The 498,585-nt window shown below is 37.3% G+C and overlaps 5 protein-coding genes and 3 long non-coding RNA genes across 12 annotated transcripts; 5 read left to right on the forward strand and 3 right to left on the reverse strand.

The window, feature by feature from the left end:
* Positions 1 to 58,550: 58,550 nt before the first annotated feature.
* LOC129746924 (m7GpppN-mRNA hydrolase) lies at positions 58,551 to 60,007 on the reverse strand. The gene is made up of 2 exons (XM_055740866.1): positions 59,667 to 60,007; positions 58,551 to 59,604 (listed from the first exon to the last, which is right to left on the reverse strand). Exons 1-2 carry the CDS (start codon positions 59,955 to 59,957, stop codon positions 58,630 to 58,632), a joined length of 1,266 nt encoding a protein of 421 aa, XP_055596841.1. The 5' UTR covers positions 59,958 to 60,007; the 3' UTR covers positions 58,551 to 58,629.
* A 1,099-nt stretch (positions 60,008 to 61,106) lies between these two features.
* LOC129746131 (uncharacterized) lies at positions 61,107 to 61,490 on the forward strand. Its single transcript, XR_008737244.1, has 3 exons — positions 61,107 to 61,149; positions 61,213 to 61,291; positions 61,350 to 61,490. It is a non-coding gene; the product is annotated as an uncharacterized LOC129746131 (long non-coding RNA).
* Positions 61,491 to 72,663: 11,173 nt separating this feature from the next.
* On the forward strand, positions 72,664 to 79,771 carry LOC129744856 (BSD domain-containing protein 1-A-like). The gene is made up of 4 exons (XM_055737594.1): positions 72,664 to 73,041; positions 73,157 to 73,774; positions 78,191 to 78,342; positions 78,515 to 79,771. Exons 1-4 carry the CDS (start codon positions 73,028 to 73,030, stop codon positions 79,018 to 79,020), a joined length of 1,290 nt encoding a protein of 429 aa, XP_055593569.1. The 5' UTR covers positions 72,664 to 73,027; the 3' UTR covers positions 79,021 to 79,771.
* Positions 79,772 to 101,146: 21,375 nt separating this feature from the next.
* LOC129747468 (vesicular inhibitory amino acid transporter) lies at positions 101,147 to 117,517 on the forward strand. Its single transcript, XM_055741711.1, has 5 exons — positions 101,147 to 101,300; positions 104,867 to 105,324; positions 105,946 to 106,114; positions 106,177 to 106,300; positions 115,073 to 117,517. Exons 2-5 carry the CDS (start codon positions 105,096 to 105,098, stop codon positions 116,255 to 116,257), a joined length of 1,707 nt encoding a protein of 568 aa, XP_055597686.1. The 5' UTR covers positions 101,147 to 101,300; positions 104,867 to 105,095; the 3' UTR covers positions 116,258 to 117,517.
* Positions 117,518 to 184,355: 66,838 nt separating this feature from the next.
* Positions 184,356 to 484,524, forward strand: LOC129748903 (uncharacterized). Of its 5 annotated transcripts, XM_055743694.1 has the most exons (16): positions 381,918 to 382,077; positions 412,182 to 414,309; positions 455,184 to 455,551; positions 462,265 to 464,001; positions 469,375 to 469,507; positions 469,929 to 470,061; positions 470,195 to 470,336; positions 470,401 to 470,605; positions 470,669 to 470,802; positions 470,867 to 471,003; positions 471,610 to 471,777; positions 473,261 to 474,466; positions 474,843 to 475,213; positions 475,272 to 475,595; positions 475,663 to 475,773; positions 482,078 to 484,524. In XM_055743694.1, the coding sequence occupies exons 2-16, from the start codon at positions 412,346 to 412,348 to the stop codon at positions 482,934 to 482,936; spliced, it is 7,992 nt and encodes a 2,663-aa protein (XP_055599669.1). In that variant the 5' UTR covers positions 381,918 to 382,077; positions 412,182 to 412,345; the 3' UTR covers positions 482,937 to 484,524. The 5 variants fall into 5 exon arrangements, with proteins under 5 accessions (XP_055599670.1, XP_055599669.1, XP_055599666.1 ...); XM_055743695.1 differs by lacking the exons at positions 381,918 to 382,077; positions 412,182 to 414,309 and adding exons at positions 184,356 to 184,866; positions 259,197 to 260,326 and having other exon boundaries at positions 470,867 to 471,777; XM_055743691.1 differs by having other exon boundaries at positions 470,867 to 471,777.
* On the forward strand, positions 322,723 to 323,972 carry LOC129748905 (oligodendrocyte-myelin glycoprotein-like). Its single transcript, XM_055743696.1, has 2 exons — positions 322,723 to 322,832; positions 322,893 to 323,972. The coding sequence occupies exons 1-2, from the start codon at positions 322,750 to 322,752 to the stop codon at positions 323,740 to 323,742; spliced, it is 933 nt and encodes a 310-aa protein (XP_055599671.1). The 5' UTR covers positions 322,723 to 322,749; the 3' UTR covers positions 323,743 to 323,972.
* Positions 484,525 to 491,188: 6,664 nt separating the features above from the next.
* Positions 491,189 to 491,941, reverse strand: LOC129749145 (uncharacterized). Its single transcript, XR_008737936.1, has 3 exons — positions 491,575 to 491,941; positions 491,406 to 491,513; positions 491,189 to 491,340 (listed from the first exon to the last, which is right to left on the reverse strand). It is a non-coding gene; the product is annotated as an uncharacterized LOC129749145 (long non-coding RNA).
* Positions 491,942 to 493,422: 1,481 nt separating this feature from the next.
* Positions 493,423 to 494,875, reverse strand: LOC129749712 (uncharacterized). Its single transcript, XR_008738140.1, has 3 exons — positions 493,740 to 494,875; positions 493,587 to 493,669; positions 493,423 to 493,530 (listed from the first exon to the last, which is right to left on the reverse strand). It is a non-coding gene; the product is annotated as an uncharacterized LOC129749712 (long non-coding RNA).
* Between the last annotated feature and the right edge of the window lie 3,710 nt (positions 494,876 to 498,585).

Here is a 498,585-nt window from a genome sequence, read left to right on the forward strand (position 1 = left end):
TCTTCCACATGTTTACTGCTCATAGACAATTGGCAATAATATTCCTAAGATTTAAAATAGGATTCAGAACTAAAGGGTGATACGGTCTAAATTTGGTCAATATCAACTTGACGTATTTCTTTCAATTTTGCATTTAAAAAACCTGAACACCCCTCATTTTGAAGATGTGTGTGTGCAGAATGTTGCTCCTATTTTGGAATTCACTCTTCAGTTGTCAAAATGCCGTCCAAGGAAGAAGAGCAGCGTATCAAAATTTTGCTCGCGCTTCGCGAAAATCTGAGCTACTCAAACGCAAAGCTGGCAAAATCGCTAAATGTTGCCAAATCAACCGTTTCAAATGTAATTAAAGTGTTTGGGGAACGTTTGTCGACAGCCAGGAAGTCTGGATCGGGGGGAAAACGAAAACCGGAAGCCGCTGAGACGACAAAGAGAGTTGCCGATAGTTTCAAGCGAAACCCTAACCTCTCTCTCCGAGATGCCGCAAATAAGCTGGGTGTATCGTCTACAATCGTGCATCGAGCCAAAAAATCAGCCGAACTATCGACTTACAAGAAAGTAGTGACTCCAAATCGAGATGATAAACCAAATACGACGGCCAAAGCGCGATCCCAGAGGTTGTACACGTCGATGCTGACGAAGTTTAACTGCGTGGTAATGGACGACGAAACCTACGTCAAAGCCGACTACAAGCAGCTTCCGGGACAGGAGTTTTATACGGCAAAAGGAAGGGGAAAGGTAGCAGATATTTTCAAGCACATGGAACTGTCAAAGTTCGCGAAGAAATATCTGGTTTGGCAAGCCATCTGTACCTGTGGCTTGAAAAGCATCATTTTCATAGCTTCCGGGACTGTCAACCAAGAAATTTATGCGAAAGAGTGTTTGAATAAAAATCTGCTGCCTTTCCTGAAGAATCACGGTTGTTCCGTACTGTTTTGGCCGGATTTGGCATCTTGCCATTACGGTAAAAAGGCCATGGAGTGGTACGCCGCCAACAACGTGCAGGTGGATCCCAAGGACAAGAACCCTCCCAACACGCCAGAGCTCCGCCCAGTTGAGAAATACTGGGTTATTGTCAAGCGGAACCTAAAGAAGACCAAAAAGACTGCTAAGGACGAGCAGCAGTTCAAGGCAAACTGACTTTCTGCGGCGAAGTAGGTGGACAAGGTGGCTGTACAAAATCTGATGGCAGGGGTTAAGCGTAAGGCCCGGCAATTCGGATTTGGAAAAGCGGAAGCCTAACTGAATATTTTTCCTGAATTTTATACTAATGAAACTTGAAAAGAAATTTAATTTGATTTTTTAAATAAACGATTTCGCCGATTTACACGCGTTTTCCCTTGACCAAATTTTGACCGTATAACCCTTTAGAAAATGATTATATCTCTTGAAAAACCCTTCCGACTTTTTCCTGGAGACATGAATCACGGCACCACTTAGCAGAAAAAAAAGAAAATATCCATAATATCTACCATAATTGGGATCAGTACACTGTCTAGAAAGTAGTAGTTCTGAGTAGTTATTTCGAATCATGATTAGGCCAAAACAAATTTCAAATCCTTCTTTTGTCACTCGGAGTTGGAACAGCTACAGGGGGGGTATAATAAAAAATAATGAAAAAAAAAACCAAAACGTTGAAATAAATTGCACGAAAGGTTTTTATGCCCCTTCGTTTTATTTGGAAATTTCAAAGGGGGGGGGGGGAGGGGGCGTGACAAAAGAAGAAATTGATATTTGTTCCAGCCTTATTTGAATTTAGCCTTTTTGCAAAAATCTAATCCATACTATGAGACTGTCCCGTCTGAAGTTTTAGTTATGCTTGGTGCTGTTTTCTCACGTGGAGGATTTTATTTTCGATTATCAGGATCAGTTAAGAACTGAAACATCAAAGGAAACAGTCTCATAGTATAAATTGGATTTTTGCGAAAAGACATAATTCAAAGAGTCATAAAATGAATCAAAATAACTACACAGAACTGCTTCACAGTGTACTGATCCTTTTTATGAAGGATATAATGGATTTATACACACTTAATCTTTTCTCCTGTGGTCGGGACGATTTTGTCCTGTATTTTCAACAGCTGAAATTACAGGACAAATCTCGGGACAGAAAAAGTGCTCAGGAAAACAACTGTCAAATTTGCCTGTAGTTTCGAAATTGTGATTTCCTGTAATTTCCAGGACTTTTGAAGTTTTCCTGTGCGTTCGAAATGGCTTTCCCCTGGATTTTTTGTGAATTTAGGCACCCTTTCCCCTGCTTCAAATTTATTTTTATAATTAAAATGAATCCCTATGCACTTTTTGTATAACAAACACAATTATTCATCCAAAATTTAAATTTATTTTTCAACATTTTAATCACATTTTTTTAAGTTCTGATTTTTTTAACAATGCGGCATATATTAACCACAACACAACACACAGGCAGGACACTGTATCTGTAAATAAAAAAAATGTTTTGTGGTAATATTCACTAAAACGCCGGGTGCTACTGAAACCTACCGATGGCCGTGTTAACCTGGCATTCCAGATCTTGCGTTCCAGGATCATTGTGAGCAAGTTGATCAACCAAATTTCCAAACCGGAGGAAGGAATCTTGCGCCCGAGTCAAGTCAGCCTACCGTTCGAATAGCGCTTCTGTTTATAATTATCCATAATTTCAGTGTGGTCTTGGTTTGGTTGCCCATTAGCTTCAAACTAATTAAGTTGTGCTGTTCACCGTAACAACGATTTCACTTTCATCCAAATTATTAAAACCATACGCGATTACCGGCCACCAAATTGAAATAGAAACGGTACTTGCAATAATACGTTTCGCGGTTTTCACTCGTAAGAAAGAGAAGAAAAAATACCCTGCCTCCAAAAAGCGTGACAGAAAATTTTTGACAGCTGATGTTCCCCCGTGATACAGGACGATTGTTTGACTACCTGTACATTCGTGGAAATTTCGTCCCAGATTTCAGAAGAAGTGGAGCTTCTCGAGATTCGGGAAAGTTCCCATTCCATCCTCGTATAAATTCAGAAATTTTCCGGTGGTTCGGAGAGTCAATATCCCGAGGGGAATAATTGCATTCTTAGTGTGTAATAAAAAGTAAGCAAATGCAGTGAATCTCAGTGGAAAAAAGTTTTCCTTTTGAGAGATCCACTTCTCGATGGAAGAAATTGAAGAGTATTAACAAGTTAAAAAAAATTAATTTTTAAAATTAAATGAAAATTAATGATAATAAGTGGGAAAATCTGATCAATAACATGAATTGTTCTTCGGAACATAAAAGATAATGTATACATTCTTCGGTGAAAAACTCCAACCTCGGAATTTGCTTAAAATCGGCTTTTATACACTTTTCGTCGTCCATCACACAGCAGCCATATTTTGTCAGCATCTTCTCGTAGAGCTTCCGTGTCCGAGTTCTGGACGTAGCTCTGCGGTATGTCGTTCTTCTTAGCCAAATCACGGCTTGAGAAGATGGATTTGCTTAAATCATCCGCTTTACCTATCCCTCCATCTTTTAGTTCTCCGCTCCTGGAACTGCTTCAACACTCTGGAGACGGTTGTATGGTGAATTTTCAACTTTTTTTCCAACTGCCGGTGCCACAGGTCAGGAAATTCTAGGTGTTTGGAAAAAAAAATGTAGTCTCGACTCTCGTTGGTCCACCTCCATTTTAGTTGAATCGAAAAACACGACTTCGAGTTTGACAGCATGTAAACAATACACATCAATGAGAAAGTGTGTAAAATTTGGTTGATTTTTACCCAATGGTAAAAAAATCTGCCCTGTTGAATGTGTCGCAATAATTTCGGCCTGTATGCTTCACTCCAACGCATGATTCGAACTTTATGGACACAGAATTTGAATACTTTTCCACCACTCGCCACTCACATACAGAAATTTTTGAATAATCAACGGTATTGCCAGCTATCGGTTTGCTAGTGATGGATTAAACGCGTTAATTTTAAAATTTGAAAAAATGGTCGGATAGTACTTTTTACGGTTAAAATTACTGTCAAAACTATGTGTGTCCGATAACTAGGAAATTGGCTATCAGCAAAAGAAAGTGTTTTCTAAATGAACTAAGCTTTATTCTTTTTATTACTCAACGTTCAAAATAGAAAATCAGATATGCATACATATAAACGTATTAAGTCCGTGGTAGTAAGTCATTCAGTTAGTGAGGCTAATGGATTTTCAAATTAATCAACATTGATAATCAAAAACAAGTAGAATGCAATAAAAAAAAATCATTCAAATATGCAGCGGATAAAACCGGTAGCCCCTTTAATGGATTTTTAATATGAAAATTATGCAATAATTAGCAATGTTTACATAGCTAAAACGATAACAAGGACAAGCTACGTGAAATGTAATTTGATATGATGAGTTGCTAACCGGCTGTAGGCGAGCGAAGTGATGACGGCATACATTAGAATAGGATAAAAATGCATATTTTTATGCATTATTTTACTCAACCTTTCGGGTGTGTTTATTTTAAAATCAAATATCAAAGAAACAGCACCAATCCAAATAAAATAATGTACTTTGATTGAGCGAGGCTAGTGCAGATTTGAGCTTGTGATGTGCTAATGTTTGCGTAACACGTGCCGGATATGACTCAGCTACTTTTCCGTGACTATTTATATTCAACAACAGCATTTGATTAGATTTAGGTTTAAAATTTAATTCTCTGAATGATTCTTCCTGTAAGTTAGCAACACTGGAACATTTTTCGAAAAAAATCCAGCCACCAATAAATCGTTCCTCGCGCACAGTCAATATCTATATGGAGCAAGAACGCGGTGATATTTTTTCCTACCTTAGATGGACTTAACAGTTCCACTCACTTTCTTGCACATATCGAAGGGTCGGAGGGTTGGTTGGGATTTGGAGAAGATTTTTTATCGACTGCTCAACTTTTTTGCTCTTATATTGGGTTTGAGTTTTTTCTGCTTCCACATTATCGACTCCAGCAAAAAAAACAGCAAACGACAACTCTCAAAAGAACAGCAGCAGCAGCAGCACCACCAAACGACAAAAAGGCATTCACCAAATCTGCAAACGGCGGCGGCGGAAGTCCGCGTGTGGAAATTATGCTACACAGCTTCTTATGCTACTTTTATGCTTAGCCAGAGTTCATGTTGGGATTTTTTAACGTCCGATTTTAAAGCCAGGGAAGCCAGGCAAACTGGCCGATGTTTTATGCATGAGACCGATATAAACATTAATAAGTGTCAAAGTTTTTATTTCTTTTATACCTTTTTCGCGTTGCTTTTTCTCCTAAAGCGCGCGATTTGCTGTCCATTTTTTTCGACCGCGTATCGCCGGACCTGTCAGAGTTGGTATTTTGTGGTATGTAGTTTTTTTTTGTCCCTGCTCTTATTTTGGTGTTTTATTCAAGTTGAGGCCTACGATCGGAACACAACTCCTCGAGCTGGAACTGATCAGCTTTTGCCCTCCCGAAATGGCTGCACAGGTTGACATCTTTCGCGATAATGAAGCCATGATAAGTTCCCTCGCGCATCAGAAACGGAAAACAAACTTTGACGGAACTGTAGCGGCCGTGTGCGGATGCTGTAAGTAAATCTTCTCGTTGCGGTCTCTTAGGATTTATGTGCGGTTTTCATTATCTTCGCCAGAAAATGCTGGCCTTATGGTGGATTTTGTCAGTTGAGGTTGTTGGTTGGAAAACATTAAAAAAAAGCAAACCAAATCAGGCGCCTCTAACCGCGAGTTGCTTCTGCATCCTACTAAAGACTTCAATGCTGCGTTAAGCTAGAAACTCGAAGGCACAAAGCAGTTTACCAGGCTGATTAAATTTTTCGTGCGTTTCATAATTTAAAACCCTAAAACGATTCGAAACAGACACAGTCAGCATTGATTACTTTTTTTTAAACTATCTTTATTTCCGTAAAATTCCACACTCAAACCGTTGTTTGGAATCGAAGAGCGACTGTAGCTCATACAACCTTAAAGGACACTCTCGACTTAAATATATTTCCTACCCAGAAAAAATATCAACAAAACGATTCTATCCTTCAGAAAATCTTGATGCAATTTCTCAATCCGACGCGATGCTCTGAAACAAATCATTCTACTTGTCGTATTCTCTTTCACCTGGCTGATTAATTTATTTCCATCTTGATCAATCACTTCGCAGGTCATGTGCGATCGTAACGCAAGATCATCTTCATTTTGTGATTGGCAGATACTTCACTATCAAGGGATTGAAGCAAATCACCTGTTGAACATTGAGTTGAGACCAATGATATCTTCCTACCATTTTTCGTTAATATTTCGACAGATTTAAATTTTAACTTTTTCATTGGTATTAAACCAATTCGGCGCAAATTTACGTCATTTATAGTAAGTGGAGTTTTGTTGTGGCGACGCATCTTTAGTCATTGGATAGTCTCTTGTAACTCCTTCAGGACGACCAACGCCATAAATGGAACCAGCAAAAAATATTTCCCGAGAAGCAATCAGGTGATAATGGATTCATACGAAGAGCAGCTTGAGTGTTGTACCGTCAAAGAAGGTAACTTTGAGTTATTTTTGATTTATTTTTATATTTCGAACTTAAAAAAGAGATTAATTTTATCAAAAATCCCGTATTATTTTCTTTGCGCTTTAAGAATGATATAAAGCATAGTCATCTTAAATCTGGACGCACTGTATTTTATACCACAGCGCTCCTAGTGGTCGGATCTGAAATGTTTTGACAAAACTTAGTTTTGGAATGCTTCTTCTATCAGTGCTGAAAATTTCATTACGATTCGTTTTGTTTCAAAAAAGTTACACGTGATGGAAACCGTCAAACGAAAATTAATTTTGAACACCCACATCAAAAACCCGACGTGGTCAGGTTCAAAAATCGCGGACTTGTTGGAAATGGTCAAATCGACCGTGTGCAGCGTTTTCAAACGTTTCCGTGAGATGAAAACTGGAACTCAGGATCGGAAACTGCATTGGAAGGTGTTGAACGATCAAGGCTAACCCACACTCAGAAATAAATAAAATATCAAACAATTATTTTTTAAAGTATTTTCACGTTTTTCCCTCTTTACGCACAAGGATATTTCTCATGGTGTAATAACTGGGATATTTTTCACTGAGAAATATTTCTGCGATTAAAATTTATGCATTGATAAATGGACAACAGTGACATCTGGTGGTCGTAAAATAATTAAATGGTGGTTATAGCAGTCCCACTGACCATACTGACTGGACACTCGATTTCGTTTTCTGGATAATTTTTCCAGAAAAAAAAACAAAAAAAATCATTTTTCCAACAGTACGCAATGTCGATTCCAGAGTGCGCATCGATCGATTTGAAGAAATGCTATCCCAGTTAGGAAATGCCACCCAACTTTAAAAATAAAACACGCAATTTCTACGATAAAATCGGGCTAAACAGGACCATTTTTCCTACAGGGCATTTTTTGTCAAATTTTTCAGGTTCGCCACCTGCCGTCGGTATTGCGAACCTGCAAAAGCTGACAACAAAAAATTAGACAGAAAATGGTTGAATTTTTGTTCTAAGAGTCAAGTCAGTGTGGTCAGTGGCAGTCCTATGAATAATAATTGCACCAAAATGAAAAATTTTCGAAAAAATTAAAAAATTAAGAGATGAAAAGATTTACAATGTTCTTTATTTATACGAACTACACGAATCGGAAGATCTGGCCAATTTTGCTCGTCTCGAACATCGATCCAACGTATCAAACTGCCACACAGGTCTTTCAACAGCGACAGTCCAGTTTCGACGCGTTTGATCCTCCCTTCCTTATCGATAAAAGTTTCGAAAATCCTTGAATGTGTACTGAAAAAGAACAAGAAGGATTTGGATTTTTAATTTTTCACTTTCAACGGGAACTTGTTGAGAACATTTTTAGTGATGCAACGAATAATAATTGATACTTTTTGAACATATAATGTTATCAAAATCAAAAGTTAACAAAACACTTACCTCGCAGTTGCTGAGTTACAGCGCTTCCAAGCTGACCCTCAACACAATCCATGACCGCTGTTCACAAATTCAAATGGCAGAACACATAAATTTAAAAAGAAAAATCGCATGAAAAATAGGGAAAATAACACTTAAATTGTTTAAAACACTCACTTGCTGCTACGAAATTCCAATAATTCCAAAGTTAAAAAGTAAACAAATGAAAACACCAGCCCAAGAAAAAAGAAGAAAATGACAGCTGAAATGTTTCGGTGATAAAATTTATGCACCGGATAATTTTTCAATATGAAATGTTTCCAGTGCATAAAAAATAATTATCGCGGCAGTACTTTTTAATGACTGGAGAAATTAATCATCTAGAAATCACTGGATAAATAGATAAAAATTATTTTTGTATTTTATTTATTTCTGAGTGCAGGGCAGTCGGACTATGACATCACGAAAAAAATCAAATTCGTTTTAGCCGATCTGGCAAGGTTTTTGCAGCTGCGGACGAAAAACCCCAGTTTTTATGACAAAGAAGACCATGGACTCCAAAATGTACAATGAGGAGTGCCTGAGAAAACTTATTTTTCCGTACATTAGATCTCACAAAGGATCAGTAAAATTTTGGCCAGATTTGACAAGGTGCCACTACAGCATGGAGGTACTAAAGTTGTATCGAGATTACGGGGTGGATTTTGTCGAAAAGGACATCAACCCACCCAACTGCCCTCAATTTCGCCCTATCGAAAAATATTGGGCAATTGTCAAGCAGAAGATGAAGAAGAATGGTGGACGACTCGGGATGCAACCGAGATGAAGAGATAGTGGAACAAAATGGCCGCTGAATTCAGGGAACAGGGTGTCCAAGCTATGATGAGTGGTATTCGACGAAAAGTTCAAGATTTCATCAAAACCACATGTTATATTTCCTTTAAAGTGCAATAAAAGACCTACATTTTGAGCACATAACATGTTTGTTTCGATCACTTAGCTCCGAGTTAGATCCGTATTAATGCGTCCAGATTCAAGATGAACTATGCTTTAGAATATTACTTGGATTGTTAATTATTTAACGACCTTACTGGCGAACCTATGGTCTTTTAATAAAAATAAAAACGTGCAAGATTTTGGAAATCGTAGTTGAGAAGTTGAGAAGAGATGAAAAGATCTTGAAAAATAACGACGAAATTGTTAACGTATTAAAGCATACCACATTCATATCTGCACAAAAAAAAATTCAAGAGCTTGGAAGAAATCGTTTTATGGTATTTTGGGTAGTAGTTTTTGATTTATTTAAAAACATGTGCACGAAAATTGCGAAGAGAGAGCTTAGCAAGCCTTGGTCGAGTACATCGTGTTTTTTTCTCTTGAACATTTTTTTTTTCGTTTTTAGTTTCTGGGAAGAATGAAAATTCATAGTTTTCATGATTATTCATGATAATAATCCGTTGTTGAAGATAACTCCGGTATTTTTGGATAGTTTGTCGTCTGGTTGCGGAACTATTAAAGGAAATGTGTGTTTTCCTGTAAATCATCTCTTGTGAAATTTTAAGCACATGCATATGTTCTCTATGTTAAAATTCAAATGAAGAGTGAAAATGGTTTTAGTTAAAAAGAAAAAAAACGTGGCTGTAACGTTGAAATTCCAAATCACATCCCCAGGAATCGTAACTCAAATTCGACTGAAGTGTTCGCTGGCTGGCATTCCATATCAGTGTTGCTATTGAATTAGAATGAAGCAAGTGCACGTTTTTAAAAGAAAATTAAAGGAACACAGAAAGGTTCTAGAAAGTGATTCAAGGTGGCATTAGATAAGGGATACCATACGTACTCTTTTAAGAGTACATGTACTCTTTTTCGATCGAAAAATGGGCGTAGGTACACTTCTTTTTGTGAAATTTTACCAAATGTACTCTTTTTTGTTTAAAGGCATATGATCAGAAAAACCAACGTAATTTTTCCATTTATGAAGTTGTTTTACATCTTATGCAGAAACTACGAGAGGAATACATTGTCAACAAATTACTTTAACATTTTGTTCTAAAAAATATGCATTTTTAGTTGTTGTAAAAAGTGAGCAAAATTAGCGCATTTGAGTATGCAAATAGTAATCAATATGCACAAAATTTAGGTATAGTACAAGAATTTTTTTCAAAGAAATTTTATAATTGTTATGAAAGTCACGTAATATCCAAGACGTTAACAGTATTTGATTAAATTGAAGTATCTCGGTGCCACCTCAGATAGCACGAAAAATGTACAGTAGAATCTCGCTCATCAAGGCTCCGGTTATGCGAGCCTCCGGTTTATTCGAGCCACCATTTTTATCCAAAATGCATGTCAAAATATGTTTTATCATCGCTATGGTATCCCTTATCTACACAAGATTCTATGCCGGACCGGCATTATCAAGCTTTTTCATCGCTGGCATTGTCCTTCCAGCGCAACCGCATTGTATTTGCCTGAAAGAAACCAAACAAAACATATTCATATCCCATCACAAGACAAAGCTAGATGGAAACAATCAGCCAACAAGGATATTGTTGAATGATGTCCCGAGCGCTGTGTGAGTATGTAAACCGACATAAGAATAATCACCTTTTTGTTTCCAACCCCCGGCCAAACAACCACCGGCTAAGATGTCCGGCAGGAAGGATAAACTAAAAAAATAGTCCCGATCAAGAATCGAACTCGAGTCTTCTGATTTCCTCTCCGACACCTTACTAATAGGTTAAATTGTCAAATGTTATCTAGTGAAACAAGTTTTGTACCACTGACTTTCAGTGTGTGCTGCACGGCTAACTTTTACCTAAAACACAAACTGGCAAAACCCAAATCTTGTAGCAATTATAATCATTTACTAACACGACATTTTAAAAACTTAAGCTAGCTTACATAATAACTCACGGGCCCGTTTTTTCCTACCATAACATCAAAACACACAACAATCATATCACAGCTTGAACGGCACAGGTGTATCACAGCTTTCTTTTCCAATATCACAGTCGTATCCGGCCAACTGGCAACCCTGCTCGGCTGCACTGCTTCGACGGGCTGCCCGGAGCACCTCCAACGACCTTCGGCTGGCTCTGACCACGTCCGCTCCTTAATTTCGCAAAAATGGGACTCGCAAAACCAAAATGGCGAAGATAGAGTCCCGAAGCGATTGGCTCAGCTCCCAAAAACGACCCTATCTCACCCTGCTGGAATAGTTTCTTTCGCCTTCTTATTCAGTTGTTTTCTTGAAATCCGGCGCTGTAATAGATCTTGGTTTTCGCTGGACTCTATTTTCGTATCCGCTGGAGCATACTCGACGAGCACTCGTTTTACGCTGCCTGTGAGTTGAAGAAATGCCTGATTTCATGCGATTTGACAAACGTATCGGCTTTATCTCACCTTTGATTTTTTTTCCTTGTAGGGGAGAGCCCACTGCGACCAGTAGTTGATCTATTGTGGTATTTACCCCGCGTTACTATATGCTTTCAGGTTCACCTGCACTATTGATTGGAGTGACAGTTGATTGCTGACTAAGCATTTTATCCCAATCGGGTATGATATCAAAGATGTATGATATAACCTTCTTAGGGCTGATATGCAACCATATGTCTTGTGCGCTTATTAACTTTGCCCCAAGTACTCGCTCTCTCCTATTTAGGAGGGCGCAGCAGTTTCATAGAAGATGCTCTGCAGTTTCTTTTTCGAACCCGCAGAACCGACAGTACTTACTTACTTAATGATCCCGCGCCGATCCTCCGGTGCATAGGGCCGTAGTAAAAGACCTCCACTGTTGACGATCCGGAGCCAGCGTCTTCACCTGGTCCCAGTCAAGATTTTCGTCGACAGTTCGGATTTCAGCGGCTAGACTTCGCCGCCACGAGCTTTTGGGCCTGCCTCTTCTTCGATGCCCATCTGGATTCCAGTCAAGCACCTCTCTGCAAATCTCGTTTTCATCTCTTCGCAGCGTGTGCCCAATCCATCTCCACTTACGTTCCCGAATCTCGATTTCTAGCGCCTTTTGATGACACCGGCGATGAAGTTTAACGATTGAGATCCAGTTGCCAGGCCACCAAGCGCGGATGATGTTCCGCAGGCAGCGATTCACAAAAACTTGCAGTTTTCGCGTCGTCACCGCATATGTGCACCAAGTTTCACATCCGTACAGCAATACGGATTTGACGTTTGAGTTGAAGATTCGGATCTTAGTTCGTAGAGAGATCTGGCGTGACCGCCAGATGTTTCGGAGACTCGCAAACGCAAATCGGGCTTTTCTGATCCGGGTTTCGATGTCCTTCTTGGTACCACCATCAGGCGTAATCTGGCTACCAAGATACTGGAAGCACTCCACTGTCTCAACCTGTTGTCCAGCTACCACGAAATTGGAACGATTTTCTGTATTGATTTCCATTGACTTGGTCTTTCCGACATTGATTTTGAGACCTGCTGCCTTGGAGCTTTCGGTGAGGTCGTCGAGTTTGCTCTGCATGTCTTGTTGTGTTTGGGCGAGCAAAACAATATCGTCTGCCAGGTCAAGGTCGTTCAGTTGCTCCATGGTTGAAGGATTCCACGACAATCCTCGGTTTGGTCTACAGTCAATCGATCCAGTTAAGATCTCATCCATTACGATGAGAAAAAGCAGCGGTGACAAAATACATCCTTGTCTCACTCCAGCAGTTACCGGGATTGGTTCGGACAAGACACCGTTGTGCAAGACCTTGCACGAAAATGCCTCGTACTGTGCTTCGATGAGATGGACTAGTTTCTCTGGGACCCCTCGTCGTCTAAGAGCAGCCCAGATGTTTTCGTGGTTCAGTCGGTCAAATGCTTTTTCGAAATCAACGAACACCAGCAGAAGAGAGTCCTGGAATTCGTTGATTTGTTCCAGTATTATTCGTAGCGTTGTGATGTGGTCCACACATGATCGTCCGGATCGGAATCCAGCTTGTTGCCGTCGGAGTGTAGCGTCGATTTTCTCCTGGATCCTGTTCAGGATCACTTTGGAGAGTACTTTAAGGGTTGTACAGATCAAAGTTATGCCACGCCAGTTACCGCACTCTGTTAGGTTTCCTTTCTTTGGGACGCTTGAGCTGATCTGTTCGATCTGTCAGCAGCTGACCTGCTCGGTTTTTCAGCGGCATTCTTGCATTAGTCCTTGCACCACTAAGGCGGCGAGAAATATCATATAGTAATCGGATATCTCCAATGGCGGCGGCTCTTTCTCCCTCTTCGGCTAGGGAGTTTGTCCAGGCTCTCTTGTCTCGTCTACAAGCTCGTTTAACTGCCTTTTCCAGCTCCGCATATCGTAAGCGGGCGGCTGCTTTGGCTGACCCGGTACATGCCTGCTCAATTCCGACTTTCGCCTTGCTCCGATCATCGATCATCCTCCAGGTTTCATCCGACATCCATTCGCTTCGTCTTCCACAAACTTTACCGAGAGTACCATGGCTCGTCGTGATAAAGGCATTCTTGATTCCACACCACTGTTCTTCGACTGTTCCGTCTGTCGGAAGCTCCGAGGCTCGGGATTCTAGCTGTTCAACGTATGCCCTTTTCACCTCTGGATTCTCCAACCGGCGGACGTCGTATCGACACCCGACTTTCTCCTCGCGCCGCTGGACACGCGCAACTCTCAGTCGTATTTATCTCGCCAAGGACGAGGTGATGGTCAGATGCAATGTCTGCGCTTCGTTTGTTGCGGACATCAAGAAGGCTCCTTCTGCATTTTCGACTGATGCAGATGTGGTCAATTTGATTTTCTGTTCGGCCATTTCGGGATACCCAAGTGACCTTATGTGCTGGTCGATGGGGGAAGAGCGATCCACCGATCACCATGTTGTTGTTGCCACAAAATTCTACAAACAGCTCTCCGTTTTCGCTCATCTGTCCTAGACCATGGCGCCCCATGATGCGCTCAAAGTCCTGATTATCTGAGCCAATCTTTGCGTTGAAGTCGCCTAAGTGGATTTGAATGTCACCCTTCGGAATTCTCTCAACCACGCTGTTCAATTGACTGTAAAACTGCTCTTTCTCCTGCAAATCGGCAACGTCAGTTGGCGCATAACACTGGACCATTGTAAGGTTTCTAACCCGTGTTCTGAATATGGCTACGATTATTCTTTCGTTTATCGGTTCCCATCTTATGAGGGCCGCATGGGCCTGCGGGCTTAACAGGAAACCAACTCCTCGTTCCCGAGTAGCATGTTCTCCTCGTATGCCAGAGTAAAGCAGTACTTGCCCGGACTGTGTCTTGTGTTCTCCACTGTTAGGCCAACGGACTTCGCTCAGTCCCAATATCTCTAGCTTAACGCGGCTAGCTTCTCTAGCAAGTTGAGCCAGCTTTCCTGGCTGGGCAAGGGTCAAAACATTCCAAGTTCCAATTCTAGTCCGTGTTTTCATGCTAAAAGTCGTTGCCAAAGTTCCAATTCGGTTATTTCTTCTCTCAGTTTCTGTAACAATACAAGGTATCAGGAGCAGTAGGTTGTTAGCCTAAAGTCCCTATCCCGCGATGGGGCTGCCATCTTGGACTTAGCTGGCGGGAGCCGCATTTCATAAATTCAGCCGCTTGCTGCAAGACAGACGCTGTTTGAGCCGCCCCTGACCTGGAGAACAGACGCTCGGTTGTTGTTGCACGCCGCCCCTGACCTGGGGAACAGACGCGTGCGGCCACCTTCTCAGTCTGCATGTGACCAAAGCATCCACTGGGGTTGGGTACCCGATCTCCGCTTAGGTTACTCGCATCCCAGCCGGTACCACGGGGAGGTAGAGATAGGAGTTGTGAATAAGAGGTGATATGACCACTATGGGGTCTCGTGTTGCACATTATCCACCGTTTACCAGCCAGCTTATTTTCCGGTGCTCAAAAATTACATTATTTTCGTCACTTCCTAGTTGTTCTTTTTTTTAATTTCTGTATAGATTGTAAGGAGATATCTTTTTTGCTGAAGTGTTTGATTACTGCTTTTGTTTCATTTTTAGAATAATCCGCTGGATTTTTTGTCCAGATAACTTTTTCCAATAATTTTATTTCCTTTCCGCATGCTTTCAGATCGCAATGTAGTCGTCATTTTGAGTATTATAAAAGTTATAGCTCATCAAAGTTGAAAAATAATTTTTGAAATTCTTAATTCGTTTCAATACGATCTTGCAAATTTCTTCCAAACTTTGTTAATTAGGTGCATGAAGGTGTTTGTGATTATTTGAGATTAAAAAATTTGTTAAAGTCTGTAAATCTGAAGACATAACAGCAATTTCCCAAAAATTACTTTTTCCAAAAAAAAAATTAATTTGATATTTGCAATTTTTCCGCATACTTTATATCTCATACATACATTAAAATATCGTAATAAAAATACCATCGGCTAATTTCTTTTGATCTCTAGATTATTTTTTGCGAATATATCACTCAAAATATCCATGCGTCTCCGAGATAGGTTTGGATTTTGATACCTAAGTGTTGTTTTAAAACAACACTATGCATTACAGGTTAAATTGAAACATGTCTTCAACTACTACAACAACAATAATAGAACATAATCAATTGTAGTACCTTACGCCATTTGACGGTATACCAACAAGTTTCCCGAGAGCGTCGAAGTAAAATTTTACACTGATAAGCGCACCACACGCATGGAGTAAAAATTGTCGGCAAAATGTTGCGCCGATCAGCCTTTATGTCAGTCGTCCTGATCGCGAACGTATCATTCTCCGCACCTCCTGGACACTTTCGAGCTTGAGCTTTAACGTTGCTCGGAACCATTACAAATCGACCTGAGCTACCTGGTCGGATTTTGCTGGGCAAAAACCATTACAGAAAAAGTTTAACGACCAAGCATGAACCGGAGCGCGCTTGAACGTTCATTGATAAGCCAAATACTTAATTCGGAATGTGGAAGCCGTTTCTTTTTCAACCATGGCTCCTGCGGGACAGACGACGAAGTCCTTGGGTCCATACGCGTTCACCAATGGATCAACAAAAATATAAGAAAGAAAACTAACTTGTTCGCGGAAAGAAGCCACAAAGTCGCCACCGGTATGGACGATGGATGGCAAAAGGCCCGAGATAACACATGTATGCAGCTTGTAATCTGACCAACAAGTTTATGTACTTACGGCTTGTCCGCAAAGGATCAGAACCAGAGCCATCGTCGCCGGTTGCCGGTGGTCAGGGAAACTCATCGGGAATCTGCTGGCCTTTCCTCGAGCTGAAGGCAAAAATCACAACCAGACTAACGGGGAATAAAGTGGCGCTAATCAACTCGGCACTTTTGACATCTGGAGCTGTTTTTCGGTATCGGTGGATGGTGGATGGAATTTCATGTTTTTTATGGTCTGTTTTAAGAAGAACTTTCAAGTTTAATACAGAAGAGATTGTTCTGAATGCTATGCTATGACTATGAATGCTTCAATAAATCTGAAATAAAAATTTAGAAAAATCAACCAAATAATTACTTGTATTATCGTTTAGCTATTTTATTTTAATTTTTATATTTTAGTTTTGCACATATTGCACTTTTCAATATTTATTCTAATACAATATGTCAAAATACAATTAATTCTACACCAAACATATATATCTATTCGTCAACAAAAAAAAACTTACAAGATTATTGTCAGAGGTCAGAGAAAATCAGCTTTAATAAGTGCGCTGAATGACTATTTATCATCGTTCACAACTGAAATGGATACTTGCATTTCTCAATAAATATTTATAACCCTACTCAACTCCTCATTTCTGCATATTAATTTTCTAAGGTGGTAAAGGTGAAGGTTTTCTCTCGATTTAATTATAAATGATATGTACTACTTCGGCTCGCTGATTATGATCATTAATCTAGATGGATTAAATCACTCGCTGTGATAATCCGTATATTAATTCCACAGTACTCAGTTTGCCTTTTGAAATTTACTTAGCATGACGTGTAATGCAATCATTGACCCTGTTTTAAGAGTTTTAGAATAATAAACAACTTACCTTTTACTTAATTGACCTTAAGCCATAAGTTGTTGAATAAAATGAGAGCATCGCATCAACGCAGAACACCTTATTAAATTTGTTTTGCAAATAGGCATGTTCTTCAATTATAATATAATTTGTGCCAGGATGTCTTAGTTCTACCAAAGAATTTTATCTAAGCTTAATTTGTGAATTTGTGTGTCTCAGAGAAAAGCATATTTTCAGGTTTATTGAATTTCAAATTTTATAGATATTACGTTATTATCTTTTCAGTTCTTCAAATAAATGGCTTTGAACAGTTTAGATATATCTTTAAAGTTTTCAACGTAATATTATCAAGTGCATTTCAAAATACATCGATATTTTATCAACATTTCTTCACGTAGGGGAAAGTCGGGTAAAACGGACACTTTCAATATTTCGAAAATTACTATGTATGGCACGATTCTAGTGATGAGAATATATCCCTTAGATTTTTCACATCAAGCAATGTATCATAAAAGTGAACACAAATTAAGCAAAAAGGAGGATTCAATTATTTGATGTAATTTTTTCTCTTCAGTAAACAATTTAAAACTCGCAACATTTTCGAAAATTTCAACCGTTTTCAACGGTGGAGAGTTTATTAGGCTTCTCCATAACAATCTGGAGGAAAACCGAGGTACGTCTCGGTCGTCGAGTGGTTAGCGTGGTAAGACGGTAATCGCTGGTCAACTGATGGCATGGGTTCGATTCCCATCTTGGTACTGGGTGTTAAATGTTAATCTTAAGTTGCCCACGTCATTGATTCAGTCTTTAAAGCCTAAATCGGCTAAGAAGATAAGTTAAGTGGATAAGTTTCTGGAAGTGGATTAGTTTCTCCAGGTATTAGGATATATTGACATTTCTACACGAACACCACTTTAACAGAAGGCCTCAGCCCTAACCTCAAACCATGGGAGAACAGAATCGATTTTTGAGAAGGTCGCACGATAAACACGATTTCCCGGTACTAAAGTCGACAAATTCGCCCTGTGGAAAGGTGATACACAGATGTTCGAGTTTTGATTTTTTTGGGTGTTCAGTGCCAAGTGCAAGTGCCAAGTGCATTGATATTTGGAAAACGATAATTATGCAATTAAAAGCATTGTTATTGAAAAACCTTTTCATGAGTACTGAGAATGTGCAACTTTCCCGTAGATTTATATTCGAATGTGAAATTAAACGCATCATTAATCTGAACGAAAGAACAACTTACTGTATCGCACACTTAAGCGAAGAAGTGTGGATTTGTTTAAAATAGTCAGAGCATGCAGGCGATTATTTTCAAATTCAACAAAGACGAGGCTTTTACTTAAGCTTGTTTGTAACAGTGAATGATTTTGCATTCGTTTAGAAGTTAGAAACAACTCTTTTTTAATCTACCGAGCAGTAGGGTAAGTGAGCCTAATTTCGCTATATTTTGTCAAAGGTTTTTAGATTTTATATCATTACGCCGAGTCTCTTATACTTAGATATACAATTTCTCGGTTACTAAGTTCCAAATTTTTTTCTGAACTCTGTTTTGGTTTGAAATTATCATTTCAAGCCTTAATTTATGAAAAATATCATGTTTTAAAAAGTGTGTCGATGTTCCTAATGTGGCACTAATTGTTCCTAATGTTAACATACGGGTGTTCCTAATGTGAACATATGAGGAAAAATGTATCAGCGTACCCAATATTACACTATTTGTTCCTGATTTTGCATGTGGGTCTGTTTTTTTAATACTTTAATGAGAAAAATCTCAAAACTCACCTTTTTAAGAATTTTACAACGTTTTTGATATATGAATAGAGAAATAAGGACTATTTAAATCCTACACAATATTCATTTACGCTATTTTTGAAGAAAGTAGTGAACGTTGAGCTTATTAAAATTCAAACTTTTACTTTTCCAATGGATACATTTATTATATTTCAAAAGTAGAAAATTCATTGTAATAGATACAAATAAGTCAATCCAACACAAATAAAGAGCAACATGCAACAACTTGGTTCGATGCAACATTTGTGTACCACAACCACAATACTTATTTAACTTTTATTTTAATATCATGTAATAAAACTATCATTTAATAATAACAAAACGATGATGTCATAGTTTCTCACATTGTGAGAGAGTTTTTTGAAGTTTTTGTTACTCATAGAAAATTCGAAAAATCAAAATTTTTATATTTTTTGATGCCGTAAAAAACTTTACACAATGTGACGGATTGACTTAGTGATATACAAACTTCATTTGGATTTTATTATCCTACATCAACACTGTTGGTGTATGAATATTTTTCTGACAATCATGGAATTTTTTAAAATTCCGTTACCAGTCTTTGCTAAAATGCATCGACATGCAAACAATGATTCACAGTTTAAATCTTGTTTCCATATGCTAGAATATGATGTAAAATTTTTGTAGTAATTTTTATCCCTAAATGTATCAGCACCTTTATGCTTTCTTTTTAAAAATAAATCTTTGACAGAAAAAATATATACTTTAATTCTAACAAAATCAAGAATAACTACAGATCGAGCTTTATGCGTAACGACATCACAAATATGTCAACAACTATAACTATTAAAACTTTTTTTTCATTAAAAACAAAGGTTTTTGCAACTTAGATACCTCTTTATCTTAGTAGGGTGAAAATCGCATGTTTTTTAAATTTAAAAATAACTGGTGGAACCAATTATTTTTCTGACTACGTTAATTGGATGTCCCATTAACCTTAAAACTTTTGATGTACTAGGATTATCTGTGGACATTAGGTTTTTAAAAGCCATTGTAGTTGAAAAGTGTTGCATGATGCCCCAAATGACTGTATACAACGTGTTTTATTGAGATTTTTTTTAAATTTTTCCTTTCGATTCTGTTCTTGTTAAGAAGCTCTCTGTAACTTGATGGTTTCCTTCTCTGTCGCGAAAGGGTGCGTTCTTTACAACCTGAAGAAAATATTTTTTCAACATTTTTAGCTTTGAGTTATACTAAAGTAAAAAAAAAACATTCTTTATTAGCTCAAAACAGTTAATTTTACCAGATCGTTGAAACTTATGTTAAAACACAATTCTATCAATCAAATTTATTTCAAATACATTCTATGACTTTGATATAGTTTGGAAAACTTTGACTATGTCCATAATTAGGAACACATTGAAAATAGTGTTCCTAATTATGGACATATGCTTTTTTTAGTTTTTACTCGTAAAAAACATGGTTCTTACATACTTATTACCTATATCTTGATAAAAAACAATCCGACGAAAAATTTCCAATAAATCGGTTGACAAATTCAGCTATAATCTTCTATTTCTAAACAGGTGTTTTTTAAGAAATTTTCTAACAATTCCATTCAATTTGGGCATACTTTGAAACAATCCGGATTTTACGAAAAATCCTGTGAGTTAGAAAACTATTTTTTTGTAAAATGAAAGTTCACATGATCCTTTACATAATCATTTTTTTGATAATTGTGATAAGTTAAAAATATCGTCAAAAATAGGCAAAATCGAACAGTATGTTAACATTAGGTACACATGCCAAATAAGGAACACTTACCCTACATGAAAATATATTTCAGATGTTTTTCATTCACCTTGAACATTCATTAGCAAAAGATAGCTTATCTTCATCCATTTATGGACGCCCCGTAATGAATTCAAACGTTTAGCTGTTGATAGTTAAAAAATTTAATCAATTCAGAAATATTATAATTAGTTCAAAACAAGCAAATGTTGATTTTAGTAACGCACCTAGCATCACTGGTGAGCCGCCAGCAAATCAAAATTTGAGGTTATGGCTGAGACCAATTTTTCGTCAATACTATCGTCCGTATATACCCTTATAGTCCTAATTTGCCGCTAGTAGTATTCGTGTCACAATTTAGGAAATATCACTAATACTTTTCAATTTCGGGGACATTAACCTCAAAAACGACCGTTTTCGTCGGCTGGCTGCCTAATTTTCATACTGAAATTTGTACCGAGAGTTTTTGAGGTTAATTGTCCCGACTCATCCGTACACGCTCAGCAAGTGTGCGTAAGAAATGTCAAAAACAACTCTATTTCAATTTTTTCATCGGTTTGTCCATATGCCTTCAAGAGACCTTGGCAAGAGCCGGTCGGCGAAAAGCTCTCAGCATCTCAAACAGGCCATAAAAACTGTAAAAACTGGATCCCCGGTGAAAACAGCGTCGATAAAATACGGAATTCCGAAAACCACACTATATCGCTTCTGGACTCGGTCCAGTTGGTTGCATTTTTGCTATTCAAATACTTAACTCACAAAAGTATTTATTTTTACAGCAGTTTTTCCTTTTCTACGCAGTGTCCGTTTTACTCAACGATTTTTGAAAAGTGTATTTTGCCAGCATGTTTTAGATTGCTATTAAAACAGTCTTGATAAAGGAAATTTAATAATTCCAATGGTTAATGGTCAATGGTTAATGCGATAGAAAACAACCTAAACAGCCCATCCGCACGAAAATTGCAATGAAAAAAGCAATGTCTGATTTTCTATTGCGATTCTACCTTAGAGTGCACTCGAGTGTTTGCTTAACCCGACTTTCCCCTACACTTATTTGATGATTTTTTTCGACTTACGGCTACCAAGTGTTGCTTCGACCGATTTCTGATGAAAATTCATTGTTTCTTGGTGGCATTTTATGTTTTTCGAATCCTAGTAAGTATTCATCATGTAAACAAGAAGCATGTAAGGTAAGGTTTTAATTCTCGAATTCTAGTTGCAGTCAACGAAAAATGGGTCGTGCACCTAATTGCACGGAAACACATCGGATTGTTATCCGCAAAATGGCCAATACACGCAGCAGCCAACGCGAAACCGCAGAGTACTTGGGACGATCTTAAACTCGCATAAAATTCAAAACGACTCCAAGGAAAACGACCGCGAAAGATGACTCTGTCATAATGCGGGCCTCCAAGAAAGATCCCTTCAAGGCCTCGAAAAGGGGCCTCCAAGAAAGATCCCTTCAAGGCCTCGAAAAGGAGTCGGGATGAACTGAACTTGTCCGTGAGTTCCCGGACAGTTCAGCGGTGGCTGGTGGAGCAAGGACTAGGTGGTAAAGCGCCCGGAAGGTCCCGATGTTGACGCCGAAACATCTGAAGGCGCGGATGAAGTTCGCACAAGACCATTTCAATTGGATCGGTCCGGAGAAGGAGAAGCAGTGGCGATATATACTGTGGTCGGATGAGACGAAGGTAAACCTCATCGGCTCGGACGGAAAAACTTGGGTTGATCGTTCAATAGGCTGCGCTTACATGCCACAGTATACTAAGAAGACATTCAAGCATGGAGGAGGGAATAGTATTCATCAGCGATATTTTTTTTTCTTTTTATTGACTTTTGCCATGATTTTTAAAACCGGTCTTAATTTTTGTCGTATTATATAAGTGGCAAAGTATGCTAAAAAGCCTTTTTTAAATAAATGACTATTATTTAACTACAGATTCAATAAATTTCTTCGAACAATGCAAATATTTTAGAGCAAAGTAAAAGGCGACTGCACAGTGGGAACTCTTAGCAACTAGTAACATTTGATTTGTACTACAAACAAGGCTGACAAATTTCAGTCAATTTCGTTTGACTCGACCAACGTCTAGTAGTCAATAGTATCGAAAGAATATCAAAGTCATCTACAAGCTGAATGACCAAGCTATAATGTCGGTCAGGCAGCAATGTCAATATTGAATGACATTTTTGCACTCCACTCGCACCACACATACGATCATCTTTCTATTTCAGCGGTCGGGGAACCGGGGTAAATTACCCCAAATGGGGTAAAAATGAAATTCTTGGGGGTAACAGTGAATATTTTGTGAATGAAAAGTGTATATTTTCATTTTGCAATTTGATGAAATTATTGGTTTTAAAGTAAAGAATTGAGCGACATATGCAGAAGTGAATATTTCCCCTGAGGCATTCAAATAACATGCTTTGAGAGCTCGCTTAGTGTTTACGGATACGTTTTTTTTTGCTCTTTGTCATGGGGTAATATAAACTTAAATAATAATGTTTTGGGATAATGATTCAAAAAGTTCCCCGACCCCTGTTCTATTTCATTATTTTGGCTGTTATGGGAGGGATTTCACGTTATAAGTTGCGCAACAGTTGAAAAAATGTAGCTGTTGGCCGTAAGAAGAAAAAAGTCGTAGCAAGCATGATGTCGTTCATTCAACTTGGTCATGACATTGTAAGCACATGTCGCTGACCAAAAATCAGTATCGCATGACATAGACATGCAAAGCAGTATCAAAGTCGGCTGACATTGGCTGTCTGATACTGATAATTTGCAGCTTTGACTACAAATCATGGCTTACTTAAATATCTAACATCCCCTCTTAAGCCATTATGATTTAATCCCAAAACTGTTCTTGCTTCACAGAATTTTGTTCCAGGAACTGCCTTAGTGAGGATGTCCGCTGCTTGTTGATCTGTCGGTACATATTTAAGCTTGATTGATTTAAGCTCAACTTGTTCGCGGACGAAGTGGTGTCTAATGTCGATGTGCTTACTGCGTGGCGAGTAACCCATCTCCTTCTCAGCAAGACTAATAGCAGATTTGTTGTCGCAGTTTACAGCTATTGGTCCCGCAACACTCATCAGCTCTGCTAGGAATCCTTTCCACCAAATCGCCTCCTGTGTGGTCGCTAATAAAGCCATGTATTCAGCTTCGGTCGTCGACAGAGCAACAGTAGGCTGCTTACGTGAACTCCACGCTATTGCCCCGCCTGCCATCAGAAACACATAGCCGCTCGTAGATCGCCTCGTATCTGGATTGTTGCCCCAATCAGCATCAGTGTAGGCCTCAAATGGCCCAGCACATTGTTTCGAGACACCAGCTTGAATTTCTTGGTACCTTTTAAATACCGAAGTATCCGTTTGGCTGCTATCCAATGCGCTTCTCCGAAATCAGCACAGAAACTACTGACTACACTGACTGTATGGCAAATGTCCGGCCAGAGCCAGAAATTGAAGGCTTCCTGCCAACTCTCGAAACGGTATGGACTTCATACGTCCCGTTCGGCCACCGTTTGGGGCACATGTCTTGAGTCAATTTCTGATTTACATCCAAGGGAGTTGAAACAGGATTGCTTCCGGACATCTTGAACCACTCTAGGAGTGTGTCGATGTAACGCTCTTGATCAGTCGCTACAGTTCCTTTTCCTCGGGTAATCCGCATTCCCAAAACCTGATGAACTCGACCCATGTCTTTCATCTTGAATCGGCTCGTCAGTTCTCGTTTCACCGCCTTGGCCAAACCATCATCGTTTGTGAATATAAGGAAATCGTCCACAAAGATTGTGACGATTACCAGCCTCGGACCGTCGTTCCTGAAGTACACGCAAGAATCATACTTCGAACGCCGCAATCCCATCCGCTGTAATTCGGAATCGAGCTTGAGATTCCAAACTCGGCTAGCCTGTTTCAGACCGTATAGGGCTTTCTTCAATTTGCAAACCCTATCGGTACCATCCTCGAACCCTTCTGGCTGTCGCATAAATATTTCTTCCTCTTTCAGGTCGCCTTGAAGGAAATCCGTCACCGCGTCAAGCTGATAGATTTCAAGATCCATCTCCGCTGCCTTGGCCATCAAATACCGAATCGTTGCGTAGCGTACAACTGGCGAGTACGTTTCGGTATAGTCCACACCTTCGACTTGAGAACAACCTTTAATCACCAATCGTGCCTTGAAACGCTCAATCGACACATCGGATTTGACCTTCAGTTTGTAGACCCACTTGTTTCGCAACGCCTTGCGCCCGGCTGGAAGTTTCTCTAGCGACCAAGTCTCGTTTTCCATCAGCGCCTTATGCTCGTCGCACATGGCTGCCATCCAGCGTTCACGATCGTCACTTTCAATCGCCTGCTGGTACGTTTGAGGTTCTTGAGCATGCTGTGGAATGGACAAATGCGGAACTTCGTTGCTCGAAACGTTAATAGAGGAACACTTGCCTCTGACTGGGCGCTCCCAGTCACAAGGGCCGGAATCAAGTTTTACATCAACCAATTCTTCTTGTGTGCGTGACGGGAGCGCGTTGACTGGACCCGGACATCTCGAACCAACCTGTGGGGATGCAAGTTTCTGAGGAACGATACCGTACGTCACAAAGTCAGAACACTTGCCTGGTATCCGGCGCTTCCTCGCGCTGCGCCGCGTCACACTCGCATTTGGTGAACGTTCAGAAAATTGGGGAGGGAGCGCAGTATGATGACTCCTCGAGTCGACCAGTGTTGAATTGAGTTCTTCCACGCTTGATTCGTATCCATCGCTGCAATCTGTATCGTCTGGATTTGGTTCTGACACAGTAGCTGGATCGTCATTCGACACCTGCACCACCTCCTTCCGCCTTTCTTCCGCTTCCTGCGAAACCATCGGTTGAACCTCGCTGATTATTTTAATCATATCTACACCTCCGGAAATAGGTTCTTCTTCTGTTTGTTTGTGGTTGACTTCATTGAGGAACACAACACTTTTGCTGATGAAAATCTCCCTGGTTTTCGGATTATATAATCGAAACCCTTTTGAATGAGCTGCGTAGCCGACAAACAAACAAGCCTCCGATTTCTTATCCCACTTACGCCTTTTGATTTGTGGAATATGAGCCACTGCTTGTGCTCCAAAAACTCGAAGATGGCTCAAATCAGGACGCTTCCCAGTAAACCATTCTACTAGAGTAACTTCAAGACCTTTGGTTGGCGAACGATTTATTAAATACAATGCTGTGCCCACTGCCTCAGCCCAGAACCGCTTACTTAGGTTAGCATCAAACAACAATGCCCGAGCTCGTTGGTGCGGTTCATCCGCTCTGCCAAACCATTCTGTTCCGGATTGTAGGGGACAGTAGTTTCATGAACCACTCCGTTGACACGAAGAAAATTGTCGAACATTTTGTTTACGTATTCCGTACCATTGTCGCTTCTGAGACGCTTTATTCTCTTGCCCGTCTGCGTCTCGACCATGGCCTTAAAATCCTTGAACGCTTCTAACAACTGATTCTTCGATTTCAGGTAGAATACGAATGTCATCCGGCTTGCGTCATCGATAAACGTTGCCATGTACCTACTGCCACCAATCGACGTCGTCTCCATCGGACCACAGAGATCTGAGTGAATTAAGTTCAAGACTTCATTTGACCTCTGCCCGCTCGACTCGAATGGTAAACGTTGCTGTTTCGCTTCTACACACGGCACACAAGGATACAGCTTTCCGTTCTCGTACCCCAAACCAGTGGAAATGGCTCGCAAAATCCGCATGTTGCGCTCGTTCATGTGACCTAGTCTCCGATGCCACAACAGGAAATTGGCCTCTGCTCGAACCGTTAACGCCTGTTGATTGCTGACCAAATTCAAACGATAGAGACCGTCCGTCTCTGTACCAATCCATACTACATTGCCCGTGTCGGAATGAATCACCTTGCAAGCCTCTTTCGTGAAAATCACCCGGTAGCCCATTCTACAAAACCGGCTGACCGACAACAGATTCATGGCTAGATCTGGAACACATAACGCATTAGACAACGTGATCTCACTTGACGTACCTTGGACATCTGCTTCCAGTTTCACAGTTCCAATCGCGACGACTGCCACTCCACCGCTATCGGCAACGTTGACCGTTTGAGTTGTCTTTTCCAATTTTATAAACGGTTCCTGGGAGCGACATATATGGCTTGACGCCCCAGAATCGAATATCCAGTACGCCGGGTCCTTAGACGCCGCCAGCCCAATACTGAACGCTGCATTGGACTTCCTCCGACTGCCTGATGAGCTGCTACTAGCAGATTCTGCCCGCTTGCATTCCGATGCGAAATGCCCTGCGTCTTGACACTTGAAACATTTGAGTTTCGAACGATCCTTCTTCGTTGACTTCTTCTGATGACTAGCAAACGCATCATTCGATCCAGACGATTTGTGACTGTCAACTACTGTCACATCTTGCAAAATTTTGGCCTTCACGGAATCCGCTGTGATTTATTTTCCAGATGCTTCTAATCCCATTATCATGGGCTCATAGGTATCAGGTAAACCCATAAGCAAAATACTTGCCAGCCAAACGTCGTCTACCTTGAAACCAACCTCCGTTAGCTTGTGACTGGTTGACATTAGTTGGTTGACATAATCCTCTACCGAGCTGCATTCCACCAAACGAACGCTGGTCAACTTCCGCAGCAAACCTATCCTTCGGTTCATTCCGCTGTCCTGGAAGGCTCTCTTCAGGTTCGTCCAGGCTTCCTCTGCTGTTTGGCATCTTGAACCAAACTATAATTAATTGGTTCAATGCCTAAATCTACATCGGCGTTTTCCTGTACTTCAACGGCATTCCAGGTCCCTTCCCGGATCAGCACCATTTTCATACCGAACGCCCATGTGCTGTACTTTTCTCGACCTCGGAGTTTTTCCGCTACCGGCAACGACATGCTGCTTACGTGCATTCTGGTGCTTCCGACGCACAGTGGGGCAGGACCTATGAAAGCTTGGCCAAAACCCCTTTTTGTAAATTTCAAAAATTCATCATAAATTTATGCTTTTCAGAAACTGGACATTATACCGATCACAAATCTGTCAAACAAAACTTAAATTTCGTTGTTTCATACAATTATCTACGTAGGTGAAGTTGGGGTTTGATGCTGTTGCATTTTATCGCAAAAACAAAAAAATATTTTCAATACTCCACTAAAATTTTATTTCTTGAAGAAATGAAAAAAAATTAACATGAATGTGTTCGGAATAATATGAAATTTATTTATTTGAAGTTTAAGAATTGAAAAAAAATCGTAATTTTTTTTACGAGCATAAACATATAACGTTAAAAAATTACGAATTTTCATCATATTGGGACATCTGGAAAACATGTTACCCCACGTTACCCCACTCTCATTTCTACTCGAACATTTAAATGGAAGTCTCTGCTATCCAATAAAACAAAAACTGGTTGCCACTTTTTGCCTATTCAAAAGTTATTCACGTTTTGGTGAAACATGTTTTTGAACAATTTGCCACCAAAATACACTCTTTGAATAGCCATAACTTTTTTGTTTTAAGTCCAATCGAGTTGCAGTCTTCGGATGAAATGTTAGTCTTAATAGAAATTTAAAAAAAAATTACATAATTAAGGAAATGATTGGTAAAGAACAAAATATTTTATGAAAAACCAGTTTTTTATGCTTCTTAAGAACACAACGTCTCAGAATCCCTTCCACACTTGAGATTCATTACAACCCTTTTCCGTTGTCAGATTCAGCTCAAATTTGGCATATAGCCTTCTGTTGATTTCCTCAAACCATCCAAGTCTTTGTTTTGCAATTGTTTTGATTTTAAAGTAGGTATTTGTTAAGACGAATTTGATAAATTAATTTTAAAATATCCTAAATTGTGATTTTTATTAAGGATTAAACCGTGAATAGCGATGATAAAAACAACATGCTTTGTTCAGCAAAGTTTAAGTGCACAAAAATCCGCATCTTTGGATGGCATTGGTGTTAAAAATATTCAACGCTAGGTACACATTTTGGTCAGTTTAACACAAAATTTTTGGATCAAAAATTTTTTTTTTCTTGAAAATAGCTTGCTTATTTTCAATTTTAATACGAATTTAGTTCAGTTTTCATTTGATACGTGTAGTATTTAATCCAAACAAAATAAAAAAAATAAACTATTGTATTTTTGTGAAAACTTTTGGACCCAGAATTTATTTAAAATCAAATATTTTGAAAGTGGACTTTTTTCAAAGATCGCGTTTGCGGAACCTCTAAACATGATTTTTTTCTAGTCGGCCCCATATAAAAGTTTGTTCTCCAAATCCTAATCTACTATTTGGAGGTTGAGCCCCCAGATTCCCAGAAATTATACAATTTTGGGACATCCTACTGAGTATCCTTCAAGTTGATAAGGAAAATCTGCTAAACAAAGTTATCTAGATCAAATTTCACAACATCTAGATGAAAAAAAGTTACATCAAACTAAAGATTTTGATCAGATGAGAAACTTTTCAGAAGACTTCAAACCAGTAGGATTTCATTTAAAAAAGTTATGAGGTTTTGACCATCGATTGGTCAGGTCTGCCCCACTGTGCGACGGTCACTTCTCCCCCGTTGCGTGTGACGTGGTTTCCTCGGCTCGTGCTCATGGTTCTTGATGATTAAATTTTCCTAACTGTGAAAATTTTTCTCTACTTCTTACTTTCCCTGACTACGGTTGCTATGGGCTGGGCCCATAACCTTTTAGAGCAAAGTAAAAGGCGACTGCTCAGTGGGAACTCTTAGCAACTTGTAACATTTTATTTGAACTACAAATCATGGCTTACTTAAATATCTAACAAAATAAATTATCATAAATGGATTGTAACACTGAATTTAATTATGTTTTCCCTAAGTTTTGTCACTTTCTTTTTTTTTAGCAGTGGTCTTTATCAAGATGTGTGTATATATAGGAGGTGTAACGATATGAGAAACTCCCGATTCAGCCATTTTGATTTGGCTACTATGGAGTTCGTGGGGTTTGTTTACTAACAAAGCACTCAGCTCGAACAAATTTTCCGATGTTTACAAACAAACTCACTGAACCTCACCGCGCTCTCCTCGCCTACTTACTGACAAAGTCAGAGAACCTTGTGATCTAATAACCTTGATCTTTATGTTTTGCCTGACACTGTATGTACCTCCATTCAACAGGTTTTAACTCGGTTATCTGAAGAGATAAGGCTATGATCATTTAGAATCCGGGCACTTCATTTCAGTGATAGTTACATTCCTGAATTACAGATATGCAAAATTTTGGCAGCGTTGTGTTGGTTATAAAAAGGACTATCTTGCCCATTTTTATCAGATTTTTCAGTTAACATGTGTTTGAGATATTCGTAATGCATGAAGACATGGTAAAAATAAGTTTGCTCAATCACCTCGGAAATATTTCATAGTCGGCCTTTTTTTTCAATCGTGAACTGTTGATTTTTTTCTGAAATTTGTTTGGTCCAAATGGTTAAGAATTATAAGGAGCCACTCTAGGAACCTCACGAAGTTCATACCAAGAATCGGAGTGGCATTTTATCTAAAAACCTGGCAAAATCCGGACATATGATTTCAAAGTTTTAAACTCAAAATCCGGGCAATATCCAGGCAAATTTGGCTAACGAAAATCAAGAAATAATACGCTTGAAAAAAATTTTTTCCATCGAAATATATTTGCAGATTGAAATTGTATTTTAGCCTTCTAAAAACCCGTTAATAATTATTTTGATAAAATTTGCCCGAAATAATTTATTTTTGGACGCAAAAATCAAAAATTAAAATTACTCGATTTGAGTTTTTTGGTTGATTTTTCCAAACAAAGTGAATAAATCCGGCCAAAATCCGGGCTAATGTTAACTAGAACCAGGCATCCGAGCCGGACCGGGCTTTTCCCAAATTTTGTTTCATATATCCGGGCAATCTGGCAAGCTTAAACAAGAGCTCAGGAAGAATCAGGAATCAGGATCAGGAAAAATTAATGGCATATTTTTATTAATTACTCGAAATCAGCTTTTAAATTCTTCGGTTCTCTGAAAAATTTATATTTTGTAGAATAGTGCTATGTTTAAAAATTCAGATACAATACAAATTATATAAAATTCATATCCTTCATTATGGCACTGAAATTTGATTCCGTATGGAGTTTCTAAATTCTATATTCTTTATTCAAAGTCTGAACACGATTCTTGTTTCTGAGTTTTTTTTTTATGAATTCTGAGCTCAACTCTGTTTTGTTACATTAGCTTCAGGTGATTTTTACAAATTAAATAATGGTTATCGATCTTGCATGTAGAAAATTTTGTAATTTCAGTTTTTTGTTCTTGGATTTTACTAAAAAAAAATCTTTCAATGTTGTTTGATCAAAACCTAAAACCGAAAAAAACTTAAAATAATTATACCTATTAGAATTTAAATTAATTTGAATAAAATTCTAGAGTTTTGAAGTCTTAAATCTGATATAGAAAAATGATTCAATTTTGTATTTGATTTAAACTACGAATTCTGATTGCCAGCTCTTATCACTTGTTTTGGTTGTCGTTCGATTTTTTTTCCTAAAATCCTGTTGAGTTTTCTTTCATCGACGTATTGTTACATTATTTAATCAACGTTTTCAGTTTCTGAAACTTGCCGGAAAACAATATTTCCTAAAATCTCGATACAAGAACACGGAATCTTAGACCTGTTTTTGCATTCTGAAATCGAGCAGTTATTTTCGTAATATGAAGAAAAAAGTTCAAACCCGAAGGCTAATTAGATATTTTAACGTTTTTGTTTAAGTTACGCAGGTAAATGCCAATGAATCAAAATGATTTCGTTATAAATTGTTTAACTTCAACTGTTAACAAATCAAATTATCTTTAAAATTATTAATTTTAAAGCAGGTTGGAATGCTTGGATAAATTCTGATCGATACCAACCTTCATCGAAAATCTTTTTAGACGTTTCTCAACTGACATGTTTTAAAAGGTCCGGAAAGCCATCAATCAAAAGCTAGGCCATAGAACAAGTGCAATTTCAACGCTTTGGGGCTGCCAGAGGGTTCCAAGCAGTCGCCTCGATGTCATCCCCCCTTACTTCCGTAGTGTTTTTTTTTTCTTCCATGTTTTTTTTTTTCAAGTTGCCAGCAACCATCTGATCCGACGATTTGTTCCAGCACCAGGGTCTGAAACTTCATTTCTTGAGCTGTTGTTTTTTGGCCGTCTTTGTCAGACGTTTGGTCTCTTGAGCTCGGCTCAGTCTTTGGGTGGTTGCAATAAAAAATAATAAATCCGTGTGAATTGGGCTACATTATAAAAATGAAACCCATTGTTCTGAACAGGCTTCCCAAAAGTACTGCATTGCGATGACAGCTTTTTCTTCGCCGAACAAACTGTCTCAGTTTGCCTTTCCACTCGGTTCGCTGCTGTACCGTCGGTGACGAATAAAAACGCTTCGGCTACGTCGCACACGTTCGGGAACGAAGACTGTATCTGAACAATCGGCTAAAGCCTGCGCTGCCGAAAGTGTTGAGCTTTAAGCTGTAGCGAACCGAACCGACAGTTCGATTTTCATTCTTTCATGCCTCCTGTTTCGCAAATAATTTCATCCTAACTGTCGGCTGTAGGGCGTGACAGTTTTGCGCATGACTGTCACGGGCGACTGTCATGCCCATACCGTTTCCATGCCCGGTCGTATGCTGCTGATGCTGTTGCTCGATTCGAATAGACCGAACGAGCAATCTATTCCAACCGAGCAGCAGCATACGACCGAGGCGTAACGCGATGTGTGGTTTCGGTGAAGGTTAGGGGCTGTACACTAATTACGTAAGCACATAGGGGGGGGGGGGGGGGGGTTTCACATTTGCTTACGATCTCTTACTAGGGGGGTAGGGGGGGTTTCCAAAATTCTTACGTAAGAAATATAACATTAAAAATTCATCACAGCCATAACCATACGAAACTATATTACTCAGGTTTTATTTTACTCACTACCAATTTGTTCGTTAGTTTTGATGTTATGTTAAATTTATCTTAAAATGTCTTTCAATTAATAAAAACAATTGCAGGTTCTATAAAATTAATAGAGAATCAGTTCAAACCAAAAACACTAAATCACATTATTAAAAAAGATCGTTGCTTTCCGCTTTTCATCATATTAATCTTTTCAATTGAGAAATTTCAAATTTATAGAAACAACAAGGAAAAGGGCGCGCTGTGACACCACGATTTGAATCCATCATATTTCGAAAATGACTTCATATATATTTTTTTAAATCAATATAAATAAGGCGCTTTAAATAATGAATTTCTAAACAGTTTTTTCAGAGATAGACACTACCAGCTCTAAATTTTACAAAAGATTTACCAAAAAAATCCTAAAACTGAATCGCTTGCCGCTGAATGAATCTGAGCTTTTAGGTTAGTTGACAGTGTGATTGCCGTTAAACATTTTTGCCCCAATTCTAGTAGTATAGAATGATACTTTTTTTAAAAGATTATTATGATTTTCATGTAAAAAACATCAACATTTTTTATGGTACATTGTGCTAACCTGATCTCTCTTTTTGAAACCGGAATTCAGATTTCATATCGTTTATTCGATTGTGGACATTTATTGAAAATTATTGTTACCAAAAACATGCGTTGAATAATGTTTTCTTTAATCGTTTATGACATTTCATCTGTTATTTTGTATAGATTGTGCTTTTCAAATACAGTTTTTTAATTTTACTTAAAAAGTGCTTTGCTTTGAAGTATGTTTGTCACATTTTTAATATATTCAAGCTAATTTTAAAAAAACGTGTTAATTTATCTGACACGAATGCCATAATGCTGGTAAAGGGTCAAAAATAAAAAAAAAATAAAAATCAAAGAATAAAAACCCGATTTAATACACTTAACAGTGGATTTGAGCCTTTCTTTCAGATTCAAAACATATTTGTTTTGCGTGTTTTAATCCATAACGGTAGAATGTTTACAAAAATCACTTTTGTAAATGATTTTCGTTAAATAAAGCTCTCAAACGGAATAAACTATAGGGGATGAAAAAAAACTATAGGAGATAAAATTTGTCAAATTTGCCAAATTTGTCAAATATGTCAAAAATGTCAAATTGTCCAATTTTGTCGATTTAATCAATATTGTAAATTTTATGGATTTTGCTAGTTTTGATAATTTTGTCGATTTTATAAGTTTTGTAATTTTTGTTTATTTGATTCAGTTTTGTCAATTTGATCAATCTTGTCAATTTTTTCAATTCTGTAAATTTTGTCAAATTTGTCAATTTGATAAATTTTGTCAATTTTGTCAATTATAATAATTTTGTAAAATTTGTCAATTTGGTCTATTTTGTCAATCTTGACAATTTTGTCAGTTTTGTCAATTTGGTCAAATTTTTCAATTTCGTCTATTCAATCAATATTGTGATTTTGCGATTAATGTAAATTTTGACGATTTTGTCGATTTAATCAATTTTGTCATTTTTGTCAATTTTAACAATTTCTTCAAATTTGTTCAATTTGGTGAAGTTTGTCAGTTTTGTCAATTTGGGCAATTTTGTCATTTTGTCGGTTTTGTCAATTTTGTTAATCTTGTCAATTTTGTCAATCTCATCAATTTTGTCAACTTTTTCAGTTTTGGCGATTTTGTCAATCTTGTCAATTTTGTCAGTTTTGTTAATTTTATCAATTTAGTTAAATTTGTTCTTGGCCAGCCTGGCCAAAATGGTTAATGCGTATTTATGTGCCTTTTCCAAAAAAAAAAAAATCCGAAATGCTTCAAACACTACTGTGGAGGACTTGGTGGCGCCACTGTTTGGATTGACTCCCAAGCCGTTTTCGTCAGACACCAACCCCAACAACAAAACGCAACAATTGCACAGGTTTTTCTATGCGAACGAAAAGCTTTCATTGCGCAACGTTAGATCTGAAGAGAAAAGGGAACGAAAAGGGAATTTGCCCGAGAGCTTAAAGCTCGACAGGATTGAGTAGCATTTGTCTAATTAGATTTGCTTCCACGGGCGAAATTCTCTCCTGTCGTTCGTGCCTAGGAAGAAGCTTCCTGAGCACGAACGGCACGTGAGAAGATGAGAGGATGTGCATACATCGTCCACGTACCCGTGTTGTTTTCCCCTTCTCAGAGCAATCTGTTTCTGAATATAATGTTGGCCGAAGTTACTATCGCTTTCGTACCATGCAGTGTGGGCATTACGTACTCATAAACGACTTCATTAATTTCGGGGTCGTACCCCTTGGTGAAAACCTTTTTTATGATAAATATTTCGGAGCATCGGTTCCGAAATTTTTTGAAATGGTTCGGTTTCAATCTGAACCGTTAAAATGAAAAAAAAAAAAATAACCATTGTCCGGGTAAATTTGAACTGTCTTCTTCCTCCCACACGGTTTCTGTCACGATGACATAAAACCTGAGTGGGAGTGAAGCCTATCTGTTCTCCCTTCCACACATCGACAGGACCATAGTTTTAGCTAGCAAGCGCGTATCTATGACGTCACGTATAATTTGACGTCATATATACGATAATCTTGATTTTAGTGATTGCTGGTTGTGGCTAGCAAGGCCAATTGACACGTTTTTTGGAGTGATGATTCGATGATAATTACTATGAAAATTTAATTTTCAAACTATTTTGTTATTTTTTCTTTCTTTTATAGACCGAAGAAGAAAAAAAACAAATTTTTTAAGATAAAAATCATTTTTATTGTACTGCCCAGTTTCGCAAAAACATGCAAAAAAGTTTACAAAAAATCACACCAATACACACAAATACACAGACATCGTCTGAACTCGACGAGCTGATTCGATAGGTACCTATAAAGGTATATCTAAGACCCATAATTAATGATCTCCCAAATCGACCGATAACTATACCTTTCTGAAAGAAAGGCAAAAACGTAAGATCTTACTAGGGGGGGAGGGGGGGGGGTTTGAAAAATCTTACTTTGTCTTACCAGGGGGGGAGGGGGGATCTGAATCTGAAATCTGAATCTGAAATCTGAATCTGAAATCTGAATCTGAAATCTGAATCTGAAATCTGAATCTGAAATCTGAATCTGAAATCTGAATCTGAAATCTGAATCTGAAATCTGAATCTGAAATCTGAATCTGAAATCTGAATCTGAAATCTGAATCTGAAATCTGAATCTGAAATCTGAATCTGAAATCTAAATCTGAAATCTGAATCTGAAATCTGAATCTGAAATCTGAATCTGAAATCTGAATCTGAAATCTGAATCTGAAATCTGAATCTGAAATCTGAATCTGAAATCTGAATCTGAAATCTGAATCTGAAATCTGAATCTGAAATCTGAATCTGAAATCTGAATCTGAAATCTGAATCTGAAATCTGAATCTGAAATCTGAATCTGAAATCTGAATCTGAAATCTGAATCTGAAATCTGAATCTGAAATCTGAATCTGAAATCTGAATCTGAAATCTGAATCTGAAATCTGAATCTGAAATCTGAATCTGAAATCTGAATCTGAAATCTGAATCTGAAATCTGAATCTGAAATCTGAATCTGAAATCTGAATCTGAAATCTGAATCTGAAATCTGAATCTGAAATCTGAATCTGAAATCTGAATCTGAAATCTGAATCTGAAATCTGAATCTGAAATCTGAATCTGAAATCTGAATCTGAAATCTGAATCTGAAATCTGAATCTAAAATTTGAATCTAAAATTTGAATCTGAAATCTGAATCTAAAATTTCAATCTTTAATCTAAATTTGAAATCTGAATTTGTTTCTGATTCTTAAATCTGAAATCTGAATCTGAAATCCGTTTCTAAAATCTGAGTCTTAAATCTGAATCTGAATCTCATATTTGATCCCTAAATTTAAATCTGAAATTTGAGTCTGCAAAGCTGAATCTGAAATTTAAATCCTAAACTTGAATCTGAAATCCGAATTGGAATCTAAAATCTTGATCTGAAGTATGAATCTGAAATCCGAATTTGTATCTGAAATCTGAAATCGCATATTTCAATTTGAAATCTAAAATCTTGAACTTTATTATTCATAAACGACATCCAATATCAGGCTGGAAAACAACACGCATCAATGCGTGTCGACCAACTAATAACGTAAGGATAGCCAGCCGCAGTAGCTAGCTTGAGCTTAAAGCAGAAGTTCGTTAATTCTAAATTAAATCGACCCGAGCGTGAGCCGATGATGATCCAATGCGAATCTCGGCTACAGTCGGACGTTATTAGCAGTACTGTCATGCGAAGTTTAACGCATTGAAAACTGTCACGAAGATTTCCCCATAACTGTCACGGAGCTTTAAAGGCTATCATATCCACGAGCAAACTTTCGCATGAGGTAAACCAAGGCGTCGTTGTACATCGCACGAATGCGCCTTTTAAAACTGTCGGGGAAGAAATATTCGGAAAGCTTTCACCGAAGTGGATGTGCGACGTTCGCAAGAAAACTGTCGTTCGGCAGTACTTTTCGGAAGCCTGGTTCTGAAAGCCAGGGGCCTAGCTTGGCCAAAGGCTGAAAGAGCTGGCGCGTATATTTTTGTGTGTGGTTTCATTTGGCTGCTGCTGGAAGTCGCTTTTTCATTTTCCGATTTCCATTCTTGGGGTCGTTATTTTGTGTTTCTCTACCTGTATCCACTTTGATCTGTGAGGGTGGAAGTGTTGAAGCGAATGCTTTTTTATGTTTTTTTGTTTTTTCTTCAAGAGCAACCAACTACTAAACTGCTGGTCTAGTTTTTAGCGCTTATAAGTCATTAATTTGGCGTGATCAGCAATAGTGCACATGAAGTTTTGGGTTTTTGAGTCGAGTTGAGAGCGCCAAGATATCATTAGACGGTAGGGTTGCGTGCTCAAGAAGGTCAATGGTGGAGTTGCTGGCTGAGCCAGGTTTAGAAATAGGTACTATGTACCTACACTCATGAGCGTTTTGCTGATTTGCTTACTAAAATGTTGAGCAATTTCGTCTAGTGGCTGAACCTCGAATTAATATTCAATTTACTGTAATGGCAGGAAGAGCTAGGAAACAAAGCCGTCAGCGCAAAGTCCAATTACAAAATCCAATGAGAAACTTATAAATTGAGTTTTGAAATAAGTGTTGCTTTTCGTTCGATTCTAAAACAAAACATTCTAATTACTGGACTTGTAAAATATTCATATCACTGGATTTTGAATCGAATGTCCATAAAAATCAGAATAGATTAATGCATTCAGATTTTTTGAAAAAAGAATTTTGAATTAGGGATTCTAACTTTAGAGATTTGAATTTGGCATCCATGTATAAAACTCTGAATTTTTGATTCTTTTTCTGATTATCAATTGTGTGATTTGATCTATAAAATCCTGATTAATGCGGATTACTCGGAAAAAATACGTGTTTATTTCAACAACCCCTGTAATGATAATTTTACCATTTCTGCCTTTTGTTTTTTCACCCACGGCATAGTATTAAATTAGTTTAGTAAAAGTGCGCATGATATTTCGATATTGTACAATTTACGTTCTTCCAACTATGGGTGTGGTTTTTTTGGCGACTCTTTGTTGTTTGTTCTCGAAAAAACTATGGTCATGATAATTGCATCATAATTTCTCTTGAAACTAGCGTCCGCGTAGTAATTTTGACATTGTGGCACACATTCTTAAAATAAAATACTACGTGCACGGTACTTATTAGAACAAATCAATTATGACTCAAAATTATGAGTGCGTGTTATAAACTTTGCTATTCGGTCCTAATAATTTCACTCTGGTTTCTTCTTAGGAGCTGATCGTTAATAAACTGGGTAATTATTCAGTAAGTATCACACAATTTACTAACGAGCCTATAGTAAAGAAAGAGACGAAATGTCATGATTGGAATTTTTGATTTTCTGTCAGTTTAGTTCCAATCGAGCAAAACATAACAGTCTTAAAGGCAGACCTACGGCAGGGTTGCAAGCTCATTATTTTGAAAAAGATCAGATAGCGCTTCTTTGTTTAATTTACATATAGTCTATTTACAATTTACAAAAACCATCATTGATCATAAACCGTTGAAGTGTCTCGACTCAACTAAACAGTGTTGTTAAAACAACATTAATTAAAATCAGGTTATCTCGTAACACGTAAATATTTTTGAGACATATTTCCTGAAAATTTGTGATGTAATTTAAAAGAAGACTTTTTACCATATGGTGTTTCATTTATACCTATTTTTTTATTTTTATACCATATGGTAATTCATGAGAAATTTGAAATCTCTGAGCCGAAAATGCGCTGAAAAGTGTACTGAACCAAAGATTATATGATTGGAAAAGCACTACTGGCATAAAGACTTTACCTCCCAAGCAAAATGGTGCATGACCACTAGACCGTACAAAGTCTTCCACTATATGCAGCTCGTCGCCGTCGGTCGTGACTTTGTTATTACTGGACAAGCGGGACAACATGTCAACATGTCCTGTCTAGCGTATCAGGCCAGCCTTCAGCACCTTCTGGATACTGGGTTCGCCGTAGGGTCGCGCGTGCTCATGGTCCTCCTCGAGCAATATCTATGTCTCGTTCCCGTTGAGAACAACCGATCTAATGAGTGTCATGTACAGGTTACAGTTCGTAAGAGAACTAAGTTTCTCGACCGCAGACGTATTAATCATTAACGTCATCATTAACCCAATCCTTTCTCCCTCGCCGCAGACGATCTGCCGACTATATCAATGTCGTCGACAAAGCAGATAAGTTGACTGGATCTGTTGAAAATAACATCAGCGCCACGTTGAACATCATGCAGGATAGACCATCACCTTGTCGAGGCGCCCTGTGTGTTTCGAAAGAACTCGACAATTCACCCGAGATCCGCAAACAGCACTGCGTTCCATCCAACGTTGCCTTGATCAGTCTGGTCAGCTTCCCGGAAAAGCTGTTCTCGTCCATAATTTTCCATAGCTGGTCACGGTCGATCGTGTCGTATGCGGCTTTGAAGTCGATGAAAAGATGGTGAGTGTTGTATAACAGTATTTCCCCTTAAGTGCATCATGCAGTCGACATATCTTTCCATCGAGAAAGAGTGTTAAGGCATGATCGTTATGATTTGAATAAAGAGGCTCATTCGAGTCCAGCCTGTGAAGCGAAGAACTTCTATTTAAATATTGTCCGAACACCCGTTGAACTAATATAGTTAAAGTTATTACTGAGGTTTTACTAATCTGATAACGTGAAATTATCTTAAAAGGATTAAGATAGTTAAGTTGCGACGAGCCTGCACGATACTTGCGCGTGTCGTATGTAAGGGCTGTAAAGCTGTAAGGTTTTTTTTTTAACAGTCAGAGGCTGCAAGTCTTGACCACGTGTGTCAAAAGTGTAATCTTATAAGTGGTATCTGAAACGGTTATAGTGTCGATATCATAAAAACGACATTTGTTTCGAATTTATAAAAAAAAAGTTAAAAAAGAAGGTTAACATTGTTCACAAAAAAACGATCATTTCTATAGTGTGGTTTAGCGTGGCTAAGTGATCACCATTTTGTACCCTTGTACTGGACCATCTTAGGAGAAGAGTACTCGAGGAGAGCATGTATATAATCCATTGTGTATTCTATTCTTTCTTCAGCAGCAAGTGAGTTTAGTGAACGATCGGTAGCATCGATCAGTTCTAAAAGTACTCAGAGATCATCACGTAGAACTCACCAGAAAACTACGGTGAGTCGTGAAATATTCTTCATAACTGCTGCCTACGAAGTGAGCTGATTGTGTACTCATCATTGGAAAGCGATAAGCCGAGGCTGTCGATCGACGTTTTTTTTGGGAGTGAGTAATAACAAAGTTCAAGTAGGGGGAAGTGTTCCTAAATGCGCATGTTGGGTAATATGCGCATACAGCCGATAGACGATCTGCCTGGAGATTCATCATATCTAATCATTGCACTTTGAGGGTAATACGCTTTTAACACATGGCATGAAAAAATAAAATTGTTATTTATAGTTGAAAAAATTTAAAAATTCAAACAAGATTTTTGTCAGTTTTGTTAGAATATATTGAACTTTAATTATCGTGCGTACAGATTCTGTGAATAAAAGTTTTAATGGTTTTTCTTTCTTATTCGTCTGGAAATCGGAAATTCAACAAATTGATGCTTTTGGCAAAGTTGTAAATGATAAGATATTGGAATAAGAGACAGGTTTTGAATGCCCATATCAAGGCAGGCTAAATGCCCTTATTAAGAAAAATAGATTAGTCTTATAAATTTATTACTTTTTATCATTTAAACATTGAATCTACGCCCAAATCACGATCTTACAGCGAAAAAAGTAGAACTTCGTACTGATCCGATAAAAATACGATATGAACAAAATATTACCATGAAATATGGCCATATGGCATACTTAACAAAGTTTCATGCAAAAGAACTAGTGATGTAAAAAATTTCACCAAAATTTCAGCCTTGATGTATGCTTAACATCCGTTCCTACCATTTTCAATTAAATAATATCAAATTATTGCAAGTGTTAATGAAATATAGCTTAAAACATAAATATGCGCATTTAGCCCGCCAGTTTCGAAAACCGGCTATTTTGACTTCTTTTATTATAAAATTATTTTCACAAAAACTGTAAGAGATTTTAACAAAAAAATTGCTCTAACGTATATAAAACAGATGTCCGCTCATGTGTATATAGTTTTCAGACTCCTATCTTTTGGAATATGGGAGAAAATGAGTGCTTTCCTTAATATGCGCATATAGCCCGCCTCTCCCCTAAGTGATTTTTTCTATTTTTTTTTTTTTGCGTTATAGACATTTCTAATAATGGCACCAACCGGCTTGATTGGTGTTATAGATAGTTACATTCCCGGAAGGTCATTTACCAACTATCTTGAACGTTTTGAAAAGTTTTGCTCCTTGAACAATGTTCCGACAGAAAACAAACGTTCATATTTTATCACACTCGGTGGTGAGCTGGCAGAGTATTTGAATTATAGGGTACCGTAATCAAGCATGAACGTACCTCACGCCGGGCATGATGACGTAGTTGTTATGAGATTCTTCATACAATCCATAGGAAATAAAAATAAATCTACGTTTTTCGACATTTGCATAAAAAAGTCCAGTAATTAGTGTTAAGGAACTAAAGTTAGTGTTGAAACAATGCATTTCAGTATGAAATATATTGAATTAAGAGCTTGGAATCATTCCAAAACTCGAATAAGCAAATAGTTACGAGAAAAGATGATTTATCAATTGAGTATTTTACTGTTAATGAACTCGAAATTTGCGAGTTAAATAATTTATTAGGACTACTACATGCGACTTCTTGCAATATCTTTCATTTTTAAGCTTACAAAATGCTTGGAAATAGTTTCCAGTAATTACAATTTCCGCCTAAATTTAGATATTTTCAAGGTTAATTCGCATTTTATGCAGAACCACAAACCAAATCGTATTTTTTAAGAAGCTCATAAATCTGGGAAGTCGAATTTATGCATTTGAAGACAGTGGCGTACAAATTACTGGCATCAAAAATATTTTTTTATGGAAAAACTGTAGAATTCAATACAATGCTCGCTATTTTTCATAACAACTACGTCATCATTCTGGAAATCTGCCAACCAATATGGCGGATGAGGTAACCTGTTATTTCGAAGAACTTTGGTGAGCTGGTATATGATCAGTTGAAAGTTCTCTTCCCTAATACCAACATTGAAACCTTAGAATATGCGAATATCACTCAACGACTTAAAGAACATTATGACAAGGTAGATCCTGCACTTATGCAGCGCTACCGTTTTTACAATCGTTTTCAGGGTGTAACAGAAACCAGTGAGAACTTTGTTCTTGCTGTTAAACTGTTAGCCGAGCAATGTAATTTCATGGAATTTAAAAACGATGCTATAAAGAACAGATTGATTATGGGTTTGCGGAATAAAACATTACAGCAAAAATTTTTAATGGAAGAAAACATTACTAGGGAAGAAGTGGAGCGATTAATAATTAGTAGCGAAAGGGCTGATAACAATGCAAGAGTTATCAATGAAGGTAACAGCACCAATGTTCTTTCCATTCAACATCGTCTCGGTAGACGCGAAGGTTACGATCAGAGTAATTGGAGAAATAACCAAAACAATCGCGAACATCAAGGAGCCAATAGCAGGGGTCGTATGTATTCGCGTGGTATGGTTTGGAAACGTAATCGATCAGGTTCGCGTAGTCGCGATGATTCTCAGTATCCGGGTAAAGCGAATGGAAATCGCGAACTATCTGTTTCTCGAGGTCGCGAAGGTCCACATAAAATGCTATTTGTAACCATTGTGGTGTAAAGGGTCATTTGAAACGAAACTGTAGAAAATTAAACTCGGTAAATTTGGTGGACAACCAACATACGATGGAAGCTGTTGCTCAATATTACAAACGGTTGAAAATACGAAAAAACAGTGATGATGATGAGTCGGACGTTGAATGTTTGATGATCGCTTCAATAAACCGGATTAATGAGCCTTGTCTAATCAAAGCTGCAGTAAATAATAAATCGCTTTTGATGGAAATCGACACGGGATCGGCAGTTTCTGTAGTTGGAAAAAAATGTTACAATAAATTGTTCTCTAATGTACAGATTTTGAAATGCGATCGGAAGTTGGTAGTTGTTAATGGTTCGCGCTTGAATATTTTTGGGGAGATGAATGTGTTGGTGGAAATTAATGGAATTAGAAAAACTGCGAGACTGGTTATTCTGGAAACAGGAAACAATTTTACTCCACTCATTGGGCGAGACTGGATGGATCTCTTTTATCCTAATTGGAGGGGAAGCTTCGAAGATGTACAGGCAATTCGAAAGGTTAGCGTAACTGAAGGCGTAGAAAACATATTAAATAATTTAAAAATTAGATTCGCAAAAGTATTTAATAAAGATTTTTCTGAACCCATCTCAGGATATGAAGCAGAATTGACCGTTAAGGATTCTCAGCCCATCTTTAAACGACCATATGAAGTACCATACAAAATTAGGGACAAGTTATTGGAACATTTGGAGTTGCTTGAGAAACAAAAGGTAATTTCCCCTATAGAAGCCAGTGAATGGGCTTCGCCTATAATAGCCGTTATGAAAAAAGATGGTGATTTGCTTATGGTGATAGACTGTAAGGTCTCCATAAATAAAATCCTTATACCCAATACTTATCCCCTTCCTCTGGCGCAGGATATTTTCGCATCCCTAGCTGGGAACAAAATATTCTGTTCCTTGGACTTGGCTGGAGCTTATACCCAGTTAAAACTTTCTCATAGATCGAGAAAATATGTTGTTATAAACACACCTAAAGGATTATTTACCTACAATCGTTTATCACAAGGCGCTTCTTCGTCAGCTAGCATTTTTCAAAGAATAATGGAGCAAATCATACGTGGACTTAAGAATGTTACCTGTTATCTTGACGACCTGCTTATTGCAGGTAAAGATTTTAAAGATTGCCTCGATAAGTTGGAATTAGTTCTTGAAAGACTCTCATTAGCTAATGTTAAAGTGAGTTGGAAAAAATGCAAATTTTTTGTAAATAAGTTACCTTATTTGGGGCATTTAATAACTGATGAAGGACTTAAACCATCCCCGGAAAAAATTTCAACAATAGTAAAAGCTAATATTCCAAGAAATGTTACAGAATTAAAATCATATTTGAGTTTGATTAATTTTTATAACAAACTTATACCGTTTATGTCATCTAAATTGAAAAGTTTGAATAATCTTTTACAAAAAAACACAGAATTTGTTTGGACTAAAGACTGTAATGATGCATTTGAGGAGAGTAAAAAAGCATTACTTAAAGCTGATATTTTGGAATATTATGACCCTTGCAAAGATCTAGTTGTTGTCACTGATGCATCGTCTTATGGACTAGGAGGTGTCTTAGCCCATGTAGTTGATGGGGTTGAAAAACCTGTATGTTTTACATCATTTTCGCTGAATTCCGCACAAAGATCGTATCCAATCCTTCACCTGGAAGCACTTGCCTTGGTGTGTACTGTGAAAAAATTTCACAAATTTCTTTTTGGGAAACATTTCACAGTATACACAGACCATAAGCCTTTGCTGGGTATTTTCGGGAAGGATGGAAAAAAATCGCTTATTGTAGGCTTACCAGATACTTTCAGAAAAAAGCGGGACATCTCACGAAAAAAAAGCGGGACATCGCCGAAAAAAGCGGGACATTTTAGAAACTCTTAAAACCTTGTTTTTATAACCATTCCTATTCAGATGTATACGTTCCTTCAGCTAAAGTAGTTCATAGAAAGTAATAAAATTTAGATAAATGAAATTTGTTTAAGAAATTTAATTCTCAATAAAACTTCCATGTTTGTATACTGCGAACACTGAAGTCGAAAATGTTGTAATTCAAAGTAATTTAAAATCTGTAATTTGAAGAAAGCTTTTGTATTTATGATGATCATCTACCAAGTTTATTTTATTTAAATTGTCAATTCATTCATTGATTTATTGAAAAAAGTTTTTTTCGCTCGGTAGTTCTGTTCTGTTTTATCCGGAATTTGACTTTTTTTAAGCTTAAATTTAAAATGATTCTGATAGGATTCCGGAGAAACATCTGGAGCCATCATCATTTGGAAACAACTTGAAGAACATTTTCTTCAATTGAAAAATATTAACTTTGTTAGAACGTGCTCAAAAAACGCTTTACTGAACCAGATTGTTTTCTTGTGATGCTATGGCTGGATAGTTGACACAAAATTGAGGAAAAGTTCAGTCTGGCCCGGTTGCCCGGATTTCGCAGAAAAAATCCTGGACTTTGCACAGATTTATTCACTTTGTTTCCAGAACTGAACTAAACTTCATAAAACTTTAATTGAGTTTTTATTTTTTTTTTGCGTCTATAAACGATGTTTTGAGCAAGTTTCATACAAATTATCATGAACGAAATTTTAGAATGCCCTAAATAGGATTTAAAATCTGCATATGTGTTTTGATGTGAAAAAATATTTTCAAATGTATTGTTTATTTTATTTTTTATTAAAATATTCCGTGGTTTTGAACAAATTCACCCGAATGTTGCCCGGATATTGGGTTGAAAATTTGGAAATCAGATGCCCGAATTTTGCAAGTTTTTGGGATTAAATTATCCGGAATAGTTTTTCGACAGTCTAAAGTACGATTTAAAATCTGCTTAGGTGTTATAAAAAATATTTTCTTGTGCATTTTTATTTCCTTTTTTTTTAATAATTCCGTAGTTTTGACAAAATTTGCCCGGATTTTGGATTGAAAACTTTGAAATCCTATGCCTGGATTATGCCAGGATACAAGGTTTAATTCAATGGATTAGTTCGGATATGCCTGGAAATATTCTGGCAACCTTAAATGCTAAAAACTAAACAAGTATTTAAATCTTGTCTTATAATACTTTGAAAAATTGCTGCTAATTTTGAAAAAAAAAACACCAAAGTCATAAAATTAGAATTATTTTCTGTGTTGAACCAATGAAATCAAATTGAGGATAAATTTAGGTTTTCCAGTGTAGGTCAGAGAAACTTCATAGCGGGACATGTCCCGCTTTTGCGGGACGGATGGAAACCCTAGCTTATTGTAACAAGGCTGCAAAGATTTGTTTTAGAACTAGCAATGTATGACTTTGAGATTCTGTACAGGCCATCTGCTCAAATGGGAAATGCAGATTTTTGTTCCCGCTTTCCTTTAGACCAACCTGTTCCGACAGGTCTTGATGGTGGCATCAACAGTTTGAATTTTTCAAACGACTTTCCTCTAGATTTTGCGCAAATCAGTAAAGAAACGAAAAATTTTCTTATGCAGTTGACTGAATTCATAAAAACTGGTTGGCCTAAAAAAGTTCCAGAGAATTTAAAAAACTATTTTGCCTGCAAATCTGAATTAGAAGTTGTAGAAAATTATATTTTGTATAGAGAACGAGTGTTGGTACCAAAAAGTTTGCACAAATCTGTCTTGAAACTTCTTCACGCTAATCATAGCGGTATGGTGCGAATGAAGCAGTTAGCAAGAAGAACAGTTCATTGGATCGGAATAAGTTCAGATATAGAAAGATTTGTAAAGCAGTGTGATATTTGTGCCAGAACTTCTGTGGTGATTCCTTGCTCAAAAGAGAAAGGATATTGGATCCCTACTAACCGTCCTTTCAGTAGGATTCACGCCGATTTTTTCCATTTTAGCGGAAAAACGTACCTTCTGGTAGTGGACAGTTATTCAAAGTGGGTAGAAGTTGAGCTTATGTCACATGGCACAGACGGTGCGCGCGTGTTAAAAAAATTAGCTAAGATCTTTGCGACTTTTGGACTACCTGATGTTATGGTAACGGATGGAGGTCCTCCATTCAACGGTAAAGAATTTGTGAACTTTTTGGAATTGCAAGGCGTTAAAGTTCTTAAAAGCCCTCCTTATAATCCCGCCAGTAACGGCCAAGCAGAGCGTTTAGTCAGGGTTGTAAAAGAAACTTTAAAAAAGTTTTTGTTGGATCCAAGCACGAGAAATCTGCCTATTGAAGATCAGATAAATTTTTTCTTGATAAATTATAGGAATAATTGTTTGTCGAGTGATGGCAAATTTCCTTCAGAGAAATTAATCTCCTTTCAGCCTAAAATTCTGTTGGATTTGATAAATCCAAAAAAACAATACAAAACCTATCTTGAAAAACATTCTAAACCGACAAGTCAAATCCCAGACATATTGGATGAAGCCCCTGATCTATTTTTTAGTTTGGTGGAAGGAGATAAGATTCTTTATAAAAATTTCAGAAGAACTGATGTAGAAAGATGGATTGATGCTGTATTTCTAAAACCAATTTCTAAAAATGTCTTCCAGATATCGTTGTGTGGACACCTGTTATCAGCACACAGAAATCAATTAAAACTTTTACCAAATAAACGCCGCAGTTCGTTGGTTCTGATGCCTTACACAAACCGCAAGCGTAGACGGAATTCGCTAGATGACGAGAAGGACTTTCCTGGATTTCCTGATGTCCCGCATGTACCACAAGATGACGTTAGGGAGGCGAAAACACGGAAGCTGTGCATGGTTAATCGGAGTCCAATAGTGACCAGAAGAAGAAATAAGAACAAAACATGAATCCAGTATCAAAATCCATCTGCTGCTAGATGCAAGTCCCAGCTATTCAAAAAGAACGACTAAATCAATTTCCGAATTTATATTAATGAATCTCTTGATTCTTTCGTAGCATGTTCAATGCATGAATGCAATATTCTATATTGGCATAACGTTATATTGGAGTTTTTTTCTTTACTCAGGATATACTTTTCCTAATTATTTAACTCCTAACGCTTTGAAAAACAGAATCTATTGAAATAAGTCGGAAAAACAGCAAAAAATCGGAAGCTCACATGATCGAAGGAATTGCGAAGTCCGTTAGTGCAGTCATTATTTTCGTTCCAAGCGTAAATAAAGTTGTATAATTAAAATAACGCTTAGCAGATTTTTCTTTAATTATTCTATCAAATTCATTTAAAAGGCTTATTCTGTTACTGGAAAGAAATTAAAATTAAAATCTTGAGAAATATTTTTTTTTATTTCTGAATATTGAAGAAAATTTCGAAAGTTTAATAACAAAGTTTGGGTGAGCGATTTTAGATTTTTCATCAATATGAATCAGCCGGCATCAAAGCTACCGACAAAAATTATTAGTTCTTGATAAAAGCAAAAGATATCTGAAATTCTGTGATTCGATCTAAAAGGTCTTTGATGATTATCTGTGATGTTGTTTTTTTCAGAAATTTGATAGAAAATTAATAACAAACATCGATAAATTGAGTAACGTCACTTATGATTCGCATTCCACATTAGCGAAGTCGTAATATAGCTTTAGAAATCCTACCCCTACGATATCTAAATAAGGTTAAAAATTATACAAATCTGGATAAAAATTAAAGAACCAAGAAGGTAGTTTTGAAATAGTTGCTTAAGGGGGGGTAAGTTCTAACACTTTCAAAAAATCGATTTTTTTTTATTTTCTTATTGTAAAACATTTCAAGAATGTTGTGTCAAATTTTCAAGTCAATTGAAGCAAAACTGTAGAAATTATAGGCCTTTATCTCCTCCTATCTAATACTGCAAGAAAGCAAGAGCAGAAACTTCAAACGCGTTTTTCTCGAAAGCACATTTTTAAAGTCTGTGGACATCGTCATTTGAAAACTACTTCACCCATTCTTTTCGAATTTGGAACATATTTTATACATATAAAATACCAGACCCCAACGTTTTTCTTTTTTTTTACTTTGGGGAGATTTTACAGATAAAAAATGGCGGATTTTTTCTTTTTTACTTCAAACAGCCACAAAAATTTCATAATTTTTTTTTTAAGTTAAACAAAAACGTTGGGGTCCAGAAAAACATCTATTAAAAATATTTTGCTCTGATTTTTTGACTTCAGATGATTCTGTGCTAAGATACAGTGTCCACCGCAAATCCTGTTTTCTCAAAGGCATCCTCGAAAGTGCCCCGTCACCGGCTCATTTTTCAATATTTTTCTATGAAAAAATTACTAAATGTTCTTTTAACAATGCTTTGTATAATGCAAAAAATTTGAATACATTTGTTTGAACGATAGCTCTATAAAAAAATCGTGAAAATCGTGATTTTTTACCCGTTAGACCCTACCCCTCCCCTTAAAATATTAAAAAATGAGCATTTTTCTGTGATTTCGACGACCTTGCTCAGCATCTCAATGCAATGATCCAATGCATAACATCAATTTAAAAATCTTATTTTCAACGGAAAAAAAATCTAGGCTTTAAGGACACGTTTGAATTGTGGAAAAAAAATCACAAAAAGTCAAGTAGCGATTCAACGACCAACGCTTCAAATATATATTTTTCACACTCTTACTTATCACTGTGGTAAGTTCCTGAAAAATTTTGAATGAAAGTGATGACGAATAGTACCATCGATTTCAACAAGAATGTTGTAAGAATGAATGTTCGCCAAGAAGTATTATTAAAAAATTGAGAGAATTGAAAAATGACAAAGATTTTGTGATGTGTACCTTTTCAATATCGGGTCGTGTTGAATTTCTGTTTTTGAACATGTGAATTCGTTTTATCTTTTCTTTTTCAGATTTGATTTCGCCAAATATTTGTAGTTATAAAAAATGACGTGAAGCTCTATTAACCCTCATCCGCATTAGATTTCATTACCCTAATCAGCACTTGTGGTGTCAATTTGACACCACAAGCTCAAATCGTTATAACTTTTGGCGTGTTAGACCGATTTAAACAAAACTTACTTCAATAGAAACCTTGTAATGCCAGTAAAATATGTTTAGAACATTATATATAGCTAAAGTTACTAGTTTTCTCGTTATTCAGCATGAAAAAAAAAAATCCGAAAAAACATGCCTCACGAAAACTGCTGTACTTCATATTTTACACGTTCAAAAAAATATTTGTCTTATGCATATGAAAGCTGAAGTTAATTTCTACATCATGAAGACAAGAAATATTTTTTTAAATTTTTTTTAATGAAATGGTCACAAAAAGTTCAAAAAAGTGGTCTAAAAAACTTACTTTTCATTCGATTGCTAGTAAATACTGTTTGAGCGATGGTAGAGTTATGACTACAAAATGTATTAAAATTCCAACATTTTGCTGTCTTTAGATTTTTGATGCAACAAAAATTGAGTTAACTGGAATTTTTCAAAGTTCACTACTTTGCGCGATTTTTTTACAAATTGAAATTTCATCTGTTTTTGTGGTCCACCGTCAGGTTGTACCCGGATTATCAGTGCTTTTACTTTGTTTGGACCAACCAAGAGTATATTCATTGGAAAGCACATTTAATCTCCATTCTAGTGAGGTGCTACAATTCACGCTGTGAGATTTCACAAAAATATGAAAATTATAAACATAAAATCATTCCTGAATTTCTAGAACTACAAGCACCTCGTCCAGCAAAACGTGTTTGTTTGCTCTCCGAGTAGGTACGGTGGGTGGTGATTCGGGCAGAGAGCCAAGCCGACAGACGAAATAATGATGCGTGTCGTACGTTTCTTAGTTGGAAATTTTCTATTGACAGTAGTTCACGTTTGCTAGTCACGACACGCATCATTATTTCGTCTGTCGGCTTCGCTCTCTGCCCGAATCGCCACCCACCGTACCTACTCGGAGAGCAAACAAACACGTTTTGCTGGACGAGGTGCTTGTAGTTCTAGAAATTCAGGAATGATTTTATGTTTATAATTTTCATATTTTTGTGAAATCTCACAGCGTGAATTGTAGCACCTCACTAGAATGGAGATTAAATGTGCTTTCCAATGAATATACTCTTGGTTGGTCCAAACAAAGTAAAAGCACTGATAATCCGGGTACAACCTGACGGTGGACCACAAAAACAGATGAAATTTTAATTTGTAAAAAAATCGCGCAAAGTAGTGAACTTTGAAAAATTCCAGTAAACTCAATTTTTGTTGCATCAAAAGTCTAAAGACAGCAAAATGTTGGAATTTTAATACATTTTGTAGTCATATTTTTTTCAAAACTCTACCATCGCCCAAACAGTATTTACTAGCAATCGAATGAAAAGTAGGTTTTTTAGACCACTTTTTTGAACTTTTTGTGACCATTTCATTAAAAAAAATTTAAAAAAATATTTCTTGTCTTCATGATGTAGGCATTAACTTCAGCTTTCATATGCATAAGGCAAATATTTTTTTGGACATGTAACATATGAACTACAGCAGTTTTCGTGAGGCATGTTTTTTCAGATTTTTTTTCTTTCATGCTGAATAACGAGAGAACTTGTAACTTTAGCTGTATATAATGTTCTAAACATATTTTACTGACATTACAAGGTTTCTATTGATATAAGTTTTATATGAAGTTCATAATAATTCAAACGACTAAAATAGATTTTACTTTTGTGGTGTCAAAATGACACCAAAAGTCGGAAAAGGGAGTTTTTTTGCCCAGGCTTCCAGGGTTCGTCCATAAAAAAAGTAAAGATGCAATATTGAAGAACTTTTGAATTCATTTAGGGTCCCCGAAGAAATTTTTGTATTTTGAAGCTTCTGAAAAAAGTTACAAGCCTTCAAACTTGCAATGGTGTCAAAATGACACCCTAATGCGGATGAGGGTTAATTATAAAAAAAAAAGTTATTTTAAGTGCGGCCCGCCGACAAGATTTCAAATTTGAATTGGCCCGTGGGTTCAAAAGGTTGCTCACCCCTGGGCTAGCTGATTTCGAATATTCCATCGTGCATGTTAAATGCTGTCAAGAAAATTGTATTTCAGAAATAGCAAGTCAGATTCTAATTACTGAATTATCGAATATTATTTTTCCTTTTAAAGAAAGGAGGATTGTTGTATAACAGTATTTCCCCTTAAGTGCATCAGGCAAAGATATGTCATCTTTCCATCGAGAAAGAGTGTTAAGGCATGATCGTTATGATTTGAATAAAGAGTCTCATTCGAGTCCAGCCTGTGAAGCGAAGAACTTCTATTTAAATATTGTCCGAACACCCGTTGAACTAATATAGTTTTTTTTTTTTTTTTTTTTTTAAATTTTTTATTGGCTTTACCTCTATTACATAACCGGCCAAGTGTTGATTACTGTTCTACTTACATGTCTAATTCACATTCAATTACAAAATTAGCTATCGTTTTATATAATTCAATGTCTTTCTTTTTCAGTATCAAATGTATATCGGGTGGAATTCCTTTTTTCATTAAAATTCGCCAAATAGGTCTACGAATATTTTCAAATCTGCTGCATGCGAAGATAATGTGATCAGGATCTGCGATGGATTCGCCACAACTGCACGTTGCATCCAATAGGATACCATTCCTAGTGAGATGAGCAGGGAGTCGTGAATGATTTGATATTAATTTGGAAAGGATTACAATTTGTCTGCGGTTGAGATCCAAGCTACTAAACCATGGTTGGAGCGAAACGTTAGAGATGATGCTGTGACAGAAACGTCCTTTAGTTCCTGAATTCCATTTTGCTTGCCATTTGTGCATTGTTGTACGCCGAATCGGAAACTGGATGTCGAATGATGTTAAAATATAATCTGCTGTACCACCATTGATGCACGCACTTTTCGCCTCTTGATCTGCCAACTCGTTCATTGGAATACCTCTGTGAGACGGAACCCATATCAGATGGATCTCGTACCCCATTCTTTGACCTTCAAGAATGGATTCTTTTACATCGTACCAAGCAACGGGATATTTTTGATTGATGTTGATTTTTTGCAGGCTCGTGAGACAACTCAAACTATCGGTTAGAATAATATACTGAGCAACAGGAAGACTTACGATCATTTTCGCAGCATGCCTGATTGCCAGAAGCTCTGCCATATAAACGGATGCTTTACTGTCGAGTTTGATTCCTTCTGCAGGTGTTCCAAAGTTATTTACCACAGCATAACCTGTGCCGTGTATATCTTTCGACCCGTCAGTTGCCAAGATTTTCGCGTTGGCATACACTTCCAAGAGATAGTTTGACACCAAATCAGCTGCCGATGAGTTCTGGTGTTCTAAACATAACCGTTTAACAGTGAGATCAATGGATATTTTTGTTCTTACAACTTCACGGTTGAACATGTAGCATGGGAGATTATTTAGAGGCTGTTCAAGTGGAATGAATTCGTTTAGCATTCTTGTTGCGCGGTGTATTCCCGTAGCCACTAAGCCACCGTCCAAGATCGGTCTGGAATATTGTCGATGCCAAGAAAGGAGTGATGCTCTTTTATTTACAAAACGCATGACCGCAAGTTCTCTTCTTTGTTGCAGCGGAATAATACCAGCCATCACTTCGAGTGAACCTGTGTGGGTGGTTTTTGTGGAGCCCAAACAGATTCGAATTCCTGCCCATTGTAGTCTATCCAAAATAATGGCTTCTTTTTGTGTTAACTCCGTCATAAATATGGAACCGTATTCCCATATTGATCTCACACATGACTTAAAAATAACTAACATTGCTGCTGGATGTGCTCCCCATAACTGGCCCGATATGCTTCGTAAAAAGTTAAGATACGGAGCTGTACGTTTCTGTACCTCTCTAATATGACACGACCACGACAGATTTCGTGTGAGGTACATGCCGAGTAACCTCAGGGATCTGACGTATTCCAAAGTGCAACCGCCGATGTTTATTTCTGGAGGATTATCGCATTGTTGTGTCGAGATCAGGAGGCACTTACATTTCGTCGGCGAAAGTTCTAACCCAAGGTCGAAAATATTTTCCACAACTATATCCACTGCCCTTTGGAGAGATTCGCAACTATGCTCCAGTGAGGTTCCTCTTACAGCAATTGTTGTGTCATCGGCGTAATTTACGGTTATCACATCAGGAGGGACACTGTTGATCAATCCACTGATCACAACATTAAAGCATAACGGACTTAGTGGAGATCCCTGAGGAAGGCCTTTCCACGTTGTCCTAGATATTGAATCTAATCCACTCGAAATGCACAAATTCCTTTCTTCAAACAGATGGAAGATACTTTTTACTAGACATTCAGGGACTGTTAATGAGCGTAATTCGCGGACCAGAACATTAATTTCCACGTTGTCGTAGGCGGCTTTGATATCGAGGCTACATATCACCACATGCTCTCTTCTTTTCAAAGCTAAGGAAGCTTCGTTAATCAGTGGAAACAACGCATCCATTGTTCCTCGTCCTTTCCTAAAACCGTTGATAGCTGAAGGGAACAGGTTGTTGTTTTCGATGAAATGTTCTAGTCGATCTTTGATTATGAGTTCATACACTTTGCGAAAACATGAAGCTAACGCGATTGGACGAACAGCAGAAGGAGAAATCGGATCATGGCCATTTTTAGGAATCGGTACAATTTTATAGGTTTTCCAGCTTTCCGGAATTTTTCCTGAAGCAAAAATTTGGCAATAGATTTTTCGCAACTGACTAAGCGCCGCCCATGGGAGACGATTTATGACGGAATATGGAACACCATCCAAACCAGGAGCCGAATCTTTACCGGTTTTCAAAACAGCTTGAATATCCGATACTGAGAATGGAAAACCAGTTTGAGAGCAACAAGAACATTGTAGAAAAACCGGGGGTGGATTTTTGGCAGATGAGGGAGCCAACTTGTCCAAAACATCGTTGGCCAAATTGTCCGAAATTCTGATGTTTTTTGATGGCTCTCCGCGCCCTTTAAACCTTCTGGCCATCCTCCATAAGGTTGTGAGGGACGTAGAACTATCACAGCTATCACAAAAATGTTGCCAACTTTTCCTCTTCTTCTCTCGTACCAAATTTCTGAACCTTCGTTCTGTATTAGCGTACCCTTCGTAAGCTTCGGTTGACAGCTCTCGTTTCCAAGCGCGGAAAGCAACTCTGGTGGCTTTCTTCGCTTCTGTTAGCTCTTCGTCCCAATAGGGTTGCGGTATTCGGCGGGTGTGGTTCGAGTTTACTGATGGGCAGGATCTGCGCAGTGCTTGCCAAATCAGTTCAAAGAAGACATCAAAGCTATCCGGTTCTCCATTTTCGACGAATGATTCCTCGAGGCTTCCGGCAAAACGTTCCCAGTCGATTTTCCGAACATTGATTCCAGAGTAGAATTTCATCGCGCATGTAGTACTCGAATGAAAAACTATCGGAAAATGATCGCTTCCATTTGGTGAATCCAAAACCTCCCAGTCGAAGCACAAACTAAGGCTCGAAGAAACCAGCGTGATATCAATTGCGCCCCACGACCGGTTTACATCAAACCTAGTTGGCTGACCGTTGTTGAGAATGACGAGATGAGATGTTTCGATGGCTTGATGAAGACGGTCTCCACGTATGTTTCCATGCTCGCTTCCCCATAGGTGATGTTTTGCGTTAAAGTCTCCTCCAATGATGCACGGTTTCGGAACGGTTGATAAAAAATTTTCAAACTGAGTCTGCGATATGTTGGCTTGCGGGTGTATGTACACAGATACAATGGTGATCAACCCGGAGATGTATTTGATCTGGCAGGCAACGGCTTGAATATCCGCTGACAGTGCAATAGGAAATGCTACGGGATTTAGTTCTGAACGAATCGCGATGGCTACGCCCATCGAGTTTCGTCTGTGATCTTTACGAAACATGGTGTGCTGCGGTAGACTAAAGTTTGTGTGACTGTCGAGATGTGTTTCACTCAAAAGCGAAATATTGATATTGTGTGTATTTATGAGCTGGATTAAGGATGAGCGTTTACTATTTATCCCTCTACAATTCCATTGTAGACATTGCAGAGGAACGGTGGTTGTTAAAGTGCTTGGTGTGGTCTTTTTCATAATCTGAGATTAGCAAAATAGCCTTTCATTTTATCACTAACAACATCCGAAATTCTCTCCAAAACCATTTGTTGGATTTTTTGTCGAGTTTCAATATCTTCCTCAGGAACTTCCAGAGCATCTGCAACGATATCGATGACCTCAGTAGATTCAATCGTCGATCGGATCGAATCGCAAACCCCGTCAGAAATGTTAACTTCAAGTTGGGGAAGCTCATCGTCCGAATCGACATTATAACGACGTTTGCTGGAAGGATTAGATCCATTCTTGTCAACATTATTTGTTTGGCAAGCTACTGCCACGGTGGAGTTTGTTGTTGGTTGAGAGATGACAGGTAGTGTGTTTGATGAATCATTAGAATTTGTTCCACAAAACCAATCGACACGTCCTTGTGAAAAAGTGTCACGCCGCTCTTTATCGGTTTTCTTTTTTTGAATTATTTTCGGACATAGCTTGTGATCATTGGCCCGATGGGAGCCTAAACAGTTAACGCACTGTGGCTCACTATTTTCACACGCATGATCTTCGCCGCCCACTTGCTCCAAGCATTGATTACAGCGTTTAGCACTCTTGCATCCTTTTTTGTCATGTCCCAAGCGCCAGCAGTTACCACACTGGCGGACAGGATAAATGTATTGCTTAACAGCATAAAGCACTCTATTTAACTCGATGTGAGTAGGTAAACTCTGCCCGGCGAAAGTAAAAATCACCGTAAACAGGGCTTCCTCTTTATCATCAGCCAATTTTCTAAGCACACGACGAGCATGAACTATCTCCGGGTTATCAAATTGATTCGACTTGCGTTTATCGTAAGCATTAGCAAACTTCAATTCTTCATCGCAAATATCCGGCTCAATATAGGCTACCCCCAGACACTCCACCAGCCGTTGGGGGATAAAAAAACGCACTTCATTTGAGGTACCGATGCCTGCTATTTCATTAGCAGCATCCCTCGATCGCATCAAAATTTTCATTTTGGTTTTAGAAACCGGCATAGCACGAATAAAATCGTCACCAAATTTCTTCACTAGACTTTTAGCAATCTTTGCAGCAGATATATTCCCGACATTTGTTTCAGCCATAACGAGATATGGCCCAGCATAATTGGCGTGATATTTCCGTACTCGAACTTCATTTTTCGATGACCTTGGTGTATCGTTGTGGGTCATTGCACCGCTCGACAATAGAGTGTGGAAGGAGAGAAGAAAAATAAATTAGATTTCGATTCAGCTCACACACACGATGTGCAACGTACCGTAGTTCAAACGAGACTGAACTAATATAGTTAAAGTTATTACTGCGGTTTTACTAAAGTGATAACGTGAAATTATCTTAAAAGGATTAAGATAGTAAAGTGAGTAGGGACTTTCACGGCATTTTTGGAGGTTTTGCCGTAATGTGAAGATCTGTTCCGTCGTAGACTGTCCCTACATTAAGCCAGCTTGATGACTTCCTAAGAATCTGTTTGCTTTTGGCGTAAGGCGGCGGAGTGGAATTCGGGACAACACTTAGTAGGCGGCATTGAGGACAGTGATCGCTCGGTAGTCGATTTGACGCCCTTCTTGTAGATGGGGTATATTACCTTCTCTTTGCACTTCTCCGGTAGCTGTTCTGTGTCCTAGATCCGGACTACCGGTGTAGGCAATTGGCCAAATTTTCCGGGCCCATTGCCATCCTTCCCAGCCGATGTGTTGCTCTTCTGCTGGCCAATGGCTTCCTTATCTTCTCTCATCGTTGGGGGTAACGTTGGCTACGCCGGCGATGTACCTTCCCCCACTATCTGGTCTCCTGCATGTGCGCCGTTCAGGTGTTCATCCAAGTCTGCTTTTACCTTTTGATCACCTCATGGCAGTCCGTCATGATGCCTACGTTCTTATCCCGGCACATTTCGGCTTGCGCACAAAGCTTCTGCGGGTTGCGTTGAGCTTCTGATAGAACTTCCATGTTTCCTGGGAACGATGCAGTGCTCCAGCTCCTCGAGCTCCTTCTCCTCCAAGCGGCGCTTTTTCTTCTTAAAATTTCGGACTCACTGCCTTCTCCGCTGTCGGTGATTTTCCACGTTTCGAAAGATGCTTCTTTGCACTACTGCCACCCGCGCGGCGTTTTCTTCGTCCATCACCCTCCTACAAACCTCGTTGAACCAGTCGCTCCAACGAGTTCGTTCCACATGCCCGATGACGTTCTCCGCAACGCTATTGATGGCTGTCTTGATGGTATCCCAACAGTCCTCGAGAGGGACTTCGTCTGGAAGCTGAATGTAAGATCATCTAGACTCGTTTTGGAACATAAAGCATCAATAAGAACTTTTTTTTGACTGCATAGAACCCATTTCAGATCAATGATGGGGCTGAGTAAGCCTTTTCATAAGTACCTGTTTAATCAAACTTTTGGTTGCTAGGAACAGGAACAGTTTCAGGAAGAAAATATATTTTTAACAGTTTTTTCTTGAGGGAGGAAAAGGCCTTGTTTGCACTTGGGTCCATACTGTTTGCACCTGCCTCTGTGTACCTTCATTGACATCCTTAAACCGGCTCTAACTCTGCGCAGTTCCATACTTTGCGCACATTTTTTTAAACACAAATATTTGATGAATAAAATGTTCATAAAACCGACTGAAAGATTTAAGTTACTGTTTATCTTCAATTTAGTTCCATTTACTTTGAAATTGTTGGATTGTTAGCAAAAAAAAATAGACCAAAAAAATGATTCTCGATAATAACTTCAGACCTGTTTGTTTTTGATTTTCGAATAGAAATAATATTAATCAACACCATTAGCAATGTTATAACCATTTAAAATAAAAACCATGGTTTAATCCTGCAACTTTTTTTGGAGCTTGAAGCAATAATGTTTTCTTTGTCGGATAAAAAGAGAATATCAGAAAATCTGTTTTAAACATAAAATGCATAATATAATTCATTTGTCAAAAAAAAACAAACAATTCGTCAAATGTGTCAGAAATCATTGCAAAAGTATGTAAAATTAACATCGTCCGAACTTCACTGGAAAAATTTACTATAGTCAAGTTTGAATCCCAACCACGTCTTATTTTCGTTAAAAATCGCCAGTCGATCTTCCTTGGTGGTAACGGTATCAAAAAGTTTCCTTTTGGTTTGAGATCGTCCAACGCTGACATTCAACCCTGCTGCTCCACTGCTGTTGTTGGTGGTTTGACTCAATTGTTTTTGTAGGTTGGGTTTCTTATTCGAGGTGGACACATTGGGGTCTCCCATTCCAGCCGTGAACTCTTGGTAGTTTTCATTTGGAGTATTCTTGGGCTGCTGCTGCAGTATTTGCGGCTGATTGTTGGGGAAATATTGCTGAGAGCCACTGGATTTGGTGCGTTGCTGTTGATCCAGGTCACCCATCGACTTATGTCGCTGTCGCTGTTGCCGGTTTGCACTGCCGGATTGGTTTGGCCCAGTTTTGCCTTCGAAAACGTCATCCTGCTGCTGTTCCCTCTTTTTGTTAATCCATTTTTTCAACCTTTTTACAACCGGCAGAATCATTATGAATGAATTTCCATTCATACTGAGGTTGTCCTTCACCATGTTGCCATTCTTGTTGACCGGGAGCTGGTCGATCGGAAACCATTCGCAGCATCTTATTTCGTTACGCGTTTGGGGCACGAAAACTGTGTCTTGTGGCACTCCACAGACCAAATACAACCGGGTGTACTGATCGTTGATGGTCAGCTCGAGGAAATCGGTCGGGACTATCAGATTGGTCGCATTAAACCCAGTTTCCTCTTTTACTTCACGAATAGCACAGTGCATCGGATCTTCGCCTTCGTTGATCTTTCCTTTTGGAAAACCCCAAGACGATTTGGAATAGAACGATTGAACAAGAAGACAGTTCTTGAGGTCTTCGCTGATCAAAATAGCCCCGTAAGTTGGCACCGTTAGTTTGTACGATTTCCAGTCTTCAAGGATCTTTTCCACTTGATCCAAATGCTTACTCAGGAATGGAATGTGCTAAAAGGTATATCAGAAATTTAACACATTTTTTCATTTTTCAACTTTTTGCATAAACTCACCTGAAACATTTGGAAGGCAAATTGTTTGATGCCACATTTTGGAAACCCCTGGCAGGTGTAAAAATCTAAATAAAACCAATGGGCCAGTTCCATTTGAAAACAAATTCGAATCATGTTGTTCCGCTCCTGTACCGGAACATTGATGATAAATCTGCTGGCCAGATCGTCAAGAATGGCTGCGCGGATGGGAGCGGAAGCTAGTTTGGGTTGAGGTTGCGTTTGGGATCCGGATTTAGCGGCAGCTTTTGTTGGTCCCGCGCCGACAATTGTCGTAGAGTTGTTGGTTGCCATTATCGTCAAAACTTTTAAAAACTTTTATCAGGAAGAAACTACCCGATCAGAACAGGCAAATTTTTGTTTGATTCCGTTTTTGTTTACATATTTACACTCTAAATTTAGTAGCCTCATATATTTCACAATTATTAAGGCTCGTTTCCAATGCTTTTTTTCAATTTTTCAATAAAGAGTGTAACTAACGGCTTGTTCGTAAATAATTTATTATTTAATTTTTTTTATTTTTAATTATTTTTTATTTTTAATTTTTTTTATTTAATATTATTGATTTTTTCTATCGATGCTGGCGTTCGTTAATAATTAATAATAATTAATAATAATTATCAAACAAACTGTATGCAAAAGAATTGGAAGGTGATTTGACATCTACCAAAAAAATCGATGCATCACCCAAAAAATCAATTTACGAACACGCCGTAATAGGGTGTAGGAAGCATTAAATAAAGCTAAATATTTGGCTTGTGACAAATTGATGATATTTGTTACACAAAAGGTATGGTTCAATATTATTAAATTTAGTTTATTCTAAAAAAACAAAATTTTCGGATAACTTTTCAAAAGCGAAAAGAGCTTGTAAGATCTAAGCTTCTGAGTGAATAGTGTTAAAAAAGAATTAAGATCCAACGTTCCAGTTTTTGATTCAGATTCAGGTTCAGATTTTATTTTCAGATTGGGTTTTTAAAAAATCAGTATATAAATTTTAGATTCTGGTTTAATAACAATTGGACATAAATATTTCAGTTTCAATTTTGGTATAAAATTTAAAATTCAGATATCACATTCAGTTTTCAGATTCAGAATTAATATGCAGATCTAGATTTCAAATTTATATTTTGGATTCAGATTTCAGAATCAGATTTTGAATTCCGATCCCTTAGATTCCGATTTTGAATTCAGATTCGGATTTAAAATCTGTATTCCGGATTTCAAATTTCAATTTCATATTCAGATTGTAGAATAAGATTCCAGTTTTCAGATAGCAATTTCATTCAGATATTGTGATTTTTTTCTTGCGCTAGAGTTTGCACACAAAAATTTCGTCAATCTCCAATTTCGCTCTACGATTTCGCTATTTTCCTTCACCGTCGAATGTGTATGACTCTTGAATTCGTGATCAAATTAATCACAGCAGTCATGCCTTTCCAAATTGTAAACAAAACATTTTAAAAAATCATGGAACTTCGAAAAGGTAATTATTTTTTAAAAATTCGTTGTGAAACTTTGCTTTAATAATACCGAATATCTTTTCTAGATCAAACCGAAGGTGCCCATTTAACATAAGGAAAGGTTGGCAAAGATGGATCCACCATTAATATCCTTTATTAGAATTCGTAAGTTAAAATTTAATTGTGTTAAAATCAGTGCTTTTTTCAATAATGTTTTTTCCAGCATCAAGTATTATATAGCTGACTGTTTTCTGGAATCGAACCTACTATCTTAGGGACATATGTATCTCGAGAGTGTTCTGTATCGATGCAAGGCTGTGATTATGCCTGTGGTCGAAGCTTAAGTAGAGAGCCTGATTTGCTTGTTGCAGACATGCGGCAGAACTAGAGGCACGACCTCATTTTCAACCGCTTTTTATTAATGATTCCATATCGCTTCTCGCAGATCATTGTAACAAAATATTTTAAACTGAAAGAATAAACTTTTATTTATTTTCAAAATCAAAATGTTTAAAAATATTCAGCGATTTCTCACAGAATCTTTAGGCAGCAGGTCAAAGAATAGCTTTAGTTTAAAATGTTTCTTTTCAAAAATTAATATATTGTGTTGATTTTCAGACGTTTCACCAAGTCCTTAAAACGGTCCAATATTGGTTTGTTACTTGGTCCGATTTTAGACTATTTCACCAGTTGTACGGACCGAATGATCCGGACGATCCGGACTTTGAGATTTGGGATATTTGACATTCTAATGTGGATTGTAGGGTACCATGTTGCAGGCGTGCCTTTTGGTTCACATGTATTGATCAGCAGGGGAGTCTTTGTTCGCGGATCGAGCGGTCAAAAAACACAAGTACCGGTTCTTTAGCTGTCTTTTATTAGGACGGTGCTTTAAGCTAAAACAAACAATGAGGTTAGGTTTATATTTGTATGCCAGTTGCCGTTAATGAGAACTTACAATTTTTAGTCGGCACTGTTATCGTATTTTGACCCTTGGTCGCGAGCATAAATTTACGTGCTTATTACCTGTAAATGGCTATGTTGAAATAATTGAGTCGACCTTTGTTATTATCGTTACTTACAGCGATTAAGTGTTTAGGCAAAGGGTTTAACAACTTTATCGACTCTCACTAAAGCACTTGGTTAAATCAATCCCAACCTATCAAGATAATAAAGAATACTTAGTTCACCTCGAGTATTGTAAACCCTTTTGTTACTTACAAATTGGTTAAGAGCAATAGCAAACTTGAACGCTAATTCTAGATCTAGCCCTTGGTCGAATCAATCTTAACCTATCAAAATAATAGAGAATGCTAAGTTCACTTCGAGTATTTGTAAACCTTTTTGTTACTTACGAATTGGTTAAAAGCAATAGTAAAACTTGAATGCTAAACTGATTTTGAAAGAAACTTAATTCTATGATTCCAATCGAATCCAACGCGGTTCTAACAACTTGTATGAAAAATGCCGAAAAAGTAATAGCCAATCAAGCCACGTGTTAAAATTGTTTTTTGGATTGACAGTTCTTGATCGAATGTCAATAGCTGCTACACTGCCTTTGGTTCGTCGGTGACGGTTCCGTTACTCCCCGTCACATTCCCCTCCTCGTAAAGCTGCTTCGGAACTAGTAGATTCAGCTTTACTTTGATTCAGCACATCCATCACTGCGAGCTTGGCTACAGGTCTGCGTAGAAGTCCTCCTGAAGTCCTGACGTAAGCTTGCCTTATACGACCGTCTCTACCAGCAATCGTTCGCTCGACTTTACCCCTGATCCAGTTGTTTCGAGTAGATTCGTCAGCAAAAAAAACAAGATCTCCCTTCTCTATTGGTTTGACATCTTTGAACCATTTTGTTCTTCGTGTCAACGTTGGAATATACTCACGTAACCACCGCCTCCAGATTTGATCTAGCATGTGTTGACATAATTTCCATCCGCTTTTCAACGCTACTTTTTCATCAGTGTACTCTTTCGGAAATGGTTTCGTTCCATCCGAGCTCAGAAGGAGGAAGTGGTTAGGAGTAAGAGCCTCGTCGTCTGCGGTTTCTAGTGGCATGTACGTCAGTGGTCGGGAATTAATCATTCTCTCAGCGTCGCATAGTACAGTTTGAAACACTTCATCGGACGGAGTTCGACAATTGTTAAGAGTTGACATAGCGGCTTTAACGGAGCGTACCATCCTTTCCCAAGCCCCTCCCATGTGTGGGGAGGCTGGTGGGATGAAGAACCATTTAGTACAGGCATCTGTGAACGTGTTGGCTAAGCCTTGATTAACCAATCGAATCTCGTTAGCTAGTTCCCGACTAGCACCAATAAAATTAGTGCCGTTGTCTGTATACACTTCGACCGGAGGGCCTCGCCTTCCCACGAATCGCCGCATAGCCAATTTCATCGACTCCGTTGATAAACTAGTTGTCGCTTCCAAATGAATGGCCCTCGTGGTTAGGCAGGTAAATAATGCTACCCATCGCTTAACTTGGGACCTGCCGATTTTCACGTACATTGGCCCAAAGTAGTCTATGCCAGTATAAGTAAATGGGCGAAAAAATGGAGTCAATCGCGCAGCAGGTAGCGGTGCCATTTGGGGGGGCTTTGGTTTAGTTTTATATACTTTACACCATGTACATTGTTTAGCTATTCGACGAACTTCAACCCTAAGCCGGGCGATATGATATCGCTGTCGGATTTCGTTTACCACGGTTTCTCCGTTGCCATGCCCAAAACTTCTGTGGTACCAGTGAATAAGCAGATCTGTTATTATATGACCTCTAGGAAGGATTACTGGATACCTACAATCATAAGTGGCAATCGGTGAAAATTCAATTCTACTACGTATCCGCAATACACCAACGTCATCCAGGAAAGGGGAGAGTTTCGCTAAATTATTTCCCTTGCTCGAGTTTTTAAGATTATACTGTGTGCCCGACGATTGGCGGAGAGCTAAAATTTCTTCGCTATAGTTCTTCTGTGCCTCTCGCCAAAGTAGGTTTTCAGCGTAAACAAAATCGATTTGGTTCAATACTCCGAGACTTCGGTCTTTCTTTTTCGATCGAAGGAGAAAGAAACAGTAGAATAGATAGGCTGTTGTTCGTAGCAGTCGTTCCCACGTCGAAAACTTTTCGTAGTCTATAAGTGGCTTTGTCGTAATATCAACATGTAAATTTACAGCGCGCAATTCTTCTGTACTATCCGGTATCGGGTTTTTAGAGATGGGCCACTGGTCTTCAGGAAGCAAAAGAAATTCGGGGCCGTTGATCCATCGATGGTTGGAATCTGGAGAGGGACCTTTACCCCATTTGGTGGCAGCGTCAGCGACATTGAGCTTAGTAGGTACCCATCTCCATTCATCAGGGTTGGTATACTCTAAGATTTCCCCGACTCGGACTGCAACAAATTGCTTATATTTTCGTGCGTCTGATTTTATCCACGATAGTGTAGTGTTTGAATCCGACCAAATGAACCGAGCTTGCATTGGAATCGTGTGACCTTCTTCAACCGTCTTCAACATTCTGCACCCGATCACCGCGGCTTGCAGCTCACACCGAGGTATTGATAAGGGTTTCAACGGAACCACTTTAGCTTTGGATGTTACAAAGGAGACTCTTGGCACCCCACCATCGATTATACGAAAGTATAGGGTAAATGTACCCAATCTTGGCCCCTAAGGCATGGTTGACTAGATTTCCCATGATTGTAGTCTTCCTGTAATGTGTACCTTCAAAAGTCCTTCCACAAATATGATTGCTAACTAGCCTAAAATGCAGAAAAAATATGTCCTTGCTTGAAAGCGGTTGATAATTTGAGATAAACCTGATCAAACTTTTGATTGAAATGCTCCTTATTGTAGCCCCCGCACCGTATTTTGGCCCTTTGTGAGTTCCTTAAATTGGCCGTCTCTAGGAAAAACTTGCCTCACTAATACAACAACAGCCCCCACGAATTCATTGAAAATATCCCGGAAGGAAGCACATCAATGTTCTGTATTGTTTTCAAAAAGTCGGAAGTACGAAATGTCAATCAATTTTTTTAACTGATATTTCCATGTAGAATTATAATCTTACGTGAAAACGCTTTACTTGTTTATTTTAGTTTTTGTGTGTTTATAGTTTCTATTATAAGTTTCAAACTATTGCATTGGTTAACAAAAATATGTTCATTTATCCAGCAAACAAATCGTTTGCTAAATCTTTAACATGCAATTATGATAGATCTGTTTTCATTGAAGTCAACAGGTTAACATAAGATGGTAAATGTTCATATTTTTTTTTATTCCACTCCCATAAAAGGAGGACCGACATTTTAAAAATCATTATTATCGAGGCAAGAAGCAAGCTAAAGCTTAAACTTAAGTCAGCGAACGATTCTTTGAATCATACATATTCAAAATGTCGCCCTTAGGAATGTCTAGCAATCGTTTGCGTACACCGGAATAGCAAAACAAGACAAACTTTCGCTCACGCCAGCCAGCCTGATAGGAACAGATTGCATCTCACTCATTCGTTTGGAAACTATAGGCAATGGAAGCGAACAGCAAATTCAAAAGCTGGGTGAAATTCAAGCTGCATCCCACTCGCACTCATGAAAAATCATCACCCAAACTCGGCAGCGCTTCTTTCGCATATTCCTTTCCTACAGAGAACAAACGTCATCACCTCCTGCTGATGCACAGTGATCTATAATAAAAAATAAACTTGGTCAAAATATTATTTTTGATTTCACATGAAATTGCAAACAATAAAAATTGAATTTTTTGGGTATGGATATAGTAACTTCAACATTGAGATCCAAGATATCAATTCGGATTCGGATCCGGTAAATTAATTTATTGAGAGGTAAATTTTATTGAGAAGGAAAGTTCTTGAAATTTACCATAAAAGAGAAGCTCAAACCGTAGCATTATAATTCCAACTAAAATGCTAAATACGCTTGAGAGATAAATAAATTGATTACAGTCCAAAATACATTCATCATATTTTTAATTTATTTCAATCATTAATTTTACTTTAGACCGGCTTTTCAATTTCCAGACCACTGTGCACCGTCGCCCGACGAACGGCCGCCGGCTGCCGACTGCCTGATGTCGTTTTCACATATACATGCATACTTCTATCTGTGGAATTGCATGCCAAGATTAGGCGAAAAATATGTTTATATTTTCTTAAATTTTAGATAGAAAATGTACGTTGTTCGGAGTAAGTTATAATTTTATATTTTTTGCCATGTTTTGCTGCAACCAACGGTAATTTTTAGTGATTTTTCCATAAGGAAGTGTGTTTTTAAAATCAATCTGAAGATGGGAGATGCACTAGCAAGGTAGGTTCATTTAAGATTTTGTCCGAAGATCATAATTTTATTTGCAGTTTGTCATGCGAAAAAAAATTACTACGCAGTAATTTGGATTCAATTGTGGACAAATGCTATGCAGAATGTTGCCATATGCTGTTTCCTTTAATGTTTAATTTTTTTTCATTTTTAGGCGTATGTTTGACATGAAAATCACCAAAATGCATTTTGGCATGCCAAGATTAGGAGCATGCCAAGTTAAGGCTCACTTACCCTACCACACAGGCGAATGCAGTTTCGCTCGCGTCGACAAACACGTGAACTTGTAGCGTTTGGAAACTTGGAGGTAGGTATCCCGGAAAATAACATCTCGGAAACACTAAATTATCTAGTGTGTTCAATAGATTTACCCAACGTTGCCAGCGAGCCATAAGCGGGGGCGGAATCGGTTCGTCCCATGAAGCATTTATCCGCCAAAGATCTTGTATCAGACACTTTCCATGTATTAGGTAGTGCGAAATCATGCCAAGCGGATCGAAAAGGCTCATTACAAACCGCAAGATAGAGCGTTTGGTTGGGGCAATTTCCCCTGATAAAGTTCGTAGAAGGTCAGCGGAAACGTTTATCGAAAATTTGAAGTGGTCTTGCGCTGGGTACCACGACATCCCTAGAACTCTTTCGGAGCAATTCGTCTTATCAATCTCAAATTCCTTAAGACATGCAGCGTCTTTAGTTCCCATCCGTTGGAGGGCTTCCGTCGAATTGGATAAAAAGTTTCTCAACTCGAAACCAGCGTAAGAATGCACAGTTTTAACATCAATAGCAAGTTTCACAACTTCATCCACTGTATCCCGGCTGTCTACGAAATCATCTACGTAATGTGAAAATTCTATCGCTGCTGAGGCCTCCGGGTACACAGACGCCCACTGCTTTGCATTTAAATTTTTTATATATTGAGCTGAAGATGGAGAACAAGTGGCCCCAAAGCTCGCGACATCCAATATATAAACATCCGGTTTCTTAAAAGGGTCGCTTCTCCATAAGAACCTTTGTGCTTGTCGATCTTTGTCTTGAATTTTAATTTGATGGTACATTTCTTTTATGTCACCGGTTATACAAATCTGTCTTTGTCGAAATCGATACAAGATGGTAGGTAAGGGAGTCAGCATGTCTGGCCCCTTGAGCAGCATGTCATTAAAGGAGACACCATTTGCTTTAGCAGCTGCGTCCCAGATTATGCGAACCTTACCTGGTTTGCGGGGATTAATAACTACACCTAGGGGCAGGTACCAGCATTTTTTTGGATCGGTTTCCTTGAGTTCTTTTTCAGATGCTTTATGCGCGTAACCTTTTGTTTGATAATCAGCCAACAGGTTCTCGACAGCAACTCGAAGGTTATGATCTTTATCAAGTCGACGTTCTAAGCAGCGTAGTCTTTTTTCCGCCATCTGATAACTAGCGGGAAAGTCGAAGTTATCGTAGCGCCACAATAAGCCGGTTGTAAAATGGCCATCAGTATTTTTTTCCGTGGTCTTCTCCAACAGATCATTTGCGCGTTGAACTTCTTTAGATTGAGGAATCGCTGCGGAGCATATTCCGAGACTTTCTAGGGCGAAAAAATCCTTGACCAGGTCGTGCAAAGTCGTGTCGTCAGAACATTTGTGAATATGAAGTGACTCTGGTTTTGTGGATTCACTCAGACCGTCGACTCTGCCGAATATCGTCCATCCCAGTCTAGATTTCGCAGCTAACGGTTCTCCTTTTAGTCCTTCGCGTATTTTCAATGGAACCGAAAGATGAATATTGTCCAAACCGATGAGCATTTTTGGAGTCGCGTTTTGGTAACTTTGCAAAGGAAGGTTTGAAAGATGTGGAAATCGTGCTGCAAGGCATTCGTAAGGCAGCGACTGAGTCGGTAGATCCAGCTTGCGTACTGTGCGCACATTTTTAAGCTGCAACCTTTTTTTTCCTTCTTCTGTCGATATTGCTATGCTTATTTGCTGGGAATCCCGTTCTTCCCGCGTTACATTCGCTGTCCACAGTAAACGCAATGGTGCCTCGATACCGGTAATCCCCAATTCGTCGGATATATCCCTCTGTAGTAAGGTGGTTGATGAACCTTCGTCGAGCAAGGCAAGCGTTTTCACTTGTCGGCCGTTTCCGTACAGGACAACTGGTAAAATCCGGAATAAAACGGTAGCCTTCAAAGAATGATGAAAATTTACGGAAGCATACTCATTCAGGTCTGAGCGCTGCTCTCGGTTGGGTCGACCAGGGTGAAGCAAAGTGTGATGGTCCCCGGTACACTTTGATTCAAAACATACTAGCTTGGTCTTGTTTTTACATGGCCAGCGTCCGTGGGGAATCAGACACTTCCAGCATAAACGATGCACATCAACCAGTTGCCAACGATTAACTAAGCTTGAAGTTCTGAATTCTTGACAATCGCGAATTCTGTGGCTGTTACTGCGACAAACGAAGCATGGACGGTCTGGATTCGTTTCTCTACTATTTTCTATAGCTTTGGATGACTCGGTTGCATGTAAATTAAAGTGATGCGCTCTTTCTCTCTCTCGTTTGTTAAATTTGGAGTTATCAAAATCACTGAGAACTGTGACATCACTAGCGGCTGAAATTAAAGCCATCATATAGTCGCCGAAAGTTCCCAGATCGACGTAGATGGCTTGCTTCTTATACATCGCCCAGTCCAAGCGGATGTTCGTTGGCAATTTTTCCACTAGCTCCTGCAGCAAAGATGGATTTCCCAGATGTGATAATAAGTTAGCAGCCTTTATCTGCCCGACAAAATTCTGTACGACGATTCCAAAGTTAATAAGGGTATCAAGTCTTTCGGCTTTAGGTGGCGGTACGCTCCGAATCTTGGCCAGTAAGGATTGAATAAATCTTTCAGGGTTTCCGAAAAGAGTTTCCAGTGTGTTCAGCACAAGAGGGACAGATGAAGGGGAATATAAATTACATCGAACAGCTTCCAATGCAATTCCTTTCAAACATTTTTGGAGGCGCATCAGGTTTTCAGCGTCAGAATAACCGCACATTAAAGTTGAACTTTGATAAATGCTCGCAAAAAGTGGCCAATCTTCAGGATCTCCCGAAAAAATGGGTAATTCCCTCGAAACAACTTGTCTGGCGGCTAATTGGTGCGAAGTAGGTCCGGAAATCGATGAGGGAACGTTGAATGTCTCTCGGTTAATCTGTGGTATCTGATGCTGGGAGTACTGAACGTTCGACGGTTGACGCATATTCTCGGGATGTATTGACATTGTTTTGTTGAACATAGATGAAAGCTGATTTTCTTGTGAGATAGGGTTGAAAATCTCTCTTGAAGCTGGTATCGGAAAGTGGTCATGCGATTGAACATACGGTGTCATACTCGGCACTGATCTAGAAGGTGCTGTAACGAATTTCGGCTGATTCGAATGATGACTTGTTGTCGGTGGTTTCTCATACTGCATATCTTTAGGCGCTGGGATAACAATATCTGCTTGATAATTTTCACTGCGACCAAATTTATCGAAGGCAGGTTCTCCGGCAGATTCAAGAGAGATTGGACGCGGATTTTGCGTTTCGTTTACGTCCAGAATGTTGTGCGATAGTTGCGGTTGAGTGTTGTTGGTACGTGCTATAGGTGTCGAATGAGTAAGCAAATTTCTATTTTCTCGGAATTCGACAGCGTAATTTGGTGACGCACCAGTATTTTCAGTTTGAAGCGTTTCGCCCGGCATAACGGATGAGGGAAAACGGCTTACTTTGGACGAAGACATTAGCACATCCGTGGGATTCGTAAGGAAATCAATTGACCTTGAAGGCACAGGAATCGCAACGGCCGGTAAGCCCACAACTGGTGCCTTAGAAATAGGGGAGATTTCGTAGTTCGGGGTTTCAAAATTTACAGATAATTTCTTGACATTGCTCTGGGTCATAGCTGGCATTCCTGGTCTTTCCAGAGGCCCTTTCATTCCAATCTGTTGATGTTGCTGCACATTCAACCATCGCTGTACCTTGCTGCTACTATTCGCTTGGCTACCTCGACTATGAATACTTGCTTCGCCAACATCGACACGAGTTCCTTCTACCAGAAGTTGGTATTTACGATCAATGAACTTTCTATTTAAGGCTTCCTTTTTCTCGAGAGCTCTTCTTTCTTGCTTTTCTTTTTCATCCAGCAAACGCATTTCTAACTCCTTTTCTTCCTCCAGCTGTTGGAGGCGAAGATCAAGTTCTGCTGAGACTGCTGATATACGGGAAGAGGCCGCATTGGAGCGTGCCAAGTTCGACGGAGCACGAACTGTTGTCACCGAGCTGCAACGTTTGCAAATCCAGCTACGATCCTTAATCGAATCTGCAACGCCAACGCACTTAAAATGACACCAAACGCTGCAAACATCACATGCTACCATGTCATCCTCATCTTCACCCAGAGAGCATTCACCACACGTCGGTGGGATTGAATCGACTGACTTCTCGTTATTTTCGGCAGGAGTTGTAGCCATCGTTTTTAATAAATAGAATCCGCTTTCGACTTTGTTGTCCTCTGGTGTTCCAAGAATATAAAAATTCTTAAAGAATGTTCGCGGATCGAGCGGTCAAAAAACACAAGTACCGGTTCTTTAGCTGTCTTTTATTAGGACGGTGCTTTAAGCTAAAACAAACAATGAGGTTAGGTTTATATTTGTATGCCAGTTGCCGTTAATGAGAACTTACAATTTTTAGTCGGCACTGTTATCGTATTTTGACCCTTGGTCGCGAGCATAAATTTACGTGCTTATTACCTGTAAATGGCTATGTTGAAATAATTGAGTCGACCTTTGTTATTATCGTTACTTACAGCGATTAAGTGTTTAGGCAAAGGGTTTAACAACTTTATCGACTCTCACTAAAGCACTTGGTTAAATCAATCCCAACCTATCAAGATAATAAAGAATACTTAGTTCACCTCGAGTATTGTAAACCCTTTTGTTACTTACAAATTGGTTAAGAGCAATAGCAAACTTGAACGCTAATTCTAGATCTAGCCCTTGGTCGAATCAATCTTAACCTATCAAAATAATAGAGAATGCTAAGTTCACTTCGAGTATTTGTAAACCTTTTTGTTACTTACGAATTGGTTAAAAGCAATAGTAAAACTTGAATGCTAAACTGATTTTGAAAGAAACTTAATTCTATGATTCCAATCGAATCCAACGCGGTTCTAACAACTTGTATGAAAAATGCCGAAAAAGTAATAGCCAATCAAGCCACGTGTTAAAATTGTTTTTTGGATTGACAGTTCTTGATCGAATGTCAATAGCTGCTACACTGCCTTTGGTTCGTCGGTGACGGTTCCGTTACTCCCCGTCACAGTCTTAGTTAGGTACGTGGACAGAAAAGACGCGAATAAACCGTTGTGCACTTTATCTTGTTGCGAAAGTGGAAATTGCATCCGAAACCCCCCGAAGTCCTTACATGGATCATTGAAATTTCGCTAAACAAACGTCGGCACATTGCAAACTTGTCAACTGATATGTGTAAACAAATAATTCAAGAACGTACAAAACAAGGTGTGAAAAAGATTTATGTAAATTTTTAACAGATCGAAAAATGTGCAGGCGAATCTAGTTATTCGAGAAAATTACAATATTAAATTTAAGTTTCAGATATTTCGATTTCAGATTAAAATTTCAAATTTCCTATTCAGCAATTTGGTTTCATATATTCAGATTCCAGATTTCGGATTCAGATTATAGATTGAGATTCCAGATTTCCTATTTAATTTCTGGATATAGCTTTCAAACACTTAATTCAGATTCCAGTTCCACATTAAAATTAGGAATTTTGGAACTTCGAATTTCTGTTACCTACATACAGTTTTAATAATAAAATTTCTAAAGTTGTTGAGTGTAAATTTTAAAACAAATTTGTATAGTAAAGTGTTAGCTTGCATGATAGCCAAAATTTCAAAACAATAGCTCGCTCTCTCTCAATTTTTGTGTCGCAGTTGGGTTGTTGACAAACATCGTTTTAGTGGTGTTGGTTTCGGAAAATCGAGAGAGAAAAGAGAGACCTGATGGAAATTCAGCTTTCAGAAATCCCACATACACAAGTAAAACTTTCCTCCCGGATTCGAAACGAAGGAGGCTCCCCATCATCTGGTTTGATAATAAAAAAACTGGCGGTGGGCTTCTTTCATTGCCAGTCTGATGTGATCCAGTTCTGGCCCCACTCTTTTGGCTCCCCGCTCGCGCAGTAATTTTTTTTTGTTGGGGTTTATGGATGGTGTTTTCACTTCAAAAATCGTTACTGTGTGAGTGTGCGAGTATGTAGGTTCCATTGAATTCGCTCGCTGCTCCCCAAGAGCTCCTCACACAAAAAAGTGAATGATCTAAGCCAAGAGACTGTGTGGTTCTGCTGCGAAGAAAAATAAATATTGCACCTCGCACATTCATTAATTAATGCAGCAAATTGTTGTTCTGGAATCGAAATTCGGTTCAAAATGTGCTTCTAAAGGGACGGATTTGTCTGGTGTTGTGAAATTCAGTGAAGTTGGCCCGAAGAATCCTCCGGGGATAGTTAGTTTTCGCTAGTTCGTTTCGTTAGGTCGCTCGAGAAAAAGTGTGTCGATATGGCAGACAAAAGGTGAGAAAAATGTCCCGTAATTTGCTGCTAATTTTTTCTGCTGCAATTTCGCAATTTGCTTTGTTTCCGTGATCACTGCATTGATAACGTTGTTATTTTATTTCAAAATCACCAGCCAATCCGATAAGAGTCCAGAGAAAGAATCGCCTGCCAGTCCGACAGGAAGTGCTTCCGGAGGTGGAAGCAGCTGGTGGGGCTCTTGGCTGGATACGGCCAAGACCCGGTCCGCTTCCGTGTTGGAAGCTGTTCGGAATGATTTGACTGAATTGACCACAGCAGTCAAAACGGAAGCTACCAGTGCCACCGAAGCTCTAGGGCGTACTCTAAGCCTGGGAGGCGATTCGGTAGAATCCGGAACCAACTCCGGTGCAGGCAGTGGTCTCGGAGCGATGAAAAAATCTTTCAGTACATTCCTCACTCAGGTTACGGAAGCCCTGGTGCCGGCATTGGATGACGAAGAGGAAGGCGAAGATGTTCTGATCACGAGTGAAGCTACCGAGTCGCTCACCGGATTCCACCGGCATCTGGCCGAATTGCAAGCCATGGAGGGAACTTACCTGGAGGAGCCCTCCGATGAGCTGAGTGAAAAGTACAAACGCTGGATGGAAGTGGTTGAGCAGGAACAGTTTACCGAACCGCGACTGGCGAGACATTTGGCCAGCAGCACCATTTTGAATGAAAACTATACCAAACTGGTTCCGGCAAAGGTGGCGCATATGGATTTCTGGAAAAGGTGAGTTTGATTTTAGTTCATGTTTCGTGTTATCAGTTTTGCGCTAAATCAGGCCAATTCAAATATTACCATATAAAATTGAGTACAACAGTTATCAATGTTGGATTCGTACATGAAACAAATTCTAGAGTTGTATTTCGGACACAGTTGCTAAAAACAATAAATATTTTAGCTGTTTAGTCCTAATGCCTACACGCTTCGACCTAAATTGTTTTCATTTTCCACGGCGGTCAATTAGAAACTACTTTTGTTTAACAGAGACCAGATGGTTAAAGAAAACTTGATTTAATTATTCAATAGAATATGTACAGACCCGTCTAAATGTGTGGGTTGGAAACAATTCAACTTGTATATAATACCAGGTTGAAGACACTTGTGATCATTTCTGTTTGTAAGATAAACATGTTTACAAACATTTTGCTAAAAAAATGTAACTGTAATTACCCCCCCTCTACGCTACAAAAGTGTGTGAGGTCATTCATAACAATAAATCATCTTTCAACGTCGAAACATGATTGTGAACCTAATTCCATCAAAATGGTTCGAAGATTGATCGAGTTCATCGTACAACACGTTAACTTTGTAAATCACCAGAAAATCATACGAGTTGTGTCATATTTTATGTTTATTTTGGATGGAAGCCCCCCTTTCGAAGGACGTGAGGGTCTTGAAACTATTAAAGCTTGCTTCATTTAGAATTAGAACAAACTTTTTCTCATATTGTGGCGCTCCTGGTGGACGGATTTAGAAGCTCTTGGCGCCCACGTGTCGGGAATCTTGTCAACTTCACGTATGTATTTTTGAAATTCCGCAAGTCGACTGTAATTTGTAAACAATGAACATGGAAGCCGAAAGAAGGGAAAAAATTGTACACAGTTAGTTGGAAAATCCATTGTGATCTACATCTAGGCTAGCTAAACAGCTGAAAATGCTCAGAAATACCGTATGGCGCGTTATCAAACGGTATAAAAGGCGAACACGAAATCATTGCGACACCGAGAATGTCATTCCAATTTTTTTATAATGTTTAGAATCAAACCAAAATTTTAAGGTAGTTTTATACATATATTGACTTCAAAAATCAAAAGAAAAGTTCTCCAGTCCAGGACATTTTTAGAATAGTAGCATGATGCCAAATCTGGCCGAAATAGCGGAGCTTCGGCGTGCTAGTGCAGGAACGGCAAAAGGCGCTACTCGAGGCCAGATTGGTAGATCTCGCCATTTACTGTGCCCTTTGGCACGAAAGGCTCACTTCTAAGTCCGTAAGAATAGATGGCCTGCCAAACTAGATATTTGGAGGCGAACTTCGATATTTTCTTTTTCTTAAATTTGTCGTCCACATCGAACTTGCTCTTGCCGATGAAAAACCCGGAATTTGCTTAAAATCGGCTTTAATATACGTTTCGTACATCGCCGGCGTAGCCAACGACGTAGAGGAACCACTCCCAACGATGAGTGAAGTTAAGGAAGCCATTCGCCAGCTGAATAGAAACAAGTCGGCCGGGAAGGATGGTATCGCAGCTGAACTCATCAAGATGGGCCCGGACAAGTTGGCCGATTGCCTACACCGGTTGATAGTCCGGATCTGGGACATAGAACAGCTACCGGAGGAGTGGAAGGAGGGGGTAATATGCCCCATCTACAAATTGGACAAATTGGACTGTGAGAACTACCGAGCGATCACTGTCCTCAATGCCGCCTACAAAGTGTTGTCCCGAATCCTACTCCGCCGCCTAACGCCACAAGCAAACAGATTCGTGGGAAGTCATCAGGCCGGCTTCATGGAGGGACGGTCAACGATGGACCAGATATTCACATTACGGCAAATCCTCCAAAAATGCCGTGAACACCAAGTCCCTACGCACCATCTATTCATCGACTTCAAAGCCGCATACGACACGATCGACCGTAACGAGCTATGGAAAATCGTGGACGAGAACGGCATTTCCGGGAAGCTGATCAGACTGATCAAGGCGACGATGGATGGAACGCAGTGCTGTGTGCGGATTTCGGGTTAATTGTCTAGTTCATTCGAATCGGGCAGGGGGCTTCGACAAGGTGATGGTCTATCCTGCATGATGTTCAACGTGGCGCTAGAAGGTGTTATTCGACGAGCGGTGGGCGAAATGCGGGGCACGATTTTCAACAGATCCAGTCAACTTATCTGCTTTGCCGATGACATTGATATAGTCGGCAGATCATCAGCGGCGGTGGAGGAGATCTACCGCAAACTGAAACGCGAAGCAGGAAGAATTGGGTTGATGATTAATACGTCCAAGACGAAGTACATGCTGGCCTGCGGATCCGAGACCGACCGAACCCGCTTTTCCAGTAATAACAAGGTCACGATCGACGGCGACGAGCTGAAGATAGTCGAAGACTTTGTCTATCTCGGCTCACTGGTGACCGCAGACAATGACATCAGCCGTGAGATCCGGAGGCGAATTATCAGCGGAACTCGTGCCTACTATGGACTCCACAAGCAACTGCGGTCGAGAAGACATAGTCCTCGCACGAAGTGTAACCTGTATATGACAGGTTGTTCTCTACGGGCACGAGACATGGATATTGCTCGAGGAGGACCTGCGTACACTCGGAGTATTCGAGCGACCATCTCGAACCATCTTTGGCGGCGTACAGGAGAACGGAATGTGGAGGCGAAGGATGAACCACGAGCTCGCGCAACTCTACGGCGAACCCAGTATCCAGAAGGTGGTGAATGTTGCGAGAATGCCGGACGACTGTCCTGCAAAACAGATGTTCGCTACGAATCCGGTAGGAATAAGACGAACGGGGGTGCAACGAGCGAGGTGGTTAGACTAAGTGGAGCGTGATCTGGCGAACGTAGGGTGCCCGAGAAATTGGAGGACGGTTGCCATGGACCGAGTGAATTATAGGAATTATGTTCGTCAAGTTATGTCGTGAGACGGTTTACTATGTAAATAAATAAATAGTACGTTTCGTCGTCCATCACCCAGCAGCCATATTTTGTCAGCATCTTCTCGTAGAGCTTCCGTGCCCGAGTTTTAGCCGTCGATTGTTGCCGCTCATCGCGGTTTGGGAAGTTTTGTACCTTGTATGTATGCTTTTTTTTTGCATTCTAGACGTAGCTCTGCGACATGCCGATGTTTTTAGCTAAATCACGACTTGAGACGTTGGGATTTGCTTTAATCATCCGCTTCACCTTTCCCTCCGTCTTTTTTTCTCCGATCCCGGTTTTCTTCCGGCTCCTTTGCCGTGGTTCAACGTCAACTGCTTCTGGAACCGCTTCAACACTCTGGAGACGGTTGAATGTTGAATGTTCAGTATTTTTCCAAACTGCCGGTGCGACAGGTCAGAAAATTCTAGGTGTTTGGAAAGAATTTGTTTTCTCGACTCGCGTTGGTTCACCTCCATTTTCGTTGAATCGAAAAACACGACTTCAAGTTTGACAGCATGTAAACAATACACGTCAATGAGAAAGTGTGCAAAATTTGATTGATTTTTGCCCAATGGTAAAAAAAGTTTTTCCCTGTTGAATGTGTCGCAATATTTTCGTGTTCGCCTTTCAAGGAAACATTGACGACGATTCCGAAGCCTCAAGCCAATCGTCAGAGTGGAACTGGCGACTAGAAACTGCGTGGTAAGATTTTAAAGACGATTAAGAGAAATTCCAATCTGTAGGGCCGTGATTTGACCAGAAAATCCGGTGTTGTCCATAGTATCGTGAGGACAATTGGACTCTGGGAAGGAATCAAGTCGTATCGAGCTAGCAAACAGTCAACTCGGAACATAAAACAGAATAGTGTGGCCAAAATCGACACAATATTTTTTATTATTTTGAAAGTGTGCTAAAAATGTCTGGAACAGTCTATATCCTACTCGAGAAAAAATAAATCAGTATCCCCGTGGCCGTAGCCACACAGCTAATTTGGTGCACAACAAAAATTGATACCAAAACTTGATATCAGTAAGGTGTACCTCAACCAAAAGGAAAGCATAATTTGGTGCAGTGTTTCTATCCAATGCCAAAATAGGACATCATTAATGTATCAATAGAATACAAACCCGATTAGGAAATAGCAACCTCTTATGGCAAAAAATACCAAATATTGCTGTCATGCTTTGAGAAACAAATTTGTATTATTATTGCTCCAGCACCAAATTTTACTTCGGAAGTCAGACTTCCGACTTCCGAACTTACTTCCAACAAAGAAAATTGCTGCCAGTTCATCAGCAACGTTTGAAAATTTTATTTGAATACATAATATTTTGGTTGACTTAAGCTGGTACACACTTATTTATATCTTGTTTTTCTCGGAAAATGAACGAAAATGGACTTTAATGTGTTTAGTTGTATCTTGTGTCTTGGGCTAAATGATGATGGACATTTGGTTCCTGAAAAAAAAAATTACATTACCTATCTTTCATTTACAGATATCTCTTCAAGAAAGCACTCCTAGAGGATGCCATAGCCAACGCTGAAATAGCTGACCGCAAGGCTAAAGCAGCCGTTGCCTCGACTGAGACCGTAGCCCCGAAGAAGGTGATCGTCCAAACCGACCAACCGAAGCGGACCATCGAAGAAGGTGCGATTGATTCGAGTTAACTGAAGAGAGTGTGATTGTGGGGCGTTTGAAAAATAAGAATGAATGATTGTTTTTTTTTTCAATTTCGAGTCAAAACATTTTTTTGGTGTCCGAATTTAGATAAGTCAGTGTATTTTGACAAACAAAAAAAAAACAAACTTTCCATTTTCAGAACTGATTCCAGAAATGATTCAGGAGCTGATTCCTGAAGAGATTGCCTGGGCCGAGATACCGGAATTTGACGCCTCAAACATGGAACTTTCAGAGGAAGAGCAAGCTCGTTTGCTCGAGGAATACGAACTAGAGTGCAAGGAACGTGAGAAGGCCATCGCATGCGGTCGTATGGATCCCGTTGACGAAGCCTTGCTCATCCAATCGGATGTCGAAAAAACTCCACAAAAGAAACCGCCAAGCCCGGTCACATCCCCAGCAAAGAAACCTGCAGCAAAAAAGTCCACCAACCTGCAGCAACAATCACAAAGTGCTAACAATAGAAATCAGAACCAAAAATCACAGCAAAAGGGCGCAAAAAATGCTAGCAAACCAGGTAACAAACAGAAGGTCACTGCAAAACAGCAACAAAATGAGCTACAGATCGAGAAGAATCATTTCACCAAGGACGACGTTTCGTCCTCTAATTCGGACGAAAGTTGGGAGAAAGAATTCGATCTAGAGTGAACAGAAAGTCCCTCAAATTCTAGCGATTAGTGATGATTCCTCTCACACCCTGATACGACATTTTTTTAAACATCAACTGTGTACTAAAGTTGTGCATTCTGTTCAAAGTCTTTTTAGAGAGTAGCCACTAAAAGTAGTCTGTGTAGGAAATAAGCAGTTCATAGCAACACGCATTTTCTCTTGACGAAGCAGCAACGACTTATCAAGTAAAAGATTAAAACGACGAAAGCGAGGATTGATTTTGAAAACATCGATGTGGAATATTGTATCGTGTTTACCCATTGAGACAAAAAAACAGCAGCAGCGAGTTCTGTAATATGTGGCTGCAAACAGTTGTATCTCTACAAATAACTTTTGTAAATTTGGAAAGCCCAACCACAGCACGATTGTCTTAAATCCAATTTAAGCTGTTAATTATTCCTAGGCAAACGTGTAATAATGAATATTATCGTCCTTATTTTTATGTTTATAAATTATATTCATATATTTACTTTAACGACTCTGAAAAAAAGTAAAAATTAAAGAACAAAAAATCTACCATAAGTATGCAAAAACTTCAGATCGATAAACAGTTTTGGAAAAACATTCGTCTGGCGTTGTTTTGAAACTTGGTGTAACAAAAACGCAGCAAATAGCGTGTGTGGTTATTTGTTTTTGGAAACCATTTAGCATAAACTTTGTTCGCTGTCACTATATTATAGGTAAGCATAAAATAAATATAATTATGAGAAATATTTTACTACTAATCAAACTTTTCTGAACGTTTTCGGTTTCTGTTCAATCCGAAAAGCCTTGCTTGGTTGATTAAATGATTTGGAAAATTGACAGTTATTCTAGTTTCGCATAATTCGCGGTTCTGTTAGTTGATTTTATAATGTAAAGGAAGACCTTCCAGAAACTCTGAAATTGATTTGTAAGATGATTTTATTTTTAATTTTTTTCTAATATTATTACAATTTTTCAAAATATAAACAATAATTTTATGAAAAAATTAATCGTCCTTATCGGTGAAAAGTGATGTCCTTTTTAGTGAGATCATCTTAAGATTGTGAAATTTTATTGACGGATAGAAAGTTAGAAGAAATGAAAGATGGTGAAAATGAGCGGGTAGAATATATTAGAAACATTATCATCACATAGGTACCAAATTTTTGTTCGGCACGGGCCAACTACTATGAAGTGGTAGATACAGTAAGAGTTGCATCTACCGCTACACATTAGTAGGCCAAGCTTGGTTAACCTCACAAGGACATCAATTTCACCGATAAGGCCGATAAATTAAGTAACAAACATAAATTACGGGGACCTAATCTCTCCATAAAATTAAAATTTGGGCTAAAAAAAACAAAACACGACATCGTAGTGTGTAGTCCACTATCAGAATATCGACCCCCCTGCACTGCATTTTATCCATTGTGGAGCGAACCACACTTGGCCTACTAATGCATATTGATGCTACCTCCAGCCTCAGAAAAAGTACTTACTTACTATACACCTATATGTATGCCGTGACCGGGATTCGATCTCTTGAACTCTGGCTTAGAAGACTTGAACGCTATCCTCAAGGCCACGGTCGGCAGCCTGGCAACTGGATCTCAAACGTGGAACTACATCAAAAGACGCTAGAAATCGAGATTTGGAAACGTACGTGGATTTGGATTTAACATACGCTGCGAACATGTGAGAACGAGATTTGGAGAGAGGCGCTTGACTGAAATCCAGATGGGCATAGGAGATAGCTACAAAACTGGTTTAATATACGTATGTGCCGATCTTGTGTACACCATACTGTTTAAAGATACCTTGAGACCAAAAAATGTGAGAAAATCCTTGACGTTATGCCCCAAAGTTATGGAAGACAATCCATGCAAACTCCACATTGAACTTTTGGATGAGGTAGTTGAAAAACAAAGTCGCAGTTGGAGAAAATCGTATTTCCCGACGAAAAACTTTTCATCCCTCGCAAATAGTAAGAACGACAAAATTTGGTAACAGAAAATCGACGTACTAATTGCCAACAGACTACAGACACCTGCATGAAAGATGGCGCACTTTATTCGTAGTAACGTTGAGATCATTCTTCTTTTTTCACGATGATCATGTTTAAGTCTTTTATATTCATTTTTTATAGGAGTTTTTTTTTGGGATTTTAAACCTGTTGCAATATAAAACAAGTCGGGTTTAAGCAACAAACAATAAAAATAAACTTTATTCGCTAATCGATATACTTTAAACTATGTAACTTTAAAATTGTGTGGTGTGGACTTGATGTGTGCAAAGAATGGAATGTGTGTGTTGTGTTGATCTGCATTCATCTCAATCTGGGCAGCATCCGTCTGGGTGACAGCCGTCACTTGATGAGCTACCAGTTGATCAAATTGGTTCGGACGAGGGGTCCTCTCAACACCTCCCCCGTTTTAGTAAAGCTGATAAGGCTCGTAGCGTACCGGAACTCTTCTGGTCCTCGAAGAGCGGTCTGGTTGAGATGGTTCAGCTTCTGGAGTTGGACGATCAGCTGGTTTACAGCTTTGCTGTCGAGGATTCCCAGTTTGTTCGAGTTCATACGAGTTCGAAAATTTGATTGATTTCGGTGATGGCTGGTTTTCAGGTTCCTCTGGGAAACGTTCCAGAGTAGCCGATGGAACACCTTGGCTGCTAGGTTTCTTGGTTCCTGGATGTGGTTTCGGCATGATGTTTTCGATTTGATCGTTTTTGTATCGCTTCTTCTTTACCCAAACATGTTCCTTGCCATCGTAGCTTCTGGCCTTGGAACCATGTCTGCGGTCAAACTGATGTTCTTGCTGATATGGTTTGTTGCTGTTTGAGGGCACAGGAGGTATGGAAAGATCTAACGATGCTCGCCCTGGTCTTTCAAGCAAATTTTCAGCAGGTGTTTTGTTTGCAGGTGCACACGAAGCTGGACGATAACAGTGTAGAAAACTGTCGATTGCCTCGGCAAGGGCTTCTCCCTCCGTCGAAACTTTTTCCAACGTTTGCTTGAATTTGTCCACAAAACGTTCTTGGAAGAGTGATTGTTGGACTTCGGGTTGCGTGAAAAATTTCATCCGATTGTTTGGGAACTGTGACTGCTGTTCCTCGACACCTTTCGCTGGTAGGCAACCGACTTGACTGCAGAATGAATTGAATGGTACATCCCACAGCCCGAACATTTCAATCCAGTCGGTACCTAAAACGAAAAGATTAGTTTCTGGTATTGCAACACGACACAAACCTTGCTTGGACATTCCGTTGATTGAAATGTTGCACCAGAATTCAGAAGCAATCTGGAGCGGCTCGCCAGATGCTGTTACCACATTGCAGGATGGTGGTCGCGTTCGAGGCCGGCCGATTTGCTTCCACATTTCATCGGTGATTATGCTGAGATCCGAAGCGGAATCAATTTGCAGACAAACTGGAGTTCCGTTGATCTTTACTTCGGTAAATTTTCTCCCGTGATGGAGTGAATTCACGGAAACCACTTTGATTACCTTCTTTGCGTTGAAGTGTTCCTTTTTCCCGACCGGTTTGTCAGAAAAACAGGCACAATAGCCCTCTTTGTGGCCTTTTCTACCCGACACAGATTTTTCCCGACACAGATGCTCCCGGAACTGGCAATCCTTGGAGTAGTGCATGCCGCCGCAGGACCAACACGGTGACCGTGGCTGATCGGTTACCGTTTTATCGCCCGTTTGTTTACGCTTTGGCTTGGTGTTGATTATGTTCTCCTTCACTGCACGCACTGAAAATTGCGATTGTTTTTCAACCATAACGTTGTCCTTTTTCAGGTTGAAAATGTTCCGGCAATCCTCGACGATCTTGGCCAGGCTGATGTCCGAAGACTCGTTGAGTTTGTTGATAAGACGCATTCTGATGTCGGCATCCTCGGGAGATTTTAGGCCTGCCACAAATATCAGGCATTTAAATTGCTCTTCTGTGAGTGCCGAGAGCTTGAAGTCCACACACATCTTATTAACCTTGCATGAGTAGGCCAATATATCTTCCGATTCACCTCTTACCGTCTGGAGGCATTGGTACCGACGGTGGAAGACTGATACCGGGGAACCGAAGAGTGATTTCAGCTTTTCGATGGTTTCGCCGAAGGTGAAGGCATTTGAAAGCTTAGGAAGAATGAAGCTCGTATACCGCTCGTGAGCCATCGGATTGAGCTTCCTCATTAGCAGCCTAACTTTCGCGGAATCGTCGAGTTTCTTGGCGTCTTTATCAAAAAGATCCGAGTATCGGGAGTACCACGAATCAAATGTGCAAGCTTGATCAGGGTCGTAGGAAAACTCACTGATGTTGCTTGCGAGTGACTCCAAAGCAACGTCATCGCGGGACAATTCTCGGAGGCATTTCTGGGTTGTAGACATTTGTTCTGCCATCTGACCGATGAGACGTTGCTGCTGCTGCAGGATCTGCATCATTGCCTGCTGGAACGATGGTTCGGTTTGTGGTAGTCCATGTGGGTCCGGCATCCTAACCTCAAAGTCTGGTTCCCGCTACAACGACCGACAACTGGTTTTCCGCAAAACTCGCGACTGCTGCCAAATTTTCTCGTCGCCACTTTGTTGCAATATAAAACAAGTCGGGTTTAAGCAACAAACAATAAAAATAAACTTTATTCGCTAATCGATATACTTTAAACTATGTAACTTTAAAATTGTGTGGTGTGGACTTGATGTGTGCAAAGAATGGAATGTGTGTGTTGTGTTGATCTGCATTCATCTCAATCTGGGCAGCATCCGTCTGGGTGACAGCCGTCACTTGATGAGCTACCAGTTGATCAAATTGGTTCGGACGAGGGGTCCTCTCAACAAAACCAATTGGTTTATTCATCCCCATTGGCGGTATCGTTTCACGTATTTCTGTACTATTTGTTTTTTTTTTGTTTTTTGTTGTTTTTTTTTGTTTTTTTTTTCTTTTTTGATTTTTTTTTTGTAGGGAAGGAGGAGTTTTTTTTTTTAAGTTTATGAAGGAGTTTTGATTTGTGGAGGAAGGATATAATTTTGTTTTCCTCTTCAGGACAGTTGGATAATGCTTGTCGGAGGTTTGGTGAGAGGGAACAGGATATTCTTAGGTTATGGTATTGGAGACAGGAGGTAAGGAAATGTTTGATGGAGTTAGGGGTAAGACACGAATTGCAGGTAGGAGGGTTATCTTTGGCCATTATGTATTCGTGGGTGAGCCGCGTGTGACCGATGCGGAGTCGAGTTAGAGCTCTTCTTTCGGAATTGCTGGATCTGTCAATCCATCTTTGCGTCGTGTTTTTGATCTCTCGCAACTTCGAGCGATTGTTCGTAGCCCATTCGATTTCCCAGGCTTCGAGTATCTGGTTTTTAATGGTTCGAGTGGCATCGGATTGCGGGATGGGAATAGTGGGGGGAATAATTTTGGAGCCGGCTGAGGCAAGTCGATCGGTTGACTCGTTACCTGGAATGCCGGAGTGACCCGGTATCCAGCAGAGTGTGATGTTTTTAATAGGAGCTAGGTGAAAAATAAATTGGATCCACGGGTGCTTTAGGTTGCCGGCTGCCAACGCAGAGAGAACACTGGCCGAATCAGAAAAGATGACGGTGTCTGTGGTAGATTTCTGAACGGCATCAAGCATGGCGTAGGCTCCTGAACGGAAGACGGAGCATTTGCACGGAAGGGGCAAACTTCTATTACAGATTCCGTCATGTATGCCGCAACCAACCTTTCCATCAACGGTTTTAGAGCCGTCGGTATAGATGTGTGGGGAGTTTGAATATTTGTCTTGTACGAGTTGATAAAAGTGTGGGAGGACGATTGCTGAGGCTTTGCCGGCTTTGATTACTTTGCTTAGGCTCAGGTCTACTTTAGGATTAGTGTCATTCCAATATTTTATTGATGGGCCGTTTCTTGTACAGATAGGGGGAAGAGGCTCACCGATGAGCTTGACTAGTAGTGTGTTAGTTCTTTCAACTAGTGGGGAATCTCTGGAGCCAGCGTTAGCGAGTGCCCTTATAGCTTTCAAGGAAAGATGTTTAGTGAGGAGATAGATGAAGGGTAGTTGTCCACTTTCGGCCATCAGTGATTGGATTGGACTTGATCTGAAGGCGGAACTTATGATTCTGACGCAGTCATTGTACAGTGGTTCTATCTTTTTTATCACTTCTTATAGGAGTTTAACGGTTAAACTCCTATAAAAAAAAGTGGATATAAACTTTAACCCATTTAGGTCATTCTTCCTCGGTTTATATCTATATTTTAAAGTCCGCATATTCAATTCTGGATACGGAAATATCTCGGAAATAAAATCGTACTTTATCGATGGCGAAGTTGCCAAGTACCTTACCTTCTGGAGGTCTACCAGTAACGTGAATTTTTCCATCTTGCCTCTCACATCTGTGCTCTTATTCAATGCACTGAAAATACATAAAGCGTTGTAAGAGGCTGTGCGGAATATCAAACTTTCCGCATTAAACCTTTGGTGCGTCCACTGGACTTTCATTTTTTTTTTGGCTCTGTTATTCCTCCAGTTAGTCGAAAACCTTTATACTCCTTACTTGGCTTGCCTTCCATTGAGTTCAATTCGCAATTGCCTTCTTCATCATTGGACAGACCTCGAGCTAACTCATAGAAGGCCATAATTTGAGACTTTTTTTAAGCCTGAACTATTTTTCGTGATATCTTTGTGTCGCCAATTCTGTGTAACACCTTAAAGATAAAAATGGACGAGGGGTTGGTGTAGAGGAAGGTTCGAGACGAAGCTCAAAATTTGGCTAATCACTTTGTATTTGTGTCGGTTAAATATTTCCAACGACGACGTAGCGAAAAGATGGCATTACTCTCGAAAAGTTTCTAATTAAAGTGGCACTGAATACTGATGTGGAAAATATCGCGCGGATATTATTCGATACTTTCTTTTCTAAATATTGTCGATTCAGTTGAAATCCGAAGTTTTCGCGTTGGCGTTTGGCAATCTTGCTAACCAGCGATGATAGAAATGCCATATATGAAGGGTGTTGGGATCAAAAAGTGAACTTAAATTCGCCGTATTTTTTCTAATCATTCACATAAAAAACCTGAACACCCCTCATTTTGTAGGTGTGTTTTTTTTTTTTTTTGGTTACCCAGGTGGTAAATTCGAAGAAGGAATTTTACGAATTGGTCCCAATGCACGTCGAGTGCCGTGTCTACATGGGAACAATGGGTTAACTCGTTATATACTCATCCGTATATACATATGCCCTAAACTCCACCTGGGGCGTCAGACTATTTCCCAAACCGGTACCTGCCCTAAGGTGTTTGTGTGTGTGTGTGTGTGTGTGTGTGTGTGTGTGTGTGTGTGTGTGTGTGTGTGTGTGTGTGTGTGTGTGTGTATGTAGGTGTGTGTGTGTGTAGCAGGATTCTATTAGGCTTTCAGCATTAGGTCTACAGTTCTCAAAATGGGGTCCAACCAAGAGGAGCTTCGAATCAGAACTTCGCACATACGTCGTGAAAATCCAAACTACATGCTCGCAGAAATACAAAAATCGTTGATAATGCGGCGAAATCAACCGTCATCAAAATAATACAAGTGTTCGAGGAACGTATTTCGACAAGGGATTGCAGTGGAGAGAGAATTCTTTGCATTTGGAATGGTAATGATAAAAATTCAACAACTGCTTAACAAATCGCAACAATTTGCAACAATTAGCACATCTTCACTCTCTCTGAGCACCGGATTCTCTCATTTCAACTTAAACCTTCTAATTCTCTCTAAGAGTATCAGCAGCGGTCAGGTGTCAAAGCTATAATAACACTCCATTTTGACACTTCGACGGCGCACCGCAAGGTTTCAAACCAGGTGTTATCTTGCTCCTGGGTGTTAAAAAAGTGAGCCAGGAGCGAAATTTGAATACCGACCAGCTCCTGATTTGACAGGTGCTAAAGTGTCTAGGGAAAATTCCCAAGCGAAAATAGCAACAAACAACAACAACACCTATCGATGCGTCACTAGTGGCAAAAATGGAAACAAGTTTAGCACTTACCGGTGCGCAAATGAGCTGCTAAAGCTAAAATAAGACCTAGAATGTGTCTCGGGTTAACACCTGGGATAGCACTTACCGGTACTGGTGCTCTAACGAATTGCAACAAATTACCACAAATTCAATCATTGGCAGCAAAATTTGTTTGATCATTGACGATGATTCTCCGTTTATCTAAGTCCCCTGTATTTCGACAACTAGGAAGCCGGGATCATGGGAAAATCCAAATCCGGGAGCCGCAGTGACGAACAGAAGAGTGACTAGCACTTTCAAGCAAAACCTCAATCTCTCCGTTCGAGATGACGCCAATAAGTTGAGAATATCGTCTACAACCGTGCATGAAGCCTAAAAAAGATCCGGACTATCGATTTATAAGAAGGTAGCGACTGCTAATCGCAATAAAACTCAAAAACAAGATCTCGGAAGACGACACTGTTGACAAAATTTGATTGCGTGGTAATGGACGACGAAACCAGCGCCAAGGCAGACTTCAGGATGGAAAAGGGTGGCAGAAATTTTCAAGCATATTAAACTTTTTCCAAGAAATATCTCGTTTGGGAAGCTATCTGTACCTGAGGCTTGTAAAGCGACATTTTTGTTGAAGTCGGGAACGTCAACCAGGAAATTTAGGTAAACGAGTGTCTTCAAAAGCGTTTACTGCCTTTCCTGAAGAAACATGACTTATCTATGCTGTTTTGGCCAGATTTGGCATCCATCCATTATGAAAAAAGGCCATGGAGTGGTATGCCGCTGACAACATTCAGGTTGTGGCCAAAGATAAGAACCCTCCCAACACACCAGAACTTCGACCAATCGGAAAGTATTAAAAACGATAGTTAAGGAAAACCGTAAGAAGACCCAAACAACAGTAAGCAACGAGAAGCATTTCAAAGCAAACGTTCTGCGCCGAAGAAAGTGGATAAAGTGACTGTACAAAATCTGATGGTAGGCGTCAAACGAAAGTCTCGCCAATTTGGACTAAGTCGACCGGAATCTTAACTGAATATTTTTCCGTCTTTTATACATATTGAACATCAAAAAGAAAGATACTTTGACTTTTTTAATAAAGAAATGATCGATATACACGCAATTTATTTTGACCACTTTTTTATCCGAACAATCGGCATCCCCTGCTGTTGTACTGGTACCGTACCGATGCTTATAAGATGTTTGACAGAATTCTGGTTATCATGAATTAATATACAATACTAGCTGTCCCCATACGAACTCCGTTTCGCTTTCAGCTTGGAATATGTTATGAACAGTTTGTATGAATGTCAATAGCCAAATATTTTCCAGATGCATTTCCGAATTAATTGTTAAGTTATAATTGCAAAAATATTGAACGAACACCTCTTCTGTCGTCTGCTACTTCATTTGGAATCAGGAATTGATTGCCCGTGCCAAAAAAAACCCTGTGTCAAAATTTCGAGTCGATCGTCGCATAACAACTCAATTATTGCCAAAAACTTAAACTCCTTTTGGTGGCCTCTTATACAATCTTTGATATCTGAAGTCGATTGTCCGTCTCTGAAAACTACCGTGTGCAAATTTTCATCCCAATCCGATGTTTAAAAATGACGATATTTCAAAAATATTGTAAGGTTAGTATGGACGACCCCATTGCCGGCCCCTTACGCTGAATTCAATACCTGAAATCGATTGATCGTCCCTCAAAACTCTCGTGTACCAATTTTCATCTAAATAGATGTATAATAACGACAATATCACAAAAACAGTGAATAGTTAATATGGACGACCCCTGACTTTAATTTGAATAAGTGAATTCAATTTTTTGTCCCAAATAACCCCTATGTGCCAATTTTCAACCCAATCCGATGTATAAAAACGGCAAGATGACTAAGATATTGAAAACTTAATATTGACAAACATCGTTTCTTAGGAAGCTTGAATATATTTGGCCTTATAGTTTTATCTTAAAAAGATTTTACTGCTTTTTTATCTTTTCCATCCCTTATCTAATGAAAATATCTGTTGAAGATTATCCCACTTTTCAATATGCATGATTTTGTTGAGCATGTTGAAAACTCACTTTGCATGTTTTCAACTACATAAACTCTGAATCTAATAATTTTTTCTTTCTCTATGAGGAATTCCAAAAATATAAAAATTGTTGACCCTCAAAGCCCCCCGCGGCGGTAAAGAGCACTTTGAAAGCCACTACTATTCTAGTCAATATATTCCTAACAGGCTAGTTGTATTTTTCAATCAAAATGTAGGCTTAAAATTGTATCCAAATATCTCGTACCGGTAGCATGTGCTTTGAACAGTAGAAGGTACAAAATGCACCCGCCAAAATTTTCACTTTCAAATTTTTCATGCTCAGCAAGCTTCGATTTGCTATCCAGTACATGTGAGCTCTGGATGGTCGTTTCTAATAGCCTACCCATGTTGATGGTGAAAATAATCCCGCCAACGAAACGAACGGAAACGAAAGTCGGTTCAGAAAATGGGTGCCATGACTTTTGGTTCGGGGGAATAAAACCGTTGTTGTATGGACGACCGCCTTCAAAAAGGGTCATCCGAAAATCTAAAAACATTTTTCATCATTCCTGGTCCTAATGAGCACCCATGCCAAATTTCAGCTCTCTAGCTCTTAAGGTGGCTGAGCCTATTGAAGACAAACATACAAACGAACAAACAAACGGAAATTACTTTTTATATATATAGATATGTATAGTCAGTGAAAGTCGTCGGCGCTGATATTGAAGAAAGATTCCGGTTCAGAACTTCAATGCAATATATACACATCTACACCCATAGATCAGGTTCAACTCCAATAATCGCATCATTCAGTTAATGCAATTTCGCCATAGACTGATGTCACAATTGGCATTGACTATTTAGCTTTCCAGTAATTGACATAGTCCTCCCAATGCATAGAAACTGGAGCCAGTCCTCTCTTTTTCTCTCTAACTCGTGATTTTCAAATGACAATTTTGTATGGTCAAGGTTATATCAAATAGTACGCCACATCATGGAAGTTGTCATCAAACTATAGTTTTCCGTAGTAAATAAGTGTAAAAAACACATCCTTTGCGGAACATGTTCCCTATCTCCCTATGTTTTTTTTTTCATCTATAGGTGAATCTGAGGTGAAAATGAAAAGTTTTATTTTACCAATAACTCAAAAATGCGATACACATTGGCTTCGTAACATGATGAAATCGATGGGGAATAGATAAAAGCTCAATTTTGAACCGTTTTCAGTGTTTAAAACTTCTTAAAAATGTTTTTATTCCGATTCCCCCAATATGTGAAAATTTCCGCGGTGAAAATCAGGGGAATCGAATTTTAAATATTTTTAAAAGGTTCAAAATTTATCTTTTAACCCTCATCCGCATTAGGGTGTCATTTTGACACCATTGCAAGTTTGAAGGCTTGTAACTTTTTTCAGAAGCTTCAAAATACAAAAATTTCTTCGGGGACCCTAAATGAATTCAAAAGTTCTTCAATATTGCATCTTTACTTTTTTTATGGACGAACCCTGGAAGCCTGGGCAAAAAAACTCCCTTTTCCGACTTTTGGTGTCATTTTGACACCACAAAAGTAAAATCTTTTTAAGTCGTTTGAATTATTATGAACTTCATATAAAACTTATATCAATAGAAACCTTGTAATGTCAGTAAAATATGTTTAGAACATTATATACAGCTAAAGTTACAAGTTTTCTCGTTATTCAGCATGAAAGAAAAAAAATCCGAAAAAACATGACTCACGAAAACTGCTGTAGTTCATATGATACACGTCCAAAAAAATATTTGCCTTATGCATATGAAAGCTGAAGTTAATGTCTACATCATGAAGACAAAAAATATTTTTTTAAATTTTTTTTAATGAAATGGTCACAAAAAGTTAAAAAAAGTGGTCTAAAAACCCTACTTTTCATTCGATTGCTAGTAAATACTGTTTGAGCGATGGTAGAGTGTTTTAAAAAATATGACTACAAACTTCATTGAAATTCTAACATTTTGCTGTCTTTAGATTTTCGATGCAACAAAAAATGAATTTACTGGAATTTTTCAAAGTTGGCTACTTTGCGCGATTTTTTTACTAATTGAAATTTCATCTGTTTTTGTGGTCCTCCGTCAGGTTGTACCCGGATTTTCAGTGCTTTCTCGCCGTTTGAAGCAATCAAAACTATATCCATTGAAAAGGGAATTTAATCTTCATTCTAGTGAGGTGCAACAAATCACGCTGTGAGATTTCACAAAAATATGAAAATTATAAACGTAAAATCATTCCTGAATTTCTAGAACCACAAGCAGCGCATCCAGCAAAACGTGTTTGTTTGCTCTCCGAGTAGGTACGGTGGGTGGTGATTCGGGCAGAGAGCGAAGCCGACAGACGAAATAATGATGCGTGTCGTGACAAGCAAACGTGAACTACTATCAATAGAAAATTTCCAACCAAGAAACGTACGACACGCATCATTATTTCGGCTCTCGGCTTCGCTCTCTGCCTAAATCACCACCCACCGTACCTACTCGGAGAGCAAACAAACACGTTTTGCTGGACGTGCTGCTTGTGGTTCTAGAAATTCAGGAATGATTTTACGTTTATAATTTTCATATTTTTGTGAAATCTCACAGCGTGATTTGTTGCACCTCACCAGAATGAAGAATAAATTTGCTTTCCATAGAATACACTTTTGATTGGTCCAAACAAAGTGAAAAAACTGAAAATCCGGGTACAACCTGACGGTGGACCACAAAAAGAGATGAAATTTCGATTTGTAAAAAAATTGCGCAAAGTAGTGAACTTTGAAAAATTCCAGTTATTTCAATTTTTGTTGCAACAAAAATCTAAAGACTGCAAAATGTTAGAATTTTAATAAAATTTGTTGTCATATTTTTTCTAAAACTCTACCATCGCTCAAACAGTATTTACTAGCAATCGAATGAAAAGTAGGTTTTTTAGACCACTTTTTTGAACTTTTTGTGACCATTTCATTAAAAAAATTAAAAAAAATATTTCTTGTCTCCATGATGTAGACATTAACTTCAGCTTTCATATGCATAAGGCAAATATTTTTTTGGACGTGTATCATATGAACTACAGCAGTTTTGGTGAGGCATGTTTTTTTGGATTTTTTTTTCTTTCATGCTGAATAACGAGAAAACTTGTAACTTTAGCTGTATATAATGTTCTAAACATATTTTACTGACATTACAAGGTTTCTTTTGATGTAAGTTTTGTTCAAATCGGTTTAACACGCCAAAAGTTATAACGATTTGAGCTTGTGGTGTCAAATTGACACTCCTAGTGCAGATTAGGGTAATGAAATCTAATGCGGATGAGGGTTAAATATTCCCCATCGATTCCACCATGTTACAAAACCAATATGTGTCGCTTTTTTTGAGGTGTTGGCGAATTAAGATTTTTCATTTTCATCTGAGGTGTACCGCGTCCTTACCAAATATAACGGTTGAATTCATATTTATTTTTCTTGAAACACGCAAAGTTTGTATGCACTCCCAGTGAAAATTCAGATTCTTCCACTTTTAATATTTATTAATTCTTATGAGGAAACCAATACCTATTTCTACTTTGTTAACCGTAGTGGACAAAATGTCCATAATTGTTAATTCCTTCTGCATTCTCAGCTATTCACTTCTGACGCTGACTTCACTGACCCGGCTTAAAACACTTCCGGTCGACTCTTACAACACCCAACGGATTAAAACCTCGATCTAACAGATCTTGTTACTTTTCTGGACTTCCTAAAGTCCTCATCGGAATCATCGTCGTCCTCCTCGGAGGTGGAAGGAATCGGCGACTCTGTGGTACCGCCAGGACATCCACAGCATTTCAATCCTCGTCGGCACTCGCGTCGTCGTAGCTTCTCGCACCTCCGGCTGTAGCAAGGATTTCCGCAACCGTCCGTTCCGCCCCCGCATCCGCGACTCAGTCCATGTGGCACCGGTTCTGCATCCGCCGAACTCACCAGGTAGCAGAGGGCGCACAGTGCAACCAAACTTAGAAGCAACACCTTGTTCATGATGATAACTGTAACGTTCTGTGTTAGGCCTTGGACAGATGCTGGACACTGATATCGTATAGTTGACAAGGTTACTGTTTTATATGGAACAATGAATGCGTGGGTGAAAAACCGACGGAATTTCCGCTAATCGTTTGGCGCAATTCACATGCAGTTGAAATTACACGCGTCGGCAGATTAATTGATTCGCGTACACTATTTAGAAAGTTATTGTCATAAGTATATTACTCTTATAGGAGGAGGGCCCAAGTTTATTCGACTGCGTACCGCCTTGTTCGGAAGATGTTTCAACACAAAGGGGGTTCTAGGCCTATGATGAGTAAATAATTGCCTTCCAGATGCATATTTTTACAGCAAAATCATTAGTTGAATGTGGATTAGAATAAAATTAAACAACAATTACTTGAACGTGTCTTAATTACATTATAGGTCGCGTATATGTTTTGCGTAGGTAATGTCATTTCTAGAAAGTATTCGTCGTGTGAAGCTTTGATACGAAGCGAACATTGCAGAAATTAGATTTAATTAGAAGATCAAATAATGTAAAACACGTTGCAACTTAATTTAGATAACAACAGATTTGAATTTTTATTTTAACTTTCTATATCAAATTAATTTTTCAAGAAAACATCAGTAAAATTTATTTAAAAAAATCTAAACTTATTGAAAAAATAAAACCCATGACATGACAGCTTTGCGTTGCACCAATGTAGTATTTCATTTGAAATACTTACTTAACTCGTTCATATCGTAAAGTATAGTTTAAAACTTGTTAAGAAGAGCAAGATCAACGTTTAACTTTAAATATTATGCTTGCGTGAAACACAATTTTTTGAAGTAACATCATAAAAATATAAAAATTTTAAACATGTTAAGCTATTGTTCGGGAAAACATCATGTTTTTCTCACCGAACTTGTTACTTGAAGGGTCGGTTTGTTATGCAAAGACGTCACAAATTTAACCAGAACTATGTTTTAAGAATCATTTCAATTATGCATGCAAAACAAGTGTTAGGAACGAGACGTGTTCATTTTTCACGTGATAGCTCATTTGGAAATCTGAAGCGTTCGGAGACACGTACCTTGAGCTTTTAGTGATTGTTCTGTTAGGTGAAACTTAAAAATATTTGTTAGGAAAATGTTACCTTTTGTCGTTTTTGATAAGTGGAAAAGTTTCTAAAGAAATGGTTCCAAATTTAGCACATGTGAGTTTTTGATGTTGTTTCTAAGAAATAAGAAAACAAAATTGGCCTGTATGGTGGTTATTGGAAGTCACAATTTCCGCATATAGTTTCAATGACAGTTATTGAAACAGTTACAGTGTTACTTCGAATAGCAATTCATTTATAGGGAGTCCCGAAGTGTGTGCAAATGCTGAAAATTCTGGGTGGATGACACTAACTACGTAGCATACGGTATAATTATTATTGCTGAACTTTCTGAATTCTGCGAAAGTACCAGCTCAGCTGATACCAAACTAGGCGAGGCAAATAAAAATTCGCTGTTTTGACAGCTCCATAAGCTCCCAGAAACCATTAAATTGTTGGTCTTCACCTCCTTTAGCCCTTTTCAAAGTGCATTACCGTATTGTATTATTTATTAGGCATGCTCAGTTTGATGAAATTTGCAAACATGTTCTTCAATAAGCCACCGTTGTGCGTTTTTTTTGTGATTGATCGGTGGCAGAAAGCCTATGACAAATCCCAACAAACATTTTTGCTGATTAAAAACGCCAATTCTCTGATCGTATGCTGTTTTGAGGTGCTGATTGCTGTTTCAGCTTTCTGGCTGAAGAAAGAAATATTTCAGCGATGTTTCAGCGTATAAGGAAGTTTTATTTCAGCCAATAGAAAGTAGGGGAAAATTGGCTGAAGTATAACTCGTTCAGCCTTTGTCCAACCATTTTTTACACCTTCAAATTTGACAGCCATCAGCTGTACAAGGGTAGCTTCGAAAGCGTCTTTCAACAATATCAAACTTTTTGTTATTCATGACGAATCAAAATAATTATCTTTTGAATCGTCTAATGATTCGAAATTTCTCACTTTGCATGATAAAATGGCCTTGCCGGGAAATTTACATTTTATTCTCGTAGCAATTTCAATTTCTTCATATGAAATTGACCTTGGTTGAGAAATATTTTGGTCGCTTAAGAGCGACATTTTTCTGCTCCTTCGCAGCATGCATGGTTGGTTCTGCCTTCTGCGGCATGAGACCAACAAGTCGTAGGTTCAAAGTTCGAGACAAGTTCAAATGAAGAAAAAATAACACGGGAGGGGAAAATTAGCTGGCAAACATCGGACCATGATGGCTCTAGATATGGTGATCTCAAATGCCAAATCGCCATTCCGCCATATTGAAAAAAGTTTTGACAGCTGGCTGTAGTGTTTACGAAGAAAGGGGTCCAGGGATGCCAGGTTTTAGAGATAAAAAATCAGATGGCAAAAAAGTGTGTGTATGTGCACAAGCCAATCGTAAACGAAAGGTCAAAAGATTTAAAACCGTACTTGGGTTTAGTTTATTTTATTATATTTAAATTGAGTTTTCGGAAAAAAGCAATGATATGAATATATTGAATGAATTAATTTGTATTCTAAACACTTTTTTTTAAATAAAATTACAATACAGTTCGGTCTATCCGTATGATCCGAAAAAGAAAAACTTTTCATTGACCGTTAATTATGATAGAAAGTATCTTAAAGGTTGGAACAAACAACCAAAACCCTAAACCGGATGTTGCTTGCTCCTTATTCTTGTTACCTTATCCAAAGAGCTATTTTGTTTCCCTTTAATCGAAAAGTGTTGGATGAAAATAAAAGTAAATCGGTTCTGCTAAAGGAATGCTATAAATTCTGCTCTTGATAATATTCATGATTTAATGATAAACGATTTTATTATTCGAAATTTTATTTTCAAATAACTGTTGCATCATGTAAATACTGCCCAAGCCTTTTTGAATATTAACATATTCAGTTAATATACCTTCACCACCACCCACGAGCAGCGCTGAGCTGGAGCTTTGCAGCACTTGAGGATGACTGTGTAGGATGATGGATGAGCAATTGGACAGCATCACCTGCAGAATCCTTAAGGGGCTCAATCCATCCCGGACAATCAACAGTATGCAGTGGATCGAACTGATTCCCCAACCCACTCATCGGACTTATCCTCATGCTGCTCAGGCGCCTAACGTTGCGCCTATTTTCCTGTTTCAGCTCATCGGTTCCCTCGTTCAAAAGTGCCAAAAACTTCATCTGGTTTTCCCAAATGCTACCCATCAGATCCGGATTACTCGATTGGATCTTCTGGAGCAGCGATGGCAACAGACGGGGGTCCTCCTGAAGCAGCTTCTTCATCTCGATGAAGATCGGATGTTCCTGCAGGAGGGCCAGCCGCTTCTCGGACGATGGAATGTAACGCCTCGCCATGTTACCATCCGATTCGATGACTTTCTGCTGCTTCTAGATAGCTCTTGAAAGAAAAAAGTGTTGAATAAGCATAAATTTGTCATAAGTAATGCAAAATTAATGTTACTCACCGCTACCGACAAAGCTGGCACCGTCGTTTATAGGTCCAACTTCTTCCAGCTTTGCTTACCAGCCCGGAACTCAGCCGGAAGATTTTGTTTCGATTCTATGAATTTTTTTTTGCAAAAATCAAGGCGAAATCTTTGTCTACGCAATATCTTGGTGATTGGCAAAACTTCGTGTTTTACAAAAAATCAGAGCACCTGGCATCCCAGCCAGCCAGCAGCCAGCCGAACAGCCAGCTGTCAAATTTCGGCTCCTCCTCCGCATCCAACCCTCGTCTACTTTTTGCCAAAGAGAGACCACCATATCTAGAGGCATCATGCATCGGACATACATCGATCAACATTTTTTTTGTTTTTTTTTTTGTTGCTCCATCAATTGACGTTTCATGTGGTTTCATGTCATCTTCGCTGATTAATTTCTCCAGATCTCGATGTTTAAGGGCTGAACAGCAGCTTCTCTCTGAATTTGGGTTGCCTTCTTTCAGCAAGATAGCTGATTTGAAATTAGAACTAAACAATGTTTCAGCGGTTGTTCAGCAAAAAATGATGGTTGGGATATCCCTCGTCTTCTATCTGCTGAGGTAGTACATTGGTTAAGATGTCGAATTGGCAAGACAATATAAAAATGGTGTTGTGAGTTCGATTCTCACTTCCCCACGACACTGTGTGTTTTTTTTTATTTTCTTATTTCTTGAATGAATTATCCAATAGGAAGAAAACCCCATAAATGTTTTTCTTGTTTAGGTTGAATGTAGTGGTCATGCATAATTTTGGTTGGGAGCTCGAGTCCTTATGCCAGTAGTGCTTTTTCAAACACATCATCTTTGGCACAGTGCACATTTCAGCACATTTTTGGCACAGAGATTCGCTAAAATGCATTGGATTTTTGCAATCTCTTCTATAGGGTGTGACAAACCCGTTGGTTATTCAAAAAAAATTACTGTGCATGAGTGGTGGAAAAATGTGTTAAAACTGTCAAAAATGTCCACAAAGTTTTAAATCAAGCATTGGAATGAAGCACATGATCGGCAACTACGGTTGAGGGTCTTCAGGAAAGTTTCATACCAGAATTTTTAATTTTTAATAAGCGAAAATCTGAGTGTACACTGTAAATTTTTGCCTCGATTTCCAGCAAAAAAAATTGCTGGAAACAGGGTTGGTCGGCTCTTCTCAAAAAACAAAGAGCCGGGAGCAACCAACACTGTTTTCAGTTCGGCTTCCGAGTGTAATCCTCTTTCGCTGATCGTGCTCCACTCGTTACCCGAGTTTACACGAGCTGTAAGTGACTCGGACGGCAAGTGTGAGAGCATTTGCATCCGAGTGGGAGAAAGAGAATTCTAAACAAAGAGTGCCCTGTGTTTCAGTCATACACCTCAGAGTAAAGAAGGAAAAAATTATTTAGACTCCCACCACCACACAACGTAGAAAAAATATAAACAATTTCTACTCCGCTACCATGCCTACTGCTGTTAGCAGTTTTGAATTTTTTTTTTTGCAAAAGGTAGCGTTCGAAGAAGAGGTGACAGGTGGTTTCATCAAAAAGGACACCGCGAAGAACAAAAACCAGGATTTTTCAGGACCCCAGTAGATTGGTGGAAATGAAATGCAGCTCTTCTGAGATTGCATAAATTAAGGCGAAATAGCGGTGCAGTATACGCCTTCATTTATGCAGCAGAAGAGATATGAAGTTAGGTGGCTTTTTGTTTATACCGAAAAACCCCGTTCTAATATCATCTGAACCGAAGATTACCATTGGTTTAAGAGGTTAAACTGTTTTTATTGCAAAATCAATTGCAATAAAGATAAGGACGGCTTCTAGAAAATCAGGACACCGCTGGGAACTTTGATTCGTAAAGTAGCATCTTTTCTCGTGAACGTACCAAGAATAAACTGAGTTAGATCTCGAATTCTCATCAGCACATTGCGCAACAGATTTTTCCGGAGAAGGGAATTCTCTTCATCAGCGGATATGAATACTCTCGCTCACTCTTATGTGTTGACAATCTCACTCCCAATTTCAGTGCGATTTATCTCTCCCCGCACCGATTGGGGGAGCAGACGAAAAAAATTGCACTCTCTTTCACTGGACAAGCCGATCTGAGGAGTTTTGCCACCCATGGCTGGAAACGTTCAGCAATCCAAATTTTTGCTGGAAACCAGCAATCGGTTTTCGAATTGCTGGATTTTTCAGCATGAATGAAGATGACCCACCAATTATGTCGCCGCTTTTCACCTTCACCAAAAAAAAAAATTATAAAGGAACCATCCTTCGACGAATACTACGACACTCGTAGTACGATCCTGCCAGTAATTTCTTCATGTGATCAGTCAGACATCGTCCTGTAGATGGGCAACATCGAGCCCGAAACCGGTCGACAAAAAAAGGTAATTTTGAATCCTTTTTTCCGTTTGAAAGAACGTTAAGTGTCGTGTCCTGTAATACGTCGTGTGTTAATTGTGTAGTTAAGTTCTTACGTTGGCACAAATCCGCTTAAAATGAGTTAATTTTTATGATTTTAGTTAGTAGAATTTTTGTAGTATTTTTTACCCCTAAATCTATGCAGCATCCTTATGTTCAGAAAAAAAGTAAAAAATTGTTTTAGGAAATCCAAAAATTACTGCAATTGTTGTTTTTATGCGTAATGACCTTAATGGCATCTAAAATTTATGAAAAACTAGATATTTTTCATTACATTTTTGAATAAAAACAAATTTTGTTGCATGTTGCCCCTTTTTCTAAATATAGTGAAAATCTCGTATTTTTAGTAAATTAAAAATAACGGAAGAAACCAATATTTTTTCTGAGTACGTCATTTTGATGTCCCATCAACCTTAAAACTTTTGATGCTAAGGGTTTGATTATCTGCAAGCTCGGCCATATTGAACCATAAATGTTTGAAAAATAACCATAATCCAAGTTCTGTGGATTGAGTCGATTTATGACGTTTCAGTGAAAACTCATGCAATGAAATTTCGCAGAAAACTTAGATTATGGTTATTTTTCATCCGTTTTCGTAAAGGTAGAAAATGCTTGAAAAATAACCCTTTTCAAGGAAGAGGAACGCGAATATTTATTTCGAGGATAAGAAGGAACATTTCCGCAATAAATTTGATTTTTTTAAAATTATTATTCAAAGTTTCATGAAATTTATTTATTTGTATCACATTTTATCAACATTACAAATGTTTAAGCAATAAAATTATCGATTTATTTCGATGATTACCTTTGGGCTCACTGGAACAGCTGGGGACGATAATGAGTGCGCGGATCAAAAAGCCTTCCCAATCCAGTTGAATACGGACTGGAAGCTCGACCTAGCATCCGGCTCGCGTTAAGATCCCGGTGGTACATCCTGCTTCCCGGACAAACTTGATATTCACTTTAAACTCTGCACCAGCTAGGCGCAATTGGTTCGTAATTTGGATTAGGAACTTGTTTTTATGGGAGGACCTTTTTAAAGATAGAATAAAACTTTAATAAGTTCTCTAAAATAAACATAACATAAAAACAGAATTCACCTCTTACGCCTTGGACGCGTTTCCTTCGAAATAAGGACATCCGGGTTTATCTTGCCCGGGAGATACTTCCGTAGTCGCATTGTTGAATTTGACAAAAAAAATGTACGCTCATTTTCACGAGAAGTGTATAAACCAGGCTTAAAGTTCTAAAAAGTTTGTTGATAATTTTTTCTGATAATCGTGGGGTTGATAATTCGAAACGAAAAACCTTGAGATGTTTGAAAATGGCTTCTTGGCAACTGTAACTCTGATATATTCTTGCTCTGATCTAACTGGTAACTCCAATGGTGAACTATCAACTGTCAAACTCTTTTAACTGCGACAAATTAGGTCTAAAAACAAGCGTTTTGCATCAAACCTAATAATTGTTAAACAAACTTTAAACATCTGCGCACCCGCACATCTGCATGTTTGGGATTTAATTATGGGTCTTCTTAACCGACATTTTCGACCAATACTAACCCAGATGGAAAACAGTTTTTGAAAGTGAATAATAAAAAACTAACGCTAACAGTTGAATCGCGGCTACCCCTTCTACTAACATGGAATAATCAATAGGATACACTCGGCAATGAGAAACTTCCCATGTGGGATGCCTTAATAAATAAACCTATGATTAAAACATTTTTTTTTGCTTATTTTCACCAAAGTTTGTATCAATAGCGCGAAACAGGTGAAATTTTACAAAGCAACAAACACGTGATTTTCAATGTGGGACAGTTTCGAATTTGTTGATTCGTAGCTTTGTTCAGTTTTTATTTGAAAATTTGCGTGGGTACTCCTGTATAGAAGTAAAAACAGAGTTAATTTAATGCTTAGATTTTCTAGAATTCAGGAATCAGGATTCAACCATCAGAATAAAAATTAAGTCCAAAATATACTCCTGTTCAAAATAAGGAATCTGTGCATCAAACGACTCATTCAAATTTTATCCTTATCCCATTTTTTTCAGGCCAGCATCCAGCATCTCGATGACAGAGCCTGCTCCACCAGTCTTGGATCATCAAATCCGATGGGCGTTACCAACCAGCCATCATCGGCTACCAAACTGGTGACGGGACATCACGAGAGCAGCTCATTTTCCTCCAAAATGGCACTCTAATCGGTAGCTGGTCCGCCGTGCTCGAAATCGCGATCCGAAAAAGGACTCCTCTGCGGTTCGATTCCACCAGTGAAAAAGTGAACTCCAACAGCCGACTCCATCTACGGGCAGAATGTGAGTATTTTCGTTTGGGAAATCGTAAAGTAAAGTGCGGAAAATGGCATTTTTCCGTTCCGTAATTGGGCTCCGCCACGGGATGATGAAAAGTCAAAGTGGAAAAAAATCACCCTCCTTTCCACCCCTACACTTCGGGCTAGTAGTGAGAAAACCCTCTCTCTCTGTCGAAACGAATCAGCTCTTATTGAATGAATGCTTGCGGGGGAGGTGGAAAATGTGTGTCTTCTTCTTCTCGCTACTCCAAAAGGCGGAAGCTGTGCGTATTTGCTGAAGGTGTGTTGGTCGAAGTGTAGAAAAGTGGATGGTAACTGATGTGATTTTTCCTCCCGCTTAACGTGGTCATTTCGTGGAAAAGAAGGAATGTTTTGGGATTTACAATGTTGTGGTGAAAAATCGATTGAAAAAGACAACGGGTGCTGTTGCAGCACCATGAGCGTCCTTGTGCCTTTTTTGCACGTGTTGTTTGAGGTGCTTTCGGTTGGAGTTATGAGAATAATGTTACAAAGCTTTTTCCGTTTCCGCTATATTTTTGTTTGCTGTTGGTTACTGAGGTTTGAGACCTACAAACTTTTGTTAAAGACCAAAGACAAAACAGCGAAGTGAATTATCGAATCAATGAAAAATAAAGTTACAAGACGAAAATTTTCATAAAAAAAGCATTGTTTCAGTGTTGGTGAAGGCTTCCAAAAAACCTTTCATGATAATTTTCATAAATACTTGCTCGAAAATTTTCGTTTTGGACGCATTGATAAAAACAAATAAAATAATTTGTTTTTTAATGGCTTGGCAAATAAATTTAATGAAGGAAAAATCCGGGCTTTTTTTGTCATTTCTCACGCACATTAACTGGCGTGTACGGGCAAAAACGGGAGAATTAACCTCCAAAAATTTCAGTGCCAATATCGGGCAGCCGGCCGAAGATCACGATCGTTTTTGAGGTTAATGTTACCAAAATTAAAAAGTATTCTTGAGGTGCCCGGAATTAAGGCACGAATACTATAAGAGGCAAATAGGACTAATTTTTTTTTGTTGAAGCTAACTCGCTTTAATGTACTCTCTTATCTCAAACTTTCCCTCAATAAGCTTGATGAATAATTAGAAGAGCTGCCTTCTCAAAACGCTTTAAATTCCAAGTTGTCCTTTTGTTTGACTCGCTTGAATTATGAACAATTCATTCAAACTATCCTCTCGCAACGCTTCATAGATAGTTCTTATCTCAAGCTATTTTTTCAATCCATTTTGATAATAACTTATGCTATCCTCTCAACTCGCCTTTAAATTTAAAGTTGTTCTCTTAATTTGCTTGCAATTCTTATCAGTAACTCAGGCTGTCCTCTCAATTCACCTTTTGATTACAAGCTGTCCTCTCAACTCGCTTGATTTTTTCATCAATTACTCAGGGTGTCCTCTCAATTCACTTCTCGATTTCAAGTCGTCCTCTCAATTCGCTTATTTTTTTAGCAATTACTCAGCATGTCCTCTCAATTCGCTTCTCCATTTCAGGCCGTCCTCTCAACTCGCTTGTTTTTTCATCAATTACTCAGACTGTCCTCTCAACTCGCCTTTCGATTTCAAGCTGTCCTCTCAACTCGCCTTTCGATTTCAAGCTGTCCTCTCAACTCGCTTGTTTTCTCATTAATCACTCAGGCTGTCCTCTCAACTCACGTTTCGATATCAAGCTGCCTCTCGACTCGTTTGATTATTCATCACTTACTCAGGATGTCCTCTCAACTCGCCTTTCGATTTCAAACTGTCCTCTCTACTCGCTTGTTTTTTTCATCAATTAGTCTGGCTGTCTTCTCAACTCGTCTTTCGATTTCAAGCTGTCCTCTCTACTCGCCTGTTTTTTTTCAGGCTGTCAGGCTGTCTTCTCATCTCGTCTTTCGATTTCAAGCTGTCCTCTCAACTCGCTTTTTCATCAATTAGTCAGGCTGTCCTCTCAGCTCGCCTTTCGATTTCAAGCTGTCCTCTCAACTCGCTTGATTTTTCATCAATTACTCAGGCTGTCCTCTCAACTCAGGTTTCGCTTTCAAGCCGCCCTCTCGAGTCGTTTGATTTCTCATCAATAACTCAGGCTGTACTCTCAACTCACCTTTAAATTTTATGCAGTCCTCCCACCGTCTGTATTCCTTTTTCGGTTCAATTTTTCTTTATAATTTCTGGTTTAATTAGCTTACGAGAAATTACCTGTCACGGTTGCCAAATGTGCAGATCTATCCGGTGCTCCAAAGCTTGGAAGCAACATCGGTGAACCGCCGTAATTAATTGGTGAAGATCGTTCAGGTACATCTTCCGTACTGCGAATATTTGGCCCTGAAAGCGTATGATCCCATATAAACTCTATCTGATAATACTCGAAAAAGTTGCCAGCCCCCGGAAGAAACGCTTTTATTTTGTGTGTTGTGTGATTGTTATCCACCATCGGTGCACGGATTCGCTGCATTTTCTGCCTAAGTATGTGCTTGCATGCATTATTTATTTAGATTAATTCGTTCGACAAATCTCCAATGCAGCGTTACACCATATTTTTTGTTTGTTTCGATTATAGTCGTTTTACCATCTTTATGGCATTCGCGACTTTATCAACGTTACAGTTGGCGGATCGTTATTGAAAAACTTATCCGGTACAACTGTGTTCGATGTTTGCTCTTGGGCTCGAACTCGTGGACATCGGCTCAGTAGGTTACACCATATGTTGGTATACAATCAACCATATTTCACTAGGATTTTACATTTAGTTCGGGTCCTTGACAGTCAAATGTCAGGTTCGTTTGGAGCCCAACAAATCGTGGGCCCTAAATATTGATGGTTGTCAAATTCAATGACAAAAGATAGGAATGCCATCCACCTTGTTTCTTCCAATTTTATTGAAAAAGCTTGCATAGGGCAGAGATGTTAAAATCGCGAGTCTACATACTCGCACTTTGCCCTTCTTTGCAGAAAGATTTTATTCCGTTAAACTCAAACTGCAATGATGCTATCGATAGTTCAACTCGGAAAGCATCAGGAAGTAAGCTTCGGGTAAACTCGGCAGGAGTAAACAGCAATCGGGGGGAACATCAGCGAAGCGAACGTACAGTTCTGCGAATTCAAAATTCAAATCGTTTTCGTTCGGCAGCCGAACACATCAATCGGACAACGCATGGGGGCGTGGCTAAAAGTGATAGATACAAGGGAACGGGAAACGAGCGAGAGAAGGGTGTGAGGAGGAATGTTAACTCGGCCCGTCGGGCAACGATCGCTCGTGTGCATTCGTGTACGGTAAGCTTCGTTCTGTTGTTTTGTTGGTGTGATTTTATTCCTGCGAGGCATGGAAAACATCAATGCAGAACTGTACTCTTCGTTTTGTGTGCAATCACGTAATGATTGGAACGAAGATAAAATCAATCTGCACACAACAAGTTAAACTCGGAAGAAATCAGCCGAATGATTTTTTCCGAAGCGAGTTTACGCACCTCTGGCATAGGGAAGTCTTTCTCTGATCCATCTGTATTTGTTTGCTAGTTTATGGCCCAGATCCTCTCGACAATTATTATTAATTTTACTCTCTTCTTCCATTTCAGAGGCTATACAACATGCGAGCGGTTGAGATCACATGTAGCGTCTAACTAAAGAAATCAGTAAAATCACTGAAAGTCTTCCATAAAGATAAATTCTTAAATTAAGATATAAATTGTTCGATAAGAGATCCTAATATTTAGCTTATACTAATATAAAGATACAAATATATAAAATTTAAAAAACAATCTCGATCTTGAGATCGTACGGAACCGAACAAAAACCGAACGGAACATGTCTTTCCTCAACAATCTGCGCTCGTTGCCACTGCCCCCGGTGAAGAATGTCTTGAACGTGGCCATGCAAACCGCCCGGCAGACGATTCCGAACAAGAATAAACACGACGAGTACGAACAACCGGGTGGGGAAAATGCCGGAATGGGCGGTGGTCCTAGCGGGGGTCAACGACCTCCTCCGGTCGTCCCCCCGCGGCCACAGAATGTCCACTTCGCGGAAACTGATGGTGAGTTGATTTTCTTTTAATATTCAAAATTTTTAATGAAATTTTTTTCTTAATGTAATTTATCGACTTTATCGGTGAAAAGTGATGTCCTTTTTAGTAGGGGCACCTAAAGATTATGAAATTTTATATATGGATAGAAAATTCGATGAAATGAAAGATGATGAAAATGAGCGGGTAGAATGTAACGAACGCGATGATAACAACAAACTGAGAAGACTATACATCGATAGATGCGTTTCTGAGTTAAAGGGAGCTTATCTGGGCGATCATATATCATCTTTTTGATCGTTCGCACTGCAAGTTTTCCCACTTGTGGGGCGAACCACGCTTGGCCTACTAATGTGTGATGGTTGATGCAACTCTATCTGTAACTACCACTTCATAGTAGTTGGCTCGTGCGGAACAAAAATTTGATATGTGATGATAATGCTTCTAAATAAATTCTACTCGCTCATTTTCACCATCTTTCGCTTCATCTAACCTTCTATCCATCTATAAAATTTCATAATCTTTAGATGTCCCTACTAAAAAGGACATCACTTTTCACCAAGGTCGATAAATTAAAGTAACCAATATAAATTACGGTGATTGATCTCTTCATATTTTTCTTGATTTTCAAAGGAGACACTGGTGGAACAACCGAACTGAATCCTTTGAACCCGTTCACCAATCCAAAGGCGTACTACCAGGAGGGGGGCGAACAGCCTGCCCCCGGTCAGTACCAGGAGACGGGCTTCAACCAACCGAGTGATTTTGAGAATGGATATCAAGCGGGAGGCTACCCACCAAGGTGAGTAGGAAGCTGTTTTTGTAAAAATTATGCAAGTGAAGAAGTTTTTTTTTTAATTCTAGGCAAGGAAGTGTGCAATCGTTTGGATCGGACAGCACTTTCGCCGGTGGTTGTGAAGGAGAGGCGCCAGGAGGAATGAAGATCAACGAGTATCAAGCAGCATGGAACGTTACCAATGCTATTCAGGTATCACTCAGATTCAGTCTTGTTTTGACTCTTTTAGCGTGCTTTAATTTCAAAGTAGATTTTTTTTCATATTAACTATTATGAAAAATCTTTTTGATTAGATATTTTTGGAAAAACATTTTTGGAACCAAGAGTTTTAAAAGTGGTTCTGGAAAGAACGATAACTTTTAACGTTTTGCTACTACTCATTTATTAAAAACAAATATCACTTCTATTAAATAATTAACAATCAACTCTGAGTGAACATCTATTCGAAAGGATCAACGTTTTTTTTTTTTATATTTCTCACCATATAAAGTGAAAAATGTGAAAAACTTTCAAAACGTTATTTCTTGTTTTAGTCAAACGTCGAAATGTTTTCTATTTTTCGCATCTTTTAACTGTTTTGAGCATTTTTTTTTTCTTTCTCAATTTAGCAGATTTTTTAAGTAAATTTTCTTTTGTTCTGCTTTTTTAAGCCGTTGCACACAGGGGAAAACGATGTAAAAAGGTGATCAAAATTGTTTACGCCAAAACGGAACGTTTTAGACCCATAGTGACTTCGGGACATTTTATCTACATTTTAAGCACTTTAAAATGAGCTTTTGATAAAAATGATTAAATCACCCAGCAGTGAGATAGAAAAATTATTTTTTGTATTTTTCATTTTAGAGCACTTATGTCTGGCAATTTTTTAGATTGTAAAAAATGTAGCAATTTTGTTGAAAACGTAAACATCGTAGAAGCTAACTCAAAAAAGTTAGAAGGGTTCAAAATAAAAAAATATTGTTTAATCAAAATTTTCAGTGTTTTAACGATATCTTTTCAGGCCGAGCTTATTCAAGCAAGACATGTTTGAAAGAGTTTTGAGTCACTTAAAATCAAACAGTTTTGTGGAACACACTTAAAAAAATATTCAGACTGAAACGAGTAAGATTGGAAAAACTAAGAAAAAATAGCTGTTTTCGAACACCTGTATCTTTCTAGTTCGGTTGAGTTCGGTTCATTTTTTGGTTGCATTAGAATCAGGCAGATTTCAACATTGTAAAAACATGGAGTTAACAATGTTAAGTTGTTTATTTTGTAGCTTTATCAATGATTAAAGTTAGCTATTTTCAAGGAATCCTGAGGAAATTTTTATTGCATTTAAAATTTGCTATCCGAAAAACAAACTTGTCAAGTATATTGTATTCTAAGCGAAATGGTAGATGGTAAGGTTCGTAATTGGAGGCTTAAAAACGTCATACGAGAGCGAAAGAATGATTTGGCTAAAGTTTCACCAAAATAAAAACGGTTGCAAATTGTCAGTTTAAATAAACTTGGAATTTGTCCTCTAGATTCCTTGAAAATAGCTAACTTTAATCAATTAGAAAGCTTCAAAATAAACAACTTAACGTTATAAACTCCATGTTTTTATAACGTTGAAACCTGCCTGATTCAAATGCAACCAAAAAATGAACCGAACTCAACCGAACTAGAAAGATACAGATGTTCGAAAACAGCTATTTTTTCTTAGTTTTTCCAATCTTACTCGTTTCAGTCTGAATATTTTTATTAAGTGTGTTCCACAAAACTGTTTAAATTTAAGTGACTCAAAACTCTTTCAAACATATCTTGCTTGAATAAGCTCGGCCTGAAAAGATATCGTTAAAACACTGAAAACTTTGATTAAACAATATTTTTTTATTTTGAACCCTTCTAACTTTTTTGAGTTAGCTTCTACGATGTTTACGTTTTCAACAAAATTGCTACATTTTTTACAATCTAAAAAATTGCCAGACATAAGTGCTCTAAAATGAAAAATACAAAAAATAATTTTTCTATCTCACTGCTAGGTGATTTAATCATTTTTATCAAAAGCTCATTTTAAAGTGCTTAAAATGTAGATAAAATGTCCCGAAGACACTATAGGTCTAAAACGTTCCGTTTTGGCGTAAACAATTTTGATCACCTTTTTACATCGTTTTCCCCTGTGTGCGTTGAGAGGTTTCTGTTTTTAGGTTTATGTCCAATTTCGAAATTGTTTATTTCTCTGTATTTCAATTTTTAACGTTTAAGCTTAGCATTTTCAAATCGAAATGTATGTGTAAAATGTACGTGAAATGGAGTTTTATCCATAATTTCAACCGTATTTGGCCTGCCTTCGACCAGACCGAACTGAACGCCATGGGAAAATTTTTAAACTGCAGATTTTGAAACTCATGTTATTCTCATGCGAAACCGAAAAATCTTAAATAATTCACTGGAATGCATTCCTTGGTTTATAAACTAATGATTCTGGTTTTAAAGTTTTACTGATTCCGTCTATAGTTGAAAATATCTGTACATTTAACTCGAGTGACTGGGAAAAATGCTGATGGCATTCAGTTTGGTCTGGTCGAATCCCGACCATTTTAGCTCTATACTAGGGTGTTTTTGCGGTTTTTTGGAAAATATTAATCGAATTAAAAAAAGTTATTTTTCGATTTCTGATCTTACTTTTTTGGAATTTTAATACATTTTCTTGTTTCTTTTTGTATTCGCAGCACGTATCTGGGCTGTTTTGTATAAAAACCTGGCAAAATCTGGGTATTTCAAAATTGTCGACCAAATCCAGGCAAAACCGGGCAATTTTGGTCAAAACCTAGGAATTGCTCATCAAAAATCTAGAAAAAATAATTAAAAAATCTATCATGTTAATTTTTTGAAACTTGGTGCACAAATTTTTTACGCATAAATAAAAAAAAATTACAACACAAATTTGATTTGAGAATAATAATGAAAACAAACCCGGGAAAAATCCGGGCTTTTCCAATGGAATCTGGGCAAACGAGTCGGACCAGACTTTTCCCAAATTTTCTATTTAACATCCGGGCCAATCCGGTTAAAACCGGGCAATTTGGCAACCTTATCATAGAAATTTAGGTCTGAGTATTAAATATCAAATTAAACCCATTTTGGAGGTTCTGGTTCTATATTCCTATAACCAAAATTGTATTTCTACATATTTTCGTATTTCTGATTTTGTATCAAGTTTAGGATGCTTGATTTTCCGTTCGAATAATCATAAGAAATTAGGAATGGAAAGCTACCTTGAAATCCTTGTTCGAATTCGGTTTGCATTTCATATCAAATTTGAATCATTGGGATTATTCTGCGGCTCGAGTGACGTGCCTTACGAAATTTCATATCGTTTTGCAGGCTTAAATAGCTTCTCTAGCCTCGAAATTTTCGTTCGGATGAGCTGTTTTTGGTCTTCAGAGCTCATATCTATTCACAAATTTCTTTTCTGAAGCATTTTCTGGAGTCAGGAAGAAGACGTGAAATTTCGTGAGTCGCAGAATAAGCCCTCATGTTTTTCGAGAATCAAAGCATTTTCAATATCAATATAATCCAATTCGAAGTTCTTACACTTTATTCTAACACAAAATTTAAAAATTTAAAGCTTTTAAGTGGCGATCCAAAATTGAAAACCAGATTCTTATTCACCATTCGAAATTCACATTTTAAATTGGATTCACAAAACATATTAAAAATAAATAATTGAAATAATGAATTAAGATTAAACCAGCACTACAGAATTTATATGAAAGATTCATGAAAATAAAATCTGCAATTAAGATTCGGCAATCGTATTTTTTGTACATTTCGGACATCGTATAGAAATTCGGAAACAGATTTAAAGTTCAATTTTTGAATTCAGGTTTAGAATTCAGATTAAAATTTCAGAAAAAGATTTAGCTTGTGAATGAGTTTTCCAATCAACATAAAATTGTTGAGAAATTCAAAAGAACATAAACTTAAAAATTTGCTTGTCGATTCAATTTCACACACAATTCAGCTGAAAATCACAAATATAAAGTAGAATTTGAGTTCATTTTCTAAGTTTTGATTCATGCAAAATATCCCAAATTATATTTAAAAAAAAATCATCTACAAGATTCTTTATGAAAAATATTTCCTGTGTAAGAAACATGTACCTGATCTTCACCTAAAAAATTTTTTTTCCGGTGTATTGTTAAACATTATATTGCAGCTTATTTTAAAGCCAAATTTCAAACTAAAACCATAAATTTAGTTCTAGTTTGGATCAAGCAAATAAGACTCGAATTTTTTTTATCTCGTACTGTTTTTTTTTTTGGAATTTTTTATTTATTTTCATCAAAGGATAGAATCTTGGAATTCGCAAAAGAGTTTAGAAGATTGGGCTTGTTTGATTTGAGTATAGAATAAGTTTTTTTTTATAGAAAATTGAAGGATACCCTTAATAGAACTTATCTTATGCTTAAACCAAAAAACTTTGATCTACCAGACTTTTGAACAAATTAAAAAAAAGTTAACCGTCGATGAAAGCAAATTTCATATATTGTTTCTAGAGATTTTATTAAAAAAAATTTAGCTTACCCTTTAGGCTAAGGACCACTTTTCTAAAGTTACCTTTTTGAAGTTTTATTAATGACACTTTACCATCCTTGTGGCATTCGTGTCTTCTCTTAAGTTGCAATTTCATACGAAAACTATTAATGAGTACTTAAAAATGAATAATCATGTAGTTACAAACATAATTTGTTTTATTTTTTTTTTATTCGTGTGTTGTTAGACAAAAAATTAGTCACCAAACCAACCCCCCCCCCCCCTCCCCCATGAGTCGGTTCTTCCTACGGCCCTGACTCCAGGAAAAAGTTGATTTGGACTTGAAAATTTTGAACAAAAATTGACCTATCTTGTGTAATTTTTCCCGAGGAATCAAATGATGTGTTAATTTATTAAATACTAAAGTACTAAAAATCCCATTTTTCAGCCCCTGTAGTTATGCAATTAAAAAAAAACTGTTGGAAAATTACTCCAACGATAAATTTTATCCTAGAACAAAGTTAGTATCAAACTGAAAACTGAATTTTTGTGGCGTTTAGATAGCTAAGAAGGTAGCTAACTCTCGCACATTTTTATCTTTTTGAATCTATCTACAGAACTAAAGGCAAACCAAATCCACTAAGGTTTTGGAAGTCAAAATGCATCGCGAAGTTCATGATGTTAGACTTTCTCAACCTATCATTGGGTCGCCCGAAGGAGATTTGCGTTCTGAGATGAGCCAACCGGTCAGTATTGAACACTGCAGAACAAATTTCGTCGAGATTTCAGTGTGCTGTCAGAATTTTCATAACATTTAGAACACACTATAGAGCAGGAATTTTAAGTTTTTACTCTATTCTTATCGAACAAACAATGCTTGACTAGTCTATAACAATAAGAAAAGACAAAATTATCTGAATAATTCGCATAATTGCGCATCAGTCGCTGTTGAAATATAGCAAAATTTAGAAAAAAAACTTATTTAGTTTAAGGGTGGTCCAAAATAGGTCCAAAGGGTGGTCCAAAATACTGACCGGAGTAATGATTGAAGAAACGTGTTTTCAGGCTTAAATTTTGTTACATTGCAATAGACGACGATATTTTTCGATAGAAAAAGCCTTGATCTTCGTAATGAACGGATAAAGCAGTCGAAAATTGTAACTAAGGCTGTCCATTAATGATGTCACGCAAAATTTGGAAACTACCCCTTTGAAGCGGACTCGAGCTTTTCGAAATAAGGGGTAATAAAGCTTAGTTCTTTTAGAAATGGGACACTTTCATTTGCTAATAGCTCGTTTACTGGTTATCGGATAATCAAAATTTTGTCAGCATTTTGTTGCCTGTGAAAAGTACTATTCGACCTATTTTTTTTCAAAATTTAAGATTCACGCATTTTTGAATTATGTACGATGCAAGAAAAAAAGAAAAAAATAATTTTGCACAGTTTCCTTTAAAATTCGTCATTATCAAATTGTTAGCTGACAAAACCTTTGATTTTTCAAAGAATTACTGAGTTTGTGTGGTGGATAAGTATGCAAACACTGTCAATAATGTCCACAAAGTTCAAATCAAGCATTGGAGTGAAGCACATGATCGGCAACTACGGTTGAGGGTCATCAGGGAAGTCAAGTCTCTTACCAGTATATTTAATTTTCAATAAGCGAAAAACTAAGGGTAAATCGCTGAAATGTCCAAAACAATTTTCTCCGATAAGCTGAAAGTGTTGCCTAATGATGACTCATTCAAAACCAACCTCAAACAACCATTTTTTGCTAGTTCCAGAGCTCGTAAGCTGTAAAGCCGGCCCCGAGGCTATGGGACTGGTGATTTCTGATGAACGACAAAACTTATGAAATATCCTATTTTAAATAAACTCCAGCGTTTGAATCCTATACCATGTCTGCTCGTTGCAATATCCCGAGTATATTAAAGGATGTATTTGCTGGTTATTTTGTATAAAATTATAATGATTTGCCAAAATTCTGCTCCTGCGAAAAAAAAAACAAAAATTTTCAAAACGAAACTTTGGTTTTCGCTATTTTTAAAAGCCTAAAAAGAGTAATCTTGTATGTACCACCTGCAACCTACGATTTATACTAACCGATTTTATCTTATTATAACATCTTATGATGGTTTCACTTCGTTATTGTCAGATTTTGCCAGAAGAAATTCCATTAAAAACGTTCAAAAATGTGGTCAAAAATAATCAAATTTGTTCATTTCGAAACTACTGTATCCACTAAAATGCATCCAGTCTCTTTTAAAAGAGAAGTATTGAACCGAAAAGTATCAGAAATTGAAGAAGGAAGGTTAAGCCACCTAAAATATAGATTTGACGAAGTATAAGTTGGAAAAACTGATCAATACCATGATTGAAAAAAGTGTGCGCCGGCCAATGGGAGATACCAAGAATAAAATAGAAATTTCTCTAACCAAAAACGATAAATAATTTTTTTTTAATTTTTTCATGAAATATCATAACATTACCTTCATTTTCTTCATATAAAGTATTTCGATCAAACGAATGGTTTTTGAGATACACGCATTCGTAACTGTCCCATTTCTAAAAGAACTACGCTTTATTGACCCGCAAAAATGACCCGTTATTTGACAGATCGTGGAGGTTCTCAATAACGGGTCAATTTTACGCCTTTAAGGGGTAGCCAAAAGTTAGCGTGTGTTGCAGTGAAAGTGTTCTTGTGAACTTTCTTATGCTCGTAAAATTTACCAAAAGTGATTACGTGAGTATTATTATTCATTAAATGAATGGTGCAAGTATAGTTTTATTGAGTTTAGGATAAAATTATTTGTTATTGTTTTGCTGATTTTTTGTAATGATAAGTGATGTCACGCTCAAGCAGACCCCCCCTCCCCCCATGTCCCAAATTGTCACAAAAATCGAAACCCCCCCTCCCCCCCTAACGCGTGACATCATTTATGGACGGCCCCTAATGCTTTTTTATTCCAGAAAATAGCATAGCCACTTCCCAAAGCGGTCCAAAATAGGTCCGTTACCCTATATAAGCTTTTATGATCGCTAAATTATCTTGATATGTAATGTACTCATAGCAACATGATGTACACATTGTTCCTCAATTTTCACCATCATAAAATTTTTGATTTTTTACTATAATCAATTTTAAAACGCATTTTAACTTTAACTTGTTGACTCAGGGCGAACAGAGCACCATTAATCGGGGCACGGTGAGCATTTTCTGCCGTAGAATCTAGCAGCGGATTCAACTAGAAAGTCAACTGGATTATAGAGCAATAGCTTGACTAGTTTACATCTGACGATTTGGCCTATTGGTAAGGTGTCGAAGAGACAATTAAAAGACTCGAGTGCGACTCCTGGTCGAGGAGATTTATTTTTCATTTATCATTCATGATCGATTATTTTGATTGTTGCATTATGCGGCTAGTAGCATCATCCGCCAAACAAAGCACCAGAAACATAATGTGTGTGTGAATTGTTTGTAATGCTAAATGAAACAAAAAAAAAATGGCACGACCAGGAATCGAACTCCAGTCCAGAAATGATAACTTAAGTCGTTTACATGTTTACATGTTACGAATCGCAATTCCAACTGCATAGTGAAAAGATCGTATAAAATGTCGTCTGAAATGATTTTTCTCTCGCGCTGGCTTCAACTGAGAAAACCATTGTCATGTTTTCTCTGCAACCAGCAGTGCATCCAGATGGCTCAGATGAGAATTAAGTAATGTCGACCAATGAGAGAACTGGAAATGCCGGCAACGATTTGAAGGCTATGAGAGCAAAATCTTGCGCTCTCTTGAATTCTTTCGAAATGTATGAATAAGGTGTCGGATAACGCCCAATTGGTGTAATTTTCGTCGTTTTAGAAAGAAATAAAATTATCTATGTATATTGCTTCCACTTTAGTAGGTAAATGCTGTTTTTCCAATTTCATATGATCATTCAATAATGTATATGGCACGTATATCAACATAAGAATATAGCTACAAAAATGTTTGCCGGGCTCTCCGACACCTTACCAATAGGCCAAATCGTCAGATGAAACTAGTCAAGCTGTAGCTCTATAATTCAGTTGACTTCATCGAGTTGAACCCCGATTAGTGATGTTTATACTGTTCCAGAGGGGTTCTCATTATGCCCCCATAGATAGTGACCGATTTTCAGCTTTCGACAAAAAAAAATGCATTCTCAAACGTTTTTATCAGCTTTTTCAAGTTTCAAGCCAGTTAGGAAATAGACTTTCCAATGTCTGAAATCTGAACACGAAACAATGATGTAATTCACATATTATAGCTTTTTTCTATGGTTAAATAAGCGTCCTCCTTGAAGTTGCCGTTATGCCTACCCCATAACGTCCCACTTTCTAACGGATGTGGAAAATGATATTTTGTTGACAAAACTTTTTAAGTCTAGAAGCGCATCTCAGCTAAAATCGAACTAAAACATGTTCTAACTTCTTCCAGGGTATGTTTATCGTGTCGCTTCCGTTTGCGGTGCTGCGTGGCGGATACTGGGCCATCATAGCTATGGTGGGCATCGCCCACATCTGTTGCTATACGGGTAAGATCCTGGTTCAGTGTCTCTACGAGCCGGATCCGCAGACGGGAGAGCCGGTCCGGGTCCGGGATAGCTACGTGGCCATCGCCAAGGTATGTTTCGGTAAGAAGGTTGGCCCCCGGGTGGTAAGTATAGCTCAGCTGATCGAGCTGCTCATGACCTGCATTTTGTACGTTGTGGTATGCGGTGATCTGATGGCCGGGTCCTTTCCGGATGGCGCCCTGGACAGCAGATCGTGGATGATGCTGTGCGGCATATTTTTGCTTCCATTAGGCTTTCTCAAATCCTTGCAACATGTCTCGATGCTCTCGTTCTGGTGTACGATGTCGCATTTGTTGATCAATGCGATCATCGTCGGATATTGTCTGCTGGAAATCGGCGACTGGGGCTGGAGTAAGGTCAAGTGGCGAATGGATTTTGAAAATTTTCCAATCTCGCTTGGTGTTATTGTCTTCTCCTACACGTCGCAGATCTTCCTCCCAACACTCGAAGGAAACATGGAGGATCGCTCAAAATTCAATTGGATGCTGGATTGGTCTCACATTGCCGCTGCTATTTTTAAAGCTCTCTTCGGATACATCTGCTTCCTGACGTTCCAAAATGATACCCAGCAAGTAATCACCAACAATTTGCATTCACCATCCTTCAAAGGGCTGGTGAATTTCTGTCTTGTGATCAAGGCTGTCCTTAGCTATCCACTGCCATACTTTGCCGCGTGCGAAATGCTTGAAAGGAAATTCTTCCGCGGTAAACCGAAAACTATTGGTCCGGTCATTTGGGAATTGGACGGAGAGCTCAAGGTCTGGGGATTGGCGTGGCGCCTGGGTGTCATTCTAGGAACGATCATGATGGCTATTTTTATTCCACATTTTTCGATCTTGATGGGTTTTATTGGAAGCTTCACCGGAACGATGTTGAGCTTCATCTGGCCCTGCTATTTCCACCTGAAGCTGAAGGGTCATCTGCTGGATCAACGGGAGCGAGCCTACAATTACTTCATCATCTTTTTGGGATTCCTGTTTGGTATCGTCGGAATCTACGACTCTGGAAGTGCGCTAATCAAAGCGTTCGAGATCGGTCTTCCATTTTAAGTATCTAAGCTGGCGACATAACAAAACGTATTGTATAGGAGCAGTAACAAAGTTGTTGACTATCTACTCGATTCTTGGTTGAAATGCTTTTAATTCAACAGTTATACAAATCATTAGTGTTATGAAGCAAAAATGAAAACCTACCGCAGACATGTTAATATTGAATCTCTCTAGAACTAAATTGTAGATCGAATAAGGTTAGTTTGAGTTCAGTTTATATCATAGTGTCGTACTGGATTTTATTACAAGCATTTAAACTGTAAGACATATCCAAACAAAAACAAACAAATGTATAAAGCTAACCTAGGCAACATGCGCTTGGATGAATCCTTCAATAAGTCAGCACCAAATATTCATCTAAGCTGATAACGATTGCTCTATGTCTTCCAAAACATACTAAAGACGACCAGAAGGAGAATGCGGATGAGTAGGGACTACTTACTAAATAAATAATCAAACTGTCTTCCAATGGCGATTAGAAAGGGAATAGAATCATTAATAGTTAGTAACTGTTTTGAATCAATTCGATTCGGATTTGAAAATGTGGTGAGAAAATGATGCAATATTTGATTACTGTTACTATAGGTGAGTAAAATATGAAATTAAATGAAAATGCAAACGTAAAATCAATTAATCGTGTATTGACAATAACAAAAAAAAATCAATATTTAACACTAAAGCAAGCATCCAAATATATTTATCACTACCTATTGTAATTACAAATATAAGCGCAAAAACCAAATTCAAGTCGAAAATGTTGAAACTGAACAACCAATTGACAGGCTAGCAAACGTAGCAAAGGAATGACTCGCGTTTCCAGGAAAGGTTTAATTTCAACCTGTTATATGCTCAGAAAATGCCTGTACCTCTCTATCTATCCTGTATCACGTACAGTCTCTAAATGTCTTCCACCGTAGAATTATACACGCGTATATAAAACAAAGAAAATATTATAGAATTCTAAATAATCCAACGTCTTCCAGAAGAAACAAAAAATAAACGATATAAACTTACAATCAGTTGTCAATGAGTTCGATTATCATTTTCAGCGCTGTGATGTTCGTTGTTCAGATTTGTTGGAAAAAATGTGGTTTTGTTTTCGACTTCGTTCCTGGTTTGAGTATTACGTCGAGTGGAAAACGAGTAATCGATCGAAGGAAACTTATCGCTAAGAGTGTTATACAACAGCATACAAGCCATTATATTACTGTATTCGAAGAAAGAAATACCTATAGGTGTCCAAATAAATATAGTTAATTGACTCCAAAGAAATGGGGCTTCTTTTTCCGTATCACATACCTGCAGCTAGAACTGATCGACACCCAACTCAAGTTATTTTTAGTTTAATAAAGTTGGTCAACCTAACATTTCTTTCCGCTTACAGTTTTTGTAGTCGTGTTCTGTGTAGAGGCATTTACTGAAGGAATTGCTTTTTTTTCGTATGCCTATTTCAGGTCAACATGCAGGCGAGTTCACACTTGTAGAATTCCAAAGTTAACGAACTCTGGTGTAACCGTGTTGACGGTAGTTGTAACAATTGTATTAAAATCAGTGTTTTTGTGATTCTTATATTTTTCTCTGATTAAGTCCTTGCTTCAAGTTTAAGGGGTGTTCGGATCAAAAAGTGGTCAACTTAAATTCGCCGTATTTTTTCTAATCATTCATATAAAAAACCTGAACATCACTCATTTTGTAGGTGTGTATGTGTAGAATGATGCTTCTAAATGGCTTTCGACATTAGATCTTTAGTTTTCAAAATGACGTCTAAGCAAGAGGAGCTACGAATCAAAATTTTGTACATGGGTCGTGAAAATCGAAACTTCACGCACGCAGAAATAGCTAAATCGTTCGATGTGGCTTTATCAACCATAAAAAAAGTAGTAAAAGTGTTCGGGGAACGTATTTCGACAACTTAGAAGCCGGGATCTGGGAGAAATCGAAGTGCGGAAGCCGCAGTAACGAACACAAGTGTGGCTAGCACTTTCAAGCGAAACTCCAATCTCTCTGTTCGAGATGTCGCCAATAAGTAGTGACTGCAATGAAAAGCAAAACCTTACGGCAAAAACAAGATCTTGGAAGCTGTTTACGACATTGTTGACAAAGTTTGATTGCGTGGTAATGGACGATGAAACCCACGCCAAGGCAAACTTCAGACAACTTCCGGAACAAGCGTTTTATACACCAACCGGATGGGGAAATGTGGCAGACATTTTCAAGCATATTAAACTATCAAAGTTTGCCAAGAAATATCTCGTTTGGGAAGCTACCTGTACCTGAGCGACATTTTCGTTGCAGCCGGAACCGTCAACCAGGAAATTTGAGTAAAAGAGCCCAAGCAACCAAAAGTCGCGTTTTTACTTAAAGATGGAACTCCGAAGTTCACATTTGGCTGAAAAAATGTTTTACGGGAGCTTCAAGTGACTCTTGTCACGTAAAAGTTACTCAGGAACTTCCATCGCCCTTTGAAAGGTTAAATTATCGATAACGGAACTTCTAAGCGTTTTTGATACAACTTCTTTCAAGAAGGTCGATAACGTTCGCTTAACACTTTCTAACGCTCCGTTAAGATACTCCTTTGGTGTTTTAAAGAATCTGTATGGGAATTCTAAGCGACATGTCAAAAGTGTCTGTCATTTTCTTAAAAGAAAAAAAATTCAATAGTAACAGAAAAAGAAAACCTTCAGTGCGATGAAAATGTCGCTGTGAATAAAAAAATCTTCAAGAGCATTGGAACTCGGATCTGGACCTGGTCAGCGAATGATTCTCCGCGAGGCCTTGCAACTTCCATTCAAACAAAATCAAGCTGTGTTGCAGTAAGAATCGGAGCTGTGCCGGCGGATAGCAAAAATGGTTTGCCGATTACCCACCACTAGATTAGAAAATACGGTATACTGAGCTTAGATCGATCTATGTAAGTATATTTATTCGGCCAGTGCGAAAAAAGGATGTCGTCGGAAAAACTTCGGAATATCAACGTGAAAAGTACCCCAAAAAACGGAACGGTGAGAATACGACAACTTTCTTATGTGTGCCTCCTACCGGGGGTTCGAAAATCATCCTGCATTCTACCACAGCCTTGCCTCGCAGTTGATAGTGAAGACAAATGAGTGCTTAAAGAAGTTTTCAATAAATAATGAAAAATAATATAAAAAATTGTTGCTATTTTTTTTTATTCCTTGAAATTCTCTTATAAAAGAAAACCCCAAGGTTTGGACCACTCTGTTTTAATTAATCTGCTCAAAATAACTTTTGAAATAAAGTTTTAATACTACTTCCAACAGTGACGAAAACAAAAGCAATTTGGTCGAGAGGTTAACGAGTTAGCATTACAACCTAGAAGGCAACGGATCAATTCCCAAAGCGTAAGTAGCTTCTTTGTAAAACATATAATTTAGATAACATTGAAGTCAACGAGATATATCGTGATAGGCCGGCAACCTAGCAGTCTGTCATCTGGTTGTCAGAGCAATCTGTCAACCAGATTTTTTTTTCGGTGCGTAGAAGGTTCTTAGATATTCCCTAAAGGGCTGTATAGCGTTCTCTTCAGCTAATGAAATGAACTTTAAAGTTGCTTTAAGGGGGGGGGGGGGGTAGGGTCTAACGGGTAAAAAAACACCATTTTCACGATTATTTTGTAGAGCTATCGTTCAAACAAATGTGTTCAAATTTTTTGCATTATACAAAGCATTGTTAAAAGAACATTTAGTAATTTTTTCGTAGAAAAATATTGAAAAATGAGTTGGTGACGGAGCACTTTCGAGGATGCCTTTTAGAAAACAGGATTTGCGGTGGACACTGTATCTCAGCACAGAATCATCTGAAGTCAAAAAATCAGAGCAAAATATTTTTAATAGATGTTTTTCTGGACCACAACGTTTTTATTTAACTTAAAAAAAATTTTATGTAATTTTTGTGGCTGTTTGAAGTAAAAACTACGATTTTTCACGAAAATATCCGCCATTTTTTATCTGTAAAATCTCCCCAAATTAAAAAAAAAGAAAAACGTTGGGGTCCGGTATTTTATATGTAGAAAATATGTTCCAAATTTGAAAAGAATCGGATAAGTAGTTTTCAAATGACGATGTCCACGGACTTTAAAAATGTGCTTTCGAGAAAAACGCGTTTGAAGTTTCTGCTCTTGCTTTCTTGCAGTATTAGATAGGAGGAGATAAAGGCCTATAATTTCTGCAGTTTTGCTTCAATGACTTGAAAATTTGACACAACATTCTTGAAATGTTTTACAATAAGAAAATAAAAAAATCGATTTTTTGAAAGTGTTAGACCCTACCACCCCCCCGCTCCCTTGATAACTTAAATTTTGGGCTGAATAGAATTCTCTAGGAACTCTGACGAGAGCTGATTAAGCTTCTATGAAACCGTTTAAAGAGAATTCTGGTTGCTTGGGAGTGTCTTAAAAAGCGTTTACTGCCTTTCCTGAAGAAACATGAATTGTCTACTTGTCTATGCTATTTTGGTCAGATTTGGCATCCTGCCTTTATGAAAACAGGTCATGGAGTAGTATGTCGCTAACAACATTCAGGTTGTGTCCAAGGATAATAACCCTTCCAACACACCAGAACTTCCCCCAATCGAAAAATATTGGGCGATAGCTAAGCAGAACCATAAAGAGACCCTAAAAACGACAAGCAATTCACAGAAAACTGACGTTCTGCGGCGAAGGAAGTGGATAAGGTGACTGTACTAAATCTGATGGCAGGCGTCAAACGAAAGGCTTGCTAATTTGGACTAGGTCAACCGGAATCTTAACTGAGCATTTTATCCATCTTGTATACATCTTAAACTTAAAAATGAAAGATAGTTCGACTTTATTAATAGACAAATATTTTTAATCGATTTACACACAATTTAGTCTGACCACTTTTTGATCCGAACACCCTTTATTCAGATTCCCCCACCATGATGAAATTTCCACGGAGAAATCCGGGGGAATCGAAATAAAAACAGTTCTAGAAGGTTTTAGAAACGAATTCGGCTGGAATTTCATCTTTCAACCATTTCTCATCGATTCTATCATGCTTCTTAGGTCACGTTTTTGATTTATTGACCAAATTTAACTTTTTCACGGTTCTTTCCAAGAGAACTGCAAGTGAGTTTTTAGGCCGGAACAAATTTGAAATACTGTTTTGCCCTCGGAGCTGAAACATCAGAGCACTTTGGAAGATCAGGTTTACAAAAATCGGAAAAGTGATTGTCACCAATATATTTTTTTATATATTAGGTACCTACGTTTCAGTGCTTTTCTTTTCGGAATCGCACAAAAAACGATTTTTGTACGGCACAGAGAACATTCATCATTGCTTAAATGCGCGGCCATTGGGTCCTTCACGGTATATCGTATGTATTGTATATATGGAATGTAGACACTTTGATTAAGAGAAGTACCAGAATATTTTAATCATAGGGTTAACACGATGATGTAGTTGTTATGAAATTTTTTCTACATCACATAGGAAACTACCTTAAATCTTCGATTTTTGTCGATTGCGAAGAATTTCCAGTAATTTCTTAGGTTAAAGGAACGAAAATTCGTGATAAAACAATTGATTTCTGTATTATGGAACATATGGAATAAAGAGCTTTAGAATCTTTTCAAAACTCGTTTAAAAACATATGCGAGAAACAAATATTTATCAAATTTAATATTTTGCTATTAAAAACTTGAAACTTGTCAAGAAAATTTAGATATTTCCGAAAGGTACCTAAGAATGGTATAAAAATGATCTTGGAAAAAAATTCAAAATATCTTATTTAGAAATCAAGCTTTCCAGCTATAAATCAAGCTTTCCAAAACATATAGTTATGTGTGACTTTGGAGTTCAGAAAAAGAAGATATCGCATGGAAAAGGAATGGAAGAAAATCGAAATTTCAAAGTTCTTGGAGGCGTTTTTTTTATATGTCAAACCGTTGACCCTGGCTCCTGAAATCAATTACCCGTCTCTTAAAAATCCCAAATGCAAATTTCTATCTCAATCCAATTGCAATGTATTTTAGCGTTAATATAGTAAAAACAGTAAAGACCCTGAATTTGATACCTGGAATCGATTGGTTCCTCAAAACACCCGTGTGCTAATTTAAATAAAGGTAAATTTCTCCATGGATTTGTCGTTCGATATCATGGTTATTTTTTTTTCTCTTACCACCAATAATCTCTTACGGGCGAGGCCGGATTATTTTCTTGTATTTATACTTCAAGGGACTTCACAATTTTATGGTTTCTTGGCCGAAGCCTTCTTCTTATTCTATTTACTCATAAAACATAGACATTTTTATTCTTGTGGTTTTTTGTCCTAAGATTCTTAATCTGTTTAGCGTTAAGTTAACTTAACTTAAGGCTAACTTTTTCAATAGGAGGGTGAGGAAATTGGAGCTCTCATCATTTGACTGTAAATCATACCAGCTAGCTGAGCTAACTATCTCCTCTAATTCAGATACAGATTTCAGAAATTTCGAAATTCAGATTTCAGATTCTCTTGAGAGTTAGTGGCGTAATGAAAGACATCCTGTTCAGATTGAACTCAAAAGTAACACTAACTATATTTTCATTCAATTTTGAAATTTCAATATATCAGCCTTTATGTAGCTATTGATTTGTTTGTTTCAATATTGGGTAATGTAGGCATGAACAAACTCTTTGATATTGATAGAATCGAGCGTCTGGTATCGCTATAAGAAAAAAAAATCACAAGACTCACCGCAGTCAGCTAAAAAAGTTGGTATCCGTCCAAGATTTTTTTTTAAGGCCAGATTCCTTCATTTAACTTTGGGGAAGCTTTTGCCCAAAACTTGTTTGGAAATTGAGCAAACCTTGTATCGCTTGTATCCAATCCACGTCACAAAAAACCACTATCGAGAAAAATTCATATTTGAACTGTACCTCGCTCTCTTCCGGTTTCTTTTCGGGTTCACTTTGTGTAAAACAATCCTATTTCACCTTAACCACAATTTTCACTGCACTGACTAAAGGGCTAAAGGTTAGGTTTAGAGGTAAATTACTTTTTAAAATTTCAAATTTTCTCAGCTTCGCGAAATGCGGTTTGTTTTTCTTTGACGCGCACGAGGTGACTGAACAGGTACGCATTCAAGGGGGGAACTTTTGAATGGATATTGAATGAGTGATTTTTTTTTATAATGTTAAAATCGTAAGAGTACTGAAGAAAACTACAAGTTTAATATTCACGTTACAAAATTACCTTACAATAATTAAACGAGAGAAACAGTTGAACAAAATGTAGTGCCAATTTTTTTTTAAATTGTTAACGAGAAAAGCAAATTCAAGAAAATGAACGTCAACAATATTTTGGAAGATATGTTCGGGAAAATACTGAAATACTTAACCTTAATGTACTCTATGCATGAAATTTAAAATTGTGAATAAGAAGCATGATAAATTGTAAGATTTGAAAAATAAATAAAGAATATGATAACGAGAAGTTACTAAATCTAAAACTCTGAAGCAGCAAATTTATTCGCCTAATGTGAAGTGGCAAATTTTGAAATCACAAATAACAGTTGAATTTTATTTGAAGAGACGTTTTATGCTTTAATAAAATTTTAAATAAGCACTGGTTATGCAGTCGTCAACAATTTTGGTGCTCCAACATGTAGTATCAAACTCCCTTCCACAATGAGTGTCTACACGGCGGAACTGCTTGCTATCAGGAAGGCAGTTTCTATCATCTCTGATCTGCCAGCAGGTAAATATGTGATTATCACTGATAGTATGAGTTGTCTTTCTAGCCTTCAAAACAACAAAATGAGTCCATCGAACCCCGTTGCATGGTACGATATTAAAAAGATGACTACAATGGCTCAACAACAAGGTTCTGAAATTCATTTTCTTTGGGTACCATCACATCGAGGAATCCAGATGAATGAATGGGCTGATCAAGAAGCAAAACTGGCCTGCAGACATGGTTTGCCGGACGATTACACGTTCACTGTGCATGATGTCTCCTTCCCAACTGTTCAACACGCTAGACAACGGTGGCAAAGTGCATGGAACGCTGGAGCCAAAGGCCGTTTCTGCCATAGTATCCTTACCAGCGTTACAAGTCATCCATGGTTCCATCAACTGCAACTCGATAGGAGAGAAATAGTTATTTTGTCAAAACTCATAAGCAACCATTCACGGTTACCTGCACATTTGTTTAGGAATAGGATAATCCCCAGTGATGTTTGCAACTGTGGCGCGATAAACGCAGACCCTGATCACTTCCTGTTTGCTTGTTCGAACTTCAGTGCGAAAAGAAATGCTCTATGGAGGATTCTTGTGAACAAAGGCGTTGTTCCTGATACACAAATTTTGTTGAAGAAACGTGATATTGAAATTTATAAAACAGTAGCAAAATTTTTCGTAGAATGTAAAATAGATTTGTAATTTTCTCTGCTTCCAATACCCACTTGGCCAGCTATGTAACAGAGGTTAAGCCAAATAGATGTAGGAAATAAAAAAAAAAAAAAAAAAAAAAAATTTAAATAAACTTATTTCTGAAATTTTCATCCCTCGGATAATTCATTCCTCTAAAATAAACTTGATTTTTATTAAACGTTCAGCGTGCTTGTATTTTGTTATAGCCCGGAAGATTTCGTATCATTTTAAATAAATTTCTGACACGTCTTATGCTATTTTCTTATAAAAATTGCAACCCCTAGCGGGACAAACAAATAAAAAATGGCAACGCTGGTTGCTGAAAACCAAAACAACCCCCCTTTGTTTGTTGGTATTCGTGAGATTCACGATTTCATTCAAAACTTTTGACAGCTCTCTCGCATTCTTTCGCAGTGTTTTCACAAAGCGCATAGTAGTGTGCATGACATCGTCGAGTGACTCTCTCCAGTTTGCGGATTGATTCGATTCGGTCGCACGCTAGAAACTATTAAACCATATATGTTTCAAAAATAACCATTTTTGACCTTTTCCCGGGAAATGTCATTTTATGAGTTCTTCATGAGAACCCATAAAATGACTTTTCGGGGAGAAGTAGAAATATGGTTATTTTTTATCCGTAAGAAAGATTACCGTAGAAATTGAAAAATGATTATTTTTCAACCGCAAGAGCTGTTTTATGCAATTTGTAAAATTGATAACAATTGTCGAAGGAATTAAGAAAAACAAGAGTCATCAGGATAGTAATTTTATTTCTTATACATTATGATAATACTTATAAACTATGGCCCATTATAATAGTTTGATAGCCTTTTAATTAAAGCAAAACAGTAGCCGAATCACCTGGTAGCAAAAGTAAAATTCCCCCACGAGTGCTACCGGGATGGGTGGAAACGAGCTCTTGCGGAATGGCCAATCCATTATTCACTAGTCTGCTATCCTTAACGGGGTGAGGGTGGAGTCTGGCGAATAATCTTTGACTCACTGGTGAAGGTTTCCATACATTCCGACCCGTTCCAGCTCCTTCCGGATGGTGTGAAACACAATTCCTGTTGTACTTCCATTAGCTGTGGCTGGTAACGATGGACCGGTGAGTAAGTCCTCGTCCTATTGAATGTTGTTGGTGTATCTGCCGTGCCTAAACCGGCGTCATCACCGGATACCGATCCTGAATTTTTTTTTTGTTTATAATGTTGGGATCGACAAATAATTGGAAGATATATATCACTTACCTTTCTCCATCTCCTACAAATCCGAAGTTTCCACGATTTCCAGAACCGATTTTTCTGGAAACTGGATGCTGTTCCGCGGAAGAAAAAAATTTGCTTTATGGTCGTCCGACTGCAATTACCGCTTTCAAAATGGCGATATCAAATTATTCAACCATTTTCTGGTTAATACTCGAAAACTGCCAAAATGGTTAAAATTCTTTCTAGAAAAATTGTTGCAAAATAACCATATTGACGGTTCTGAAGTAAATATCATAAAATGGTTATTTAAGAACCATAAATGGTTATAACAAAATGAGGGTGCGGGCTCTGTTTGAATGTTTTTTTTTTGCTGCTTTTGGCAGGGGCTTTAGCATTTCTCACCACACATTCTCTCCTTTTTTCTCTGTACAGACTGTATCATCTCCAATCCAATCTATCCAGTCTTGTGCGTGTTACTCGGGGTGCAGCATTTCTAGAATTGACAATCCGGAATTTTCGGTCCGCGGCAGGTTTCCCTTTTCGCAGAATCGGTCTCTGAATTTAGTAAATGGATAGCGTTTTTGAGTGACTTAAATTGGTTAGTGTTTTGGGTCTTGGGAAGTGTTCTATTTGGGAAGAAGTAGTGCATTTTCGGGAAGAAAATTGTGCAACCTGTGCTGGAAAAGTGAATTTTGGGGAACCTATTACGATTCAGCTATTTTCCAAGAGGAGGGTTGAAAAAAATCCAGAAAAAATATCTTTTGTGATTACGGTCAGTGGTTTTGGGGTTTTATCATCAAGTTTATTCAAAGTGTCTACGGATTATTGAAGAATCACAACGAGGGTATCTGTGGCAACCGGTTCTTCATTGGAAAAAGCGAGCAGTAAAGTATCCCCGGAACCTGGAAAAGATTGACGACCAGCAAATAAGGCGTTTTCTGATAAAGGTAACTTTCTGTTAATGTATTGAGCAAGCATTGATACTAATAATGGATTATTTCTTTTAGGTAAAATTTCAAATTCCTACAAAATATAAAGAAATTGGCGATTGATTTAAAAACTAAGTCTTGGAGTACGCCTAGAGCTGGTTATTAGGGCGCTAAAAATAGTCGCTTCATGATGAATTGCTCTACAAATTGCATTGATTCGAATCGAATCTTGCCGAGAAACATTTTGGCAGGTGGCGTTTTCCGAGTCAGATGAAAATTTCCACCCATACAAACAAAGGTGCTGGTCGTAATAATACAGCATCCCGAACACCCTCTTCTGGCTAGAGCTTTCCTCAAGTTGTTCCGTAGGAAAAAGGAGGGTGGCAGGATAAATAACACAACGCGCAGATCTGAATTGCCACTTTACTCCTGTCTGATAGTGGCCTTTTGTGTTTCTGTGTCAATTCAAGACGTATACACACTACAGACGGCAGCCGTGAAAACCGGATGTGACGAAAAAGTTTTACTCTAATGATGAATTTTCAAAAAATTGAACAAAATTAAGCATCCTAAAGTTTATTCTCTAAATGGGAAGATTTGCTGGCTTAGAAAAGATAGAAAAAAAAGATATCCATTTACGAGTAACACCATACATACCATATCGAAAAGAAGTGCTAGTCTTCGCAAAACAATCAAATTCTTTGCTGGGTGCTAACTAGAAATGCAAACGTTTCACAAAAGATCTCTCAGAATCAACAAACCAGAGATAACGAAAACATAGCGAATTCAAAAGACGACCCAAAAGAATTTGTGCTGCTGTTGACTTTAAGGTGGCCCAGGCCGCATTTACACTTTTGGAAACTCGTACTCGCTAAAGATGGTGTCTACGGTTTAGCTAGTGTAAAGGCAGTGGCAGCATCTGTTCTCTGCAATTTTTAACCGGGCTTTTGAACAAGTAATGCCATACCGCTGCGTCGTTCGGTGGGCAGTCGTAAGTTTGTTTGCAATTCTACACCTGTTTGTGTACATTTAATACTACCCAACACCCAACGCTCGTTTTATCAGCAGTGTCAGCGAATTGTTACGGTTTTGCTTACTCACTACTAGCAGAAAATATTTTCACTGCTATGCATGAGTTTATTTATTTACGTTTTTTTATCAGAAAGGAAAATATGGTAGGTCACATAATACCTACTAAACAAAGTTTAGGAACAAATTCGGGTAAAAGTGAAAAATTAGTTAGGAAGAAATCAACAAAAATGGCCTCAGCATTATTTTTAGAAAATTGATCATGATTATCAATATCAATAATAGCATTATTTTTAGAAAATTGATCATGATTATGACATATCAGATAATAATCAGAAAAGGGATTTCATAATATTGGTATAGGTACATACATATTCTTTGAGTGCACCTTTCGCCTTTGGCGAGAAATGTTAAGATTGATACAGAACATTTTCAAAGTTTATGTATTTTGAGTTCATTTAAGTCCCAACTATATTGAAAATTTATTACGGCTTTATTAATCGAATAGATTCACTACTGCACATATTTGAAACTTTAACAAAATCTGTGCGCTTACAAAGGATGATGCAGTGCCCAAAATCTCTTATGAACGAATCTACATAACGCTAGTCATGACCTAACACCTAAAACTGCGATCTTACCCAAACATAAATAATACAGAATATTTCCATACAACTGCTCATTGGAATTCCTAAATCATAACAATGATATCAGCAATATTGCTCCGAAATGCACAAAGAAATTGAAATGACGGTCTATTCACTAGCATCTTACCATTTTGATTGTATCCTAAAATGTTCGTTCATTTATTTAAATCGTATCCATACAACTTTTGGGTTCTAGATGCTTGGTTTGAAATCAGTAATTGCATTGCAATGCAATTCCTCGCTCGCTCTCTGCGATAATCGCTAGAGATGTAAATATTTGTTTACGTTTTTGTTTTTTTCTCATTTTGTCGGCGTATCTTTAAAAAAATGCCATGACTCTATTGTCTAGAAATGAACTTTCAAATATTTTTTAAAGTTATAATTTTTAAAACACTAGGGAGCTTATTATTTATAAAAAATCAGATAGAAAATTATCAACAAATGAGCCTGGTTGTTGTCCTAGACACGAGAAAAGAGATATTCCGAATATTCTATATCTTTTGTTATACTCAGTTTTCACAGGTTTCCATTTTGTAGTGAAATCTGAAGTCTTTTAGATAACGGAAGTGAAGCGTTTACAATATCAAATAGTTTTTCATAATAAACTACAAAAATGTCAGAAACTGAAAAAAAATCATTGAAAATGTAAACGAAAAGAAAAAAGAAGGTACTTAGCTTTGAACCTTCTCGATTGGTAATCTCCACTTATATGACGATTTCTCCCTCATCTGAAGTGTCCAGTCTATGGTATTCTGGATAATATATTGTGCTGTGAGCTTGATGTGATTGAGGATTCAGGATGCTGGGGAAACTAAGGTAAACATTACCGACGATCTTTTTCGGTAAATATTTCCTTTTTTTTCATTCACCTAGCAAAAAAGTAAGTTTTACCAATTTATCCAAAACTTGATATTTATTCGAAATGAGTCACCGTGTTTAAAAAAAAATTGTTGAGGCAAGTTCTTTCTTCGCCAGGCTCGTGGCAATTAGGCTTCGCATTCTTTCGAGCCACCATGGCCACTGACACATTGCAGTAGATTCTCCGTTCGACTAATCAGGTCCGGCTTTTTCGGAATAATATCTGGAGGATGACATGGGTTACACCTCGAAGCTCTGTGGGCCGATCTGAAACAAAAGCAAAGTATTATGACGAGAACCAGCACAACTAAATGATTTCGATATCTTAGATATATCTAAGAAAACACTTACCATTCTGTTCAGATTTTCACATATTGGGCACGTAGCAAAACTTGTTCCTAAATGACAAAAAAGCTTAACCTCAAAAATCGGATTCAGTAAATAATTACTTTTTTTTCGAGAAGAAATGTACCGTTTTATTTAGCTCAATCCAGGTCAACTTCACCTCGTTACGAGGTAAGTTTTACCTTATTTGGATTTACCTTTTTTCTATGTGAATTGTACTTTTGAATTCAGTTCAATTCAGGTGAACTTCACTTCGCTACGAGGTAAGAGTTACCTTTTCGGCTTCCACGAGCGTGCATCTTGCTATCTCGATCGGTAAATTTTACCTTTTTATTATTTTCCGTGTTCTTCTTAATAACATTCCGAAACATACCCCAAATTTGAATCATCCTATTGTTGGGTTGTAGTAGTAATTTATTTTCATTCATTCTACAGCTAAATGATATTTAACAACTTTAGCCTTTAGCCTCATCCTTTCATCAATGATGAAATTTTTCTTCAAACCTCTGAACAAAAAATAGAGCGTCCATTATTGAAAAAATATAAGAATTGAGTTCGGAGTTTCGCTGAGCCAAATTAAGCTCAGAAATATGATTTTTCTTCATTTTATTGCAATTATAATCAGTTATGATCAATGCTTGGTAGAGATGTACCGAATATTGCGGTCGGCGCCGAATACCGCCAAAAAACCGTTAAGCCGAATATTCGGCTCACCGAATAGACCGAAGTATTCGGCCGAATAGACCGAATTGGCCGAATATTTATTATTTAAAATTTATACAAAAACAGACTTCTCAAATTTTCAACTGATGTTGGATAATTTATTGAATTTCCAAAAATAATGTTAAAAAACCTTCAAAATCATCAAAAACTTATGGTTTAAGTTTAACATTTTAGATGTATTCGTGTATTTTTCACTGTAGACAGCTTTATACTTTGATTGTCGTTCATTCCAAATTCTCTTGATATATCCATGCTTGTCCACAAACCAAATAAAGAACTCGAGAAAAGTTCAATCTGACCTGGATGACCACATTTTTTTTTTAAACTTTCCGGATTTTACCCAGGTTTTTTTCAGATTTTTTGATAAATCAAATAAAAAAAATCAGATATCTTTTTGAAAATTTTTAAATTCTCTGTTACGAAACGATTTTTTAGCGTAAATTTATTCGTTAGATACGATTTGAACACTGCTGTTGTAATTCGACGAAAACATTAAATTTCAAGTAATTTTATTTCTTTTTCATCTTGTATGTTTGAGAATAATGCCTAGTTTCTGTTAAGATTTTCCCTTTTTTTTACAAGATTTTCAAAAAATCGTTCAGACTCGGCTGTGTGGATACGTGTCGTAGAAAGTATTGTATGCTTAAGGTTAAAGATCATCATTCGTTTTGGCAACTATTTTGATGACATGTAGCAAAAATGAGAAATTCATCTTATTCGATATAAAAATGCAATTTCAAATAGCTTAACACCTGTTTTGACATGTTTTGTCCCAGATTTCACTGAAATTTAATCTCTTTTGTGATAAACGTCCTAGAAGCGACAAGTCATCTGATGTCCTTTCAGCTAATGGTGACATTGTGAAAATCAAAGAAACCTCTACTTCAAAAAGATCTTATACATCTGTTGGAAATAATCGACTTAAAAACATGAGGGACATTAAGATAGCAGAAATAGAAGATTTCTATTCGAAATAGCAGTAGAAATAGAAGTATTTCTATTGAAAACTCAACAGAATATTCGACCGAATAGTTGAAAGGTCAATTCGGTACCTCTCTTATGCTTGTAATACCTCGTGAAATAGTTTTGTTTAAAATTTCTGCTCCATCGACCAAGGAACAGCACAATGACAACAATTTGGACATTGAACTGAAATCACCTTGCGCTAGAACTCGCCAGTATCCAGCAATTTTATCCCCATACAGGTGTAGGAGACGAAAAGGGGTAAGAAATGATGCCAATTAGCATACGATTGAGATTGGCAACGCTATGCTAATGTGAGAAACCGATTCGCGTTCATGCATATATCTTTCCGCTCTAGGCTTGGAATATCTTTAATCCGGTACCATGAGAAGAAATAGAAGAAATAAAAATTGTCCATGCGATTATCGCACACAGGTGTTCCGATGTTTGCAAACCGTTGCCGTTGCTCGGATCATTCAGATGGCATATAAAAAAGACACCCACCCACTCACGCTTCAAGGGGTCTACATACAGAAGATATCATCACAGGTCCTTAAAAGCTAGGCGATGATCACCAGCAGCAGAAGCTTTTGGTGAGGGCGTGTGTTTAATGTCAGGCAATTTGAATATATATCTTTGCAGCCACCGATGAGATGTCATAAAAATTAATGTGGATTTTAATTATGCAAATATTGTGATGTTTGTTCTACATAATTATCTTGGGAGTAGAAGCTCTAGTTATGAATTGAATATTTTCTTTGCTACAGCTAACTGTTAAAAATTAGTTAAACTAAATCCAGTAATTGTTTTTTTTCTTCAAATTTTTGTAGAGAGAAAATTTTATTACTCATTGGGGATTTCCAAAAAGTATTAAATAACACATGTGTCGGCTGTATTCCCTTGAGTAAGGGCAACCGGTAATTGAACCTAATTGATACCTACTCTATTCTGATATAGTATTTATACTTTCACGCTAGCGTTCGAAGCTTTCGTTCTCACTCCATCGACAAAATGACAATACATGAACGATAATTTTATTTGAACCATCACCTTTGACAGAGGCAGTTTCGCACCCAACGCTTCTGTTGTAGATTCGATCGACCCATTTATTGCTTATTTGTTGTTGTATTTGTTTGTACTAAAATTGATGGATCTACACGGCTAAAATTTCGAAATCAAATACCATCAAGTCACCGCACTCAAAAGAAAATCATAATAATAAAACTACTTTTTTCAATATGTCTTTATTAGACATTCAAGTTGTATTATTACCGTTAGTTAAGTATTCAGATCAATTATGATCAGTTCAACCCTTTGATTAAATAAATTCTAAACATTGTTTATTTGATTCGAATTTGCTATAACAACAAGTTATTTGATTTATAAAAGAATATCCTGTAGAGCAAAAAAATGTAAAAACTTCCGCCTGAACTATATCCTAAAAACTAACTTAATTGTAAAAAGAACGAATTCCTGCGATGGAAGACTCCATCGATTTGCCTCTGAAGCTAGAGATGATTTTATTGGTCATCTCTTCAATAGACTCAATGTCCGCAATCCGATGAAGATCTTCGGTGCTGTACCAAGGTGGAAGTCTCAAAATCGGTTTAAGAACCTTGTTCTGAATCTTCTGAAATTTTTCACATTTTCAAGTAATTCAAAAAGGAATTTAAATTTTATAGCAATTTACTGCGTACCACCCGTAAATTCCGACCTTTGGCTGAAAGCAAAGTATCATCTGCAAATAATCTTCTGCCTTTTCCTTCTGGTACAACAGGAAGATCAAAAGTAAAAATATCGTATAAAATTGGCCCAAGTATACTGCCCTGAGGGACACCAGTTCTAATGGGTGTCCTTTCAGAGCATGAATTTTGATTGCACACTTGTAAAGTTCGGCTGGCCAAATAATTTTGAATAATTTTAGAGAGAAAATCAATAGGAAAATCAAAACGAGCTAATTTAGCTACTAAACCTTTGTGCCAAACAATGTCAAAAGCCTATTCAATATCTGAAAGAGCAAACACCAGTTGAATAACCTTCAGATTTGCCAGCGTTTATCATATTAGTTGCACTCAAAAGTTGATATGTAGTTGAATGTCCATGTCAAAAACCTAATTGTTCTAGAAATCGATTTGAAAACTAGTTTGAACGTTGATTGCGTTTAAAATGATTTCGGCATTTTTTCAACCCACTTGATAACAAATTTTCCACTTTTAGAGTAGGTACGTTCACGGCTGAAAATATCTCCCTCAATCCGTTTCTGTGTGGTTTGTCAATTCTTGGTTCTATTTAAAGTGTCAGAATGCTTAGTCAGGAATATATCGGAATATGTTCTCAAAATTCTGCAGAAATCCCAACAAACATCATCGTAATCTGTACAATCTTTGAATTTCATCATGATTTAATTTCAAGTCTTCTCACATTTATACATTCAACTTTTATAGAAATGTGTACTTTTTTGGTCAACAAACCTGATAAACATATTTGTGTACATATAACCTGAAAAATCATGAAAACTCATTCGAGAAAACCGGGAATTCAAAAATGGAAACTCGCTGGCCACCCTGTAATAGGCATGACTAAGTACTCAAGATTGTCTGCTTTTTCAAAGAAAAAAAATAAGAAAAAACCCTGAGCCTGATTGCCAGATATCGAGGAAAAATATCCGGATTTATCCAAAATCTAAGCAAAACTCAAACCAAAACTATATTAAACAAAAGCCTAGATTTTGGTCAGATTTGTCCGATTATTGTCCCGATTTTGCCAAATTTTTGGGTAAAAATGTCCGGCTTAGCCCGGACCGAATACAATCAGAAAAATTTCTGGAAAGCTTAGGTATTGCGTATACATGATAATTAAAAGTTTTATATGTCCTCTTATGAAATGAGAAAAGTCAGGGACTGAATATTCCTATTTGGATTATTTGACGGAATAGTAGTATTTGATATTATGCAGACAAACAACGCCAAACCCGATAAAATACTTGAGTTCAAAAAGAGATTTTAGATTTTCGAACAAACAATATGTTAGATTTGTGCTCTACGGAGCATTTGAGTATATTTCTTTTGTGCTCTTTGATAACTATCCGGAGATTTATTACATTCTCAAAGGCGCTTATTGCGCTCCCTGTAAACTAATCGTTTTTAAGCCTTATTTTACAATTTTTGGTAAAAGATCGTCTATACGGACTTTGTAGAGTTCGTATTGAAAATTGTGCCGGGAAACCGATAAAAATGAGAATTTAGTAGAGCCAGACCCGAGAAAATACAAAAGGAAAACATATTTATAAAAATTTGTTCATGTCACTAAGAGTAAATTTTATTTTCCATGACAATAACCTAAATAAAACATAACAGCTTTAATTTAAAATAGCAGAATAAGAATCACAAATAAGATTCTTTAGACTGATTAAGAATTCAAATTAACGATTGAGGTTACAGATTAAGTATTTTATTTAAAATAATGAAAAGCTCTGATTAGTAACACAGATTCAGAACTAAGATTTACAATCCTAAATCTTAATTCAATATTGAAAATAAGATTCAGAATATGATAATTAGTTACCTTTCTGTGCTTTGACATACATCGGCTTCCTTTAAAGTTTCATTCAGGTTTACCAGAATCAAAAATAGAAACGAAGTACATTTAGTATAGCTTGCACTGATTTAAGTTTAAAATGATTTTCCATAAGTAATTGGGGGAATCGGTTCGAAAACGAATGGAAAATAATTTAAAATTTGTAAATTTAATCAATAGATTCCTACAACTTTTTCGATGAAATTCTGGCTTTCCCACTTCTTTTATTTCTAATTTTCTGACTCCGTATTTCTATTCTGAATTTCAAACATTCTGACGTTTAGATGTTCTTACTTTCTGACTTTATTTAGATCTTTCTGGAATTTTAACTGACTTTTTTGGTTTTTTGACTTCATGATTTTTCAAACTTTGACATTTAGGTACGTCTTTTTTAGTCTCTAACTTCGTGATTTTCTGACTTTCTATCTTTCTAACTTTCTAACGATTCGAATTTCTATCATTATTTCTTTCTGACTTTCTGATTTCATGATTTTTTCTATCATGTTTAATCTCGAACCCAAATTCTTCAAGAAAATCGGACATTCTGAATTTCTAACTTTCTGACTTCTGGTTTTTTAGCTCTGAAGTTTAAATTTTTTGGCTTTCTGATTTCTTGATTTTCTGACTTTCTAACTTTTTTTATCCATGACTCTGTTTTCTGGCTTTCTGACTTCATAATCTCCTAAATTTTAGACTTTTTGACTGCTTGTTCTGACTTTCTGTCATCTGGTATGAGGTCTTTGTGACTCTAAAAATTATATAATTTTTTTGACTTTTTGACTTCTAATTTCCCGAATTTCCGACTTTCGAACTTTCTGACTTACTTATTTCCCAACTTCCTGACTATCCAACTTTTTTACTTTCAAGCTTTTGACTTACAAAATTTGAACACTCTGATCTTCAGGCTTTTTGAATTCGTGATTATCTGACTTTTTAAATTTTCTGATTCTATGATTTCAAAGTAGTCGAAGATTCCTTTGAATTCAGCTACAGTATTTGAAAGACCCAAATACTAGTATTTCACTAGCTACTTGCTAGCATCCTCAGTGGGTTATCGACTGAGGATGCTAGCAAGTGGGACAGTCGATAACCCACTGAGGATGCTAGCAAGTAGCTAGTGAAATACTAGTATTTGGGTCTTTCAAATACTGTAGCTGAATTCAAAGGAATCTTCGACTACTTTGAAATCATAGATTCATTCAGCTAAGAGGTTCTTCAAACCTTTGATTATTAGTGATTCTATGATTTTTTTTGGTTTTCTGACTTTACAGCTTTTTTATTTTGTAAGTGTTTGGCCATCTGACTTTCTGATTTTCAATATTTTTGAATTTACGATTTTCTTTGCTTACTGTTTTTCTAATTTTCAGTCTTTTTTGTTTAAGAGTTTTTTTTACTTTAAAACTTTTTGATTGTTTTTTTTAATTTATGATTTTATGACTTTCTAATATTCCGATTTTCTACCTTTTTTCCTTCCAAAATCTTAAACTTTCGATTTTCTATCTTCTTCATTTTTGAAGTGTCTGGCGTTTTGACTTTTGTTTTTCTGTTTTTTTTTTTTATTTTCTGCCTTTTTAATTTTTTCTGTTTTTATTTTAATTTTCTGCCTTTTTTACTTTTTTCTGCCTTTTTTACTTCAGGATTTTCTTACTTTTTAGCGTTTTATTTTTTTAACTTTCTTTCAAATTTTCTGAATATTTAACTCCCTGGCTTTCTGACTATCTAACTTTCTGCTTTTTTGGCTTTCTGATGTCCTGACCTTGTAGCTGTTTGACTTCCAAAATTTTAAACCTGTTTACTATCTGACTTCTTGATTATTTGTTTTTGTGACTATCTGACTTTTTGAGTTTCTGAATTTTTGTTTTTCTGATTTTATTATGTTTTCTGCTTTTTTCACTCAATGAAGAGATTGTATACACTCAAAAAGATACTATTATGTTGAAGTATTGGTTTTTGAATTCCATTTTGCGGATTTTTTTTTCATAAAGTGTTGGTTGCTTGATAACTTAAAGTTGGTTTTGTAGGACATGTTCTACTAAAGTAGAAAGTCTGTGAGATCCTCATTCCGTTTTTTTCAAGAATTTTGTTACTCCAGCCTTCTGGATGAGCCAATTACCATTTCAATCAAGTTTTCATATTTTCTAAAATAAACCCATAGATCCTAAAACTGAAACTGTTAGATAAAAACTAACTGCATACTCAAATTCAACGACCCCCAAATTAGTCAAAACCAGCCTTTAAGGCAAACAAGAAAAGCTGAGAATTTTGTAGACGTCTGTTACCGGTGAATTGTTTTGAGGAATGATTTACTTCAAATTGCTCTGAAACTGCAACACTTGGCTTTTATTAAAACTGACAGGTTTTTAAGATTTTCATGTTTTTGAGATAGCGTTGCACTCGAAACATTAACAACAAAATTTTACATAAAAATGAAATTATATATTTAATTTTTTCCTAAAAATAATTTGTAGGTTTGAATGAAATTTCCGATGAATATTCAAGGATAAAACTTGTTTTGTAAGTTTTTAATTAAAAAATAGATGCATTGGTAATGATTGTGACTATGGAAGGGAAAAGATAGCTAGGCAGAATAAGCGTACTTTAATATTCATATTTCGCTTTAATTCTATAGATGAACAACTGAAAAAGAATTGTCTCCATCATATTTTTCCCCAGGGCAAACTTTCGTCAAAAGGCAGTTCTGTAAGCACACTGGAGCTGCACCCTTCCATTGCGAAAATGGATGGATCGCAAAGTTTGCCGTTGACATTTTTCATCCCAAAGCCCTTCGATGTCTGCTGTGTTCTGTTTTTTTTTGCTGGGCTCCATTTTCATAATCAATATCATCACTTCAAACGCTTATCGATTTTCCCTTTTCCCAATGGTCTGTGTAAAATCCTTACTTTACTCGAATGGGTCGGGACCAATGTTTGAATTACGCTTTGTTATGCTCCATTTTGCATATCCTTTTGTGCCGTGCAGCATCACGATGTTAGTTTTTCTACTCAAACAATGGTCGATGTAAATATAAACCCATGCATTTTTTAACCTGGATTTGTAAATTTAAAATAGAGCTACAGTTATCCAATATACAGTACCGTTCATAATTGTATAGAAATTGGAAGCACGCGCACTAATTCTTCGACTTTGAATTTTCATAACTTTTTACTCTGATGATATTTTTTTATCAAAATTTTTGCGTTAGATAGATCAACTATCACACTATTATATCACAAAGTATGAGCTTTCTGGAGTTTGTGTGGCCTGAGAAACAGTAATTCTACGAAAATCGGACTTTTTGGACTTTTCTCATGCAAACTGCAATATCTCTGAAACTACGCAACATTTTTTATTGAAATTTTGCACAGTGATTTTTGAAATATAAAGCTAGCATGTCCTGAAGTTTTCGAAAAGTTCTATCGATGACATCAAAAGTTACGCGAGATGCAATATTTCAGGCATGAACCTTGAAATGCGATTTCTATAGAATTTTGGACGATTCATGAGAACAAAATCGTTTCCTCCACCAATCAGACAAAAAATGTCTGGCAAAAGCAATGAAGAACAGAAAAAATGGAATAAATGATCCATTTGTGTTTTGAAATCAGAATCTAGCGATATTGTTGTGATTTATAGGTTGAAATAGATTTGCTGGTTGTTAAACAGAGAATATGATTTTCCTATGGAAACATTCGTCCAAAATTCTATAGAAATCGCATTTCTAGAACCATGCCTGAAATATTGCACCTCGCGTAACGTTTGATCTCATCGATAGAACTTTTCTAAAACTTCAGACATGCTAGCTTTATATTTCAAAAATCACTCTGTAAAATTTCAATAAAAAATGTAGCGTAGTTTCAGAGATATTGCAGTTTGAATGAGAAAAGTCCTAAAAGTCCGATTTTCGTAGAATTACTGTTTCTCAAGCCACACAAACTCCAGAAAGCTCAAATTTTGTGTTATGATAGTCTGATAAATGATCTATCTAACGCAAAAAAATTAATCAAAAAATATCATCAGAATAAAAAGTTATGGAAGTTCAAAGTCGAAGTGACAGTGCGCTTGCTTCCAATTTCTATACAATTATGGACGGTACTGTTTAAACTCATGTTATTGTAGAATTTTTTAAATTGAAAATTGAAATAGTCGGATTCAGGTAAAATTGTAAAAGCAATTCGACTAGGTGTGTCCCTTAGCTCGAATTGCAACAAAGTAAATTTTATCGTATGCATAATTTTTCACATAAATTCGCCACACTTCACCATGCATTGGTTGGTTTGAGTATGAGGAAAGCCCCAGAACTGTTCCGCACATCTATAATAGGGATCAGGAGGTCTGTCACCTTCAACCGTTATGAACCGGTGCAAGCCCGACTGACTAGAGGGACAGTTACGCTTACATTATTTATGTCTGCGATTCATAAACAAATAGAAACACTAAAAAAAAGCACAAAGAATTATTTCTCCCGGAAGAATGAGGAACGTGCTCATAGAGGAGTGCTGCACCCTATTAGCATATTCAAATTCATTGGCAAAACGCATGGCCAAGGGTCTGTTGGACTGAATCGAGTGACAGCAATGGACACTACTTTCCTGAAACTTCTAGTTTTGAACTGAAGTTTTATTTTTAAAGAATTTAATGCAAATTAATCCGAAATTCATAGCAAAGAGCTTGAAACGGCATCAGAAATCATCGTAGAATCCTTAAATGCTTGAAATTTCTAATTCCTGTCAAACAATAAAAAAAGAGAACCATATGCTATAAGAATGTATGTATATCCACGGTGTTTTTCATATTTTTTAAACAATATTTGTATATAACAGTTGCTCATTTGTCAACCTCCTGTGGAATGTTATTCTTCGAGTGACAAATTGTATCCTTCCATTCAAAACATCCTCTAAGAAGCGAAAACCCGTCTGAAAGAAATTATGAAACCTTCTTCATCAGTACGCAAATCCATAGTTTATGGGTTCCAAAATGATCATCAATAAATTATAACAAGTCGATTATCATATTCAAAAATAAAAACACAGGTGTGAATGTCACCAAAACAGCAGCGAGTTTCGGCCGGGCCTTTCAAAATCACTCCTTCAAATCAAATCATTCTGCCGTTAAAGTCGTGATCAGGTTGAACTTGATAGCTGTGGGAACATGATCCGATCTTTTTTTCCTCGCGCCCATTTCTTATGCTGCGGTAGCTTTATGACACTTTAGCACTTTGTTATTGCCAATATGCTAATGTTAATCCGAATCGAATCATTGGACGTATAGGAAACTCGAAACAAATCGTGGCCTTTTTTAGATAAACAGAAAACCGGGAAGTCACTGACAACTCTCCCAGGTATCGTACACGTGTTGTTACAGCGCTGTTGGGTGATGTTTCAATTCCTTGTTGATAGACAGAAACAAGAAAACATGAACTTGTTGATCATCGCCTTTAACCATTGCTAAACATGTGGCAACTGGGATACTTTTCATCGATCGCGTCGTTGTCGTCGTCCGTCTTCTGGAGGTAATAAATTATTCTACTAAGCTTAGAATTTGCATATTGGTGTTAGGCTTCAGAAAACTGAATGAATAGTTCCTAGTAAGAAGTAAACATGAATCAGCTTGGACAGTTAGTTAACCGTTATTTAGCAGCATTTAGTCTCAAATTAGCAAGTGGGATTGGCTGGTTTAGTACTAGGTAGAATAGGGAGGTACTATTGTTTTACTAACCACAAGGCAAGTCATGGATAAATCAATTCTCAGATCGGCAAAACGTGTGAACTTGAATATGACTCAAAATCTAATATTAACGGGTATGCTTTCATCGGCAACAGCGATCATCGATTCGAGACAAGACATATACAATAAGCGCTTGGTAAGAATAATACGAGTTTTTAGACGAGGATACAAATTCCACTCTTGAAAGGGGAACTGGAAGGACAGTGAAATGGCATTCACAGCTTTCACGAGTTTGATGCAAAACATTTTCTACACATGAAATATTTCATGTATGAAAATAGATGAAAGTTTCTAATGGCGAATGCCTGGATCGTTTACGAGAGTTTTCAACGTTATTGAAAAACTGTAGCATTGAAGGGTGTTCTTACACTTACACACATTTCCATATTTCTTACATGGATTTTCATTCAACTTTCATAAGATCTAGCGGGTATCTTATCTTGTTCCTTTGCTTAGCTTCACTCATTACGATCTGTCATAAGTTTCATAGTAACATCTTAGTTCTTTTTGAGTATTCGATAAAGGAGTTGAGGATTTTGCAAAAACAATTGGTGACTTTTCTTTCGAGTAATTCTGTTCACTCTACTGTGTAAATAATACTTTCTAATCTACTTGTAGGTACTCAACATTTCTTGAGAAGATACCAAAATATAAATTTTCTACTGTGTTTTCCGAGAAATTTACTTGATTTTTATTCCATTTATGTATTGTCGGATAAATGGGCTGAGCTATCTCCAAATTATCTTAAATACAGTCTTTTTTTTGATTGTAAAAAGTACCGATCTTTGATTATAGATGAATTTAAATTTAAATCAACGACACTGTTTGAAGTGTTTATTTTCCTCATAAACCTAAGGGCTGGTTCGTTGAGACTGTAGTTTCTTCGGCGATTTTTAAGGAGCGTAAAGTCTGCGTCTTCTAAAGACCACATTGCTGATGTTAGCTGTCAATCGTGAGCATAGAAATGTTGAGTTTGTCAAACCGCGTTCAATGTTCATAAAAAGCGTCAGATCATTTATGCGATGTCGATTTTCTAATAAATCCAGATGCAAAAGGTAACACACATGTTCGTAATCTGGAAAATTGTCTATCCACTTATCCAGCCTAAATTTCTGACAGCGAACCTCACAAAGCGTTTCTGTACTCCTTCCAGTCGACTTATATGGACATTGTACATTGGCCTCAAGATTATACTCGCGAATTCAAATCTAGATCTTACCAAACTGACATACAGCCTCTTGATGGTGTATGGATCTTCCTATTCCCCAATCCAGCGTGCACTACAACGAACAGTGCAAGTCCATCCGATACCAAGTTTGATTGATGTTGTCCCTGAAACTTAATCCGGAATCCAAAGTGACGCCTCAGTCCAAAACGATGATGACTCTTTGAATGTCACCCCTGCCTGAGGAAGTACCTTAACTGGATCGAAGTATCGCTTCTGGTAAACGGAATTGCTTAGCATTTTGAGATGTTGACTTTTAATCTGCATCCGTTCACAAAAGCAGAGAATGCATCCTAATCTTTTTGAAGATTCTTACAATTTTCCACCTTTTTTACGGGTAAAAATAACAACGTCATCTTCGTAGATCAAAACGAATGAATTGATTAGGAAGTTAGGTATATTGTTCATTAATAAAATAAAGAGAAGTGGACTCAAATGACTACCTAGAGGCACTCCAGAGGACGCTTTATAGGATGCAGATATAGCAGAATTTACGGAAACATATTGAAGCCTACTCTCTAAATAGGATTTTTGGATTTTATATTTACCAATTTCTGCTTGGTTTTTTTTAACAAACTTTCAAAATTGTTTCGGGTTAGATTTGATTTTTCTTTCGATTTTTATCCCTCATCTGTCCCTAAATTTTTTAACCGTTGCAGTCCCTGGAGTGTCAATTTGACACTTCTGAGTCCTTACAAAAACCAATATATCTCTCTTGTTTCTCAACCGATTTGTACAAAATTTATATTTTTGGAAACCTCGTAATATAATTTAAATATGTTTGTCAGACATTTTTGTTGTAGACACTTCAGTTTGCCGTTATTTAAAGTCCAAGAAAAAAAATCCGAAAACCATGCTTTGGAAAAAATACTTTAGTTCAGCTGTGAAATGCTAAAAAAATACACTTAGTGTCCAAAAAAGTTGAAGTTAGAAGCTATACGTTGCACATAAGAATATATTTTTTGAAATTTTTTAAGATCATTACCACAAAAAATGTTAAAAAACGGTAAATAATGTACTTTTCATACTGATTCTAGTGGTGTAATTAAATAAGCGCGGCGATACTTTACAAAAAATATGGAAAATTTTACCCCACTTTTTACATTTTTGTGGTCATGATCTTAAAAAATTTCAAAAAAATATCATTATGAGCAGCTCCAATTTCGTAGGTGATCTACACTCTTTTTTCTGAAGCTTTTTTCGGTTTTTTTTTCGACTTTGAATATCGGAAAACTGAAGTGTTATAGGTGAATAATGTCTAAAAAAACATATTTGCGTTACATTACGAGGCTTCCAAAACTATTTTTTTTTTTGTAAAAATTGGTTGCGAAACAAGAGAGATATCGGTTTAAGGCGAAGAGTGTTGAATTGACACTAAAGGTCTGATGAGTGAGTTTTATTATGGGCTTTCAGGGTGCGTCCATAAAAAAAGTTATTTGAAGAATTCCATGAGGAATCTGCTAAAATTGTATAATTTGGATACACTCGAATTAAGTTACAAGCTGCCAAACTTCTAATACTGTTATATTGACAAACAGATTGACAACGGATTATGGTTAAAATGTAGGCCGATTGCGGCCAATTTAAAAAAAATGATGAATTTCATTGTAAACTTTCCTGTTGCTCATCAAACAAGTTTTCTTCATTCGATTGTACGCTTTCTTTTTTGTTTATTCATTGAAACAAGGTGTTTGTCAAACCACTCTGGAAATTCCCTTTTGTGAGATGTGCGTAATACCGTGCAGGATGCGTTCGCATATCAAATTTCGTAAAGTATGTTTTTAAGTGAAACAACCAAAGATTTTACTTGTTGTAGTTTTTTTTCAAAATGACTGAATAAAATTTTTCCTAATTTCCCAACTTCAAGCTTATTCAGTTTGCATGTTTATATATTCTTCGGAACTGAATGTGAATTTCGTATTGTTTTTTGAATGTAAAAACATGTGATGAAGTTCCGAAAAATTCGATCAAGCTCAAAGACACAAGCGTACAAGAAATGATATTAAAAGTGCTACGTGAAGCCAAATTGTACTTTTATTACTATGAGTTGAGCCATAGCAACATAGAAAAATCCGTTTTGGTCGGTAAAGTTCAACAAAAACAAAAAACCACACACGATACTTCCCATTTGGTTCAAAATTTTCAAAACCGACATGCTTTTTCTGAACTATTTGAAAAATGATGGGAAATTGAGGGTAAAACAGCCATAACTCCAGTTTCTAATCCGTGCGGTGGCATAATTAGGCTTCATTTGATTCTTTGAAAAAAAAAATCACATTAGAAACGTTTCATTTGGTTCGAAATTTTCAAGTCCGAAAATGCCGTTTTCTTAACAATTAAAAATGTAGGGGAAATGAGGGTAAAACCAGCCATAACTTCATTTTCCAAAGCATGCGGTGGCTCAAACAGCTTTCATTGGATTTCTCGGAAAATATCACAAAAGGTACGCCTAATTTGGTTCAAAATTTGGAAGTCCGAACAAGCTTTTTTCTGAAATAATTGGAAAAAAGGGGAATTGAGGGTAAAACAGCCATAACTGTATTTTCCGTAGCGTGCGGTGGCTGAAACAGCCTCCATTGGATTTTTCAGAAAATTTTCAGGTCTAAATAAGTTTTTTTTCTGGTTTGTTTACAAATATAGGGGAATTAGGGGTTAAAAAGATACTATAACTCCGTTCTTATGCTTGTGCTGCGTCTGCGTCTGAAACTACGTCCAATCGATTTTCTAGACATTTTCGCTATAGGAAAGTACTTTTTCATGGATTTGTTTCGTGTAGGAGGGAAGATATTGAATTTCTTCTCGGTTTATGTTTAGGTATACACTTTTTTCCCATGGTGGGATTAATGGGAATTAATCGGAAATTGGACTTCCAAGTTATAAGGAGGAATCACAATAATAGTCTTATGTGCAAAAGTTTCCAGGAATCAAACGAAGAATATGAATATAATAAAAGAATAATAAAAATTTATAATCAATTTTATTTCAATATTTTATACAAAATTCCAAACTTACAAGGTTTGATTATGTGGACAACAACTCCAGATTAGAGCTTATAACAATTGGCATAGCAGACTACCGTTCTATCCACTATTGTATAGCCCCTGGCAATCTAATTTGATGCAACACTTTAAGTTTACACTGTTATAATTTATAACTTATAAACATTAAACTGGCCCATATTTGTATGGGATGATTTTTAAAACATTTTTTTCAACGCGGCACCCCCTAGATTGGTGCATTTAGGTGAAAAAATGACTTTCTGAAGGTTTTAGGTCATTTGACTGAAGCACGAGCTGGCGCAAAGGACTTAAAATTTGTATGGAGATTTTCGGCAAAATGTATGAAAAATCGACATACTTTCACTCATTGTGTTCTAAAATATGTTTCCAGTATGCTAGAAAGCTCAGAATTTCAGGAATTGTAGTTCAAACAATAGCAAATAAGTTTGTAGAAGATTGTAATGCGATACGAGTTGACTGTGATGAGTTATTTGCAATTGAATGTGTGATTTTTTTTCGCATTTCTTTGATACTTATATCGTGAACATACAAATTTTAAGTCCTTTGCGCCAGCTCGTGCTTCTGCCAAATGACCTGAAACCTTCAGAAAGTCATTTTTTTACCTAAAGGCACCAATCTAGGGGGTGCAGCACATGGAATATAAGGATTTTTTTTGTTATGGGCCAGTCTAATAAACATATATGCCTAATGTGTCATCTTGTATTGAAAATGAACTAATTTTGGGATTATTTTTTTCTCGAGTTGAAAAAATTACTTCTCTGGGATATTTAATAGATTGAAATTCGAACTACCCAACGCTGTCTTTGTTCATTTTTTCTGTTTGCCCCATGTTATGTTATGGCAGTTTAAAAAATACATATTTTTGATAGAAAAAGCCTTATTAACAATACTTCAAGATAGGAATTTGCTGTCTAAGGCAAAAAGGTGCGCTTTTTTCGAAAGATAAATGTGCTTAAAAGACACCGCTTACGTAAAAATTCGTTCAATAGAGTTAGAGCTGAAAAACTGTTTTTTTGACACGCTCTAACATTTCAACATTGATAAAATCATTGAGCGCGTGTCCTAATCGTTATTTGAGTTTGATGTCTTCCACTAAGTTGCTTTAAAAGGTATTGACTGCAACTTGGTAGAAGACAATTTTACTATATCTTTTCAATTAAAAAAGTTCATATTTCAATATTATGGAAAAAATGACACGTCTTAATATCTGATACTGTATAATTACAGCAGCATCTTTGCTGAAGGAACCTTTTGTCTAAAGCTTGAAGCTTCTACGTTTTTAATTTTGTCTCGTAAATTCCCGTTCTGGACCACTCTGTGGCAACGAGATACGACCGCAACGAAATGCAAAGTGAAATGGCAGTTTTTTTTTCTAATATTTACGAACAACTTTTTCTTCCAAATTTTAGTTGAATAAGAATGGATATAATGGAATGGATATCTTACAACCACCATAGGGCCGCGCATGCATGGTGGATGTAAGATAAAATCCGTGTTTTTGACAAAATGAACTGAGACTTGATTTGCTTGATGCATTTTTTTGGAATCCTACGTGTAAGTTGTGTAGCAAGTTTTTTGCATTCTTCTTCTTTATTTGAAGATGCTACAATATTCCAGTTAAGTCAATTTCATTTTAAGTCTAAAGTTCAACTCAGGCAACAACATTCACTGAAATTCAAATATCTCGGAAACGCGTGAATATATTTATGACATAAACTGTCAGAAAATATTCAGGAGATTCGCACCATGGAATTTTTGTTGCTGATTTTTCGTTCATTTAAGTGGAACTAGAGAAGATTTGCTAAAAATGAAAAAATCTCCTTTCGAAATTATTATTTTAGCTTTGAAGAGTAATAACTTTTAAAACGCTCAAATTAACAGCTTAAAACCTATTCAGCTCTGTTATTTGAGTCAAAATGACATTATTCTACTGCAACAGTTTTTGCTGTTACCAAGTGAATATCTCTAATTCTTGTTTCTATTTAAGATTCAAAATATAATTTTTACATTGGTTATACTCAAACTTTTCATCTACCAATTAGTCACAAAAGTGATTATATTCCCAGGGCGCATGCATAGGGGTCTTTAGCTTTGCAGTTCAATAATTTTTAACTGCAATGATATTTTTTCCTCAAGCTTTTTATTGTAGTTTAAGCTTTATTACTCAAGAATCACTCGGGATTATTTCTGAAATAGGCCTAGATGGATATCTTTGATATTACAGTTTGAGCGAAAAAGGTACCTTATTTTTGCAAAGCTTTTTTTGTCTGTCTGTCTGTTGGTTATCCACCATGGGTGCACGGATTCACCGCAGTTTCTGCCTAAGTATGTGTTCACGTGCATTTTTTAGATAATTTAGGTCGACAAATCTCCAATGCCGCGCGCGTACACTATACCCGGCCCCATGGATTCGTATGAACTGTTATGGAGTGTATCTAATTGTGTTGATGTAAGGTATATTTCAAAGTTCATATGTATATGTATATGTAAGGTATAGTTCAAAGCAGCAAGCGTTGCTTACCGTAGACTGAATGAATCCTTATATAAGTTCCACGTCTTACGCTTACAGTCTAGTTTACGCAGTAATCCGCGAAATTTTTGGACTTTCGTAAACTCAAAACGCAAAACGAGCCCCTTACCGATCTCCGTTTTTTTTACCATGATGCTGTTGCTAGCTCTCCAGATACCTGTTGCAATTTATTTGCTGAGCATTTCCGATCGGTTTTCTCGGACACTGTTTCCTCCGAATCTGAGTGCAGCGTAGCCAACTCTTATGTTCCAGTTGATGCAATAGAGCTTAACATTTTTCTAATTAACCAAGAGCTAATTGTAAATGCCGCGAAGAAATTGAAAGCCTCATTCGCTCCCGGACCTGATGGAATTCCAGCTGTAATTTACTGCCGCTGCATCGAAGCTCTTTCAATGTCTCTAGCATGAATCTACAACAGATTTCTTCAGCAACGTAAATTTCCTGAAAAATGGAAAAATTCATTTATGGTTCCAATATTTAAAAATGGTGACCGAAGAAATGTAAAGCAGTATCGAGGTATCACTAGTTTGTCGGCAGGTTCTAAGCTTTTCGAAATCATCGTGAGTGGCGCTCTATTACGAGCTTCATCCCTTCATCCCAATATATTGCGGCTGAACAGCACGGGTTTATGCCTGGTATTTAGATCGGTGAGTACAAACCTTTTGCAATACACATCGTTTTGCCAGAACCAGATGGAGTGTAAAAAGCAAGTAGATGCTGTTTACACCGACATCAAGGCTGCATTTGACAGGATTGATCACAGAATATTGCTTGCCAAACTATCTAAACTTGGTGTTCATGAGAACATGGTTGTTTGGTTGGAATCCTTTCTCACAGATCGGTGTATCAGAATTAAATTTGGTGACAGCATATCCTTTCCTTTCATAAATCGGTCTGGGGTGCCTCAGGGAAGCAATCTTGGACCTCTGCTGTTTGTATTGTTTTTCAACGATCTGATAATCAGTTTGGGTGATGGAACTAAGATTGCATACGCTGATGATTCGAAAATATATGTCCCAATAGAATGCTCCGAGGATTGTGCTCACCTCCAATCGCTGCTCGATCGGTTTAGTGAATGGTGTAGACTGAATAAGTTATCTGTCAGTGTCCCTAAATGCTATGTAATAACCTTCCATCGAAAAAAATCACCCATTCTACACGAATATAGCATCGATCATCAGCATCTTAAAAGGGTATTGGAAGTTGACGATCTAGGTGTTACCCTTGATGCACAGCTCACGTTCAACAGCCATCGAACAACCGTCATAAATAAAGCCAATCGACAACTTGGTTTCATTTCAAAAATAGCACGAGAATTTACTGATCCGCTGTGCTTGAAGTCGCTGTACTGTGCACTCGTCCGGTCCATAATAGAACATGCTGCAATCGTCTGGGCCCCCTACCAGCTGTGTTGGATCCTACGAATTGAGCGCATACAAAAGCGTTTTCTAAGATTCGCCCTACGACATCTGCCATGGCACCATCCTGAGGATCTTCCCGCTTATCCTAACCGCTGCCCGCTTTTGGGTATTGAAACACTGGAACGCCGCCGAAGGATTCAACAAGCAACATTCGTCGCTAAAGTATTGAACGGTGAGGTCCAGTCACCACACTTGCTGGAAATGATATGCTTTAGTGCGCCATTAAGGACCTTACGATCTCACTCGTTGCTATCAACTCGAGTCCACCGAACATCCTACGGCTATAATGAGCCTTTGAGTGCGATGATGCGAGTATTCCAGGACGCTGAAATCTGCACCAGTTCAATGAACCAGCTAGTCGATTTATTCGTCGTGTTCGTCAGTCCAGTCTATTTAATTCTATCTGATCTGTTTTTTTTATATATACCTATTAGCATTCATTTAAACAAATATGTTCGATGAATAAATGAAATAATAATAATAATAATATTTTGGAGGAACGAATCAATCAGGTGGGCTAGTTTACTTACAGGTTTTCCGGCATCCGTGTATATGCCTGACAAGCTGGCAACTGATTGAACATTCTTATTATATAGTTAGTTATAAGAGGAAACACATCTTACCTGTAGGCCACTTATAGGATTCGATCCCAAAAGTTTTCTTTCCGATACCGGGAATCGAACCCAGTAAGCCTGGCATACCAAAACCAGACTCGCGCCAGCCTATTCGCTAGACCACATCAGCGCTTACCTTATTTTTGTAAAACTATTTTTTATTTTTCATATATTTCAAAGGTTTTTTTTTAGATGAGTTGTAGTCAGAGTGTTTTTGATTCCATAGAATCAAATATTTGAATTGCCTTTTAATATCCTAATCCCTTAAATTTCATTAGTTTTAATGCTATATTTTTCTCTACTTTCATTCCAGGTATGTTTACCAAATTAAAGTTTCCGTGAATCAGACAGTCTCAATTTCAACAACGAACGGGAAGACGTCTCTTCAATTCCCTTACAGTTTAAAGAGTATCCGTATCTTTTATTTCCGTATTTGAGCATATGTGTTTGAATACGCCTCAGTAGTGCATTGAAACAGTGTGTGATGCACCGACGTCACGGGGTGTTGCAGAAAACAGGAAGTACATACATCCATTCATTTAAAGTGGAATCAGCCCCTCCCCTAGGAAGGCAACCAAAGTTTCCGCATCGTCGTGTGAAGTCCTCAGGCGAGGCGTGCAAGCGGAACGAGGCAAGTTTTATCGCAAAGTTTCATCTATGTGTCCCCTTTCTGTTTTTATTTGTTTTCGCCTTAAGCCCGTCCAGTTAGTCCAAGGAACTTTAATGAGAAACTATCGGGACGAATGTTGTTATGTGCATGTCTATTTAGATTTATTGAAATCGTATATTCTGCTTACATATATCGAGAAAGTCCATGTGGTCGAATCATGTTAAAAGTTTTTATCGCGTTTCTCTATTTCTTTTCTGTTGTTTGCGGTGGGAGATCCTCGCTTAATGTGATTTTATTCCCAATGTATACGACGGGTGTTTATCTATGACTCAACGTGGATAAGTTCGGGTTTGAAGTCATGGTACGAAAATAAATATTTGCACGTGTTCTGCTAGGAGGTTTCCAATATGTGGGAGCAAAATCATAGCAAGATTATGTACAAAATCTGAAATAGCTGGAAAATGGCAAAAATAAATGTGGTAGCACTTGTGGATAAGGAATCTTTAGGATCATTCTAGAAATCAGTGTAGACAGTTTATGTTAGAATTGATAACCATTCCAGAAGAAACGGGTAGTAGGGGGAAGTGTTCCTATATGCGCATATTGGGTAATATGCGCATACAGCCGATTGACGATATGGCTGGAGATTCATCATATCTAATTAGTGCAGTTTGAGGGTAATACGCTTTTGACACATGGCATAAAAAAATTTAATTATTATATAAAGTCGAAAAAATTTAAAAATTCAAACAAGATTTTTGTCAGTTTGGTTATAATATATTGAACTTTAATTATTGTGCATACAGATTCTGTGAACAAAAATTTTAGTGGTTTTTCTTTCTTATTCATCTGGAAATCGGAAATTCAACAAATCGAAGCTTTTGGCAAAGTTGTAAATGATAAGATATTGGAATAAGAAACAGGTTCTGAATGCCCATATCAAGGCAGGTTAAATGCCTATATCAATAAAAATAGATTAGTCTTATAAATTTTTCACTTTCTATCATTTAAACATGAAATCTACGCTCAAATCACGATCTTACAGCGAAAAAAGAAGAACTTCCTACTGATCCGATAAAAATACAATATGAACAAAATATTACCCTGAAATATGGCCATATGGCATACTTAACTATGTTTCATGCAAAAGAACTAATGATGTAAAAAATTTCACCAAAATTTCGGCCTTGACGTATGCTTAACATCTGTTTCTACCATTTTCAATTAAATAATATCAAAATATTGCAAATGGTAATGAAATTTAGCTAAAAACATAAATATGCGCATTTAGCCCGCCAGTTTCGGAAATCGGCTATTTTGACTTCTTTTATTATAAAATTATTTTCACAAAAACTGTAAGAGATTTTAACAGAAAAATTTCACTAACGTATATAAAACAGATGTCCGCTCATGTGCATATAGTTTTCAGAATCGTATCTTTTGGAGTATAGGAAAAAATGAGTGCTTTCCTTAATATGCGCATATAGCCTTCCTCTCCCCTACACGGAAGAAATAAACCACATGTCTCCAGACTGATGAACTTGTGATTTGATCATCCTTCGCATAAGGTTGAATTTATTCATTGAAGAAAGTGCCATTGAAACGGGAAACCGTCATAAATCATTCCATTCGCACTCAGAACATGTCGTCGCATGGTTCGCCCACTCGAGTCAGAATTTAGTTGTTTGCCGTTTTGCGGCGAATTATTACTTATTGTAGTGAACTAGAGAGTGTCGTTTGAAAAAGGAATGGAAAAAAGGATGACCAACCAAGAAAAGGTTGTTTGTGCATTTCGAAGCGAATGGTCGTTTCTCATTCTGAAGGACTTGATTTTGACCCTGTCACAGTTTGTTTCGGCACCAGAAGCATCCTGAAATTTATTTTTATCTGAACTTGTACTTGTTTGATTTATACACCAGTTATGGTTTTGTTTACAAATATTGAATGTTTAATTTGTGGTATTTCCATAAGGTTAATTATATGGAATAGAGATTTTCTTTAACAAACCCTCTTGATGAGCAAACCGAAAGTGATAAAACAATGAGAATCGATATATTTACATACCGGAATTCTCATGAAGTCAGCCAAATCAATATTAAATATTTATACTTACCAACAAATGATGTTTGATTATGAGCTTCTAAAATGTATTGATACTTCTTCCAAAGAGACAGATTCGATTTTTGACGCTCTGCATATCGTCATCCCAAAAACCAGTATAGGTAGATACCTATGCGAAGAAACTTAGATATATGCTACAGTAGTTCGCATTTATATGGCCAGTTTATTGGACGCAGAACCATCAATACCGAGTGCGGCATGCGATATCGTGAAATACGCAAACAAGTGCTGCGGTTCAACGTAACACCTCGTCTTTATTTTGCTTGCATCGTTTCCTTTTGCATGCCGGTCCAGTCATCTCATCTCATCTTCGTCTCCGTCAGATAGGTGTTCTTTCGGAGGGACAGCTCACATTTGATCCCCTCGAAAATATGAACCGGCTGCTGCTGCGTTGGTGCAATGAATTTTTGCTCTGGGATTTGAGTTGACTTACTGGCTGAGGCCGTTTGTTTTGGTTTTTCTTTCGAGTCTTTTACTCTAGCAAACACAACAAACCCAGATCACCCCGTCCGATAGCTGCAAGGCTGCTCTCTGAGAATGTTTTCATTGATTGCTCTGTTCGAAAGAGAGATGAACAGAACATGTTAAACGATAAGTCCGAATGAATAGCTCGATTGCACAGAGTGAACCCTCAACATTGCTCTTGCAATGCTTGGCTGAATAATGGTTGCATTCATGCTGTAATGTTTATTGCAAATGCTTCAAAGTTATTAATTGTGTTGGATCCCAATTATTGCCATCGAATCATCCCATTCTAACATAATACTGGTAATTGAAAAATATGAAAATATGTATTTCAAATGAAAAATAAAAATACTGTGCAATAAATGTGCTTGTGCTGTTCTGATCCATAAATAAAGTTAAACAAGACAGAAAATGATGTCTGAAACGGCAATATTCATATGAATTGAACGTCGCACACAGGAGTATTTCACCCAGAATATTTTGGCCATCTTTTTCTTCTACGTACTCTTGTGTGCGTCGCCTATTATAAACGCGGAATATTTTTTTATTAGGTATATTTATTAGAAATGTACCAAATATTCGGTCGGCCGAATACCGCCTAAAAACCGTTAGGCCGAGTATTCGGCTCACCGAATAGTTGAGCTAAGTATTCAGTCGAATAGGCCGAAAATGCCGAATATTTATTTTTAAAATTTATCTAACAACATAATTTTCAAATTTTTCTTATGATTTTGGATAATTTATAAAATATCCAAAAGTAATGTTGAAAAAGCTACAAACCATCAAGCTACACCAATACTTATGGTGAGTTAACCATAACCGTCTCACGACATAACTTGACGAACAGTCGTCCGGCATTCTCGCAACATGCCCCGCCCAGCGTATCCGGCCAGCCTTCACCACCTTCTGGATACTGGGTTCGCCGTAGAGTCGCGCGAGCTCGTGGTTCATCCTTCGCCTCCACACTCCGTTCACCTGTACGCCGCCAAAGATGGTTCTTAACACTCGTCGCTCAAATACTCCGAGTGTACGCAGGTCCTCCTCGAGCAATATCCATGTCTCGTGCCCGTAGAGAATAACCGGTCTAATGAGCGTCATATACAGGTTACACTTCGTGCGAGGGCTAAGTCTTCTCGACCGCAGTTGCTTGTGGAGTCCATAGTAGGCACGACTTCCGCTGATAATTCGCCTCCGGATCTCACGGCTGGTGTCATTGTCTGCGGTCACCAATGAGCCGAGATAGACAAAGTCTACGACTATCTCCAACTCGTCGCCGTCGATCGTGACCTTGTTATTACTGAACAGCCAGCATGTACTTCGTCTTGGACGTATTAATCATCAACTCAATCCTTCCTGCTTCGCGTTTCAGTTTGCGGTAGATCTCCTCCACCGCCGCAGATGATCTGTCGACTATATCAATGTCACCGGCAAAGCAGATAAGTTGACTGGATCTGTTGAAAATCGTGCCCCACATTTCGCCCACCGCTCGTCGAATAACACCTTCTAGCGCCACGTTGAACATCATGCAGGATAGACCATCACCTTGTCGAAGCCCCCTGCGCGATTCGAATGAACCCGACAATTCACCCGAAATCCGCACACAGCACTGCTTTCCATCCATTGTCGCCTTGATCAGTCTAATCAGCTTCCCGGAAAAGCCGTTCTCGTCCATGATTTTCCATAGCTCGTTACGGTCGATCGTGTCGTATGCGGGTTTGAAGTCGATGAATAGATGGTGCGTAGGGACTTGGTTGGTCCGTCGTTGACCGTCCCTCCATGAAGCCGGCCTGATGACTTCCCACGAATCTGTTTGCTTGTGGCGTTAGGCGGCGGAGTAGGATTCGGGACAACACTTTGTTGGCGGCATTGAGGACAGTGATCGCTCGGTAGTTCTCACAGTCCAATTTGTCGCCCTTTTTGTAGATGGGGTATATAACCCCCTCCTTCCACTCCTCCGGTAGCTGTTCTATGTCCCAGATCCGGATTATCAACCGGTGTAGGCGATCGGCCAACTTGTCCGGGCCCATTTTGATGAGTTCAGCTGCGATGCCATCCTTCCCAGCCGACTTGTTTCTATTCAGTTGGCGAATGGCTTCCTTAACTTCACTCATCGTTGGGAATGGCTCCTCTACGTCGCGTCGTTGGCTACGCCGGCGATGTACCTTCCCCCACCGTCTTGATCTCCTGCATGTGCGCCGTTCAGGTGTTCATCGAAGTGCTGCTTCCACCCAACGGTATGAAGTATTCATTTGAAACGCGAGAAAAACACACTGATCATCGATGATGATGATTGAATTGTGCGCTGAAATTCAACAGATGTGCAGCAAAATTAATCAGATGTGCGGCAGAATTCTTCAAGTGTGCACAAAATTCACCAAGTGTGCGGCAAAATTCATCAAGTGTGAAGAAAATTCACCAGATGTGCGATTCCATCTTTTTGATTTTCATTTACATGGGATTCGATGATCATTTTATACGGGTGCTTCCACCTTTTGATCACCTCACGATTGTCCGTCAGGATCAGTGGTTGAAATCCTCACCAATTTTCTCATCAGAGGCTCTCAAAATACACGCTTTGAGACCTCGCATAGTAATACAGGAGACGATACATATATATTCATTCAAACCTCCCTCCATGAGAAGGATCTGCTCTGAGAGACACTATTCGTTTGCTGCCCCGAACGAACTCTCTCAACGTTCGGTTGCTACATGATACATGAAAAAGACGAGGCACACATACTCATTTACGTTATTGAATTTGATGGACTCAAGCCGATAGCTGTCGTTGAGGAGAACATCTTCAACCTCGCCGCAAAGGTTGAGGCAACAACGACAACAACCGAACTTATTGCATTGCATAGGCCCCCAACGTATGGAGCAAGGAGGGGGGAGGTAAAAGAAACGAAAACACTAGCTGCCTGCGTGCGGTTGATGTGCAATAATAGCAACAACAGAAAAACCTCGGGTATTCGATCCAGGCACAAACGAGGAGACTCGGGTTTGCTGTGCCTTTTGAATTCGGTTTCCTCAAGAATGTAACAGGAGATGAGTGAGAGACATTCGTTTGGTTTTTTGGATTCGCTGCCTCGAATGTATATTGCTTCGTAAAGGCGAGCCATGTTGAGAGCGTATGCATCATCGGTTTTGTCGTTTTCGCTGCCTCAAAGCAACCTTTGCTTTCGAGTAAAGCGTTGAGCGAGAGAAGGTTGACAATTCATTCTCAACCAAATACAACCACTGGTCAGGATACCCCCGTCCTTATCCCGGCACATTTCGGCTTGCGGCACGAAGCCTTTGTGGGATGCGTTGAGTTTCTGATAGAACTTTCGAGTTTCTTGGGAACGATGCAGCTGCTCCAGCTCCTCGAGCTCCTCCTCCTCCAGGCGGCGTTATTTCTCCTGGAAAATTCGGACTCGCTGCCTCTTCCGCTGTCGGTGATTTTCCACATTTCGACCGTGCCTCTTTGCACTACTGCCGCCCGCGCGGTATTCTCTTCGTCCATCACCTTCCTACACTCCTCGTCGAACCAGTCGTCCCGTCGAGTTCGCTCCACATAACCGATGACGTTCTCCGCAGCACTGTTGATGGCTGTCTTGATGGTATCCCAACAGTCCTCGAGAGGGGCTTCGTCAAGCTCGCCCTCTGCCGACAGCGCTGCTTCGACCGATTGCGCGTAGTCTGCCGCGACCTCAGGTTGCTTCAGTCGTGCGATATTTAACCGAGGTGGGCGCCGGTTTCGTGTGTTGTTCACTACGGAGAGTTTTGGGCGCATCTTCACCATCACCAGATGATGGTCTGACTCGATGTTGGCGCCTTGACAGGATCTGACGTCGATGATGTCCGAGAAGTGCCGGCTGTCAATCAAAACGTGGTCGATCTGTGATTGCGTTTGGTACGGTGATCTCCAGGTGTACTTGTGTGGGAGGCGGTGCGTGCTGGAAAAGGTAATACGTACGGCCATTCGTTCGGAGGCGGCGAAATCAACAAGTCTGAGGCCGTCTTCGTTGGTCAGCTGGTGCGCACTGAACCTTCCAATTGTCGCTTTGATTTCCTCCTCCTGGCCGACCTGAGCATTAAAATCCCCGATGACGATCTTGATATTATGTTTTGGGCAACGGTCGTATTCACGCTCCAGCTGGGCGTAAAATTCGTCTTTGTCGTCACCGGTACTTCCGAGGTGAGGGCTGTGCACGTTGATGATGCTGATGTTGAAGAACCGGCCCTTGATTCTCAACCGGCACATTCGTGAGTTGATCGGCCACCACCCGATCACGCGCTTTTGCATCTTTCCCATCACTATAAAAGCTGTTCCAAGCTCGTGTGTGTTGCCGCAGCTCTGGTAGATGGCACGACCATCTGGGGACGTTCGTACCGTGGAGCCCTTCCAGCATACCTCCTGCAGCGCTACGATTTCGAATTTGCGGCTCTTCAATTCATTAGAGAGCACGTGGGTACTGCCCACAAAATTTAGAGACCGGTAGTTCCATGTTCCAAGTTTCCAATCACCCTTTTCGTCGCGTGGGTCTTTGCCGATTTCCATCCGAAATTTGTTGTTCGTTGTTCGTTGCTTATGTTTTTTTGTAGTCACAGGCTCGCAAGGCCCGCAGCTAACCCCTCTATCTCGCAGGAGGACCGTCGTGATGTTGCTGTTTTGGGTCCCGAACACCACCAGGATGTTGTTGCACTCCGCACGCCGCCCCTGACATGGAGAACAGACGCGTACGAAGCCCCCTGACTCAGTCTGTATGCGACCAAAGCATCCACCGGGGTTGGGTACCCGATCTCCGCTAAGTTTGCTCGCACCCCAGCTAGCACCACGGGGAGGTAGAGAATCGGAGTTGCAGACAAGAGGTGATATGACCACTACCCGAAGGTTGGGTGTATGGGGTCTCGAGTTGCACATTGTCTACCGTTCACTAGCCGTTGTTGTTGTGTATTTCGTTTGAATTGGCCTGAGGAACGAAGCATATGAGGGAACGTGCTCTATTATGCTCCACTTAAAGGAATCGCCAATTTGCCATGTACTCTATGAACATGTCGAGTAAAAAACGAGTGAGCTCGTTGAAGAAAAGTGTTTTCTACAAATGCCAATAATTTTTCAGAACTTTAATTAACTTGGCTGCTTCAAAAGCTTAATTTTTAAAAACCTTATCAATAGCCTCAGAATTGAACTGTGTTGCGAATTCGCGTCTGTGTATATTCAATACGCGCCATAAAGCCAAACACTCCCGAGAACAGCCGAAGACCGAAAACACACCAATACTAAAAGACTTTTTTACTGGAAATAAAAATCAAAATAGACTAAATGAAATTAAAAAAATCAAAGTTGATTTATTTTGAGCTGCATTATTCCTGAGAAGTGGTTTTTACAGTTGTTGTTCAATTCCAATAAAAATTGGCCGTTTTGAAAATGAATGGTATTTTCAGCATTTTATGGGTGGCGCGTTACATCGAGCACATGGGCCGTGAAGAAACCATAAAAAGCATATTTTAGCGAATTTTGTATGATTTTTTAACATAAAATCAATGTTTTGATCCGCCTTTATCGATGTATCATAAAATATTGTCTTATTCATCTTTCTTCGCTATATGACACCTTATTAAAAGTGTCTTCCATCATACATCGAAATTGTGAAAATACAAAATAGTGAAATTTTCACAAATCAGGAGCATTTTAAGAAAAAAAGCCATAGGTGACCGTGACATGGCACAACACATCATTAAAAACAAGTTGGTAGTATTTTACAAGCTTAATTATAAATAGTTTCTTGAAAACACGAGTAGCGTGTATTAGAACAATGGGGCGGTATATGGACCTTTCCCCCTATCGCAAGTGATTTGTTTTTCATTCTTTCTACGTTAAACTTTTGATTGAAGTTTCCTACCCTGGAATATGTGTCTTATGTAAAAATAGTGCCGATAACATGCTCCTGTCGAAATCTAAGGTCTTTACCCTGATACAAAAAAAAGTTCAGCCCTGTCTTATACAGGATTTTCTATATTTTCATGAAACTTTAGTTCAAATGACACTGGGGCACTGCTCAAGTTATTGATTGGTTTGTATTATTTTTTAAATTCTAGAACATGTCTTTGGATTTGTACAAAAAATACTGCATTCAGATAATAACAAATTATTTTCTTGCAATCTTATGATTTTTAATTTTGTAAGACAAAGTTGACAAGCTGATATGATATTATGTTGCGATGTATTTTCTATACAAACTAATCCATTTTTTCTACAACTCTAGAAAATATTACAGTGGCTGAAAAGTACTTCATTATAGTTTCTAGATCAAGTTAACCGGACTTATTTTTGCAAAATTGTTGAAATTGTGGAGCAAAACAATAAATAGATGGCAGTTTCGTTAGTTCAACTTCTTCATTTTGAGCTTACAAGGAGCATATGCTGTGCATGTGACGTAAAGTATGCCGCACTTCGTAATATTCGGTTTTCCAACCATCACACATGGCAACAAAATTCACATTTTTCCGAAAATTTTGAGTGCTTATTTTGACTAATTTGGGAAAGCTGAATCCAAATAAGCGTTTTTCTCTCTCGTTCATCCCTTGTTTTAAAAATTAAAACCTTGGGACTGAAATCGTCACTTGGCCTGCCACAAGTTCCTTTGCTAAATTTCCGCTAATTTGGTTTACTCGGGTCGCTTAAAGACTTCTAAGTGTGTATAGATATTTGAGGCCATTTGTTCTAGCGAAACTGTAAAATCCACTTTTTGGCTCTAACTTGTATGCACGCACATGCTCCGATTGCTCTACCAATTTGTTTTTTTTTTTAAATCTAGACGTAATTTAACACATTTTCTGTAAAGACCGTCAGATAATACGAGTTACAATAAAAAACTGTTTAATTAAGGTATTTCACTGCAACTGGTTTAAAAAATGTTTTGCATCTTTCCATTTGTAAATTTGAGTTGAGAATTTAGGATAACAATAATTCCTACAATAGAAAAGAACTCATCCCTACCTCACTCACAGCTACAATGTTTGTCAACTGCCACCTTTGCAATTAAATAACCGAAACCAATTTCTAACTGTACTGAATTTGAGCTTCTGAAACGCGAATAGTCAGCTTTCATGTCAACAGAGCATTTAGTTTGTAAAACATGTTTAGGAAAACATAAGGCTTTTGCTATGCCAAACTCCCAAATGTAGAATAGACTCGCTTGTACAATGCTCAGTAACATGAACATCGTTTGCATATGAAAGAATTTCATTAATGAGTTATCTACATGGATTTCCCCTTTACAGCTATGAAACATTTCATAAACGATATGGAAAGCATCCCATGTTCTGAACTTTCAGATAATGATATGCTAACCTGGAGGCATAGTAACTTCACGCACCAAGATCAATCGATTAGTAATTGTGATTTATGATTCAGGTGATTTTTTGTTCAACTTCCAGTAGTTTTCAGCATCTTGTTTGAATCATATAAAAACTGCTACATTACCCATCAATTGTTATCAGTGAACAGCAATCGAACAAACAAACAACAATCATGAACAAGCTTCTGCTTTTGGGTTTGGTCGCTCTGTGCGCAATCGCCTATTTCGCTAGTTCGGTCGAAGGTGCCGATGCTGTCGATGCAGGACTTCTGCAGGAACAACCCTCAAACAGCGGTTGTGATGGAACCTGCTGTACCAGCCGCCAGTGCCGGAAGCAGAGGGAGCGAGAGTGCCGCCGGGATCGTAAATGCTGCGGTTGCAGCGGAGGATCCACCACCCAGAATCCGATGACTACGGATGGAGGTGAGGGAGGCTGCGATGGAACTTGCTGCACCAGCCGCAAGTGCAGGAAGCAACGGGAACGGGAATGCCGTCGGGATCGCAAGTGCTGCGGATGTTCCGGAGGTTCAAGCACTATGGGTCCGACCACCAATGGACCTGTTACCGATGGCCCAACTACCGAGGAACCAACTGATTCCACCACCATGGAGACCGAATCTACTTCCGATGATGGCGAATCCGTCAGGCGCAACCATTAAGCAGATGCATAATATGGAATGGAAATCGTGTTAAATTGCATAATTGGTTGTGTTAAGCAAAAATAATTGATTGATTGGGCTACATGTTAAGAGCTAGACACTGTTTCGGAATAAAAGTAATACTACTAATTAACATTCACAAATTTGCTTGCAAATGAAAGAACAACACTTCCTCATGCCTGTTCAGAATTATGTGAATTTTTTAAGAGTTCTGGATTCTTATTATTTTTCTCTCTTTGGCATGGCTCCTACCTTAATCTTGCTCTTCTACCTTAATTTTTTTATATGGTTAAGAATAAATCGTCAATACCTTAAATTTCACTTGAGTGGAAGTTGATGGTGTCTGTGAAAATTAGAGATCAGAAAGGAACAGGTTTAACTTATTCTCAGGAAACTAAATGATTTTCTTTAATATCGCTACCGAATTCAAAGGGGGTCGTCCATATTAACCTTCCAATTTTTTTGCAATATCGTCGTTATTTGACTTCGGATTGGGATGAAAATTTGCACACGGTAGTTTTCGGGGACGGGCAATCAATTTCAGATGTCAAAGGTGTTGCCTGGGGTCGATGAAAGGGGGCGTCAATTGATTCCTGATTTCAAATTTAGTAGCCAACGACAGAAAAAGTGATCGTCAAATATTTTTGCAATTATTACTTAACGATGAATTTCGAAGTGCATCTGGAAAATGCTTGGCAATTGACTTTCATACAAACTATTCATGACATATTCCAAGTTGAAAGCGAAACGGAGTTCGTATGGGATCAGCTAGTAAGTCAATAAAAACATATAAGTTCGCCATAGATCTTTTGGTGTTTTATTCGAGGTCCAAAGACTGTAAACTAACATGGGAAAAATACTATCGACATACAACGACGACTTTTTTTAATCTCGCAATAAGGGGATATAAGGGCATAATAAGCAGCCGGGCGGACTGGGTATCCCTCTTTTCTAAGGAAATACGTATTTTCTCAAATATTCCTATAACATTCATTTTTTTCAAAAGAAATCTCCTTATCATCTTTACAAAAATATTTATAATAAAAACCAATAAGGTTCTCAAGTGACGAAAGTATCATAATTTTCGAGCACCGCAAAACAAGCTCTTATGATCGTTAAATCATCTTGATCTATAATGTACGCACTGCAACATGACTTATGGGGATTTTTTTTATTATCTGACAATTTGCGCCGGGGGTCTTCAGATTTTCCCCAAAATTGAAAATTTGGTTCATTGCGACTTAAAAACACATGTATTTTTTCAGATTTCTAACATTTTTATTTTCTGAGTTAGCTTCGGTTAGATTTTTTTGTCAATAAAAAATAACCATTGTTCAAAGCTACATAACTCTGTTATTTTTCAACGGAAATTATAAAATAGCACATCAAAATGCATTGAAATTTGGTCAGCTTTCCAAATAAAATAGTTTAAAAAAAATAAATTAAAACCTTCAATATGAAAAGTTGTAAATAAACTTTAAATGGCGTCTAAAAGTACCGTCTGCACCGAATATTTTGCAAAAAATACCATTGAATAGCTCAATTTATGATGCAACTTTCATCTGAAGACACCAAAGTGGGCCATCAATTCCTTGAAGAGTTATGAAAGAAATAATGACGATAAATCTCTTTTTTTGCGACGAAAACAAACAATGGTCGAACAACTGCACTCACATATAGAGGTAGCTCGCACTTCTTACAACATGGAAACAAAAGAACTTACCAAAGCAGGTAAAAAACACTACTTTTCGTGCTGTGTAGTGTTTGCAGCATAACTGACTTCAAATTTTAACCAAAATTCTTTGTATCGTATTGTTAATGTGATATAACAAGTAATGGAAATGTTGCTTTTACAACCTGGTTATATGCTATATAACTTATTAACTTTTCGATCAAAGATCATTGTGAAGCATAATCAATGCCAATAGTAGAAGGTTCAGTCCCTGTGTTTTGGATTACAAAAATGTGATAAAAAAATGAAATATAGACGTGGTTTACATAGTTTTTATATCGGGAGCTAAGCACTGGACACCAAAATCCTTTCCCATTGATAAAAAACAAAGAGTGTGGCACTAATGTAGAAATAATCGAAGAGCTCAGTATGGCCAGCTCAGGCTGTAAAAAGCATCATTGCCATTGTAGGTAATATGACATTGAAAATATGATACTTTTACCGTATTCGTTTTCTCCATTCGCCCAGTTTTGAGGTTTACCCTACTAGAACGAACATAATTCGTCGTCAGTGTTTTGCTACCTCGATCGCTCACAAACGGATCTTCAGTGTTCCACCGTCCATTTTAAATCAAATCTGGAGAATTACGGATGCAAAACTGAGTGTATAATCTTCTAAAAATGACAGCAAAATTTGCAAAACTTGTTGTGACCATATGCAAAACTGGGTATAAACAAAAACGTTATTAGATTTTTGGATATAACATGAAGTCAGTTTAGCTGCAACACTCTACAGCCCTACTTTCATAACAGTCCCATATGTAAAAACAAGCAAGCTAAAAAAATCAGCTTTTCCTGTTTTGGAATACATTCTTAAATTGTGATCACCACTTTCGGCATAAACGAAAATCGTTCTAGGTTGTCATAATAAATCGTAAGACCTGAATATTTCGAAATTGGGTTATTGGTAAGGTCGAGAGCACCATTTTTTTCGTTATGGGACTGTTAATCGACCATATTTGAAACCTTTTTCAAATCTACTCGCATAACAGTCCCATACAGAATATTTTTTACTTTATAAGACTTGAATTTGATCATTTTTGAACTTCTAAATGCAATTTTCTGAAAAAGAAACAAACAAAATATCGTAAATTCCACATTGTAAGTTGAATCTTTTTACGATTTTTGATTGCATCCGATAGTTTTTCGCTCAGGAAGTCATTCCTAAGGAAGTCAGACCTGCCTTCGAAAACTCGTGTGCATCATTCGACATCAATTGAGTTAATTGTTTTTAAATGATTCAAAGCAATAAATCAAAAAATCAAAGACTATTTCGCCGAAAGAAGCATTTAAAAGTAACCAAATCCGTGGTATTTCACATATGGAACTGTTATTCGGGTATATTTCATATGGGACAGCCACAAATTGATATTTTTTTCGAAATTTGTAGAACAAAACCTCTTTTTTTAGTGTTTTATTTTGAATCCCTATATGTTGACCTAAAATTACGAAAATTCATATGGGACTGTTATGCGAGAAGGGGCAGTCTACAAAGCACAAAAAAATAGTGTTTTTTACCTGCTTTGATAAGTTCTTTTGTTTCCATGTTGTTAGTAGTGCGCGCTATCTCCATATGTGAGTGCAGTTGTTCGACCATTGTTTGTTTCCGATGCAGAAAAGAGATTTGTCGTCATTATTTCTTTCGTAACTCTTCAAGGAATTGATGGCCCACTTTGGTGTCTTCAGATGAAAGTTGCATCATAAATTGAGCTATTCAGTGGTATTTTTGGCAAAATATTCGGTGGTGCAGACGGTACTTTTAGACGCCATTTAAAGTTTATTTACAACTTTTCATGTTGAAGGTCTTTATTTATTTTTTTTCATTTATTTGATTTGGAAAGCTGATAAAATTTCAATGCATTTTGATGTTCTATTTTATAATTTCCCTTGAAATATAACAGAGTTCTGTAGCTTTGAACAATGGTTATTTTTTATTGACAAAAAAATCTAATCGAAGCTAACTCAAAAAATAAAAATGTTAGAAATCTGAAAAAATACATGTGTTTTTAAGTCGCAAAAATGAACCAAATTTTCAATTCTGGAGAAAATCTGAAGACCTCCGGCGCAAACCCGTCAGATAATAAAAAAAAAAATCCCCTAATACATTGTTCCTCAATTTTCATTTCCTCATTGATCGGGGCACGATGAGCATTTTCTGCCGTAGCAGCGAATTCAACGCGATGAAGTCAACTGAATGATAGAGCCACAGCTTGACTAATTTAAATCTTACGATTTAGCCTATTGCTTAGGTGTCGTAGAGGTAATCAAAAGAATCGAGTTTGATCCCTGGCCAAGGTGATTTTTTTTTCATTTACCATTCATGATCGATTATTTTAATTTTTGCATTATACGGATAGTGGCATCATCCGCCAAACAATGCACCAAAAACATAATTTTTGAGTCTGTGTGAATTGTTTGTATTCTACAAACAGACTTACATTATTTTGTTATTGCTTTGTTTGATGGATCTACGACCCACCGCTTAGTGCAAAATGCATCGATCACAAATGGTAAATGAAAAAAAAATCACCTTGACCAGGAATCGAACTCGAGTCTTTTGATTACCTCTCCGACACCTAACCAACAGGCTAAATCAGATGAAACAAGTCAAGCTGTAGCTCTATAATTCAATTGACATCATCGAGTAGATTCTACGGTAGAAAACGCTCATCGTTACCTGATTAATGGGGGGCTTATACTGCCCCAGTGTGAGTTTTCATTATGCCCCTACAGTGATTTTCAGGTTTAGGCAAAAAAAAAAATTAAAATGCATTCTTAAACATTTTTATCTACTTCTTCAAGTTTTAGCCAGTTAGGAAATATACTCCATTAGTGTCTGAACACGAAACAGTAATGTAATTTACAAAATAAGCTGTTTTCTATGATTAAAATAGCGTCTTTCTTAAGGTAGCCATTATGCCCTTATCTTCTCTTTAGTTGTTAGCGATGGTTTTTCAAAAAGCATAAAACTAGTTTACACCATTTTTGAACTAAGTAAACTGAAGATCACTTTAAGTGTGAAATCGAGCGCTGAATCCGAAAATGAAATTCAAAAAATCTCAGTAGAACATTTTTTATGTTATGCTCCAAATATGAAATTTTGGAAAAATGAAAAAAGTACTTGTACTCAAATTCAAACATCTCTAACTGCATAACATTTATTCGAAACTTGATAAATCTCACTCGTTCCTAGTCAAATTTAATTTTTAGCTTATCAGAAGGTCACATGCCACATTTCAGAAAGCTCTGACGATGGGGAGGGGTTGCTTAAATCTCAAACGTAAATAGGATTTTAAGGTATTTTGCTCGGGAGGAATAAAAAATAATGGTTGTTCACTAATAACTTTTTTGTTCACTAGCCGATTGGTTTTAATGAATAACTAGCAGACTCGGTAAACTTCGTTTTATCTTTAAATTAATAAATCGCATTAAAATTGTTCGATTTCTGTTCCACTTTAAATTGATTTTGTATGGAGACCCCCCTTTCATAAAAAGTGAGATTCTTGAAACTATTATACAAACCATCTCTGACCAAAAAAACCCTCGGATACCAAATTTCACTTCATTCCGACCGACCATTCATACGTGATGTTGTTACAAAGAAAATGCCTCCATTTTTATATATATAAGATGAGAAGAGATAACTCACTTTCATAAAAAGTGAGATTCTTGAAACTATTATACAAACCATATCTGACCAAAAAAACCCTCGGATACCAAATTTCACTTCATTCCGACCAACCATTCATACGTGATGTTGTTACAAAGAAAATGCCTCCATTTTTATATATAAGACTAGCTGACCCGGTAAACTCCGTTTTACCTTCTAAAGTATAAATCGTAATTAATGTTTAATTTTATCTACACGTCCTTAACTGCATCGTGCTTGCGAATAGATTCTTATGGAAATCGTAACAAATAAAGTTGAATTTGTATTGGGACCACCTTCCATAAAAAAGTGAGATCCTAGAAACTATTATACAAACCATCTCTGACCCAAAAAACTCTCGGATACCAAATTTCACTTCATTCCGACCGACCAATTAATACGTGATGTTGTTACAAAGAAAATGCCTCCATTTTTATATATAAGGTATTTTCTTAAAGCCTAGATTCAGGCAAATATTTCACTCCAATATTGCAACATGATTAGAAATGAAACAAACAAATTATTGTGACTCAAAAATTGTATTTTGGCCGAAAATTGTCGTCCAACATGCAATCAGTACTTTTTACGCATTGCTTTATATACGAGCGAGAAGCTCATTAGAGCCCCCTGGTAATGGACGCTAACTGTTCTCAGCACGTCTGGCAGCAAAAGGGGAAATATAACAAATCGCGATCAAGATTTAATCATGCTGAGAACCTTAAAAAAATATTTAAACAAGGGAATGTAACGATACAACAACTAAACTATTACATGAATCTCAGTGGAAAGATATTTTCCTTTTAAGAAATACATGCGTTTCTGTTATTGAAGATACAGGCTAACAAAAAACAAAATAAAAATGGAGCTTATGATTAAATGAATTAAAAAAATTGAATTAAATTAACTGAATTATTTATCCAGCTAAGAAAATTTCAAAAAGGATCTAATTGACTCTAAAAAAGTGGTTGGCTGAACATCAAATTAAAATTTCTTTGAAATATTTAATTAGTTTGTTCTTGAAATGGTTCCTATACGTTACAAAAGATTTGAGGAAAAGTATTTATGCAAAACTTTCTAGAGCTTCTATTAATAAAATAATGATTTCCAGTGAAATCTGGGACATAACATGTCGAAACAGATGCTAAGAAATTTCATATCGAATCAGACGAAGGTCGTATTAGAGAAACATATCTTCTAAATAGAAGGTAGTTTAAAAGATTGATGATCCTTAACCTTAAGCATATAATACTTTCTACTGTACGTTTTCGCATGGCTCATTGTGTAGCTTTTTCAACATTACTTTTGGATATTTCACAAATTAACCAACATAATTTGAAAAATTTGACAATTCTGTTATTATGTGAATTTTAAATATAAATATTCGACTATTCGGTGAGCCGAATATTCGGTTTAACGGTTTTTTGGTGGTATCCGGCACCGAATATTCGGCCGATCGAATATTCAGTACATCTCTAAATAGGATGATGATGACGATGGCAGTACAAATGTTTGCATCATCACCGGTTAAGCGAGACTACTCAAATTAGGTTCAGGATAACACAATAGTGTTGTATGATATTCTGGATACAAGTATCATTTTACTCATTGAGAAATGATTATTTTCCTAGTTAGGGGATGTCAGAAGTAGAAAGTGAAAATAGCTATTGCTAAAATTATGAGTATAATTTTCACAGCATTCAATACGTATCTATAACTTGCATTTATGCAAACTTTCAGATCAAAAACTGGTCCGATTTTCATCAAAAACATCATTTTGGAATCGTCCTAATAGGTACTCTGTTGTAATCAAGTTTGTACACCTTTGCTGGCGGAAAATGGAAGATAAATACAGAGAGGCCCGATAATACTTTAGGTTTTAAAAAAAGCCCAGTTTACCGTAAAAATAGCTTCTTGCAGCTGGATTTGCATTCTTTTGTCGGTTTAAGATATAAACTTAGCCTTAGGGTGGATTTCTGCACAATTTTACCTATTTTGATTCGTTCCAATATTGAAATGGTTGGCTGAAGTGATATAAAGCCAAAGAAGTCAAATTTTTTTATCCAAGAACATAAATTCTCTCAACGTAAACATGTCAAATGATCACCGAAAGTTTAAAGTTTATCTCGGAAAGTTCAACTATGTAAAGCATTTTTTTTTCGTGATGCAACTTGATGTAGGGCACCAAGTACCTACACTGCCGGCCAAAAGTTTGGGATCACCCGCTAAAAAACATGCAAATTTTGATCGTTCATATCTCAGCCGTCTTAGGACATATTGCAAATGTTCTGAACTCATTTGAAAGATAATGAGCAATAGCTACTTCGGAGTTATTTTGCCCAGAAATAATGTTTTAATTTTGCACCTAAAACTTAACCTTAAGTTAGAGCATTTTCAAAAAAACGCACTCAATATTCAAAGCCGATCATCTCGCGATAGGGTGAACCAAATTTCAAAATATGAGTTGCATTAGAATCTTTATTCTATACTTCTCAAAATACAATCAAAAAATTTTGTGCAAAAAATTAAGAATGTACTACTAATTAATAAAATAGACACTTAAGTTATCGTCCAAAAGTTTGGGATCACCCCTAGTATGGTGTATCGACCAAAAGTTCGGGATCATTTTTTCAAAAACATGCAAATTTATCTCATTCATATCTTTCTCATCTAACATCGTATTGCAGATCTGAAGGGTGCATTTGAAAGCTTAGGAATTGTTGTTTTTTCATAAATTCATTAAAAAAATATATTTTAAATCCATAACCATAAAAAATTCACAATCATAAGGGTGAATTTTTCAAAAAACAATTAATTTCAAGTAAATTGCTTATGGTTATCATTTTAAAATATAATTTTTGTATGAATTTATGGAAAAACAACAATTCCTAAGCTTTCAAATGCACCCTTCAGATCTGCAATACGATGTTAGATGAGAAAGATATGAATGAGATAAATTTGCATGTTTTTGGCCGATACACCATACTGAGGGGTGATCCCAAACTTTTGGACGATAACTTAAGTGTCTATTTTATTAATTAAAAGTACATTCTTAAATTTTTGCACAAAATTTTTTGATTGTATTTTGAGAAGTATAGAATAAGGATTCTAATGCAACTCAAATTTAGAAATTTGGTTCACCCTATCGCGAGATGATTGGCTTTGAATATTGAGTGCGATTTTTTGAAAATGTTCTATCTTTAGGTTAAGTTTTTGGTGCAAAACTAAAACATTATTTATGGACAAAATACCTCCGAAATAGCTATTGCTCATTATCTTTCAAATGAGATCAGAAGATTTGCAATATGTCCTAAGACGACTGAGATTTGAACGATCAAAATTTGCATGTTTTTTAGCGGGTGATCCCAAACTTTTGGCCGGCAGTGTACAAACATTAGGAACCCCGAAGTTTTGACTTCAAATTATTTTTTATTATTCTGGAAAAAGGTGTTTTAAAGAAATTGTTTTTCCAAAAAATATGATAGGAACAAAAGAAAAATAAAATTATGTTTGGTAGAGCGAATTTAAAACTTTCGGAAGCTGAAACGTTTTATAGACATTCTTGTCATGTGTGCACAAAGTTCACTATTGATTAAGTAATATTCAAATTTTCCAGAAAGAAGATCCCAAAACACAGTCTTTGAAGTCAAGCAAGCTGTGGAATTTTCCGTTGAGCTCGTAATCTCAATATCAAATTAACGCATGATAGATTGTCCCCTGATGAAACTACATACTCAGGTACCTTGCTACTTAATTATGGAACAGTTCATGCACTACTAACATTGGACACTTCTACTCATTACAATTTCAATTGAAGTTCTGCGTGTACTCTCCAATATCGGGTGTGCTCTAAACGATCAGATCCAAGACGAAAAATTTGAATGCACATTTCAATTCACACAAAATTCCCACAGCGAGTTTCACCCACGCATTTCGCAATATAAAAACTGTCTGGTAGCCGTTCGTTTGTTATCAGTGTCCAACAGTCCAAACAACAACAATCATGAACAAGCTAGTGCTTTTCAGTTTCGTCGCTCTGTGCGCCGTCTGCTATTTTGCAACGGCAGCAGATGCTGCTGGTGCTGCTGAAGCTGGACTGACGCAAGGAGGTCAGGCATCGAACAGCGGTTGTGATGGAACGTGCTGTACTAGCCGCCAGTGCAGGAAGCAACGGGAGCGAGAGTGCCGTCGGGATCGAAAATGCTGCGGCTGTAACGGAGGATCTAGCACTACCACTGAGATGTCGACCTCAACGGAGGAAGGCGAAGCTGAGCGTATAAGAATGAACCAAGCGTCGAACAGCGGATGCGATGGAACTTGCTGCACCAGCCGCGAATGCAGGAAACAGAGGGAACGAGAATGTCGTCGGGATCGCAAGTGCTGCGGTTGCTCCGGAGGAACCAGCACAATGGCCCCGACAACCTCGGAGCCGACGGACTCTACCGATGAAGGATCGAACAATAAGAATTAAGCACATCACGTATTGAACAATTTATTGAATTAGTATTAACCGATGAGGATGCAGCATTTGAGAAGCAACGATTACAGAAAAGATTTACTAACCGAATTACGACTGCGCTGGAATAAAGTATAAATAATAAGATAAGAACTATTCGTTTTTAGTTTTGATTTAATTTCATGCCATTAAAAATGTAGAACTATTTAGCTCTCCTAATTTGTTTTTGATGTATTATCCAGTCCTTAAAGATTTCATTTATTTCTATTTTAAACTAAGAGTACCCTTAAAATAAATGTTGGAATTAAAAATTACGATGCAAGATGGTTTTCAGTGTCATTTTTTTACTGAATACAACCTATTTTAAGATATTAATTTCTCGAAATTGGCTACACAACGCAGTTTTTACCAAACTAGCCCAGATTGTTCATGGATTTTCAACATAAGAATGATGTGAATTGATGAATGTAAAGCATGGATCATCTTAAATCTTGTCGTACGGTCTATCTTGGAGCTACATATGTAAACGAAATATAAATGTTTTGTACTCAAAAGGTAGGGTTTTAATTGCACTTAAAAAAAAAAAATAATAAAATTATTCCGATGTTGTTTTTATGAAATTTCGAGCTTTTCGCCGAGTACCACTCATCATAGTTTGGACACCCTATTCGCTGACCTCAGCGGCCATTTTGTTCCACAATTTCTTCATCTGTTGCATCTCGAGTCGTCCTACCATTCTTCTTCATCCTCTGATTGACAATTGCCCAAAATTTTGAATTGAAGGCAGTTGAGTGGGTTGATGTAGATTTCGACTAAATCCACTCGTTGTCCCGATACCACCTCTCCCGATAGTACCTCTTTGCTGTAGTGGCAGCTTGCCAAATCTGGCCAAAGCTTTACTGGTCCTTTGTGAGATCTCACGGAAACGTTTGAGAACGCTGAACACGGTCGATTTCCATTTCGTGTAACTTTTTTGGAACAAAACGAATTGTAATGAAATTTTCAGCACTGATAGAGGAAACATTTCCGAACAAAGTACTGTCAAAACATTCCAGATCCGACAACTAGGAGCGCTATGGTATAATAAACAGTGCGTCCAGATTTAAGAAGATCCATGCTTTATGCATATTTTTATCTTTCAATGTCAGTAATCTCTACTAAAGTTGAATCCTTTTTTACTGTCTTGCCACTGTCTTCCTTTGTAGACCGAATCGATCTAGAAATAGTTTGAGGTGTCTCCTCTGCCACTTTCCGGAACGTCTATGCAGGCTGAAAGGTTCAGTAATTGAAATCTGAACTATAAAATGTAATTTGCATTAGGTTGGCAATTGATGTATGGAAGAAATTTTATGATCGAATTTTGCCAACCGGCCATATACAGTTGTGTTCAAAAAATAATGAAATCGCGTAAAACAGCGCACTTGCTTCAAACTTTGACCAGCTACCATTTCTGTGTGGGTTGATATTTTTTCATAAAATCTAGAATCTATTTCAACTATCCACGAAATTTGAAAACTGTACTATGACTGGACAAAAGATGCAGCTATTCTCTCGAAAAGGGGAAGTTTGAGATTGCTTCACAAAATTTGCTGTATTTTTGACAATTTTGATTTCCAAATTTCTAAAATCACCACTTAAAATAACGTAAATTGATGGATAGATAAATCATTCTTGCTTTGATTGGAAATAGAAAATATTCAATTAAGAATAGATTCTAACGAAAGATCGAATATAATACTCACTTCAAGTTTATATGTATAAAATTGTATATCAGTTTATTGCAGATCGTTTCTGAAACTCTGTTCTTCCTATTTTGAGGCTTGTTAAAAAATGTCTATTTCCAAACATATCAGGAATGAAGTTTTCGTCAATTACAACACTTTAGGTGTAAATTTTTGGTTTTGTGTAAGAAAAATCTCAAAAACCATTGATTACGATATTTTCCATACAAACATCCGTCAAAAAAGAATAAAATCGCCTGCTGGGCGATAATGAACCTCATTTTCAAACCGGTCCCGTTTTCGACCGCGTCAATCGATCTTGATGAAACTGTGCTAGGCACTAGATCAACCATTTTTACATCCTTTGGTCAAATTTCAAATATTTTCAACAAAAATTGTCAAAAATACATCGAATTTTGATAAGTAATCTCAAATTTCTCTTTTCCACGAGAATAACAGTATCTTTTTTCCAGTCATAGTAAAGTCTTCATATATCGCGGATAGTTGAACTAGATTTTGTGGGAATTTCATGAAAAAAACAACCCTGACAGAAATGGCAGCTGATAAAAGTTGGAAAATTTAATCCTTTATTGGACGCAACTGTAGGTACGTTTTGTAGATTGGCCCAAAAACTGACCTGTGCCAAATTTCAGCTTAATTGGACTTAAGCCTACCCCCATTCTGAAGTACCAGGAAGTCGACTTTTGGCTAAATTTTTTTTGAGATGACATCACATCTCGACGTTTTATGCATTTTTCAGTTATTTGGCATTAAAATTAAAGTTTCGATGTCCCGGATTTGCTTGGGTCCCCCTTTATGTGATTTTGAAAATCATAATCGATTCAGACTAAAAAATGTTTTCAAGATAACACCAGATTTCGTAGTTTTATGAAATCCGGCATTTTGTATCTCAGAAATCATTGAACTAAATCCCACAAACTTAGCTTCTTTATACTACGGCAAGTGTTGTATTCAATTTTGTCGAATAAAGTTTAAAAATAAAATTTAGAACACTTAGAACTTAGAAGGATAACTTATTGTAGTACCCTTGCGGCTAGCGAAAAAACGAGATCCAAATACGAGAGGTCCGCAATCACAAAAGTCATTTGGACCAAAATTAAAATTTCGATTTTTACAATTTCCTTGGGTGATTTTTGAGGTTCAAAAAAACTGAAATTTAGAGCGCTTTGAGGCACCCCTAAATCAAGTCCGATTGAGCTGAAGTTTTGATCAGTTTTTTGGGCCAATTTACAAAACGTATACGGTTGGTTTTCGAAATTCGACATGACCCATTTGGCTGCCACCCTAATTTACATGTTATTCAAAATTAATTTTAAACTGATTATTTCATCGAACACTATTACCTAATATTAATTTTTTATACTTTGTTTTATTTTCAGGTAACGTAGCACAAATCTGTTAAGGGAGGAGATTTCCGGGACGACGACTAAGGTTAATCCTACACGTTGTTCACGGAAAAGAATCTGAAGGTTTGTATTTTTTCATTTTTCTGGGCCAACAGGAATTCTTGCTTGAGCTCAATGCAATCCAATTTAAGGCTGTTTAAAACTGTGAATTATATAGGATTGTTTTATGGTTACTTTATTTTTGTTGTGCCTCTCGGTTTTTTTTGTGTACTAAAGATTTATTTTAATGCTATTAAAAAAAAATTGAATGTTTTGAATTACTCGAAATGTTTTCGAAAATTCATCCAATATCTTTATTAGTGCTTACTTTAAAAAAATCATGTTGATTGAGGTCAACGAAATTGTGTACGACCTAAAAAATATTCAGAAGTTTGAACAATTTGTATAGAAAGAGCATGTTTGAAAACTCATAAGCGAGACCAATAACCAATTTTGTTTTATCCCAAAATGCTGAATACAGCGTTTCTTTTTAAATTACTTATTAAAATGTGTCATGTTTCGATTATTACTAGATTATGGAGAAAATTTCCTCCCTTTTTTCGATTCTAGTCGTTTTACTGTCTTTATGACATTTGCGACTTTATATCAACGATGCAGTTGGCGGACAGTTATTGAAAAATTTATCCGGTCCAACAGTGATTGATGTTTACTCTTGGGCTCGAACTCACGTACATCGGCTCAGGAAGCAACTGACTTGCCAACTGAGTTATATAACTAGTCCAAAATTTACCCTTTTCATTTGAAGCAATTTATGTACACCCAATTTTGGATTAATCTGAAAAAAAATCCGTCATTTCGGATATTTTACCACGTTCTAGGAGAGGATCTGTTCGATCCAAAGCACTGTTCTCTGAAAAACTCCATCAGCAAGTAGACAACCACCTATCTATTCAAATAATTGGTTAATTTTTTGAAATTTCAAATGGGTTAAGATACCAATAAAAATAGTTGAAAAAGGGTCGATGGGACTGGTTCTGATTCTGTGCATCTTATCTTCAATATTTTTCGGAGAGTTCTACAGAGAAAGTTCTACGGAGGAACTTTGCAAAAAAATGTTCCTGTTGTTATACCTTTGAATATCTTAATCAAATCTATAGACATTAATACTTAACTTCAAGATAATTAATCCTAAAAAACACAATTTAAGAGACTTCTTATCTTATCGCTACAGTTCATAGCTGCATCTGTGTATAAAAAATGGATTTCCGTCTGTCCGTCTGTCTGTTCCCTATAAACTCGGAAACTATAGAACCGATTTGCGTGAAACTTGGTAGGAAATGGAATTGAAAATATCAATGAACATTACCATTCTTGGCATGTTTTTCCAAAATAAAGTTAGAAATTCAAAATTTATGTTGACATAAAAATTTTAATTTTGGAAATACGTACAACATTTAAAAACTGTGAAATCTGTGAATATTTCCAAAATTCTGTGTTCTGTGACACAGACTCTGTGATGGAAATTTACTCAAAATTCTGTGAAATTAAAGATTTTTCTGTGATTTCAGCAAGCTGGTGCCAAACAACACCCTTCTTCCAGTGCGGAATCCACAATGGGGAAAAAGTGTATAAACCTCGAAGAAATTCAATACCTTCCTTCCTACGTGAACCAAATCTATTAATTTCCTACGTGAACCAAATCTATTAAAATGTGCATTTCTTAAGTGAAAAGGTCCGGAAAATCGGTTGGACATAATTTCAGACGCCGCACGAGCTTACACAGTGGAGACTTGAGATCTATTGTCTTTTGAACCCCTAATTCCCCTATATTTTGTAAACAATCCGAAAAAAAACAGTGATTTAGACTAGAAAATTTTGAACGAAAATAGACCTATCTTGTGTGATTTTTTTCGAAAAAAAAAATTAAGGCTATTTGAGCTACCACACGTTTTGAAAAATGGAGTTATGACTGATTTCACCCTCAATTTTTCTATATTTTCGGACTTGAACATTTTGAACCAAATGAGACCTAGCTTGTGTGGTTTTTTTCCAAGGAGCCTAATGAAGGCTATTTAAGCCACCGCACGCATTGAAAAATGGAGTTACGGCCGTTTTACCTTAATTTCTTTAAATTTTTGCATATTGCAGAAAAGCATGCTCGGACTTGATAATTTTAAACCGAATGAGACTTATGTTATGTGATTATGAATCAAATGAAGGCTCTTAAAGCCACCGCAAGCGTTGAAAAATGTAGGCCTTGGTGTTTTTTTACCCACTATTCCCCTAAATTTTTCAATAAATTTATCAAAAAACAAGTTCTGATTTGAAAATTCTCAACAAAATGAGACTTATCTTGTGTGGTTTTTTTCCCGAGGAATCAAATGAAGGCTATTTGAGCCACCGCACGCATTGCAAACTGGAGCTCTGTCTGTTTTCCCAACATTTTTGAAATTATTCAGAACTAGCTGATTTTACCCGGCCTTGCTCGGGTTCGCATAAAATAAAAATCAAAATGAGTCGTTGGACATCTCAAAATTTTGGAAGCTTTGTATTCATCATTAGATATAAGAAATTTTGCCAATTAAAATTTGACCATATTAGCTTTGTAAGTTTTGTTAGTCTTTTTTAAGTTTTGATTGAGATTATTTATTGTTTTTCTCGTGTTCATAATTTTTGAATATAGTTATGAGGTTTGTGTTTAAAGTAATTTGAAATCATTTCCCTTGAATGCTTGTTCATCCTATCATAACAATCATTTTTTCCCCCACCATTTCTTAGTAAGCTTGAATAGCTTTACCTGATATTTTTTTTATCTTCAGCTGATGAAACTGTTTGTTAAACTTGCACATCCCCCATTTCATAAAAATCCTTTTTTATGAGATCATCCCAGTTTTCAAGCTGGATGATCTCCCTGTACAAAAGTATATTCAAGTTTTATTTACTTAGAAATTTTCAAAATAGTCTTTCGAATAATGTTGAACCATGTTTGAAACTCACTTTGCATGTTTTCAATAGTATGTGTGCTTTTTAAAATCACCATTATAATTTTAAGAAATAGATTTAATTTGAGTTAAATTTCAATGTTTCCATTGTTGGACACAATCATCCTATTAATTATTGCCAAAAGTGATCAATGCTGTCAAGTCACATTGATGACCAAAGATGACTCAAAAGCTAGAAATTGGCCAATGAAATTGAATTGTATAAAACTTGAAACCTTAGATTTAATTTCCTAATCAATTTTCTAAACCCCCGTTTGAATTCCTCGAAGGCTATCGAAGCGTAAAAATCGCAGCTTTGGACTTATAACTCTGAATCTAATTAATTTATCTTTCTCTGTGAAAAATCACCAAAATATGAAAATGGTTGGCTCTTTAAAGCTGGAGTTTATGAAAATCGGTTCATAAGTTTTTCAACACTCAGTCAAAATAGTTGTTCGACTGAAAAGTCTATTTATTTTTTTTTTTTTTTTTAAATATGTCTTTATTTGTATCAAATCATCATTACACTTATATTACATTATTGCATTAAACTAGGTGTTCAGCTCAATAATGAACTGTTCATAGCCCTATAGTTAACTAGATTATAAAAATTTATTTATAAGATTTAAATTTGCTGAGCGCAATCAAGTTTTTAATGTAGGAGAACATCCTGTAATAGCAAAAATATTTTATACTTAAAACTAAACACTATCCTAAAATTAAACTAAACATAAAGAGAACGAATCTCTGCGATGGAAGACTGCATCGATTTGCCTCTGAAGTTGGAGATAATTTTGTTGGCCATCTCTCCGATCGATTCAATGCCCGCAATCCGATGAAGATCTTCGGTGCTGTGCCAAGGTGGAAGCCGCAAAATCATTTTCAGAACTTTGTTCTGAATCCTCTGGATGGCTTTCTTCCTCGTCGCGCAGCAGCTAGACCAAATCGGAACTGCATACATGATCGCTGGTCGGAAAACTTGTTTGTAGATGAGCATCTTATTTCGCAGACACAACCGGGATTTCCTGTTGATGAGAGAATAAAGAGATTTAGTGTATTTATTACATTTAGATTGAATATCTTCAATGTGATTCTTAAAAGAAAGATTCCGATCAAGTGTGAGTCCCAAGTACTTCACGTGATCAGACCATTCTAGAGAAACCCCATTAAAAGTTATGGAATGATTTTCATTAGGTTTTAAAAAATTTGCTCTTGGCTTATGGGGAAATAAAATAAGTTGAGTTTTGGAAGCGTTAGGAGAAATTTTCCACATTTTCAAGTAATTCAAAAAGGAATTTAAATTTTGTTGCAATCTACTGCGTACCACCCGTAAATTTCGACCTTTGGCTGAAAGCAAAGTATCGTCAGCAAATAATCTTCTACCTTTTCCTTCTGGGACATCAGGAAGATCAGAAGTAAAAATATTGTATAAAATAGGCCCAAGTATACTACCCTGAGGGACACCAGCTCTAATGGGTATCCTTTCAGAGCATGAATTTTGATAGCTTACTTGCAAAGTTCGGCTAGTCAAATAATTTTGAATAATTTTGGTGAGATATACAGGAAAATCAAATCGAGCTAATTTAGCTACTAAACCTTTGTGCCAAACACTGTCAAAAGCTTTTTCAATATCAAGAAGAGCAACACCAGTTGAATAACCCTCAGATTTGCTAGCGTTAATCATATTAGTTACACTCAAAAGTTGATGTGTAGTAGAATGTCCATGACGAAAACCAAATTGTTCATCAGGGAAAATAGAATTCTGATTAATGTGAATCATCATTCTATTCAAAATAACTCTCTCAAATAGTTTACTTAAAGAAGGAAGCAAACTAATTGGTCGATAACTTGAAGGCTCTGAAGCACTTTTTCCAGGTTTCAAAATTGGAGTTACTTTGGCATTTTTCCATTTATTGGGAAAATAAGCCAAGTGAAAACATTTATTGAAGATTTTAACTAAAAAATTTAAAGTGCTTTCAGGCAACTTTTTAATAAGAATATACAAAATTCCATCTTCCCCCGGGGCTTTCATATTTTTAAATTTTTTGAAAATCAATTTAAGTTCATCAATATTTGTTTCATAAGAACTTTCAAATACATTTTGTTTAGAAAGAATATCATCAAATTCAAGGGAAATTTGAGCATCAATTGGACTAACAACGTTTAAATTAAAATCATGAGCAGACTCAAATTGTTGGGCTAATTTTTGAGCTTTTTCTGAATTAGTTAAAAGAAGTTTATCCCCATCTTTCAAAGTAGGAATTGGCTTCTGGGGCTTTTTTAGAATTTTAGTTAATTTCCAAAATGGCTTTGAGTAGGGTTTTATGTCCTCTACTGCTTTAGCAAAATTTTCATTACGAATGAAATTTAAACGACGTTTGATCTCTTTTTGAAGGTCGCAATAAATTAATTTCAAATAAGGATCCCTAGTACGTTGATATTGGCGTCGACGAATGTTTTTCAGTCGTATTAAAAACTGAAGATCATCATCAATTAAAGGTTGATTAAATTTATGTTTAACTTTAGGTATTGAAGCGGCTCTAGCATTGACTATTGAAGTTGTCAAATTTTCTACAGCCAAATCAATATCTTCTATTGAATTCAATGGAACGTTTACATCTAAATTACGTTCAATAAAATTCATATATCGCTCCCAGTTAGCCTTTTGAAAATTAAAAGTTGATTTTAAAGGGTTTTCAATGGGACTTTGGGATAAAGAAAAAGTTACTGGAAGGTGGTCTGAATCGAGGTCCGCATGAGTAACTAATTGACTACAATGCTCGCCTAAATCCGTTAGAACCAAATCAATTGTGGAGGGATTTCTAATTGAAGAAAAACAAGTATGCCCATTAGGATATTCAACAGTATAATAACCTGCAGAGCAGTCATTAAACAGAATATTCCCATTTGAATTTGATGAAATATTATTCCAAGATCGGTGTTTTGCATTAAAGTCACCAATAATAAAAAATTTAGATTTATTTCTGGTGAGTTTTTGTAAATCTCCCTTCAAAAAATTTTTCTGTTCACCGCTACATTGAAAAGGCAAATATGCGGCAACAATTATAATTTTCCCCATAGAAGTTTCTAATTCAATTCCAATTGTTTCTAAGACTTTTGTATTGAAAGAAGGAAGAAGTCTAAATTTGAGACGACTATTGATGACAATAGCTACACCCCCACCTTGTCGATCAAGTCGATCATTTCGTAAAATTTTAAAGAAAGCATTGCTTTTCAAGTTATTGTCTGGCTTTAAAAAAGTTTCAGTGATGGCAGCAATATGTATGTTTTGAGTTTTCAAAAATAAAAAGAATTCATCTTGGTAAGCCAGCAAAGATCTAGCATTCCAATTCATAATATTTAAACATCTATTTGGATCCATGAGGGAATCGTAAAGTCATAATAATTTTGTTAGCATAATTAAAAGAAGTTTGGAAAGCTTCAAACATTGAATTTGCTTTCAACATAAGTTGCATCATTTCCATTAAATTTTTATGCAAAAATTTTAATTTTTCCTCAGTAATCTCACCCAAATCAACAAAATTGTTAGAATCAGAAGAGGAAGGAGAAGAAAAAGTATTTGAATTTCGGGGATTTTCCCAAGCCTTCGCATGAACGTTGAGACTTGGTTTTTTCCCATTTTTATTAGTTAAACCTGAAGAGGGCAACCCATTTTCAACCACCTCTGAGAACGATAAACAACGAGTCTGTGGCGCAGAATCTGCCCAGGTAACATTAAAATCACTTCGGGTATTACCCAGCCGTGATTCCAATGTAGACCGAGGCTGACTGCGAACAGGCAGGTTGTTTGCCGGTCTGACGTGTGAAGACGAAAAAGAGGAAGGAGGAGAAGAAACTTTTCTGGAAACTTTGGGGTTTTTCCTAGAAGCAACAATTTTTGCCCTAACGGGACAATCTAGAGAATTCGAGGAATGATTACCTGCGCAATTCGCACACTTAAAAAATTCTGTTTTTGGCTTATCACCACCAAAAAGGCATTTAGATTTTTCATGATCGAATGAGCCGCAAAACATGCATCTGGCATTCATTCTACAATTTTTAGTGCCATGACAAAAAGCTTGACAACGACGACATTGCGTAATATTTTGTAAAAAATTGGTATGGGATTTACGAAAAGGTTCAAATTTTACTCGACAATGAAACATAAGACGAGCCTTTTCCAAAATTTTCAAATTATTGACCTGATCCTTTTTAAAATGGATCAAATAAAGTTCAGGAGCAAAACCAACACTACTGGTATTATTCGTGTTGGTTCTTTTCCTCATTTGAATTACTTGAATTGGAGAAAAACCTAACAAAGAATTTAATTCATTTGTGATCTCATAGGGCTTGTGATATAGCTCAGTTGGCAAGTCTGTTGTCTCCTGAGCCGATGTCCGCGAGTTCGAGCCCAAGAGTAAACATCGAACACAGTTGTACCGGATAAGTTTTTCAATAACAATCCGCCAACTGTAACGTTGATAAAGTCGCGAATGCCATAATGATGGTAAAACGACTATAATCGAAACAAAAAAAAAAAAAAAAAAAAAATTTGTGATCTCATCCGGTGTCTGATCGCCGGTGAGACCACGAAGTACAACTTTAAAAGGACGATCACCTCTAGTGTCGTACGTGAAAAATTGGTGTTTTTTATTATTCAAATAATTTAAAATTTTTTGAAAATCATTAAAAGATTCCGCCAATATACGAGCAGTTCCCCTTCGACCGATCTGAAAAGAAATCTTCACATCCTTGACGGAAGTGACGATTTCTTTTCGAAAGGCATTGAAGTCAGGAATCGTGACCGTTATTGGTGGAATCTTTTCGTTTTTAAGAGTATAAGAAGAAGAAGAAGGTTTCTTAGTACTCTTATCAGAATTAAATATGAATATTTCCTCATCACCGATGTTATGAAGGACATCGAATGAATTGGAAATTTCAACTTTTTTGGCAGATGGCCCTGGATTAGGTTCAGCAATCCGTTTTCTTCCAGCCCTTGAGCCGGCCGAAGACTTCCCCATGCTGGAAAGAAAAGAGAAAATATGAATAAAAGAAAATGAAAATAATTTTAGCACTGAAAAGTGCTGATTGAAATACAGGTAAGGAAAAAATAAATAATGTAAAATGTTCCTGCAGGTACACAGCAACGATACGATGCTCCGGCGTACGTGTTGACGGCTCAACGGTACAGATGGAAGTGAAAAGTCTATTTATTGTTCACTGTTCAGTTCACTGTATGTTTTTGTAGACCCTCAAAGCTTCCCAGCGGTGGTAAAAAGCACTTCGAAAGCCACTACAATCTTAGTCAATATATATTACTAAAAGGCTAGTTGTATTTTTCAATTCAAAATGTAGGCATATTTTTGATCCCAATATCTCGTACCGGATCACGTGCTTTGAACAGTAGAAGGATCAAAAACATCCGCCAAAATTGTCCCTTTCAAATTTTGAATGCTCAGCAAGGTTTGATTTGCTATCTAGTACACGTGAACTCTGGATGGTAGTTTCTAATGCACAGCCCATGGTGATGGTGAAAACAACCCCGCCAAAGGAAACGAAACTCGGTCGACAAAATGGGTGCCATGACTTTTGGTTCGAGGGAGAAAAAACGAAAGTTGTATGGGAGGGTCCCTTTTCTTAGGTGGGAGGGGCTCAAAACTGTTACTAAAACCTTACCATGGTCCAACTACATCTCTGTACCAAATAAGGTGCATACAAACAAACAAACATATATAGTCCAACTCATCTTTATATATTAGATAAATCTTGTTTGCAAATGAGTACTATCTGGTGTGATTTTTTCCAAGAAAATAAATGAAGACTATTTGAGCCATCACACTATATCTCCGTTCAAGCACGTGCGGCGTGCGGCACTATGTCGATTCTCCAGAAATTTTCACTAAAGGAAAGTATATTTTCATAGATTTTGTTCACGTAGGACGGAAGATATTGAGTTTCTTAGAGTTTAGAGGTTTATACACTTTTTTCCCCATTAAAGCCGAATTTAGCATGAGTGAGTAGCTGAATACGAGAAATGTTTCCATGATTATTTGAGATCCCTCCCTTCTTCCATTGGGAAGCTCGGAATTGAGGAATGGGGTTTCCATATATTTTTCAATGCATATCTAGAGAACAATTAGGGCAAATGGAAACAAATTTAGCATGACAGGGTAGAACAAAAATGGTGAGAACAAAAAAGGTGTCTATTGATATTTACATCTTCAATTAGGGAGAAGTAGGAAAGGGCCCTAATGCAATTTCATCGGCATAACTTGAGAACTAATCATACGAATGGAATCAAATTTGGCATGAGAAAGTACGAGATATGTTTCTATGATTATGAGGGGTGGGAAGGAGTGGGTTTCATATAATTTTGTTGAATCGCTTACCTACTTATCAGCCAAAGAAACCAAATTTGATATGAGATGGTTTTGGGTACGAAACATGGGAATGATTATTAGAAACGCCTACTTTCTTTAAGAAGTGGAATAGGGGAAGAAGAAAGGAGGGGGGGGGGGGGAGCCCCCATGCAACCTTGAAACCTTGCCTTTATTCAAGGCAGAGTTGAAAATACACAAATTTGGTTTCATATTTCATTTGGATTAATTCGAAAACTTATCAAATCAATGGAGCCAAATAAAGTATATGACGAAACTTAGATACTCACATTGTTTTTATGGTAGTTTGTGGAAAACAGAAAGGGGAATCCACACCAATTGATCATACATTTTGGGCTGATAAAAGAACTCATGACACTTATAAAAACACAGTAAAAATTTCAGGGCAAATGGCAAACTTCAAAATCATGTTTTACTGATCCTATTCACTAATCTTTGTATTGCAATTCGCAACTCCAGTTTCAGTTCTGATTATAAAGTACAGAAATTTATTTAAAATAATGCCTATGGAAGATAAGAAGCTAGCAAGACAATGGAATATTTGGAAAACGCTATAAACCCAGACATTCAAAAGTGAACCGACCAAGACCTATTCTATTATCTTGGTTCATTTGAAAATATCTGAATACTTTAAAAATATAATCGAGATAAAGGTGAATCCCGTATAATGCTGATTTTGTTTTCGATGTTGACCTGTTTCAATTTCAGATTCTCAATGCGGTCAGAATTTTATCACACTGTTATTTGATCTACGATTGTTCCTATTGAATATATTTTGATCTTGAACGCACTGAATACACTTATGGTTAAGAAATGCAAAAAAATGAGATTCAGTCATCGATTTCTTATATCTACCTTTTTAATCATTTGTCACTGAGAAATTCATTCAATAATGAATAACTTTCAAGTTTCCCACAATCAATAACTCCGCATATTTCGGAGTTCACGATTCATCCATTTTCCGTGAACGATCGCAAGGATTTTCTCACTCTGTTCCAAAGCCGGAGAGCGTTGGGCGCTATGCTCTAATCGTCGCATTGGGTGTTCATCGGCACTTGCCATCAGCGAAACCGCAGTAACACTACGAGAACCCTTAACCGGCTTTTGTTCATTCACTACGATGCAATGTTGAATGGAGAAAATAATAAAAAAAAAACAGCCGCAGACGGTCTTCGAATTCATCGCGCTCGCCGTTGCTGCGCTGCGTCCAGTAAAGAATGGGTGAGAAGGTGGTGAGGCGTAGAGGGGGTGGCAGGCAGCCGTTCGATGCCAGACGGCAAGAATATGTGCAGAAGGAAGCAGAAATTGAAATTTGATTCAGCGCTGCCTTTGCGCCGCCGACCGATGCGAGGGATCCGGGCCAGACGGGAGAGTTTTTGTTTTTAGTACATCGTGAGCTTTTGTCAAGTGAACAACATTTATCGTCGTGTCCGCGCGGCCAGACTAACTAGCGAAGGACCAAGCCGGTCGGTGCGTTTCGGGGCAATCGGAGTTGGTTTACGCGTATTCGTACATGTTACACCCACGCATCGGAAGACGAGGGATTAGTTTGGAGTCCGGTGCATCCAAAGACCCTTTGGGGAGAAGTTTTTACGTGGGGTAGCTCGAACGGGTTTTGGCAAAGTTGGCCGGTTCTGGAATTCTGTGTGAATATTCGGCCCAAATGGATATTTCCTAGGAAGGTCCTAGACGCCAAAGGATAACGTTGACAGCAGAAGAATAATCAAGTTCAGTGTACAAGCTCGCGAAGTGCCAATCGAAATTGGAAATCAATCGGTTTCTCGTCTAACGACTAGTGCCCAGTGTCCAGTGATCGGGTCATTAGATTATACGGATGGTGTATCATCCCCCCATTCTTGGCTCCTATACACAGTTTTCCCTTTGCTGATGGTGATTGAAAAATCGAAAAGTGAGTTTCCCTTCGAAAAAAAATACACACCCGAGAGAGAGAAGTGCAGACAACACCACACACGGTTCCAGATTTGATCGCTATTTATAAATGTAAATAATGGTGCGAGCGAAAAAAAACCGAAACCGTGTGGAAAGGCTCTCCTCTAATCCCATTTATTTATTGTGGTGAAAGTGGAAAAAAGAATTCCACCTAACCGATTCCCAGTGAAAGTGCGTGGAACTGTTGTTCTAGTTTGTTGTTGTTGTTATTGTTTTTATTATTATTAAAATACCAGCGAAAAAAAATCCTACGACGAAACAGCGGGTGTACTACGTGGCTTAGAAATACACTAAACGCGACCTCCTTGGAAGCGCCTGGATTTATATTAAAAAAAATAGAAAACTCGCCTCGCCTCCAAAGGAAACCAACCAAATGGAAAACCTCCGACCAAGAGAAGATTTTCCCTCCCATTGAACAACACTGGCTGCATTTCGAGGAAAATAGAAAGAATATCATGCCGGAGACGATTGGCTTGTTTGGTGTTGCTTCACTAGTTTGTATGGATAACTATGTATATGTCTATCTGTTGGAGCTGCTGCTGCTGGATGGATAATTGGTCGTTCCGGTGGAAAATTCAATTATCGGCGCCCTGTAATGCTGCTATTGACCGTTTGTTCGGAATAGTGTTTTCTATGGATATTTACTTGGAGGGAGGGTCATTGTCTTAGATCAAATAGTTTCAATTTAGAGATAAAACAAAATTGTTTTCCCCAAAAGAAAAGTAAGAAAGAAGCACAATTTTTCAATAATGGAGATTTTAGTCTTCTCCTAATAATAAGAACTTTTTTCAATGTTCTCAAAAACAGTGTTCGGCAGATAAGCGCTAATCCGCTGATCGCTAATTATTCCGCTTACTTTTTGTTAGCGGTTTAATTTTTTCGTTAAGTTAAGATTGAGTTAGCGAATTAAAAAGTTTTGCTATTTTTTGGTTCCGCTTATTTAAGACCGCTATATTTTAACATTGAAATTTGGGGGGCACTGGAAGGGCTCAGAAGGGTCGGTGGGGTCATTTTAAAATTCACATTTCACAAATAACGAATCAACGTAGAATTTAAATGAAATCGGATAAGTTCAATTCCAAACACTAAAATGACATTCTAGAACTGTAAACACAAAATTTTAGCTCGGTCGAAGACTAAAATATCAATCATATTAAAGAGTTGTTAAGAGTTTTTTGCCATACTATTTAATCATCCGTTCGTGAATGATTCATCATACGATGTGTTCAATAATCTGATTTTGTTTAGTTATTTTGGTTTATAGGTACTAAAAACTATTGATTTTCAATTACAATTCATGAAAATCTTTAAGATGTATTGTTCACTAAAACTCGCTGTACATTTCGAATATAATGTGTGCTTAAAAAGCGTCCCAGAGTGAAAAAATATAGAACTCTGATAAACAAAGGAAACCTCATTATCAAATTCTGGTTTGTCGATCTTTGAAACCTTTATTTCAAAAATTAAATTCCGCCATTTTGAATGGTTTTATTTTGAAAATTTACAGATAGCCTACAGATAGGAATTTGGTTAGTTAAGTTTATGTCAAACTTTAAGGACCGTGAATACAACTGAACTTTGAACAGAATTCTGATTCAGTATATTTGAAATTAAATTTTTGAGGTTTCATTAATTTGAGTTTGGAATAAATTATGTCAAAAACAAAAATTTTATAATTCAAATTATTTGTTTTTTAATTTTAAATTCAATTTAATTATTGCAGCATTTAGTTTACAAATATTTTGATACTGATTGTTTTCAAAATTAAGTATTTGTTCTGAAATTTTTTCAATTTTTTCAAGTTCTTACCAAAGGTTTGAAATAAGGTTGCCAGAATTTTTTCAGCACGTATCCGGACCGGATACGTGCTAGGAACCTGGCAAAATCCGGACATTAGATTTCAAAATTGTTTACCAAAAACCGAGCAATATCCGGGCAAATTTGGTAAAATACTAGGAATAAATTTACCAAAATTAAGAAAAAAAAACTTAAAAAAATTGTTTTCATCAAAACTTTTATAAATCCATTCATGATTTTTTTTAATTACTCAAAAAACTTTATTTATTGTTTTTTTTTCGTTGAATTTTGAAAATAAGGTGAATAAATCCGGGCTTTTTCCAATGAAATCCGCACAACCGGACCGGACCGAACTTTTAACAAATTTTGTCACAAGTATCCGGGCAAACCCGGATAAAACCGGACAATCTGGCAAGCTTAGTATATAAGGCTTCCAAAAAACGTTCCATGATTAGATTATTTTTATAAAACTTGCTCGAAAAATTTCGTTATGGAGGCGTGAATAAAAAAAAATTACGACACAATTTGTTTTTTTTTTTGTTTTTGATTTGCCAAATTAAGTGAATTAAACCGAGCAAAATCTGGGCATTTTTCAATTAAATCCGGGCAACCGGGCTAGGTCGGACAGTCCCAAATTTTGTATTAAATATCTGGGCAAACCCGGATAAAACCGGGAAATCTGGCAACCTTAGTTCAAAACAATATAAATTTCAACGAAATTTGAGTTTCGTCTTACTACAATGAAATGTCAAACGGTGGTGTAACAATCGCAATCAGTTTTTTTTTAAAGGTTTAAAAAAAAATTCTCAGGGGGAACGTTGAGCTCGGAAATTTAACAAAAGAGGGCGGCGAGTGAAAAAAAGTTTGGAAACCACTGTTCTAAATGATAAATTATAACTGATGGAAGTATACTTTTTGTCATTTATCAAGTTGAGGAGGCATTAGGTATCATTCTGACTTCAATATGCGCTCTAGGCGAAAATTGTCATTTCAAATGGTCTCATTGGAGGAGTGTTGACTGGAATCAGACAAAAGGAGTATTCATAAATAGAAGAAAGATCCAACAAAAGTTGTTAAACAATACTATAAAAAATTTCACATAAGGTTGGATTCTTAAAACCAACTGTCTGAGCCTTTTCAAATAAAAAAAATTGATTTTTTTTTCACATCTTTTAATCAGCCTTCTGTTTTTAAAGTGTTTGATACGCTTACTTTTCACAATACAGTTACACAAATTGTATAAAGATCCATGTTCCACGTTTGGCAATTTTCTACCATAAGAATTTGGCACTTTTATACTCCAAGCTTGGAAATGGTTAAAACTGGTTAAATATTTTGCATAGAACTAGACTACTGGACACAATGACCAATGACTTTTTCAGCACATTTAGCGGTTTTAATTAGCGATCGCTAACTTTGAATACGGCTCTTGGTTTTCAGTTAGCGATGCCGAACACTGGTCAAAAGTGCTCAATCATAAGGATCAGTCCTTTAATATAATCTGTTATAATTAGAAAATTAAAGCTAAAGATGCTCTTTCGTTAAATGATATGGAAAAACTCTTATAAAATGGGTCGATACTAGAAACATTTAATTACATGACTTCTAGAGAAGGGATTTGATATCCTATTCTTCATAACGACTTGAGCCGATTTTACGGTCTTATTTGCCTTATTTGATTTTAAAATTAGATCCAATATTTCTTAGTTGATCTTTGGAAACTTATTCAGATCATTCCACTTATAAGATATTTGTTCTATCAAGGATAGTTTCTTATCGAATAAAAAGTAAAATTTGGCAAAAATAAGCTTTGGTTTATGGTTTTTGAAATCATTTTTATGTTTCGATATACTTTGGCACTCTAGAGGATCCCATTACAGAATATTTACAGTCCTGAATTCATTCAAGCTTTGGCTAAGAGGTTAGATGAACCTTAAAATATAGCTAGGGGAAAGCCGGGTAAGACGGACACCTTAAAGTAGAATCGCAATAGAAAAACAGATATTGCTTTTTTCATCTCATTTTTTCATACAGATGACCAGTTTACGATGTTTTCTATAGTACTAGCTGACCCGGCAAATTTTGTTGAGCCTGTATTTGAGATTTTTTTTTTTATATTTTAGCACTATTCCTTAGTCTGCCTTCCTTTTGAGTGGATAAAAGCAAGTGGATACCCTTGTGTCAGAAAAAAATCCAGAATTATAGTTCAACTTTTTTTCTTCCGGTAACTTAAGAACGCTTAATCTATCAAGTTTCAATTTAGTTTAGCCATCATTCCTATTCAAAATCTCCTATCTGATCAAGTATTTCAAAAATGCTGAAGATTGATTTAAACAGAAAATGGATCTTCTTCGCTGGAGTCGTCATAAATAGAGTTTTTTTTAGATTTGTGTTTACCTCTGTTTTTAAAAACATTGAAGTTCTCTCTAAGCATGATCGTCAGGATAGAAAAATTAAAAAATGAATTGGACAACAATAAAATTAATTTTTTAATTTTTTTTTTTTCATTATTTCAAATGTCATTTTTTCGGACTTTGTACTAAATACACTAATTGAATCTTATTGTGAATTGACAGAGCTGAGTTTGACAAATATTTAACAATTCAGGAAAGGTCACTATTCATCTCATTTTACAGCAATATTTTGTAATCAATATAATGTTTGAAAATGTCTTTAAAATTTGTGTCATCATTATCTTTTTTCAATTTTCAGTTAGGGATTGGCAAATTGCACTATAAATAAGGAAATTAAAAAAAAAAATAATTCAAACTGTCATATTTTTGGATTACTTTTCTCTTAGCGTTTGAAACCTTGAATGAAGGCAAATCAATTTTGAGTATTAGGAATAAAAATTCAAAAAAAACACAAATTATTTAAAATGTTAGTTTATGATCGTAAGAAAAGAACCTGCTATCCAAACAGTCAAACTCCGTTTCGTTTTCATCTTGGAATATGTCATGAACAGTTTGTATGAAATTCAATTGCCAAGCATTTTCCAGATGCACTTCCGAATTATGTGTTAAGCAATATTTGCAAAAAGATTGGACGATCACTTTTTCTGTCGTCTGCTACTAAATTTGAAAATCAGGAATCAATTGACCGTGCCAAAAAACCCGGTGTATAAATTTTGACTCAATTGTTGCATGATAACGAAATTATTGCCAAAAAGTTAAACCCCTTTCGTTGGCCTCTTATACAATCTTTGATATCTGAAATCGATTGCCCTTCCCTCAAAACTCCTGTGTGAAAATTTTCCAAGCAATCCATTGCAAAGTAATTTCAATTTTCCTAAAAACAGTGAAAAATCATTAATATGGACGACCCCTTTTGTCGACCCCTGGCAAATCAGTTGACATCTAAAACCTATTGCCCGTCCCTGAAAACTACCGTGTGCAAATTTTCATCCCAATCCGATGTATAAAAACGGCGATATTGTGAAAATATTGAAGGGGTCATATGGACGACCCCCTTTGCCAGTCTCTTACACTGAATTTTATACCTGAAATCGATTGTCCGTCCCTCAAAAATCTCAAAATGTTTCGAAATTTTAGGTGACATGCTTTTAACTTAAATGTTAAATTTTTATTATTCTCTCAAGTTTGATGATATTTTTGAATACGATCCTTTTTTCTGACTTTTGAAACTGAGAGTTGGATCTAATATCAAGTTAAAGTTCTATATAGCTAAACTTTGGAAAAGTTCCTTTTAACCATTGAGCGTAAAAGGTAGTGTGCATTTTTCAATGTTTCCTGATCCTCCAATCCGTTCTTATGATAGTGATGCAATTTACTTGGAATCTTGGAATCACAAAATTGATAACATTCAATTCTCAAACTGACTGGATAAACTCCTAACATCTTTTAAAAATCAACCAAAAATAAATAAAGGTGATTTTTTATCAGTTATATGACTGTCTATTGGTGTTATCAAAACTCATCAAAAATGATTTGGTAATATTTTTCAATAGTTTTCAAATTCTTAAATTTTTTTTTAATTTCAATTTATTTTTAAAAATTTCAAAAATTCTCTGATATTGTCCCGAATAAAATTCAGGAATATTTGTTTGTAAAGTCTTTGAATCAATTTAGATTAACATGAATTATGAATTCCTCATAAATAACGATAAAGTTGAAATTTAAAGCAGCTTGCAATTGTGCAAGACATTCGAACTAAATTAAAATGGGAGATGTGTTTCTTTGTTCTACCTATACTGTGTTGCATGTCTATTTTTGGGATTTTAAACCGATTGACTTATTCATCCCCAATGTTGCATGTCTTCATCCAAAAACTGATAATTAGGTACTGTAATTTGTTAGAATCTCGACAAAGCTTATAAAACGAAATTCCAATCGCCGTGAAAGCATTAACGTTTTTTTTAATGTTGAGAAAATATTTCATGTTCAAATTATAATGCTTCATTTGCTGGGAACTCCAAAAATATATTCTTTATTCAATAAATAAGAGAACGTGATGTATTTAATATTGTGGGTAAACATTCAAGAGTTTTCCGGTTTTCCTCAAGCATACACGGGTTTTATTTTTAAAAAAGTGAACAACTAACACTAACTACGGTCTGGCTGATTGCCATAATATTGTAAAAACAACAAGTCCGTATTTTGCTGGATTTATACACAGGAAAGAAAAAAAAAAACTGAAGTTTAGCCAAATTTTTAGAGCTAGCTTTATCTAAATTGTTTTTTATTTGGAAGTTTGGAAAACGATTTCAATTTGTAGTATTATTCCTCACTTCATTCTAGATTTTTTTTTCCGAATACGTTTTTGGCAACATTCGATTTTGGCAACATTCGATTTTGGCACATGTGCCAAAATCGAACGGTTTTTAGAAGCGACATTACCTTTTAGTTTTCTCTATAACAGGACCAATATAATTTAGACAAACACCAAAAATACGTTTTTACGTTCAGAAATGGTGATCGAATACAAAAACAAAACAAAAGTTTTTTTTAAATAATTTATAAAGTACTCAGAAATTACAAAAAGATGAAAAAAACAATAAAAAATTATAAAACAAACACAAACAAAAGATTAAAAATGACAAAATCAACTGATGAAAAAAATTCATAATTCATAAAAAATCTAAAAATGGTCGGAAATTGACCTAAAATAACGTTAATGATATGGAAGAGTGGGGAATCATGGGCCACTTTTTTTCGTTGTTCCATAACTTCTTTATTATAAAAGACTAGCTGATCCCATACGAACTCCGTTTCGCTTTCAACTTGGAATATGTCATGAACAGTTTGTATGAAAGTCAATTGCCAAGCATTTTCCAGATTCATTGTTAAGTAATAATTGCTAAAATATTGGACGATCATTTCGTCTGTCGTCTGCTACTAAATAAGAAATCAGGAATCAAAAACCACGTGTATAAATTTCGACTAAATCATTGCATAACAACGCCATTTATATGGACGACCCCTTCCGTCGACCCCTGGCAAAATATTTGACATCTGAAATCGATTGCCCGTCCCTGAAAACTACCGTGTGCAAATTTTCATCCCAATCCGATGTATAATAACGACGATATTTCAAAAATATTGAAAGGTTTATATGGACGATCCCCTTTGCCGGCCCCTTAAACTGAATTGAATACCTGAAATCCATTGCTCATCTCTCAAAACTCTCGTGTACCAATTTTCGTATTAATCCGATGGATAATAACGACAATATCGCATCAAAAGTGAATAGTTAACATGGACGACCCCTTTGGCCGACCCCTGATTTTAGTTTGGATAAGTGAAATCGGTTGATTGTCCCTATTAACTCCTATGTGCAATTTTTAATCCCAATCCGATGTATAAAAACGTCAATATAACTAAGATACTGAAAATTTAATATGGACGACCCCTTTTGCCGGCCCCTTACACTAAATTTGATACCTCAAATCGATTGCACGTCACTCAAAACAATCGTGTACCAATTTTCATCTGAATACGATGTATAATAACGTCAATATCGCAAAAACAGCGAACAGTTAATATGGACGACCCCTTTGGCTGTCCCCTTACAAAAAATTTGACACCGGAAATCGATTGCTCGTCTTTCAACACACTCATGTGCAAATTTTCAACACAATCCGACGAAAAATAACGTCAATATCGCGAAAACAATATTTGTCTTGTATGGACGACCCCCTTCAGAAGGGGTCATCCAAAAATCTGAAAACATTTTTCATCCTTCCTGGTCCTAATGAGTATCCATGCCAAATTTCAGCTCTCTAGCTCTTAAGGCGGCTGAGTCTATAGAGGACAAACAAACAAACAAACAAACAAACAAACATACAGAAATTGCTTTTTATGTATATAGATAAAATGAAAATAAAATATGGTATGGTTTTCTACATTTTCAAGGTATCATAAGGTATTTTTTTTAATTTTCAATAAGTTATTTTCCCCAAATTCTGACTGTTTGAAAAGAAGCAATATTTTTTGGATTTTGAAAAATGGTGGGGAATCGTGGGCCACCAAATCCAAATTGACCAAATAACATGCAAAGTTTACGAGTTGACCCAAAACTGTGATTTCCTTATTCATTTCGTTATTTTAAAGCAATTTCAGATGATGAAATAAAAAAGAGAGCTGTGTATGATCGTGTGGCCCACGATTCCCCACAAGCTATGATTTGCAAATTGGTTGCGTTTGTGTGACTTATTGATGTTTCATCAAAAATTTCTTTTCCACGTGAAAGATCATGACAAAACTAAGATGATAAGCGTATCATATTTTTGTTATGCACTTTAAGTTCCCCATCGATGCAATTAGCGGGTGTTTTTTTAATTATGTAAGTAAATTTTTCTAACTTTTTTTAGCATGATGAATAAAAGAAGCATATGATGCATATTTCAGTCAACTACATATAGGAATATATGCTCATGCAAAGCGACGACGATAACAGTTGGTTTGAGATTTTTATCTCAACACACATCTGAGATATTAAAAGTGGCCCATGTTTCCCCATGGCCCATGATACCCCACTCTCCCCTAATAAAAATTGTTATTATGTAAAAATATGTGAAAAAAATTTCAGAAAAAAAACCGTTCGATTTTGGCAACATTCGATGTTCGGGCATGTTGCCAAAAACGAACCGGGTCTGTAATCACTAAATTCTTTCAGGGTATTGTTTTAAAAAAAAAAATCAAATCATATACTCGTATTTACCAATTTTTGGAAAAAAATGATCTTGATTTGCCCAGCCTTCATAAAAGCGACAAATAATCTGCAAAACTCACTCTGGAGTTAAGGAGGTTATTTTTTTTACTCGGGGGGCTTCTAGAAATCGTATTTAAATTGTTCGACTTAAGTCCCATTTAAGTTGATTTTGTATGGGAGCCTCCTTTCCATAAAAAAATAAGAACCCTCGGATACTAAATTTTCCAAATGATGCCATAAATCTTCATTAAAAGCCATCCAAGAATTTTTGCTCTGAAAATTTAAATACAAGCATAGAGTTACCAAGCTTCACAAATCTTTGAATTAATTTTAACCCTAAATTTGTAACTGATTTTTTAAGAAATGATGGAAAAATAACCATTGGATTTATTTCATCATACTAGTAAAAAAAAAAAGCATTACTTCCAGCAGTACCTCAATTGAAGGACGTAATCATTTGTTCCCTCATTGAATTAATGTGCCATATCAATTAAAATGTAATTAAATTCCGGTATTGTTTTTATTAATTTGTTATCAAACCGGCTTGAACCGACTTCCAACAAAAACGGCAGTTCAAAACTGTAGATGATTCAATCTATGTAGATTGTCAACAACACATCGAATCGATGAATCAGCTTCAGAGAGTGGAGGAAAAAATCCTTTCAGATTCTCGAAGCGTGACGTGAGTCCCCAAACGATTCGGAGCGAAAAGTGAGCAGTAAAAAACTCCAAAGCTAGCTAGAATTTCTCGGGAGAGTTTCGAGAATGGGTCAACCTGAGTTTGATAGACATGTGCCGTGCCACGATCCCGGATGGTTGGATGCAAATTGGTTTGTGCTTTTCTTTAGATTTTATGCTTCCTGCAAGTTAACTATGCAGATTGAACCGGTAACCGTGTGGTGTTTGAACCTTTTTATATTCTCTTGAGAAACACTAATTCATCAATTTTGATTTCCTGCTACGAAGACAATCGTCTTTATTATTTTAGTTTTTTTGGATTTTCTCTATAGAAGACAGGACTTTTTCTGCGCTCTTATGTAGAAAACCAGAGCTAGGAAACAGCACATAAAATTTAAGAGAACATATTCCGGACACGAGGAAACCATAAATCTATCGATACAAATGATGGAAAAGGTCCGGGGCCAATTCGCTTGTGTCTGCAGAAACAAATAACATCATTCTCCTTTTGCTCGTCCAGATTGCATTGAACTCCTTCGACAAAACTGAATTGAGCATTCAGATCGTGGGGGCTCAAATTGAACAATTACCCCGATGGGCAGCAAAGTGACAACCCATCGACGAAACTCAAGGACCGTCCCCGGTGCAATCGATTTTTTTTTTGCTTCTCCTTACTCTGCCGATTGAAGGGAACCTTCCAGCTCCGGCCAGAGGATTGAGTTATGTATCCGATTGACCTGCACTTTGCAAAATTACCGGCGACCAAAAGTCAAGCAAATAAACAACCACGAACTTAATCGACAATTCAATATCAACCAAGTTAAAGGACATTTTTCCTGTGTGGTTGAAATTTTCTTCAGGTCGGCAGAAAAAAGAACCTAAAAAGCAAATAGCAACAAGAGAACAGAACAGAAAAAAAACACTATCGTCATCGAATTGCATTGGGTAGCTATGCATTGTCAGAATTGCTGCAAAAGTGCAATCGTATCGAAGCTCACCACAATAACAGAAGACCACCAGCAGCAGCACGTAAATACCTCTACCTGCATGATTTTCCCTTACCGTTGCCAATTTATTCTGTCGGCTCAAAAATTATGACTATGTCGTACAGTTCTGGCATTGTGTCGCGCCCGGTTCCCCGCCGATCGATCGTGAAACGGTCGAGGTTTTTAATGGAATTAGGGCTGGCTGGCTAGGTCTGCTAGAACATTGTTGCAAATGATGCAACACTCGGCTGTCAGCACTTGGTTTTGTTCTAGCCATCGCTAGAATCATTCTTGGGAGTTGGGCGAGATATAAGTTGACTTTTTTTTGTAATTTTTTCCTAAAAATTATTACAGTTTAAATCCAATTCAAAAGAAAGTGTGTGAAAATAAAGTGCTAAACCTTTTGGTCATTTTCTGACGTCAAAACCTATATTTGCCTTAAGCTGTATATTGCTCAATACTTTGTAATTGGATGGGTATCTGGTGTGTATGAAGAGGCTAGGCCATCTGGCCGAAGGTTTTTTGGCCGATTGACGTTAGGCCGTCAACCGGCCGAAGGTTGTTTAGTCAAAAACTGTTTGGTCGATAAAATATTAGACCGAATGGTCATTTGATCGTAAGCTTTTAAGCCAAATGGTCATAAGATCAAATGATTACAATCAATGTTCTTTTAACGTGCCATTCGCAATTTTTTACCAACGGAAAGGCATTAAAAAGCATCAACTTTGCTCGATGTTAACTCCTGGATTTGAAATCACAGACGTTGACTCGGAAAGCAGATGGTATACCAACTGAACTATGCCTCCGCTATCGAACTTTATACTCAAGTAAAAAAGCACCACACTTTTACAGGGTCCGGCATTTGAAGTGCTGCATTGGAACTTACAAATAATTTGATCAAAACAAAAACTTTTTCTTTCAAATTTAATACGATTTACATCAAAACAGATCATATTTTCAAAATCCATTGGCGCCTTTCGATTTTTTGTCCTTGAGCTTAACCACTCGCTGCAGAAGCTCAAGGCACATATTCTAAAAAGCCCGCAGGTGGTTTTTGTGGTATTTTATCCCAGGATTCAATTAAATGGCGCTTCAGAACTTCCAATCCGTCATGTTTTGTAGAGTAGACTTCGGGCTTCTGTGTATCCTAGACAGCCAAGTCCATAGGGTTAATGTCCGGCGAACTCCCCGACCACTCCGTACTCAAAACTAACCCTCGAAAAAAAAATTCGCGCACAATAATTGGGACCTCTTTCCTTGGTAAGCCAACCAAAACCAAAATTTGGACGTGTCCACAGTTCGAGGACATGCCGTAGAACTATTTTCAATACGTAAATTGATTGATCTACATCTCTTCAGGGTGTTCGGTTGATCTTCACCCACTTCAAGACAGATTTCTGTCGTCTTGTGGCCTTTAATACATTTGCATAGGTTCGTGATCTTTCTGGCAACCAAAATCTTTAGTTCTGTTTTTTCACAAACCGCTGTACGGCGACGAATTCATCGGCAGAACACACGATATTTTCCAAATTTTTCATGCGCGGACAGCGTAAACTGCGCCTTCGCCTTTTCTATCCGCTCTTGCTTCTGTTCAAAGGAGAGGTCTTTTAAATCTTAGGATCTTGTAAGGCTGGGCCTAAAGATCATCTTCCAAGATCCGACGGCGACTTTGATCCGGTGTATAAAATCTATCGCCAATTTAGTGTTACTGCGCCAAGAAATTCGCTCAGGGTGCATCTTGATGATCTTCACCATGGTAGGTGTCGCCACTGTAGCTTGACGATCCCCACCATACTATACTTGGGTACTTCTGATCTCCAGGTAACTTCCAAGTGCGAGCCAAAATAAAAAAAATACATACAGTCATTGGACAACTCACGAAATATGTCTTTCTACCGTTTCACAGCCTAGAACTAGGCAATCAAAGCACTACGTTAAGGTTCGAGAACTATTTTTTCAAAAAAACACTTGATTACAAAATTACCAAAAATATACTCTGACATCTTAGACATAATGTTAACAAGGTTACAAGGTGTCATCTAACTCGGTTTTGTATACTTCGTAATAATCACTCCTAAAGTTATGTAGCAGTTCAATTGCCAGACCCTGTAGAGTAGAAACAAATATAATAATAGTAGTTATATTACTCACTCCCCAAAAACTTGAAGGACACATGAAACGCGCCTCCAAGTGGGTAAAGTTCTGACGAAAATTAATACATGCTATCGAGAAGACCTAAGTAGCCTTAGACGATTTTGTTTCTCCAAAAGCTTCTGGCGACCACTGTTAAGCTCACTATCACCGAAACTTTGTGTCCCGATCTGAAAACTATACAATAACACAAATATACAATTTTTTTCATAGTATTTTTAATAAAAAGTTAGTTGACTTCGTAAATAAATTTTATACTCGAAATATGATTTTGATTTATCGGTTCAACATGTTTTTGAGTTTTCAAAAAATCATATGTGCCTTAACCTTCCAAAGCTGTTCGCAAAACATTAGTTTCGGAGAAAATTTGACTTGTAGTTTGTTATTATACCCTTGGCCGCAAATGTTGACCGATTTTGACGATATTAGAATCATTATATAGGTAATTTATTTTAGTTTATAAATATTTCAAAGAAAAGTCAATTTGTTCTACCAGGTTGGCTTTAGTTGGTTTCGGATGAAAAAAGATCTAAAAAACAATTTTATTTTTAAATGCTTATAATTTCTGACAGCTTTGCAGTATTTGAGTGCTTCTTTGATATTTTGAATTGTCTAGAATACATCTATATGACGATGTATAGATATGTGGGTGTCCAATGTACATTTTGACCTCCATCCTGGATTTTTCGGTAGAAAAAAAATCTTACTTAAAACAAAGACATCCAATTTTGTCTTTGCTTTGCTATAACTAATTTCTCTGTGACCCGATTTTCTAAACTCAAATTTTGGTTTTTTTCGTTAGTTTGATTTTCATTTTCATAGAACATACTTGGTCTCTCAAAAATCTCAGTTCTTCAGTATATTGGAATGATGATTAAGATGCTTCGAATCTGCGCTTCGGGTCATATTGACCCGAACGGCTTTGGAGGGTTAATGAAAGGTATTGAAATAAGCAAAGTTTACGCTACGATTGTTTTACCTTTACCAGCTCATTCATTTTCAATGCTGATTTCCACTTACCAAACGTGCTCCAGAGCAGTTGAGTTGTGTTTTGTGATAGGTAATTAACTAATCTAAAATCATATTGCAGAGTAGATTTTAAGATCAATCGTTTTATACAATTGACTTAGTAAAATTGTTGCCTTTTTATGATTTATTTTGAATTTTCAGTATTGTCCGAAAAGGGAAATTTCCATCAACAAGTGTTCCATACTGAATATTCAAATAACTCTTAGAATCTCTAATTGAAAATATTTTAGCATACTCCGTCGATCGGGACCTTTTTTTCATTCGTCAGAAAACAACACAAATTGAGAACCATAGCAACATACTTTGCTACACGGAGAAAATTTGAAGTAGGCTGAAATCCCTTGTTGAAAATAAAACATTAACGCAAGTTCAAACACGAACTTTTGTAGTTCACTTCATCTGCCAAATCAAGCAAAACTCATATCGTGTCATTATATATAAGCCATTCCAGCACACAAGGTTTGCAAAACAATTTTTTGGTATATTGTTTGTAATTTTTACAGTTCATATCGCACATTGAAAAACATTAAACCCCTAAATTTAGAATTTAATTCGCTACAATTGGAAATCAAAAGTACCTTTTTTATTGAACAAATAGTTATCAAAATATAAGCAAAATAAATCGTGACGTTACAACGCGCCTCTTTTCCCACTTTTCAGTTTTTTTACAAAACCGCATTTTCCTGCTCTCCTATTCTAGCAAATTTTATGAAAATTTCAGAAAAGTTTCGTTTCATTACAACCAACAAATCGCTGTTTTGGTTTTTTCAAATGTTGATTTAAATTTATTTTAGAGCGATTTAGTTTCGTGTCGTCACAACGCGCCATTTTTTTAAAGCAAGGTTTTGCAAAGCGTTGTGGCGTCCCGAAATTTTATGGTCAGCTACATGAAATAAATCGAAGTATAATCTTAAAATTATTGCTTAATTTACTAAACATGCTCAAAAACTCAACAAATTCTGTAATTTGGTGATGAAATCGATCCATTCATATCCAAAAAATTAAGGGAATTGAATCTAAATGGCTCATATAAGCAGATAAGGTTTGCAACACTGCGCACATAAATTTTATTCGAAATTTATTTGTGCGATGATGTGAATAGTATTTTTAAAAAAACCTTTGCTAGGAAATATTTATTTGTAAAAGCGTTGGAATATGTTTCTGAATCTTTTCAATTCCAAAGGGAAGAATAAATAAATGATAATTTCAAAATCCTGCGATCTTCTAAAAATTAGTTAATGGACACTAGAGTGCCTAAATCAGTCGACTTGTGAAAAGCTAAAATACATCCAAGGCCTAGTACAAAGTTCAGTGCTAAATTTAGGGGATCGGACCACGGAGATAGATGGCGCAATGAGCCTAAAATTTGTATGGAATTATGAGAATTTTTCTTGAAAAAAAACATGAACACACAGTTTTGCAGCAATTTTTAAAGTCCCTATCGGGTGATTTGTTTTCATTATGGTCATTTACAAAGCTTTCGTTATGACAAACAGTTTATCCCAAGGTCCGATTTCGATAAAGGTTATAGTAAAAAAAACATATTGAGTATCTAAAATAAGTTTCTGATGGGTTATATACCTGTTTTGAAGCTTAATAACTGTTTTATGATAACTCTAATCGAAATGCGTTGTAATATTGTTATAATTTAAGCTTCAAAACACTGAAATTAAAAGAATAATCGGTTTATAAGGACCAAAATTATTGGTGAAAAACTGTTTGAAAGGTTTTTATTTGTTCATCCCGACCAAATTCCGCTCAATTCTATACAAACTTAAGGTTTGTTGCGCGACCCCTTTTTGTTGTATAATCTGGCCCTAATTTTGCATGGAACCCAGTGCTAGTACCTTCATAAAGTCTGCTTCATTTAATATTGGAACACAAACAATTGCGTGTAGTTCAGTCATTTATTAACGAATTCATAATTTGTTTTTCATACAAATGTAGCATTTTCTTTACTCTTTCATAAAAAAAAATTAAAAAAAAAAATTTATTGCTGTTTCGAAGAAATTCTCGTACTTTTCCCGTAATACGGCACATTAGGCGGCGCACACCCTTTTCGTCCACCGTTTTGGCGATTTGATTCCACCAGTTCTTCATTTGAGTCATGTTCCTAACAAGTTTTCCCTTTGCCTTAAGCCTCCGCTTCGTGATTGCCCAGTATTTCTCTATCGGCCGGAACTGGGGGCAGTTTGGGGGGTTCGGTATTACGCTGACCCCGTTCGTTGCGTACCATTCCATAGCCGTTTTGCTGTAATGGCAGCTTGCGAGGTCCGGCCAAAACATTACTGGACGGTCGTGGGCACGAATAAACGGCAGAATCCGTTTCTGTAGGCACTCTTTTTTGTAGACTTCTGATGTCATTGTCTTGTCAGTGAGAAAGACTTTGGTTTTCTGTCCACAACTGCATATCCCCTGCCAAATCATGTACTTGCGGGCGAATTTATCCGCAAACACGAACTTAAATTTTGCAGGTACATCCCCCCGAGCCGTCGTCAAATAAAATTTTTGACCTGGGATTTGCCCAAAGTCCGCCTTCACGTAGGTCTCATCGTCCATCAGAATACATCCGTCGAACTTGGTCAGCACTTGGTCGTACAGCTTTCGAGCACGGATTCTGGCCACATTGTTCTGCTTCAGCGTCCGATTTGGCTGTTTGCTGGCTCGGAATGACCTTATTCCTTCCCGGAGACGAATTCGTCGCACCGTACTGTGAGCGGCCTGGAACTTATTGGCCAAATGGCGGTCTGAAAGATTGGGATTCCTCTTGACGGCCTTGATGACTTTCCCACGCAGTTTCCGGTCGACAGTTCCACTCCGACGCTTCGAATGCGGCTTCCAAGCCGTCGTCAATGTTTCCTTGTACTGCTTGATAACACGCCATACGGTATTTCTGGGCATTTTAAGCTGTTTAGCTAGCTTCGAAGCCGACAACAATGGATTTTCAAGAAAACTGTGCACAATTTGATCTCTCCGTTCGGCTTCCATGGCGGTTGTTTACAAAATTCTATCGTTTGGTGTTATGACATAAATACATGGTGAAAGGTAATGAATTTCCCGACACGTGGGTGAAAAAAGTTTCCAAATCCGTCCACTAGGAGCGCCACAATGAGCAAAAGAATTTGTTCCAATATTAAATGAAGCAGACTTTATTTTAATTTTGTTATTCAGTTAAAAGTCTTATCGTGGGATTTAATGTGAATACGGGGTTCGATTTGGATTTTCTAGCAACATTCTATGAGGTGGAAGTTTCAATAAAGAGTTTTTAAAATAATTTTATGAGAAATTTATTTTCCTTCTAAGTCGTATGAGTTTGTACGAAAGAAAATATTTATTTATAAAATTTACCATGTTCAGATTTTTCAATCTCATTGCATTTATTTCGAAGATACTTAGTTATTTCGTTTGAACATAATATATAAAGCTAGTAATAGAAGCTATTAGCGCGTTTTTTCATTCTTATATAGAAGAACTTGATCTTATTGTTTTTTTTTTCAATTTTCGTGACGTCACAATGCATTCTTTACCCGGGTGCAACTCACAACCTTCTGAACCGATTTTCATTCTGAAAAAAGCATTGAATTCCTCTCAAGAAGTTTAAAGAGATCTCCAATTTTCGACAGCACGTGACATTTTAAGGAATCATGAACTGAAAAATAATTCGTTACGTCACAACGCTTAAAAATAGATACCTTAATTACCGATTCTAGAGCGTGAAGTTGCTGTGATTATTTTTAATCTAATATCATGCTTTAAAAATGGCTTTCAATCAGTTTATTTTCGTACTAAAATTTTTAAATTTCAACGTCAACATACTCAATTCCGAAAAAAGGTAACTGAAATTCTTTTGATGGAAAATGAAGCACAAGTAATAAACTTTCGAATGCTGAGCAAATTATTTTTGAATAATGAAAAATGAAATCGGTTCTCCAGTTGAAGGGCGCTTGGAATGGGTCATATATATTAATTCGTCCAAAAACGAGTTTTTTTAAGCAGTCTCTTCAAAATAACCATGAACGGATTTTTGGAAGCATAAAGTGCGATTTAAATTGACTGATTTATTCGACAAACATATTTTTGTTTTTGAGCGTTTTTTTCGTGATTTTCGTATTTTATTATTGAAAAATTCTTGCTTTTGTCCAAATTTTCCCGGATATTACCCTGATTTTTGGTTGAAATTATTGAAAACAATGCATGAATTTTGCAAAGTTTTATTTATACAACAGCCCGAATTCGCCCGGTCCGGATACGCTTGACAAAAATTCTGGCAGTCTTGGTTTAAATTTAATAAAAAGCAGCACCCTTATGCTTTTTCTTTAAAAACCAGTTTTCACAGGAAAAATGTTAAATTAAATTCGAACTAAATCAAAAATTACAGCAATTGGTGCTCTATGCGTTATGACATCACAAATATATCCAAAACTATAAATTTTCAAACGTTTGACATTTGAAAATTTGAATTTTTATTAGAAACTAAGTTTGTAGCAACTAACCCCTTTCCTTAGAAGGGTGATAATCGTATGTTTTTGTAAATTTCAAAATAACTGGTGAAACCAATAATTTTTCTGACTACGCCAATTTGATGTCCCATTAACCTTGAAACTTTTGATGTACAAGCAGTATGATTATCTGTGGCCATTAGACTGCCCCAAATTTGTATGGGAAATTTGAAACCTGTAAAATGTTATGCGCTGCAGGCTAAAATTGATCTAATAAATAGAATACCAGCCTTAGAAAAGTTAGCCCATTTATGAAGTCTAATAACTTTTTTATCGTAATTCGAATCTAACTGCAGTCTTCGGATGAAATATTTGTCATAAGAAAAACCATTTTCAAAAGAAATCGGCCGAAGGAAACCAAAGTCATGGAAGAAAAATTGGTTTTTCATGTTTCTTCCGAACAAAATGTCCCAAAATCCCATACAAACTTCAGGCCCGTGATCCGATCTGGCCCAAATTTGGCATAAGATCTTGCACTAGGTCTAGCATTAATTTTAGCTTGCAGCACATAACTTTTTCAAAAGTCGGGTCATTTGGGGGGCACTCTAGTGGCCATTAAGTTTTTAGAAGCCATTGAAGCTAAAAAGTGTTGTATGATGCTCCAGTTGATGGTATCTACGTTCTTTTGAATCGTTGGAGGTCCGGAGTTCAACATAAAAAAAATGCAAAACAGTAAATGTTTGGGTTACATTTAAAAAAATCGAAAGTTTTGATCAGATTTTTGAATCCCAAATTCAAAGTAAATAGAACCAGACAAACTCGGATTTGATCTTGATCCCACAAAACATTGAAACACAATCCCCGCAACCAATAATTAACATCTAAATCACGAATCACGACATTCCCGATTGTGCATCTAAATAAGTATCGCGCCGCGGAAAGCTGCTTATTTGTGAATTGATCCGCCCGAAGACATGAGCTGCTACTCAATCAAAACAAACTTCACTTCACGTCTCGAGAGTCGAATGGACGAACGGACGAGGATGACGGATGCTGGGATAGGACTTACTTGTTGGTCTTGACAATCTACTTGGCAGCTCCAGTGAAGTGTTATCTCACTTTTAACTCACTCAATCCCGGAATGGGTCACGCGCCAGTGCTTCCGTAGCTGAACTGACAAGCCTTCGAATCGATGGTTCAGAATTGCTGGTAGTGACACTGAATTCTGGATTATTTCTTGGGATTAAAAATTAGTTTTGTTAAGATGTTCAAAAGTACCTATATCCTCAGCGATGAATCCTAATTATCAACTGATTTTATTTTTAAAATTACTATATTCATCTTCAAAACTAATATATCAACATGCCTAGTTTACTTAGAATGCTAGTTTTTTTCGAAACATTTTAATGACCATCAACATCAATTGCATGTCATGTTAGGAAGCAACTGATAATAATGAATGGACGAGCCCTCCTTCGTTGTTTCCTGCTGATGTGTGATTACGGAATGACGTTGAACAGCAAAGCGTTCGATGATCTTTATGTTGGAGCATCAGAAACATTTTTTGACCTTCATTGAACGCTTAACTCAGGGTTAGAAAAAAAAAGTTAAATTTTATTTTCCGTTTGACGTCTGTCTCTAGCAAAAAGCTTCAGTCAAGAAAAGTCAAACCACCACCATAGTTCACCTCAGCTTAAGTGAGTTCCGCTTCCTGCAAAGGTATCATTCTGTTAATGTCACAGTTGTCAACGTAAAGGTTGGCACCATAAAGCAGCACTTCATTCAGTAGTAATTACTAATCATGTTCAACGATTTGTAGGTCCCCATTGCGCTGTTTGGCTTATCTCAAAGATCTTCATTTGTAAAAAGCCCCCCAGGAAGTAGTCTTTCGTCGGAAGTACAGGTGGGAGCACCATTAATCAAATCTGCAGGGCTTCTGCAGGGAGACTGTCAACACGCTTGGAAAAGTGTTAAAAATAACCTACAAGCTATCGCAGCAGCGCCATCATCTGGCGTCTTGGTGCACTACTCAGGTAAAAAGGTAGTTGCTTTTATACCGGAGGCCAACCTGATTATGCACCCGAGATAAATTCGTAATAAATTAAGTTGTACAAAGCTGAGCTGTATGCTTGGCTGAGAGTTTCCCTTCCTCGGGGGTGTTAGAGATCCATTTGCCGCACTTATTCGTCGAGCATGAAGTGAAACGAACTAGCAGTGCTACTAGAACTAAACGTAAAATTATGTTGAACTTTATCTTCTTTTGTCATTTGAACATAACGGAAGTTCATTCACAGCATTGTTGAACAAGTGAGTGCTCGACTCAAAGAAGCGATATCAAAAACAACTTCTCTTCGAATAAAAAAACAAAAAATTACGGTGGAGATGAAGCAAAATCTATAGATATCTTACAGAGCTTTTATACTTCAAAACAAGTGGGGATAACCTCAAAACCCACGTACAACGTTAGTGTATTAGCAATATCAATCTACCTTACGCAAAACTTCATATGTGGTAAATCACCAAAGAACGTGCCACTTGCCAAAAACTGTTCTAAAACTACTCCAAAATTCTAAACCTTTCTTTTCCCGGACACTCATAAAGTTTTCATTTGACCAATCCCTCTAGTTCTGCTAAACAGCAACATCAACACAACACCCCTCACATCCGCCCATCCATCTTCAGCCAATAAATCGTCAATTTTATTTCCTTTATGCCTCCCATATGTTGTTAGGCCGTTAGGGCTGCGGTCTCTTCTTCGGTCATTCAATAATGCAACAACGACGACGACGATGACGCGACGTCGGGACGTTTGATGTGTGCAATGTGGGAAATAAACACTGTCCTGTGCTATGCTACTCATGCTACTGCCATGCGGAATCATTCATAGCAAACAACACGCCTTCATCATCGATGGACGCACCCAACTCGGAATTATGCTTTCTTCACTAGAGCTGGTTGTGGTTTTCCACCAGCACTCATACCCATATCGAGAAAGATAATAAAATTAATCTAATAGGGGGATGGATCCCTGATTGATCGAATTTGGAAGGAAGGGAAGCAATTTCGAATAACAGGAAGATGGTTTGTTAGTTCAACGCTTAGTTGTTCATCGTTGTGGTCATTAGCAGCACTATTCTTTGACAATCCATGATAGAGGAGATTTTGTGGGTCGCCAAAAACGGCGAAAATCCATTATTATATAGTGTAATTATAGCGCGAAGTGGCCGTTCTGCTGGTTTGTGGGTGATGAGAATGCAAAGAAAATGAAACATGAGATAACAATTGCGATGCATTGATTAATCAAGGGTCATTTCAATGAATCCTCACTTCTTGATTGACGGGTCGTAATCATATATGCTATTGTGTTTCTTCTGGAAATCATGGGAACCATTGCGAATCAAATGTTCCATCATAACTAAAATGTGACATATCTAAGTTCCATAGTGGCTGAGTACTCTACTATGTGTTGTGGTCCTCTTGGTTGAATATTTCTACTGAATAAAAGCAATCGAAAGATTCCCTTGAATTCAACCACGGTAAATTAAACGTTCAGATACCGGTATTTCGATACCAACTTACTATCTTCTTCAGTGAACGTTCTCCATCGAAGGGAATCTTTCGATTGCTTTGATTCAGCGGCTGAGTAATTTTTTTCAAAGGGAATTGCTATCCAATGCCTTGTACTTACTCAATATATAACACAAACAAGCAAGAAGATGATTTTTAAAGCGTTTAGGTTACTAGTGAACATAACTTAAATTGAATTTTTTCGTTTGTTGAACCTTTTCCTCAATTTTTTTAAAATGAAATTTGAAAGCACGTTGAAAGTGTGTTTTATCTTTCATGCAATTGATGTATTGTTTCCTGCCTTGCACTCAAACTTTCTTGTATTGTTTCAAACTTGCACAACTGTTGAAAAGTTAGGGTACAGCCAGGAGATTCGAATTTCGACCTGCCGGTTAAGAGCCGCGCACGCTATCACAGAACATACCAAGTTTTCGAACCAATAATAGTTTTCGAAGCCGGCAAATTGAGACAGGAATAAAAACTGTTTGTTTCAAATAAAAAAAATCGAAACGACTAAAACGAAGATTTTAATATCAAAGCTATATCTGAATAAAATAATAATATCTCCTAAGGATGGGTTTAAGTAGCAAAATTTTGATATGTTCTCCTGATCGGGTATTTGCAGTAGCATGCATACAAGCTTTCACGCAATGGTAGCTCTGGGCTCTTTTACCACCCCCTTGTAAGCTCTCAATCAATGTTCCGAAAATCACTCAATTTTCATGAACGACACTGGAACGTTTTCAACAGCGAGAGCAAAACCGAAATTTTCGATTGATTTCTATCCCAGCAGGGCAAAGATTGTGTTCGACTGCTCCGCGAATCAAAGAAATACGATTTGAAAAAGAGGCGTTCCTCCTCCAGTTGGAATTCTTAACTGAGTTAGGAGCTACCCTATCACTGATCGATAGCATTAGTTTACAAAATTTTAAAAAAATCGTTAACTTTATTGTCCGACCGATATTTTTAATGTGAAATTGGACGCTGAATCTGAAAATTAAATTCAAAAAATTCTCAGTAGAACAGTTTTTGAGTTATGCTCCAAATATGAAAATTTGAGAAAATAAAAAAGTACTTTTACTTAGATAACAATACCTCGGACTGAATAACAGTAATTTGAAATCTCTTTTTTGCATATTAAAGGTGAATAAATTTTCTATCGATCATTTGCATTTTTGCGTATAATCAACAGTATTGTTGATATTCGTGACTTTATGATAGAAACAATTATGAAAACGCATTTTTTTTTGAGAAAATTTTATTTCAGCGAAAGTTTTAGACTCGATTGTAACATTTAAAAAATCAGATTTTCTATTAGAATTTAAACAAAAAAGTTATCGAGGTTCAAAGGCCGCAAATTTTGTCTAACACGCAATGAGTACTTTTTACTCATTGCGTTTCATACGAAAATTTTCGGCCAATATACAAACTTTGAACTGCAATAACTTTTTTGTTTCAAGTCCAATCGTGTTGCAGTCTTCGGGTGCAATATTTGTCTAAACTTAGGCTTTAATAAAATTTATCATAAAAAATAATCGGCTTGTGATGAAAAAAGTTGTTAATGAAAAACCAGTATTTTTTATTCCTTCCGAACATAATACCTAAAAATCAAATTCACGTTTGAGACTCAAGTAAGCCCTCCCCATCCATGGTCAGATCTTTCTGAAATTTGACATGTGATCTTCTGGTAAGCTGATAAATAATTCTGAATTGAAGCGAGTAAAATTTCCAAGTTTAATCCTTACTATACTATGATTAGTATATTCATTATTAGTATATTCAAAAATGCAAAAAATACTATTATGGTACAGTAACTATAACTTCTTCAATTTTCAACCTTTATTGATAAATAACTACTTGAAATCTTTGTTTTGAATTGAAATTTGAGGCTTACGCAGAGGGAAGACGATGACAGTTGGATTGAGATTTTTATCTCAACACACAGCCAAGCTATTAAAATGACATATTTTCAAATAAAAATCAGTTTTGCTTTCGACTTCAAATGCAATGTCTTGGAACATAAAATTTGCTAAATTGAAATTAGACAGGGGAATTACATAGACAATTGTTAAAAATCGTTTCCAAAGCAATAAGGGATCAACGAAAAAGCAAGCATCTTAATTGTGTGTAATGCAGTTATGATAAAGCAATAAAATCAAATTTAAGAAAACTTTTTTTTTTTTTTATTTGAAACCGTAGTTAAAAAAAGGCGGGACATTTCGAGCAACAGCGGAAGGGCGAAACATGTCTTGTTTTGGCGGGACGTACCCTCAAGGAATTTACTTATTGTAAATAGGATGCGCTTTTTTCCATAAAACTTACCTAGTTTTGTTTTATTTTAGCAACATTTGCGTTCCTTTCTAAAAGTGGATTGATGTTGTAACTTCACAGGAGCAATCACGGAAACAGGTGCTCTAAGTGTGACATATGTTTTATATATACATACATCTCTCATATTCTACAGATTCAGTATACAATGTTCATTATAGGTACATTAGGGTGACAATAGATATATGGGAAAATTTGCATGATCGAATTTTAATAACTGACCATTGGAACTGAAGATTGGAACAAAAAACTGACCAGTGCAAAACTTCAGCTCAATCGGACTTAATTTAGGAGTGCCTCAAGGCGCTCAAAGTTTCGGTGTTTAGCCCTCAAAAATCATCAAAGGAGGGCCAAAAAAAATCAGAAAATCAAAACTTTAATTTTGAAAATAAATAAAAAACAAATTAATAAAACGTCAAAATGGTGATATCTCGAAAATTTTTTTTTTCAAAAATTGGCCCTAAAAATTCATAAATCACATAAGGGGAGCCAAAGAAAATTTGAAAAATCGAAATTTTAATTTTGATGCCAAATAACTTTGCAATGCATGAAACGTTGAGATCTGGTGTTATCTCGATAATAATTTTTTTTGCCAAAAATCGACTTTTTGGGACTTTTCGGAAACTGACCAAGCTTCGTGAATTTTTAAGTCGTGCGTAATAATTAAAATTTCGATTTTCCAAATTTTTTTGGTTCCCCCTTAAGTGATTTTTTGAAATTTGTTAGATTTTTTTTTTAGATATATCATCATATTCCGACGTTTTACGCATTTTCAAGTTGTTTGGCATCAAAATTAAAATTTAGATTTTTCCTATTTCTTTTGGTCCCCCTTTGGTGATGTTTAATGGGCTTAAAACTGAAATTTTAAAGTTTCGGACTCCTAAATCAAGTCCGATTGAGTTGATATTTGACACAGGTTAGTTTTTTGGGTCAATCTACGGAATACAATTTGGTCGGTTTGCTGAATTCGACATGACTCATTTGGCTTCCACATCAACTAACTTGTGATTTTAGAACAAACTTAAGTTTACCAAGTAGAAGGCAAATGAAAATTAGATGAAAAAGCATTTCGGGATTTGACCAACACTCAAGAAATCCAACAAGCGCTCTTCAGAAGGGGGGCTATCGCCTAATCCGCTAACAAAAATACACAACACAACCAACCGCCTCCGGTGTCCATTCGTGCGTCTCGTGTGGTGGTAATATGACCGGAAATATTAAACGCCATATTTCACCTGCTTCTCAAATTATCGAACCGGTCATACAGTCCGTCTCCCACTGCTATCCCATTAGAAGGCAACCGCATCATCGTGTATCGTTCATTGAAGTTGTTTTTTTTTCGGGTTAAATTTATGCGAATTCGGCCGGAAGTTTTTGGGGAGGCAATGTGTGCGTGCTTCGGGGAATATTTGATTGGTACGAATTGCACAATTTATTTTTTGGCAATTTCCAGAATTCTACTGGAACGTGATCATCAGTTTTGACAAACGCTTAGTTTGAGAATAAATGTTTGAATTGTTTCTCATACAGTGCGATGTCGGGAACTATTTTTTCGCCTAATTCGAATAAAATAGCACAGTTCATGAACCTAGGATGGTTCCTTGGCACTTTCAGGCAATTATGAGCTCTTGGGAATGCTAAATGGGTGCGCTTCTGTTACTTTACAGAGGCGGTTCCGGATAAAATTTCAACATCGGTTGACAGACACATGCATCGAGCCGAGAAACTACTGGATGCAGCTACTAACTGAACTCCAAAAGCAGCCGATGATGACGATGATACTTGCACTTGGGCCAACATTGAAGAGAGGAGTATTTATGAAAGTGTGATTAACCACTGCAGCAGCACTGCTACCGAGGATATCAAATTTCTTTTTAATGACTCCCATAGTGGGTATATTAATTTTCTGATCATTGCTTCCAGCTCTCGAAAGGATGGATGGAGAGAGGGATGGGTCATAAAATGTGATCTCATGGGGTTTTTTGCTTCCACATCCCATACAAAGTCTTTGTCACCAAAGACCGAAAGACAAAGATCACGTGACAACAGATGTGCGGGTGTTTTCTGGAAGCCGTCCGACGACGACGATTTTGGGTTCACTGGGGTGCGTTCTTACCGGATATTTTGACCTTACGGTAGTTCACTCTTTTCTCCGAGCAGGAACAGGGAATTCGATACCTTCACAACTTCGGGCAGGGTCGAGGAAGGTTTAGCAGTGTGCCATAATATGTAGCTGTCCGTTCTTTCGCAGAGCTGTCCCATATTTTGATAGCACGCGTGCCTTAACTGTACATAATGGGAGAAGCCATCAAATTTTCGCACAGTTTTAATTGCTGGATTCTAACGGAGCTTTGCTACCGTAATCAGTTCACAGTTATCCTAAAAATTCTTCTGGAAGCAGACAACCAACCATTGATTCTTCAGGCGTATCTGTCATCATCATCATTATACGCGTAAAGCTCCGCACGCGTGTGCTGCGCGTTTGTCACCAACCACCAGCAGCAATAATTGCGTAACCTTAGCAGTGGAACACGCACTTTCCAGCGACTAACTATCACACATCCATAAGCTCTGGGGACATTAAAGTAACGTTATTCTGAAGTACGATTTCAAACGCGGTTCATTGTCGCACAAGAGCTGTTCGCGTGTAGAAAGGGGCACACGCAAATGCGCAACGCGCACAACAGGAAATCACAAAATATTCTGATTTCCTTTTTCGGGACAACTTATGGAAGCACAAAGAGTAGTTGATAGAGACGGAATGTGTGTCATTACGCGTAGAAAATGACACACGTCTTTCTCCGGGAACGCAACAGCCGACTTGTGCCGTTTGGTCCTTTTTAGTTGAAACAACTTAAGGTTATGAAATTTTATAAATGGATAGAAAGTTAGAAAAAAATGAAAGATGGTCAAAATAAGCGGGAAGATTTTTTTAGAAGTATTATCATCATACCAATTTTTTTACCAAAATGTTTTCTTCTATCTAATAGTGAATAAAGACGGTGAAGGCAATCTTTTGTATGCCATCATCGAAAAAATAATAACCTTTTTCAGTAGTCAGATTTTTTCCAAATCTGTCATCCCATTAAAGTTCAAAAGAAACTGAAGAATTGAGAATCTTAGAAGTTTAAGCAAATACAAAATTCATAAACATTTGCTCGTGATGAACGTAGGGATATGAGGACAAAATAGTAACAGTTTTTCAAAAAATAAAATTGCCTCTACATTCAGTTATGTAGCTAAAATTTCTGGAATGCATAGTAGATAGATGGTAATCAAATTCTCAACACCTTAAGTAGCTCAACAAAAGTTATTTGTTGAAATTCGCCCCAGGGAATCACAAGTTACACTTGTTTGATTTGGAGGATAGAATTTTTCCAAGTGTTAACACATTACGATTTTTTGTCCATTTTCGTTATTTCAGCCTGAAACTAATTCAGAATGTAACTAAAGTTTGAGTTTTTTTTTAAATAAAATGATATATGGTTTATTTAACAGAAACATTGACGATAAATTTAGTAAATTTTGCTACAAGATTTGTCACACGAGGGAGAGAAGGCTTCTCTACATAAACAATGTATAATACGACACAACTCGAACTGATTTCGATCTAAATCTGGACACATCCAAATCAATATATCAAGAATTTAATCTCCGTTTGTTATGTTTGTTAATTAATTCTTCGGCCTTATCGGTGAAAGTGATGTCCGTTTTAGTGAGAACATTTCAAGCTTATCAAAATTACATAGTCTGATAGAAAGTTACACCGTGCAGAACAAAAATTTTGTATGTGGTGAACATGCTTCCAAATAAAATTCTACTCGCTCGTTTGTTTATCATCTATGAATTTCTTCCCACTTTCTGTCCGCCTAAAATATCTTAGATTTTCTATCCGTTTATGGCCGATAAATAAATATAAAATACAACAAAACTCAAACAAATGTTAGGGCAATTTTTAACAATTTGGAAAACCTGAAACGTTTTTATATAGCAAAAGATTCTTTGAAAGACCTCTACCATTTTAAAATGGAAGCGATATGCAGGGAATGGACTTTCCATACATAATCAATGTGAATTACGATAAAACTTTAAAAATTTCTTGCGATTTTAATCAAATTTATCACACAAGCTAACTTTTATATAGAGATACGATTTATTTCGTTGAGAGACTCACTCCAGTTTCAAAGCAAGATGTGGGAGGTCCAATACAACACAACATTTACCACAGAGGAAAATTTTGACCTGATAATGACAAGATGTTTTACTGTATTACTAGACACCTCCTTTTATAAAAGTGGAAGGAGCCCTTTTATGATATCGATGTAAAGTAAAATACGGTATTTTAATATCTATATGGGTCATACCATGTAAAGTGTGCACAGCGAAAAAATAATGTTCTCCGAAATTCGTCAAACTTGGCCGATAGACTCGCTGAGGTCTACCTGAATTTTTGAGAATTATCGAAATATCCCTTGTTCCAGGACCCTCCCAACTGTTTTTCAGGTTTTTAAAAAAGTCATCATTTTCAAAATGAAATATCTCCTAACTTAAAAGTCATAGAAAATTGACAAAATACTCGTTGTAAAGATTTAATTAGAATATTGATTGATTTTCTTAATGTTTAAAAAAATTACGTTTAGAGCGTCGATTATCGATCCAAACATTATTTTTCTCAGGAAAAGTATATTTTTTCTTCAATTTCATGATTGCATCGTGTTTTTTAAGACGATTTCACGTAAGAACCAATAAAAATCCCATTGTAACATTTCTAGTTTTCGAGATATAAAAGACTGAATATTTTTTCGAGGTGTTTTTTGTTCAATGTACTTAGTGATTCCTCTACTGTCGGTCAGAATGGTTGCAAAAATATTACGTACACCAGAATCAAAAATTTGGGATCTAAAGTTGCTTATTGACACGTCCAGAAGACCCCGACCAATTTTCAACTCATTTAGCCAACTTTAAGGGATGTCTAACAAAAGCTCAAATTAATATGAATTTTTACACTTTTTATTTTAGCAAAACTCTAAGAATCACCATTATTGTTCTCATTAATGTGTGTTTACGTAAAAATCTCTACAAAGATGGTTTACTGAATCTCAACGTGATTTGGAACAAGTCCGTTGAAAGCCGTAAGGTGATTCGACCTAAAACAAAACTCTATTAAGCTATTCAGTATAAGCTAAATTTATTGTTATTTGTCTCACATAGAAATGCTCTTATTTTTGCTCTCTCACGATCTATTTTCAATGGCAGAACATCAATTGAATTTTATTTTTGTTTTATTTTTTTTTATATGTAGTAAAAATTTGACAAAAACTGGTAACCAGCATTTGCAATGTAGATGAATAATGGTTTTAAAAACAATTTAAATTAAAAACAATTTGAATAAATTGCAGTAAATTTCAAACTGAAACATAAGTTAGAAAATTTCTAATTACAAAGAAAACAAATATGAAACTCTACTGATGTTCTGACTATGAAATTGATCGGTTTTCAACGGACTTGTTCAAAATCACGTTGAGACGCAGTCAACTCACAAATATTGATATCTCGAGAAACTAGAAATATTATATCTACTAGAATTTTGGTTGGTTTTTACGGTCTCAAAAAAATAATAAAGTCATAAAATTGAAGAAAAAATATTCTTTCCCTGAGAAAATAACGTTAAACGTTTTTAGAGCTAAGTTTTGACATTAAATCATCTTAATTAAAAAAAACTGAATGATTTTAATCGCCAGTGAGTCTATTGACCATGTTTGGCAAATTTCGTATAAGTTTTTTTTTTCGCTGTGCACACTTGACATGGAATGACCCATAATCAAGGTTGCCGAAAAAAAATTCTGTGTTTTTGCCAAAAAAAAATCTGATATTCTGTGATTTAACCCAGAAGTTCTGTAATTGTTTTCTGTGTTGAAAACAGGATAATTTTTTTTGAAACTCACGAATAAATGAGTTTTTTTACATTTCACTTAAGAAACATCAATTTACATTAAAAATTTTAGCGTGGTTTTCAAAAACAAAGTTAGAAATCCGAAATTTATGATGACATAAAATTTATAGTTTCGGAAATACGTGCAAAATTAAAAAAATCGTTGAAATCTGTAAATATTCTCAAAATTCTGTGACACAGATTCTGTGATGAAAATTTGCTCGAAATTCTGTGAAACTATATCTATTTTTTTCTGTGATTTCGGCAACCTTGCCAATAATATAAAAATTAATGATTGTCTCTCTGTCTGACTGAATCGATCAATGTGATATTTGGTTGATTTTGAGGTCGGAGAAAGTTTCTTAAAACCTTTCAAACCACTCCGAATTTCAAAAGGGTTTGTTCCCATACAAAATCAACAAAAATTTGACACGATTCGAACAATTTTCGGAAACTGTTAAACCGATCAACATGAAAATTGGTGTGAAGCCGTTTTCATGGCCTGGAATGGTTTCTGTAATACTTTCAAACCCCTTAGAATCCAAAAAAAAGGGGGGGGGGGGGCTCCCATACAAAGTTAACAAAAAATTGACACAATTCTAACACTTTTCGGATACTACTGAACCGATCAACGTGAAATTTGGTGTGTAGCCGTTTTCAAGACAGAGAATAGTTTCTATAATATTTACAAACTCCTTCAAATCCATACATATTATTAGCAAAACTAATGTCTTAGTGTTTTCATAAAGTTGATTATGTTAAATTTGCCTGTATTTAAATACTGCTCCCGCTTCAAAAAGAGGTGATTTTTTTTATTCAAAGGGTTTATTTATTGTATTGAAGATCCTCCCTATTTTTTTTAGGGTGTCTTCTCCAACCTTCAAACCGTCAAGTTACGTTGAGACTGAAGACAATCTAGAAACTTAGATGCCATGAAAAAAAAGTTCGCGTTTGAATAATGTTGAAATTTAATTTGATATGCATCAAACTTAAGGAAAAGACGGTAATAATTGTTTCCTGCTTAATTTCATTTCTGGACCACTGTGCACTGGGAATACATAACTGGATCGGCATCTGTTCTAGATTTTTGACCTCAATGGTGACATCTTTTTGAGGGCATTGACCTTTGCTTTTTCACCAAAGAATTATGCCGCTACAGCCCTGTGGGATTTAATCTTATTTGAGAAGCTGTGCCTAGTTTAATGACTTGATCCAGGGGTTCCTCTTCATGTGATTGTCTGGATCAGCAAGATTCTCTTCCGATCTCTCCTCTTAAAAATCGAAATCCGACTCGACCCCTCCACGTATCCGACTTCTCCTCTTAATGACTCGAGGTTCTCGCACAAAACTCTCCTTTCAACAAGTCGCTTGATCTATCCCTCTTCTACATAACTCGAGGCCGGATCTTTCTTCTAATGGTTCAAGATCTGAACTTCTTGTAAGTTTATTTATTAGTTGTCAACCCAGGTGGTAAATCCTTTTAACGAATTGCATGCCAATGCACGGCCTTCTCCAGTTTGTTACTTTGGGTCCATGGGTGCAATTGGACGACTCATGATACAATGTTACCAGTAACATTGTACCCTCTTACGCCATGAATTCCACCGGAGGCCACAACCTATTTCTCACCTCGAACAGTTTAAAATAGTGGGATAATGGGAGGTCTATTCGCGCTAGAGCGCTCCAAGGCAATACTTGATTTCGAATCCACTTTTAACAACGACCACATTTCACCACGACTCGATACATGACCTCTCATCTAACAAGTTAAGATCCGACATCTCATCGTGTTGAAAAAGGTCCACATTTTGGTCTCTGGTCGCACACGCGAGTCAGGGTATCTACCGCCTGTGCCACGTGTAAAACCCAGACTTATTCGACACTCCTGTCTGCGTCCGACAGTAATTGTGCCTGACACCTTTCTGCTCAAATGTTGACTTGAGTACCACTTTGCGCAACTTCTCGATTTGCGGATCGGGGGTCATGTGTAGAACCCTGACACCTCTGAAATTATACTGTGCCTCGTCTGACACCACTTGTGCCTGACCCTTTTCCAAGTGTTGACTTGTTGGTAGTCACAACGAGTTGGATTTAGGAGGTCCCGAAATGGAAAACAAGTTGTATATCGCACTACCTCCGGTCGCATCCTCAGTTCGGGGACATGGAACCCCAAACGCGTGTCGGACCCTAGCGTCAGACGCCTGGGTACTGGTACCTGGTACCCAGATGCACCACTTTTTCCGCGCTGATTTGACAGGATCTGTCTACGGCTGTCAGTTTAGTGGTAGTTCTCTTAGACGTACATCTCCAATCGTCAGGTTTGCAGACACGTTTCTACTCTAGACCACGATGAGGTGAAACTACCGGCCCAGAGCAACTAACGACTCGAGGTTAACACGCATACCCCTACTTTTGTATACTCGAGGCCTGATTTTTCCTCTTACACCTCGTGATCTGCATTTCGTCTTTTGGGTCGTCCACTGAGCCACCTTATTATGAACGTTGCACTTACTCCTCATGAGTGTTATCAACTCCTACACCTCGTGGTTACGATCAGGCAGTCTGAACTGGCAATTCCCTTAGCTCTGGAGATCTGAATTGCTCCTCGATTCCTTTTTGGTGGATTCTACCCGCGTTGCGAGTGACTGGGCAAGCTGCATGACTGGAGGAAATCTTTTAGGGTTGTAATTACTCTACATATTCTGCATCCCTGAGTGTATTACTACGTAGGAAAAATCCACTTCCTTTAGATGCGGTCCTCTTTTACGGCTCTCAGGCTCTTCATTTCGAGAGTTTGATTTAGGGTTGACTTTGACCCTTTTGATGCCCAGATTCAAAGTCGAACCGATGTAAATCGGAAGAGATCGATTCTTCCCAGGTTGTTATCGGGGAGAAATATCTCATTAAACATAAGCTAATTCTTGAAGGTTTCACCTCTCTCACTAAGCTAGCAACGAGATGACTGCCAGCTCTCTCGTCATATACAAAAGGTGCAACCATAACCGAATTAATTGCAAAGTTTTCATCAGGACGAGGGGTGAAAGTTGTTTATTACTGTCTGTTATGCGGTAGTCTAATATGGTTTAATCTGTAAATCCAAAATAGGTGGAAATAGTGTCCTGTTTAAGATCTCCATCAAATCTCAGATTGAAGTCCAGATGCCTATGATTTGTGATGTCCTACGATAATTCCGACCCGTCATCATGTAGGAAGACATTTTTTCCACCATCCCAAATGAAATAATCAAATGAATCACTGATGCAGAAATGTGCAATGACCCGATCCCTAGCGAAACGACCAATGTCGGTCTGGGCCCTGCTATTCCGAATGACCAACCCACGAGATAGACTGCCTCATGCGTGTACTGTGTAACGTTCGTTCGTTGTTTGGTCATCCGATGTGTGTGCCCGTGTCCATATTGGTGGATGACAAAAGCTTCCTTCCGGCTCGTTCGTTCGGCATAAATAGTAGCTTTCTTCATTCTCGTTTTCTCCAATAAACCCCAGTATACAGTCAACAAGGCATTACACAGTGATACCATAGACATAGAGACAGGCTCAAGCAGCTCCATCGTTTATGCTCGGTTTGTATGCAAATCATTGCATATTATACTGCCGGGCATAATATTTTGAATGAAATTGAATTTGCACTGTTCGTTTAGAAGAGTGCCGGGTGTCGTTATTCCGTTCAACTTTCTATCCCTTGGGTTGGACCTATGTTGGCATTGAAGCTTACCAAACGATACCCGGAGAAGATTGTGAATATTTATGAAATTGACTCCCATAAATTCGCCTCAACTAACTTAAATTTGAATGGTTTGATTTAAAACCTAGAAAGGATTAGTTCAAACCCATTGACGTCAATCCTTTTCCAAAGGAGACACAAAAAACTGAAACGCAGAAAAACGTTCCACACACCGCAGTTCATTCCTAGCTAGAGAGAATGTGTCGCCGCAATTATTTCATTTTATTGTGCTTTCCTTGGCAAATGCCAAGGAAGTGTAAGTAAGGGTAAGAGGAAAAAATTGAGTCAGCGGGAAATCAAGGACGCACACGACGGATGTCAAGTTCAGTGTCGTATTATCCGCAAAATCCAGTTGTCAGTTGGGGCCAAATGGGTAAGGAAGAAACTGGGCAAAATGCCAATCGGGCCATCGGGTTGGTTTGCAGAATGTGAACTTATGAGCCCCTCGGGGGTTTGGCGCTGACCTTTAAACCCAGAGGCATCGATTTCTGTTTCCTGTGTGTCCATTCGGGCCGCTTTATTTATTATGGGGATAAAGTAATTGATATTAGATTCCTTTCGAAATGGGGTATAAATTTCTATTATTGCTTGTTCTACAGCATTTGGAAAGTTTTTTTGAATCTTATCGATGCAACAATTTTTCTTCTTAAATCAAAAGGTATTTATGTTCTGTAAGTGATCCAAATAAACAATAATCTGGAATAATCTGGAATAATTATTTGAGCTATTCAGTCAACTCAAAAAAATCTACAGAAAATCATCATTTTTAATTTTTGATTTAATAAGCAAAGCACAAACCAATCAACAAAAAATAACTAACAAACATCAAAGCCATCTTCTGATTCAGATTTATGCGCGCCGTTAATCAAACGAGGATATACAATAACAAAGCATCCGAGACTAGACAAATTATCGTTTTCCGTCTGAAGATGGTTAGATGCGTATCCAGAGCAATAATTTTGACAAATTCAAAAAAGAGAAAATTGTGAAACTCCTTTGAGGCTTCCGAGTTTTTCTAAACATAAGTTATTTCGGAATTCTTACTTTGTGTATGCCAGAAATGCAACTCCGTTGTGCAGTTTTCCTGTTTCGCTCTAACTTAACTTAAAAATATCAAAATTGCGCGAATTTGCGCGATTTTTTTCTTTTGCACATGATTTTTGAAGTTATCAGTTTTCAAATGATATCAAAAATTTTGCCGGGAGACTTGCTGGGAACAAAACAAAAACACTAATTTGTAAAAAAAATCAACGTTTAAAACAAAAAATAAATAAAAGAATTTTCATAGCTGTATACAGTGTCTCTATAATCATAGATTTTTATCTTTTATACTCAAAATTATTTAACATCCCTCCATTGAAGTTTTCCATTTAAAATTTTCACTTTAAGTCTCTTAAGAAAGATTTATTCATAGATTTGACTTAGTCGCGCTGATTCAACGATTTGTAGAAAAATTCTCATCTCATAAAAATATTAAAGTTTCGATAGCTGCTCTGCTACAGCTTATAAACAAATCAGATGTCAAAAAATGACCGGTATATGGTACTAAATTTATTCAAGAATCAAATAAACATTGACATAAAAATAACCAATTAAATTCAAATTTTCAGTTTTGGCCAGGTTTTTGGGTGAAATATCCCTGTGTGCACTGGCCAATCGCCAAGTAGCAGACAACCCAGCAAACATTTTTGTAGCTATATTCTTATGCTGTTTTGATATACGTTCCATACACTTTATACAGGGTGGCCAGCAAACCGGAAAACGGGAATTGAAAATGGAACTGGGAAAAAACTTGAAATTTTGAATCAAAATCAGGAAAACTTTTTACAGTTCGTTTCTCTTACACGAATCAAATGAATTTTAAAGTTTTTTTTTATTTCATGATGACTGATTTTTTTCTCAGAAGATTTACCTACATTACGTAGGCGTTTATTCTGGATTGCCAACCATTGCATAGTGGGGAAAAAAGTGTATAAACCGTGGAGAAATTCAATATCTTCCCTCTTACATACAACAAAACCATGAAAAAGTACTTCCTGTAGTAAAAACGTCCATAGAATCGATTGGACGTAGTTTCAGAAGCGGCACAATATTACGAACAGAGTTTTAGAGCCCTTTTTAACACCTAATTCCCCTATATTTTGTAAACATTCCTGAAAAAAACTTATTTTAAAATTTTGAACAAAATTAACCTATCTTGTGTATTTTTCTCTGAGGAATCCGATGAAGGATTTTTGAGCCACCGCACGCTTCAGAAAATGTAGTTATGGCTGGTTTACCCTCAATTTCCCTAAACTTTTCAAATAGTTCAGAAAAAGCATGCTCGAACTTGAAAATTTTGAACAAAATGGGACGTATCTTGTGTGATTTTTTTTATGTTCGGGAATCGACTGATTTTTGTGTTTTTCCTGGGAAACTCCGGCTTGCAGTCTATTTTAGAGCAAAAACAATTTTTGTTTTATGTATCCAACGTTTCAATCCGTTTTGGATCTTCATCAGGGACGTTGTCTTGTCGTTGTCGACTCGACTGGTCTTGTGAAGCTATCTATTTATTGTGTGAAGTGTTTCTCGCATAAAATCCGGTTGTCCGGAGATTTATGGATAAACTGTGCCAAAGTTTCGATGGTGAGGAAAGTTTATCCCAAAATCTCCGGACAACCGGATTTTATCCGAGAAACACTTAACACAATAAATTGACTTAAAATTATAATCATACAAATTACGGCGATTAAAATCATATAACAATGAAGCCTATTTGAGCCTCCGCACGCTTGAAAAAATGGAGATATGGCAGTTTTACCCTCAATTTCCTTACAGAAAAATCCATGTTCGAACTTGAAAATTTTGAATCAAATGAGACATATCTTATGCATTTTTTTCGATGAATTCCTTGAAAGCTGTTTGAGTCTCCGCACGCTTGGAGTTATGGCTATTTTTACCTCAATTTCCCTACATTTTCCAATTATTTCAGAAAAAAAACATGTTCGGACTTGAAAATTTTGAACCAAATGGTACGTATCTTGTGTGAGTTTTTTCCGAGGAATCCAACGAGGCCTATTTTAAACCACCGCACACATTGGAAACAGGAGTTATGGCTGTTTTACCCTCCTTTTCCAACTCGTTTCAATTTATTCAGAAAATTGATGGTAAACAGCCATAACTCCAGTTTCGTTGGATTCCTCGGGAAAAACTACACAAGATACGTCGCATTTTGTTCAAAATTTGTAAGTCAGAACATGCTTAAATAATTGAAAAATGTAAGGAAATTGAGGGTAAAACAGCCATAACTCCTGTTTCCAATGCTTGCGGTAGAATAGGCTCCGTTGGATTCCTCGGAAAACATCACCCAAGATGCGTCCCATTTGGTTCAAAATTTTCAAGTCCGAACATGCCTTTCTGAAAAAATTGAAAAATGTAAGGGAATTGAGGGTTAAAACAGCCAAAACTCCACTTCCCAAAGCGTACGGTGACTCAATCAACCTCAATTCGATTCCGCTGAAAAAATCACACGAGAAACATTCCATTTGCTTCGAAATGTTCTAGTCCGAATATGCGTTTTCTAAACCATTTGAAAAATGTAAGGGAAATGAGGGTAAAACAGTCATAACTAAATTTTCAGAAGCTTTCGGTGGCTCATACAGCATCCGTTCGATTACTTGAAAAAAATCACATACGATACATCTCAGTTGGTTCAAAATGTTCAAGTCCAAACAGGCTTTTTTATGAAATAATTGAAAAATATTGGGGAATTGGGGGTAAAAACAGCCATAACTCCATTTTCCGAAGCGTATGTTTCCAGATTTTTATCGCCGTCATAACTATGTTATACTATTTTAATGGCATTTCGGCGAGATGAACTCTTGTAGAATGAAAATTGAAAGATAGGAAATAATAGGTGGATAGTTAAAGCTAGGGCGCATTGGAGAAGAAACATTGAAAGGTGGTTTTTGAAAATGTAAGTCTAGGGCATGTGGGAAAAAACTCAAACTAATCGGTTGAATCTTTGCTCAGCACCTATCATTTCCTATCTTTCAATTTTCATTCTACTAGAGTTCATCTCGCCGAAATGCCATTAAAATATTATAACATTTTCCGAAGCGTGCGGTGGCTCAAACAGCCTCCATTCGATTCTTCAGAAAAAAATTCACTAGATAAGTCTATTTTTGTTCAACATTTTTTAGTCTCAATTAGGTTTTTTCTGTATTGTTTACAAAATATAGGGGCCTCGTGCGGCCTCTGAAAAAAACGATTTTGGTCATTTTCACTAAAGGAATGTATTTTTTATAGATATGTTTTGTGTAGGAGAGAAGATATTGATTTTTTTCGCGGTTTATACACTTTTTCCGCATTGTGCATTGGGGACGAGCGGGTATAATTTAAGATATAAATTCCATCGGGAGAAGACAGAGTAACGAGAAAATTTCTTAAAACATTTTGATTTGGAGCTCAAACGCTCACATTTAGTATTTAGTATTTTATTAGTAAGTATTTTTAATCAACTTTGTATAAACACGAAGCTTAAATAAATATAAGTGAGGATTTTTTTAAAATGACGGCTAGAATATCCAATTGGATACACTGACTCGGCAAATAGAATCTTCTTTAGTAAATTGCTTCGATAAAAATACCTATAAAAAATAATAATATTGCGCCTTGTGATATGAATTTATACATCTTGGGCACTAAAATCAATTCTTAACATATTTCTCATAAGAAACTGGAATGTTTATGTACTGATCACATACCCAGTTTTTCGAAAAACACGTTAATCCGAATCGAAACATGAAAAGTTTGCAAAACTGTAAGAAAAAAATACATACCTATTAAATGTACAGAAATCAATTTAAAGATTTCGTAGAGTAATTTAGCGCATTCTTCATTAGATAAAAAATGGAGATCTAAGTAAGCATCGTTTGCTTGAAGATGTGTGTGACAGCTGCTCCCGAAAATTTTCAAAATCTTTATGGAATTTAGGAGAAAAAAATCAAAATCTCTTTTTGAAGGAACAAGAATTTCAGTGAAATTTATATAAAATTAAAAACTGAGAAAACCCGGAAGATCGATTGTGATTAACAGAATGTTTGCAAGAAAAAATATACAAATCCTGTTGGCTGCTGAAAGTTTTGGTTACCTGTGATATTAAAGTCAATCTCCGGAAGTTTCGGGTGACATCAATCCATTTTTGTTTTTCATTATGATTTCAACTTTACAAACTGAACATTATCAAATCCAACATAACCATATGAAGCGTTTGGCAGGGAACTCCACGCTTTATTCCTCCCTTGTTCCTGTATCTTTTGCGTTTTACATCTCATGGTTGGCCTGGCCGTAGTAGTATCTGCAATGCATGTTCTATGTATCAGATACTATGTTGAAAAGAACAATGAAGAACGCAAATTTTTCATTTTCCAGGATGCATACAAGTATTGGCCATGTTGGTGTTAGAAGAAGGAGAAGAAGAAGAAGAAGAAGAAGAAGAAGAAGAAGAAGAAAGCATTCTTCATTAGATAAAAAATGTGAAAACAATCAGATCATAGGTGTATGAGCTATGGAATCATGTTTGAAATTTCGGAGTCATAGAAATTAAGAATTTATCACAAAAAAATAAAAATTCTAAAAGAAACATTATTCAGCTTAAGAAGAATTTTCAATATTGTTAGTTAGATGTCAAATTCGAATTAAAAAACATCTAATGCTTTTTTTTCTGTTGAAACCCCAACTTACATAATTGAAATTTAAATAATATTTGAACTTTTAGACAGATTACTAAAAATGTCATGTCTTCACATTTTTGCGATCAGTTCTAATAAAAATACCTACTGTTTTCCGGCAAAAAACATTGAAAATATATTATTCGTGTATGCTTAAAGCGAGAAAATTATAAAATTCATATGAGGAATACCGGGAAAACAACGGGAATTCGAAAATGAAAATCCGCTTTCCACCCTGATATAGAATGCTTGAAAAACCAGCATTAACCTACCAAAGTGGAGGAAATATACATACATAAATTTAATATCTTGAAAACTACAACCAATTGGGCGTTATCCGACATCTTATTCATACCTATGCATTAGAAGAATGCAAGAGAGCGCAAGATTTGGCTGTCGTAGCCTTCAAAACTTTGTCAACGACTATATTTTCCAGTTCTTATTGGTCAATATTACTCAATTCTCATCTGATTTTTAGCCATCTGAATGCACTGCTGGTTGCAGTGAGAACACGAATTCTCACTTGAAGCCCACCCGAGAGCAAAATCATTTCAAAATTCGCTAACATGGCGGACTTTCTATCATGTCCGATTTAAACTGACTTCAAACGACATTTTATACGATCTTTTCGCTATGCAGTTGCAATTGCGATTCGCAACACCACTGTAAACGACTTAATTTATCATTTTTGATACGATTTCATGCTTGTTGGAAAGGGCATTTATGTCATCTTTGGAGCACTGCACATTTTATCTCATTTAAGGCTTGGAGTAAACACCAATTAGTATTGAGATTTTGCAACCTCTTCTTTGGATTTAGCATCCATTCGACATAACAAACTTCGGCAGAACGTCTTATTGCAACCATCCGTCTGACCCAATGATTATTCTTTCTAATAACATTAGTTTACAAAATTTGAAAAAAATCGCGAACTTGATTGACTGACCAATATTTTTAATGTAAAATCGAGCGCTGAATCCGAAAATGAAATTAAAAAAAATCTCAGTAGAACAGTTTTTGAGTTATGCTCCAATTATGAAATTTGGGAAAAATAAATAAAGTACATGTACTTAGATTGAAATATCTCGGACTGATTAACAGTAATTCTAAATCTCTTTTTTGCATATTAAAGGTGAACAAATTTGCTATCGAGCATCTGAACATCATTTTTGCGTATCATCAACAGTATTATTGATATTAGTGGCTTTATGAAAGAACAAAATATAAAAATCGCATTTTTTTGGAGAAAATTTTGTTTGATTGAAAGTTTGAGACTCGATGGTAACATTTAAAAAAATCTGATTTTCTGTTGGCCTTTAAACTGAATTCAATACAAAGATTTCAAGCGGTTATTTTTCAAAATCGGTTGAAAATTGAAGAATTTACGGTTACTTTACCGTAACAGTAATTTTTTTCGGCTTAACATCCTTTTGGTCAACAATCCATTCGGTCAATCACTCTTCGGTATTAGCCTTATTATAATTCCTGAAACTAAGTTGGCAGAACTGACAATGAAGATATTACATCTATATTTGCGCTGAGTCGTTGCATTCTGTAAATTTTTTTTCACCAAATTTATCCGTAATTTCTCCTTCAGTCGGCTTTGAACCAAATAGATCCAGTAAAAATGCACAAAACAAAAACGAATATTGATCATTTTGAATAAGATTTCTTCTTAAGTGTCTGAGTTACTTTTTTCTGTTCTTGTACAAGTCGTTTGATTTCCCCGAGATAAGTTCTCAACAGTGTTTTTGAACTTCATGCGGTAGCGCGTAAAAAAACCTTCAAAATAGATGAGGATATCAACTCAAGATTTGGACTATGTTGTACTGTTTCAATCTGATAAAAGTGATAACTTCTGCTATACAGATAAAGATATAACTGTAACAATGAATGACCATAAACCTAAGGTCTCTAGAAACCTTAGCGAAAATTAAGTAACAGTGCTATTAAAAGCTTTATGGCACTGTCTTTAACAGCATTCAACAGTTCTTGAAAAATATTATGGAACTAACGACAATCTCTGTAGAAAGGCCCAAAATTTAAATTTAATGATATGCAAAACATCACGAAAAAATCCCGTAAACACATCGAATGATAAATATCTAGTTGGTATAAGAAACATAATGATCGAAAGATTAAAGAAAGATCCACGTGAGAAAACCCTTTAGATTCGAATCGATCCAGTTATTTTCAGACAACTGCTAGAAGGTTCACTAATTTCAGTTCTGTTGTAAACTGAAGAAAATTCATCAAGCTTATTGTTGATTGATAAATTATCACCTCGAATGTCACAACATAAGAAAAAGAATCGTTTCCGCTTCTACCTTCTAAAGTTCCCGGCTATTGCAGCCTTCTCGTCGGGTTCTCCCAGTTAGTTTGACATCCAGGAAATATCAAACCAGTAATTGACGACCGCCAACACGAACTCCAATCATCATCGCGTAACCTCCTAACGCATCTAAGAATGGACTGAACTATAAACGCCAACCCATTACCGTATCGTCGTCGATCCATTGCATTCCCGTCCCAGTACTTAGCTGACATTTCCTGGACTCAATTGGTGACAGGGCGTGTGAAAATCCTACAACTTTCCTTTGCGTGGCCGCGGCCGACGGTAATTCGTCACATATGGATGCGTTTATGCGCTGCTTCTGTCCAATATTCTGGGTTTCATTTCTTTGTTGCAGATATGAACGTATGTATGTAGGCGATCGAACCCTTCCCGAAATAACGCCTCGACCCGAGCGAGAATCCGTCATGCGTAAACGCGAAAGGGAAACGAAATGAGCGTTTCGCTTGTCCAAACATTGAAACCAAAAAGGAATTTTACATCATTTATTCACACGATTCTGAGAAATCGGGGTGTACATTTTACATGTTACAATTCCTACGAGGGGTTTACTTTTCCCTACTACTTTTTTAAGACCTGGTTTCTTCTTTATGTCGAGGTTCTCGAACGCTTTCAAACTGAACTAAAGTTTGAAAGCCAGCAGTTTTGTAATTCAAATTCAAACGATTTCGATGATCGGTGGGGAAGAATTTTTGAACTTGGCTAATATTTGCTTTTTGATCCCCCGTTGCATCGATCAGGTTTTCAAAAGTGTTACCGAGAACCGCATAAAATTCTCACCACGCTTGGCTGCCGATCAGCCAGTCGAGAGTTGCAACTCTTTGCTTCTGGCTACCAATTGGTGCAGCAGGTATGCACCGGTTTTAGTCATGGATGGGTGCATTTAATTCGTGTCTTGGCACCACCAACTCATGCTGCTGCTGCTGTTTCGACCCGGGACTTCCAAGATTAATGGATTTCGCTTCTAACATCGAACTAATCTACCCCGGCTCGAGGTTTTAAACCTGGGCAACTGGTTCATGTTGGTTTAGGCATATATTTTTTTTCATCTCATTCCCCTCAATATATTATCACCGCCATTCGGCGAACCTCACGTTGAGCAATGGCTCTTGACATTTATGACCACCTGAGGGTCCCCGGAATCATCTCCGTCTTATTCTATGTAGAGAGAGAGGTGGCTAAAACCTTAGCCATACATACAATGTTCATCGAACTTTTGGATGCCAGTAGTAATTCGAACGGGGATATATGCTTCACGAGACCGGATTCTTTGCTGCCATCATGCATCATGTGATTGCTGTCTGGCGGGAAAATGTTTTGGAGTTTTGCAAGATGCACTTTTTGCCAGTGATTTATTGACAGCAAAGTCGAGAATTCCATTTAGCTGCTGTTGGCAAAATTGCACTACATTGTAGATGATCACTGAGCTTTGGAGGTTTTAGTACATCTGGGAAGAACAAACTTAGAGCATCATCGAACATTTTGAATGCAGAAACTATCTCTTGAAATTCTCGTATAAAGGGTGATACGGTCAAAATTAGGTCAAGGGAAAACGCGTGTAAATTGGTGAAATCGTTTATTTAAAAAATCAAATTAAATTTCTATTTCAAGTTTAATTAGTATAAAATTCAGGGGGGCTTCAGATATAGCTCAGTTGGCAAGTCTGTTGTCTCCTGAGCCGATGTCCGCGAGTTCAAGCCCATGAGCAAACATCGAACACAGTTGTACCGGATAAGTTTTTCAATAACGATCCGCCAACTGCAACGTTGATAAAGTCGCGAATGCCATAAAGATGGTAAAACGACTATAATCGAAACAAAAAAAAAAAAAAATTCAGGAAAAATATTCAGTTAGGTTTCCGCTTTTCCAAATCCGAATTGCCGGGCCTTACGCTTAACCCCTGCCATCAGATTTCGTACAGCCACCTTGTCCACCTTCTTAGCCACAGAAAGCCAGTTTGTTTTGAACTGCTGCTCGTCCTTAGCAGTTTTTTAGGTCTTCGCTTGACAATAGCCCAGTATTTCTCAATTGGGCGGAGCTCTGGCGTGTTGGGATGGTTCTTGTCCTTGGGAACCACCTGCACGTTGTTGGCGGCGTACTACTCTATGGCCTTTTTACCGTAATGGCAAGATGCCAAATACGGCCAAAACAGTACGGAACAACCGTGTTTCTCCAGGAAAGGCAGCAGACGTTTATTCAAACACTCTTTCACGTAAATTTCTTGGTTGACAGTCTCGGAAGCTATGAAAATGCTGCTTTTCAAGCCACAGGTACAGATGGCTTGTCAAACCAGATATTTCTTCGCGAACTTTGACAGTTTCATGTGCTTGAAAATATCTGCTACCTTTCCCCTTCCTTTTGCCGTATAAAACTCCTGTCCCGGAAGCTGCTTGTAGTCGGCTTTGACGTAGGTTTCGTCGTCAATTACCCCGCAGTCAAACTTCGTCAGCATCCTCGTGTACAGCCTCCGCGCTTTGGCCGTCGTATTTTGTTTATCATCGCGATTTGGAGTCACTACCTTCTTGTAAGTCGATAGTCCGGCTCGTTTTTTGGCTCGGTGCTCGGTTGTAGACGATACACCCAGCTTATTTGCGGCATCTCGGAGAGAGAGGTTAGGGTTTTGCTTGAAACTACCGGCAACTCTCTTTGTCGTCTCAGCGGCTTCCGGTTTTCGATTTTCCCCCGATCCAAACTTTCTGACTGTCGACAAACGTTCCCCAAACACTTTAATTACATTTGTAACGGTTGATTTGGCAACTTTCAGCGATTTTGCCAGCTTTGCGTGCGAGTAGCTCGGATTTTCGCGATGCGCGATCAAAATTTTGATACGCTGCTCTTCTTGCTTGGACGGCATTTTGACAACTGAAGAGTGAATTCCAAAATCAAAATAGGAGCAACATTCTACACACACACACCTTCAAAATGAGGGGTGTTAAGGTTTTTTAAATGCAAAATTGGAAGAAATAAGTCAAGTTGATATTGACCAAATTTTGACCGTATCACCCTTTATATATTTCTAAAATAACACAAATTCAAATAAGGTTCCAACAAAAAAAAATGCTGCCTCAACTTTATCAGTTACACTCTCCTTTTTTGGTACTCAAAATTAAGTTTCACCGAAATTCAAAACATAGTTCGAATCGATGAACTTAAAGTTGAGCTCCACTTTTCCTCCTTGCGATGGTTCAAAACGGAGTTCCAACTGCGAACTCAAGGTTGAGGGCTGCCACTGAAGTGCTGTTTTGAACCAAAACAACCTAATTTTGAGTTTGGCAAAAGGAGCGTTTAGACATGATTCACGGGTTTCTTCGGGTTTTCATATCTATATTCTTCTATTTTTGAACATTCTGAGAACTTTTTTTTCGAAGATTACAATACACAATTTTAAATTCGAGCTTATCTCGTCGATTTCTTAACATTTGAAATAGAAATGTGAACTCCGGTGCATCCCAAAGACGACTATGAAAGTGCAAACACAGTGCACATTAGACCGCTGCAAGCTTTGTATGAAAATTTCAAATTCTTAAATTTTTACACCTCCCATAACTTTTTTTGGTTGGTTTTGCTGCCAGAAATAGCAATGAAATTTTTGGAAGCGATCCATTCAGTCCTGAATTAGCGCAACGAGTTTTAATTTTGTATGGAAATTTGTATGGGAAAACAAAATTTTTCATTCAAAAATCGCCAGAAACTTCCAAAAAATATAACTTTAGATGAAAAATGATCCTTGATTCTTGCATTACATTTCCTGTCAACAAAGCACTAACTAATTGTACCCCAGAAAAAATATTCAAGGTGACTGCTTGTTTGAAAGCTGTGTAACAGTAGGATGGAAATAAAAAATCTCAAAAAACATTTTTGCGTTGTCAGAGAATTTATCGATTTATAAAGCCTTTGCAAAAACATTTCATGCAATTATTAACAGCTCTAGCAAGCAAAGTCTGGCATTTTTGAATACTTTTCAATGGATTCAGTTTTTTTTTTTATTTTTAAATGATTATAACTTTTTTCATGAAATTCTTAGCTGCTTGTCATGTAAGCAAAAAATGAAGCTTAAGAATAGCCAAACCAAAAATTAAAGACCGATTTCATTTAAAGCTTATTTGAATTTTCTGGATGATTTAATGTGCAAAAATTTCTTCTTCCATACAAATTTTTATACAAAATTGAAACGCGTTGCGCTAACTCAGGAATTAACCAAATCATCTCAAACTTTACACTGATGCTTGGTGACCCAAAAGGCATCAAAAAACATATGGGAGCAAAAAGTCATTTTTTGCAGCGGTCTAGTGCACATATTGAGATTTTTTTATTGTTGTTGTTTGATTTGAATTGAGTTTTCATTTGTGTTTGGATCTACGCGGCTTTATCAATTCTCATTTTTTCCAAGTTGAATCAGGCAGATTTGATTTGTTGATAAAAATCATTTACAGATGTACAATAAATTGTGTCGGAGCAAACTCAGTTGATTTTTGACAATATTTAGCAACCTCGACTTGGTTGGCATGCAAATGGCAAAAATCCGTATGAAAAATATCTTATATGAGCAACTATAGTACCAGTTTCGGTGTAAAATAGTCGATTTCCGACTATATTTTGATACCCTTTAAATAGAAAGAATTTGACCTTTAAATGATGAAAATCGATTTAGGAAGGGTCCTAGTACAAACTACAAGCTACTGGTTAATGTCTTAATGTAATGTGCGACCACTTGAACGATAGGGTTTGACTTGATTAAGATAACAAAAATAGATGGATATTCTTCACCCAAAAATCGATGTTTATGTGTGCTAGTACTAGAAGCTGCGAACATCGATTTTTGTCTTCTACATACAAATCCATTTTTTTTTTTCATAATAGGTGGAAAGATATAGAAAGAAATAGGCTATCAAACCCTCAACCGTCCCTGGAATTTTTACCCGTTACAGTCCCTGGAGTGTAAATTTGACACTCCTTACTAAAACCAATATATGTCTCTTGTTTCCCAACCGATTTTTACGAAATTTATAGTTTTGGAAACCTCATAATATAACTTCAATGTTACTTCAGTTGTCAGTCTCAGAAAAAAAATCCGAAAAAACATGCTTCGGAAAGAAGACTGTATTTAGATCAGAGACGGGTGCTAAAAAAATTTTATTTAGTGTCCAAGAAAGCTGTAGTTAGAAGCTGTACGCTGCACATAAGGTTATATTTTTTGAAATTATTTAAGATTATGACCACAAAAAATGTAAAAAAGTGGTGTAAAAACCGTTTCAATCAATAAACCTTCAAAGTCACATCAGATAAGTTTTGCACATTTTTGCATTTTTAGATTGTCAAAATACAAAACACCGAATTTTTTACAAGTTTTTAAAGTAGCTGTTTTTCGAACTTTTTGTCAATTTGAGTGTCTCAGATTTTCTGACACTTAAATTCTACATTGCACTGAATTTTGAGTATAATAACGCGAGATTTCCTTAAAAAAATTATATTTTCCAGAAAGCCATTTTCATTCCGATCCCGGAAGAGAATTCATCTTTGAGAAGCTTTTCACTTGCACTTATATGAGGCGAAAGTCTTCTGAAACCTGCTCTTAACGGACTTCAGAAGTTTAAAAATGCAGTTCAACTTCATACATGCTGATTATGTATCTATCTTAAAACTATTTTATCTAAAAAATCTGGTACAATCTAGGCATTGGGTTGAAAACTGTCAACTAAAAAATCCGAGCCGTTTCCGTTCAAGTTTGATCAAAACACAGGAATTATTCAACAAAAATCAGAAATTTGAAAAAAAAATTTCACAACTCTTCAGCAGATTTTTGATCGCATTTTATTCTTCCAAAAAACATTTTATGTTTTTTTTTTCAAACTTGCTCAGTAAATTTCGTTTTTAACGCATAAATAAAAAACAAATTTCAACACTATTTGCTTTTTTTGTTTGATTTGGCAAATAGAGTGAATAAATCCGGGCAACCGGGCAGGACGGGACTTTCCCCCAATTTTGAATTAATTAACCGGGCAAATCCGGATAAAACCTGTCAATCTGGCAAGCTTATTCTATGTCGCAGTGCTTCACTAGAAACTGGAAATATTTTTTTAATTTCATGTGGAATGAATTTGAATCTACTATGCACCTTATATGGCATAAAGGAAGGTGAAAACCACCAAAAGGCTTAGAAGGCTTAGATTCAATGTAATGAATAATTAATTAAATAATGAAATTTTCAGTTAACTAGCATGTTATAATGGTTATAAAAAGGATTACGTACGCATTTGGATTCAAAAGTGTTGAAATTGTTATTGTTTGTTATTGTTATTGTTTATTGAATCTTGCAACGTAAAATAACAATCTGTTTTAATTGTTACAATGTGTTAGGTTTGCTTCTAATAATTCCTTAACAACTAATCGTTTCATCATACGGATACTTATGCATTTATATATCGTTCTTACTAAACGAATTCCTCCAGCAAACTCCTTTTGAACTCTGATTTGTTTTAAATTGATTTTAAATTAAAAAGAAGACTATTCCAATACACAATACCTTTCACGAAGAAAGATCTACCGTAATAAGTAAAACTATGCTAAGGGATAACTGGTTCGAAAATTTCTTAACGGGATCAGTAAATTTTTCAAATATAGTAGTTTTCCGGTTTTTTAAATTCTGTGCATTACCACACAAGAACGACACTTTCTAAAGTTTTCAAATGAACAACCAATGAGTAGTTTTTGTAAACACACTCGTTTTTGTGACACCCGAGAAAAACGTGCTTTGCACATCCTATCAACGGATTTTAAGTCATTATAATAAAGAAAATAACCGTAAATAAACAGCGGATAAACATAGGTTTTAAAAAGTTTCAATTTAGTAGAGATGTCCAAATGATTTGTCGTTAGGTTTAATCTTTTCAGTGCACCGTAAATGTTGCATCATTGAGTAGCTCCGACGTTATCAGCATAGACTACAAATTGAATAACAGTGTTGTTAAGAGCAATTTGAGGAAAAACTGGTGGGGGTAACTGTCTACCAAAACACAGTCCTTTGGTTTTTGGGGGTTTATTGGTAAGAGATTTACATCAGACCATTCACTTATTTTTGCAAGATCCTGATTTATTTTCACGTAAAAATGATTTAGGTTTGATGCATTTTTCTCGCAGAGGTATATTTGAACACCATCATCAAATAGATGAATTGAACGGATGGAAGGTCGTTTATAAAAAGCGAGAAAAAATAAAGGTCCCAAAATCGATCCTTTCGGAATTCCTGATTGAATGAATACAAATTCAGAAAATTACTAAATAAAAAATACAGTTTGTAAACGCCCTTCAAGATACGATTGAACGAGCTCGGAAGCTGGTCTTACGGTTTCCAGTTTGTTAACAAGCTTTGAATACGAAACGCGATCGAAGGCTTTTGCAAAATCAATTAACATCCGTATAAATCCCTTTTTTTATCCAAGGTGAACGCAATGTCGTAATGCACTTTCATAAGACTAGTTTCTGTGTTGTGAGATGAACGAAATTCGGATTGAAATTCAAATCGAATGTCATTTCGGTTAAGTTATTCAGTTATCTGATATTTTATCAATTTTCGAATATTTTGAGAAATTAAATATTTTACAGCAGGTTTCAGTTGTGGAATAGAGTTAATTTTTCATTCACTACTTCAGTAAGGTCCTTACATAGCTACACTCTATACTAGCGATTGCTAGTTCCATCAGCGATCTTCAATACGCGAATTGCCCAATCGTGGGTTTCAACACCTCCCCTCAACTCGCAGATTGAGAATGTTGAAAAGCATCGTCGGCTGTCGAGCATTTTCGCGACACCAACAATTTCTTCCAGCCATCGGAATCAGCAGATGCATGCTAACCGCAGCGTAGCTGAAGATGAATTCTGAGATTTTCCTCCCAAATTAGATCTTCAACAGTAATTGTCGTCCAGCTTGGCTCTCGATCTTCCCCAAAGTGCCAGAATGCCCTTCCAGCAGTTGAATGCAAGCTCACGCACCCCTACACCCCACCACGAGAGTAACCCTCTCGGTGATAAACTGCATCCAAGATACGTTCCTGGTTAATCCAGCAGTTTGACCATTCGACCTCTGCGCGAGTACTCCTAATTTTGGATAACGGGAGTCCTCCTCTCAGCCGTCGAAAATGAACTCACACTGCTAACCGCAGGATTTCTTGTAACGGCATCGAGAGTAACCCTCTCGGAACTAACCTTGAGCGCGTGCCATCTTTGCTGACGATCCTCTGCGCTAGTAATCTTGCATTGGCTGGCCCCCCTCCGCTGGGTGGTTCCTCTGGTAGGTAAACTCCTCTGCGCTAATAGCTACCGCACTTGCTAATTGTAAGTTCCATGAGAGTACGCCTCTCGGTCTAACTCTTTTCCCACTACCAGACGTATATGGGGCCATAAACTGCAGGACCCGGCAACTTTACACGATTTGTCTATGTATCGTGTGACCAACATCTTTTGAGTAAGTCTTGGTGAATCTCGTTTTTAAGCTTTTTTTTCCTCAGATTTAAGCTTTTTTTGCCTTGAGAGCATAGGAGATGAAAGCTCAAATCTGAAGAAAAAAGCTTAAATCTGTCAAAAAAGGGGAAATCTGAGGGGAAATCTGAAAGATGTGCTCCATACGGTTTGAATAGCGTTGCCGCCGTCTGATAAACTGTTGGAATTGAAGATTTCTCAACAGGTTTCAGTGGTGGAATACAGTTTATTCTTTATTCATTACTTGAGTAAGGTCCTAACATAGCTACACTCTATACATACATACATACAGAGATGCCATTCTCTACCGAGAAAAACGGAGAACGGAGAAAAAAACACCCCCGTGCGATAGTTGCAAATCACCCGGGTGAGATTTTTCGATCCTCTCCACACATTATTCGCACCCCGGTTTCGAAAGCCACACACACCTAATTTTAATAGCTCCATCGTGCGACGATCAGGACCCAGGACCCGGCAACTTTACACGATTTGTCTATGTATCGTGTGACCAACATCTTTTGAGTAAGTCTTGGTGAATCTCGTTTTTAAGCTTTTTTTTCCTCAGATTTAAGCTTTTTTTGCCTTGAGAGCATAGGAGATGAAAGCTCAAATCTGAAGAAAAAAGCTTAAATCTGTCAAAAAAGGGGAAATCTGAGGGGAAATCTGAAAGATGTGCTCCATACGGTTTGAATAGCGTTGCCGCCGTCTGTCAGGACCCGGCAACTTTACACGATTTGTCTATGTATCGTGTGACCAACATCTTTTAAATAAGTGTTCGTGAATCTCGTTTTTAAGCTTTTTTTTTCCTCAGATTTAAGCTTTTTTTTGCCTTGAGAGCATAGGAGATGAAAGCTCAAATCTGAAGAAAAAAGCTTAAATCTGTCAAAAAAGGGGAAATCTGAGGGGAAATCTGAGAGATGTGCTCCATACGGTTTGAATAGCGTTGCCGCCGTCTGGCGACGATTTGTCACTGTAGAGCACCCCGGTGAAAACACAGAACCGACTATTTGAAGCCACCAAAAAGCAAAGACAACAACAATCACGACGGTGTGCATAATAATAGCATCAACAAACGATGAATGTTTTGGGCGAGTGGTTCAGCTTCGTATGTGTTGGTAAACGCAACAAGCCAAGCCAGCTGCCGTCGCTGTCGCTCACCGTGGTGAAAACATTTTTTCACTGTAGTGTGTGTTAGCTCTGTCGTGTTGATTTACAGATTCTCTACAGAGGTTCGGCTAAAAATCTCTGCGGTGCGTTTCAGAGAATCTCTACCGAGAATCGAAAAGTGAGCACGTCGGTGATTCTCGTCAGAGAAATTGCAAGCCTGCATACATACATAGTGGAATCGTCAATACGTGAATTGCCCAATCGTGGGTTTCTAAAAATAGCTTACATAGTCCTGATAGCATTCTTCTCATATGAATATTTGAATTAGCTTTTAATAATTTTAGATCTTGGAATTGTTCCACATACATAGTGTTTGGCCGCATGCAACTTGTGATTTCCCCATGAGGAAATAACGTACAAATTTGGCACAATATGTTTTTATTGAAGTTTATGGATAAAAAGACAAAAAAATCTTGCTGGCTGAATGTTTCCATCCTGCTTTGTCTTGTGATAGGATATACCAGCTATTGGAAAGCTTGGTAATGCCGGTCCGGCATAGAATCTGATGCCGATAATTCCACCTCCAAGGAAGTTCATTATTGGAGTAGAGTCTGATTTTTGGTTGTATGCACGACAACTAGAGGCGCTACAAAAATGAATGCAAACGGCCAAATACTATGTGGAACAAATTTGAATAAGCTAGCCTTTCAGAACAGATCGCTCGACATAATTTATAAAATGATTTTATTCGTCATCACCATCCGGAGATAATCACCTCGATCTAAACAAAGTGTCACCGAGCTATATTTGACAGAATAAAAATATGAATGAAAAAAATCTTCAAAAACTCTACAAAAAGAGTTTATTTTTTTCCTCCCTCAAGTGATTCCATCTGTGGTTGATAAAGTTTTGAGCGAAATATGAGCGAAAACTGCACACATAGGATGCATTCCCAGCAAACACACAAAGGTAAACACGAAATGGAATTCCGAAACAATCTAAGTTTATAATGGGATTGAGAAACCCCAAAGGAAAAATTTCACAATATTCTGTTTTTCCATATTTGTCAGAATCATTCTAGATCTGGAATGAAAATTTAACCGTTCAGATGGAAAACGATTATTTGTCTTGTGTCTGGAATGCTTGTATGATGTTGTTTCGTTTGATTAACGAGTGGACGCACAAAACTTTGATGTTTGTTATTTATTGCCCATTATTGTGAAGCGAAAAGAGATGCTGTTTGAAGTTTCCTTTAATTGGGATGCAGAGCTGGAAAAAAACTGTTCCTTGGATGAGAAAAAAACGGGAATTGGTTTAGTCAAATTTTAACAAAAGTTTCGAAAAAAAAATCTTTAAAAGTTGTCTCTTAAGTCCAGTAACAATGACAATTATTTTTATTCATCGGGAAAATAGTTGACAGACTCGAGTTAAGCGTTGCAAACAGGAATCGGGTTTGCTTATGTTTTGTTGTTCTGATATCTAGTGAATGTATCAGTTGTTTACATTACTGTTACAAGTTTCGAATCTTTTAATAAAGATTTTACAGAAAGATTTATTTTAAAATTTCAACAATACTTTCCAATTTGCCGTAGATTAATGATTGGTTTGAAAGTGGATACTGTTACCAAATTGTTCAACGTTCAGACTAATGTATCACTTGATTTGTAAGGCTGCAACTGTTCGGTAGACAGCAATCTTTCTTATGCCTTCATGGGTGTATAAGCCTAATTAATTGTTCCTCATGTGCGATCATTGGCACTGGCACCGGTTTCCTGCCGACAGTCTCGACTAAAAATAACTTCTTCTTCTAAGTGTAACGAACGGCCAGTCGGCTGGTCGCGGATGATGGGTCAGATATCCTTTTTTGGAGACGCTGCCTGCCGCTGGGGCTGTCTCGAGTATTTAGCAGGGACCGAGCATGTTAAACAATGACTGGCACTGCCGATAACGCTTGTCTGGACGACTGTTGGACACGATTTTAAAGCACTTCGATTAACAAAAGACGCTGGAACAGGTATGAAGGCACCTCCCCGAGCCGAAGTGAGGCGCAATCGCCGAAAATCAATGAGGTGTGAAGTGCCTAAAGTGCGCGCACTAACTGCCACTACGACGAAGAGTGGTGCTCGATGACGAGAGAAGTTAATTTTATAATAATAATGGGCGTCCGACGATCGATTCGGTCCAAGGAAGGGTCCCTCGGTAGAGATCGAGGTGATTGAAGAGATTCGGCAGCGAGTGGCAGGTTCCCGTGTGTCGGTCGTCGTTATATGTATGCTAATTATGGCGTTGATAACTTCGTGTGCGACTTCCAGGAACCCTCCAAATATGGCGCTGATGGAGTTTCAATCACTTCACCTTCCTGCCGACATTGGCGTTCGATTCGGTCGTAGAAGTGAGCCAGCCGATGGATGATTTATGATTTTCACAACACCGGTTGAAACAATAACTTTTGAGCAACCCGACAGCGCAATCCACACTTCCTGGTATTGTAAACTTGTGCTTGGCAAACTTGAATTTGTTCGACGATGTTGTCAACAGCAGGTATTTTGAAGGGTCCGGATTGAAATGTAAATTTCATTTCCTCGTCTTCTTGAAAAACGAACTGTCACTCATCTGATAAATGAAAATATTTGTTAAAAACATGACATTATGTTCTAGAAAAGCATTAAACTTTAGGTACAGAAGAGTTCTTTATTACCAAATTGCTAAATGTATCCCATAAGTTTTCTACTATTACACTTCCCAATGCAATTTTTTCCAACCTATTTCTTCAACAGTAGTAATTTTATTTTGTTAGTATTTTCCGTCTTTGAAAGGCAAAAATCGCAGTCCTAAAATCTCAATGCTTTGAAACCAATAGATCAAACATTTAGATAAAGGAACATGTCTGTTGCCATATGATAACAATCTGTCATCTTATTCAGCTCATAAATAAATTTGTGGACGCAAAATCCCATAAATCTCGAACCAATCAGCTCCAGTAACCCTACCTTTGCTGTCTCATAAAACACTAGCAAGTATTTAAATTGCTATCTCCCAATTAGGAGAACCGCTAGATCTCCGAACAACATCCCTGTTCGAGAAAGACTGGCTCCTAAATCACGCTCATCGTGGTGCGAATCCTTACACGCCTCCACGAACGTCCAGAGGCCAATCCTTCTCGGAAGCTGCTTTCGTGCTAGATCTGACGGACCAAACGAAAGCAAACCTTCCTACAACGAACCGGGTGGCCTTTCTCTTTTCCCTTTTGCTCCTCCTTACGTTTAGGTAGCCTAGTTAGTATCGACCCGAAGATTCCGAACGACGATGTTATCCGGTCATTGGATCTGAAGCCAAGGAGTTGTTGCCAGCCGGTTTCAGGAAACCGGAGGGCAATGAATCAAAGTCACGCCAGGCACAGCGAGCAAGCGATCTGGTAACATACCCGGTACCTAATAGCTCATATACATATGTACGTATATTGGTCACTTTTCTCCTTCAAACTAGACCCGCTAAAGGCCTGGGTAATGTTTTAACTTGCACCTTTTCAATGCACTGACTGGCTCCCGCGCTTAGTGGCAGATTGTTCCAATAAGGCTATCGTATCACTCGTACTCGTATTGGTATGTTCGAGAGCAGCCCACGGTCAAGTACATGCCAAGATTAAGATATTAGCTCGTTGATGAATCGTATGCATGGAAGCTTTAACTAAGTACCATATACGATATCCTCCAGTGGCTAAGTGGGGCTGTCCGTTTGGTCTAGTCAGAGGTTTGTGTTTTAGTATTTCATCCAGAGGCTCAGCGGGTTCGAAAGTGATGGGACAAGATAGGATAACTACCAGTAAGTTATAGCTAGACGATTGCAACTTTGTATACTGCAAATTATTCTGCATTTTAAAAATTATTATTTATACAATTCTTTTATTTGAAACGGCTCGTACCGTAGGTTTTAAAGAGCCAATGTCTGATTTGTGTAATTACATTTCAAAGTTTTCATTTTTTTTTTCATTTTTAAAATGCTACACAATATATTATTTTATGGTACGATGTCAAATTTATGTGATGAATAATTGATTCCAACACTTCGAGACTGACATTTTTCACTCAATTGCACCCGTTATTTCATCATCACTTCAGCAAAAACGCGCTATCGATCGATTTCGCACCTCTTTCTTGGGCTATTAACCCAAAAAAAAATCGCACGCGGCACGATTCCACAGCCAAACGGTTGAATGAATTATTAATTCGTCGAAATTTGCCGTCTGCTGCGACCATAATCGAGACCACCCGGTTAGCGTTTTTCAAAAATGAAAATAAAAATCCAAATTTATCCTTTCGCTCCTATCATTTGAGGATTTTTTCACTACTAACTAAGATTTATCACCGCTATAAGAAGATATAAACAACTTTTTTTTGCAGCACCCCACCAATTTGTGCAGGGGTCAGCATTTTGACAGCGCCAGTCCAAGGTCAATCAAGTTGACCAGATGCACACTAGCGAAAAAAAGGAACCTTTTTTCGTTGTTGTTGTTTATCATTCTGCTACAGAGCAGACTTGCGCGACTCGCGCGGTCAGTTTTTGCTGTCAATCAAACGGGGGAAAAACGGATCGACAGTCTCTGCTTTTTTGACGGGTCTCCGTTATTTTCTGGACGTCACAAAACCTTGTTGATTCATTCATCTCTGGGTCGGTTGATATGCAACGTGAAGAAACAACAGAACCGAAATATGGCCAGTAGATGTACGGAGAATTCGATCGCGTGCCCCGGTGCTATTTGTTCCGTTTCGATTGAGATTTTGTCGCACCGTCTACATGTAAGTCTGGCCTTTGCGGGTTGTTACTGGAAGTAATCCGAAAAGTTTCAAGGCGTGCCATGTACACAAACTTCGGGTCTTTGATCCAGCGCAATGGCACATGATATCCAGTAGATTTGGTTTATTAATAGCCACAACAACTTGCTTCCGGTTCATTTGACGATTTCACAATATCTGCTACATGAATAGATTAAATTGTTGAACATATTGTTGCTCTGATGCCTAATTTTTTAGCATGTATTCTCGGGAGATGGGATCATACTGTTGAACTTTGACTTAAATTTGTATTCTCCATTTTGATTACTTTTTACGTTCATAACTTTTTATTCTGACTCTGGGAACTTTGGGTAAAAATGGTAAAATTTTGAGTAAAACTCATTCAGAGTGTAGTGTCCACATGTGAAAATTGAGTTTGTAACGTCAGATCGGATCAATGAAAAGTGTAATCTTCGTGAGACTTGAGAAGAATTTACCACCATTAATGAAATTGTTTTTGGTTGAACCCGACATTACACAATTTTTACTCGAAATGACGTCATTTTCACCCTTACATACAAAGTTACACCCAAAAGAACGTGTTGCATTCTCAAAACTTGACCCAATAATTTTAATCGCTCTCATATTCCCATAACATATCAATAATTACTCGAGTCCACATGCTCCGGTCCAAAATTATGGAATGTTTATCAAAGGAATCCCGAATGCGTTCCAGAAGTGGCGAAAGAAGATACTTCCTAGATGTCGTAAAGTTTCCAAACAGACTTGTTATTTTTTATATTCTATTTTGCTTTCCTTTGACTCACATCAACCGCGCTAAACAGAAGAGCCGAAACGTGTAAACGCCACACTGCTCTTTTATTTAGACCGCCTTCTCGGTTTCAGTTTTGGACTACAGTGACAGATGCAGTCAAAATTACAATATTTCCTATATGACGCTCTGTCTATCCACAGTGAAAAAAATACTTATGCTGGTCCCAAACATCGCATCGCAACGACGACGACGACGCTCATCGTTCTGTTTTTCCTTTGTCGCGGCGATGCCATCCATTCGGTAGCGCACAAAACCGAAATTATGCTGCTGTTGAAGTTTATATGTACATATTTTGCATGCTCCGGTAGTTACCCGAATTCGGCTTTCTCGGTCCAAACTTTGAAGAAGAAAGAGAGCGAGCGATTGGAGGTTCTTTTTAGAATTTTACCTAATACACCAGGACCAGGAGTGCTGTGTTGTGACGCTTGGACCCGTTTCGCTTGCTCTGGCGCTCGCTGCCTCTTGTTTATGTGACCATAAATATCTTCAAGTGAGTCACCACGCCACCGTTTGTTCTTTCTTATGACTGGTGCTGCTAGCATTCTTGGCATTTTGCACAGTGGATTCAGGGGATGCATTCTTGGATAAGAATCGGTGAAAATTGTAGGAATCTTAAAAATTGAAGAAAAAGCCAAAACGATTAAAATTATTGGATTTCATGTTTTTGATTAGAGCAAAAACCAGGAGCAATTATGGAATCATATACATATACTTAAGGGTTTTGGCTTATCTGCATGTGAATAAAATAGTTTTGAAAGTTTTTTTTTTTTTGAAATCTTCAATAAAAAAACAACTTATTATTAGACAATCAGTTTCCGCCCTTCGTGCACTGCTGGATCCGTTTCAAAATAACCTTTCCAGATTATCCAATTGTGTCCGATAGACTTCTCTGCACTGAGCAGCAGGATCGGCTTTTGTCGTTTCTTCACCTCTGCAAACATTTTTTTCACAATGAATACAAATTACTAAGACAAAATTTTGGAAAATTCCATAATCGCAGCCTATACTGCAACATTCGCTACGGCATCCAGACTCGGAGCCTTTTTCATCTGTTCATCTGGAACCTTGGTCAGGTTTTCCGCGAAATAGTTGGATAGGTACGATGTAGATTGTACATTTAGGATTGCCAAATGTGATATCTATGATGAATTCGCGTCCCTCTTTATGGCAAGTTCTAGCTCACGTTCGCTACTCCCAAATTTATTAGTATACTTAATGCTCTTGCGTTCGTAAGGGATCAAATTCACTTGGCCTGAGCGCGTTGAAATCCTCTTCAATAATCACTGAGCATAACCCTGTAAACTGCTAGACTAAGTGACCATCATTCGAGTTCTACCTCGGCAAAGCGAAGCAGCTTCAAGAAACGAAACCAATGATTTTGTCTATCACGATATGAGGCCTTTCTCGATAGCTTTGATCACCTCTTGTACAGGGAACTTCCCTGCCATCCGTAGGGTGACCTAATTGTAGATTTTTTTTATTACCAACGTTAGTGAGGCCCACAGTCAGTTTCAAGTAGACTTTGTTGGTTATCCAGGTGGTTATATTAAGTTGGTCATCCAAGTGATAAATCATCGCTGATGGATTGCAGTTCTAGACACCGCGGGCTACCACGTTTCACCACATGGCTATTCTGGGTCCATGGGTGCAATAAGACGACTCATGATATACTCCACGTATAGATACCTAACACTCACAAAACGCCACTTGGGTCCTCTGACCTCGAACTGTCGTTAACCTATCCTCCTGGGTTTCGTGGTAGTTCTCTTAGCCGTTGATCTGCAAATGTCGGGTTCGTAGACACGTTTCCCCTCTGGACCACGGGGAAGTTGAACTACATGCCAAAGCATCCAATTGGCGCCATTCATGCCCATATAAAAGGGGTCCTCAACTGCCATCTGCCACAAGAGCCGTTGTGCTTAAGTTGTGCAACTGTAGTCACTGTGTAACGAGGTTCTCTTTACTGACAGTGACAGCACATATCTTGTCTTGAAACCACATAACACGCAAACGACCTTTAATCGAATCTGTACAACCTGCCTAATGGTGAAGTTACGAGATGATCGAATGGTCACCTAGGCTTTTTTTAGTTGGTAACCACAGGTGGTAAATCCCGGTTTACGGATTGTATTCCAAGGCATGGCGAGCCACCACGTCCCCCAACTATGATTCAATAGAGGAAGGTCTATTCGCGCTAGTGCGCTCCAAGGCAATACTCACAAACGAGACCACTTTCAGAAAAACCTCTCATCCTTACGACTCGAAGTCCGAACTCTCCTTGAACGACTTGAGAAACGACATCTCATCGCAATGACTCGAGATTCCCACATAAACCTCTCCTCTTTGCGACTCGGAGCCTGATCAGCCCTATTACGACTCGAGATCCGATTTCTCCTCGCATCAACTCGAAGTTGACGTACACATACCCCTCCTCTGCACGACTCAAGGCACCATCGCTCCTCTAGCGACTCGAGATCTGACTTCTCCTTGTAATGCCTCGAGGTAACCGCTTATACCCCTACTCTTGTTGATTAAAGGCCTGATCTCTCCTCTTGCGAGACTCGGGGTTGACCACGTAAAGCTTAGTTCTTTTAGAAATGGGACAGTTACGAATGCGTGTATCTCAAAAATCTTGCGTTTGATCTAAATACTTTCTATGGAGGAAATGAAGGTAATCTTATGATAATTCATGAAAAAATTTGAAAAAAATTATTTATCGTTTTTTTGTAAGAATAAATTCTACTTTATTCTCGGTACCTCCCTTCGGCCAGCGCACACTTTTTTCAGTCATGATAATGATCAGTTTTTCAAACTAATACTTCGTCTAATCTGTATTTTAGGTGGCTAAATCCTTTTCCTTTAACTTCTGATAATTTTCGGACGAATACTTTTCTTTTAAAAGAATCTGATGCCACTTTAGTGGATACAGCTGTTTCGAAATTAACAAATTTGATTATTTTTGAGCCACTTTTTGAGCGTTTTTAGTGGAATTTCTGCCGACAAAGTCTGGCAATAATGAAGTAAAACCATGAGGAGATTGAACTTAAAGTATAATCGGTTTGTATAGATCGTAGGTTGCGAAGGGTACATAAAAGATTACTCTTTTTAGGCTTTTGAAAAGAGTGAAAAACCATAGTTTTCGTTTTGAAAATTGTTGTTTTTTTTTCAACAGGAGCAGAATTTTGGCAAATCATTATATTTTATACAAAATAATAAGCAAATACATACTTTAATATACTCGGAACCTTGCCACGAGCAGACGTGGTATAGGATTCAAACGCTGGAATTTGTTTAAAATAGGGTATTTTATAAGTTTTATCGTTCATCAGAAATCATCTGTCCCATAGCCTCGGAACCAGATACACAGCTTACGAGCTGTGTATCTTGCAAAAAAATTTTGTTTGAGGTTAGGTTTGAATGACTCATTAAGAGGCAACACTTTCAGCTTATCGGAGAAATTTTTTTGGAAATTTCAGCGATCTACCCTTAGTTTTTCGCTTATTGACAATTAAAAATGCTGGTATGAGACTTGACTTCCCTGATGACCCTTAGCCGAAGTTGCCGATCATATGCTTCACTTCAATGGTTAATTTGAACTTTGTGAACATTTTTGACAGTATTTCCATACCTTTCCACCACTCACACACAGTAGTTCTTTGAATAATCAACGATTTTGTCGGCTATCAATTTTATAATGATGGATTTTGAATGAAACTGTGCAAAATTATTTTTTCCTTTTTCTCTTGCATCGTAAATATCTCAAAAAAGCGTACATTTTAAATTTTGAAAAAAATAGGTCGGATAGTACTTTTTACAGGCAACAAAATGCTGTCAAAATTTTGAATTTCCGATTACTAATAAACGAGCTATTAGCAAAAGAAAGTGTCCCATTTCTAAAAGGACTAAGCTTTATACCTCTTCTCCTGAAGACTCGAGGTCTTACCGCTTTTCTAGGCCTTACCATTACAACCTGTATCAAGGTTTCAGGAGGATCTTCTTTCAATTTGATCGAGATCTGATCTTCTTCGATCTTAAGCTGATCAGTACTGTTCATACCTTAAATTCTATCGTTATCTTGCCTAAGTTTTTGATTCGGGTGCTCATGGTTAATAGAGCCCAATTTTGCCATCTCAATTCCTCTGCTTGAAGTATCTTTGTTACTGATTCAACTCGTTCCAACAAGAATGAAAGATGTTTTTTAAATATTCCCCTAGTCCAACAAGTAACAACCACCGGGTTCGCTTCTTGAGATAGAAGGTCTTGAACACCTAACGAGCCTCTCTTCTTTTTTTTGCTTTTAAGGCTTCTGGAGTTATGAACCCACTCCTTACCTTTGCAAATTGATATCGATCTTTCCTGAGCGTTATAACATCTACAGATTGCATTAAATTCCTGCTAGATGTTTGGTCTGTTTTAGATCATTGAAGGAGGCAAACCCCAAGTAGCTGAGGGTTTTATCATTCTCCGTGCTACCCGGTGTCTTAAAGGATACCGTTTGGTACCTTCAAAGGTAGCCTTACAATATTTTCAACCTGCCAACACTAACACACACTACGCCACATGATAAGGACTTCAATGAATTTAGCTTAGAAGCTAGTTTAAAGACTGAAGGACTTGTTTGTTATTAAGTCTGGTTTCAGAAAACAAAAATTTGTAAAACAGTTCATCAAACATATATCGAAGACAAAAAGACGCCCATATTCAATCATCTTGATGATTGATTCTCGACCAACTATTTTTATTTTATGTTCAAGTATATTTGTTGATTGGTTTTATACGTTTAACTATACGTTTTATACGTTTAACTATAAATATGATAGGTTCAACTATAATTGTATGATTGATTCAATCATAAATATAATAAATTCAACTTTAATATACTGATGGATGTTGGGCATTCAACAATATATACGTATATATTTATTGTAGATTTTACTATAGTGCTATGGTTGATTTTACTATAATTATGATTAAATCAATAATACTTATATGATTGATTTTATGCGTTCAGCTACATACAGTACCGTTCATAATTGTAGGGGAGAGTGGGGTATCGTGGGCCATGGGGAAACGTGGGCCACTTTTAATATCTCAGATGTGTGTTGAGATAAAAATCTCAAACAAACTGTCATTGTCGTCGCTTTGCGTGAGCATATATTTCTATATGTTGTTGACTGAAATACGCATCATATGCTTCTTTTATTTATCAAGCTAAAAAAAGTTAGAAAAATTTACTTACAGAATTAAAAATACACCCGCTAATTTCATCGATGGGGAACCTAAAGTGCATAAAAAAATATGCTCATACGCTTATGATCTTAGTTTTGTCATGATCTTTCACGTGGAAAAGGATTTTTTGATGAAACATCAATAAGTCACACACACGCATCCAATTTGCAAATCATAGCTTGTGGGGAATCGTGGGCCACACATCTTGAACCACCTATATTTTTATGTTTTTATACACATTCAGAACTTGAAATACATTTTTCCTATCTGTTAAGTTTTCTTATGCCAAATGAAGAGTTATGTAAAATATTTTGTCCATCCTATATAAGAAATTTTGCCAAAACGTTCGCGAGCCAGGTTTTGGAATCTATGCGATCATACACAGCTTTCTTTTGTATTTCATCATCTGAAATTGCTTTAAAATAACGATATGAATTAGGAAATCACAGTTTTGGGTCAACTCATAAACTTTGCATGTTATTTGGTCTATTTGGATTTGGTGGCCCACGATTCCCCACCATTTTTCAAAATCCAAAAAATATTGCCTTTTTTTCAAACAGTCAGAATTTGGGGAAAATAACTTATTAAAAATTATAAAAAAATACTTCATGATTCCTTGAAAATGTAGAAAACCATAGCTTTTTTTATTTTCATTTCATTTCATTTCATTTCATTTTCATTTTATCTGTTATAATTAAGAAGTTATGGAACAACGAAAAAAAGTGGCCCATGATTCCCCACTCTCCCATATAGAAATTAAAAGCACGCGCACTGTCATTTCGACTTTGAACTTCCATAACTTTTTACTCTGATCAAATATTCTGCGTAAGATAGATCAATTATCACACTATTATATCACAAAATTTGAGCTATTAATGTTGGTGTGGCCTGAGATACAATAATTCTACGAAAATCTGATTTTTTGGACTTTTACCGATCAAACTTGAATATCTCAGAAACTAAGCTTCACTTTTTATTGAAAATTTGCAGAGTGATTGTTGAAACATAAAGTTGGCATGTTTGAAGTTTTTGAAAAGTTCTATTGATGGGATCAAAAGTCACGCGATGTACAATATTTCATGAATTAAAAATGCAATTTCTATAGAATTTTGGACGAATGTTTCCAAAGGAAATTCATATTTTCTGTACAACAACCAGTAAATCTATGGCAATCAAAAACTCATCACAATACTATGGGATTCTGATTTCAAAACACAAATGGATCATTTATTCCATTTTTTCTTTTCTTCATTACTTTTGCCAGACATTTTTGACTAATTTGTGGATGGAAACGATATTGTTCTCATGAATCGTCCAAAATTCTATGGAAATCGCATTTTTAGGTATGAACCAGGCATGAGCCTAAAATATTGTACGTCGAGTAACTTTTGACTCCATCGATAGAACTTTTCAAAGACTGCAGACATACTAACTTTATATTTCAACAATCATTCTTCAAAATCAATAAAAAGTGAAGCGTAGTTTCTGAGATATCGAAATTTGAATGGAAAAAGTTAAAAAAGTTTGAATTTCATAGAATTGCTGTATCTCAAGCCACACAAATTTTAGAAAGCTCAAATTTTGTGATTTAATAGTGTGATAATTGATCTATCTTACGCAGAAAATTTGATCAAAAAATATCATCAGAGTAAAAAGTTCTGGAAGTTCAAAGTCGAAGTGATAGTGCGCACGCTTCCAATTTCTATACAATTATGAACGGTACTGTATTTACAGTTGTGTTTTCGTATTTTTTCTACTTCAAATTTTATTTTTATTTTTTTTTACACATTTTTTATTAATTTGTAATTATTTGAAAGATATAATATGATTTTTTTTGCAATCATTACATCACTGGTTTAGGCATAGTCCAGCCATGTCTGCTTTCCGATGAAACTCCAATCGGTGCCAGCGGCATCGATTCCTTCGTTTGGAAATAAGGTTGCTGACGGATCTGGCATGAATTGACCTTGAGGGTGGGAAAATTTTGTCATAAGTTTATTTAAACAAACAAATGTATGCTATTCAATTTTACCTTTGCTAATTACCTTCTGTTTTTGCCATTGGTAAACACTAACTACACTTATGTAAATACATGCAGTATTTAGATCTGTATGTATTTATTCAAGAATCACACAATCAATCATAAAAAAATATAGTTGAATTAACTATACACATAATTAAATCTGTCATATTTACAGTTGAATCAATTATACCACTACAGTTGAATATATCATATTTACAGTTAAATGTTAGCGATCATCAGAAGTGTATAGTTGAATCTATTATATTGATAGTTGAATGCCAAAATCAATTATACAATTGATGCCCTCAGAGCCAAAGGGGTATAAGTGACGAAATGGTCGATTTTGAGTTAATAATGCCAAATCAATCGAAAGCAAAATACAAATTCTTGAAAAATGTATGGAAAATGCAAAACACAACAATTTAAAAGCGTGTTTTCTCGAAATAATCTTTTACGCACTTATACCCTTTTGGCTCCAAGGACCTCAATTGTAGTTTAACTTATCATATTTACAGTTGCATCAATTATACCATTTCGATTGAATCTATCATATTGATTGTTAAAAGTGAGAGGTCAATTCATAGTTGAATGTACTATATTTATAGAAGCATAAAATTAATCATACAATTGTAGTTGATTCTATCATATTAACAATTGAATCAATTATACCATTACAATTGAATCTATTATATTCATAGTTGATTGTGCTTCGTCAATCATCAGTTTTTAGTTGAATCAAATATATTTATTGTTGAATGCCTTAAATCAATCATACAATTGCAGTTGAATCTATCGTATTTATGGTTGAATCCAGTGTTCCGAATATCACTCAATTCTCATGAGAGACACTGAAACGTTTTCAACAGCGAAAGCAAAACCTAAATTGTCGGTTGGTTTACCTCCCAGTGGGGCAAAGATTGTGTTCGACAGCGCTGCTCCGAGAATCAAAGAAATAAAATTTGAAAGAGAGACGTTTCTTCTCCAGTTGGAATTCTCAACTGAGTGAGGAGCTACCTGATTTTCAGTTTCTTTTTTCAGTCAATAACTTTTCTTGCTCAATCACTCACTCACTCACTCGTTTACTGATCGATGATCGAATGCTGTCTGCCTGATACATCTTGCTTTGTTGTTGCTGTTGTTAGGGAAGATTAAAATAGTCATTCAAACACGCAGGCAGTACGTATGAACATATGTTTCTGCCGCTTTGCCAGAAAGTACGCATGCAGTATGAACCGATGCAAGGCCGCATTGATTGAGTTTGAGTGAGTGAGTGAGTGGATTTTCGAATTGGATCTTGTATCAGTCAGTGTCTCAATCACTTCTGATACACCAGGTAGTGAGCTTGAGAGATCGACTTAGATGCGAGTCCGCTCTCGCTTTTGAATCTTGTTTACATTGACTTCGCATTGTCGCTCTGCCGATTCTCTAGGGAACAACAGGCAGCAGCAATCGGCTTTGAATGTTTCCAACTAGAAACCTATCATGAGCGTTTCTTCCGAGTGATTTTCGGAAGACTGGTTGAATCAATTATTCCATTTTAGTGGAATCCATTATATTCATAGTTGATTGCGTAAGGTCAATCATCATTTATAGTTGGATGCGAAAAAATCAACTACGCTTTAGTGATTGGTATGACCAGCTGAAATAATTAAAACAACAGTCTTCGTTTTCTCCATAAAGAGTCGCCCGAAAAGCTCCTTCATGTAATTTTTTTCACCAGCTCTTGCCCAACTGTGTGGAGATGCTGTCAGTACAACACAGTAAAGAGCAATAACGGGCAGACCACAGTGAGTGCAAGTGCTTGACCTGAAAAGTGAAGGGGAGCAGCAAGAGAGCTTCAAAACTTTTTCTTGTCCTTTCTCGAAAAAATTGTTTTTGTTGGCTTTGTTGCCTAGCAGAAAAGAAAGAGAAGGAGAAAAATGGCACTGCTGTGTTGTGTGCAGGCTTCGGAGGTATCCTGAGGCGCGACACATGAGAGACAGACCACTACCACTCATAGAGGAGGAACACCCAAACTTCTGGCAGTCGAAAATAGGTCTCTCTCGCTTCTCCTACCGCCAGAATCGTCAAGAGCGCCAGTCACTCTCTTCTCCCTCAGAGGATCTCTGTGCTTCTCTCAAAGAGGCCTCCCTGGGAGGGATCATTTTGCGTGTGGCGATCCAAAGTTGCCTTCGAGGCAGGTATTTGCTTGCTCTAATTAGCTCACAGCTGACTGGCTGATGGGGTGGCTGTGCGGCGATATAAGCAGAACAATTTATGGGCTATTTTCTAACCTTAATAACTTTTACATAAGAACCCTCATTAGCATGCAATGTTGGGATAAAACGTTTGTTATGATTTAGTCTTTCAGACAATATGTGTGGCAAAGAAATCGGCCGGTGTTGAATGAAATAATTGATGAAATAATAGTTACCGAACAAAATATCTCAAATTTCTTTACAAACTAGAAGCTCATTGCGCCATCCCTTCTTGTTGTGCTATCGGATTTAAATTTTGCATCTAAACTCCACACAACAATCTGCTTATTTGGGCCACGCTACTCAACAAACTAATTTATAGCCAGCGGCTTTGGCGTAGTGGTTAAAGCTCAAGTCTTCTACGCCAAGGTTCATGAGATCGAATCCCGGTCATGGCATACATAGTACACTTTTTCTGTGGTCTAGTGGTTTTAGCATTTGTAAGATGCTAGGCATTATAACTTCGAAAGATTTACGCTTAGAGTTAAGGAAAGAAGATCTCTTCAAAGAAACATGAAGTTTCACTGAGATCCTATGTGTGTTTGCTCGTTTTTCATTAATCAGCGTTGACACGTTCTATCTGGGAGTAAACTTTTGCTATTCTCAACAAACGAACACGGGCCAACTAGAATAAGTGCAATGGATGTTCTGCAAAAGAGCAGAGCCCTCGGAAACGAAGCAGATAAAAGTGCATTGTTAACATAGCACTGCTGCATTTTCTAGAAGTATTCCAACCATGATCAACCCCCTAAAAATACGCTAATGAGCTGAAATTTGGCATGGAGTCTTCTGTTAAACCAAGAAACAAACTTAACCCCCATGATTTCTTATCCGGAACATATTTTTTGACTACGTTATCAGCGTGACATCCAACAGGCAATCTATCTTTGACAGTTCTCTATCATGATTCTTGCTACGAGTTTTAAGAACGTACCAACTATATGATTTCAAATAAATCTTCATAATCTGGCCAAATTAAAAGCACTTTATCCCAAAGTGCCTGCGATAGCCGAGCTCTGCACCCGTAAGAACCTTATAACATCGGACCACACCGGGGTTCCACCGTCTCAGAAGTGGATAACTTATTGCCAAAAATAGCTTCAACAGCAACAGTAACAGCAAATGTGTCAAACTTGAAAACCGAAGAAAACAACAATCGAAACAAAACAGAGAGGATTTGTCAAAGACAATTGAAACTTTCGGTATAGGTAATGATGGCTGGTCATTGTTTGTTTTGTTTTTTGGGGTTTTCTTTGATAAATTGAATTGAGTGCAAACATTGTTTCCAGTGCATTAATTGCTTGGGTGGTCAGGAAAATTACTAAACTGTTACCGGAGGTATTTTTGTGGTTCTGAAATTTGATGTTGTTACTTGTTCCTTTTAGGATTGCCTACAAGTCAACCTACAGGTTACAACAATTTCCACAAAGGACCTAATGTAAAGAAGGCTGTTGCATGAGTCTAAAAATAAGCGCCTGATCAAACGATTTCAGCACAACTGAAGCGTAGGACCAGCACATGGTGCCGAACCATGTTACGAACCCATATCGGATTCCGCTTTGAAGATAGAAATGGTAGGCCCATTTCGGGGAGAATCTATCATTCGGCGAGAACAGGTTGCCCGTCGTCGTTAGCCATGAAAGAGTGACATTTGCATAATTCCAAAATATTGATTGGCATGGAATGAATTGTGCGCCGCCGCCGCTTTGCTGTTGACGGTGGTCTTTTTAGTTAGTAGGAAAACGAAACAAACAGAAGTGACATCGTCGGCCGCCCCGAAATTGATACCCTTAATGGGCCGTCGTGTTTGTATTCATTAACTAAGCTTTCTTTCGCCATTAAGAGTTATCTTGGTAATTAGTGGTCCGCTCAATGGAGGTGTGATGGTCCGGGGGCTTTCGGATTTGAATAGATTTACCCGGTTCCAATAGTGGTGCTGGCACAGTTACAACAATGAATGGGCCAGTTGTGCACCGCTTGATTTTTTTTTTTGGGACCTCTCCTTCTAACCCACCCTAGGAAGCTGAACAATGGCTGATAATGAATGGTAATTGGCTTCTCATTAGGTTGACGGATTATAAAAGCTCTCCGGAGGCCGGAAACCAAAAACGAAAAAAAAAAAATCAAAACCAACAAAACTGGGAAAGTCTAGTGGTTTGATTTGGTGTTGTTCTTTCATGGTTTCAAGACTCACCGTTAGGTAACTGAACCCTATCGCGCTGAATGGACGACAACTCCAACGACAATACTTAATACAATGAATGCTTTCCAGTCATAAACCAACATCAGCATTAATTGAAATCGCACCGGGGATGATAAATGCAACCGTAATCGAATCGCATAAATTCAATTGCTTGCTGCGGCATCGACGAATGGAAAGCAATAACTCGCCGATCGCTTCGAGTAATTAATCGTCTACAACTATAAATTAGAATAATCCACGACAAAAGAGAAGCTTAAGAATTGTTTATTCCGCGACACACGCGACAGAGTCCGGGGAATGCATAAATAATAACTGGGCCCCGTTTTTGGAGTGGACGGCGGACTCCTTCAGACTATTTAGTGCGCATAAACGATTCTGCGATTGCTCGCTCGGAACGGGCACTTGAAGTCGGAAACGACCGCGACTAGGTTGCGGGTTCTAAACCAAAACAACCCTAGAAAGTTGGTGGGTGCGCAACGAGACTGTGGTTATTTATTGCGGATAAGAGAACTTTTTGACGGAGAACTTAGAGTACAGAAAACAGAAAGATCTTGTAGCTTACTCTCGGATTGCTTTTTTATGATTTGTTTGGGATTGTCGCAGCCAAAGATACCCCTGCTGTGGCGCTGAGCCACCCAAGACGGTCTGGCGCAATTATTTATGCACTTGTGCCCTGAGGGAAGAGAGTTAAGTCTCCGTAAATGCGAGTTGATAACTCGGTTTTTTAATTAATCACCTAAGCTACAAGCTACAAACTGAAACATATAAATAAACAATTTTTTTCAAATAACACTCAAATTCATAGTTGAATTTTTAAACTTTTGTAGTGTTGTGTTCTTAACTGAATTTCGCTTGAAAATCGTATTAAGAATTTCTATGGTTATATTATTCGAAAACAGTTGAGTTACATCTCTTTACGAGCATTCGTATTAAATTTCAATAGATTAAATTTTGATGTTCATCTTTTTCTAAAATGTCTCAAAAATAAAAAAAAATAAAAAAGCTTTTCACAGGACTTGTCGCTTTCATTAAGCTTCCCGAAGTGAACTTTAAGTTCATCATAACTCCTTGGAAAAAAAACGGAAAAATATGCAATTTGGAACATATTACTAAATCCACGAGATACATAAACTGTAGAAAAAGCAACTTCCGGTGACCACCGGAAGTGCCCTAACTGGCATGCCGAAAAAAAACTTACACTTTTGCCGTTCGGGTCAATATGATCCGAGAGTTTGTGCGCCTTCCCCTGATGATATATATGATTCATTAATTAGGAAATTTATTCTAGTTTCTGAATCTATGAAATTTCAGTTGAAATAACTTATCCGAACGTCTGGATTATGCTCCGAACGGAAAAAACCGGGGAAATGAAATGAAGGGAGATAATTCGTCAATGATCACACAAATTGTGCAATGATGTGCAATGATTGAATTTGTGGTAATTTGTGGCAATTTGTTAAAAAGAATTTGAAGGTTTGAGCTCAAATGAGAAAAAACAGTGCTCAGAGAGAGTGAAAATGTGCTAATTGTTGCAATTTGTGAAGCAGTTGTGGTGATCATTACCACTCCAAATGCAAAGAATTCTCTCTTGATTTCAATCCCTTGGGAAAAACCCCCGAAAATGATGTCTTCTCAGAATTTCCATATCTTCTGCTCGCTTTGGCGTATTGAAATTATTTTATATGTTTTGAAATTGTGAAAAATGAACCTTTAAAATCATATATTAAAACTGAATGGCATGTGGAAGTTTCGGTCGCCAGCCTGGAATTTCCGAAAAAAAAGCTTATTTTTTAAATTTTTCCTTTGCAGCGTTGTATATCATTATTTATTGAGTCGATTTTCAAAATTCAAATTTGTTATGTTTCGAGAGTAGTTGAGCTTATAAATGATTAATCTTTCGGCATGAAAATCCCAAGGAAAGGAGAAAAAAAATGGTCTAGTGGACATTAAGAATTCATTGAAATTTTGAAGTACATATTTCAATCAAATATTGATAAAGTGTTATTCGTACAAAATTGAACTTTATCAAATTATGAACACTGACAATAAGTAAAGGACTAAAGAAATGAATTTGATATTTCAAATTTCGTCTAGAACTCTAATAACAATTTCGAGTTATGAATGCAACAAAAGTTTCAGAGCTCAGTTGAAAAAGTTTGAATTTCAAATTAAATTTCTCGGACTAAAATTATATTGAGTTGTTAGGATTTGATTTAAGTTGATAGTGATCTGAAATGTGTAAAAATATGTTTAGGTTAAGTTTATCTTCAGTCATGTTTAATTTTTGGTAAACCACTAAATTGAAATATTTATCGCTCACAAAATAAAGATCATGTATTTTTTTTATTAAAAAAAATATATATTAAGGCAGGATCCACTTTTCCTATTTTTATCATATCTTTTCGAGAAATTTTCAAATTTCGCCACTCTTACAGTGTTTCCAGTGTCGAGTAGCTATCCTCAAAAAATGAGACGAGTAGATGATACTAGAGAAGAAAAACAAGAATTTTCGCAGGGCGTGTCAATTTTTTTTGTAAGTGTAACTAAAAACTTTGCTAGAATCAGCATATGTCCAAAAATAGTGGTTTCCCGAATAAAAACTAGGGGAGTCTGGGAAAATGCTCCATAGTGACAAATCAAATGTCCAGGTGAAAAAAAATTGTCTCTTAATCTTGAAAAACCAATAATATTACGCTTTACAAAAATGGTTCTAATTCACCTATCAACAAACTTTTCTAATTTTTCGAACACAGCTACTCAATATAAGATTCTTTAAAACACTGTACTGGCTAGATTTTCAATTTTTTCAAAAAGATATGATGAAACTAAGAAAATGGGATCAAATCTACCCACTATTCTCACTATAAAAAAATACAATTGTCATTTTTGCATGTTTTTCACATCTTCTTAACAACTTAGACGTCTAGACGTCAATAGAAAAAAACCAACATTGAAAAATACCATGAGAAATTTGCTCTTATTTTCCCGCACAACTATTGTGAATATATGACTAAAAAGTATTCAAGCGTTTCCGCGAAAATTTGGTCCAATTAGCATTGTCAAAAAAAAAAAACATTGCAGTGAAGGGTAAAAATTTAATAATTGAACACTAGACATTTAGAAAATTCAAACAAAATAAACAGGAGCCGGATCCATCTGCTATCTTAGTCATGGTCATATTTTTACTCATGGTTTCAAAGTTTTTTAGTCTAAGAAAAGTAACGTTTACAAGTTAGCTTTTAATCATGAAGCTCACAAGTTAAAGTAAAAATTTTACACTAAGAAATTACAGTTTCAAGCGCTTTTTAGTTAATTGTTCTTTTTGTCAAATTCTGAGTTTTCATTTTCTAATCCTCATTTTGAAGTTTTGAGTTTTGATTAAAGGACTAGCATTGAAATATTATTATCTTAAATGTAAAATTCATCATGTTTCATGCTTTCCAGTTTTGAAAAACAATCAATTTTCTAGTTCAGATTTTTAAGCGTTGAGAATTCAAATATAAGAATCGAATGTTTGGGATGTTTGATAGTTTTCTTATCATTTTCAAATCCAAATCAAATAATTTGATGGAAACTGTTTACTTAACCAATGTTTAATTTCTCACGTTTTTCATATCGCTGGGTTATTCATCTAGTTGTTTTTATCAGTTTCAAATTTAAAATTGATAAAAACAACCAGATGAATTAACCCGTTTTTTTCAGGATTTCAAAATGAAAAATAACTTTGAAAATATGTAGGTAGGTGCATAGAACTAAAAACAAAATAAAATAATCGGAGTAAATTTTAAATTTCTTTGATGGAGTCTCAAATAGGGAAGATAAGGGGCATAACGAGCACCCTAGGCAAAGTGGGTACCCTCTTTTCTAAGGACATATGCATTTTTTTTTTCAAATAAATTTTCACGAGGAACAGTTTTGAAGTTCCTATAGTATTATTTTTTCAGCAAAAAGGAAATCTCCTCATCATTTTTACAAAAATATTTACAAAAAAACCAACTAGGTTCTAAAGTGACGAAAATATTATAATTTTTTTGCACCGTCCACATTGTTCTTCAATTTTTCACTATCATTGAATTTTTGATTTTTCACTATAATCAATTTTAAAAAGCGTTTTTTTAACTTGTTGACTCGGGGCGACCAGAGCACCATTGATTGGGGCAAGATGGACATTTTCTGCCGTAGAATCTAGCAGCGAATTCAACTCCATGAAGTCAACTGAATTATAGAGCTACAACTTGACTTGTTCACATCTGACGATTTGGCCTACTGGTAAGGTGCCGGAGAGATAATCAGAGGACTTCCTTGTGAAGGCGATTTTTTTCATTTATCATTCATTGGAAATAGACTTTTTTAGTGTCTGAACATGAAACAATGATGTAACTTACATATTTTAGTTGTTTTCTATGGTTAAATTAGACTTCTCAAGGTGGCCATTATGCCCTCATCTCACCTATACTCATTTCTCACTTCTCATGTCTCACTTCGCACTTCTCACGACTCATTTCTCACTTCTCACGGTTCACGTCTCACGGCTCTCTTTTCAGGTCTCAGACCTCAGGCCTCAGACCTCAGGCTTCAGGTCTCCGGCCTCAGGTCTCAGGTCTCAAGTCTCATGTCTCATGTGTCAGGTCTCAAATCTCAGGTCTCAGGCTCCAAGTATCATGTTTTATGTCTCATGTCTCAGGTCTTAGGTCTCAGGTTTCAAGTCTCAGGTCTCATGTCTCATGTCTCAGGTTTCAAGTCTTATGTCTCAAGTCTCAAATTCCAGGTCCCAGGTCTCAGGTCGCAGATCGCATGTCTCATTTCTCAGGTCTCAAGTCTCAGGTCTCAGGTTCCATGTCTGAGGGCTCAGGTCTCTGGTCTCAGGTCTCTCATGGCTAATGTCTCATATCTCATGTTTCAGGTCTCAGGTCTCATTTCTCAAGTCTAAGATTTCATGTCTAAATATCTCAACTTCCAGAGCAGTCCTCTTGTCCCAACTTCATAAGTTTTTTTTCGCGATTTTCGGCAATCAGCACGATTTTTCACGCGGTTTTTAGGAATCATCACAGTTTTCTTTTACGCGGTACGTAGACAAGCGTATTCTTACCGTATTCTGTATTAAAAACTGACTTTTTAAGTACGTTGTACTTTCTCACCGACTTTTTTTTTCTTGTGATCATGACCTTTATTTTTAAAAAATTAATCCCCAATTTTAATGTGCAATATAATTTTGATACCGAGTTCGCAAATAAATTTCTATTTTTATTTAAAAGTAAGTTGCGCAACTTAATCAAGACGCCTAAAAAAAATCAGTCAAAAGTATTCCATATCTTAATTTTTCATTCTCATTCGTTATCTGATAGTTTTACTGAAAGTTGAATTTTCAATCCTTTTCACATGTGTAGATGAGAAAATTTTCTCAATACAACAATATATTTCAGTGACAACAATAAACAACAACAACAACAACAGTTCCACGCTCTTTCGGTTTCCACCTGAACCGAAATAATAGTTTACCAAACCAAATATTCTTTGTTCCAGATCAATCACAACAAAATCGAAATCCTAGCAAAACTAGCGTAGCTTTCTTCCAGAAGCTTTTCCTAGTGAAACCTTCGCCAAAAGTTGGCACAGGAAGTTTTGCACCTATTCTACGACATCAATCAACGGTAACTCGAATTGCATCGCATAAGAATTTCATCGATCAAACTCATCATCGTGTTACATCAAACTAGCGTTGTTGGGAAAACGCAAATCCAATCACGACAAATAAGCATAGAGGTTCTAGTGGAGCAAAACGAATCTGTGATATAACGACACCTTCATTCAGCAAGCCATCCACAGGCCAGACACAGGGATCAGGGGCCTTCCCTTCGACGAGGGTCACATCGAGGGCTTCCGGGTGACGCAACTGGAAGCAGCCGTGGCGAAAATTGCATTTTGTTTGAGAAGAAAAGCCGTTTTTTTCTCCTTCTGTGATTAGCTCGACGTAAGCCAACGGCGATGGCTGGTAAGACGAACCCGAACGAAAAAAAGTGAATTTTTAATTAACCTGCTTAAAGTTTAATCAAAAAGCAAAGGAGAATAGAGAGAAAAACAACACCCACGTGACGCCCATCAGATGTGTTTTAAGTCGGTAGTGCAAAAAAAGCAAAAGTTTTCCTCCTAGCCAAGCTAAAAAGGTGTAGCAAAACCAAACCCAAAAAAAGAAGGCGAAGTTTTACAGCGCTACGAATCTCATTGCAGTTTTTATGCGATTTGGAGCGATTAAAAAAGTGCAAATTAGGGCGTGATAAAATTTTTAATCCATTAGCCATAAAAAGAGATGAATGCGAAACATTTTTAACGTGTCAGTGAGCGGCGGCAGACGTCAGTGTTTTAAAGTTTTTAGCAAGCCATTGTGTTCCGGGGAAATTGGCGGATAATTACCCGGCTCGATAGTGATGCGCGAAAGTCGTGAATCGTGAAGTTTTATCTCCGAAAATTACGTCTTGCCGGTTTTACGAGGTGTGATTTTAAGTGAATTCTGTGCGCCAGGCTGTGGTGGCGATAGTTTGATTTTTAAACCAACTCGGTCGGCTTACATGAGATCGTTACACAATGGTGGAAAAAGCGGAAGGATTCCTGTTCCGGAAACCGGTGTACCAGTACTTTCAGTATCTCGAAACAACGTAAGTTGGTTGTGAATGACCGTGACAAATGTTAAACTATTTATGATTTTTGACGTTCTAGTTTTAGTGATCATCTATTGATTCTTAACTACAGATATTATGAATTCTGGATTACAGATTCCAGATTCTGCACTCTAGACTGAGAACTTTTGACTCTAGACTGTGAACTTTAGACTTTTGACTCTGAATTCTGGATTCTACATTCCAGGCCTCTGAACTCTGCAATTTGATTCCTGGATTCTAGACTCACTATCCAAGACTCGGAACTCTGTTCTCTTTAATCTCGACCCTAGACTTTAAACTCTGAGCTCGGGTCGTTAAACTATCAACGCTGGACTCTAAACTCTGGAATCTTTAGTCTGGACTCTGGACCCTGAACCGTGGATTCTAGCATCTGAACTCTGAAATCTGAATCCTGCATTTTAAACTCAGTACTCTGGACCCTGAACTATGGACTTTGAGTTCATGACTCTAGACCCTGGATACTGAACTTCTGACTCTTAACTTTGAACTCTGGACTCTGACTGAACTATGGACTTTGAAATCTGATCTATGAACTCTGAACCCTAATCCCTAAACTCTAGACTCTGAATCCTAGGCTCTCAGTTCTTGGCTTTGGACCCTGTAATTTGGACCCTAAGTTTTGACTTAGTATTCAGGACTCTGAACTCTGGCCCTGGACTGTGGACTTTTGTCTAAGTATGTATCTGGACTTTGAACTTTGGACTCTAGACCCTGAACTCTGGATTCTTAACTCTTGAATTTGAACTCTGGACTTAGGACTATGAATTCTGGAATCTGAACTCTGAACTCTGGAATCTGAAATTTAAATCCTGGTTTCTTGACTCAAGACTCTAGAATTTGATCTTTGAAATCTGTACTCTGGATTCTGGGCTCTAAACCTTGGACTCTTGTGAATTGACTTCTTTTGACTCTTGGACTCTAAAGTCTGAACTCTGGACTTTGGACGCTAGACTTAGAACTATCAACACTGGAATCTGAACTCTGAACTCTGGAATCTGAAATTTGAATCCTATTTTCTTGACTCAAGACTCTGGACTTGGATTTTTGAAATCGGTACACTGTACACCAGGCTCTAGACTCTTGACTCCTGAATCTTGACTTTTTTTGACTCTTGAACATGGACCATGGAGCCGAGATTCTGGCCTTTCAAATCTCAACTCTAGAACCGGGATACTACTCTCAGGACATTTGACATTGAACTCCGGACTCTGAACTCTAGACTCTGAGCTCCGGACTTTGGACTCTGAACTTAGTACTATGAACACTGGAATCTGAACTCTGAACTCTTGAAACTGAAATTGGAATCCTGGTTGCTGAACTCAAGACTCTGGACTTTGATCTTTGAAATCTGTATTTTGGACTCTTGAATATTGACTTCTTTCGACTCTTGGACTCTTGATCATAGAACATAGACCTGAGATTCTGGCCTCTGAAATGTAAACTCTAGATCCTGGATTCTACTCTCAAGACATTGGACACTAAACTCTGAACACCGAATAATGAACTCTATACTTTGAACTCTAGACTCTGAACTCCGGACTTTGGACTCTGAATGTAGTACTTTGAACACCGGAATCTGAACTCTGGACTTTGGACTAGAAACACTGGGATCTGAACTCTGAACTCTGGAATCTGAAATTTGAATCCTTGTTTCTTTACTCAGGACTCTGGACTTTGATCTTTGAAATCTTTACTCAGTACTATGGGCTCTAGACTCTGGACTCTTGAATATTGACATCGTTTGACCCTTGGACTCTTGAATATAGTGCATGGACCTAAGATTCTGGCATCTGAAATCTCAACTCAAGATCCTGGATTCTACTTTCAGGACATTGGACACTGAACACTGGAATCTGAACTCAAAACTTTGGAATCTGAAATTGGAATCCTGGTTTCTTGACTCAGGACTCTGGACTTTGAACTTTATTTTCTATTTTATGAACTCCAGGCTCTACTCTAAACTCTTGACTCTTGAATCTTGACTTCTTTCAACTCTTGACTCTTGAATATGAACAATGGGCCCGAGATTCTGGCCTCTAAAATCTCAACTCTAGAGCCTCTAGATCCTGGATTCTACTCTCAGGACATTGGACACTGAACTCCGGACTCTGAACTCTAGACTCTGAACTCTGGACTTAGGACTATGAACACTGGAATCAGAACTCTGAAACCTAAAATTTTAATCCTGGTTTCTTGGACTCTGGACTTTGATCTTTGAAATCTGTACTCGGGACTCTAGGCTCTAAACTCTGAACTCTTGAATCTTGACTTCTTTTGACTCTTGGACTCTTGAATATGGACCATGGACCCGTTATTCTGGCCTCTGAAATTTCAACTCTAGATTCTAGATTCTACTCTCAGAACATTGGACACTGAACTCTGGACTCTGAACTCTAGACTCTGAACTATGAACTTTGGATTATGGACTGAGGACCATGAACACTGGAATCTGAACTCTGAACTCTAGAATCTGAAATTTTAATCCTGCTTTCTTGACTCAGGACTCTGGACTTTGATCTTTGAAATCTGTACTCTAGACTCCAGGTTCTAAACTCTGGACTCTTTAATCTTGACTTCTTTGGACTCTTGAACTCTTGAATATGGACCACGAACCCGAGATTCTGGCTTCTGAAATCTCAACTCTAGATCCTGGATTCTATTCTCAGGACATTGGACACTGATCTCTGGACTCTGAACTCTTAGCTCTGAACTCTGGACTTTGAACGCTGAGCAAAGGACTATAAACACTGGAATCTGAACTCTGAACTCTGAAATCTGAAATTTCAATCCCTGTTTCTTGACTCAGGACTCTGGACTTTGATCTTTGAAATCGGTACTGTAGACTCAAGACTCTAAACTCTGGACTCTTGAACCTTGACTTCTTTTGACTCTTGAACTTTTGCATATGGACCACGGAACCGAGATTCTGGCCTCTGAAATCTCAACTCTAGATCCCGGGCTCTACTCTCAGGACATTTGAGACTGATCTCTGGACTCTGAACTCTAGAATTTAAACTCTGGACTTTGGACTATGATCACTGGAATCTGAACTCTTTAATCTGAAATTTGAATCCTGGTTTTTTGACTCAGGGCTCTGAATTTTGATCTTTGAAACCTGTACTCTGGACTCTTGAATATTGACTTATTTTTACTTTTGCCTTTTGATTAAATTTTGACTCTGGTTCTTTATTTTTAACGAATATGGGTTCTAAATTGTAATGCAAAAATATTTTCAGGGGTAAATCAATCTCCATACAAACAAAACCAAACAACCAATCGCCTCAATCCAATAAACTATGGTCGCCGACTCAGTAAGCTGACTAATTTCCTAATCACTTCCCATTGCTCTCAAATTAGGTTCCCCTCCCGGCATCAGCATTCTTTTTTGATAAGCCACAGAGAAAAACCATCGTTAGGTCCACGCGTTGTCGAAAATTGTAATTTAGTCAAACCACCAAGTCAACAGTCTACATACTCTCATATAGTGTCGACCTTCTTGCCACGTGCCGTATTTCGATGCTTTTGTTCCAGACGAACTAGTCCGTTTGTCGACGACGAAACTCTAGAAGTAGAAATTTAATTACGCAAGCCAATAAAGTCGCAGCCACAGTCACAGTCACGAAGCATAAAAATAAATATGTTTAGAAGCGCGGGTGGCATGTGGCTTGTGTTTGATAAGCGATTTTGGGATAGAAAAGCAATTGGAGCAATTGACGTTTTTAGCTAATCTTAGTAATGGCGGTCCAGTTAGATGCAGAATTTTAGTATCAACCTTCCATGAGGAGCATGATTCATTAAAATTGATATGAATCACAGCATTTGTTTGTAAAGTTTTAGACAAATATTCGATCAGCCTTTTTTTAAAAAATAATAACGTTCAAAACATCAAAATCTTATTTTTTTTTTCTCGAAACGCTTACATTTCGTCTCAATGGCTTCATCGCGTTTTTGAGATGATTTTGAATTGAACTCGTTTAATACCGCTCAGTATTAATTTTAACTGGTTTTGTTTATTTCTACGTAAACAAAAACTTCTTTTTGAAAAAAATTGAAAAAGAAACCACCGGGTATACTACAGGCTGCTGTAGCGTAGTCGGTTATGTGTTGTCCTAGAAAACGAAGATTGCGGGTTCAAATCCTGCACATTGAAGTTGGTAATTTTTTTTTAATAGTTTCTAGATACCTTTTTTTGTTTCTTCCATTCTTATACAGTACCATTTATAATTGTATAGATATTGGAAGCATGTGCACTGTCACTTCGACTTTGAAGTTCCATAACTTTTTAGTCTGATGATATTTTTTGATCATGATGAAGTTCGAAACTCATCATTCCGGAATATAAAAAAAAAATTAAAATTATAAACCATTTTTGAAATATGGATTCGAAATTTTTACTCCTTATTCTTATGGCGAATTGAAACTTTGAAAAGTTCCATAAAGGTGATCCAGAAATGAAATATTAGAGTTTCATCACTCGGAAACTTCAGTCAGGATAGGAATTTAAATTTTGTATTCAGGTTAAAAATGCAGAATTCGGAATTAAAATTCAAAATTTCCCATAACAGAACACAAAACAGGTAAAAACCACTGTTATAAAATAAAGTCTAAACTCATTTTAAAACTTGCGTACCTTGAAAAATCTAAGTTTCAATTTTTAGGATTTCAATAATGAAATAAACTATTAATGATAATTTATTGTTGATAAAATAAATTGAACTTCATCTTCGGGTTCAGAAAATACATTTTATTGGTTTGTTGTTAACCGTTTATTATATTGAAGATATGTACTTTAAAAAATTTAAACCAAAATCTGATTGTACGAGTTTTCAAGGGTTAAAGATAAATCTGATTTGAATCCCAAACAAGTTTCTTTTTTAAATAAAGCCTTCATGATTCCTCCCTCATTCATTTTTTTTAATTAAAAAAAAACTTAACACTTTTAGGATTAGGAAGAATCTTGTCACCAAAACCCCACCTTTAAGGCAGTTCTTCCTACGGCCCTGGTGTGAGATATAAGAGAATATCTGCAAAATAATTCCATAATAAATTTATCTTTAAAATCGGTGTATTTCTACAATTTTGTTAGCTACTAATTTTTTTTTTTTTGAAGCTCAGAAAAATTTATCTCGGATTTTTATATTTTAAAAATGGACTACCAACAACCTAGGAACAGTTTTGGCGTGTTTTATGCAAATTACCGTACAATTTTTAAGGCCTTTGGCGACCGCTTTTCGGATGGTTCTTATCGAAACGAAATACATTTTTTAAACCCTTAGTTAAATCTCACATAATCTTCCTTTTCGTACTATTTCTTACCAACATAAGTCCTACGAATGAGTATTAAAGGATTGTTTGCCTAATGTACAGACAATTAAAATTGGCTTAGCCAGAACCTAATGCCTTGAAAATCATAAACATGATCAGAATACCACCAACCATGCGTAACTGATATCCGAATGCCTCCGAAGCTTCCAGCAATCGGACAATAAACCGAAACGTATCACATTGTAGGAATGGTCAAACCAAAAGTTGCTATATCGATCAGACAAACCGCCAGCCCGTCGCAGTGCCGTGTTAATGTGTCTATTTTTAATTTTTATGAACCGAATCGAAAAATTAAATTTCATATGGAGCTCTCTGTTCGGTGCAGAATGCTGCACAACCACCTCGAAGCATAAATACCCAATTTTTCATTTTTCGGCAGAGGAAGACATAAAACTTAACCCTCCACGCCACCACCACCCATACTGGCCAGTGCTCGCTCACCCACTCCGGCAATGGTTTTCGATAGGAATCAATAAATCAGTTTACGAGGATTCCCCGGATTGAGACGAAGGATTATTTATGTTTTTATGCGATTATCGGAACCGGTGCGGCAGCACCACAACCCGGCAGAGCGAGAGTGTGAAAGAAAATTTTTGAAGACAGGAGAGAGCCGGTGACAGCATAGCAGCATAAATTGCCATCGAAAATCCGTAAGTCAACTTGCGAGAGAGGAAAATGGAAAACAGAAAGTTTTATCGTTTTATATCGTTTAAGTGAACTTCTCCCATTTACTCTCTCGACTGTAGGGTGGAATGAATTTTGTATTTTCCAAATGAACTCAAGAGATTTTCTCTGTCAGCGAAAAGTGGCAGAGAGATGAACTGTCTCGCTCTCTTGTTTACGATTGTTGAACTCGGTTCGGTCGGCAGGCAAGACGGATCTTCTGACTTCTGTCTGGATTAATTTTGATATTAGTACAACTCCAACTACCGTCGGAGAATGGTTGATAATATGGATCAGTTTGATCAACAACTAACACTAAAATTCGCACCCAACTAATGTAAAAAATTTCTGTGTAACAGGGAATGCGAAATTTTGTAGAAAATTCATTATGTTGTTCTTCTAACCCTCTAAAAACTTATTTTTCGCTTTTGAATTCACAGTAGTTTCTTTTATGATTACATCCAACTTTAGTTCAACGAAAAACTTCAGCGTTTAGGAAATTTTTATAGGAAAAAAAGCTTCATAACCACAGGGAATGAAGAACTTAATTATCATTATTTTTTCAGTTGTAGTTTCAGCCATCTTTCCCTTTTTTCTTATGCATATTAAGGCTACATCGAATCAACATAATTTTTGTAATAAAAATTTCACATATAACTGAGATGTCTCTCTCCAGAATCCAGAATGGTTGAAATTCCAAGGTCAAACAGCCATTTTTTTTAGATCGCAGAAAAACACATGGAATAAAAATTTCTGAGGCTACCAAAATGTTTTTTTTTTTTTGAAAAATTGGTTCATTTACTGTTCTTTCTTTTTTTCGAACTTCACTTGGCTGTAGCTTTTGACAACTGCTTATAAAACCATTGTCATCTTGACATAAGCATGAATTGCTTCACATGTTTTGAAACATTATGCGCAAAAATAAGATAAAATAATGATTTATTTTATGCCGATTTTGCGTAAGGCGGGTTGGGTTTTAACACTCAAAGTCAGATTTGGTTACTCCAAGGACCGTCGTGAAAAAAAAGTGAGAACGCCAGATCTTGAGCCGTGTATCTCAGGAACTAGATAACCGATTTCTACAAATTTTATACTATTGTATTTCTTGAAGTCTCAAATTCTTGTTTTGTAAAAACTTTTTTGTGAGATTTCAGCATTTTGAATTAGTTATCAAAATGTAGTGATAGCTTTTTTTGTTAAATATTATTATTTACCTCCATGTGATTTTCTAACGTACCTACATGGTGTGAAGAAAAACGTTCATAAGTACAAAGCTATTCCTTACTCTTCAGTTTTTATATTCTGGCAAAAAATATTTTTTAGAATGAGTTTATTATTATATGATTAAAAATTTCGAAGTAAACCATATTCGCAAATATTTGAAATGTGAATGTGATGTGCATTAGCCGGGTGGCGATAAAAAATGATAAGAGTTTTTGGCTTCAAAACTATCTTGTTTGCACGATTTTTCCGAATGTATATACTATTGAAAGTTCAAAATTCATGACACAATCAAAAAGTTGAAAACTCAAGGCATATTCAGCATTTTTAACCAATTTTTAACGATGAGTTAAACCGTTGAAAAACATGAACGAAGTCGAGTTAAGTCTTTAAAAAAAAGTTACCACTACATTTCGATATGGATTTTGAAAATTCATAATATTGGAAGAAAATAAAGTTCCACAAACTAAAACTAGACACATCAAGTAATTCAACAAGACCAAGTTTGTGAAATTCGGATCAGTGGTTGGCAAATTACAGCTATTTATGATGCACTATTTCAGGAGGTTGGAACTTCAAGTGTTGAAGAGATAATTTAAGTTTTTCATACATACATTTTGTGAAATTTTTAATGAAGTGGCCATCATTGAATCTCGAAGTTAGATAGAAAACTTAGTAATCGATTATTCAGTTTTTTCTACTGGAATTTGGTTGACTTTGGTGACTCCTAGAATAAGGTTCAAAGTTCCAGCTTTCTTTTCTTAAAAAAAATGAGAAGATTTCAAATATTTAATAAATTTCGAAGAAATTTAAACATATGTGCATATTTCCAATAATTTATTATGAACATTAAAATAAAACCAAATAAAATGTTAAAATAAAAAAAGTTCAATTTTTTAATCTCGATTGAGCAGCCCACTAAACTCTAGATCTAGTTGAAAAAAAAAGAGTTCAAAACTTTAGTTAAAACCTCTTATCATTTTTGACTTTAAGTGTAATCGAGAAAAAAAACTTATCAGATAAGTTTGGCGTAAAAAAAACTTTTCTGTGATGCTTTTTCCTTAAATTTCATTGTAAAGTCATGAAAATTGGGTCTTTTGATAATTTACTTGAGGAAAGTCAATAAACCTTACTAATCTTATTATAATTTTCCAGTCAAAACATTGAAATCCATTCTTTTTGTTGACATCAAAAATTGAAATTGTGGAAACACGTAAAAAATTTGAAAAATCTGTAAAATCTATGAATATTTCCAAAATTCTGTGTTCTGTGAAACAGATTCTTTGATGAATATTTGCCCAATTTTTGTGAATTTATAAATTATTCTGTAATTTAAGACAACCTTGTCATCCCGATTCGAATAAATTTATTTTTACAGTCTCTACGTGATTCAACAGTTTTTTCGAAATCATAACCATTAATTCATTTTTACAGTTTATTTTTACAGTCTACACGTTATTTAATAGTTTTTTTTTTCAGAAATCATGACCAGAAGATTTTACCACACAATCTGATTCTGTATAACGATTTATTCAAAAGCTTGTAACCAGCCATGAATTTTATAGTTGAAATATCTAAAGCTTGAATTCAAATCTTTTGGGATAGGAACAGATTAAAATTAGACAAAGTCGAATAATTTTTAAATTTTGTGTTATTTTATTCAACTTTTTATAACAAGAAATTACCTACTTATTATTCTTGGAATTGCAATGTTTTGTTCTTTGTACTAAACTTTGATTTTACTATCTTGGATTTTTTCTAACTTAAAAAAAAATGTTAATTTAAATATCAGACTTTAAAATACGATGATTTATTTTTCACTCAAAAACCATAATTTGTAAGTTAAACATGGATTCTACAAATTAACATTTAAATTTCCAATACTTCAACAAATCCATTCTAGAAATTATGTATTTAATCAAAGACGAGATTTTTTTCTATGTGATATAAGGTTTGTTGTTTGTTTTATTTTAGTTTTCTAGTTTTAAAATGTTTGTTTTTGTTTTTTAAGTTTTTGAGCTTTATTTATTCCTCGATAAGTTTTGTAAAAGGGCACGATACCTTTTACAAATGCATTAAACTCTATCTTTCGAAATTCCTGCCTTATCGTTATTCTGATTTCCAATGTTCTGAATTCTTTTCTCATTTTATACACACAAAACGTTTAAAAATGTTTAGTATAATTGTACAAAAATATAGCTTTTTTTATATTTTGATTTAATATCTGGTAAAATTAAGTTATAGATTCAAGTTCAAAATTCCTGAAAGCTACCTTTTTCGTTCAATTTTTGAAATTTTCATGTTTTTCTCTTAGAAAATTGTTTGATGAGAACAATTGAAATACATAAATCAATTTATAGAATTTCAAACTTTAGAATAAGCTTTCGAAACTCAAATACTCATTGAAAAAATTCATCCAGAACGCAAAATTTTTAAGGTGATAAAATCAATAATTTGTAATAACCTTTCTAAATTCATAAAACGATATTTTATATAAGGTTTACTAACTCGATTATTTTCTTCTATTTTCAGGTAAGCAAATTCAGCTGGACCCCAATATGATTCGTAAATATGCAATTAATTGGTTTTTTTTCTTTAACGGCACCTAATAAGATAATCGCAGCTTCAAACTGAATCGAAAAACATTCATCGTTTGCCATGGAAGATATTTTGAAAATGTGTTGTTCGAAAAATGATAAATTTATCTTAATTAATGATGTAGTCAAGTGCAAGCAATTCCCGTTTTTGTTATCTTCAAAACACAATAATTGCCCCCTGTGTTAGGAGCCAGTAATCGACAAGATTAAACGAGGAATGTTAAATCCTGCAATTGATGTGATTAATGACTGGGATACTGAATACCCCCAATTATCACACGAACAATGATGCAGTTGTTTTGGTGTATTTTTTTTTTTTTTCATTCTCTCTGCTTTTATAATAGCCAGTTGCACCCGATGCCATCAATTGTCCGATCATTTACATCGTTTACGGGTTTGTTCAAAAGTGTCATAAAACCGTTAACATGCTTACGTTTACTCTTGGGGCTCTTAAATGCTCGACCCCATGAAGTGTAGGATATCTGCTTAACCGACAATCATTGATTAATCATCCCGAAACTAAACGGTCTCCGTCATTTTTCAAACCTTCAAAATGGGGACAACTCACGAAGCGATTTAACGAGATTCAAGTTTGAAGGGGGAGAAATTAGCACTCAGTACTGGAACTTGTCAATCGTTGATTGACAATTGATAAAGTGAGTGTAGTTTGTCATTTTTCAACTGCGAATTTCAATTATTGATGCATTTCCCTAGTATAAAAAATGCAGCTTTTTTGTATCGTTTACCTACAGTTTTCAGCCTCTCACTAAAAAAATGCCGCTGTAGTTCATTATTTCATTTACTTCAGAATAACGTTACTGGTAGGTATGTAGATAAATGTTACCTCGAAAATATTTTTCCTTGCAGATGCCACTGTTTAGAACTCTCAACATATATACAATTCGTATGTAACAACTTCGTAGACAGGTGAAAGTAAACAGTTTTTTCTCCTTTGAGCACACTGACCCATATAAACACAACCCTGCAATGAGCAGTTATTTCAAAGTTTATCGCCCTGTGGAAGCTAGAAATAGATACTCCGGTGAGATTTTCCACTAGGTGGTCATTCTTAAATTACGTAACGCAGAAATGACTCGGTGTGAGAAAATCAAGTAGGTACACCGATCCCGGATCCGTTAACAGAACTGGTTTACATCATTTATGAGCGAGCATACCCTAACAGTAGCCACATCGTGACGGTCCAAGATCAAAAACTTCTTTACGAATTTACGGATTTTCTTTTCACTACAGCTGTCCGCCCGCAATGCGAAAACATAGGTACATACATTTTTTTCTATTTCAAACATCAAGCAAACATTCCGGTAAACTATGCTGCTAACTTTGCTTGCTGCTGTAAGTGGATTTAAGGTTATGGGAAAACATCCTCATATGCCAATTTGGTACGAATCCGGAAAGATTCATGGATGTATTTTATTTCCCACTGGCTACTATATAGTCAGGCAGTGCTTCCTTTTTCTCGCAATAAATCGATATCAGTTTTATTGGTTTACTTCGTATTTTCTCCGTGATAAATAGATTAGGGTAGGGTAGCCTGCAAGATTGCCTGGTTTTACCCGGACTTGCCAGGATATTTGTCACAAAATTTAGGATTGCTTCGGTCCGGCCCGCTTGGCCTGATTTCGTTGAAAAAAGCTCTGGTTTTCCGACAACCTTAATGTAGAGGTGTTGCTACAAGTGTCAAAATTTCTACCACTTTGTCCCAACACGAGTGAACTTGCTCTAAATGTCGATTTCGCTAAAAAAAAAAGTTACTGCATCATTTGATGAATACAAATGGCAAAATTTTTAGCTTTGCCTTTGAAAAGGCAAAAATTCTACGTTTTTTTTTAAACAGATCATTAAATTAAAAGCAACCTAAGGATTGGCCATGGTTCAGAAGAAGCGTGTTCGATTCTCTCCTCTATGATTCAGGTTGAAATCTTCAAGCGTGCAAATTTTGAAGTAAGTATAAAATTCATTCACAGTCAAAACTAACTTAATTGGTATCAAGTCAAAAATACAGTCATTAGTTTGGTGTTGATTTTATGTGACCTTAGTTTTTGTTTCAAATTTTAGGTTTGAAAAAAAAAATGAGAGCGCTTCCATGTGCTTTATCAGTAAGGGTTTTTTATTCTAAACATTCCGACAGTGAAAATTTGGTGAGCTGTTATTCTATTGCAAATGGAATTATAAATTCTTGGGCAAGTGTTTCGAAGCTTTTTCAACTGCTCTGTTTTTACACAAATTTTCATGCTGTTATCCGCTACAATTTCTTCCGAAACGCATATCAACTGGAAAACTAGCACCGAACGAACCCGCACAATCGCCAAAACCCCCCAGCTCGCACGGCAAAGGTACGAAATTTCACATTTCCTATAGAAGCTAGAGGCTGGTCGATAGAGCGCCCATCCACCATTACTCTCCCACCTCGCTCTATTTACCTTCCGCTGCTGAACCACCCGCACCAATCCACCGCTCAACTCACCGTTCATCACGCTCCTTCCGCTGAACGCAACATAAAGCTGCACAAAACCGCCCGATTCCTCCGACCGCACAATATATTTCAATCCACTTAACCGATAACCAATCACTGTACCGATTTCGGATCAATAAAGGACCATTTTCGCTTTGGCTGTTTTTACTCGACCTCCGATCTACCAACCAAAACAACAACATTCTCCGTCTCGCTCCCACCTTGGAGGACTCATCGACCGAACAACTATAAACTTTCGTCTCGTTCGTGCCACCGAGGACAACAAAGGCAAGGTAACGTCATTTCGAGCGACCGTTAGCAGAGACTACATCGAAAAGTCACAACAAAGGCAAGGTAACGTCATTTCGTGCGACCGTTAGCAGAGACTACGTCGAAAAGTCACTTAGCAGCGCCATCTGAACGTCATATTGGGTAACTATCAAACTGCAAAAGTTATACCTTTTCATAATGGCGAATTTATGTGAAAAGTGTGCCATGACTTTCGACGGTGAATTCGTGCAATGTGGAGTCTTTTGTTCCACAGTTGTGTGTTTAAAATGCTCTGGTATACACGATAATTCTCGAGCGGACCTTCGCAAGAATTCACATGATGGTTTCTAAAGCCCGCTTTTCCAACGCCTTAGTATCAACAAACGTTGCCAACAACAACCTGATCGAATCCTTGAAAGAATCACTTAAAACTGAGATCCGCGGAAGTATTCTTCAAGAAATTCGAAACGAACTGCGAGTAAATCCTCTTCCGGTGAACGGTTGCGCTACTCCAAGTCTTAATCCGAGAAATAGGTCCTCCGTGGGTTCAGCCGCTGTTTCATCCGCCCATCTTAAGCGTCGCCGTGAAAAAATCATAGTTACAGAAAGCATTCCTGCACGACAACCAAACTTGTTATGTGCGGTTGGTACCGGTGCAGCTAATAACGAAATCACGACAAACAACAACCTTTATACAACACCTCCGTCATTTTGGCTCTATCTCTCTGGCATTCTTCCAAACGCGCCCGATGATAGTGTTCTGCAATTCGTGCGCTCTCAACTTGGAACCGATGAAGTCCAGCTTAAAAAGTTGGTTCCTAGGGGTAGAGAAGTCAGCACGCTTTCGTTTGTATCCTTCAAAGTTGGTGTTTCACTCGATTATAAAGATAAGGCGTTGTCGTCCGAAACTTGGCCAGCAGGAATCCGTTTTCGACAGTTTGTTGATAACTCGCCTGAGAGTTTTTTACCCGTTCCGAAACAGCCGCGACTCGATTTCAAATCGAATCAACAGACGCCGTTTGCAACGCCAATATGAATGGTCAACTGGACGTTGATAACCATCACTTAGCCGAATTAGAATCCGCCGTCACTACCTTGCCTTTACCAGTACTGCCTCCTTCTGCAACATCCGCTAGCTCATCTATGCAAAATCGCTCTATCGTTAACAGCCAACTAACTGTATACTATCAGAATGCAGGCGGTATGCGTACAAAAACTAACCAATTTCTGCTCGCGCTGTCTTCATGTGAATACGACATTGTCATGATTACAGAAACTTGGTTGAAGGATGACATAGCAAACTCTGAATTAGCCTTAAACTACAGCATCTACCGCAACGACAGAAATTCGAACACAAGTCAACTAAGACGAGGTGGAGGCGTATTGATAGCAGTTAGGCATGGCATCAATGCAGTCTCTGTAGCAGTACCTGGTTGCGATCATCTAGAGCAAATCGTTGTTCGAATCAAAGATCGGTGCCGTTTCGTATACTTGTGCTGTGTTTACTTTAGACCTAATAGCGAAACTGCTCAATATTTGTCCCATATGTCAGCAATTGATCAGCTAACGAATACCGCATCTAGTCAAGATATTATCGTCGTTGCCGGAGATTATAACTTACCGAACTTAAACTGGAGTTTTGACGAGGATACTGATAGTTTTCTGCCAGTAAACGCCTCAACCGAACAGGAACTGGCTGTAATTGAGTGTACTATTGCATCTGGTTTATCTCAGATCTGTTCGCTCGTAAATGTCAATGGCAGAATCCTCGACCTCATATTTGTGAATAGACCAGATCTTACAGAAACTGTAAACCCGCCGCACGCCATTTTAAATACCGATCGACATCATCATGCTTCAATTTTATTGATTGACACTACTTATGACGAGATTATCGACACAGTTCGCCCCGATACTTGTAGCTTAGATTTTACGCACTGTGACACCGGTCGTGTGATAGATTCGTTAGCCGAAAAAAATTGGCACTCAGCGTTTGCCAATCTGGATATTGATAGTGCACTTTCTACCTTTTATGACCACCTTTGGGTTATACTGCGTGAGAACACCCCTCTTAGACGACCAAGCAGGCATAAGCCGTTTAAGCTCCCTTGGTGGAACTCTGAACTACGAAGAAGCCGCAATTCAGTTCGCAAAGCTCGGAAACGTTACTTCAAGGAGAAATCTGATCAAAACAAATCGATCTTGTCTCGTTTAGAAGTCGAGTACTCAGCCCTGCGAAATACTGCCTTTAAACGATACATATCATACATCGAACGCAACGTTAAGGAAGATCCATCCAGCTTTTGGAAGTTCATGAACAGCCGCCGCCTTAAAAATCCGGTTCCATCTTCTGTATCGTTTCATGGATGCACCTCGAGCAGTATCAGAGAATCAGCTGATTTGTTTGCCGAATTTTTCAGCAGCGTATATAGCTCGTCAACTCCTAACTGTGCTGATAACTATTTTGGAAATCTGTCGAACTATGACGTCAGGCTACCCCAGCCTCTATTTACCGAGCAAGAGGTGCTAAACATTCTCAGTAAACTTGATCCATCGAAAGGCCCAGGTCCAGATGGAATTCCATCGTCGTTGGTTTCGCGAATAGCTGTTTCCCTTGCAACACCGCTTTGTCTAATTTTCAACCGATCCATCTCAGAAGGAGTTTTTCCTAGCCGTTGGAAAATTGCTTCAATTTCTCCAATTCATAAGTCTGGAAATGCTCATCGTGTGGAGAACTACCGGCCAATTTCAATACTCTGCTGTTTCTCAAAAGTGCTCGAAGTTTTGATGTACGAAAGGCTCTATTCAGCAGCTACACCGTTACTTGCCGAGGTCCAGCACGGGTTTATTCGGAAAAGATCGACGTTGACCAACTTGATGTGCTATGCCAGTGAATTGCATACAGCGATTGGTAAAAAACTGCAGGTGGACTCAATATATGTCGACTTTGCCAAAGCCTTTGATAAAGTGCCGCATATGATCGTGATCGAGAAACTTAAGCGCTACGGATTCCCAGAATGGGCAATCAAATGGTTGCATTCCTACCTGTTACATCGTCATGGATTTATAAATATTTGTGGAATTCATTCCACTAGTTTCGATATGCCGTCTGGTGTTCCACAGGGAAGTCACTTAGGACCGCTTATCTTTGTGATTTTCATTAACGATCTTGCAACTTTCATTCAATCGCCAAAGCTACTGTTCGCAGACGATTTGAAAATCTACAGGATCATTGACTCGAGAGTGGACTGTGCTGCGCTTCAGGAAGACATCAATAGACTACTCGCATGGTGTGGAAAACATGGGATGGAAGTAAACGCCGATAAGTGCAAGTGTATCAGTTTTTTTAGAACCAGAACCTCCGTGCCCTTCGAATACGCTTTTGGTGGCACTCCACTTGAAAGAGTTGTCACCATTAAGGATCTAGGAGTAACCTTTGATCAGAAGCTATCGTTTAATCAGCATATCGCGACAACAACAGCTAAAGCCTTCGCTATGTTTGGATTCCTGCGAAGAAATACTTTAAGCTTCGAGGACCCATATGCTCTCAAGACAGTGTTCTGCTCTTTAGTGCGAAGTGTCTTGGAATATGCGGCACCAGTTTGGGCACCCTACCACTCTGTTCATATCGAACGGATCGAACGAGTTCAGAAAAAATTTCTTCGTTATGCTCTGCGTCGACTGCCCTGGCGAGACCCCGTAAGGCTACCGCCTTACTTACAAAGATGCGCTCTTCTGTCTATATCGTCTCTGAGTCAAAGAAGAACATATTTGCAAAGAATGTTTGTATACGATATCCTGACAAACACTGTTGACTGTCCACAATTGCTCCAAAGCTTGAGTTTACACGCCCCAGCACGCCGTTTGCGCAACCAAACCACCTTCTGGCTACCTAGAAGCAGAACAGTTTTTGGACAAAACCACCCGCTTAATCGATGTTGTCAAGTCTTCAACGATGTTTCACACTTGTTTGACTTCAATGTATCCAAATCAATGTTTAAATGTGCAATCCGTGACGTTCCCTAGCATTAACATAACTTTAATTTAATCATAAGTGATTTTAATACTCGGTCTGTATGACGGCAGTCAAAGACTTAAATAAATAAAAGAAATAAAAAGAGTTAAGAAAGGAACAAAAAATAAGTTTGTTTTTCTAATTAGGCAGAACAAATTTCCAATCCTTCTTTGGTCAATCGGATTTGGAACATCGCGAAAGATTGCATGCAACTAAATTGCATACTATATCATTGCACTAAACCTTTAAATGAATTAATTTTTTATCGGAAAAATTCAATAAAATCGAGAAAACAAAAGGTGACAAAACTCCCATCTTCCACAATCTTTCAAATATTTGATACATTTTTCAAAATTTTCATAAAATACATCAAACTTTATTTCTCCCCCCCCCCCCCCCTTTGGTGTTTTTGTAAATTGCGAAGGGGGGGGGGGGGGGGAGGGGGAGGTTGACAAAAGAAGAAATTGATATTTGTTCCGACATTATTTACTTTTCTACCTAGGTACCTACACCTAAAGAAAGTTTTAAAAATTTTAGATTCTTGTGGAACCATAGAGCGCAGTTTCTAAAAATGTGTCTGAAAATCGTAGGAAATGCTGCCTAATTTTTTGAAAATTCTCAGTAAAAACATTAAATTTGGAGCTCGCTTGATATTGAAGAATTAAGTGTTTCTTACGGTGATGTCAGCCGGTTGTAAGATTGCTCTACATAATGCAGGAGCCATTATTGCTTCAGCTGTGATAATTACTCAGCAAAAGAAAAAAAAAGGAAGACCTTGGACCTCCCTTTTCTTAACTCTAAGCATACTTCTTTCGAGGATATGATGGCTAGCATCTTACAAATGCTAAAACCACCAACCCATAGAAAGTGTATTGTGTATGCCGTGACCGGGATTCGATCTCATGCCCGCTGGCTTAGCAGACTTGAAGGCTATCCTCTACCCCACGGTCTGCGGATAATTCGGTTTATTCGGCTTATTCGGTTTGTTAACTATGAATTAAATTTTATATCAAACAAAGTTTCTTTCCAAAACCCGTTCTTCAATTCGTACGTTTACCCGTATAATTGCCACAAAAATGTCGCGAAAACTGTTGCTGGTTCATGAGAATAGCGCTTTTTCGTTACGCGACTATCCAAAATTGTATACCCAAAATTCTCAGTAAATAACTGTGCACATTTTCCTCATCGATCCTATGTATTAACTTTTAACTCATAATTCCACAATGCGGATCGATTCGTCTTACCTTAAAAAAACCCGTAAGCTAATTTTTACATCCATTTAATGGCCGTCTCTTAAAATCCTGATGTGAAATTTTTAATCACAATCCGATGCATAATAACGTCATTATCTAAAAACCATAAACAGGTTATATGGATGACCTCTCTGGCCGATCCCTTTTACAAAACTTGATACTTGAAATGGATTGCCCGTCTTTTAAAACCCACATGCGTGAGTTTTCATTAAAATCCAATGTATCATAACGTCAATATCGCAAAAACAGTGATTAGGTCATATGGACGACACCTTTTTCCGACGCCTGACCCAAAATTGGATAATTGGATTCAATTGATCGTTCCTAAAAACTCTCGTGTGCCAATTTCCATCTGAATCCGTTGTATAATAACGTCAATATCGCAAAAACAGTGAACAGCTAATATGGACGATCCCTTTTGCCGGCTTCTTACACAAAATCTGATAACTGAAATGAAATTCCCATCCCTCAAAATATCCATGTGCAAATTTTCATCTCAAACCGATGTACAATAACGCCAACATTGCGAAAACAATATTTGTGTTGTATGGATGACCCCCTTCAAAAGCGGTCATCCGAAAGTCTCAAAACATTTTTCATCAATCCTGGTCTGAATGAACACCCATGCCAAATTTCAGCTTTCTAGGTCTTAAGGCGGCTGACCTATTGAAGACAAACACTCAAAGGAAAAAACAAACAAACGGAAATTGCTTTTCATGTACAGTGAGCAAAACAAGAATAGTACCACTATGTGTTTTGCTTGTTAAAATATAAATGATTGAAAATCACCAAAATTTCCTTCTACAATTTGATTTGACATGTTTAACGGATAAATCAAGCATAAATTTACTTTTTTTTTACGTAGCAATTGAGCGTTGAGGACCAAAAATATGAAAAAAGGGTGCGAAATAAGAATAGTACCACTTGTGTTTTTAAACAAAAACAAGATTATTTCTAAACATTTGCTGTGTAAATGTGAATAAAAATGCTTCCACGAATTATTTGAATAGAAAACTGCATTTTAAGGAGTTTTCCAGAATTCCAAAGGTTTGCAAAGGTTTAAAAAGGGGAATTTAAGAGATGCTCTTCTAGAACTAAGGAATGTAATATTTGAGCTGTAATTCTTTACCAAACTACTTACTTTCTTCATCAAAATGACTTGAAAAGATGAAACTAACATTCTGGGTTTAATTTGATTCAGAAAAAAACAGGTTAGAATTGACAAATTTAAACCACACTTTTTCCAGTTTCAAGTCCTAGAAAGCAGCACTATCTTGCAGTTAAAACCAAATTAAGTTTCAATATTGATTTTCCAGGTTTATTAAAGCCCATATTCATCATTTCGAGGTAGTTTTCCAACACTGTTTTTTTGGAGTTCAAGCTGCAGAAAGCTTTACCGGATTTGCCAAAAATCACCAGCACTAGAATATATCACCCCCAAAATTCCTGCTCTTCCCAACTTTCGATTCAATTGCAAATCATACTAATAAAACTGCTAGCTGTCTGGTCCATCAAGCTCCATCGGAAAGTACAATATTATTCTGATTATTGGTCCATGAAATTCACTTTTAGTGACCTTGATGCAATTCTAATTTTTTTAATTTAATGATTTTATAATTTCCAAGGCGTTCACACGATACCAAGTACTTATTTCTTGACCAAAATCATCCAGCACACCTTAATTTATCCCGGATATTCGAAAATGGGTATCAATTCGGTTTAATTGCAAGATAGTGCTGCCATCTATGACTTAAAACTGGAAAAATATTGTTTGACTATTTAAAAATATTAGTAATTTAAAACTTGAAGCCTGTTTTTTAAATTAAAAATCAGCCTAGAATCTATGAATTATTATTCACTTTTACACAGTAAATTTTAAGAAATAATCTTTTGGTTGAAAAACACAAGTGGTACTATTCTTATTTCGCACCCTTTTTTCATATTTTTGGTCCTCAACTCCAATTGCTACGTAAAAAAAAGTAAATTTATGCTTGATTTATCCGTTAAACAATTCAAAACAAATTGTAGAAGACAATTTTGGTGATTTTCAATCATTCATATTTTAATAAGCAAAATACATAGTGATACTATTATTATTTCGCTCACTGTATATAGATTTGAAGAATATTATGAAACCAACATTTAAGTTTTACTTCATCTATTTATTTGAATTAATGTAATTGATTTATTTGTGATTTAAATTCGTTGTTCCTTTGTTCGCAGCACAGATTTTCTGTTGTTTGTTCTGAAGCAAAATCTTAACATTAAATTACTGATGTGATAAATTAATGACGTACTTTGCCTTTACATTTCAATATTTCTACCTTCACCAAATTTTGTTCAAATCACCATCAACGTTACTGTAAGAAAAATAGCAATTTTTTTGTTAATAATGTATCATGTGCATTGTTATCAATTAAAATCTAGATGAACATGATGGATTGAACTGTTACCAATTGAAAAAGTCTTTGAAAAAAATCTAAGTGAACCGTGTGTGAACAATGAACAACACACAAGTTCCATAGAAGTTCGCAAAAATTAAGCACTAGGTCTCGAGTACCTTTTATTCAGCCAAATGTGAACTTTTCATGCACATGGTTTAAACTATGCGACTTTTGGTTACTTGGGATATACCTTTTATATGGAATGCTCATATCTACAATATGATACTTACTAACTTTTTATAATCCGTTAAGGAAATGTCCCTGAAAAATGAAACTTTAAATTTTGCTCTTTTCTTAACACTAAACATACCGACACTTTGTATATAGGTACCTATTTATTACCTATTTCCGCTGAATCTCTTGTTTCTCTATCGTTTTTCTCAAAATTTATAGTTTTGGGAAGCTTGTAACGTGACTCAAATATGATTCTCAGACAGTGTTCTGCTAAAATCATTTATTTCAAAGTTAATCAAAGTATAAGATAAAAACTCGTAAAACATGCTTCGGGGAAAGGCTGTAAGTCAGTTAATAAGAGCTCGAAAAAAAAATATTGCTTGAGAAAGCTGAGGTTAGAAGCTTTACGTTGCATTTAAGGATTTTTGTTTTAATTTCTTTAGATCATGGCCACAAAGAATGTAAAAAAGGGGTGTAAACACCGTACTTATGCTGACTACTCATTCGTTTCCAACATTTTGCAAATATGTATGTAGTAAATCATTAACAATAAGTTAAACAAAACGATAATTTTCGGGAAATGGTATGGAACACTGTTCTTTTTGATCTTATTTATCATCCTCCATAAAGATTTCTCTTCTCGCTAATTACTTTCATAAGCTCTTTATCTTGTTGAAACCTTCGTTTGTCAGTCGTGGTTAGCAGAGGAATAAAAAAAATACAAACAAATACATTTTTCCGCTAAGTATACATACAGGCTTGTTGTGGGGGGATTTTCCCTACAACTTCACCGGGTAAAGAACAGCATCGGCAACTGTTTTATGCACCGGGCGCGCAGCAAAAAGCAAACATCAAAAGTAAACAAACGGTTTCGGGACTGAAATTGTACATAAATGCAAGAACGCTGCTGCTGCGCTTCGAAATAAAAACACAGCTGTTTCGTATCAAAATTGGGGCCGTTAAATAGGTTTTTATGACTGTCAGTGGGCCAGCAGCTTGGCTTCTCTCCTTCGTTCGAGTCCGGCTCTATGATTTTCGTTTATGTTTTTACATTTTTTGCCGGAATGGCTCAGCATATTCGAAGAAAAAAAAGTATTGGAATTCTAGATACTGTCCGCTACGATCCAGAGTTGTTTTACATCACAACCCCTCAATCGAAGCGGGTTCTGTTCTCTGCTTAGAATAGAACTATGTATGTCGTTACTGAAGAATGGTCCCCTCTACATTCATAGTTATTGAGGCCACTGAATAATGATATACTTTTCCTCCATTGAAAGGCGTTTCTTGGGGTTAAGGAGCAGGTCGGGTACGCTCTTAACCTTTCATGCTCCCCTGCCATTTCTGCATTTCTCGTAATGTTCCGTAAACTACCCGGGATGATGTAACAACAAAGTGCTGGCTCGATAGAGGCACATTTTTTCACAGTGAGTAAATTCTATCGCACCCTTTTTCGGAACGGGGGAAGCACGGAAGAAAAAGGCGTTACCCGAACGAAGCAGCTCGAAGCATCCACCTCCGGACCCAGATCCACTAAGCAGCGCTTCGATTTGTCCACAGATAGTATCGTCGACGTTTTGTCATGAAACGTGTGGTGTGGTTGGTTTCGTGCAACCCAAACCCCACCCTGAGATCCAGGCAATAGATGACCTGTGTATAATTTATCGGCTACCAAATCGAAACACAAATCATTTCCCTTGCAAAAGTCTTCTCTTCGAGCCGTCGAAGGAGTTGCAAGCTAATGTAACTTCTCGACACAGTTAAGCTCCCCGAGTACAAAGAGTAGAAAATATCTAGTCCGCTTCAGTCTTTTGTAACGGAAGAGAAAATATCCAAACCGGGGCGGAGATGATTCCGAAACCGTGGACTCTTGGGACCTCATTCAAAGCTTGTTAGAAACATTTGCCTCCCTCTCAGTTCCGTAATGGCACTTTTCTGTCTCGTAAAGTCGTATGTAAACCAAGGGTGTGGGGGAGAGATTATTTATAGATCACTATTAACCAGACGGCACTTATCCTCAACTTCTTTATCATCCGGGTGAAAAACAACCAAAGGGTTTTACCATAGCGAATGTATCTTCCGACCGGATGATGAAAGGTGCAAAACGGGAATAAAATATCTTTCCAAACTATACTCATAACCATAAGAATTTAACGTGTACTGATGAGGCATGCGAGGGAGGGGGAATGATCGTGTGATAATGTAACAAATGTTTCCTAAACGATAATGTTTTTCGTATATCTTACAATAACGGTTGATCAAATAACCTCTTTTGCTTTTTAAACACTCCCAAAATTTTGAAAATTTTAGAATTCACCGACTAGGAAATGTTTTAAATTTTAATAAAAGTTCAAGCGTTTTTGTGTATTTTCTTACGATTTCCTCCCGCTTTGGGAGGGGGGTGATCATGTTAAAAAAGCAAAAGAGGTTATTTGAACAGCCGTTATGGTAAGTTCTACAAAAAACTTTATCGTTTAGGAAACATTTTTTACATTGTTTTGTTTTTCAAAAATATTTAAACACATGGGCTTAAAAACTTGATTCCAGTACTTTTTTTTGTAAAAACTTTTATTTGGAGTATAAATTACATACAAGTACATACTAAGGCTATGATAATTTAGTATCCGGGCACTTTATTTCGGTAATAGCTACGTTAATAGAGGAAGGACATTCAGATTTTTAGGTTAACGTGTGTTTGGTATATTTGCAATGCAAAAAGACATGATAAAAATAATTTTGCACAATCGCCTTGGAAATTCTTCATTGTCGAGTTGAAAACTCATGACTGTTGATTTTTTCTAAATTTGTTCTTGGTCCGAATGGTTAAGAAGTATAAGAAGCCACTCTAGGATGCTCACGAAGTTCAAACCAAGCATCGTAGTGGAACTCTTGATCTCAACTATGGTAAAAAGTCTATGGTTATTGGGGATAACTGAATGCAGACTCCTCAATTGTGCAGTAAATTTGTTTCCGGCAGACAAAAAGTATTGGCTGACTTGTAGACAACAAGTAAATAACTAATAGTGAGCAATTCTACAGATTGCAATTTGTGCAACCGGTTTTTACGCAATGTGACAGATGTGTTTTGATGAACCAGGAAATTTATGTTAAAACCGAATTTAAGAGGTCAAATTCTTCTAGATACCTACTCATGAAAAGGTTCCAACCAGATTCCAATTGGGTTTTCTAGGTAAATTAGTGTTAAATATCATGATTTTGCAAATTTTTTGCTTCGGTGGCGAAAATTATAGATCAATACATAACTGAAAAAAGTGTGCAAAGATAAAAAAGAGATTTTATGATTATTTAAGAGTATTTCTTGAAATCAACGGTAAATTATATTTTGTATATTTTTTACATTAAATATCATATTGACACCTGCATTTCCTCCATTATGGAGGCTCCATAGAAAGTTTTCTAGCCGGATTCTAAATGATCATAGTCTTTGTATTCTACCAACTTAGTTATTGATTGTAGGGTGTTAAAATGTTTAGGATGGTTTATCTACGTTAAAAAATCAATCCTTCACACATTTTTTTTTTCAGGATACCCTGAAATAATGAGCATTTGTGGGATTTTCTTATGAAAAATTCTCTCACTTCTCTTGAAAATTTAGTTATTTATATTTTGAGCTAAATTAGTATTAGATTTTCATGAACAAATATTTGGGACTAGGAAACAAATTGGACTTTCTTCTTACATTAAAGCCAAAATTTTATATAATCCACCTGGATATCAAAATGAAATATCTTTGTTAAAAATCTTTCATCCTTTTTGGTGATTTCTGAAGATTTTCATACTTTTCACTGTTACAATCGATTGTAAAACCTTAGACACGGGTATTATATACAAAACCAAAAATAGCGTTTTTGGATGCATTTGTGTATGTGAAAGTGTGGTCGATTTAAGTTTTCAAGCGAAAATTCAATATTATTATTTTTGTCAAAAATACACGAATTGAACCTTTATTGACTTTTTTTTCGATAAAAATGACAAATAAGATTACACACTCTCAGCATCTACTTTATTTTCAACATTTTCTAGTGGTTGATTTGATGTCATACTATTATTTGAAAATATTCTCTTATTTCACTTTAACTTGTCAGATCTTAAGTCACCAGATTTTTTGCAATTTTTTTTTATTTCGAATTCTAAAAGTTTTGCATTTGTTCAAATTAACGATTTCTCTTCAAATTTTCTAGATAAAATAAAAAAAAACACGGGTTTTTATCTGGTAGTATAGAACACTGCAAACAATTGTCTGTGTATTTCTGCATTTTTCCTAGAATTTTATTTTCTTCCTTTAATGAAAAAAAAAACATCGCGTCATGAACAGAATTTCTTGCATTTCTTGCTTGAAATGCTTAAAATATTGTTTCTACATTTATTTGCCCAAATTATGCACATATTCAAGATGTTACATTGCTCAAAGTAGGAAATGAGTAACAAAATTTTGAAGTTAAGCGCGGAACTGTGGATCTAATAATAAAAAATCAATAAAAATTTTCAATAAATTGGAACAAAAATGGAACAAAAGCTGACATGCACAAACTTGTATACAATCTTCATTGCCAAAACCTAAAATCCAGATAAAAAATTGAAAAAAAAATGTAAACAACAGGTGATACAATTCCCATCTACAGTTTGGCTTTCACTCTTTCAACTGTTTGAATTCTAAATGAATTTATCAAATTTTTGATCAAAATAACTTGAACTTTAATTTTTCTCTCTTCGGGATTATTGGAAAAATAGGAGTGACCAAAAAATAATTTGATATTTATTCCGGAATAATAAAACCCCATTACTTCAGAGTATCCTGAACAAATTTATGAAAAGGATTGATGTTTTTAATGTAAATAAACCATTTAAACACCCTACAATCAATAACTAAGTTGGTAGAATGCTATCTCTAGTCTTGGTACAAGCAGTGATGAAAAGTTTCATTAGATTTTTCAAATGAAATTATAATCACCCTGTTTGTGACATTCCAACTCTCTTCACTCAATTTGTATCACTTTGATGTGCAAAGTTGTGCAAAATTGTGGATCACCTGTGCTACCATGGTAAGGAAAGAGTTAACTTCGAAACAGCTAAATCCACCAAATGGCACTAATTTTCATTCAAAAGAGAAGTATTGGGCCTAAAAGTAGCGGAAATTAAAGGAGGAAGATGCAGTCATCCAAAATACAGATTTGACGAAGTATAAGTGAGAAAAACTTATCAGATCAATAACATGACTGAACAAAATGAGCGCCTGCCGATGGGAGATACCAAGAATAAAGTAGAAATATAGAAAGTAGAAAAAACGATAAATATTTTTTTCATGAATTATCATAAGCTTCATAGAAAATATTCTGATAAAACGAATGGTTTTCTAGTTACACGCATCTTTTCTACCTAGCATAGGATTATGTTTTCTAAGAAAATCAATCTAAAATGGTGGTAAGTTTTAGAACTATGTGTCAATAGCTATTTTAGATCGAAATACACAAAACATCAAAGAACTTCTGATGCTTCCAAAATGATAGCTTTTCGAAAAGTACTTAGGTCTTTTTTTGTTTGGGGTTGTTTAAAAAGCGAACAAAAACAGTCGTAAATAAGTGAATTCACGTCACAAAAAAGTAAACTTTTTAATTTTACGAGAAAACTTCAACATTGTAAATCAATAAAAAATGAGAGTATCTTTCAAAATGATGATAGGATTCTGAAACACTAAATTTTATAGAAGACGGTATAAATCCAACTGAGTTAAAAAAAACAAAAGATTTTTTTAGTATCATGTGAAAAGTTTTAAAAATGCGATAATTTTTTAACACTCTTTTTTTAAGGTTTTATAACTGCCAATTGTATTTTTGGTGCATTAAAATTTTTGAAATGTTCAACAGTACTCAATACAGCTAAAAATGTAAAAAAAAAGATCAAGACCGTTTGTGGGCTTGTTAGACAACTCATATCTGAAGTGTTCTAAGAGGTATAAAAGTTTTGTTTCGGCTCAAAATGCATCCACGTTCTTATAATTTGTAACTAAATTATACTCTTCGACAAAGTTCTTCATCAGATAAAAGTCATAAATTGACACTAAAACGAAAAAGTGCATTCCATAGTAAACAGAAAGATCATATTTGTTTTTCAAAACAAAATTTTAATTTTTCCAATATCAAACCCAAAAGTTAAGATTTACTCACAATCAGCTTTAAACCAAAACGAAATTATTTAGACCTCAGGTCCTAAGAAATAAAAAAAAATCCAAAATTGACTCAGGTTGATGCGTGCCTTTTGGTACCATGTGACGGACTTTTTTTTTTTGTTGCCAGGTTGAAACCCTATTTATGAAATTTTTTACTTGATGTGGTCACTTATATTGCCTTTTTACCTCATGGTCGCTTCTAGCCTTGATTGTGTCATAAGTAGTTTAAAAATGTCACTAGCTCAGATTTGATTTTTCTACCCCAAGTGCTCTAGCGTTGATCCTTCCTCCTACCAATACTTTCATATCTGTCCAACAATTCTACTTTTTATTTCATAATTTGTCTTATTGTATAAATTCCTAAGATTTAAATAAGAAAATATAAAAACAAATAAAGGACTATTAAAAAATCCACTCGGAGGAATGAAAAATAATCAAACGAGAATGGTTTTAAAAACACAATAAAAGATACATCGAGGAAAGCACAAATACGGGAGTGAAAGCAAACAAGGCGATCCTATTCCCGCATACATTTAAACATTTTTCCTGTTAAAAATGTTGAATCTGCAACAATTTTAAAGGAGAAAAAGAGCAATGTTTGCACTTCCCGGCAATTGTTCTTGTTCATTCCAGGTACATATATTTTGAGCCGTTATCAGAATCAAAATTTCTCTTAAACATAGTTTAATATTACGTTTTCGTAGTTTAAAATATTTTTAAATCGAAAAAAAAAACGTGAATCTAAAATCAAAATCAAACTACAAAACGTTTTGCCTTCAAAAATATCATAAGTTTCATTTTGGTTTAAATGTTTTTTTTTTGCTCGCAGTCATCGAGAAAGATGATTTTTGATTCAAAACCTTTATTTTCAATAACTTTGTATCTGAGTATCGCTTGCTTATGCTTATGATACATACACAGCCAGATCTTGTCAGCATCCCGGTGAGTAGTAAAAGTACATTTACTACTCATCTTAACTAGGCCGGGCCCACTATGTAGTATTGGACGCAAAGACAACTGGAACACAGGGAGGAAGAAACGTGGACAACAGTACCATGCGTTTCCATGGCTACTTAAAACTAAGATTTTAACGTTGGAAGCACATATGCTAAATTTTCTGTGCTCCTTGATGATGGCCCGTATGCATTCGTCCTTCTGTGGATGGAAATAATGTTTTTCTGCACAGAAATCCAAAACTCCAATATTTCCTTCCAAATTTCCTTAATTTTCTTTTTGATCTGTATTGTATTATCGAGGTTAGTAATAGTAACTTAGAGTTTCGGATTTCGACGCACTATCATTTCTGGTCTTTGACCTTGGATTTTTCGCCTTTCCTCGCTCTTGAAAAGAAATATTAGAAGAACAAAAAAACATAATAAGTGTTCCCAAAAACTTGTTTCAAAATAATTCAACGATAAAAACATATTGCGCATTTTACAGCGTTAAATGCGGTTCAAGGTTAAAACGTGTCTAATAAAAAAAATGCGATTCAAACTATCAATATAATATTGGAGGGAATCCTGTGGGAATTCAGTGGGTTAACTTTAAAGTGAATTTTTCAGCTGAAACTTACTTGTTTTAATAGATCTGTTGAAAATCTATTTTATTCATCTAAATTTATTGGAAGTATTTAATTAACTGAAGATTAAGAAAAACACGTAAAAATCTATCACTAGTACGAAAAAACGAGAATCAGAAAGGCGAAAAATTGGAATTGGCTCACCGAGTTTGCTGCATTCGCTCGTAGTTATCACATATATTCGAATATATGCCAAATGTGTTTCGCCGACCCAGGGACATCATAAAGCACACATCGATTCAACTTGCCTTTCTTCACTTCCCACCACAAATCTACCCCCTTCCTCGTTTCACCCACACATACACTGAGAAGCCATGAAAAACATTGAAACTTTTCCATGTATCCATGCAGAAACAGTTGACATTTTCGCCTAACCCTCAAAATTCAGAGCATTTTTGGGCATAAACTCATTCAGGACACATGTTTTTTCACTTTTTCAACGTCTTAAACATTGAACCAATTGAAGTGATCGCAGTAAGCCTCTGTATGCAACTTTATGGCGTTCGCTCAATCGTAGCAGAATAACAAATAATGTCCGCTTCCACATCCATTTCAAAATTTGTTTCTGAGATGCCTTCCAAAATACAAAAAATATGCACTCAAATGAGTACAGAAATCATACAAATTTTCATTTTTCTTCCTAGTCTCGTCTTGTGATTGTAAAAACACTCTTAAACGCACAGTTATATCACTTCTGACACTAAGGACTTCGAAAAAACGCGTGCGCTGCATCAAAGTCAACGCCTCTAACCTGATCTGAATGTTCTTACTGAAAAAATGTTCACTAGACAACTTGAACTCTACGCATCGGAAGATTTGGTACAAACACTCAATCACTTCAACTCTCTCTGAAAGTTAGAATTTCGAAAACTCGTAAATTTTTCTAAAAGTTATTACAAAATTTCCACGACCGAAAAAAAACGCGTGTTGTCCGTTCAGCACCCGCCTACTCATCCCTTGAAAAAAATAACTTTGTATCTGAGTATCGCAGCGCTAATACCACTATAATCGATATGAAATTACTTTTCCTGTGAGTGTAAATTTATAATGATAATCTTTCGTTAATATACTCAAAATCCAGTTTGAATTAAGTCTTAGAAAATCTGAGAAATTGCAGACAAAAGGTTCGAAAAACAGCAATCTTTAGAAATTCGTCGAAAATTCGGGATTTCGTATTTGAAAATCCAAAAATGCAAAAATGTGCCAAACTACGTCAACTTTCCAATCCTCTGTTCAAAATATATCTGGTGTCACTTCAACAATTTTGACGGTTCATTGATTGAAAAGTATGGTTTTTACACCACATTTTTACATTTTTTGTAGTCATGATCTCAAAAAATTCCAAAAATATTATCCTTATGTGCAACGTATAGCTTCTAACTTCAGCTTTTTTGTACACCAAGTGAAATTTTTTTTAGCATTCCGTAGGGGATCTACAGTCTTTGTTTCCAAAGCATGTTTTTATGGATTATATTTCTTAAATTTTGAATAACAGAAAACTGAAGTGTTGTTGTTGTAGGTGAATATTTGCGCTACATTACAAGGTTTAAAAAACTATAAATTTTGTAAAAATCGGTTGGGAAACAAGATAGATATAGCGGTTTTAGTCAGGAGTGTCAAATTGACACTCCTGGACTGTAACGGGTAAAAATATCAGGGGTTCTACAAGCAACATTTTTCGGCGAAAATATGTGATGAAAACTTTCTGACATTTTTTTTCATAAATTGCGTAATAACATGATCGAAGAAACTTGACTTTCAGTACTTTTTTGACTGTAAGTACAATTTAACTATTTTTCTTAAATTATTAAAACAAGTTTTTCGATATGATGTCGTTCTTTCCCAACCTCGATTTTAGACGAGATTTATGTTAAGTACTTCTTTTCTAGCTAACTTAAAATATTTTTTTCTCAATTAATAAATCTGAATGGTAAAAAAATGTTAGTCAAAAACGAATATGTTGTAAGTTGTAAGTTGTAAGATGAACGTGTTTTAAAAAGTTCTGCGCATGAAGTAAATGAAAAAAAGTTGGATGTGGTGTTAAAAAGACATACACCGTCTTAGCCGATTTAGGCTTTACAGACTGAATAAATGACGTGGACAACTTAAGATTAACATTTAACACCCAGTACCGGATGGGAATCGAACGCATGCCATCAGTGGACCAGCGATCACCGTCTTACCACGCTAACCACTAGACCACCGAGACGTGTGTTACGCCAATTTTAGTGAACCCCGTCTTAATTTGTGGTTGGGTGTAGAAAAATTGCTGAAGATGCAAGCAATTGGCAATTTTTAATAAATAGCTCAAAGCTGTCGGTTAGAGTTTTGTTCCTCAATGATTGACGTTACCTCTTCTCGTGAAATTTTGCATAAGACCTTGTGCTCGGCCTAGCATCAATTTCAACTTGCAACGTGCATAAAAGATTGAATTGAATCGATAGTCACCTTTTTAAAAGACGGGTTCCAGAACCCATAATTTATTATATCACCATGATCGATAACTAAATCTTTTCAGAAGAGTAGCAAGTACGGTCATCAGTTCGACTTTTTCATGTTAGCCTGATTTATCCTGATTTATAATCACAAGACTTCCTGAATTTGAGAAAAATATGTTGGCAACCCTGCATGCGAAATATACATAGAGTGTATCGATAGAATATCCAGCAGTCCAATGATAGAGGTCGGTATGAACGCATGCTGGAACCTATTTCGTCACGTTTACCGTGGTTTAATTGACTAACGCGCCTTTGTACTGAAGCAGAAATTGGGGGTTCAAGTCCCGTCGGTGAGCCGTTGTATCTTTTTCGAAAAATTCATGATATTTGATATCTCATGTTTCTCACACTTTCCATCACATTTTTAAACGTGATAATTTGAGGTACGAAGATGTACCGGACGAACTCAAAACATCAGATTTGAGCAAAAAATAAATTATCTGGTTGTCGGCCAAAAATCATTTTGGTGGAGCTCCAAACAGAGGCCATTTACTTCCAGCTTGATAAGAAATTCGATATCCTATTTATGTTCTAGAGCTGAATTTCCTCCCACTAAGTGCAACTGAAAGTTTAACTCAGTTGTGAAATACAAGTTACCAAATTACATCCAATCCAAACAATTAGGAAACATTTTACTCTGTTTTCGTAACAAATTTGCCATCTTTTCAAACTTGCTCCACAATTGCTGCACCACAAAGTTGAAAAGTTTGAGAAAGACCAGCCAGGCTTTATAGGAAGTCTTATTTACCCCCATCGGGTAACTTCCTACGAGATTGTCGAGACGAAAAAAAATCAAAATCCTAGTAGAAACATCTTGCCTGCCTGGCCCACCCACCAGCGGCCAACTTTTCCATTACTGGGGGCCGAAAATCCGGCTGTGGGAAGTAAGTTGCATAAAACATAGTTAAAAGTTCTTCCTTACTTTTTCGGCTTGCAGAAACAAACAGCCTCGGACTTGTTACGGTTCGTTGTTTTTGAGCTGAACCAAAAGAAGAAAAAAAAAATCGAAAAATAAAGATGTATACCGGGGTGTGCATTTATTACGAATCCAGTGAAAGAGTAGGACCGACATCATCAGACGGTTATGTTTTGTAGGAAACTGCATGACGGGAAGCTTTTACCGTAAGAAGATTGGCTAAATACATCTACCCCCTACATAGTAGATGCAAACTGATGGGAGATCTCGGTTACTTCGGGGGCCCTTCAAAGTGGGTGGATGTTTCTGGTTGCTTACATTTTGGCAATAGTGTCTGAGTGTTTCACCTGCTCTGCACACATGCGTTTTAAAAGAATACATTTGCTAGGAAATTAATTTTAAAAAATATTTAAGCTAAAACCAACTTTCAACTAAAATCACAGTAATTTTTAAATTAAGGTTCTCACCATATGTTCATGTTTACTTTTTTTTTACTCACTTGTTTTACATTTATTGCACCAATCCCACCGTTCGGTGTTGTCATGTTTGCCAAAAAGTTACAAACTGAACTACACAACTTGGCTGGCTACAAGCCTTGTTTCTTTGGGGGCGCAGAGGTGCATTTTCGAGTCGAAAAGAAGGAAGCGTGGGAAGGTCTGGGGCCTGATTTTTTTGCCCAAGAAAAGTGTTTTTGTTTCAGATATTGCGCCAAGAGAGCGTCGTTTTTTTTCTGTCGCTTTCCCTTGACTTCATTTATGCCTTCCGAGGGACAATTTAAAAGTGTGCATAATTTTTGCGGGGTTGGATTAAATTTGGCTGATAAAGCAAAGTAAATATGCATGAAATTGTATGGCAATTAATTTCAGTTATTTGCATAAACATTGTTCTTTTCAAAATGTGCTAAACCATTTTGGTTTCGAAAGTGCAATAATCTACATATACAAAATTGTGTATCCTGAACAGCACTGAATAAAAGTTTGATAAATTACATGTCCTATATTTGATGGAATTGATGCAGAAAAAAATAGTCATTTTAGCAACTCCGGTCTTAAATGGTAAGGAGTTTGGTTTTGAAGGCCTGTTCGATAAGAAACTTAAAAACAGTATGGGAGAGTGGGGAATCGTGGGCCACTTTTTTTCGTTGTTCCATAACTTCTTTATTATAAAAGATAAAATGAAAATAAAAAATGACATGGTTTTCTACATTTTCAAGGTACCATAATTTTTTTTTTTTTTAATTTTTAATAAGTTATTTTTACCAAATTCTGACTGTTTTAAAAAAAGCAATATTTTTTGGATTTTGAAAAATGGTGGGGAATCGTGGGCCACCAAATCCAAATTGACCAAATAACACGCAAAGCTTATGAGTTGACCCAAAACTGTGATTTCATAATTCTTTTCGTTATTTAAAAGCAATTTCAGATGATGAAATAAAAAATAGAGCTGTGTATGATCGAATAGATCCCAAAACCTGACTCGCGAACGTTTTGACAAATTTCTTATATAGGATGGACAAAATATTTTTCATAACTCTTCATTTGGCATAAGAAAACTTTACAGATAGGAAAAACGTATTTTTAGTTCTGAATGTGTATAAAAACATAAAAATATTGGTGGTTCAAGATGTGTGGCCCACGATTCCCCACAAGCTATGATTTGCAAATTGGTTGCGTTTGTGTGACTTATTGATGTATCATCAAAAATTCCTTTTCCAAATTAAAGTTCATAACAAAACTGAGATCATAAGCGTATGAGCATATTTTTGTTATGAACTTTAGGTTCTCCATAGATGCAATTAGCGGGTATTTTTTTAATTATGTAAGTAAATTTTTCTAACATTTTTTAGCTTGATAAATAAAAGAAACTTATGATGCGTATTTAAGTCAACAACATATAGAAATATATGCTCATGCAAAGCGACGACGATGACAGTTGGTTTGAGATTTTTATCTCAACACACATCTGAGATATTAAAAGTGGTCCACGTTTCCCCATGGCCCACGATACCCCACTCTCCCCTATATGTATTTTATTCTGAATGTTAATCCTAAGTCTGAACTCGGAATCTTTTTTTTTTAATTAAAAAAAATATCTTTAGAATTCATATTAAAATTTCACCTACCTTCATCTAAATCTAAATATGAATCTGAATCCCGGAAATGAAATCTGAATTCGAATCTGAATCCTAAATCTAAATCTGTACTCTAAATCTCAATTCTTAATCTAAATCCTTTTCTATGAACCCTAATGTTAATTCTGAATGTCATGTCAATACAGAAATCTAAATTCGAAAGCTTGATTTTTGAAAAGGATTTATTAGTTTCGAATCCTCATTCTAAATAATAATTCAGCTGTAGAATTCATTTCATAAAAAAGATCAATGATGTATTCCATAATTCCTACCTATGACCTACAGGAAAAAAACCAATTTTTTGAAACTAAATTCATCAAAATCGTAAAACCCAGAATAGGAGAACACGTGGTTAGACCATTTTGATTGGAACATACAAATCCACGGACATCATCGTAACTCGTCGAGCTGAGTCGATTGGTATACATAAAGTGGGATCTTGGACCCTTAATTAATGATAGCCCCAACTGACCGTTTGCTATGCCTTTCTGTAAGAAAACCAAAAAGATGTGAGATTGTTTTCCAATCATTGTTTTAAATCTTATATTAAGAACTGGTTTTTATTTGCCACTTTCCCCGGTAATGTGAGGGGGGTCCACAAATTGCCATAGAAACATTTTTCGAAATCAAATAAAGTCACATGCAGGGCTGGTAGCGGTTTGACAATGAAATAGTAGTGACTTAAGTGACCAAAATTGGAAAAAAGTGGCCAAATAGTGACTTTGAGGACCGAAAAAAGTCACCAAATTGTGACTATGTAGAACGAAAAAAGTAACTTTGAATTACAAAAAATGTGACCAAATAGATTTTGAAGCAATTAAAATAGTCAGCCAAAGATAACTCTGTAGTTATCAAGTTTAATAAAGATGATTTTTGATCTGCAAAGTCTTAAATGTTCATTGAATTACAAATTTTTTCCTTTTTGTATCATGAAAAACGAATTTAAGTCCACCGTCTTCGGTAATTCTTCGTCTTTTTGGCGAAGAAGCCAGTTATCAAACGCGCCTTTTTCTTCTCTACGGTATCTTGAACTTGGTCAGCAGCTCGTTTTTGTGAAGACTGCTGTTTCCTAACAGTCGAAACTCCCTCTAGCAGCGCTTGAGCTAGCTCGACTTCTGCCATATTACGGGTTTCGAAGGCCTTTTTTAGTCGTGTGTTTGCTTCCAAAAACAATCTAAACAATATAAAAATATCAAAGTTATTCTTGTACAACATGGCATCTCACAGAGATCACCCACCATGCACGAGACGGACAACACGGCTTATCTGGCAGGCTGTTGTGCCGTGTCTGAGAGAGGTCCTCTAGCGTGCTCCTAGAGAATGTCTCAATGTTCCCATACATGAGTACGCGCCCCACACAATTCTATTTGGGTACAATTTGCAATTCAAATTACTCTTTCATTGGTTCATTTTCGGTGCAAAAAAGTGACTTTTGGTGATAAAAGTGACCATTTTTCGGAAAATAGTGACTTTAGTGACCAAATGATGAAAAAAGTAACTTTTTAGTGACTGACCCAAAAAAAGTGACCAAGTCACTAAAAAGTGACACGCTACGAGGCCTACACATGTCACATTCACAAACATATTGCTCCATTTGCTTGATAAGTTTTCGAGCTATAAATATCTTCAATTTTTCCAAGGAGAAACTCTAAAAGAATGAGGGGTCTTCAATTTTAAGAAAAAACTCTCATGGTTTCTGCTGATTAAAGTTTTTTAAAACTTTGAGATAAAACTTGTGTAGGAGACCCTCCCCCCCCATCCTGTTTTTTTACTGAATGGAATCCCCCGTTAAAAAAATAGAAAATTGTCGAACTCGAATACTTTTTCTTTTAAATTTAGTTTCATTTGCTGGAAGTTTTCTAGTTAAGCAAAAAAAAATTCACGGAACTCCTCACCTCTCTTTTATCCTTCACTGGAAAAAGAAAAAGCTTTATTTATAACCATAGAGTCGTTCCTCGGTCCTTTATATTCTCCTTTGTAAAATTTGGTTCAGTCTATTTGATGAGCTCTTGAATTATGAAAAACAAATGTCTCTCTTCCTTCCTATCTCACGAGGGAAACCCAATCATCATAGAAATATTTCTTTTATCCAAATTATCTCCCTTATTTGTTAACATCTGCCCGATTAGCACTCGCGTTATGAAAAAATATTGTATGGAAGCTCCCCTTTCCCTTTTCTATCGCTCCAGTGAAAAGGGAAAGCAGCCTTAAACAATTATAAAAAAATCTACGCAAATACCCTCTGCTATTGAATTTGATTAATATGTTCTCGAGTGATCCAAAAACATTGTATGAAAGCCTTCCTCCTTTTTCCGCTCTTCCATAAATATAACATTTCTCGTACTCAAACATACTCCCATGACAAATTTGGATTCGTTTGTTCGATTAGTTCTCGAATAATGCATGAAACTGTATGCAAGATCACCTCTTCCTCCTCATCACCCCAGTGCACACTGGTACAGAACATCAATCTAGCGGAACTAAATTAATTGCGCCCAGGGATAAAAAGATAGACTTTTGATGTCTTCGACAACATTGCATAGTTTTACAAGGCGCATACTTTGAAATAAAATATAGAGTCGAGGGGTCCACCAATAGCAAGATAAAAAAGCTAACTTTTTTGTTTAGCATTTTAGAGCTTTGGTTTCTTCTACAAAGTTGTTTATCTTAACAAAATACATAACTTTGCTGAACAAGCCAAAGTTCTACAATTTCATTCTAAGGAGTTACAATGAAATAAAAAAAAGACCTTGAAAAATCAGTTTTTTCTATCTGAAACGTTGTAGGTAAGACAAAACAATTTTCAGTCTTCGAAACAAAGTTGAAAAAAGTTAAGATCTACAATTGTTTAGTACATTATAATGTGTTTTGAAATTGCTGAAGCGCTGTAGAAAGCATTTAGTGTAATATATTAACGATTTTCGAAGCAAAGTTTATCGAATTGCGCAAATTTTCGCATCATCAGCCAATGTGGATTTTATTTTTGGTGTTAAGAGGAATCATTACCATATAAAACTAGCGTGGAACTCGAAGCAATTTTAAGATTGAAAATCTAGTATTTTGTTCACAAATATCACTTTTTTTAGACACTTTATTAGTTTCTTAGTTTCTTTGATGCAATTAACTTGCAGAATTCGAGAATTAGAAATAATTAGATGATCCTTAGATCCATAGATCCTTTAATCTAATTGAGTTTGTAATCCAACGAAAACTTGTTATCTCAAAAGTGTTTTTTTTTTCGTTAAATAGAGCAAAAATTGGCCTGCCATTGAAGGCTGAAAGCTACTTTACTTTTGGAGTTTAATCACTTTCACGTGTAGTTACAGATATCATTTATAGAATGATGTACAGATTATATTGATAAATTTGAAACGGAAAACCGGGTAAACCATCTAATTATTTCTAATTCTCAAATTCTGCAAGTTAATTGCATCAAAGAAACTAACAAACTAATAAAGTGTCTAAAAAAATGTGATATTTGTGAACAAAATGCTAGATTTTCAATCTTAAAATTGCTTCGAGTTCCACCGAGTTCCACGCTAGTTTTATATGGTAATGATTCCTCTTAACACCAAAAATAAAATCCACATTGGCTGATGATGCGAAAATTTGCGCAATTCGATAAACTTTGCTTTGAAAATCGTTTATATATTACACTAAATGCTTTCTACAGCGCTTCAGCAATTTCAAAACACATTATAATATACTAAACAATTGTAGATCTTAACTTTTTTCAACTTTGTTTCGAAGACTGAAAATTGTTTTGTCTTACCTACAACGTTTCAGATTCGAAAAACTGATTTTTCAAGGTCTTTTTTTTAATTTCATTGTAACTCCTTAGAATGAAATTGTAGAACTTTGGCTTGTTCAGCAAAGTTATGTATTTTGTTAAGATAAACAACTTTGTAGAAGAAACCAAAGCTTTAAAATGCTAAACAAAAAAGTTAGCTTTTTTATCTTGCTATTGGTGGACCCCTCGACTCTATATTTTATTTTAAAGTATGCGCCTTGTAAAACTATGCAATGTTGTCGAAGACATCAAAAGTCTATCTTTTTATCCCTGGGCGCAATTAATTTAGTTCCGCTAGATTGATGTTCTGTACCAGTGTGCAGTGGAAGAAGGGATGGGTCTCAAACATCGTATAAACCCCCTCCCCCCTTTGTTTCTTTCCATTTAAAGAGGGAGGAATCCGAAATAATGAAAACAAAAATCTTGTTTCCAAATAACCACCCATGTCAAATTTGATTCCAATTCCTCGATAAGTTCTCGTATTGTGCAAAAAAGTTGTATGGGAGCCCCCTCTGCTTTTTCTATCTTCACACTGGAAGAAGGAGGAGTCTCAAACCATCCTTTAAATTTGCATGTCAAATTTAGTCCTGTTTGCTTGATTGTTTTTCGAGATATTTTCAACCTGTTTTCTTTGTTTGTAAGACTCCCTCTCCCTTCTAAAAAAGGAGAGGGGTCTCAAACTAAAGCATGGATCACGACGAATCTGGACGCACTATTTATTTTACCATAGTGGTCCTAAATGTCTGATCTTGAATGTTTTGACAGCACTTTGTAGAGGAATGTTTCCTCTATCACTGTTAAAAATTTCATTACGATTCGTTTTGTTTCAAAAAAGTTACACGTGATGGAAGCCGCGAGACGAAAAGAAATTTTGGACACCCATGTCAAAAACCCGACGTGGTCTGGTTCAAAAATCGCGAAATCGTTAAAAATCGTCAAATCAACCGCATGCAGCGTTCTTAAACGTTTCCGTGAGATGCATACTTTCGATCGGCAGGTTCATATCAAGCGTCATAGTGGAATTAAGGATCGGAAACTGCATTTGAAGGTTATGAGAACGATCAAGGCAAACACAGGGTAGTCGGACTACGACATCGCCAAGAAATTCAACGCCGACCGGTGCACCGTCAGAAAGATTTGTCTGCGCGAAGGAATACGATCTTATCGGGCCAGTAAGCAACCAAACCGGACAATGAAGCAGAATTTAGCAGCCAAAGGACGTGCCCGGAAGTTATATAACAAGATTCCAACGAAGTACGACGGATGCATCCTCATGGATGACGAAACGTACGTGAAGATTGATGTTGGGCAGCCTCCTGGCCAAAAATTTTATAAAGCCACTGCAGTGGTGCACTGAACTGGTCGAAGTGATGCCCCCGCAAGTTCGAATTCGTTGTTGCCGATAAGTTTGCAAGAAAGTGTTTGATCTGGCAAGGTATTTGCAGCTGCGGACAAAAAATCTCGGTTTTTGTGAAAAACAAGACATGTACAAGGAGGATTGCCTGAAAAACGTTTTTTTCCGTACATTAGATCTCACAAAGGACCAGTAAAGTTTTCGCCAGATTTGGCAAGCTGCCACTACAGCAAAGAGATACTAAAGTGGTATCGGGCCAACGGGTAGATTTTGTCGAAAAGACATCAACCCACCCAACTGCCCTCAATTCCACCCTGTCGAAAAATTTTGGGCAATTGTCAAGCAGAAGATGAAGAAGAATGGTTGGACGACTTGGAATGCAACAGAGATGAGAGATGGTGGAACAAAATGGCTGCTGAGGTCAGCGAATAGGGTGTCCAAACTATGAGTGGTACTCGACGAAAAGCTCGAAAATTCATCAAAACAACATCGGAATTTTTTTTTCTTATTTTTCCTTTAAAGTGCAATAAAAACCCTACATTTTAAGTACAATACATTTTTTTTCGTTGTGATAGCTTCGAGATGGACCCTTTTTAAGGCGTCCAAATTCATCGTGATCCATGCTCTATATCTTTCAATTGATTTGTGCCTTCGACCCCAATACCAAATTCCACCAAATTGACCTCTTCCAAAATAGCTCTCCTTTGGTTTGGTTCGAAACTATCAAAACTGAATTCGATCAGAAAAACATGCATTCAAACTAGTAAATAAATGATTTTCTTACAAGATTAAGCAGTTATTATTGTCGGAAATTTGAAAGTTCCCACAAAAAACTTAGTTTTCAAAAAAATTTGTATTCACTGCCGTGTTGAAAAACTGCTATCAGCCTTTTGTTAGTTCCGTTAGTGACAACCAGTTGGCGTTGCATGTGAAATAGCCTTGCTGCAAATCGCCAAATACTTATTTCACATTCAACGTTAACTGGATTTCACTTATGGAACTACCAAAAGGGTGATTATAGCTGTTTTTAAGATGGCAATGAATACAAATGGTTTTTAAAATTGAGAATCTAAAGAAAACTTAAGATTTTTGGAAACTAAAAATGACTTAATATGCTTAGAAGTTTTTTGATATAATAGTTTTAATGGGTTTGGCATGAGAAAAAAAATGTTTCCATGTTGTTTCTAACAAAATTCAGTTGAAAATTGAATCCTCCCGAAACTGAAATTTATTTTAAAGCAACGGTGCGTAGGTCAACAGTTATTTCCCTTTACTGGCTTTTTATATTCTTTTCAATTCATTTCACCTGACAACGATAGCTGAAACCTAAAACTTGGGATTTTGATTCTTAATTCCTTGAATTATCCGGTTATGAATTTGGTTTTATCCAAACTACTGAAATAATTTTCTAAATGCATTTGTGGATTTGGATTAATAATCTAATTTCTTTAATATTTATACATAGATAATATGCCATGGACTTTGTTGTGTCAGACCATTTGTTCTGACTTTCGGATGGGAAAAGGAAAACTTGTTTTCCAGTCGACAGTTAAAAAGAAAGAGAACTTTCTTTTTATTTTTCCTCATGATTACAGTTTTTGGCGCTTAAATTATTCAAATTATTCATTACAGAACAACAAAACTTGGCAACATTTAACACTTGAATTATAGCAAACGGTACAGGGGGTTTCAATAAGATAACTAAATTATTTGAAATCAGGGTGACCAATGTGACCGAGATCGATCAGACTTATTTGAATACATTTTGATCTTGTTGAAATTTTAAATCCCTTATTGGAATTTCATCTTCAATGTTTATTGCTCTTTTATTTTTCAATTCTGGTTTTTTGTACAATAAACATGTATAAACAACCAGACTTCAAAGAATGGGATAACAGCAAGGATCATCTAATTATCCTTGGATCTGCTCAGTTCACGCACTTTTCCGTTGATTCCTCGCATTAAGTTTTGCACAACGGTTGCATCGATGGTTTTGCTTACATTTATCCAGTCCTTCTTGAACTGATTGATGTCAACAGCTCCATGTTCCTCCTTCAGCAGTTTCCCTTTCATCAGGGCCCAATACCTTTCGATAGGCCGGATCTCTGGGCAATTTGGAGGATTCATCGCTTTTGCCACGAAATTGACTTCCATCTCTCGATACCACTCCAAGACTGAACGCACGTTGTGGCATGATGCAAGATATGGCCAAAATAGTGTCTGACCTTTATCCATCTGAATGAGATCGATCAGACTTATTTGAATACATTTTGATCTTGTTGAAATTTTAAATCCCTTATTGGAATTTCATCTTCAATGTTTCGATTTTGTATTAATATAAATAATCCTTAAAAAAAGGCTCAACAAATACGCGATAATTCTAGAAATTAAAAAAAATGTACTGTGTAATCGTGGTCAATTGCCTTGGGAGAGGAATTGGTAAAAGTTTCTGGCCCAGCCGGTTGCTTCCTACTTTGCTATGCTGTTGGTTCTTAGCAGATGAATGAAATTGCTTGGAACGAGCAGTAATTTTGGGATAGTAATTTTGGGTTTATTTTTATATTGAATCACAAGTTTTTAATTACCTTTATAGCGAAATCGAACAAGCATCAACAAATTTCAAACTAACTCAAGATGAGGTTATTTAATATTTGGTGAAACACCTTCCATTTTGCCAGTTGCCGTTTAGAAAAACTTTGAAGGCTTCTGTTAGTTGACACGTCAATGATTTTTTTTTTTTTGAAAAGTTCAAAATTATAAAGTTTTATCAAATTGGTTAAAAAACATATTTTCTACGATATTTTCAAATTTTGTTAAATGTTTTCAAAATATACTTCGCTTTTTGACATTTGCATCTTTAACATCACCATTTTGATCGCTCTAATGCTTACTTCTTCAATTTTCGCCAACTGACTCTATGAAAACTGAGCTCACGATTCTCAGAGTTTTAAGTTGAAATGTAAACAATAAAACACAGCGGAAATCAGCTGTTTCAACGTTATCCGGAATGAGCAGAGTTTTAAAAGTATAGTGCTTAGGCATAATGGGATACCCTATATCTAAACTCTGTAACAGCCGACTAGCTCAACCGGACTGTTCTTCTCAGGATCGGCCTGACACTATCCAAGAAGAACCTTAGGCACGAGTATAAAACAGCGGACTTGGGCAGAACAAACTTAAAAAGGGGGGGTTTCGGATGGCGTGCACAAAACAGGTTGGAATTACATTTTACAATTTTATTAGGACATTTTGGAGAGGGAGTTTGTTTGAGGAGGTTATACTGACATAGGGTCGCTGAAGGCTAACACGGTAAAGCTCATACCTGATGGTCCACGTGGTGCTCCGAGCGAGTGGTTGTGGCAAAGGATGCACGCTTTCGGAAGCGCCTGAGCCTAGCCTCACGGCGGCGAACAAAACCGGATGTGGGTCCCGGACAGCAAGCAGAGCCGGATGGTGTGGGACCAAGGCCGGGCGGATGGCGGCTACCTATGGCTTGGATGATGGGTGGACCTGGACGGCTTTACAGGGTGACAAAAAAGTCCGGTCACACAGCAAAATCTCAATATTTCAAAGAAAAAGAAGAAAATCTGAATTTGGTTTTCATAGCTTCATTCAGTGACTCATAAAGATACTTCACAGACGATTTTTCGGAATTACACCACCTTTCTCTGATCGAACCAGCTTCAGACGTCTCGGAAAGTCGTCGCAAGCGGCGTGCAACTCCATCGGCATCTCGTCCCAGATTTTCGTGATAACTCGCTTGAATTGCTCCAAGTTTGTTATTTTATACTCGTTCAGCTTCGACATCATGTAGCCCCACACGAAATAATCCAGAGGATTCAGATCCAGAGACGACGGAGGCCATTCATCCTTCGAAATGAAAACGAACAGCTTCTCGGCCGAAAAAATAATCTCGTCATCTGCGCGCCAAACCGAGCAGCGATAACAGCTGCCCTTAACTCTGCCATGGCTCACAACCACAACTCAATGTAAACAAACTGCACAGAAACGAAACTCTGCCACTTTGGGCAGCAGAGCTAGCCCTTTCATTTGACATATAGATGGCACCAGAGAGATGCAACGTGTAGGCTACAGGCGACCCCAAAAAAGTGTGACCGGACTTTTTTGTCACCCTGTAGAGGTGGTGAATACTAAAGCGGTCGGCTTCGTAGTCAGCAGCAGCGAACGGATGACTAAGCTCGGATGACCAGTAGCGACGGACGATTTCCTTTGGGGTCGTTTGGCTTGACCCTTAAACCGGAAGACGTCCCACGTGGCGAACGGGACTTCGTAGTATTCCGGTGACGTAGACGATGGTCTTACTTTGATCGTGGTCGCAATCCAACTCCTCGAGCTGATCAAACTCCACCTCGAAGTTACCTCCCGATTGCTCTCCGTGTTTCTTTTTCCTCCCTCCGTTTTGCGCTGTCCTCCAGTGTTGCCAATCTTACTCCTGGCAACCTGTCATTCTCATGACTACCCATGCAGCATAACAAGGGATAGGAATGAGGAAGTAAACACGGAAAAAAAAACTACTAACACGCCTATCTTTGCCTTTGTTACACTGTTTGGTAACAACTCTAAAACAAAGAATTTGTATTTTTTAAATTTTTGAACTCATGACAATTTCATTAATGAACTTTTTCTCTCTTTTCTTTTCAGGTACGTGTCATATTCTTTCATTCGGTCAATTCAATTTAAGTACCTACCTACAAATTGCATTCAGAAAATTTGCAATGGTCGATCATTTTTTTTGGTTTAGTACGTTGAAAGATTTTCCGCTTATGATACCATTCGAATATTGAGTTTGAACACTAGAGTAGGTGGAAACAGTATCTGAGAACCATCAACAAACCCATTTTTTTCGAAGGTTTGTTTTTTTTTAACATTTCAAAAGAAGATAGGAATCGACAGAATACTCGATTGGTTAAAAATTTTCTTGGAAAACTCGTTTGCTGGAATTGATCTAAAGTTGTGCAAGTAACAACAAGCTGAAAACCTAGGAAGGAAGATACCTATATTTAATTTTGGTACTGTAATTCATTATCACGACCTGTTTTTTGTCTGCTTCTCATTTTTTGGACGAATTTCAGATTTTTCACGATTAAAAAGGCGAAAAAGGAAACCAAAAATGGATAAAAAGTAATCACCGAACAATTTAAACAGTCGACCGAACTTCGAGGAACCTTGAGCCTACTTCTTCACATGGTTTAGCTTCAGTTTCTGATGCAGTAGATGGCTCCATGCCAGTTCAAGGCGGCACAAAGTCTATCCTATCCGGGGCAACATTGTTCGGAACCCGTGAAGGCAAAGGTGCAGCTTTCGTTTTGCTCCAAAAAAGCAGCAGCTGCCAATGTTTTGTTTGTTTTAATCTTGGCTAATGGGGAACCCCATAAAAGTTGCATCTTATCGGTTTTATCCGCTTTATGGGTTCGTACTTGTGGTAGATTATGATTTCATAGTTGACTGAACGATCTGAAAAAAAAGTCGATGTTTTTCTCTAGAGTCAGGATGTAGGCTAATGGCTTTGAAACATCGGAATAAACCTTAACCCGGTTTCGGTATGTTGTTTTCTTTTTCCCGGTTTCGGTAGAAATTATATGATAGTGAATAATTGATTTCATATTATTTTATTGCCAATTATTTAACACTTAAACATTTAGTTAATCATACACGCGTTGTAAAGTTGTCTCTCAGTGTATAGTGTATGCCGTTCTCAAACATCTTTTAAAACCAAATCCTCCTTATGCTTGGGATTAGTTCTATCAGAGTTAGCAAACTTATTTTTCATAATCATAATTCTTCATAACAATAGTCAAGGAACTTGCCCACCCTTCTGTGCATTCGACTATTTCAACCCACTTTGGGAAACGACAAACCCATTTGCACACATTTTCTGATAAAATCGCATCCAGTGATGATAATCGCTGTCGAATCGGCCGAGCAAAACACATTGAGCAGCAAAACACACTCGAGAGTCAACACCCCCTCTGTTTTTCTCTCTTCAAATTTTTTTCCTTTTCAATTTGTAATATGCAAGCATGACCACATTTCCGTCCCAAATGACAGACGTACACGCGCGTTTATCGTTAGAATAATGTGAATACACAACATAGCTGTGGCTAGAATTGGTTCTTGTTTTTTTTTGCCTGCTTTCTCTTATCTCGATTTGTGCCAAGAACGATCAACACCGCATTATGCTCTATGAGAAGAAGAATTTTTTTTCTTCTGTTGCCTTGAAGCTCGACCACTGCCGTCGAGTCCTTTAGGGTGGTTTGCCACGAATATGCTAATATTGATAATAAATGCATATTTTTACGACACTCTACTGGAAACTTTTACGACTGTTTGTTTACAAATATTGACGATATTCTTGTTGATTCGGTAGGTTTCTACTAGAAAATTTTATAGCCAGTTTCATATTTTGGCAACTTCTGCTAATTAATTTTAATATAAATTTTGTTAGTAAAGAAACTGCTGTAACTAATTCGATAGTGATGATTCACAAAAAAAACTAATCGAATGAGTTGTAACAGCAAAACCATTTAATGGCCACACGATCGGTTTGCGTTTCCTCCATTTGATGATGCTCCAAAAAAGATACCGATTTAAAGCCATTTCTTCCCCTAATGGCTACCCTTAGGGTGCTCACTAGACGAAGGCAGTTGAGTTAAAGGCACCCCTTTTCTAATGACCGCTTGAAAGACGTTTGTTTTTCTGCTTCGTTTAAATAACATTTCAGAAACGGGTGCTGCTGATTGTTACGAAACTTTATCGTATCTTAAAAGATGCTTCACTCATTACCTGCAGCTGCTTTTTCATTTGAAAGTTTTAAGAGTTCCTACATTTAATGGGTTTCTTCAGTGTGGTCGATCAAAAGTTGTAACGTCCTAAATTATCATAATTGTGACATTTTCAGAAAAATTGTTTTTCTTTTGCAAAACTTTGAAATTGAAAATTTTGTTTAACATTATTTTTATGTATGTTTATAATTCTATTTATGAATTTGCATATTTCGAGCCTAAATTTATCAAACATTAAAAATTTAAGCTCGCAGCTATCTAATAAGCAAAAAACTTGGAATTTCTGTATGTCTGCTCATGGTTGGTCGGCTCCTCCCAAACAACAAAGAGTCGGGAGTAAATAACACTGTTTTCAGTTCGGCTTCTGAGTGTAATCCTCTTTCGCTGATCTTGCTCAACTCGAGACAGCAAGTGTGAGAGCGCTCGCTTCTGAGTTGGAGAAAGAGAATTCTATCCAAGAGCGGCTTAGAGCAAGTTCACTCGTGTTGGGGAAAAGTCATAGAAATTTTGACACTTGTAGCACATTTTGAAAATTTTACCATGCAAAAATGTTTTCAAGATCTTTGGGCGTTGTATTTTTTACAGCACTGTTTCTATTCCAGCTGTATGTAATAGAAATATTGCTATTTTTGCATCACAGCATGCGAGAATAAAACACGTTTTGTTAAAACTCTTGAAGGCCACAGAACTTGAAATGTTTTCGCATGGTAAAGTTTTCAAAATGTGCTAAAAGTGTCAATTTCTACCACTTTCTCCCAACACCAGTGAGCTTGCTCTTAGTGTTTCAGCCATACACCTCAGTGTGAATGAAGAAAACATTTATTTCGTCTCCCACCACACAACGTACAAAAATATCAACAATTTCTTCTCCGCTGTCAGGGTTGGCACATTCACATCATTACTCTCATAGAAAAAAAATGTTTTTCCCCGAAATAAAATCTGCACCGAAATGTGAACCAACAACAAAAAAGTTAACCAGTGAAAAATATTTGAAAAATCTGTGATTTTATTTTATATTTTGTTTGACTGATGATACCATTACCATTCTCTAAATTTTTAAATAATCAAAATTAAATAATTACTTAAAAGGTTTTTTTTTTAAATCCGGAAACTTCTTTCAAGTGTGCTATTTTTTTCAAACCAAACGTTTTCCTATTTCAAAACGCTCTTTGTGGTCTATTATTTCAAATGGTAAACTGGTATTAACCTTCTTACGTCTTCTATGCGGACAGAATCTGTACAAAATAAAATCTGTACTTTTTAAGATAAATCTGCAATTGTGGCAACAATGCCCACTGCTGTTTTGGATTTTTTTGTCTTACAAAAATAACTGTAAAGGTGGCCTTCAGGGGAGAGATGCCAGGTGGGTTCGTAAATACGGTAGCTGCAATCGTTAACAACGTTAATGCGAATCACAATTCCTATCAAATAAGTAAACGATCGTTAAAAAAGTTACTTAAAGTCGGTATAAATCGGATGTGATAAAAAGTTCTCCATGTTTGCAAATTTGTTCACCCGCGCGGAATTTAGATGAGAAAACAAACTCGTTTTTCTCTCTGCGATAAACAGTGCAACCAGATTACTTAAAATCAAATGGTTCATTTTTAAATATTGTCCAATGAGAGAAGCAGCAAATATTGTCGCTGGCAACGGTATGCATGTATTGAGAACAAAACTTGGTCTCTCTCGCATTCTTTCAGTATGTACGTAAGATGTTGAATATCGTCCAATTTGTATAATTCATATCACTCAAGACAAAAGTTAAAAATATGTATGTATATTGCCACCACTTTGGTAGGTAAGTTCTGTTTCTTCGAATTTTATGCGATGATTCTATAATGTATATGAAAAGTATAAAAAAGTTTGTTGAGAAATATATCTACAAAAATGTTTTCTGGGAATCAGCTAGCTAGTGGCATGTAGTTTGTATAGAAAAACACCGATCAAATATCATCTGAACCGAAGATTACCAGCATTGGCTTAAGAGACCAATTTTCACGGTATCAATGGTATCCCGAAAATCAGGACACCTCTGGCACCTTCGTTTTGGAGAGCAGCGCCTTTTCTCGTGAACGTACCAAGAAAAAAAATTTTTAGGTCTCAGATTCCTCCACAACCCAATACGCAATAGATTTTTCGGGAGAAGTGAATTCTCTTCATCAGTGGATGTGGATGCTCTCGCTCACTGTTATATGTTGACAATTTCACTCTTGATTGCAGTGCGATTTATCATTCCCCGCACAACATAGGGGGAGCAAACGAAAAAAAAATAGCACTCTCTTTCACTGGACAAGCCGATCTGAGGATGTGTCTGTTATCTTATAAACAGGTCTGACTTCAATTCTACAAGGTAGGATTGCTGCCCACCGGTAAAATAAACAAATATTCGCATTAACGTTGTTGCCACTGACCGTGGCCTAGAGGACAGCGTTCAAGTCTTCTAAGCCAGAGGTCGAGTCTCGGTCACGGCATACATAGTACTCTTTCTGTGGGTTGATGGTGTTAGCATTAGTAAAATGCTAGCCATTATATCCTTCAAAGATGTGCGCTTTAGGCTTAAGTATAATTTAGATCTCTTCAAAGAAACATGAAGTTTCACTGAGATCCTATATGTGTGTGTGTTCGTTAAAAAAAAAATACGGTGGTCAAACCGTGCGCAAAATGTTTAAATGGCTATTGGGGAGATATTTTGAAAAAAATCGTAATGGACAGCAAAACGAAATCCTACACCGGACACCTGGAAATCAGTCAGTGTTTCATAAAGATTGACACGATGGATGGCTAAATATACAAAGAATTGCCAGAGGGACGCAACATTATACGATTATTCTAAAAAACGTGTGACCAACATCTTATTGCTAGGTGCTAGTGAATCTGAGAGATGTTCTTCACACGGCTTGTATAAGGTTGCATCCCTCTGATTGCACATAAGATTATTTGATGTGTGTTGATTTCAGTGTTACACTTGGAATTAAGAATTGTTTTGCCACACAAGGTGTATCTTGGCAAATCTAGCATTATTTCAGAAAAATTCGATGATAAAAAACATTTACAACTTTTTTGTTAACATTAATTAAAATGTTATGAATTAGACTATCGAGACCGCTTTTATTGCCAAGGAAATTAAAATTTCAACATGCGACATTGGTGTCGCAAGTTCGCTAGTACAAGCTACTAGTGTTAGTACCTGTAGAAATTTATTAAGCTCCGATTTCAACTTGCGAACCCTCTAGTGAGAGGGTTTGCTATGTAGCTGACGAAAATAAGTGTCGCGAGTTCGCTAGTACAAGCTACTAGTGTAAGTACCGCTCGAAATCAGTTAAGCTTCGATTTCAACTTGAGACCAGTCAAGTTTAAGGGTTTGACTTTTAGATGACTAAAACTAGTGTCGCAAGTTCGCTAGTACAAGCTACTAGTGTTAGTACCGCTCAAAATGTGTTTCCCTGCACAGATTTCAACTTGCGATCGATCAAGTAAAAGATTTGGCTTGTAGGTGACGAAAACTAGTGTCGCGAATTTGCTAGTACAAGCTACTAGTGTTAGTAACGCTAGAAATTAGTTTTGCTCAGATTCCAACTAAAAAAAAGGGTTTGCTTTATTGGTGACGAAAAGTGACGAAAATTAGTGTCGCAAGTTCGCTAGTACAAGCTACTAGCGTTAGTACTGTGTCAAATCAGTTTAGCTCCGATTTCAACTTGCGACCCCTCTAATGAAAGGGTTTGCTTTATTGGCGACGAAAATTAGTGTTGCAAGTTCGCTAGTACACGCTACTAGTGTTAGTACCGCTAGAAATTAGTTCAGTTCCGATTTCAACTTGCGACCAGTCAAGTGGAAGGGTTTGACTTGTAGGTGACTTTAACTAGTGTCACTAGTTCGCTAGTACAAGCTACTAGTGTTAGTACCGCTAGAAATTAGTTAAGCTCCGATTTCAACTTGCGATCCCTCCAGTGAAAGGGTTTGCTTTGTAGGTGACGAAAATTAGTGTCAGGAGTTCGCTAGTACAAGCTACTAGTGTTAATACTGCTTTTTCACTTTCTGCAAGCAGAAGTTTCGATCCAATTTTATTTTTGCAACTAAGTTGAACCTGTGGTTGAACTCTTATTAGAAAATTTCAACTAGGAGAAGTTTGAATGTGCTTTCACTTTTTATTTTATAAGAAAAATCTCAACCCACATTTTGATTTGTTTAAAACAATACTTTCAATCTGCTTCCAAATTTCAACTAGTAGCCGTTTTGGTCAGTTTTCATGTTCAGCAGCTGTTTCAAGAAGCTCTCACATTTCCAAAGAGCAAAAGTTTAAATACGCCATAATTTTACTCTATTTTTTTATCGACTTAAACTTAAATTCTACAACAGAAATCAACATTTCACAATCCCATTTTCGTTTTTATACTTTCAAAATGTGAATGTTCCAATAAGCTCGACAGAAGTCTCAATCGGTCTTCACATTTTGAACAAGCTGACAGAAGTCACAATTCGCGGCAACATACTTAGCAAGCAGAAATATTAATGTGTTTTAGCATTTTTAACAAACGGACGTCTTAATTCGTTTTTAAGTTTTCAAAAAGGTGAAGTTTCTATTTCACCTTTAAAAGTGAACTGAAGTCTCAATCAACTTTCAGATTTTAAACTAGACAAATCAATTTTTTCTTGTTTTCAACCAACATAAATATTAATCTTGTTTAATTTTGTCAAAGGCTGAAAGTATAGCATGAAAAATATGCAATGCAATTTTTTAAAAGGCACAAGTAATGATTTCAATTGAATTTATTATTTTGCAATGCCAAAAGACATACCCCTGTTAAACAGCTAATAACTTTTTTTTCTTATAAGATATTAAGTTACGGACTTAGACAAAGTTAATCAGCGGTAAATTTCCTCTGGAGGATTTATAAATTGGCACATAAAACCATTAGCAGGCACAAAAATTAGGTTGGTTTATTCAATTTTCCCATACTGACCAAAAAGTTGAAATTTACTCATTTAAACGTTTCTTAAATTTTTTTACGAGTCAGTAAAACGACAGTTATTCTTTACTGAAGAAGGCTACAATAAAATAGCCGAATCGTGTGAAAATTATTTAGTAAAATTATTTGTCTTGATAAAAAAAAATTAATAAGCTATAAATTATGAAAATTCATAATTCAAATTAACTAGTTGCTAAACATAATGTTATGAGCAAAGTTTGGTGAAGCATCATATTCGATTCTAGTTGGTTTCAAAATCTAATATATAAAGATGAGTTGGACTATATATGTTTGTATGCACCTTATACAAATCGACACCGCTTAACCGATAAGCCTGAAATTTGGTACAGAGATGTATTTGGACCAGGGTAAGGTTTTAGTGAAAGTTCTGAGCCCCTCCCGCCTAAGAAAAGGGACCCTCCCATACTTTCGTTTTTATTTTCACAAATCAAAAGTCATGGCACCCATTTGGCAGCCGATTTTCGTTTCCTTTGGCGGGTTGTTTTCACCATCACCATTGGCCGGGCGTAAGAAACGGCCATCCAGAGTTCACATGTACTGGAAAGCAAATCAAAGCTTGCTGAGCGTTAAAGATTTGAAAGGGGAAATTTTGGCGGGTGTTTTTTGAACCTTCTACTGCTGAAAGCACGTGGTACCGGTAGATACGAGAATTTTGGATGCAATAATGAGCTAATATTTCGGATTGAAAAATACAACTAACCTGTAAATTATGTATTGACTTGAATTATAGTGGTTTTCAAAGTACTCTCTACCACTGCTTCTGGGCTTTGGAGTCTATAAGAATATACAGTGTGTGAAGTATGGATGCAGTGATTTATCTTCATTATGAATTTGGATTGAGTACTGAAAACATATTAAGTAATTTTCTTAAAATCAATCTTTTTAGAACCAACCATTTTCGTATTTTTAGAATTCCTCATAGAGAAAGATAAAATAATAAAATTCAGAGTTATAAGTTGAGAGCTGTGATGTCAACGCTTTGAAAGCCGTCTCAAAAATTTAACTTGCATTATCTGGAAAAACCAAATCCAACGCAAGAAACTTTATTTGAAATTAAGTATGAGGTTTTAAGTTTTATACAATTCAATTTTATCGGTCAATCTATGACTTTTATAAAAATGTTGATCATAAATGTGTTCAATTTTACCATCCAATTATGCGAAAACTTAAACCGTTAAGTACTGCGAATTCAATCAAATTATTTCCAAGAATTTTTACTTTATCACTCTTCACAATAATTAATGAGATTTTTTTTTCCAAGAATGTAAAAATTTAAAAAAAATCTTTTGTAATAACATCATAAAATGGGCGGTTTGGGTTCCGTGATAATTTTTTTTGGATCACTTCAAAAAACTATTAGTGGAACTTGGAACATTTAAGAAAGACTAATGAAACAACAGTGTGGAAAAAACAACGAAAAGTACACATCCATTTGAAAACATGCAAAATGAGTCTTCAACAAGTTTAAAAAACCAAATACAAACACATACAGGATCTCAATGAAACTTAATGTGTCCTCGAAGAGATTCCTTTTACTTAATTCTAAGCGTACATCTTTCGAGTATATGATGGCTAGCATCTCACAAATGCTTAAACCACTAAACCACAAAAGTTTACTGTGTATGCCGTGACTGGGATTCGAACTCATGGCCGTTGGCTTGGAAGACTTGAAGGCCACGAGCTGCGGCAAGTTTCGGAAGCCTTCTTAGAATTTTTTGGACAAATTAAACTTGAATATAGCATACGGGGGAGCATTTGGCATATAGCGTCCGAAGAGATCATCTCCAAAAGAGATTTTATTTGTTGGGTGGTGGGAAACATAAAAATATAGTTTAATCATTTGAAGAAGAAAAATAAGAAGGCCAAAGCTATTCAAGCTTCCTTCAAGAAAGGGTGGGTATAAAATGTTTTTCGGTATGAAATGAAAAAGCATTCATGGTAAATTATTTTTAATTTCTATGAATACAAACCTCATAACTATAAGTATTTCAAAAATATGAAAAAGGGAAACACAGTAAATATTCTCATTTAAAACTTGAAAAACACTAACAAAACTTTCAAAGCTTACATACATGGCACAACATGGGTAAAATTTTCTCATAATAAATATATAAAACATATTGAATACAAAGCTACCAAAATTTTGTAAAGTTAAACGATTCATTTTGATTTATATTTTATGCAAACCCGAGCAAGGCCGGGTAAATCAGCTAGTTCTGTTTATAAAGTTAGATACAGGTTATTGATAATTTTAATTTTGTTTATGAATATTTTATACTGATTTAGAATCATTATTCTCAATTCTGATTCTGATGTAGAATCCTAAATTTAAATTCTGATTCTGAGCCTAAATTTCGGTTTTGAAGTGTAAGTCAATTTTTGTTTAATTTAGTACCAATCAGATTTAGCAGAACTAAAACTAAATTTAGAATAAAAAAATAAAACTCTAAACTAATCCTATCAAAATTCTGTTCCCATGAGAAATCGTGACCGAACGTGATTTTCCCGTAGCTGTCAGTAATGTCTTCATTCTCAACATAACGGTTGTTTTCATGTTAGCTCAGCCTGCAGTATAGCGAGAAAATTGCACCGGTACGGTGTTATGCTGGTTGACTTCATTGCTACATTATTAACGATGCTACCCAAGTCACGAAAAACCGCGACAAATCGTAAGAATCCGATCAAACTAACAACGAATCGAACGCTAGAATCATTTTTGAGAAGGGTGTTTCAACAATAGACAGAGTTTATAAGAATGCTAGTTTTTTTCCCTTTGGCGGACTACTACGCTGGATTTTTAAATATCTTTTTCAAATATTTCGCCCTAAAACTTCAAACCCAGAACTCAGAACCCAAGAAGACAGTGCTGCTGTCTTGTTTTTTTTTCGATTCATTCATAAAAGGGTTCTTCACCGAGGCAGCAAACAAACAACACGACTTTCCTGGTAGGTTATGTCATTTTTCTTTATTTTTTCTCACCACTATTCCATTTCAGAGTGTCTTATTTGTTTCAAGACTTTAGGCTGCTCATAAATTCCGAAGCCTCCAGCCAGGCACTTTCGCTCCCGGCCAGCTAGAGCTTGTACAATTCCCTACATAAGCCCTACAATGTTGCTCTAGGATGGCCAAATCGTAATGGATGCAATTGCAAATACATGTACCGATTTTTGTTTTTTTTGTTTCGGTTCCATTCGGTAAAATGTATGTTTGCAATCATGTACCTTCTCTCACAACAATTCCCGATCTTCAATACGAATTATTCTTTAGCAGGCAAATTGAGTTGCTGCAATAATGATGAAGCGAAATGCTAAACAAATACACGATCTCCTAGGGCCGGCACACTTTATCTACGAGTTGCTGTTTGCATTTATTGGTCGATTGTGTTGAGAGAATTGTACGTACACTGCTGCTGAATATGGAAGAACAACTTTTTAGCGATGGCGTGTCGGCATGAAGGATGGATTCATATTTTGAAAGTTCAAATATCTTTCCAAAGTGGGTTTGCGTTTGGGATAGTTTGTAAAGTAAAGAAGGTAAAGTGTTGTAAAAAGGTAAAGTGTTGTATAAAAAAAGTTTATTTGTTCTTCTAACCAATTGTTTTACAAAAGAAAGTTAACTAGATGGTTTAACAATCGAGAAAACCGTGACGTTATTTTTGGGATATTTAATATCCCAAATTGAATATCATTCTATTTTTTTAAGAAATTCAAAACATCTGAGAGCATTATCTGAAATTCAATCACAACTAATGATAATCAGTGGGTGGTCATTTAGCCTAATGGCGAACGTCTTTCGCTTATAAGCCAGAGGTCCTGGAAGCGAATCCAGCCATTCTAAAATGTAGGTTAAGGAAATTTTGTTAGTTTTTGGACATAAAAATTAACACTTATACCACGAAATGTATCAATGTAACAAAAATTGTAAACTATACTGAGTATAAAAAAATGCAAAATATTTCTACGGAGTATAAACAGATTGTAAACTCTACGGAGCTCAGTTGGCAAGTCAGTTGCTTTCTAAGCCGATGTCCGTGAGTTCGAGCCCAAGAGTAAACATCGATCACAGTTGTACCGGATCAGTTATTCAATGACTGTCCGCCAACTGCATCGTTGATATAAGTCGCGAATGACATAAAAATGTAAAAACGACTATAATCGTAACAAAAAAAGATACGCTAGTCATATAGTCTCATTAACTGGACCATAATAGGAGCTAGTCAATAAAATAGCATTGGCAAGAAAATAGAAGAAGATGATGATAATCAAAGCTGCGAATGACCAATGTCAGACATCCAATGCCCGTCGATTTTGATAGTGCCTTGAATGCGATACTAAATTGTGGTCAGCGACATAAGCTTACATTGTCATGACCAAGTTTAGAGATCAACATCATGATTATTACGAGATTTTTTGTCACAGTCAAGGATTTCATTTGGTCCGGTATCCACTGATAACCCGCAGGTTTATCAGCCGACATGTCGACATGACTCGTGAAGCTGTCGTCGATCATCACCTCTAGGTGTATAATTGCGCGTTTGAAAACGATAATACACGGCTAAACTGCAATGATACCTGTTTGGGATGAGCTCAGGTTGGTGATCAGCATCATCTCGGTTTTGTGGTGGGCTAGACGCAGGCATCCTTGGAATGCATCCAGCTTTCTACTGCTTGGATAGCTACTGTGGCAAATAGCTGTACCTTCGAGGATCCTCTCGCCAGGAGGACTAGATCATCCGCAAATCCTACGAGTTCAGCTCCCGATGGGAGGCTAATTCGTAGGAGCTAATCGTACGTAATGTTCTACAGGACCGGGTATAGTATAGTATAGTATAGTATAGTATAGTATAGTATAGTATAGTATAGTATAGTATAGTATAGTATAGTATAGTATAGTATAGTATAGTATAGTCTAGTATAGTATAGTATAGTATAGTATAGTATAGTATAGTATAGTATAGTATAGTAAAGTATAACATAGTTATAGTATAGTAAAGTGTAGCACCCCGAATATTTAGTTGGATTTTAATATTACTCAGCACACCAGATCAAATCAAGTGCGTAGGTAATCCAAGTATCAAGTACACTTGTTGGCAGCTAACAACCGCTGAAAGTAATACCCATTTACTTATTGATGGTGCAGGAAAGTACCAGCTCCATTCCACAAACGCAGCAGCAATGGCGTTGGGCTAATCCCGCTGATCCAGCTGCCATTGATACCATCTTCTCGCAGCAGTAGCAGCATGGTTTTGGTTCACGGTAAACGAGTTTATTATTAGACCTGTCATCCACGCCGAGCGGGAGAGCTCAACGATAAAATATCATCCTGCTGTGCCTTTTCCAACTGTCCAGTTTGTCTGGTGAAGTGGTTCCATAGTGCTGTATGCATGCCGGGAGAAGCGGAAAGTAATTGGAACTAATAATTGCATTTTATGCCGTTGCACCGCCGCCGACCAGTCGGAGCCGTACAGCGTTTCTGGTCCAATCAGATTGTCACTATCCGCGTTCGGTCAAATGTTATGAGAACTCGGTGACGGTAATCTGATAGATGCCCGGGCAGTAATCTGTCACAACTGGACGCGATGCGTATCACTAATGTGCACCGTAAATACTAATAAGGAACTGCTGAGCTGCGAGAGATCTGTTAACGCCCCATGAACGTCAGAGTCAGCGCACAATAGTGTTGTGAGTTTTACGCTAGATTGGATAATACACTAAATTATACGGTTGAGTTAGGTTTTCATACATCCCTTGGAGGGATATAAAAAAAAGTGAAGAATTTGAAAAAGAAGTTAAAGGTGTTAAATTGTTCAATGATTCAATAAGCTTCAATCTATCACTACCAAAACGGTCAAGAAATAGTGTTACTGTAATAAACTGTCAGTTTTGCAGTTTGCACCATTATGGCTTAGAAACCTGTTCAGCCACAATATCGAAAGCGATACTTTTATGGCGCTTCCAATACAAAAATAAACCACAATCACCGGTTGTAATGGTTGCGGTTAAACACGATTTAGTACATACTAATTGACATCAATTAGGGCTCCTCGCATCTGGCTGTCATTTGAAACCTTTACCGGCAACAACGGTTTGCCAGGCCAATGTTCGCTTATGCCAGTAGGTACATAGGAATTGATCTCGGTACCTACGATGATAATCGACCGTAGACCTTTCTCTCAAAGGAGAGCGAAAAAAAAGGGAAAACGAAAACCTCATCAATAGGCAGCAATCGCTCCCAAATCAATGGAAGATAATTTAGCGTCAAATTATACACCTCAATGGACTAATTGAGTCGCTCGAGGCGCTAGTTTGTACACTTGCAGTCTTACAGGTGCGTTCAGTTACTTATAGGCTGGAAGTCTCGCGAAAAGTACTGCTTCGGTCCACACCGGCTCTAAATGTACTACAATTAACTGTTGGCGACTCTAAACTGAACGATTTATCAATTGCTGTGCGAGGGAGTGTAGGATGTACGTTCGTGATTGAATGAAAGCCAAACTAGCAGCTATGTTGTACATTGGAAGAGTGTTGCACACACTCGGCGCTCACTGACTGGTCACTTGCGGACCTAATTGTGAGCAATTGCGCAATTACTTAACGATCCGCCTGCAGGAACCGTTTCTGGGTATCCTTCAATCGTTGTTTATGCAGCGGGGATTGGAATACAGTCGATTAGCGGAGTTCCTCGCAGCAGTTTTCTTTAATCCCTTATTTCGCATATAGAAGGTGATCAGAAATGATATCTTGCTCTGAGTTTGTTTATAAAACATGAAATTTGTATGCTTCATAAACATTTTTAATCTAAGTTGAAACTTCGGAGAGGTCTGCACACTGACTACTGAATACTAAATCTTTACTTTTAAAATAAGACAACGACAGTAACGTAATAAATCCAGTGCCAAACTCGCAAAATGTACCCGTTTATAGCCTCTAAAACATGTAGATAGGTTCTTAACTTTAAAAGCTTTTACAAGTTTATATAACTGAAACGCTTATTTTGAGAACACAATTTCATATCGCTGGTTCAGAGAAGTAATCGAATTACATATCAATCTTCTTATATTTCATCAAAATCAAGCAAGGAATAAAACAGAATACTAAACTAATCACTAATCACTAATCGTACTTCCACAGCCAGAACTTATGTCCGATCCCGGAGAATAAGAAAATATTTTTATTATTCTTTTTGTCTTTGCTCATATTTTCTATTATGTTAACATAAATACATTAAAATAATAGAACGCATGAAATGGCCGGGCCCACTGTGGAGCAGAGAACGCAGAGACATCTGGAACACAGGAACAGAAAGAAACGTGGACCACCAGTACCATACGTTTCAAATGGGCAATATCGTTGGAAGCATGCTAAGAAAAATGCTCCTTGATGAAGTAACCATGCGTAATGTGATGGAACTCCGCCAATCACTAGGACCATTCTAGAAGGGCTGGAAATGATTTATTTTGTACACAGAAATACTAAATTTTAGATTAAAAGCATTTTGAAGAATTTAATGATAAAAATAATAGGATTCTTAAGTTTAAATTTTTATTCTCATTGTTGAGGATTTCAGTGTACAATCATTTCTGGTCATCGACCAAGGATAAAGCGCCTTTACTCGCTCTTGAAAATAAAAAAGAGAAACGGAAAATATCAGTAGATCATGAAACCTTTCGAGGTCTGTTCAGAGCTCGAAAGGCTTTTTCATAAAATTCATTTCCCCTTTACATTTATTCTGCATGAAAATTGCAAAAAAAATAGAAAAAAAAAATTCAGAAAATATACTTGTGAGCTAAATTTCAAAATCACACACACATCTTACCTATAGGCCGATATCCGAATTTGAGCCTTTAACCTACCGCAAATGATGGGTTTTGAATCTCATACACCAGGCAACCTGAACTCCAGATCCTTATGATAATATCATGATAAATTTCGCCCAACTCCTTAAACGCCTCAATGATCGACGAAATTTTATCCCTTTCATCTTCCCTTTCTTTTCCATTTTTTCATTTTTTCTGCTCATTACTCATCACGCAAGAATCAATCAATTGGAATAACATAATTGGAATAGTGAATTGATTCTTAAATCAAAACCGAATACACACTTTTGGGAACCATTTAACATAAAAACCATTTCACTGCCGGGGAATCGAATCTCAGCTATTCCGCTCTTCCCAATATGCTCTTCCGTTTATCAATCAACCACGTGTTGATACATACTTAACACAATTTTTGCGATGCTTGCGGGAGTAAAAAACTTGAAAAAATTATTCGTAGTGGTCAATTTCACAAAAATATCCATTATTCACTATTAACATTTTAAGCTTTAAAGGCAGCACAAAGTAGAGTCTACAAGAATGCTCCGCTGGAGAAAAACAACAGCAGAACTTGGATACAAACGGGGCAAAAGATGCCATTCGCACTTGTGAACACTATTGGTCACTTATTTTCCTTCTCCGCAGCTGGGTTTTGAGACCACCTAAACTCCGAACCAACCGGATTTAACTACGATAAGAAATTTATGGTAATAAATTTTCATTTCCCCCGAAAAATTAAACGCAAAAAATGCACGAGCAGAAAAACACGACCGCACTCAACCAAGGCTTACTTAGTTCCCCAAGCAAGGAATAAAACAGAATACACTATTAAAGTTATAAATTACTGCATATGCCTGCTTCAAGTTCAGATTCATCTTAGTAAGCAATTTTTGGTCAATGCATTTTTTACGAATTCTTTCAAGCAATTTAAAACCTCATTATTGATTTCATAAATATCAAATCAACGCATATTTGCAAAGTTTTTAAGTTTACTGGTCTCCCTGAAAAATTGTGTAGGTGTTTCGAATTAAAAAAAAAACATTACATGGAATTTCAAAATTTATTCTTATTTTTTGCGCACAGAAAAAAAACATAAAATTTCAGTGGAATTTTTCAAAAATTCAAAATTTGATATGATATGTGTATCGGGAAACTCATCCATAAACGTTAAATGAATTCTATTAAATTTTTAATAACACGTTACCAACGCTAAGCTATTTAAATTTTGTTTTATTTTCATAATTATTGAAACTAAGCAAAAAAAATAAAAAATTTAAATACTTACCTACCAGAGTTTTTGAATAATAAACAAATGTTGTAAAATATTGATGTGAATGTGGGTCGAAGAATTTGTAAAGTTTGATATGATCTGTTTTATTCAAATGATATAAACCAACCATAGTTTGGCCACCCATGACTTAGATCATAAATTTACATTAGGGTTAAAAATTTCATGATCGAATTTTGAAAAACGAGCATTTACATTTTGTATATTGATCCAAAAAACTGACCTGTTCAGCCTGTGCTAAATTTCAACTGAATCGTACTTGATTTAGGAGGGCCTCAAAACGCTCAAAGTTTTGACTTTTTTAACCCTCAAAATTATCATAGGGGAGAACTAAAGGAAATCGGAAAAATCGAATTTTTAATTTTGATGCCAAATGGCTTAAAAATGCATCAAACTTCAAAATCTGATGATATCAGGAAAAAAAATTTTTGGTCAAAAATCGACTTTATGGAACCAAGCCGTTTTTCGGAAAACGACTAGGTCCCAGAAAGTCAATTTTGGGTCGATTTTTTATTTCTAGAGAAAACACCAGAACTTGACGGTTCATACATTTCCATTAGTCATTTTTCCCCAAAATTAAAATTTCGATTTTCCGGATTTCCTTTGGTCCTCTCTTGTGTGATTTCAAAAAAATTCTTAAATCGATTTTTAATAAAAAAAAATTTTGAGATAATATCAGATTTCGACGTTTCATGCATTTTTAAGTCAATTGGCATCAAAATTAAAATATCGATATTTTCGATTTCCTTTGTATCCCATTTGATGATTTTTTAAAGGTAGATAACCGAACTTGGGCGCTTTTAGGTACCCCTAAATGGAGTTAGATTGAGCTGGAATTTTTCACCAATCTACATAATGTATATGGTCGGTTTGAGAAATTCGGACGAAATATGTGCCAAATAGAACAAAACAACAAAGTCCTGATCTCAATAAATTTAAAAAAGTTTTTTTTCGAGTTATGGAACTTTGTTTGAAAAGTTTAACAAAATGTGATTTGAGGATCCTTAAAAAAGTTTTCCAAATGAAAAAAAATATAATGAAAAGTTTATTCCAATATGTAAATCGTTGCCATACTTCCAAAGCGATAGTAAGCGCCCCTTTTTTTGAATAAAAAATTCCAAAATGTTCGTTATGGGTTTAATTGATCCCTTTAATCTAAAAAAATATATTTTTCTTTTGAATGGATCATTATCATTAGTTATCACGAAATTACTAATATTTGTCCAATAGCTGATGTTTACCTAATAATTATCTGTTAAAAAGGACTCAAAATTTTGTATTTAACTGAAAATTAGAAAATTGTGCCTTAAAGTATGCAATGACTGTAGGATAGTAGACAAACTTTTATTCTTCGTCGTTATTCTCTTCGGCTGATACTTACAAACTATGAAATGAGAACTAACATATTAAATAGTCAATAGGCTTTTTATCTTTGGGTTTTGTTAGATTTTTGCCTAGGGTCAGGGCATCCGGAATTAAGGATCACGTCTCCTTTAGTAAAAGATCAAGTCTCTTTTAACTTAAAAAAATATCACTTTTTTTTCGTCTCACGAAAATGCTTCTAGCTCATCTACATGTTCATGTATCGTTCCAACTTTTAAAACATATAAACTCCAAATTTCAAGCTGTCATAAATTGCAAATTTGTTCAAAGTCTTCGAAACATTTTAAATCGAAAGTTTATTGATGCACATGCTTTTCGATGTAGACTAAATATGAAATGCGATTTGTATTTAAAGTGTTAAACATTACATGGAAAACTTGTGATTCTTCTTAAATTTCAATAACAAAAACTAAATTAAATTGTAAACAAACATTTATGACATTGAGGCTGCCATGTCGACCTAAAACAAACCTGTTTTCAATACTAAGTTAACAAAAGTAACGGTCCAGCTCCCGGAAACGGTACTTAATTACCCTACGGAGTTCTGTCTGCTGTATCGATATCATTTCCTACCAAAAGTCACCTTTAAAAGACTCGGTTATTTCACATCATCCACTGCCATCAAGGCAATCTACTTACGAGGGGGACCCAACCGGGGCCGGATAGCTCCTTTTAAGGAAAATCACGAATCCGTAACCGTAAACCCCTTTCAGAACATACAAATTTATCCATCAAGCACCAGTAAGGAATCAGCAAGGCGCCACAAATCGAAACTTAACCGGGCGAGGTAACTTTATCTCTTTACTTTGTACGACGACGATGATGATGATGACGTCGTTATCCACCTTATGATGCTGTACATCAAGAAACAGAACAGGAAGTAATTTTATCTGGGCTCCGCGATCCATCTGCTATCCGCGATCCGTGGACTCTCGGTTTCTTTGAGCGCGTTTCTTTGGACCAAATTACAGGGGGCGGGAATTATTGCGGGAGGTTATACCGCTCCATGATTTAGATTAATTAGTGTTTCCTTGGGCCGGTATCACTGCTCCGACTGCAACAAACAACAAGACTAGGCAAATGACAACGTGGCAAATTGTGACACATTTTCGCACTCTGGAGATTTGTAGGTTTAAAACTGAAAAATTGCGTTGCGTGATTAGATTTATTACCGACGAGAGGTTATTCGGATCTAGGCAGGGATGGGAAAGAATTTATTTGGAAAGTGCATCTTGTGATGAGGATCATTGCAGTCCAGGCATTCCGAACAGTCAGACACAGAGGGTTTCCGAAAATGGATTTCTCGAAATCAGTTTTGTGGTAAGATTTTACATTTTTGGTATGTTCAGAATTTTTAGCGAGTGTTTATTTTCTCCAAAGGATTTTTGTGATCGGCATCGGTTGCGCTTCTTCGATGAACTTAAATTGCAGTGAAGCTAGAGACGATGTTTGTGAACTAAATCATATCTACCTATCAGAATATACGGACGTTTCCGATTGGGAGTTTCCAGATCATCATGATATAGTCTTCAAAGCGGGTGCCGAAACTATTATTTCCTGCATCACGAAAGAGGTCGCAGAGAAGCTAACAAACGCCCAATCGATCCAGCTACAAAACGTATCGCTTTCGTCATTCTATCTTTGGGAACATCTGTTGAGCCTGGATGCCTCCTACAACTATCTATCGGAGCTCCTAGTTGATCCCGGAATGCTGTACAACCTTAAATCTCTGAACCTGGAGCACAACAGAATCCAAAATATTGACTTCCTGAAGGGTCTCTTCAAGCTCAGAGATGTTGACGTCAGCAATAACTATCTGGATAAAATTGACCTATCAGTCCTCGACTCCGCCAAGGATCTAACAACCCTAAAACTTTCCAACAACCGCATCCGAATCATAACCACCACAATCGGCGATATGCTGCATCTGCCTCGTCTTACAACTTTGATGCTCAACAACAACCAGCTCTACATTTTGGACGCCAGCCAGTGGCAGTTCAGTGTCCTGCAGGATCTATTCCTGGCCAACAACCGCCTGTCCTATATCAGCATGTGTGAAGTGCAAAACTCGTTCCCACGTCTTCAAACGATCTATCTCGATGGCAACAACTGGGAGTGCTCCTATCTCAACAACACCGTCAATCAGATGCAACAATCCGGCATTAAGCTGGTCAACTTTGGTTCCCAAAATTGCACGGCGGAAGCCGTCGAAGGTGTTTGTTGCTCCTGAAAAAAAGTGTCACTGTGGAACAAACAACTTGATACCGAAGCAAAAAAACCAACCTAAAAGAAAAATAAACCCCCTTTAATCGGAGAGGTGATCGAACGAAATGAAGAGAAGAAAAAACCGGAAAGGATCAGTGCCAATCAGTGTAGGCTAATTAAATTATTTAACGTTAATGTGTTCTCCGGAGCTAATAAACCAGTTGATTTATTGAAATTGTGCAACTGCTTGTTTGGATGGGAACAGGATTTTCGAAACCCCGTTGGTTGGTTCAATTGGAAGTTGGTGAAGCGAGAAAACCTTGACTCCGAAATTGCAACACTCGAGGTGAATTAAGTCGTTTAAATTGTTGTTGGTGTAAAAACAGGTGGGGAAGGGAAAATAATAAGTACCGGCGAGTTATTTTGCCGTTGACATCATAAAAGTAAATTATAATTTTGACGATATAATTAAGAAGAACAAGTGCAAAAATTTCATAATTTGAACCTGCGCCTAATGGAAATCATATTTTTAGGATATTTTAACTAAAAACTGAGCTTTGATTATTTCTCGTAGCGCATTCGAACATATCTTTATTAGCTGATGCTCTCACAGTACCCAAGTAACCATGCGCATTAAAATAGCAGTTAAATTCGCCAAAACTGGCACACACAGCTAAGAGAGAAAGAAGAGAAGCTCTAAAGCTGTTTTAAGATAGCATTTTGACCAGTTATTATACAGGTCGGACTCGATTGTACGTTCACCTAAATTTTTTTTCGGAACGTCGGAAAATTTAAGCCTCGAGAACTTTTTTTTACGTATGCTGAATGTGAAAAAAGAGAAATAATTTATTTTATTTATTTGAATGTCCTTCTCACGACATAACCTGATGAACAATATTCCTCCAATTCACTCGGTTCATGACAACCGTTCTCCAACTTCTCGGGCAACCCATATTCGTCAGATCACGTTTTACTTGGTCTAACCCGGAGAACTGAAATGAAGGGAGAAAATTCGTCAAAGATCACACAAATTGTACAGCCAATAATTGAATTTGTGGTAATTTGTTGTAATTTGTTAGAGAAAATTAGAAGGTTTGAGTCCAAATGAGAGAAACCAGTGCTCGGAGAGAGTGAAAATGTGCTAATTGTTGCAAATAGTTGCAATTTGTGAAGCAGTTGTGGTGATCATTACCACTCCAAATGCAAAGAGTTCTCTCTTGATTTCAATCCCTTGGTCTAACCACCTCGCTCGTTGCTCCCCTGTTCCCCTGTTTTGCAGGACAGTCGTCCGACAGTCTTGCAACATGTCATAGCCCAGCGTATCCGTCCAGCCTTCACCACCTTTTGGATACTGGTTCGCGCGAGCTCGTGGTTCATCCTTCACCTCCACACTCCATTCTCCTGCACACCGTCAAAGATGGGTCTTAGCACTCGTCGCTCGAATACTCCGAGTGTGCACAGGTCCTCCTCGAGCAATATCCACCTCTGTGCCCGTAGAGGACAACCGGTCTAATGAGCGTCATGTCACACTTCGTGCGAGGACTTAGTCTTCTCGAACGCAGTTGCTTGTGAAGTCCATAGTAGGCTCGACTTCCGCTGATTATTTGCCGCCAGATCTCACGGCTGGTGCCATTGTCTACGGTCACCAGTATGCCGAGATAGACAAAATCTTCGGCTTTCTCCAGCTCGTCGCGGTCGATCATGGCCGTGTTATTACTGGACAAGCGGGTTCGGTCGGTCTCGGATCCGCAGGCCAGCATATACTTCGTCTTGGACGTACTAAATTATCATTAACCCAATCCTTCCTGCTTCGCGTTCCACCGCTGCAGATTATCTACCGACTAAATATATCAATGTCGTCGGCAAAATAGATAAGTTGACTGGATCGTGCCCCGCATTTCGCCCACCGCTCGTTGGCGACCGTTGCCTTATCGAAGCCCCCTGAACGATTCGAATGAACTCGTCAATTCACCCGAAATACGCAAACAGCACTGCGTTCCATCCCTCGTCGCCTTGATCAGTCCCGGAAAAGCCGTTCTCGTCCAAGATTTTCCATAGGTCGTCATGGTCGATCTTGTCGTATACGGCTTTTAAGTCGATGAATGGTTGGTTCTTAGCGACTTGGTGCTCACGGAATTTTAGGGAATTTGCAACTGGCGAATGGCTTCTTTAACTTCACTCATCGTTGGAAGTTGGTCCACCTCGTTGTTGGCTACGCCGGCGATGTACCTTCCCCCCACCGTCCTGGGCTCCTGTCTGTCAAGATGCTCCGTCCTTATCCCAGCACATTTCGGATTGCGGTACGAAATCTTTGCGGTTGCATTGAGTTTCTGATAGAACTTTCGTGTTTCTTGGGAACGATGCAGCTGCTCCAGCTCCTCAAGCTCCTCCTCCTCCAGGCGGCGTTTTTTTCCTGGAAAATTCGGAATCGCTGCCTCTTTCGCTGTCGGTGATTTTCCACGTTTCGTTGCACTATTGCTGCCCAGCTGAACCAGTCGTTCCGTCAAGTTCGTTCTACATGCCCTATGACGTTCTCCACAACGCTGTTGATGGCTGATTTGATGGTATCCCAACAGTCCTCGAGAGAGGCTTCGCAAAGCTCGCTCTCTGCTGGCAGCGCTGCTTCGAGCGATTGCGGGCATCGGTTTCGTATGTTGTTCACTACGGAGAGTTCTGGGCGAATCTTCACCATCACCAGATAGTGGTCCGACTCGATGTTGGTGCCTCGACATGATCTGACGTCGATGATGTCCGAGAAGTGCCGGCTGTCTATCAAAACGTGGTCGATCTGTAATTGTGTTTGGTACGGTGATCTCTAGGTGTACTTGTGTGGTAGGCGGGGCCGGAAAAAGGTACTACTTACGGCCATTCGTTTGAAGACGGCGAAATCTTTAAGTCTGAGGCTGTTTTCATTGGTCAGCTGGTGCGCGCTAAACCTTCTAATAGTCGGTTTGAATTCCTCCTCTTGACCGACCTGAGCGTTAAAATTCCCGATGACGATTTTGATACCATGTTTTGGGTAGCGGTCGTATTCACGTCCCAACTGCGCGTAGAATTCGTCTTTGTCGTCACCGGTACTTCCGAGGTTAGGGCTGTGCACGTTTATGATGCAGATATTGATTCTCAACCGACACATTCGTGGGTCGACCGGCCACCCGATCACGCGCTTCTTCATCTTCCTCATCACTATAAAAGCTGTTCCAAGCTCGTGTGTGTTCCCGCAGCTCTGGTAGATGGTATGACTATCTTGGAACGTTCGTTCCGTGGAGCCCTTCCTACGATATCGAATTTGCGGCTCTTCAATTCGTTGGAGAGCACGTGGGTACTGCCCATGAAATTTAGAGATCGGCAGTTCCATCTTCCAAGTTTCCAATCGCTGGTCCCTTTTCGTCACGTCAGTCTTTATCGATTTCCATCCGAAATTTTTTGAACATTGTTTGTTGCTTGTATTTTTTATAGTCACGGGCTCGCAAGGCCCACAGCTAACCCCATTATCAAAAAAGGACCGTCGTCCCGCTGTTTTGGGTCCCGAACTCCACCAGGATGTTGTTGCCATCCGCACGCAGCCACTGACATTCCTATCTCAGTTAGCATGCGACTAAAGCATCCACCGGGTTTAGGTACCCGGTACTCCGCTCAGGTTGCTCGAAGACTTAAGAATGGGAGAGGAGACCGGTTTTGCGCAGCGATTGCGTCTTCGAGGATTCCGGCATATATCTGTAGGATGGCGGAGTGTTACTTCCGTAACCGCTTACAACAGTATATGACCAGCGAAGGACTGGAAACCGTGTCTCGGCAGGGGTTCCACAAGGATCGATACTTGGCCCGGTATTGTGGAACATTATCTACGACGATCTGCTGAGACTGTGTCTCCCCACGGGAGTGAGACTTATGGGATTCGCCGACGACGTGGTTCTCCTGGTATCGGGCCCATTAACCGGAGAGGTCCAGCTACTCGCCACAGTAGCTATTGAGAAGGTGGAAAGTTAGATGCGCTACAAAATCTTGCGTCTGGCTCACCACAAGACCGAGATGGTGCTGATCACCAACCTGATTTCAGCACAATCAGGGACGATTGCAGCTGGACCGTGCGCAATCGAATCCAAGCGTGCGATCAAGTACCTGGGGGTGATGATCAACGACCGGCTGAGCTTTACGGCCCACGTTGACTACGTCTGCAAAAGAGCAGCAATAGCGACAGCAGCCCTTTCACGGGCCATGTCGAATAACTCGGTGATCTGCTGCAGCAGAAGGAGGGTCCTGGCGAGTGTGACCTCGTCCATTATGCCGTACGATGCGGCAGCCTGGGAGACAGCCTTGAGCAGGCAGTGTAACCTGCAAAAGCTCTGCAGTGTGCAGCGGCTGATGAACCTTCGAGTAATCAGCCCATATCGAACGGTGTCCTCGGTAGCTGTTGAAGTTGTGGCGGGGGTCATGCCCATCTCGATCTTGAAAGAACAAGATATCTTCTGCTACGAGCATAGGCACATGCCCTTTTTGCGGAAACATGCCAGAGAAGCCTCGATGTCCAACTGACAGCACCAGTGGGACAGCTCGGAACGTGGCCGGTGGATCCATCGCTTGATCCCTAACGTCGGATCCTGGATGGACCGGAGACATGGAGAGGTGTATTTCTGCATGACACAGTTCTTGACTGGTCACGGATGCTTCATGCAGTACCACCATCGGTATAGACACGTGGCCTCGCCATTCTGCCCGACCTGCGGTGATACAGAAGAAACACCGTAGTGTTCAACTGTCCGAGGTTCGAAGGGGTACGCACTAACATGCTTGCCGCCTGCGGAGCAGACACGACAGCCGACAACATCGTGCGGAGGATGTGTGAGGATGCCAATACTTGAGTTGGAACCAGCACCAGTCCGCGACCGGTGCGTAGGGTGACTCCTTCGTCGGGGAGCATCTGAGTAGTGTGCGTCCAAATCTGGCAGTAAAGCATACAAAGATATGAAAACTTATGCGTATGTCAAGCTGCCAGGTACGTCGCGCATCTCCAACGCTACCATCGTGGAGTATCCGAGTCGAACGCTCCTTCTGCGATGGAGGCTGTGGGGATAAGACATGACCTTCTCCGCAATCGAGCTCGTAGGGGAAGAGTATTCACGTCGCGGAGTACTCTCGGGTAGAGTGGAATCACGTCGCCGTCGGATGAGCTACTCGAGTCGCGTTCAAGTGTGGAATCTAGGAGAGAGTGATTCCAAGTCAGCGGATTCTATTTCCGAGTAAAGCTGTTTAAATATTGCATTTTGCCACACTGATTTTGAAGAAATTCAAACTACACCACTCCAGAAATTTACTCAACATTTGCTGTGATTTACAGCAGTCGCTGTAGCTTTCAATTTTCCGATAAATTTTCAAGTCATTAGCATACAACATTCTACACCCCAATGTCAGAGCGTATGTTACGTTGTTGTAATAAGTGCAGAAGAGAAGAGGTTCGATTTTGCTGCCTCGTGGTACTCTCGAGTTATTCTGGATCACATAAGACTCAGCATTTCCCAGCTGAACAGTGAGGGAAAGATTTGTCAAGAACGATTCAAAACAAAGAATTAGTCCTTCTCCGAGTCCGAGATGTTGAAGTATTGCAAGGAGCAAACGATGGTCAATGCGGCAAAGGCAGGCTTTGTTGATCAATAAAAATGTACGACTTAGCGGCAGGTGAGTTTCATTGCAACCTAGAATGCAGCGATTAAATTCTCTAGGCGTAAGCAGCTATTGTTATCAAAACAATATAATAAAAATCAATGAGTTCGATCATGATAGACCGGAAACCTAGCAATCTGTCATCTGGTTGTCAGAGCAACCTGTCAACCGGATTTTTTTTCGCCGCATAAAAGTTTTTCGACATTCTCTTAGAAACTGAATAGCATTCTCTTCAGCCACCTCAACGAACTTCAAAGTAGCTTTAAGAACTTGAATTTTGAGCTCATTAGCATTCTATTCAGACAGAAACGAGAGCTGATTGAGCTGCAATGAAACCTTTTTAAGGGAATTCTGGTTGCTTGGGAAGTAATTTCCCTGCATATCGTTATGTCCTGCTTTTTGTTTTTTTTTGTATGAACTGGGAACACAAATAATCGATCGTAAATAAAATATGAGTCCCAAATAGACAAAGTTCAACTTCAGACAATAATTTATTTTAACGTTATTTTAAGACTAAAAAAATGCGAAAAACACTCCAAAAAACGGCTGTAATCTACAGCTATCAAATATTAAAATTCAGCAAATCCACTTTGTGCATAAGTGAACTGAAGATAGGAGGTTCACCTTGCACTTAAAGGTATATTTATGTCTATATTTTTTAGGATAAGGACTTCAATGTAATACGAAAATATTTTTAGTCGCAGAAGAGAAATTCCGAGAATTTTCAGCACAATTTTGTTCTGATTTGGATTGTAAATTTTGAATACTTTAATTTGGGATGTTTCCAGAAAGTGAGGCAGCATTTCAATACCTTCCATCTTATTTAGGCAACAGTGAAATTTCTTTAGGGATTGGTTATCATCTTGCCATATTTAAAAAAAAAAGAAATTGCTCCAGTTATGGTGGCTGAATCGAAAGCACACTGTCTTTCCGACATCTTGTGCGTTACTAGAAAAAATAACTAACAACGACAAAGTAGAATCATAAAGTGTCTAACTTTACGAATCAAATATGCAAATGTTGAACTCTGCGCCGTAAACAGCAAATTTTATTAAATGTCATTCGCAAGAATCCAGCCGGCGGCTTTGATTAAGAAAACAAAAATATTCTGAAATCTTATCTCCTCCGACTCGAATAAAAAAAAATCAGAAAATTCACGAGAAACTAATGAAATCATTTCCAATTCGAAGCGAACTGGTTTGAATCGCAACTGATTGATAAAAGTATAAGCTTCTCGGGCTAGGTTTTTGGTTTGATTTTGATTCGCACAATTTAACATCATCCCACAATCTTAATTGCCGGCTTTATCCGATCGAAAACAAGCACTATAAGAGATGCTTGAAATGGGGAGAAAGATATAGAATTTTTAATTAATACCTCCGAGAATTCGAAATGAAATGGCTGGGGGCTTACCAGATTGGTGTTGTAAGCAGTTTATCATTACGTTGTTTGCGTGCTACTCTGAGAATATTCAGTAGCCTGTTTTGATTGTTGTTTTAGTTATAAATTTGGATAAGCTTAAGTGATTTTAAAAATTTAAATGAAGCGGTCAGATATTTTTTGATTTTTTACCGGTGATCAAAAATTGAAACAGTTTTTTTTATCAAAAATAGAAAGATTGCTTTGGAAAAAAGCTAAATTGACAACATTGTAGTTAAATTAGGGCACCCGCAGCCAATCGGCGTTATTAACTGATTCACTTCAAGATACTGATGACAAGTGAGAAGGGCTGAGTGCTCCAGAATACAAGCTTCAAACCGCATAAATTATTCTCGGTCAGTGTGCTGCAGTCAGCCCGCAATGTGTCGGATTCATCACAAAATCCCTCAGCTCCGCGTTAAATGTGGGTTATTAACATTGCTGCATTAATTAATTGACTTGTTACACCCGTAGCCGGATAGCTGAATGGAAATGGAAATTGACTTGCAACATTCCGGGTGCGTAGTCAATTTTCCCAAAAGCCAGCACTAGTCCCATAGGATAACCCATCATAGAGGTGAGACTTGTCATACGTTAGTGGCGGGCGGAGTAAAAGTCGTGTAAATGCGGGTTTCAATCCGAGTGAGGTGCCAATTGATTCGGTTACACTGCGCGCATTTCTAATCGATTAAAATTTGAATAAATATCTACAAGCTTCTCCTTCATTACATTTAGCTACGTCGTTACAAGTGCCAGTCAGAGCTCGGTCGAGTAACGATTTCTAACCCAGGAGGAGGTTGTAAAACGGGGGCTTGGCCTGGGACATTTGCATTCGATATCTAGGGCACCAATGCGCTGTTAGGGTACCCTTGGTAAGTAATGGTACTTCCATTGAATGAGAGATTCATAAAAAGTAGCTGCACTTGTCTACGCCAACGCTAACTTCAGGCGCTAATGCATCATACGGCAGACATTCTGTCACTAGCAGCCGGTGTAGCTACAAGTTTATCGTTTTAATTAAAAATTAAAGGTACTTCTATCGCATGGAGCGTATTGGAAATGAACCGAGGTAGTGGGAAAAAATCAATCAAACCTTGATAAGGCTTCATTATGCAAATTATTGTACCCGTTATATCAATCGAGAAATCATGAACATTATTGTCTTGTTGTAAATTCTGACTATTTTAATAATCAAGACCATGATATTAAAACTTATTTTAAAAATCGATTTCCACGGCCGTATAAAAGGGGGAATCAAGCGAGGTGTTTATTTACTAAATTTCAGCTAATTAAACTCATTTCAGGGTTCTGGTCCCCTATTTTCTAAAATCTTATTTTTGTTTCTGTTTTCATATTTCGCACTATGTATCTAGTTTAGGATTCTAGATTTTCAGTTCGGATCATTATGAATGTAGAATTAGTAACAAACTTGTGTATTTTAAAAACTATTCGTTTGATCCAAAAACGTTAACATTCTAGTGAGTCTCCTTATCATTCTGATCTATTTGGGTAAAAAAAAAGAAAATATCAACAATTCATGAGTTTTCAAGTCGACATTGAAAGATTTCCTAGGTGATTTCTCAAAAACACGTAGAGTTTGGTGGGGTAAAAGTACGACCTTTGTGCTATCCTATTTTTAGTAAATTTTGCAGTTATTTTTCAAAAAAAACAAGAAAAGCTTTTGATTCCTTAGACTTTGAGCTTTCTTCTAAAAAATCACGAAGATAATTGATCAACGCATTTGATAGCAGTAGTAAAAATGCCTGACTGCTATCAAAACATACCCTTACCCCACCTCTGGAACAAAAGTTCGAGTGATGTGGGGTAAAAGTACGACCATTGAAAATTCCACAATTCTGCATGAAGTCAAGAGGAAAATTATTATATATCAATCTTTGCTCACTGCAGCAGCTTCTGTATTCGCTTCTGATACGAATCTTATAAATGAGCGAACAGTCTGCGCGAATTTGGAGTTCTCCACTATAATTGTCCATATTCAACAGGTTTACGAAATACATCTCTCAACGTATTTGAGCAATTTTTCGCGCGATCAAGTTTTTGTGAAACAAAAATATGCGCTGAGGTTTCCAGTACATTTTAAAAAAAAGTTAAAACTTTCCGATCAGATTTACTCTAGTGTACCCTATATATCTTTCGTACTTTTGCCCCATTTGCAGTTCTTGCTTTTGCCCCTTCAAAGTTTCTTGAGATTCACAGTTTATTGACAAAACAAAGAAATATTAATGGAATTCTTTCTTCGACATTTGATAGTGGTTGAAAACAACTCAACAGAAACATTAAAATTTTCATTGAAAGAAAGAATTTCGATTGCTAAAACATGTTTGTCGTTATTTAAAATATTTCATCATTTATGCAAAAAAGCTACTTTACCTCATTTATTTTCAACTTCTACAAAAAAAATATGTCTAGATGTAGGCAGTCCAAATCTTTATCAATCCTCGCCAGAGTTTTGAATTTTACTGTTCTCGGTTTGTGATAATCTCAAAACGTACTTTTTCCCGACTTGTACTTTTACCCCACCTTACTCAACTTAGACATCTGCAAAAAAAGTCAAGGTAGTCCTTTTCATTACCAACACAACACGGCCAAAATTTTGCATATCCGAACCCTAGGAATGTAGTTATCACCGAAATGAAGTACCTGGGCTCTAAATGATCATAGCTTCCAAAATCATCCTGAGTTTCTATTTCATATTCGAAGTTCTTAGACTTAACTCTTTTGCTGGATTCAAAACTTCAAAATGGCGATCCAGAATGGATATCTCAAAATAAGGTTCATCATTCGAAATTTACATTTAAATTCAGATTAAAGATAAAATAATGGAATAATCATTCTTAAAACTTTTTTTGAGTCTTTGAAAGAGTTTTGCATTGAATAAGTTTACAAGTTTCACCAAACTGAGCATGCCTCATCTTTCAAACAATAGCTTTGTTGATTTTGTTTGGTTCCGACACGAATTTTTATCATAAACGATTACAAATCTTTTCAAAAAGTGCTCATTTTTCTGTCAAAAAGGAAAAAAATGCTGCATCGAATTTCTATTTACCTGACCTAGGTCTACAGGAGAGTTTGAGACAAATGATTGATTTTTTAGAAAAAAATATTGAAAAAAATATTTTAAAATCCTACACTGAGAAAAATACATTTTTAAAACTAAAACTTAATTTCCCAAAAACGCCATCTCAGTGTTTTAGTTTTTGACATGCATTTTTCTCAATGTAGGACTTCACAAAAAAATATTATTTTTTTTTCTTAAAATTCAATCATGAAAAGTTTGGCTCTCTTCAAATATTTTTCCAGATAATGGAATTAAGGAGAGGTCGACTGGAGAATTTGATGCGTTTGTTATTCGGCAGTTCAGTAAAAAAAATTCGAAAACGATTTTTGGATTATTCCGACGTTTCGATGCTGTTTAGCATCATCTTCAGGGAATTCTAAAACATTATGTATTTCATCTTAAATCTTAAATATTATCATAACAAATTTGATAATCTTCAGGTATCAGGTATCAGAATGGGGGTAGGCTTAATAGCGGCACGTTATCCAAACATACGGGAAAATTGTGCCTAGCCTTTTTTTTATCCAAGATTTCATCATTTACCTGAGAAACCTGAAAAACCTATAAAAGGAAGAAATAAATTCAATCTATTTAAGATGGCATAAAGCCTTTCCACTAGGGATTATTAGCATTAAAGCTCTTTTCTACATTCGGTAAGGAACGATAGAATGTTTTTTAAGTTTAATTTCTTAAACTCAGATTCGCTTAAAGCGTAAGATCCCAGAGTACGAAAACGTAGTCTGGCAAATGAGGGACAGTTACATATAAGATGGAAGGGATCTTCCACATCTGATTCACAACTACCACATACTGGAGATTCAGCACGCTGAATGTTGTGCATGTGATAGTTGAGTTTACAATGACCGGAGAGTGCTCTGATCAAGATGCTGCAATGAGATTTATTTAAAGTTAATAAGTAACTCGATATGATTGGAGATGGTTTTTCTAAAAATAATTTAGTTTGACGACAAGTGTCCAACTCTTCCCAGTATCGTTCATGCTGGTTAGAGGACCAAGTTTTAATTTGGTTTCTGAACCAACATGGTGATATTGGGACAGCCGGCTCTGGTCCGTAAAATTCCTTTTCCGACCCAGCTCTAGCGAGTTCGTCGGCGCATTCGTTTCCAAAAATTCCCTTATGTCCGGGTACCCATAGAAGGTTTAATCCATTGCCTTCAGCAAGTTCTTCGATTGCTTTCCGGCATGCGATTACCAGTTTTGATCTAGAACTGGAAGCACTGAGTGATTTGATAGCTGCTTGGCTATCTGAACAGAAATAAATTGTTCTGAACATAATCTTCTTTTGAAGTGCAATTTGCACTCCATACATAATAGCATATAGCTCAGCCTGAAAGACTGTACAATATTTTCCTAGAGGTTGAGCATATTCTATGTTCAACTCGTGACAGTAAATTCCTGCACCTGCACGGCCGTTTGATAATGAACCGTCAGTATAGAATACAATATGAGAGGACATTTGGTCCTCTACGAAACCTGATAACCATTCTTGAGGAGAAGGAAATTTGACTTTGAACCCCATGTAGGGAAAACTACTCGAGAGTGTTAAATCGTTTAGCGCTAGATTAAACTTGTTTAATCTAACTAATTCAGGCCACACATTTGTATGACTCGATGATCTTTCGATATTTCCTGACAGCCAGAGACCAACTGCCTGTAGACGAAAAGCACATGAGAAGGCTTCCTGTTTTAGGAACAAGTGTAGAGGTTTGATAGAAAACAGAGCCTCTAGTGCTGCAGTAGGAGTTGTTGTGAACGATCCGGACATCCCCAAAAGACACATTCTTTGAAGGTGATTTAGTTTAGTCCGAACTGTTGCAACTTCTCCTTTCTGCCACCACACTAGACACCCATAGGCCAGAATTGGTCTTACTATTGTGGAATAAATCCAGTGAATATGTTTAGGTTTGAGTCCCCAGTTTTTTCCGATTGCACGTCGGCATTGTCCGAAGGCCATGCATGCTTTTTTGATTCTGAATTCGATGTGATCAGACAAGTTTAATTTGGAGTCAAGAATGACACCCAAATATTTAACTTGATTAGACACGGTGATTTCGGAACCATAAAACAGCAGAGGGCGCACCCCGCGGGTGATACGTTTTTTAGTAAATAAAACAATATTAGTTTTTAGAGGATTAACTGAAAGTTCTACATGAGAACACCATCGTTCAACAGAGCGCAGAGCTTGTTGCATTATATCAAATAATGTGCTTATGCACAAACCTCTTACCAGCAGAAGATAATCATCTGCGAATCCATAGGTTGGTATTCCACGGTCATTGAGTTTTCTCAACAAGCCGTCTGCAACTAGGTTCCACAAAAGAGGTGATAGTACACCTCCCTGTGGGCAACCACGTGTGCTAACTTTTGTAATTGAAGCCTGTCTTAAAGACGAATGAAGATTCCTGTTACTTAGCATTGCGCTAATCCAGTTAGTTATAACACTAGGCACTCCATGAAATAGTGCCGCATCCATTATTGATGTAAACGAGACATTATCAAATGCTCCTTCTATGTCTAGAAATGCTCCTAGACATGATTCTTTCTGTGAAAAACTATTTTCAATATTATGTACTACGTTGTGCAGAAGAGTTAATGTTGATTTTCCTGTTTGGTATGCATGTTGTGTCGCATTAAGCGGATGTTGGACAAGGCATTCTTGCCTGATATGATGATCAATTAAACGTTCAAGTGCTTTTAATAGAAATGAACTTAGACTAATACGACGAAAGCTTTTAGCTTCGTCGTATGATGATCGTCCCCCTTGAGGGATGAATTTCACGGCTATCTGCCGCCAAAGTTTAGGAATATATGCATGAGCAAAACTGCTTATCATTATTTTTCTTAACCTTCCAAAGCCGTTCGCTAAAAATCCGTTTCGGGGAAATTTGAACTGTAGTTTGATTTCGTTCTCCTGGCTGCAAATGTAAACCGATTTTGATGATATTATATTCATTGTCTAGGTAATTTATTCTAATTACTCAACATTTCAAAATAAAGTTGATAAGTATTACCAGATTATCAGAAACTGGTCCAGAAGGTAAAAAGTCCGAAAAATCAATTTTATTTTTAAAATACTCATAACTTCTGACAGCTTTTCTGTATTTATCTGTTTTATTGATGTTTGAAATTGTCAAGAATCCATCTATCCGACAATGTATAGATATGTTGGGGTCCAATGAAAGTGTTGACCGCTATGACTAATCTTCCGGTAGAAAAAATCTTACTTTAAAAAAACGGCATTCAATTTTGGCTTTGCTTAGCTGTATTTCATTTCCCAATGAACCGATTTTCAAAACTCAAATTTTAATTTTTTGGCGTTGATTTGATCATTATTTTCATAGAACATACTTGGTCTGTCAAAATTACCAGTTCATCAGTATATTGGAATGAAGATAAAGATGTTTGAAATGTGCGCTTCGGGTCATATTGACCCGAACGGCTTTGGAGGGTTAATATGTGTTTGAAATGATCGAAACCTTTTTGAAGCAAAACTGGAAATAAACCGTCACTTCCAGGAGATTTGTATTGAGCAAAACCATCGATTGCCCATTTGATCGATTCTGTAGTAACTATTTTCCGAGCAAAATGCAAGGAATCTAGACTTCCAGAAAAGAACTCAGGCTCTATCGATGAATCTTGATCAACACATCCTGGAAAGTGAGTATTGAATAGACAACTTAATGTTTCTTCGTCGTTTGATGTATAATCACCACTAGGGGTTTTAAGATATGAAACCTGATAATCTTTTGATTTGGCTAAGACTTTATTTAACCTACTTGCTTCGTGCAAGCTTGAAATGTTTGTGCAGTAGCTCTGCCAACTTGAGCGTTCGGCAGCTCTTGTTGCTTTCCGGTAAGCTCTGCGAGCCAACTTGAAAGCATCAAAACCTTCCGTGCGCCTTCGGTTCCAAGCGCGTCTGCAGTTTTTTCGTAATTTACTGAGATTTGAGTTCCACCATGGTGTACTGTTTTTGTTGAATTTCAACGTTCGTACGGGAAACGCTTCTTCATAAGAATTTAATATAATTTCGGTGGTTTTTGCAACCACTTTATCCAACTCAGAAGGAGTAGTAATTTCAGGTGTATATCCATGAAATTTAATAGCAATATGCTCCAAATATAGGTCCCAATTAGTTGTTCTTGGGTTTCTGAATGTAATTGTTTCTAAAAACTCACCTGAGTGTTCAAAATAGATAAACCTGTGGTCAGAAATCGATTCTTCGTTAGGCACATGCCAATTTGAAATTTCCTGAGAAATTGTTCTAGAACAAAGTGTGATGTCAATCACCTCTTCTCTGTCACACCTAACAAAAGTTGGTTTATTTCCTACATTTAGAATTTCTAAATCAGTGCTGCTTAAATATTCCATTAAATTTAGGCCTCTCAGATTGATATCTGAGCTACCCCATACAAAATGATGGGCATTGGCATCACAGCCAATTACAAGAGGTATATTTTGTGATTCACAGAATGAAATGACATTTTTTAAATCATCCGTAGGGGATGATTGTTCATATGGTGAGTATGCTGAACAGTAGACGTATTTCCTATCAGGCAGCGAAACCTGAACGACGCAAATATCTTTTGTTGTTAGATTGGGTATAAGTGTTGCATTTAAAGAATTGTTTATCAATATACATGCACGAGGCATTATTCGGGCATTAGTCATTCCAATTACACTGAACACAGTAAAGTTTGGTTTGAGCAAATTCCCTAAGTAAAAAGTTCCATTTCGGAAATAGGGTTCTTGGACCAAGGCGATTGATGCAGTTCCATTAAGGATTAAACGACATAAGTTAAGTGTAGCGGTTCTTTTGTGCTGCAGATTTATCTGTGCAACCTTAATAGAAAGCATTTCTATCAAAGAATTCCACACATATTTCCATCACACACAAGAACCACTGCACCTTCATATCAACGCATGAAGCGGGGTATCCCATACAGGATGAAAATTTAAAAATCGTGTGTATAATCTGAATCCCACGAGTTGCCAGGAAAAATACGGCCCTTTGCACCAGTGCCTGGCTATAGTGCAGACCTTAACAACGTTCTGCTCAAGATAGGATTATTATACACCCTCCTACCCCCACTTTGGGGCCCGCAGGCACAGAACCACCTTGAAGCGGGTGTTTACAAAATTTAGGAGAATACAACTCGTGCATGCGCATTAATAGCAATAAGCACAATTGGTGAATCCTCCCTGAAGAAACTTGGCTTGGAACCAAGCCAAGGTTCCCCCCTCCCAATGTGATAGTCGCATTTGAAGAATGACTAACGCATATGGGAAGTACTGGATAAGTCGCCTTTTACGACGTGGACCAGTATCCCAGTGGTAGTATTCTATAAGCCGCCACCACACAGCACTTACAATCGGATCGTATCACGTAAAAATTGATTGCTTATGTGAAGCTTATTGTCAACTTTTTTGCCCTATTTCCCTATTGTTTTTGTGTTGCATTGTGAATGAACCAGAAAGGGAGAGTCGCAGTAGGCGTTGACTAGATAAGACGCTAGTGAGTGAGAGTTGTGATATCAACACGGTTTACAGGGTATTCCCACTTGTTGGGTTTCCCGATTCCCGATTCAGCAAAGTTTTTAGTGTTGCAATGCTTTTTGCTGAACTGATTGTGCCTGAAAAGAAGGGGCTTTTACTGCGCCCTCCTTACCGATCCTGAACAATATTTTGCCGGGACTGGGAAGAATCATTTTAAAGATAAGTACTTCTGTTTTCCATAGTTTTTCTTAAATTTTGTATGTTTTTGCAGATTAATATCGCATTTCTTTCTCGAACATTTAAGGTTATAAGGATAAAATTGTGTTCCACAATGTTGGAACTTAGTTACTCTTTCTAAAATTGGTCTAAAATCTTTTATTGGCAGATCTTCATTCGAAGTCTGCAATCACTTTATATCGAAGTGCATTAAAAACTGTAATATCATTCAGCAACATTTTTAGCGATACTTTAATTTGTATTCAAAATATTCTTTGATTTTTTATTTATTAGTGATTTTATTGAACTTACTTACTTAATGATCCCGCGCCGATCCTCCGGTGCATAGGGCCGTGGTAAAAGACCTCCACTGTTGACGATCCGGAGCCAGCGTCTTCACCTGGTCCCAGTCAAGATTCTCGTCGACAGTTCGGATTTCAGCGGCTAGGCTTCGCCGCCACGAATTTCTGGGTCTGCCTCTTCTTCGATGACCTTCTGGATTCCAATCTAGAGCCTCTCTGCAAATCTCGTTTTCATCTCTTCGCAGCGTGTGCCCAATCCATCTCCACTTACGTTCCCGAATCTCGATTTCTAGCGCCTTTTGATGACACCGGCGATGTAGTTCCTCATTCGAGATCCAGTTGCCAGGCCACCAAGCGCGGATGATATTCCGCAGGCAGCGGTTTACAAATACTTGCAGTTTTCGCGTCGTTACCGCATATGTGCACCAAGTTTCGCACCCGTACAGCAATACGGATTTGACGTTTGAGTTGAAGATTCGGATTTTTGTTCGTAGAGAGATCTGGCGTGACCGCCAGATGTTTCGGAGACTCGCAAACGCAAATCGGGCCTTTCTGATCCGTGTTTCGATGTCTTTTCTGGTACCACCATCAGGCGTAATCTGGCTACCAAGATACTGGAAGCACTCCACTTTCTCAACTTGTTGCCCAGCTACCATGAAACTGGAGGGATTTCCTGTGTTGATCTCCATCGACTTGGTCTTTCCGACATTGACTTTGAGACCTGCTGCCTTGGAACTTTCGGTGAGGTCGTCGAGTTTGCTCTGCATATCTGGTTGTGTTTGGGCGAGCAAAACAATATCGTCAGCCAGGTCAAGGTCGTTCAGTTGCTCCATTGTTGAAGGATTCCACGGCAATCCTCGGTTCGGTGCACAGTCAATCGATCCAATCAGAATCTCATCCATTACGATTAGAAAAAGTAGCGGTGATAGAATACATCCTTGTCTAACTCCAGCAGTTACCGGGATTGGTTCGGACAAGACACCGTCGTGCAAGACCTTGCACGAAAATGCCTCATACTGTGCTTCGATGAGATGGACTAGTTTCTCTGGGACCCCTCGTCGCCTTAGAGCCGCCCAGATGTTTTCATGGTTAAGTCGGTCGAATGCTTTTTCGAAATCAACGAACACCAGCAGAAGAGAGTCCTGGAATTCGTTGATTTGTTCCAGTATGATTCGTAGCGTTGTGATGTGGTCCACACATGATCGTCCGGATCGGAATCCAGCTTGTTGCCGTCGGAGTGTAGCGTCTATTTTCTCCTGGATCCTGTTCAGAATCACTTTGCAGAGTACTTTGAGGGTTGTACAAATCAACGTTATGCCTCGCCAGTTACCGCACTCTGTCAGGTCTCCTTTCTTCGGGACCTTTACGAGGATACCCTGCATCCAGTCGGCCGGGAATGTTGCAGTATCCCAGATGTCAGCGAAAAGACGGTGCAACATTTGTGCTGATAGGGCAGGGTCGGCTTTCAGCATTTCAGCAGGGATGCAATCGATCCCAGGTGCTTTGTTGGATTTCATGTTTTTGATTGCCGCTTCTATTTCAGCCAGCGAAGGCGCTTCCGAGTTGACGCCATTTATGCGACTTACTGTTGGCGCTTCGAGCTGCAGATTCTGTTGGCCATCGCTATTCGTGACTTTTTTGAAGATTGAACAAAATGTTTAAAGAAAATCGACTTTGTTTTCACATACAAAATTCATATATTCAGAGACAATGATTGTGCAAAGAGATTTTAAAATGTTACAATATGGAGATATGTTTTTTTTTTTCAAATGATAAATTTAAAATGAACTTTTTAATCCATTACAACCAAATCTAACTTTTGTTTTTATAATCTGTCAATGTAATATCTAACTGACAGAAATAAGTAACTTACGACAAAAAAATGTATATTAAAATTAATCTTTATAGAAAGGGTAAAACGAAAGCTGAAATAATGAAGCATTGAATAGTTTTAAACAACAAAACAAAATATGAGGCAGATATTAGCAACGAATTGCTAAGTTTTTCACATCACAAACTTTCCGCAAACCTTTCTTACATGTTTCCAAATTGCATCATCTGCAACTTTTTAATATTTCATACCATGTTTTGCTTTGGTGTGTATTTGTTAATTCTTTTCAGGAATCTTTTTGATATTCTGTCCTGTGTTATATATTACTGTAGGGAAACAGCTAGGTTGTGGGATATTCGAATGGTTGCTTTTCTCATTATTCCAGTGTTAATATTTTTTTTGAACTTTCAAACCAAAATCGTTTTGCGCATGTCAATAGGAGTTCCCTAAGGAAATATCTAGGAGCATAGGAGGTGTAGGTAAAATGAAGATCGCACCATTTACCAAAAATGGCTCCTGATCTATGACCTCTCCCTTACTAAAACAACCCTTTCCTGAGATACTTGAATATAGATTTGCAGACGTATATACGGTTTCTATTGCTGGTGATACTGACTTATCATTGCTCCAGAGCTTCCAAAACAAGCTTTTGAAGAAAACTGGAATAGCAGATTTACGGTTGATCCTGAAAAGTATCTTACTAACAATCCTTCCTTCATCCCTCATTGACTACTAGGACGTGGCCGGCGCTGTTATTGATATTTTTTAAAGGGAGAGCATGCGTTTTGTGCATTGAGAATGAATTGCTAATCCCAAGCTGCATTCTTTTGGCCCTTGCACAAAATTGATGGCCTCGATCAATCACGGAGTAGCAACCATTGGCGATGTGGAATTCGTTCTACTTAGCCACGCCAGCGATCATGGAGCTCGAAGTGTATACAATGTGTTTTTCCAATTAATAAAAGAATTAAAATGTTTGCAAAATAATGTTAGTGAAGCATTTCGGGTAAAATGATTGAAGGTGGATATGAGTAGTCAAACAAGCTAAGCTAAGCTAAGCATTGTGAATGAACCAGAAATTAATTTTCTTCATTTGAAACTCACTTAAATATTTAAATACTAACGTTTCAATTTTTAAAATTCTTAACTGCAAGTATTTGTATTGTATTTGTATTTGTAAACCGCTGCCTGCGGAATATCATCCGCGCTTGGTGGCCTGGCAACTGGATCTCGAATGAGGTATTACATCGCCGGTGTCATCAAAGGGCGCTAGAAATCGAGATTCGGGAACGTAAGTGAAGATGGATTGGGCACACGCTGCGAAAAGATGAAAACGAGATTTGCAGAGAGGCTCTAGATTGGAATCCAGAAGGTCATCGAAGAAGAGGCAGGCCCAGAAACTCGTGGCGGCGAAGCCTAGCCGCTGAAATTCGAACTGTCGACGAGAATCATGACTGGGACCAGGTGAAGACGCTGGCTCCGGATCGTCAACAGAGGAGGTCTTTTACCACGGCCCTATGCACCGGAGGATCGGCACGGGATCATTAAGTAATTAAGTAAGTAAGTATGATCAACAAGGTCTGATCGAAGCGGTATAATTTTAAAAATATGGGTAATGTAACAATATTAGATAACACATTTAACTACCACACACTAAAATTTTTAGAAATGTGCCACATATACAACACAACCAACACAGTCAACTACAGAACCGATACCACCAATCTAAGCGCAACTTACTCTTCAATATTCCACTCTCTCAAAAAACAGAACTACAGAAACAATCCAAAGAAAAATGTCAAAAATATCGCAAAACAAATAGACCAGAGGTACAATATCGTCTCTTGGTAGCCATATTGGTAGCCATTTTTAAAATTATACCGCTTCGATCAGACCGTTGATCGTAAGAATTTTAAAAATTGAAACGTTAGTTTTTAAATATTTAAGTGAGCTTCAAATGAAGAAAATTAATTTCTGATGCAACACAAAAACAATAGGGAAATAGGGCAAAAAAGTGGACAATAAGCTCCACATAAGCAATCAATTTTACGTGATACGATCCGATTGTAAGTAAGATTATCAAATTTGTTATGATAATATTGAAATACATAATGTTTTAGAATTCTCTGAAGATGATGCTAAACAGCATCGAAACGTCGGAATTATCGAAAAATCGTTTTCGAAATGAACTGCCGAATAACAAACGCATTCCAGATAATTTTTGAAAATGTCTTCCACCTTTCCCCTTCCGGTTGCTGTATAAAACTCTTGTTCCGGAAGCTGTATGAAGTCTGCTTCGACGTAGATTTCGTCGTCCATTACCACGCGATCAAACCTTGTCAACAATACGACAGCTTCCGAGATCTTGTTTTTGCCGCAAGGTTTTGCTTATCGTTGCGATTCCGAGTCACTACCTTCTCATAAGTCGATAGTCTGGATTGTTTTTCAGCTTAATGCATGATTATAGACGATATGCCCAACTTATTTGCGACATCTCGAACGAAGATGGTGTGGAGTTGCGTTTGAAAGCGCTAGCAACTCTAGTGGTCGACAAATGTACCCCGAACACTTTTATTACTTTGGTGGCGGTTGGTTTGACCATTTCGATGCGTAGCTTCTCTTACTTGTACGCCTTTTGATAACTAGAGATGTAATATCAAAATTCAAATAGAAACATCATTGTACACACCTACCTACAAAATTGGGGTGTTAAGGAGTGATTTAAAAAATATGGCAAATTTTCCACTTTTTGATCCGAACACCTTTTAGGCTTCCAGTCAGAAATATAAATCTGATAATTTAAAATTTAGTTTATGAAAATACGGTTGTTCCATACAGAAACATGTTTCCAAGATTTTCCCCTATTAAAATGCTTTTTCTTTGTTTTATCACCGTGGAAAATGAATACAAAAACTGTTAAACTTCTTGAATTTATTCTCTATAGTACCCTATTTACGAATTCACAATATCCTTTTGTACAATTTAAAGCTTATCGAGAATACCAAAAAACTCTTCCACTTGCCTGACGTATCGTGAGCTACTTTTCTCAGTACCTTTGCTAGGTGTAGACTGTCTTGATGGCTCCACCGGGGTCACTCTCTCTTGTTTTCTGCTTCCCTCGATTGCCTTCGTTATTTCTTTCGTTCCGATTGCAGTTTTCCGATCCATCCTATCGTTGACTACATTCCCGTTTTCATCTCTCGATTGCTGCTGATTGTTGGATGGTTTAATGTGAGCGATCCTTCGCTTCTTCGACGCATGCACGTATTCCTGTTCGTGAGCCGCCTTCGGTTGTACTGGAGCTACCGCCTGTTGTTTCTTTTCTGGTTCCATTCGCTTCTCTTGCGACTTCTGTACCTCGTTCGAGCGTCGTCTTTTCAAACCTACAACTGCTGGAACTGCTGGTACCTTGAACTGTCCGTCGTCGGGAGACAATGGTTTCTGTTGAACCGGTGTTATCGTATTTGCAGGCCTGCAACCGTGTCCCTGGATGTTCAGTTTCGCTTGTTCGGCAGCTTCCTTTTTCCGCCTCAGCTTGATACTGACACGATAGGTGAGCATCAGTAGCTTGAAGCAGTTCTCGCAGAACTGTTGACCCATAAAACAGGCCCGGGCTTGGGCAGGTGTTACGTTGAAACAGCCCAGCATCTGCTCGATGATCCGGTCCGCCTCTGGTGTCTCGATGAACTGCTTCTCCTGCTTGCACATGCCGCACACTACACTCGCCTTCACGAAAACGCTGGATGTTGAACTTTTGGTTTGGGCCATCGCTCTACACTTGATTCCGGCTGTATCGCACTTGTTTGTTGGATAAATGACTTGATTATATTAATGAGTTTTAGTTAAAAGTCGAGAGATTTTATACTGGCAGAAGTGTTCTCATCCACTACCTAACGCTGTAGCTACCTTACTCACACAGTTGTATTACTTGCTACCTTAGAAGAACAGGTAGGTTATTTTGTACTATTTAATCCAAAATGCGCTGCCTAGGTTGTACGGTAAGCTAACATTTACCTCTTAGATGTGCAATGCCTCTAGGTATTGTCAAATTAAAAAAAAAATACCCGGCGTGCTTGACTTGAATAAATTGTCTCTCACTTAGAACAGTATCTACCAAACTCTCAGCCATGTGCCAGATTACAAGCCTTGAGTCTTTTCTTCACTATTTCGGCGCAGTTTCCATTTGACGAAATCTCACCACTTGACGGGAAGAACACTGCCGATTTATATACATATGACGATATGTTAAATATTTTTTCTCTCTTTTCTCTTTACAGGTAAGGCATCCATCTTGTCACTGAGCTACAAGATATGAAACATGTTGAATCACGCAGGATACCCAAAAATGGAATAAACCCAGGGGACTGAGATAAACGGAGAATCATCGTCAATGATCAAACAAATTTTGCAGCCAATGATTGAATTTGTTATAATTTGTTGCGATTTGTTAGAGAGAATTAGAAGGTTTCAGTTAAAATGAAAGGAACCGGTGCTCAGAGAGAGTGAAAATGTGCTAATTGTTGCAAATTGTTACGATTTGTTAAGCAGTTGTGGAATTTTGATCATTACCATTTCAAATGCAAAGAATTCTCTCTCCACTGCAGTCCCTTGAATAAACCATTTTATAAGGTTTGAAGTAGAGATGTAGCGAATAGTGGTATTCGGCGAACGGCCGAATACCGAATATTGGCCTTTTCAAGTATTCGGCCAAACAAATATTCGGCCGAATATTCTATAGAGTTGTAATGAAAAAAGCAAAAATGATTCTCAGAATGGGGGTAGGCTTAATAGCGGCACGTTTTCCAAACATACATCCACATGGTCAGGAAATTTACTAGGAGTTTTGAAAAAAAAATGAAAAAGGGCAAATCTGAACGAAATCTAGATTTTATTCCTATACAAACAAGAGGAAAAAGAAAGAAATAATTTGAAATTTAAAGTTTTCATTGAATCACAGCAGTGTAAAATTTAGGGTAAAACCAAAATTTATGTTAATTTTGGAATTTATTAAAAAAACTTTTTTGAATACAAATCTTAAAATTTTCATAGAAATTAAGGTTTTTTATTAAATTTAGCAAATAATCTGAATATACCGCCAGGGTCTAGAAAGTATTAAACAATATCTGGGCATCCCGGTCAGATTCAACTTATCTCGAATTCTTTATTGGATTTATGGGCAAGTCTGGATATATCATGAAAATCTGGAAGAAACGATCATCAAAGTATAAAGTGATAATCGTCAGCATTCTCCTTTACGATCTAAAGTGAAAGGTTTAGAGATACCCCTAAGATGTTTTGCTGAACCATAAGTTTTGATGATTGTGTAGGTTTTTCAACATTACTTAAGGATATTTCATAGATTATCGAAAATCTTTTGAAAAATTTAAAAAATCAGTTCTTGTATATATTTAAATAATAAATATTCGGCCTATTCGGCCGAATACTTTGCTCAACTATTCGGCCTATTCGGCCGAATACTTTGCTCAACTATTCGGTTAGCCGAATATTCGGCTTAAGGGGGGGTAGGGTCTAACGGGTAAAAAAAATAACCATTTTCACGATTTTTTCTAGAGCTATCGTTTAAACAAATATATTCAAATTTTTTGCATTATACAAAGCATTGTTAAAAGAACATTTAGTAATTTTTTCGTAGAAAAATATTGAAAAATGAGCCGGTGACGGAGCACTTTCGAGGATGCCTTTTAGAAAACAGGATTTGCGGTGGACACCGTATCTCAGCACAGAATCATCTGAAGTCAAAAAATCAGAGCAAAATATTTTTAATAAATGTTTTTCTGGACCCCAACGATTTTATTTAACTTAAAAATTTTTTTTATGAAATTTTTGTGACTGTTTGAAGTAAAAACTACGATTTTTACGAAAAAATCCGCCATTTTTTATCTGTAAAATCTCCCCAAAGTAAAAAAAAAGAAAATCGTTGGGGTTTGGTATTTTATATGTAGAAAATATGCTCCAAATTTGAAAAGAATCGGTGAAGTAGTTTTCAAATGACGATGTCCACCGACTTTAAAAATGTGCTTTCGAGAAAAACGCATTTGAAGTTTCTGCTCTTGCTTTCTTGCAGTATAAGATAGGAGGAGATAAAGGCCTATAATTTCTACAGTTTTGCTTCAATTGACTTGAAAATTCGACACAACAAATCATGAAAGTGTTAGACCCTAACCCCCCCCTTAACGGTTTTTTAGCGATATTCGCCCGACCGAATATTCGGTACATCTCTAGTTTGAAGTTTATAGATTCCTGGATAACCGAGAATCCTTTATAAGCTAGAGAAATCATAATTCCCAAGCTTTTTATTGCACCTCTTTAAGCGAGTCGTTTTCTCGGCTAGATTAAGGTACCCGGGTTTTGATTTGAAATTTATTATTAAAAAAAACGCGGAATTCTCTATCATTTGTGAAATTCCGGAAATTTGGGGTCACCATATGCCATGATTTTGAAAAAAAAATAAACTTAAATCAGGTTGTACTGTCTTATTTTCTTCACAGTGGGAACAAATATGAACTTTCAATAAATTGTAGACACACATTTTGAATTAAGTTTGGACATTTCTAATCGTGCAACTGGTTGGGATCGAACAAATCCATGCTTTTTTCAAAGGAGTAAACCTTATCTGAAGCCTCCGACTCCAGCTTCACCACGCGTTCGATTCTTCGACTAGGACATTGCCAGTTGAATACTTCCATTTTTATGACTTTAACACTAGAAAGACCAGCAAATTAAACATACCTATTCGTTCCTTGACCAGTCAAAATGACTGGTAAAGGGAAATTTTTTATAACATATTATTTTGAACTTTTTTCTTTTGATATTATTTTGTTACTTGTTATTTAATATTTTTGCTATAACACGGAAATATTTTTCATCATGGGTGCACGGAATCACCTCATTTTGGCATAGTTGACGAATGCGTGTATGTCATAAAATGAATATTTCAAATAATTATTAAAAAACATTTTATCAATCTTAGTAGAAAATCGTGTTCAATGGTTATGGGTAAAGATCATGGGTACCCGGTTTCACCTCAATTCTGTTGTTGTAGACATTTTCTAGCACCCATCGCTCTGATGTTTTTCAACATGTTGCTTATAAATTATACCTGATTGATACTTGATTTCATCCCAATGACAGTTTGCCAAAACCTATAAGCTGGTATGAAATCAAGACGACCACTTTAACGTCTTCGAACAGATATTCGTAAAATCTACGGCTCTGTTAAAATCAATACTTTCAAGACACGAATGTCACGAAGATGTTTAAAATGAAACATAAAATAATATTTGTTTGAAGATTGTAATTAAATTTATTTATTTATGTATTTATTATAATTTATTGTATAAACAATCAGCATATCATTTCAAATGAAAAAGCTATAGCTGAAATAAAAAAAAACTGTTCAACAATATAAAAAATCTACCCTCAAGCAAAAATACTTGATTTGATGCCAAATGCATGATTTAAAATGCATCTAAGACTTAATTTTTTACTAGTTTGTTCAATTTATTTTTCGCAAGGGTGATGCTAAACTAATAAAAACTTTCAAAATAGAATAAAATTAAATATCAATAAAAAATAACATCACGTTTGACGCGAAACGAAAAATATGTCAAATATAAAAAAACATATAAAAATAATTACAGGAATGTCAGTTTAATTTTTTTAAATCAGTTTTGTCAAGTTTAGCAATTGTTAATTTTAATTTGTTTATTTTTGTGTTTTATCATTTTTATCAATTTTATTAATTTAGTAATATTTTTCTTTTCTTGTCTAAACTTTTTTTTCTTTTTTGTCATTTTTTCATTTTTTTCATTGTTGTTATTGTCATTTTTTTAAATTTTTACCTTTTATTTTTACTTTTTTAGTATATTTTGTCATTTTTCTCAAAAATGTGGTATTGATTTTTAACTCATTTTCGTAAAATTTGACCAGTGTCATTTACGACATTTTAATAATTATTTTGACTTATTGTTATTTTTTTTTGTCATTTTTTTATATTCTTTTATTTCTAATTTTTTTTATTTTATTTTATTTTTTGCTATCTTTTTTGTCATTGACATATTTTTCCTGTTTTTTAATTGTTTAATCTAATCCAACCTCCCAAGTTTAAAATTAATTCTTAGATGCCTTTTAAAAAACAAATTGATAACATGAGGGTTGGACTGATTTGTTATTTATTTTCCATGCTTGTTCTTAAACATTCCATAAAAATCTACCGGTATTTAATAAAAAACAGTCCAAAAGGTCGATTTCGCAAACTTTTTTTAAAATAGCATCATATCTCGACATTTTAGACATTTTTTAGTCATTTGGCTTCGAAATTAAAATTTCGATTTTACCTTAAAAATAACCAAAACCACCCATGAACACGGTAAGAGAATTTTTAATTTCAATGCCAATTGGCTTGAAGATTCACGATATGGTATTATTTCGAAAAAAACGTTTGCACTTTCTGGGATTTTGTTTTTTTTTTAATCTTTGGTGGATCTATACGAAGGCATTGGCTCGTAAAATAAATCAAAACATGCTCCACACCATACTTTATCCATTCTCGTTAATGTTTCTCAAAGGTGGTCTGGTCCTAAAATACAATAAATGCGCATTCTAAGTAGGACATTTCGCTTAAAAAAGCACATTCGAAGTAGGAAATTTGAAACGCCTCATAAAATAGCATGTGGATAAAGTTATTCAAAAAGTTTGAAGCGATTTTTGTTTTTTTTAGATGAATCAATTTTTAAAAAGGCCGAAAAGTTCAGATAACCGGGTCTCAGGAGTCTCGTGCATTTTTAAATCATTTGGCATCAAAATGATAGTTTGCATTTCCCCGAGTTACTTCGGGATTTTGATACTCTGACTATCAAAAATCACTGAATCCATCCAAATATATATTTGGATAATGATATTTTTTTTTGTTTGCCTTGTAGGTTATTCGTTGACCCTTAAAAAGTACTGAGTCATTTCAATCACAAACATTTTCCATTTAAACCGCTCTAACATTAGCATCTTAATTTTTGGATTCCACTCCGCGATAATTAACAGAAGTGAGCTAGATGACATCTTAGCTCATCAATAAACCAGTTGCCACTGAGTTGACCACCCATAAGTAAAATTTGATCTCACCAACAACAGCAACGCTAAAAATGCTGTGTTAAAGTTTAAGGTCACCTTCTGTTCAATATTCAATAATTTATTGCTCGAAATCGATTGTACCAATATCGAGATTTTTTTTTTGCTTTAGCCATAAATCACCTACACAAATGTAAACCTGTACGTATCTACTTTTATTTTTCCTCCGATAATCAAATCGAGTTCTACGGGGTATCTAAATTAACAACCTGTTTGCAGCGGATATCTGGCCACAAATCCAAGAAACATAAACAATATCGGAAACATTGCCGAGAACTAGCTAGGCTTAGGTTAGTGTGCAAACGTTTTTTTAGAGGTATATGAAGAAAAAGACTTGTTTTGAGACAAATTCAAGAAATAAAAAAAAAGCGTCAGTGCTCCGACTACATACGTTACTTATACATTTGCATAAATACCAGAACACACTCACCGGTGTCGTTCTGCTTTTTGCTCGGAAACATTAAGCGAAAGAGAAAAAAAACAGTTCGGAGGACTTACTCGACCAACATGTAGGTAATAACTCGAGAACAAATAAACAACAATCTGTTGATTGTAAGGTGACCGATTTAGCTTCCATGGAGTAATTCTTAAGCTTTTAGAAATTTCTACAAGCTAACTCGTTGATTTCGAAAGAAAAAAAAGTTTAAAAAAGAACTCGTTCATTATAACGAATATTTTGCTGTTTGTTGAAATTTTACATATTAAAAAATAATATTTTAAAATAACTTTCAACAATCTCAAGAAACTTCTTACGGTTGAAGACCTCTGAAGCTGCCTCGAAATTGAAAATGTAAATACAGCTTACAGCGACTGCTTATCGGTCTTCCCCTTTTCCTTGAATCAACAATGGCAGAACAACAGTTTTTCAATTTTTCGCAAATAAATCAATTACTTTGCTCACCGAATTGGCTTCCCTTTTCTTGACTTGAGTTGGTTTTCAGCTTCAAGTTATTTAAAAGTGACTTTCGCTGCCAGCAGCTCTCATTCAGATCGCGGCACGTTGCCTGTAATGTTCTCAATGATCTTGAACCTTAATCTTTGATTTCTGTTGGTTGCCATGAATTAACTCCCATGCCGCCGTCGCCCTAGGGCCCTTGGGTCACTAAACGTCTTGCAGGCTGTGCAGTTGAAGCTCAATCACGATTCTCTTGTCATTTTTATTGGGGCACCCACAGAGGAGGTTGGATTTGCTACGAGTGTTCCAGATCACGGGAACAAAAAGGGGAAGCGAATTGCAACTCAGGGAGTTTATCCATGGAACTTGTGATCATCAGAAAATGAGGGCGACTCACGGAATGATTGGAAGGTTGATAATAGTAACAGAGTAACAAATTTGTTAAGCATGGTATGGTTAAAAAAAAGTTTTTTTTAAATAAGTAATCCATGTCCAAAATTCCAAGATTGAAAAACGAAGTTGAAAGATCAACATTTATAATTGAAGTGGAATTTCAATTTCACAATTCAACCATTAAAAATTAAAATTAATTCAATTCATCAAATTAAAAAAAAATCAATTTCAATTTTCGAATTTGTTGATACTTATGATTTCGGATGCATGCAGCTTTACGGATAACTTCATCAACAGCACGAGAAATGGCCGAAAACACCAAACAGCATGTTTTGGTTCTTTTCTCTTTGTGGCAATTCGCAATTGATGATTGCTGAGAGACAACAATAAATTGCTGATGATTTACACGGTGTAAATGTCATCATGATACACGCAAACCGATGCTAACTCATTTTGTGGTTTGCAGATACACTGCAATGTTGGCAGATGATAATCAGTAGTAATCTCCATTTACTCATTAAGAAATGAGTAATTCCATGGTTAGGGAATTTGAGAAGGGGAAAGTGACAAATAGCTATCGCTATTGTAATGGGTAGTAGTTTGAGGACTTGACGAACAAACTTGAATAAAGATAACTCTATTCCACCACTGAAACCTGCGTTGAATACTTCATTTCAATGGGTTATGTGACCAGATACGTCTGGATTGATCAATTTTGAGTTAGGTATATTGAGGTTAGGTATATTGAGTATGTATTTAATTTGCGGCTAGCATGTGCACCCGCCAGCGCCAGAAGACCATTAGCCAACGCAAAGACTCAGAAGGACGAGTCAGTCCAGAGGGACAAACCAGGGCAGAGGCCAAGCAGCGAAATGCCCCGGGCCAGCCAGGAGGTACCACCGGAAGTCGAATCCAGGAAGGTTCGCGGATCAAGAGGGTTACACTCGATGTCGTCACGTTCGCCCAAGGAAAACACCTGAACGACTCGTACTTGTTTGGATTGGAGTCCTAAATTCAAAAGAAAACCTTGCATGGGAGCCAAACGACTGATCGACAGTGGTACATGAGGCTCGAACATCTTGGCATTGGAGCGGTGCAGAAGATGGTCCGCTAAAATATTATTGACGTTATCAGAAATATTCCTGCGAAGATGGAAGAAAGCTGTTTGCGAGAGTTGACACACAGGGAAGCAAGCGGCCTACAGATTCAGCAATGTTGAGCTCCCTCGGTCGGGTAAACCATATGAGCTCGTGCATTCCGACGTTATTTATTTTCATAGCATACCGTCTCACGACATAACTTGGTGGTCACATAATTCCAAAAATGCACTCGGTCCATGGCAACCGTTTTTCAATTTCTCGGACATCCCACATTCGCCAGGTCACGCTCAGCTTGGTCTAACCACCTCGCTCGTTGCGCTCCTGTTCGCCTCGTTCCTACCGGATTCGTAGCGAACACATTTTTCGCAAGACAGTCGTCCGGCATTCTCGCAACATGTCCTGTCCAGCGTATCCGGCCAGCCTTCACCTTCTGGATACTGGGTACGCCGTAGAGTCGCACGAACTCGTAGTTCACCCTTCGCCTCCACACTCCGTTCTCCTGTATGCTGCAATTCGTTATTCCTCAATTGACGACTACACCCACTTCATGACTGTCTACCTGCTCAAGCACTTCAAGCAGTGCTAGGCTATGACAACTGCATACTTCGGTCTTAAGTTGTTCAAAGCTGCGATGCGACAATGGAATACGTCAGTAACGAATTTAAAAGACATTGTTCTGAGAAAGGAGTACAGCAAAACAGTGTCAGCGGGCTAGCTAAATGTACACTGACGAAGAAGACCAGAGCGATGATGCATGGTAGCGTATTGTCAAAGTCGATGTGGGGCGAAGCTGCTTTGTGCACTGCGTACCTCACAAACCGATCACCAACAAGAGGTCTAATGGCCAACAAGACACCTTTCGAGATGTGGTTCAGTCTAAGGCTAAAGCTTAGCAACCTGCGCATTTTTGGTTGTCTTTTCTACGCGCAGATTCCGAAGATAAAGTGGCAGAAGCTCGATTCCATGTCTGAGCGACTCGTTTTCGTGGGTTACGCGAACAACGGGTTCAGACTTTGGAATGGACCGAGCAGATGTACGAGATACATATGGAGCCAGTGCGGGATGGTGGTGCGCCAGAAAGGGACTTCGAGAAGCTTGTCGAGGACCCGCCAGAGGCCGTCACATTTGAGGAGCGGTTTTCCGATGTGTTTGAGCCAAAACAAGTATATATATTCGAGTAGCTAGACGATCCTCATGCACCCGAAAACACATTTCCTTGCTGAACCCGGTAACACTTTGGTTAACAGTGTGGTTGTCGCGGAATTTCCGGACGATGACGATGATGAACAAGATTCCGTCGCCCCTGAACCGGCCCTGAGACGAAGTCAACGAACAAGAGGAACTACACAGCACTATGTGACTAACGTAGTCACTGTTGTTTACGAGGAGCTACCTCATAACATCACTGAGCTGAAACGCCGAGACGACTGTGATTCCTGGAAGACAGGAAGTCACAGGAAGCCGATCTGGTCGAAGTGGATGTTCACCGTGAAGGACGATGGTCGCTACAAGTTTCGATTGGTCGCGAAAGGGTGTTCCTAAAGCCCAGGATTATTGGTAAACATATGCACCGGTTGCCAAGATGGAGAGTGTCCGAACCGTCTTGGCGCTGCCGAACGACATGGTTGTTCATCAGATGAACGTCAAAACTGCATTTCTGAAAGAAAATTTAGAAAAGGTTATCTTCATGCAGTTGCCAAACGATGACGTCGGCAAACCTTGGAACCAGCGATTCGACTACGAAATAAGAAAGCTTGGTTTCTATGCTGCGTTTCAGACGTTTCAGAAGTTATCTGGATCAAGACCGCGCTTGAAAGGCTATTTCAGACGAAGGATCTCCTGAAAGTCAAGACTTTCTTGGGGATGCCCGTCATGCAGTTATCACCAAACAATCGTTCAAAGCATCGATGGGTTGTCTACAATATCTGGCGACATCTTCGAGATCAGATATCTGTGCTGCGGTTGGCGCACTGAGCAAATACCAGGCCTGCCCGGCGGATAGACATAGGCAAGGCCTGAAGCGTATTTTGCGATACCTTTGAAGTACGACCAATACGGCGTTGGTATTACATACACAGAAACGCGAAATCGAGACCACTCATCGGATATGCTAATGTGGATTTTGCCAATGACTCCGTTGATCGAAGATCTGTATCAGGATACGCTTATATGATCTTCGGGAATCTTATTTCGTGGTCAACAAAACGTCAACAGACGGTCAGTCTGTCTACGACCGAACTGAGATAGGAGTTCTTTGCCATGCAGTCAAGGAAGGTTTGTGGTTAACAAACTTCCTTGGTGAATTCGGTGTGGTTAGCACTCCTTTCACGTTAATGCAGGACAACATTCCTTGCATCTAGTATCTGGAAGAGGCGCGAACCCATCAGCGGATGAAGCATCTGGACGTTAAGTATGCTTTCATCAGAGACCTCATAAGAAGCGGTCAGCTATCTTTACGAAACATCTCCACTGAGGATCAGCCAGCTCATGCGTTCACGAAGTCGTTACCAAGAGCGAGGCATACGAAGCTGTTCGGCATTCTCAATTTCCGAATCGATGGGAGGTTTTGATACTCACGGTTCGGATAGGTTCCGGAAGATCGTGCAGCCTGCAGTAGAAGGAAACTGCTGTTCCTGTTGGTTCTGTCTCTTTGCACAATTCGCAATTGAGACAATGGATTGATGATTGCTGATAACAGGTAATGATGATAAACGCAGTACAAATATTTACAACATCACACGGTTAAGCGAGACTACTCAAATTCGGTTAGTGGTAACACAACAGTGTTGCCAGAAATTCTGAGTAGAAGTATCAAATTACTCTTTCAGAAATGAGTACTTCCCTGGTTTGGTCGCTAATGTATTGGGCAGTAATTAAGGACTTGACAAACAAATGTGAATAAAAGATAACTGTATTCTACCCCTGAAACCTGCGTTGATATATTACTTCAACAATTACTTAAGGATTTAGTGGTCCAGATTTTGGATTGAACTGTATGAATAATAGTTTCATGATAAGTTTTAAAATTCAATAGTTTTCCAATGAAAATGGAAATTCCCAACCCTTTATTTGAAAAATAAGAGTGCATAAAGTTTAGGAATATTATCTAAGTATTTCTTTAATTCAAAGTAGTTGGTTGGGTGCATTTCATTTTGATGTTTAAACACAATCAACTAATTGTATTAAGACGGTGAATTTTAGAGGGTTAGTTCCCCCCAATGAACTGACGGTTCAAGTTCCGTCGGTGAGCCGTTGTATCTTTTTCGATAAATTCATGATATTTACAGCTTATGCTCTTTCATTCTTTGAAACCTCATGTTCCTTTAATACTTTTCATCACCTTCGAAAATTTGATGGTTTTCAGATACGAAGTTGTTCCTAGATGCGAATTCATAACATTAGTATTGAAATAGATGATTATTTGCAATGCAATAATGCAATAATGAAAAAATAAAAATGGCTAAAAAAAGGCGTTCAGTTCATTACGATTGAAACCTGACTAAATTTTAATTAGTCGTGTTAATGCTTTCCTTTTAAAATGAAAGCCTACTTAAAACGATCTTCGGTTCTAAAGGGTCAAAACAAAAAGCTACATTTTTTCAACGATATTTCAGCAAAAAGTGAAAATAATGAATACCAAAAACTCGGTCTGCAGTAAGACTTGAAATATCTGAGTGCATCCTCGAATAAATTAAGCATAGTAAAGTTTTGAGGAGATCTTATTTTATAAGTAGAATAGATTAAAAGATATAAGATTCCACTATCAAATTGTTGAAAAGTTCAACTTTCCAGATCGTATTGTGGTTAAAAAAACAGAACGATACTATCGACAAACATGGCAATCGAAATGCATCTACAGAAATTCTTTTTTATTAGAGTCGATCCATAAGCTGCTTAAGCTTTTATTTTGATCAAATGAAATTAAACCATCACCGCAGGTCATCTGATTGACCGTCTCCATATAAGTATGAATAAGAGTAAACTGACTAAGATGCGCCGACATCAAAGGGCGATTTCCGAAACGGGTCGGCGGCGTGGCTTGGAAGAAGTTTTTTTTTTTTACATTTCAATCCATTTTCAAATCTTTTAGCAACCATCACCATCAGCAGCCCTACAGAAATATATCTTCATCTTCCTCCGCCATTTCGGGCGAGCAAACTAGCCCACGCACCGCCGATGTTGATGATGCATTTACGCCACCCCCTCGTTTTTTTTTCGCGCGGCGCTTCTTTTCCTCGCGGGCGGCAATTTTTCGCGCATATGCACTTTTATGCAATGTGTACACCCAAAGTTCAGCCTTTACTCCAATCATGAGATCTCGATATGGCAGCGTAATTGGCATAAGAAAAATATAACATTTCCTTGTTTCAACCCACCGGCAAACAACCATCGACCAAGCCACCCGGCTTTGGCAGCTGTGCGTGTGTATGTAAGACAGACAGTAGAAATTCAAAAACACAGTTTTTCGTTTCCAATTCCCATTTAATGGGAATCCATTCCCTTTCCCGTTCCCTTCACAATGCAAAAGACTACCTTGAAGAAGAATGGCATAAACTTTTAGCCAGAAAGCCACCGCTGTGCGTTTTTTTGATTGGTCGTGGCACAAAGACTTTGACAATAAACCCTGGTCCTCCATCTGGCTTAGTTAGTACACTGGTCAAGTGGTCAGATTGACAAGCCAATTTAAATAAGATGTCGTGAATTCGATTCTCACTTTCCGATGGTATTCTTAGTTTTTTCTTGTTTCTGGGATGAATAATCTATTAGGATGAACATCTTATAAAATGTTTTTCTTGTTTTGCTTGAAAGCATCATTCTGTCCGAGAGCTTGAGCCTTTATGCCAGTAGTGCTTTTTCTATCATATAACCTTTTTTGGCATTGAGTTGGCGCCGAGTGGAATTGAATTTTTGCAACCTCTTCTTTGGGTGTACGCGTGCACGCTGTAATGATGCGCAGAAAGGGGCAATGAATTAGATAAAATCTCAAGTTTAATGGCATAATCCGCCCTGGTGAGTGTGCGGCGATGTGTCTTCGCAACTGGTTGAGTCAAATAAAAAAAGACAAAAAGTTGCCTTCCTTATTGAATGAACACAGAAAGTATGTATGCAAAATTTATGAACGTCGAAGCCAATTTCAGTGTACTACTTTTCTCGATCCTGTTCCATACCGTTCACAAACCACATTAGAGCCTTCGCTCATTTTCGGGGTCAATTAGTCCGAGAACTCCAGGGATCAGAGCATTAATTACATCGTGATTGCAGCAGAGCTCTTAAGGAAGTGCATTCACATCACACCATTTGCCTTTCAAAAGTGGGCGAAGTGGGCTCTTTATTCACGTTTTTACCAACTACTACTCGAAAGATGTGGATCATGAAAAGCCCACGGATTTGCAGTTGCATAGTACAATTCAAGGAGGCGTTAAGTGTACCGGTTAATGTGCCGATCTTCGCTGAATATTAGTGGTTTCTTCCTTGGCTTCATTAGCCAAACGACATCGATTCTGGACCAAGTGGTCATAAAAGTATGATGATGTGGGACTATTTAGTTACTTTCTCTGAACTTTTAAAACAAGGCCTAAGAAAATTCAAAATAAGTCAGGTTCGAAAGAGTTCATATCTTGAAAGCTGTTTAATTTGGGCACTCACAGAACAATCCCAAATATCACATCTTGGTTTTATTGAGGTTTGTGCATCAAGAAATTTTCGAGTAGGGGAGAATGAGGATACTTGATCCCTGGGGATACTTGATTCCTTAGCGATATCTCGAAACTGGAATGTCTTACAAAGATCAAATGTTCTAGAAAAATGTGCCGAAATGAGCAAAATAACAATGCTTGTAGTTTAAAAAATTTTAACAAAATAATTGTTTGAGTAATTGAACTTTGTTTGAAAAATTTCACGAAATGTAACTTGAAGATCTTTTTTCATCACTTTAAAATGTTCCTTACATGGGAAAATTATGAAAAAAATATTTGTTCCAATGTATCAATCGTTCGAGCGTAAAATGAACTTCATAATGCCATATTTTCAAAGTAATGGAAAACTCTCAACTTTTTTCAGAACAAGTTTTCTAAAATGTTGATTATGGGTACAATTGATCCCCTAGAGTTGGGTACAATTGATCCCCCCTTCCAAACGGCATATTCTTCTTCTGAATTGCATGTTATGATTGCTGATTACGAAATTACTAATTTTTATCCAAAAACTAATATTTATCAAACAATTGTCTGAAGAAAAGAGCAAAAATAATTAATTTTCTCTTAATTATAAAAAATAGCGCCTTTAAGTATGCAATGTTATTAGCGTTGAGACAAAGTTATAGAATTTTCTTCTTATGTCTGCTATAAATTGTGAAATGAGAACAAACATGACCAAAATAGTCAATTAACATTCTATCTTGGGGTTTCATTTGATTTTTATACAAGGATTAGAGCTTCCTGAATAAAAGATCAAGTCTCCTTCAATAGGGGATCAAGTCTCCCCTAACTTCAGAAAAATCGCATTTTTTTTACTCCCACGAAAATGCTTCTAGTTCATCAACGGCTTCAAGTATCTTTCTAATTTTTGAAGCATAGAAACTTGAAGTTACATGCTGTCAGAAAATGTCAAAGACGGCGAGTTGCTAAATTTTTCCAAAAAGATATGGTGAAAATAAGAAAAGGGGATCAAGTATCCCCACTCTCCCCTATATATGTCATCAATTGTAGGACAATGCAACTTTTGCGAATGTTAATTAATTTTAGATTTTTTGATTTACACTTATATTCGAGAACAGCGGTAGCTTTCTCCATATCACATTGCATATCAAGAATAAATTTTAAACAACATTTTCAATGTGTCAAAAAAAGAAATTCAAAACTATAAATAAAATGATTCCAACTGTATCCATTTGAATAAAATTCTTATTCCACCACTATTTTTAATTCAATTTAACCTTTTTTGAAACTAATTTATAATTGCTAATTCCTGACTTCTGATTTTTCCTTTCTGCCTTCTTCCTACTCTTGTCTCATTTTTTTTCTAGTGATTTGTAGGTTCTGAAAAATGATATCAATTTTCAAATACTTATCCCTGATTTAGATTACTTTAAAATTGACATCCGTTTCCTGTGATCGGAATTTGGATCCTGTATCCAATTTTTAATTTGCAATTTGGATCATCACTGGGAGAAAATTCTGATATGAATCTTGGTTTTTCATTTCAAACTAAAATTAGATTAACTTTTCATGTTCGAAACTCATCGTTTCGGAATATGAATAGAAAATATTTTTTTAAATATATCTTTATTAGAGAGACTTTCAGCCTTTGGCTGGTTCGCCTCTTGAAAGAAAATATTTGAAATTACAAACCATTTTTAAGATTTCGACAGTTCTGAATCAGTGAACAATATGCCCTGTCGATGATAACATGTTTGGTGAGGTCCTTCTTCTTCTTGTTGTTGTTTTTCTTCTTCTTCTTACATCAACATGTCCAAAACATCCTGGAAAATGGAAGACTTGCGTATTTCATTTTTCTTTTCAGCGTATTATCTGTTACATATTCCTATGTGATGAAAACCGTAAAAGATACAGGATACAGAGGAGGAATGAAGCGTGGAGACCACAAAACCAAACGTTTCATATAGTATTTTGAATATGGAAATACCTATACATGAATTTATGTTACTTGGAAAAGTATGGGATCCAACCTTTTACCCGATTTCACACTTCTACATTGTATGATTTTTATACAAAGTAATTGAACATTATGCACATTATTCATATGCATAAAAAGCGATTTGTAAGGAACTCCACGCTCATTCCTGCCTTCGATTCAGAATCTTTTGTGGTATTTACCACACGGTTGGCCTGGCCGTAGTGATATCTGTAATGCATTAATGTGCCAGATATTGGCTTGAAAAGGAAAATGAAGGGTACAAGTCTTTCTTTTTCCAGGATGGGTACCCGGTTTGGATATCACGAGGGGAGGGGAAGGGGGGTTATAATAAAAAATAATGCAAAAAACTAATACATTGGAATAAATTGCACGAAAGCTTGTATGCAACAAAATTCTATATTACACCATTGCACAAAACCTATAAATCGAGTAATTTTTTATCGAAAAATTCAATAAAACCAAGAATACAAAATGTGATAAAACTCTCATCTTCCACAATTTGTTTATGCTCTTGTAATCTTTCTGATATTTAATGAATAATTGAAAATTTCCATAAAATACTTCATATTTTATTTATTCTTCCTCTTCGGATTTTTTTTTGGAAATTTCGAAGGAGGGAAGGGGTGGTTGACAAAAGAAGAAATTGATATTTGTTCCGGCGTAATAAATCTAAATAATCATAAAAATATTTCTCGTACTCAAATACCTTCGCTTGCCATATTTGTTTCCATTTGATTAATTAGAGCTTGAGTTATATAAAAAAAAATGTACGAGAGCCCCCTTCTCTTTTCCATTTCCCCTACAGAAAAATGATGAAGTTTTAGTTCTCAAGTAATGCATAAAAATGTATGAGAGCCCACCTTATCTCTTCTTATCTCCCTCTAGAAGGGGGGAGGGCTCTCAGCAAAATTCATTTACGCAAAATTTGGTCAAAATCGTTTGAAAATCATTCGAGTTCATCAACATTTTACAATGAATTTGTGAGGGATCAATCCCCCCCTCCCCCTTTTCCAACAAAGGGGTTTTTAATACAATTACTTATCTAAATGTAACAAAACCTGTAAATCATGATGGTGAATCATTTAACTACAGTACCGTTCATAATTGTATAGAAATTGGAAGCACGCGCACTGTCACTTCGACTTTGAACTTCCATAACTTTTGACTCTGATGATATTTTTTGATCAAATTTTCTGCAAAAAATAGATCAACTATCACACAATCATGTCACAAAATTTGAGCTTTCTGGAGTTTGTGTGGCCTGAGATACATGAATTCTACGAAAATCGGACTTTTTGGACTTTTCTCATTCAAACTGCAATATCTCGAAAACTACGCTACATATTTTGTTCAAATTTTGCAGAGTGATTATGGAAACGTAAAGCTATCGTGTCTGAAGTTTTTGAAAAGTTCTATCGATGGGATCAAAAGTTACGCGAGGTACAATATTTCAGGCATGAACGTAGAAATGCGATTTCTATAGAATTTTGGACGATTGTTTCCATAGGAAAGTCCTATTTTATGTTTAACAATCAGTAGATCTATTTCAACCAAAAAATCAAAACAATTTCGCAAGATTCTGATTTCAAAACACAAATAGATCATTTATTCCATTTTTTCTTTTCTTCATTTCTTTTACCAGACATTTTTTGACTGATTTGTGGATGGAAACGATTTTGTTTTCATGAATCGTCCAAAATTCTATAGAAATCGCATTTCTAGGTTCATGCCTGAAAAATTGTACCTCCAGTAACTTTTGATCCCATCGATAGAACTTTTCAAAAACTTCAGACATGATAGCTTTACATTTCCACAATCACCCTGCAAAATTTGAACAAAATATGTAGCGTAGTTTTTGAGATATTGCAGTTTGAATGAGAAAAGTCCAAAAAGTCCGATTTTCGTAGAATTCATGTATCTCAGGCCACACAAACTCCAGAAAGCTCAAATTTTGTGACATGATTGTGTGATAGTTGATCTTTTTTTTGCAGAAAATTTGATCAAAAAATATCATCAGAGTAAAAAGTTATGGAAGTTCAAAGTCGAAGTGACAGTGTGCGTGCTTCCAATTTCTATACAATTATGAACGGTACTGTATGTTAAAATATGTGTGTGTTGAAAATTTAATTTAATTTAATAATTTAGTTTTTATAATTCTTATATCTGTTACTTTAGTATGGGAACCCCCTCCTTTCTCAAATGAGAGGGTTCAAACAGACAGACACACATTCATTTCTAAATATATAGATGAGTGCTGAATTGCTATAATCTGGAATATGTAGTTATAAAATTGATTTTTCTAGACAAATTTTCATTCTTTTTAGAATTCTGAGTTTAGAAATCAGTAAATTTAGCATATTTGGATTCCAAACTTAGAGGCTCAAAATTTGTGTCACGAAAAGTTCAATTTATTTTCTAAATTTACAAATTGAAAACTTAAAGCATACAGTTCTCGGTTTTAATTTGTCGATTTTTTTCTTTTGCAATTTGACTGATTTACAGCTTCCAGAGATTCTCAAGTACTAGACATATTTTTTTTTAATTTTTGCTTTTTGTTTATCTCCGGGAAATACAAACGAGACTTGTCAACGAGATGTTTTTGGCTGAGAACATGCCAGGTGCCGTTAAAGAGTTTGTTTTGCTGATACGAAAATTTTCAAAAGATCTCCCCACTAGTGGTCCTAATGTTTTGCGTACGATTTGACCACCGTATTTTGTTTATTTTATCGGTGGACAGCTTTTCTACCTTGTAGAAATGAAGTCAGGCCTGTTTATTAGTCAGCCACACGAACCAGTCACAAAAATTCAACTTTTTTTTATCACTTCCCCTATTGAAATTTTCGGATTAAGCTTAAGACAACCTCTCACATTTCTTAACTTTATGGAATCAATCATTCTCATTTTTATCCTATTTTTAACTCAAGGACTTAATCCTCAAGGACAAACAACTAACCATATGAACTTTGGTCAAATAGTTGATTTCCAGCTGTTTTCGGGATCTCCAACTGGAACTTTGCTAAAATTTTCTCGATCCTGCCCAAAAAAATTGTCCCAAAAACCACTTGACAGATTGTCATCAAATTTTACACATTACTTCACCAGGCGGCTTAAATGACAATTTCACCAATTTCAATTCATGTTTTCAAAAGTTATTCACAAAACAAAGTGTTGCATTTTTTCGAATACACACTTTACCCATTGAGATCAAACGTTGTGTATAATGCTAAACGTAGATTGATGTTTTAGTTTCAGAAATCATATTTCAATTTTTTTGAATTTTAAAGAAACATTCAAATAATGAAACCATTAAAATTAATAAGGCTGTCTCGAATTAACTTGTTTATTTAAAATACTTTTGTTAAAAATGGTTTTTTCGCTGCAAAAAAGTTATTTCTCCACTCGGAAGCCAGAACCACGGACAACAAATGAATCATCCTCCGGGCACACATTTATCTTCGGACCGTCCAGCTTCCATGCAGTAGCCAAAACGTAAATCGAACCTCCGGGGCAACAATGTCAACTGAAGTTTGTGGAAACCTTTATTTCCTTCCCGTTGATGCTTCCAGGATGGAGTGGGTGTGGCGCGAAACATCGGGAAAAATGTGCATTTCTATTAAAGCCGACCAACCGACAGGCTGAAAAAGCCGCAGTGGAAAGCTCAAGATTTAATGACTTTTCGATGGACCCTGTGGGTCCATAAAAAAACGAGCCATCAGGTAAAGTTTGAAAAGTGTCTTTCAACGTTTCTTTTTACGAGCTGCTGCTGTTCACCACAATAGCTGGGCGGCTTCTGGGCAATGATTTTTGGTCTGTCCGTACCTTTTTCCTTCGCTGTTTACCATCTTTACGATGATGGTCATTGACTTAGTCAATCAGCGGGCTCTGCTCAGACTTTAGCAGACTGAAGTCAGACGAAGAGATTGGTTCATATTTTAACCGCGGTGACGTGATTGTGAACTGTGTTGTGATGTGTGGCTGGAAATAGGTGATGACCCTTTGACGGCGCGGATTATCTCCTGCTGGGTTTTTCGTATGTTTTAGAAGCTAACGAGCTTTTTACGTGACTTCCTATGGCTTCCTTAATAGACACGGTTATTTTTTTCTGTTTTTTTCCTGTAAATTCCGTTAATGCTTTTGGTTAAATTTTATTTTTGTCTTAATTGTGAAAATTGGGATTCTGTAACCCTATTCCGGTGAAGAGAGCCAATTTGAAACTTTTGAACGTTTTGTTGGCTTGTATTTTTTTTATCAGGCACATTAAAACACTTCCCTATTGTGATTCTTAATCTTCCAAAGCTTTTCGCAAAATTCAAATTTATTTTATTAGATTCATTTGTAAGTTATTAATTCTTGTTTTTTTAAATAGAGGAGATAAGGCCAGTTTAAGCACCATCGATCGTGGTACGATAAACATTTTTTGCCTTAGAATCTAGCAGCGAGTTCAACTCGATGAAATCAACTGTGTTCTGTAGTCGGTCCCAATTGAAAAAGTCCAAAACAACAGTTTTTTTTCAAATGTTTATAATTTACTAGCTAATCCGGTGCGCTTTGCTACACCGTCCTAAACTAGTAATATTTTTGGAAATATTTTTTTTGTGTGAAATTCAGTTCCATTTGCTTGATAAGTTCTCAAGCTATGCAAAAAAAAAATTACAGGAACTCACCTCCCCCAGCAAACATAAAATCGCATTAGAAATGATAGTTTAATCGTTAACCATGTTAATGCGAATCGCAATTCCTACCAAATAAGTAAACGATCGTAAAAATGGTTACTTAAAGTCGGTATAAATCTGATATGATAAAAATATGATATGATATGATGATGATATGATATGATATGATTGTGTTCTCTCATGCGGGATTCAAAAGAGAAAACAACTTTGTTGTTCCCAGATGCAACCGGATTGCTAAAAATCAGATGGTTCATTTGGAAAAAATGTCCAATAAGAGGAGCAGCAAATATTTTCGCTGGAAACAGTGCAAAACTTGCGCTCTCTCCTATACTTTCAGGTCGTACGAATAAGGTGTTGAATATCGTCCAGTTTGTATAATTCTTATCGCTTAAACCAGAAGTGAAAAATATGTATGTATATTGCCTCTACTTTGATAGGAAAATGCTGTTTTCCATTTTTTTTACGATGATTTAATGATGTATATGAAACGTATAACAAAGTTTGTTGAGAAATATATCTACAAAATGCTTACTGAGCCCCTATTCTTTTCCTCTATCGAAAGGTAGTAGGGGTCTCAAATGTCAATAAAATCGTTTCTCGTATCCAAATACTCTCTCTTGTAAATTTTGGTTCCATTTATTTGGAAAGCTCTCGAGTTATGCGAAAAAGTTAATGGGCACCTCACTCCACTTTTCTATCCCTAGAGCAGAACCAAACCACAATTTAAATATTTCCGGTATCTAAATTCTTCCAAATTTATTTCCCTCTCCTGTGAGTGGAACCAAATCACCATAGAAGTATTTACTGTCCCTTTCCATTTTTTTTGTTCAATTATTTCTAGAGTTATGCCAACAATTGTAAAGGAGCTCACCTTCCCCATTTCTATCGGCCCAGTGAAAGGAGAAATGGGTATCACTTTAAAGATTATAGTAAAATATTTTGTACTTAAATTGCCTCCACTGCTCAATTTGGTTCAAATTGCATGATTAGTTTTAAAGTTATCTATAGGAAAGAGGGAGTCGTCTCAAAAAAATATTTCTCCTACTCAAAAATACTCTCATGCTAAATTACGCTCCCCTCTTTTGTGTGTTTGTGTTCGTTTAAAAAAATGGTATAAATTTTATAAACATACGAGCCACAAACATCCGTCCAAAGCTCCTGGCAAATTAAAAAAAAAAAGTTTATCAAATGGCTCAAGGCAGGCATCAGACTGAGTCAGTTTGGGGTATTTTTTTCATTATCACAGGACCTGAGGTCTTAAAATTTTCGTTTTGGCTCAAAATTCATCCAATTTTTTGCCGAATTTTAAAGAAAAGTTTTCAAGAGCAAATCCTAATTTTCAGGATTGTATGGAAAAATTTTGCTCTGCAAAACATACATGATCTTTATTTCTACTCTGGAAGGCGTTTTATCGCTGTAGTGCCAATTTATGAATTATTAAAACGAAATTTTTCCGATAAAGATCTTTGTCTAAGACCTCAACTTCGTGTCATTTAGTTACACATTTTATTGTATTTTGAGCCAAAACAAAAAATTTCGGACCTTGGGGCTTAAGAAATTAACCCTCTAACGAGCCCACATATGGTTTCGAATTTTTTTTTAAATTTTTTAACTTTATTCAGTGCCCACTTTAAAAAATTTCAAACTATTTTAATGCATCAAAAATACAATTAGCAATTAAAAATCTTAAATATTTGTTACTATTCAGTCATTTCAAACTATTGAAAAAGCAATTTCTTTTTTTTAATATTTTTTTATAGTAAGAGATCCAAAAAGTCATTTCCACCATACCAAAATTTTTCAACGGATCCATACAGAAAAAAGGCTCAAAATCGACAGTCCAACATCACAGGCATGTTTTGAAGGACATAAGTAAAGAAGCTCGAAATAAATTTTCAAAACTTGAAAATACGAATAATCGAGGCCGATCTGTAAAATGATATTAAAACAAAAATGCAGAAGCAAATTTTTGGAGGTAATATGTAGTGATTTGTAAGTAAAATATTAAAACTAGTGACTTAAGTGTCCAAATTTCAAAAAAAGTAACTGGTGAATGACCAGCTGAAAAAAAGTGACAAAGTTACTAAAAAGTGACCAACTTCTAGCCCTGTCATTTTTAAACCCATTTTTGATCAAGTCAATCGATTTTTATGAAATTCTGCCAGGTATTAGATAAAATATTTTTACATCTTTTGGCCAAATTTCTAATATTTTCATTGAAAATTGTTAAAAAAAGGCGAGTTTTGTGAAGTAATCTATAATTTCCATTTTTCACGAGAATAGCTATATCTTTTTTTTAAGTCATAGTACTGTCTTCAAATTTGGTGAAATGTTAGCAACTGTACCGCATATGGGCGACCCTTTTTTGTCCATCTCTTGGAAGAAGAGAGGGTTCACCATGGCAAATTTTCTTTCACTTTCTTATTTAGTTTTTGAGCTTTACAACAAAATTTGTATGATGAGCTCTTGAGTAACAAATATTTTTTATGGAATCACCCCACTGTGAATATGGGGATCCTTAAATAATACTCCATTTGATTTCATTTGCCTTATAAGCTCTCAAGATATTACAAAAAATGTATGGGAGCCCCTTTCATCCTGGTTCTTTTTACCACTGGAAAGAACAAAAAGAATATTGAATTATCATAAAACACCCCAACCCCAAATACACTCCAATGCTAAATTTGTGTCCATTTGCTTGATTAGCATTTTTTTAAATGTATGGGAGCCCTTGGTACTTTATATTTCCTCATTAGAAAAAGAAAGAGGTTCTTAATCGACTTTGAAAAATTGAAATTGATTGGTTCTCGAGTTGTGCTGAAATTATTAATGAAAGCCCCCTCCTCATTTCCTTCCTCCCCAATAAAATGAAGGGGGAATGCCAAATAATAATAAAAACATTTTACGTACTCAAATATCTCTCCATGCCATATTTGATTCCATTTACTCGATAAGTGTTCGAGTTACGCAAAAATTTCTATTTCTTCACTGGAATGAGGGAACCCTCGGAAAATTTCCTTTTAGAAATTTATAAATTTGCACAAAAACCATCAGCTGGCTCGGTTCCACTGAAGAAACAAAAATTATGTTGATTGTTCAGTACAAAATATTCAGTTTTCCCATACAAACCTAAATGTTCAAATTTACTCATGTAAACGTTACTTGAAAATTCTGCAAAAAATCATGGATGAGTTTTGGACTAAAAAGAAGCTTTTAAGACCCCAGGGTTTGAGAAATTAAAAAATGACCCTAAATCGACTCAGTCTAATGTTACAGTGCTCTCGACGTTTTTGCGAAAATGGGCTGCTCAATTAAAAAAAATTATCTTTAGAAAATGGATTTTTTCATAGAAAAAAAAACAAATTAGTTTAGATATTTTTTTTTTGTAGTAAATATCATATAAATGATCACTTGCGTAAAACTGGGTGGCAGCTAGGGACATCAGAGACCGGGGACGGTTTCTATTATGGTTTGAGACCTCTCCCTGGAGTGCAGCCTGGTTGTGCAGCCTAATTTCACAAAAACGTCGAGAACAAAGGCTACAAAAATTCTCATTTATACACACAAATACATAGACATCGTCAGAACTCGTCGTGCTGATTCGATAGGTACCTATACAGGTATGTCTAAGACCCATAATTGACGATCTCCTAAATCGACCGATAACTATACCTTTCTGTAAGAAAGGCAAATGATAATAGAGTAAGGTTGCCAGAATTTTTTCCACTCCCATCCGGGCCTAGCAATTCCGGGCATTTTTTCAAAAAAAACTGGCAAAATCCGGGCATGGATTTCAAATTTTCAAATCCAAAAACCGGGCAAAAACCGGGCAAAATTTAGGATTAATTATACATAAAAGCAAAGAAAAAATGCAAAAAAAATTAAAATTAATATTTTATTAATGTAATTGCAGACTTCCAAAACCTTTTTGGAATACTTAAATATTTAAAGGTTTATAAAAGTAAATCAGTGAAATTATTTGAAACAATTGTTGAAAATTTCCATACCGTTAATCGATTTTGCTAAAACTTACTCAAAAACTTTGATTTTTTTTGGTTTCTTTGCGGAAATTATGAAAAAATCCGGGCAATATCCGGACTTTTTTCACGATATCCGGGCAACCGGGCCGGACCGGACTTTATCGAAATTTTGCATCAAATATCCGGGCAAACCCGGATAAAACCGGGCAATCTGGCAAGCTTATAATAGAGCCTATCAAGTTTCATCTAGAGCTAATCATGTGCCGAGACTCTATTTTCACACGATTTCTTATAAGACAACATAAATAGAACCCTTCATTCAAAGCCCTTCTCTTTCATGAACATCGTCAAGTATTTAACTGCCCTTCTTAATCAATTGTCCTCTTACTGTAGCTTTATCGTCCTACAACAGTACAGTAGCTCACCGGCTTCAGCAACGCTTAAGTGATTCTCGACGATTAAAGCATGGCCGTGGAATTTGAATAATGTGATTACAAGTGCCTTTTGCAATCTCTCCTCGCGCGCGCCTCTTTGCGACGATTATCCCTCAGAGATTTCTGGGTTCGACTTACGCTTGCTGCCGTAGATCAACGCTTAACAGTGTTTTGTTTCAGTGTTTTTTTTTACTAAAGCTTATACTTCCATTACAGTTTACTCCAATTTCAAGGTTAGGAGAACAACAACAACAAAATGGTAACGGAAAGATTAAGCTGCAAGGATGTTGCCCGTTGATGGAACAAAAGTGAATGTGCTTCTCACGACTTTTGCGCGTTACTTGATATCGGTACATTTTTTCAACCGGCCCGTGTCCATGACTTCTCGGGATTTTTTGGGCTGTAAAACGTACGAAGGAATGTTCTATATCTGGATCTCTCTTCGTAAATGGCGATTTAATTTCAATTTTCGGTAGCGCAACATCTCTGCTGTTCTGCTGAGTTCGAAACTAGTTTGGCAGGTTGAGGTTAGGAGCGAGTCATCAAACTGTCGTCGAAACAAAACAGCGCAATCAATCAACATTAAAATTGGAGTGTGTTCTTTCAGTAACCTGCTGATGAGATTTGGAAGGAATGCTGTTTTGTTCTCGTCTCGGAACCCAACCAGTGTCTGGTATCGTTTTGACAACAATCGTAAAGCAATCAATAAACGAGAAATCGATGAAGCATCAACAAAATCTTAAAGGCATCATTCAATGATTATTGTGTGTAATTTGTGTGTTGCATCACACGAAATCCGATTTTATCGAAAATATATACTAAATCCAGAACATACTAGTACTTTACCCAACTTTTCATGATCCGAATGCTAAATATAGCTAAATTGTATTGGATGAAGGAGAGAAAATTGAAAAAAATGTGTAAACATCTGTCTGTGTAAAGCCGTCCACACTTAGTCCAGGTAGGGTTATAGATTGAAATTTTCATACGCAACGAGTTTTAATTTTGTATAGAAATTTGTATGGGGAAACAAAATTTTTCCTTTAAAAATTGCCAGAGATGTACTGAAAGTTCCAAAAAATATAAATTTTTATATTCCTTGTTTCTTGTTGTACAATTCATGTCAAAAAGCACAAACCTAACTTTTACCCCAGAAAAGATATTCGATATGATACAAAAATGTTTTTGTTCAAAATTATTTTTTTTTATTTTAGCGTTTTTGACTGCCTCTTTGACAGCTGTGTAACCGTAAGATGAGAATAAAAATCTCTTTTTTTTATGTGTCCAATTCATCATTACATGATTTGTTGGCCATCTCTTCGATCGATTCAATGCTCGCAATCCGATGAAGATCTTCGGTGCTGTGCCAAGGTGGAAGCCGCAAAATCATTTTCAGAACCTTGTTCTGAATCCTCTGGATGACTTTTTTCCTCGTCGCGCAGCAGCTAGACCAAATCGGAACTGCATATATTATCGCTGGTCGGAACACCTGTTTATACAGTACCGTTCATAATTGTATAGAAATTGGAAGCAAGCGCACTGTCACTTCGACTTTGAACTTCCATAACTTTTTACTCTGATGATATTTTTAGATCAAATTTTTTGCGTTAGATAGATCAACTATCACACTATTTTATCACAAAATTTGAGCTTTCTCGAGTTTGTGTGGCCTGAGAAACAGTAATTTTACGAAAATCGGACTTTTTGGACTTTTCTCATTCAAACTGCAATATCTCTGGAAGTACGCAACATTTTTTATTGAAATTTTGCACAGTGATTGTTGAAATATGAAGCAAGCATGTCTAAAGTTTTCGAAAAGTTCTATCGATGAGATCAAAAGTTACGTGAGGTGCAATATTTCAGGCATGAACCTTGAAATGCGATTTCTATAGAATTTTGGACGAATGTTTTCATAGGAAAATTCAAGGTTCATGCCTGAAATATTGCACCTCGTGTAACTTTTGATTTCATCGATAGAACTTTTCGAAAACTTCAGACATGCTAGCTTCATATTTCAACAATCATTGTGCAAAATTTCAATGAAAAATGTTGCGTAGTTTCAGAGATATTGCAGTTTGAATGAGAAAAGTCCAAAAAGTCCGGCTTTGAGTAGGGTTTTCTGTCCTCTACTGCTTTGGCAAAATTTTCATTACGAATGAAATTTAAACGACGTTTGATCTCTTTTTGAAGGTCGCAATAAATAAATTTCAAATAAGGATCCCTAGTACGTTGATATTGGCGTCGACGAATGTTTTTCAGTCGTATCAAAAACTGAAGATAATCATCGATCAAAGGTTGATTAAATTTATGTTTAACCTTAGGTATTGAAGCGGCTTTAGCATTGACTATTGAAGTTGTCAAATTTTCTATAGCCAAATCAATATCTTCTATTGAATTCAGTGGAACGTTTACATCCAAATTACGTTCATTACAATTCCTATATCGCTCCCATTCAGCTTTTTGAAAGTTAATAGTTGATTTTAAAGGGTTTTCAATGTGGCTTCGGGATAAAGAAAAAGTTACTGGAAGGTGGTCTGAATCGAGGTCCGCATGAGAAACTGACTACAATGCTCGCCTAAATCCGTTTGAACCAAATCAATTGTGGAGGGATTTCTAATTGAAGAGAAACTAGTATGCCCATTAGGATATTCAACAGTATAATAACCTGAAGAGATGAAATATTATTCCAAGATCGGTGTTTTGCATTAAAGTCACCAATAATAAAAAATTTAGATTTATTTCTGGTGAGTTTTTGTAAACCTCCCTTCAAAAAAATTTTCTGTTCACCGCTACATTGAAAAGGCAAGTATGCGGAAACAATTATAATTTTCTCCATAAAAGTTTCTAATTCAATTCCAATCGTTTCTAAGACTTTTGTATTGAAAGAAGGAAGAAGTCTAAATTTGAGACGACTATTGATGACAATAGCTACACCCCCACCTTGTCGATCAAGTCGATCATTTCGTAAAATTTCAAAGAAAGCATTGCTTTTCAAGTTATTGTCTGGCTTCAAAAAAGTTTCAGTGATGGCAGCAATATGTACGTTTTGAGTTTTCAAAAATAAAAAGAACTCATCTTGGTTAGCCAGCAAAGATCTAGCGTTCCAATTCATAATATTTAAACATCTATTTGGATCCATGAGGGAATCGTAAAGTCATAATAATTTTGTTAGCATAATTAAAAGAAGTTTGGAAAGCTTCAAACATTGAATTTGCTTTCAACATAAGTTGCATCATTTCCATTAAATTTTGATCCAAAATTTAATCTTTCCTCAGTAATCTCACCCAAATCAACAAAATTGTTAGGATCAGAAAATGAAGGAGAAGAACAGGTATTTGAATTTGAATTTCGGGGACTTTCCCAAGCCTTCGCATGAACGTTGAGACTTGGTTTTTTCCCATTTTCATTAATTAAACCTGAAGAGGGCAACCCATTTTCAACCACCTCTGAGAACGATAAACAACGAGTCTGTGGCGCAGAATCAGCACAGGTAACATTAAAATCACTTCGAGCATTACCAAGTCGTGATTCCAATGTAGGCCGAGGCTGACTGCGAACAGGCAGGTTGTTTGCCGGCCCGACGTGTGAAGACGAAGAAGAGGAAGGAGGAGAAGAAACTTTTTTGGAAACTTTGGGATTTTTCCTAGAAGCAATAATTTTTGCCCTAACGGGACAGTTTATGGAATTCGAGGAGTGATTACCTGTGCAATTCGCACACTTGAAAAATTCTGTTTGTGGTTTATCACCACCAAAAAGGCATTTATATTTTTCATGTTCGAATGAGCCGCAAAGCATGCATCTGGCATTCATTCTACAATTTTTAGTGCCATGACAAAAAGCTTGACAACGACGACATTGCGTAATATTTTGGAGAAAATTGACAGAAGATTTTCGAAAAGGTTCAAATTTTACTCGACAATGAAACATAAGACGAGCTTTTTCAAGAATTTGCAAATTATTAACCTGATCCTTTTTTAAATGGATCAAATAAAGCTCAGGAGCAAAACCAACACTACTGATATTATTCGTGTTGGTTCTTTTCCTCATTTGAATTTCTTGAATCGGTGAAAATCCCAACAAAGAATTTAATTCAGTTGTGATCTCATCCGGTGTCTGATCGCCAGTGAGACCACGAAGTACAACTTCAAATGGACGATCACCTTTAGTGTCGTAAGTAAAAAATTGATGTTTTTTATTATTCAAATAGTTTAAAATTTTTTGAAAATCATTAAAAGATTCCGCCAAAATACGAGCAGTTCCCCTTCGACCGATCTGAAAAGAAATCTTCACATCCTTGACGGAAGTGATGATTTCTTTCGGAAAGGCATTGAAGTCAGGAATCGTGACCGTAATTGGTGGAACCTTTTCGTTTTTAAGAGTATAAGAAGAAGAAGGTTTCTTAGTACTCTTATCAGAATTAAATATGAATATTTCCTCATCACCGATGTTATGAAGGACATCGAATGAATTGGAAATTTCAACTTTTTTGGGTGATGGACCTGAATTAGGTTAGGCAATCCGTTTTCTTCCGACTCTTGAGCAGGCCGATGACTTTCCCTTGCTGGAAAGAAAAGAGAAAAATATGAATAAAAGAAAATGAAAATAATTTTAGCACTGAAAAGTGCTGATTGAAAAACAGCTATAAAAGGTTTTTGCTCCCATATGTTTTTTCGATGCCTTTTGGGTCATCGAGCATCAGTGTAAAATTTTAGATGATTTGGTTGATTCCTGAGTTAGCGCAACGCGTTTCAATTTTGTATGAAAATTTGTATGGAAGAAGAAAGTTTTGCACATTAAATCATCCAGAAAATTCAAATAAGCTTGAAATGAAATCGGTCTTTAATTTTTGGTTTTGACTATTCTTAAGCTTCATTTTTTGCTTACATGACAAGCATCCAAGAATTTCATGAAAAAAGTTCAACCATTTCAAAATAAAAAATCTGAATCCATTGAAAAGTATTCAAAAATGGCAGACTTTACTTGCTAGAGCTGTTAATAATTGCATGAAATGTTTTTTCAAAGGCTTTATAAATCAATAAATTCTCTGGCAATGCAAAACAGTTTTTTGAGATTTTTTATCTCCATCCTACTGTTACACAGCTTTCAAACAAGCAGTTAAAAACGATGTAATTAAATAAATGATTTTTGAAAACCAAAATTTTATATAACATTGAATATCCTTTCTGGGGTACAATTAAGGTTTTTGCTTTGTTCACATAAATGTAATGCAAGAATCAAGGAACATTTTTTATCCAAAGTTTTTTTTTTTTTTTTTTGTTTCGATTATAGTCGTTTTACCACCTTTATGGCATTCGCGACTTTATCAACGTTGCAGTTGGCGGATCGTTATTGAAAAACTATCCGGTACAACTGTGTTCGATGTTTGCTCTTGGGCTCGAACTCGCGGACATCGGCTCAGGAAGCAACAGACTTGCCAACTGAGCTATATCACAAGCCCCATCCAAAGTTATATTTTTTGGTACTTTCAGAACATCTCTGGCGATTTTCGAATGAAAAATTTTGTTTTCCCATACAAATTTCCATACAAAATTAAAACTCGTTGCGCTAATTCAGGACTGAATGGATCGCTTCCAAAATTTTTATTGCTATTTCTGGCAGCAAAGCCAACCAAAAAAAGTTATGGGAGGTGTAAAAATTTGAGAATTTTAAATTTTCCTACAAAGCTTGCAGCGGTCTAATGTTCCTGCAGGTACACAGCAACGATACGATGCTCCGGCGTACGTGTTGACGGCTCAACGGTACAGATGGAAGTGAGAATTAAAATCTCAAAAAACTGCTTTGCATAGTCGAAGAATTTATTGATTTCTTTAACCTTTGCAAAAACATTTCAAGAAATCATTAAAAGCTCTAGCAAGTAAAGTGTGCCATTTTCAAATACTTTTTCAGATTTTTTAATTTTGAAACGGTTATTATTTTTTCATGAAATGCTTAGCTGCTTGTCATGTTAGCAAAAAATGAAGATTAAGAATAGTCAAAACCAAAAATCAAAGACCAACTTCATTTCAAGCTTATTTAAATTTTCTGGATAATTTAATGAGCAAAACTTTCTTCCAAACAAATTTCCATACAAAATTGAAACGCGTTACGCTAACTCAGGAATGAACAAAATCATCTCAAATTTTACATTGATGCTTGGTGACCCAAAAGGCATCGAAAAAACATATGGGAGAAAAAAGTCATTTTTTGCTGTGCTCTACTGCAAGGTTATTAGAACACAAGGTTCTCTGATTTTTACATTGTAAGTAGGCGAGGAGAGCGCGATGAAGTTCAGTGAGTTTGTTTGTACACTTCCGCAGTAGCAAAACCAAAATGACTGAATTGGGAATTTCAAATATCATTTCACCTCCTATGTATACACACCTTGGTCTACTGTTTACTTTACATTTTTAAATTGATAATAAAAACTATTAATCTGTCAAAAACTAATGATATCTTTTTTCTATTTTTTCAGGTAAGCACCTTTCAAATACCTTAATTAAACAAACGGTGATTTCGTAAGTTCTTAAAATTATTCAGATTACCAGGTTTGCCATTTATTCGATAAAATAAATTCATTTGAAGAAAACACTAACCTGGGATTAAAATCTAGGCTGCTGCTGCTGCTGCTTCAACCAGTCAACACCGTAAACATAAATTGTCATAAAAAGTAAAACCTTGCTTCGGCTGCTAGACTAGCTGGTGGGCAGTAGGATAAGTTGATCGGCTCTAATTTTTCCTCGTCAAGAGTGAAGAGGCGTTCTATGCACCTAAACTACATCGTATATAAAGTTGTTTGTATATGCTCCACACTATATTACTACAATCTGAAAACGACTTTCGCTCCGGATTATATTGGCGATCATGTCTTGGAGGATTAACAAGTGGTTTGGTTAGATGTAAGGTAAACGTTTCTGAAGGTAAACGTAAGGTGTTTGAGTCCATTTACAAATTTTTAGCTTTTACATTTCATTTTGTACGTATTATTATCCACAAAATTTTAGCTTTAGATTGAAAGTTTTGTAGCAAACTTTGCTTAACTTAAACGTTTCACTCCAACAGAAGATTTTGCATCACAAGATCATTAAAACAGGGCAGGTCTCGTAAACATTAAATATGCATCATCATCATCATTGGACTAGCCTCTGCCTTGCAAATTCTCAACCGCGACAAACGACGATTCTGCGCTTCCATGCAGAGATTAATAAAATAAAACTTGTCCCCCAAGATTAGCTCGCAAGACATAACGGAAATTAAAACAAACCCATCGTTGGCGATAATGTGCTGTTCGATTAATAAGTCAGTCGTCAATCAGATTATTGGCTATGTTATCATCGCTACATTACACTACACTATTACTACCGGCTTATTACTCTGCATTGCTACCGGTTGAAATCACTTAAGGATTTGCGTTAATCAGTGCAGTTCAATGTGGCGCCTTGTTATTTCAAATTGTTTATGTTGAATTTCTTGTTCACACTTATTCAGAGGTCGAATTTTTGTACTGACTAGTCAAATTGTGAACGATTTTATATTTATAAATCATTTCTTATCAATTTCACAGTTCATGTTAATCAAATGTCGTATCAATTTTTTTTCTGGAAACCTCAGAATTTTCAATATCTCAGCTAATACTTTGAAATTTGGTCACAGTACTGAAAAATCGGTAATCATTAAAATTAACTTCAATATCAGTTGTCCAACGACACCAATAAAGTCAATGTTAGTTGAAAATCAACCTCACCAGAAGCAAACAAAATTGGAACTTCACTTCCAACTGCTCCAATGAGCTTCAACATGTGTTTGATTATTGCTGTCATTAATCATGACATGTTTACGAAATCTTCCTGCTGCTGTTGCTCGGCTACAAAGAACCTCTTCATGACTTGTGTTTTAGAACGCAGTTGTGACGCATATTTTAGGTTGAGAATCGCAAGAACGCGGAATGTGCGAGAGCATGAGAAGATCACAAACAGCCGTTGAGAATCTTCATCCCAGTTTTGTCATATCTTTCGTTGAGCCGCCACACAAAAAAAAAACACACTAAACCAGTTCGACACGGTTGTGAGTTTCTTGCTGAGGGAACTTGAGTGTATGTGTGTTGTTCACTAGTGGCGCCATATATAAATGAAGTTTTTTTGGGTGCCATATTCAACAATGATTCAATTATGGCTCCAGAGAGAACGAATTATGTGTAACGAAAATTTAAAAGCATTAACGTTCTAAATACTAAGATAAAAGCTTTTGTATAATGCTCAAGATTTTATTTTATTTTTTTTTTGGGATTTTAACTCCACAGGAGGAATTCGTTACTAAAATTTTCGAATCAGATGAAGATGAGATTAGATGAGATGTAAAATGACAAAAAGTTCGAAAAACAACTAACTTTGCAAATTCGTCAAAAAATAGGTGTTTCTTGAGATGCGAAAATGGGCCAAATTACATCAACTTTTCAATCTTGTTTTCAACATTTATTTGGAATGACTTAAACAATTTTGACGGTTAATTGATTGAAAAGTACGGTTTTAAACCACTTTTTTATCTTTTTTGTGGTCATGATCTTAAAAAAATCCGATCCGATGATCGCCGAAATCCGAACTGTCGACGAGAATCTTGACTGGAATCAAGTGAAGACGCTGGCTCCGGATCGTCAACAGTGCACTATGGGGTTTGAGGCGGCAAAAAGTCAAAAATTAACTTCATCGTAATGGTATTTGTCATACACCATAGGTAGCTTTATATTTAACTAAGATATCTTCAATTTTTCAGATCACTATCACAAGCACTTATCGTTTCACAGACATCAGACTTAGAAAATTTTGAAAAATGTACTTTAGGTCCAATAATGTTCAAATCAATTTTTCTCCTTTAAATAAAATGCTACACAAACTTCCAATACGTCGTTAGAAAGCTTATTTTCTAAGCTTCTTTTCGAAATATTTTTCATTATCACACGGTTAACAAAAAAGTGTAAAGAATGAGTAATTTTATGATTTACTCAAAAGGTTTACACATTTTTGTCTCTAAGAAAAAAGCCTTACGTTTCCCAAAACTTTTTTTGACTTTTAAACATAGCTAAATGTCTAAGAATTCGAATGCAAGAAAAAAAAATTGCATATGTTTGCATCCTTCAAAGTTATAATAAAATCAAAAAGTGGGTAATTTTGAACCATTTTGGAAAAATAGTATGTTTTATGTTAAACATCATTCAGCAAACATTGTTCATAACGTGCAGGAAGATGATTGTAATTGATTGTGACCAAAAGTTACGATAGAATTTTGATATCTGTAGAAATAATTGAGATTTTTGAAAAACTACTTATTTCCCAAAAATTATAAAAAATTTTACTGCTTTTTTGCGTGTACACTTTAATTTTTCATACAAAACTGAAAAATACGCGTTTCCGAAATAAGTTTATTTAAACGATTATTGTTTCAAAACTTCACTATGCATTTTTGCGAGTTAATGTTCCAATTTTATTGTCCTTTCTGAGCACACATGTAAAACCAAAGCCAAAAATAGTTTATATTGGGTTTCGAATGTAAATAGCTCATTTCATCTTCAAAAAAGTTCATAAATAGCTAAAATATACTTTTTGCCGCCTCATTGTATGGGGCTGTCCCATAGTGCAGTGGAGGGCTTTTACCACGGTCCTATGCACCAGAGGATCGGCGCGGGAACATTAAGATCTTAAAAAACTTTAAAAAAAATAAATCCTTGTGTGCAACGCATATTCTAACTTCATATTTCTTGGAAATTATGGTAAATTTTTGTTTAGCATTCCATAGCTGGTCTACAGTTCTTTCCGAGGCATGTTTTTTTTAATTTTTTTTTTTTGTATTAGTAAAGCCGTTATTCAAGGAAAACTGAAGTTTTGTAGGTGAACCAGGGTGGCCAACGAGCCGGGAAAAACCGGGAATTTCGAATCAAAACCGGGAAAATTCTTTATGGACCATTTTATAAAATAATTAAACCTTTTGAGTTCAAAATTTCATTCATATTATGCATTTTTTTTCCGAAAGCGATATAAAATTGGGATCTAAATTCCATGAAGAAAATGTGGGCAAAAGTCGAGAAATTGAGATTTTTTAAATCAGCGCAAACCTTTTAGTGCTCTGAAGTGTTCGAGTTCTAAAATATATTGAGGTTTTCTTTGTGAATTTACTTATTTTTTACATTTTTAACAAATTTTTGACAAACGTCAAAAGCGCGAAGAACTTATCTCTCATATGTCTGAAAAAATGTTTTTCACAATTATGAATTGATTTTGAAGTTTAAACTATTCGTTTCAAACTCGGTTCTTGTTTAGTTACACTTCTTAAAAAAACCCATTCTAAAGACGAGGTAGGGGTTTTGTATGTCTAATTTAGAGGAAAAATCTTCATAGGGGAAGGGGGGGGGGGTTATAAATCCCTAAACCCCCCCTCCCGCTTGCGCAGCGCCTTGCTTGCATGAATCATTTAAAATAATAAGTTCGACAAATCTCCAATGCAGCGCGTACACACCCCGATCCCATGGCTTCGTATGAACTGCCATGGAGTGAATGTACTGCGTCTGTTGATGTAGATATATTTATTCTAGAACGAGTCAATCAGGTGGGCTAACTGTGCTTATACCTGACAGCTGGCTAGTGTTACAGGAGGAAACACATCTTACCTGTCGACCACCTATTATTTATTTTATTTACATAGAATTCCGCCTCACGACATAACTTGACGAACATAATTCCTAAAACTCACTCGGTCCATGGCAACCGTTCTCCAATTTCTCGGACACCCCACGTTCGCCAGATTACGCTCCACTTGGTCTAACCACTTCGCTCGTTGCGCCCCCGCTCGTCTTGTTCCTACCGGATTCGTAGCGAACACCTGTTTTGCAGGACAGTCGTCGCAACATGTCCCGCCCAGCGTATTCGTTCGTGGTCCATCCTTCGCCTCCACACTCCATTCTCCTGCACGTCGCCAAAGATGGTTCTTAACAGTTGTCGCTCAAATACTCCGAGTGTACGCAGGTCCTCCTCGAGCAATATCCATGTTGAAGAGGACAACCTGTCTAATGAGCGTCATATACAGGTTACACTTCGTGCGAGGGCTAAGTCTTCTCGACCGCAGTTGCTTGTGAAGTCCACAGTAGGCACGACTTCCGCTGATAATTCTCCGCCGGATCTCACGGCTAGTGTCATTGTCTGCGGTCACCAGTGAGCCGAGATAGACAAAGTCTTCGACTATCTCCAGCTCGTCGCCGTCGATCGTGACCTTGTTATTACTGGACAAGCGGGTTCGAGAGTTTTTTCAAAACGTTCCTAAAAATCAGGACACATGGCATCTCTGATCGAATCTACGAAAAAAAATCACAGTGTAATACTTCCATTTCTGTCGCCATATAGCGCTATTCGTGTCTCCCGTTTTCTCGTTTACTGGTGTATATCGGTTAAAGTATATCTGTTACTATCCACTTTATTATTGCCATGTTTGAATTTTTGAGCACCACTAGTCAGAGAACTTCCCAAGTGCATCAGCAGAAGCACCAGGAGGATATTCCTGTCTGTTTCTCTTGAGCACGTTTTTAAAACACGTCTGGCGGTGAGAGATGGTACGTCGCGATGTTCCAACCCTGTTTTCGCGGAGTTCCTTGGGGCGCACTCATCGCTCATCACCACCACTTGGCTGGGTATTTTACATTGGCAAAACCGGCAAAAACAAAAGTCACTCGCGTTGCGTTTCGCGACCACGACCAAGCAAGCAACGACTGAAGAACTCAGCCACTGCATATACAGACAGACAGTCACACATTTGCAACTTTTTTGCCGACTTCGACGACACGGCTTATGGGTTTCAGCTGAGCTGAGTGAGCTCCGAGCATTATGCGCCAGCCAGTCAGCAGTCAGTTCGCACCGGCAGCGTTGACAGATTAAGCGAAGTCGCGGACCGCTACGGATCGTCGCAAAAGTTGCTCTCCACGCGTACCGATAGCGTCAGCTGGAGGGTTCGCGTACGCGCTCGCGCAAGTTGTTTTTTTTTTCTCGGGCTTTTCGAAAGCGTGTAGTTTTACTTTCAAATATTTGTGTAGGTATCGGCAGCCAGTGGGTTGTTCTTTTTTGCGTTCTGTTGCCCCGGTGTGTTATCTTGTAGCAACTCTCTAGACGATGTTGTGGTAATAAGAAGTAAATGCATTGTGTGCATTATCCCAGCCCCTTCAGTCCAGAACCGAACGCCGTGTGCATGTGCGCTTAGGGGAGTTGCATTTATGAAAACCCACATTGTTTGCTGCAAATCAGTGTGAATGAGAGCTACTGACTTTGTTTGTCCATTCGGAATATATGCAAACAAGTCGTTGACTCGCTGATTTTTCTTTTGGCTCCTCTCCACAAACGCTAACGAAACTAAAGAAGAAGCCGTCAACGTCCAGCAGCTGAAAGGGGCTTCACTTCGGGCGTTTTTTTTTTGCGTTGCGCTTCAAAAAGAAGTTGCTGCGTAAGCTCGAAATCGAAGAATGTGAAATAAATGCAGTGCTCGTGAAACCTCGTGTTCATGGTGTGTCTCAAAAGTTGCCGAATGAGTGTAACCGGATATATCGACGCCTTGAAATCTGTCCTCCCTCCTCGTTCAGAAAAGGCCGGATGGGTTAAGAATGTGTCATTTCGCAGAGGGGCACAGGATGTAACGAAAAGCAAACAGCCAACCAGCACTTGACCATTTATCTATTACTGAGTTGAAGAAGTGCGCGGTGCTCTAGTAAATAACTAAGAAGAACTTGGTCATCTCTTCCCGTGTCGCGAATTACGCCACAAAACTATACAACCATGCGATCTAAGAATAGAAGAGCATCTCTGTGCGTGCAGGAACAGTTTTCAGGATTTCCCCGTGATGATGATGCTAGTGAAGATTTTCACTTTACTCAAGATGAAGTGAAGATTTATGTGAAGAGTTTTACCGAGTACCTATTTCGGTTGCTTCTAGTCAGTCCACTATACGAGCTTTATGTGATCTTAGCGATTTAAACTAGTGATTTTTATAGTGTACCACTTCACCAAGAGATCGGGCAGTTGCCCTCGCCGCGACGCTTGAGACGATGCATTCTAGAACTAAATTCAGCAGCAACAGCAGCAGGCGATAGACCAATAATGGCATCATAAAACTTGTTGATTCAGCTGAAAGAAGAAAAAACACTGATACAAAGATACCTACATTTCATCTGATTATTATCTCGGCCTGCGCTAAAATTGATTCAACAAAAAAAAAGTCGTGTGAAACTACGCAACGATGCATGTGTATAGGCATTGAATCTATTGAATGTGATTTCTTTATGCACAGTATCAGCACCCCTAGTGATTAAAGTGAGAACTAATTTTAATAAATCATGCAACACCAAACAGTTGATTATGATGATGGTTTTCTTGCATTGTGCATTGATGAAATACCTGCATTGTTGTTTTAATCAACAACTTGAAGTGTGTGAGCTAGAATGTTATTTTTTTATTATGTTACTAGCTGATCCCATACGAACTCCGTTTCGCTTTCAACTTGGAATATGTCATGAACAGTTTGTATGAATGTCAATAGCCAAATATTTTCCAGATGCATTTCCGAATTAATTGTAAACAATAATTGCAAAAATATTTGACGAACACCTCTTCTGTCGTCTGCTACTTCATTTAAAATCAGAAATTGATTGCCCGAGCCAAAAAAAAACCCCGTGTAAAAATTTCGAGTCGATTGTCGCATAACAACGCAATTATTGCCAAAAAGTTAAACTCCTTTTGGTGGCCTCTTATACAATCTTTGATATCTGAAGTCGATTGTCCGTCTCTGAAAACTACCGTGTGCAAATTTTCATCCCAATCCGATCTATAATAACGACGATATTTAAAAAATAATGTAAGGTTAATATGGACGAACCCATTGCCGGCCCCTTACGCTGAATTCAATACCTGAAATCGATTGATCGTCCCTCAAAACTCTCGTGTACCAATTATCATCTAAATTCGATGTATAATAACGACAATATCGCAAAAACAGTGAATAGTTAATATGGACGACCCTTTAGGCCGACCCCTCACTTTAATTTGGATAAGTGAATTCAAATGTTTGTCCCAAATAACTCCTTTGTGCCTATTTTCAACCCAATCCGATGTATAAAAACGGCAAGATGACTAAGATATTGAAAACTTTATATAAAAGACCCCTTTAGCCGGCCCCTTATTTTGAATTTGATACTTTATTTTTTTTACAAACATAATTTCTTAGGAAGCTTGAATAGATTTGGCCTAATAGTTTTATCTTCAAAAGATTAAACTGCTTTTTTATCTTTTCCATCCCTTATCTAATGAAAATATCTGTTGAAGATTATCCCACTTTTCAATATGGATGATTTTGTTGAGCATGTTGGAAACTCACTTTGCATGTTTTTAATTGCATGTGTGTATTTTTTTCGCTTTTCAATTTCGCACTGTTTTATTATTAGTTTTTCTTAAATGTTGGAAGTTTTACTAACAGTTTTTTGAAGTTATCGAAAATAAATCATCTCGAAAACACCATTTTTATATTATGTAAAAGGTTTTTTATGAGTTCTGTTTTTTTTTCATGGGCACAAACATCCCATTAATAGATGGTAGAATTGACCACATTGGTCATCAATGGTCACTCAAAAGTTAGAAATTGGTCAGTGAAATCGAATTGTATTAAAGAAAACTAAAAGCTAAAATTTTTTTATCTTATCAATTTTCAATTCCCCCATCAAAATTCCAATTGAAGCGTTAAAATCGCAGCCTTGAACTTATAACTCTAAATCAAAAAAAAATTCTTTCTCTATGAGGAATTCCAAAAATATAAAATGGTTGACCCTTAAAGCCCCCAGCGACGGTAAAGAGCACTTTGAAAGCCACTACTATTCTAGTCAATATGTTCCTAACAGGCTAGTTGTATTTTTCGATCAAAATGTAGGCTTATAATTGTATCCAAATATCTCGTACCGGTAGCATGTGCTTTGAACAGTAGAAGGTACAAAAAACACCCGCCAAAATTTTCACTTTCAAATTTTTAATGCTCAGCAAGCTTCGATTTGCTATCCAGTACATGTCAGCTCTGAAAATAATCCCGCCAACGAAACGAACGGAAATGAAAGTCGGTTCAAAAAATGGGTGCCATGACTTTCGGTTCGGGGGAATAAAACCGTTGTTGTATGGACGACCGGCTTCAAAAGGGGCCATCCGAAAATCTAAAAACATTTTTCATCATTCCTGGTCCTAATGAGCACTCATGCCAAATTTCAGCTCTCTAGCTCTTAAGGTAGCTGAGCCTATTGAAGACAAACATACAAACGAACAAACAAACGGAAATTACTTTATATATATATAGATTTGGGGTTAGATGTAGGGGGTCAAATTTGAACTTACAAAATTTTAAGGGCTTGGATTCCTTATTAGCCCTGAAAGTGAAGGTAATAGTTTTGGTCACTCAAATTTGTACCCGAGTTTCTGCTGCAACTTTGGAGCGATGTTTTGAAATTCAGGCAAAAAACAAGCAGTTATGCTATAAATAATTATAACAATGACTGATATTGGAAATAATATGTTCTTGTTACTCACCTGGACATTGTTTGCGGAATATCATTCCATAACTTTTTTTTTTATTATTTTTGGCAAGATGTCAAATCCTGTCATATTGAATGGGACAATGAAATAAGTTGAAAAACAAAACAGATAGAGATGCTAATTCTGTTTGATTTGCCCTTCATTGAGTCGTTCACTTAGTCGATTTGGGGTAATTTTTTAGTTTTTCAAACCCTCGGGTCTAAGAAGCTTGGTTTTTGCTCAAAACTCATTACTAATTTTTTCCAGAATTTTCAAGTAACGTTTACATAAGTAAATTTTAACTTATATGTTTGTATTGGCGATTTGCAGCAAAACTTTTTGACATGCAGCGCCAACTGATTTTCACATACGGAACTAACAAAAGGGTGATGATAGCTGATTTTCAACACGGCAGTGAATACGAATTGTTCGTAAATTTATGATTTGTACGGAAGTAACGAAACTTCAGACACTAATAATGACTAAATTTTGTTAGAAAACCTGAAATTAACTGGTTACAATGCTTTTTGTTGAAACAAGTAGAGTTTTCCATGTTTTGTCGAATAAAATTGGATTAGGAAAATAATTAGTTTCAAACTTTGAAAACGCAGCATCAATTGAGATCGATTTTCGAGACATTATTAAATCATGACATGAAACCGAATGTCAAAAAAGGTCTTTAATAAAACAAAATCATTACATTGATATTTTAAAGCAGAAATTTGCTTTCAACCGATGCCCATTACGAAGCTTTTCACATCTCTAGCGGTTCAGCTCTCTTGTCTGATAATAAGTGATAACGATTATTCAAACTCATATGAATTAGAGGGCTCAACAAGTCATCGGGAATTAAAAGGCTTAGATCGTGGTGATTTCCCAGTTTAGTTCTTAATATTGCATTTATAAATCATCATATATACTCGAAATATTTAAGTTATAGATTTAAAAATTTACTTATTATTTCATATCTTGAACTATTACTAATCATTTTACATCTCAAACCTGGATTCCTTATTCAATGCTACAATTTTATTTCTTTGATGACTTTGCTGGGAACTTCTTCGTATAAAAAATAACAGAAACATTTGATTTGAACTCGGCGCATATCTAAAAAAAGTAGGTATTTTCTGCACTAGAAGCTGATTTCGGTTGGTAAACTGAAAAATAACATACATATATTAAACAACCCTACCCGGGTTTTAAAGGTATGAAAAATTGCGTACTTCACTTTTTCTTACCTTATTCTATAATCCAATCTTCGATAATTTTCATTTAAACTCCGAAATTTCAAAAATTTCTCTTTTGTTTTGGAAAATTACTACTGGCCTTGACGTTTCGATCGATAATATCATCATTTTGATCGCAGCGCCCTCTGAGTGTCGTTTCGAGCTGCAAATCGCCAATGGGAAAACTGAATATTTTGTTCTGAAAAATTAACATTAGAGTGTCCCAAATGATGCGACTTTTGAAAAAGTTATGCGCTGCAGGCTAAAATTGATCCTAGGCCTAGTACAAGATCTCATGCCAAATTTGGACCAGATCGGATCACGGGAAGGGGTCACTCAACAAGCCTGAATTTTGTATGGGATTTTCAGACATTTTGTTCGGGAGGAACATGAAAATCCAGATATTCATCAATAACTTTGGTCTCCATCGGCCGATTTCTTTTGAACACGGTTTTTCTTGAAGCTTAAACTGCGAAAAATATTTCATCCGAAGACTGCATTTCGATTCGAGTTAAGATTTAAAATATATTAAGCTTCAAAAATTGGCATTTTTCAGGATGATATTAATCACTATTCACGACTCATGAGACACTGCTTCGAACATTTTGACGCAGCATTAACAGTGATGAATATCACCCGGAAAAAAGCTAGCTCATTTTTGAACCCCAATAATTTTTTTATCATAATTTGAATCGAAATGCAGTCTTCGGATGAAATATGTGTCTTAGTTTAGCCTTCAAGAAAAAGATGTTAAAACGACTATAATCGAAACAAAAAAAAAATTACTCATATAAAGGTTACTCTTTACTTTCCTCGTAATTTAACCCAAAAGTTTTTTTCAGACAATATCCAGCTACAAATATTCATTTTTAAGTTATTCGAAGTCTTGAAAAAATCCGAAAACACTTGCCACTCCTGGTAGCACACGGTACCTACATTGAATTTTTTCAATTCATTTGAACTTATCCGCAAACATTCGTTCTTCCGAACATAGACATCATTTGCATCACATTTTGCCCTTAAAAACGTAAATTTTTAAAAACCTTTCTACGATGCATAAAAACATTAGATCCGTTTTATATAAACAATTTTTAGTTTAAACCGGCGGTACCGTCTCTTTAGTTCAATTAGAAATTCTTCTGGATCTATGTGTATCACAACAGTAACCTAAAAAACGAGAGAATTTTTTTTAAACCATCTTTTCAGCGTTGGACGTTGATTCGTTGTTCGAACTCAATATTCAAATTTCGGTTTTCTGTGCATATTTCGAAAAAGTCTTTCCACAGTTAAAATTTGCCCTCAAGGGCCTGATTTGAGAAAATATTTTCAACATAAGAAATTGATGAAATTTGCTGAAATCCTGGAAATAACAATAATTTCACAGATTCCCATGCAAATTTTATCCAGGAATCTAGGCTAAAGTCATCGATATATCATCTTTTTCCGTTTAATTGACTGCTATTTTATGATAACTAACGATCTATCGCAGGAAAAATTTGAAAAATTAATTCATTTAAAAAAGGATTTCGAGAGCCGCGGTTTGGTCACCTCTGGCTACAACGAAAAAAATCTATAGACCAGCTATCAAATGCTCAAATATTTCATTTAGTGCTTAAGAAAGCTGGAGTTAGAAGATCCCAGCAAACATGAAATCGTAACAGGAATGATAACTTAAGTCGTTTACAAAGGTGTTGCGAGTCGCAATTCCAACTACATAGTAGAAAGATCGTATAAAATGTCGTCTGAAATCAGTTTAAAACGGATATGATAGAAACTCTGCCATGTTTTATAGTTTGAAATGATTTTGCTCTCGCGTGGGCAAATCATCGTCATGTTCTCTCTGCAACTAGCAGTGCATTAGATGGCCAAAAATTAACTGGGAATTGAGTAATATTGACCAATGAGATAACTGGAAAATATTGTCCCTGGCAACGATTTGAAGGCTATGAGAGCAAAGTTTTGTGCTCTCTAGCATTTATCCGTCAAGGAATCGGATAACGCATAATTGTTTTTTTTTTTTTATACGGGATTTTCATCCTCTGGGATGATTCATCCCTAAAACGCATAATTGGTGTAGTTTTCGTCGCTTTAGAAAGAAATGAAATTTTTGTGTGTATATTGCCCTGGGAACTGAAATGAAGGGAGAAAGTTCGTCAATGATCACACGAATTGTGCAGCCAATGATTGAATTTGTGGTAATTTGTGGCAATTTGTTAGAGAGAATAGAAGGTTTGAGTTCAAAAGAGAGAAACCAGTGCTCAGAGAGAGAGTGAAAATGTGCTAATTGTTGCAAATTGTTGCAATTTGTGAAACAGTTGTGGAATTTTGATCATTACCACTCCAAACGTAAAGAGTTCTCTCTTGATTTCAATTCCTTGATATTGCCTCCACTTTGGTACGTACATGGTGTTTTTTCAATTTTCATTAGAATATAAAAACAAAAAATGTTTGCTTGGGCTTGCACACAAGAATTATTTTTGATTTTTTTTCCAAGACCATGACCACAAAAAAATGTAAAAAAGGGGTGCAAAGCCGTACTTTTCAATCAATGAACCGTCAACATTGTTTCAGTCAAAGTAGAAAAATGTTGAAAAGTTGAATGGAAAGTTGACGTAATTTTACACATTTTCGCATATTTAGATTCTCGAAACACAGAATTTTTGACGAATTTTCAAGGATAGCTCAGATTTTCTAACACTTTAATTCCACTATACACTGGATTTTGAGTATATAAACGCAAGATATTCGCAGCAAAATGATGTTCCCCAGAAAGACAATTTCATGCTAGTTCTAGTGGTGTAGGTAATTGCCTTACTGCCGTGATATGCCAAAGTAAAGTACATCCATTCTTGGCGATTTTAACTTTTTGGTTATGCGTTTTTCGATGAGCTTTATTGTGCTCTGAATTTTTTTTCGAAAAAATCAAACCGTTTGAAATATTTGAGAAAAACGAAACAGCAAATCTACGGTTTAGAAGCGACGTATATCCAATCATATATAGAAGAAATTTAGGTCATAAAATAGTCGCACTCCTAATGAAGAAACTAGGGACAAACGTCACTTCGTCGGATAATCATTAAATAAAAATGAACGTTTATACGCAGAAGTGACTAATGTGTATTTGAAGCAATTGTACGTAGAGTAACGAGTTGTTAAATCCAAAAGGCTGAAATTTATAAACATACTAGCTGACCCGGTGTGCTCTGCTACACATTCCAAAAATAAATTCATTCAAATTAAGATTTTTGTAAGCATTTTATTAAGTCAAACCATCATAGTTCAGATCCAACAAATTTGAAATAAGAGCTGCAGCTGGAGTTCCGAATTTCAATTCAAAGATGGAATTGTAGAGAATATTGATAGAGTTATAGTTCAAATTGAGTAAACAGGATTGAAATACCATCAACTGTTGAAGACACTAATAGTCATAGTTATTGAATGCTTTAACTATCAGTGTTCTCAACAGTTGATATTATTTCAATCCTGTTTACTCAATTTTAACTATAACTCTAGCAATATTCTCTACAGGTATATATTATTTACTGAAACTTGATCTCTAAATTTGTTTTTCAAGATCTGAAATTTGTTTTTAAAGTTCATAATGACTTAAATAATGCAAAATTTATAGATTTTAAACCTTTTTTCCCAAAGTGGGAAGTTACGAACTTCCATAAAAACATTTGTAACATATTTTTAAGAGTTATGCCAAATATCCGTACGCAAAAAAAACTCTCGTATAAAATATGGTCCCTTCTTGGAAAAGCTCTTTATTTTAAACTTACATGGGAACTCCCCATATTTTCCAATTTTGTCTCCCACTGCTTGAAGAAGGTAGGCTGATTTACCCGCCTTGAGTTTACATAAATTTTTAATTGAAAGAAAAAGATTCGAATTGTACTTTATTGAGATAGAATTTTGAAAACCGATCAATAGCGTGAATGGGGACAATTTTTTGAGCATGTTCCTTATGTTCTGAATTATCGGCACTTTCAGCTCCTGATTAGCTTTAGATGATGTATTTTTTGGAGTAAAAAAATAAGCTATAGAAATTTGAAAAAAAAAAACGATGAACAGGATTTTTAATAATCATTTTCAAACAGCTTTTTTCACCATCCTCGCCTTCGAAGCAGTTTGAATATCTTTCTTTTTTCCGCAAAAAACTAAGTTAAAAAATGTTTCACCATATGCCAAACTCGTAGACATGAGATATTTCAGCTTGAAGTTTTCTCAAACAGCACTTGTCATGGTTTGAAAATTATCGGTTTTATACAGTGCAAATTTCTATCTAATAAATTTATAAAAGCAAAAAATATAAATTATTAAAAAAATTTCAGTTGCATCACTGAATAAATTTTCAGCGTTTTTTATTTTCTCTTTGAAAGTCAAATATTCAAAAATGTTGGCAAAAACAATTTTTAAGTTAACATTTGTCCCGTATATTGGGGCAAGTGTAAATGCAATGTTTATTTTCAGATGTGTCAGAGTGATGGCTTTAAAATGGATTTAATACGAACTTCTGTTTGTTGTTTTATCAAGTTTCATTGATATATCTGCAGTATTCCTGCAGTATAAATTTACGTTTGTTACTCAACTTTTTTTAAAAATTTTAATATCCGCTTCAGTTTCAACATTCAGAATACCCCTTCTGGTCTTTCCAAAATACTGAATCATTTTAAAGATGAATTTCTTAAAAGTTCGACGTTTGCCCTTGCCCCACCGTGTAAGTTGACAGGAGGGAATATTGTTTTTGACATTTTAAGGGTGTACTGAAAATTTCTCATAAAAGTTTTGCTTCCAGTTGAATATCAGTTCTGAAGTCTAACTTTTCAACAAAGAAGCGGATCAAAAGTCTCTTTTATGCAGCAATGTAACACAAAAACACTTTTCATGTTAAGTACGTACATGAATTGGTATGTAAGCTAAAAGTACGACGTTTTTTCAGAATTTTTTAAAATAAAAAGTTTCCATTTTCGTTTCTAAATTCGTTTTAGTTGTGTATTTGGGCCGCTGTAACAATTTTTAGAAGAAAACATATTTTTTTAATTATTTTGTTACAGAGAAAAGTTGAACGTTTGAACATGCTCTAGTGTTCCTTTATTCATATTTCTGTTATCAATATGATTCAAAAATAACCTTGTAGGCAAAGTGGGTTAAAAAATTGTATGTAAATTTTTAACTTTCTGTATTTTTTTTTTTCAATTGTCCGCAAAGTGTCATACCATTATTTCATTAGCATCAGAACTAAATTTATATTTTTTAGGCAACAAATGCTACCTACATTAACACGAACTGTTTTTGCAAATCTTTCAATTGGTTTTGTTTCGATTGATAAAATACCAATCCGTGTCACATCATTTATTTTCACATGCTGTGTACAATTAAGCAAGCAAAATCACATCTAGGTTGCATATCGCCCCCACGTGCATTAGAAATATAGTAACTTGGTTGAGAAACAGGCGCCTAATTGTTAAATTTTTCCATCGATCTATGAACAGTATGCTTTGGTTACTATCCACTTGCGACGACGTGTGCTCGGCCATGGAGACGAAAAACAAACCCCTCAAAGAAAAGAAAATCTCTAAAAACGAATGCCATGCCTTTTCAATTTCAGATTTTGGCAAAAACAAACAATGTAGGTACCTATATGGTTTATTCGATCGGCAAAATGTCAATCTGGATCACATCTAGGCGTCATTCATAACCATGTGATGTACAAATGAGCTAGGAATCAAGTAGAAAAAAATCACATCAAGGCTTCATATCGCCAGCCCTTGCATTGAAAACATGCTTGGTTGAGAAATACGCGCCAAAATATTCCCACTGATCAGTATACTATGCCATGGTTACTATCCTTTTGCGACGTTGGCTCGCGACGCCTCGACCTTGGAGACGAAAAACAAACCGCCCAAAGGAAGAAAAAATCTCGAGAAAATGGATGTCATGACTTTCATTTGTTCCGAAAAACTACAAACTTTGTATGGAAGCTCCCACTCCCTTAAATCAGACGGAGTTTTGACTATTACAGAAACCATCCCCGGCCCCAAAAACCCTCAGATGCCAAGTTTCACGATGATCGGTTCAGTAGTTTCCGAGTCTATAGGTAACAGACAGACAGACAAACATTCATTTTTATATATATAGATTTACATAGATTGTACAGACCATATATCATGAAAAGTCCCAGAGTAATGAATAATGGAGAAAAGGAGAAAAACGCTTTTATTGTCGAAGACGAAAAATGGATGTACGTCACTTCGGCATATCACGGCAGATTAGCGCAGCGATACTTTACAAAAATATGATAAATATAAATGCGATAGAATTATTCATCTCAAACCACTGCTAGCAGCTGCTTGTTCGTTTTGATTCATCACAATCATAGTTCTTGCTTTCCAAATGTCTGAGATTTTAAATAGCTATTTTGTCGTTTAATACCTCGCGTATTTCTTTTAAAAGACATTAAGGTTGCTTTGAAATGCATGTGCCTACAACTTCAGCACATAAACCCATAAGAACTAGCTAGTGTCAGAATGAGAAAAATAATATTTTAGAAAAATAATATTGTAGAACATAATAATTCATCAAACTTTGTTGAAGACACCTTACATCTATCTCTTGTATCTCTTGAACTGAAAGTCTTAAGACAACTTGTTTTTTTTTATATATTTTTTCATGGTAATATTTTATCAAAATCATTTATTCAGCAAAATTTTAGATAGTTATAGGCTTGAACAAATATAAATTTCTTCTTTTGACACAAACCCCCCCCCCCCCCCCCCCCCCTTGGAAATTTCAATCAAATATCTGAAAGATTACAAGACCAGAAAACAAATCGTGGATGATGGGATTTGTTTTACCTTTTGTGTTCTTGATAAACAATTTTTTTGTGAAAAATTCAATTAATTTAAAGGTTTTGTGCAAAGATATAGTATGCAATTTTGTTGCATAAAAACTGTTTATTATTATAGTTTTTTGGCATTCTTTTAGAGCTTCAATAACTTCAAATGGAGCAGGTCGGAAATTTTATCGTTGATTGCATTTGAAAGTTCATGTCACAATCTTCACAATAACAAAAAACTGGAGATATGTTTTTTTCGTTTAATCGTTGTATGAATTTTACTAAAAATCGTCAAAATCTCTATACATGTAAATCCTAAGCATTTAATGAGACTCACTTGTCAATAGATTGAATTTTACCGCTTGTTATCGTATTTTACGATTATTTTGTATGGAAGCCCTCCCTCCCTTGAGTGCGATCGACTCAAAACTCCACAGATATCATTCTTTACTCCAAAAACTACTCCGTGCCGAATTTCAGATCTATCGGTCCAGTAGATTCTGAGTTCTTTAAGAACAAATGTACGAATTCTCCCTTTTTGTATAGAAATTTTGACGTTTATTAGTAAAATTCATACAACGTATTCATAAAAGCGTTACCTAATCAAAAAAATATCACCAGTTTTTTTTGATATTGTGAAGATTGTAACATGAACTTTCAAATGCAATCAACGATAAAATTTTCGGCTTGCTTAATTTGAAGTTATTGAAGCTCTAAAAGCGTTATTTTTCAACACATATTATCTCATAATTTCAAAACAAAAACAAACTTTAGTAATCCGTTTTCAACAAAAGTTGCGCATCATTATTATCCAAAATGTTGCTGAATGAATTATTTTGATAAAATATTATCATGAATAGATATCAAGAAAAAAACTGATTTTTATAGGTTGTCATGAGACTTTCAGTTCAAGAGATAGATGTATGGTGTCTTCAACAAAGTTTGATGAATTATTATGTTCTACAATATTGTAGACTAATGTAGGCCTCTACCTTATCACAGTTAGGAAATAATTTTCGGATCTCAGAAACCTTGTGAACCACCCTAAAATTTTCCCAAATAAAATTACCATTGTTGTAAAAGTTTGTCTAAGACATCAAATGCATCAAACTTAAGGGGAAGACGCTAATAATTGTTTCCCGCTAAATTTCATTTCTGGACCACTGTGCCTTGTTAGAAGTACCTATATAGTCTATCTTGAATTCTCATTGAAAAAGTTTTCCGACGATGACAGTTTGAAAATAAATTTCGAACACCTTTGTTCATTTTCTATATCTGACGTTTCGGCATTTTATCACGCCTTTATCAAGGTATCTGACAGGCTTTTGAATCTTTATTTAATGTTCTAGCTAGAAAGTAAGAAACCTTACAGAGCAGTCTTTTTTTAAAGGAAAAAAAAATCCAGAAAAAAAACTAATTAAAAGCTTTCGAAAGATTTTAAAAATTGTTTGAATAAACAGTCCACTGAGAAGTAGCAACAATGTCTGCTGCTGCCCGTCTGGCGCAGGAGAAATCAGGCTACACTAAATTATGCGGAGGCAAATTTATGTCCTCACGTTCTCCTCCGGTTGACAGAGACGACAAGTATCCAACGCCAAGTAAAAGGTGCGTTACAACCACCGTTGACTCTTCACTGTGGTTCGGTCTTCTGAGGATGTTGGATTAACTGGCTTTAATTGGTCTTGAAATTTATCCAAAGTGTGTTCAGAGTCTTGAATCGCTCTAATTAGTGTTGGACCCATGCAAGTTTTCTAAAAATCGATCATTCATAATTAAAATTTAATTCGTAAATTTTAAATTCGAAGAGTTTACTCCAATAGCCAATCACGCTTTTAATTTGCGAATCAACAAACCTAGAACAAGAAAAAAACGCGGTGTTGTGTGAAATCGTTCGACTAATGACTGATAACGACAGCCGGCTGTCATAGGTCGGTATTTACTCGCTGCTGCGTGTTGTGACCTCTTATCTCGACACTTTCACGTTGTGCGAAATAAAGACGTTCACATAAATCATTCGCGCGTCGTTGTAGCCAGCCAGCCACTTAGGCGCATTTATTTACGATTGACTTCGACAACAACCAATCGAATCGGGTGGTTCAGCTCTGGCATATGTAAACATGAAGTATTGACATTCCTCACGTGACCTTTCCTGACTCCGTTGGCACCAGCTGATTTGACTGCGTTCGAATGTTTCAAAGCTTCAGACTGAGTCCTTGAAAAGCGATCGAGTAATTGATTAGACAACTTTACGTGTCTTTTTTTAAACCCCGCGGGCGGAGTCAAAATCAAACAAAGCAACAAAAAAATACCGCTCCAATTCCGCGGAAATGCAAAAATGGAAGATCAACGAACCGACAGCCGACCACACAAAGTATTGTACCATCCCAAATCGTAATCGTATCGCATCCGGAGAGCGCGCGTGGCCCCAAGCGTGCGCTGCCATAATCGCGAAAACCGTAAGCTTTTATGAGTGCTACAAATCAAACCAAAACCCGAAAAAGGCACCGAATCGGTCTGTCTGGTGTTGGCTGGATGATGGTCGCACCGTGCATCGTGCACCGTTCATAAAATTGTACAAATTATTGAATCGCCCAGACCCAGGGTGACAATGATGAGCGTGGACTTTTTCCTGTGTAGGAAAATATATTTTTAATAGAACGCGTCCGCCTACGCGTCGCCGATCATCTGTGTAAAGCACAGAAGTGCATTGCAGCTCAGCTGATATGAGTTTGTGGCTGGCGAGACGACCAAATATGACAGGTTCGTCCTGTCATAAGTGGTTGGACGTTTCGAGTGCACCACTTTCTCATCTTTAGCGGTTCGTGTTGCCGTTGTCAATCAAATAAAAAAATGGCTATTCACGTAACCTTAATGGTATGTTGTGAAAGAATGGTAGTGTTTTCGAAGAATTTGAAGCATTCAAAAGAATGGCTGAAGCCGCGATTGCAATTCTAGTTTTTTTTTAATCTTTTTTATGTTCTCAATTATTCTTAATTTTCCTTGAATAAATGCGAGGTCAAACTTCATGTATCCTGAAGGGCAGCTAAAGCTATTTATTTTACTAGGCTTCTTAAATTAGTTCGGGGTATTGTTTTCATAATCAAGCAGACTGTAATGATTGGTTTGTGACAACTGATTTTTTGTTAGTAAAGCTAGCGCCGATGTGGTCTAACGGATAGGCTGGCCTGTTCCTGGTTTTGGTATGCCAGGCGTACTGGGTTCGATTCCCGGTATCGGCAAGAAAACTTTTGGGTTTGAATTCCATAAGTGGCCGACAGGTAAGATGCGTTTCCTGACTATTCCCACCTGATTGACTCGTTCTTCCAAAATAAACCTACATCAACACAATATATTCACTCCATAACAGTTCATACGAAGCCATGGGGTCCGGGTAATGAATGCATGTGAGCACATACTTAGGCAGAAAACTTCAGTGAATCCGTGCACCCATGGTGGATAACCAACATACACATACATACATACAACTGATTTTTTGTTAGTAAAAAAAAGAGAAAACCAAAACTAATCCTCAAAGAACTTTTAATATATTTGACAGCTGTCAACATTACGGTGCAGTTGTTAGTGAAATTACAGCATACTCAGTAATGAATTCCGAATTATCTGTAAAACTTATCAGTTTTTGGTAGATTGAAGTGGACGCAACCTCTGCGTCTGTGCCCTGGAAGTCCTTAGGTTAGTGTTCCTAAAGGACCTTCCTTTTCTAAACCAGCTCTCGAATGCATTTCGGGTCCAAATGATTCGGCCGCTCCTGAATCCCGGGTTTTTCATGCATAGAAATGATTAGGTTTTAGTCACACTTAGCTCGACAAAAAAGAGTGACTACCAAATACGAGGTAGGTGAGGATTTTTCGCATAACAAACTCCTCCTGACCCTATCAGTGCCATTATTAGGTCATCTCCGGTACCACATCGTTAAGCTGGGAGTTATTCCTTCAAGAGGGATTACATGGGATGTTCCTCAAGGCTCCTCAACAGCGGAGGTTGAGCCACTGGCCATGGTAGCTATCCAGGCAGTGGAAAGCTGGATGCCACTCCAAGATGGTGCTAATCACCAACCTTATCTCACCCCAAACAGGTGCCATTGCCATTGGACCGTGCAATATCGTGTCCAAACGCGCAATCAAGTACCTAGGGGTGATGATAGACGACAGGCTCAGCTTCACGAGCCATGTCGAATACGTGGGCAAGAGAGTGGCAAAGGCCACGACCGCACTCACACGGATGATGCCGAACTCCCCGGCCATCCAAAGCAGCAAAAGGCGGATCCTGGCAAGTGTGACCACATCGATCTTGCGGTACGAAGCAGCGGCCTGGAGGCAGGCCCTGGGAAGAAACTGTAACCTGCAGCGACTTAGCAGCGTTCAGCGGCTGATGAACCTGCGGGTTATCAGCGGATACCGGACCATGTCGTCCGAAGCCGCCTGTGTAGTAGCGGGTGTCATGCCCATCTCGGTTTTGCTTGAGGAGGATGTCTATAGCTACGACAACAAAGACACGCCCAACGTACGAGATCTCGCCAATGAGGACTCGATGTCCAACTGGCAGCAGCTGTGTGACAGCTCAACGAGAGGAAGAGGGACCCATCGTCTGATCCCGCACATCGGGAGCTGGATCGGAAGAAGGCACGGTGAAATCGACTTCTATATGACGCAATTTCTGACTGGTCATGGATGCTTCATGAAGTACCACTACCGGTTTGGACATGTGGCCTCGCCATATTGCCCAGATTGTGGTGGAGAAGAGGAAACACCTGAGCATGTGGTGTTTGTCTGTCCGAGGTTTGCGGCGGTACGTACTTCCATATTTGCCGCCTGTGGGCCCGACACGACAGCAGATAACGTTGTACAGAGGATGTGTGCGGATTTCAACACTTGGCATGCGGTCATCGATGGGTTCACTCGGATCATGACTGCCCTCGAGAGGAGCTGGAACCAACGGCAGTCCGCGAACGGTGTAGGATGACTCCATCGACGGGGAGCATCTGAGTAGTTTGCGTCCGATCCCTTGATCGAAGCTACAAAGATAAGGCATCATCTTCTGCGTAGCGGAGGTCAGGGGTGCGCCGCAAACGTGTGTAGGATACCCCAATGTCGGGGGGTATCCGAGTTGTGCCGCTTCCTAAGAGGGAAACTGCGGGGATAAGACTTTACCTTCCTCGTAGCGGATCTCGAGGGAAGAGGGTTAACCACTGTCGGGGGATACCCACGGGTAGATTGGCTCTCGTTGCCGGGCGAGCCTCTCGAGTCGGTGTAGGATGTCGTCACCGTCGGGAAACATCCGAGTCGTAGCATTCCAAGTCCCGTACGTGTGCCGTGACAGGCGCGAGTCCAGGACAAGCTGCTCTCGATCAGGCACACAACGGGCAGGAAAATCCGCGGGCCAAAAATCCTAGGGTTGCCAGCCAAGGGGGATAAAGAAGACCGGACAACGGTCGGAGTAGACTGGCCCCATCGACGGGGAGCTGTCGAGTAGAGTGCGTCCGATCCCATGGTTTGAAGCTACAAAGATAAGACAATACCTTCTGCGTAGCGGATGCCGTGGGTGCGCCGCGTTCGTGCGTAGGATGCTCCACCTTCGGGGAGCAAAATTCTCACCCGGTATACTTAGTTCAGTCGACTTCTATTTCACTCAGCCTTCACTTCAACCTTTTGAAAAATATACTCCAAGCGTTCAAAGAGTGGTCACTGTGAAGAAAGTGTATTCATTAGAAAACGTCACATAAATCAGAATGCACTAATCCAACCCATGTACTTCGAATAGGTATCTGAGTTGAATGTTTCCCAGTAAAACAACTTTCGCAAACTTCAGGTATGCTAGAAGCCTAGAAAAAAATTGTCTACTTCTTCTAGCATATCTCAGATCATAAGATGAAGCAATTACGTTAGCATTGTTCAAATGACTTTATTTTTCTGACCTAATCGGTTTTTTTTCTAGCAGAGCCTTTGAATTGTCTTTATCAGAAACCAGTACAGTGAGTAGAAACCATCTGACCTTTACCTTCTCATGTATGTAATTGTGACCTTGACCTCAACCTCAGAAAAAGTAGTCTTTCCGACCGAACGGAGATTTGTCCCCCCATTGATGGGGTGATAAATTTGGTCAATTTCGAGACAGCTTCCCCATCAGGTAGCCGTTGGCCGTTGAGTAAGCATCTGGAAAAGTTCTTGATGAAGGTCTTCAGAGAAGTGCGACAGTAATGTGTCTTCTTGTCGCACTTGGAGTACCGGTTCTTCGGTATATTCCGTAGTCCGTGATTTTCTACACGCACAGATCAGGTTTTATTCTAAAAATAGCATACTTTAGTTTATGAGATTTGAGTAGAGCCAATTTATTATCATTTAAGGTACAGAGATTTCTCCGGCTGACCTACTGTTGGATCTCTGTCTTGCTCGTTGGATGCACTTCTGCTATTCCATAGAAGCTCAGATCGGGGAACCCAGCAAACATCTAAGGGGGTATTATCGCAGGAAGCACAGAATTATTCAAACAAATATACCAGATGAAAAGATTGTATTTAACTTACAAAAATAGAATATAGCTACAAAAGTGGAGGCGATATATCAACAATGACAAGATTCCAATGGTCCGATTTCTCCACAAAAAGCAAAATAAACGATTTTAACAAATTTGAGTAAAACGAAAAAAAATCTCCCCGACCGAGATTTGAACTCCAGTCCTCTGAGTTTGCTGTCCGATATCTTACCACAATGCCAACTCATCAGTTGATATAATCCACGCTATAGCTCTACAGGTGAAAACTGGTCAAAGGAAGAAAGGGAGATACCAGATAGAGTTTCAAGGACCGCCCATTTATCGTAAATCGGTTCACTCAAATCATAAATGTCGAATTAGCATATTCTCAACTTTTTAAAGACATATTTACGAATTGACTAATTTGCTATCCGATTCAACTTTTTTTGGGCAAAGTTTGTCGTAAATGAATGATAGAAAATCATTCAATACCAACTTGTTTACGATGGTTATTGAAAATGTTTTAATATTCGATTTGGATTATCATTTCTATTACGATTTCATGTTAGCTGGGAACATCCTCTTGGTATCTATGATCGACCTCAATTTTAGTTCCTCCGGTGACAGAATAGCTAGTGGTCGTGTTCGTGAAAAAGTGGCGATTATGAGCCGAACCTTTTCATAGGGAGATTATGAAGGAGTAATTTCGATGAACGTGTTCGTGCCCTTCACGAAGAAGGGGTCGCGCATTGCGTCCACAGAGCGTCCATAACCGAGGCTCATACCACTTAGTATCGGGTTGCATTCAATTTCCGATTGCTCCTTGAGAAAATAACGAACAAAATTGATAAAAATATGTTCTTCTACGAATTTTCGAATTTTTCATCGAATAAGTACCTCCTATCAATTTCTGTACAGTGACAACATTAACCGTATCGGTAATTTTTTTCGTCATATCAGATGATGTTTTGGTTGATTGATCCTCTCTACAAAAACATCAATATTGTTCTGTCAGTACCATTCCAATATATCCCGGGTGTAGTGGCAGCCAGCTGGAATTGGCAAGAACTTCACGAGACCTTCGTATGACGAGATAAACGGCTAAACTATTTCAGACATTTTTCCTTGTAAACTTGTCCATTCATGGTCGCTCCAGTGAAGAAAACTTTAGTCTTCTTTCAACAACCATATTTAAAATCGTGAAATATACAATTTGCCTTGCCAAATCATTAACTTGTTGACAAATTCATCCGCGAAAATGAACTTGAAACTGGACATTCTCCTCAAGGTTAGCAAGGTAAAATTTCTTACCCAGGATTTTTCAATCTCGTAGCGAAGCCTTTGCGATCATTCCTCCTGATTGTGCACAATTAACGCCTTCAGGATCAGAGGGTTGCAATTGCAAGTGCCCAAATCATCAATTTCTAGTTAGGTATACATAACGATTCTTCATGTTTCAATGTACATATAGTACAAAATTCAGATTTCTATCATTTTTTCTGAACACTCTTTGATTGAATTAAAACTGCTCGAGTTAGAAAAATATATGAAAAATCGAGCACCTTCACAACTTTGAAACTTTCATTTAGGCACTTGCACCCCTGTGATCCCAAGCGCCTCAATTATATCTCTTCTCTCGCGTTATGATTTGGATAACTTTTAAACGCGTGTATCAAGGCTGAAAACATTTTCACCACTAGGTGAACAAACCTTCCAGATCAAAACGCTATAAACAGCTAGAGGTGCCGCAATAAGTAAAGAAATAAATCTTATACTAAGTGATACAAGCCTTATGTCTACGTGCTTTATTAATTTGATTCCAGTGAGTTTGTTCTGAACATTGTTGTTGACAGAGAGATATTGAGAGTTAGAGATAGGTAGATAAACGGAGAAATAGGAAAGAATTAACAAAAAAAAAAAATACAAAAACGGCGATAGGAAAATTAAGAGAACAAAAGAAACATATGAAATAGAAAGAAAACAATAAGAGAAGAGATAAAGAAAGAATTATAAATTCAGACTCTAGGAGTTTGTAGCTTCTTGTTGATAAATTGCTTTGTCAGTGCATCTACAGTTGTTATAATTTGCACACAGTGATACAACGTGCAAAGCAGTTATAAAGAAAGTACTGGATCAGAGAAAAGTACACTTCATTAAAAGATTGTGTTTCTTGTTGATCTTAAAGTATCTTAATTATTGTATATGACAGGATGATTAAGTACGTAAGGAACGCTAGGAATGCAAGATGATGTCATGTAATTTGAACTTGTTTCCATCAAGGCAGTGTTGATGGATTTTCAAAATATTGTTTAAAAAAAGAAGTTTACTTTTATTTGGGAAAAATTTTCACAATATAGGTAAGTGAGCCTTAACTGGGCATGCTCCTTATCTTGGCATGCCAAAATGCATTTTGGTGATTTTCATGTCAAACATACGCTTAAAAATGAAAAATAAATCAAACATAGAAGAAAATCGCATATGGCAACATTCTGCATAGCATTTGTCCACAATTGAATCCAAATGACTGCGTAATAATTTTTTTTCGCATTAAAAACTGCACATAAAATTATGATCTTCGGAAAAAATCTAAAATGAACCTACCTTGCTAGTGCATCTGCCATCTTCGGATTGATTTTCAAAACACACTTCATTATGGAAAAATCACTAAAAATTACCGTTGGTTACAGCAAAACATGGCAAAAAATATAAAATTATTACTTACTCCAAACAACGTACATTTTCTATCTAGAATTGAAGAAAATATAAACATTTTTTTCGCCTAATCTTGGCATGCAATTCCACAAATAGAAGTATGCATGTATGTGTGAAAACGACATCAGCAGGCAGTCGGCAGCCGGCGGCCGTTCGTCGACCGACGGTGCACAGTGGTCTGGATATTGAAAAGCCGGTCGAAAGTAAAATGAATGATTGAAATAACTTAAAAATATCATGAATGTATTTTGGACTATAATCAATTTATTTATCTCTCAATCCGACTCAAGCGTATTTGGCATCTTAGTTGGAATTATAATGCTATAATTTGCGCTGCTCTTTTAAAGTTAATTTTGAGAACTTTTCTTTTCAATAAAATTTACTTTTCAATAAATTAATTTACCGGTTCCGGATCCGAATTGATATCTTGAATATCAACGTTGTTAGGGGAACATGCCCTATTATGCGCCACCTAAGCGAATCGCCGATATTCTATGTATTCCACGAACAAATTTCGTTAAAAATGGGTGTGATCGTTGAAGAAAAGTGTTTTCTACATATGCCTATGATTTTTTATTACTCAAATTGCTATAGTTGCTTCAAAAACTTGATTTTTAAAAACCATATTCAAAGCCACAGAACAAAACTGTGTTGCAAATACGCGCCGCTGTGTATTCAATACGCGTCTAGCAGCCGAACACACCCGAAAGCAGCCGAAGACCGAAAACACACCAATACTTACACACACTTTGAATGAAAAGAAAATCAAAATGGACTAATCAAAACTTAAAAAAAATCAAAAGTATATTTTTTGGGCTGAATTAACACTCAAAATATGGTTTTAGACTTTTTGTTCATTTTCAATGAAAATTGGCCTTTTTGAAAAATTAATGCTATTTTCAGCCTACTACGATTGGCGCGTTATAACAAGCGCATGGGCCGTGATGGAACATACCCATAAAAAGCATACCTTAGCGAGTGCAGTATGATTTTTTAGCATGAAATCATAGTTTAGATTCTCCTCTATCGATGTGTCAGAAAATATTGTCTTATTCGTTTTTCTCTGCTTGGTGACACCTTATTGAAAGTGTTTTAAAATTTAGATCGGAATGAAGAAAAACCTAAATTGTGAAGTTATCACGACACAGGGGCATTTTAAGGAAAATTTCATACTTGCCATGACCAATCACAGCATTTAAAACAAGTTGGTAATATTTTGCAGGCTTAAAATGTTTCAGATTCTTCAAAACAAGGGTGGCGCGTATTAGCCACATGGGGCGTTATATGAACTTTTCCCCTACTATATCCATACCCAAAAATTCAACATTTGGAAATAAGGTTTAACGTATCAAGATGAACATTTGCTGCATATGTGTCATTTTGAAAGGAATTGTTATAAAGTTCAAATTATGACACTCTAAATATTATGTTTATCTAAAAAAATAATTGCACTGCAATGTTGAAATACTATAGATTATTATTCTACATGCAAATATCAATTTTAAAAGTTGATGGACATTTCGTACTTCCGACTTTTTGAAAACAGTACTGAACATTGTTGCGCTTTCTTCCGGGATATTTTCAATGAATTCGTGGGGGCTGTTGCTGTATTAGTGAGGCAAGTTTTTTCTAGAGACGGCCAATTTAAGCACCTCATAAAGGGCCAAAATTCGGCGCGGTGGCTAAAATAAGGAGCATTTCAATCAATAGTTTGATCAGGTTTATCTCAAATTATCAACCGCTTTCAAGCAAGGACATATTTTTACTGCCTTTCAGGCTAGTAAGCAATCATATTTGTCGAATGACTTTTGAAGGTACACATTACAGGAAGACTACAATCTTAGGAAAACTAGTCAACCATGCCTTAGGGGCCAAGATTGGGTACATTTACCCTAATTTCTATCATAAATTTCAATAAACTCCCGATGGAGTTGTGAAATCCACCTATCTGAATGACTTCACAACTAAACCACACGGAACTACACAAGGATTGCAATTCTAATATGGTTTTCGAATTCCAAGTCAAAAACCTGCCTCAAGATCCCTCAGAAATAGTAAGAGGCGTGGCGGTATCGAGTCGAATTATCGAGAATAGTCATTTATTTCACCATCAATGTCAGATCAAATACAAGAAACCACACGTTCGAACCACCCCGTTGACATCTCCGGATTACAATGACTCATAAGGTGTTAGCTTGTCTTTCCATATTTTGAAAAAACCGACCAACCCGGACCCTCCCTCTGGCCATTAGTCCACAGATGGTAACAAATTTGGGCAAAACTCTTGTAGCTCATGATGACCCCCACACGTGTGCGTACAAGGGATTTAATGTTCGAACATTTTATCCCAAAAGCTTGTAGGTATTGTTATTCAAATCGTTTAAACGTCATAATTTCAGCTCCTCGAACACAATGGAGCGCTCTGGCAACACACCTCGCCCATTCATGTTTTTTTGAGGTCTTAGAAGAAAGACATGGGAACCAAACGGCCAGATATCCGTACGGACAAATTTATAATCGCTATATTGGAAACTGTCTTTCATCTCGCTAGATTCGACAACCATTGACGACGGGTTTGAATGAAGGTGGGAGTTCTGTGAGCGCGGTGCGCACGGAGGGAAGTTGTCTCCCATCAGAACGGCTTAGCTTAGCCTACACTTTAGGTCGCCCGCCGCACGCCACAACTCGCGCTATCGCTAGCGAGTGTGGTGTGTAAAGAATAATCTATACTTACAACGAAAACTCGCTCGCAGATTCGGTTGCGTAGGTGTCATCATCAAACTCGCTCTCTGCGGCACACCACAGGGGAGTAGAAACAAAACCGAAAAAAAACAACATCAACAAAACGCGACACTTCGCGCGGGCTGTTAGTGCTGCTGCCGCTGCTCGAGCTGGTGTGGAACCTTCAAGCGGAACATCTCGATCGCGCGCAAAACTCGTGGTCGTCTCGCTGTCGTTGCTGTAACCGGATAGCCTAGCGTATTTACCTACTCCGGTTTTGCGCCGATCGACCGACCTGCTGTTTGGTGACTTTCACAGTTTCAGTCAAGCGCGGTTGGTTCGGCTAGAAACATATTAAATTATTAGAAGAAATTCGGTTCGGCTTCTGTCAATAGTTCTGGCGTTAGGGAAAAAAGCTCAAAAGTCATCACACTACTGCAATTAATCATGATTAGGGCCGCGGTGTATATTGGGTTGGTCGTGTAAGAGATGCACCAAGGCTGGTTCCGTGAAATAAGTGTGTTTAATCAAGTGTCTCCTCGTAAACGGTGGTCGTTGAATTGCTAGTGGGCAACAGAAACTAGTGACGTGGTGCGCTTCAATAGATATTTAAGTTACAATATTCCAAGTTTTCAACTTCGAAACTACAAAATGGTTAAAAGCACGATCATTGTGAGTCAGGGATACTGAATTTTGATCTAAATTTGAGTAACAGGTGGTTAAATTGAGCGTTAATGTCGGTTCACCAGCCCTGAATACTTAAAGCAGACCTGCACTGTAATGCACTGTAATAGTTTTTACATTTTCACAACGTACAGAGAAATATTTCGGGAACATTTTTACGAAAATTTGATCTTGCTACGCCCCCGCCCTCTTGCAGGGGTCTTTCAATCAAAAAAGAAACATTTGCATAACTTGAGAACCATTCAAGCAAATGGTACCAAGCTTGGCATGGGAGGATTTTTGGCAACAAGAAACATTTCTATAAATGTTTGGTATCCCTCCTTTTTTTCCAGAAAGAGAATTGGTAGGAGGTTTTAACATAACTTGAGAATTAGTCATTAGTATTTGGATACGATAAATGTTTAATTGATTATTTGAGACGCCACCCTTCTTCCAGTGAGGAGATTGAAAGGGGGCTTCATACAATTTTTCTTGCAAAATGGAACTAAATTGGCATGGAAGGATATTTGGATATGGGAAACGGTATTTTTTGAAACTCCTCCCGATATGCATTGAGATGATAGGAATAGGGAAGGGTGCCCATACAAATTTTAGATCAAGCGAAGGGAATCAAACTTGGCATGCAAGCGTATTTGGGTGAACGGATTGTTCCTAAGATGGTTTGAAGCTCTTCCCACCTTTTATTGAATGAACAGAAAGTGGGAGGGGGCTCCCATACAATTTTTTGCATGACTGGTAAAATATTCGAGCAAATGGAACTAAATTTAGCAAGGGAGGATATCAAGATACCGAAAAATACTCTATTGTTGTTTAAGACCCCTTGTTGATCCCATTTAACAAATAGGAAGAGAAGAGGGGGCCACCACAGCTTTTTTTTAAAGATGTCAAGATAATGTTTCTATAATTATTTGGGACACTTTCCTTCTTCCATTGAGTGAGGTAGGAAGAGGAGACGGAAGCAAGATTGCCGAAATCACAGAAAAATCTGCAATTTCACAGAATTTTGAGCAAATTTTTATCGCAGATTATGTGTCACAAAACACAGAATTTTAGAAATAATCCCAGATTTCACAGATTTTTGATTTTTTTTCCGTTTTTCAAAATTATAATTTTTATGTCAGTATAAATTTTGAATTTTTAACTTTGTTTTGTAAAAATATGATAATATTGGTAATCTTTATTGATTTTTTCTCAAGAAAAAAATAAAGAAAACTCAATTTTTCATGACTGTTCAAAGAAATTTATGCTATTACCATCACAGAATTTTTGGGTAAATCACAGCAAGTTAGAATTTTTTTCGGCAAAAACACAAAAATTTTTTTGGCAACCTTAGACCTCATACATTGTTGATGCATGTCAATAGAATTAGTCATACGAAAGAAACCAACTTTACTAGGAGAGAGATTTGGGATTGAGAAATGTTTCTATACTTATTCGGAAACCCTCCAGTGGGGGGATGAATAGGGGAAAAGGGGGAGGGGCTTTCGTATAACTTTATGCATAATTCGATAACATTTTAAGCAAATTAGATCAAACTTGTCATAGGAAAGTATATGGAAATAAGAATTGAGGACCCCTCCTTTCTTTTCAGTGGGGAGCTTGAAAAGGGAGAGGGGTGCGACCCGACTTTTGAAGAAGTTATGTGCTGCAGGCTAAAATTAATCCTAGGCCTAGTGCAAGATCTCATGCAAAATTTGGGCCAGATCGGATAACGGGAAGGGGTCGCTCAACTAGCCTGAAGTTTGTATGGGATTTTAAAACATTTTGTCGGGAGAAACATGAAAGTCCAGTTTTTCATCAATAATTTTGGTTTCCTTTGGATGATTTTCTTGAAAACGGGTGACAAATATTTTATCCGAAGACTGCAAATCGATCCGAGTTAATTAAAAAAAGTTATTTGGCTTTAAAAATGGGCTAACTTTTTTAAGAGTGGTATTCATCACGGTTTATGCTGCGACGAAATGTTCGAACGCCTCGACTCATTAACAATAACGAATACCATCCTTAAAAAAGTTCGCCCTTTTTTGAAGCCTAATAACTTTTTTATCTTAATTCGAATCAAATTGCAGTCTTAGGATGAAATATTTGTAATAATTTAAGCTTCTAGAAAACCCGTTTTCAAAAGATTGGCCAAAGGAAACCTAAGTTTTTGATGAAAAACTGGTTTGAGGCACTCTAGGGTGCACCCATACTTTTTTATAATAACTTGAGAAATTATCGGGCAAATTTTTGTGAATGTGATGAAAATAGGTGGTATTGAACTGCATAAGATACCACTGAAGGAGGTCAAAATGTGGAGCAACGACCATGAACAAAGGTCCTCAGTTTTACAGAGATTTCGGTTACTCTGATGTATCCTGATTTTTATTTCATTCGTTCCTGAATTTGAAAAAAAAATGTTGGCAACCCTGCGATCACCACCCATCCACTCGGGATTTTAGCCAATCTTGCACATGATCGATTGCTTCGGGTTTGCCGCTACTTACGGTCAAATGAAGACCATGTGCGCGCTCGGCTAAAATCCGAGTCGAAGGGTGGTGATCAGTGATGTCAACCTTCCAGATTTTGTCTGGATCTTCCAGACTTTTTGGACTTTCGTCAGACAATTTTTTATGTTTTCAGATTTCCAGACTTTTGAGTTTTCTTCCAAACTGTTGAGTTTGGACATGAATTTATTTTACAAAACATTAAAAATTCAAAATTTTCATGATAGAATGATTGAAAATGGTCAAAAAGGTAATTGAAAAGTGAGGAGTTCTACGAAGATGGATGTAAAGCAGGGAATTAAGCATAGAACGTAGTATTTTCTATACTTCCACAATGGTGTCAGGCATTGATAATGTATAGAATGTATGAATAGATTATCAGATAAAAGCAACAAAAAAAAAGTCATCACCTATGAAGTTCGCCATCTAAAATTTTCCAGGTTGGCTACCTTTTTTTGAAACCGTCATGAGTACTCACTATATTTATGTGAAACAGTAAATTTCTACTAAATTGTGGATTTTTTTATAAGTTCCGGATGCTGCTTAAAATTGATTAACCAAGCCCAGTTTCGAAAAGAGGTGAACAAACACCCACGCACAAACATATGTACGTTCTTACAGCTTTAGAAACCATCGAGCTGAATCAATAGGTGTCTATAAAATACGGACTCAAACTCATTATTTGTGATTTCATCATGATCGATAATCATACCTGTGTGTAAGAAAAGGAAAACAGGTCATCAGTTGGACTATTTAATGATAGCCTGATTTTGCCTGATTTTTCTTCTCAAGTCTTCCAGAATTTGGGAAAAAAATTTGGCAACCCTGGTTCGAACACTAGGGCGCTCTTGGCTAAAATTCTCTGACTCTAATCGAGATGCGTGAGCTCTCAAACTAGCTGTCCGAGTCGTTTATAGCGTGTGTAAACTCGAATAACGAATGGAGCATGATCAGCGAAAAAGGGAAGCCAAACTGAAAACAGTGTTGTTTTCTCTCTGCCCAAAATTCTAGATTTTGTGATAATTGTGTTTAAGGCTGACAGTTTATTTTTTCGATTTTAGTCGTTTTTTTACCATCATTATGACATTCGCGACTTTATATCAACGTTGCAAGTGGCAGACAGTTATTGAAAAACTTATCCGGTACAACTGTGTTCGATGTTTACTTTTGGGCTCGAACTCGCGGACATCGGCTCAGAAGGAAACTGACTTGCCAAAGGTGCAATATCCCATGCCCGAGAAAGCTGACAGTTGAATATTTAAAGGCATCCAACTAACGTACCTTAATCTATCTTTATTTGACTGCAAGGAGTAGGACGTGGCCGGCATCGTTATTGAAACTAGAAAGAGAGCACATCAGTTTTATTCACTGAGAATTTGCTCCCGAATATCATTTTATTGGTCTGGAAACAAAATACATTTGTGGTTCTTGGGTTATATGATGGAAGTAGGCAAAATAAGAAAGGAACAGGAATTTGGAATCAAAAATTAAAATCCCGAGGTTCTGAATTTCACTTCTGACCGTCAACTCTGACTTTGAAATCCAATTACAGGGACAGAATATGATTTTCTGAACTTTTAAATGACACCAGAATCAAAATAACAACAATTTAGAGCCCTCAAAATTGGATTTTCAACAGTAATTATTCGTTTTCTAATCTCTGCATTTTAATTTATTAAATCTGTAATCTTAAGCTTACCTACCGAATTCTATATTATGGTTCGATATTTTGAAATCTAAATTCTGTATTAACAATACCGTTTTCTAGGAAATTCTCAATCCCTGAGAAAAAAAGGAAAAAAATGCGAAATTCTCAAGAAAAGTACATCAGACTGACTGAATGAAAACTCTGTATTTTAGATTCTTCGTCGTTTATATAGAAATCTGTTTTGAACACCAATAATTATGGCAAAAATTCAAAAAAAAAATCTGGGAAATAAATCATTTTTTTCTGGTTAAACAATTTGGGGAATGGTTCTTCTGGAGATAATTTTTCTGAGGATGATTCGTCTGGGGAAAAAATCTGGGAAACAGTTCTGGTGATTAAAAATCTGTGCATTTTTCATTCTGGGCATTTTAGCATGAAGTACAGCCATTTTAAAATCCTTGGCAAATCACGAATGACACTCAGTTTGGGATTAAAAAAGATTTCGTTGCAAAATTGTGTTTAGAAAAAAAAAATAAACTGCAGTTTTTTTTTATGAGGTTACTCTTATTTGTCCTGCGTGATACCTCTCCTCAATTCTTTATGAATTGTTATTTAAGCTTGTTTTATCTAAGAAACTTTACAGAACTTGTAGGAAAAATTAAGTCATAGAATACTCCACATGTATTTGTAATCATTTAACTTAGTGTTATTTTGAGATTAGCTCAGGCGTCAAAAATTGTATGAGTTATTTCATTGAGCTACCCCTAAAATTGCTCGAATGACCTAAGAATGAAGACATTACCTTTTAGTACGACAAATAGTCTCGACACTTGTTTTCTGAACAATCCAAGCACAAGATATTGAACTTTCATTCTGAACGCTGGGTTCCGGCACAAAAGCTAATGATTCATAATGAAAGTCTCAACAAAACTAAAATTGACAGAATACTATCCGTATGACAAGTTCAAAACTTCTCTTCCTCTTAAATCATACTCGATGAGTTCACTAGGTGGTGGGTGATGATGGTATAAATCAAAATTTCACGCATCGCCAAGTCACACAGAAAAAAAACACACTCGGCCCGTTTCACCTGCTGCTGTTGTCTGTGTCGTTCTCCACATTTTGGGAACGCCAAAAAAAAACGGAAAATATGTGCGGGGTAAACGTAAACGGGCAAAAGAAACGGTGAATTCGGCAAATCTTGGATCATTAATCTTCGGGACTGGACTGTGTTGTACGCCAAGCTACGCGGCCACCCGCGAAAAAGCAAACTTTTGCCAAGACGAAGTTTGTCACAGACCGTTGTTGGGGTTTAAATCATCGATCTTTTGAAGTGTGGTTGAGTGGGGGGCATAATGTGAGAAAAGAGTGTCTCAGCGAAGCCAATAATGACGACGAGAATCAAGTGGTTTGGGTTTAGTGTTTCAGAAAGCAGAAGCACCCGGAGGGGGACAAGTGCCATCTTATCTCAAATCACGCGAAATTCAAGTGAAATGATATAAATCATTATCGTTTTGGCGGGTGCGCTTCGCAGAAGGAAGTTTCGGTCATCGCGATTACCGAGTTACTTAGTAGCTGGCTGGCTAGCTGGCGTCAAAGACCGATGAACAAGAATTTGTTGTAAGAGAATGCACTCGAGATAAGCTACTTGTGTGTACAAACAAAACGGGCCGGCTTACTGGCTTATTTTGTGTATTGAATGGTTTGATTCTGATAGGTTTTTTTAAGGGAGATATTCAGTGAAGGGTTTTGTGATACAAGGTTCTAAATTTTTTTTTGGGGTTTCAACAGGTCCCACGAATAAATTGATCAAGTGATAGAGAAATCAGTGTCGAAATGTTCGACTGGTGAATATGATCCTGAGTTGAGTGCAAAGTCATCCAATCCAGTCAAGTGAATGGATTCAATTACGTGAAGAGTTCGCGAAATAGTGGAAGAATAAGTGGGATTAAGAAATGATGAAGAGTGCCGAGCGGAGTGACGTGAGTGGTGCGCTGTTCAGTAACCAGATGGCGATCGATGGTGATCGGTATCATCAACAGCACCTTCGTTTCCAGAGCCAAAGGCAGCAGCAGGTGGGGCTGTTGGCAGAAGGAATCGATGATGTCAGCGAAAAAGGCCAGCGGTCTTTTCAGAACCTACCGCCCCAGGAGGAAAGTGTAGTTATGCGAAATAAAGTGATTGATTTGGACAAGAATCGTATAAAGTGTGGCCGCAGTAAGTTGTGGTCAAGGCCGTTGAGTTTCTCTGGCTTTTTCAAAAAGTCTCTCAGTCAGGGTACGATTCAAACGAATGTTGGAAGGAATGGGGCTCGGCATAGCACGAATTATGCCGTCAATCATGATCTAAATGGTAAAGAACCGGTAACGAAGAGTGTTGGGACCAAACTTGATCTTAACATGATTCGGAAGCTGGAGGACGAAATTTACAAACGTGGTTGTCAGAGCGATGAGCGCAATGCGGAAGCAAAAGAGTTCCACAATTTTTATTTTGGGCAGAGAGGCGAGAAGAAAGTTTTCTCAAGTGACACATCCGCCTATAAAGGAGACAACAAAGCAGTGCTGCTAGTTGACTCCGAATCACTGGAACCGATCTTGTTAAAGAGGCCTCTCAGCACGGATGACTCACTGCTGAGGAATGGCTCTCAAAAGTCCAATTGTAACCTGGATCCGTCCAACAAATCGATCATCATCGTCGACAACTCCGAGTTTTATCCGGTACTAATGAGATACGACATCAATAACGAAGTTGTAAATCGCAAATTCAGCGAGCATGCTCGAAAGCGTAACGAGGAAAAACTAAAAATAACCCAAATTGGGATCTCTCCACTAAAGACTGTCACAACGAGCAGTGAAAACGCATCATTAACTAGCGGCAGTAATAACAAAAATATTCGCCCTGCTGCCAAGATCCCGTCGTCGAGTTCATCCCATCTACCCACTACTGCTGGCGGCTCTCAAAACTCGTCGTCGTCGTTAGAACTGACGAAAACGACCCGAGACGAATCGATCGCGTGTTGTGAAACGCCCAGCATAAACAACAACAACAATCACGCTGCTCAGCAGCCGAAGAAACTAGTCGTTAGCGCACGACCGCTACCTCCTGCCGGGTCTGGGAGTGGCGATCGCGCCAAGAAGACCCGATCCAACCTCTTCCAACGCTTCCTGCTGCAGCGCCGAAGCTTGAATCTCTCGGTCAGACGACGGCGTCGTCACGAGTGCTACTTCCGGCCACCTCCTCCTGAAGAAACCTCGCCGTCCCACTTTAACAATAAATCAGCCGCTCATCATAAATTCAAATTCGAATATCTCAAAAGGCTGCAACGACACTGCCCACCGGAAACCACTCAACTCTGCCCGATCAACTCCGAGCACCGAACTCACAGCGAACCCGATCTCTCCATTCGCGAAAACTGGAAAACTGACCGCTTTCTGCAGCAACACAACAACAGCTGGAGCACCGGTGACCTATATTCCCTAACCAACCTGATGTCATCGTGCAAAACCGTCCAGAGCATCTTCGAGAGTGCTAGCACAGATCTGTCCCGTCTATCGGCTATCGTAGTCTCCAGCAGCAGCAGTAACACCCCAACTCCCACCTCCTTCAGCTCTCTTGCCTCATCGTCCTCTCGCTCATCCAGCGGTGGCGGCAGCTCCCGAATGCAATCCATACTGGCCAACCATTATCACTTCCTGCAAAATCGGGAACGAACCGGCAATAAAGGTTTCTCGGTCGTTACGAAACCACCCCTGAACACTGCCGCCGGAAGCTCCGTCAGTTCTGTTTCCGGTCAACAGACGCCACTCCTGCCCACTGCCACCCGGAACTTCCTCCGCAAAAAGTCCAGCTCATTTCGAGGGGTGCTGAAGAGGAGCAATCCCACTACCGATGTCGTCAACACCTGGATCTATCGAAAGAGGTAACTTGCATGGGAGTTTCTCATTCCCAATTTGTAGCTAATATTCAAGGTTAACGACTGTGTTTGCGCAACGCACAGCAGACTTACTACTATTGGGACTAATATAATGAAAGGGGATATATTTTCTTAAATTTTGTTTTGTTTTCTGGAGATAAACATTCTTGGCATCGGTTAGCTGTATAAATTTTTGCAAAATTTAAGTAATTTTATTTTTTTTAATCACATTATTTGTTAGATGTCCGTTCATAAGTTGATCGTCGGAGTGAGTGAACCTGAAGATTGTGATCGATTGCATCATTCGGTGTTTACTATTCGGCATCAGCAATTGGAAGACGTCTGTGGAATGTAGGATTCGGTTTCTACCCACGTATCAGTTTTAATATGCAATTATGTAATTGGAATTGATGATTTAATAATGGCGAGTTACTTCCGATTCCGATTTAGAGGTAAATAAATTCTTAAGTACCTATTTTAAAGCTTAGTTCATTTAGAAATGGAACAGTTGTGAATGCGCGTATCTTAAAAAATCATTCGTATGATCGAAAAACTTTCTGAGAAGGAAAACTATTTATCGTTTTTTTGTAACAATAATTATACTTTTTCCTTGGTATCTCCCATCGGTCGGCGCACACTTTTTTCAGTTATTATATTGATCAGATTTTTCCAGTTATACTTCATATAATCGATAATTTAAGTGACTGCATTTTTCTTCTTCAATTTCCGTTACTGTTTTGACCAATACTTCTAATTTGACAGAAGCTGGAGACAATTTGGTGGATTCAGCTGTTTTGAATTTACCAAAACTTGATTATTTTTGTTCTACAAAAACAAGTTTTTAATAAAATGTTAGTTGGCTAAATCAGACAAAAACATAGCAGAATCATCACAAGACTTAATTAATAGTTTTGCTAAACCATGATATTTTTCCTTAAACAACCAGCAAATATAAAATTTTATCTGCTAGGGACCGTATCAGAGGCAGAGAAGTTACAGAATTGAACTGCCGTAGCTTGTGAAACATTGTTTAAAGCATGGATCATCTTAAATTTGGACGCATTAAAACGGGTCTATCTCGCTGCTATGTAAACGAAATAAAAATGTTTTGTACTCAAAATGTAGGTTTTTTATTGCGCTTTAAAGGAAAAATAGTAAAAAAAATATTCCGATGCGGTTTTGTTGGTACAAGCCCTGAATTCCCTGATGATCTTTAACTGTAGTTTCCGATCATGTGCCTTACTCCGACACTTGGATTGAACTTGTGGACATTCTTGACAGTGCTTTCAGACTTTTCCACCATTCCAGTATAGTATTTTTTGGTATACACAACGGTTTCGTCAGCTCTCATCAGTCATTTCATGATGGATGAATTTCGAAGAAACTGTGAACAATTATTTTTGTCTTCTTCTCTTGCATCTTGAATATCTCAGAAATGCGATAGTTTTAAAATTCGACAAAATAGACAGAATAGAACAGTTTACAAGCAATCCAACGATGTCAAAACTTTGCATACCCGATTAATAGAAACTTAGCTATCACCAAAGAAAGTGTCCCATTTCTAAATGAACTAAGCTATATCACTTATGTTTTTCTACAAAAGTCAAGATTATTTCTAAAAATTTACTATGGAAAAGTGAATAAAAATGCTTCCACGAACTATTTGAATAGATAACTGCATATTTAAACTTTTCTGGTATTCTAAAGGTTTTAACGCGATTTTAAGAGGCTTTTCTCTAGCACTAAGGAATTTTTACATTTCTGCTATTAAACTTTATAATACTGTTTAATTTCTAAATTACATTACGTGAAATTAGAAAACAATCGATCTGGGTTAATTTTGAATCAGAAAAAATAGATTGGAATTCAATTTTTTATTTCAGTAAACCACGCCTTTTCCACGTTTAAGTCATAGATGGCTTCATCTTGCAGTTAACACCAAATTAAGTTTCAATATGATTTAGGCCCATCTTCATCATTTCGAAGTAACTTTCCAACACAGTTCTGTTAGAGCTCACGCTGAAGGAAGCTTTTCTGAATTTGCAAAAACTCTCCAGCGCAAGTATTTATATACAGGGTGACAAAAAAGTCCGGTCACACACAAAAATCTAAATATTTCAAAGAATAAGAAGAAAATCTGAATCTGGTTTTCATAGCTTTATTCAGTAACTCATAAAGATACTTCACAGAGGATATCTCGGAATTACACCATCTTTATCTGATCGAACCAGCTTCAGACGTCTCGGAAAGTCGTCGCAAGCAGCGCGCACCTGCTCCATCGGCATCTCGTCCCAGATTTTCGTGATAACTCGCTTGAATTGCTCCAAATTTGTTATTTTATAGTCGTTCAGCTTCGACATCATGTATCCCCACACGAAACAATCCAGTGGAGTCAGATCCGGAGACGACGGAGGCCATTCATTCTTCGAAATGAAATCGGTCAAGTTTTTCTCACACCACGCCTGAACAACCTTTGCGGTGTGGGATGCTGGGCCATCTGTCTGGAAGCAAGACTGACGTCTTATTTTGGAACCGGGAAACATTCAGCTTGTCCGCAGGAGCTTGCTGGAGGCTCACACTCCAAACTCGATCATTTTGGCGATTGAATGTTTGCTCCAAAAAGAACAGTTTCTCGTCCGAAAAATGAATCTCGTCACCTGCGCGCCAAACCGAGCAACGATAATAGCTGCCCTTAACTCTACCATGGCTCACAACTCAACGTAAACAAACTGCACAGAAACGAAACTCTGCCACTTTGGGCAGCAAAGTTAGCCCTTTCATTTGACATATAGAAGGCACCAGAGAGATGCAACGTGTAGGCTACAGGCGACCCCAAAAAAGTGTGACCGAACTTTTTTGTCACCCTGTACATACCACCTTCGAAGTTCTTAGTGTATTGCAAATCATACCAATAATACAGCTAGATCAGATGGTTATTAAGCTTTATTGGAAAAAAAACATTATTCTGTTTATCGGACCAAGAAATTCACTTTTTAGTGACCTTGATGCAATTCTAAATATTTGATTTAGTGATCTTCCAAGTTCTTAGATGATTTCCAAGGTGTTCACGCTGGACCAAGTACTTATTTCTTGATCAAAACCATTCAACACACCTATTTTTGATGCCGGATAGTTGATAATTGATCTTCCATCTACTACTTAAAACTGAAAAAATAGTGTTTGACTGATTGACTGATTAAAAAAAATAATATTTTTTAATTAGAAGCCTGTTTTTTGGATCCAAGTTCAGCCTATAATCTATGTTTCATCATTTCACGTTATGTTTATGAAAAAATTAAGCAGTTAACCCCAACCTCTAAGCCCCTCCCTCCCCCAATGAGATTCCAGAAATGCCAAGCGAAAAGTTCTTCGCTAAACTAAAAAAGTTCAAATTCAGAATCAAATTTTGATAAACGACTAAAACGAGTCAAGAGTAACAATATCGACTCAGAACTCGAAATCTCATCTTAGCTTCACAATTCACACCCGTTCGTTTTTGGCAACATCCGGAACGACATTACCATATAGTTTTCGCTATAATAGGACCAATATAATTTAGACAAACATCATAAATATGTTTTTATGTTCTCGAATGCTGATACAATATAACAACCATGACAAAAATTTAAAAAATTATAAAGCACTCTAAAATTAACATTTAATTTCAAAATACTCAAAAACAAATACAAACAAAAGAATAGAACTGTCAAAAATATCTTAAAAAGATTCAATATAACAAAAAAAAAACAAATATGATAAAAATAACAAAAATTTTAAACATAACAAAACAAAGTTCTAAATGTATCTAAAACCAGGGGTGTTATACTCCTCAAAACAGCACAATGTGTTCTAAAAGCACAATGTGAGCTCAAGCTTTCTAGAACTGCGCGCACGGCGTTAGAATATCTACTGCTCGCTCTCTTACTGCGCGCCGATAGTCGAATTTTCTGAGAAGTTTCTCACAATGATAAAAAACACAATGGGCTGATTTACTCTGCTCAATGTGCTGCTCAATGTGAACTCTGGCTTCAGAAATTTGCCAAGTACTCTTCTTCGTTATATTTTTCCTTCTCATAAAAAGAATATAAAAACGATCATCTTTCATCCAGTCCGGCACGAAGACACAATGGCTGCTTGCAAGGAAGAAAATAACTAATAAACAAGCAACAGCAACAACACAAACAAAATTCGGTCGGGCTCAGCCTGCCGGCTGCCGAGCAGCGATGCCACGAAAATCTGTACCATCAGTGTATTTAATTCTGCTAAATTGGGACACGTATGGACGAAGATCAGACTCATTTATGATACAGATTTTTTTGTGGCAACGGTGTTCGGCAGCCGGCAGGCCGAGCCCGCCCGAATTTCAGCTGTGTTGTTGCTGTTGCTTGTTTATTGGGAAAGAATTCGCTTTCGTTTGTTGAATTCAGCGTTGTGGTGGTATACTGGTACACATTGTGCAGCTCAATGAGCTGAGGGCTACCGCTGCGTAGCTCAGTGATTTGCTTCGATGTGGCACATTGATGGACATCTAGCTCAGGCAGTGCTCGGTTTTGCTCTCTCAATGTGCTATGGAAAAAATGCACATTGAGCTCATTGTGTGAGCAAATGACACCCCTGTCTAAAACATGATAAAAAATAACTAAAAATGACTAAAAATTATCAAAAAATTCTGTATAATTTATTTTATAATAATAATAGGTAATTATGGTTTTAAAAAAAGTTGATGAAAAAAACCTTTTGATTTTGGCAACACAAAATTATCGAACGGGTTGCCAAAAACAAAAGGGGCCTAGTAAAGGTTTTTTTAAAAATCTTATATGTTTATATTAATTTAGTCCCGATGATTGACTTCAATAAAGTTAGACTAAACTTGCCAAATTGGCAAAATCAATCAAAAATTGAAATTTTGTCATGAGAATTATTAATTTTGCGTCCAGAAAATGTGTGTGTGTTTTTTTTTTAATCTCGTCAAAAAAAATTGAACGATTTTTTGGAAGCCTATTTAATAAGATTGCCAGATTGCTCGGCTATTTGGTTCAATATTTGGGAAAAGTCCGGTCCGGCCCGGTTGCCCGGATTTAATTGAATAAGCCGGGATTTTGCCCGGATGTATTCACTTTATTTGCCAAATCATACAAAAAGCTGTCCAAACTGTGTTGTTTAATTTTTTATATATGCGTCCAAAACGCAATTATTTGGGCAAATTTTATAGAAAATAATCAAAAAGGATGAAGCCTTAAATACGATTTAAAATCGACTTATTAGTTTTGATGTAAAACATTTTTTTCAAGTTTTTTCTTTATTTTTGTTGAGAAATTCTGGGATTTTTTTACCAAATTTGTACGGATATTGTCCGGATCCTGGTCGACAATTTCAAAATCAAATGTCCGGATTTTCCAGGTTTTTAGATGAAATTGACCGGATTTGTCCGGCCCGGATACGTGCTGCAAAAATTCTGGCAAAATTACTATTTAATGGTTCTAAATTGGCTGATGTGTTTCAATAAAAAAAAATAATACAGTAATCGAAGTGTTCAAGTGTTCTTCTTGATTTTAATGGGGTAAATCCAAAATATGCCTGAATATTAGGCGGGATTTTAGAAAAAAATAAAATAAAAATATATGCCTGGATTTAGCAAAGTTGTAGGATAGAATAGCCTGGATTTGCATTTCAGACTAAAATAAGAAGGATTTTCCATATTCGAAACTTGAAATTTTAACCATTGTTAAGATTTGGATTTAAAGTTTCATTCTCAATTCTTATGTAGATTTGAAACATGTTTTTTTATCCTCAGCGCCAAACTGATCCTTGATTTTTCCGTTGAACAATAAAACAAATTGTAGCAGAAAATATTGAAAATTTTCAGTTATCCATATTATAACAAGCGAAACACAGAGTGGTACTATTCATGCTTCGCTCCCTGTAGTAAGGCTAAATTTTGCATGCAGAGAAAGTAGAGTTCTCCTCGGTTGTGTCCTTCAAAAATTAAAATATTTGTCTGATGTTTCCTCATGCAAGAACATATTTAAAAAGTTTTCTGTTGAAATTTTTTGAAAAAAAATGTATTTTCTAAGGATTTATAATTTTAGTCAAACTAGTTCTCTTAAATTTTGCTTTCAGAATTTAAAAAATAACATTTTTTCCAAAACTTTTATCAAAATTCATGCTTTTTTTAACTTTATATTTTCCATCTTCTTTTTATGATTTTTTTTCTCAAATTCTCCAATAATCCAAAGGTTTCAGATTAAGTAAGTCGAGGATTGTACATCTGCAAGCAAAAAAAAACAGCGTACAAAAGTAGCACTTTCGATACTGTTCGAAGTGTAGGAAAGTGAAATTTTTAGCACTGAATTGCATTAAGTGAATTTTTGATACGATTTCCAGGTGTACATAATTAACGGTTTCTAAATATGGAATAAAAATCTTCAATAGAATACAAACAAATAGAATAACACATGGTTTTTCCAATTAATCAAATAAGTGTGCGAACTTGTGTTTAAAGTCTAATTTTTTTTCTTCTTTTTTCAGGTAAGCATCCCTTGTATTCGAATTTCGTAAGTAACTCGCTTAAAAAATAGAAAACCATCGTGACAGTTTTCGATGATCAGGTGGGTGAATTGGAATTTTTAGAACTGGTTTTTCTATTTCGTTTTAAAAATATTAATATGAAAATAAGTTCGTGATAGGTTTTCAGATTACCTGTTGAATGGTTAATCTTGCCTAATCCATATATCATAAAATCATTCAAGAGGTTACATTTCAGTGATGAGTTATGGGTCCACTGTCATTCGACACCCGAATTTCCTCGGAAACACATTTCAAAATTAATTCACTGCCCACAAAAGATGATTAATCCCGAGCAGCAGCCTCTTGTCTACGTGTGGCGGATGAAATATACCGACATAAGTAAAACATTGCCGAGCTGTCTGTCTGCTCTCGGCTCGAATGTGCCAATGTTTTGAAATATGCTGCTCAAAAAATAAATTCTTTCTGTCACACATATGACCGCGAGAAATTCGGCTGGTGGTGGCAGAGAGAAGAAAAAATTACCACCTCATTCAGCTCATCCTAAACACGAGATGCTCAAATACCCTTCGCGGGATAGCAGGGGACAACGAAATGTCCCATGCCGCCGCCAGCAATTCTGACCGAACGGTCAAACTGTTGCGGATCATTTAGGCAGAAATGCAACTACCCCTACCCCGGTTTTTAGATCAATTTATTTTTGGATGATCTTTGTTTTAACATTTTTCGAACATTATTTTTAAAATTTTATGAAAGGATTAATCACCGTTATGTATGTTAGTTATTTAATTTATCGGCTTTATCGATGAAGAGTGATGTCCTTTTTAGAAGGGGCATTTTAAGATAATGAAATTTTATAGTAATAGATTTCATTATCTTAAGGTGTCCCTACTAAAAAGGACATCACTTTTCACCGATAAATTAAATAACAAATTATTTTTGAATTTTTATTAAAATATAAATTTTTATTCGTACGGCTAAATTCAGAAAAACGATTCATTCTCTTTCAACTCAACAATTACAAACAAAGGCTATATATTGGGGTGACAATGGATGTATGAGAAAAATTTCATGATAAAATTTTAAAACCGACCATATACATTTTTTAGATTGGCCCAAAAAAAAAACTGACATGTAAAAAATTTCAGCTCAATCGGACTTGATTTGCGGGTGGCTCAAAGCGCTCAAAGTTTCGATTTTTATACCGAAATCGGAAAAATCAAAATTTTAATTTCGATGCCAAATGATTTAAAAATGCATCAAACGATAACACCAGATTATATCGATTTTTTTTAAATCAACGTTTTCGGTTTTCCGAAAAAGTCCCAGAAAGTCGATTTTTGGCCAAAATTTTTTTTTTCGAGATAACACCAGATCTCGACGTTTCATATTTTTTAAGTCATTTGGCATCAAAATTTAAATTTCGATTTACTTTGGTCATCCTTTTTGTTATTTTTGAGGGCCAGAAACCAAAGCTTTGAGCGCTTTGAGGCACCCCTAAATCAAGTCCGGTTGAGCTGAAATTTTGCACAGGTCAGATTTTTGGGCCGATCTACAAAATGAATATGGTCGGTTTTCGAAACTCGGCATGACCCATTTGGCTGCCCATTGACACCCTGCTGTATAAAATCAAAGCATATTACTAAATTTGACTGGATGTCGTATTGCTGTCATTTCAATACGGAACGTTTCCATTTGGCTCCCATTTTGGCGGTAAACAATCAGGAATGTCAGTTGAACCTTATAATTCTGAAGTAGGTTGATATTGTTGAAATTTCTCAAAGGAGAAAAGTGTTCTTGGATGGTTTCCTTAATTTGCCTAAAATCTCTAAATACTCAAATCGAAATATAATCGAACCTACATAAACGTGAACTGATTAACTACAATTTTGGTACCAAGATAATATTCCAAACCGTGTAGTACCAAACATTTGTAAAATATGTTTACTAACGGTTAGAGAGCAATTTTATGATTCTAGACTAAGGTTGCCAGATTGCCCGGTTTTATCCGGGTTTGCCCGGATATTTGATACAAAATTTTAGAATAGTCCGGCCCGGCCCGGCCCGGTTGCCCGGATTTCTTTGATAAATGCCCGTATTTTGCCCAGATTTTTTCACTTCATTTGGCAAATAAAACAAAAAATAAATTAAATTATTTTGTTAATTTTTTTATTTCGCAACCAAAACAAAAAAAAATATAGCGGATTTTGCAAAAATAATCATGAAAGGATTTTTCGAAGACTAAAATAAGATTCCAAATCTGTTTTTGAATTTTGATGAAAAAGTTATTTTTTTCAATTCTTTTATCTTGATTTTTGTTGAGTAATTTCTGGGTTTTGACATAATTTTCCCGGATTTTTGGTCTCGATTCAAAAATTAAATGCCCGGATTTTGCCAGGTTTTTCATAGAAAATAGCCCGGATACGTGCTGAAAAAAATCTGGCAACCTTATTTTAGACTAAGGTTGCCAGTATTTTTTCCAGCACGTACCCGGGCCGGAAAATCTAGGCTATTGTATCCAAAAACCTGCCAAAATCCGGGCATTTGATTCCAAAATGTCGATCAACAATCCGGGCAATATCCGAGGAAATTTGGTAAAAGTCCAGGAATTACTCAACACAAATCAAGAAGAAAAACATGGAAAAATGTTTTTTTCCCTAGCAGTTTTTGACTTGTATTTTAGGCTTCCAAAATATTTCTTATAAACCTTGCTCAAAAATTTTCGTTTTAGACACAAAAATAAAAATTTTAACAGCACTATTTGTTTTTTTATAGTTTGTTTTGGCAAATAAAGTAAATAGGCAAACCCGGATAAAACCGGGCAATCTGGTTGCTTTTTCTAGACAGCCTCTTATACTAAATCTCCTGGTATGTTGTTTGGAAATGGTAAAATGATTTTTTTAAAAGAAAGAAAAACACTAATGCTAGAGACAAACCAGCCAAAGGCTGAAGGTCTCTGAAGGTTAAAGGGTTAAATCGTGTTTTAGGCTCCAAATCACCGAATATGATTATTTTGATACAACTTGCTCCAAATTTTCGTTTTAGTAGCAAAAGTCCAAAAATACTATGACTAATCTGAGTGTTTTTTTTTGATTTGGCACATAAAGTGAACTTATCCGGGCAAATCCGGGCAATTTTTTACAGGATCCGGGCCACCAGACTTTTCCCAAATCTTGTTTCAAATATTCGGATAAAACCGGGGCAATCTAACAAGCTTACTTTAACTGAATTCTATTTAGTAGATACAGAGCCGTAGGAAGATTTTACTCATGGGGGTGGTTAAAAATAACATTTTTGCTGAAACAATGCATGAATATAAAATATTATTTATTTTTGTTATATGATTCGTTTTTAAGTTTATTTATATAAATAGTTTTTTCTTTTTGAACAGAAACTTTTGAAAATACATTCTAAAATTTTTCAAATGATGATTTGTATAAAGAATCTTTGAGTAACAAAATAGAAAAATAACTTCATCTTAAAATTTGCATCAAAATCTGGTGAAATTAGCCACTTAGCTTAAGATTGCCAAAAGTTCTCACACACGTATCCGGGCCGGGCAAATTTGGCTGTTTCATTTTAAACCTGGCAAAATTCGGGCATTCTTTTTTTCAAATTTTCAAACCAAAACCCTGGCAATATCCGAAAAAATCAACATAAATCAATGTTGTTTGTTTATTTGTCTGGGATCAACATAAATCAAGAAGAATAAAATTTGAATCAAAATTTTTTATCGGAAAACATAAGGTTTTAATTCGTATTTCAGGCTCCCAAAAAATCGTTTATGTTTATTTTTATAAATCTAGCTTGAAAGTTTTATTTTTGGGCGAAAAAATTTAAAATTATATCGTTGGTTTTTTAATTTGATTTTTCAAAAAATGTGAATAAAAAATGCGGACAAAATCATGATTATTTTCAACGAAATTTGAGCAACCTTCCCCAATTTTTTAAATTTATTTTCCGGGCAAGTCGAGATAAAACTGGGCAGTTTAATTTCGATGGGGCTTGAGCAACAAACGTCTTGAAAAAAAGTTGTAAGGACGGGTAAGACGGACACATAAGTTTCTCTAGATATTGCAAATTTTCATCGGTTTGATCCTCCATATGCTTTCAGAAGACCTTGGAAAGAGCAATTGTTTGTTTAAAAGTACTCAGTATCTCAAACAGGCTAAAAAAACTGCTAGAAGTTGATCCCTGGTGAAAACAGCCCTATTAAATGCGGAGTTACGAAAACCAGACTGTACCGCTACCGGATTCTGATCAGTTGGTTCCATTTTGGTTTAAAATCATTCTCAAATGCTTATTTCACAAAAATATGTAATGGTACATCATGTTTTCGGCAATATTTATCTACCCTTTTCTACGCAGTGTCCGTTTTACTCGACCATTTTAAAAAACTGTCAATTGCAAGCATGTTTTAAATTGGTATAAAAACAGTCTTGATGAAAGGAATTTACTAATAACAATGGTTAATGTGATAGCAATCAACCTTAACTGCCCATTTGACCGAAGACTGCGGTGAAAAATGCAATAACTGATTTTCTATTGCGATTCTACCTTAGGGTGTCCGTCTTACCCGACTTTTCCATACATTATTTTGAATATAAATTTTGAATCTGAATTCAAAATTAGGATATCCAATCTGTTTCGAAATTTCAATACGTTTTCTGAAATGTACATTAAAACGGTTTCTGAATTTGAAAATTCACTTTGAAGTTGAAATCAGTATCAGAGCACTTAATCACGAATCCAAATAATAATTGGGATGTTTTGGGTTTCAATTATTATTCTACATTTCCAACTTGCAGATCTAAATAAAAATGAAAATTTGGAATGGTGTTGTTATGTTTGAAGTTTGCATAATAATGAACTTTGAATCTGAATATAAAACAAAAACTTAGAATGATTTCTGAGTTTTTTTTTTCATATTCTGAAAATATTAACTAAATTTCGAAGGAAATGTAAAACCAAATTTGAAAGATTATTTCAAACACAGCTTTTCTTTTCAATTTTTAATGATGACTTGAACCGAAAATCAAGAATCCTAAACTGGATACATAATCCGATATATAAAAACACAAATACAATTTCGATTTTGATTATTTGTAACCAGAATCTCTGAAATGAGTTAAATTTTATTGAAAATTAAGTATTCAGAAATGAATTACTATCAATAACAGACAGAATTTGACAGAATTTTTTAAAACTGTAGCTGAATTCTGAACCTGGGATAAGTTTTCGATGTTTTGACATCAGTTCTGAGTCAAGATTGTTACTGTTGAGTATCTTTAATTTATCATAATCATATGATTAAGAATTACAAATTTAGAGTGTAGGGTTTAACCTCGCTTGCTTCTGATAGACCCTCATGTTCCTACGACCAAGTAGATATGTTTCATAATTTACAAAAATATTTTCTAAAATGTGTTAGCATGATGATTTGAACCGAAGTCCTTTATTTGGGAAATTAATACGATAGCAAACGGGTACTAGTCGAAACTATTATCACAGGGAAACGCTTTGAACGACAACGTACAACGTACAACAAAAGTAAAAATGTCATTTTGTAGGGTTTTTATTGCACTTTAAGGAAAAAAATACATAAAAATCATTCGTCAGCTTTTCGGATGACTTTTCGAACCCCATCATTTTCTGCACAGTACTGCTGGTAATCTCATTCGCCATCTTGTTCCACCACTTTTCCATTTGAGCGGGTTTTTTCATGGTTCTGCCACATTTCTTCAGTTTGCCCTTAACTATTGCACAATATTTCTCGATGGGACGAAAATCCGGACAGTTTGGTGGTTGATACTTTTTTCAACAAAATCGATCTTGTTCTCCTTATACCTCTTAACGACATCCCGGCTGTAGTGGCAGCTTGCCAGGTCCGGCCAGAACTTCACCGGACCTTTGTGGGACTGAATGAATGACAAAACCCTCTTCTGGAGACATTCTTTTTTGTAAACATTTCCATTCATTGTGTCCCCAGTGATGAAAATCTTAGTCTTCTTCCCACAACTACAGATCCCTTGCCAAATCATCAACTTACGAGCAAATTTATCTGCGAAAAGAAACTTGAATTTACCCGTAACATTCCCTTCACGCTTTGCAAGGTAAAATTTGTTACCGGGTCCAGCGTCCTGTTGGGGTGTTGCTTGCATGATACGACCGCAAGCCTTCTCGCAAATAAATTCGTCGAGCTGTACTGTGGTTCGTCTTGAACTTTTTCGCCAAATCACGCAAGGAGATTCCAGGATTATTGTGAACTGATCGAATTACCTTTGCTCGGTCATATGTGTCACTTTTACGCCTGGTTTCTTTGCTCGATCCATCGTAAGGGTCTCCCGGTAACGTTGCAGCATCGAATTTACAGTCGATTTTGGATATTTCAGGAATTTCACGATCTTTACCCCTGACCACGTCGGTTTCTCTACGTGAGTGTGCAGAATTTTCTCTCGCTTTTCGCGTTCCATCGTCGATAACTTTTGACTGACTGCATCAATCTTGGTGAAATTTTCACCACTAAGTAAACAAACTATCCGAATGAAAACACTGTCAATTGATTCGCGATGTGACAACTAGAGGCGCTGCAGTAAATGAAAAGATGCGACCAGATTCTATATGAAACAGACTTTACTGTTTGAACACTTCGTTTCATCTTTTAAAGTTCTACTATTTATTTACTCCACTGTTGGATTGAAAAGGAGAAAAATACTGAGCTAAAGAGTAGGAAGCAATATTTTGACACAGGTTTTACTCTGTGTAATGTCAAATTAAAGCAATTTAACCAGTCCAATAATAAGAAAATTATCGAAAGAACACTGTATCGGTTATTGGAATGTCTTCATAACGGTTTTGCAAAATGACTATAAAAACAAGAATTCGTCGCAAGAAATAATAACAATGTGTTCAACATTTACGAGCCGTGTTCGGGAACCAATAAATTCCTACTTCAAATTGTTCTCGGAGACGCAGCGTAATTCGGAAGTGTATCCTTCAAGCTTCAAGCAGTTTGCTGCTCACCACCTACAACAACCAGATACAATAACATTAAAACAGACATTCCACAGCCTCATTGTAACGGGCTGCTTGCTTGTGTGTCCACTGTCCATGGGCTATCATTTCGAAGGTCCACCAGTCAAAACAGGTATTGCCTTTCGCAGACCTGTCTGGTGCTTGCTTCATTATTACTGAATTGCGGAGTTCGAACAAAACGGCACCGCATATAAATTGACACTTTACCTTCATCCGAAATCAATTTCCCACTCAGACCAGGTGAAACGAAAATGAAACGGCCAGAAACAACAACCAATCACAGCTCATCATCCCACCTGAAAAATGTTGAGTGTGCAAATAAAAAAGAAATACCCCGTTAAGGTGTCAAACAGTCCCGGGATCGGCCGTAAACTTTGGCTAATGGCGCTTCCTGCCCACTTGGCGACCGTGACTAAAAGTGGGTATTCTTCGTTGAAGATCGTGCGAGACATGGACCTGATTTGCAAACGTCTCAAGTGTATCGGAGAGTTTTCAAGTTTATTGGAATGTTTTTTAATGAAAATTATAACTGAAATGACAGGAAATTCTGAAAAAATCCTAATCTCAACCGAGCGTACATAACAACTTGTTTCTAGATTCAATAAAAATTCTTAAAACAAGTTTTTATGTCATCAACAAACGATAGGGAATTTTGATCCATAAAAGCTGCTTGTTAGTTTTATTGAACCTCGTTTGAGCACAAATCTGTTGAGCCCTTCTTCCTACGCTTCGATTGCTTCAAATTGAAAGGACGTGTTAAATTAAATGATTAATTTGAAATCGAATGTGATTTTTTTTTGTTTCCGCTCAAACTTATCCCTATTCTAGCTAATCAATCAAAGAACGAATTCCCACCAGCTCGTTTCTATAGTTCCAGTCAACTATAAAATAAAGTGAGATGGTGTTTACAAGAAATTCGATACATTCCGCAGCAGTAGAGCCAAGGCGTATCGATACAAAGCAAAACAACCGATTCGAGTTACAGTTCGGCTCACCAAATGATCGAATTATATATTTATGAATAATACATATGGTCGGCTCTGGAGCGGAACGTCGCGGCTGCTGCTGCCTTTGGTTTTGCGCCGTGCTTCGAGTAGACGAAAAATGAAACGCTCTTGCAGATCATTCCAAGATCAGATTGGACCAATAAATCAGCTGCCGCTATCCGATATGTCATCTGAGCACCTATGAATGGGTTACAAAAAAACTATAAAAATATGAAACAGGCTCTCCGGAGTCATTGACGAGTAAGGTGAGATAGACACTTTCTGATTCTAGGGTAAGTATTTGGTATTGGATGGTTTGATGAAGTGGAATCGTTGCGTCTGCTGGTCTGGTCTGGTTTAAGGAAGATTTCTTAAATATACAAACAAGATAAAAATGTTTTTAGATGTATAAAAAATAATAATTCTTTGTTTGTAAGTATTAAAGGCCAGCAGATCGTGGCCTAGAGGATAGCATCCTTGTGTTCTAAGCCAACGATCATGAGCTCAAATCCCGGTCTTGACATAACCTGGCACACATAGTATGATGAAGGTTGGCGGTTTCAGCATTAGTGAAATGCTAGCCGTGTATACCTTGGAATTGTACGCCTCAATGATGCAGCATATGCATTTGGATGGATCTTTTCAAGGGAACTTAGATTGCACTAGGAGATCCTACCTAGTTATGTGTGTGCTCGTAGTGCTACCGGTAAACAACTGCAACTTCAACCAATAGTGCAGGGGTGTCAAGTAGCATAGCAAAGTAAAAATTATAACGCGGGGTAAACCACAATAGATCAACTTGATGGTCGCAGTGGACTCTCTCCCCAACAGGAAAAAAAAGTATTAAAGGGTCACAATGCCGTGCGAACGACAGGATTTTAAGGGTTTACCACCCTGAAATAATAATAATTTTGGTTGCAATTAGTTTTTTTTACTAGCTTTTATTTTCTAAAATAGATAAAAATCATATAAGAAAATTAAAAACAAAGGTTTTATTCCCAATTACCAACTTTCCTCAAGACCGCAAGTACTTTGAACTTCTGCGAAAAATGTTATATATTTTTATTCGATTTTTCCCCATTCTGTAAAATTTTAAGCAGGATTTAACAAATTTGTTAAATGGAACAAAACCTTTTTTATTTTCTTCAATAATGTCAGTAATACTTGTGTTGTTTTCAAATTAAAAAAACTGTAGAATTTAACTGTTTAAGATCATTTTTCATTATCTTCAACAAAATGTTATCTCTTAATTGAATGAACTATAATAAACAAGTTCCTTTTCATTTTTTTTATTTCATGTAGATTTTTTAGACAAAAAATTAGAGTTCAGGACGCCAAAATCTACCAAATATTGAAAACGTAGGCTAAAAAATGCAGTTTTCTTGAGTTATCAATTCAAAAATGTTTTTTTAAAATGGGCAGATGAAATATAAAAAAAAGTCATTTTAAAACATTAAGAAACCATTTTTCATCTTCATGTTTCGTATCAATTTTCAAATAAGTTTACCGAATTCTACAGAGTCGTTTTTTCGGTTTACAAACTTTTTAGTCACACTTTTCAAATTGCTCGTAATATTTTAAATAAGTTAATCTTTTTGGAAGCCTATAAATCTAATTTTTTTTATAAGAAATATTCCAATAGACGGCGACCAAATATTCAGAGCTTGAAATTTTCGAGCCTGATCTGGAAATGAAGTGAAATTTGGTATCCGAGGGTTTTTCGGGCCAGAGATGGTTTATATAATAGCCTCGAAAATCTCACTTTTTATGGAAGGGGGATCGTATACAAAATCAACTTAAAATGAGACACAACTCGAAAAACTTTAAGACGATTTTCATGAAACTATTTCACGAGCACGAATAAGTTGAAGATGTGTAGATGAAGTTAAACATTTTCTAACGATTTATTTAGTAAAAGTTGAACGAAGTTTACCGGGTCAGCTTGTTTTGAATAATTTATTTATGACTTTCCGGGAATCGCATTAATTGAAAACATTGATTCTGATGGATTTTGAATCGTATCAGTAACATTTATTATTCTTTCGAACATGTGTGACATATGTCAAACATGATTAAGAAAGTGGTTTTAAAAATCAATTTGCTTATTTGGTGTGCATTTTTGGTATTGTTATTATTTCTAGCTAATTTTAAATATCGAAATCCCCCCAACAGGTCCTTCGCACGAGCCTGAAGGGTCATACTGTGAAATTAAAACTTTTAGATTTCAGTATGGTATCGGAATTCGGACGGATTACGATTAAAAAAAAACCACTTGATCCTGACCGATTTTTTTTACTTCGGGCGTAGATTCAGCATATTTCGGCTATTGTGCTTTCATGAAGCTTAGTCAAATTTATTTTTCTATCAATATATTGACTTTTTTTTATTAAAGGTATTTAGCCATACGACTTGAATAGTTCTCCAGCTAAGCAGAAATTATTACGTCATTTCTTTCGGAGCCTCCGTCTGTTGATGAGAGAGTCTTCAACTATCATTCGAATATTCATATTCAATTATTCTTCAGTTATTTACCTCTATAAGAGTTATTGTATTAGTTATTTATCTCTGTAAGAGTGATCCTTTCCTGTAAGGGTCTCGAAAGATTCTTCCCAGATGATAAAGGCCCTTGAAATGCTTGAAATAACCTGAAAACATCAACAACACGGCCGGTTTAACCCTAATATGCTCTTGAGTTTCAATATGACACTATTGGAAGTTTGGTGGCTTGTAACTTTATTCGGGTGCATCCAAATAGAAAAATTTCTTCGGGGACTCTCAATGAATTTTTGAAATCTTAAATTTTGCATCATTACTTTTTTATGGACGTACCCTGAAATATTTCCCTCATTACTGTTGGAAAGTAACATCAAGACTTCAGACAAAGAATCTAAAAAAACAACAGAATTAATTGCTAATTCCTTCGAGATACAGACAGTTCAATAGTGAAATTCAAAACTTAAAATCGGATTTTATTCAGACCCACAATTCAAAGTCTGAAATCAAAATCGTCCTATCAAATTACAAATTAAATTCAAATAGTGAATTCAGAATCAAAGTTACAATCAGAGGAAAGCAGGAATTGCAAAGTTTATAATTCAAATCCAAATGTTTTTTCCACTTTCATATTTTCAAAACACAAAAACTCGTGTTCGTGTAATGAGGATTTAAACTAGGGTGGTCTTACCAATTTTACCGACACTGGTAAAACCGTCTATTTTCTCAAAACCGGTATTTCCGGGAAATTTTTCATTATTCTATGGCATTTTGATAAAATTGACACAGATAAGTGTTTTTTATCATAAATGTTTGAGTACAAATACTCAAATTTCGTTCAATCAGCCTAAAAATCTATGCTCTATAAACCTTATTGCAAGGTTCATGTAAGATTTGATTATTGTTCGATGCAAGTTTTTGAATTAAAACTATAGTTCAAAAAAGGATTGACAAGCTGTCATCTCTCTCTTAGCTGATATTTTTTCATGAAATTTTCACAAATTTCAGTTCGGCTATCCAACTAACGCTCCGCAACGTTTAAAGACTGTACAAGAGTACAATGACTGAAAAAAAATCATTAAAATCTATACTGATGTTATGAAATCGCTTGGTACATCTTTGTACCTGAAAATGATCACATTTTCATATGTGATGAAAGAAATTAGAGAAACATGAACTATCAAAGAACGAAAGAACATAAGCCGTAAATATCATGAAAATTTCGAAAAAGATACAAAGGCTCACCGACAGGACTTGAACCTGCAATCTCCGCTTCGGTACAACGGCGCGTTAGCCAATTCCACCACGGTGAACGTGATGGAACCGGCGAACACGAGCAATCGAGCTCTGCCGATCAACTGCTGGACCTTCTATCGAAATACATGGTGTTTCGATAGAAGGTCCAGCAGTTGATCGGCAGAGCTCGATTGCTCGTGTTCGCCGGTTCCATCACGTTCACCGTGGTGGAATTGGCTAACGCGCCGTTGTACCGAAGCGGAGATTGCAGGTTCAAGTCCTGTCGGTGAGCCGTTGTATCTTTTTCGAAATTTTCATGATATTTACGGCTTATGTTCTTTCGTTCTTTGATAGTTCATGTTTCTCTAATTTCTTTCATCACATATGAAAATGTGAACATTAAAATCTGTTCATAAATCTGAAAACGGTGCTACAGAGTTTACAAACAAAAATTATATAAAAATAAATACTATGATTTTGGCAACACAGCAAAGTTATAGTAATAAAATGATGATGATACATAAAATGATTATCATGAGGATGATGACGGGCTTGAGATATAACTCAGTTGGCAAGTCAGTTGCTTCCTGGGCAGATGTCCGTGAGTTCGAGCCTAAGAGTAAACATCGAACACAGTTGTACCTTCCCGCCAACTGTAACGTTGATAAAGTCGCAAATGCCACAAAGATGGTAAAACGACTATAATCGAAACAAACAAAAAAAATATGAGGATGATGACAGATTTATGACAAAGGGAAAATTTTAAAGGCACATAAGAATCATTTTCAACTGTAAATGTTGCTAAATCTCTTGCGTTATAAATTTTGAGCAATTTATGCCATTAGGTACTACTGCAATTAGACGAAACCTTTTCATAAATTCGTTATACTTTGAAAAATTCCGGTTTTACCGGTTTTATCGGTTTTATCAATTACAAATACCGAATTACCGAATTTTTTGTACGGGATTTCCATCCTCTGGGATGATTCATCCCTAACCCTAAAAAAAATTATTTATTTATTTAAAAAAAAGTTATAAATGAACTAAGAAGCTTTTGTCATAAGTTATTCTGAACGTGACAAAAGTTACCTTCGAAAATAATAATTCAGAATGGATATTAAATATTCAAGACACAGAATCATAAATAAGATGAGATTGAAATTGTAGAAATATTCATGTAAAGAGAATGAGAAAAAGAGAAAGAGGATGCTCAATGATATTCACAATTGAACTATGAGAGCGTTTTTTTATAATAATAGTTTGAGAATGGTCATTTAGAGAATTATGCTGAATTCAGGGTATTTCCTTCAGTAGAGGATCAAAATCAAAAGTATGACATTTTGGCAAGTTTCAAATAGAATTTCAAATCTTAGATTCACAAGGATTTTAAATGTTTTTCTTCACTTTTTAAAATTTTTGCACTTTTTAAAATTATCTTTCCAAAATAATAATTTCTGTATTTTTTCTAATTTTGACAATGTTACTTTCTTATGCATTAATTTTTCGAATTCTGCTTAGATTTGTCCGGATTTTATGTTGAAAAATTCGAGATCAGATGCCCAGATATTGCCAGGTATTGTAAAAATTTGTGCTAATTTGTACAGCCAAAATATGCAGGAAAAATCTGAGATATTATTTGAGGGCGCCCCTTACCTGTCCTATCAAACATTTTGATTCCGATTTTAATTTTCTTTCCTGGTTTTCAATCCGGGCAATATCCGGTCAAATTTAGTGGAAACCCAGGAATTATTCAACAAAAATCAAGAAAAAGAACTTGATTTTTTTTTCATGAAAACTTATCAGCAGATTTTTTATCGTATTTTAGACTTCAATCCGGGCAAAATCCAGGCTTTTTTCAACGGAATTCAGGCCGGGTTGGACTTTTCCCAAGTTTTGTTTTAAATATCCGGACAAACCCGGGTAAAACCGGATTATCTGGCAAGCTTAACTTTAAATGCAGCAAAGCGGTCAGAAATAATAGAGGATTTTTTTTTAAATTTAAATCAGGGGTGAGTAACCTTTTGAACCGCCAATTTAAATTGGAAATCTTGACGACGGGCCGCTCGTAAAATAACAGTTTTTTTTTAATATGCCGAGCTTCTCGTCATGTTTTATGACTTTTTTGGTGAAACTGATCTGAAAAAAGAAAGATAACATGACTTTTTCAATACCCGATATTGAAAAAGTACATCACTAAATCTTTGTTATTTTGAAATTCTCTCATTTTTTTAATAGTACCTACTTCTTGGCGAACATCCATTCATACAAAATTCTTGTTAAACCTATGGTCCTATTCGTCTACAATTCCATTTAAAAATCTTTTGGAGCTAACCACAGTGATAACTAAGAGTGTGAAAAATATATATTCAAAGAAATCACCGTCTTCTTAGCGTTGGACGTTGAATCGCTAATTGACTTACTGTAATTTTTTTCCACAACTAAAACCTGTCCTCAAAGCCTAATTTTTTCCCTACAAACGGTAAAACCCCTGATTTAAACAATTGAAGTTCTGTATTGGATAATTACATTGAGATGTTGAGCAAGGTTGTCGAAATCACAGAAAAATGTTCAATATCACATATTTCAAGCAACTATCTTCTCAACTACATTCTTTTCAGATTTTTATATTTTTTAATTTTATTTAAATATCATTGAGATCTAAAGCCTTATTATAAGTTTGATTGAAAAAACTCAATTTATTAATTTTCTATCAAATTTCTGGAAAGTATTACAGATAATCGTCAAAGACCTTTTGGGTCGTATCACAGAATTTCAGATATCTATTTTTTTTTTTATCAAGAACTAACAATTTTTGTCAGTAACTTTGATGCCGGCTGATTCATGTTGATAAAAAAAAATCTAAAATCGTTCACCCAGGCTTTAAACTTTCGTAATTTTCGTCAATATTCAGAAATAAAAAATATTTAACAAGGTTTTGGTTTATATTTTTTGTCAGTATTTGAATGCTAGCAGAACAAGCCTTTTTGCCGAATAGGATAGAATGATTTAAAAAAATTATCTGCTGATTTTTTTTTATCATACAACATTATTTTTGCTTGAAACGAAAATAATGACTTCACTAACGGACTTCGAAGTTCCTTCGATCATGTGTATTTATTTAGCTTCCGATTTTTTAAAATAAAATATTACGTTATACCAATAAACAATATTGGATTTATGCCTTCAACTGAAAATAATAAATGCTTAAAATGACAGAAAAAAAGTTGACAATCTGTAGGGCAAATGCAAATAAATGCATGTTTGATCAAGTCATATAAACTTTCCTAACAATTCATTGTAGAAAAAAGGCTTAAAAATTCGAAAAATGCTTCGCGGGCCGCACATAAAGGTTGCTCATTCCTGATTCAAACTTTTTTTTATTTATTTTTTTCATACGGATCCAATTAAAGATAATATCGGTAGCAAATTTTGAATAGGGCGAATGCGCCAAAATTAAACAAACTGAGTTATCAGCTGGGTGAAAAAGACTCGAAGACTTACATTTCTATTGGAAAAAGTTATTTAGAGGATATTTGGTTTTCGAGAAATAAAGGAAACAATATAATATTTTTGTTGGGAGCTTATGGAGCTGTCAAACTTTGAACGCGTTTTTCTCGAAATTCATATTCGTATTCATAATTCGTTACCGATATGGTAAAACATATCAACTTAATTTTAAATTATTGATAAACTACTCTATTAAAACTACGGTAGCTAGTAGCCGTCTGCTGGTTTTTTACATTTTTCGGATCCGTTTCTTCAACACGTCCAGTATCTCTTAAAATCTAATTATTTATCTCTGTCTGCTTCGATAGTTATTTTTTCATCAAATAAGCAACAGTTCCCTCAGGAACTATTGCTGGGGCAATAGAGGACAAGAGCATCCCTATATTTTTTGCGGCAAAAACCGAGCCAACAAACAGGTCAAATTTTCCTGAAACGGATGTTTTGAGAACAGCTTCGGATTCGGTTAAGATCAGGGATTCGGTTAAGATCAGGGATTGAAAATCAAGCTCATTTGAGCGAGCTCCACTAGCTCCGCTTACAAGCCGACGAAGATCCTATCGTTTTTGTCTCAGGGACTTCGTATTTCCTAGTAAAGTTGTTTAAGTAAAATTTACAGTGGAATTTTGTGCAAAACTTGTTTCACAAATGTATGAAAATAGTAAATTTTAACTGTTTTTTTTTTTCGAAATATCGATCTTCAATAAAATGTTTCTTTTTTTAAAACAAATTAAAAAAAAATAACTTTCACAGCCCATCAAAATTCTTGCATTTAATCACTAGCACAGTTTTCCATAACGTTCTTTTGGAATTTTGAACTAAAATAATTTATGACGGTCGCCATTTAACTGTTAGAATCAAATTTTGGAGAAAATTGAAAAACATACGCCTGTTTTAGATTTTTATTTGGTTAGATACAATGCCTCGTCCCTCATGAGGGTGTTATTATCATCCGAAGCGCTTAGGATCAAAGAGGTAAATAGAATGCTCTAACGATAGTTTTTAGAAAACGTGCTTTAAAGTTGTCAGAGTGCTCAAATTTTTATATTTTTTTTAATTCGAACAATTTTAATACAAATTATAGAATTTTTGATTTTTGTACCAGATAAAAATAAAAGTATGAAAAATCTGAAGGCTTAATTTGTTCTTACTCTGAAATTCATTTAAAATTTTAAACGTAGTTTATAGTTTGATTTCAACATCTTTATTCTGATAAAAAAAATGTTTCTCCAACTTTTGTCACATGAAAAATCGCCACCGTAATCAAGAGCAGCACGGAACTTGTCGACCTTCCCTTTCGATTTCACACCATCCATTCGTTGGTTTCCGTTGGTTGATAATCGTTGAAAGATTAGTTCCTGAGCATAAACCATCATAAAACTGCCATCTCACCGCCCTTCGCCAAGACTGCGACATCGACGGCGGCGATGGCAATCAACACCTCATCAGGGCACACATCCGTTCGGCTCGGGAAATGTTGTTCCGCCGAGCATCATAATGAACCCATTCTCGGGATCCATTAAGAACTCTCGGAGACTCGCGACTCATTCATATTACGGCGCAACTTACAACCCTTCGCCACACGCACGAGAACCATAAAATATGTTTACTAGCGCGCTCTAAAGAGAACTAAATACCTTACCTCGTCGTAGGATCGTCGGCAGATTCCAGACGCGTCGATTGAATCAGCCGCATCTCGGAGATGTACTTGGAGAAAAAAAAGAAGGTGTGCGCAGCATCACCTTCGCCGCGGTAATTTTTTCGACTCGGTTGTTTTGCCTTTAATCGCCTTGATGGGCGATTTACATATGACCTAGATTTTTTTTCCAACTCCTCTGAAGCAATTCCGAAGCGTGTTGTATGTTTACCGGTGCAGGGAGCGCGCGATTTATTGTTATCACGTGCTCCAATCTCTTTTGGGAGTACAGCTGTTTTTCGTATGTTTACACGGAAAACTCAGAAAATCGGAAGCCATTTCAATATTCATGACTTTTTTTTTATTTCATCTCAAAAACTCAACTTGCAACTCTTTTTGAATGAGAAAAAGTTATCTGTACTTTGATGACGATGTTCACAAACATCTTTGACTCTGTCGAATAAAACTTTGCATTTCGCTCATTTCCGAGTTTCCGTGTATACATCTGGTATCCGCAGAACTGCAAAGATCAGCTAGACGGGTTGCGTTTAACGATTTGTTTTTCTTATTTGGCCACGTCCGTGTTGTGTCATCAACCGAAAACCGACACTTCTTGTAAACAACTCGAATGCGAACAATTTGTCGAAGCTCAAGGACATCTCGTTCCGGTCCGATCCACCAAATACTTACTACGGGAGATATGTCAACATGAATGGACGGACACATCGTGATAAATTATTGCCCCCAAATCGTATGGGTGACATTCAGTCGATGCTCCCCAGAGTAAGAGGTATCGCTGCAGTCACACCTACACTGCTCTAGGAGAAACTACAGAAAGTTGAAACTACATTTTAGAAAAAAAAAACAGGAACACACAGATGCATTTGAGACAAAAAAAAAACTACAAAAAAATGGGTAGGTAGAGAATGTACCAGTTTTTTCCCAACCTACCATGTATCGAAACATCATCGATACAGGCTTCCAGGTGCACGCTCCAGCAATGGTGCAGTTTCATTTATTACAAATATCGAAATGGTCGCAGTTGAATCTACAAATTGCATGCATGGGCGATGATCCAATGCGCAATGGCGGCTTTTGGCCTAGTCAAGCCCAGCCCACGACGACGATGACGGAGCCATGGGTAGATGGAGCTATTAATCAAGATATTTTTTTTTGCTGGATCAGATAAACAAATGTGATACATTCTGCACTGCCACAACAGAATGCGATCGAATGCGAAATATTACCTACAGTTTATAACTCATCCGAGATGTCAAAAAGTTTATGGCCCATTGACAACTTTGGTCCATCATTTGTTTCCGGATATTTTTGTTAAAAAATATTTTCCATATCCCATCATAAATTATTTTTTGGTTAACAACTTTAAGATAGTTAAAGAAAAATTGTGAACAGTTTTTCAACTGTTAACATTTATTTTAGACTATCTGACCCGGTGCGCTTTGCAACACCTACCTTACAAATAATATTTGTTTTTTGAAAGGAAATACGATTTTGAATTTTTTTTTTTTCGTTTCATGTTCAAAATCTGGCTCAGGCTCTTGGCTTAGTTTCTTGAATTATGTTCAATACAAAAAAAAATTTGTTGCATTTTCACAAAAAGCGAGTTTTTTGCAAGAATTCCCAGTATAGATCTGAGTTTATGAATTTTATTTTTTTTTTAAGTCATGGATCTTTAAGTCTAGTGACTTAGAAATGATTTTTTTTTTGTTGTGTGAATGCAAGAATTGACCTTTGACATTTGTTTTTGCTATTTTCTAATAAAGGTCTGAATCTTTAAGTATTTCACTAAATACCTACTAAAATTTTAAAAATATTAAAAAATTCTTTATGAATTTTTCATTTTTATTATTGAATATTCCAGAAATGGCCTTTTTTTTTGTTTAAATCTGCAAAAAAAATGAGACGTAGGTGAAAGTGGGAGAAGTTTTTTCAATGAAATCATCTGATTATTAAATCTGACTTGTATACCAAACTTAGTGAAGTAACTTAGACATTGTTCAAGTAGATTATTATCTATTAATACAAACCACGACCATCTTGGTGCAAACCACTTGAAATTCTTCCAATTTATGAAAAATCTTACCTTGTATGGAAGCATCCACAAAAGTTTGAAGAGAATTTCAAATTGGTAACTCATCTCATTACATCACGACTTGTATGTATACCGAATTCGATCGAAATCATATGGAATTTGTTCTAGTTTTATAATGTATTACTTCAAATTTGTATAGAAGCCCTCCTTCTTTTTTTTTTTTTAAAAAAAAAGGAGTGCTCTTACAGTACAATAAATGGTCAGCATTATTCAGAAACAACCATTCTGAAATGAGAACTGCAGTTGGAGATGATTTCATCTTATTTAGTGAAACTTGATCAATAAATTTGTTTTTCAAGATCTTAAATTTTTACAGTCAATGAGTTTTTTAATTATGCCAAAATGTATGTTTTGTTGGTATAGATTCTGCACCCTCTCTATTTTTCCAAAGTGAGAAGGGGTCACGAACTTTCATTGATATTATCTAAATAACGTCACATGACCCTCCATTTGATGGATCGAAGTAGTCATCGCCTGAAGAATGACGTGTTTTTTTTTCAAGCTGCTAAATTTTAAGTTAATTTCAAAAGTGAAAATTTTAAAATATTAAGAATAATCATCATTTTGCCGGTGCCGAAGATCCTTAATAAAGAATCCCAACAAGTTTCGGAGGATTCTTCCGAGCCATAAGCACCGCCAACCACTACGGTCATTCCAACAAGCGGTCAACAAGTGTTGGCGGATCGTAGTTTCTCTCAACGGACTATAACAAACGGTACATAGGTGTTTGTTACAGCATCTCGATCGAATCAGCCAACGATGGACAAATGGATACCTGAAGGATTTTTGGGGCTTGAAACCAAATTTGTTCATTGATCAGCAGTATCAGTACAAAAGCTAAGTATTCGTGTTTATTTTATTTTCTTCTGCGTCTAAAATCTTCGTTCTCTCAACGAACATTGATAAAAATTCGTGAGTACTTTCTTTACTTGTCTCCTAGGTTTCCGAATCTTCTTTTTTTTTTTCTAAAAATAACTTATCTCATGAGTTTTATTTTTTTTCTTAATTATATTTTAAGTGAATAACAATATTTTTGAACTAATAATTGTTGAAAAATATAAAATTGAGGATAGTAAGATAATTATAGTATAAAATTTCAAATGGTTAGCAAGTTCTTTGAAAAATCAGAATTGACTTCAAAACTTTGTATACAATTTTGTTTAAATACATTTTAGAGAATATGATTTGTAGACTTGATCTGTTAAATATACAATTAACTAATGAATTTATAAATTTATATGTTTATCCAAGCTGTTAAAATAATGTTAAAACTTCACTTCAATTCAATCAAAAAGTTTGAGATTTGTCAAAAATGACTGTCATGATTTTTGAATTTTATTTCATTTTACTGTATTTTGGGAATGTAGTTACGGGAAAATGCTGTTTTAATCATCATGATATTCTTCAAGGTTCATCAGTACATTTGATTGAAGGAATGATCAAAATTCAAATGTTTTATATGGGTACAATAGGCGAATCAGTTGAAAAAATGAAAACGAAGCCATTTAGGAAGTAAGATAAGTACCCTTTCATTGAAGAAGTTCTAGTATCCTTTTAAAATGGTACGAGGTAAGATATTGAAAATGTGCTATTTTTTTTATTATATTTCAATAATGAAAATAGCTTAACTCTATTAATGGGGATGTTGGGGGGGTTGGACAGGTCATCGAACGATCCCGGATCCGAAAACTGATATACAATGGATTGTGGGTTCAAGCCAGCCGGAGTATCTCGGCAAATTTAGAATCATGAGTAGGTTACTTAAGTACCTTTTTTGGATTCTTTATTTGTTTCGAACAGTTTGAAGGGAGTAAGATGAGTCAAACCTGCCCCAAGCCAGTGGTAACGGACCCCTTGGTTGTGTTGCAAATATTGTTGATGAGTTAAGCATGAGCAATATTTGAATGTGCGATCGAGACTTCCCGTACCGCCTCGGGTCGAAAGACCTATCAGCCACTGGTGGGTTCAACTACATACATACATACATACATACATACATACATACATACATACATAAGGAAAGGGGATCGAGTGTCTCCATTCTCCCCTATAGATGTTTCCATACATGTGAAAAGTTATTCAGTTAGTTATTAAGGAAAATCTCTTTTACTGGTCTTCGACCTAAAGTGCAATAAGCGAAATCAATTGGCCGTCCAATGAATACCCGAAAGCAAATTTGCAAACTGCTCGGTTACATGTTAACTATAATATCTCAAAAACTGTGATCTATTAATAAGGACGACCCTCTCTCATGTCCTGATATTTGTACGTAAAAATGTTAGAAAACTTAACAATCAATCTTAGTTAAAATTTAAAGGTAAATCAGATATTGAACAATTGCGTAATGCTTGTTGGGTTTTTGTACTGAGAATAAAGTATTAGCATGTTGAAATGCAAAAGGTTAAGAAAATCTTTTCAGCAATCCCAGCAATTTTATTTTGTCAAATCTTTTATTTGTCATTAATTTTAAACGATTATTGTTACCCTTTTCTTTGTTCTTGACAACAGGCAAGTGGATTTTTAACAAAAATTTCTTTAACTGGATTTTTTTCGACAAAATATATTGAAAAAAATTACTTACTTAATGTTCCCGCGCCGATTGAGCCACCCCTGACCTGGAGAATAAACGCTGGGTTGTTGTAGCACGCCTCCCCACACAAAACCCAGAAAAGCTGGCAAAAATTCGATTTTTGAAGCTCTCAAAATCAATCTATCCAAGTATTTCATCGTGTTCTGGCATTTTCAGACTACACGTGACGAGTAGAGTCTCAATCACCCTGATTTCCCCTAATTTCTTGTTTTTTTTTTTTAGAAAAAACATTGTAACAAACGAAAATGGAATTGAACAGATGCAGATGCAAGCATTGAATCAGGTGTAAAACTCATTGCTGAATCGAATGAAGAACACCGCTTAGGTCTCAGTTGACGAGGAAAGTCTCAGTTTTCCTAAATTTTCCCTAAATTCAATCATAAGCTCAAAAATTGTAGTAACAAATGAGAAAGCATCAGAAAAGATAAGAAAACATTTGAACATGTTTCAAATCGTGTATTCGACTCTATTTCAGCTCAATTTTTAAGTAGCTAAACGAACATTAAAGTTGACTCAAAGTTGGTATTAATTGCTAAACAATTTCTATAAGCAGTACAAAAAAAAAAATACTTTTCCGCTCCTTCATATTGGTTTGAAGTTGTAAAGTCCGCCCAATTTGATTTAATTTAACTGAGCATGAAAAAGCCTTGATCACCCCCTTTTTCTCTAAATTTAAACGATATTTTGTTGAGTTGATAATTGATATTGATTTAAACATGATTGAGGCTTTTCTTGTCGATTCAACAGTAACTTTCAAACTAATCTCGTTTGTTGCAAGGACTTTTTTTTTAAATATGTCTCGCGTGAGCTTTCATTACGTCGTATGAAACATCTTAAGAATTCACAAAAAACTGCTACAAAAGTTATCGAAACAATTTTAAAATTTGTATTTTACATTTAGAAAATGTTGTCTAGGCTAAATGGAAAGAAGTTGTGACTAGTTTATGTCAGTTTTTGTATGTTTTTTTGTAATAAAACTATTTGTTTACATTTTGTTTCATACGGCGTAATGAAAGCTCACGCGAGATTTCATGAATTCAGGGAAAATTGGGATTGAGGATCTACTCAACAACTGAGCGCTGAACAGTACTCATCATATCCCGATCAGGAGAGCATATCAAAATAATAATTCAAACGTATCTCACCAAGATATTTACATCTGATTCAGTTAGAATTAAGTTCTCCAAATTTTCGATTTTAAGTTTCTCCAATCTGAATTATATCTTATTCTGATTGACAAACTTGAATGGGGTTGAGCTCATATTCAATGATCAAGATTTTTTTCGGATTGTCCTAAAATAAAATGATTGTTGCAGAACTTGTAAATAAGTAAACTAGAAATTTGAACATCCCTAACTCCAAAATTCAAATTGTTAAAATAGTACCTAGAAACGCAAAGTCTCACTCAATTGTAATTGCTCTCCCACTTCATTGTCCAATTGAATCAATGATCGTCATCATCAAATTGGGCGCTTCCCGCCACAAGCTAGGGCAATGATTGTGCAGCAGTTAGTCTTGGTCAGCACTTGAACCAATAAACGTCGCATCAGACAAAATTTCGTCTTTCACTCCAGAAAATCACATTTTTATTTCGAGTGAAACTATCACACATTATCACAAGTTTGTCGTGCAAGTTTAAAGTCTGAAAAGTACCCAAAAAGATCCTGTTACTCAAATTGGATCCATCGACGTCCCTGCAGCTGCTAGTCCGGTTTGGCTACATTTTTTGGTGCCGAAACCCGGGAATCGCCAGGTCCCCATTGTTCTCGACCAGTTTGGAGAGGTTACCTCATCGTCATCGGATAGCTGCGTTCGGAGGTTCCTATCGCATCGGCTGGACCCTCAACCGGATATCAACGCCCCCGCAACATCTACAGACTGGATTACATCTTTTTTGGAGGATTTTCGACCGAATTACGGCTGCAACGGAGGAAGTTAGTCGCACCACGTGGACACGGAACGCAGGTTTGGTCAAGTGAGCCCAGGTTTTAACCACTGCAATCGACAGGTGAGTCAATCGAACCAATAAAGAAAGATTTTCGAGCGTTCATGTTAATTGGCCCAGCAAAAAGCTCAAAAATGAACCGTGATGAGCGTAAGGTAAAACGATTGATTGTGCGTCGGAACACTATCACTGGTTCCATCAATTTGGTTAAAACCTTTTATGAGAATTTTAATTCTGAGCGGGATTTTCCTCAACTGAGATTCCGCTTAGAAAAACTAGACGAGCTTTATCGGGAATTTAATGAAATTCAAAGTGGGATCGAGGCCGAAGAAGAATTGCCTGAGGAATTTTCAGAAACACGTGCCAATGTCGAAAATGATTATTTCATGCTCAAAGGTAATTTGGCGTCAAAATTAGACGCCATTGCTCCCAACAATTCACCTCAATCCCCCTTAGCTCCACCTGCACATGTTCCCTCTGTCCGTCTCCCTGAGATTAAAATTCCGGAATTTAGTGGAAATTTCGATGAGTGGATGAATTTTCACGATTTGTTCACCACCCTCATCCATGTGAACCTGCAACTTTCGTCCATACAAAAGTTTCAATATTTGAAAGCAGTTCTCAAGGGAGAAGCTCTCAGGCTTATCGAATCGTTGGAAGTTTCTGCGACTAACTACACTATCGCGTGGGATCTTTTAAATAAACGGTACGATAATAGAAATCTGCAAATCAAGCAACATTTTTCGGCACTTTTATCCACACCTTCTGTTCGGAAAGAATCTTCATCAGCCCTCGCCAATTTGGTTGATGAATTCGGAAAACACGTGAGCGTTCTAAACAAATTAGAAGATCCGAAGGATCATTGGAATTCTTTCCTTGTCGAAACTCTGAGCAGCAAATTAGATCCAGTTTCACAGAAGGAGTGGGAAAATCAATTGTGTGACGACATTCGACCAACCTACGAATCTTTAGTCACTTTTATACAAAAGCGTTCTCGAATTTTGCAATCTTTAATGCTCTCCCAACCATCGCTATCGAGTGCAAAATTCGAATCCAAAATCGAATCAAAATCTTCTCGAAACAAAATATCGATTTATCACTCAGCCAATAGTGATCTGCCGAAATGCATCTTATGCAAACAAGCGCACCTTTTGATGCAGTGCGACGAGTTCAAAAGGCAAACACCTCAAAAACGTTTCGAAATCGCCAAAAGACATGGTCTTTGCCTCAATTGCCTAAAATCGTCGCATTTGATGAAAAATTGTACTTCTGGATCGTGTCGAACATGCAACAGGAAACATCACACCTTGTTGCACCTGAACTCATTCAAAGCATCTTCCATTCACGATGATGAGCAAAATACTATCGCTGCACAAATTGCGCAATCCTATTCACACTCACAATCGGCACCGGTCGTCGATCCTTCGTCGTCGGTTACGTGCATTGCCGATCAATGTCACGTGCTCCCTCGGGTACAGGGAGAGCCCTCGTCGTCGGTTGGGCCTAGTAAACATTCGTCGTCTTTCGTTCCCTCGTCGGATGGGCATCCGTCAGGTTCGGCTCAAAACACAACACATGTGACCAATTGCCATACACAATCATTTTTCTCGAAACCATCCCAATCAGCTGTTTTCATGCTGACTGCATACGTTAAGGTCAAGGACCTCGCAGGTAACTTTTTACACGCTCGTGCCTTGCTTGACTGTGCTTCCGAAGCCAACTTCGTTTCCGAACATTTGGCACAACAGCTTCGCTTGAAACGTACACCAGCAAACGTCGATGTGTATGGTATCAGCCAGTCAGTCCAAAAAGTAAAAGATCAAGTCCCGATCACCATTGCCTCTCGATCCGGCAACTTTATCACAAGCATGGAATTTTTCGTGTTGCCTGCCTTGACCAGAGTTCTTCCATCTACAAATGTAGACATTTCGAAGTGGGTAATTCCTCGCAACCTTCCCCTTGCAGACCCCAAGTTCAATATTGCTCACGACGTTGACCTTATCATTGGAATCAAATCATTTTTCTCCATCTTAGAGAATGATCAAATATCGCTTGGTCAAGGTTTTCCCATACTAAGAAAAACTGTCTTTGGGTACGTCGTCGCGGGTGAATCAAACGCACAACCAAAAAGTCCCGCCGTGGTCTGCAATGTTTCGTCCATAGACAATCTGGACGCCACAATTCGTAAATTTTGGGAAGTGGAAAGTTTCGAGAAAGGCAAATCTTTAAGTTTGGAAGAACAATATTGCGAGACGCACTTTTTGAAAACCCACTTCAGAGCACCTGACGGACGGTACGTGGTTCGTTTGCCGATTCGTGAGGAAATGTTGCATGCCTTGGGAGAATCATTCCCGATAGCAAATCGGAGATTTCTTAGTACCGAGAGGAAGTTGGGCTCAAATGATAATCTTCGAGCGGATTATTTTGAATTCATGACTGAATATGAAAATCTCGGTCATATGGAACCTGTCAAGCCCGATCTCACAAAGCCCCACTACTACCTTCCTCACCACGCCATCCAACGTCCCGAAAGCACAACAACAAAAACTCGCGTCGTGTTCGATGCGTCTTGCCGAGCAGCAAACAACATTTCGCTGAACGACATCTGCTACATCGGTCCCACCGTCCAACCTTCGTTGATTTCCACACTCATCAACTTTCGTTTACCAAAATACGCCGTAACAGCTGATGTGGAAAAAATGTACCGGCAGATCGTCGTCCATCCAGCTGATCGTCCTCTGCAGCAGATACTGTGGCGAAAGAATTCAGAAGCACCACTACAAACCTTTCGTTTGAACACAGTAACATATGGTACAGCCCCTGCTCCGTACCTGGCTACTCGCGTCCTCAACCAACTTGCCCACGATGAAGCCGAAAACTTTCCTCTTGCTGCCCCACTCATTCCCAAGCGTTTCTACGTGGATGATTATCTTTCGGGCAATGATGATAAACAGCTGTTGATAGCCGAAAACCACCAGATGATTGAGCTATTGAAATCTGGCGGATTTACTCTTCGCAAATGGTGCAGCAATTGCAACGAAGTCCTCTCGCAGATTCCAGAAGCACTCAGAGACTCTCGATCCGAACTCGATATTGGCCAATCAGGATCGATCAAAACATTGGGACTTCGTTGGCATCCGCAACCCGATCATTTCACTTTCAATGTTCCTGATCTCGAAACGTCGGCTCCAATAACAAAACGAGTCATACTCTCGGAAATGTCTCGTCTCTTCGATCCGATGGGTTTACTCGGTGCCTCCGTCGTAAGCGCAAAAATATTCTTTCAGTCGCTTTGGTCCGAAAAGTTTTCGTGGAATGATCCGTTGCCAGTACATCATCAAACCTGGTGGCAGCAATACCGACAGGAGATGGAAAGCTTGCGTTCGTTAGCCATTCCCAGACAAGTTTTTATGAATGACTACGAAAATTTCGAACTGCACTGCTTCTCGGACGCTTCCGATAGTGCATATGGTTGTTGCATTTATGTACTTTCCTCGAACGCAGAAAACAAACCAATTTGCAATCTCCTGGATTCAAAATCGCGATTTAGCCCTCTCAACAAGCTGTCAACCCCTCGGCTAGAGCTTTGTGCTGCTCTCCTTGCTGCCCAGCTACAAGACTCTATCGTGGAATACACCGGATGGAATTGCCCGGTGACATTTTGGACGGATTCCACCATAGTGTTGCACTGGTTGGCTTCGTCGTCGTCCGTTTGGAAGGTGTTTGTATCGAACAGAATTGCTGAGATCCACCGCATCACCAGAGGCAGTCCATGGCGTCATATTCCGACTGATCTCAATCCAGCTGATCGAATCTCTCGCGGTGTCAGCCCATCAGCACTTATAGCAGACAATCTTTGGTGGCATGGACCCAACTTTCTTTGCACCGACAAATCGAACTGGCCACCAAACGATATCTCACTATCGCCTCTCCACATGCAAGCTAGAGGAATTGAAAGCAAACATTCGACGGTTTCTCTAGTTGCTGTAACAGAATCTCCCTTTCTTCACCCCATCACAGATCATTCTCGTCTCTCCCCCCTTCAGCGAAAAGTTGCATGGGGTTATCGCTTTATACAAAATTGTCGAACAAAACCTGATAAACGAAATGTTGGCTCACTGCGCGCTCATGAATTAAATGCATCACTGAATATCCTAATTCGACACGATCAGAAAACGCATTATAATAAGGAAATTCAGTTTTTGAAAAACGCATCTGAGCCAATAATCAAAAACATTGGCACCACATCGAGACTTAAATCGCTCAACGTATTTTTGGACGAAAGCGGTCTGCTCCGCTTTAAGGCAGACTCCAGCACCTTGACGCACCGTTCGACACCAGGTTCCCAATAATCTTGGCACACAAATCGCACTTGGCTTACCTTTTGGCCAAATCAATCCACCTGAACACCCTTCATGCTGGCCCTCAAATGCTTTTGGCAACAATTCGACAACGATTCTGGCCAATTAGGGGGAGAGATCTGGTGAAAAAAGTGGTCAAAGAATGCCTAGTCTGCTTTCGCTGCAAGCCAACCAGTGCCTCCCAGATTATGGGACCCTTACCAAGTGTTCGGCTCACACCCACGCGCGCGTTTGTGAGCTGCGGAGTAGATTATTGCGGCCCGTTTTTCGTTCGTATCCCAAATCGTCGGTCCGCGCCGTTGAAAATATTCGTCGCGATCTTCGTATGTATGTGGTCGAAGGCTGTCCACATCGACATGGTCTACAGCCTCACTTCTGAGTCCTTCATCAACGCCCTGAAACGCATCGTTGGCCGACGAGGTCGGGTGGCCGACATCTACTGCGACAACGCTCTGACTTTTGTTGGGGCCAACCGACTTCTGCAAGAATCCAAACAAGACTTCGACAAGATGCACAGCTCCGATGAAATTGGCACTCACTGTGCTAATAATGGGATCGCATTCCATTTCAATCCCGCTCGATCCCCACACTTCGGTGGCCTCTGGGAGGCCGCTGTCAAATCGTTTAAGCATCATTTGTATCGGGTGATGCAAACAACAGTCCTTAACATCGATGATTTCAACACTCTCCTGATCCAGGTCGAGGCCGTCATGAATTCACGGCCCTTGACCCCCCGCTCATCTGAGCCTGATGACGTCGTTGCTCTGACCCCAGGGCATTTTATCGTTGGAGAGCCTCTAGTTTCTCTCCCCGAGGTGGACATCAGTGAACTCCCAATAAATCGCCTTAATTCTTTCCAACAGATGCAACAGCGAGTCCAGCACTTCTGGCAGGCTTGGTCGAGAGATTACATCGGCCAGCTCCAAAATCGCAAGAAGTGGCCTGTGGTTCGCCCCAATATATCGGAGGGCACATTGGTCCTCATGAAGCAAGACAACGCACCCCCGCTGAGCTGGAAGCTCGGCCGAATCGAGAAGGTTTTCCCCGGAGACGATGGTCGAGTACGTGTGGTCACGGTCAAAACAGCCAAGAACTCCTATCGCAGAGGTGTGACGGAAATCTGTCCGTTACCAATTGAAGAACCTACAACTTTGGCTCCGAATGAAGGCATCTCGGAACCGACGACCCAGATGGTGGCGACAGACGAATCGGTACCGAAGAAGACGACTGGAAGCTCGGATTAATGGTTCTGTTGAAAGTTCCTTTCAACGGGGCGCGCCATGTTGCAGAACTTGAATATATAAATAAGTAAACTAGAAATTTGAACATCCCTAACTCCAAAATTCAAATTGTTAAAATAGTACCTAGAAACGCAAAGTCTCACTCAATTGTAATTGCTCTCCCACTTCATTGTTCAATTGAATCAATGATCGTCATCATCAAATTGGGCGCTTCCCGCCACAAGCTAGGGCAATGATTGTGCAGCAGTTAGTCTTGGTCAGCACTTGAACCAATAAACGTCGCATCAGACAAAATTTCGTCTTTCACTCCAGAAAACCACATTTTTATTTCGAGTGAAACTATCACACATTATCACAAGTTTGTCGTGCAAGTTTAAAGTCTGAAAAGTACCCAAAAAGATCCTGTTACTCAAATTGGATCCATCGACGTCCCTGCAGCTGCTAGTCCGGTTTGGCTACAATGATTATATCTTATTTTGATATACGTACAACTTTTTCTGAAACACAGACATCGAAGTCAACGGCTCAAACCTTACATTAACGAGTTTCGCTCAACAGATTCATAAAATTGAATCAAATTTTTGGGTAACCAAAAATGGGGCATGGTTTTATCAAATAATGTGGTTTATTGACCTTCCACTAGAAAATTTTCTCGAAGCACTCATATCTTGATAAGTTATAATTTTGATATAATTTGTTCTGTCCAATATCAAACAATGCTATCTGAACGAGATATAATCTTGATAGGAGCATATCAAAAACTGATATAATTTAGCTATGATCGTATAGATTTTTTGATATAATTTGAGATATTTTAACATCCTACGAGTACTGAATTATAACTCATTTAGATAGAAAAATATAAGTATCAAAATATCTCATTTTGATATAATTTTGTTTTTCCCTCCTGATCGGGATGGTATATCAGTAAGGTTCCCGATCAGGAGGGAAAAACTAAATTATATCAAGATGAGATATTTTGATACAAATTTTTTCCTATCTAAATACTCATAGGATGTTAAAATATCTCAAATTATATCAAAAAATCTATGCGATCATAGCTTAATTATATCAATTTTAAATATGCTCTTTTCAAGATTATATCTTATTCAGATAGCATAGTTTGATAGTGGACAGAACAAAACCTATCAAAATTATAACTTATCAAGATATGAGATATGATAGATATGAGTGCTTCGAGAAAAATTTCTAGTGGAATGTCAATAAACCACATAATATGCTAAAACCATGCTCCATTTTAGGTTTCCCATAAATTGGATTCCATTTTATGGATCTGTTGAGCGAAACTCATTAATGCACGGTTTGGGCCGTTGACTTCGATGTCCGTGTTTCATAAAAAGTTGCACGTATCCCGATCAGAAGAGAGAAACTGAATTATATCAAGATGAGATATTTTGATATTCAATTTTTTCCTATCAGGATGAGTTATAATTTAGTACTCGTAGGATGTTAAAATATCTCAAATTATATCAAAAAGTCTATGCAACCATAACTAAATCATATAAACCGTTGTTATAATTTAAACAAAATTATAACTCATCCAGATAGGATATATAAACTAAAAATCTTATTGGATTTGTATGCAAAAAAAGATGGCGATAAAAAATGAGAATCGAGCTCATCACTTTTCCTATCCCATCCCATCCTACTAGTTGTGCGTCCTTGCTTACTACTCTACCTGGGCTTCATAGAAGTTAGTTGTTTATTTTCGTACTGATTCTGCATAGCTCGATCCCGGCTGCTTTTATAGGGACGGCTCGCAAAGACAGGCAGCCGTTTGGGTTCCATAGAATTGGCCAATGGGAATTCATATAAGTGTACCTGGTGAATTGGAATTTTGATGGATTGGCCCGATCGGGGACAGTTGGAATTCTCAAAGGGAATCGTGCGCACGGGAATCAGGCAGTCGTTTGTGTGGATTCAAACTGAACAATGGGAATTTCTATACGTTTACTTGAAGAATTGGAAACGGACTATTGGAATTTGAAAAAGGATGCGTGCGGACGGGCAGGCAGTCGCCTTCGAGTGACGTTTAAATGAATGGAAAACATTGAAAGTTTACCTAAGGCATGGAAATTAGAATGAATTGGAATAGGATTATCAGGATTTGAGCAGAAATACTAGATGTATGTACCTACTGAAATGAAGGTTTTGAAAATCCAATAGCAGCTTTTAAAGCAGGCAGATCAAAACAGAGAAAAACAACAGTCCCCAGTCTTTTTCTTTCGACTCATACTTCTAAATAAAAGTATACAGGTTGATTATAGTTCTAGATTGAATATAAATACTTAAGCTTTGAAAATATAAATGAAACGATGCCTCAAAAATTATTATCTTCATTCATATAGGTAATCCATTAATTTCATCTTAAAGCTTCCAAAAGTGCGTTTGAAAAAATGGTTTTAATCAAAAGTAGATATAATTCTGTTCTAGAAAAAATATAAACAACAAATCTTATTTCAAAACTATAACTGAATCAGATATAAATATCTCGCTGAGATAGGTTTGAGTAACGATTTTGATATGCTCTTCTGATCGGGATATCAAAATATGATATAATCATTTTATTTTAGGACAATCCGTAAAAAATCTTTATCATTGAAAATGAGCTCAACCCCATTCAAGTCTGTCAATCAGAATAAGATATAATTCAGATTGAAGAAACTTAAAATAGAAAATTTAGAGTACTTAATTATAACTGAATCAGATGTAAATATCTTGGTGAGATACGTTTGAGTTATTATTTTGATATGCTCTCCTAATCGGGTTTACACCTGATTCCATGTTTTTATCTCCTAAAAAATAGGGATAACCAGGCAAAATGAGACGTTTAGATTCAATTTATCAGAAAGCAGTGTAAACCATTCGATTCCTCGTGTTATTTAGTATGAAATGATAGTGTTCCAGAATTTAGTACAGTTTAGGCGATTGTCACAGATATAGGTACCGTTTTTAGATAAAAAAAAGTCCCCACTGTGCGTTGTCATGTCAATCTGTTCTGATTTAATATTATTAGTATTGTAATTTTGAGATGATTTTAGATTCAATAAAGCTTTCAAGGAGGTGTGGGATTTTGCAGAAATCTGTTAGAAAATTTTAATAAGCTGGACAAAAATTTTAAAAAGGAAATTTCAAATTAAATATGTAAAAATAAGTTATTTTCAGTGATCAACAGTGAAATTATTGAACAATTTAAGTATGTTTCACAGCCAAATATGTTGAAAACAGACTTTTGCCAGGTTTTTTGAGAATTGGACCACTGTGCGCCCCTAATCTAGAGATCAGACGCGTGTGGGCCGCTTTCTCAGTCTGCATGCGACCAAAGCATCCATCGAGGTTGGGTACCCGAGCTTCACTCAGGTTACTCGCACATCATCTGGCATTACAAGAACTTTGAGATAGGAGTTGTGAATAAGAGGTGAAATGACCACTATGCGACTTCGCGCTAGCTCATTATCCACTAATGACCAGTCAAGAAGAAATAATTGAAAAAGTTATAATCTTGTTATTTTTGTTTTATGAATGCCCAGAAAATGGTGAGCAAGGTTAGAAATTTTTGAAGAAATGTAAAAACAAAACCAAATAGATCTTATGGTTATTAAGAATGGATTTTCACAACTTTTCACTTGATTTACCAATCACTGGGGATCGCAAAGAAATTCAATATGATTTTTGGCAAATATAGATGAATATCTGTAAAATTGCTACCCTGATCTGAGTAATGCCTTTGTTATTATTTTTGTGGGTGTGGCTTTGCACATTCCTATCTTTTATTTTATTTATAACTGCAAACAACAGAACCAGCTTCCTTGCGCTATAAATACCCTCATTCTATATTGCATCATCACTGCACTGTTCTGTTCTCCCCCTTTTACTAACAAACGCCAAGCAAAACGACAGTTTTTGACATACAATTGTCATTCGAAATGTCTACTTCAACAGGTTTGCTTCCAAGCCGTCAGCCACAGATTAATTGCACCAGATAAGCACGGGCGCGCGGAATCTCAGTTGCAGTTGCTGCGTTCTCAAGTTATGCTATCGTAAACGTTAATAGAGAACATGAATTGCATTGCTTCAGTTCTCCAAACAACGTTTGCGCCAAAGGAAAGGTGCCGCAGCTAATTCGGTTCGGCCAGTCAAAGAGGAAGTCCCTGTCTGTGACCACACTGGTGCAATTTCATGACAGTCAATTTGTCGATAGTGCAGGCAAGTTGAAGGAACAAGTTGAAATTTTGCCCGCGCAATTCCAAAGACAACCGGTGTGGCTGTCATCAGCATTTGCGAAATATTGTATGTCAGCAAACCCGCGAGATGACGGTAGTTGATAGTTCGTTCTGCCGCGGTAGATTTCGCGGGATGTTGTCATGAATGTACCTATTTCTCTCCCAGGCTAAAACAACCTCGAACGACTTGTCCGAATATATGTGGCAGGTGTTTTCCTCTTGGCGTTCCATTTTGCTCCTAAGCCAAACTCCCCTACAAACTAGCTAGTCTCGGTGAACGGTTTGACTGGTAGAAAATAAACATTTATTATGTGTGTGTCCCCCCATCTGGTCATGCGGGCGGGTCATTATGCGGGCTGTAACGTTGCTTCTACATATGTTTTTCTACCGGGAAGTTGTAATGCAGCGTGAATTTATACGAAATGTTGTCCCGTTTGTATTTAAATTCCAATTAACTGCCCGTGATCTGGTCATATTTTGCAACTTTCCAGTGGGGCTAGCTGATGATTCAAACAACTTTTGAATAAAACCATTTTAATATTATTTCTGCAACCCGCAGCCCATTTTCCCGTTGAATTTACTTACATAAGGAATCAACATTCTGAACTCTGATTTATATGTATGTAGGCGTGTATATTATCCTGATTTAACCTTTTCTTCTGAATTCGAATTTTAACCAATGACAATTTTGTCTGAATTCGAAACAGATTCTGAGCTCTAGATTTTGCTCATAATTTCGGCAAGAATCCTTATTTTGATCTTGATCCTGACTTAGAGCCTGATCCTTGGTTTTAATCATAGTTCTACACTGTATCTTGATCCGATGTCTATTTATAGACGGATTTCGTGCCAACTCGACACAGTATCATAAAACATGCTCCGGCTTCTACAAACGCTAAATCCGACTGAATTATTATTATTTGCTCACATGATTGTACTACATATGACTCCTTTTTTCTCTCTCCTTCCAGTTACGATGGCTCCGGCAGCAGTTTAGGTGAGCCCCCGTATCGGGGGCATTTCGGCAGCCCTCATTCGTCCCCCTCGCGCTATTCGTACAATAACAACAGCAACAGTAACAGCACTGCCAAAACTAGCATCCAGCACTGGCGAACATCCAGTGCGGGGGCGTCGGACTTTAAGCGGAACTCCCGGCTGCGCAGCTCGACCAGTGCCGTCCCGGGCGGAGGCTGCGGAGTAGGAGGAGGAGGAGGAGGTTATCGCTCCGGTGGCAGTGGAAGCGGTTCCAGTAGCACCAGCAGCAGCACCGGATCCAACATGGTCGACCTGAACATCCCGAGGGGCCACTCGCCACACTTCAGCCCATCGCGGCAGACAAGTAAGATTTGTTATCGAAATATTTTTATCTTAAATCCCACTACACTGGGGTATCAATTTCATCCAGCATGAGATTATTTATTTCATTTTAAAATGTTCCTCAACGTCTCGTCATGATCGCAACATTCATAAAAAAAAGATAAAACTTGATAGCCAAAACCAACCGTCAAGAAACAATAAAATTCGTCTTCCAACCACTCGTGTGATGCGCAGAAAACGTCCGAAAATTGATTGTTTTCAATGGAGGTGCTTAGTCACCTTTGCGAATTCACACGTCTGGCTGGCGAGTTTTGGTTTGCTGCACCAGACGGAAAGGCTAGTTTTTATTGCACGTTGAATGTTGCGACTTTGGCATGAAACCGCCAATTACACACCTTCTTATTAAGCCGATGTGTGAAAAAAAAACCAATTTAATGGAATGTTATAGCATTTTTGCAATCTTTTTAAAGCTTGTTTTGATGCACCAGAGGAGTAGCGTAGATGGACTATTACGAAATCTCGATTTTTGTCTGCATATACAGTTTCGTTCAAAAAAGAATGAAATCGCGTGAAGTTGCGTACCCACTTCCAACTTTGACAAGCTGCCATTTTTCTCTCGGTTGATATTTTTTCACGAAAATTCCACACAATTTAGTTCAACTATTCAACTAACACTCTATGAAATTTGAAGTCTTTACAATGACGGGAAAGAAAGATAGAGCTATTTCCGTTAAAAAGGGGAATTTGGTGTTGCTTCACTAAACTTGCTATATTTTCGACAATTTTCTTTGAAAAATCTTGAAATTTGGTTCAAAGATGTAAAAATGTTTGATCTAATACCAGGCAAAGTTTCGTCAAAATCGATGAACGTGATCAAAAATGGTGCCGGGTAGAAAATCAGGTTCATTATCGCCCAGCAGACGATTTCATTCTTTTTTGGACGGATGTATGGAAAACATCGTAATCCATGTATTCTTGGTTTTTTCTTTAATAAAATCCAAATTTATCACAAAGAATATTGTAAATTGATAAAAATTTCATTCGTGCTGTGTTTTGGAAGAGAAAATGTTTCAACAGAATTCGAAATAAGAAGAACAGAGATTCAGAAATGACCTGCTAATTATTCCGATAAACAAATTTGATACACAATTAAAGCGAGTATTCAATTCGCTCTTGTGTTTCAATGCCAGCTCTGTTGGAACAATTTCTATTTCTAAACAAAGCACGAATGAAGTTTTTATCCATTTACAACATTCTTTGCAATAAATCTCGATTTTGTGAAAGAAAAAACCAAGAATACATGGATTACGATGTTTTCCATACAAACATCCGTCCAAAAAAGAATAAAATCGTCTGCTGGGCGATAATGAACCTGATTTTCTACCCGGCACCATTTTTGATCACGTTCATCGATTTTGACGAAACTTTGCCTGGTATTAGATCAAGCATTTTTACATCTTTGGACCAAATTTCAAGATTTTTCAAAGAAAATTGTCGAAGATACAGCAAGTTTATTGAAGCAACTCCAAATTTTCCTTTTTCACGGAAATAGCTCTATCTTTCTTTCCCGTCATTGTAAAGACTTCAAATTCAAATACAGTGTTAGTTGAATAGTTGAACTAGATTGTGTGGAATTTTCATGAAAAAATATCAACCGATAGAGAAATGGCAGCTTGTCAAAGTAGGAAGTGGGTGCGCAGCTTCACGCGATTTCATTCTTTTTTGAACACAACTGTAAATTACATATGAACAAAAAAGTAACAAAATATGTAATTCGCATTATTCTAGAGCGACTCTTCAAGATTTTGGGATTTGAACGAAAGTTTCAATGGAGAAATTGAAATTAAAAAATCATTCCTGGCTACACTTTAGAACCTAACAAAACTATGAGCCGGCAAAATTTAAAGTAAAATAAATGTTGAACATTGTAAAGTGTTTTGATGTACAGTACACGCTTTTAAGTTGTTGTTTGTCATTTTTTATAAATATTTTCGAACATTTGTATTTCTCTTTCAAACGTCAAAATATGTAGGAAAAATTCTCAAAGCCTGAAAAAAATCACAAACTATAGTTTGAAAGATCTTGAAAACATTTTTGCATGGTAAAATTTTCAAAATGTCAAAATTTCTACCACTTTTTCCCAACACTAGTGAACATGCTCTTAGATGTACGGTTACGAATCAGTGAAGAATGTGCCCTGTCCACGATAAGCTATTTGATGAAATCCAACTTTTTTTTTTTAACGATTTGAGACTTTTGCATTATATGATTTTTATAAAAAGTCATTGTTTACATACAGTGTGTACAGCGTGTGAAGCGTTTGGTAGGAAACTTCATGCTTTATTCCTCCCCTTATTCCAGTATCTTTCGCTGTATTTACCCCATGGTTAGTAGTTATATCTGCATTTTTGCAGAATTTGAAATTTTTCATAAGAGAATTTTAACTATGAAATTTGTATGGGAAAATTAAAATTTTGTTCTAAGAAACGAGTAAGAGTTTTCTTTCTACTCACAGTGGTTTCATATACAATACAACTAAGATCCGATTACCGAAGGTGCATGCATGTTGAATGGGAAAACATCGTTTTTCCTTTCAAATAACCCGTTTCTTAGGGGCTGTTCACTAATTACGTAAGCACATAGGGGGGGGGGGATTTCCCCCTTTGCCTTACGATCTCTTACTAGGGGGGTAGGCAGGGTTACCAAAAATCTTACGTAAGAAATGTTTCATTAAAAATTCATCACAGGCACAGCCATACGAAACCAGGTTTTTTTACTCACTACCTATTTGTTGGTTAATTTTGATGTTATGTTATTTATCTTTTAATGTCTTTGAATTAATAAAAAAGAATGCAGGTTCCATAAAATTTATAGAAAACCAATTCAAACCAACATGCCAACAAAAACACCAAATCACATTATTAAAAAATATAGTCGCTTTTCGCTTTCCGTCATAACAATCTTTTAATTTAGAAATTTATAGAAACAAAAAGGAAAATGGCGCGTTGTTAAACCACGATTTGTATCCATCATATTCCGAAAATGTCTTCATCCAGAAAAAATCTTTAAAAATTAATATAAGGCGCTTTAAATAATGAATTTCTTGACAGTTTTTTTTTCAGATATAGACACTATCAACTTTAAATTTTACAAACGATTTACCAAAAAATTCCTAAACTTTATCGCTTACCGCTGAATGAGTCTGAGCTTTTAGGTTAGTTGACAAAGTGATTGTCGTTAAACATTTTTGCCCCCATTCTAGTGGTATAGAATGATTTTTTTAAAAAGATTTTTAGAAAAACATAACAATTTTTTATGGAACCTTATACTAACCTGATCTCTCATTTTTAAATTAGAATTTAGATTTTATATTGTTTATTCGATTGTGGGAATTTATTGAAAATTATTGTTACCCCCAACAAGCTACGTCTTGAATAATGTTTTCTTTAATCGTTTATAACATTTCATCTGTTGTTTTGTATAGATTGTGCTTTTCAAATACAGTTTTTTAATTTTACTAAAGTGCTTTGCTTTGAAGCATGTACATATGTCACAATTTTAATATTTTCAAGCTATTTAAAAAAAATTGTCAATTTCTCAAAGAATTCAAAAACGTAAGATCTTACTAGAGAGGGAGGGGGGGTTTTGAAAAATCTTACTTTGTCTTACCAGGGGGGAGAGGGGGTTAAAAATTTCCAAAATCGTGCTTACGTAATTAGTGAACGGCCCCTTAATCTTCGAGTTGATATACAAGCAAAGTAAATAAAATATAGAAGGTTATATTATTCTAAAAATGTTTCAATAATACGCATGTCTGACTAAATTGCTGAGCCACAAGTCTGGAGCTCAAATTTTTAACAATTAACTGATAAAAAGAAGAAATCGTCTTCTGGCAGCAGATTTTTTAAAGAAAACATTCGAAAAGTGGAAAGTTTTTTGAAGAAAATTTTCATGTATAGAGTAAAAATCTGGGCTTGCCGTTTCCAACGCCCACCCCAAACCTTTCGATTACTGAACTTGTCCTATCAAAAAATCGTACGATTGAAGAGTATCAAGATATCAAGAAATATAAATTGTCAACTCTGGAAATTAGCAACACTACAGAGAAAACCCTCCCCTATCCAACGTAGCACTAATCACAAAAAAAAGATTTACCGTGGGGTCTAGAACAAATTGTTTTTTTGCGAACAAAGCAAACATTTTAAGAAGAAATAATAGATCGTTGAATAAAAAATTCCAACCTCCTTTTTTTTTTATTCAAAACGACAATCTGACTTCAATAAAAATAATCATAAAGGTGTATTTTAAAACCGTGCTAGTGCTGCCTTTTCTTTTTACGGCTATTTCTAGATAATTTTAATTTTTATGTTTGTTATTTGGTTTGAAATGTATACATTTTTTTCAAAATGTTTTTATGATTTTTTTGAGTTACCAAATACGTTAGCGGCACTTTTAATACATTCAAGCTTAAAAATGTATTTTTAGATGCGTTAGGAATAATCACTAGATAGTGAAAATTTGAAACATTTACTCAGGCATTTTGTTCGCAAATCTTCAAAAAATTTGCACAGTGGTCCGAAAAGGCCTATCTTTCATTCTAGCTCTAAAGTATCTTCGGAACATTTCCTCTTTCAAATATGCTTCATAACATGAAAGCATAAAAATTATTAAAAATGTTCTATGAAAAATTGAAAATTACTACTTTTTTATTTCAAGAGGTACGGCTTTATTTTGTTCTACAAAGTTATAGATTATGAGGAACGTTGAAGAAAATATGAAACTTTATTGAAAATACCAAAACTCTAACTCTGTTCAGAGCAGAGCTATTGAGGTTTTATTTTGAAAGTATCATTTAAAAGTTTCTTTAAAGTATTGAATTGAATTGAGAAAAAAGATTGATGCATAAAATGATGAAGTTAATCAATTTTCAATGATAAATGAAAAATCCCGATTTGATTGACAGGAAACGTTTTTATGATAAATTCAGTAGGATATCGATTTAATATTTTACATTTCAAATCAAACGTCGTCTTTAGATTTTCATGCCTCCAACGATGTATTCATTTAGTTCATTTTGTACTCAAATATGAACACCATCGCAATCATTTAATTGATGGACTCATTTTACAGATTGCTCCAAATATTAGGTCGAATCACTAAGCAAAATCTTAATTCTGAAAGCATTGGTTTTCCTCCGGAGACAACGTAAATTTATCTATCCGCTGCGATGAATTGAATTGTTTTATTAGTTAGTTGCATCCAAAATTTCAAAATATTCTTAAACAAACAAAACATGTATGTGTGTCACGAAAAGAAAGAATAATGTTTATAAAAACTTATGATTTTTTTTTGTTTATGCCTCCTTTTTCATTTTGCTCCAAATCCTCACAATATTTTGCGGTTTCTTTTGCTTAGTCCTCCAAAGCTCTTCTTAGTTTGATAGTTTAAGCAGTTTTCTTTTCTTTTTGAACTCTTCAACCAAGTAAAAGGAAAAAATGTGGTTAAAAATGATGTCACAAGAATGAAATCAAACTCATACTTTATTATTTTTACTTTAGTTAATTCATCTTCAAATCTTGCTGGCTCTTATTCCTCGATTGTTTGTTCATCATTTGGTTAAAAGCGTACTTTGACTTTGAGAAGGATTTTTGTGAAAATCCTCAATTCGTTTAAATTGATGTTATGAATATCAAAACTCTACGCACATGGTACGTACAAAGATAACGTGCTCAGCTTTCACCAGGTTCATATCCTCAAGTATGCAAGATTTTGAAGTAATTATGAAATTCATTTAGAGAAAAGGCGAAAAGGATATAACAGACTTAAAACAGATTTGGATGTTGGTTAGATTTCAAAACAAGTTAAAAAAGGTGAACGCTTCGTTTGTTTTCGTTTTTTCTTTTTTATTCAAAGTATCATGCAACGGCTGAATGGCCTTCTACTCAGCTTTGATTATAGAACTTGAAAGTGTGGATAGAACTTATGTTTTCAGCTGAATAGAATGCAGTTGAGTAAGTACTGTTCTATGGAGCTTTTGGTTACTTGGGTTGGCCTTGATGGGTGATATTCCTATAAAAAAGGAAAAAAAACTCATGAAAACGTTTCTTGAAAATTCTGTTTAATATCATAGGTGAGTTTTGGACCACTGTGAGACTTGAGAATCTTAATTTTTACGAAAATAAGAGTTCTGGAATTTAAACCGTAATATATCTGATCTCTACTAACTCTACGCAGTAATTCTGATATCTGATTCTTCGAAACGGTTCTTAATTCAGTTCATAAATTTTGATGCATAAAATTCAATATAAATAGTTTGTACAGCTCTGCGGTTTAATTTTTTTCTTTAAATCGTTGCAATTAAGTAATTCTTCCATGCAACACTTGTCTAAAGCAAACAAACAAAATGCAGCCAGTTCTCGTTTCACTATAGTCAGTCGTCGACGTCGTCTGAGTTTATTTACACGACTGACCGTCATCCATCACCTGCGGTGGCGTTGAATTACAAATCTGCCAGAGCCAGTCAGTAGTGGCAGTAATTAAACAACACCACAAACTATCCCCACAATTTTCCCACAAATCGAAGTGCGGATCTGAACCAAACCAGCTCGTACCTACTCGATTTGGTCTGGCATCATTTTTCGTTCTCACTTTTCAACTTGTTCCTCTTTAATACCAACCGTAATAAATAAACTAATGCCGCACTGACACTGGCTATCAATTACTTTTCGCCAACAGCTCAAACGGGCGACACACAGACACTGCATGTCCACTTGCCCAACCATGGCTTCCGGATGATACGATTCGACGAGGCGTCCGATGTGCGGCAGATCATTAATCTGATCGTGGGCTCGATGTCACCGGGCCACAAAACAAATCCCCAGAGCTACGCACTCCGGCTCAGGCACATGCTCACCAAAGAAGTCCTCTGGATGCCACCGGACACTTCGATGTCGCAGGTGATGGCCCACATTTTCAACCCGTCCTGTAGCAATGCGGACTGCCCGAATGTGGACAAAAGTACGATTGCCAAAAGGATGCAGCAAAAAACCAGTGGAGTCGTGGGCCACGCCAACAGTGTCTGGAAAGCGGAGTTGCGAGTACGCTACATACCAAAAAGTCTCAAAGAGCTGTACGAGCGAGATCGTACGACCTGTCACTTTTACTTTGACCAAGTCAAACAGGATTACATCCAGTCCAACATCCCAAATATCGATCAGGAAATCGCTATCCAGCTGTGCTGTTTGGGAATCCGACACTACTATAAAGATACGAATCAAACCTCGAACGATCGGAAGCACCATCTGGAGTATATCGAGAAAGAGATGGGATTCAGTAACTTTATACCTAAATCTGTGATAGAAACCATTAAGCAGAAGAATCTGAAGAAACTAATCCAAGCGGGATACAAAAAGGTGTACGGCTACTCTGAGATGGATTACATGCTCAAGTTCTTCGATTTGCTTAGGACTCAGTACACTTTCGACCAGGAGCAGTTCAACGTACAGCTCAGTAGCGGTTGGAACATTCGAGTCGATTTGATCATCGGTCCACATGTCGGCATTTCGTATTCGGTCAATCCACAAGCGCCACCCACAAAGGTCACCGAGTTTGAGAGTATCGAGCGAATATCGACCAGTGTCGTTTCGTCCTCGTTGACCAAGAGCGACCATCAACCCAGCAAACTAGGCTCCAAAAATTCCAAAGACCAACCCGATCTCACCAGTTCCTGCGGCAGTAGTGACAAGAAGGACAAAAAGACAGTTCCCTGCTCCTGCAGTGACATCAAGACTCAACTAAGGATCAAGGTCAGTGGCAATAGCGAAGACCTGGCGATCACATGTGATGGTATTAAGACTTCCGAAAGTATAGCCGATCTAGTCGATGGTTACTGTAGATTATTTAGCGATAGCGATTTAAGCTTATGGGATCGAAGCGTTACACCAAAAATTACCCCCAACACCAGCACTACCAATTCGCTGGAGAAGAGTCAGCATCGGAAGATGACCGATTCCCAGTCGTCGGAGAAGCACGATCTAACGCGTTCCTCGAACGATAAGCTGAACAACTCGGTGCTCAATGAGCTGGAAGCTAGCACCAGCTCGAACGCGAAACCCACTCTCAATGAAGACTACGCTGAGTTGGGCATGTGTGACGATGAGGGCGACTATTCTACCCCCGCTGCTCGAAACTACGAACTGAACCGGAATCAGATCACCCTGAACGAAATCATCGGCGTCGGTCAGTTCGGTGATGTCCATATCGGTTCCTGTCGGCTGTCGAGCAAGTCCACGTTGGTGAACAAGCTCAACCAATCGCTCACCAGCGAGTTCGATGACCTTTCGTTGTCGGGTGATAACAACAATGGCGGCGATCAACAGCAACAGCAGAAAAGCGGTGTCATCCAGGTGGCTGTGAAGACTTGCAAAGCCGATGCCGATTTGGCCACGTCCGAGAAGTTCCTGGAGGAAGCATGTAAGTTTTTTTTATTATTGTGATAAATGACAACTTTCAATCACCGATTCTCAACATAAGAAACTTTTTCCAAATTATTCTTCACTTAATGAATGAAGCATTTTCAGCACAAAACTTAATGGAATGATAGGAATTCATTATACAACCTTGTGCTTCTCAGTATTAAATTCACTCTCATTCTTTTTGTTTTGGTAGTAGGTAGCAACACTTTGCGAGTTGAATGTTTTGATGCAGCCAGGGTTGAAGCCTTGTGGTCCGTCAAACTCAATTGATAGTTCCTGAAATGGGTTTCATTTTGTTTGCCGGTCACTCACCCTCCAGTCGTGTGCAGCTAAAAGAATTTCAAAGTCAAGCATTGACCAATCTCATTCAAACGATCGAAGACGAACAAGGAATACATTTAAAATTGTTATTGCCCATGCCAGCAAGTCTTTTAACTAGCAGCTGCAAAGGTTTTTTTCTTGTTTGCTTTCATGGTCATTCCTTTCTTCTTCATTCGAAATGTGTAGAGCTTCACCAGCCACAAGCCGGAGAAATGTTGACCATTGTCGTGCTCTATCCATCATGTGACTGTGAGTAGTTAGTGTAGTTGCTTCAAATGAGTACAGAGCCGTGATGTTGAGGGAAAATAGCTAGTCAAGAGTGACGGGTGAATTTTCTCAACTCTGGATGCTGCATTTAGGGCAGTGGAAAGGAGAGACTTGAACTGTTCGCTAGTAGAACTTGGAATCAGCGTTGCCAGATTGCAATCCGCTCAAGTCCGTAGGTTTGACACAAAACGAAAAATCGAAAAATGTACTGATTTTGGCAAAATGAAACTTTATGACCTTTTTTAGGTCGTCAAGTAGAATTTTCGTTTATCCGCGGAATCCCGATAATGTTTTCGATAATCCGTAGGAAATGCTGAAAATCCGTAGATTTCGAGCATCGATCCGTAGCTGCGTAGAAATGCCTGAAATCCGTAGATCTGACAACGCTGCTGGAATACTTTTATTTTTTTATGTTTTTTTATCTGGGATTTTTAACTAGTTTGCTGATTCATCCCGTATATATACTTCTATTCAACATGTTTCGTCCTATTTATACTAACCATTTGCATGGTGACATTGATTAGTTGTTTGCTAATGATAAACACCTCATGCGTGTGTTGCTATTCATCTCATCGATTGCTTCGACGAGACGAATCTTAACACTCCTCTTCAACACACGCATTCCTGCAGTCTCCTAACAAACTCCGGCGGCTCCTCCTGAAGATGGGGCTACTTCTCTTCAACACACTCACCGGACCTCTATCGTCGCCTTTATTGCCCGACGCTCTCACTTCTGTTGCAACTCGATGACTTTTCTCCTAGCTTTCGACTCACGATCTTGCAGTGGGTCCGGCCCGTCGATATTACATAATTTCTAACTTAACGACCTCCAACTAGGTCTAACGACCTTCCGATTGGCTTCAGGTAGGACGAGCTTGATACGTCTCGAAGCTCTCCCTGAGCCTTGACGCCTTTGCTAAGGCCTAACGCCTCTCAGTTGTTCCAGCCCGACGACCGGGCTTTCCGGTCCGACGACCTTTTCTATGGCACCGACTTGACACCTCGCTCGTAAGTTCTCCAGTCCTGGTCCAACGACCACCACTTGGTTTCTGACTTGACGACCTTCCATCACAGACTAATACTTCCATTATACCGGCCCGTCATCCTTCCATGGCTTCCGGTCGATGACCTGTCAGTGGCTCTAACCCGACAACCGCATTCGTGGTCCCAGCCTAACAACCTTTCATGGCACCGATCTAACAACCTCCCAGTGACTCCGGTCCGACGATCATGTTTGGTTGCAACTCGACGCGTTTTTTTTTAGTTGATCACCCAGGTGGTAAATCCTTTCTACGGATTGCATTCCAAGGCACGGCGAGCCACCGCGTCCCCCCAGTTTGCTACTCTGGGTGCATGGGTGTAATTGGTGATTCATGATACTATGTACCCCTACACCATAAAGTCCACCTGGGGCCTCTGGCCATAATTCTCATCCGGACCATACTCGGGAGACCATACTCGCGCAAATACTCATTTGTTCGTTCTACACCAATAAAGATCTTCCTCTCTACTGTCACAATTCACGACTCACGAGTTGGCAATCCGTTCGCCGCTACTCGTGACTCGAAGCCCACATTCGGCCGCTTGTCACAATTTGAGGCTCAAGGACCGGGCGCCTCTCCTCGTGACTCGAGATCTCTCATTGACACAATTCGAGACGAGAACAACTCGTCACTCCTCGAGTCTGGAGATACTCGCATCACATAACGTGTTCTCCGTCTCGACTCCTTGAGACTCAGTCTGAGGCCCAACCACTGGGCACCACATGTTTACGGCACAAGGCCCTCTGCCCGTCGTGAGTCGATCATATCCGCGAATCGGGGCAGGAACCTACCCAAAAAGAAGACCGATCAGAACCCGCTCGAACACTTGGTCGTCCCGCATATCGGGGTCGCGACTACCCGATACGCGTGACGACTCCTTCCTCTTGCAACTGAGCACTGGTGCCAAGGCACCCAGTCGCACCACGTTTGTGCCACACTCGACACGCAGCTCGTCGGCGGACTGGCTTTTTTTTATTAGTTGATCACCCAGGTGGTAAATCCTTTTTACGGATTACATTCCGAGGCACGGCGAGCCACCGCGTCCCCCCAGTTTGCTACTCTGGGTCCATGGGTGCAATTGGACGACTCATGATACTATGTACCCCTACGCCATAAAGTCCACCGGGGGCCTCTGTCCATATTTCCCATCCGGACCTGCAACAAAGGCTATACCCATGATGGGAAGACCATACTCGCGCCAAACGCTCCACGGAAAATACTGGTTTATACGTGCTACACCAGCAATCGTCATCCACTCTTTGTCACGATTCACGACTCACGGGTTGGCAGTCCGTTCGCCGCTACTCGTGGCTCGAGTCCCACGAACGGCCTCTTACCACAATTCGAGACGTCTCTACCCGCCTTTCCTTGTGACTCAAGACCCTCTCACGCTCATCCTCTTGACACAATTTGAGAAGTCTATACCCGCCTCTCCTCGTGTCTTGAGGACCCTCATTCAGAACAACTCGCCTCTCCTTGGGTCCGGAGATATCCACACACCTAACCTATTCTGCGTCTCGACTCTTCGAGACTCAATCTGAGGCCCACTGGCTGCATCAAGTGTGACGTGTAGATCTCTTGGCCGTATGCCTACAGATGACGAGTCTGCAGACACGTTTCCACTATGCACCACGTTGAGGCGGAAGTACTTCGCAGAGCAGCATTTAGGCAGTGAAAAGGACCAACTTGTATGATGGTAGAACTAGGAATACTTTTATTCTTCTTCTTCTTGATTCTACTTGAACTGCACTTCGGAGTTCGGGTTGAAATAGGTTTGCCTGTTTTTTACATGAGTCATTTCCTCTTGAAAAGCATGCTTCAAGGACTTTTCACTTAAGCCTTCTACCGCCTCAGCTAGAGGATCATTTCACCGGAGCGAGTTCGACGGATTCAAATTTCATTTTTGCCCAGTCCGGCAACCATCTGCTCCGTTCTCATCTGTCGAAGGACGTCGACATACGTCCCCTGCATTAACCTTGATTGACTCCTGCTTGTTGCTCACTCCGTGTTTTGGGCTGCTCAATGATGGTTCTTTTTTTAGAGCCTAAATGCACATCCTCGTCAGGGTTTTGCCCGACCAACGGATCCAGGGCAAGCAATTTTAGATTTCTAGAGATCGAGTGATATGTAGACCATCATAAATTCAGAAACTTGTCCCCAATCTGCTAACTCCAACGGAAGCGTTCACTTTCTGAAGATACGGGCGCCTTTAATGCATGGTTCCCAGACTATTCCTTTCGAAGGCCTGTATGAACCTTTACGAGTTCCCCAGATCAGAGCCAGACCAGCGCTAATCAGGAGAGGCATCCGACCCCCGGGTCCACTGGATATTTTGTCCATCGACGGATGGCGAAGAAACTGATCAAGTTGTTACCGGAACTCAAGATGGCCATCCCTTAACTATTGACCGATTCAAGAAGGTAACACAGGAATGACCTCCAGCGTTGTTAACCTACCCCGGTGTTCTATATCGGTTGTAATCCCTAACATAATTCTCTACCTTGAAATGGTTGTGCTTACAGCTTGATGTGTAGGAACAATCGACTTACACACTTCTTGATGATAGAGTGTTATCTAGAACGCAGCTCACTAACATGATCTACCTATTTAGTAGAAGCTGGGGTCCTATATTTGTAGTTTGTATGATCACTTATAACAATTTTCGCTGATATGTCCAATTGGCATATCAGCCTGTCTGCTGTGGTATTTTCCGGTTAAACGCGGCCTTTTTTTAGCAAATTTGGAATACCATCCGGACGCGGACTATCTTCGGTTGAAGTTACTTTGCGGTTTCGATGTACCGAGTACCGAGGGACAGTTTCGGTGGCTGTAGGATCGCCCCTCGATGATAAGTGTTGTGATTGTCTACATCAATAACAAATATAAGTTGATGTATAATCAAAGGCGGCATGAAATGTTTTAACTGGACTCTACAGTGGCCTGCTGTGTTAGCCATGATCATTCAGTAAGCGTCATCACATGGGTATTCGTTGGCCTGAACCCTGGAAACTCCCGAATACTGTTGTCTCCCAGAGACCGTCAGCTAACCTAACGATCTTGGTAATGATCTTGTCAGTCAAGGACTGTCTTTATCCTAGTTCTAACTAAATTTCATTTCAAACTGCAAAATGGTAGGAGCGCGTCTACGGTGTGCCAGGCTGCCAGGTCTCGAGTAACCTGGCGATCGTCTCTTACGCATTTCCGTGTAAATTTTGAGCGTCTGCACGTCAACACGTTAAACAGTTGGGACTACGCTACAGGATATCTTTTGTTTTCTGGGTTAGTTAAGTTTCGAGGAAGTGAAGGGCTTACAAGGAATTCAAAATCTTATCACCTTCCTTTATTTCCTCGTATTTACAAAAGTTTTTTGTAAAAGTGATAACATTTGAAAAATATATAATATATCTCGCGTGAGCTTTCATTACGTCGTATGAAACAAAGTGTAAACTAACAGTTTTATTACGAAAAATTACAAACACTTACATAAACTTGTTCCAACTTCTTTCCATTTGAAATATTTGTAGCCTGGACAACATTCTATATGTGAGATACAAATTTTAAAGTTTTTTTAATTACCTTTTCAGCAGTTTTTTTTGTTAATTCTCACGATGTTTCATACGACGTAATGAAAGCTCACGCGAGATATGGAGAGAAATCAGTGATCGAATGGTTTTTATTTCAAAATTTACCAGGGTTACATTTGCTGTTTGTATAACATGTACATTTCTGCTCCCTCACAGATATTATGCAAAAGTTCGAGCATCCACACATCATCAAGCTCATCGGCATCTGCAGCGGTCCCCCGATTTGGATCGTCATGGAACTCGCCCGGCTGGGTGAACTGCGCGCCTACCTCAAAAAGAACGGTCCCAAGTAAGTCTCTGCTCATTTCTTCCCCTTTTTGCCTTTCTTTTTCTTTCCCTCCTTTTTGGGCGGAGGATCCTTGACAAAGCCCAGCGCGCGACGATATTCCTCGAGCCGGGACCGAGGAACCGGAGCATTACACATTCCTGCCGGGCCCGCCTGATGAATGCGGAACAAGCGTTTTTGACCAGCCGTTGGCAACGGCACTGTCCCACGGGTTCGACAGGGCAGGAAGATTTCCCCCTTTATGCCTGTGTTGGCTTCGAACAATTCTCCGAAGCCCCACGTAAAGACTTCCTGCCTGGGAGGGGCCGGCTTTCGAGTTACGATCGGGATCGGAGCCTCCGCCCCGGGAACAATCTTTTCCGTATAGAAGTAGCAATCATTGTCCGGATAGTGACGAACCATCTTCCGTTTTCTTTGGTTTCAGGTTGAAACTTGGGACTCTGCTTCTGTACTCCTATCAACTATCGACGGCGCTCAGTTATCTGGAGTCGAAAAAATTCGTCCACCGGGATATTGCGGCCCGAAACGTACTCGTCAGTTCACCAACTTGTATCAAGGTGAGTTTAAATATTATTTTTTATATATTTTTTAAATAAACTAAAATTTTGAGATGTTTAGCCGGAAGGGGTTGATGTTAGAATGCCATTTCCAAGCAACTGTTACTATGATTGTTCTTTTTTTCTTCATAAGCTTGCCGATTTTGGTCTCTCAAGATGGGTTGAAGATCAATCGTACTACACCTCCACCAAAGGGATGCTGCCGATCAAGTGGATGGCACCGGAATCGATCAATTTCCGCCGTTTCACGACTGCCAGTGACGTTTGGATGTTTGGTGAGTTGGATTGGTTCAAAATTTGATCTGTGGATCTTCATAAATCACTTTGATTGTTCAACAGGAGTCTGCACCTGGGAGATTTTGATGCTCGGTGTGAAGCCATTCCAAGGAATAAAAAATTGTGATGTGATCGGAAAACTGGAAAACGGAGAACGACTCCCGCTGCCGGTTAACTGTCCCCCACGGCTGTATTCCCTAATGTCCCAGTGCTGGTCATACGAACCGCACAAACGACCCAACTTCAAAAATGTTAAGGAGGTGCTATAGTAAGTTATTGTTATGGGCATAGAAAATTGGCTTGAGATGTAAAATTGTAACTTTTTCAACAGTGAAATTCTGATGGAAGAACGCCACAGCGATTGCGAAACGATGCGTCGTGAGAATCGTCGAGTTGCGGCTATGTCCTGGGGAGCTGGTGACGATGTAGCTCCACCAAAACCGGCCCGCGGTCCAATGATGGGAGGTAAGTTACCGAGATGGTGCTTCTGGAAAGCTTGAATTTTAAAATCACGCTTGACTGCTTCCAGCTGGCGATGGGTCTCAGCAGGCTCTCGGGGCCCCGCAAACCTACATCATAGCGCGGGATCCAACGGTGCTGGCCGCCCTGATGCGCGAGAACGAACAGCGAGGCGTGAACGCTTCATCTTACACCACACCTGCTTCGGTATTTAATAGCGTAGCCGTAGATTTAGATCCAATTGCACAAAATAATACTGATAACGTCGCGATCGTAAACGAACCCGCTAGCACCGCCGAAAATATGCCATTGAAAACAATCCCTCTAGCAGCAAACGATCTACTCAAACTCGATCCCACTATAGACGAGGCAAATAACGAAACCAAAACCGCTACAGACCCTTCATCCTCTTTGGAAATTGATAATCAAAATTCTATCGTAGCTTCGCCATCAACTAGCACCCTGGTACCTTCGGCCGAAATGGATCAAGTCCCTAGTGCCGACCAACCGTTGGGTATCGATTCTTTGGAACGCTACAAAAATCCTAACGAACCGCTTTCTACCAATAACAACCCACTCCAATCCGGTCCCCTCGCTTCCCAGCCCAATCCGAACCAATCCTTCCCGACACCTTGCGAAATTATCAACGCACTCACGCAGCAAACCCATTCCATCGAACCAACCTACAAAGCGCTCCAAAAAGGTCAACTCGCTGCCGCCGGAACAATGTCCATGGGAATGCCTGCCTTGGCCGCGGGTGTTCCCGTTCCCTTGAATAACAATAATTTCATGCATTCCAATGATCCCCAACAGCAGCAGCAACTACAACAGCAGCAGCAACAACAATTTTATGGAGTAGCCGCGGCCGCAGCTATGCAGCCAGCTATTCAGGGTAATCTGGTAATGTACCAGCAATACCATCAGCAGCAGCAGCAGCAACAACAGCAACAGCAGGCTCTTCAGGAGCAATATTTCCAACAGGTTGGTGGAAGTTGTATTTTTCATTGTCCTTTGCGATTCGATGCGGGTAATATTGAAGTTGTAAGGTTCAATGATTTGGAAACAATCATTCACAGCCAGGGATAAACACCTATTTTCAATGAGCTGTTCTAACAACTGAATTTCGAGATGATTCCGAGCATTTTTGTTGCTCGCGCAAAAGCAACATGCTGTAACAGGCGTTAGACACTTAGAATTCTGTTTCGGAATACTTCCCTCGCCAAAGCCTTTTGGATGGGTTCAATAAGCTCGAAGCCTTTATGGTCATAGAAAAGGGTTATCAAAAAACAAAAGAATACTCGTGGATTTACCTGTTGGATATCTGATATACTTCATTGCATAGCAATGCATTTAAATAATCTTCACTAATGTCACGCTGAAACATATCCGGTGAAAAGTTTAGGCCGAACGGTAACGCGTATTTTCAATTAAAACGCATTACTGCAAAATGAGAAGGGGACAAATTAACACAATCCAATACATTATTCTTCTAAGAGTGAGATGGAAAGTCCTCCTTTACCGAAATCATGTCTTTTAAGATACTTTGAGCGAAATCATTTCAATACATTCGTCGTAATTTGAAATGAAACCTAACACACACGATACTCAATATTAAAAAGTCACAAAAAAAAAGTTTCACAAAATCCTATTTTTATCGTATCGAGATACTAATGTACTAGACCGCAGAAGTTTCTGCTTTCAAAAGACCTTCATAGTCATTGACAATCAACCATTCATTCGATCGCAATTTCGTAAATTTCACGAGCAGAAATGTAAACACGGTACTCTCGAGTAAACTTTTTGCAGGCAGCAGTGGTACTTACTTCCGGGAAGCTGAAAGCCTACGCCAATTGTTGTAGCTGAATGTGGGGTATGATTTAACAAACAGGAAAATTGTGCCAAAATCTAGAAAGTCTTATTAGGTTTGTCGAACAAAAGCTTTGGAAGTTTACTCAAACTTCGTGTTTTGGTTGGCACTAAAGAAACATTATAAGAGTTCCTTCTCACATAATGCTGTATTCAGCAACAAAAACCAACTTTTTCCCCTCAGGAAGCCCGTAGCCTTAAAATCGTGCGATCCATAATATATTAGGTTGTAGGTTTTCGAACGCTTTCACAGCTTCGCTGAACTACATATGAATAGGCACGGTACTCAGTCGTGAATATCTCGCTCGAATCAATAATTTTGCTACTTTGGATTAAAATAAGGTTTGCGCCCAGTCAAGCCAAGATTGCCATGAATATTCAAAGTCTACCGTGTAAAACGACATAGTTGGTTTTAAATTGTCGGCAATCCCAGAAAAGGTTTGAGTTAAATCCCTACACCCAAAGGAGAAGTTGGAATATCTAGACACAAATAATGAGATTTTCAACCAATAACAATTCCAAAATGTCTAGCATCGAACATGAGCTTCAGAAGGATAATGAAAACTAAACTTACTCAACCTGTAACCAATCCATTTAGCAGGTCCCATATCAGCAAACGATCTTCCACCAGCAGCAGCAGCAGCAGCTTCAGCAGCAACAACAACAGTACATGGCTTATCCAGGTCAATACCTTCCATCGGCAGCTATGATCAAATCCCCACAGGAAGAGATGGGATCCAACCAACAACTACACCAACAACAGCAGCAACAACAATCTTCCTCGAGCAAATCCCGCAGCTTGGAACGCAACGTTGGTCAAAATTTGGTATCCGCCTATGCTGCCCGGATCAACTCCTTGGAGCGGACTCGACAGATGAGCATGGAATACGGGACGGCGAAGGCCATGAGATCTAACTCACTAACGAGACAATACAGTGGAGGAAGCCAGATGGAATCCGCTTACCCAACGGGTCATGGCGTTAGATCTGCCAGCTTGGAACGTGGTGGTCAGATGGGACAAAACTACGGAAGTCGGATGGGAAGTTTGGAGCGGAATCAAAATCAATCCATGTTTATCAATAGCATGAAGGGTGGCAGTTTGGAGAGGAATCAATCCGCCGCAATCGTGAGTGATATGATGGGTAACAAGGCCGGATTCAAAGGTGGCAGTTTGGAGCGGAACCAGCATATGATGATGAACTCCGGAAGCCGTGCCGGAAGTTTGGAGAGGAATATGTCCTATCAGAATTATCGTAGTCCAGTTTCAGCTGCTCCGAAAGAACAGGAACCGTTCCAAGAAGAGATCTACGACTTTGGAGGGGTTAATGTCAAGTCCTGTGCATCCATTGCTCTAAAGAAAAGTGTTGAAAAGGGAATTTTACCCCCAAGCACCCTGATGTCTCCGGGAGGTGGCCAGCCGGCTGCCAACTTCTCTCTTCCTCCGCCGTATAGCTCAGCTCAAAGTTCTAATAAGTTCAACAACCAACAACAGCAACAGAACACTCCACAACGTTCCATGTGGCAACAGCACCAAATGTACCAACAACAGCAACCTCCACCACCGTATTCGGCCATTGCTTCCGGGGTTCCTCAGAACATTAATCCTCAGCAGCCGGGTATGCCCATGATGGGTATTGCTTCGTCCCAGCAGGTACAAATACCTCATCAACCAGCCGGAACAGCTCTGAAGATCGGTATCGCTCAGGCAATGGTTCCTCAGCAGCCGCTAAATCAAGCACAGGTTCAGCATCAGCAACAGCAAGCTTCGGGAATTGCAGTTGGTTCAGGATCAAATCCCCAGCAGGTTGGAGTTGCGATCTTTCGACTGATTGTTTTTTTCTTTCGTTCTTGGTCGTGCGTTTTCTCTTCGGTTTCTTATTTTAGTCTGCTCGTCACTTGATGATATTGATTTGTTTTTCAAGTAGTTACTGTTTACATAAGATGTTAATTTTTATAATTGAAGATTTGTGTGATCTTAAGTTGTTGTTAGAGGTAAAACTTTATAAAGCGCATGTAGTGATTATCAGTATGATTTTGTTCAGTTCACATTTAATGTTTATGTAAGTTTGTCAAAATTTATTTGAAAAAAAGCTAAATTTTTGGTTTCCAATGAAAAAATTTGAATTACTGTCGATTTTGCCAATATCTTACCAAAAACCTTTCCACGTCCCTTTTTGCAGCAGGTCCCAGAAATGCAACAAATGCTCGAAGCCAAGCTGCGCAAGCAACAGCAGGAAAGCGAAAACGATTCCAAGTGGTTACAGCAGGAGGAAAGCATTTTCCACAAGCGACTGAGCCTGATCACGTCCGCTGCTGGCAGCGCATCGTTCGATCAGCCCCCTGCAGAAGTCAACAACGGCGGTGCTGCTGCGACAACAACCGTTTCCGGCAATGGTTCCGGATCCGGAGGGGCAGGAGGGGGTGGAAGTGGATCTTTGTCTGGAAGCTACCACTCCCAGCAGAGTCCACACTTTTCCCCGCAAAATACAATGTCCGGTCCGCAGAGTCTTGGCGATCACTATCCTACGACTCCAAATGCTTCGGATTCGAGGTAACTTTAAGAATATTCATTTGAAAAAAAAACTCTTATTGAATATATTTTTTTTCAGACCGCACACCCCAGGTTCTACATCTGGTATGATAAAATCCAAAAGCTCGTCCATGGAACGTTGTACAACCCCGTTGTCCGGGGATGAAAAGCTTCTCATGAAAAAGATGGAGCCAACCCGGACAATGCCCCTGGATCGTAACGGGGACATTGTCTATCAGGCGACAACGAGTGTGGTCAAATCGATCATGGCACTTAGTCAGGGGGTGGACAAATCTTTGGCCGAAAGTTATCTGGATCTGGTTCGGAACGTGGGCATAGAGCTGAGAACGCTCCTTGGAGCGGTGGACCATATTTCAACTTCCTTTCCAGCACAGTGTCATAAGTAAGATTAAAATTAAATGGAAATGACTTCATTGAATAACTGACTTATCTGACATTTATCTTCCTAGGGAAGTCGAGATGGCACACAAAGTATTATCCAAAGATATGTTCGATTTGGTAGCGGCTATGCGGTTAGCACAACAGTATAGCGAAACAACGCTCGATGCTGAATATAGAAAGTAAGTACATGACTTTGCTTTTGATGTTTACTTTTTATTGTAAATAGGGATTCGGCGCTCTGACTATTGTGCAACTATTTCGGCAACCTTCTGTATTCCAGTCGTAAACCTCTTCAAAGTCCCATCAAAGAAATTTTAGATTTTTGTTTCTTTGGCTTACTAGCTAACTACCAAAATTCGACGTTGACTGGTTACCAATATTTTCGATGACCCTATCATTCAGTTTAATTTGAGACATACCGCTTTGGAGCTTAGATTCTATTCGTTGAGCTTACCCGGTGGTTTTTGAGCGAGTAACAATGTCTATATAATATTGATGTTAAAGTATTATCCTGCCATCTTCTATAAAAAGATTAAGTTATGATCTCATCCGTCTTGATAAAAAAGGGTACAATATTTGTTGATGTCCGTATTACTAGAGCTGTTTGTTGATTTGATCCAATGATTTTCGCAGCGTTATGTAGTTCACACATTGTGGTGTAGGGAACGAAATAGCGTCAATTTCTCCGACGTTGTTTGATTTTTTTTTGCAGAGTTATTTGCTTGTTATAGCATATTCCCCAATGATCAACTGCGATCGAGAAGACTTGGCCCTCGAACGAAATGGAACCTGTGCATGACTGTTCATTAGAACGTTTGTCCTCTAAGGGACCACAATTCTACACTGCAGCTATTGGGGAGGATGTGAGTGACCACGAGAAGTCGATTGAGGTGTAAAAATTTGACCAAAAAGTTCTTATGTGGCAGGCAATCTGCTTCTGCGGATTGAAGTCGGCGAGTTTCTTTACAAAAGGAACAATAAATGCCGATATCTACCAAAAGGAGTGTTTGCTGCCACTATATAAGAAACATACGACTCCACTATTGTTCTGGCCGGATTTGGCGTCAGCCCACTACGCTAAATCCACTCTTAGATGGTTTGAGGATAAAGATGTAGATGTAGATTTTGTTGTGAAAGATATTAACCCACCAAACTGCCCCCAGCTTCGCCCCATAGCACGATATTGGGCTATCGATAAGAGAGTTTTCAAGAAGGATGGTAAGGCCAACGGGACCATGGCGGTTTTCAAGAAAATTTGCGGCCAAGAAGTGTGATCAATCAGCTGTACAAAACATAATGAAAAGCGTCAAGTCGAAAGTCCGAGAACATTACCAATAATAACTTTTTAACTTGTATTTTTTTATAAACTGTAAGAATAAGCTTTTTAAAACACTTCCGAACTGTTTCTTTGTTTGAATCATCAATAAAATCAATACAATGAAAAAAAAAATGTTTATAACCTCTTTTCGATACACTCCTTATAAGAGAGACGTGTGTTAACGTAAAGATCGAAGTCGGCAAACACCAAAATTCTATAATGCAATAATTAATAGACGGGCACAAACAAAAAGAAATCGAATTAGAACATTTATTTCACGATATTATAATGAATTTTTAAATTAAAATATTGACTCTCAATTGTCTTTTCTATGTATTGCGAGTTTCATTTCTTCTAATGCAAGTTTGTGCTTCTCCAGCGCAAGTTTCCGCTCGCAAAAGTCATTCCTACGCTTCAATTCCCTGTTTCTTTCCTCTTCGATTCCAATTTTGCCTTTTTTAAATAGCTTTCATTTTGGACTTCTAAACGGCGCTTCGAAGATGGCCTACTAGGTCCTGGCATCAAATTCCTAGGCTCTACATTTTCCTTAGTGACTGAAAATGTAAACCAAATTATTTACTTAGAAACATTATGGCTGGCAGTCTTTCCGAGAACATTGTCCAATACTTTGAAGTATGTCCAAGTAACAGCTTCAGATCTGGATCGAATCCTGGCATCCAAATTGATGCGGTAGGTTTTCATGAGGTTCGCCCATTTTGATCTCAACTCATCAGTGCTGCAGTTATGTCCCGAAATTCTCCTTCGAGCTCTAGACGAAAATGGATGAAATCCTTGATTTGCTCATCCGACAATCGTCTGTTGCCATCGTCGATGAATTCAGCATCGTCCGGTTCCAGGCTGAAAAAGTTTTCCACTAAAACTATTTCTAATTCACCTAAAGTAAGACACGTACATATACATATTATCAATTTTTCCAACATATTAAACACATACTATCATATACAATAACAATTATTTACCAGACAAGCCTGCAAAACAGAATCGCTAGATTCACGCCCAAATCGTAGTAGTTTTTCTTCTCCATTCGAATCAAGTTTCTTAGATACACTAGGTTCTCCGACTTTCACAGTAAGTAGGCGAGGAGTGAGCGGGGCTCTCAATGAGTTTGTTTATTTTTTGCTCAGCTTTTCTGTGGTTTGTTGGTAAACAAACTTCATGAGTTCCGTATAGTTGCATAGCCTACATAGCCAAAATGGCTGAATCGGGAATTTGTTATTCGGGAACATCTCCTGAATATATACCCACCTTGATTTGAATTACAAACCACATAAACAGTGCCGTCCTCGTGGAAAACAGTTTCGGCAACGGCGAAGGCCATTGTATCCATTTTTTTACAAAAACACTTTAAATTTTCTAAAAGCGAACAAAATTTTAAATGTAAACATAGGAATTGAGATGTCAATCACATCGATAGAAAAAATCAATTTACGAACACACCGGTAGTGTAGCACACTAACCAGCTCGAAAAAAGTAGAAAAAAGTATTAAAATCAGGAGGATCGATCCGAAATCTGATACTGTTTTGGCCCTAAAGCGGGTCATACATTACACCACATTTGTACAAATGCGATGAAATTTGTGTTGAGATTCGTCTCATCGAAGTAATCGATGAGATGAATAACAACACACGCATGTTGGTGTTATCATTAACAAACAAATTAGTGTAACTATGGTTCCCTATGAATCTCTAGGGAACAGACTAGTATAAAAGAAAGCAAAGTTAAAAACAAAGTATTCCAGTTTTAACCTTCAAATCGTTTCTCTCCTTTCCACTCCGAAAGTGCTCCCTGTCCAACAGGTTATGGGCCCAGCACTAGTGGAAAGGAGGAGAGAAGTGGAATCATCAGCGGCAGGAGGACAACCTGGTAGCCGTTTGGAAGTGTGTCGAACCTGGTAACCGTTTGGTAGTGCGTCGAGCCTGGAAACCGATTGGAGGTGCGTCGAGCCTGGGATCGTTCGGAGGCGTCGAGCCGGGAATCCATTCGGAGGTGGTATGCCTGGAATCCGATGGAAGGTGGTCGTGCCTGGAATCCGTTCGGAGGTGATCGTGCTGGGAATCCTTTCGGTGGCGTCGAGCCGGAAAACCATCTGGTGGTTTCGAGCCGGGAATCCATGCGGAGGCGTCGAACCGGGAATCCGTTCGGAGGTGTCGAGCCAGGGATCCAATTGGAAGGTGGTTTAGCCTGGTATCCAATTGGAAGGCAGTCGAACCGAAAATCCGTCCGGAGGTGTCGAGCCTGGAATCCGATGGAAGGTGGTCGAGCCGGGAATCCTAAGAGGGTTGCGAGCCGCTGGGAAGGCGAAAAGCCTTGAGGCTACAAACTGCAAGGAGCGTCAAGCCGACGGGAGGTTGTCGTCGAGCGAACCGAAGGCAGGTTGTCGTCGAGTGAGCCAGGAAATGGTCGTCGGGCGAAACCAGTGGAAGGTCGTAGAGCGAAACCTAGTCGTGCTGAAGGCGATAAGGTTCGGTGTGTGTCGAGGAGGAGTAGCCACTTCAGGAGGAGCCACCGGAGAGATTGCAGTTGGATAACTGTTAACAGCGTGTGTTGAGGAGGAGTGTTGAGATTCGTCTCATCGAAGTAATCGATGAGATGAATAACAACACACGCATGTTGAAATCAATACTGATGTTATGAAATCGCTTGGTACATCTTTGTACCTGAAAATGATCACATTTTCATATGTGATGAAAGAAATTAGAGAAACATGAACTATCAACAGAGCAACACCTCCCTGTGTAACTGGTCTGCTCGGAACCTTGAGCGGCACTGATTGCTTCTTCATCTGACCGTAAGTTGCGGCAAACCCGAAGCAATCGACCATGTGCTCGTTCGGCTAAAAATCCCGAGTCGATGGGTGGGGTTAGAGAAACAAGAGAGATCAATAGAGGGAAAGATCACATGCGGGATATACATGGTGTTTCGATAGAAGGTCCAGCAGTTGATCGGCAGAGCTCGATTGCTCGTGTTCGCCGGTTCCATCACGTTCACCGTGGTGGAATTGGCTAACGCGCCGTTGTACCGAAGCGGAGATTGCAGGTTCAAGTCCTGTCGGTGAGCCGTTGTATCTTTTTCGAAATTTTCATGATATTTACGGCATGTTGGTGTTATCATTAACAAACAAATTAGTGTAACTATGGTTCCCTATGAATCTCTAGGGAACAGACTAGTATAAAAGAAAGCAAAGTTAAAAACAAAGTATTCCAGTTTCTACCCTCAAGTAGTAAAGTCTCTCCTTTCCACTGCCAAAGTGCTGCAACAACAATTTGGTCGCTGTGATTACGAATTACATCGTGTATGACACTGATTGAATAATGGCCCGTTAAGAACCATCTTTGGTGACGTGCAGTTAGACGGGTTGTGGAGGCGAAGAATGAGCCACGGCGATATTTACCAGTAAAGGACGAACACGAAATTATTGCGACACATTCAACAGGGCATAACTTTTTTTACCATTGGGTAAAAATCAGCCAAATTTTGCACACTTTCTCATATCTATGTATTGTTTATATGCTGTCAAACTCGAAGTCGTGTTTCTCGATTCAACGAAAGTGGATGTGAACCAACGCGAGTCGAGAGAACATGTTTTCTAAACACCTGAAATTCCCTGACCTGTCGAGCCGGCTTTTGGGAAAAATGTTTACCATTCAACCTTCTCCAGAGTGTCGAAGCGGTCCAGGAGCGGTTGAAGTTGGACCACGGCAAATAAGCTAAAAGAAAACCGGGACCGAAAAACAAAAAAGACAAAGATAAAAGTGAAGCGGATGATTAAAGCAAACCCCATCGTCTCAAGTCGTGATTTGGCTAAAAAGATCGGCATGTCGCAGAGCCACGTCCAGAATGCAAAGAAGAAAGCTGGACTAAATACACACAAGGTACAGAACTTCCCAAATCGCGATGAGCGGCAAAAATCGACGGCTAAAACTCGGTCCCGGAAGCTCTACGAGAAGATGCTGACAAAATATGGCTGCTGTGTGATGGACGACGAAACGGATATAAAAGCCGATTTCAAGCAAATTCCGGGGTTGGAGTTTTTCACCGGCAAGAGCAAGTTCGATGTGGATGACAAATTTAAGAAGAAGAAAATGTCGAAGTTCGTCCGGCCATCTGCTCTTGCGGAATGATGAGTGAGCCTTTCGTGACAAAGGGCACAATAAATAGCGAGATCTACAAATCTGAGTGCTTCAAAAAGTGCCTTCTGCTGTTCTTGCAGCAGCACGACGATGCTCCGCTATTTTGGTCAGATTTGACATCATGCCACTATTCTAAAAGTGTCCTGGAGTGGTATAAGGGCAATTCTGTCCATTTTGTTCCAAAGGACATGAACCAGCCAAACTGTCCGGAGTTGCGCCTGGTTCAGCAGTACTGGACAATAATGAAGCGAGATCTTCGGAAGAGCAAGAAGACAGTCAAAGACGAGAAAAACATGTTAGAAAATGAAAAAAAAACTGAGAAACTGGTACCGGATGACATTGTAAAGACTTTGATGGAGGGCATCAAGCGAAAATGCGTTCAATTTTACACTCAAGGCTCCATCGATTAACTTTTCTTTTGATTTTTGAAGTAAATATATGTACAAAACTACCCTTAAATTTTGGTTTGATTCTAAAAGTTATAAGAAAATTGGCGTTCCATTTTCGGTGTCGCAATAATTTCGTGTTCGCCCTTTACTTCATCAACCCGGAAGCCATCCCGGTTGAAATTTGCATTCCCTCGTATCTTTTTTAGTCGCACACTTGCATCTACTAGATAGTGGACCAGGTTACATGATACTCACGCTTCGTAAGGGAGCAACGCCCTACATATAGAGTTCACTGACGGAGGAAGTTTTGAAAATCCTAGTACAGGAGCACATAGTCATAATGTTGATTACACTAAAGGCCAATTATGTTGACAAGAGGATTAACTGTGTATAGTATATCATTAGTCTAGAACCTACAAACCTATTGCAAAGAGGATTTCAGGATTCTCAAAAGGATGACATGAAGGTGCAGGGGGGATCTACGTAGATATACTATGAGTCGGGGGAGACGTGGTGGGGCTTGTTGCTCGTCGTGCCTATTTATAGCTATTAAACAAATCAGTCGTTATAAAACTTGACCTGAAACTTAATTTGATTTTTCATAATCCATCACTATCATTGCAGGAGTATGTTATCAGCAGCACATGTACTCGCAATGGATGCCAAAAACCTGCTAGACGTCGTCGACTCGATTCGGATCCGATTTCCTAACCTAGGTGGTCTCTCCAAACAGCCCAGCCTTCCAACTAGTCCAATCCAAAAGCAACCGGCTACAACAATGGTCACCAGCTCAAGTGCATTCGATCCATCCTCATCGTCGGTTATCATCAGCAGTAGTCACAATTCCAACGTTAGCAACGTTGTTCCGTCCAACTTTCATCAGTCACCCCTTCAGTTCGATCTGCAATCTACACCGGGCGATTGCTACCAAAACCTACAACCAAAGCAAATCTTCCAATCGCACAGCTCACCTCCAAGCTCACTGACGCATTCCTCCTATGATGCCGGAAGCAGCAATGGAGGCCAGCAGGCGTCATCGCAACTCTACACCAACCAGCAGCAAAGTGGCATCTACGACAATGACTGTGTCATAGGCCAGCAGCAACAGCTTCACGGACTTGGCCCCGACGGCAAACCTCGGAAGCCAATCATCGCAGCAAAACCTCCCCCAGCAGCCCTAGCACCCCATAAACTCAAACCATTCGGAGGGGGATCCCGGGATCCTGGCCCGGACGAGCTGCTCAATGAACCGCTCAAAATTGTAGAGGATCCCACGGAACTCTTGTACTCTAATGCCACACCTACGGCCAAAAACGGCGGAATGGTGCTGAGTGCTAGTTGCAGCAATGGCAACATTGGCCCGATGTCCAGCAGCAGTAGCTCGGGTGCTATCAAACTGCCGGAACCCGTGTCCTGTACTATTGTCCAGGAAAATCTACTAGCCACCAACAATCAGAAGATCATGGCCAATAAGCTAGGCTAAAAGGAGTTTGTTTTTTCTCTATCTATGTATGATACACACACACAATTCTACTACTATACCAATCTATTACACAACTAACTATTGCTGTACTCAGAAAATAGCCTGCAAACACTATTATGCAAGATAAGTTACTTTCTAGTGACAAAGACATTCAATGGTATTGAATAGGTATTTCAGGAGAACTTGCGTAACCAATTTTAAAGAATACCACGCTGTATTTTACCCCAATCATTCAAACTTTCAGACCTGTAATGTTTTAATGTTAGAGAAAAGTTACGGCTAATTTGGATCTGTAATTGAGATAGCCAGGTACACTGAAGCCTGCGAACATATGTATTAACTATTATAATATTGAAAAGAAAGTATCTGGCATTATTGTAAATACAACAGAAAGTATCGTTGGACAAATATACGATAGTCATGAAATCAAACACGAGTAAAAGTTTCAATTGAGGCGCTACTGCTTCGAGCCCTCCCGATTCCCGATTTTTTTCCTCGAATGTTGATGCTGAGTAAAGTTTTAGCATTGAAATTCCGAAGCATTCATAAACTGAACATTTACAATAAAATACTGAAATTTTCAACAGCATTTTTGATTGCTTCGTCATACTCTTCAAAGGCAAACTGGAAACCAATTCAATGAAATTCAACTGAATGATGCTCGAATTATCTCGAAAAAAAAATTACAATGTTTCCAATTATTAAAAAAGAATTAAAAAAAGCGTTCGTCCAAAAAGTCTGCTGTGTATTTGTTCGATGAAACGTGTTCTATTCGTCTCCAACAATATCAACTTGGCGGGACGTTTTATTTCCATTTTTGAACGCTTTTACTCCAGCTTTAGATGTCCAGTTTCCTAGTACGTAGCTGCATTTTAGACAGCTCAAGTAACTCTGCAGATAGCATTATGAAAACTTGTAAGTATACTTTTTTTTTACTTATTGTTTCGACTGTTCAACTATTATAATAACAATCTACACCAAAATAAACTAACCATTTTTCACAGAATAACTTATTTTTCAACCAATAGCACTGTAAATAACTGAACAGAAACCAGAACAATCATTTTTATTAATAAAAACTTCTTTTTCTACAATTTCAACAAACTGCTTCTTATCGATATACAAGAAAAATATTGAAAAATTTGAATGCAAGCAGTTACTAACTATTTGTAAAAAAAAACTTACTAACAATGGAAACAAATCGAATAATCTATCAAAACAAAAGCATGCAAACAAGTAGATTTTGCAAATAAATCAAGCTATTCCAAAGAATTTTATCCAAACTAAAACTCATTAGTAATGGTGGGAGTGACTTTTAATACCAATACACAATGTGCTTAGAAACATAATAGCTTCCATAGGCATCGCCAGCAGCATTAGCAAAAAGGAGCAAACTTTTGAAACTCTGAAGTCATTTCTGATAACGCTTTATGGTTTTCGAATATTTATTGAACCTACCTAGAGTTTCATTTTTGCGTATTTATGTATAACCGCCAAACAATTGCTACCGACGATTGTATGCCTGCTACTAAAAAAACAATTTAAAAACTTGAACAATAAATATCAAAGCATGTGAATGAAAGAATAATTTGTTTTTTATTACATACGAAATCCGAAAAAATATATCTTTTTTTATAATATTGGCGTATAACGGTATAAGTAGCACTACTCCTCCGAAATGTCCCAACCTGTTCTAATGAAATTATTTTTAGAGTATTCTGTAGGCATGAGAATCGGTTTTTATCAAATAAAAAAAAACACAAAGTCACATCAATTGTCCGTAGTAATTAAATTCACCGCGGTGAGTGTGGACGGTTTTTCGTATAGTTCAAATTTTAAAAAAATATTAAAAAATCAGCAGTGGATCAAATTTGATGTATATATATATATATATATATATATATATATATATATATATATATATATATATATATATATATATATATATATATATATATATATATATATATATATATATATATATATATATATATATATATATATATATATATATATATATATATATATATATATATATATATATATATACATATATATATATTAAATAAATTAAATTTGAAATATTGTACGATGCGGGGAAAAACATAGCCTTAGTTTTATCGCTGTTGATGGGCAATCGATTCGTTTGAGACCAACTATGAAAATTTTCTAAGTCGGTATTCATGATATCTATTATATTTCCTGGTAAATTACGAGCAGCACAAAAATAAATTTGGACATCATCGGCAAACATATGAATATTACTACATCTGCAAGATGCAGGCAAGTCTTTTATAAATAAAGAAAAATGTATTGGTCCCAGAATTGAGCCTTGAGGAACCCCTGATATAACCGGAGTAGTGCATGACCGAGATTCATTACACGAAACAAATTGTATTCGATTCTTCAAATAGGAATCTAAAAGCGAAACATTCTGCATTAAAAGTTTGAAAAAAGTTCACAGCATTGTTTTAATAGCTATTGTTCCACTTACCCCGCGTCCCCACTTACCCGGTGTACCTCATTTTTTTCCAAAATCTGAAATTGAAAAGTCATGGCATTCATTTTTCGAAATTTTCCTCCTTTGAGGGGTTTGTTTTTCGTTTCCATGGGCGAGGCGTAGCGAGCAAACGTCGTCGCGAGAGGATAGTAACCAAAGCATACTGTCCATTGATCGCTCCAATGATCAGCACGGATTCATGCCCAAACGCTCTACAACAAGTTACTTGCTAACGTTCAATTCTATTGTGCATGAAAGTTTTGCTGCCAAATCTCAAACTGATGCAATCTATACCGATCTGTCCGCAGGCATCCAAACATGCTTGGAAAAAACAGGGGAAAATCTATTTTATCTATCCAAAAAGAGGTAAAGTAAACTAAAAAGTAAAATGTAATTAAATTTGTTTTAATAAAAGTATCGATTAAAATTTTTGATTTGTAAAAATTATCCGAAAACCCCCCTATCTATGAAAATATGAATAATTGTCAACCATGAAATTATACAGTCAACACATACTAAATAACAATGAAAATTCATTGGAGGACAATAAATTTCACAGTTCCTGTTAGAAAAACTGGATGATCAAATAACCATCGACTTTATAGTTTTGTGTTTTCAAATGTATGGAAAAAAGTTGATTTTTTCATGGTTAAGTTGCTTAACAACCCCCTTTTTTCATGGTAATTTTTGACGACACCATGAATATTATAGTCTAAAACATTTAATTGGACAATGCGTTCATGGTTTCAATACCATGATATTCATATTATCAACCATAAAACCCACGGTGGAGTGAAAATGGAATTCATGGTTTTTTCACCTTACTTTTCTATTCGGGTTTTCTATTCGGGCCTGGGTTGCCAGGTGCCCAGATTTGTCTGTAAAACCAAGACTTTTGACCCTTCGTCCAGATATTGGTCAGACACAGATTTTGCCCAGATTTTTGCTGACAGTGCCCAGATTTTACAGACTTTCAAAATAGAGTGATGAAATCAATATTCATGTATCGGATTTGATCCGTAAATGCCAGATAGGACTGAAATGTCACTTGTATTCATTGGTATTCGACCAACCCACTCATTAAAAATATATTTTTTTAAATAAGATAGACATGGTAGGTGGTAGGAAACAGTGTTTGTTCTGTAGTTCAACTCGAAAATTACCCCGAATACCACAGAAAAGCAGCCCCCCCCCCCCCCCCCCCGCTCACACACATTGTCAAGTTTCTTGTTTTGTTTTGTATCAAATTTGTGATCTTCCTTATGTACAGACACGCACAGACTTTTTTTCAAAATTGCCCAGATTTTTCATCCTCAACACCTGGCATCCCTGATTCGGGCAGCTATTTTACACGCAAAATAATTTTCACTTAAAAAATAAGTGACATCTGTAGTAAATTCTCGCCATACGTAATTTCATTTGAATTTTAAGTGATGGGTCAAGTGAATTCACTTAAGTGACCGGTCAAGTGAATTACACTATGACGTTAGAGTGAAATTTATCTGAATTTCTAAGTAAGTTTCTAGTTAATTATCACTCACGTTTTTAAATAAAAGAATATTTACAGAACACCACTTTGATTTCAAATACTTACATTACGCTTTCGCCATGAATTTTTCGATTGGAAAATTCCATCGTAATCCCAAGGCAGATCGGCTACTGCGGATAGAGCGATTTCTAAATCTTCCCTGCTGCAAACCAGAAAATCTGCCCAGTTCAACCCACAAGCTGAAACATAATAACACCTTTAAATAACTTTTTCTTACATCACATTTAGCACAAACTACCGCCAAAATCGCCTAGTAAAGAATTGGGAAAATCCAAATCCAGCATAATCTTTAAACGCTGCTGTTTAGAATTTGCCATTTTGAACTCTGAAAATAAACACAATTACAACCCGACATTCACTTGAAATTCAAGTGATGGGGAAGTGAATATTTTTTTTCACTTCCAATTCAAGTGATGACTGAAGAGAATGTGGATGAATTCACTTGAAATTTAAGTGACTGCCAAGTGAAATGTATATGTCGCGCTTGAATGGAAGAAAATCACTGGATCCTTGTTTTTAAGTGAAAAATCATGTGTATTTTAAGAGTGAATTTGGGTTCAGTGTATATCTGGGGGAGGAAGACTGAAATTCGCTGCATGGTTTTTTTTTACTGTTCGGCAAAAAGCCAGCAATTGTTGAAAAGATTTGTAATCGTTCAAATTTTAACTTTAGATGATCAGTTTCGTGTAGTGAGTCATGTAACTCAGTTGTTTAGGTGCTAAATTTAGATTTAGCTATATTTCTAGAACAACCATTAATCAAGCCATTTTTAATTATCAGCTTCAAAACTTTAACGAAATTTGAGCGACATAATACGCCTGATCATGCAGGAATTTGCCAGAGCAAAACAAAACCTAATTAAATCATTGTTTTATGCCAAACAAGTGCTTTTCAGCATGAAAAAAGTTTTATTAAAAATTACTAAATAAGAAAGTAAAATTTTGAACCTTCGCACTGGTCGGTAGATTGATGAGAGAAATATGACGTTTGAAATTTTGTTTTCGTTTTTTATTCAATCTTCCTCCCCCAGTTTTATATATTTTTGAAGTCCACTGCAAATTTTTCGCACAAAATTAAATTCGGATGCAACTTGAATTTTGAAATTTGGTCCAACCCACCCTGAGATGATCGGGTTTGAATTTTAAGTTCAGTTTTTGAAAAACGTCCCAATTTTATGCCAAATTTAAGTCATATAAACTCAAAATATAAACCTTTTTTAAAAAATATGCAAAGAAGGTTTTTCTCACGGTCTCTCCTTGTTCAAAACCCCTTTAATATTAATTTTATTTCAATTCCCCCGATTTTCACTGCGGAATATTTTCTCCGCGTTCCCGCATGAATCGATACTGTACAATAAGTATTCCTATTATCTTCTTTCCAAGACACAGAAAAGATTACCTTTATACAAGGATCTGAAACTCGTTCGTTTCCACTCATCGTTCAGTGAGAGATTTCTCCGGCGAAACAAAAGTTTCATTGCTCTTGCCTGCAACATTTCCATGTAACTGTTTTCAGGCTAGAAGGAATGCCTATGGCGAATCCACAGCTTCTTGTATCATTCATGCAGAAGCATGCAACAAATATCCACCGACAAGCGATACATTCACTGGCGAACTGCGACATTCAAAAAACAACTTGTTGCAGTTCGCTGCTGAGCGAATCGGTCGAGAACATGTTCACTTAAGTGCTTCGCGAACCAATAATCTAAATTATGTTTCGTCTTGATGGTCCAACGAATTGCGGTAGTGTTCAGCTGGGGAAGAATAAAATTGTTTTGGCTTATAAATGAGAAACATTAAAAGTAATTTATCATTGCTTACATTTTCTTTTCAAATCGGCTTTTTACAAAAATACAAAAGTTCGAGAAAAAATCAATTAAATATGAACGTAAGTGTTGCCATTGATGAATGAGAACCGGATCGGATTTAAAAATGCAATCGGAGACATCGATCATATTTAATTGGTGCTTAAATGAGTTAAATATAAAAATAAAAAAAGGTCGAGATCTTATGTTATTTTTAATAGCAATTTTTGAGAAAAGATCGAATTTCTGGGAATATTTTTCGGATATCTGAATTATTTTTATATTGATATGGAGTATTTAAGAGTTGGATGATAAAGTAAATCAAAACTGATTTCAGTTCACATGGTACCTGGCTGTTGAAGCCAAAAAAGGTATTTTTTATTCTTAAATTCTAGTTAGTGTAGGAAAATTGCGACAAACTTTTCAGATTTTTTTACCTTTTTAGTATTAAACATGGTGTTGCTTTAACTTTAAATACATGTGTACTGTGATGCACTGGAAAAACATTAAAAAACTATAGATTTTTAATAATTTTTTTTTTTTGAGGCCTTGAAGATGGTCATAAATAATCTTAAAAGACTACTATATATTTTAAAAATCCCTTATCAAAATTTGCAAAAATTGAAGACTCAGCCTTAACACAAAAATAAATTTTACAAATGTTTACTCAATAAAAACTAAGAATTTGAAATCAAGATAATGACCAAGACAATTTAACAATGTTTTTTTTTATCAAAGTTTTCAAATAAAAGTTTTTGGCAATAATAAATCACTATCAATATCTAGAAACAGCAGCTCATATTAGGCTTCAGAATTAAAAATAGAATTAAAATTTCCAAATTAAAATACTTTCAAACACACAATTTAAAATCTGAAAATTTGATAAAAATTATCAAATGAACTTCAGTTCCTTTCAATCGATTAATAAATAATTAATTTCAACATAAAATAAAATAATAATCAACTCAATTCTGAAATGGTATAATCGTTATCAGATGATACCAAATGTTTAGGTTCTAACATTTGAATTGGCTGTAGAATTTGAGTCTGAAGTTTTTCGTGACATTTTGCCTAACTCTGATCGGTTACACCCACTTTTTTTGTTTAGAAATCATTCTGTACACTATATTACTTCAACAACATAAAAAAAAGAAAATTAAATAAAATCTTTACTTTCAATTTTCAAATGTTCTATTTCTATCCCCTTGTGAATAGAGGCAATTGTCAATCTGAATAAATGATTAATGATGAATGGTTAATGATGAAACGCAAAAAATCTGCTTATCAAAATGTGGAAAAAGCATTTTCAAAATATTGACTGTTTAAAACGTTAAACAGTGCATAAGACTACATTTTATTACGTTATTCCTCGAGCATATTTTTTTTTTATTTTTACAATCCTCAATTAACACATTTTCCATTACCCACGCTTCAATTTTACATGAAATTTTTCGCTGCCTATTTCCGGTGCAATAGTTACATTATTATCTTGAAGCTTCAAGCAACGCTAGACAAAAGTTGTTGAAAAAAACACGCGTTCCCGCAAAAACATGACATACCCGCAAGACTCGACATTTGTGATCTGCATATGAGCGAGTTAAAGAGAGCGTTCGCTCTCGAATGCTTCACTTTCAAATTTGACTTGAAGATATTCGCAAGCGAACGCAACAAGCCAACAATTTCCTCTTTTCAGTTCTTTTAGCAACTGATACATCAAACGGAGATTTGGCCTGTGGGCAAACAATCAATTCGTGTGGATGGGATAGGATTTGTTTCGACTGTGAAACACGCAACGCAACGATTCCCTCTGATGATGCTAACATTAAATGTCGCGCAACATCCTCTCTTTTCACACAGCAAAGGAAGAGAATTGTAATACAATTTGAGAGGGCTTTGGAAGTATCGCCTATATTGGATCAATCATGAACAAGTATCGGAACCTTGCCTTTATAGTTTTGGATTATTAATGTATGATCAAACTAATCTTTTTTTCATGGAATGGAATCGTTTGGACACACTGTACGATACAGCGAACGGGTCGTTAAGTAGAGTAACCATTCATTTTTTTTACTTTTTTTTACTCGTTCTAAAAAGGTTTGATCAAACGTGTTATCGTTGTCTTATGATCCGCTCATAAAAAGATGACGATACAACCTATTGTTAACCAACAGTGAAAAGATTCCCCATACTGGGATTTTATTAATTTTATTGAATTCCAATTAGTTTTCCGGAAAAAAATATCAAACGAGATTTAATTTTCTAATATATTTAATTCAACACGATTTTTATTACATTTAGATTAATCATTGAAATATTAACCTTCCGCTACCTGCGGATGTTAACTGATACTCCTTTAGGATGCTCCTAATCCTGCAGCATTTTCCGTACCAAATGCAATGGCACTTCCGATCCATCCTACTTCGTGTTGAAGGAGCACTGCTGAACCTTTATTGGCGCTGCTGCCCCGTGTGCTGCCCCGCGTGCCCCGTGGCGCTGGTTCTCGTGTCTGAGTACGTCGCATTTTTTAAACAATGGATGGATTCTCCATAGTCTGGGGGCGAAAATGAAAAGAATGAAATTTAAGTTTCTCGCTATACACAAAGTAATTTTACTTACCCTTTTATTACATTGCTCTAAGGTTTTCACGTAGCCTCCATCTCCAACTTCTGTTCCGGAACCAAGTGCCGCCTGTTCCTCGATCTGGAGAAACCCGACTATCTGCGCCTAGAATAAAATATCTTACTGTTAAAAAAATCCTATTACCACAATAAATAAGCGTACTCACCCTTGCAGCACCGGAACCGTTGCCGTTGCCTACCGGACCAGCCCAATATAGTAACATTTTGCCGGGAGATGATTTTTTTTGTCAACAATTTCAGCCACGCGGTTTGCTGACAGCCGGAAAAATTTGAGGCGCGTTGCTAAAATATTCGATTATTTTTTATGATTATTAACTGAATCTTTCGGGAATAATTTGGTATCTTATCGATGCGTTGCCAAATTAAGCAATGAATTTCTTAGAAGATTATTGGTATCTTTTAAAAATGGTTTTTAACTGGTTTCTAGCAAAGGCACATTAGCAATGACTCAAAAGCAATTGAAACTATTAATGTTATCAGAACCGAATGATTCGCAAGATTCATAGTATGGTTTTTAGCTATGCGGGTTCACTGACATTACGATGATAATAAAATTACGTATGGCGAGAATTTACTATAGATGTCACTTATTTTTTAAGTGAAAATTATTTTGGGTGTGACCGATTTGACATTTCACTGCGGAATATTTCTAGCGTAACATTTCAAAAGGGCGAAACTGCCAAATGTAAACAAATCGAGTTAACGGTCATTCCGGATGTACGCGGTTGCACTTTACCTAATAAACGCGGTTTCATCTTAAAATCGCTTAAAACTTTCAAAAACTTGATAAAATTTAATTGGGCGAAACTTCATGTTGATGCATTTTCGTTGGAACGTGAAGTTACGCCTATTCAAAATGGAGTGAATTTTTCTATTCGTGTAGAGCCAAAAGGCGTAACTGAGTTGACCGTGTGTGACAAAACGGCCTAATTAGTTTTTGCGTGTAGGATGAATGGGCGTAACTTCAAAACCAAAACAAAAACGGCCGATCGATTGGGCGAAACTTGCAGGCTGTTATGAGCTTTCATGTGGTCTGCTGCCACCAATGAAAAAATATTAAAGCTCGCAAACAATTTCAGTGCAATCTTAATTTGATGATTGCGAAATTTCCTAGTAGTTACCCATTTATGTTTACCTCCCCATGGAAAGAAAGAACTTAAAGGCGACTTACGTTGCTAGTTCTGGTTTGTTGCTCCTTTTTATTGGGCCCGGGGTTGGGTTTCCTTGAGCTGCGAAGATTTCCACTATGGCACATGTTCGTCCCGTCTTGCTTCCTTGCCCTGTCATCCGCTGACCAAATTCCGGTGGGCGTGTGGACTCGAACTTTCCTCCTGCTTGTGGTAGATGTGATGGGGCACACTGCTGTAACGATGGATCCGCTGAAATACTGCTGCGCGGTGGGAATTCTATGTGGCTACCGGATCTATTTTTCCCTTTCCTCGTGGCTCGTGCCAAATTTTGGTGCGAATTATGCCCACAATAGTGAGTTACGCACTGGTTCACAAGGTCGAAGTGGTTTTCGTGGGACTTTTACAAGACCACTGACCGACTTTCGCACCAGGGAAACCGGAAAAAAAAACTGCGAATTCCGCAGAAAAAATAGGGAACGATCCGAAGCTCGCCAAAACAAACACTCCACAGGCGATGAAAAGCGCGATGCCAAGGGTTGCCGCAACTGATGTGGTGATGAACGGACGATCGGTGCCTTCTGCCAAGGCCAACCTTGCACCTCGGATTTTTTTTCCGAATCGGCAGTGATTCCGGAGAACCGTTTTTGGATCACCTGCCAGCTGCTGCGCCTTGATGCGGTGCTAAGCAAGGCAAACGCCAAAAGCAAAAAGGCCAGAATGCCAAACGGATAAATGGGCCAAAAGCCAAAAGGAAATAGCCAAAAGGGGTCCTGTCGGAACAAAAATATCTTGGTCAGGCATGAACTCTTTTTCTGTATTGTTGGGTACTTACAGCACATGTCTGACCCCTTTTTTTTTTTATCTTGCTCTCTTCCTGTCTGTCTTTGCTGTGGCTCGGAACTAGCCACTCTTCGCCCGACGTGCACGGAATCGATTGGCGGATTTTGTGGCGACCAATTGGTGGATTCACGACTAGAATGAACTTTCGTAAGGGATCGGTTTGGTTAGAGTTTATTTGAATAACCTACCGACTCCTCGTTTAGCGTGCCGTTCTCGTCTCCTCCCGATTCTGGGATCGAGCGGTGTTCCTGGCTCTTTCCGCGGAGCGTAGCTAAAAGAACCATTTTTTTTTTGTTAGCTGTGGGTTCAATTTCGAATCCGAGGTTGTGAATGCCGCTTACCTTCAAATTTGTCCGCAAATCGTTGCTTCTCCGGGGAGCGGCGTTCGTCACACCAATGGCGCACTTTTTCTTTTTTTCCTTGCACTTTCTGTGCAGTTTTCCGGAAGCGCAATGACAGTTCAATGCTGCCAACCTTTGAGGTTTAGGTTTGACGCCTGTCAAATCCGAGTCTGTTCTATGCCTGCCAGATTTCTGGCTAAACATTCTTCCTGCGGTGCGAATTTTTGCACCGTGTTTTGTTTCCGTGTTTTTCGGTTTGTTGATGGCAACTTTTATTTTTGTACTTATTTCGTGTATGCACGCTCAGTAATCTTTCATGAGGGAATGGGTTAATGAAAATAATGTTTGCGAATGCGCTCGTATCGTATCAAATAAACATAGAATATTCATATGTAACATAACATTGCTACTTTGGTAGAATTTTTCATGAATCGTGACAGCGATTCATGAAAAATTCTTAATCACGCCACTAGGCATTCGAATAAGGAGTGTTGATCGACTAACTATCGAGCGAAGCTCGATCACAATTCACCGTGCACTGGTGATAAACTACATAACTGAATATATGCAAAGCTAATCATAATCTCATCTTAACCATAATAATCATAATCTCAACGCCATCGATTCATGGCAGAAAAACTGAAGAACATAACGCCAATAGTATTAGGCAAAACTAATAACAAACTCTAAGCCAACGAGTTTTGGCAGATGGTGTCGATCTACGCCAGCTCGTCTGGCAAAATACTCCTTCGAAGCCTGAATTTTCTAGACGGTTCTACTGAAGCAGCTCACAAATATCAAGATCAAATATCATGTTATAAACTAATGAGAAAGATCTTACAAAGTAGAACTAATACAACATTAATACTAGGTTTTTGTGCTGGTTTGGTTTCGAAATAGCAACAGAAGTTCAGGGCGAAGAAGGATTTAGTCTTCTAAATCACCAAGAGCCCAGAATGAGGGTTAAACCGCGCCCTCAGATCGCGTTCCTTTAGATCTTTTTCTTGGTGACCCCCTTTGCTACTGTGCTTGATCCGTGGCATATTATTTTTTGTGGTTAGTGCGTCAATTCTTGATGTACAATTGCATCGTCATCATCTGTTGTGATGGTATGGTGCTTAGCACCATAGCGTATTTCTTAGCGTGCTTAGCGTATTATGTGGTTTGGTAGAGGTTGATCTCTAATGCCGTATTCGTTTTCACCACCCGAAAGTGTTGCACCCTCCACGATGAAAACGAGCATGAATTGAGTTTTGCACCCACCTTTGTTGGTGTGCGTGAAATCGGCAGTGTCAACAGAAAACATCAAGCTGTCAAAAATCCATTACAGCTGGTATTTGTTTTCGTTTGACTTCGAAAATTGAAATGAAATTTATTTTAGTTGATCATTGTCTTTTAATTAATATGAAAATTTTAGCATGAATTTATGTACTATGTTAAATTGTGAAAATTTCTGATTAATTTTATTAGAGGCTTGCTTGGTAGATTCGCCTCTGGCCCTAATGATAATAACTGCAATACCGGCTGATTCTGGGCGGTCTATGTTTGCTGCTGCTGGACTGCAGTTACCCCAGCTTGATGGTCCGATATTTTGTCTTGAGAGTATCGTTTATTCCTCGCAAATCTCATCTTCTTCGTTCGAGTATTTCCGTTTCAGATTACAAATAAAAAATCGAAAACGGCGAATTCGGATCGCGGAAAAGTTTAATAACATACCGAAATGAACGAAATTCAAGCCCTCGTAGGGATGAATCATCCCACAGGATGAAAATCCCGTATAAAAAAAGAAATTCAAGCTCCCAATGCGGGTGCAGTCTCGAACTGCCTTTTTTGAAGGGCAACGGGTTGGAATCCGGGACTTGACGCAACCGAGCGTCGTCACCCTAAATAAAGCACAGTTCTTTCCAGATTTTCACGCACTCGGAGGCTTCAACGCTCGAAGCTGACTTGTAGCAGAGTAGCTTCGAAGCAGCTTAACCTTCTTGCTGCACGAGACCAACTTAAGGGACCCGCCCGAGCAAGAGAACTCTTCGGTTTGGGCGATTCCGTCAGATCTTTGGGTTGCAATTTTTGCACTCGAATTTGCTGCTCTTCTTCGGTATCTCCTGGAACCGATTGCAGCAAGCCTTCTGGGCACATTTCTTCTTGGGAACGTCCGATCCGCATTTTCCATTTTTGCTTGAAGATGAAAACGAGTGACTCTTGGTAACTTTCCGGCTGCCTCCAGTTGCTTGAGGGCCGAGATTCGTTTGTTTGCTTTGGAACGTTTTCTCCGGATAAAATTCTCCGCCTCTGCTGGAAACGGCACTGGTATTGAATCCGGAACAAGTTTCCGTAAATTAAGGAAAAACACAATGTGGAAATAGCTAGAACTTAATTTTTGCGGTATAGAAATAAACAAGACCAGCTGATATTTGTTTACATCGGGAAGCACGTCCTGTCAAAAATCATGATAGTATTGGTGAGAGCGCCAGCAACACCGAATATTTTCAGAGTGTTCCACCGTCCACTTTATGGTGCACTACCAGTGGGCCACCATCCCTGAAAACGAGCATGAAAACAGCAAAAAGTGCACTACCGGTAGTGCCCCGGTGCACCACCACACGAAAACGAATTCTCTATAAGCTTTAACATTTGTTGTCATGGTTGGTGAAAAAATGTCGTAGTTGGCAGAGGTGGTAGAATTACCGCTTAGCGTGTTTTTGACATCGAAGATGATCTTGTTGGCTACGTTGGATAGCGGACTTAGCTGTACATCAAGCTGTACTTGCGAGGAGGTGGATGAAGAGTTTTTGCTCATTACGTTTTCCAGATACGCGATTTTTCAATCGGCTTACGGTGTTTCGCGCGACGTTGCGCTTCGTTGCCAGGCCTTGCCTGTGTGCATAGCCAAAGGTGATTGGGTATTTTGCAGTTGGCCTTTGGTGTTACGGTTCGCATGCTTGGCGTGCTTACTGAACAGCTGCGTCTTAGGTGACGTTTTGCCTCTGCGCCCTGGTCGAGGAGTGGTTCAGATAAGTAACCTTGACAAAATCGGGATAATCGTCAAGATCGGGTAGTTCTCGAGATCGGGTAGTTGTCGAGATCGGTTATCGCGTGTCATGTGTGTAATACGTGTTGTCTTACAGGTTCTGAATAATTGCGTCGCAGGTGACGTTTCGCTCCTGCGGTCTCCTTAGGGTTTGTTGTAGATGCCACTATTAGGCTCTCTTTTTTGGGAAGCTTGGTCAAGATTGATTTCTCCCGACATGGAGAAGGTCAGAGTGAATCTCGCAACCTCGTTCCAGCTACGCTGTGTGTTGTCCTGATTGTTTCTGTAACTTCTGTGAAGCAGAGTCAAGTGTCTGGATCGGGATGTATGCTGCTTTTGTCAACGGTTTACTCCGGCTTTAACTTTGTGGAGAGTCGTTAAGCTTGGCAGATGCTCGTTGTGATAACGGTTGGCGTGTTTTGATATCGATGACGACTTTGTTGACTACCATTAGTGGCGGACATAGCTGGACATTTTGTTGTACTTACGAGGAGGTATATAAGAATTTTTATTTTTTTTTTTTTTGCTCACTACGCTTTCCAAAGGTTCGATTTCTCTTGATCGGCTAACGGTGTTTCGCGCGACGTTGCACTTCGTTGACAGGCCTTACCTGTGTACATAGCTGATGAGATCGGGTGTCCGGTGGCCGTTATTGGGTTCCGGTGCCTCGGATTCCTGATTCGATGATGTTTCGGTGGTCGGCGTTTGCTTTGATCATGTTGGCTCATACAGGTGCCTGCAGTCTCACACGCTTTGCGTGCTTCCACACAGCTACGTCGCAGGTGACGTTTCACCCCTGCGGTTATGGTTGCAAGTACTGATAACATTGTCGGGTTCCAGGTGCCTGCTGGTCCACGCACGCAGTGCGCGCCTACGCAGTTGCGTCGCAGGTGACGTTTCGCCCCTGCGGTCGTAATCGGGGAATTCGTCTTGATCGGAAAGTCTTAATCGGGATGGTGGGGTTGTGATGGTAACGACTGGCGTGTTTTGATATCGATATGGATCTTGTTGGCTACCTTTGGTAGGTGACATAGCTGTGTTAAAACTGTACTCACGAGGAGGTAGATGAAGTTTTTGCTCGCTGCGTTTTCCAGGTGCACGATTTCTCCCGATCGGCCTAACGGTATTTCCTGCGTTATTACGCTTGGTTGGCAGGCTTTGCCTGCGGACATAGCTGGAAGGTTAGTCAGGTTTGATGTCTTTCACATGGTATCGACCACGCTTTCCTGTGACGACATCCTCTAAAATGTAAAGGTTCGCTCCTAGTTTCTCTTTGACGATGGTTGGGATGAATTTGGGATCCAACTTCCTGTTTATGTTGTTCGCCTTCGAAGAAAGAACAAACGAACGACGCCATGCTAGTTCGCCCGGTTGAAAAGATACGACGCGCTTTCGTAAATCGTAGCGTTCCTTTGTCTTTTCATAGTTGCTCTTTATTCGTTGCTTGATGAATTGATGAATTCTATTAATCGTTGACAAACGCATCTCTTGCGCTATCTTCGGATCGTCTGGAATATTGAGATCTTGCTGGGTGTAGAGGTCGGTATGCAACAGCAATTCCCTGCCGAAGTTGGCAAAGTGAGGACTGACTCCGGTTGATTCATGCTTTGCCCCGTTTATTGCAGCGACGATTGCGGCAAGGTTCTTATCCCATTCTCGATGGTCTTCCTCTAGCAGAGAGCGGATGCATGTGATGAGCACTCTATTAACTCGCTCGGCGTTGTTGACCTGCGGTGCGTAAAAAGCTGTTTTCATATGAATGATGTTGTGGCGGCTGAGTAAAGCTCGAAAAACCTGTGACTCGAACTGCTTGCC

This window comes from Uranotaenia lowii, chromosome 2, assembly GCF_029784155.1.
Source record: "Uranotaenia lowii strain MFRU-FL chromosome 2, ASM2978415v1, whole genome shotgun sequence".
Classification (NCBI taxonomy): Eukaryota; Metazoa; Arthropoda; class Insecta; order Diptera; family Culicidae; genus Uranotaenia; species Uranotaenia lowii.

Excerpts from the sequence above, each read along its gene's own strand:
- LOC129746924 (XM_055740866.1), bottom strand. The coding sequence starts at position 59,957 with ATGGCAACCAACAACTCTACGACAATTGTCGGCGCGGGACCAACAAAA. Across the intron at positions 59,605-59,666 it reads TTGCCTTCCAAATGTTTCAG|CACATTCCATTCCTGAGTAA; the intron begins GTGAGTTTATGC and ends TATACCTTTTAG.
- LOC129744856 (XM_055737594.1), top strand. Across the intron at positions 73,775-78,190 it reads CATATGGATTTCTGGAAAAG|ATATCTCTTCAAGAAAGCAC; the intron begins GTGAGTTTGATT and ends TTTCATTTACAG. Across the intron at positions 78,343-78,514 it reads GAAGCGGACCATCGAAGAAG|AACTGATTCCAGAAATGATT; the intron begins GTGCGATTGATT and ends TTCCATTTTCAG.
- LOC129747468 (XM_055741711.1), top strand. The coding sequence starts at position 105,096 with ATGTCTTTCCTCAACAATCTGCGCTCGTTGCCACTGCCCCCGGTGAAG. Across the intron at positions 106,115-106,176 it reads GCGGGAGGCTACCCACCAAG|GCAAGGAAGTGTGCAATCGT; the intron begins GTGAGTAGGAAG and ends TTTTAATTCTAG. Across the intron at positions 106,301-115,072 it reads ACGTTACCAATGCTATTCAG|GGTATGTTTATCGTGTCGCT; the intron begins GTATCACTCAGA and ends AACTTCTTCCAG.
- LOC129748905 (XM_055743696.1), top strand. The coding sequence starts at position 322,750 with ATGAGGATCATTGCAGTCCAGGCATTCCGAACAGTCAGACACAGAGGG. Across the intron at positions 322,833-322,892 it reads TTCTCGAAATCAGTTTTGTG|GATTTTTGTGATCGGCATCG; the intron begins GTAAGATTTTAC and ends TTTTCTCCAAAG.
- LOC129748903 (XM_055743691.1), top strand. The coding sequence starts at position 412,346 with ATGATGAAGAGTGCCGAGCGGAGTGACGTGAGTGGTGCGCTGTTCAGT. Across the intron at positions 455,552-462,264 it reads CAGCCCATCGCGGCAGACAA|CTCAAACGGGCGACACACAG; the intron begins GTAAGATTTGTT and ends TTTCGCCAACAG. Across the intron at positions 471,778-473,260 it reads AGGAGCAATATTTCCAACAG|CAGGTCCCATATCAGCAAAC; the intron begins GTTGGTGGAAGT and ends CAATCCATTTAG.